The 523,439-nt window shown below is 44.0% G+C and overlaps 47 protein-coding genes, 2 long non-coding RNA genes, 1 other non-coding gene and 2 pseudogenes across 123 annotated transcripts; 27 read left to right on the top strand and 25 right to left on the bottom strand.

Moving 5' to 3' along the window:
• Positions 1 to 47,065: 47,065 nt before the first annotated feature.
• On the bottom strand, positions 47,066 to 61,362 carry LOC117207071 (mitochondrial cardiolipin hydrolase). 7 transcript variants are annotated; one of them, XM_033446918.1, is made up of 5 exons: positions 60,948 to 61,150; positions 60,309 to 60,575; positions 60,061 to 60,245; positions 59,694 to 59,957; positions 47,066 to 47,202 (listed from the first exon to the last, which is right to left on the bottom strand). In XM_033446918.1, exons 1-4 carry the CDS (start codon positions 60,953 to 60,955, stop codon positions 59,737 to 59,739), a joined length of 681 nt encoding a protein of 226 aa, XP_033302809.1. In that variant the 5' UTR covers positions 60,956 to 61,150; the 3' UTR covers positions 47,066 to 47,202; positions 59,694 to 59,736. The 7 variants fall into 7 exon arrangements, with proteins under 7 accessions (XP_033302809.1, XP_033302818.1, XP_033302827.1 ...); XM_033446927.1 differs by lacking the exon at positions 47,066 to 47,202 and adding an exon at positions 51,432 to 51,517 and having other exon boundaries at positions 60,948 to 61,151; XM_033446936.1 differs by lacking the exons at positions 47,066 to 47,202; positions 60,948 to 61,150 and adding an exon at positions 61,243 to 61,362 and having other exon boundaries at positions 59,737 to 59,957; positions 60,309 to 60,564.
• LOC117207045 (uncharacterized protein DDB_G0271670-like) lies at positions 49,780 to 51,517 on the top strand. Its single transcript, XM_033446866.1, has 5 exons — positions 49,780 to 49,972; positions 50,039 to 50,244; positions 50,350 to 50,938; positions 51,027 to 51,182; positions 51,262 to 51,517. The coding sequence occupies exons 1-5, from the start codon at positions 49,780 to 49,782 to the stop codon at positions 51,510 to 51,512; spliced, it is 1,395 nt and encodes a 464-aa protein (XP_033302757.1). The 3' UTR covers positions 51,513 to 51,517.
• On the top strand, positions 53,199 to 57,529 carry LOC117207055 (serine/threonine-protein kinase meng-po). The gene is made up of 2 exons (XM_033446874.1): positions 53,199 to 53,556; positions 55,070 to 57,529. The coding sequence occupies exon 2, from the start codon at positions 55,070 to 55,072 to the stop codon at positions 56,231 to 56,233; it is 1,164 nt and encodes a 387-aa protein (XP_033302765.1). The 5' UTR covers positions 53,199 to 53,556; the 3' UTR covers positions 56,234 to 57,529.
• LOC117207056 (ciliogenesis and planar polarity effector 2-like) lies at positions 61,223 to 62,689 on the bottom strand. Of its 3 annotated transcripts, none has more exons than XM_033446906.1 (5): positions 62,339 to 62,572; positions 62,139 to 62,242; positions 61,797 to 62,062; positions 61,590 to 61,726; positions 61,223 to 61,511 (listed from the first exon to the last, which is right to left on the bottom strand). In XM_033446906.1, the coding sequence occupies exons 2-5, from the start codon at positions 62,233 to 62,235 to the stop codon at positions 61,304 to 61,306; spliced, it is 708 nt and encodes a 235-aa protein (XP_033302797.1). In that variant the 5' UTR covers positions 62,236 to 62,242; positions 62,339 to 62,572; the 3' UTR covers positions 61,223 to 61,303. The 3 variants fall into 3 exon arrangements, with proteins under 3 accessions (XP_033302797.1, XP_033302790.1, XP_033302780.1); XM_033446899.1 differs by lacking the exon at positions 62,339 to 62,572 and adding an exon at positions 62,579 to 62,689 and having other exon boundaries at positions 61,304 to 61,511; XM_033446889.1 differs by having other exon boundaries at positions 61,304 to 61,511; positions 62,139 to 62,269.
• A 94-nt stretch (positions 62,690 to 62,783) lies between these two features.
• LOC117207031 (heterogeneous nuclear ribonucleoprotein U) lies at positions 62,784 to 68,633 on the top strand. 2 transcript variants are annotated; one of them, XM_033446855.1, is made up of 10 exons: positions 62,784 to 63,046; positions 63,566 to 64,602; positions 65,040 to 65,235; positions 65,312 to 66,048; positions 66,130 to 66,258; positions 66,362 to 66,530; positions 66,612 to 66,857; positions 66,956 to 67,208; positions 67,291 to 67,608; positions 67,872 to 68,633. In XM_033446855.1, exons 1-9 carry the CDS (start codon positions 62,917 to 62,919, stop codon positions 67,574 to 67,576), a joined length of 3,183 nt encoding a protein of 1,060 aa, XP_033302746.1. In that variant the 5' UTR covers positions 62,784 to 62,916; the 3' UTR covers positions 67,577 to 67,608; positions 67,872 to 68,633. The 2 variants fall into 2 exon arrangements, with proteins under 2 accessions (XP_033302746.1, XP_033302738.1); XM_033446847.1 differs by having other exon boundaries at positions 66,612 to 66,863.
• A 705-nt stretch (positions 68,634 to 69,338) lies between these two features.
• Positions 69,339 to 80,412, bottom strand: LOC117207012 (histone-lysine N-methyltransferase ash1). 4 transcript variants are annotated; one of them, XM_033446834.1, is made up of 15 exons: positions 80,201 to 80,412; positions 78,813 to 79,211; positions 78,487 to 78,695; positions 78,285 to 78,395; positions 74,925 to 78,206; positions 74,602 to 74,840; positions 74,196 to 74,528; positions 73,838 to 74,118; positions 73,258 to 73,754; positions 72,757 to 73,178; positions 72,354 to 72,680; positions 72,089 to 72,261; positions 71,838 to 72,004; positions 71,552 to 71,764; positions 69,339 to 71,431 (listed from the first exon to the last, which is right to left on the bottom strand). In XM_033446834.1, the coding sequence occupies exons 2-15, from the start codon at positions 78,982 to 78,984 to the stop codon at positions 71,288 to 71,290; spliced, it is 6,570 nt and encodes a 2,189-aa protein (XP_033302725.1). In that variant the 5' UTR covers positions 78,985 to 79,211; positions 80,201 to 80,412; the 3' UTR covers positions 69,339 to 71,287. The 4 variants fall into 4 exon arrangements, with proteins under 4 accessions (XP_033302725.1, XP_033302701.1, XP_033302719.1 ...); XM_033446810.1 differs by having other exon boundaries at positions 74,602 to 78,206; positions 80,201 to 80,411; XM_033446828.1 differs by having other exon boundaries at positions 74,602 to 78,206; positions 80,217 to 80,411.
• An 818-nt stretch (positions 80,413 to 81,230) lies between these two features.
• On the top strand, positions 81,231 to 90,031 carry LOC117208690 (protein enabled). Of its 2 annotated transcripts, none has more exons than XM_033449989.1 (8): positions 81,231 to 81,453; positions 83,336 to 83,657; positions 83,819 to 83,940; positions 84,042 to 84,103; positions 84,194 to 85,524; positions 85,624 to 85,812; positions 85,900 to 86,152; positions 86,240 to 90,031. In XM_033449989.1, exons 1-8 carry the CDS (start codon positions 81,449 to 81,451, stop codon positions 86,266 to 86,268), a joined length of 2,313 nt encoding a protein of 770 aa, XP_033305880.1. In that variant the 5' UTR covers positions 81,231 to 81,448; the 3' UTR covers positions 86,269 to 90,031. The 2 variants fall into 2 exon arrangements, with proteins under 2 accessions (XP_033305880.1, XP_033305873.1); XM_033449982.1 differs by lacking the exon at positions 81,231 to 81,453 and adding an exon at positions 83,005 to 83,225.
• A 549-nt stretch (positions 90,032 to 90,580) lies between these two features.
• LOC117208627 lies at positions 90,581 to 101,232 on the top strand. 13 transcript variants are annotated; one of them, XM_033449903.1, is made up of 19 exons: positions 90,583 to 91,420; positions 92,041 to 92,253; positions 92,516 to 93,812; positions 94,281 to 94,376; positions 94,460 to 94,639; positions 94,725 to 94,934; positions 95,004 to 95,254; positions 95,415 to 95,604; positions 95,737 to 95,929; positions 96,648 to 96,742; positions 96,862 to 96,885; positions 97,215 to 97,259; positions 97,460 to 97,526; positions 97,661 to 97,828; positions 98,207 to 98,351; positions 98,436 to 98,543; positions 98,828 to 98,980; positions 99,132 to 99,164; positions 99,933 to 101,232. In XM_033449903.1, the coding sequence occupies exons 3-18, from the start codon at positions 93,042 to 93,044 to the stop codon at positions 99,157 to 99,159; spliced, it is 2,724 nt and encodes a 907-aa protein (XP_033305794.1). In that variant the 5' UTR covers positions 90,583 to 91,420; positions 92,041 to 92,253; positions 92,516 to 93,041; the 3' UTR covers positions 99,160 to 99,164; positions 99,933 to 101,232. The 13 variants fall into 13 exon arrangements, with proteins under 13 accessions (XP_033305789.1, XP_033305780.1, XP_033305771.1 ...); XM_033449898.1 differs by lacking the exon at positions 99,132 to 99,164 and having other exon boundaries at positions 90,581 to 91,420; positions 98,225 to 98,351; XM_033449889.1 differs by lacking the exon at positions 99,132 to 99,164 and having other exon boundaries at positions 90,582 to 91,420; positions 96,865 to 96,885.
• Positions 101,233 to 103,373: 2,141 nt separating this feature from the next.
• LOC117205992 lies at positions 103,374 to 107,700 on the bottom strand. Its single transcript, XM_033444898.1, has one exon. The coding sequence runs from the start codon at positions 106,021 to 106,023 to the stop codon at positions 105,331 to 105,333; it is 693 nt and encodes a 230-aa protein (XP_033300789.1). The 5' UTR covers positions 106,024 to 107,700; the 3' UTR covers positions 103,374 to 105,330.
• Positions 107,701 to 108,615: 915 nt separating this feature from the next.
• On the bottom strand, positions 108,616 to 109,267 carry LOC117205097 (cyclin-dependent kinase inhibitor 1C). Its single transcript, XM_033443184.1, has 2 exons — positions 109,165 to 109,267; positions 108,616 to 109,072 (listed from the first exon to the last, which is right to left on the bottom strand). The coding sequence occupies exons 1-2, from the start codon at positions 109,174 to 109,176 to the stop codon at positions 108,821 to 108,823; spliced, it is 264 nt and encodes an 87-aa protein (XP_033299075.1). The 5' UTR covers positions 109,177 to 109,267; the 3' UTR covers positions 108,616 to 108,820.
• A 652-nt stretch (positions 109,268 to 109,919) lies between these two features.
• Positions 109,920 to 111,466, top strand: LOC117205167 (cuticle protein 38-like). The gene is made up of 2 exons (XM_033443315.1): positions 109,920 to 110,975; positions 111,085 to 111,466. Exons 1-2 carry the CDS (start codon positions 110,961 to 110,963, stop codon positions 111,376 to 111,378), a joined length of 309 nt encoding a protein of 102 aa, XP_033299206.1. The 5' UTR covers positions 109,920 to 110,960; the 3' UTR covers positions 111,379 to 111,466.
• A 2,057-nt stretch (positions 111,467 to 113,523) lies between these two features.
• Positions 113,524 to 114,743, top strand: LOC117206014. Its single transcript, XM_033444953.1, has 2 exons — positions 113,524 to 113,598; positions 114,159 to 114,743. The coding sequence occupies exons 1-2, from the start codon at positions 113,578 to 113,580 to the stop codon at positions 114,417 to 114,419; spliced, it is 282 nt and encodes a 93-aa protein (XP_033300844.1). The 5' UTR covers positions 113,524 to 113,577; the 3' UTR covers positions 114,420 to 114,743.
• An 873-nt stretch (positions 114,744 to 115,616) lies between these two features.
• Positions 115,617 to 118,007, top strand: LOC117206012 (annotated as a pseudogene).
• Positions 118,008 to 121,165: 3,158 nt separating this feature from the next.
• On the top strand, positions 121,166 to 121,875 carry LOC117204280 (cuticle protein 38-like). Its single transcript, XM_033441541.1, has one exon. The coding sequence runs from the start codon at positions 121,372 to 121,374 to the stop codon at positions 121,699 to 121,701; it is 330 nt and encodes a 109-aa protein (XP_033297432.1). The 5' UTR covers positions 121,166 to 121,371; the 3' UTR covers positions 121,702 to 121,875.
• A 1,271-nt stretch (positions 121,876 to 123,146) lies between these two features.
• Positions 123,147 to 123,864, top strand: LOC117204271 (early nodulin-20-like). Its single transcript, XM_033441529.1, has 3 exons — positions 123,147 to 123,207; positions 123,331 to 123,633; positions 123,726 to 123,864. The coding sequence occupies exons 1-3, from the start codon at positions 123,196 to 123,198 to the stop codon at positions 123,828 to 123,830; spliced, it is 420 nt and encodes a 139-aa protein (XP_033297420.1). The 5' UTR covers positions 123,147 to 123,195; the 3' UTR covers positions 123,831 to 123,864.
• Positions 123,739 to 131,697, top strand: LOC117204232. 3 transcript variants are annotated; one of them, XM_033441454.1, is made up of 8 exons: positions 125,048 to 125,801; positions 126,674 to 126,890; positions 127,020 to 127,190; positions 127,371 to 128,615; positions 129,028 to 129,714; positions 130,050 to 130,221; positions 130,396 to 130,753; positions 131,118 to 131,697. In XM_033441454.1, the coding sequence occupies exons 2-8, from the start codon at positions 126,675 to 126,677 to the stop codon at positions 131,476 to 131,478; spliced, it is 3,210 nt and encodes a 1,069-aa protein (XP_033297345.1). In that variant the 5' UTR covers positions 125,048 to 125,801; position 126,674; the 3' UTR covers positions 131,479 to 131,697. The 3 variants fall into 3 exon arrangements, with proteins under 3 accessions (XP_033297338.1, XP_033297345.1, XP_033297329.1); XM_033441447.1 differs by lacking the exons at positions 125,048 to 125,801; positions 129,028 to 129,714 and adding an exon at positions 123,739 to 123,872; XM_033441438.1 differs by lacking the exon at positions 129,028 to 129,714.
• A 338-nt stretch (positions 131,698 to 132,035) lies between these two features.
• On the top strand, positions 132,036 to 132,877 carry LOC117204262. Its single transcript, XM_033441502.1, has 2 exons — positions 132,036 to 132,326; positions 132,406 to 132,877. The coding sequence occupies exons 1-2, from the start codon at positions 132,138 to 132,140 to the stop codon at positions 132,796 to 132,798; spliced, it is 582 nt and encodes a 193-aa protein (XP_033297393.1). The 5' UTR covers positions 132,036 to 132,137; the 3' UTR covers positions 132,799 to 132,877.
• Positions 132,878 to 132,899: 22 nt separating this feature from the next.
• On the bottom strand, positions 132,900 to 134,451 carry LOC117204256. The gene is made up of 4 exons (XM_033441488.1): positions 133,666 to 134,451; positions 133,458 to 133,594; positions 133,255 to 133,384; positions 132,900 to 133,151 (listed from the first exon to the last, which is right to left on the bottom strand). The coding sequence occupies exons 1-4, from the start codon at positions 133,930 to 133,932 to the stop codon at positions 132,918 to 132,920; spliced, it is 768 nt and encodes a 255-aa protein (XP_033297379.1). The 5' UTR covers positions 133,933 to 134,451; the 3' UTR covers positions 132,900 to 132,917.
• Positions 134,135 to 135,327, top strand: LOC117206809 (uncharacterized abhydrolase domain-containing protein DDB_G0269086-like). Its single transcript, XM_033446468.1, has 3 exons — positions 134,135 to 134,189; positions 134,270 to 134,491; positions 134,924 to 135,327. Exons 1-3 carry the CDS (start codon positions 134,135 to 134,137, stop codon positions 135,325 to 135,327), a joined length of 681 nt encoding a protein of 226 aa, XP_033302359.1.
• Positions 135,328 to 135,788: 461 nt separating this feature from the next.
• Trnai-uau lies at positions 135,789 to 135,881 on the bottom strand. Its single transcript is given in 2 exon segments — positions 135,789 to 135,824; positions 135,844 to 135,881. It is a non-coding gene; the product is annotated as a tRNA-Ile (tRNA).
• Positions 135,882 to 136,107: 226 nt separating this feature from the next.
• On the top strand, positions 136,108 to 142,848 carry LOC117204217 (TATA element modulatory factor). 2 transcript variants are annotated; one of them, XM_033441421.1, is made up of 11 exons: positions 136,108 to 136,528; positions 137,042 to 139,011; positions 139,094 to 139,201; positions 139,306 to 139,575; positions 139,656 to 139,994; positions 140,110 to 140,322; positions 140,401 to 140,547; positions 140,642 to 141,034; positions 141,090 to 141,327; positions 141,411 to 141,534; positions 141,617 to 142,848. In XM_033441421.1, exons 2-11 carry the CDS (start codon positions 137,054 to 137,056, stop codon positions 141,901 to 141,903), a joined length of 4,077 nt encoding a protein of 1,358 aa, XP_033297312.1. In that variant the 5' UTR covers positions 136,108 to 136,528; positions 137,042 to 137,053; the 3' UTR covers positions 141,904 to 142,848. The 2 variants fall into 2 exon arrangements, with proteins under 2 accessions (XP_033297312.1, XP_033297317.1); XM_033441426.1 differs by having other exon boundaries at positions 136,109 to 136,528; positions 139,094 to 139,195.
• Positions 142,722 to 157,683, bottom strand: LOC117204161 (serine/threonine-protein kinase SMG1). 8 transcript variants are annotated; one of them, XM_033441353.1, is made up of 16 exons: positions 157,334 to 157,683; positions 156,126 to 156,395; positions 155,828 to 156,051; positions 155,483 to 155,735; positions 155,263 to 155,392; positions 153,812 to 155,132; positions 153,557 to 153,713; positions 152,954 to 153,482; positions 152,700 to 152,887; positions 148,641 to 152,612; positions 148,247 to 148,520; positions 147,879 to 148,141; positions 147,515 to 147,791; positions 145,556 to 147,443; positions 144,450 to 145,478; positions 142,722 to 144,362 (listed from the first exon to the last, which is right to left on the bottom strand). In XM_033441353.1, exons 2-16 carry the CDS (start codon positions 156,359 to 156,361, stop codon positions 144,178 to 144,180), a joined length of 10,926 nt encoding a protein of 3,641 aa, XP_033297244.1. In that variant the 5' UTR covers positions 156,362 to 156,395; positions 157,334 to 157,683; the 3' UTR covers positions 142,722 to 144,177. The 8 variants fall into 8 exon arrangements, with proteins under 8 accessions (XP_033297244.1, XP_033297236.1, XP_033297261.1 ...); XM_033441345.1 differs by having other exon boundaries at positions 156,126 to 156,390; XM_033441370.1 differs by having other exon boundaries at positions 157,450 to 157,683.
• Positions 156,873 to 159,064, top strand: LOC117204287. The gene is made up of 2 exons (XR_004487060.1): positions 156,873 to 156,958; positions 157,071 to 159,064. It is a non-coding gene; the product is annotated as an uncharacterized LOC117204287 (long non-coding RNA).
• A 44-nt stretch (positions 159,065 to 159,108) lies between these two features.
• LOC117204265 (ATP synthase subunit d, mitochondrial-like) lies at positions 159,109 to 160,378 on the bottom strand. Its single transcript, XM_033441517.1, has 3 exons — positions 160,171 to 160,378; positions 159,587 to 159,755; positions 159,109 to 159,510 (listed from the first exon to the last, which is right to left on the bottom strand). Exons 1-3 carry the CDS (start codon positions 160,284 to 160,286, stop codon positions 159,277 to 159,279), a joined length of 519 nt encoding a protein of 172 aa, XP_033297408.1. The 5' UTR covers positions 160,287 to 160,378; the 3' UTR covers positions 159,109 to 159,276.
• Positions 160,379 to 160,965: 587 nt separating this feature from the next.
• Positions 160,966 to 169,056, top strand: LOC117204201. Of its 3 annotated transcripts, none has more exons than XM_033441407.1 (9): positions 161,641 to 161,780; positions 162,093 to 162,158; positions 162,326 to 163,949; positions 164,074 to 164,308; positions 164,389 to 164,498; positions 164,594 to 164,840; positions 164,906 to 165,110; positions 165,201 to 165,402; positions 165,498 to 169,056. In XM_033441407.1, the coding sequence occupies exons 2-9, from the start codon at positions 162,151 to 162,153 to the stop codon at positions 167,277 to 167,279; spliced, it is 4,413 nt and encodes a 1,470-aa protein (XP_033297298.1). In that variant the 5' UTR covers positions 161,641 to 161,780; positions 162,093 to 162,150; the 3' UTR covers positions 167,280 to 169,056. The 3 variants fall into 3 exon arrangements, with proteins under 3 accessions (XP_033297282.1, XP_033297298.1, XP_033297289.1); XM_033441398.1 differs by having other exon boundaries at positions 162,296 to 163,949; XM_033441391.1 differs by lacking the exon at positions 162,093 to 162,158 and having other exon boundaries at positions 160,966 to 161,780.
• A 1,095-nt stretch (positions 169,057 to 170,151) lies between these two features.
• Positions 170,152 to 172,590, top strand: LOC117204253 (cytochrome b-c1 complex subunit 2, mitochondrial). The gene is made up of 7 exons (XM_033441476.1): positions 170,152 to 170,306; positions 170,704 to 170,840; positions 170,918 to 171,109; positions 171,189 to 171,405; positions 171,488 to 171,919; positions 171,987 to 172,208; positions 172,306 to 172,590. Exons 1-7 carry the CDS (start codon positions 170,262 to 170,264, stop codon positions 172,390 to 172,392), a joined length of 1,332 nt encoding a protein of 443 aa, XP_033297367.1. The 5' UTR covers positions 170,152 to 170,261; the 3' UTR covers positions 172,393 to 172,590.
• On the bottom strand, positions 172,418 to 175,131 carry LOC117204250 (nucleolar protein 11). The gene is made up of 4 exons (XM_033441466.1): positions 174,723 to 175,131; positions 174,109 to 174,640; positions 173,001 to 174,031; positions 172,418 to 172,898 (listed from the first exon to the last, which is right to left on the bottom strand). Exons 1-4 carry the CDS (start codon positions 174,852 to 174,854, stop codon positions 172,770 to 172,772), a joined length of 1,824 nt encoding a protein of 607 aa, XP_033297357.1. The 5' UTR covers positions 174,855 to 175,131; the 3' UTR covers positions 172,418 to 172,769.
• A 358-nt stretch (positions 175,132 to 175,489) lies between these two features.
• On the top strand, positions 175,490 to 179,060 carry LOC117205574 (protein APCDD1-like). Its single transcript, XM_033444128.1, has 5 exons — positions 175,490 to 175,876; positions 176,246 to 176,387; positions 176,810 to 177,041; positions 177,127 to 177,540; positions 177,717 to 179,060. Exons 1-5 carry the CDS (start codon positions 175,834 to 175,836, stop codon positions 178,683 to 178,685), a joined length of 1,800 nt encoding a protein of 599 aa, XP_033300019.1. The 5' UTR covers positions 175,490 to 175,833; the 3' UTR covers positions 178,686 to 179,060.
• Positions 179,039 to 180,113, bottom strand: LOC117205578 (60S ribosomal protein L34-like). Its single transcript, XM_033444143.1, has 4 exons — positions 180,020 to 180,113; positions 179,786 to 179,857; positions 179,246 to 179,443; positions 179,039 to 179,169 (listed from the first exon to the last, which is right to left on the bottom strand). Exons 2-4 carry the CDS (start codon positions 179,848 to 179,850, stop codon positions 179,076 to 179,078), a joined length of 357 nt encoding a protein of 118 aa, XP_033300034.1. The 5' UTR covers positions 179,851 to 179,857; positions 180,020 to 180,113; the 3' UTR covers positions 179,039 to 179,075.
• A 4,407-nt stretch (positions 180,114 to 184,520) lies between these two features.
• Positions 184,521 to 276,087, bottom strand: LOC117216717 (ephrin type-A receptor 5). 18 transcript variants are annotated; one of them, XM_033463665.1, is made up of 17 exons: positions 275,034 to 276,085; positions 244,744 to 245,760; positions 225,882 to 225,961; positions 198,853 to 199,138; positions 198,194 to 198,730; positions 197,963 to 198,123; positions 197,612 to 197,876; positions 197,280 to 197,468; positions 197,014 to 197,125; positions 196,813 to 196,883; positions 196,234 to 196,251; positions 195,572 to 195,637; positions 194,251 to 194,427; positions 193,642 to 194,111; positions 192,965 to 193,323; positions 188,244 to 188,318; positions 184,521 to 186,462 (listed from the first exon to the last, which is right to left on the bottom strand). In XM_033463665.1, the coding sequence occupies exons 2-17, from the start codon at positions 244,871 to 244,873 to the stop codon at positions 186,198 to 186,200; spliced, it is 3,261 nt and encodes a 1,086-aa protein (XP_033319556.1). In that variant the 5' UTR covers positions 244,874 to 245,760; positions 275,034 to 276,085; the 3' UTR covers positions 184,521 to 186,197. The 18 variants fall into 18 exon arrangements, with proteins under 18 accessions (XP_033319556.1, XP_033319565.1, XP_033319573.1 ...); XM_033463674.1 differs by having other exon boundaries at positions 196,813 to 196,880; XM_033463682.1 differs by having other exon boundaries at positions 192,965 to 193,302; positions 275,034 to 276,080.
• A 4,074-nt stretch (positions 276,088 to 280,161) lies between these two features.
• On the bottom strand, positions 280,162 to 284,382 carry LOC117208575 (zinc finger protein 346-like). Its single transcript, XM_033449809.1, has 8 exons — positions 284,251 to 284,382; positions 282,546 to 282,989; positions 282,283 to 282,356; positions 282,002 to 282,151; positions 281,808 to 281,902; positions 281,418 to 281,719; positions 281,113 to 281,181; positions 280,162 to 281,043 (listed from the first exon to the last, which is right to left on the bottom strand). The coding sequence occupies exons 1-8, from the start codon at positions 284,288 to 284,290 to the stop codon at positions 280,889 to 280,891; spliced, it is 1,329 nt and encodes a 442-aa protein (XP_033305700.1). The 5' UTR covers positions 284,291 to 284,382; the 3' UTR covers positions 280,162 to 280,888.
• A 203-nt stretch (positions 284,383 to 284,585) lies between these two features.
• Positions 284,586 to 286,438, top strand: LOC117208586 (UPF0415 protein C7orf25 homolog). Its single transcript, XM_033449819.1, has 4 exons — positions 284,586 to 284,842; positions 285,060 to 285,501; positions 285,594 to 286,147; positions 286,211 to 286,438. The coding sequence occupies exons 1-4, from the start codon at positions 284,693 to 284,695 to the stop codon at positions 286,295 to 286,297; spliced, it is 1,233 nt and encodes a 410-aa protein (XP_033305710.1). The 5' UTR covers positions 284,586 to 284,692; the 3' UTR covers positions 286,298 to 286,438.
• On the bottom strand, positions 286,251 to 287,577 carry LOC117208599 (tetratricopeptide repeat protein 12-like). 3 transcript variants are annotated; one of them, XM_033449860.1, is made up of 5 exons: positions 287,228 to 287,577; positions 286,972 to 287,169; positions 286,783 to 286,913; positions 286,521 to 286,701; positions 286,251 to 286,434 (listed from the first exon to the last, which is right to left on the bottom strand). In XM_033449860.1, the coding sequence occupies exons 1-5, from the start codon at positions 287,361 to 287,363 to the stop codon at positions 286,391 to 286,393; spliced, it is 690 nt and encodes a 229-aa protein (XP_033305751.1). In that variant the 5' UTR covers positions 287,364 to 287,577; the 3' UTR covers positions 286,251 to 286,390. The 3 variants fall into 3 exon arrangements, with proteins under 3 accessions (XP_033305751.1, XP_033305733.1, XP_033305743.1); XM_033449842.1 differs by having other exon boundaries at positions 286,521 to 286,913; positions 287,228 to 287,573; XM_033449852.1 differs by having other exon boundaries at positions 286,521 to 286,913; positions 286,975 to 287,169; positions 287,228 to 287,572.
• A 70-nt stretch (positions 287,578 to 287,647) lies between these two features.
• Positions 287,648 to 289,307, bottom strand: LOC117208594 (protein bric-a-brac 2-like). The gene has a single exon (XM_033449832.1). The coding sequence runs from the start codon at positions 288,878 to 288,880 to the stop codon at positions 287,735 to 287,737; it is 1,146 nt and encodes a 381-aa protein (XP_033305723.1). The 5' UTR covers positions 288,881 to 289,307; the 3' UTR covers positions 287,648 to 287,734.
• Positions 289,308 to 289,425: 118 nt separating this feature from the next.
• On the top strand, positions 289,426 to 293,977 carry LOC117208616. Its single transcript, XM_033449869.1, has 3 exons — positions 289,426 to 290,015; positions 292,742 to 292,963; positions 293,268 to 293,977. Exons 1-3 carry the CDS (start codon positions 289,940 to 289,942, stop codon positions 293,447 to 293,449), a joined length of 480 nt encoding a protein of 159 aa, XP_033305760.1. The 5' UTR covers positions 289,426 to 289,939; the 3' UTR covers positions 293,450 to 293,977.
• A 3,098-nt stretch (positions 293,978 to 297,075) lies between these two features.
• Positions 297,076 to 315,584, bottom strand: LOC117208555 (zinc finger CCCH domain-containing protein 13). Its single transcript, XM_033449777.1, has 8 exons — positions 315,295 to 315,584; positions 307,157 to 307,203; positions 304,821 to 304,963; positions 303,529 to 303,747; positions 300,255 to 300,949; positions 299,977 to 300,176; positions 299,703 to 299,868; positions 297,076 to 299,489 (listed from the first exon to the last, which is right to left on the bottom strand). The coding sequence occupies exons 2-8, from the start codon at positions 307,191 to 307,193 to the stop codon at positions 297,869 to 297,871; spliced, it is 3,081 nt and encodes a 1,026-aa protein (XP_033305668.1). The 5' UTR covers positions 307,194 to 307,203; positions 315,295 to 315,584; the 3' UTR covers positions 297,076 to 297,868.
• On the top strand, positions 303,653 to 315,339 carry LOC117208569. Its single transcript, XR_004487729.1, has 4 exons — positions 303,653 to 303,794; positions 303,871 to 304,320; positions 314,976 to 315,123; positions 315,208 to 315,339. It is a non-coding gene; the product is annotated as an uncharacterized LOC117208569 (long non-coding RNA).
• Positions 315,585 to 318,099: 2,515 nt separating the features above from the next.
• On the bottom strand, positions 318,100 to 321,417 carry LOC117208564 (U-scoloptoxin(01)-Cw1a-like). The gene is made up of 5 exons (XM_033449790.1): positions 320,891 to 321,417; positions 320,638 to 320,709; positions 318,801 to 318,923; positions 318,623 to 318,724; positions 318,100 to 318,547 (listed from the first exon to the last, which is right to left on the bottom strand). Exons 2-5 carry the CDS (start codon positions 320,707 to 320,709, stop codon positions 318,470 to 318,472), a joined length of 375 nt encoding a protein of 124 aa, XP_033305681.1. The 5' UTR covers positions 320,891 to 321,417; the 3' UTR covers positions 318,100 to 318,469.
• Positions 321,418 to 324,196: 2,779 nt separating this feature from the next.
• Positions 324,197 to 328,970, top strand: LOC117205380. 2 transcript variants are annotated; one of them, XM_033443727.1, is made up of 5 exons: positions 324,197 to 324,571; positions 326,973 to 327,173; positions 327,269 to 327,490; positions 327,776 to 327,922; positions 328,218 to 328,970. In XM_033443727.1, exons 2-5 carry the CDS (start codon positions 327,051 to 327,053, stop codon positions 328,734 to 328,736), a joined length of 1,011 nt encoding a protein of 336 aa, XP_033299618.1. In that variant the 5' UTR covers positions 324,197 to 324,571; positions 326,973 to 327,050; the 3' UTR covers positions 328,737 to 328,970. The 2 variants fall into 2 exon arrangements, with proteins under 2 accessions (XP_033299618.1, XP_033299626.1); XM_033443735.1 differs by lacking the exon at positions 324,197 to 324,571 and adding an exon at positions 325,676 to 325,756.
• A 1,409-nt stretch (positions 328,971 to 330,379) lies between these two features.
• LOC117206734 lies at positions 330,380 to 331,396 on the bottom strand. The gene is made up of 3 exons (XM_033446327.1): positions 330,991 to 331,396; positions 330,686 to 330,889; positions 330,380 to 330,620 (listed from the first exon to the last, which is right to left on the bottom strand). Exons 1-3 carry the CDS (start codon positions 331,162 to 331,164, stop codon positions 330,405 to 330,407), a joined length of 594 nt encoding a protein of 197 aa, XP_033302218.1. The 5' UTR covers positions 331,165 to 331,396; the 3' UTR covers positions 330,380 to 330,404.
• Positions 331,397 to 333,368: 1,972 nt separating this feature from the next.
• On the bottom strand, positions 333,369 to 335,672 carry LOC117205322. Its single transcript, XM_033443615.1, has 2 exons — positions 335,352 to 335,672; positions 333,369 to 333,728 (listed from the first exon to the last, which is right to left on the bottom strand). The coding sequence occupies exons 1-2, from the start codon at positions 335,662 to 335,664 to the stop codon at positions 333,379 to 333,381; spliced, it is 663 nt and encodes a 220-aa protein (XP_033299506.1). The 5' UTR covers positions 335,665 to 335,672; the 3' UTR covers positions 333,369 to 333,378.
• Positions 335,673 to 337,214: 1,542 nt separating this feature from the next.
• Positions 337,215 to 338,463, bottom strand: LOC117206798 (annotated as a pseudogene).
• Positions 338,464 to 340,976: 2,513 nt separating this feature from the next.
• LOC117206789 lies at positions 340,977 to 342,219 on the bottom strand. The gene is made up of 3 exons (XM_033446429.1): positions 342,033 to 342,219; positions 341,854 to 341,954; positions 340,977 to 341,210 (listed from the first exon to the last, which is right to left on the bottom strand). The coding sequence occupies exons 1-3, from the start codon at positions 342,217 to 342,219 to the stop codon at positions 340,977 to 340,979; spliced, it is 522 nt and encodes a 173-aa protein (XP_033302320.1).
• Positions 342,220 to 343,434: 1,215 nt separating this feature from the next.
• On the bottom strand, positions 343,435 to 344,632 carry LOC117207341. The gene is made up of 3 exons (XM_033447459.1): positions 344,115 to 344,632; positions 343,873 to 344,004; positions 343,435 to 343,650 (listed from the first exon to the last, which is right to left on the bottom strand). Exons 1-3 carry the CDS (start codon positions 344,350 to 344,352, stop codon positions 343,451 to 343,453), a joined length of 570 nt encoding a protein of 189 aa, XP_033303350.1. The 5' UTR covers positions 344,353 to 344,632; the 3' UTR covers positions 343,435 to 343,450.
• Positions 344,633 to 347,154: 2,522 nt separating this feature from the next.
• On the top strand, positions 347,155 to 354,682 carry LOC117206784. The gene is given in 4 exon segments (XM_033446416.1): positions 347,155 to 347,401; positions 347,403 to 348,570; positions 348,989 to 351,935; positions 352,005 to 354,682. Coding segments are annotated over 4 exon segments (6,072 nt in total). The 5' UTR covers positions 347,155 to 347,312; the 3' UTR covers positions 353,873 to 354,682.
• Positions 354,683 to 355,376: 694 nt separating this feature from the next.
• On the bottom strand, positions 355,377 to 356,296 carry LOC117206777. Its single transcript, XM_033446402.1, has 4 exons — positions 356,251 to 356,296; positions 356,136 to 356,179; positions 355,794 to 356,059; positions 355,377 to 355,730 (listed from the first exon to the last, which is right to left on the bottom strand). Exons 1-4 carry the CDS (start codon positions 356,294 to 356,296, stop codon positions 355,622 to 355,624), a joined length of 465 nt encoding a protein of 154 aa, XP_033302293.1. The 3' UTR covers positions 355,377 to 355,621.
• Positions 356,297 to 357,147: 851 nt separating this feature from the next.
• LOC117206417 (insulin-like growth factor-binding protein complex acid labile subunit) lies at positions 357,148 to 365,222 on the top strand. Its single transcript, XM_033445751.1, is given in 13 exon segments — positions 357,148 to 357,520; positions 357,523 to 357,647; positions 360,493 to 360,748; positions 360,862 to 361,149; positions 361,213 to 361,450; positions 361,566 to 361,812; positions 361,935 to 362,189; positions 362,266 to 362,582; positions 362,690 to 362,987; positions 363,086 to 363,566; positions 363,836 to 364,099; positions 364,292 to 364,520; positions 364,610 to 365,222. Coding segments are annotated over 13 exon segments (3,459 nt in total). The 5' UTR covers positions 357,148 to 357,399; the 3' UTR covers positions 364,950 to 365,222.
• Positions 365,223 to 368,080: 2,858 nt separating this feature from the next.
• LOC117208895 lies at positions 368,081 to 388,535 on the top strand. Of its 2 annotated transcripts, none has more exons than XM_033450404.1 (8): positions 368,081 to 368,541; positions 383,122 to 383,223; positions 383,350 to 383,459; positions 383,811 to 383,986; positions 386,457 to 386,687; positions 387,040 to 387,187; positions 387,311 to 387,455; positions 387,524 to 388,535. In XM_033450404.1, exons 1-8 carry the CDS (start codon positions 368,475 to 368,477, stop codon positions 387,766 to 387,768), a joined length of 1,224 nt encoding a protein of 407 aa, XP_033306295.1. In that variant the 5' UTR covers positions 368,081 to 368,474; the 3' UTR covers positions 387,769 to 388,535. The 2 variants fall into 2 exon arrangements, with proteins under 2 accessions (XP_033306295.1, XP_033306299.1); XM_033450408.1 differs by lacking the exon at positions 368,081 to 368,541 and adding an exon at positions 382,055 to 382,073.
• Positions 388,536 to 388,644: 109 nt separating this feature from the next.
• On the bottom strand, positions 388,645 to 391,804 carry LOC117208887 (methylcrotonoyl-CoA carboxylase beta chain, mitochondrial). The gene is made up of 9 exons (XM_033450392.1): positions 391,498 to 391,804; positions 390,606 to 390,859; positions 390,261 to 390,532; positions 390,025 to 390,172; positions 389,543 to 389,958; positions 389,339 to 389,473; positions 389,135 to 389,271; positions 388,979 to 389,064; positions 388,645 to 388,911 (listed from the first exon to the last, which is right to left on the bottom strand). Exons 1-9 carry the CDS (start codon positions 391,609 to 391,611, stop codon positions 388,794 to 388,796), a joined length of 1,680 nt encoding a protein of 559 aa, XP_033306283.1. The 5' UTR covers positions 391,612 to 391,804; the 3' UTR covers positions 388,645 to 388,793.
• A 295-nt stretch (positions 391,805 to 392,099) lies between these two features.
• On the top strand, positions 392,100 to 498,509 carry LOC117208832 (transcription factor 12). 16 transcript variants are annotated; one of them, XM_033450239.1, is made up of 18 exons: positions 392,100 to 392,398; positions 394,677 to 394,996; positions 410,370 to 410,419; positions 412,079 to 412,352; positions 412,441 to 412,469; positions 412,654 to 412,698; positions 485,017 to 485,101; positions 487,709 to 487,845; positions 489,690 to 489,956; positions 490,219 to 490,383; positions 491,178 to 491,237; positions 491,813 to 491,965; positions 492,613 to 492,730; positions 494,932 to 495,067; positions 495,429 to 495,518; positions 497,483 to 497,628; positions 497,706 to 497,827; positions 498,096 to 498,509. In XM_033450239.1, the coding sequence occupies exons 2-18, from the start codon at positions 394,915 to 394,917 to the stop codon at positions 498,138 to 498,140; spliced, it is 2,004 nt and encodes a 667-aa protein (XP_033306130.1). In that variant the 5' UTR covers positions 392,100 to 392,398; positions 394,677 to 394,914; the 3' UTR covers positions 498,141 to 498,509. The 16 variants fall into 16 exon arrangements, with proteins under 16 accessions (XP_033306130.1, XP_033306147.1, XP_033306174.1 ...); XM_033450256.1 differs by having other exon boundaries at positions 392,114 to 392,398; positions 490,222 to 490,383; XM_033450283.1 differs by having other exon boundaries at positions 392,114 to 392,398; positions 491,822 to 491,965.
• LOC117206767 lies at positions 392,360 to 394,198 on the top strand. The gene is made up of 6 exons (XM_033446391.1): positions 392,360 to 392,398; positions 392,857 to 392,891; positions 392,951 to 393,119; positions 393,195 to 393,264; positions 393,382 to 393,519; positions 393,826 to 394,198. The coding sequence occupies exons 1-6, from the start codon at positions 392,360 to 392,362 to the stop codon at positions 393,894 to 393,896; spliced, it is 522 nt and encodes a 173-aa protein (XP_033302282.1). The 3' UTR covers positions 393,897 to 394,198.
• Positions 498,510 to 499,520: 1,011 nt separating the features above from the next.
• On the bottom strand, positions 499,521 to 514,080 carry LOC117216707 (ATP-binding cassette sub-family G member 4-like). Its single transcript, XM_033463651.1, has 2 exons — positions 513,711 to 514,080; positions 499,521 to 505,105 (listed from the first exon to the last, which is right to left on the bottom strand). Exon 2 carries the CDS (start codon positions 504,337 to 504,339, stop codon positions 502,546 to 502,548), a length of 1,794 nt encoding a protein of 597 aa, XP_033319542.1. The 5' UTR covers positions 504,340 to 505,105; positions 513,711 to 514,080; the 3' UTR covers positions 499,521 to 502,545.
• Between the last annotated feature and the right edge of the window lie 9,359 nt (positions 514,081 to 523,439).

The raw sequence follows: 523,439 nt of genomic DNA, 5'->3' as shown, positions 1-523,439 counted from the left end.
CTCTCTTCCTCGTTCCATTCTTCAAATATCCATTCTCTCTCTTTCAATTTACCTCTCTCGGACGGCTCATTGACTTTTTGTTCGTCACGATACACCGAAAATACACGTATGACGCGTAACAGGGAGTGGGAGGAGGAGAAATAAAGTCGATATCTCTCGGTATTACGTAGTTGGGGCCAATGACCGGGAAACGGGGTCGCGATCTCTTAAGTCGTCCGCGAGATCCTTTTTTAAAGTATTCCACTGACCCGACCTTAAAACGAACTGGCTCCACGATTCCTCGTACTCGACCGAGCACGAAAGAACGGTTAGCGGCTAGTTACCCGAGAAAGCCAGCGATCGACGTCCAACGTTTCTTGGACACAGAGACTTTTATTAAAATTATTATAATCTCGCGCGAGCACCCCAATAGATTCTTCGTTTCGATCGAAATTGAATCTCGAGTTGATCGATATTCCGCTCTCGTGGTCCTCCTGCTGTCTTGCCTTACCTTTAATTAACTTCTTCGCCGGGGCAGACTCGTTCTTCTCTTTTTCGTTTCGTTGCGACGCGCCGCGACGTTCGCACGCCTTCGCGTTTCCGCGCTGTCTTTCCCCTGCGACGACATAAATCTCAATTATTCCTTTCAGCGTGTCGTTTATCTGCTCGTCGGTTTTTTATCCACGCCAAGTACGAGACGGCAACGCGGTACGTTTTCGCAGGTGCAAAGGCCAGCTTGCAGCAGCAGCGAGAATCGACGATGTGCTCCTGAAAGCTGCGAGCGGTCGCGAAACCTTCGCGATCGTTCGCCGTCTTCCATAATTTCTTCCGTTTCTCCCAGCATCCTGAATTATAAAATGTCGACCAGTCTTCTTACTCGCGCACCTGTGCTCCTGAAAAACCGCACTCGGATCGATCGGTTCTCCGACTACCGCGATACCTTTCGGCTGCCTGCCAATCCGACTTTCAGACGCAACCTCTCGATTACCGCCAGTGGAACGTCATCGGCTGAGATACGATTCTCCGATGCGGCAGCCTGCTCGTAATTACGGTAAGAAACTTTTCTTTCCAGCATCCGACGTTCTCACTTTCTCCTAACGTTCTCGTTTATCGAGATGTTCGAAAACGAAGAACCGCGAGGCATACGGATGAATATTATCTACCTATCGACACCTACGCGAAATTACCGTCTGTCCTTTGCAGCATTTTTATATCTTTCTCCTTCTTCTTCTCCTTTCGTATCTTTCTTTCTCTCATAAAAGAAGATTCTTCCAGTTGTTCGTACACAGCGAAACTGACGAAAGTGTCGCGCAACACGTACCGTACGGAATTTTGATCTATTCGTTGTACGTGTTACCTTGAACATCCTGCGATCTTAGCGCTTTGATCAGACGGTACTGTATCGGTAAAATGTGAAATCGATGCAAATGGTCTTAAACGTACAATTGGCATTTATTTTAAACGTTTAGTAAGCTGTACAATTTCGACAACCTTATCATCTCTAATATCGTACGCTTGCACTAAACACCTTGTAGTTTCTGTGCATATCTTGGATTCTATTTCAAAGTTTGCCAATACAGTCGCTATAAAGCCTAGCACAACGCGATATATTTATCGTATGCGTAAAAATTTTCTACGGTAAGTGTTGGAATATCCTGATGAACCACTACGGGTAATTTCCCGTTTCAACTTTATGTTAAACTATTAAAAGCCCTTCTCTGGATTGAATCCGAGTGGAAGGTAGAATCGAAAGAGAAAAGTTTTAATTTTATTAAATTTACATCTGAAAGATAATTGTCCAGCAATTTATTAAAGGAGAATATAAGAAAACGTAAAGCTTCTTCGAGCTATTCGGTTATGTAGTACACTCGTGTCCTCTCTACAAACAACTTTCTTTAATTAATCGAAATGCATTAGGTTTTTCGCGAAAGTAAAGATGCCAACAAAGGTAAATTCAACGCTCGCTCGCTAAGCTCTGTTCCGAAGGACTCTTCCTCTTCGAGTTGGACTTTTCTTGCCGAGAGCTTAGGCTCTTTTGCTATGTACATCGTATCGTGTCTGTATTGGTGTTACCAATCTGATGAACAGGAAAATTTGTACGGTGAAGGTAAGCGACGAAGAAAAATTGACAAAAAACAGTACAGGTATCTAAATGCAAAAAGAACATACCAAGCCAAATGCAGAATACAAAAGAGTCGCGCACGCATACGATGCAGACTAGATGCGTGAAAGTAGTATGTTCCGTTTCGAGACAGACGCGAAACGCTTGAACCCTTCGTCGACGAAAACTAATTTTATTTTCGTAGCCATGAATTTTCGACAACTACTTGAATATATGCAATTTAACGGACGCGATATTCTCGATATCCATTTTGTTCGACGATTCCAGCGATGCAAACGACTTTCGAATCGTCGTATTTGGTCTAATAACAATAAACCGACAAATTACAAGTCGTAAATTGTAAATTTCGCTCTCGAATAGAATAATCGGATAATGTACAATTTATACGATTTATACAATTTTCTCGTGAAACTTCGTTTGTTTTATTACTCGTTGACTTTATCGATAACGGTGACTTCTAGCTCGCGTCTTGTACCTAAAACTTGTCTAATAATATTAGTTTAGCTGTACAAAACAGTTCTATAAGCAAGGCCGGTGCGTAAAGTATCTTAAAATTCGCGACAAACTGGACAGAAATAGGTGGTTAAGAATTTCCAAAGTAATTTAGAATTTTCAAACAGACGAAAGCTTGACAGCGCTGGAATTCCACGGTGGCACGTTGCACGGTAAGTGGTTCCTTTGGAAGAAATTTCTGCTTGCTCGATAAACGCCGGTGTTCGTCGCGTAAGTCGACTTTCCACATTATTCTTTCGATCGTCGAAGAGGTAACGTCACAGCTCCCTAGTTCTTTTTCTTTTTTTTTTTTTCTGTCTCAAAGTATTAGACATCCTCGTTTCGCCATCCTGACGACAGATAGTTACATCGAAGTCGATCGCAGTAAAATTTCCATAGAAATTCCCTAGAACTCGTTCCTTTCTCCGATCCGCCAAACTTTTGGCGTGAAATTTGAAGTACGGCACAGCCCATGTCCGAGCTAGTGGAAAGAGAAAAATGCTCGATTAACGGAATTTCAGGATTGGGAATAATAAAGCGAACGTTGCTTCTTTCACGTTGAATTGCTTGTATCGAAATGAAAATCAAGAAAATTGTCAGTTTATTTTAATATTTAAGAACACCATATTTCTATATTGTTTTTTTCATCAGATTCTTTAGTTGTCACGATGCGCTCCAAGTATCGTTTAGAATCGATAGGATAAATCAAAGAGCTTTCTTTTTTTTATGATCTTTGTCACGTATTAAAATATTTCGTACGTTTATAATTCGCGAGATAACTCTGGCGAAGCTCGACAGCTTCGGCGTTCTGAAGATTTTCGCTTGCTTGTTTTGCCGTAGAATTCCCTAACTTTTTCAACACACCTAAATGACTGCGTAGAGACATGTAAACGAGTTAGCTTTTATTTCTAGTAATTCGATTTTAAAGTTACGATCCTTTTGAAAATTCCCTCTGCGCAAAACGTTTATCATCCATAGAACTGTAATGACGTTTGCATTTTCCTGTTGCAAGACTAGAAATGAAAAGCAACGCTGTCGGAAGGCTGCAGACACACGGATTATAGAGACGAGAAGACAATGGAGAGCACGCGACATGCCACAAGCAACAATGCTCACTTTGCCATTCGCAAAACTACTAGCAGTTAGTTTAGATTTATTCGGCTGGAATTATTTCAAATAAATGTTCGCAAACGGAAGATAAAAGATTCAAAAGGTAATATAATAGATATATTCAATGATTTCCTTTGCTTTCCGTCGATCGTTCCTTCTTCGAAGCAAATATGCTGGAAACTAGGAATAACTTGAATTAAAAATACATTTAAGGAAATTTCCAGATGTAATAATAGGTGGAATAATATAAATATTCTTACGTTCATTTAATATATTTTATTATTCTATCCTTTTTCTATTATTTCACTGCTTTATTATTATTTTATTGGTATTATCAATACCAGCAATATTGTTGGAAGTGGAGCTGAGCTTTTAAAATCGTTACATTTTCAATATTATTAATATTATTTTGAATTGTGTTATTCGATATTACGTATTATTAATCGTGTGTTATTTAATAATTTCATCTAATAATTAACTAGTAACTTCTTCTTTATATCAGCTTGTATTATAAGAATTGTATTACACGTTAGTTTATAATTAAAATTTGCAAGATTTCAGTAGTCTCATATTTCAAATTCTTTACTTCATTTGCCAAATCTTACATCCGTTAACCCATATCTGATATACCTTCTATCCCGAACTCCATATCACGACTCCGTTCCTTGCATCCGACTTTCTCTGTTCCGCGTCTCACGTCCCGCGTACCACATCCTCGTTTCGTGATTAAAAATAACGCAAAGAGTACTTTTCGCACGTACAATTGCGTACAAGAAATCGTTGCTTCTCGCAAACGAAATCCGCCAGCCCGCAAAATAAAATTCGTAGGCCAGAAATTTCACGCAAAACGAGTGACACGAGCGACGATAGAGATAGAGAGCGATAGCGTGCGACGAGGACAGGTATATGTATAAATTAGTTCCACTTTATCTACTTTTGTGATTGCATTATCTTAACGAAGCAGCCAGTCTTCTTCCTACGTTCCATTTAACTTCCGAAAGACGCGAATAAAGGTTCGCAAATTCCGCTCGGTAGATCAAAACGTTAATCGAAACGGATGATACTAATTAAACAATTCCTACTATCACCGAAGCATCAAAAATATTTATTTTCGAATAATACCGTTACGAAATGATTATAGATTTAGTTTGAAATTTGCTAAAACATATGAAATTAATGTTTCTCTTGTGTGTTACAGAATTAATTTCCCAGCAACATCGGAAAACTGCAACAAGACACAGAATCTTCACCGCGTGCAAAAATTGTAATTGTAATTTGTACCAAGTAACGATAATTAGCCGTAATCCATTATATTCCATCTTTTATAATTACGTCTAAGATTTACACATATGTTTTTATTGTAACAAGAGCTATAATTTATCAATATCCCAAATATTTCAAGAAACGTGACTATAAATGTATAGTAGTGTGAAAGAAATGCACGTACGATAGTTATATTCGAAAACTAAGTACGACGCATCGTTAAAGTTAGAATTAAGTATATATTAAGTTATATAGATTAATTGCGCAGACAAGTTATATAGGACAATTCATGTTGTACGTAACATAGATGGATATATGCGAATCACTATACAATTGAGAGTATTTGCAAAGATTATTGTAGAATTTCAAAATTGAATCAATAAATAGATCTTATAAAGAGAATTCGAATGTAATATCGTGTCTCTGGACTCTGTCCCTCTCCAATCTTAATTTCTTGCCATTTTCGCAAGTTACAATAACTGAAATAACAAAAATTCGGGAAACTTGCCACTTCCTGTGTCATCGTGTTCTTCCGATACAAAATCGCAAAATCGGACCAAATTTTCACGATTTCGGCTCCGAGAAATTCCAGGAAAACGACGTCACTTCCAGGAATCGCCTCGATAGTTCCTAGAAAGTGACCTCATTTCCAGGAATCGTCAGAATTGAGCCACCTTCTGCTCCATCTTGTTCTCCTGATACAAAATTTGGTCGAAATCTCGAAAATTCGAACGTCATCGCTTATCCTCGACTCTGTCCATCTCCTATCTTACTTCCTTCTCATTCTCGCAAGCTAAAATAAACGAGATTTAAAAGATTCGGAAGAATTTCAACAGCTTTCGTTCCTTTATGTTTTGTATGTTAATTTATGTTTAAAATGTATGTAACCTAACGTACCGTTGTGGGCAAGTTGTGGCAGAAATATATCTTTCCCGTTTAAAAATATATTTTGCTGCGTTTGTTTGGTACATTCGATGTTCTAGGATATGGGATATTGGAAATAGGTTTGAGGGAATTGGTAGTTTGAGTTGGAAAAAGCAAATAGGGTGTAGGATACGGGATATAGAGAAGAATACACGGAGTGTGGGATGGAATATGGTTTGGTAAATATTGGACAGAGGATGTGGGATATGGTTTGGTAGGCATTGGACATAGTATGTGGGAAAGGACATATGGAAATGCGCTGCAGGATGAGCGACATGGAAATATGAAATATGTGACGTAGAATGGATGTAGATTGTGTTGTGTGAATTAGGATTTAAGATATGGGTTAGAAATACCAGTTACGGGATACGAGACGAGGTGCATGAAAAAATAGAACGTGTGAGATGGAAGTGTGAAATGTGGAACGGGCTCGAATATTATTCGGATATAGACCATGTGAATCGTGATCTAATATGAAACTTAAAAGAACACGCAACACTCCTATCTGTTTCGAATAGTTTACAGTAATTATAATTCTTAGTACAAGACAGGACGACATTTGATTAGAAATATATAAAGTGAAACATAACGATTGACAACTTTTAAACGATATTATGAAACACGGTGCATAATACGATATAATGCTTTTCGATAACCACTCGATTGCTACTACAAAATTGTCCAACAACCCAAAACAACCGTGAGTCAAACGCTCGCATTCATCTTACACATTCTGAATGCACCAAAGCCAAAGTAGTTGGCAGCTGCTGTGTAAGAAGGTTGCCTCGTTACTCCACATATTCTCCGCGTGCTTGCTCGTTCCAACTTGCCTCTACCAGTGGAAGAGCAGCGAAGGGTGAGAATGGAAAGGGTGAAAAGGAGGGAGAGCAAGTCGTCGGTCTAACGACGTGGGCGTGTGCAGCGTGCACGAACAAAATAGCGTGGAACCATGGCCGATCGTGGTCGCATAATCAGCTCTATTGAGCAATCTAGCCACTATGGATCGCGGGCTGGTAGCACGGGCGCAGAGTAGCCGTGTGTAGCGAAGCCAGAAGCAGGGCCAGAGGCAGAGGCAGAGACCGATGGTGGTCGGCGGTCGGTGGTCTGGTCTCGCGGGTCGACAGCTCGGTAGGCCCTCCCTTTTCGTCGCTATTCACACGTTCGTGTCTCCGCCAGCAGTCGCTTCCTGTGTCGAGACGCGTATCCCCTGCGACACGGCCGCGCAAATAAACGGAGAACGCCAGCTTAATTGCACCCTTTCTCTCGCGGAATCTCCATAGCCTCTCGTTTCCCTACGCCCGTAACGTGGACTTGGCAAACTACTCTACACAGTTTTCGACTCTGGCAAGAGGCAGAGTTTTTTCAAACGCCCACGCGATACAAATCCGACTGGTAAACATCGGTTACAAGGTTGGGGAGTTCGCGTGGGTACGAGAGAACCGTCGATAGAACGGATTCTCATGGAGACTCGGATGCTGCATATCGCTCTCAAATAAACTAATACGAGCATCGTGTACACTTCCGGTCATAAATATTGGGATCATTTACCGTCTTCTAATGCAGAACGTAATAATCCGTTTGGATTGGCGAAGAAATAATCGGTCGATAGAAATCGTAAGTTCACCCAAGATAACGAATTTATACGATACTATCTTCTGATCGACATCTCATCGAGCGAACTTTGGCTGAATTAGTTCAGAAATTTAGCGACATTTGCAAAAGTCTGAATTTGACTTGGAATTCATATAGAGAATGCACAGCGATGGAAAAGTTAACCGATGCGATTGAAAATCTAATAATGAGAACAGCGGTTGGGAAAAATTATAGACGAGAAGAGAATTTCATTTTATTTATGAGATTCTTCTTGCAACATAGGATACATAGAGGCATGTAAAATACGATTTTTATTTCAAACGGGATAATACTCGTAAAGATTTTAATATCGTCTATAAGTGTCCAAATATTTATGATCGTAGATATGAAACTGAAAATAATATTACGTACCTAACAAGCGCTGTTGCTTTCGAGCCTAAATCACGTTATCTTTGCTCGAATCGAATTAATGGAAACGACAATTCAATTGAAGCGAAGAAAAATAACGTATTTACGTTACTAAAGCATCGAAAATTTCTGACAGTCAAGCGGCTTGATTTATAAGGATGAAAGTAGACATTCGAAAGAATATTAGATGTAAAGTTCCGTTCAAAGTTTCATATATGTAAAGTTTCGCGATATAGAGAGAGAGAGATATTGTACGAAAGTTATTTGATAGCACGCGGCATTGTAGGAAATGAAAGTCAGATCCGCAGCGAACGTGTTAAACAACGATTTACCCAAGATAACTACAATCGTGTCTATAAGAAGGCATTTCTCGCGAATTCGCGTCCACTGCGATCGACTAGCCTAAGACGCGACGCAATATCCTTAGGAGTACGCGGTCTACTACGTACAACGACGTACAACGACGTACAACGACGTACAAGAACGTGCGATGCACGATAGATATACGACGTAGGATGCGAGGACCGTTCCGAGGATTACACGGTGAAGCGGTCGCTTTTCCAAGAAGGCGTGCATTACGTTACGACAGCCTCTCGATTTCTCGCCGGTTACCCACCACTTTGCTGCGCCAGTGAATTTTCATTCGCGCCCTGACTACGCGAATATATCTTCGTGCCCGGCTACGAATACGAAACCGCTATCTCCTCGTTCACGAGCTACCGGACGAATCGACAAACGTCTAACTTCTCAAACAGACCGAGATAACATCTCAGCTGGAAAACGCACTTTCGAAACAAACCACGGAGGCTTCCCTCTCTGCCTGCCTCTTTCTCTCTGCCTGTCTGTAGAAACGTGGAAGATGCTTCGACGCGATTCGTTCGAAGGGCAGATGCCAAGATCTTTCGAAGGAAACGCGATCTCTCGAAAGAACGTGGCAAAAAGCGAAGATCGGATCGAATAATTTTTCCTCTTTTCATTTTCACCGTTCTTTCTCGATAGGAGTTTCTTCTTTCGGCTGTCGAGACTCCGCTCGAGCGACGAGGATGCGTGAATCGCGACGATTCGCCCGTGAAACTTGGCGAGAGCGAAGCCGAGAGGCTCGTTACAGCCTCCCGGCTGGCAAACTTTACAGCAACTAAGCGCCTCCGACATTTAATTTCATAATCAGCGGCAATTTCGTAAGCGGTAATAACACCTCTTGAAACGGGAATTTCCAAAACGCGCAACTCCCTCCGAGTTATCGGAATAAACAAAAACGACCAGAGGCGCGATACATGCTCTTCCGTTCGTTGTACGTCGAGTGCGAGTCTTTACGTTTAAATTTATTAATAAATATCTAACGCTACTGGTAACAGAAGTAATATTATAGAAGAAAATGCGAAAGATATTGAGATTAGAATGGCTGAACGGCTGTAGTATCTTACCGTTCTCTTCGCTTCCTCTTCGTGTTCGATTAGCCTGTTTCTTATACCAGCGACACGAATATCTGCGGATAAGTTTGTCGAAATTTTAGAAAAATTGAAAAGCTTGAAATACACGGGAAGCGGCAAAATTTAAAAATATCGAACGCTAAACGCAAACATTTAAAAACTATTTATATTTTAACGATACACTTAGAATATAATATCTATTCATATCGGATTATAAAGCCGATGAATCGAATCTTTGAGTTTCACCGTTTGTTACTCGCACTCGCGAAGATATAAATTCACCTAAATATTCGCAATCTATTCATATTCTTCTGTTCGAACAGCTGCTGATCTGGCATAAATCGTTGTAATTGATGCAGGTTATCGAGGAAACGATTAATCGGTCAAAATTATGTATTCATGCAAGATAACGATTCAAAATACGCGGACAGAAATTTATGAAAGTTGGTCGCGATAATTAGAGGAAAATAATGAATTAACAGTCGCGGTATATTGGTGGCCACAATTCTCTCGTTTAAATCTTATCGAGGAAATTTTGGACAATTTAGGTAGAAAATTTGGAGGAGTTGGAAATCTAAATGTGGATCGTGGGATCGCTTATAGAATTCGTGCAAATAGACAATTAGAAATAGAATGCAAAATCTAATCAATTTAGTCAGAAAGATCATCAGCGACGAATAGAGAAGAATATAAATTAAATAAAAATTTAATCGACGATATTTTCATTACAGTGTAAAACATTTCGATTTCTTGTGTTCCAAGAATTAATTTCCAAACGAAATAGTCATTTCAGAGGTCCGAACGAGTTCTTAATGATCTTTCGTATTTACTTTACTTTTTCTCTAAGCGTGTTGTAATACTTACGAACGGAAGAACATACATAAAAAAGCAAGCGAAAAAATTAACCCTCGACTAACATCGTTGATAGGTGACCATAAAAATCTGAATAATGGTACTTAATTTGAGAGTGTAGAATTTTATTCAGTCTTCTGTACTTCGCGTAGCAGACTATTATTAATGGTCTTTATCGCGTGAAAGTAGAGCACGAAATAAAATTAAATGCCTTAACCTTTGGATAATGAAACTAGGCTATTGGAAGATTTAAGAAACCATTTAACCAGTATATCGAAACTTCAAATATGTAAATAATCTGAAATAACAATCGACAAATAGTAGGAAACAAGACTGCCGATTTATTCGCAAAAGCAAGTTGCAGTGAAATATTCAAATGCGGGGAGTACTTACCCCGGCTGAAACATCTAAAGGTTGAAATTATGTATCCTAACTTAACGATATCAGTCGAGGGTTGGCCCTTTACACTCGGAATATCGTCTCTCTTAGCACGATATTTTTGATCTCGTGCGAAATTATTATACACTAATTTGCTAATCGAAAACATTTTCTTCCTTCTCAGAAATATTATTCTAATTTTAGAAAGAAAACCATTGTATTCTAAAAAAATAGTTTGTCAATATTTTAATTAAAGCCCACGCGGTATGATTACAAAAACATAAATTTCATTTCATTTCGCAATCACTGTTTCGAGTAATCGCTCGATTGTTTTCAAAGATATCGTACTTTAAAATAAGGATATCATCACACCTGTACAGCGTAAACGTACGTTAATCTCCTCGATAATACATAAATCCCTGCTCGCTATGCATTTATGGGAAATCTGATGTGCAAAACGCTAATTATAACAATCGCGAAATCCCTTTCTTTCGACCCTCTACTCGATAAAAAGAAGGATTAAGATGTTTTTCGAGGGCAGAAGGTTAACAAGGACGAAATTCGCAGCAAATTGCTTAATCGTCGGGGTGTTCCGTACAAAATCAATAAACATCAGCCAGTTCCGGCATTCTCGACGAGACTTTTCCGCGTTCGCCGCAACGTCATGCTCGGCTAAGGGACTCGTGTTACAGGTTTCACGAAACAGTCTCGCGAGGAGAGCCGCCGCGATACCTAGAGAAAGAGGGTAACTAGAATCGGTGGTGAGCGAGCAAGTGGAAAAAGGTGGAGGTCGGTGAAACGGGTGGCGCGCGCGGTGCACGCTCCAAAGATTTCGATCGCGAAGGAATGAAGTATTCGCGAGGCGTATTCCATCCATGAGGCAAAGCGAGCGCAAATATTGATTTTCAATTACGGGATTCGTGACTTCGCGCAATGTCCCTGCAGAAGGAGCGTGCAGCCGGCAGCCTTGGCATAAAAGAAACCACAATCTCAAGGTCCATCTCGTTGCAGCGTGCTTCTCGATCGATTTACAGCGCGATTTAACGTCTCGGCCGCGCGCTTCGATGCTTTCCAGCTTTTCCTTCGATCCGACGGATAGGTCAGAATCTTCTCGTTTCTCTGTACGAGAAAATTGGTCGGGATGGAATGGCCAGCGTGACTGCAGCGATACGTTCGATCGTTCCTTAGACAAACAGGTCGGAAAGAATGAGCAAGAATTTAAGAATGAGAAAGAATCTCGAGGTAAGAGGAATTCGATTGAAAAAACCTGTGGGAAAAGGCACTGAGAATCGGAGAGAAATGAAGTCGAGTAAAACGAACGGTCGATCGGCCGCGCGGTTTCCTTTGAGTCGCAAAGTCCCATCTCTGTGCTGCGGCCGCTGGATGCGTTTCTCTGTCCCGGTCCGACAAATTGTTCGGTAAAACTGGATCTTTCGTCCGAAAAATACGATCGGTCGGCGGTCTTTCGGTGGTCGTGGCTTTAAGAGCCACCGAGTGCTCGATTCCGCGCTTTGAGGTCGGAACGAATGAAACGCGAAATCGAAGATAGACGAGGAACCGAGCTACGAACGAAACACAACGTACACGACCACTCGTCGGTATTAAGGCACCTGATAGTCTACGATTTATGTGGAACGTGGTAGTTCGTTCGGATTATTAAATGGCGAATTTTCGTAATATCGCGTTTGTACCGCGTGGCACGATCTAACATCCAAGTATCCAAAGTAAATACAGTTACAAAAATACGGTTCCCAGAAGTAGTCGCGCATAATGGTATCTATTGTAACAATTAATTTACTTAATTCGATGAATTAGATTTAGCACCTGGCATTTCGGTTTTCCAGGATATTTCAGTGAAAAAATGCACGACAACGAATAAAGAAAAATTGGTGACGACGTTGAATCGCTTTTATCGAACTCCGACAACCACTATACAAACTTGATACTCTGGAAATGAGACACGGAACCTGATAAGAAAAGGTACTTTGTTCCTTGTAACCATCGTACACGGTGAAAGATTGTAAAGACTACTTATTTGCAACAATTTGAGAAGAAAGTAACGAATTGAAAGTTACAAGATTATTGGTAATTGATAGATAATTCGTAAAGTTCGGCTTGTCTTTCTCAAAGTGTCCTGCTGCTCGTCGATAAGGATGTGACTATTTAAAAAAAAATCTCATCGAGATCAAAGATATCGGAGGACGCGTATTTCAGAAATCAAAGTCGTTTTTCACGAGGAATTATCGCGAAAGATGGTAAAACGTAGTTGAAAATAAGAAGAAATAATCCGACGATGATACATTACGAGTAGGAAGAAATAAATTACATTCGTCATAAAAAGAAGCCGCTGAAACTTCTGCATAGATCCAATATACAGTATAAAAGTTTACTCGTTGATGATCGATCGATTGCTTTACGCGAATCAAAATTACGTCGAAAGTTTGTTGAATCAGCCTGTAACAACGAAATCATGCTCGCGAATATAACGAAATTCTCGAAAATAAGAAACCCGGAAACAGAATTTTTGCACAGACCTGGCATACGGTGGAAAGGTTTATTCTTCGATGATCGATCGATAGGTTCACGCGGATCCTGCGATCGAAATTCCACGAAATGTCGGTGTAACGTCCGAGTAGCGAGGAAACGAAGCGAAGAAAGGGGACCCTTGGTCTGGAGAAGAGAGGAACGGCAATACCGGTCTTAGCGTAACCGTGGACTACTCGCGACGAACAGCAAAAGAGGAAAGAAGGAAAGAAACAGAGAAGCTAAGAAAGCGAGCACGAAAGGCAAGGGGAACGAGTTGAAAAACATTAATTAATTCGTGCCACCTTAATTGCTAGCTGTGAAAGTTTTAAAGGGGCCGCAATTAACGCTCGATTCCGGTAAAATTCTCGTTCCAACGAACGGGACGCGCGCCAGAATCAAAAGCATCTTAGATAAAATAAACTCGGCTGGCTCTCGTCGTGTTTCTTTTCCGCGGCCTTCGTCGCGCGATTCCGCGTCGCATCGCGCCAATTTCCTTCCCGTTCTCTGGGAATTTTCGTTCGGTAACGTCCTTTCGATCGATTCCCGTTCGAATCGTCCTGCCACGGAGAGAAAGAGAATCCTCAATTTTTGCCAAAACGAGGAAAAAGTTGACCAGAGCTGCCACGGTTCCCCACGGTCCACGGAGCTATCGCTTCTATCCTCTTAACGTCTATCCAATCTCTTCCCTTAAAATTTCAACGGTAAACCGTGTTTGATAAGAACTCGCTCGCGCTTTTCCTCTTTTTTTTTCCCCCCTTTCGAATTCCTCGGAAGATCTAACGAATCTCGAGACGCGGCTAATTCCACCAACTACGTCCTCCGCCGCTTATCGAATCAACTGATTAAAAGACCCACGGCAAGGGTAGATTCGACGATTCGTGTTCCAGCACGTCAATACATTCGTTCATCCAGATGAATTTCTACGATCCGTATGAACGTCGTACATATTTATTGACACACCGATAACTTGTTGTGGTTGTAATTAGACTGCGGATGTTTATGCAATTTTTATGAACATAGTGACGAACGCACAAGTAAAATCCCAGTAGGGATTTGTCTGATTCGATCGAAGCAAACGTTGCGACCAGTGCTCTACTTTAAACAGTTTGGATATTTTTGCGTATTATGCATCTGATCATAATATAACGTATCAGTTTAACTGTTAAACTGTTAATGTATAAAATGTCGAAAACAGTTGATTTCTGTTGTCTACAGCGCTGTGAATCTTATGAATCTTAGATCATCTGTCAAACGTTATATATGAAATAACGATCTCTTAAATTTGTTATTAAATTCTAGCAAATATTCGATTCAGGAATTATTGATAACTTGGTAAGGAAGTATCGAAGCATTTGGGATCAATCAATACGTGCTTGTAGTTTGTGCCACCTTTATTTGCTCTCTCGGCAACTAGAATCGTTGCAGGAATTTTATTGGTTCATTTTTTATTATCTTTATTAATGTCATTAGGCCATCCTGTTTTTAGTATTCCAAACAATTTACTTATGATGTAAAACTTATCGTTAAATATCTCGAACGATCGAACAGAACCAAAGATATAATTGTCAGTTTCTATTATTTTATCAAATCACGATATCAACGGATATCGAAAGTTATGGAAAATTCTTTAGAACGAAGACAGTGGGACGAGCAGGTGGGCGGAGCGTGCCGCATCGTGATACGTACGGGACAAATGACGCAAGTACCGACCTCGAATTAGCAGAAAACAGACGCGCAAATCTAAGCACCTTGAATCATGCGGTGAATTACGACACGAAGGTTCGTGCAGGGTGCAAAAGGTGGAAGATCGTTTCGGCGTTTGTAAACGGGCCGAAAATATCGATTATCCGATAACTCGCTCGGCCGACTAGCGTCGATAAAATATCGGTGCAGACTTAATTACGGGTTGCTTTTTTCGAGCGGTTAATCGGCTCGTATCGAAGCGAGTCGACGCGAACGTCGCGCGTCGTCGCCACCCTTCTCCATTGGCTTTACCAGCGATCGAATTAAGAACAATGGCAGAAAATCGATATCCGTCCCCTCCAAACTTTGCCTATGTGCACACTGGGACCGCTCCTGCGTCGTGAGCAATGCGCGAATCGATCGAGTGTTTAGCATTTTCCTCAAAACTTGAAAGCACGAGCGAAAAGTTCAAAGTTCCATGAGAGCTGTTTTGCACCGGTGACACGTGTATCGCGATATACGTTTGCCACGATGATTGCCGTACTCTTTTTATCGCATATTTTCGTAGCCAGCGTTTGCACGATAAAAGAAACCTGAATACGCAATGAAACTGTACATATGTGAAATTACTCTTGAAATTGTATTTAAAATCGTTGTGGCACGTGAGTGAATCGGATGACGATTGTATTCCGACCGACGCGCTTCCTCGAACCAGCGAATAGTACAGAGTTTGATAAAAGCGTAGATCACCGACGGCCAGGTGTACCGCACTTACGCAAAAGTATCGTACGTGCGTGTACGTATCATCGAAAGACAAAATAAGATACTCGTACTTACTATCTTACTAATTCTGTGTGGGTCATTTGATTTTCACTTAGCGATACCTTCTTGTCTATGGAACACGCGTTTTTCAACGGAAGCTATTCCGGGGAAATGGATGAGGTTCTACCCATTTGATCTATACATAAAGGAGCTACTAAACAAAGAAAAATGAGTAAGAAATATCGAGTTTATCCGATCAATGAGAAAAGATAAAAGGGATCTTTCCATTCACGGTGTTCTACATCCATGGCGATACTTCAGCTACGGTATGAATGCCTAGCAATTCCTGCTATCTTTCTTCAATCGGATGGAAAAAGGATGGTCGACGACCGATCGACAAAGCACTATACCGAAAATCGGTATCGTGCCGATAATCGCGTATCGTATCTCGCAAGAATCGCTGTCTCGACGCTTTCACAGGCGATAATTATAACGCGATATTCCACGCAACGTATCGCCGTGTGTATATCGCGAATCGCGACGTGAAAAAGCTGTAACAAAAAAGGGAACAGCGAAAATTCGAAAAGAGACAGAGGAAGCAATTAACGGAGGCTCGCGGAGTGGAGTATTCGGCGTTTAGTTGGTTTCTTCGAGTGCCATTATCGGAGGAAGCGTATACACTGTACAAGTTAAGGAACAAACGGAGTTTAAAACCGAATGAAAGCGCTCAAAGCGGCCGTCGAAGATCGTTAGGCGATTTGTAAGAAAAGAGGGAAGAGCGAAAAGGAGGCAAACGCAATAACGGAAAAGGACGAGCGTGGAAAGGCGAGTCCCGTTTCTAGCCGCGCGAAAATGCTTAGCCTTGCGGGAAAATCGTTCGATCGGATACGGGACTTAACGAGATATCGTTAACGTCGGTGTTCGAGAAGGAAAGTACGTGCGCGCGTTTCCGCAGGCTGGCAACGGTTCGCAGACGAGGCCGTAAACGACGAGTCAGTTTACGGGGTCGATTCGGTCGGTCGCGCGACGGCTCGAGTGCGCGAGCTCGAAGGCTACAATGGATGGCCCTTTTGCGCCCTCGCGTTTCGCCTTCGCCTTCGCCTTCTTCCACTTCTCCTTCTACGTTACCCGTATGTTTACGGCCCTTTCCAACCAAAGATCCAAGCCAATGGGTTATGCATTTTTGAAGCCGTGCGCTGGCACGAATGCTCCTCCGCGATTAAAATTACTTTGTCTTTACGCGGAATCGGATTAAACTGATAGAGAGGTGAGAGAGAGAGAGAGGGAGAGGGAGGAAAAATTTTTGATTTTAAATCACGTTTGCTTCTTCGCAGGAGAAACTTGTAAAAAATTGTACACCATCGTTGCTTTCATAACTGATTACAAAAATTCAACGACCATTTGACAGATACCTTTATCGAAGTATCTGTCAATAGAGATTTGTCGCAAAACGGAACGCTGCAGGGAATTATTGAACTTATTTTATCGTACGGCGTTTTATTTATTTGCAATTGTTTCGGTGATCGACGTGCGAGATAGGTGAAGAAACGTAATAACGATATCTACTCTGATCATTGACGGTCATTTTCATTTACATATTTAGCTGCAAATAAGACATAAACGTACAGAGTAAAATCGAAATATAAAAGGATAAATAATACGTCAAACCGAATTATCGTTCGCCGAATCGCGTCAATTCTATTTTTAATATCTTGTATCGATCATGAGATTACCAAACGAATACAGCGCTTTGATTACGTAGCCTGTTATACAGATTAACAAATTACAAATGCAAAACCTTGAAATACCCGTACATTTTCCTTCCACAGAGTTTCCTCTGTTAATCCTTCAAAGAAAAACACGTGCGAAAGTTCATTTTCAAAATGGTGAAACAAACGACCGTGCGTGGTCGATCAACGTTCTCCACGGTGGGGAGCACCGATTTTCTTTTCGCGAGAAACATTCGTCCCGCGTCGAGCTCGGTATCCAGCCGTGACAGAATTTCATTAACGCGATTAAGGAGAAGGTTGACAGAGCGACGAAGGCAGAAGCAAAGACCTATAACGAGAGATTTAGAGGAACAGAGAAAGGAGGAAGACTCATTGGGGAAAGAAAGTTGGGGTAACCGCGAGTCAAACGTCTCGAATGCTTCTCACGTTCTTGTCGCGCGCAACTCTTGCCAACTGCGAAATACGACCGTTTCCAGCCTTCTTCCTTTCGTTTTTGTCCGTGTCTCGTCGTCGTTTTTCTCCGTTCGCCTCTTTTTTCTCTCCATCCTTTGTATCTCTTTCGCGAAAAGAGTTCGCGCAACGTTCCCTTTCCTTCTCGTACTTCAACCGCTCTCAATTTCTCTCTCTCTCTCTCTCTCTGTCTGTCTGTCTGTCTGGCTGTCTGTCTGTCTGTCTCTCTCTCTCTCTCTCTTTCTCGCAATTCCTCGGTCGAAATAAGCCCGAACGATGGCAGTCGAGCGCAAGACTGCCGGCCGGATACTAATTAAGAGCGCGTCTTTCAATTATTCTGCTATTGACAGTCGCGCAATCTACTCGTCGACCGGATGCATCGGGCCGAGCGCACAAAGAACACAACCCCGTGCTCGGTGTCATAGCTCTTTCGATTCGGCGGCTCTCGATTCCTCCCTCGATCCATTCTTTCTCTCCCACTTTGCTCTTCCCTCTTTCTCTTTACCCCATTTTCTCGACTCTGCACTTTCGACTCACGACATCCGACCAGCGAAGATATCTTCGTTCCCTTCGAACGTTCCGAGACTCTCACGCTTCTGTCGCCACGGGATTTGCAAAGTTACGTACCCTATGACGAGAGAGCAACTAGAATCCCCGTTTCTCCCTTCGCGTCGTCCGTCTCTCTATCGACAGACAGGGCGACGGACCTCGAGAGGACCGAGTTTAACGCTATACAAAGCGGTTGATGGCCGATTAAATTAGCGTAACGTAAATTAATGGAAAACGGTACACCCTCGTCGTCTCCGCTCCCCCGGGGGTCGTCTGGCCAGGAAGACGAGCTGGAAAATAGGCCGAGACTCGTGACACTGGTACATGGAAACGCGTGTCCGATGCGCTTCGACAGTTTTCATATTTTACGATTTAAAGAGCAATCGACGCTGCCGATTGAAAGTAATCGACAGGAAGAGTCGACGGGTCGAGGGTATTAAAAACAGGATTTGGATGCAATTTCGCGCGTAATCCATGGAAGCCTCCGAGTCGAGTGCGCGGCCGTATCGACAGAAAAGTCACGGACGAACAATCGTATAGCCGGAATTTTCCGATTGCTGCAGCCGCCCGCTCGATCGGTCTGCTGTAACGCGAATAGCGAAATCGCGCGGTATTCGCAGGTCGATCCTGCCCTCCCATGAAATTCGAGACGACGACGACTCGTACTCGCCGAGCGTGGCATATTTCCTGCAACCGCTAAACGATAGCCAGTTTCGAGTTAATTGGGCAGACCGGCGTGCGCGAAGACTCCCGGATCCAAGGACCAAGTTTATCGACTCGCTATAGCCATAGGACGAGGCGATAAGGCGAAGCGGAATCGAAAGCTCGCGACGACTCGACGTATCGTTCGAAAGTTAGACGTTGGCCGGAGTTGGGCGAATTCTCGCGAAGAATATCAAACGGCTCGATATCCACGTCGATAGGGGAAATTTGCATGGACCGACGTTACGAGCGTGCCATCGCATTGCGTCACGTTTGCCGCAGGATCGCATGGCCCTTTCTAACGAAAACGAAAAGCAAAAGCGACCAGAAACGGACCGACGTAACGCGCAAGACACGTTGCACGGCAATTTGCAGCGACTCAATGCCGAATGGTGTTTGTCGACACGACGAACGAAACGGCAACGATACCGCGAACGATACGTATCCTCGCTCGAAAGTCGTTACCGAGGATGGGTAGGAGAAACGAAAGAGGCGTAAAAGCGAGGAACGAGAGGCGAGGGAGGAGCGCAAGCGCGCGATCCGGGCATTGAAGCAGCGATGCATGTCCAAACGCAGTATATTCTCATAGACGTACTCCCCGGAGGTAGCTGGATCACGACCGTGCCGGGGATATTTATTTACATTCCGGCAATTAGTCGAGCATTAGTCGTTCCTGCAGAGATACGAATAACCCCGTCTACGGGGGGTGGCCAGGCTCGTAACAGCGGCTAGCCGTCGCGTCGGTAGAGCTTCCGATCCATTCAGTTGCCGGTCTAGCGACAACTTTCGACCTCGATTTTCATCTTACTCTTCCGCCGACTCTCGCCACAGCGCCGAATTCCCGAGGTCGGCTTATAAATCGTGAATCACGGGACGTCCCGCGAGGCTCTGCGTTATGGCGCGCGAGGAATTTCTCGCTCGTTCCATCGCGAGACAAGATTCGCATAGAGGAGGTCGCGACGCAAGACGCGATCTCGTATGCACCGTCGCGGAGAAAGGACGCGCCGCGATAGTCGGACTAGACAAATGGAAACTGTCGCGAAACTTCCGAGAAGCAAAGTCTCGCGGTAAAGGGCGGAAGACGCAGAGCGGAGGAAAGAAGCGGAACGAGCAGCAGCGGCAGCGGCAATAGCAAGCAGCAGCCGGTAGAGTGGGAGCAAGAAAGCGAACCGCGAAAGACAAAAGTGGACGGAGAACACTTAGTTAGCGGCAAAGTCTCGAGAGTACTTGGGAAGTAGCGCACCGTAAAGCGTGACGAAAAAAATGCTCGAAAATAGAAGAAGTTGGAAAGGAGAGGACGACTTTGTTCAACGGCGGAGCTAAACGCGCGAAGGAAAGACGCGTCCGCGATCCCTCGACTTTCAGCGTTCCAACGAAAGAAAAAGACGTTTACGTTTTCGTCGACAGCGCGTTTCCACGAGTTTCCAGGCAATTTTTAAGAAGTCGAGCACGGCCGATTGCTTTTCAAACGGTTTTTGCTTCCAACAAGAATATCTCGTTGTCGGATGGACGAACGAATTATTCGACGAACATCGTGACGTGCTCGCCGTGAAAGTTAATTGAATCGCGTCGATTACCGGCTAAACGTTACCGAGCCGTCGTTCGGTTATAAACGACCTGCGACATAAATCGTTGGAAATCGTATTCGCTGCGACTCTTTCGCCGTTTGTGCCACGGAAATTAACCCTAGAACTCGAGCCGTCGCCAACAAGCCAAACTCGAATCTACGATTTTTCTTACACGTTGATCCTCGGAAAGATTGTTTTTCGGAAATTATTATCCTGCAGTTTTCGCTGATAAAAAGAACGCTCCTTTGGAAAATAAGGGCGTGTATCGATACTTTTTATAGCCGTTGTATATCGAACTTGAACGTCTATGCCGCGATAAACAATTTCCTAGGAATTTTTTACGAGCAAGAAATAGTTTCACTCGAAACTTTTCCAACTTGTATATTCGAGCAACCCTTTCTCGGAAGTTAAGGAAGAAAAATAAGAAGAACCGGAAGAAGATAAAGCGGCATCGATCGATCCTCCTTTCGTCCCGACCAAACGTCCCAGCCGCGTCGCTCGATCAACGAACAGGCGTGACGCCGGATCGAAACGGGCGTGCGAAGATTCTCGCCAACTGCCGATGCAAACTGCGTGACGCGTAAATAAAGACGATCGTGTCACGCTGTTACGCTACGATCCGGAATGCGAAGAGACGCGAGGCTCGCGACCTGGACGAATAACCGGAACCTCTCCAGCGACGCGTTTCGTGTCGTTACCTAAAATTTATTCCTCCTGCTCCTCCTCCTCCTCTTTCTCCTCCTCCTCCTGCTCCTCGTTCTCCCACCTGTTCCCCGCGTTCGTGTAAAAGTCACTGGCAAGCCGGACGGTTTGAAACAGCAGGCACCAACCAGCGAGCCTCGCAACGCGCGACACGTCGCGATGATTTACGAGATTACGCGCGATCTGTTTTGCAGTCGCGCCGCTGAATCGTCCATAAAACATCGTACTAGGGAAAATAATGGATTGTTTTTATAAAAAACGAAATAGCCAACGGATATAGTCGACTCAGCCTCCTCTGGCCTAACCTGAGACGATTTTTGGGATACCAGAGGGAGCGTTGCGTCGTGGATCCTTGAGCGAGCAGCTCCGTTGCTCGCGACTTTCACCCGTTAACGCGTTGACTGCCATTTAATTTTTGCAAAATATTATATCGTGCTTAGTCGAAAATTATTTATTCCAAAAATTGATCTTGCTTCGATCGTTCTAGAAATTTTGGTAACGAGGATCATCGATGATGACAGTCAACGTGTTAACCGAGTCGCTCCTGAATCGGAAACTGTCATAGTTGTACAATCGAATATTAATAGATACAGATCTGTCCAAGTTGGATGAATCTTAATTCTTATAAACGCGAATGCGATATAATTTATTCTTAGCAAAAATGATCCGGCTAATGATATACGTAAAAAGAAAGAGGATATTTACATAAAGAAAGTACTGCTCGGTTAATAGGTTAATGGACTAACGCAATAAACTCGTTTGGTCTAACGTGGAATGATTTTAGCTCGAGAATAAACTCTGCTGGTAAAAGAGAAACACGGACAAGAAGCGTTTTTATTATGAGTCCTTTGATTCAACACCTTCTCGACGATTAACGAAAATAAAACGAAATAGATAAAAATACATACGGAAAATGGTAAATTCGAAAATAACATTAAACTCGTATTCGCCTCGTGAATTCGGTTTAACGGCAGCAGGCAATCCTCTGCTAATTTTCGGCCAAAGTAAATTTATTAAATTCTCAAGGGAAACGCGGAAGAATCTTTATCGATATGCGCGATTTCCCGTTTCAATTTTACGCCAAAGATTTTTCAGAAACCTTAGAAGAAGAAGGTGAAATCGAGACGCGAAAAGATCCAAGAATCGCAGCAGGGTTAAAGCTAAGTATTCCTAACGTCTTAATAATAGGAAAAGCGGGCTCGGTATATGTCAGGCGAAAAATAAGAATCCGCGGCGTCGGTTCAACGAAAATAGGTACCGGCGAACGCGGAGAAACAAAAGAAGCGAAAAAGTCTGAAAAGAAGGAAAGAGAGGAGAAAGAAAAGGTGCATCGCGTTACAAGAAAGGAGACATATTTCGTGTCGCCGTAAACTCCGGCCACGTCGACGTCCACGGACCAAGCCATCCATCACGTGGCGCGTCTACCGGCAGACGTATGGTAAAGGGACGTCGGTTCCGGGACTCGAAATCCTTCGAAGCAAGAACGAACGAAGCGAGGAATAGGATGCGAGGAAAAGATTATTCGCTTCTCGGACCGGAATTCTTGCAGTGACGCGACGAGGTAAGAAGGAAGACGAACGGGCAAGCGATTGCTTCGGATACCGATAACATTGGGTAGCGATACGCTACTGGAGTCGGTATATCCCGGCTGTATGCCCGATAGCTGCAATTACCTAAGCTTTAATCCCGTCGGATAATTCGGAAATACATTATCCCAGGAACAAATATTCGCGTCACTGGCGCTAAATCCGCGCGTAAAATCGAAACCTCCGATATATGTACATACCGATACTCTGCTCCTCTCTTTATCGCGTTCCGCTACCTAAAACTGTCATAAATATCGCAGGAAAAGCGCATAATGTGAAATGCTTTGGCACGACGCGCAATTTCTGTGATACGACTGCCGTGTCCGACTATCGTTTCCAGTAGAATGCCGCGATCTTGCAACTAGACCCGTAACCAGTATGCGAGTCAGGTGGGGAAAAAAAATACGTATGCGCGCGACCGTAAGCTCGGTCGTCGACGGTTGATAAAACGCGCGAACGAACGAACGAACGAACGGAGGGACCTAGGGACGGATTGGACGAATGGACGAATGGACGAACGAACGAACGGACGGACAGACGGACAGGGTTGTAAATGGGGTCGGCCAGCCTGAACGCGTATAAAATATGCCGAGCCGCGCTATCTCGCGGCCGATTGCCTGGAAAACTCACGCGAAAATATCGATCCCCACCCGGTCCGCTTGTAATCAGATTAAGCAAGACCAACGGCTCGACCTGGCCATACCTATAACCCTGCACGGCTCCCTCGACACCTGTGTGAGTGCACCTCTCTTCTCCTCTCTCCCTCTTTCTCTCTCTCTCTCTCTCTCTCTCTCTCTCTCTATCCTTCTCTTTGCAACCAAGCGGATGACAAGGACAGCCATGAAGAGAGAAGGAGAGAGAGAGAGAGAGAGAACTGGAGAAACGGAGAGAGAAGAGCACACGAACGTTCGCACCCCTTCGTCGTGCACCCTCCTCTATCCGTATCTCTCTATCTACGCGCGAAACGGGGCGCAGTCAGTATACTCGGTCCGTTATGGGAACGGCTACGGGTTCGAGTGTGTTTGCACGCCACCCTGTACCCGCTCGACAGCGTCTACGGGTTGCCAAAGTAGTCCTTTCGATCGAACTAGTACGAAACACCGTTAGGGATCGCCGTCAAAGAAATAAAGCAACGGTGATCGAATGGAAGGTGGTAAGCTCGGTCACGTTAATTAGAAAGGAATTGTATCGAGTGAAATAGCGTCATGGAAGAGGCAGATTCGTTTCCCGCACGCAATTTCATTTCTATTAAATTTCACGGCTCTCGATCTGCTAGCCGATCCTACTTTCAAACTATTATCTCTATTCGCGGATAAATGCGATAAGCCGGCGCTTTGTCGAATGTTTCGGTCATTTCCCGGGACACGTTTCCAGACGGGAATGAATTTATTTTAATCGAAGAGATGAGTCTGATTTCGTATCAGATTCGTGATAAAAGGAATCGCTATTCGCGCCGGTGAAACGACCTAGGATCTATATCCTATTAATAGTCAAACATTATCAATATATTATATGGGTATGAATAAACAAAAAAAAACGTTATATAAACGTAAGCCATTCAAAGCTTTGTTAAAAAGTTGTAATAAAAATACGAAATACCTATAGAGAGGACAGCAATATCCGACTATAGCCCCACGGATTATTAAACTCGATCTATTTACAATCCTACAAAAGTCACGGAACGGTTTGCACGTGTCACGCAAATTTATAATAATTTTTCTTTCTTCTTCGACGTTTCTTTGCCTCTACGCGCTATACCAGAATTATGATAGTTACTTATATCTCAATTTAGATGCCATCCTCTCTGTTGATCATGTCTCCGAATATACTGATGATAATTGACATGATGCAGTGTTGACATGTCATATATTATGTTATAATTATGCTATGCACAATTTCACGATACGAGAACTGGACGAATACTTATTACGCGTATAATTTCCTCTGGTTTCTGAACACATATTTGTTAATGTTCCCATCAAAAATATGGATAAATAATATCTCTTTATAAAATCCAATCTGTAGGTTTCTACGAATATGTACGAATTTTCGTTTGATAAAATATTTTATGTAAACGAAGTTGCACAAAATTTTTGTTGAAATTCATCGCTGTACGAATATTTCTTACGTTCGCTGTACATTAGGTCGATGAACATCGAATGTGTGAATCCTGTATCCAAAAACTACATTTGAGAGGCCAATATCGCCCACATATTAGATTTCGTCCGATCAATTATCAATCGCACGAAATGGAAACTACGTACACAGGCTCGCGAAGCTATTACAATATTTGTTCACAATTTTTACGAATATATCATATGTAATACATATTATACGAAAAATGTTGAAGTTTCATTAACACCGTTACGAGGCCCGACTATCATCGCTATATTGCTGAAGTTCAAAACCGCTTGGAAAATATATATAAAAGCGACAAAATATTTACTACGGCCATATACTTCGCAAAGATCGCAAGAATATTCAAGCAATTATCTATTATCTATGTTAATGCAATCTCAACGTTAAATGAAAGCATAATTTGCATCTATTATACACCTAAGTTGGCTATTCGTACCGTATATTAATTTTTTTACCAAATACACGTATTTACGTTTGCAGCAAATATCTCGTAATTTCTACATACATTTTCAGACTAATTGCAAATATCGATACAATCGTGTCTCGTTACACTACTAGTAGTGAAATTTCAAAATGTTTTATACGAACATGAAAGTTTTGCACGGTAAGTGTCGAAATACTTTTGCGAGCCACTGTAGACGAATGGGACGAATAAAGGATGCGACAATAGATCAATATACCGGTCGATGAATAATCCAGAAAATAAAAATCGATCTTCGAACGATATCGCGATATGTATGTAGTTCTCCTCGTTTTCGATTCTCAATTCCGACCGATAATTTAACAGCTTGTCACGAGCGGGATGCCGTGAATGTATACGTTTCTACATCGCGTATATCCCGGTACTAATCAGAATAATCGCTTATCTCCGTTATCGAACCTGGCTTCATTGGCTCATGAAGATTTCAGTGGCCGCTCCGTTTATCGAGCCGACTAGCCAGAGAGAGAGAGAGAGAGAGAGAGAGAGAGAGAGAGAGAGAGAAAGCGAACGCACATTCGTTTTATAATGAAGAGCGACTTGCATTATTAAATTTCTAATGCATACGCATGGAAATCGTACAGGATAAAAGGATCATCGCGTCGAAATGCGAAATGTCGGGACGATTCGTTCGCGAACCGCTATTGGTATCTAACATTTTTTGCCCGGGCATTAACGTCAGATAATATCGTCGCATGTAATCGCGTATCGCCGATCGGGCTTCGATACGCGATAGCGGTCTACGATCTCGCCGATCTTTTGGTCCGATGCGTTCCAATCAAAATTGAAATTTAGAGGATCGTTTAATTCACGGCTACTGTCACACATCGGCCGATCCGTTCAAGCGAGCAAACGAAAGAACGAACGAAACGGAACGATCGAACAGCCGAGCGACTCGCAGTCGATCACCGTCCGCGATAAGCGGTGATTGGTTCGACGGACGCGTTATTCGTCAGAGATACAAAGTCGCGAATATTCAGGCTTGAGATTGCGATCGAACTTCCATCGAATCTCCTGCTGAACGCCATCAAATGATACAAAGATAGAGTAAAGTAAGGTTATTTGTGTTAGTCGAGCTTCGATATTTCGAAATTCCAACTCGAACTTTCCACGGAATAATCAAATTTCGTGTATATCACGAGACGCTGTTAGTCCGTAGCGTAACGACCAACGTATCGATCGATGATAATAAAAGAAAACGTAAAATACTGGAGCGCTTAAAAATGCTTGTTACGTACTTTAGGTGCCAGAGAAAGAAAAGTATGAGAAACGAAAAAATGACTGGAATATTCTTACGATAGATACGGTACGTACGCGAGAAATTTCAACGGGTTACGGAAAGCTATCGCCGGATCGACGGTCGAAACGCAGCCTTTCGGCACGGGAACCTGGATCAACGACGGGATATTCCTGCCATTGCTCGCTGTTCGATCGTAACCCGAAGAATATGGTAGCTGAAAAAACACGTGTACGCGGAACAATACGATCGGTCTCGATGACACGCGCCAACGACGTTGCACGTTTTACACGTACCTGGAACACTGCGGTCGAAATCGATACGAGAGCTTGCGAAACGTTTCGCTCGTTATTATCCGCCTCGCCAGCTGAGATTAGCGAATGCGCTAGCTTTTAATGATCCGGATACATTGGCGCTCGTATTCCCGCTGAACCGGCGCAACATAGTAATTACGACTTATTTCTCGTTGCTAGCGCCATGTCTTTTTAATCCTGCTATCGCGAGCTTGACAGCGCGCGATTCTGCACCAGCGACATCACGTTCGATCACCGCCGCGCTGTTCGTTCGTTGCACTGAAAAAAAGATTCAGACAAAAGAAAGGGAAAGAAATTAGTAGAAAAGTGGGAGAAAATAAGACAGTGGTAGGAAGATAATACGAACCTAGGTAGCTTTCTTCAATCGAATTTATACGTTTCGGGGAATACAATTCGAAGCAAAAGCGGTGAGTGGCCGACCCGATAGGTGGGTCCAATATGGATTATCGAAAATTCATAAGGACACTTTGTATTCTGGAGTCCGCAGGATGCGAGAATACGCGTAGCAACTGTATCCGCCAGCGAGAAATGTACCGCTGATAATAGAGGCAATATCCCGGCAATCGTGGTACAAAAATGTAGAACAATTTTTTTGTAGTTTGAACGTTTGTCAAGCACGCTCGAACTTGACTAATTCCGCACTGAACAAGAACGAATAATTGACAGAAAGTTATTTTACGACTCGAAATATAAAAAAATACGACAGATGGAATATTTGAAATAACATTCGTTCGCAAGACGCTTCTGACGCTTGCTGACCAAATTAAATTCAAAAATTGATCAAACACGCGTATACCATAACAATTCGTAATTAAACGTGCTCGATATCAATATCTTTTTTTAAAACGTATCCTTCTACGTAGCATTTATGCTCGCACGTAGAATAATCTCCTGTGCCGATTATTTACTCGTACAAATTTTCAACTTCGATTCTGTTAAAAACGAAACGCTGAAAGCCTCTTCTCGACTTGTACCATGATTGCCAGGACAGAATATAAAACGTAGCTCCTTTGTAAAACGTAGTTTCTGTCGCGAGTTCCGACTATACGTAGCGTTTAAGAAGGAATATCCGCTTCTTGGAACAGCGAGTAGTCAGCGAGGCATCGGAATCTATCGCGTAGATTTTATTCGATTCGGTGGGGACGCGTCAAGCTTGCGCGGAGGAAAAACTAGAATCGCGATGCGGTCCCGAAGTGGAAAGGTAGCTGTTCAGATTTTGGTTTAATGGAAATTTAAGATGGTCCTGGGTGGTTTTTCTCTGGCGCGCTAGTTCCAATCTCGATTGGCTGCATAGTCGGCCGGTGCGCCAGATCAACAGATATATGGCCTATAGGAAAGTTGTATTCGCGGATGAACAAGCGAACGGACAAACGAACGGGCAAATGCACGCGCGTGTACGTATCGGGGGATTTTCAGCTGCAAAATTTATAGCACCTACCTACTCCAGAGGGTACGGGCCAGCCTGCACGATGGGGTGGAGGATATAGATTACGTACGGCTCAACTATGGAGCAGTATTTTCCTCTGGCTCACGCCCGAGCGAACGCACGCTGCGACGCAACGAGACTGCCAGCAAAGAAAGAGAAAAAGCCAAAGAAGAGACTTTGTATTCCCTGTAGCGACACTTATCTCCTTACGTACTCGCATTTTCCACCACTCCAACCCCCCTGCCACCTTCCTTTGCTCCTGCTCCCTTTTACTCTTTTCCCTTGCCTATCGGCTCGCCAATGGCGTAGCAACGTCTTCGCGATACCGATATCGTCTGTTCGACTTCGGCTCCTTCGTATAGCCATCTATCCCGCGCCACCTTTTAGCACGGCCAAGATGAAGATCGAAGAAATAAGAATCAGCCGTCTTCACGCACTCTACGAGGATAGTCGAAATTGTTTTGCGTTTTCGAAATTGCTTGTTTCGTGATTTCGAGTCGCACTGGTGATACGCATTGTAGTTCCGATGAAGATGGCAGACCGTATCTCTAACAAAGGTTAGCTTCGCTTAATAGTGAACTACAGTTAGTATCGACTACCCTGTTTTTCTACAATTAGACAGTTTCTTAATATCGAGAAAATATGAAGCAATCGAGCGCAACTTCTCGCAAACGCGAGGACCGATAATTAAAAATTGCGTATAATTTGTCCACATTTTGCATCCGATGTCCAACAGCGAACAACTAAGGTTGGTTTAAGTAGCCTCGAAGCATTAATCACTGTTCAAAGAAGAACATATTATCAACGACTTGTCAAGATTATCCACGTCGCTGCTCCATCCAACTTTGCAGCAGATCCTTCTCTCGGAACGTGTTTGCTTATGCTGGTCTTCCCTCCCCCCATTCGTCTCGTGGACTAGACGTCGGCTCGTCGCATCTCTTCTTCGGGTCCGGCACATTTCGCAGTCGACGATGAAGACGAGAACCATGACGCGAAGAATACCGAGGACGAGGGTGGAACGAAGGAAGAGGAAGCGAAACTACTGGCGGAGAAAGTTTTTCCGTAGTCGCGACGGAAATCCGTAGGAAAATATTTTTCCACGCGCCTCGTTGACAGTTGTCACGAGAAACTAGCGCGAGGATGCAAAAGTAAGAAGGAGGAAGAAAGGCAAAAAGAAGAGAAACAAAGTGACCTGACTTTTAGCCTGTTCTCGTGAAACTCGCAGCGTTTCTTCGTTTCATAGCTATTTCGCGATACGCGTCGCATTGAGGTTGCGATCGTTGCATACAAAGTGTTATCGGAAACGAATTTCTTCTTAAAAAGTCCGCTATAACCGCCTCCATCCACCTCTCTTTTTTCTTTCTCTTTTTCCCACTCTTCGAATTGGTTTCGTGGAATGGGTAGCTGGGACGTCCCAGAGACTACGACACGTGGAAGAACAGTGGCAAAAAACATAGATAAATTACTCGGTTTTACGTGGAAAAACCGTGGCAGATTGAAAGAATCTCGTCGCGTCCAACTACCCTCTGCAGTTAGCAGGCGTTTCCAGCTTTGATTTCTCCATTGCCTGTAACGTGATCGAGCTGCCTCTTCGCTTATATCGGTAAACATTTCCGCGACTGTTTGCAAGCGCACCGCTGATTATCCCCCCGAATTGTACTCGCGAAACCCGTTGTCCGAATAGTTATATTTCCAGGCCATAATCTACCGCCAAGACCGCAAGGGTAATAAAACGCAACCCGTTTGCCGACTATGGAAATTTACCAATGTCCGATTACGTGCCGAGTGCACGCGGGAATTCCCCTGCTATCTACTGGCAATGTTAATACGCGCGAGCTACTCGACGATGCGTCGAGGATTCCTCCACGCCGCGCCGTTTAGCCCTTTCGTTACGGATGTCTGCCGCAAACAAAGATCACACTACGCGGTAGAACTTTGTTCGTACAGTGGCTCGAGAAAACATCTCTGCGCTTATCATACAAAAGTTTCGTGCATAGACATGGTAGTATTACTTACGCGTATTACGAAAAACATTTTGAAGGGATTCTTTCAAAGGGCAGCAAGCGTTGCTTCCGATTATGTTATTCGTTTAACCGATTCGTCGTTACGCTGTTAGCGCAAATGGATCAAAGCGACCGAATGCTCGTGAGCGACAATGTACACGTTCAAATGACATTTCGATGCTTCGAGCTGCTGATTGCGAGCAGATACCACGAGATCGGTTTGCCTCGCACGATGTCGTATCGTCATTCGTACGAGAGTTAAATTACCATGACGAGCCGGACTCGTGATTTGAGAAGGAATTAACTGGTGACTTCTTCGCGTTTAGCGCGTGTCGTCGATCCAGATATAAAATCACGATGTGCTGAATCGCACGGGGAACAACAACGTCGTTAATCACCAGATCGGGAAATAAAATCATTCGGATGTTCGGAATCGATCAAGCACGCGTCGTATTTTACTATCATATGTAGATCGTCACGCGTGACGCGCGTAACTGTCCTGTTCGCGAAAAGTTTGATTTATTTTAACAAAACGAAATTCCAATGGAATTTGTACCGGTGCGCTGGGCCGACCGTTAACCGCAACATGGATACGAATCAATTGAAAATGAAAAACGTTGTATTTTTGCGTCTCGTTGCTTTCCGAATAGCTATCCAGGTATCCACATCGGGAGAAAATCTGTTTGAACGTGAATTGATTTCAGGAAATCGATCGTTGAATAAAGAATAGTAGAAAAGGGGTTAAAGATTGAAATTCGCAGCTTCGAGTTACGGAGTTGACCCTTTCTCTACGGACCAGTACGTTCGGATACCAGAAGGCACGTTCGTATGTATTACAATCGACGACGAGCGCCCTACGCACACGATGCTTTTTCAAAATACTTTCTATAAAATATAATAGCAGGCAGACTCTTTGCTGTATCGCTCGCGTGCATCCGAACGCTTTGTTCAATTTATAATAACTTTACGTGCAATGCATATTTTAGCAAAGTGTACAAATTAACGATGAATCTTCTGCCTAATTAGAGGCAACGGTTGCGCTACCTTTGATGCAATCTCCGAGCTATAAATTTATATTAACCATTAAAAATGTAGCAATAATGTATTTTACTATTCGGGTATCGCATAGCGGCACGTTCGAAACTCATCATCGATCGAGACGCCGTCCATCAGTGGCCGAATATCTCAAGGAATCGCGTTCTATCATCGACCCATCATCGATCGACGAGCTTTTATTGCTGTTCGACTTTGTCGCGAGACCGGCACGTAAGCGTCGCAACGACGCGAATCTTTTTCCCTGGCTGTCGTTTCTTTTCGCGACAACTCGTCGAACTTCTCTCGCTGTTGTTCCCACAAGACACGGCCGGTTTGGCAAAAAGAATGGACAGACTTTCTGTCTGTCATCTATTTCGCAAACGAGCCAGTTCGCGGGGGAATTTCTTGCGCGAAAACCACCGCGAACACCGTGTTCTCGCGAACGTCCAAAGAAACGACGTCATCGCACGTCACGTTCTAACGTACGTTATTTTCGTTGCGTTGGCGTCTCGTATGAAAAAAAATTGTGAAACCAAGACGAGACAGTTTCAGACCCTGCGAAATATTCAAAGACACCAGTTCCCACGTAAACGTGCTTCGAGTCCGACCGCAATTCGCCGCTCGAGATTCGCTGTAAGCCTCGAAAGGTAAACCTAAATCGCGACGCCTCCGGGCAAAACCGTAAGGATCGCGTGGAACAACGAATGGTGGGCCGAAAAGAATAGATGGTATTTTCTACGATGGCGTTCTAGATATTCTTTGTGTCCCTCTATCATCGATGCCCATCCCTCTTCCACCCTCCTTCATATATCTCTTCCGATTCGTTCAACATTCTGCAGACAAAAAGATTATATTCGCGTCGGCCTTCGGCGACGATCGGGTTCGTCTCGACCGCCACGACCCTTCGGTGACGTTTCTAACTTTCCCAGTTGTCTCTTTCTCGCGCGGAGAAAAGTTAAGCATTAAAGGCAAGTTCGATGAAAACTGGCGACTCGGAGGAAAAGAAAGACGAGGGGCAGAAAAACGTCGCTGTCGTTTCCACCTAGGAGGAAAATGCATCCGATTCGCTAAGGCGGACTAAATTGCTGGAACGCGAGCTAAGGGACCATAATTTCCTTCGCTGCAGCCGGTTTTTCGTCTTTCAGCTGGTTCTCCGGTTAGTCGGACGATCCTCCTCTCCATTCGGTCTCCGTGTGTCTCGACGATGCAGTCACTATGCGTGCGAAGAATAAATACGTTTTTTTAAGACGACTGTCCTGCTTACGGTCGGTGGTCGATGGCAAGCGTAGTTTGCCAAGCCCTCGAGAAATACCGGGTCGCAATTTCGCGTAACGAAAAACAAATAGCGACCATCCATCGAGCCCGCCGACACTGGAAGGCGCATAGGAGAAGAACACGCGAGGTAAAAAGGCAAGACGAACGAACGAAAAGATAAAAGATACGAAGAGATGAGAAAAGGGGAAAAGAGAGGAAATAAACGAGGGAGGATGGGACGGGGAGAGGATCGCGGCAGTACTCTATCCATGGCGATTCGAAAGGAATTTTTCTACGCGTGAGACGCGATGCACGAGCAACGTTTGAATTCCTCGTGGCACGATACCGATACGTTGGTACCGATTTGTAAATTTGTAGTTTGGTCGAAAGTTGAAATTCCGAACGCGAGGAAAATTGGCGAACGTTCGCCTGCCGGGAAGACGAACGAGAGGTTGTTTAATTTCGAAGAAAATGCATTACACGGGCAACGCGGGGCGAGAGAATAGAAAAGCGTGGGTTTAAATTTTGACGGGATCCGAAGCCGGTCTGTGCGGCTTCGACAGTTAATATTTGAACGGGATCTAACGCCATAGATGTCGGACGAAACCATGGCGTTCATAGAAGCGCGAGCGAAAAAAGTGGCGCGCGCGAGCATTACGATTTTAAAATTCGAGAGAAAAACCGATTGTTTCTCGAACGAGCGTGAGTCAACTACCCGGGAGTTGCTTCCAAGAGAAAGACGATTTTCAAATATTTACGGGAACGTTCCGTAAACCAAACGAAACGGTACCAAACCAAACCCCGGAATATCACGTTCTCTTCCAAAACGTTTTCCTTCCTAGAAACGCTATCGCTGCAGCAGCGATGCGAAACTTTGCCAGTCGTCGAATCTCGATGTATCGGCTTGTATCGAAGGCGCCGGTTCAGCCGATCGATGGCTACGTCGAATTTCAAAACGTTCCGAAATATATATAGTCATCGAGCATCGCGTTCGATGATCTCGGAGAGGAAGCGAGAAGATAAAGATAGTCACGACGTTTTTGGACATAGCTGTTCCATCGGGAAAACTAATCGATCTAACGAGTTCGTTGAAATTTCGAAAATCGTCCTCATCTAGAACGATATTTCATATAGAAACTACTTAAACGGGGGAAAAAGCGTACAATTTTTACCGATCTCAAGGAACCATCTTTCCTTTACCGTGTTTCTTCTTCGCGTAAAAACTGATATTTACAGCGAATTATTTTATACGTATATTACGTGCAATAAAGTGTCTACATAAGTTTTACGATAAATGGATTACAGGATCGATCGAGCGTGCGAGGCTGTGCAAGTACATCTACCAACTGATCGTCCTTGGAGATACGCGCCGAGAAGTACAGTTACCGATAAACCGTAGAGGAAAGGGGTTGGGAAACGAAGGGCGAGAAGAAGGAGAGAAGCGGTGGGTCGGCGTTGTCGGTCGCGCTTGTTCGCATTCTCGTGGCGAAAGAATTTCAATGGAGAAAGGATACGCAGCACGACGTGAAACGCGGCAAAATCGTTGAAAATCCTGCTCGGAGAAGCGTCGAGTGCCCTGGCAGATTGCCATTGTCGCCGGTACAATTCAATCGCAAAGTTAGCTAGCTCCCTGTAGAAATCACATAATGTGCGGTTACCCAACCACTCCTCCGTTCGTCCCTCTGCGCCGTCGTACGCCCATGGCTTTCACCCTATTCCGTTTCTCTCGCGCTCTCCTGCTTTCTCCTGCTCGCCCCTCCCTTCTTCCACCGTCGTTCTATCTGTCTCCGTCCCTCTTAATAACTCCCACCCTGCCTCTTTCGCAACAGTCGTCCCATGGGAGCCAACAAATCAAAAACACCCCCAAAGAGCCACCCCGTTGGAAGTTGGCGGAGCCGCGACACCGACTCACGAATCACCGTCGGCGGCAAACTCGAGAAAGGAGCTAAATTAAAATGCATCGTGAGACGAGTAGTAGGAAATTACGTCAGTGTCTGTGGAAAAGAGCGCGAAATCAAGGCCACGAGAAGTCTGGAAGCAACGCCGGCATTGTCCGCCCTCTCGTTTCCACTGTCTCTTCCAGGCGATAAATTGAAACAAACGACAAGGCAAGGCAGACAAAACGATCTCGACTTTGCCGATAAATATCTTAATTACGAGCCGGCTCTTCAGGGCATGTCGAAATCTCGGAAAGTTCGCAGCGAGAAGTAGGTGCGCAAACTGCCATCCGAATCGTAAAGCCTCGTTTCGCCGGGACTAGCTCGCGTTCGCGATCGCGTATTTCCATACGCGTCGATCGCGAGGACGATGACGAAACGAAGGAAAAGGACGAAGGCGTGCGGCATGGAAAACAATTCCGGATCGACGCTTTTATCCCGGCACTTTTCATCTACTACGTAATCGCGTGTCACGTAGGTAAGGGAAAACAAAAAGAGAAGAAAGGAGAGAGAGAGAGAGAGAGCGAGAGAGAAAAAAGGAAAGAGACGTAGCATCGTCCAATTAGAAGCGGCAAACGTTGGCAGGAAGAGAGGGTTGGGGCTGGGAGAGCGAGGAGCGAGCTTTGAGCCGTGTAGTTTGTAGGTCGTAGCGGTGAGTAGAGGTACGTACCGTTTGACTGAAGCAGGTGTTTAATTTAGCGGTACTTGGTAACACGCGTTGTAGGCCGTAAGCCTAAGGCAGATGGAGAGATGGTGGAGGGTCAGAGGTACGAGGTAGTGCTCGGAAAAGGTGAAGGGCGGACGAAGAGAGATACGGCGAAAACGGCATGCGGAAGGAGAAGGAGGTGGAGGGTAACGAAAGAGAGAGCCGGCAGAAGAGGAGAAAGAGCGAAGAGAAAGGAGGGGAAAGTGAGAGAGTGCTCTTGGCTTTAGCGTGCAGGGTCTGCCTACTCATGGTAATTAAATGCCAGGCAATTTACAGGGCATGCATTTGCCGAAGGCTGGGCCACGGTACCGTGCGAGTTGCTCCTTATGCTCGGTAAAGCCGCACGCTCGTTCGCTTATTCGCTCGTTCGCTCGTTCGCTCGTTCGTTCGGTAACCTGGTTGCGCGCGTCCTCGTGCTCAAACTCCACGGAAACGGCAACAGGAGAACCATGTGTTTCGCGAGCTTCGGTTACCCCGGTTGCTTCGACGAGCCTCGAGTGACCCGCCGGCTAGCCACCTTCCGCGTACACAACGCTTCACCCCAACCCCCGACTTATGTTCGCTGACTCTCTCCTCTCCTCTCCTCTCCTCTCCTCTCCTCTCCTCTCCTCTCCTCTCCTCTCTACACATCCGCACATCCACCCATATATCCGTCCATCTATTCATCCATCCATCCTGTTGGAAGCCGGCTTGCCACCCACAAACTATCCGCTTGTTTCCTTACCGCGATTAATCCGGGCCAATTTACGTCGGCAAGTAGACCGATCGCCCGTACGAAATCGCATCGCAACGACTATCCTTTAGAATTTTTCAGCCCAGCGAATTTTCTCCGATCAGAAATTTTCGCCCGTTTTCGCGTCCACCAGAAACGATATATAGGAGTGGAAGAGGTACGCGTACGACGGGCGTAGATCGAATAAATAACGGGATCGATAAAACGTTAATTTAACGGACACGAGGCGGGGCAAGGGAAGCGGACAAGAAAAGAGGCGGCGTTAAACCGTTTTAATCGGAAGGAGATGCTCATAGTTTTCAGTCGGGTCTGGCGTTCGTAACTTTCCCTATCTCGGTAAGCTTTTATCGCGAGCACGACGCGCCACGACGGAGTTTTTGCTACTCCCTCCTTGTCACTTGTTGATGTCGTGGAGTCGAGGGGTTCCGGTAGAGACCGGAACACGGTCGGCGGTTACCACCCTCACGGTCGAGCATCGAGCAGCGTGTTGCAACACCTCGTCGTCTCCTGCGGGATAAGGAGAAAATTTTAGTTCGACGGACGCTTCTTGCTGCGAGGTAGAGCCAACTTTCGATCTGTGCGAAGCGTTCTCGACAAAGTTTACTCTTTCGGACTTTTTATATCGAGTCTCCATCGGATAACTTCTGGAATCGCGTCTTGCGCGCGTCACCCCCTTAACCTCGGTACGCTTCTCGGGCAAATCCATATTTTAAAATTCGTTCGACGATTTCTTCTTTCCCTTATTCGAGGCCGGAAAAATCGAGGCACCGATTAAAAAGAAGCAATTTCCGTTGTGAACCAACCGGCTCGAGCATCTTCGACGAATGTATCGCCGGAGAGGTTCGGTCGTTAAAATAACTCGGCGGTTATCGATTCTTCGTAGGTTTCGAAGCCGAGAAGAAAGCTGGATCGACTCGACGCGACTCGATGATTATAGCTGCGACGAGCGAGAGCTGTTCCGCATATTTTCTCGCTTCTCTTTGGCTCTTCAGCGGAGTCTCCGACGAATGCTTCTTCCCAATATCAACCGGATATTTCCCCGTTATTCATTTTTCGAGAAAATGCACGATCCTTGTTAGCATGCAACGTTGTACGCACGCGGTTAGACAGAAATTCGGTTCCAGTCGAAACGAATCGAACGGTCCGGACGTGGTGGAACAGGGAGAAACGTTGTTCGAAAGAAAGAGAAAAGAGGAAAAGGAAGAGGAAGCGGAGAGAAGCCGCTGGTTCGAGTTGCGGGGCCACGTCGTTCGTTGTCATCGTTCGACGTCATTACCGGAGCTCGTCGAGGCGGATATTCCGTATCTCCGAAGTAACGCGTAACAACGTCACTGTTTACCGTCTTTCGGCTGTACGCGCTGTTATCCGAGTATCTCGTTTCGCCAAGATCTCCGGGTTATCGATTCCGTTCAGTTGGCCGCGTTCGCAGACTTGAATTTTAATCGACGACGCGACGGAGATTATAACGCGCGTTGCACGATCCTGCCAAGCCGACAAATTAGAAAATTCCGGAAGCTCGTGTAAACCACGAGGGGCGGGGAAAAGACCGCCGCTTTTTCTCCCTGCCTCGATTATTTTTTGCCTTCATTTTTCGCCCAACGTCGTTAGCCTCGAAATAAACTCGTAACCAACGTGCGCGAAACCTCCACCAAAATCGCAACCGCGTTTCGCGCGCTGAATATTTTATGCCGCTGCATTTCGCCTGATAGAAACGCCACATCTCCCGGACTATCTTCCGTCGGACACGTCGCGCGTCGCCACGAAAAACCTAACAGACCGCGGTGCATCGAATTTCGAACATTTTTCCAGCTAGCGAGCTATTTCGCGCGCCACCAAGGGAAGAGAGCAGAACTTTTACATAATGGTTAATACTCGGTCGCGTCCCACGCGGCTTTTATGGCCACGCAACGACTGTTTCACTGTCGGAAATACTCGTCGCCGCCTCGATGCCTCGTCTTGCCACGATTCCCGCCTCCACGAAATAAAAAGCCCCGCCAGCTACGCGTAACCAACGCGTTAACCGCGATATTGCTGCGGCGGTTTTCTTTTTATTTCGTTTCGCTTAAATCACGCGACATGCAACGAAAGGGGACGCCTCCTGATTTCCGCCGCGAACCGATTTAACGGTTCGTTTTCAGACGACAGCCCACGGTCGACCGACGTTCTCGCTTCGTCAGCCTCGTCCTTTTTTTAAATACACTCAACGTCGCTTCCGACCAGCGAAGACCGTGCGCCCAAGGGCCGTCCCTGTGCGTTCCCCGGCAGAAAAATTGCACCTCCATTTAAAAACTCTCCTGTCTACCCGAAAAGTTTCGGACAATACAGTTTCCTATCGCGCTCCTTCCGCTGCCATCGAACGAAAATATCGCACAGCACGAACACGAGAGGAAATTTCTATGCGACAACGTTTCCCAACGTGCACCACGCCTAAAAGTTAAATCATTTTTGTCAAATTATTCATACGTATATTTAATTGAACAAATCGATCTTAAGATTAGATCTGAAGATTATCGTAATACGTACCCACTGTAAAACACTTTGAACGAAGATTCTTCGTTTTTGCGCAATACGTGCGTTCCGTGGATATTTGGAATTTTAAATTTCCTACAAATACAGGAAAATCCGCGGTACGCTGATCGACGAGCTTCCGCTGAATATATATAGAGAAAAGAAAAAAAGAAAAGATAGAATTTTTTTTCGAGACAAGAGTGAAAAAACTGACGGTACGATAAAATGCTTAAGAGGAGATAGGCGACTTTAAGAGTTTCCGGTCACGTCCTACCAACGATTCAATTGACGCGCGACACGCTCAGACTACTCGAATCTTCGGTTTCTCATAGCCGAAGCTTTTAAGGAAAGCCGCGCGGAACCGATATACCCGCTGCTTTCGCCACAATTACTCTCGACATGTAGGTGTTATCGCGCCGGTGTAAAATCAGCCTCGAAATGCCTTCGAGTTTAATATATTTTACGAAATATGGTATAAAAAATTACAACGATTCGTTACCGTATATTGCGGTTTCGTGTGACTGTAAAAGGATGGAGAGGGTGAGCGTACAAGTTCGAGCTTTCGTTGCACCTTATCGATTCTGCAGGCGCTGCGACTAACCTGCACCATGCATAGGTGTACGACTTAACCGAGCTCGATACCGACTCGTCCGTGTTGGCCGGAGAATCGCGTGGCCCCGTCACTCGACCCTCGACTCTGCGACTTTAAAAGTCGCACGAAACGCGTACGTTGTCTCGCGAGTCTACGAGCAGCCGTTGCATACGAGAAACCATATGGTTCTCGGGGATATTTCGCTACGCGAAACCGTAAGATCCGAAGCAGAAAGACGATAATGGAAAGGGAGGAAAAGGCGTTACGGGAAGGGAGCGAGGAGAGGACGGCTCGATGCGACGTGATACGCGAAACGTCGTCGGGGTCGTCGTTCGTGAAGCAGGACTCGGCGAGAAGGAAGAAACGAAGGTTGTTACCGCGGCGGAAGAGACCTCGATCCATCACGTGGCAGAAAGGACGGAAATCGATCGATCTCGGGCGTCGGTAGAAACGCGACACGAAAGCCACGGTGGATCCGATTGTTGGAAGGTGAGAAGTGGCGCGGGTCTGGCGATCCACACGCGACAGGTCGAGGTCGAGATGCGGAGTTTTCAAAGTTCCATAAATGGCGCGTACATCGTAATTTCCATCGGGCAAGTGCGGATAGAGGCGAGCGAGCAGGGGGCGAGCACACGATCGATGGGATCGCGTCTTCGCGTGTCTAACCGCAACTTTGCCTTCTGCCTACAAGGACGACCGCGTTTCCTCGCAGTCGACTAGCCGGTTTGCACGGCCGAGCGATCCTTCCTTCGGTCGGTTCTCGCGAAACTCGACGGACACCTCGACGAGACCGTTTCGAATTGCAACGAATTCGCCGACGAAAGTATATCCGGCTACCAGGCAAAGGGCAATGGGAGGAGCACCGGTCGGAGAGAACCGCGATTCCGTCTCGAAGCTCTCTCGTTATTGCTCTCAACCTATCGCGTACATGCAGGATCCTTTCGCGAGCGGTTGGTAATTTCCCGCGCGGCGAGTCGGCAATGATTAAGCTTTCGCTCTACGGTAATTACGCGAAGCACGGAAACACGGCGAGATGTATACAACAACGCGCATTCACCCGCGGCCACAATTCCCTCGCTCTTGCCCTCGCTCTCCTTCTCGTTTCTGTGCGCTCGCACACGCGCTCCTCGCTCGCGTTTTCCATGCTCGTCGGCCCGAAGTTAATAATAATTGCGTACACAAAAAACTCTTGCAAACGCAACGACGAGAAACCGAGATGAACGGTACAACGAGGGAGAACCGCCAGGAGACCGAGGCGGAGTATAAATTCGAACCTCGGTAGAAAGAGAGGTGGACGCGTTACGAAGAAGACCAACGGTATAAATATTAAATTCGTTGAAAAACGAGGCTCATTTGCCCACCGAACGCGCGAAATTCCGCAAATTGTATGATTTTTCTTTCCCCTTCCGCCACCTCTCTCTCTCTCTCTCTCTCTTTTACTTTTTCCCAAATTTTCTCCGGGTACTACCGCGCGTTTTGTCCTAAATATCTCGTTACAAGGTCTAAATGAAAGTGGAAACAGCCACATAGACGTACGAAAGGGGAAGAGAGTGTATTAGAAAATTGGCGTTTAAAAAGAGAAGAAAGTACTAGCCGGGAGATGGAAGGAAAAGAGAATGGGCCAGTGGGAAGAACAGAGTGATAAGAAATGAACTTTCGCGGTAACATCCTTGTGTTGTCGGCTTAGCACGACTGTATACCGTTGCCGACCTAGGGCGAAAACATCGTGGCCATTTTCTTCTCACCTGTTCGCGTAGATTGCGGTCTTACGAAATTACGCGAAACAACTTCGCGACCAAAGACGCCGGTCTAACGGACGTCGGATGAACCGAGCGACGGGTAAAAGAACGAAACGGTTTCGTTTCCGCCGATAGGAAAGAGGATCGACTGGAAAGCGGATCGCTCAGAGTGCGGCACTCGCTTGGTCGGCAACCGTTTCGACTCTCCAACCTCTCGATCGCGATTATCGAAGCGTGTACGGTCGCGGCTTTTAAAGTTCGACCGGGTTTCCATCGCCAGCACAATACGGCGTTCGTATCCATTGGCGTGCCGTTGCCTATCCGTTATCCCAAATACGTACGTATCAATGTACACGGGTTTCTGTTCTCGGGTGTGCGACGATGAAACCGAGGCACGTATACTCTTCAGCCGGATAGCTTTCGTTGCCTGACAACCTGATCTATCGCTATTTACATAATAGACCTAACGAGAGAAAAACGAAGTCTGGCCCGGGAAAGTGAAGGGAACGCGGAAGAAAAGGTAAAAGCGTAGACGTCTAGCATGTCGTTGGATAACCCGACTATATGACACACCGGAGAAACTGCAAGTTATAAAACGTTAGTCTCGAGCTGCGATCTCCGGGGAATATCTTGCTCGAATAAAGTCTCAAAAAGGGAGGGATAAACGACGTCGGCTCTATTACCGAGGCAAACTCTTCGTAGGCGTCGTTCTCTTCGGTTGACGCACAGCGTCACCGCGTATCTTCAACGTACCTGGATCGAGACGCTGCCGAACCGTCGAATTAATCGACCACGTAACTCGATTAAATCATCGGCCTTCCCTCGTCGCCTACTAATTTCTACAGTTTAATTTTATCTTTCTTTCCCCGCGTGCTTGTTAACTCTACTCCTCCGCGCGAGTCTGTGCGAAAATCACGCTGCGACGTCACGATATCGTTACGAACGCGACAAAACGTTGCTTTCTCGAAAATTCGGAATAACGTAAAAAAGCGTATTTCGCTTCTAAAGCTTCCAGCGTGCGTTTATTCGGTTCGTTAAATTTCGACGATTAAGTCGTCAACCGTGCTTTTTCTATCCACGTCGCCACATAATCTAACTTCGCATAATGAAACGCGATGATTGCCGAAACGTTGATTATACCGCGTCTGGCTAGTTTCAAATGGTCGAATCGCTGTTTGATAAATATCGTTTAACAGGGCTAACCAACGGTCAGTTTGAGAAACCTGGAAAACTTGGTAAATCCGGAATTATCTGACGATTTTATGAAATCCACCGTTGCGTATGCAAACACATAATAAACGTACGTAAGCGATCCGGCATCGATGAAAAATATATACAAAAACGAAGCAAACACGGTGGAAAGTGAGAATTGCGCTATCATCGGGCAACGATCGATCGGAGAAACGGAAATTGGTTTACTACCCTTTGGAGGTAGTAGGATCGGCCACACAGGCAGGCTGCGTTCGCTCGTAACGCGAGACGACTGCCGTACGAAAGTTCATGGACAACGATGCAAATTGTAGCTAATATGGGATGCGTAGAGGGAAGTTGATGGGACGGCAAAACGAGACGCGAATCGTGTAAAGGACATCAGATAGCGGCGGATCGTGCTATCTGACGATCCGGCTTCCGCCATCGAATTGTACGCTTGGCAAATCAGGTGGTTCGCGGGTGCGCGACGCCACGTTACCCAGTAGGATAGCACCTAATGTAATCACGATAATGGCCATGCCGGGTCAACCAAGAGCTCTACGCCATCGCTCTCGGCATCCCAGACATTCCTGTATCATCGCGTGATCTGGACATGAAAGGGGAAGAGGAATGGGAATGGAGAGGCAGGAGAACGAAGAGGAGGTGGAGGACGCAAGAGGAAGAGAATGACGATAGAAGGGAAGGGAGACGATACTCCGGTGGAATGCCGGTTACGAACGGCCGCTAACGGCCTTCCGAACAATCGTCGTCCGCCGATGCATCATCGTTCATCGACAGGATTGCAGCTTCTCTTTCGATCGCTAAAAAATAATTTCCCCGTATCGGAACCACTAGCGATGGGATCAAGTTCAACGCGTACTTACAAATCCAGGTCAAACGCGATAACCAAGCTTCGCTTCGCGGCGTTTCGCTAACGTTTCCAGCCTGTTACCACTCGTAACGCGTGATGCTTCGTTTATCGTATCGTATCGGCTTGTCCGAAAAGTTTCTTTCGTTTTGCGAGGAAATAATAGACGCGCGACGTTTCTTGTTTCGCGTTATTTTGTCGAATTACGTACGATCCATTTTGTTTCGTCGAGATAAACGTTTCACAGACTCGGTTTCGCGTTTGTACGAAGCTGCACCGTTGTAAAAAACACGTTTGCGAAAGAAAAATACTTTTCTGACAACTTAATACTTGCCAAATATTCCATCGGAACTCGCAATTTCGCAAAATTTATCTTCCACTGCGTGTGCTTCCGTGTTGCAGCGAATCTAATTTATACCTGTGGAAGGCAGATGCGATCGATTATCAGCGTAGAATTGGATTACGCGTGAGGGATTTCGACGGCGATCGAGAAGAGTAATTTTAAGAGAACAGAGAATTTTCGTAAGATAAACGTCGAACCTACTCGACCGGATTAGGTTTGCTTGTTTTCTCGAAATACTCGCACGGCAGGCGAATGCTTCGACCTGCTTGCGACGTATTTGAGCCCATCGCTAACAAACGCGTCATTCCTTCGGATATCCAAACACGAAACACGGACGACCAAACGCATTACGTCATCCTGTGATCGCGTTGGAAAGACGAGACATTCTTTTCCCGAGGATTATCGCCTATAGACATCGCAGCGTATCGTGCGTAACGATGCTCGTTAACGAATGGCCAACGTATCGCGCGACCCAGCAGACTCTGTTATCGTCCGAAAGCTCGGATCATCGATTCATCGTTGTCCCGTTCCAACCGATCCAATCATCCTTTTTTTTCTTTTTTTTTTTTTTTTTTTTTTTTTGTTTGATGCTTCTGCGAACCAATTGTCGCGAAACTTTGGCGCCGCGACGATAAAACGGAAATTTGACTCCATGGTTTTTACGTCAGAACTCCGAGCATACCTTTTACTACGATGCCTTTTTACGATAGTAATCGTACGATGTTTCGCACAAGCGAGTAAAAAATTCGCCAGCTGTTGGGGCGCGTAAAGCCTGGCGAAATTTTACATCGACAAGTTCGAAAGCATCGACTCTTTCCGACGACACGATCGACAGGTTACGGTTGATCGAACGTCGATCGAGTCTTAACCATCCTAACTATCGTAATGGCCAAACTTTCCACGACCAAATACTACTGAGAAATACTACAAACTACGCAGAAACCCGTGATATATATAATTCGCGTGAACGACAGTCTCGTTCGCAAGTTTCGTCGTGGAACAGTAGCGACAAATACGGAAGAAAACGTAGCTAGTGGGAAATTCGAGCGGAAAATATGTTCGTGTTGAAATAATCTTGAAACGCCGATACATACTTAGGAAGCTACAACTGCGCGTACTTAGAGATCGAACCGGTGGTCGCTGCGACGAACACGACAAAGGCAACCAAGCCAGAGAAGGCAGCAGGTGTGAGCAAAAGGAGAAACGAGCCCGTTAAACGAATTAACGTGCTCCGTGGTCCTCGAACAACTTCCATCCGACTGTGCGACCGACTTCGAGGACGGAACCAACCTATTCGTTTCATCCAGCCAAACTTTTCCCTTTAACGTCGCGGTTTTTGCCCTCCTCTTTGATCTTCCCGTTGCACAGATTTCCACGATTCGTTCTATCTGCTTGGAATCGCGTAGGGAAACGCGGCGAAAGCGTGAGCCCGTGCCGCGCCGACTCTATCAGCGGCTGCATAATCCGCTCTTACGCGCGTCGCTTTTACGCATCGTTCGACGAATAGTTTTTTTATCCGCAGTCGGGAAGCTCGCGATCGTCTCTCGTCTCTTTTCTCTTCCTATTTCGAATTATCCGCGCTCGTCGTTCCACTTCCTCGGATAATTAACTCGCCGATGGTACAGGAATCTTTGCGAAGCAAAGTAGCGACGTACCACTACGAACAATGGAAACTGAAACTCGCGGTTTCGCTTGCGAGTCCTACCAGGTTCTATGAATCGGCGTGAAAAAGCAGCGTTCGATAGAACGGGGAGAGAAAGAGCAAAAAAACAAAAAAAAGAAAAAACAAGCGAAGGAAAACGAAGTAAAGCGAGATACAGCGACGCGGATACACGGCGGATACAGACGAGCAAAAGAGTCATTTGCGAGTCACAGCCTACGAATGCGACAGACAATTCCACTCTCGTAGCGATCAGAAAATCGAGAGGCGCGAGAGCAACGTATATAAATCGGTACATATGCATATTTCGCCTTTGATGGTTAGATTTATTTGCATATTCGGGCAACTATCGAACGCTCCCTTCTCTAAATCGATATATTCAAACACGCATCTGACACGCCGTTGAATAACCAGAGGAAAATAACGGAGATCCAGGCCCGCAGAGTAATACGACAAAACATTGCAAGCTCTCTCTTTCCCTCTCTCTCTCGTTATGCCTGGTACGAATCGGTCGCGATTACGTATGGCGAAACGAAGGTTATCGGTTGGTGTTTCGCTGCCTTAATTGCGTGCAGCGTCAGCGGATAATTGATGAAGTAACGCGATTACCCGTATGGTCGGATAATTCTGTGGATTGTTAGGAAACCGACCATCGTGCAGCGTTGATAATCGATCGCGCGTACAATCTGTTCGTTCTATCGCGCGTGGCAGCGACAGAATAACGAAGCTATTTGTTAAGCTATCGAAATTGTTCCCTTGTCCCTTCGTAACCACGTTTGCGGCACTCGCTCGCTCAGTTTCCCGACGAATCTCCCCTCCCCCCCCCTTCTCTACCTGCTCGGAGAAAGAACCGTGAAATTACAAAAGTAACAGGAAAATACCTTCTCTCGGCCCTTTCTTCTCTATTCTTCCTTTTCAACACTCTCGAGCCTTTTCGCTCGAGTTTTCCGCTGTTAGCAAACCTCGTGACAAAGAGAACGGATCCAAGGGACAAAGGGATTCTGTTCGAGACGAATTAACCTCCATCTTTTTTCAATAAACTGACAACTCTGTTAGCCCGGCGTGTGATAATCCACCTCTGAAAACGAATTAACGTGGGCAGCGTGCTTTAAATCGGATGAAAAACAATTTTTCCAGTCCTTTCCGCTGTTAATTTTTCACCGGAGTATAAAAATCGCTACGTACCGCGAAGGATTTAGCTCCGGTCGATTTTTCGATATACGATTCTCGAACGTAACTGATAGCGTCACCTTCCGACCAGGAGGCAAACGTCCAACTATTTTCGATCAAAATCGTCGACTCGACGGTCGGTTCGCGCGTGTAAAAAACGGCAGAGAAATAGGAAAGCACCAAAGAAATCGTTAATTTGTCGCGTGATTTCGGAAATTATTTGCCCTGGATTTGTAGCTCGCTAGAGTAAATCACAGAGGATGTGAGAAACTCGTGATTCTTCAAAGTCGGTATTATAGGACGTAGCCATGCTTCCTCGGATAAGGCAGATTTCGCTTTCACCCATCTAAGATTAGACGAAAATCATATCACGGCGAGAAAACAGGCAACTATTTCGTATATTTAACTATATTTAACCATTTAACGATACTTGAAAAAAACTTAAAAAAAAAAATTTGTTTTAAACTTAAACTCAAGAAGAAACGATAAATATACTAAGTTTTTCGACGAAGAATACCGAGGATAAAAGTGCACGGAGAGGACCGAGGGAAGTGCGAAGGAACACGGTCCAGGAAATCGGCATCGTCTATTCGGTGACATTAAAAAAACGATATTTGAAACTGTACGACGCTGCTTTAATCGATACTTGACTCTAAATCTCCTTTTCACAATTCGACAAACTCCTCTGCAGTCTCTGCGAAATTACGTCGTCCAAAAACGTTCGCTAATCGTCTTGATACCGTTGATATAACTTTCTCAAGACCGGTTCGGGAATCCGTTTTTCGGCGAGATTTTTCGTTCCAGGGAGTTCAGAAGGTATTTGAGTCTTTTCCACCAAGTTTTGTCCGGCCGATGAAAAAGGGCGATCAACCAGTTTCGACAAGGGTATTGCTTTTTCGTCCAGATTTTCGGAGCCTGGCAACGGCAAGGACGAGACCATTTCCGTATCCTCCGTGACGCTTCGAGGGGCGTAAAAAATTCCAGGCGTTCCAGACGCTTCGGGCATTGCCAGGCTGGGAGCCGCCAAAGTTCCAACCACTCCGATAAACAACGCAATAATCTGCAACGATTGGAAAATGCCGAGTTCCTTTTTCGCATTGATCACAAAACGCGCGACGAAAGCGCGCAAACGCGCGTCGACCATGGAAATCAACGTTCGCGTGTCGCGTCTATAAATTTGAATAACAAAGGCTCGTTCGGATCGGACAAGTTGATTACATTCAAACGACTGGAAGAAAGTGACACCCGGAAAGCAACGGGAACGAACGTAGAAACGTAAAAGGATACTTCAAGTCGAAAATAACAGGCTCGCGTAGATCGAGATATTTTCGAAGTTTCACGCTTAAATCCAAACTTGGCTCGACTAATCGGAACGAGAGCTAATAAATCGTACGATATGCGCACAAAATACGTAAAGGTATAATCTTCGAAATAACGATCTAGTATTTTCGAATTCTACTCGTCGGAGACTGGCACGCGTTACAAAGAAAAGTAGCGAGGTGAAAAAATAAACGACCGAGAAAAAGTAATCGCGAAACGAACCTTCAAATAAACGAACGTGACAACTAAGACCGAGTACAATATTGATCGAAAAGTTGAAAATGTTCGGTGCTCTGGATCGTGTCGATGTCTTACCTCGATCATGTTCGCTCGAACAACCGCGTTCAACTGTTTCCAGATCCGACACACACCGATCACGGCACTTTTATACGTATACGTAGGATATACGTGGCGACACTGGTCCCACAACATGAATCGACGTTTTATTACGACGAGTCAAGCGGCCACGACAGTCGCGCCCGGGGCAATGTCTTCGTCGAATTGTTTTTTTTGTCTCGATCGCATCTCTCTCTCTCTCTCTCTCTCTCTCTCGATATCCTGAGAAACTATTTACCTGTTTCCTTGCGCGCTTCGATATCCGTGAGACGCGTCGATCGCTCGACAAAACGCAGATCCGCGTTGGGAAGAGGTCGGCGTGTAAAATCGAAACGACGAGAAGAGGAAAAGCGAGCGCCGAAAATTGCGATTCTATATAGAGCTTTCGCCGCTTCTTCGATATCGATATATATCGGCTACATAAATAAGCTATCGAACTAATAAGTTCGAATGCGTGATATTTGCATCGATTCGCACGTACGGGACAAAACGTGGAAAATATTTTATGAATTTGCACGTAAATATTATTTCAACGAGTGGAAATAAATGATTGGCGAGCAACGGGCGGGCTTCGCGATTACGTCTATTTATCTAGAACCGTGGAAAAGTAAATTAAGAAACAGAAGTTCGCGGTATTCTTTGAAATTTTGTAACAACGTGGAACGAGTCTTCTGCATATTTCAGTCCTCTTCTTTTCTCCTTCTCGGTTCCTACGCGCAGACGAATAATAATCGAGTTCACTCCTACGCCGTGCTCATTTCGTAAAGCGTCTCTTTCCACCTTTTAAGGTACAACGACGTTCACGGCGGACAGAACCGATATCACGGCATATCGTAAAGTGTCATAGGCGTAACGTATGGTCATTGGAAAAGTGACGTCGTTTTATCCCTCTTCCAAGCGATTACCCGCTATTATAAGCGAGATTTAGTCCCCCGTTGGCGTAAACTCGGACAACTTACAGGGAAGAAGTGACGTCACCTCGTCCGTGTACCTTGACATTTCTCGCCATCGTATCCAACTTTCCTTTCAGCCGTTGTCCAACGACGACGATCGTGTCGGCATTTACGCGCTTCCGTCGACGAGGAAATTGGAAAATTTGATCGACGTCTCTCACGCTTTTCAGATATCGCTAAAAATAAACTTCTCTACCGTGTACGCGTCTTCTATCTATCCGACGCCCGCAACACAATTACAAGCGGCGCTGGCCAAAGTATTTAAACACTTACATAAAGCGAAAGAAAAAATATACCATGATTTAAAAACAGACGGTTCTCGCTAACGACGTAACTATTTCAATTCCTTGAAATTTCGCTAAATCAAGGATCAACGACGAAAGAAGTGTGAAACAATTTGTCGGTTGGCTTTCGTAAGCATAACATTAAAAAAAAAAAAAAGAGCAGCAGTAAATGAAATTGTGCGTTGATACGGTGTTGACCCTTAACGAGATAACTCGTTGTACGCTTCAAACGGCCAACTGATCCATCGATTTGAATCGTACGGTCGTATTAACGTCTCATAATAGTCGTTAATACGACAAACAAATCGGGGCGCAAGTAACGTCCTTTCGTGATAATCGGTGTGCTAGACGATCGACGCTCGAATCAGTAACGATCGAATTTTCGTTGGAACTAACAGCACGCGACTCGGTTTTCACGATTCTTAAATTAGTCGTTGTTCGACGTGGATTCGCGTTCGCGCACGCTGCCTCCGACGGCTTGCATCGGTTCGTTTTCATCTCGAAACAGAGAAAACCGAAAATACACGGTTTGACGTAGAACGGGCGTTACGAGTAAGCAAACGAGCAAAATCTATCTTGTATTTGTTTCCTTTCGTCTCTACACCGCGAAACGGATACCTCGGCGGTTGACTTCGTTTAAGAACAACTTCGATTCCACTAATCTCAGCTTGCGGTCCAATTCCACGCGAGTTCTTCGCAATTCGAGCGAAACGGCCCTTTCTCCCTCGTCGTCGTCCCTTCTAGATGAATCGCAGGAAGATTCTTGGAAGAGCTTCGCTTTCGTTTCCCGCGGTCGACGGTATTCTCGACGTGGATCAAATTCTGCAAACGGATCCGTGGAAACAGATCGACGATTTCGTGCAACAAAACTTTACGCAAGATATCTTGAACGAGTTTAACGAACGGCTGAGACTCGAACCGAAACTCACCCCCGTAGGTAAGCGAAAAATATCTCGTTCGTAGTTCCACGAAACGCGCGTTTTATTCCCCGCTTTAACAACAGATAATTCGACGCCGGGGAAAAGACGAGCGACGTCGTCCGGAAGATCGCCTCGTAACCGTGGAGCGAGTCGAACGAACGAAGAAAAATCGCCCAAGAAGAAATTGGATGATCAGCCGGTAGGCGGTGGTGGAAAACCAAACGAGCGTAAAAAAGAAATCGCGAAGAAGAGTGGCAAGGCGGAAATATCGACGAGCAAAGAGCAGAAGGTTAGCGAAAGCGAAGCTTTTTCTTTTCTTCGTGTCTCCGACTTGCGACAAAGGTATCAAAGGACGATATAGGCGATACTAAAGAATCGAAAAACTTATTCGCAGCAGTTGGAAGATGTCCCAAAAGTAACCGTGGAGAAATCAAGAGCAACGATACCCGATAAAAGAAGCAGAAAGTGTAAAAACGAGGAAAAGCAGAGAATCGTCGACGATTCGTCTGGGACGAAACGACAACGCGAAACGGAAAATACAGATTCGATGAACGATCAAATGGAAAATACGGCAAAGGACGCGACCACGAAATCCGCGAATTCGTCGAAGAGCGCGGATTTAAAGTCACCGTTTAGAACAAGTACGCCGAGACACGACGAAGCTTCCGAACAGGACAATCTCATCGGCAAGGACGCTACCGCTAATACGGAGCGCGATATTTCGGCGTCTAATTCTTCGGTGAGGAGTAACGCTTCGACGAACTACTGCAGCGCGAGAGATACTTGCGTGACAAAGGATGTAGACAACAACAATAACGCCGCTACTAAGAAGTACGAGAGTAAGGAGAAAAAGGTAAAATGCAAGCATAAAAAGACGGAGAAAGCAAAGAAAGAGAAGAAGCGTGGAAGTAACAAAACATCGGACCTATCGATGAAGACAGCGTCAAGATGCAAGAAACACGATAAAGATGCGGCAACGGCAGGTAAACCAGTGATCGTGTTTGTTTTCACATTCGATCGTGCAACTCTTTCGTTACGTCGTTTCTGAGTAATCGATCGTTTGCACGATAGAGACGAAGCGGATCGGAAAAGAGAAGCATTTACTGAAACAACGCCGAAGACGTTACGAAGGAAAGATACGACGGATCGAAAGAAAAGTAGATCGGACCATGGAAACGTATATTCATCACGTCACACGTATAATTAAGAAAATGGGTTATTTACCAGGTATCCTGTTGCTTTTCGAAATCTTTACGAACACAACGTATATATTATGTTTATCTACTTCACGCGTTTTTTCTTCCAGAAGACAGTTCGTGCTCCGAGGACGACGACAGTTATTCCGATTGCTCTGACGAATCGTCTTACTGTAGTTCCTATTGTTCCGATAGTTGCTGTTCCTATTGTTCCAATGGTTGCTATTCCGTTTGCGACTACTCGGAGTACTCTCTGTTTTCTTGTTCTTGTTCTTCTTCTTCTTCTTCCTCTTCCTCTTCTTCTTCCTCTCCTTCCTCTTCTTCTGCGCGTGGACTCTTGTCCCGGTCGAAAGCAAAGTGAATACACTACGGATTAATGATTTATCGAACTAAGTTTTTACAGATGAAATTAATGTTGATCGATCGTTAATTTTCTCATAAAGTCGTTTACCTTTAAATCCAATTTATCGAGTCAACGCGAAGTTATATGTATGTGAATGTTTGTACGAATCAGAGGTATATAAATAAAGAATTTGCTACATATTCCCGAAAACGCCCGAATTTTTTATTCGTTAACCAAACGATAGAACGGTTGCTTTCGTAGGAACGATCGACGATAAATCCAGCATACCTTGCTACGATATACTTTTCATAGTATCGATTGCATCGCGTCGTGAATCTTGTCTGAGAATTTAGAAGGCGAAGCAAATCATATTCGTAACAATGTAAATTTGCACATACAATGGACATAGCGTAGTTACGAGCTGCTCGATTATTACGAGCGTAAGAAAAAGAAATCTTCGTGGAAACGCACGCATCCTTCGACGAGGCGAGAATGACTCGACGATAGAGGTGTTACGGGTCTAATGAGTCGAAACGAAATAGTTACGCGATACGTCGTATTACCTATTTCTATCGTAACGGTTTTCTCTATTTATATCTTCGATATTGCCGTCGTTGCACTGGTATGTACGATCCATCCCTATGGACATCGTATACTTGACATACATGTTAAAAATACTTTCTGGTTTAAATTAAATTCCACCTCAGGAGTATGCGTATTATTTGGCCATCGGTAGTACTATTATATTCGGCCATCGTGCGTACGCGTGTCTCACGATCGCAAAATCACGCGAACACACGATGCTCGAACATCGTTTGCCGTTAAGCATACACATACCGTTATACCGATGCAACGGAGAACAACGAACCTGAGATCGCTACTTTTGCACGTGCTAAGACGAAAGAGCGGAACCACTCGAGATGTATCTGCCGGCGGAAAATCGTTAACATATAAATCTCTCGTCTCAAGAACGAAATTTATGATCTGAACGGCGTTTCCGTTGGTTCGATAGCGGAAAAACACTGATACTCGATACGAGAAAACATCGAATAGACAGCAACGTTTTCATACTATCGATCAACTTTTAGAAACCAAGGAAAACAGAATGCATTTTACTCGCGATGCAAATTCCGCGTTTAACCGTGCTCCGATCCATCGATTCTTTACGTCTTAAGCTTTGGCTTCGATCCGGATGATTTTTAGCGTTCGAGGAAAATGTTTACGTACGATGGAAACAAGTAATCCGTTCTTTTGCATCCTCGTTCGTAAGAAAATCGCTAGGAAGATACGAGTCGGTTGAAAGCGTAACGCGTAATTTAAATTTAAATTTAAATTTAACACATTGACGCGTCTGATGATTTAAAAAACGGTGCACGTTAGCCGAAACTGTGGCATACGATCGAAAGGAAAAGTCACGCGTAACGATAACGATGCGAAACTAATATTTTCCAGAAACTTATTACATCTTCTAGAGATAGAAAATACGATTTAGTCGGAAATAACTGACAAAAACAAAACGCGGGAAAATTAACATCTGACAAATAAATGTAATTGCATTCAAGATAATTTAATTATTTAGAAAGCAATTGGAGAAAATGACAGTTTTTTTTGCAAAATAGAAACACGCATCGTTTAATCGTCAATGTTTCATACCCTTACTCGATCTACGTCTGCGCGTGGCGGCCGGGTCTATAAAAGCGACGCAGGGCGTCGCGACGGCTCCAGACGCGACATACGCGCATAGCTGAAAATGTGACATCGAAGGACGTAGCGGTTTTCTTATCACCATCGTTGACAGTTTTTTCAATTTCTGTGAAAGATCGCCAAAACGTCGAAGGCTGTCGCGAGCATTTCCCAGACGCTTGCTTCTTGTGTATCGTTGGTATTTATCGTAATCGCGTATCGTGACGCACAGTGAAAATGTAACTGAAGGGGCACGCACAATCGTTTGTGACAAGTTCCAAGGTGAAAGCTTCTCAGTGAATTGGACGATTGCGTTAAAATTAATTCGTCGTTCCGCGGACACGCCTTTTTCATCGCCCAAAGGATTACTACCAACGTGGTAAGTTACTTAGAAGGCCGTGACGCGATGAAATTAAATCGAAAGTAAAGTAAATCGAATCGAACACGTCGTTATCGATTTTAATGGTCATCGATGTCGACAGGAACGGGACGCAATGCGATTAACGTTAAGGATAACGTTAAGGAGATAAAATGTATGGAGTATAATAGGGAGAGATGTGGCTCAACCGGCAGATACAAATATATCTTTTTCTCTCTCTCTCTCTCTCTCTCTTGCTCTCGTTCTTTCTCTCTCTCTCTCTCTCTCCTTCTCAGCCTTTTAATCGGTCTTTCTCTCAAAGTGTTCGTTAACCGTAAAGACACAAGCCAAAATATTACTTCACTAATCTCTCGCACGCGTTAAAATAGCCCCGGTAAACAGAAACGCTAAATATAACTCGTGTCCAAAAGTTTGTCAGAACAAACCGGTAAGAACCGGCGGTAGTTGTAAGAAAAAATAATCGCCTATGACTTCTACGAATCTACAAAGCGCGATTTGCGTAAAGATACGAGACACGTGTGCGCACGGGATGAAATCAGGAGAAGAATTATTTCGAGAAGAAACGACAGTAACGACGTTACGACCGGCGATAAAATCGAATCGCGTAACCAAAGAATTGTAAACGTCGATCGTTACTCTGCGAATGAATCAGCGTCTTAAAAAGTGACCCGCCATCGGTTACAAAGACGAGGCTGAATCGACTAATCAATTTTTCTACGCCGATAGGATTTCCCGAATCCAGACGTTTCTCTTTTCTTCTATCTCGTATTCCACCTTAAATAGAAATCGAGACGATACGAACTATAACGAAACGGTTTGACGCGCGTTGCTGCAGCGAAATCCTTGCTATTGATCTAGGCAGCTCAAAAGGTCCTGGGTTCACCCGGCCAACCTCCGGCGTTCTCCCCTCGCCTCTCCAGCCCATATTTCGTCCTTCGCCTACACGAGCCATCAGGACGATTTTTCCTCCTATTTTTCGGACGACTTTACAACGAAGAAACGCACATCGTTCTTGAACTTTAGGAAAACGATCCGACTGCTTGTCGCTCGTTTATTTTCGTACAAAGCGTGTAACAAAGCGTATAAGACGTACGAGACAAAAAGGTAATTAACAGAGGATCGTCCGGTTAATCGTTTAGATGTAGAAAAAATGTAAAATTCGTGCAACTCGATCGCCTTGGCTAGCGTTTGGACGAGCAAGGGCAAGGGCGATTCTGGAATCGCAGCAGCGAGAGTGCGATGCCCTCTGTGACGGAAAGCCGACTAAGTGCTAAACGCGTTTCACGCTCGATCGGCCGTATCAGCGACACCAGCGATAGTTTGTCGTTGTGCGCATCGATGACGCAAACGAAATGGAAAGACTTTTCATCGAACGTTCGAATTAGGAGGATTAGGGACGCGAGTGAAAGAACTTGTGGCAGGCCGATCGATTTTAACGCGTACGCGTGGCGACGATACGAGACGCAAGTTTTCTTAGAATTCTAATACGACCGGTCTATCGGCCTGATTTCAGATGAAACTTCACGAGAAAAAGGAGTCCGGAATACACAGAGTGCAGGAGATTCCTTTGGAGGAGTTGGATCTGTCGAAGGAGTATGAAGTGGAGAAGACGCTCGGCGAGGGTAGTTTCGCCAAAGTTTTACTAGCGACTCATCGAGCTACGCGAACCAGAGTCGTGCTGAAAGCCGTCCACCAAGAACTAACTACGGAGAAGGACTTTTTCCGCGAGTTTCACTACTCGTACCATTTGAGCCCGCATCCGAATATACTGTGCTCGTACGCGGTCGCGTTCAAAGCGGAGAAGTGTTTCGTTTTCGCGCAAGAATACGCTCCCTACGGTGACCTAGCGGGCAACGTGAGAGCCGGAGGGTTGAGCGAGGAAGCGTGCAAAAGGATCGCCAACCAGCTCTGCTCCGCTCTCGATTTCATTCACTCGAAGCAGCTCGCGCACCGAGACATCAAACTGGAAAATGTACTGGTGTTCGCGCTCGACATGTCCAAGATCAAACTGTGCGATTTCGGGTGCACGAGGCGCGAAGGAACTCTCGTTAACAAGATCCGATGCACCTGGCTACCATTCCAACCACCCGAAATCTACGAAATAGTGAAAAACGAGAGGTACGCCTGCAAGAGGAGCGCCGATTGCTGGCAATTCGGCATCGTGCTGTTCGTCTGTCTGACTGGAAATCCACCGTGGCAGACCGCCGATCTGATTCAGGATCCAGAATATTCGGCCTTTCAAAGGTGGCTGAAGAGAAGAACCACCAAAGTTCCGCCAACGTTCAGACGATTCACGCCCAGACTACTGCGATACTTCAGGCGGACGTTCGAGCACAAACCTGAGAAAAGGCCGCACGTAACCGAGATCAACAAGTATCTGAAGGATTCCTGGTGCGTGAACAAAATCAGTCACAGCGCCACATCTACGTTGGTAGACGCCAGCGAAGGAATACCGAGGAGAGGCGACAGTCTACTTTACCTGGACACCGTCCTAGACGACCAACGAAACGTCGACGAGAACAAGAACAAGCTGAGGAAGCTTCTCAACAGTTACGGCCTCGAGACGACGATCGATCAGAAAGTCGTGACCAAGAGGATCTGGGAATGGGTGATGCAGTGCGATTCGAACATCGCGGAGCCGGCTTTCGTCGGTAGCCTCGGGACAGAAACCATGTGAGGGATGGTCAAAGCTTCTAGCGAACCTTGCCTTAGAAGCGATCGTCAGGAACGAAAGTACAGTTTCGGTGGCTTCGATGCTGCCCGCGACGAAGACGCTTCGTCGTCCCTACAATGTGCCAAAGCAACGTTCGAAAGAGCGGCGACCAACTCGCCATCGATCTTCCATTAGGACGGTGCATCGTCGCTTCCGCACAGTGGCGTCGCGTCGAATTTCCTCCGACGACCGATATGGACGCGAAAACGTGTGATAATCCTTCCTATCATCTTTCTCCACTCGTTACACATTTCTTCCTTTGTTTCCTGCTCATCGTGCCCATTCAACTCATTCGCGTAACGCCGTTCTTCTCATTTTCCTTCTTCTTTTCTCTTCCTTTCCTCGCTAGACTCCTCGCTACATCAATCTTCTCTACGAGCGGACCAATTATCGACAAATGTATGTGCGTATATACACAGACATGTATATATTATCACGTACGGGCATCTTTTCGTACACTTCCTGTCCCGTGAACGAATCTTCGACGACGAGAATTGCCTAAAAACTGTATGAAATAGCCGAGTGCGATGAACGCGAAATTACGGGCGATTCTCTTCCTTTCCAGTAAAGAATACGAAACGTATGTGATAAAACAAATTCGTTAAGACTGCGGCGAATGCGAGCGTAACTGCGATCGGTGTTTTCGGTGTCGACTATAGAGACAATAATGACTGCGGATTTCCTAGTAATTTATTACATTATGATAATTATACTATAGTTTAACGAACGGTAACCGATAGGGGTCACTGTACGAGGCCTTGCGTGAAATCGAACAATTCGTTCCATCGTGTAAACGTACGAAGATGCGAGAAAGAAACAGGCGAAGAACGTTCGAAACGCTCGAGACGAAGATGGAGCGAATTTGGAAGAACTCGGAACAGAGATTAAGCGGTATTTAGTGTCGTTAAGCGATATAGCGTATGTATACACATAGCACGCATATATTCTTCTAGCAATTTATCGGTAGAAGGAGCGATTATATAGAAATGATCGATGGTACACAATTTGGTAGAGCTACATTACCACAAAACAGCAAGCTACACATACGTAAACACGGTTCTTCCCCCGCGTGACGCGAAATTTGTATGTAATTAGCAAACTTGTAGAAACGTTACGAACGATAAACAAAACAGGATAGATGGGAAGAAGTATGCAGCAACAACGCGTTAGACCTCCGTTAACGCGAAGCAATGTTTTCTATATAAACGATATCGAAATAAATACATTAAATATAAATAATTGCAATTATCTGTGAAATAATCTACGTAAGATAGTGTTCCCTCGAGTCGCTCTAGTCTCTTTCCCAACTACATTCAGGAAACAGCATTTCTCGCAATTTTATCAGACCTGTAGCGAAACAAAAAGAAAGAAGAAAAAGTTATTCAAAGAACGTAACAAACGAAGATTACTGAATGCAGTCTGTTTCCTTGGGCGGAGAAAAAAAGATTGTCGCATATTCCGCAAAGTTCTAACGAACGCAGCTGCTACCCGCACGCGAAACATTTTTCTTTCTCGTTGCCCTTCAATTCCCGCGTCTCAAGTAGAAAAGAGAGCAACTAAGAGGACCATCGAGGAATACTTGACTTTTGACCTTTTCCTTTTCCCGTATCCGTGACTGTCGCGGCCGAACGTGCCACTTGTCCGATTTGACACACCCTTGACCTACGTGATACCTATTTTTTCCATTTGTCAAGTATCGTACTTATTTTCTATATGTATAACGTGGTATATCGTAATCGTTTCGACGAGTAAACGCGCAAAAACAAAAAACGCGCGACGAGTAAACAAAAAACATTCTTTTGCGAGATACAATCCGAGAGGTTTCGAGAGAAAGATGTGCGTGTAACGTACGTGGATTTCTTCAAACTTATCCACGGTAGAAACTAAAGTGGAATCGGAAAATTTATTACGCGATTCGAGAGAGAAACGAACGATTCGCAGAATCGTTGGCTGTGATATTTCGGAAATTGTTCGCGCAAGCAGAACAAGCAACGTTCAAGTTAGAGAACCGTACATTTCCCTGAATAACGATCCGTTCTTAACTATTGACGTAGACGCAGTCCAGGAAAAAGCAGATTAGCAAACGTCAAACTGCGCCAACGTGCATTCGGCTTTTATCGTATCTGGATACAATGGATATTTTGGGCCTACGCGTTGCTATTTCCGCGCGTCGCACGTTTATTCTGAATCGTTTGCTTTCCCAAGTTACATGCTTCTCTTACAACGTGCGAATGTATTTATCTCGTGTAGGAACATGTTTACCTACGTACGTCCAAAATTAACACGAGATAGCAAAAACGCGATTAGAGAGCAGTATATTTGAATCTATGTTCGATTCAATTATATTTCTCATCGTCGTTCCATACAATTCGATCTAGGTCTATCATACATAAATACCACGCTAATCATTCTATTAGGACCATTATCAAATTTTCAATACTTCTCACCTTTCTACCTAGAGACGCGAGTAGCGTGATTTTTTTTCTTTCTGTTTTCTCGTCATGCGCTGCCTTTATATCCTCGCTACTTTTACATAAACATACTAAATTTTCGTTTTCAAATCAGCTGTTTTTAAAGATGAGCATATAGCTGATTTGATCAGGCTCCAAACATTTTCAATGGTATTCAAATCGGGAGAATTATCCGGCCGTGGATACACGCGGATATTCTTCGACACGGTATGGTAATAAATTAAATTAATTAATTGATATATAATCATCTACGGCTATCTATAACTTCTTACAGCTGAACAAGTGAAATTTCTACATGTGGTCTTAATTCGATGATCAGAGGCTGTAACAATTGGAAGACGAGTATAGAATAACAAAAATAAATGTGAAAGAAGGAAGAGAAAATGAAACGATATATCGTAGAGGCGTAACGAAAGCACGCCGAGACCGTGAATTTCAAAGCAGAGTGGAAGGGAAAGAAAGTTGAGGCAACGGACGGCACGTCGCCGAGTATCTCGTCATCGATCCTCCGGTCCAACAGCCCGACGTCTATTTTCATATAGGCTAACCTATTTATATATACGGACAATGTTCCACTTTTATCGGCCGATGAGAGCAGCAAGTTACCGCGCGTCATGTCGCGTCAAGGCGCGACATATCAGCGTTGACCGCTGCTCAGAGCACCGTACTAATTTGCATAGCGTTATTCACGTGTTGACCGGTACCATGCACGTTCTATCTCACGAGTATGTATCTTCGCATACGTTATGTAGGTATACCTCCAACTGCTAACGTGCCTCCAAGTTTTACGACCTCCTCTTCGATTTCTTTGACGTCAAAGGGGCACTCTCGAGACGATAACACGCGTCTTTCGTTAGGTATCAGCAAGAAGGGACTCGAAAAATATAATACGACGAGACGAAAATTGTTCGAGTATCAGGGAGAAAAATAGTAAAAATGAAACGGATACTTACTAGATTATAAAGTATCATCGGACGAGGGCTGAATCAAGTTTTCCTAATTTTCTTGACTCTTTGAAAATGTCTTCCACAACCTGTCGAATTCAACGACGAATGGCTTTACCAACGAATGCTGGTTAGTCACTACAATGTGGTCAAAGTTCCCAAAAAATGCAGACATGGTCCAGTTTGTGCTACCAGTGATTACTAAATCGTTGTCCACGATCATGAACTTATGATGCATCAGACCATCCTGACATATTAATCTAATCGCGATTCCTGAAACGCAAAATATTTCGACGTTTGAAAAAAAGAATTAAGTCAAATTCTGGTAGCCAATGATCAAATCCAACTACAAGTCTCGATGATATTTATCGCGTACCATTATTATAGAATAACGCCGTTTGTGCGGCATCGTTAGAGCCCATTTGCCGATCCATTATTATTCGAACAAGTACACCTCGTTTATGAGCGTTCACAATTGCATTTGACAACGAATGGCAAGTGAACATGTACATACAAACGTCCAAACTTTGTTTTGCATTATTCATATAGCTTTCTATATGTCTATAACATTATTTATCATTTGTTAAAAGCCATTTTTTAAAAGCATGATAGATCGCGCATTACCTCAAATATCGAACCGGACAATTGTTTTTAGGACAGGTCATCTCGGTAGTGAAGTGTGTTCGACAAAGAATAGATTCATTCGTAAAAAACATGACCTCTGAAATGTCATGTTTCGACTTAGGTATCTGTACTTCCAGTACTTTGCGCGTATTTATGTAATTACTCCACACGTTATGAACTCTTTTGTAGATATACCAAAGAACTTCCGACGCAAGAACTGCTCCCCCCACTAGCAGAATTTTTTTGTTTTTCATCTCTACAACAAAACTTTATATTTTACATTTACAAATAAAAATATAACGTAATATCACGGAAATTTTATCGGTCTATCTATACACGTTCTCGCGGTAGTGATTTGTTTTACGCGCGCTTGTAAACCACGCCATGTTTTACAGCGCATGAGTCAGTAATGAAAAACCAATCAAAATATCATCGTTCAATAACGTAACTGACAAACGGATAAATATTTATAAGATTTCTCCGAATTTACAAGTACCGTTGGAGACAAGTAATACTTAAGAAAATATAGAATCTACACATTAAAATACTATAACCTAAATAATAAAACTTTAGTGTAAATCGAATAATGTTACTAATCTCTCGATTGTGTTGTATAATCATGAATACGATGCAACACACCTGTACATGTACCTTTAAGATCTCTAAAGTGTCGTAATGTCTGTTTTGTGGAAAAAGAAACAATCGAATCGGTAAATCGGTAACTTTGCCGCCAGTAATTATAACAAACAAGCGTAACGCTCGTGAATTTAGCTTTCAGTACTGACAACGTTTACTCGTCCAGAATTCCTAGATACATTGTGTTGGGATGTTGAGAATATTTCTTGCCCTGATTGAAACAACCAATTGAAACAGAATCGCTATTGTATTTAAATAGAAAGAAAATCGATGCAAAAGAAAATGATTAAGCGTTTACCTTTATTAAATCTCGTATAAAAAATGTTTCGGAGTATTATAGAAATCCAATAAAAAATTTGCTAGCTTTGTCCCATTTGTTTAGATATAAATTCTTTATCCCTATTCCAAAGAATGTTACATATAGTATTCAACTGATAAGAACAATCAAACACTTCAGATCTCATAGAAGGTTTATTAATATCAATTCTAATAACTTTTACTTTCCATTTGTCTTCAAATTCTTTTATACGTGTGTCTTCTATCGTAGAACTCGACCATGGTTTAAATCTACAAAATATCGACATCCAATTAACTATTCTTACCAACAGATAACAAAGAAAAGAGAACTCAATTATGATAAATTACTTTGTCCCTATCACTATATTTGCTGGTTTTTCTTTTATAGCTGCCATAGTATTCATCAAATATGGAACGTCATTAAATCCTGTCGCATCGTCGAAAGAAAATACAGAACATATAGCATCTACTTTGTCTTTACAAGCCTAGAAATTTAAAACAATGTCATTCTTCGTTATCCCATTTTAATATATCCTATCTTTATACTGTACGTACGGGTAATATGTGATTATATTTTTTAATGCTTGTTTCCGAGGTATCCCAGAACTGTAATTTAAACAACACAACTTTGTCCCATATCTTAACCGGCCAAAATACATTCGTCTTTTTTATCCCATTAGTTTCAGTATAATTACTGGATTCTAATACTCCAGCAAGACGAGCTACAACAGCAGTTTTTCCTACTCCAGATCTCCCAACCATAAAAATTTTATATGTAACTTCTTCGATTGAAGATGGTAGGGGAGGTCTTTCAAGAATACCTAAGAGATTTTACAAAGGAAAATAACCAACGAATGTATACAATGAAGAATCATTCATTTGACTAACGCATTTTACCATAAAATCTCCTTTTCTTTGATGTGTTTACATAGAAATGATGCATTAGTGATTCTCCCTCGACAGAATGCAACCAATTCACATTTATTGCCGTCATTATATAGCTGTTAAAAATCAGAAGATATGGAAGCCTGATAAATTTTCGATAAACATAAGCAACTATAGCAAAGATGCTATATTCTCTATAAGATTAAGGTTACCGTGCGATGATTCTATCTTAAAAGTCGATCGCTGCTCGTAAATTATTGGAAAAAAAAAGAAAGAGATAAAAGAATGGAACGGTGAAGATCCACTTTCTTTCGTGCTGTAAATGCCTTTAACTTTAATTCTCAATGACTAGCGAGAATTTTTAAAAATATCACTTCTTTTCTATTCTTTTCACCTGGTTTCACCAACTCCAAAAAATGGTACATTTTACAAGTGTGACAACTATAACTCACAAATTTGTATGCAACCAGCGGACTCTACGAATCTCGTGTACATACGTAACTTCTCAACAAATCCGATAAAATCCCGCCTTCGGAGAACCAATAAGAATTACCATACTCTACCACCGCAATGAGAAGAAATAATTCCATTAGCAGTGAAGTTGGCGTTAGTTCAAATAAATGCCACATTGACCAATAAAATCCATTTACAACACGTAACGCGTTGTTTGCAGATGTATCGCCATATTGTATATTTAACGCGGGTCACTGGCGCGTGTATGGCCTTTTCATAAGATTTTCTGCTGAATAAAAGTGCGTGCATTGACAAGAACCGTGAAATATAACACGCGATGGATCCGGAAAAGTTAAAAGTGGTCGAATTAAGGACAGAACTCTCAAAGCGTGGACTCGATACGAAAGGCGTCAAGTCAGTGCTTGTTGAGAGACTTCGTAAGGCGATAGAAGAGGAAAATGCAAACCGTAAGTCACTATATTTTTATTCTCTAATCTTACAATGCTCCAAATTTCCTTAAGTATGATATTCTTCGTCCGATGACCAAGGTATTCGTGTATTTCAATGTTGACAAACATTCAAACGAGCCAATAATAAGTCGTCTAACATGTATTATTAACTTTTTCCGTTAAATTATCTTAGAATGGAAGACGATAACCTGTTTATCGTTATTAAAAATGATCAATAATCGTAAAGAATTTGTTATCGGCATTTCCAATGTTGAGTAGGCGCGAACTATGCGCGCCTTTCTTCTGTTTACGTGTGAATTGTGCTCGCGACGCCACTACATCTCGTAGGTTTTAGTTAGCAAAATTTTATGCCGTTACTTTTTCTATTCATATCTACAATTAGAGTGTAAATACGCAGTACCCGTTATTTAAATAAATATTTTAGTATAAATGTTGCATTTTTTTAAGAGTATTATATTTTTGAATATTCTCTATTCTTTTGCGAGTTAATGCAACGTAAATACTTTTAAATTGTAGAAGTAAATCAAGGAAAAGCAAATATCAGTGCAGAAGACACACAAGATGATGCTGTTCAAGAAAAAAGTGATGAATCGACAAAAATACCACAGACACCAAAAAAGTCTAGTAGATTGTCAAAAACAGCATCTGTGATGACGCCAAAGGAAGATTCTACAAAAAAATCCTCTAGGAGGACTACTAGAATTCCATACTCCAGTAGGCGGAGGACATCTCCAAAGAAAGCGGATCAGAATGACATGTCTCGTGAACCGTCTCCAACAGTATCCGAATCTGCTATGCAAGAGGAAACTATGCCGGATGAAAGTGCTACGCAAGAAGAAATGTCTATGCAGGAAGAATCTGTACAAATAGAGGCTTCTGTCCAAGAAGAAAAGCCTTTATCACCTAAAAAGGATGAACAAGAAGAAACAAAAGATTTATTTTCAAGTATAGAAAATAAAGATGCTAATTCTATGGAAGTTGTAAAAGAAGATGATATAAAGGATGCAAATGTTATAGAAAGCAGTGAGAAAGAAAAAAACACAAGTATATCGCAAGCATCTCCCGTGAAATCACAAAATGTTGAGTATAGCGATGTTGATGTTCCAACACCAATGGAATCATTAGATAATAAAAATGAAACAGATCTAAAACAAGGACCAACAGTGACCAAATCAAACCTAGAAGCAGTAGAAAACACACATATAAAAGAAAGTGAGAATATTGTTTCAAAAGTACAAGAAAATGAGAAATCAACTATAATTTATGATACATGCAATGATATAGATGATATAAAAAAAGAAGATAATGAAATAAAGGATGAAAATATAGAATCTGTAGATAATGATCATGTTGTAGAATCTGTTAGTGATACTAAAGCTACTGACATTCCTGACCCAGAACAACAAATAAATGAGTTACTTGAAGAAGATCAAGACATAGATATCAATGAAAATGATGAATTAAAAGAGGAGAAGTTACTAGAAGATAAAGACATCTTGTCTACTAGCGACAAAGAGATGGACAGTAGCATCGAGAAAAAGCAAGATGAAGAGGTATATTTTATACATTAATTTCTAATTATAATATGCATATTACTCATGCTTTTATTTTAAATTTACTTTGATTTTTTTCTAGCAGCATTTAAAATCTCTCTTTCACATTTTTGCAACATTTATTAGCTTTATCTGCTACAAACTTTATCCGGTATAATCCGGTATCTCATTACGAAATGTAGAGGATTGCAGTTAAGAGCTTCTTAAAATATTGGAGACGTATAAATTTACGTTTATACTTTAATGTTTGAAAATTTTATGTGTTTGAAAATTACATTTGGTATAGAAGAGTAGAAAATGTTCGTTGATAATCGTTTGAAATCGCCAATGTTTTCAAAAAGTTATTACCTCCTCTATATTTTATTACACATAAGGCTTACTGTACCTGCAAGAAATATTATTTTTAATCATTGACTTATTTTCGTTTATATGGAAAGGATATAGAAATGTCAGACGTTAGACACGAAGAAGATGCTGATGTAGATATCAAAGAACAAGATACAAACGACATTGTTCTGGATAGGAAGCGGAAAAGATCTCCTAGCCCTATAGAAGATCGACACGAGTCACCGGCTCCTGTTCTCATTGAGAATGAACCAGAAATCGATGATTCTGCTTTAATACTATCCTGGTGTATGTTGAAAACTAAATGAAAGTAACTGATTGAATCATATAAAACAAATGTTTAATTATTATCAACAATTTTCAGATGACTCAGATTTAAATTTGGTTATTGATAAGGATGGATATTTTACTGCTACACCTATGCACAACGACGGATTTTCACATATGTGGGCTGGAGCAAGAGCATCCTATGGTTTTCTTTGTGGGAAGGTTTACTATGAAACAAAAATAGTGGAACACTGTACTATTAATTCAGGAAACGAAGAGCATCCACATGTACTCAGAATTGGTTGGTCCACTCCTTATACTTCAATGCAACTTGGTGAAGAAAAATTTAGTTTTGGATATAGCAGCACTGGTAAAAAATTGGCAGATAATCAATACGAAGATTATGGGCTTAAATTTGGGAAAGACGACATAATCGGTTGTTATTTGGATGCAACATCCGAAAATGTTATTATGTCTTATACAGTCAATGGAAAAGATCAAGGCGTAGCATTTCGTATCTCAAAAGAAGAACTCAATGACAAACCATTGTTTCCGCATATTTTGAGTAAAAATTGTAGTTTCGCTTGCAACTTTGGCCAAGAAACACCATGGACAGAAGCAATTTTACAAGATTACGTTTCAATTGGAAATGTGGAATCTCAATATAAAACTCCTGGTCCGCGTAGGCCAGAAAAAAAAGACGAATGTGAAGTAATAATGATGTGCGGATTACCTGCTTGCGGGAAATCTACCTGGGCAACACAATACGCGGCTGAACATCCTCAAAAGATGTACAATATCTTAGGACTCAGTAGTCTAATTAATAAAATGAAGGTACGTATTGTAAACATTGCAGTATTATCATTGAATATGCGTGTATAATATTAGATAATTTGATAACTAATATCTTTTAAGGATCCCGGATTATCGTATAAAGAAGGGTATAACGAAGAATGGAGAATACTTATCGATAAATGTACCGACGCATTAGACAGACTGACGGAAATGGCTTCTAGTAGAAGACGTAATTATATATTAGATCAGGTATGTATTTAAGCTTCCGAAGATTTTGTCTCTTTTTTTTTTGTTATATCAAAATAGTAAAATACAATTTAACGTGACATATATTTTATGGAATGGAATACAGACAAATGTGTATCCTTCGGTACAACGACGTAAAATGAAGAATTTCTGTGGATATCAAAGAAAGGCAGTAGTTGTAGTTCCATCGGAAGACGAATTTAAGTCACGAACTGTCAAACATAAACCAATAGATAGTAAAGAGATTTCTGATTCTATGCTTTTGGAGATGAAAGGTTGATTTTGACATTGTGATTTTTACTTCACTTACGTTTATAATAAGATATATACTAGTATATACGCGTTGATTCTTTCAGCGAGTTTTAGAGCTCCCGTTGTTGGTGAATCTTTCGATGCCGTTGATTGGGTCGAACTTAATCGAGAAGATGGTGAAAAACTTATAGAAACCTATAATAAAGAGGGAAAAGATGCAGGATATGGCGAGCAACAAAGAAGTAAACGGGCACGCATAGATTCGAGGTCAGAAAACATTCATGAAAATCGAGCTGACATAAGAAGTAATCGTGATAACAGGGACAATCGAGATTATCGTGACAGACGAAGCAATTGTAAGATCTACAAAAAATATTAAAATTAATAAAAATTTTCAAAGAAATATAAAAATACCAAGTCTGTTTAAAAAAAAAATAAATGTTTTTAGATTCCGACAGGAATCGTAATCCTCTTTGGCGAGGTAATGTGGGATGGAGAGATAGATCACAAAGAGGAGGTGGCCACATACGACACGGCAGTGGTTACGGACCCCCAATGCCACGAAGAAGAAGGGGAGTACCTATCCCACTTGTACACCGAGGAATGAGTAGAAGAGGTGGTACTGTTGATAGAAGAGGAGGAAACGACAGAGGCCGAGCTTTAGGTTCTCGTCAAGGTGCCCGGTCAAGAGCTCCAATAGGGTAATTATATTTTCTATTCTTTCAGTATTTCCTATAAATTTTTTTATTGAATTTTCTCATAATTATCGATTTTCTCAATAAGGAATTATCAAGTTTCGCAACAATCCGTGTGGAGTCAACAAGGCAACTGGCCAAGTGGTCAATCTCAAGAAGGTTGGGGCCAACAAAATAATTGGGGATCGCAACCGTGGGGTAACTGGAAAAGCTATGGACAAGGATCCTACAATCAAAGCAATTATAATCAACAAGGTTATGGTAACGGAAATTGGAATAGTTGGAATCAGCAGTATTATAATCAGTATTGGGGCCAGCAGCAACAGAGCGGACAAACTACGACAAGTAGCGGGCAGACTGCAAACAAACAATAATCTACTAGGATATATGTCACAAGAGTGGAATAGTAAGATACACAAATATCCTTGTTTTATTTTGTTAAATAAACGTGCAACTCGTAAAAAAGCTAGTTAGAAATGAAGTGAAAGTAGAGGACAATCGTATTTCATAACTTTGATTTATATTCTGCTGCATCGAAAAAATGAGTGTGATTGATACAAGTTCTGTTGTATAATCTATTTTCATCATTTCTATCATTCATTCTGTTATCCTGTTATTGCTAGCACAAATGATATTTTCCATACGACAGCGTGTTATTTCTTTTTCCAGGCTGAATGAAAAGCACAACTGCTTTATCTAACGATTCCACAATGGGACTTATTCTCCAAATTGGCGAGAAATAAATGAAAACTTCAAATTCTAGTGTCATCGATACCATGGAACATCGGTACTGATTACACATAAATAGATGGACAAATTTTTCCACGACAATATATTCACAATTTTTGTTCGTATATTTTGCAATGTACGAATTCCAAAGTTATCTACCGCGTTTTTATAACTCGAGCAACAATTTAGATTTTATCGAGTGAAGGCACCGTTACACATGCACCACATGGAATTATTTTGCGTTGCAGAAGGCAATTATTAAACGAATTATAATATTACATAATTGCGATTGGAGATTGATCATTGGGAAAAAGGCACCTAATGAAGAAAACGTATTCGTACTAAATACGTAATTCTTAAATAATTTCAAATCAAAAAGGGGGTAACGTATAAATAACATCTTGTAACATCTTTTAAACGAAAAATCGATCAAGAGGAAGAATGTCATATATGGGTACATTATACAATTAGCATTAAGATTAAAATACTTGCAATGAATAATCGCTCTCAAAACAAATACGTGTAAATATGTACAGATTTTCAAACGTATTACACCGAACGTTTACTGGAAGTCTGTTTATATATTGATAGTTAAAATACCATGTAATAAAAAGAAAGATATTTGTTCTCGACAAAACACGAGAGTGATATTGTATATGATTTTGTCTTATCTTTCTATACTAATGACATTGTACAAAAAAGGAAAATATCGTGTCACGAATAAATTATTATTGAATTTGATTTATATGTACGCGCATTTTATTGAACTGATAATATCACCAGATTATGTTTTCGAGAATTGAATGTTATGTTTTGCAACGTTACTCTATAATCAAGGATATGCGATTGTTACCCGACGTACTTCCTCCTGTTCCTTCGTTTTGTCATTATCACCAATGTCTTTCATTTTATTCATTAATTCCCCTTATTTCTTTTTTTCTCTTCCCCCCATCCCCATTCTATCTTTTCTTCGTTTTGTTATATTTTCTCTTGTTGCAACAAACTGAAGAATAAAGCAATAGTACTCGTTTTAGTTTATGCTCGTTATTTCAATCGTACTGAAAAACCGCTTTCTCGTAGTTACAGGATGATTGTCTTTGTACCTCCTTTTTCTAAAATACTTTGTACAGTTTGCGAGATTTCGAATCAAGGTGCTCATCGAACATTCAACAATTATGATAAAGTTTTCAAGAATGAAAGTTGAAAGTACGAGGAAGCTCCGTCATCGCACACTACCATGCGGTTAAAAATCGATCAAGATCAAACGATAACATGTAATAACATTAAATCGTAAGTCAATGAACAAAATTTTTTTCTTATACGGTCGAATAAGAATAATTTCGAAAAATTTATTCTTAATCGAAGTATTTACTTGTTGACGAAAGTGTACAAACTTATTCGTAAAAATAAAAAATATCTTCTATTTATTTAGAATTTAAATTATTTACAACCCAGATTTAATCAGCGCAATTACCTGCTAGAAATATCCTGTAACAGTAAATCAGTCTTCACGCACGCTTAATATAATGGTCAACATAATCTATCATGTTGACTTTGTTAATCTACGAATATGGATTTAAATTAATTAAAGTGATTTATATATACGCGATATCGTTTGTCTAACGACATTTGTAACGTATTTCGTGTAATTGCGCAGATATTTCATCGTGCAAGGTTACCGGTAAACCGTAAGCTCTTCTAATTGTTTTGCTGCCTCTCATATAGATAAATCTTTATAATTCGTTAAAATAACTTAAATTTGAAAGTAATATCAACATTTTATGATTTATTGTCGAAAAAAAAGAGAAAAAAGAAAAAATAATACCCTTTTATTCGAGACATTCATTGTACTATAAATATCGTTTTTGCATAAGAGATAAAAGTTTTACATTCATTTTGTATAAAGGAAATTAACATTACAAAATTCAACACTCATAAAAATCATTCATAATATTTTTTAAAAGAATAAATTCAAATTTAAAATTCTACTCTCAATTCACTAATTTCTACTTATAATTAGTATAAAGATAGGCACCCCCCCCCGCTCTTGTCATGCTATAAAAGATCTATTACATGGTGATTTTTGTGGTGTGACTATACTATGTTGGTACACTTCCAACTTACATCGAAAAACAGAATGGGACATTGTAATATCATTTTCATTCAATAAAAATGTCTCGGATACTGTGCAAAAACGTAGAAACATATGATATATAAATGAGACTTATACATATGTATTAAATATCTTTAATAATATGAATTTACTAACTGTATAATGTAACAATAAATACGAAATCCTGCGTATATTCGTCGTCATAGCAACAACTAGCTATATTTCATCGCGATAATTAATAAATTAAATATTTATATATATATATATATATATTTATTTATATATATGTTAGTAAAGTTTTATCTATTAATTTAAAAACGTATATATTACACTTAATTCAAATAACACTGGGACTATGAAAAATATAATCATACATTTGTGCAATAAAGCCTCGCGCATGTATTCAATTTTTTCTTATTCCACAGTTTTTTTACGTGTGCTGTTGTCATTTTCCTCAATCCCGAGTAATGTATAATTTGTACACTTAAATATATCCACTATGAAAGAAATTTACAAATTACTTTTATACAATTTCGTAATCCTAATTATATTAGAATTATATTAGAAATAATAACTCTCGTTAGATTCAATATGAGAGATACGTTGTTCCACGTACGGGAGTTTTTGACTTGAGTTGATTAACACATTACACCCCTATGATATTGAACATTTTAGAAATTTTAAATTTGGAATATTCCAAAAGAAAGAAAGAGTATCGAACATTATTATTTCCTCAACGTTCTGTCCGATTTTATCAAATGTCTCATTTTAATCTCGATACGTACTACGTACTAACTTCCAGCGTAAGCGAAGAAGGTAGTCTAAAATACGAAAACGATGCCAAAAGACTATAGACAATTTTCTATAGTTCAAAACATGTAAAAACAACATATAAAACGATCTCAATCGATACAATGTTCTTCGATAGGAGTAGCCTTCGTGATTAAGATTAAATTATACGAATGGACGGGTCATAGTGTAAGAAGAAGGAAACGCGTTGTTTACCGCTTTTCTTATAAAACGGTTTAGATGACATCGATTACGTATAGCGAAATGAAAGGATCGATCGGTGTGAATCACTTTGATTACAGATTTGACTGTGATAGAAATTAGCAGTGGCATATATTACCTATGCGATACTTATATGTGCGCGCGCGCATCTGCCTATGTGTGGCTATCATACACACACAACACATATATGCGTATAGATAATGCCTTATTATCGATCATGTATAATCCAATGTCACGGATTTAGTCCACCTGGCCTTTTACGATTTCGTCTGTTTCTTTCTAATAAAAACGACAAATCCAAAGGATCCTTTTTATTCGGCATTTTTTGTAATAGACCGATTAAAATGTTGTTCAATCTTCTTCTTTGCTCTTCTCTCTAAAGATAATTAATGTAACACACGTTAGGATAATATTAATAGCAAAATATGAGAATTGAATTACCAAAAGTTATGGCGCCATTGAATGCAATATCGATTGATAATATTCCGATGATTACCTGGGCACATAACGTAGCAGGTGTAACAATGGGTAAAATCTCGTTCGATCTTCGTCTACCCTTACTCGTAGAAGATTTTTGTTGATCCTTCGCGTGTGTTTTTGTATTTTCACTCGATTCAGATTTGTGATTAGTATCGACATCTTGATTATTAACTTTCTTTTTCTCTTTATTCATTTTACCTCCAACTTGGATTCCTTCGAGACTGTGAGGCTGTACATAATTTACGAAAAACTGTAGTGTCCATTCTCACCACTTTCTTCATTAGTAGTAATTCGATACTTACCAAATATGTACGATAGTGCTTAATGCGTTGTGGGAACGTTTCAAATGCATACGGTTTTGTACAAACTTGGTGCCTAGCTCTTGCAACTTTTGTAAATAATCGTGCAGCACGATCGACGCGATACTCGCAAACATAAGTATGTTCTGGAGTAGAACCAACTGGCCGTCCTTTATTAAGAAAGAGGCAGGGATAAGTGAGATATTTTTAAGAGTATCTACCGTATGATTAAATAAAAAGATGAGAATCGCTACCTTTACAATACGTGTGAGGATCAAGAACCCAACAGCGCTCAGCAACCAAATCGCATGGAACGGCTTCGTAAAGTGGCGCGCATACAACTTCATTCTCATAGAACTTTCTAGTTGGTTCGTGATACGTTTCGTGTGGCCTCAAATAGTGATGGCCAAATACAAATCTTTCGCCTCTGTTGAATGAGAAACGATTGAATATCAATAACACAAAGTATACAATTTTCATGAAAACTTCTAATAAATTGATGCATACGAAGTTACTTACTCCGCGTTTTTCCAAAGTCTCTCGATTCTAAAGATGTCCATTTGCTCATAATCCGGTTTTTGAATGGTTTTGTACGTATGCTTTTCAGGAGTATCTCTCAACACGTAAACGGTGTCGCCCTGTCTAAGTTGTAAATCACCGCGCATCAAAGTAACATAGTGTTTCTTGCCCTCTTCTTCCTCATCACCCTCTAGTGGAATTTCTAAATCCACAGGACGTGGATGACACCTCTCGCACAAATAAGATTCTATGCTCGTATCAGCTTTAACGCAATCGCAATGTTGCCATACGAGACAGCGTTCGCATTGAATCATCAAGCCTTCGTCCCTATGATCATGAAGTAACATTTACAAGTAGTTCCAACAACAACCAATCTATGATAGAAATTGCAATTCACGCATACCTATGCAGGCCACAAATACACCTGATAACGTCTTCTTCGCCCGCAGTTGAACCACGGGGAGGTAGAAAGCTTTGAGATGGAGGACAACCTGTTGCTTCTGTTATCGCATCTACGAAATCAGGTTTGCTTCCTAAGTATAATTTTCTAAGTCTAGCTGCAGCAATACCCATCTCTGAGGTTCTCCCGAAAAACCTTACGTTGTTGTCAAAAAGTTTAATCATATCATGATCAAAATGTTCTGCAGTTTTATAGTGACCTGTACCAATACACTGATCGATTGTTGTCAAATCTATAGGATCTGATATTTTTTCATAATAGTCGGGCAACTTTCTCTTTGAAGGTAATGTGATAAATGGTGTACATAATAACTGTCCATTCTCATCTTTCGCAGTCGCCACGATACTATATAAATCTTTTAACACCTGAAGGTTAATTAATTATAAATGAACAAATATAACAAGTTAATAAATTATCAATAAAAAGATCGTAAATTTGCCTTACCTTAGCCAATTTTGCAGTTTTATGCACTTCTGGATCATCTTGAGCTTGAGCTAGTCGTCGAGTTCGCACAGTACGTGTATTTGTATTAGTCAGAGCAGTTAATTGCGAGAAAAATGCATCAGATTGGATCTTAGCATCACCTGAACTCTTTTCTTTTATTGCTGTCGCGTTACCGCATTTTACTTTACCATTTTGCATTTGTACTTGATTTACCAACAATTTAACTCGTCTGACTTTTTCTAAATTTCTCAACAGGAAACAATGATGTTGCTGAGCAAAGCACCGTTGCTGATGGGACATAGGTTTTAGCACAGGTGCATGAATCAGATTAGAATCGCCCACTTTTCGAGATTTACAGATGCCTTTCGAGTTAACAGACTGCACTGTATTAGATTTTCGTACATTTTTTCTCGGTCTTCCGACTGACCGCCTCTCTGTGGGCTCCAATTGCGACGGAATGGAAGTAATACTTTTCGAAACCCTTTGGCTCTTTCCTCCTATGAAAACAGGATAAAAATGCAATAAATAAATTTATTATATAGAAAAAGAAGGATTATAATAAGAAAGGTTGCGCCATTACCAATCACTCCTCTGCAAGCACTACTGCCGCATCTGCATTCCTGTCCCTCGGATGGATTAAAAAGTGCAAAATTATAATCATATGTCAACTCTTCCCCTGGTTTAATGTCTCTAGAAGCGAACAGCGCCATACGCGGAAGACCATGGACGCTCCATTTTTGCATCTCGCAATTCGGTTCGCAAGAATGATTTACGAACCTTCCATCACCCCCCATACGATGACCATCAATTACCAAGCCTCCATCGAGATGCAGGCAATAGTGATGCGTATCATTGGCATACCTGTTGCACAATAAGCGAAAGAAAATGAATTTGGATGCTATATTTACGCAAAACCCTTGTACATGGCCTTAATATACCTGGTCGCCATTCTTGATTTGAATTCTCTTTCAGACACCACTTCCCCAACATATTCGAGGATAAAGACACCAGACTTGATAGACTGCTGAGTCCTCACGCCCCAACCTTTATCCTCCGTCATGAATTTTTGTAAACCCGGTGCCCATTCGTGCTTCTGTATCTTTTGATTTTCACACTTTTCGCCACAGGGACAAAGCTGCGGAGAACATTCGCTAAAGACCATGCGATTGATACAGTCATCTCCGCAGCCGCTTTCCGGTTTGCACTCGCAAGCTTGCGCTTCGTAAAGCGTAGTAGGTTTGACGTCGTAGTACACATTAGTACGAATTTTCCTATAAAAAGTCAAAATAGTTGAATAATTTTATAAAACGATAGCATATTCGATAACGCACGCTGTATGCTTACTTGTAATTCCATGATGGAACCGATTCTCTACCAGGTAGCCTAGATTGCGTATGTAACCACCATAAATCATATGGTAATTGAAACGGCATTTTCCTTTGTCGTAAAAGCTTGCCACAATGATACGTCGCGGATAACAAAGCGGCAGATGCAGACTCGTTGGTTTCGCATACGACCTTATTCCTCCCACTATTATTCTCGATGCTACCACGCGTTTTCCCTTCAAAATCTTTGCCGTACTCCTGTAAAATGCCTCCCTGTAAGTAACGTTTCTTCCACCGGGATTGTTTCTTTCTCGTATGCGTCGAGCTCGAGTGCTTTCCCACTTCGTGATCGTCGTTAAGAATGTCGCTATTAGGCAGGATGTCGTTCTCCGTATCATAACCAGAACTACGTAATCTTTTCAGATTTCTAGGAGTCAAATTGCAGGGACTCGAAGAACCTCGTCGCTTCTTTTGATTACCGTTGAAAGAGCTTGTATGTTCCGTTTTGATGTTCGTTTGAGAGCTCGCGCGTTCGAGCTTCTTTACATTATCTTCGTTTAATTCAGCGACGCGTTGATTCGCGGTGAATCTTTCGAGGGACTCTTCTAAGGGAGCATTTTCGTCGTACGACCTCGTGTCTTGGATCTTTTCAAACTTAACAGGACATAACTTGTTCAATGCATTGTCGCTATCTGTCTCTACAAGATCCTTGCGAACTCTCAATTGGCCAGATCGAGGTTCAGAAAGTTCATCAGGACGAACTTGACCATTCGTCTCTGACTTTGGTGAATTCGTCTCTTCCTGATTTCCATTCGAATTAGCTTTCGATTGAACTCGACTTTGCACGACGCTGTTGTTACTGTTGTTACTGTGCTTAGTAGAAAGCTCTTCGGTAAATACATCTTGTATCTCAGTGTTGCTTAACACGCTTGTCTTGCTGTCCACTACTGAATCTTCGATTCCCTCTTTCGTTGAATTCTCGCCATCAGCACCGGCCTCCGAAGTGGCATCTTCGTTAGTTAAAACTGCGGTTTTTGACGGATCCGACTCATTTGCATTCAAGGATCTTTTCTTCTTTTTCTTCAACGTTGGAAAACCTGTACGATTTATAGCTTTACGACGTCTCATTTTCTTCTTGGCCAAAACTAATACAGCAGTGGAATTCATGGGATTTGGAACATTTGGATTGAGACTATTTTGTGACGGTTTAATTTCGTTCGCAGTCTCATTCTCGTCAAAGCTCTCCGTCGCATTAAAATCCACTGCATCGATCTTTATATTTTTTTCCAAGCGAACATGATCTGGCGAAATATCTCTTTTCTCGATCTTATCCGCCTGATTTTTATCGCTTTTTATTAATTTCTCTAAAACTACCTTTTCACTTTTATTGCCTTTCTCCGCGCGACTTTTCAAACTTCTAGAATCGCTCGAGGATTTCTCGGATTTCTCAGCTTTGCTATCAGCTTTCTCAGACTTGTCTATTTTTTCAGCTTTTTCCAAAGCGGCATGACTCTCAACAGGTAATTTTGTAACTGTCACACGAAGATCTTTGACGATCTTTTTTTTACGTCGCGGTTGTACTTCTATCTGACTCAAGGGTTTCTCTTCCAACAAATCGGAACACGCTGCACTCGATTTATCAGGACTTCCAGCTTCGGTATCCCTATGTCTTTTCTTAGGAGTAACAGGTACGGAATCTTCTTGAAAGGAGAACGCAGAGCTACCTCCGTATCTCGTTATCGTAGCTTCGATTGCCTCTTCGATGTGACTTTCGGTAGAATTCGCTTCGTTAACAGCCACGTCAGTGCCACTTGCGTTCGAACTTTGTGAACTGTGAGGACTGGACACGTGATAATGTCTCTTTTTTAATGGTAACCTTTGTTCATTTGGATTCGAGTTTGCATTTGCATTCATACTGTTCTTCGAATCCGTCCCTGACAGTATCTTTTCCTTCTTGAGGCGCCTCTTTAATTTCTGATCATCGTTCGTGGTAACATCACCCCCTTTCCTCTTTTTTGTTAATTTCTTTACGCGAAAAATTTGCGGTAATTCGGAATATCCAGAATTTGAGTTATTCCTACCTAAGCTGCACGATCTAGAAAATTCTTCGATCAATTTTTCTAACTCTTCTATGAGACACGGATGAATACGTATAGGATTCTTAGGCGGTAACAACAATCGTCTGCGATGCTTGTGATGATGATGTTTGTGACAATGATTGTGTATAGGCTGCGTCGCCTTGTCACATTTGTTTGTTACATTCTCAACTTTTTCGGACTTTAATACCTCGCCAACGGGCAAAGATATTAAAGTTTGGACACCAACGCCATTCGTTTCAAACCCAGCACCTGCTTTTTTAGTACTTTTATTTTCTTTCAATACACGTCGCGTAACCGGCGCTACGTTTTTCTTTAACGACGCCTGTCGCTTAGCCAAGGGGACTGTACTGCTTCTATTTTCCTTGAGGGTTCTTTTCTTCGAGTTGATTACCTTTCTGTCGCTCGAAACTCGCTCGCAAACCGATTGTTTCTGTCGTCGTAACGGACTTGTCTTGTTTCCTGGACCAGGCTTGTCTTTCCCCATTTTCTTATACGTTCCACCGTTGCATTGAACTCCTTCTTTCCCGTACTTATTCGTAACAGCTCTACTTAGGCACTTGACACGCGCTGGGGAACTGGTGTTGTTCCTTTTTCCACTTATCTTTGCTTGCGTACACTGTTTGGAAATGTTGTATGTCCGTTTCTTTTGACAAGCTGGTTTGTCCTTTAATTTCTTAACCGTATCGTTCTCTCCGTCTTTATCCGCCCGAGACGCAACTATTTTCTGTGGCGCCGACTTCGTTTTTCCTCTTTTAGAAGGCTCTTCCTTCGTGACTTTTGCCGGTTGCGGAGCAGGCTCTTTCTTTTCGACCCTCTCGTTTTTCGCAGTTTTCTCTGTTTTTTCTATCTTCTCTATTTTTTCTACGATTTCTGGTTTCAATCTTGGCCTACCTGGGCCACGGGGCTGCGTGGAAACTGTTTTCGCCGGCCTACCAGGTTTTCGTTTAGGTGGATATAAAACACGATCTACGTTTACCGCTGGCTTTGTGACAACAGGTTGCACCGGCGATTGTGTCGGTGCTGGAGGACTCACAGGACTAATTGCCAAATGTAACGGACTGTTATCTACAGACTGAATCCCTGAATCCGGAGAAACGTTTGAAACGCAAGGATACTCCGAATCGTTCAATTTTTTTCCTAACTTGCTCCGCCTTTTCCTCGGTTCTGATAACAGAGCCGTTTTTTCAACAAACTGTTGCAATAAAGTGGAACTATACACAGGTACAGGGTTCTGATCACCGTTTTCGCTCGTATCTGAATCTGCGCCGAGCGACATCCGCTCGATAGCTTTCGATACTAACCGACCGCTCTCTGAATCTTCAAATCCATCAAACGGGGCGTCCTCGTGCTCTTGATCCGGTAAAATAGCCGCTAAATCTTCTTGATTGATTTCCTGAAGCGGCGGATGCTGCTGTGGCTGTTGTTGCTGTTGAGACTGTTGAGTCTGTTGTTGTTGTTGCTGCGTATGTTGCGAGGTTAAATGACTCTCAGACGAGTCAGAATCGTCGCTACTGCACTCAGATGACTAAACAGAACAGAGATAAAGTATATCTGCACTAAAGGAAGACTCAACTTAAATTTTAAAAAATCGACATTAAATTACCTTTCCTCCACGATTTGACTTAACCTTCTTCGGTACGCTTCTCCTATTTTTTTCTTTTTCCAAATCCTCTTTTTTTGGACCTTTCATACTGATTTTTAATTTAAGCGCTCCCTGTAACGTAATTACAAATTTCATCATTCATTTCATCGCTGTACTTAAACTTGCAGTATTAAGAGAAATTATAAAATTCTACTGTGCATACCGGTTCGAAATTCGTTTTTTGAATGGAAAATGTTTGCTCGCTATGTTCCGACGTGCAATCCGAATTGGATCCGGTATCTTCCTCCTCGTCACCGCTACTCTCGTCGTCCGAATCCGAATTCGAATCCGAATAAGAACAACTGCCTTCGGTACCGCCAGAACTTTCGTCGTCGGAATCTGAGTCTTCTTCGGAATCAACCGAATCTGTTCCTGACGTTCACAAAAAATATAAAATTCTTAGAATTCTATTTAACTATGCAGTCAAATGGTGATGTAAATGCCTATCAAAAAATAGTTACATAATTTGCTAATGTAACATATTAATACCATTAGGTTCAGTAGTAGGGTCCCAGCTGCCGCCACCCTTTATGGCATCCATATCAACAGTCGAAGGGAGCTCCCTTTCTTGCTCCCCATCGTTTTCTTCCCAATTCCAATTCTGTAATTCTAATTCTGACGGATGGTGAATTACAGCATTCCATCCTGAATCACCAGACATTTTTTAGCTTATCTAACATCCAATAGACTCAAAAAGAATATCATTCCTTATAATTTTGTTCCTTCATTCAGTTCCTTCCTGATCGTGTAAAGCATGTCCCTAATATGCTTAATACAGAACTATTAGATATTTGAATGGAGCTTCCATGTTTATTTGCCAGTTTCTACCAACAACTCCCTCATCGTTCGCCAACTGCATAGGGTTATGCTTTGCTCGTACTGGTATCACTGTAAAAACAAATGCGACTTATTGTTTCAAACAAAATCAATTATTGGGTATAGTTGAAGTAGGAAGAACAGTAAATTGTTAGACAACTAATTAGCACGCTGAAAGAAAAGAGGGAAAGACATACGAAGTACCAGGATGGAGAAAATGAAACACAAAAAAAAGGCTATGGAGTATTGTCAATGATATTATGACACAGTGGAGGCAGAGATGATTCTTTTGAAATCTTCTTTCAGTTTCTTCTTGCACAAATCGACATCGCAATTGAAAAAGATTCAAACCATTCGTTAAAATCGCTATCTTCGCACTTTAGGGTCATTTAATTCCAATCCTGACCCGATGTTTCACGTCTTTCACAGCCGTGTCCCGTAGCGCGGGAGAATTCTTATCTATAACCTCGTAGAAGGAACGAGTATCGGTGAAGTAATCGAGGCGACCGAAAAAGTGCGTATACCTTTCTCCCGATAGGTCCAACTGTTATCCTAGGAATCGTAACCGATCAACGACACTGTCATCGAAGAAACGCTGCTTGTTGATACGCGCGTATTTCGCCCATAGGTGCGTCACATTCGCGCAGACACCATCGCGTTTGGAGCAACAACACTAACCGACAATCGCACAGAAAGGTAAATCGGAGAAGAAACGTGAAGATTTTCTCCAAAAAATATCAGTCTGTTTACATCGTTGACGAAGCACACACAGATCCCGAGAAGAACTCCGAATAGGAGAGAGGGAGAATGAGAGACAGGGAGACGGAGGACTCGTGGGAGAGACAGAGAAGAGCAGGGAGGAGAGAGAGCGCGAGAATGAGCAAGTGGGGACAGGGAAAGAGCGAGAGGGAGAGAGAGGAAAAGGGGGATAGAAACGTTCCGGATCGTAGAAATCGGAAAAATAAAAGGCAGGCACGTTATCATCGCAGCGACCGCCTAAAGCGGTAAAGAGTGGTGAAGCAAGGGGCAAGCTAGTACGCGTTTGATGACAGGCACAATACCCTGAGACTTCGTTACTTCGCATTCCACAAACAGCGCGACGAAGATCCACAAGGTTCTGGATCGACGATTAACGGACGATATTTTCCAAGTTGCTTCGAACAGACAGCTGTTTCTGTTTCTCGGTCGATGCGCCAGGTGCGTCGGCGACAGGGCCCGTGGAAACTCCCGTGTATTCAAGTAGAACTCAAATTGCCGCGCCATCTGATGTTCAATGCTGCCATTAGTCTCACCTAGCGGTTTATACGAAACTCTAACTTTGACCCATTTCGAATCATCTACAACAGATACGATATTATTACGTCTTTCAAGATGTACTCGCTTCCGTTCTAAAATGACAGGCTATTAGTCGCGCCTTTTTAGTAATACACTGAGTGAAAGCTGTATATACACATGTACGTTGTGTATGTATGTCCATAAGAGTTTGATATACATATGAGAGATTTATTATTTGTACATAATTATTAACAAATGCTTCTTTTTCATTTCGTACATCTTTAGTTACAATTTTCTCCTAATGAATATCGATCTAGAATGCTCTACTCGATTCAAACCATTCGATAATATACGATATACATTTGTTGTATCGTTACGATCATATCTAAATTCATCGATAAATATTAATACTCGATAAATCGATGATCACTGGCAAAATAATTTCAATCTTGTTTCGATCGATAATCTGACATCGATAATCGAGTTTGAAATTGCATAATATATGGTAATATCTCAACTACATATCGCTGGTCAACATCCGAACTGTCAAAGTAAATGGCTATATCTCACAACGATAAATAGCTACACCTCGTTGATCGAATCGAAACACGAACAAAATGAACCGATTCGACATATATTGCCAGAATTTAAATTTTTTCTGTGAACGACAAAATAACGAGGCGAACAAAATAAGCGAGACAAAGAAAATGAGAAGGAAGAAAAGAGATAGACAATGAACGAGAAAGTAAAAATGGTAGAGCGTACTAACGCTTGCAATTCGAGTATTCCCTCTAGGTAAACGTGTGCATCGAGACGAAGGGTGGTAGGAGTATGGGCCTGGAGTCGGCAATATGGCTGGCTAGATGTGCATAGGTAGGGTGTCGGGGTGGTGTTAGTGCCGTACGTTATTTATGTCGAACTACCGCAAATCCTGCCCGAATCTCGCGTGTTTTCATGGAATCGGTGATATACTGTGCAGAAGCAGGAATACGGCTTGCATGAAGGCATAGCATACGCTTCCCAGTGAAACAAACATGAAGTAAGTTCCACGTATACGACACAGCATCGAGTGAGAGAGAGGGTCGAGTCACACAAAATCGAGCCGAGTTCGGTATATGGGTTCAAACGCAACTTCTTTTTGTCTTTGGTGATTGTTTATCCCGTAGGCTACCAACGGATACCTCTAATAGCTCGGGCATCTCTTCTTACTATTCGTAACTGATGTGTCCATTGTCTATCGATGCAATGCAATGCCTCTTTGGCGTTCAAATTTTTCGAAAAATATCTATATGTAGTGGGAGTCATTTCGGCTAGGGCTTCGCGATTATTTTTTTATCGAATATCTCGAAACGTGTCAGTTCTTTCACCCTCACCGGCTGTATCGCTACCAATCGAGTATTCTTTTCACGCATCCGTTGATCCGCTTTTAGTCTTGCTTGCCGGATGATATTCTGACGTGCTTCCAAATCTTGCGTCTCGACGCCTTTGTGTATAGTAAACGCAAGCGAAACTTCTTTCTACTTTTGTTCATACCTGTCCTTTTTACGTCCAGGCAGAATACCATTCACGCTTCCTCGGGTTACCCTTATCTAAACCCAACTCATGTACGCGCGTGTCTACCACACACAAGACGGATTAGTGTTAGGCGAAAAATTTCGCTGCACACATTTGTTTATGTTAGACGAGAGGTCTGCTACACGCAAGCGCATATTTTACAGTTTTTTCTGCGGACTAAAATTTTCGATATCTTCTACGTTCTTCCTCTATCGTTAATAAATCTTTATAAAATAACCTTTATAAAAGAATTTTCTATATATTTTATACAGACTGCCGATAAAGTAAATATCAATGACATTGAGCCTGAGATATTGTAATCGCCGCTGACACTGATTCATTCACCTCGGCACACGTTTTTACTACTTTATAGGAAAAGATATGAATGAATTTATTCGATAACATATTTACGCCGATCAGTGAGTCACATTATGATTCACGTTCGACGCGTTTTGCACTTGGCTAAGCCCTAATACATATCTAAACGTATGTTTCTCAATATAACGCCAAATTTTGCATTTACGTTTCGATTTCGATCCAGAAATCGAAAGCATCTGCTGTTTTAAAGGAGTGACAGAGGAAGGAAGAAAGGGAGAAAGTGAGAACGAGAGACTTAAGGGCATGTAAAAAAGGGAATGGTTTTAAAAGGGTTATACCGTAACATGATCGGCGAGAGGCTAGTGACGCGAACCTCTGTTCTATCACTTGTACGCAAATAACACGAAAGAATAGCGTTGTCTCTTCTACGACAGAGATTTTTTAAAGCCAACTACGTATAAATCATTTCTTTTGAGTTTCGTTCCCTCAGGTTTTTCTGAACCAAACGTTGAATTGATTTGATCACACGCAACACTTTGCCAATTATTTTATGAAAAAATAAAGGGAGTCGCACAACAACGGACACGGGAAGACTCGAAAACTACGCGTATCGCGGATACTACTCCGGCTCTTATCTCGAATCCAGGCTAGTCTGATCGTACGCTGAGCAAAGAAGGAAGTGGCAGTATCTTTTAGTATTCCGTTTCGTTCTGTTCTCATTTCGTGAGCGGCTCGTGCTGTTTTAACGTGGTCCGCGCACGGTGAAAGTGACACCGAACGTAACGTTGTACGCGAAATCTCGTAATTCCTTGGTTAATAATCATATGAGTGAAAAAATTGGGAAAAATTCCTCGCGATTCCAACGAACGAGGAAACAATGAGGCGATACTCGTATTCTCGTCGACCGCAGCAAATCCTTCCGGAAGAATATCGATCGTGGTAGCATTTACTTGCTGTATTTCGATTATTTCATGCAAATAACCGCTACACGCTTTAGGCCACCAAGGTAGATATATAACGAAGAAAACGTGCCTCTCCTTATGTTTCAGCGAAGTGAGCATATCGTCCGCTCGTGCGTCGGTAATGGTATATGACGACGTTAATAAAAAATGGGTACCGAGTGGCAGTTCTTCAGGACTCTCCAAAGTTCAGTTATATCATCACCAAGTGAACAATACGTTTCGCGTGGTGGGAAGAAAGTTGCAGGATCACGAGATCGTCATCAACTGCGCGATCCTCAAGGGACTGAAGTACAATCAGGCGACAGTCACGTTTCACCAATGGCGAGATAACAAGCAAGTATACGGTCTGAATTTCTCCAGTAAGGACGACGCCGACGCATTTGCCAGAGCGATGCTGCAAGCGCTCGATGTGAGTTTAAACCGATAGAAACAGAAACACACATTGGAAAAGAAGCGCCAACTAACGTAAAGCTAAACTACACAGTCGTAGCGCTTCTACTTCTAGTTTATCTATCGATCAACATGGATCAGGACATACATTATTTAGTAATTGTTTGACATTTAACGTAGGTGTTGAGCAATGGAAGCAACATATCGAGAAGTCTTGCCCCCGCCTCAGCTACTCAACAGCAATCCGTCTTTCAGCAACAGCAACCGACTAATGCTCAATATGACGAAGATATGGGATACAGGTTCGTTCTCTCTATGCTTCTTTTTTTTCGCACCTATATATCGAAAAAGAAATTACTGCTGAGAAAATGAGAAAAGAGTTGATCGTGTATTTGTTGGCCAGAACTATGACCAGGGAAGATGTGGCGATCATTCAGGAACGCAGGATGTCTCAGCAAAGCCAAGGTACGATATAACGCGATAGGTGAATGACGGAATTATCGGATAGAAGCCGCGAGATCGGAGAAACATTTCCAATTCGTGTGTTTTTTACAGCAACAAATAGTCCAAACGCAATTTCCCCGAGTTGCCCCCTCGCATCGCAACAACAACAACCTACTTCGCAACAGCAGCAGCAGCAGCAACAACAACAACAACAAACGCCTCAACAATCTGTGCAACAACAACCGCAGCCACCAGCGCCGCCACAACCACCCCAACAGCAACAACAGCAGCAGCATCAAGCGCAACAACAGCAACAGCAGCCAATGCAACAACAATCACAATCCGGTCATCACAGAACATCGTCGGCACCGCCAGCTCCTCAACCTCAGCAGCAAACTGTTATGCAATCGATGCAAGTTACCGGCGGTATGGGAACTGCTGCAGGACAAATGTCGAGCGGAGGTGCGCCTCCGATACCACCGCCTCAGCCTCCTATGGCGGCGGCAGCTCCACCGTGTCCGCCGACAATGATAAACTTTAACGCACCGGTACCACCACCCCCGATGATGATGAACCAATACGCGCAATCCCCGTCATCTCAGTCGAATCTACCGAATCAATCTCAGGCGCAATCGATTTACGGTAGTACTCAAGGAAACCAGTACGGAGGTGCGCCAAATAGTAATCAGTACGCGACCGTCGCTGTCGTCGGGCAAAGTCCATGTCAGTATCCCTCTGGAAATCAAAATAACTTCTACAATAACAACGGGCAAATTAGCAATGCGTATCCTAGCGGACAACCGGGACAAGCAAACCAATACGGTGGCGGCGGAAGTAGTAGTGGTACGGGTGGTGCTGGTGGAAATCAGTATGGAAGTAGTAATTCGATTAGTCAGTACGCGAGCAGCGGAACCGCGACGACAGGCCAGTACGGGGTAGGTGTCGGAGTCAACGTTGGCCAGCCTAACCAGTCTCAGTACAGTGTCGTATCTCAGGCACAGGCACAGTATGGTAACAACCAACTACAGGCAGTTTCGGCCGCTACGAATCCTTATGGAACACCATCAAACTCGGTGAATCAGTACAGCAGCACCGGCACTGGTGCCGGTGGTAGCGGTGGTAACTGCGGAAGCAATGCAGGCAGTGGCAGTACCGGCCCCGGCAGTGGACATCATGTGCCACCGGTTAATCCTAATATTTACGCTCCCATTGGCAGTGCCGGTCCTCAACCTCCTCCTATGATGCCGCTGGCTGGACCTGCTCCTCCTCCACCTCCTCCACCACCTGCTCCAAAAGTCAACCTACCTGCTACCAATCTTAATCCCCTTTCTGCATCTGGTTCTACCGGATCTGTAAGTTCCGTCACTACCAGCGAACCATCGCCGGATTCCAATTCGTTGGCTGCTGCAATTCAAGCGACTCGTCTTAAAAAGAAGCAGCAGGTTCGTATCATTCGTCTTGAATTTATTTTAACTTTCGTCTCTCTTTCTCTCTACTGATTTTTATCTCTTTCTCACATCACTGTTTCCATGTTATTCTAGGCATCGCAGCAACCCGTGGAGAATAGTGGTTCTAGTACCAGCAGCAGCGGAAGTGCTGGAAACAGCGGGAATTATGGCACTCTAGGAAGGGGCGGAGGTGGTGGAATGGCTTCTATGATGGACGAAATGGCTAAAACTCTAGCTCGTAGGCGAGCTGCCGTTGAAAAGAAACAACCCGAACAACCGCAAGTAGGTTTTTTTTCTCGATTGTAATATTCTTTCTACGTTCAAATTTATTGCTATCAATCTTCAACTTGCAACACGTCTTTTCCGTAGGAACCTGAAAGTTCACCCGATAAGAAATCATGGGATAAGAACAGTTTGTCGAATAATAAATTCTCGAACGGTGCCGAATCACCGAAATCTGTCCGCAAGAGGTTTGGTTCTGCTTCTGAGGATACGCTCCTGAAAGTAAACGGCGTTAACGACGGGGCTGTGCTTACCGTTCAAGAAATGGAGGCATTTAAAGCGGAGATCATCAAGGAAGTGCGCAAAGAATTCCAAAAGATGAAACAAGAGATCGTAGATGGTAACGATAGTTCGATCAAATGTGTTAATGTGTTTGAAAATAGTTTATGCATTCTATTGTTTTTTCCCCCTCTTTTTATACTTTCAGCTGTCAGAGCAGAACTAAGTAGAAGATAAAGATGAGACGCGGACCAGTTTGAACTAAAGCGAAGAAGAAATGAAAAATTCTACCGCTGTGTAGATCAATCGAAACGATCATCGACAACCGTACACGACTTTTTTTTACTACGTATTCGCGAAAATGGAATGCAGTTATACCCCATGTATATCAGACATGTTTGTGTGTAAGTACGTTATATCTAATCTAGTGTTCTAAGTGAACCGTACCCTTTCGTTGCTTACTGGACGAATAGTAAGCAACCATGAACTTTGGATAAAATCGATTCTGATTCTACCAATTCGATGCACAGCACACATCACGGATCGCCTACATTTGCATCCGTATTAGTCTTCGGTGGTATCGTACAATTTCTCTTTCATTAATGACGATTGCTGTTCTCCTTGTTCCGACAAGTATTATTCGTAGTTAAATCGAGCAACCTATCGTGACGTAACATAAAAGCTGATCCCACGCACAATGGTAAACGCTTGCGTTTCTATGTAAATATCACGGAATTCGACTCAGCTAAAGATACGTAAGAATTTATAAAAGAGATTTCTCTAGTCTAAGATGCATTTAAATTGGGGCTGAAAGAACCTTACGCGCGTTAAATTGTTTCGCAATAGTCATGCAACTTTTTCTTTCTTTCTTCTTTTTTTTTTTTTTTTTTTTTTGAACATTTGCTCCCAATTTTCTTATCAAAATGCACGCAACTTAAATTGAATCTTACTTGGATTTTTTTCGTACATACCACCACTACTTCCATGTACAGATTTCATTAATAACGCACAGCTCGATACATTCCAAGTGAAAATGTTTCGGTACCGTAAAACAGGTAGAACAGAATGAAAGCGATCATCGATCGATTGCCACACAATCTTCACATAAACATAAAGTTCTCGGTTGATTCGAGATTTCTCCAAATACACCCACACGATCCGATCGTTAAACGATTACATCGATTTTATATTTACGCATCATTGATCGCTACAACAAATTCAAAATTCGACAAATGACCGACATAGTGATGACAGGGCGATCGTGTTTGCTATCGATATTGTATACTACTCTCCGTTCTTATATTTTTTTATCGTCTCTCGTACGATTCTCACGGAAAATGAGAAAATTAACGTTGCAGTTCATATATATTCTATGTATCTATAATATAGCCGTGTATACGCTGATTCGCACCAGCTTATTGGCATTTATTGCATACAACCAGAACAAAGTTCGGGGAGCGCGAGCGAGCGAGAAAGAGAGTGCAAATGAGAGGAAGAATGAAGCGCGAGAAAGAAGTGAGAAGAAAAAGAAGAAAAGATAATCGTGTATCCATTCCTCGCAATATCTATGTATGTATTTTCGAACGTGCTACATCATCGGTCATTCGATGTACGACGCGATATGACACGATATGAGGACATACTACGATATGTGCGTATCTAAATTCGAATGACGCGTGATAAACATTGACGATTCTCATCGCATTTAACATTTAACTGACATCTTTCTTTCCTTCTTTTTTTCTTTTTCTTTGTTTCATAAGACAGATTTGTGATAACCGATTTACTAAATTAACGCACTAATTAAGAGCGCAACGATAATGTTAAGTATTATCGAACTAAATTTTAAATCTCAATTTCTAGTCGTATAAGGAAAGTAAAGATTAAAGGTATTAATCACCGATACACTGTCACTATTCCGTGGGATAAGCTAATGTCTCGATATGACGTGTGTCTTTCGGAGATGTAACTGATAATTAATAATTGTCCATCGTTTCGCACGTTCTCGCACAAATATTCTCTGTGAATGTGATTCACTACTGATTTTATTCGATCAAACTTTCTCTTTTGTATTACGTATTTTTTCACGGAACTGTAATTCCAGACTGGTACGTCGATCTCAATACATATTCCATTTGCATTTACCGTGAAACATTCTTTCAAGATGTTTTAACGTTCGTGAAATTGAAAAAAGAAAATGAAACGATCAATTTTATAATAATACCGATACGGCGCTAAGCAACAGCCGACTGAACTGAATAAACTGATACTCTTATTGTAACGATAAGTACATAAGTACATATTCCGGCAACGTTCTTTGCCATTTGATGCATTTTACATTGAAATAACGTATTCCGCTCTGTCTATCGCATTCCACTAATGGAAATGTACAATTTTTCAAGGTTTTTACGCTTATCGGGCTTTATATTTTTTCAATGATTTACGTTTCTACTCTACTTTTTAAGCTTTCCACGGTAAACTTAATGATCTTGCAATCAACGTTGCGTTGTCTTGAGAAAAAAAAAAAAAGGAAAAAATAACGATTTGACGAAGCCTTCCGTTCGAAGATGCAAGACTAAATTTTAAACGATTAAACAACAGGTGGAGCAGGTATGAGGATGTGTGCGTGTATGAGTGACATTGTATGTGCGCGCGTACGTATCGAACGTGTGTGTGTCCATGAATGCGCACGCGAATGTCAAATGGCGATGTAGCGTGTAAAGGAGCGAGAACAAGAGAGAGAGAGGGGGGGGGAGAGGAAGAGAGAAGGGGAAATTTTGGGCGCGGCAACGGTGAACGTTCGATGGATTCGAGGGAATGAACTAAATTGCACGGGGTACGAGAAAAGCGACTAGTGTTAGATGCATTTATAATTATATTTAACATATGTATATTTATATATACATATATCATACATGGATAATTTTAATATGACAAGATTAAACGCGCGAGCATAAAGAGTGTTTGTTACGATTGAAATTATTTAAGAAGCGCAAAAGAGAGAGCATGCCGATAACGGATCGACGCGTTGGTTTTTGCGACACCGACGAATCGGGTCGAATCGAGACGGATCGAGACGGATCGAGACGGATCGAGACGAATCGGGACGAATCGAGCCGAGTCGGCGAGACTGTGCCGTGTCCAGGGCCATTATAAACGGTGTGTATTATAATTAATGTATCAGCAGCAAGAAAATACACGTATGATATAAAAGAATAACGAGTGAAACGCTATTTTATGTATTACGTGCGACGCAACGGCAACGAGAGTTCGAAAAAAGCAGAAAGAAATTTTATTTTACTCGCTAATCAACCTGCCTCCCTCGTCATCAAGTTCGATAACGCGCTCGCAGTTTCTGCCGATTATTCCTTCTGTCCGAAACAACGATTGTTAACGTGTCACCGCGTGCACGAGTGCGTACGCGTGCGTGCGTGCGTGCGTGCGTATCAGTGATACCTTAAGTTCGCGTGACTTATTAGCCGACCGTCGAGTCTCGTCGCCGTTTCCCGTCGTTGTTTATAATATATGTAAATCGACGATGCAAATGAAGAATAAATAATTGGAAAAAGCATATGGTAATTATGAACGTTGTAACGAATAAATAGCCTCGTGGCGAAACGAAATGGCAGCGTTTACATGTTCGATTACTTTGCTAGAAGAGGGCCGCACCCTTCGTGTGGCAAACAAAAATGGTGCGTCGTCTGGTCACGAGAAACGTCGATATCGTCCCTTAGCGAACTATCTAGGTTCTACAACTGGCAACGACAACGACGGAACGCATCCTAGACTCATCGAAAAGAAAAGCTCGACGAGGCCACGTAGCGTATTCTATTAGCGTTTAAAGCGACCGCGAGGAAAATTTATACGAAATACAATTAGCAGTACTAACGTACGAAGTTTGAAGAACCGATGCCGAACACGCACTGTTTCTTAAGACGTATCTTGAAAATATTTGTATGTAAATGAATGACGAAACAATAAAAAGTATACGCTCAATCTACGAGAATAGCTCCCCTTTAATCCGAGCTTTAATGCGAGAAGAAAAGTTTTTATTCCAGTCCGCTCGACCCAATGATTCCATCGAGTTATTTATAGATCTGTTTCATCGTCTCGCGAGTACGATTCCCGATCTCTACGACCCGTAGAATCCTTATCTATCGGTAAGCAACGACTCAAACCATGCTCTCGAGAAACTCGCGCACGATTTTGTACTGGATGAACTCCGCTCCATGCAGGTCACCGATAATCGCATACATCGATTCCACTCCTCGTCGGTGATTTTCGATCGTTCACTACTTACTATAGCAACGATGCGTCACTTGTCCAAGAATATGATGTAAAGGGAGAGGGGAGGGAGAGAGAGAGAGAGAGAGAGAGAGAGAGAGGTAAAGGGGCGTAGGAAGGTCTGTACCGATGGGAAAAGGATATGGAGTCGAGGGCTGACTAGAAGGGGCCTAGAGAAGGGGAAAGAACGAATGACGCATAAAACAGCAGGATATCATCTAGGAGGATACCTAGCGTGGCCGATCGCGGTCACGGCGTTTCCGATTACGATTACTCGTTTCATAGACTCACACATAGGTACGAGACTCGCGTATCATGTAGGAGCCATGGGTGCGACCTATGGGTGTTTCGCGGTTCGTTGCGGATCGATAACGCGCAAAGAGTATCGAGAGAGCGCGACGCGCGCCTGGATCGACCTAAGTTTGTAGTAGGAACGTAACCGTTCGCCGTAGTGTTTCCCGTCGCGACACCGTGCCGCCGACTCGCCGGAGGAGATCGCCTGTCGCCGACTGGCGCCCCGGTCACTTGGTCTACGCGCCGCGCCTTCTCTCTTTCTCGCCACTACCTCGCTAGTTCGATCGCGGGACCTGCGAACAGATACTACCGCAGGTACCCGTTTGGAACACGTTGGTCGCGCGACAACGGAAGTTGTCGAAAACGTACGAACGACCGTGAAACTCGCTTCGAACTAGTCGGGCGGGAAAAATCAGGTCAACCGTTGTTGGTATCGCGCGGTATAGGTGACTGGAGGAAACGAAAGAAACGAAAGTCGTAAAGGTAGATGCGGCAAAGTAAACGCGCTTGCGCCTTGCGGACCACGGACGACCACGCGTTGCGGCGATAGAGGAGCGGAAAGGGAGAGACACGCGTCACAGTGAGACTTTTGGAGACGACGAGACGTGGGCGCAGGCAACCGTGGCAAAATCACCGGCAAACAAATAAAAGATACACGTTCCAACGATCGAATATACACTGTACAGTCACGGTAATCACGGTACGAGTAATCGGAGGAGCGGTAATCCATGTACGATTATAGAGCACCGTGCAGAGCAAACTACCGCGTGTCGGAGTCTTAGGCGAAACAACAATTAGCTGGAGTACTACGGTGTGTAGTCTTGGTCGATCCGTCAGTGCATAGTAACGCGTGATCGTCGAAAGCGAAAAGAGATCGAAGCTGAAGCATCGCGAGAGGACGAATCGATTTCGTTACGAGACACCATCGAAACGTTCCGTAGCCGTAGACAACGTGCCGGTTGTCTTGACCACTCGGATCGATGGAAAGTCGTGGAACCGTGGCAAATTAGCACACCAGTTCGTAATCTGGTTCGCTCTTTTCGTTTTACGTTCGTCGTTCTCCATAGAAAATAAGTTTCGTGAGATTCAAAGTTAGAGGATCGGTATGCGTAATTTCACGTGTGTACTACGTCTGACGCGCTGAAATACGAATAGGTTTATATATCGCGTGTGTCACGCGAATATCGTACACGTTCTCTCGTGCATCGAACCAGGGGTTTTCTTGTAATTACATCGACCGCGAACAATGCACAGATAGATTCTTTAATTCTCGCGAGCTGGAAAATAATTGAATTTATTTATTTAATTTATCCGAAAAAGTCGATGCTTGCGACGACGCTTCTTAGATCAGCACGAATCACGTTGACTAGGAAAATATCGATCAAATATTCGTTTCGCGTTTGAAAATTATTTGCATTCGAACATTGACAGATCGAAACGAGTTCAAGCGAACGAGGTAGCGAGCAGAGATCACGCGTGTCACTAGATCCACGGGCCAGTGGTCGATCATTGATCGAGCAACGCGTTCACCGTGTCTGTCTCGGACGCTCGACGAGGTCTGCGACGAAGCTCCACTACAACGCGAATAGGAGATGACGCGATCCGCGAATCGCGAGAGATGACGCATTCGATGACGAAACACTGGTAAGGGAAAACTGTACCATTGCCCGTACACGTAACACGTAAATACAGAATTATAATCTTATCTCATTCTCGGTATCCACGATGTTTTGTCCGTGTATGTTATCAGTTTTGGAATCTCGTGTACATAATTGCTCGTATCGATTTGAGATTAGTCGCAATGTCTGATCGATAAACAATCGTACACGATGCTCTAACGAAACGAATATGTATAGAGTTACGGTCCGGCGTACGTCCATTGACCGATTGATCATTGTTGTTTCAGCGTGTGGAGGCGGCAATGAAATCGAACGTGCTTACGGCTTGGCAAAGTGGGAACAATTACGATTGCTATCACGATCACAGTGGTCACGCTCGTCGCAGTGATCACGCCGTTAATGGTGACAATAAGACCGTGCAGGTGTCGAGATGGAATTTTAAAGACTCGGAGCTAATCGGAGAGAAGAAGAATCGTCGATCTCTGACCACGACCGCGTCGGCTAGAGCACGAATCACTGAAAGCTGTTAAAGCACGAGTCTCGACGGATCGGCAGCAAGAAGATCGAGTTAAAAACGCGGGAAAAAGGGGAGCGTCGCGAGATCGTGGTAAAGCGCGTTGCGGGCGAAGGAGTCGACGATCGACATCGATGTGACCCAGGGAAAGGAAAACTGCTGAGAGGCGGTCGTTGGGCAAAATCAAGACGGAGACAGTGCCGTAGTCCTGGGGGCCCAGGGTATACGCAAGATCTATTAATAACTTGTAATACGGTAGTAGTGGGGCGCTGTTCGCTAGCGGGTGAAAATAGAAAAGAATGTTTTTGGAATCCAATTGGACTTGGTTGGCCGAACGATGGGGCAATATGGCCGACTTGGCCGAGCGGGTGGACGATCTGATATGCAGTTTCGACTCAGCTGGTGATACGACCATGGATACCTTATCGATGCTGATATTTGGCTGGATGTTGTTCGGATTAGTGGTACTGTGTGTCGGCAAATACGTTTACAATCGATTCGTTTTAAACGAGCTCGGTTCTGGGGCAATAGTTACCGCCAAGGACGGCCATATCGTTCACGGTGATAGCGTCGGTGTCAGTGGTGGTGCTGGTGCTGGTGGTGCTGGTGGTGGTGGTGGTACTGCCGGTGGTGGAGGTGGTGGCGGCGGTAGTGGAGGCAAGTTACTTTCGCTTGGCAAGCAAAAAATCGTTTCATCGGGTTCGGTATCCTTGGGGGCCGGGGCAGGTGGTGGCGGCAGCGCCGGTTCCGGATCGCACGCAGCTGCCCCTCATCCTTCCGGTGGCGGTACCAGTTCGACTTCCGGTATCGGCTCGTCGCCGTCCTCTTACGTCCCACCGACGCCTCCTGTACGCAAACGTCTCACCAGAAAGTCGTCCGGTGTTCTCATCAGCCCCGCAAGAAGTAGCAAAAGTTTGAATTTGCCGACTGCCACTGGGGCCGACCCGGATGCCGTACGCTGGGTCAACGAGATCATCGTTTGGCTCTACTCAGATCCAGCGATTTTGGACCAACTCCTGGCTGCTTGGGTCGCGTCTCTCAATGATTTTACCAGCAACTCCGTCGACGAGGTGAGCCGATATTCTCGTCCGCTCAATGCTCTCATCGGCATTACCGTTCTATCGTAACGATATGATTTTCTCCATATCGAAAAAAGATCTGCTTCGCTAGGATTGCTCACGGTCCTGTCTCATGAATATCTTTCACCGTGTCGAGAGACAGCGACCGGAGAAATAACGAATCGGAGAAGGTTTGAAGAAGGATGTTCCGCGTAGGTGTTCTTGAGCAACAAAAACACCGGCTTAACCCATCCGCGCTATGCTGTCGGACAATTTTACCGACGAGACCCTAGAAATCGTGCTTCAGGCTCGTCGAGTTACGCGCGCTTATCGTTGGCCCGCTCATTTTCTACGAACCAACTCCGCGATAACACCGAATAGAATCTATTTGAAATTGAACAATGAAAAACAAAGCCTCTTTGAATTGTTCGATTGTTACGGAAAAATGCGTTTTCACTCGTGTTTTCTCGTTACTCGTAGCACGGAGTCGGAGTCGAGTTCGTTCGAGTTTTACCCGAAACACATCCACCGAATCTCTCTAACATCTTTTGCGAGTGCGACTCCAAGGATGACGTGGTACGTATGAAATATTCTTTCGTCACGTATTTTCTGTGTCAAGGATCGTTTCAAGTATGGTCATCTCGTTTATTTCGTTTCAGACGATCACGTGCGATTGCGAAGCAACTCCAGCGTTACAGTTGAAAGCGTCTCGCCGGAAAGCTGATAAACTCGAAATCAGCCACTATCGCGTAAACGTAAATCGTTTCCGTGCGCGATTAAACGTCATCTGCATCACCGAGAAGCTTCTGCTAGACTTGAAATGCGACGGCTGGCCGGACGTTTGTATCATATTTTTACGTTATTTTTCCAACCAGTGGCTTCGTGATATCTCTCGTTATCCTTGTACCTTCGCCTTTACGTTAGGTGAAAGTCTCGCTGGCCCAAGTAGGCACGATAAAGAAAGATCTGGACGAGAGCCAATTGCAGGAAGTCGTAACGGAAATCGTAATAGGCGCGTTAAGGGGGACCAATGTTCATCTGAATTTGTTCCAATATCCGAGCTGTCCACGGTTATGGAGGGAACCGGCGACCACGCAACACAGCTTTTCGATGCCTATGCATTACGACAACGTGGTAAATTTATTTTTAAACGACTCGGACACTCGGTCCCTTTTCCACATAACGAATAATTAATTCGTCTAGACGACGTCGAGCGATTCGCTTCAAGCCTCCAGACAACGACTTCAAACTCAAAGTCCAACACCGACACAAAATCAATATATTGCCAGTGACAGAAGGCTGCTCGTCAAGGTGGTGAAAGCAACGGAATTAGGCGGCGAGCAGGGTGCTTTAGAACCGTATTGCGTCGTTGAATTGGACGAACCACCGCAGAAAAATCAAACGTCCGTCAAGAAGGATGCTCGAAACCCATTGTGGGACGAAGCGTTTCTATTGTAAGTCATTCGAAACGAAAGATCGCGGCGCGTCGGTTCGATGCGGAGTCGTCGTCATCGAAATCGACCGATTTCTCTTCGTTTCTTCGTTTCTGACGAAACAACAGCCAAAATATACCCTTTTACCTGCTTGAATCTCACGATCGCTCGTAATTTGCAGCGACGTCAATCGTAATACGTCGGAAGTACTGCTGGAGGTCTACGATCGTGTAAATAAATCCCAACGATTCTTAGGTTTGGGTATCGTCGGTATCGACGAGTTGCTCGCAAATCCGAGTCAGAGACAGATCATACCTCTTCAAAATCGACCGTACGAAGAGGAAGATATCACCGGCACTCTGACCGTAGAGGTAAGTAAAAGAGCGACGCGAACGCCCATACGCGGTGTAATTTAACGAAATTTCTTTATTTGCTATGCCATTTCATTGTTTTCTTTCCTTTTCTATCCTCTCTCTTTCGCTCTCTGTCCTCTCTTTTCTCAGTTTCTATTCATCGAGGGCGCGGAGGTGCCTCAAATTGGGAGCAAACCTTACAAGGTGAAGGAGACGATAAAGCCGGTGTCACCGACTCCTCGTACCTACACCCCGACAAATCTCATCAGCGACAATAGTCTAAATTACAACAATGGTAACAGCACACTTATCTTGTACGACTCTACCGTTCAATCCGAAGGGGGTAATTACCAATTACTTTATCTGAAAGGCATTGCGTTCGTGTTCACAAGTGTGAAAACATAGCGATGATTAGTGATGTCACTGCCCTTTAAAAATCGTACTCAAACAGTTGATCGCAACTCTCGCCACATATGATCTCGTCGAAACGATGTTACATTTCACTGTGTACTTTAACGCAACGTAGATCCTGTTTTTTTTTCTTTTCTTCTACAACTATAGAATAGATCGTATTTATTGGTTGTTCGCACTAGCAGCGACACGTACTCTCCCTCTCGTGCGCGTGCCTGCATCTCTAGCACCGGATTGTACTTTCCACTGCCATGTAATAATTCGCATGACCTATGTTTACTCGTATGTACACGTATAGAATTCTCTAGCTGTCTCCCTTCTTCTGTCAACTCCGTTACTTAACGTTCGCTTTAACGTTCCTCTAGCACGATACGAAACGATTGTACGCTCACTTCTCGGCCCGAGTTTCTTACGATCGACGATTCTTCGAAGTTATTTCGACTACCAGTGAAGCGAACCTGGCAAATCACGATGACAGTGTATGCAATATGCTTGCATAATCGCGGTCGCGTTGCCAGGCATGCGAAAACTTATCTGGTAAACGAAATGACGAATGCTTGGTGGAATGATGGACGTAGAAAGTCGTAAACCTCCTTCCGTTCTTCCTTCCGACCGATTAGATATTTTGAGCGACCAAATGTAATTTGCAGACTATCTGACCAATGGCAACGTGGTGGATTCGCCTTACAGAACTGGACAAAGCAACGGGAACAAAGGAACTCTGATCGTGCACAGCCAGCAAAGGGTACGCTCAATGAATCTGCACGTTGAATGCAATTACGAGACCTATGCAAATTTTACTCCATCTACTAACACCTATCGACTATGGTCTATTTTTTTTTTGTTGTGTCTTCTCTTTTGCAGCAGCCAGAGCGGCAGGTGGTTAAGGTAAGCCATTGCTTGACGTCGTGTCCTCTCACCCTCGTCGTCACCGGCGTGATCATGGTTGTAAATCCGCGCACGTATTTTATCAGCATTTTTTTAGATCCTCCTTATCTTACGTCCATTCTCCGGATTCCCGTTCCAGCATCGAAAGCCACGGTATTTATAATATTCCTTTCGTTCGAACGATCCCATTTCCCGTTTAATTTTTCACGGCCTGTCTCCAATTTACGTCCTTCTTGCATCTATGAACCAATTGGAAATCAGGCAGCCTTGTGTTTTACGAGAACGCTAATTATCGTCAGTTGAGTGGCGTGTGTTTACTAATTCCACAGGTCGCCCTGACGGAAAGTGGAAACTGGCAGGAAATCTCTCCGGAGGTAATTATTCTTGTTGTCACGAGATCGTTTCTGTCCTATTCTTAACGCAGCGCCGTTCTAATTTTCGCGTTCTCACGTTTTCGCTAATTACGTTACAGTCGATTCGAAAAGAAACCTTGTAAAAAGTCTATAACGATGCTTGTGAAACAACCGCGACCTTAACCGTCTGTTTATAAACCTTTTGTTTTCATTCGTTTCAGCATGGACCGAAAGATACGAGCGTGACCTCGGGACCAGAAAGCACGCCGAATTCTTCCAATTCCGAAGGTATCCCCTCCTTTCTTTTCTTTTTTTTATCGTTTCCGCTCGCTGCGTACTCTTCCATTCATAAGTATCAAGACGTTTCCAGCTTTCACCTGAAACGCTATAGTTGGTTTAAATTATGCCTCCTCGTGTCGTAGAAAGGGGTAGAACGAGAAGAAAAAGGCGAGATTTCTTTGGAACGATAAAGAAACGATTGAGTCGATCGAAGACGAGAAGCAGATCGGTCGGACCGGAAGGCGATGCAAACCACGAGGATCAACACTCCAGGTCTATATCTGCGGACAGAGCGCGTGATCCTGGCTCGGGTATGTTTGCTCACGAGTATACATTACGCCCGTGAAACGATTCCTGATTTAGAACAGACTTAGTGCCTCTTCCCTCTAGTAGACCGAGTCTTTAGTATAAAATTCTACTTGTTTGTTTTGCACACGAATCCCGTGCGTGGCACGCAACGTTGGTAAGTACGATCATCCCGATACCGATGATGCAACGAGCAACAGCAGTAGAGCGCGCATTTTACGGAGCTTCGTAAAGCGATCAGCCGACAAAAGTATGAGATACACGCACGCCAACGTTACAACGCTAACGCCACTGCTAATAAAAGACATTTCCCGTGCCAATAACGCTGACACGCGACTAACGTAACGTGAGTTGCAAACGATTGTTTCGCTTGAATTTTATAGTTCGTTTATCGATACCAGGGAGGGAAGAGCATTCGAGGAGATCGAGTCTGAGCGAAGCATCCGGTATAAGCGGAGCGTCGACCAGAACTTACGTTAACGAGGCTTCCACTTTAGTTCTCGAGACCCTCGAGAATGGTATTAAAAAGTAAGCAACACGACGTTCGTTTTACCGTTTATATTTTCGTATGCCGAACGAATCATATTCGACGTCCGTTTTTGTTATTTTCAGGCATTACCTAGTACCATTGTCGCTCGCACAAAAGAGCAAATGGCGAAAGAAAGGCACGAAGCTTCACATATTCAACGATCACACTTTCATAGCGAAACATATGGCTGGGTAAGCTAACGCGGAACACACCGTATTACGTATACGTCGTTGCGTAAAAGCTTTTAACCAGCTAGATCTTCCACTTTGTACTCCGAGAGCGATATTTCAAAGAATCTTCGTAGTAATAATATTATTTAACAGCGTTTATTTATCCTATCGTTTCGCTATGTGTCAGCGATATATTTGAAAATTACTTAACATCCGAGAGGCGTGTCATATTGTATCCAATTGCGAAAAAATCGCATTAGAAATGAAATTAGCGTGGAGTCAGACGTGGAGTCGTTTCATTTCAGTGGAACCGTATGCGAGGTGTGTAAGCGAACGCTTGCGCGAAGATTGGGCAAGCAGGGTTACGAATGTAGAGACTGTCAAATGAAGTGTCACAAGCATTGTCACGTTAAAGTGGATATCACGTGTCCCACATCTACCATTCAGAGCATCGAACTGTAAGTAGACGAACCTCGTTATCTAACGATTTCTTATTGAATCGTTTCAAAATCGATGGAAAATATGTTACTGTACGTATAGTTTAAGAAAAAAACTTTCGCGGAATCACGAGCTAATCCTATCTTTTTTTTAATCTAATTGTCGCGTAAGGTCTCTGCTACCGGTACTCAGTGAATAAGATGGGTAAGTTGCTCAAATTTGACAGAGAAAAACTTGTTGGTATTAAAACTCTGGTACTGTAACAAGTAGTTGCGCATGAACAACGAATTTTCTGCTCTTTCTGTAACAGTTGCAACGAACGTTGATTCCTTGCACTTCCATGTGATTTTATTACTTATTGGCAGCGTCTTGCGACCACCATGGACATGCATACGTCTCGTACCGCTTTTGCAAATACTAATCGTCCGTTTGAGATTTTCGTATAATAGAAGGCAATGCTTCGTTGATATTTTTAACCCTAGCGTGGGTCAAGATACGATACGTTCAAGTTTATGCAAAAGTTTTCCAATTTTCAAATCCGTATAAGGATTTATCGATCGTCTGCTCTTAATAAGCGATCAAATTGTCATTCAACGACAGATGTATTACGGAGATTTTTATATATTATTACAGCAATCGTCGCATCCCAGTAACTGTCGAGATTTAATTCGAATATTTATCGTTTTCGCTTCTTTCCATCTCGTCAGTTACGGCGGACGGACAGATCTTCCATTACCCGCATCTAATATTTACGCTAACGATCGATACCTACTAAGTTAATACATTGGAGATCGATGAATTTTGACAAGATATTTTTCACAATATTACGCGCATTCTGCGCAGTTTTCTTCACTTTAAAATTTCTCGCGGATAGCGTAAAAACTCCGCGAATGATCTAGATCGTCGATCTCGAATGTGTTACATCGATACAATAGTCACGTACATTTAGTAAAATTTGTCAATTTCTTTTAGAACGTGCATAAAGAACGTGCAACGGCCCGAGCGCAGATCGATCAGTCGGCTCTGCTGATGAAATCTTGGACGATCTACTTGCGGCCATGTTCGAGAACCGAGTCGTTTGTCCTGAGAAAAATTGTCGTTCAAATCGCTTCGTACGTAGTGGCACATTTGCGAAGCGAATCACGCTATTGCATCGTACACGATATTGTAGGCAACCTCGCGTGAGGAAAGGCTGCCAGCTACCTACGATAAGCGTTACGATTGGTTTCCAAGCACGAAGCGCTTTTGAACGCCGTAGCACCGTTCTCTGTTACCCGCTACTGTTACTATTACGCTTTTCAATATCTACAAAACGAAATACGAACGCGAACGTGAACGTAAACGTAAATACGAACGCGAAAACGAAGCGAACGAAACGAAACAGATCAAGCGAAGAGACCGAACACGATCGCGTGTAACTTTCTTCTAGAAGCAAAACGTTGTTCGGTTCGGATAGTGGTGAAGAGTGAGCGATACGTCTCGAACGGCTGAAAGAAATAACGTTCGCGACGAATCGTGAGATATTTATCCGTTACCATCTATACTATAGTTTCCTTACAAACTTTCGAATTTTCACGAAACTTTTTACACTTAAAGGAACGTCCGATTTTCTATCGATTCGTAATCTTAAGCCTTAAGCGATTATATTGTACCCATTTTGCCTTTTTCTTTCGTTCGTTTCTCTCGCTCGTTGTTTTAAGAACAAAGGGAGAACCTTTGGGGATATACGATGTATCTGATAGAATTTGAGAAAATGACATCGACGAGAAACGAAACACGTGAACGATAGTGCCTCTAGATACGAAAGTTCGTCGTTATCTTTGAAATATTGTATCTTTATCCCGTGAAAGTACTACTTTTGACAATATTTTCGATCGTTGTATCAGAAATCCGATCGATGAATCAAACTTAAACGCTTCGACGCGCACACTTGTGCCTATGTATCGTGCGTAAAGAAAGCATCGTAATCTTTGAATGATACGTATTACCGGCTGATAAATATTACTATAATCATAATTAATATAATTGATGATTACGATTATGACAATTATCATTGCTATTGCTATTATTATTCTTATTATTATTATTGTTGTTGTTGTTACCGATGTCGTTGTTACGATTGTTACTACCATACCTAAGAATAGAAAATAACGGTCTACGATGGTCTACACCACTACGCCGGGCATATTCAAACAACTGTTGTAACAATGATGATAATGATAATAATACTGTGTTACGTTGAAAGAAATAATATGGTTACATTATGATTCTACGCCACTGTGCCTTTATTAGCTCCGTCTTTCTTTCCTTTCCCCAGAATTCCGTCATTTCGAAACGCCTAACGATATTATCTTCTAAATATCATTATTACAAGAAAAGATCGCAGGGGAAGATATAAGCAGGTAGATGTTAATCGTTCCATCTATTTCAGTGTCTGAAAAGAAATGTCTCAAGGTAAAGTAGGTAAAAATGGAAGGAACCTGTTCGGTCACATTTTCAATGTCTTTTGTACATTTTGTAATTGCCAAATTCTTTAAAAAATGTTTAAAAGTCAAACAAAGGTACACGATACGGTAACAGAGCATCAGACAAAAATATGTTTCGATCGCGCTATCGGTACATTGCGTTTTCTTCCGACGTCGTCTCGTCGTTCGGGAAACATCGAGAAACCCGAAGAATCGGAAATATGTCATCTAGTCGTCGTGAAAAGTATCTTTACGCGTAGTCTCGTTGCCGTTCGACCGTGAACCACGATATTTCATTTGAAATCAATCGCGTACGTCGCGTGGCAGCGATCGACGAACGTCGAACGACGTTGCCGATTTTGCGGATCGGTGTGCGAGAAAGATGGCTCTCGGTAAGCGAAAAGTCGGAGTTCACGGATGAAAAGGGGGATTGACGCGAGATACTCTGCGGTCACCGGTCGTTTCGTCTAGATTCGGTGGGAGCGGAGGTGCGAGGCGCGACTCAAAGTGGAACAACGCCGACCTAATTCGAGGTCGAAGCCCCAATTTTCGTGGAGTTCGCTAGAGCGGCAGATCGACAACGGGACGACGGTAGTCATGACGACGTGACGTAATATCCAACGTCATCGACGAAGCGCAACGACCCGGCCGTACGTTTCTCGCCGCGCGACTAGATCGCAGGCTGAATGGGGTGGTGCGGAGCGCGGCGAATATTCGATTGTCCCGGTTCCGATTGATTCATTTTTCCGCACTCTTCGACCATCATCGGCTTTCACCGAAATCTGCCTATCTGGCGATTAAAAGATCCGGGAGAAACGGACGAACATCGTCGTTGCTGTGGATGCGCGTGTCTCTAATTTCACGTACGAAACAATGGCCCAACGTATGGCGTGTGTACGCAGGTTACAATTGCGTACATACGAACGCGCGCGCGAGGATGCCAAGTTCGAAGGATAGAGACAAGCTGCGACCAGGTTTATTCAATCGCAAGCTCGGAATTAGGACGCGTTGTCGACGGCCTTCTCAATGACGTCAGTGACGTCACCAGTTTGGAAGGAGAACTAGGACAAACGGACTGAGAAAAAGGAACGACGCGACGCACGAAATCAGCGATCGTCGCCCTAGCTACCACCATCTACCCCTGCCCGCTCCGCCTCCCGCCACTTTCTCGCAGGAAAGCAACGTGTATTTCAGTTTCGGCTATTTCAGTCATCTTTTTCGGGTCTTCTTGAAAATCACCTGCGTTTCGCCGACTCTAAGAAAAGATAGCGAGTCCCGAAATACGAATAGGAAAGTAAAACGAGAGACGAACGGAAGAGAGACTTTTGCAAGCGACTGGTTAAATCGGAGACGAGGAGAATAAAGGAAGAAAAATAGAGAGACGAGAACGAACAAAAATAAGCTCTATGGCGCCTAGGAAATGAATATCGCGCGTCCAGGTAACGACAAGGTATCCTGGAAGCGATCCTTGAATGAACTATGGTATTTCGTAGGGACGACACTAGCAGCGATCTGGGTCAAAGAAGGGTCGTGAATGGCGTCGCTTGCCTCGAGTGACGTCACGGGGGTGCAAACCCCTGCAAGTGGGTCACTCGTTGATTCTGTCATGGCCGTAGCTATAAACGGACCAGGGACGTCCTTCCATGTTTCCACGTCTTTCCGCGAATCGTGTTCCGGTACGGGCACGTTGCGTACAGATCGGCCGGAACGACGTTGTTTCTCCGACGACATGCTCCGGACACGGGAACGGAAACCTTCCGTCCTGTCGATTATTTCGGAGCAAACGCAATCGCGGCGTCGTTAACTGACCGACTGTTGCTCGATTTAACTTCGCGTGCTTCGTAAAAGTCTGCGTTTCGGATAATTCGAGTAAAGAGCGTAATTCGTAAGAGGATAAAATAGTGGGAGGATGTTAATGGTACAGGAAGGCTATAAATGTGAACGCCGGTTTGAATGAAAAACGTTTATTTGAAACGTAAACTACGTGTAGTATCGACATAGGTAATACTTAATATAAAATATTCAGTCCTGAGAATCTGCATTTCTCGCATATTCTATCGTTCTCGCTTTTTCTCTGTTCTTGTATTTTCGCGCGAGAATCATCGACATTTATTAGGCGTGTGTTAGCGTTCTATTATTTCTCCTCGCAAGATATCGTACATCTGTGTGCCAATTTTTTCGCGACATACCATGTAACTCACGCGGTAGATATTTACAAGGCACTGAAAGATCGCGTATACGTTCCGCGATTACGTTCGCCTTCACGTAAATGAGAACTTTCGACGATAGTTTAAGAAAAAGATTTCCCTTCGCCGTGGGTTTCGTTCGGATTCGTTTCGCCGCAACCGTTCGACTCACCGGCGTCCGTCTTTCGAGTATCGTTATTGTCCGTGTTATTCTCGTCTCGCGTGAGAATGAAACTGGAACGAAAACGAGGTCGAAAACAGAACGATCCGCTCCTTTTTCATCGCGACACTCGCCGAGCATCTGTTAGCACAGCAGGCCTTGCGAAAGAAGGAACAGAAACTTCGCAAACTCGTTTAACGTCTCGCCGTAGCACGCACACACTCGAATTTGCTAGTCTCGAGCGAACGATTGCGCTGAACGAAGCTCACGATACCATTTGCGAATCGTGATATGTTTTAAAAGTATCCTTAACGAACAAGTAATTCTAATCTATCTGAAATACTCACGACCGAACGTTACGTCGGACGGTTAGCGATAAAGATCGCGCGAGATCGTCAACGTTTCGTTTCGATTCTTTCGACGATCGTTTCCATCCGTTCGTTCCTTATAAAAAAAGCACCAGAGTTGCGCGATCTCGACGCGTTCATGCGTAATTGACTCGTATATCGCGATAACCGACCTCGGTTTCGCGACGATATAATACCTTTTCGCGAAACGACGTTTCGATAGAAGCGCATCGAGAATCTGCTTCGTTGCGAATTCGACAAAGAAGGTGCATGCGTAAGACGGATCGTCGACCGATCGCATCGCTATGTGACGTTCGAACGTTCGATCCGTCTTGTTTCATTCCTCTTTGCGCTTGCGATCGAAACGGATCGCCAATTAATCGTCAACTATGAAATTCGTTGGCGTGTAACGTAATTGGTATCGCTATTGTACATGTTTTTATCGAGTGTACTAATCGTTTGCTACAAAAGGTAGGTACATACATGCTTACACGGCTACGTTCTGTCTACGTGATCTATCTCGTTTACGAATAAGAGACCAACAACTTAAAACACAATGTACTTGTACGTCGACGCACCTCTACCTACGACGAACGCAACTTTTCCGCACTTTTCGCCTTCTTCTCTCCCAAGCGACCGACGACCGATCGAATATGATCGGCCTGGAACGAAAGAAAATCTCGACGGAGGAAGAAGCGCGCCGGATATGCTTTTCCGCGAAGTTTCCGGCAGAGCGAGAAGACGCGAAACGCTACGTTCGCCGAACCTTCGACGTCCGTTACAATTATTTCGCTCGTATCGCTCTAAGTTCGTATACATTTTGATCCACTCGTTTGGTCGAGGTTTGAAAAAACAGCGGCGAGGAAACGGCCGCGATTGACAAAAGTAGAAAGTACGGAAACGGAAGCGTGGGCTGCGAATTCCTGTAGATCGTGCGAGCAAACATCTCGTACGCAAAGAATGGTCCAAGAGCGGAGGCTCCGTTCGGCTGTTTGCGCTATTTAATATCGAGACGATCGCGCAACGAAACTCGAAGTTTGTAATGAGATAGATAGATAGATAGATAGATAGATAGATAGATAGATAGAGAGAGAGAGAGAGAGAGAGGGAGAGAGAGCGGAATTGAGCGAGTGTATCGTTTAAAACGGATGAAACTTGGATGAACCGAGTGAACCGGCTTCGACTCGAATCGCCATCGATCCTGATTGCTTCTTATCGGTAGAGACCGACGGTATCTTGACAGGAACAGGGCATCGTCAATTGCTGTGCCATGTTCCTTGGAACCCTCTGCGTTGGTAGGCCCGAAAGACCTCTGACGTACGTGTAGGACACCGGACTGCGTAGGATTCTTTTGGGGCTCTTCTTCGCGTGCTTGTTCTCCTTCCCTTCCCACTTGGAGGATATCTTGAGAGTTTGAAGCGCTCTTCGAAGAGTATCTGCCGTGCTGGATCTTTTCAACGAGTCGCTGTCGGTGCTGCTGTGGGCGTCCGATGGACTCGAAGAGTACGAAAGCGACTCCGAAGTTCTTCCAACGCCTCTAACGTCTCCAGGGCTCCAAGAACGCGAGGACTTGGCTCGAACTCGCTCCGAACTTCTCTGAATGCTGGAAAGTCTCTCCTGAGAACGAGTCGGTCGGCCGCGAAGTCGGTCCAAGTAGCAGTGGGTTCTCGGCGACCTGGTGGCGCGGCATAGTCGCTCGCTGCTTCCGCGACGCGACAGCCTCTCCGCGCTTCCGGTACTTCCACCGCTGCTGCAACCACTGTCCGTGCTGCACTCGTCGTCTCCAAATTCTTGTTTCGAAGAACCAGGGCCCACGGTCGGGCTGACTCTTCGTTTACCGTCGCCCTTTTGGTTCTCTCGGCGACGATCGTCTTCCGGATCGGTCAATCTAGTCGTGTCCTCCATTCTCAGTGAAGTACGAAAGCCACCGATCCGATCGAGATCGCGGACGAAAATCTGCACCGTTCGGTTAGCCAGCTCGCAAATTTCGTTTCGTTCGATTAGAACTCGTTCGTTCGGAATTAACTCGAGTTTCGTTCGATCGCGCTCAGTCGTTGACTCGCTGCCTTTCGCGTGAACGATGGCAAATGCGCGCCCTTTCTGTCACGGTTGATCAATTTCCGTGCGTCTAATCAATTCCACACTCGTTTCACTGTGCTTATACTTGCGTAAAACGATGCTTTCGAGGAGAAACTAGCGTGCTTCGTTGTCGATCGGTCGTTGATCTTTTATTTTCACCCGTTTCCCACTGTTCTGTGTTCTTATTAGTTACTGGATGCCTTTTCCGTCTTTCTCCAAGTTGTTCATCCTCGTGTGCCGGAAGAACAGTTTTATTCGGCGGTTAATCGCAAACACGCGTTTTATCAATTTGTCGTTGATTGCCGGGTTTGCCGTGTGTATTTCGCACGCTTTCGTGAGCGAACTGAGACTCGGAGACTCGCGTTCTTCTCTTATATAGCGTCGCGGCTTTGCCGAGGGTGCGCGCATGTCCTCTCCACCACGTGAGGGTTCGAGTCGTATCTGCGAGGACGCGATATCGGGATGAATGCGACCGACGCGGTTTTCGGACGTTGCTCGTTCGAAACGCGATTCACCAATCGGCGCCATTTTTCGTTATTTTCGGACCATTCACTTCGATTTCTCTCGCGCGAATCGCACGCGTACTTTCAATCGACTCGCGTCGATCGTACTTCGATCGAAACGCATTTTCGCAAACAGCGAATCCACGAATCACGAACAGGGAAGAAGCGCTTAAGCGCGTAGAAGTGCTTCTTTTTTTAGGCTGGACCGTATATTCCTAATGACGTAACGAGCGGAGAACGTCGAACCTTCTTTGTAGTAGACGATCGATACGTCGAATGCTCTTGGTGAAACGAATTCGTTAAAATTAGCAATGCCGCGATTTAATGGACGCTGGTTAAGAGAGTGGGACGAGCAATCGAGATAGTAGATAAGGGCAAAAGAGGGCAATAATGGGGACAGTACAAGTATTGTATCGCGTCTCGAAGCAGAGAGGTCGGTGAACTGCAGCGTGCGATCGATGCAAAGGGGTGGATGTACCATGCAGGCTGATCGCATTGCCGCCAGCGCTGGATGCACCCGGATGATCAATAATTTTGTAAATACGAACCAGGTATGACACGAACCAGGAATACAAGATAATACGTAGGAAATATTAATATATCGAAATACGGAAACAAACATATCGAATATAGAAATTAATATATAAGCGAAAACGTATCGCACCCCGACCGTTAGCTCCTAATGCAGCGTAACGAGGGACGTAACGAGGTTCGTCGTAACAGAATAGAACGATTCGGTTATATGTAGATTTCCCCTTCCTTTTCCTCGCAGACGCTTTCGTACGATGGTACACGGTGACGCGAAGAAAAATTTCATTCTCGATGTTATTACGGTAACACGTGTTGCGGTGCCAAGAATATTGCGAAGCGGAACACGTTGCTGTCTCGAAACGCAACGTGACGTAGTGTATATTCACCGAAGACAATTTGCTCGATTTCATCGGAAAATTCGTGTATGTTAAACCTTTAGCGGATTAACAGCATATTGGACGAAGCAGCAGCGAACCACGAACGGCACATCCAGTACACGACGTACGCGAGGACATTGCATTTACCTTTTACGTAACGATTCTGGTATTGTTGTTGCCGCATAATTGATTCGTCGTTTGTAGAAACAAAAGGCCGCCATGGCCTTGCTCGATTTCAACGAAACGCAACGATTCCTCCCTTGTCGTCGATGGCGAATTTCTGGCTCGAATTCTTCTTCTGGGTATAATAGCGAGACCAGTCGCAGACTCGTTTGACATTTTCAAACGACCGTGTGTACCGTGAACCCTTGTATTTTCATCCACTCTTTTCTATAGCGCGTTGTCTATTCCCTTCGTATCCGCTACGTTCTTGCCATCTTTCGTCGCACGTTCCACCGCTTCTATTATAAATCGAAATCGCTGTGCTTTCGACGCAAGCGACGGTTCGCTTGGCTCTCGTGGATACGCTCGACGAACCACGCGAGATACGACGTATTACGTTCGCTTCGAGGGAGCGGAGAACGCGATGGTTTATCCAAGGAAGCGACAGTGCAACGCTTGTCTCGTGAAATCGTCCAAACTCGGACAGCAGTTCGAACATCAGCTCGAATAAGCATCCGACGAAGAGCGCGCGCTAGGCTTTTCGCTCGGTTGACTCGTCCGATCTTACTCCAGATCGCGCCTAAGATTGCATACACGCGCCACTCCGTGTTCCGATGCACGAACACACATTTTTATATGACATAAGTGGGTGGAGAACGATTATTCAGAGTGTGGTCACGCCTACGTTCATTCTTATATAATTGAATTTACAGAGTAACGAGGAATCACGTAACGAGCTGTGCGCGATAGATTCATTAACGAAGAAACAAGTAATCGTCGAAATGTAAACTACGGGACGTCAAGAAACATGTACGCGTATCGAGGAAATAAGAAAGCCGTTTGCGTTTGAACAGTTTTATTGATACCGAATCTAAAAGTATAAGAACATTGTCGGAGAATCGAAGCACGAACGATACTTCATAGAAAGTACAGAGATGCGATTATTGATCTTTTCAGGATGAGAAAGAGATGAGTCGATTGGTCGATTACTCGATGGTTCGGTTCAGTCGCTTGATCGCTCGATCGATCCATGTCGTCTCGTCGATCGTGTTAGACGACGTAGCCTTTGTAGATGTAAGAGGAAGCAGGCGCGTAACTAGCAACCGGAATAGGCGGATAGTTGGAGTAGAGAAGGGGTGTTCCAATGTTCGAGAGAAGAGCTGGTGCAGCCAATGGAGCGGCGGCCAGGGGAGCGGCGACCAGAGATGCCGAGGGTGCCGGACCTGGTGCTGGAGCCGGGGCTGGTGCAGGAGCCGGCGACGGTGCAGCCAACGCGACCGCCAATAATCCAGCGAACAACAGCTACGCTCACAAGAATTCGATCAAGAGCAGATTCTTCCTTTGCTTACCCTGTTTCCGTCTGCACCATCTAGCACTCGATCTCCAGCACTCACCGTTTTGAACATGTTTGTGGTTGAAGCGTGTGGATACACTACGTAAAAGCTGAGACGATTATACCTCAATTCCCGAGGAAACGCTGCTTATATAGGGGAAACCGCGACAAAGATTCTCATCTCTCTACATCCCCCTTCCTTTTACCCATCTCTCTACATCTCGTTCCTTTTACCCGTCTCTGGTATTCCACGAAGGGCAACAGCCGGTCTTCCAAGCAGACCATGAACGGGACACTCGCTTCCTTCTTGTTGGTACGCGCAATTTTTTCCACCGACCGGCCAATCGACTTCTCCCTTTGTGCCTCTCCGCAAACGTTTTCCCGTGTATCGACCAACTACCGGCGAATCGCGGATTTCTTCAAGGTTGCACGGGATCAGGCGTGTCCCAACAATACGCGCCATTTCCTTCTTTTTCGAGTCTACGTTCGAGCAACTTTTTTCCATCGAGCACAAACAGGTTTTCCCCTTTTCTCCGGCATCGCGTTGTCCTTGCGACTTCGAAAAACGATTGACGATCCGAGGATAGCTTAATGGCTCGTTGGCTGCGAGGTACAAACAACGACCAGCGTCTTTCAACCTGCTCGAAATAATTATCAACATCCGCGGGATGATCGTTTGTCCTTCCCACGCTCCTACAGCGTTTTATCGTGCGAAAGAAAGAATGGCAAAGTAGAGGTAAGAAAGACGACGCATGGGACAGATTCGAAATTATGCGAATTCTAATACAGCTTTCCTCTGCTTGTCGATTCCAAATTGGAAGAGATATTAACGACGAAATTAACGAACGTAGTGGCAGCCTGTCGTACCTTCCGTGTCGTGATACGAGGTGTATCTCGACCGAAGGGGAAACAACGTTTGCTGGTCTCACTCGGACTCGACGAACTTGAACTTGGGAAAAAAGCGTTTGCTTTACCTTGGAGGTGTTCAGCCTTGTGGTAACCGAGAGAAAGATAGAGCGAGCGAAACACGGAGACAAAGGAGGGATGCGAGTGACCAGATCGAGCGAGTGAGAGGCGTAGGAAAAGGATCGATCAAAACGAAATGTAACGATCGGAGAAAAAACAGAAACGCGACTAATCGAACAATTTTTTTATCCAGACCAAATAGGATGTGCGGATTAGATCTATGATGAAGTCGGATATAAAAGTAGACTATTTAAATGAGGCTGAGAGAGAGAGAGAGAGAGACAAACAGAGACTAGATAAAAAATGATGAAAAACTAGATGAAAGTAGTTGCAGATAGATCGTGTGGGAAGCAGAACGACCCGCGTAATCACTGAGCCGACTTTGTAACCTTGTTGTGCGTTCCAACCGGACAAGCACGTAGTCGAGAGGGTTATACAATTGCTCGGTCTGGTTGCTTACGTAATTTCGTGATACTCGTAGAAGTGTTCGCCCTGTGCTTCTCTTTCGATCAAGGTCATCGAAATCGATCGATCCATTTGTTGCGAGTGATAGCTACCAAACGCGAGCAGTTTGAAAATACGATACAGGATGAGGAACGCGTCGCGTCGCGTCGCGTCGCGCCGCCCGCGCCCGCGCCCGCGCCGTAACGAGCGAGGGAGCGCGTGAAAACGGCCGATGTTTCACGCCCGGCATTCCAATGCGACCGCGACCAACAAAATTGATACGAAGGTGACTACACCAAGGAGGTCGGAACTTTCGCAAGCCCCGCATCCACCGTCCTTTTCGTAAGTCCACCACCCCATCAGCGCCGGACATTGGTATAAAACGAGGACGCTTCGACGATTCTGCACTCATCGCTCAACAGCCGAAACAAACACACAAGCTCAACAATGATCAAGACAGCGGTAAGTGGTTTAATCGCGATCGAGATGATCTAGACTTTGTTTAAATCCTAATATATGTATATGGAAAGAAAATCAAAAATTTTATTTTCAAATCTATCGCTTTCCGCAGTGCATCGTTCTCTTCGTAGCAGCCGTGGCGTCTGCTGGAATTCTCCACGCCCCTTTGGTCGCTTCTCCAGCGGCGATTGCTGCTGTTCCAGCACCGATCGTAACTGCTAGGAGCAGTCAAGTCGTAGCCAGGAACTACAATACATTCGCTGCCGCACCACTGGCATACACCGCCGCCGTACCTGCAGCCGTGCACGCGGCCATACCAGCAGCACCCGCACCGATTACCCTCGCTGCCGCCGCACCTGCTGCACCATTGCCATACGCTGCACTCGCCTACACCGCCCATCTATGATTTCACCCCTGATACTCCGATCGCCTGTCCAAATCTCTATTTTTAAGTTTTTCTTTTTCATGGAATAAATTGCAACTTAAAACGAAAACAAACGATCGTTCTTTCGTACTTGCATCTATCTCGAATATTCAACCTCTGCCGTAACATTTCCATCGTATGCTGTAACGCAATCCTTTCGCACACCGTTCGACAAAGCAATTGATCACGGTTTTCCTCCGACACCCTACGCTTTGTTACCGTATCTTTTTATAGCACTATCTACTAGAAAGAAATCGAATCTAATTAAAACTGCGACGCGTCAATGAACGACGAAACGATTCTTTCTTATGGATCATTACAGTAGCAATTGATAGGTAGGAATTAATGAACGAATCGATTGAGAGATGAATGGTAATAGAAATTATATAGGAAAATACAAGTTTGCTTGTTTACGATCTATTCGTAATCCCTACGGTCCGTGCAACTGCTGTCGAAACAATTGCATACGTCGTGCCATTGTTCCAAGTAGCCAGAGATGGTACAAAGGATGCTGCGTTGCATGAGTCGGATCATTATCGCTGTAATTACTGACCCTCTGTAAATTGCATTACGGTGTTATCAAAATAAATTCATTATACGGATGTAACCTAAAGAAAGACGCGTTTCTTTCATCTTTCCACCGTATGAGAAGTTTTTAAAAATATACAAACTTTGCTGCATCGAACGATCGATCATCGGTCCATTATCGAACATCTTTGAGAGGAAAGGTTCACGCGTTATTTTCCCAAATATTTTTCTTACGATCGTTTCCTAAAGCGAAAACGTATCGATGAAAAGTAGGACATCCGTGCAGGGTCAAGAGTGAAGTTCGATACGGTATTCCGTATCGATAAATCAAGGGAAAGTTACGAGGAGCAAGTTGATGAACAAATCCACGTTTCCAGTCGGAAATTCGAGTCACGTTCGACGAACGATCTTCGAAACTTGCGATGTCCCAATCGTCGTAGACGCAGTACGTACGGCCGCGTTTCGTATTTGGAACGAGCATGAGCCGCACCCAATGTATATCACTGGCTGAAACCGAACTGCAAACGACATCGATGTCTTCGTTATTGTTGCGTCAATTTTAACTTTGCGAATATCCCGAATAAGCGGCATTTAAAGGGCGGTTCTACTCTAGTCTCACTTCGTGTTGCTACGACGTAAACCAGAATGAACAAAGAATACGATGGAAATTTAAGAAACGACGGTACTTTCAAACTTGAGTATCAAGTTGTCGATTCTTTTCCTCCTTAAGATTCGTTTCGTAGAGTAAGCGATAAACAAAGAAGAAAATAACTTTTTAATAATTCTGATTCACGCGACAGCAACGCATTCGTCAAAGGGTATATCCAAGAATTATTGGCCAACTGGAACTTGCGATATCTCGTCGATCATTTCAGGAAATAGAATTTCCAGAAAAACGTGTTTAAAAGTTACACGTCGCATCGTACAAGCTATGCATTGTACAAATTCGAGAACATAGTTTCGGTAGACGAATCTCTACTCTCGGAAAATGCAAGATAATTCTTTTTCTTTTCACTTCTGAACCTAGATACCTCGTTAAGGAAAATAAAGGATTTCGTTAGCTTGCAAAATCTGTCTATGAGAGCTGAATAGCAAACGCGCATCTTGCAACGAAGCAACTCATCCTACAATGGTCGTTGTCGTTGGCAAGCGAAAATTTCCAACGTTTTTCATCGTTTCACCCTAACGTTCATTCCCTTCGAGGATTTACGATCCGCGACTGTGTTCGTGTACCATACCGTCCATCGTCGTATGGTATACGACTGTGGCAAAGGAAAAATGTTACGGACAAAGGGCGTTCGAAGGCAACGTATATCCGCGGTGAACGACACCGAGCAGCCGCGTGGAGCAGCGCGATCAGGAACCACGAGGATAATGCTTAAAAAAGTTAGAGGAAAAAAAAGAAGGCTAGATTCGGCCATAGAGACGGTTACTGTATAACAGCAGGCGTGGCCTAAAACGAGCAAAGTTAATCCGATATGCAGAAGCGTGTTCCTGTCGTATGGTACCGCGAACCGGTGTTGCGAACATGTTCGTAGTGGGAGTATATTACCGGACGAAACAGAGTATAAAAGAGCTCTAGCTAATCCATATGACAGTACAGTTGTCTGTTGTTATCCACTCGATACACTTTCGAGACCTCAACAAGTAAAAATGTTCGCCATGAAATTCTTGGTAAGTTGATCGAGAAGCAAGTTGTAATCGCTTCTTGCGGACGAGTCCAATCGAGAGAATAAATCGGGGGAACGAGCAAGTTTTGATAATAGATGTTCCCTGTTCCACGCTTCTTCTCGGTTAGCTTGGATTCTCCTCCAGTTCTTTTGTAGTTTTCGTACGAATAAGAATCGTAATAATCGATTTGTTTACTCTTTTTCGTAAAATAGCGTCTTGCGTTTATTATTACAAACGAATCGGTTATATTCTTTTCAAGTCAAAAAGGCGTGCTTTCTTCACCAAAGAGCAGGGGTATGGCTCGATTAATTACGAGATTAAAGATAAGACAAGATTTCTACTTTTAAAAGTAGAAATACGCGTGACGATAGATTCAAATTCTCGACATGTTTGCGCCTTTGATATCATGCTCGACCGTGGCTCGATCCATCGATCATCGAGTTTCGTAATTGATATATTTGTATAAACAAAGATAAGCGATAAAACGGTTCTACCGCGATAAGCGAGCTCGAGAGGAAAGTTCAAACGATAGACCGAAACTAATCCGTTAATTTTTGTCAAAGGTTCTGTTCGCCGGTTTGGTCGCTGCCTGTTCGGCCGGTTTGTTGCCAGCGGCGGTACCAGCAGCAGTGCCAGCAGCGATCGCGGCACCGGTTCCAGCAGCTTTGACGGTCGGAACCTACGCGACCAGCTACAACGCGCACGCGATTAATCACGCGGTCGCTGCACCGTACATCGCTAGCCCTGTGATCGCCCACGCCGCCGCTGCTCCGCTCGCGTATTCCAGCTTCCCTGCCGCGACCCTCATCGCCGGCAGACGCTGAAAATCGTACCGAAACCGCGTCACCGTTCGAGGACAGTGCAGCCAGAGAGAGACATCCGGTTACGTTCCAACGCAATGGCCATACCAACCGTGAAACAACTGATTAACCTTCGATACTACCATCCCCACTACAGCAACAGGATCCTGGACCTCGGTGAATGTCATTGATCTGCAATTACAAATGGATGCCGACGACGTTTCAGGATGTTTCCGTTTTCGGTTTTCACTCCTCTCCTTCTTTTATTACTCTCGATCGACAGACCTTTCGCTCGCCTTTTCATTTTGCAAAAAAAACACAATAAAAAGATTTTTCTCCCTTTGAAAACTTCGTCTTTGCCTGTTTTATCCCAGCACCACATATATATGTTTCTTCCTCTCTGTATTATTTCTTTCGTATTTCTATATTTTGGGCTCCTGCAGAGAAAGAGGGTATCGAGAGGGCAGAGGGAGAGAGATAGATGAATACGAAGTCGACGAGACAAACGATAGACGATAGACGACGAAAAATCCAAGGCAACCGCGAAACAAACGACAACTCGTTGATTACTCTCGCCGACTTTATGCTTTTTCGTGTTCCTACGTATCTCCGTGACGAACTCGTGGCTTCGCAGCGATTTCTCAATAATTTTGTAAAATATAGAACTTATAAAAGGGTAGAGGTAAGAGAAAAGCGGATAGAAACGATCGGTGGCGAACGAAGATTGGGTACGAAGATCGTAGAGGAAGAAGAATAGAGAAATGCGTGAAATCGCTCATCTCCAAGCTGGCCAATGCGGCAATCAGATAGGGGCTAAGGTATTTCTCACGAATTTAATTCGTTAAAGATCAAACGCTGAAGTGACAGTGAAAATTGCGTGTACACGATATTATCGAGAAATGCGAAAAGGTTCAAAGTCCGAATTTTTCAATTTTTTATCGTTTTTCGTGAATTTTTATTGCGCGTATTTATATTGATCTTTGATGAAATCTATTATTTTTTATAGTTTTCGTCAGACACAGTTTTAGTTAATTATCATAATTAGTTTTAGTTAATTATCATAACGTGTTTCAAATATCATTTCGAGCCGATACGATAAATCAAAGTGCTTCTTTATGGCTTTGACCAAGAATTGAACGAATCGAAATATTTTAAAATATCTTTTTATGGTCGTCATTCGTGACAGTCGAGTTTCTATATTCCCAAGCTCACCCGATACTTATGTTTTGATAGTTTTGGGAAGTGATCTCCGACGAGCATGGTATCGATCCAACGGGCACTTATCACGGTGATTCCGATCTCCAGCTAGAACGTATAAACGTTTATTACAACGAAGCGTCAGGTGGAAAGTATGTTCCTAGGGCGATCCTGGTCGATCTAGAGCCCGGTACCATGGACGCAGTGCGCTCTGGACCGTTCGGTCAGATATTTCGACCGGACAATTTTGTTTTTGGACAGAGCGGCGCCGGCAATAATTGGGCTAAAGGGCACTATACCGAAGGAGCGGAACTCGTCGATTCCGTTCTCGACGTTGTACGAAAAGAAGCTGAAAGCTGCGATTGTCTTCAAGGGTTTCAGTTAACGCATTCTCTTGGCGGTGGAACGGGCGCTGGAATGGGCACGTTGCTTATTTCGAAGATTCGCGAGGAATACCCGGACAGAATTATGATGACGTTTAGCGTGGTACCCTCTCCAAAGGTATTCTTCCTCCTTAATTGTTTCTGTTTGAAGCACGGTGGAATATTTAACACAATGATTGATCGAAAGTCGAGTGCGTAGAAAAATTTTATTCGCTCTCTAAATAAATATAAAAAAAAAAATAAAATTCTCTAAAAGGTATTTTAATTATTATTTCGAGTATCTATAAAGCAAAGTAGCAGTACCTAAAGCTTCCTACGCGATTCGATATTTAATATTCAATCAAACGTTTCGTTTTATGAGGCCGTTTTATAGAACGGCGTGTATCACGACATTTGAGTTGGCTTGTAAACAAAAATGTTGCTTATTTACAAACGGGTTTTTTGAATTTTCAACTTTGTGCAACTTTTTAAACGAAACACTTGACGACCTGTTGCAAAGAATCGGAAAAATAGATCTCGTGTGTTTGCAGGTATCGGACACCGTGGTGGAGCCTTATAACTGCACTCTATCCGTGCATCAGTTGGTTGAAAATACAGACGAATCTTACTGTATCGACAACGAAGCCCTCTATGATATTTGTTTCCGTACTTTAAAGTTAACAACACCAACCTACGGCGACTTGAATCACCTGGTGAGCGCGACGCTTAGCGGAGTAACCACGTGTTTAAGATTCCCTGGACAGCTAAACGCTGATTTGCGTAAACTCGCTGTAAATATGGTACCTTTTCCCCGACTGCATTTCTTTATTCCTGGCTTCGCGCCTCTAACGTCCAGGTATAGTATCGCCTAACTATTCGCTAGCTTTAATTGCTCGAGAGAAATGAAAGAGTTTGTCACGTCGCGTATACTGTCCGTTCTGAGACAGAGGTTCGCAGCAGTACAGAGCTCTCACGGTACCAGAACTCACGCAACAAATGTTCGATGCAAAAAATATGATGGCAGCGTGCGATCCTCGTCATGGTCGTTACTTGACAGTCGCAGCTGTTTTTCGAGGGAGAATGTCGATGAAAGAGGTGGACGAACAAATGCTCAATATCCAGAATAAGAACAGCAGTTACTTCGTCGAGTGGATTCCCAGTAACGTTAAGACCGCTGTCTGCGATATTCCTCCTCGCGGATTAAAAATGTCGGCGACTTTCATTGGAAACTCGACGGCCATTCAGGTATACTTGATGGGAACGATACAGCGCAGTTTGTAAGTTACAGTTTTGAGGAAAGAGGCCCGTTAATGTGGCCACGCCCAGGGCCATGTACGTTCTTTGCATGCAATTTACGTCTTGAATCGCACAAGTTATTTGCCGATTAATATTCTGCGTAACATCATTCATTAAAATTATACGCTATTAAAATTCTGTCTCTCCTTGGTTGTAAAAAAAAATACGACGTACACCTCCGTTCATAATTTTGCTACGTAGCATTAATCCAGATTGTCGGGAAAACGATTAATCGGTTCGTGCGAGATAACAACTCGGAATATGAGAACAAATTTTGTTAAAATTCCATCACGATCCTTTGATTTAAATCTTAGTCTCGAAACTGGCTTACGCTCTTCGTTTGCCCCGAAATATCTCAATTGCGATCGTCGATTGCTCTCCCCGCTGATATTACGACCGTGCTGTATCGTATCCACCTTCGATAAATCAACTCATCGAGTACGATTCTATCGAACGAAAGAGACAACAATTATCCATCGCGAATCTCCTGTTTTTAATTTTATCTTCTAAATGCGAATTTAGGAATTGTTCAAAAGAGTATCGGAACAGTTTACGGCGATGTTCAGGCGGAAAGCTTTCCTGCATTGGTACACAGGAGAGGGTATGGATGAAATGGAATTCACCGAAGCTGAGAGCAATATGAACGATTTGGTTTCCGAGTACCAGCAATATCAAGAAGCCACCGCCGAGGAAGAGGGCGAGTTTGACGAAGAAGAAGAGGGCGAGGGTGAACACCCGTGAGCTTGAATTATCTTTACAAAAGTATATATACGTATATAACGAGTTTCGTTTCTTATAAAAAAAAATACGCATGTATCACACGAACTGGTATTGCGATTAAAATAGATTTTCTCCTTACACGTTCTCAACTCTTCCATCACACTCTTTCCCTAACAACTCGTCTATCCTCTAACAATAAGACAGCGTATTGTATCTTTTAAAAAACACATCAACTACGTTCCTTTAATATACTGTGTAAAACCAACCACAATACGATTTTTTCTTGGCAAGTTGAAGATCACAAGTGAAAAACGCGATACGTTACATTTCTTGTCCTTTTATAGAAGAACAATTTTACAACTCAATATCGCAATCGATCGGTTTCGATCGTATTTAATTTTGGCATTAAATACTTTCTTGAATATTTAAGAAATATTTGCAGGGTCAAATGCCATTAGATTTTATCCAATCGTTGAAACTTTTATTTGAAAAAAAAACAGCATCTCGTATACGCTAGCCCAGTATCGTCGAACCTGTCAGATGATTCTTTCTTCGATTACTTTATATCAAAATATTTATTAATCATCGATTATTACGTGATAACGTGTAGCCTTTCCCGTGCGATCTTCGATTGTTCTCGACAAATTCGGTGATCAATCGGCTAACGATATGTAGTAACCATCGATAAACCTCGTTTCCCTTGATCCGTTTAGCGGAAAGTTTCCCATGCATTTATGCACGGCCGTATGTTCTCTGTCTCGTAATAAATGCCGCTGATGCATAAGTGGTGAAAGCATACGACGTCGAAGCCTCAACGATCGACCATGAATCATCGAGCGTCCCGCGAGAGAATGAAACGATAGCATTGTCAACGGTATTGTTACACTCGAGGTGGTTCGCGGTTCTTTCACGGGTTATGACGTTCTACATTCGATCGGTCGAGGTCCCTCCGAGATTACTACATTCGCGGTTGGCGAGGCACGAACAGACAACGTCGCGTTCAAGACCTCGCTTTGCAAGTTATTTATCGTGTCTATACATCTTTTCGGTTCTTTCGTCCGCAATTTCTTCCTCTCGACTCTCGTGTTACAACCCGTTCCAATTTTATCCCTTAAACCCGGTTCGAGTTGCTCAAATTACCTACAATCGCTCGGGAAAGTATTCACACGCACGTAGAAACCTTTTAAGAATATGTTATTCGCGGATTTTCCAAAATTTCGCCAACGTTAGTGAAATTTGAAAGAAACCTGAAAATAATACGCGAAAGTTACAAAATATCCACTTGGAAAATATTTTCAAAATGTTAATTTTATAAGAGAAAATGTCACGGAACTGTATAATTACCCAGAACGGTAGTTTCGTTAGTTTTCAAAACCTATTTCTGTCTCTTGCTCTTAGTAATCCAGTCCAGTCATAACGCGATCTCGTATAATACGCGTCGTCTTTTTTATGCACGTAACTGCTATGTTATACAGGTGATAATTTGCCAGCAAAATCGTATCAGTCATGAATCTAATATGTAACCGTAAGTATTTGTATCGAACATGCGATGACAAACACAGCGTTACGAGCGTGCAAATATAACCAAAGCAGATGAAAATAGACCGTTACTATCGATTCTTGGAAATTTGTTTGTCGAGGTGACCAGGATTTGACCTAACACGCTGTAACTTCAGAATCTATATAGAACGATAGACGATAGTCGTAACGAACACGTACTTATCGCAATTTCAGACGACGATAAACGTCAAAAGCGGTGCAATGGTGGATCACCGGCTTATTTCGATCAAACGATAACCAAGAAACAAAGTCGCCAAAGTACGATACTCGCGCGAAACGCGACATTATCCGCGATCGCTATAAACCTCGAGTGATTCGAAGCTCGAGGACGGCGGTCACTTTTATAGCGAAGCATCCCCCATCTGCAAGAACTGGTTAACTTTTAACGACGCCAGTCGAGAGTCTCGAAAATCCTGTCTGGTGCCGTAATCCGAAAGTCTTTGCACGATATCTGTCGGGAGGCCAAGGCCTTCCGGATTTGGGCGTTGCTAGGCTCACGGCTATCGGCGATCTCGTATCGGACCATTTCTTATACCGATTCGACCTCCGACGATCGACCCGTTCTCTACACCGACCAAAACCTAATGGACGAGCGTCGTCGGCGAAGGTCGAAACAAGTATCAAAGATGAAAAAAAGCGTAAGCTCGTGGAGGACGAACTTTGTCGGATGGCGTTCACCAGAGTAAAGAGACGTTTACGAAACGCGACCTTGCTACGAAATACGCGGTCGGCGGACAGTCGTTGACAAATGAGAAAGATTGATGAGAGCGAAGGAGAGGGAGGGAGAGAGAGAAAGAGAGAGAGAGAGAGAAAAAGAGAGGAAAAGGAAGGAAAGATTTAGATGAGGTGAACTGGTTCCGGGAAGAAGCAAACGCCAGGCGAATTACGAGAACACATGCATGGATTTTGTGGAATCGAGTTGATCGTCGTCGGTTTCGCAAACGGTGTCACATCCCCGCTTCTTTTGTCTCTAGCCTGGTGTAAGAGACCTTCTAAACGACTCCGACGCACGTAGGCCTGCGTCGCGACGCGTTTCGGTAGCTAGCGGAGTGGGCGTTAAAACACGGCTTACCAATTGTTACGTAATCGCATTGCTGTTCGAAGTAAACACGCCTGTATAACGTAATCGGCACCGGCGTTAACTTCGATCGGCACAAGTGGGTTACGTTAGCGTGGAAATAGAGACCGGATTACGGGATGGGATTCGCGTATATTAATTAGCGAACGGTCGGTTAACTAACTGAAATTATCTCGAAATACGAGGGGTGTTTGCTCGTTATAGATATGGACGATGGATCCTATAATCGGCCGATACAGTCACCGCTTTTCGTACAGGGTGAACTCGTTCGAATCTGTTCGATTCGAACTTGGACATAGGTGCATGCGATACGCTCATCGAGCAAACGATAAGGAAGAGAAGGAGTCGATCGGCATAGGGTAGACGATGGTATTCGTCGATAACGAAAACGCGAAAAAAGTACGGGGTCTTTCGAGTACGTTGCACGCGGATCCAGATCAGGATCCTCGGTCCTTGACAGTGTTCTCCCCACATGGAGTGCGAGCCGAAACGAAAGGACCCTGAATATGTCTATAGTAACGAAGGTAGTGGGAAGAGTGGTAGGATAATCTCGTTCAGGACTAGTCGAATCGGCTGGAGTGGGTATTGTGTGCAAGTGCATGATCGAAACACCCGTTCTTGGTGGGAGAGGTCAACTTGGAGGAATAAAAGGGCAGCAACTCGACTTGTCAAGCATCATTCTGCTCTCAGCGATCTCAGCTGTTATAGCACGAAGCTTCTCCGAGTCTCTTGATCGAGCAACGACGCAACTACCTTCGCAACCATGTACAAATTCGTCGCTCTTTTCGCTCTTTTCGCCTGTGCCTTGGCCGCTCCAGCACCGGAACCTGCACCAGGTTTCCTGGCTGCACCAGCGATTCATCCTGCGCCGCTCGTCGCCGCCGCACCACTCGCTGTCGCCCACACAGTGCCTGTCGCCACCAGCTACGCCAACACCTACAAAGTGTCCGTCAAGAGCCCGGTAGTTGCCGCATCTCCTTACTACGCTGCTCCCGTGGCCACCGCCGCCGTCGTCAAGACCGCCGCACCCATCGTCGCTGCTGCACCAGCCGCAACCGTCCTCGCTCACGCTCCGGTCGTCGCCGCATACTGAACCACGCTATACCACGATCAAACGACGGGTCCACATCTCCAGCCGCTCTAGTCGACCGTGCTCTCTCCGATCACGTCGATAACGAGATCGTTCCATCCGGCATCGGACATGACTCGAAGATCCACGCTGTCGGCTAATTATCGTCAATAAATTTTTGCTAATTTTCAATTTAAACGCTCGTGTCTCTTTCTTTCCTTCATCGCTGTTTCGTCGAATGACTCGTCTCCTAGTTCCTACTGGTAGCTCGTATTCTTCTATGTTTTATGCAGCTACTTTCGCGAAACTGTTCTTTTCGTCGCGTTTAACCACGATCCAATTTCCACGATCTATTCTACGAGTTCAACATTGGATTTAAAAATCGTTGCAATCGACAAATTTATTTTGCAATTTGATAAAGATTTCAGAAGAAGCGAAGAATTTGAGTGAATTCGAACGATGAAACGGAAAGTATAGGAGGAACGGAGCGTCGTCGATATGTGAAAAATTTCCTCGGTAGGAAATTCGCTTGGCCTCGAGTTTAAGGACGAGCAAAGTACCCAGATCGACCTGCGAACCGGTTACAATCGCAAACTCGATTTTTGTCGTCCAAACGGGCACGCCCTTATCCCTTCTTCGCCTAAGGCGATCGTTACAATGTTTTACGTGAAAATTTATATCTGTATTGTCCTTCGTCTCCAAGAATTTCAATAAAACGATTAAAAGGACACATCTTGTTACCTTGTTATCCTGTTTGTTAAAAACAACGCTGTTTAATTAACAAACCTGATATAGAAGCAACAAATTCAATGCATCGATTTGTATTATCAAACGGATAATAGTGGAAGAGAATTTTCATGGCATCTCGACGACCATGTATTACATCACAGGGGCTTTCGCCCGCTTGTGTCAACCAATCCGATATACAACTGGTGTGCTCGCTGTGATATAAACATGACGATATTCATTATCCCCGAGCTTGCGTTCCGACTATTATTCCTTGACAATGTTATTCTTCCTTCATCGCTCTTTGTGGAAGATTTCTTTGGTGCAAAATTAGACGATACGCGAGCACGTCACCGTTCGATTTTAACGTGCCGATCTATATACATAAATTAAGTATCGTAACAAAAAGTTTTACGTCATTTCGACGACTGTGTTTCGATTTCGATGGATTTCATTTTGATATATTTTTGAAATTCTGTTCGAAAATATGCGAGAAGATAGTCTTGCTTATTCGATGAACCACCGGGTATCGAGCTAGTAGGGGAAAAGAACGTTCCCTAAGATTTTTCATGCAGGTTCAAGGTGAAGCCACGTTACAGAATAAGTCCCGCCCCTAAAGTCGTAGCGGAATGCAAAGATGCGTAGGGACTTGCGTTCCCTACTCGCGGACAGGGACGGGTTTCCTTTTTACAGCACCTCCAAGATCTCTATAAGTACGAGAGGTTCGAGTCGATCCTCGACCAGAAATAAAGCAGCATCTCGAAGCGTGTGTACAGAAAGCTCGGACTCGTCATGTTTAAATTCGTGAGTAAAGCTTTCCGAGCTTCGTGATATTAATATTTTCTAAAAAAAAAAAAAAAAAAAAAAACCGACCGAATCATAACTGCGTTGGTCTATCGGAAAAGAATCATCTGCCGGTCTTTATAGATTATTCTAGCTGTCGCGGTCGCCGCGACTAACGCCGCTCCAACATCTCCATCGACGGCCAAACAGGAAACTTCCGCCGACTCCATCCCCCTACCAACCCCTACACCGGCTCCAGCACCGGCTCTAGCACCGGCTCTAGCTTCGTCACCTTCGGCATTGGCTACAGCGAGGTCTCCCGCATCCGCAAAGGCTCTCACCACGATAACCGAGATAAAAACACCAGCCTCGACAACGAAACTATCGCATCTGGTAGCACCTCTAGCGACCTCCGTAGCTGCGGCCCCCATTCTCTCGCCTCTACAGGTCTGTAAGACTCCGTGTTCGACCGAGCAGCTAACAAGCCGTTCGTTTCGAGTATCTATCACACGCTCAAGATAACTTTGATTTCTTTCCAGGTGTCCGCGTACGCTTACGCGTTGCCAGCGCTGGCGCCACTCGAACTAGCAGCAGCACCATCCACTTACTCGATCGAACAGCACGGATATCGCATTATCTACTGACTTCGTGAATCGTGAATCATCGTTCGTTCTGGGATTCAGGCGGTAACGCATCCCCTAACGTACCAACATGCAGAAAACGGCTTCCCTTCTCACCAGTCATCTCCTCTCCATGTATCGTGCATCGATAAATTCGCTCGAATCACGTAACGTTAATTCGTTTGAAATATACATCAGTTCATAAAATCGAAACTTTGTCCGAGTATCTGTACCCTTCCTTTTCGCTTCCTTAAACGTGAATCGAAATCGAAAGTGAAAATAGAAGCCGCTTTCACTGCGTCAACGAAACTCTTTCCATCGCGACACGAAGACGATGCACAAGGAATGACAATACGCTCTGACCGTCATGCGTAATCCATAATTCGTAATCTTTACTCGCTTATTACCGGTTGCTCTCGGTGTAAATAAGTTACGATAATTGGAAACGTTCCCTCGATTCGTTGGTTTTCCCAGAAACTTTCGCAGAGAACATAATTCAACGGCGATTTCACTGCAGCCGACGGCACGCGTAAAATCCAGAGGGTTACGACAGAGGGTGGAAAATCCGGATTGCGTAACCGAACACAGCTCGATGCTGCACAGTGCCGTATCCGTGCTCGACATTTTACCGTTGCTCGCAAACGAATCTGGCTTTGACTTTACCTATCGTTGAAAAGAGGAAAATTCTAACGAAACAATGGCGAGCAATCTTTTTCGACATTTGTCAAATCGATGACGGGACTTGGGTAAAGCAAGGAGCGCTTTCTCCCGGATCTCGAAAGAGCGATATGGAACAACCTGCTACGAAAATGGTCGTTGTGGAGGCGTACGAACGTAACTATGGGCTTGAAAAATTTTAGCATCACAGACATATTAAAAAGTCGAAGCATCAAAACGTGGAACGCTGTGCAGCTGGACCAATGGTTCGTTTACTTTCCCATCGTCGCGGAATAGGAGAGAAACCATCGACTTTCTTATAACCGCAACGTATTCCGTGCTTTTTCACCAAATCGTAATACGCGTTGGGTTTATAAACTAAAACTCGAATCAAATTCTGTCATTTGATAGTAGGACCATTCGACGTCGTAACGGTGTGAGCGCAATCATTTATCGTCTTCCTTCGACGATTAACTAAAATCACTAAAATCACTAAAATCACGGTTTAATTCGTTTTTCAAGCATCAAAAAACGTACAATTGTTTGCTATATCTGGATAATTAACCGAATAGAACGATGCTTAGCTGTAAGGTCGGTTTGTTTTTAAAGGAGAAGGCGCGGTGGTCAACGTTACGCAAGTCTATTAACGAAAATCCCAAGTTACTCAATGTGCTTGCGTAGATTTGTACGCAACTATGCTGCCTACCTCGCGTCATCCGTGTCTCGACCCCGATCGATCGATAAATTTGCATCTACGCATCCTATCGTTATTCTTTTCCTTCATTATCGATTCAATTCTCATCGACGCAGATTCCAGATATATCGACGTCATTCCCACAGGATCATGCCCGTATAATATCAAAAAAATTACAAGCAGGGAATATCACGGAATACGCGATTCCGATTTCTATTCATCGATATTTCCTTTAATAGAAGATCCATTTAGAACGTAATTATAACTAGGAAATTGAACAGTAAGAGAACAAACGTTCTATGACTACCGTCGTACCGTGTGGCGCGAATTTCGTTCGAGCGTTGGCTGCAAGAGTACGATATAATTCGAGGAACCTATCCGAAACGGATGTCCGGCTGCTATGAGTCACAAGCATACCCCACCGTAACTTCTTTTACTTGGGTCTCAGCATCTCCGAAAGGGACGTCTATATAAGATACGAATGGCATCGGTGAACGCGCAGAGTAACCTCGTTCATGGAGAAAGCGTTTGGTTAGAGAGCAAAACTCGACGCATCGCAGACATTCCCTGTCGGACTACCGGTTACAAAGATCTTCGATTAGTGACAATAAGTTTAAATCGCAACAAACACGATAACGTCTAAGGTAAGAAGTTTAAACCGGTTTCTTCTTTTCTTGTTTCTTCAAATTTTTATAGCCTCCACTTTCTCTATTTCTTTCATTTTCTCTTATACCCGAGTTCTATAAAATTCAATGCACTTTCATCCAACTTAATGATACTCTCGACTTCTCGATCAATTTTTTCGACATTCTATTCGATATTCGACGGACGACAAGCAAATTGTTTACATCGAGCAAGTATTACGTAACAACTTTCACCGCGGTCGAAATTTTCGAAAGAGCGCCCACTTGGAAGACACATGCTAATATAGATGTATAAGAGTATCGCGCAAAGACCAGTTTAGCGACTTTCTCCCAACATCCTCTCGCTTTCGTTGGTCGGTTTGTCGGTCGACCGTCACTATTGTTTGAGTCCTTCGTACGACTCACCGGCATCTCGCTCTTTCCGTGGCACTTTCTTCTATTTGAATCGCCGTCTAATTATCGCGATCAACAAGCCCGAATACTTTTTCCTAGAAACTCGAGGTAAGTGACTAGACGCGACTTTAACATCGATCGATATTAAATTAACCCTTTCGCGTTTTGCGTTACGAGCGACAAAATTGCTCTCAAGTTTTGGCGCATCGGATCTTTCTTACAGAATCAGCTCAAAAAGTGTGTAATCATCGAAGAACAATTTTTTTTGGCAGACTTAAAGAAATAAAGCTTACAGTGTTGATGATAGTTTTATTATTAATAAGTAATAATAAAAAGAAACGATTCTTCTCACAAACTGAAACAAATTAGGGATAGACAAAGTACACTTTCGACGCGAAGCGATTCTTCGATTCAAACACTCTCCGCAATTGCGCTTGAACGCGAATCGATAGTGATTTTCCATCGATTTCCTCCCTCAGAATGATGCTGCGGTTCGTTTGGTTACTCGGGATAGTGGTGCATGCTTTTGCAACGCAAGTACCAGTGAACAACCCTGAATGGTCATGGCAAACGGAAGACGCGATATCGACCAGTGAATCCAAGGATCAAGGCACAGGACAGACTCAAGATAAAAGAGCTATCTTAGATGCAAACGGAAATATAGAAATCATCGATCCACCTACCGAGCAGCGATCGGTAAATAGCAAAATTAACACCATCGTAACGAATCTTACTTGCAGCGAAATTTTGTTAATTTAAAATTTTGTTAATACAACCAGAGTTTCTTAATTGTTTCAAGTAACGAACCAATTATTTCTATCACAGGTGGAATCGGTGGTCGATGAAATTCTTGTCTCTAATCGACAGGGTCGCAATATCGAAGGTTTCGATCAACTGTACGCAGACCCAGAGGTGAAGAACGCCCTTCAATTGGGAAATGAGACGATCGCTCGGACGTACATCAGGGACAAGTTGTGTTCTCTCGGCTTAATGAACGTGAGTGCAAAGTAGAACGATCGATTCAATATCTTTTAGTTACTTTATCGCGTATATCTAAAGCAAAAAAGAAATACAAAAATCGCGAAAAGAAAGTCACTTGCGATCTATTTTCCTTCACGAGACGTTCTCTTCGATAAAAAGTACAGGATGGATAAGTAAAATTCTAATATCTCGCAGTGTGAAAACGTCGAGGGACGTCGCCCGTATTATTCCCCTCATCGCGGAATATATCCTCAAGATATAATCTACGCCCAACCCGTGACCATCAAACCCGTTGGAAGACCTCTACCAGCCATTCCAGTAAAACGACCATACAGTCCAGCAACGAGACCAGGACCACCGCCGTCGTCCAGTTTCGTTTCCTCCGGACCGCCACCGGAAGTGATCTACGGAGTCGGCGGGGCTCCACATCCCCCATCATTCGGACCTTCGCCCAGTCTAATTGGTTCTTATCCTGCGTTCAAAAAACCCGGCCTTTCGTCATTCTCCTCGAAACCGGTCTACGAAGCAGGATCACTGAACGAAGGTTTCGACTTCGAGAGCAACGGTCAGTTCATCGACAAGAAACAAATAGCGTTGAGACCATCTATCGGTTCTGACGCGGTTCAACAACACGTCCACCATCATTACCACCACTCTGATGGCGCCGCTGGCGCAACAATAGCTGGTGGACCGACATTTGGCGCGAATCCGATTAGCCAAGGTGCCGCATCTCTCAGTTACGGGTCCAGTTATGGAAATATAGGAACAACTTACGATATTCCTAACTCTGGAGTTCTTGGTGGTAGTTTCCAAGATCTGGACGACTATAAAAAGGCATTCAAAGTGAAAGAATCGAGCAACGATGCAAATGTATTCGGTTCTTCGTCGGCGAGCAGCTACGCGGACAAGTATCCCATCTATGAAAAACCAACGCGAGACTTCACCTACGGCAAAGCAGAAGGCTACAAGCCTGGCAAATACTTCACTGCGACCAATTACGTTTCTTCCAACGCCGTTCATTCCTCCTCTAACGATTATATCGCTGCTGGATCAACTAACAGCTTCAATTATGGAAATAGTAACGGCAATGACTTTAGAAATGACTTCTCCGCGGGATATTCTGGAGACTGCGTTTGTGTTCCGTACGACCAATGTCCGAGCGAGCACGCAGGACGTAAGGACGACTTGTTCCTACCCATTGATCCCCGTAATTTGAACAAGAATATCGAAGCTGAGGCAACAGCAACGGCAGAAAAGAACGCGAACGAAACATCTGCGATCGTGCAAATAGCGAAGAATGGTGAAGTCGATTCGAACGCTTTCCACCAAATTTCTGCCGAAGAGGAACAACCAAAGCAGGCGCAGGAGAACGTAAGGAACAAGAGGGAGGCACCTAGTGACGAAAGCATCGAAGGCAGAAAGAAGTCGAGCGGAGAAGGGGTAAGGGTGTTCTCGAATCTCGTTATTTTTTCTAGATCCTAAGTACACTGCAACTGCAACTCATAGGCCATAAAAACCACCTAAAATTTATAAACAATTTCAGTTTTTATCAAATTAATGAGTCTTAGTGTCTATAAGCGCGTTAACGATTCAGATACTAATCAGATCTTGTCGAGTGTTATCTTGAAAATTTGAAGGTGGATTTATAGTTATGAAAAACAGTGTCATAGAAATAGTCGCGTTATAATCGTACGTATTGTCGTCGTCGTTTCGTTTCGTTTCGAATAGAACAGATCCCGAGTTTTGATCGTCGCAATTTCGAACGAAATCAACTATCAAAAATATTAGAAATATGAAAATACGGAAACTCGGTCTCTATTCGCATACAGTCTGTTCGACTCTCTGGTTGCAGAGACTCGATGCTAGCGATCTGGACTCTTCGAAATTAAACCTCAAGCCGACCTGGGGGATCAGTTTCGGTCTGCCGCAAACCGGTGGCCCGTACCCGATTAATCCTTACGGTGGTAATGTCCTGGTAAATCCGTACGCAGGGTACGGTTCCGCCGATCAAGGCATAAATTTAGGCCTGGTTTCCGTGAATCCTCTGCTAGCTGTACAATTCACCAAAGACGAGTACGGCGAGAAAGTGGTAAAACCGTTTGTAAATTTTCACGTAACGCCTAATCGAAATATCGTGCAGAAACTCGGTCATCTGCTCACTCACAAGAAGCAAACGCTGTTCGAAAATTACGGGCCCAACTATGCGCCGCATTACTATCCTTCCAAGCCTATCGAGCTTCACGAGAAACCGTATTACGTAAAACCTCACTATCCTCCCCATCATTACGCGGGTCACCATGAACCTCACTATAGCCACGAATATTCCGATTACTATCGAGACGGCGATGACGATTACGATTATGATTACGACGACTATTATCGTAGTAACGCGCGTAGCAATGGTAAAACGGACGCTGTTGATGCGAATGGACGAACGGTTCCGAAAGAAAGAACCGCTGGGAAAGTTTCGTTTCCGAACAGAAGAAAGCGTGACGTAGAATCAACGCGCGATTTCCAATTACCAGAAGATATAACGGAGGTAAGTATCGGCGTGTACTGATCGCAGTCGAATGCTAATAACGATGGAGAAAGAACTGTGCGTACTGTGTACGTACAATTGCCACCTTAATAAGTACAATTGAATTGTGAGTAACCCATTACACGCGCAATGCACGTTGATTGTTAATCGTCGTTCTTTCTAACGTTCGGCATTTCACAATGAACGAAAACCTAAGTGAGTACCGTAGACTTAAGGAAAGATCGTCGAAAAATAGTAACTTTGATGGAGAAAAAGTTAGTATATCAATGGGTTGACTCTCAATTGGTGTGGCGGAGATCGGATATTTTCAAACGAAAATCATGATTTCTCGACAGAGACAATATCTAAACATCGGTTCCTCTCGAGCTTGCGGCCCTGGCTACGTTTGTTGTTCACAAAGACAACCGTCGAGGAAGCCACGACCAGGTCAATGTGGAGTCAGATATACTCAGGGAATAAATGGAAGAATCAAGACACCCTCTTACGTCGATGGTGACTCTGAATTCGGTGAGAAACTAACGTCCATTTCGTTGCTCTTTCGATCCTTCCACATTCGAGAATGGCATGAAAAAAGCATGCCAACTCCGTTTCTGTCGATTTGCCGATTTTTACGCTGTTTGACTCCACGTTTCTTCGTTTGTCGCGCGAAACCAATAATGCGAATTTAATCCGTTTCGATAGGTGAATATCCTTGGCAAGTGGCAATACTCAAAAAAGATCCAACGGAAAGCGTGTACGTATGTGGTGGTACTCTCGTTTCTCCTCGACACATTCTCACAGCAGCGCATTGCGTAAAAACCTATGCAGCACGAGATCTTCGCGTTCGACTAGGAGAATGGGACGTAAACCACGACGTTGAATTCTATCCTTACATAGAACGTGATGTTGCCAATGTCCACGTACATCCCGAATTCTATGCTGGTACTCTTTACAATGACATCGCGATACTGAGGATCGATCACGATGTAGATTTTCAGAAGAATCCACACATTAGTCCTGCTTGTTTGCCGGACAAACGCGACGATTTCACCAGAAGCAGGTAGGTGCCTTAGCTAGCGATAATTTATTAATTAGGTATAAAATAAGTAAAAATTCAACTTCATTCGGTTAGTAATTATCAAGATCGCGGATATTTGGGAGTTCATTTAATCAAACGCTAGCTGTAATTCCGAAATAAAAATTGAAAATCTGTTCTACGCTCGTGGTGCTTCGGAGTACAAGAAACGTATCTTATTTTATACTATAAAGAAAGATAGGTACAAAACCTTCGACAATTAGTACAATTAGTTGAATTTACAAATTCAGAAATATCTCTATTTACAACCGGCCACTGTATTATAATTTCTCCCTTTCTCAAATGCATCTCTACGATTTCTTTTCACTAAATTATCGCCATGAAACAGATGCTGGACAACCGGTTGGGGCAAAGACGCTTTTGGCGATTTCGGAAAATACCAAAATATCTTGAAAGAAGTCGACGTGCCTGTGGTGAGCAACCCGGTCTGCGAACAGCAAATGCGACGAACCAGATTAGGTCCAAGTTTTAACTTGCATTCTGGATTTATTTGCGCTGGTGGAGAAGAAGGAAAAGATGCTTGCAAAGGTGATGGTGGTGGACCAATGGTTTGCGAACGGAATGGTCGTTGGCAATTGGCAGGGATCGTGTCGTGGGGAATTGGCTGTGGACAACCTGGCGTTCCTGGAGTATATGCTCGGGTTTCCTATTATCTCGATTGGATTCAACAAATTATCAATCGTTATTAACGCATCACGATAGAAATCATTCGCTACCTCGACGCTATGATTATTTATATTGCTTAATTCGATTTTCGTTTTATTTCATTTTCATTTACGCTCTAGGTCCCAATAATAATACGACATCGTTGTTCATCGATTATAACACAGAGATTCGAGGATTTTACGATATATAATATTTATAATGTATTATAAGAATGTGTAGATCGTTAAGTAAATTAATTCTAATTATTCTTTTGTATTGATTAATAATCTTGCGTCAGATGTAATAATATTCATTCATTTCGTTGAACGTGATTCGAAGTACATTCGGATCGTTTAGTACTGCATTTTATTTGCAATTTCTTTGTTACGCAACTCTAATAAATACTATGTAATCATATTTAACGCTTTATCATACTACTCCATACTACTTCACATTCCTACGACTCATTCCATTAAACAAGCAAACATTTAAAATAAATTGTAATAATATGTCGTACTGCAGTGAAAAATTCAAGAAAAATTGCGAAAACGAATCTCTTTACATGTATTGATTTCATCAACTTCGGTAATAAAATTGAATATAATTTCTAAACTTACCGCTACGTGGCGTAACATTGACCGATGGAGCACAGAGACAGAAACCTAACCTCATCTCTGTGAAGGAGAAATTAGTCAAAACAATCATGGTGATAAAATATATTGGTCGGACACATACCTTTAAGGGCAAACCACTATGGGAAATATTAGGAAATTTGAAGAACCATGGCGTAGGTAGAATCGTAATACGAAGTGCTCAACAAAGATATCCTGAAGTATCTTACATGAGGATATTGAAAGTTGTTGGCTTACCAGATACTTCAAAACATATACATGTACATTTTTTTTATTATTATTATGTTTGTCAATGTAACGATATAGACAGATTATTGAAAGTAGACTCGCATCGTTTAGGACCCACGGAAAGTGATGGTATTGGTGGAAAAAGTTTTCAGAGGTCAAAAATCTCCTACGCTAGTACAGATGGATGGAGCAACCTATAAACCAGATTATGTGTTGATTCCCAAGGATCAAGAGGCAAAATATACAAACGAAACTAAAGTACAGCAGCTAAGACTCATGCCGCGAACAACCGACTTTCCACCTCTTTTGAAAAAGATATTAACGGAGAAACAAGGAAAAGATGCTCCTGATTTAAAATTAAAAATTGTATATAGTACTTTAGGCATTAAAAGTTATAGAGTTGCCGAAGAAAATGAAACTCCTACGGTTGAAATAAAAATGGGATTAGGAAACCCAGTAAGTCCTAGTTTATACAACAATATTAAGCAGGAGGATGCATCGTGAATATGATTGATACAATATGTGCATTGTATCTTGTAATTTAATAATAAAGATTAAGCACTTTTTAATTGGAATTCCTCCATATGATCCATATGATCTTTAAAACGTGCGTGTTTTTTCATTTAATATTCGCATTGGATTATATGTGTGCGCAATCGTCGACCGGTATTTTTCACAACGAATAAAATCTTCATCGATTGTTTCATGCTTTGTATCGTTTTGTTTGTTATCTGCAAGCAAATTAAATCAATTAATATCATTATCACTACAAATCTGTAACAAAACATACCTAAAAGTCTTTGAAACTGTACAGAATAAATCTCCCCCTTGCCAAAGAGACTTTTGACCGCAATATCCTACAAATAATATATAGAATAATCAATATAATTGTAATATAGTATTAGAATGAATAATGGAGAACAACACAGGAAGAACCACCTTCCTGTTTTAATTATCAACCTTCCAAAATTTCCTCATTTCCTGAACATTCGCACGTTTTCTCACAAGCCAACCGCGAACATATTTTTGTATGTGCAACGCCGCTTCATCCTCAGACCATAACCACGATTTTGGATAATAAGGTCTAGGACTACAGATAAAATTAATGAAAAATACATAAAATTATCAATTTTTCCACATAAATGTCAATTTCTTCCGCTTACTGTGAACGTAAATATTCTTTAAATAGCGGTATATCAAATACATTTAAAGGCGGTGTATATATTTTCGGACGTCGTGGATTCCGATTCCATAAAAATTCCGCGATATAATCGAGACCGTTAAAACGACATTTCTGGATCTGTGATAATTTATCGATTTCTTGTAGGCGTAGTCATAAGAACTGTTTAAATTTCAACATTAAATCAATACCCAAAGAACGTTCTGTTCAGATGCTTCGATAAGTGTTTCTTCCAATGCAGGTATTAACAAGCCAAAAATATTTTTATCGAGATAATTCGAAGGCAATAGATCACCCTCTTCTTGGATGATACTTTTTACTTCCTCCTCTACCTTGACATCTTTATCACAACAACTCGAATTACTTGATATCGCGCAAGTAACCAAACTTGATGCTTCCAATATTCTATTCACTTCACCAATGCAATTTCCTTTCGGCGACGTCGAACACATTTTCATTAAAGATACTATCCTGTTCGGCCATTGAATGTTGCAAACCAGAAAAGAAGCTATAGGATAATTGAATACACGAAAATCATTTGTTAAACATTAATGACGCGGTAGCAAACTGTCAGAAGATCGATTTCTCGATCGAAAGTCCGATTATGGAAATTTTGGCTATCTGCTATAGTCTTTAAAACCATTTTTTAAATTAATCTAAATGCCCACATGCGGGATACAGTGTCCCCTGGTGAAGGCTACATTGAAAAAAACAAGTATAATTCATATATGTTACCCTTTGTTTAAAACATTTTTGCTTATCTTACTGCTCCAAAATAATTGACGAAGCTTTCAGTCACCGAAGCCCCATGGCTTTCGAAGAAATATTTTCCTTCAAAGGATGCAGATTTGGAAGAAGACGTAGAATTTGAAGACGCTCGTGATGTAGGTCGTCTTTATAAGAGAGAGGTAGATGGAAAGGTCATAGATATAGTAACAGGCATCACAAAAGAGGATGTTTCGAAAGTTTCGATCGCAAAAGTCCAAAGAAAATCTGAAACGCAGTGGTCTGTTAAAGGTACATAATTGAAGACCACGCAGTACGAGTATGATAAGTCCATTCTTATTAATTTTCTAACTTTTATGTCACTTGGTAACTAAGAAAAAGCTATTTTAATACGGAATAATTGAGAAAGGAAATAACCTAATGGATTATTTTAAGAATACAAAGATCATACATTCACAACGCTTTAGAAGAAACGAATAATATTAATTTAATTCCTTGTACTAGGGTCCCAAAATTAAATGGAAATGCAATTCTTATATAGAATTGATCGACAATATATCGAATCTTAAAAATGATATTCTGTGAAAGACGAGAAATGTGACTTATCGTGTTTCTTACTTATGATCTTTAGTTGTAAGATGTATTAGATTAAAAACATTTCAGGAAAGTATTAATTAAATGCAAACACACACATTTGAATGATATGATCATTACGTAACATAGGAGAGGATAAGGTGATTGTAAAAGAACCTATTAAAGACATAGAAAGAGAAGATTCAGCAGCCAGACTTTCGGAACGCGGAAGGCTAGAGCGTGAACGACCAGAACGTGAAATAGCAGAACGCGAAAAACTAGAACATGAAAAATTAGAACGTGAAAAGCTAGAACTTGAAAAATTAGAACGTAAAAAACTAGAACTTGAAAAATTAGAACGTGAAAAATTAGAACTTGAAAAATTAGAACGTGAAAAAATTAAAACACCGAATGGAGAACCGTTGAGGCACGATCCTATCGATGAGAAAGAACTTACGATATTTCCAGATGAATGCGATCCACATTGCCCTCGGCGTATATCGCGAAGCAAGTATATTTTGTTATCCACTGTCCTTATCAATGTTAAATGTTAAAGCAATTAATAATTATTTCTATAGAAAGTATAAGACGTAAACTCGAAGAAAGGCAAAGCGCCGCAGATTATTATTTGTTGAATAAGGGTTCGGGTTACTTCGAAGACGTCTGTACTTGTTCCCTTTCCTGTGTCGTTCATGCTTTAAAAAACGATTCGTTTGTTAGAAGCATATTAGCATCCACCGCATTATTTATATTTGGCTTGAAACTTTGTTCAGAATTAGACGCGTGGTACTTGCCAACTCGATTTTCATAAAATAAAATCACACTAATAAATGTAAGTAAAACTTGTAAATAATCTACTCTCTTTAATTTTATTTTCTTTATAATACGATGTACTTACTCGTAAACTTACGCTTATGTATTTAATTTTGTCGAAAACATGTTCGTAACAATCGTAATAATCGACGATGCGCAATGAATTTATAAATGAAAGGATAATTTAAAAATAAAAAAAAACTGCTCCAGGTGAGGCTCGAACTCACAACCCCGGCATTGCTCACGATTCACTGTCTTATAAGTACCGTGCGCTAACCAATTGCGCCACTGGAGCGATTGAAAATATTTCTCTCCAGGAACAATTTTCAGTGCTCTTATTATTGGATTAAAAAAAACAATATTATATTGTAAAGCATCGCGTTTACTTAACCATGATCTGCTATTTATGATATTGTAAGAAAAAGCATTAATAATAGAACATGCTGGTCCTGTAAAAATAAGAATTTTCTATGGTTGAAACCATTGATAAACTATATATATGTTTATGCATACGTGTACATGTGTTAAGGTAATGCAGCTCGTAGCGAGCACTTCGTTGACGCGTCAAATAAGTTAATACATTATTAAAAATTCGAAAAAAGCATCGAATATTTTGGTCATTATAAAAAAATTAAAATCATATATCACAAAAGAAGTGGAATACAAATGTACTGTTGTCCATAAGTATATCGAATGAATTACGTGTATGTTTTCTGCTTTTTTCATCTGTACATAAATTTTGACAAAGTCAGTTGTAAACTATGTGCAAAAGAAACATTTACATAACATGTTACCATGCGCACATAGGTATTTTTGTTCCAATATAACAGTTAGTACGGGTATACAGTAACAACAGTTCAAGAACATTTTACAGTTAATTTTTTACATTTTGGCGATTCACGAATTTTATATATTGTAAAATACTTCTAAAGCGATATGCAAGTAAGTAAAACTACATGTAAACAGCATTTTTCACCCTTAATCATCGCATTGCTATTGTCATTAAGGATTCAATATATATTTTGTTTATGCAAATGACATTGATACATTGGCCCTAATAATTTTAATATAATCTTAAAAAAACAAATGCAAGACATTTTTAAAAACAGAGTCCTTTGCTTTTTTATTATAAATTTTCATTACGAAAATGCAAACAGTAACTTCCCATCATATTTTGGTTCAATTATTATCTTTGAATCGTCTTTTCTCTAATTTTTTCTTAATTCACTGTGCGGTGATTTTTAAGTCTATGTATGCATAATACATGAATAATGTTAAATGTAATTCATAAACATCATCGTACACACCCTAACCTCTAAATATTGCTCTGTTTTCTTTTTAATAAAATTAATTTTTCATGCACTTTTATATAGTACAATCGATGTTTAGCAAAAATATTTTGTTCTAACACGAATCATTTTTACTCGTATCCATTATGATTATATTTTTTTTTAGATATAATAAAGAATGAGCTGGTTTGATGCCACTGGATTTGCCAATTTGGCTAAGTCCGCACTAAAAGAAGCTCAAAAGACAATTGATAAAGCATTAGATATTAAAGATGAGGATCAGAAATCGTTGGAAAGCCACGCAGAAGATACTACGGATTTTTTTGCATCATGGGGGATAAAGAGTGATGTTCATCATAATGTACAACCACATCATGATAAACCTAAAGCACCTAAACAAGAAGCCACAAGCAGTATATGGGGCAGTTTTACTGGATCATTTTTTGAATCACCTAAATTTAATGAACCAGAACAAAATGCTAAAGCTATTATCCATTCTAAGTCTTTGCAAAGTACACCCACTGAAAGTATCAAAAAGCTTGTATCTTCGTCATCATTCTCAGAAGATTATAAAAGTAAACCATCGAGTCCCAAGAAAAAGTGTAAACAAGCAAAAAATTACAAAGAAAAGAATACTAATGATCAGATCGAAAATGTTCCTAGCCAAGATGTTTCGAATACATCTGATTTCAATGAATTAAAGCAACTTCCTCCAACTGAAACAATTGATACAAGTACAACTTTTGACAAAGATGACAGGATTAATGATTGTCCTAAAATAATTGAATATTCTTCAGAGGAAAAGAAAGATACTGATGTTAAGGAGGAAGATGAAAAGTTAGAATGTGAAAAAAAAGAAACTTGTGAGCATGATTTAGATTCACCTGTCTCTACATCAAATAAATTATCTTTTGTATCTCCAGAAAATGATAAAAAGAGTTCAGAGAGCATCGAAATTCTGGGTTCTCGATCTAATACTGATTGTACTACAACTCCCGAATTGGATGGTAGCCCATCTGCAAAGGGTACCAAAGTTAATTCAGAGTCGATAGAAGTATTACCAGACAGTATGGTTACATCTCCAAGTTCTGGAGTGGAAGTATTAGAAGATTGGAAAAGTGATACTAGCCCTTATTTATCTCCCATGGAGCAAAGACACTCTGATTCGTCGTCTATTTTAGATAGGGATGATACAGTGACCCCTTGCTGGGATGATATCAATGTCCCACAGATTATGAATAAAGAAAATGAAATAAATCCATCACCTTCTGATATTTCTCCGTATGAACCTCCGACGGAGAAAATCAAAACGTCACACGAAAATTTATGTATGAGCAGTATGGATAGCACACCATCGACAGATATATATCAAGGTCTTGGATCACATTTATACAAAAGTGTATCCAGTAACCATTCAATAAAAGCTTCACCAGAAAGCATAGAAGTAATACCTTACACTGATGATGAGAGAGATGAAACAAATTTGGCAGAGGATTCTTATACTTCTGCATCAGAAAGTACAATTGTAACAATGCTAGAAATGCATCAGCAGAAAGATCAAACGAATAATGAAATGGAAACTTCTAGTAGTATTTCAGTAAGTGAAAAAATGCAGGATTCGAGTTCAGATGATAAGTTAACATTGAAAAAAGCTAGCACAGATACAAGACTAAATTTGAATCTAGATTCTGTAACCGAAAAGCATAATTTACATTTGCCGATTGAAGCAATTACAACGCAACCGATTCGTAAGCCAGAATATTTTGATGGAGCAGGTCAAATATCCAAACCCGATCGAAAAAGTTTCGATCGGTTAATGAATTCAACTATAGAACCTGCAGAAACAGAATGTTATTCTACCAGCGAAATTATTCATCCGTTTAAATCAGAAATGGCAGAAATTTCAGATCAGCATTTGATTTCAACAGACTCAAGTTGTGAAGGAACCTTGATAGGGAGTTCAGAAGAAAATCCACAGTATAAATCAGAAGAAAGAATTTTACAAGCACCTTTAAACTCTAGTTCTTACGTAAAGACAATGTTAGAAGATGCGATGATCGAAAAAGCAGGTGAAATCGAAACAGAAGTACAAGGCACGGAAATGCCTCGAGAAAATTCACCTATTTCATCAGAAAGGTATTATGTCCGGAAAGAACTCGTAGTACTAATACTATACTTAATTACTTAAAGGATATAAATTTGATTCCATTTATTACAGTCGGTCCGATCTAATTAAAATTGGTTCAGATCAAACCAGTGGTCACACTAGTGGTGATGAATTAGAAACCACTACTTCTAGCGATATCGAAGTTATATCCAGGTACAGGTATGACTGTAAGATAGTAATTATGAGTAATTTAACTTCATGTATTTTATGGCTATAAGAAATTTTCTCCCGAGTATAATAGCAAAATTTTTTGTTAAAAAAAGTCCAAATGGTGATTCGAGTTCGACACAATCGCGACAGAAATTGCAATCAACAAGAGGTTGTGATCTTTTAATGAGAACATTAAAAACTAAAGGACATTCGAGGGAATTGAGCGAAATCAGCGTAGGATCTGATGAAACGAACGTTGAGATAGAAAAATTATTGAAACGTATACAAGAGATGACGGAAATATTAGAAGCTAGGGAATCGAAGCTCATCGATGTTAGTAGAATGAATATGGAATTACACGAACAAAATAATAATTTAAAGAAGTAAGTTTTCAAGAAGTACGTGATAATCAAACAACGTATAATGTCCGTTTAATGTCTGTGGCGCTTTATATTTTACATAGGCAACTTGATAACTTTGAAAAACACGCAGAACAGAGCCAAAGCATAAATCAAATCACTGACGAATATACACAACGATTATCTGCCTTAGAAAGAAAATTTCAGCAAGCAATACGAGAACGAGATTCACTAAGAAAGAATTTAGAACAGTTAAAAGTAGAAGCAGCTACGCGTCTATCGTCTCAAGAACTGTCTACTCTGAATGCCGAGAAAGATGAAATTATTAAGGAACTTCGAGATGAAGGTGAAAAATTAAGTAAACAGCAGCTTCAACACAGTAACATTATCAAGAAATTGCGAGTTAAAGAAAAAGAAAATGATGCCTTAATAAAAAGTCAAAAGTACGTAAGTAATATTCGTTATTCCCTTTGTTCTTTTACATTATAAAAATAAAAGAACAAGCGGAAACAAATGATAAATGTAATTAAAAGGTAACACAATATGAAACATTTACAGAGAGCAAATAGAAGAACAAACCTCAGAATTAGAACGTTTAAAAAGATCATTGCGTGCAAAAGAGGAAGTTGAATTATCTCAGATAGATGCTGTTTACTCGTTAACAGCACGAACAAAAACATTGGAAAAAGAAGTAACAACGTTACAAAAGCAATTAGAAAATGCGATACAAAATGCAGAAACATATAAAAAGAATTTAGATACTACAAAAACGTTAGTATATATAAAAGCATTTTTAATGTTTATGTACAATTTATAACTGCGTATAATTGACATATTGTTAATTTTTAGGGAGCTATCTGAAACGAAGAAAATTTTGACTGCGACAGAATCAGAGTTAAAGGAAGCAACGACTAATGCTGGAGAATCATGTCAATTACTTGTGCAAGTAGAAGAATTGAAAATCAAATTAAGGGAATCTGAGGAAATGCATGTCAAGTAAATATTCTACAAAAGATATAATTTCCTAGCTGCTATTAGAATCGAATAGTTCTTAATGCGTTTATTTTTTTGTCTCTTATATTCTATATAGAAAGGAAGAATTTTTGAAACACGAAAATAGCGAATTACTAAAGCGTTTAGAAGCTGCTGAAGCTAGAAGTGAGGAACTTTCAGAATCTGTATCAACGGCCACAAAACCTTTACTGAGACAACTGGAACAGCTCCAAGCAAATTTGTTACACAAAACTAATAGTTTTATGAAACAAGAGAAAACATTGTCAGACAAAAATATCGAGTTGCAAACAAAAATAGAAAATTTATTCGAAACAGATCGTTATCTTAAGGAAGAGAATGTTAATTTAAAATCTAAAATGTCTCAATTAGAAGCTAAGCTTGCTGCGAAAGAAAACGAAAGAATGCGGTTACAAGAATTGTATGATGAGTTGGTAATACAAAAGGATAAGCTTGCTGAACAAAATATGAGGTAAGAAAAATCAACATTCTTTGTAGAAAAATCGATAAGGGCATAATTTTTTCAGGCAACGACAAACGATAGAAAGCCTTGATCAATCTCATACTTCGGAAATAATGGAGTTAAAACGAGAAATTATTGCGTTAGAGAATAAATTATCTATAGAAAAAGCAGCTACAGACGCAGAAAGAAGGAAAAATCATGCAATGTCAGAACAACAACAAAATATTGAAGACAACGAACGACTTAGTCCTACCCCTAGCACAGAACAAGATTCTGCGAATACCATAGATAGTATTTGGCCGGTAGTGCATTTGCATACATCGTGATTATTGTTTCTCTCTTTTTACCGAAATCCGAATTAAAAAATTTTATCTTCGTATTACAGTTGTACAATTCTACTGCCGAAAACAAAGCTGAAAGCTATACAATGACGTTCGACACTATCAGAGCGGGTTCTAGTAGTACTTCTATATTTGAAAATTTACAAGCTCAATTGAAGCAAAAGGATGGTATGTGTTTAAATATTTATCAATAATAAAGTACATTTGATTTAACTACTTGATAGTATCAATTATTCGCTTGAATTTTTAGGCGAAATACAACAACTTCAGTGGGAGTTATCACGACGTAATATAGAAAGAGACGTGTTAAATTCAGAGTTATCCACATTAACCTTGAAGATCGAAGAATTAAATGTTAAGGTTATGGATGTTGCGGTTTTAAACGAAAGTTTACGAGAAATACAAACTAGATATGATGCGTTATTACAAATGTACGGTGAAAAAATGGAAGAGAATCAGGAACTACGTTTGGACCTACAAGATGTCAAAGAGATGTACAAAACACAAATTGATCAGCTTTTGAAGCGAGATGCCTGAAGCTTCTTATAAATAAAATTTGTTTATTGGTTGATTCAATATTATAGATATAGAACCATAACATAATTAACAATTTACGATGATATAGATTCGGCGATAAGTTTGCCAACGATACTATACATGATACAGCAACGAAGTTGCTGAAGCCGTTTAAAAAAGATAAAACGTAGCAAGAGACTGATGTGAAATTATTTCAAGAGATTTGAAATTCCACGGAGTAAAAAAATGAAATTTTGCAGACAATTCATTGCTCTAGAATTCCAATAATTAATAATCATGTTAGTTTACAAACTAACGCTATGTAAAATTCCAATATATGCAATGTAAAATTTTACGTGTATCGCCATGGTCACCGTGGTCGATTCTTTGATTAGTCGTTGGAATTAATCATTGTGCATGCATTCATGTACACTGTATACAGATAGACTAAGGAAAACAACGTGATATAAGATGTAATATAATTTTAAAGTTTTCGATATTGTAATATAGAATTGAATTACGATGTAATTTATTAAAAAAAAATTTATTGTGTTCCTTTATTGAAAGTTGTATTCTTTGTGGTTTCACTGATACAATGATGGTTTACAATCTCGACAGAAACAGGGAGAAGGGAGGTAAGAATAAAAATGTACAGTATATATTATGGGAGATTCTAGGGAACAAAAATAAAACAAAGTAAAAGGAACAGAAATGATTAGAAAAAATAGCTTTGAAAAAATCCCAAACATAATGACATATATAATCAAGAATGACAGAATAGAAAAGATCATAATGTACCTTAAATTAAGAGGTTTAAAGTAAATGAATAGTAGACGTGATTGTTTCTCAAAAGTGTAATTAAACCAAAGGGAATACATCTTTTTCATAATTTTTATACATACCGTAAACTTTATTGGTTATAAAGTGCGACCTTCTTTTCCTCCCCCTTTCCCTCGAAAAAAAAAAGATAGAAAGAAAAGAGAAAATAGTATGATCCAGCAACGCTTATGATCATCACATGTTTAATATGAAAAGGAACAAATTTTGTTTCAGATTTGCAATATCATTTTTTCTGACAATTCCCGATTCTTATAAGCTATTACAGATTAATGACTGATTACCATGATTGTTGTATAATATTTGTTGAAATAAACTTCTAGAATTAATATGACAGATTCTACCAAATATATATATATAAAAAAAAAAGATAATACTTACGATAAATTTCGCGATAAACTTGTATGATTTGGACAATTATCAATTGAAATTTCGGAAAAACATGTACTCCCACTTTAGGAAAAAAAATAAGAGTGCTGAGATCATGATGATTTACATTAATATCGAGTAGCGAATACGAACACGAAAAATACACTTTGTTTTTCATCCAGCATCTCCATAATCTCGGTTACTTTGCTCGCGATTCGACAGTGACATATCGTTCTTGGTCCCGCTTCAAATTTCCAAATATATCCTTACTCATTCGCGAACGCTATACACGTTCTTCCTTTCAAGATTAGGTTACAATTATAAAATTCGATCAATGTTTACTAAAATAAAGAAATAATAGATATCGATCTTCTTTCGAACAAATATCTGTGGCAGTGTCACTATCGACGCGTTTATCGTTATCGAGCTCCTCCGCGTCATTGTCAAAATTTTCTGCCCTTATTCCTTGTCATTTCAAAGATGCGGCAGATTCTATGCTTTTCCCAAATCTAACATCGACATTTAAGCATACAAGCAATATACGCACTAAGACTGCTGATTTTTCGATCGTACGTCAGTTTATATTTTCTTCCTCTCATCTTTTAACCTGCTTGTCGAAACAATCTTTGTTGCCCTGTCCATAACAACAAATAGTACATAAGTGCACGCTTTTCTTTTAATTCTGCTTCTTTTTGTTTCTCGGCTATTGCACATTAGTCTACTTTGACCAGAAGGAAAACGGACAAAGATTATGTAGACGCAAAAAAGGAAAGAAGAAACCTCGATATAGATCGCACAGTACGCATTGTTAACGAGAGATTTTTGAGATAATCATAGAATCGGTGCCAGAATCGAAATTCGTTCGTGAATCGCGCTGGAATTTCTCTGTATGCAAGTGCGCGCAGCCGAACTTAAACGGCATCCTTACAGACATGAACTTTCTCTTTCAGGTGACAACGAAGATATACTTCACACCTGGTCGGACAGAGAGCTAGCTCTGTGGAGCATAGAGCGAAGAACGGTACTAACTCGAGTACCGCGTGTAACGAGCATTAAACCATCGACGCGATTGCGTCAATCTTTTTCCGTTCAGACCCATGGTGTCCAACCCTCATACAAGAGGGCTAAATTGTCGGTGCTCTGAGCTTCGCGTATCACGTATTCCACTTGTTCAGCCGTTGTATACTTTCTTGTTGGATAAGGATCGCATCCTTCTAACTTCATCCGTACACGATGCCAAATGTTCAGTGCATACGCGTTTCGCTCTTGGACAGCTACGAAGAAAATATAAATGAGGGAGAAAAATAATAAGAAAATATTTATGCAATCTTAACGAAAATCCACAATAAAACTAAGCTCACCTTTTCCTGTAGTTGGGTCTCGGTTCGGTGGAATTCCTTTCTTAGGACTGTAACACACACCTTCCTGCCTCATTAATTTTCCTTTCTTCTTTATCGAACTAACTATTGAAGTTTCAGTTTCACTCTCTCTTTCACGGTCCCTTTCTTTTTCCTTATCTATCTCTTTTTGCTTCTCAGACACCTTTGCTGAATTTATTTTCTTTTCATTGGCGAATCCTAATAACTCGTTGTATAAATTTGGTGCCACAGTTGCCATATTTTCCAATTCTTCTTTAATCGTTCTTCCTCTATTTGCATCTAAATTGTCGGATTCCAGTTCCTTTACAATCGCCGATATGCTTTCAGTGAAAGACCGATACGAAGAAAGGAATTCTTGTAGACCATCGATGTTCTCTTGTTTCACCATAGTTCGTAATAATATTCGTACATCCGACATTAATCTATGATGCTCGGTTAACACACTTTGTAAGCTCGATACTTGCTCTCTCAAACGTTCTTGAGCTGAAAGCAAACCTTCTTGCTTTTCTTGCAATTTCTTTTGAACATCAAGTATCGCCTCAGAGATAAATCTCTCAGCCTGCTTTAGCCAGTTTATATCAACGTTGCTTTCCATGTGTAGTAGTTCGACAAGACTCTCTTCGATTGCGGTTACTGTTATGTTTAAATTCATTGTCAAGATACAGCTCTCTTCCCAATGTTTGATCAGTTTGACAAAATTCGTATCATGTGTCACACTTTCAGATGTCCTAGTTCTTAGAGCTTCATAATGCAATATAGAATTGCAGGTATTGATTACATTAGTCGCAAGATTATGCTGTCGAGTTAATTTTTCACAAGATGAGAGTACCGCGTTATCAAACGCGGACATGACTTCTCCGAGAGCAGGGTTCGCTCCAGCAGCCCACTTCAATCGTTGCACTGCGCTGGAAACAAGATTTTGTTGTTGATCTCGTGCCTCACATACTCGAGATTGCAGAGCAGAAAGTGCTGTCGCTGTTTTTCGAAGTTCTAACATAAATCCAGAACGATCTGAAAAGAAATAAGAAAATTAATATCTAAAAACAGAAATGCATAATTTTAACAAAAAAATTCAAACAAGGACTTACTCAAAGGATTCATTAAATTAACATTTGACCTCATTAGTAAGCTATCCTCGTGCAACCAGTGATGAGCTGTTAGTTGTAGCTGAAGTCTCTGCATGCTGGCCCTAGCTACTTCGACACATTGCTGAGCAAATCTAGCACTCTGTTTTCTTCGCCAAACACTTTCAAGAGTGCTACTGAGTGCACTAGCTTGAGCAAGAACAGAACCAGAAAAGAGACCTCTCTTTAAACATATATCGACAACCTTTCTACACAATTCTTCTATCGAAACTTTACTCTCAGCTCCGATATCCCTTTGCTCAATCTCGGTAGTAACGCTTAAACCCATTCGTTGTAATAAGAAACAGAGTGCGATAGCTAATGTTTGAGAAGTAACACCAAGCAATTGCCGTGACACGTAATCGGCTGTAAAGATTCTTATTGGTTTGTTTAGTCTTTCGTCATTGTAAACGTTTGCTAAACCGCCTTTAAATGCAGTTGCAATATCTCTACACATCATGAAGAACTCTTGTATGGTATGTAATCGTTTGACCAAAAATATATCCTCTAACACCTGACAAGCTGTCTTATTGAATATTGGTGCAGACATTTCTTTCGCTTCTCGAATCTGATCAATTTTTCTCCAGGATGAGGGAATATCGAGCGTACTCAAAGTAGCGATCAATGCGTTACCTTCCATCTGGAGCTTTTCGAACAAACCATTAAAGCCCATTAAAAGCATTTGACCAGGCGTCAACGTTTCATCTTGATTAGGTTCTTGAATTTCAGCAGGTCGAGATAGCATTGCCTCGAATCTTAATCTCATGTTATTCACGACGTTTTGTATCATTGCATGAGGACTATCCATTTCCATAACAGTAAACCTGAGATGCATTTCTAACTGGCCTAGGATGTCACCAAGTGGTATGCCGGATGATACAATTATCTCTGTTAGTTCTCCTATCATTCTAATCACAGTTGGCTCTTCCGTTATGATCGTTTTCATCGCTTCAGGCAAAATGATCGTGTGGAAATTATAATTAAGTTCTTGCAATCCTTTGTAGATGCAATCGGATCCTCTTAAACATTTTAATATAAGAGATATCTTGGGATCATTGTTGGTTTTATGGCATTCAGGTATCAAACTAACTAGCTCAGCAATTAACGATGACATTAAACGCATTTCGTCTAAAAACCAGTCTCCTTCTCTGGATGTAAGATCAACTAAACAGTCCCCTGCACATTTAGCAGCGCCTTCCATCATTAAGTATCTCTTATTCAAAGCGCAGAGTGCGGTTATATTGACGCATTCGAGTGCCCTTTCTGCACCTTTATCTCGTCTCAGAAAGTTTTGTATCTGTACTCTCGATTCTCCATATGCTTTCTCTATTCTAGTGACTGATTCCGGTAAACCCTCCGAAACCATTCTCTCATATGCTTTCTTTAATCTTTCATTTGCTTCATTTAGAATCGCTTGCATTTGATAAGAAAATGTTATTATTTGTTGAACTTGCTGATTGTTGGAGATTTTGATCGGATCAAAAGTGTTTTCAAATTGCACCATAACTTCACGACAAGTTTCGACGCCTCCAGTGTTTAAAAGCTTGTTAGCCCAACCGTGATAAAGTACTGTACGATGTTGCGACATATTACTCAGCGGATACAGGCTACAAATCGCTGAATATTGACTCAATAAATCCAAACAATTTCGTATTAGAATAGACTGTTGTGTAGCCAATTGTGTCAATTCATTTTCTGATTGTTCACATTGAAGTATCATTTGACTTTGACCAGCATTCTGTAAGAATTCTTTCACAAGATCAAAAACTACGTGATCCTCTTGACTCGTAGACGTACCCAATTCGGCCAACCATTGTCCTAATTGCGGACCTCGTACGATTGAAAGTGCCAACTAAAATAACAAGGTAACTCGATCAATTTCTTCGAAATAAAAGAAATAATGAATAAATAATTAAAGCTTACGTTGTGCATGTTAATCTGCTTTTCACAGTCCTCAATCTTTTCTTTCAACCCAGCTTTTGCTTTTTCATGGGCATCGCGTGCTCTTTTAAAAGAATTATAACGCTTTATCACAGAATATAATGGATGATTACGTCCCATTGCTTGTGCTTCTTTGACTAGTGCAAGCTGTTGGTGTCTGTCTTGTAATAAATCCTGACACTGACGCGTGATATCCGTTGCCTCTACCCAACCATTCAAGTGGTGGCACAGAGATGGAAAGATCTTCACCAACTCATCTCTAAGAATCAAAGACCATTAGTCAATATGATACAGACTAATTATTATGAAGAGTATAAAGGTAAAATCTAATTACTGATCTACAGACCTATTTGCTAACCATTCGGCACGCATTTCTGCTGCTCGAACGGCGAACATTGCTCGTGTTAGTTCCTGTTCCAATTGTTTTCTCCCAATTCCCGTACATCGTGCTCTAGCCTGGCAAGCTCCGTAACTTGCAATGCTGTTATCCGCACCAGCTCGCCAGTCGACTAACGGATCATATATAAACGCTTCAAGCAAGGTCAATAAGGTTTCTCGTCCTCGACGCATTACTCGGAGCGTATGTTCACAAGTTAAACGAAATATACCCTGAAAAGAAGATATCATATTTTAACTGTGTATATTATTTATAATAATAATAATAATAATAATAATAATACCATAACATGATTAGGACGTAAAAAGTTAATGTACCTCTACTCCAGTTACTCCTAGTGCTGTTCTGATGTTTGGAGTCATTCTAAACGGCACTTTTTCTGGTACGCGTAAAGTTTTGCCTTTCTCAAAGCAAACATTGTAATCAATGTGAACAACCTCGCCTGTATTGAGATCAACTAATACATTATCCAAATGTCTATCACCAAGACCAATGATATAGCCGATAATTGACATTACAGCCACCGAATAGGAGTAATTTTTGGTTGCTTGCCACCAACTTCCAACATTTATGCTATTACACCAAATCTCTCTATAAAAATAAACAAAGATCAGAAAATATCGTTAATAACTTCCTTATGCAGGAAAAAGTAACCAGGAAATGGAGAGGAGATATAAGTAATGAGAATAAGGAAAAAAAAACAGAACTAACTTTGCTAGCAAATCCTTAGGAGTTTCTGCCATTAGTTCAGCTAAAACTTGTTTCAAAACTTGAACAGGCCATTCTTTTCTGTTTTCCAGACCGATTCCTCGCTCTTTCAAAAGTGGAGTTAATTTATTGTAAAATAGTTCAGACGGTCTTAATATTGCAGAACTACCAGTTTTATTAAGCATAGTACTCTCTCTCTGTTGCCATCTCTTGTACAAGACGAACAAGGGTGTCACGCCATCGACCCACTGTATTAATCCAGATCGTGGACCCAATGGTATAACTGAATAATGGCGCGCCCTATATACTTTTTTCGAATCACCCTTTTTTGACATCATAGTGTTGCATATATTTAAGAACTGCATGATTCTTTCATCTAGATGAAGGTCCTCCAGACCTTTAAACAAATATGTGTATACGTGTCCATCAGAACCGTGGAACACGAGCTTTTTCGGTTTCGTTTTGGTTGGTAATATCTGAACATTATTGTCTACAGATTTTATAGTAACAATTTTGTTATCATTTGCAGCAACACCTGGCATAGCGATACATGTATTTCTCAAATTGGCTAATACCGGACTGATATCGTTCATGGAAAGGGAATACGCGGCTCGTCTATGTACACGTTGAGCTAATTTGCCTTCCAATTGTTTCAAGCATATACTCGCAATCTGCGGTTTCGCAGGATTCTTAGGATTGTTTAATTTATTGATTGCTTCTTCTATCGAAGGACCAAATTTCTCTTGAAATGTCTTTTCATGAGGTGTTTCAGCAGAAACGGAAGTCATAGCCGAAAGATTTTCTAATATGAAAACTATTGGCTTCAATATAATTCTGTGTTTTTCTGCAATTAATTTATCCTTTTCCTCAACACTCAACCAAGAATTATCCTGCACTTTTTGTACTTCCATTTCCAGTTGTTCAAATCGCTTAGAAATTTCAGTGTGATGCTGACACAGTGTTGCTAACCACAGCTCATCCCACAGTAATGTAATTCGACGCAGCTCCTTGACGAGTATTTTCACTTGCTCGATGGAATCTTGAATCCTATTCGATAGACAGTCTACCAATTGCGAGAAACAACAATCCATAAACTTTTCTTGCTCGTCTTGATAAGCTACAGTAGAGCTCTCAGCGTCCATTTCCTCTTCTTCTTCGATAAAATCTAAATCATTTTGAGATGAATCAATTTCTGTTTTCTCATAGAGTACTTTATTGCAATTTTTCTTTTGACCAGAAACCGCTCCAACTACAGCTGGGAAAGTGATCAAGTGTGGTGAATTCTCTGCAACTCTGCACAGCAATTCAGATACTCGTGTACGTACGTAAGACTCAGGATGACTAAGTCTGGAAAACAATTGCGGTATTATCTCTTTCCATGGAGCAGTAGGAGTTGAGGAAAGACCAGACTCCAGAACATTTTGTAATTCGAGAGCGTGTTTCACAACCAGTCGTAGCAATCTAAGTGTAGCTGTGATAGTAGCACAATCGTTGGCCTCTTTAATCGCGGCAAGTTGCAAGTATTTGAAATACGCGTTCGCAGAAAGCTCGTAATATGCATAAATCCTCTTCTGTGCTTGCCTCCAGATATCGACCAACGTTGTGAGACGATCAGCACTAATACGACTTAATATTGAAACGCTACGTAATTGATTTTCTATCATATCGGAAGTATTAACATCCTTGGAAGTGTCTGTAATGTCGCCTTCGTCTTCCGGGATTGTTTTATTTTGGGACAAAATTGAAAAGATTGCGTTCAAGTCAGATTCACTTGTATCGAATGGTAATAAGTCTCGTATGGTTGCTCTATCCGAATCAGTCAACTGCCCTGAATTTGAATTATCTACGATCTTTCTTCCCCATTTGTAACACCAACTCGCGAAACTGCACCACGCAAGTGGCAAATCTGGACATTGGTTTACACCTAGTTGCGTTAATCTACCGATTATCATATCTGAAACAGGTATTGAATTCGTGGTAGGACCGAATAGTTTGTTCATCAAGCCATCATTATGGGCAGCTTCAAATTCGAGCAACTGCTCCAATTGACCATTTTCAATGCTGCCTATTTCTTGTTGTATCCATTTACCAAGAGTCAAAAGTAGAATTGTACCATTCTCACGTAAATCAGCCGACTGTTCTCCATCGACGATAGTTCGAGATATTCCAAGTGCAGTTGCACTACATACCTTTAACGCTTTATTAACTCGTTCCATATCATACAGCAATTTTGAAAATTCACGGAAAGCACGTATATTATTCTTTGACCATTTTACGTGCATCACGTTCTTCAAAACATCATCCGTGGCTTGATCGAAGTCGGGATTAATGTAATTTCGTTCGCCTCCTTCAAACTGACAAAGCTCTCGTTCGGATCTTAAATAATTAAGTAGTTCTCGTTTTGCTAGCTCAAAATTACCTTCCTTTCTAGCAGTTCGAACAATATGCAATCTTAGATCATTTACATCATTATTATCTAATCGCGCTTCAGGACTATTATTCTTCCTTGTTCTACCGAAATATTCTGACCACCATAATGTTCGCGTCAGTATGCTCGAGTCCATGTGATCAAGTTTTTCGCTTTTATATAATTCGAATATATTTTCTTCCTTACCAGAAAGGATATTTTTTAATCCATCTGCTGAAAATCGTACTAATATAGATTCGTTTAAGTATTCCGAAGGTACATTTCTTAGACCTTCTTCCATAATTTTAGCTGCCACTCTCCGGCATCGTTCAATCTCTTCCTCAAAATAATCTTTATATTCATTTATATGAATTCTAAGTGCAATATTAGTCAATGTATTACCACATTCCACTAAGGTTTTCGCGCAATTCCAATTTACCGTTTTACCGGTTCCTCCATCCAGTAAGCTCCAATCAGTTAGGTCGTCTAAACATATGTTTTCACCATTTTCGAATTTTTTTAAACATTTTGCTTGTTGAGAAGCGCTACTCTCCGTAAATAATTGTTTTCTGAGAACGGCACTTTTTTCTCGAGCAAAAATTTCAGCCTCTTGCTGTTTCCAAGCCTCTAACCGGGTCCAATCACTGACTGCTTCGTAACAATGAGATAATCGTTGCATACAAAAACCAAGTACTTGATTATCTCCTTCGGATTTAAAAGACTTGCCTTTTCCATCGGAAACCTCCTCATTCGCACTAGTGCCATCAATACCACCAATGCTATTACCGTCAGCTACATCTTCTCCCTCTTCCTCTTGATCTACATCTTTTCCAAGTCGACTATTTGCAGCACGCATATGCTCCTCTATAATTAACTTATACGCTTCGGCAGCAGATTCGTAGCGATGTGCAGCTTCTTCCATGGCAGCTTTCAACCACGGAAATTTTCTGTCCTTTTCCTTAGTATAAACGTAAAGACCCTGTAATGCCTCTGCTTCTCCCAATATTACCATGGCTTGTGCCGTACAAAGCGTCGCTCTTTCAAATTCGATACCCTGTGTATTATCGCTATTACTTAAATCCTCTAATAATCTTTGACTATTTCTCAGAGCACTGCTAGCTAATCCAGGATGCAACGACACTACACATAATGCCAATCGAATACGATTTAACCATTCTTTACAAGTCGATTTGTTAGTATGAAAGAAGGTTCTAACTGGTTTCGACAATGGTAACAGAGCGATCGCGCAACCTTCTGCTGCGTTATGTATTACTCTCTCAAGATGTTCAAGAAATTCAATAAATAATCGTACTCGAGTATGTTCGCTTAGTAGATGATCCAAGCTATGTTTCTCTTTTTTCGTTGTTTCAGAGCTGTATGAAATCTCACGTGCTAATGTTTTCAAAGCATTTTCGATTGACGTAAATGTTTCTTGAGGCTTTCCTAGTGAAGTACGAAGCTTGTTCGCTACACAATGTTGTGCTGCCTCAAAACCGGCCCAGAAGTATAAGAATGATCTATTTGTAAGTGCTAAACGATACATCTTCTTGGTAGTGTCGTTATCAGATCTATAAACATAAATAAAATCGTACTATTTTCTCATTATCGTAACTAAAATAAGTAGCTTGAAATTAGTTACGTCTGTCTTTACTTACACAATTGGCCAACATAAAGTGAATATTTCCGACAATCCAGCTGCATCAAGATATTGTTCTTGCAATAAAAAAGCCATATAAGTCTTGAAATGTTGTGCTTGCATCTCTCCAGTGCTAGTTCCTCGCATATGTAATCTTTGAGCAAGGATTAAAGACTCGGTCGAATAATTTTTTATTCCTTGATATTTCTATAAGAAAAAAAAAAATTGAAGTAAATCATGCTTTTTTTTTTTAAATATATTTCCTACACTTACCTTCGTTTCCGACAATAAGCACTCTCTGTTAAATTTTGGTACCACTATATTTAAAGGTATTTGTGTCAATAATGAACCATACTTGTCTCGTACGATTTCGTCTCGTGAAGTTAGATGTAACATAACCAAGTCTACAATATAAGCATACATTTCTTCTTTCCAGGTTACACTTTTTGCGCTCATTAAAATTTCAAAGAGATCACAAACAGCAATAGAAATATCTCGATCGATGGTAGCTCCACATGCAACAAGACTTGCGAGAACATTCTCATATTCCTTTGTTTTACTCAAAATGCCAATGTAATTTTCCGCTTGTATACAAATTTCTTGCATCCATATTGATAAAAGCAATAACGTTTGCTCTGGTGTGCATTCATTATAAGTTTTAGCTATTAAGTTTAGAATTATGGAAAGATGACCACTAGTTGGTGATGTTGTTGGAACATCCAATGCTCCTGGAAACATATCCATCGGACGACAAGCAGTAGTTCCAGTTATTAAGCTTGAACTTGGCACAAAATGATTATATCTAGAATAAAACAGATAGTCCAATCAAAACTGCTAAATTAGTTATTTACTGTTCTTCTTTTCCTTATGACTCACCTAGAACAATGCGCATATAGCAAATACAAAATGCTATATTGCAAGAATGGACTAGTTGACGATAAACTGCTGTCATAAGGTTTCAGCTTAACTGCCAAGAGTTCTAAAATGCTTGGTTTTAATGCCCACATACCAATGATAGAATTACTCGCGTTAGCTAGAAAATATAATAAAACATATAATAAAATAAATCGATAAATGATATATAATAAGCTTATCTTTGTTGAATTTTACAATGCATTCATATATTTTTACCTATATCAGAAAGAGCTCTTAGCAAAAAGATAACTACAATTTCTGCATCGTTCTTCTTGTATTTAATATCAAGTAATGGATTATCTGTTACTAAATTTTCGATATCTGTCAGGATAAGTTTATAAGCAATTTCCAAATCCGACAATATGTAACGATACGATTCTTGTAATAATGGAATATTTTTTAGACTAAGAAGACTATGATATACTCCAAGACTGGCGTTTTGGATAGAAATTGAGTCACGAAATCTCAATTTGAGTAAAGCAGAGTCTTTTCCAAGCAATTTATGAACTAGTTCCAGTGGCAAATTCGCGGAGACTTCTTTTATTATTTTTGAAATAGTATTTAACATAGAAATTATTGTGTCATCCCAAAAGATACTGATCCTTTTTAACTGAAGATCAATAAACTTATAAAGTAGCTCATGATTTTTTGTTATACGACTCTGAAGATGACCTAATAATAAAAATGCGCATTCATTTGCAACAACTATTAATTCTTCTTTTTCCTCTGTTAGATTTAAATCTTTCCTCATTTTTATCTCCATCCATTGTATTATATTTAACAATGATTCTCTTTCTTTCAATGCAGCATCTTTCTCGATATTTTGCTTTAAATCTTTTAATTCATTTTTATTCAAATTCAAAGATTTAAACATATTGATGACATCCTCTTCGATTAGTTCTGATTTATTGGAATTTTTTGATGGTATGATGCCCACATTTTTGACGCATTTTAATAATTCTTCGGTAATTTCGGGTGTGACTGTAAAATTCGAAAGCCAGATTTCATCGTTGTCCAATTCAATCGCTTTAACGACTGTTTTCAGCATTTTTGATAAACAATCAGATAAAAACGACCACTGCACGCTTGGTGTGAGATTAGGATTCAAATGCTCAGATATACTTTTCGTAACTGTATTAAACACCGAGATCAAGGATGTAATGCGTCGAATAGATTCTCTGGAAGTGGGGGATGCTTCATCTCCAGGAGAACTCCTACCACATTCTGGTAAAGATAATTCCTCGTCATAGCTTTCCATGTCCTCTAAAAATTGTCCTAGTAGGGTCAAAGTAAACTGTAAATCCGCTATCCAGAAAGTTCGCAATCTTTGCAAACTACGACTGGCATAAGCTACAATTGTCTTTTGCTGTGTCAAGTCGATATGCCAGCCAACTAATATATCAACTGTATCACGGAAATGATTTGAAAACGTTTCAGGATAAGACTCCATTATCAATAATATCGCATCCACTGTTGCTACTAATAGATCCGATCGATCAACATTTTCTAGCGTCGATTGCAATTGCGACATCATTAGCTGAAAGGATATCTAATGTACTTTACTTAAAATAATTAGTTTTGTTTCTTTTTTCAGTCCAATCGAAAAAAAATTACAAACTTGCACAATATCTACTAAATTAAGAAATAAGAAAAGAAAATTTTAATACCACTGAAAATTCTTTTAGCCTTGGCGCCTCTGCATCCAATTTAAAAGCTTCAACAAATGATTTAATTAGAAGGCACTTTATATCATCTTTCCGTTCCAGTGAATATTTATTAAAGACCCAATCCATGTATCTATAGATTTTCACACCAAAAATTTTACTTATATTGGAAGAAATGTTACATTTGATGAACACACTGTACACTATTAGATCATTTGTTTACCGTTTATAATCTTGTTCTGTTGCATAGCCGATGCGTCCTAAACATTTTGCGACTTGCTGTTTTGCTTCTTGTCCAGGCCCAGTATGTAGTATATCTAATAGGCTTTCACAGATGACATCTAAATTTCGTCTTATGTATCTTTGATTTTCAAGCGCTATTATACCTTCTTGTGCTTGTTTGCACAACACCATAAAATGATCATAATCATCTTCCCGATACAATCTTCTTAAAAGTTTGGAAATTCTAGAATCTTCTGTAATATGGAAATATCAATTAATATATTCGATTGCAATATAAAACATCATATTTTCTCAGTATATTCTAGAGATAAAAAACAATTTGAACCATTTATTCTTTTGTCGTCATAATATTTTCCTTGTGCATTTTCTTGATTTTTCAGCGATTCTTGAAATTTTGGTCTAGTCGTAGGGTAGTAACTAGTTTCTGTATTGGAATCACGTTCGATAGGTGTCTTTTTAAAGGCCCTACCCCGTAAAGAGCCTCTGGCACGATCTCCAGAGCTACCTCCCCGAGCCATTCGAAATTCATTGCGTGGAGCACCACCAATTCTATAATAATATAAACAATTTATTAAATAAAAAAGAACAGGAAATTTTAATAAACAATTGGAAGAATAATTTACCTTGGCTTAAATCTAGAGAAACTATGATCAGACGAATAGTTGTTCGTATTTCTTGGACAAATGACCAAAGTGCCTCTTGGAGCATTAAAATCATTGGAGTTATATCCACTTAGAACACCAACATCTCCTTTCTCCAACACACTAGCTCGATTGTTACTAACAGATTCTTCCTGTATCTCCGAGCACTTAGATCCACGTAGCTTTGTGCTAATATTAGAGTTCCCACAGCTATTCATTACATTACTCTGCAGATGATCTGCATGACCTACACTTTGCATTAATAATGTACCAATCACAGGTAATAATAATTTTTTATATTAATAAATATTAAAAAGCATAAAATCATAAGTATTCTATAATTGATTACGGCACGCCAGAATTCAATAACTTTCACATATTCTTAAGGTTACATTATTCGCACCTACATCCTTGGTGTACAAAGTTCAATGGTCATAAAATAAATGAAAAGTAGTAATGAAAAAATAAGATAAATCCTGCAATACAATCAAAATCTATTACAAAGTTTCTCAAATAAAAACGACGTTCAAGTTATTTACGTATAAAAGATACGATAATTCATAGAGTGATTAACTGTCGTAATATCTATTTCAGTTTATGTAAGTACCGTTCCCTTGGAAAGTAATATCGTAATCGCATAGAACATGGAACACACTTTGATTTTTTTCGGAAAATATTTCGTGGAAAATAATCGAAAGAAGATATCGAAAGGTGAAACAGTATCGTAACCAATTCCCCACGCGTTCGATCTATAGGTACACACCGTATCGACAACAACCGATCAACAGAGAACTTTTAAAGCGATCTATAAATTGGTAAAAATCAAAATATATTACGGTTTTATTTGTATACCGATATAGGCATGAAAGATTCTTTGGAATTTCCGAAAAATCTTACATATGTATCTGTTTAAATTAACTTATTTAGGTGGATACACAAGAACCAACAACCAACCACGAAACTGAAACGGATTAACCACTATTTACGAGTGGTACCTTCCACACTGTTCATTGACATGCTTTCTGTAAACATCGAGTAGCATTTTTAACATTATTCTTTTTAATCCTACAATTTTTTCCGAGATTCCTGGAACATTATGTGCAGGAAAGAAGTAATATACAGATAAAATAAGAATAAATGATGAAATGAAAATATAGATAGAAAAACAATTGAATCAGTTTGTTGAATACCTTATATTATATGAGTTCTAAATAATAACGAACTGGCTAACGAAGCAAACAGACACTGGCACTCGATATAAAGAAAAATTATTTAAAGCAAATATAATTATTTTGTATCTGCATACATAAATTAAAAATTTTAGTATGGTTACGTATAATTACGTTACGCTTCTACGTCTCCTAATGGAATGAAGCTAAGTACAATGAAACGATGAAGCAACTAAATAAAACTTGAACCAATGTAAAATATTGTTGAAAAAATATCTCGATCGATTCTGATATCCAATTGGCTTGGATCAACCAATGGCATTAGAATTAATCCAAGAAAACCATCAATGATGCCATTGATAAGCAAATACACCATGTGAAATTGATAGGAAATGCATTTATAGATAGACGAAATAATGTATAATCACACTTCTTGATATGTAATCGTAGAAAAGCCGCACTTTATCTAGTGTCAAACAAAAATGTACCAACAATCGTAATTGATTTTCTCACTAAACCTAAGTTTCTTGAGAATAAGCCTTTAAAAATGTTTATCGTTTTCAGAACGTATATTTATTAAAACTTAAAGTTAGGTGTCTGTAACTGTAACACAAATAACGAACAAGGTTATTTAGGAGGATGTTGTACCTTTCTAGTATGTTTGCAACTAATGATCTGTATTATAGATTTTTCTGGTATTCTGGTCTACAAATTTGAAAAAATCGAAAAATTTTTTTTTCATATTTCCAAAGTTTAGACATTCAAGGATATGCCCTTAAAAGGATTTTTCAAAATTTCAATTATTTTATAAGTTACAACCATTTTTGTGACGCGACATCTGCTCCGGTCCGACCAGAACAAATGAACAGTAGACAGTAGACGTTGTCCGAGTAAACTTATCTCAAAACTTTAAACGCGTTTTTCTCGAAGCTACTTTCTTCGAGTTAGCGTGCACGATATCTCAAGCTCTAATGATTTATTTGAAATTTGGCGTGAATGTTCTTTATATATTCCTCTATCGCCTCAACCACGCTCAGATCAAAATTTTTAATTTTACTATTTTTAAAAAATTCGGAATTGCCAAAAAAAACATGCCAAAAAGGAAAATTTTTTCAAACGGCCGCCATTTTGTGAAAAAATATTGTTTTGACTTTTCCAAGGTTCATGCTATAGCCGCATCTATACTAATTAAGAATCGGTTCGGCTTTATTGCTTCAGATGACCAAAAGGGTTGAAATCATGGACGCCAGGACACCCTTTTGTTTTTGGACCCCCACTTTGCCAGTTCATAACTTTGTGAATTTTGAGTTTTTTTCAGTTAATTTTTTATGTAATCTTAAAGTATCAATAAACAAATGATAAAAAAGTGGATAGTAAAAATATTTTTTGTTTTGTTTGTACAGAGCTTCAAAAACCGCCCGAAATTCATGCCTCTAGACTAGAATACCCCCTTAAATTATACAAGTTAATATATATTACACACCATGTATACCAAAAAAATTCTAAAAGAAAAATAATAAAAAAAAATATATAATATTCGTAAGATATCTCTCGTTTTTTTAGATATGTTATGCATAACTTTTAAAAGCGGTAGTTCCGTAATAAATGACATAATTTGGAAAGAAAGAACAAAGTAGTGTAGCAAATTTAACAAATACAGCATTGAAAATAATATGTTAAATTATGATATTTTGTTTACATCGTTTTCATAACAATTCATTACTTAATAAATATTACTTAACAAATAATAAAGTTGATTTACTTATAGGTTGAGCATATTTTTAACTAAAAGTCGATTATAATGAACAAAATTATGCTTTCAACGTATTTAATATTTTATAACTTTAGTATCAGAACCTTACTAAATTTTTGTATGAATTGTTTAATAGTATACATTGTTAATAGCTCAATGGAGAAGCTATGATGAATATTACAACAGAACTATAATACATTTCAAGTTAAATTTAATGACCACTTCCTTTTGAATCTTCATTATTAGTGCTATGTTCTTGAGATGCCTCGTCATGAGGCCAAGTTGTAAATTTATCTGGTTGCATACATCCATCTGGTTTCAAATCAACATAATCATCCATAGTCATCTCTGAGAACGGTATCATATTGTTTAGCTCATCCAAACCTTTACGTAATTCTTCAATGTTAACATTTACTTCTTGAATGAAACTTTCTATTTTCTTAGCCTGTAACATGTTTAACACTATTTATAAAATTCAATTTAGGATATAAAATATAAAATAAACAGAAATATATTATTACGGTTTCACTCTTTGCAGCTTCAATTTCTGCTGTATAATTATCAGCTGGATATGGCACTGATAATGATTCATATTCTTTTTGAAATCTATCTACTAAACCCGGAGTCACAATAACTTTTTTATAATATGCCCAATCAATTTTTGGTAGAGCTTCTGGATTAGCCATCATACTATAAAATATATATTATATAAATATATTTTTTTATTGTCTTATATCTATTTGAATATGCTATATTTTATACAAATATAATAATTTATTTACATTGGTATAAAGTGATTATTTTAAATGGCACAACTCTTTCGTTTATTATGTTTGAATCAATTTTCTAACAAGTTATTACTGTAATATACTTATCGCTATTTTGAAATCAGTACTAACAAGGTTAGGTCAGTTTACCTAGACTTACTCATACAAAAATTTAATAGGAAAGAACTACAATTTCATTAATTTCTATATAACAGGAGAATAGTACATTTTTAAATCACTCGACCAATCTAAAGTAAGGATTTAATAGGAACATGTGGAAATATTATATAACAGGATAAATGATCGAATAATGGAATGATCTTATGAATTTTACTAACCGTTGTAAATATTTATCAGACTTCGATTTAAAAGCGGCCAAAGCAGCTTTTTCAGCTTCTGGAACTCGCTCAGCGAGAGCAGTCCAATTTATCGCTTTAATTGCTTGTCGTGACATTTCTCTGTGACAATTCCTCCGAACCAAACGTAACACAATTCCCGAATGCTGAACAAGTATGAATATGTGTATCTATGAGCTGGTATGGTTGTATAGACTATACTCTTAAATGTATACAGCGCTAATTCTTTTTTACCGATATCGATTAATCGAATTTTCATATATCGAAACGAGATATCGATTATAGAGTACTCGATATACATAAATATTCGATTTAAAGGTATTGTTTCAGTCGATATTTATTCGTTGTAAATTGAAGCATTTAAGCATTAGCAGCATTAGGTAAATGCGAGATATCGTGATAAATAATTACGAATAATTAGCCTTTTTAAACACGTACACGAAAATAGTGAACTATGCAAGAAAAGAAACGTATATGATAAGTACGTATATAACAAATAGAAGAAGCAGCATTCCAGAGAAATCGTTCGTTTACTGATCGAACCAGTTATAAGAATGAGTAAATTGAAAAATTATTTATAAAATATTCACGTGTACATATATGTATATTCTTTCTTATCATATTAATATGAATTATGGAATACAACCTTACGCCTTATTGTACGTGCATTCAAACATAATTTACATTGTTTATGTTATAGCTTATTATATATATATATTTAAATTGTTCAATTAATTGCAAACATTATAATCATAATTATGGAACAGAATAAATATGAAACTAATAAACAAGAAATTTGATTTAAATATTGTAAAATAAGAAAAAATCATCTAATTAATAAGGAAGACGAACAAATGTATATACTCATCATACACGATACACATACAATTACATATATATGATTATATAAACAAAACGTAAGTTACATATTTGTATTATCTGTGTGTATACTATATATAAATTTATATGCATCTAACACAGGAATGTACACAATCGTGCATGCATATTCACATACATGCATTCTCATGTAAGTACGCGTTCATACATCGAACGCGTGTAAGTTTGCAGTGATGAAGCGCAACGACAGGATCGATAAAAGAGGAAGATCGTGGTCACGGGGTACAAGGGGTATGGAGAAGGAAAGTAGACTAGCGAAAGAATAGAGAGAGTGAAATAGAAATTTAGCGAGTGTTAGTGGATGGGTGATTGCCGGGGTGGCGAGTGACTAGGGTGGGCGGAAAGGGTGGAGTGGGCGGCGATGGTCAGGCGGTGAGCATAAAGAGGATAGGATAATATCGGTGCGCGACCTCCGCGGTAGCTTCAAGTTCGCCGCTTTAATACCGGCAGATCTACGATGTAGTTATGCCGAAGAAAAGTACTAGACATGTGAGAGAGTCGGGGTTAACGAGAAGTTCTTATCATAAAAGCAATAATCTTGGAACCACATCAGAACCAAAAACGAAACACTTTCTAAGCGTCCGGATTGGTCTTACCAACGGCAAACGTTGGCTTTCTCTTAAAAAACGCTTAGGTCTGTCAACGGATGAAGATGTTGCAGTTTACTTGCTGGATCTTGCTGAATCTGTTTCCAGGTAGGATTCCAGATAGATGCTTGTGACAGATTAAATGTACCTCTTTCTTAGTTTTCAATCAAAATTTATTTAGACCGACGTTATAAAATATTTTGTTCTGTGCCATAAAAACCGTTTTAATCGATACTTAAACATACGTATCACTCGAAAGCGGGACTTCCCCTCTATCGTGTCCAAATTTTCCCTCGAATCGCCATCTTGTGGGGTTGCTGTCAGAGGGGTGAAAATAATCGATAATTTTTTATTCGTTAAAAATATAGTCGTCAATTTTATCGATTACACTGATTTTCATTGATTTTGATTTTCTTTGAGAACACGGATCGACCGATACAGAAGAAATGTCTATTTTATTTAACTCCAAATACGAAATATGTTCAGGTAAATTAATTTTCACTTAATATTTATAAAAATACTAGTAACCATTGAACGTTTTCTGTCTTAAATTGATTCCCACTTTCTAACTTTTGTGAGACACTATTGTGACTTAACACTTCCTTTATATCTATATTTTACAGTGCATTCAACTGCATATTTTTGTTTAATAGACACAACCTTAAGTGTAATGGAGAAGAGGAAAAGGAAATGGATCAGGATAAAAAGAGCAAAACAGAATCGATGCAGACTGAAGATTTTATAGAAGATACAAGAGAATTTGTACGTCGAAGTTTAAGGAAACAAAGCAGTGGCACAGTTGTAGAATCTGAATCTCTTCCTGTTGATACAGCACAAACAAAATTGTCCAATGATACTGATGTACATGTCCGGCGTAGCTCAAGATCTAAGCATCATAAGAATAAAGCTAAACATCATAAAGATAAACGGAAAAGAAAAAGGCGTTTTAAAACTGAAAGTATTGTTTCGCCACTAGAATCTATTAAACGATCTTCTAGTGATATAACATCAGGAGATGAGGAACAAATTTCCTTTAAAAAAGACAACTCCAGGTTAGCTAGCGAAGTAGAGTCAAAGTCAAATTTAAAAAACAATCTTCGTGTTAGTACGAAGACAGCTGAATCTGTTATGTCAAAGACTGAACACATAGATAGCATAGAATATATAGCAAATGTAAATATTAACAAAAATGTACTTTATCATGATATTGGAGATGTTGATGTGGAAAGAATTATGATGGTTGGTGACAAAAATGAGCAATCAAGGTCTAATTGTTTAGCAACATCATCAGTTGCTAAGAGTGTAGGTGAAAATGTAGTAGAACAAATCTCAAATGTAACAGATTCAACATCCACCATAGTTTCTCACGTTCAATCTAGTGAGACAAAAGATGACAAGAACAGCCCAAGCGGTATGGTATATGTCAATACAAATTCTAGTTGTTCAAATATCAACATAAATACAGATCAAGAAATAGAAGATCGAAAATTGAAAAAGAAACGAAAACGATTGAAATATGATGCTGACGAAGACGACGATGAAAATGTAAAAGAAGATTCATCTGAGGACATCGTAGATGATTTTGTACATAAACATAGGAGAAAAAGGCACAAACACACTAATGAACATAAAAATCGTAAACATCACGATGTGCGGAAAGCACCGCAAGACGGAATAATTGTGCAAGAAGATAAAAATGCTTGTTCTACAATAGATGGTACAACTCCAATTACAATTGAAAAGCTTCAAAATGAAACAAATGTTGAAAGCCTAATGTCTGAGCCACAGAGATTAGCCATTAAAATAAAGCTCTGCCAAGAATGTAATAATCGTCACTTACAAGATGCCTGCCCATTAATAACACCTCAATATGCTATTTCAGATTCTATATCATATGAAAGCTGGTTAAATAAACATAAAGAAAATACGGAAGTTTCAAAGGCTATAAAATCAGATGATCCTATGTCTGAAGGATATGGAAAGATAACAGAAGATAATAATGAATCAGATGATGAATCTTTATTAACTGAACAATGTAAAACTAAAATGAAAACTCAGAAAGAGGAAAAGCAATTAACTGTAGATTTAGATCGACCATTATATGCTAGAGACTCTCTACCTGAATGTTTTGAATTAAAAATTACCAATTCAGAACATGGGCTTGGTATATATGCAAAAAATTCTGTTCCAATGCATGTTAAACTGGGTCCTCTTGTTGGACAACCAGTTAGGGAAATGGACATTCCTGATGATTTTCCCATGAGACACATTTGGGAGGTAAAATCAATGCAATATTTTTTATTTTTGTATGTATAAACTATATTTATTTTAATCATTACACATATATCCTTAAAATGTTCCAATAATAAAACAATATTGTTCTTCTTTCATCTTTTTTTAGATAGATAATGATGGTAAAGCCTCGTATATAAGTACTACTAATCCATTAAAAAGTAATTGGATTCGTTATATTAGGCCTGCTGAAACAAAAGAGGAAAGAAGCGTAGCTGTAATAACAAAACAGGGAGAACTACACCTTGTTACTACACAGAATATTATGTCAGGAATGGAGCTGACGTATTGGACAGACTCTCAATCTTCTGCATGGACGCGGAAGAATAAAGTAGACAAAACGAGTATAGTATCATCTTTTCAAAATATAAATTAAGTATAAGCAAGGAATATCATTTGTTTAACTTTATTTTGATTTATCCAGATTGTGGAGGATGTAATTTAAATTTTGCCCATCCAATATACTATCGGTTACATTGCTGCATTTTTCATGACACGAATTATAGTTTAACCATAAGAAAATATCATTGTAAGGTAGATGACATTTGAATTACGCTTTATATCGACTGTTTCGCATTTTGTATTTTTGAACAAATGTATAGATATATGGATTTATTCCATATTTTTAGGTATGTGGAGCTGCTGTTTTGGGTAAGGATAATATTATGAAACACGCAGCGGAATTACACGCAGGTCGAGGTGCATATCAATGTCAATATTGCAAAAAATTCTTTTTACGTTTGAATTACCTTGAAATGCATCGTACTTATGGATGTGCTCAAAATCCTCAACGTTCAAGGCCATTATGCGATTTTTGTGGTCGTAAATTTTGTCAGCCGCAAAAATTAAAAGTGCACATCAAACGAATGCATAACGGTAAGCATTTGTACAGCATGTAAATCTATCAATAAAGATTATTTTCAATTTAAATGAATGTTTAGATATGTCTGAGGTGCTCCGGGAGTTTCAATGTAAATTATGTCTGAAACTTCTGGGATCTCGTGCTGCTCTTCAACGTCATATGAAAGAAGTTCATCATAAAGACGTAGTTGGTGCCGCGACTTGTGATCGATGTGGAAAAATGTTCCAAAATAAGAGTAATCTCAAAATACATATGTTAACACACAGTGGAGTAAAACCATTCAAGTAGGATCGCAATATTCCTGTAGATAATTCATTTCGTATTTCTTTAGTAAATACGATACTGAGTGCTTGTTTTTTTTTTTTTAATTGCAGGTGTAAAGAAAATGGTTGCAAAGCAGCTTTTACGACTAAACAATGTTTACAATTTCATTACAAAAAAGTACATGGTCTTACAGAAGAAATGATGCCAAAAATCGAACGATCTGTTGCCTATACCTTTGATGCATATAGCGGTGGACTCGTCGAAGATGTTGGTCGTGGAAAAACACCGCGACCTAGTAGAAAAACTTCTCAGGTTTGTTCTTCATTAAAATATATCTTGTCTTATACATTTTCGTAAGATCAAATCGTTTCGAATCACAATATTCGTTTTATAATTTATGATTTCAGCAAGAAAGCGATAATAAAATATCTGTGGATGATAGCAAAAATGACTTGAAAATTGAAACGCCAAGTATTTCTACACATTCGAGTATAATCGAGTTTGGTACAAGTCCCACATCCAAGTATAAAATAGAACATAATTCACGAATTACAACGTCTTCGCTTCCGATGGGTGCGTCAATGTCAAGCAGTTTGGAATCGACAGTAGAAGGTGTGCGCACAGAAACAGATCTATATAGTACTTCCAGATTACAAAGTAAAGGAAGTAAAAAATGGCTTGGTGAATTCAATCCTCCAATTTCCTCAGATGTAACAGTGGTATCTAATACTATACCTCATTTATCAACAAGTGTTGTTACCGGAAATTCTTACGAGTTTGAAGATACTCGGAAGGAAATTGATGAGAAAGTATCATCATCGACAAACAATACCAGAAGACAAGATAATATGACTCAAGATATTATAGAAAATGCTAAATTGGGACTTAGTGTTTATAGAAGAACCGAAAGTGCGAATGCTAGCTTGTTAGTTGAAGCTGCCCTTGATGCTGCTGAGCGGGATATAGGAGCAGTAACTAGTCCAATATTGGATGATAATGATCGCGACACAAATCTTTATTCAATATCCAGTCAGCTACAATCTCCATTACCTCAGAGATCACCAAACCATTTAGAGTCCTATATACAACAACAAGAAGAACTGATATCTCCTGCACCTACACCAGATAGCCGAAACACACCACCCACGCATTTACACGTCGATTATCAACTGCATCGGCCCGTTGATTACATCGGTACACCAAGAACACATAACATTGATCAGTATTTACATCACGAAGAAATACCACGTGTTTCTTCGCCGAACGGTTATATACATATTCAACAAGAGGACTTGGTATCACCTTCAGGAACACCAAACCCCCGATATCAAGACGTGCACCATCACCATCACCACCACCATCACCATCATCATCATCAGGTATCCGCGGACAATTTATCTAGTGATGAAGGTGATTCAGTTGTGCAAAATCTCAGTCTCTCCGTGAAAGAGAAATCAATGCAGTTGGATCTATCAACATCATATAAATATGATTCTCTCGACCAAGAGTTCGCTAGAGAAAGAACTAGCTTTGAGCCTCTTGTTCTAAACGGGGAGCTTCAGGGCTTGGATATGTCTGCTAGAGGATTTCATCATACTTTTGGTGTACAGATACAAAATGCACGGTATCATCATCATCATCTGTACGAAATTGCAGAAAGACAAAGTGTTGATCTTAGCAGGACTGGAAGCTATTCGATATCACCTACTCCTCTTCCTGTATCTTCTCAGGTGACATCTGGTTCTTCAGCGGCAGTAGTTCCTCCACCGCCACCACCTCCACCACCGCCACCGCCGCCCCCTCCTCCACCACCACCGCCTCCCCCAGCTCCTCCTCCTCCACCACCGCCTCCACCGCCACCACCACCTCCACCTCCTCCTCCACCCTACCCTCATAGCGATGTTCTCAGGGTTGTAAGTTTAGATCTTACACCAGGTGGACGTCACACTGTAGATCTCACTCTTTCAAGACCACATCACTTACACGGATCCGGTGCTCGGGTAATAACGAGTCCTCAACCCGCAGGTTCTGGCAATCCACATATTGTACCTGACTCGGTTGATGGGCGAATTCTACCTTCTCCTCCTCCACCACCTTCCTTGTCAGGGTACAATCCAAGTTATCCTGTAAGTCCTGCTGCGTATCATCCACCAAGACCAGGATACCATCATTATTCCGGTTACTATTAACTAATACAGAGAATTTCAGTACCTTTACCTAACATTTTAAAATACCCACCGAGTAACTTTTCCAATATAATTTTTGCTATAAAACTATTTCAATCGTAAATAATCAAAGAATATGCTATATCACTAAGGTATATATGTCAATATTCCGAGATAATATTAAATCTGTTTCGTTTCCGTTTTCTCTACACAGAATCATAAAAATTCAAGACCGTGAACTAGTCGAAGTGAAATTCTTTTATATATTAAATTATATATTAAATTATGAGGATCATTCAAAAAGTTTCCATTCGTGGCGTCGTTTTCACACCATACGCAACATAGACATGAGTAATATCTAAGTTTTAGTTACTGGAACATGACCAGACTATCAATGTTGTAACGTATTACAAAACCATAGGCAAGCTTCACAGACAGATCAAGATCAAACGTCTTAGAAAGTTGAACAACGGTGTGCTTCTCCATGATAAAGTTCATCCTCACCTAGGAAATGTTCGGTATAAATTGCGGAACAGGAAGTGGAAAATTCTAAAGCACCCATTTTGGTCTCTTCTACGTGTGAACTTCGTGTCTTTTATCCCTTGGAGGAAGTTTGAAAAAGCTTGAAATGATCGCAGATCAATTTTCCTCGGCCGCCAAAATGCAAGAAGCTGTCACAGATTAATTCCGGCGGCAAACATAGGATTACTTTGAACGAGTTATACGTTGGTTGGTAACTCAGACGCCACGTACGGGAACTTGTTAAATGCCCCTCATAGATAAGAAACGACGGAGACCAATTATTGAATGTCGAAACTTTATTTGACCTTTCTTGCACACATATAATAATGGACTCAAGTCAACGTTAGATACAGTAAAAACTTCTAGAACTTTACCATTCAAATTAAAGTACAACTCTGGAACAGAGATGCGCACAAATATAATAAAATCAGTTATGTTAGATTGTCTAGTTTTTGAGTGGTTTAAAGCACATGGTCGGATTAGTCAACCGGTCGAACGTGATTATCGTAAAAGTGTATAGTAAAAAATGACATGTATCTATTATTTTTGGAGTGAACTTTATTTTTTTAAACTATTTATGAACAAAATTGTAGAAATTCGTTCTGCGATTAGAAGTACAATGCATGATTAGAAGAAAAAGATTAGCTTCTCAGTTTCTCAGATCATACATATATTTATACTACATATGTTCTTTTATACATATAATCATGTAAAATTTGAACATAGTAATCATACTTTTCGTTAACTGGTGGTAGATTTTTTGGGGTAATTGCTACTTCACATAAAATGTTACTTAACTTTCAACATATATATTCTTCTACTTCTTGTTCATCGACAAGAAAGTATTTCTAACACTTGTAACATGTAACGGTAGCTGCCATAAATTTTTGCAACAGTATTTTTCGGACGATTAGTCAACGACGTCGACGTTGTCTCTCCTACCATCGTTCTTGTTTTTAAATTTAGATTAAGAATTCATAGTCAGGTTGTCGTATGCAAAGGTAAGAAAATAATCGGATAAAGGAGTGAACGAAGAGCTGCGATATTATTAATGCACGTGAAAATTTTTACCTCTCGGGAAACATTGTGAATTGTGATTTTGATCAGTTGTGATAAATCACAATCCGCGAAATAAATCAATCAAGTTGCCTAACGATAGTTATAAGTGTATTTATACATGGTGATAATGACACTTAAACGTTCATTTTTGTTCTAGTCATATTACATTCATGTTAAGGTAATATTAGTTATTATTATAATATCCTGGGCATTGCAAATGTCGATACCGTAAAAATTGCAACGATTATTTCATTTGCATAAAATACACTCTTTCATCTTTGAAATGTTGTTAAAATAAATATAAGCATTGATTAAGATTGGTAACGATACCAATCAAACTTATTTACAGAGTACATATATATATTAAGATGCATATACACACACACACATACAAGTAGTTTACAGCTTTTTCAAATCTTCTTTACGAATCGTTTGCCAGTACCAAAGAATAAGAAATCGTGCAACCTCTGTGCCAAATCAATAAGGACGTTTATCACTATATGTACAGTTTTAATATAAACGCACCGATTATTTTGTATTAAATAAAAATACTCGTAGTATTAATGATAGGTATAAATATACAATTGTATGTATGTATGTATGATGTATGCAAGCGTATGTGTATGTATGTGTGTGTGTAAGTGTTTGCGTATATATACATATATATATATATATATATATATATATATATATGCAAGTATGTACATAATTGGATAGATGTGTGTTCGTTGCACGTTTTTCTTTTTTATATAATACAACTATAAGTTTTTAATCTCAGAAGTAAATTTCGATCAATTATTTATGTTTTTATTAATACCATTGATATTTTTTTCTTTTATATTGTATATTGCGTTTTTGCAATTTAGGGCTTCCTGTTCGCTTTTAATTAGTATTAACACATTTTATATTATTCCTTCCCTTTCAAATAAGGAACAACAGAAGTAGCCAAGAAAATAACAATTTCTTCCCTTCTTCGTGTATTTATATACTACTAGCTACAAGTACACAAAACTTTAAACAACAATGTTCACGAGTACAAATATGACACGGAATACATTTGTATCGGATTTCTTAATATGGCAAGCAAAATTAATAGAATAAACCATAAAAATAATATCACAACGAAAGTTATATTTCCTTCTTGTATCTATTATCATAATAAGAATAACTATGTAGAAAAGAAGAAAAGTTATAGTATTATTTATTATCCTCATTTGATCATCGTATTTTCATTTAAAATAATTTAAATTGACGCGCATTCTGCGCTCGCTGAACATAGCGACACCGATTGATATCACAGGAGTTGTTCCCACTTGACGAAACTATATGTTAGCTGGTATATGCTGACTGCGATCTATAGTCTTGTAGTTCAGCAGTACCATTTCATATTATCCTCTTAAAGAGAGGTTTTCTGGAAACGAGGAGATGGTTAGCTCAGTTATGCGGTCTTCTTTGCTACGTAGTCCTGCGGTAATAATAATTCTCTTTTCTCTATCTTTTAATTGTTAATTGACGTCGTTTCTTATTCATTAAAATAAGATCAGTCATTTAGCTGTTATGTAAACGACTTGATACTGTTCTGAATGTCAATTTCTGTCGTACTGGTTACATAGGCCAAGCTATTAATTAACTATATTAAATAGTTAAAACTATAAAAAAAACTAAAATCTTCTTTTTGTAATTAAACTTCAATTTTTTTCCCTCTTATAACTTTTCAATGGTCATTTTTACAACAGCCTTCTTTAACTATAAGTACATTTTGAGAATGGTTTACTCTTCTAAAACTTCGAAATCTTCTATTAAAGAGATTTAGAAACATTAAGGTAACTGTTTATTAAGATTAAAAACAAATTTTATTATGTATTAGGTCAGACATTATGCAGTTGCAGCAACCGCACCAAGTTCTTCTGCAGCAACTCCTGAAATTAAAGTTTTAAACAATAAAGTTACTGTTGCTGCTTATGATAACAATTCTCCAATTGCACAGGTGTCCATTGTTTTCAGGTATTTGAAATCTAAAAAAATTGTTCACATATGTTGATTGTAATATTTCTTTCGTTATATGAGTATTTAATGTATAGAGCTGGATCAAGAAATGAAACTTATGATACACAAGGTACAGCACATCATTTGCGGATAGCTGCAGGATTAGGTACCTCTGTTTCAAGTGCTTTTGCCATAACAAGGAATATTCAACAACATGGTGGAAATTTAATAACCACTCTTGATCGTGAAAGTATAGCGTACACATTGCAGATCACTAGAGACAATCTGTAAAGTTTCTTTTATGTTGCTTTGTTATTAGCGTTAAAATAAACCTTTCACTATATACCACTTCCTTTTTATCAATAGGGCAGATACTCTTCAATATCTAGAATGTGCTGCTACTAAGCAGATCTTTAAACCATGGGAAGTACAGGATCAGTTGCCTCGATTAAAATATGAACTTGGTTCCTTATCTGATGCAGCTTTGGTAATTGAATTATTGCATAAAGCAGCTTATCGTAGTGGACTTGGATATTCTCTATTTTCTCCAGAACATCAAGTAGGCAAAATTAATTCGGAAGGTGTAAGTACAATTATCATAAAATAACTTTGACAAATAATGACATGTCCTTATTGCTCAAGTATATTCTATTTTTTATTTAAAGCTATTACATTTTGTCAATACTTGGTGTACTGCACCTAGATGCGCAGTTGTTGGCACTGGTGTTTCATTAGCAGAACTTAGTGCTTTGGGATCAAATTTAAGTGTTGAATCAGCAGATAATGCAAATGAACCAACCAAATATTATGCTGGAGAAGTTCGTAAAGAAACTACATCAAGTTTAACTAGTGTAGCAATAGCTGTAGAAGGTGTATCGTTAAAAAATGAGAAAGAAGCTTTAGCATGTGCAATACTGCAAAGAGCATCCGGTAACGGACCGAGAGTTAAGTGGGGATGTAGTCCAAGTTCGTTACAGAAACAACTTTCGAGTATTGCAGGATCAGAGCCATTTGGCTTATCAACCTTTAATGCTAGCTATACTGATTCAGGACTTTTCGGTGTTGTATTATGTTCAACATCCAATGTAGTAGGATCTGTAAGTGGTACAGAATTTTATAATTATAATAAATATTATTTTAATATTAATTTTCACGTTACTATAGTTGACAAAAGAAGCTGTCGAATGGTTGAAATCTTTAAAAATATCTGAAAGTGAGGTTGCTCGTGGTAAAAATATATTAAAAACTGAAGTTTTGGATGCAGCTGATAATGCACTTTGTTTATTGGAAAGTATGCAACAACAAGCTCTGCTTAAAGGGCAAGTCTCCTCACCAGTATCAATAGCTAATGCCATTGACAAAGTTTCCACGTCTGATGTTAAAACTGTGCGTATATCAATAATATAATTTTTATTTGCAGGTTATAATACGTTTTTTATATTCTTCAACTGTACTTGTTACATTAACAACAAATATTTTCCAGGTGGCTGACAAACTTGTCAAAGGAAAATTATCTATAGCTTCCCTTGGTAATTTGAAAACTGTACCATATCTTGATGAATTAAAATAAACTTAGTAGCTTTTCGTCCGAAGACACAAATGACACGAAATTGATACCAGTTCTTTCCAAAATTGTGAAGATTGAGATTAAGATATATGAAAGTTACCAATCCCAATCGGCACGAGATATTTAATATCCATGTGCATTTTATTTCAGTAACTGTGTAACTCTGTAGATATGAATAAAAATAAAAATTCTTTATTTCCAGTTTTACTTTTTATATGTTTTAACGGCGTATGTGTTATTAAATTTGTCGTTTATATATACATATTTATATATGAAAATATTTTACAATTTCATTTACATATCAATGGTGATGAAAGAAACTATCAATGTTAAAAATGTTTGCATATGTACGTGTAAATTATGAATGGAAACTTTGTATTTTAATAGAGTTTTATTTCTTCTATCGTATAAAACTTGTTACGATTTTTTTGTAATGATTTCGATGACTTGCCACTAATCGTTCTTTTTAAAATGGGCCTCATATTTTCCATATCCTTGAATACTTGCAACTGCAAAGAAATTTTGAAAATGAATTAACGAAGGTCAATAAAGAAGACAGAATACTTATTGAACAATTATTAAAGCAATTACACTATTTTGTGTGAACTTACATGGTCGTCTAAAATATAACTGAGTTTATTAAGTAGCACCGAAACTTCTGGATCTCGTGATAACACGTAATGTTGATAATGAGACTCTAACAAAAGACTAGACCATTCATATAATTGTTTGTCAGTTGGTTGTTGTATAACATCATGACAAAAATCTTGAGTGTCCAATTTTTGTATTAAATATTGCAATAATCGAAGTATTTCATCAAAATTTAAACCGCTCCTAAGATAAGACGACAAAGAAATGTCGGAATAAGTAAGACTAAAAATTTTATCAAGAAAATCATTTCTTGAATGTGGGTTTCTGACAGTTGAGAAATCATCGGTTGTGCCATTTTGTAAAGGTAAAAACGTTTCATCAGGATTTCTTAACGAAAATATTAAGAGGTCGATTAGTAACTTTTCTGGTAAATCTTTCAAATTATTCAAACACCATATAATTGCTTCAACATTTTTCGACTCGATTAACTCCGGAATCAATATTTCTTGTATCGCGGCATCGCTCAATCCTTCGTGTATATAAGACGATATTTGTTTAGAAAGCTTTTTTGAAAGCTTTTGCATTGGTTGTTTAATAATAGTTGATCCGTTCTTTTCCCATTGTGCTACTGTTGATTCTTGTATTACAACAATCTCATTATTATCTGTATTCTCATCATCGTTTCTGAAATTCAAAGATGATCCAAGCAAAGTTGCTATTTTTTGAGGAGCAAGATGATAAGGAGCAATCGCTAAATGTTTATTAGCAGCAAGCAACAACTTGTCCTCGATTTTCCACAGCTTTGCATCTTTTGTATACAATTTTAATTTTTGAGCAGCTTGTATCAGTTTAAATTGTACATTATAAATCATTAACACAGCCCCCTCTTCAGAAACATCAGCCCCATAAACTGCCACAGTTGCCTCATTTAGAGATGTCATAACTACTGGATGTTTGGTATTAATGTTATTGATAATACCAATTAATGTACTTAAAGCAGCTTCGTTGTTTGTTTCCATTAAAGGGTGACTATACAATCTACCATGCGACCCTGAAAGCAGAAAATAAATATAAAATACGCATAATTTTAAAAGGGATTAAAGATCTAAGAACAACATTTACACTTACACAATGTTAGAAGACAAGCTTTGTTTTTAGCTTGCAATACAGCATGACCAACTAACTCTTCCGATCTTCGCTTCAACTCCAATCTTTTGACACAATTTGTTTCTTCAGAATAGGTATCATTGTTAAGTTTAACTATAACACAGTTATAAGTTCCTTCAATTTCAGTTAACATACACAAACTTATTTTGTCACCAGCACGGATCAAATAACAATCTAAAATTTTTTCATTGACGTTTAATAATCCTTCTTTGGACCAAGATTTTCTGTTTTGTATAGCTGTTTCTAGTGAAGCACTAGCTCCGTCCTTGCGTACCAATACAGGTGGACAGTCTTCGCATGTAACAATGGTATGCAAAGGAGACTGAAACTTATAGCCTTTGATGCTATTTAAATCTGTTTCTTCGGCAGTCCAAAGACGTATTTTTTTTTCATTAAATACCGCAGCATACTGACATGTTGTTTCATCATAAATAACTTGCGTCGTTAGTCGATCTTTACTGGTCCAACTACTCAATTGTTTTAAATCCTGTAGCTGTAAAACGCATTATATCACTTATAGTTAACAGCAAACATTGATTGTAATATAAACAAATGTTATTAATATAATAATTTACCTTATACCGAATTACAATATTTCTCCCTAATGTTACGATTGCACACCCGCTATCCGAATCTCTTTCAACACCTAACAAATTTTGTTGATCGATAAGCGGACATAGCGTATAATACGAAAAAAGTTTTGCCATCTCGAACTTATTAAAACAATTTTTTTTTAATCACGTGCTCGAAGACTCAAAACGAAATGGCATACATTTCACTTGTAATTAACGTTTGGTTCTGAAGTTTCGACATCTTCATTAATGACACTGAATATATTTTTTCAATAATCTCAATTTTTAATTTTATATTAAAATATTTTCACTCGAATGATAAAATAATAGAATTCAATTGTTATTATAGAAATAAGTTGTGAAATCCAAATAGGTTAGTTTGTTCTGCCATCTCTAGCAAGCAAAATACAACGCCCCCGTATTCTGAAACACGTACTATGTTCAGTTCTTAATTTAAAAAATAATGATTCATATGAATTACTTATATCGTTTTTAATTCTTTCAACAAAGTATTTAAGTAGAAGATTCCTAAAACACTTTTGCAAGATGTATTGGAATTTTATTAAATCCTATCATTTTTAAATAAAGTTTAATCGGCGCGATTAATTATCAACTATCATTAATATTATTTTGAAAACTGGATAAGGAAAAGGATAAATATACTACAGAGAAATCTTTTTTTTTTTAAATACTATCATAGGCAGAGAAATATTTGATAATTAAGAATCTTATCAGTGCTACTCGAATTAAACTCGACCAATTTAAATTCAATTTTTCTTTCAAAACGTAAATGCAAATTAAATGCTTAACATTGTAGATAGTAGATACATCTACCACTTATGTCCACTACTCAGTTGGACGAAGAAGGTCGGGAAGGGATAAAGCTATATATATTGAGGGTGACTTGAACAATACTTGAGTTCGTCCAGATCATTCAGAAGGAGTTTTAAGATAACAAAGCAATTTTTTAGCAGATTAGTATAATTTTTAAAATAAGAGTATAATTTATTCATATTTTTGTCTAGGTTGGTGTAAAAAAATTTCCATCTCAGCAAAATTTATTTTCGCTGATAAATAAAATATCTTATCCTGTAAACTTTCGCTGTGATCAAGAATGCAACCGTTGATCACTGTTCCTTTTTTATGCCTGTTTATGGGTAAGTTAATTGAAGCATATTTCATAGATGGTGTTATTCCAACGATTAATTTTATCATTTATCATAACGAGATCAACTCTTATATTGAGATCTTTTTTAAAATTTATTTAACATTCTTCTACTTCTGATTGATACGCGTACCTTGGGCAGCTGCATAACATCACGAAGTTCATCGTATCTCACTGTCGATCCGATTGGAATACCAATCGAAAAGACAGAAAAAGACGGGTGTGGAAACGTAAATGCGGCAGAACATAAAATTTTATCGTCTCCTTCACATTTTCTTTCTCACGAGATTATAATTTTGTCAGGATCGTTGAAAGCTTTGAAATCATTTGATCTTTTGCTCTACGTTCTCTTTATTCTTAGGGTTCGATTATACAGTTTCTCTAGAATCCGAGACGGAGGATGATAATTGCGAAATGATGATGAAAAGAATTGATTCCGATGACAAAGCAGCTGTTACCGATAATACACCATCTAGACTGCATTCGACGTGGATATCCCACGAGTAAATATTTCTATAATACTTTTTGCCCTTTCGGAATCAATGGGATAATACATACCATTACGATAACTTTTAAAATGGTTACGCATATTATAATACCTCGTATATTTTAATTTATCATATACGTTTTGTGCATTTTTATATCTTTAAATTCCTCATAAACACATTAACACCCATAGTCTAATTGTAATTTCTTTAACATTATTGAGATCTGTCAGAACGTAGCATCTTATTGCAAATGGGACTGCATATCTCATTTAAAAAATTAAATTAAATTTAATTATTTGGAGTTTGAGCGTTTTATCGTTCATATTATTATATTCATTATTTCACAAAAAATTCATCCAGAAAGGGATAAACTTGGCTGCATCTTGAATTTATTACGAATGTTTTCGACATCAATATCGACATTATTGTTTCTTCAGGTGTGAAATACGAGCTGGTCCAAAATATATCATAAGGAAGTATAATTTTTTTAAGAACGACTCGTTTCTTCTATTACAATATCATTACGACGAAGAGTCATGCAGCATCGCAACGTATACTGTCGTAGCACGCGGTTCCGTTAAGATTTTATCCCCATCTATCGCAATTCCTGGTGCTACGGAAACTAGCATACAATTGGATTCGGTTTACTTGATACCACTTAATAGACAGGTAGGTAGATGAAGTGTTCTTTCGATGTTGCAGGATGCAAGATCAAGCGACACAGAGTTTTTATACTTTTAAATTAAATTATCAGGTTGCTCATAAATTTGGACGTATCATGAACGCAAGTTGCGGCGGCACCGAAACAAAGTGGCGTCCTTATCTAGCGCAACTCATTTACGAACGATCCATGAATTTTTCATCACCCACAGACTTAAATATGTACGATTTGAATTATAATTCTCTTCAAAGTCGTCTATTACGGCCGAAAAAACAGCATACGATGAATTGTTTGGAATCGTTCGAAATCGATTTCTCGGAATTAAATGTACTCCGAGTTGAAATAAAAAGACCCAATATCGTTACGAAGAGCGAAGCGATCGGTAAAAGTAAGATGCGTGAAAGGATCGAACTATTACTTGGTGGAGTTGCTCGAAATGCCCGTTCTCAGAAAACACAACAAAAGCCGAAACGTTTGCAATCTACATCCTTGCTACGCGCCGATACGGCAAGTATGCTTTATCGATAGACAAGGAATGGCATAAAGCAGTTCTCTTGTGTTCTTAGCTTCCATTCCTTTAATTGAATTTATAAAAATATGAATTTTACACAGATATCCGCAGTTTACTTATCGATAACGCAATTTATCTAATAACTTTAATCAGAATGTTTTTAATATCGCAGGCTACTGACTGTCCGATTTGTGGAAGTGTATATCGCGCAACGGAGTACAGTCCACCTTTATTTCATCAAGCACCACCACTTCCAGCAGTGATCGGCGGTCTTTGGTTAAGTGTTAGATGTGAAAGCATCGATGGAGGATTTTGGTCTAAGAGATTCTTTCGGATTTATTCCGATAATAGCAGGTGGTTCGCGCGTTGGAATTATTATGGTGATTCCGCATGTTCCAATTCGTTGTATTCGATTAACGCGGCAGGAACTTACGTTCAACGTGCTGTTCGACAAAGACGAGATGTTAAAAACTCAAACGTAAAGACACTCAATACGGAAGATTTGGAAAGAATTCAGAAAAATCTAAAGTTGAACGTTTATCGTCATTTATTTCAAGATACAGAAGAATCGAACATATTGGAATCGAAACGAAGGCAAAAGATGAAGATTCAGAAACAGGAATCCACCGTTGATGCTTTTCAGATCCAGAAAGATAACACCTTACCTTCTGGAACGACTGAATTAGAATTACGAATTCTCGAAAGTTTATTAATACCTCTTAGCAATATGGTATCGACCAGTTGCGAAGGAACTACGAAAGAACTTAAACGTATAAGAAACGAAGCGGGTATATGGTCAAAAAATTGCATGTTCCGAACGGGTTTCGAAGCTCCTGCAACTTTGAAATTTAAAGCAAGAATTGCTCTCGATTGGAGAGGGGATTACACTCTGCTTTTAGCATCATGGAAGGATGATCTTTGGGAAGCTCCTCTTCGTCAGTGTTCCGAACTACCTTCGCGAAACCATTTTCGAGAATCCAGGCCCTTGCCTCTTTTTCGAAGAGGAAATAGGTACAACCGATTCAGTCGATACACGAGGAACTGGTTTCTTTCTTCATTTGCTATGTGTCTTTCAACAAGTTCCTTGCTCATACACTCCACAGTTTTACTTCTTTTATATCGATTACATTTCGTTTACTGATGATAAAATTCAAATTATTTTCTTCCAAAGATCTTTAATCGTAAGAATAGAAAACAGAACAGGGTATATTTTGTAATTAAGAAAAAGATCGTGTATAAGTAATACGTAGACGAATGATGAAACGAGTAATGGCAATATATCGTATACCTTTATGCTTTAAATTTTGAAAGAATTTTGAAACATTTGATATTGATAGTCGATAGTCTCGATCGACGATAGACTCTTCAAACTATAATGTTTTACAACTACGTAAATACACATGTATCAATATATGGTAAGCAAAAGAAAAGAAAAAAGCGCTGATGCGAAGTAACTGTTATAGTTATAAGAAAATAATTCGCGCCACATTGTCCTTTTAAATATATTTTATTTAATTATTAAAAAGAAAAATTATTTTTCTGCTTTCTTCAATTTTGCAAACGCATGTGTTTTCATCACCTTTATGACAATCTTCTGTTCTTCAATGAGGAAAGCACGAACGATTCTACAAACAAAGGTCCAGAAGAATAACGAATAGTTCAGATAGTTATCTCACGTAAATAAAGGAAATCGAATTATACCTTTCTTTGACGCATTTGTGACAAAGAACACCACCATATACACGTTTGACAGTCTTTTTTCGTCTGCACATTCGTGACCTTTCCATAGGTCTGGCTGGTTGAATACCCCTCAATTTGTCTTTGCATTGACCGCATCTTGGTATCTTCTTGGGTTTCTTAAGATATTGATATACTAATTTTCCTCCAGGAGTACGCACACTGTAAATTTACAATACTGTCACTATTTCTCAGACGCAATTTGACAGTGAAACACTATCTACTCGTCGCGTAGTGAAATATTTTGTTTTTAATGAACCGATTAAAGTAGCGTATAATTAAAGGAAAATGTTATTTTATATTCGACGAAAACACTATTATGCGACTTTAAATAGGGCACATGTGAATTTCACGTGTAAAAGTAAACCAAAACATAACCTCAAATGATCAAATGTTTATATTCTTCCAAGTTCTATAGGAAATTTTTAACAACGTAAATATAATACAATAACGTGTCTAATGCAATAATACACTAGTTATATTTTAAAGAAACCAGATACTTACACGCGTCTCCTGTTACTCTTTGTATTGTATGACAATCGACGTCGGTAGGTTAGTCGCTGTACCATTTTGCTTCTGAAATATATATTCGTTTCTTAGCAGGAAGGTTCGTTCATATGATAATAAATTATATCGTTAAAGAGCATCGATTTCAGAGCAATTGCAAAAACAACTTCGTTTTCAAGGATTAATCTAGATATTACGGGTATTAAAGTAAAATATAAAATTCGAACGAACCTTTAGCAGATCCAAGCGGAAAAGGAAACGACAATATCGGGCAATTTTATTGTACGCAAGCGTAATCTCGAAACAGCACTGCCCTCTAGCGCTAAATAAGTAGAAATATTTCGCCATAAACGAAAAGCATACCAGAGAAATATTAGATCAAGGGATTCTTTTTTGATGTATTCAAATCTAGTATGCACGGTGCAAAGGGCGAAACACATTGAGAATGTTTTTACACAAAGCAGGTTTTAACAGACCTTCGTGTAAAATTAAAATCAGAACAAAATAATTAAACAGATATGCGAGTACCAAATTTAGGTGATAATATTTAACACGAAGGCATTAGGCTAGATAAATCTTAAGTTAGAGAGTAGAGTCATAAGGAGGGACAGAAATTTACACAGAAATTACTCTCTTTAAACGTTCCCGTTCGACTGCTAATGTTAAGCAATGTTGAACACTTGGTTGGCTTCTTTTTATTTATTTTATTATATATTACATATTACACATTTTTATTATATATCACGCATTTTGAAATAAATATCAAGTACCAGTTACAAGATTAAAATTATCATTGTAATTTAGAACGAAAAAGGTGGAACCAACTGCTACTGTTGTCTTTGTCGCGCGCGCACTATCGCGCTCCTTGTCTAACACAACTCTTCCGCTCCACCGCACAACTATTTGAGAATATTCCACGTCTACACTTCCGGCGTCTACGCTTTATTCTACTTCCAGGACTGCACCAATTTTTCTCAAAAAAAGAATAATTATCCAAAATTCGATGAAATAGAAGCAGACGTCTGTCTGTCCTTGTCCCACAGTAACGCGGTCCTTGCTTACGACTAGGATCGTCATCTATCGGATCCGGTTGGAACTGCGAGAAAGGAACAAGAGCATACAATGTGCGAGGAGGTATCTTACCTTCTGTTAGACAAGGAGCGCACCACCGCGCGATAAGTACAGACGTACGTCTCCAAATCTGTCAAACGATCCTTAATTATTCGACGACTTCAAAAGTACACGAATATTTCTCGGATAGATAGTAATTAGCGAACATTAGCCGGATTAGAGGGAGATGTCTGTCCATGTCGCGCAATATCGCACTCCTTGTCTACGGACAAACCACGTTCTGCCATCTGTGTGACGAAGCTGGAACACGAAGTTGGAGTGTGCCGGGATAGATGGCAATCCTAGTTTGTTCGCAGACAAGAACTTGTCTTTCACACGGCATAAGTCTGTCCTTGTCGCACAGTAGCGCGCTCCTTGTCCAACAAGAGGCGAGATACCTCTTCGCACGTTCTATGTTCCTGTTACTTCTTCGCGATTCGAACCGAGTTCGATAGATGGCAGCATATCGAGTAAGTGGTCGTAGACGAGGAACGCGATATTGCGCGACAAGGACAGCTACATGTTCCCTTCTTACACCAAAGTTCCATCGAACTGGACGATTAATCGCTCCTTTTTTACAGTAATTTCGTACAGCTTTAGAATCGATCGATGAAGAGTGGAACTCTATGCATTTTTGTACCTTTGAGCTTCTTACGGTTGCGTAAAAGATTCCATAGCCTTAATTTTTAATGATCGCCGAGTTAAGGAAAGGAAATCGGACAATGTAAACGAATGGAACTCGTTCGGTTCCAATGGGTCGGGTAAGAATGACTGGTGGTTGTTTTACATCGTATAAGGTATATTATTTATTATATCTTATTTACATTCAACATCGTCTTGACAACACCATAGGAAAAATGTTTTTAGACACGTTCCAAAATTTGTCGACATTAACTCTCTTATTGCATCTGTCGCGCTTTGTCGCTTCTTTCGTTTTATACAATGAATCGAGGACACACGATGGTGATTCGCTGAACCAATTTATCGTAAAAACTCAGTTCGATGAGTATACATAAATTATGATGCGTGTACATGATAGTAGATGAGCTATTTATAATATATACGGGACGGTACCTGTGTGCTTTGTCTTCTCGCGAATTTAATATATGTTTTCTTCTTTCTTTATTTTATCTTTTTTCTTTTTTTTTGTTTGCTTTTCGTTTCCGAAGCAGGTACTTTGACAAAGTTCGCTGTTAAACAGACTGTTAAAAAGGCAAAAGAAAAAAGAAAAAAAAGTTGGGAAACGAATCGAAAAGAGAATCGAACAATGCGCACGTAGATCGCTTAAAAAACGCTTAACTAATCGATAACATAACTGCTTAGAGACTCGACGATCGTATCCATGATGCTGTATCTCGCTTTTTTTTTCTTTTATCCTTTCGTCTCTTTTTATACGGCGGTCAGAGTTTTTCGAAAACAGCGAAGTAAGGAAAATAATGATCTGTTTTTCTTCTCTTATCTTTCTTTCGTCCCCTTTCGTACGATTCTAGTAAGGTAAATAGATAACCTACCACGGTTAGAACGTCCTTTCTTTTTTTTTTTTTTTAATTTAGTCTGATCTCTAAACAATAAATAAGGCTTTCTTTGTTTTTAATAAATAGTAGTACAGAAGCGTTAATCGAGTAAAAGTATTTAAGTAAAGGAGCGTCCGAGGAGGATGTGTTCAACGATTTCTCATTCGTTTGCTCGTCGCTGCGTTTCCTCGTTGGAAAGAGTAACGATTACTTAAAAGAAAAAGAAAAAAAAAAAAAAAAAAAAGAAAAAGTATCGATACAATCGTAACTAAAAATAAAGGAAAGAAGGCGAATATAAAGGAAAACGATAGGAGAGGAAACGCAATTGAAGCGTCGTTCGCGTGAATCGAAGTAAATTTTGATTCGGATTACGCAATTATTTTTCCTATCGCTTTTCCTTCTCTCGACGTTTTCGCACCTTGAATTCTCGTCTCTTAGAAAATAAGAAGCGCCCTGCGTATTAGAATCGGAGAGTGGAAAATACAGGGAATCAAAGTACGCAAATGACGTGGTTCTCGGAGAAGTAGAAGTAGAAGTAGAAGTAGAAGTAGAAATAGAAGGAGGAGGAGAAGAAGAAGAAGAAGAAGAAGAAGAAGAAGAGGAAATGCGATCGAAAAGACTCGAGAAACAGAGACAGGCTGTAGGCAGGTTCGAACGCGAAAGACTCAAGTGAAATGGAAAAGGTCTCTAATAAGATATCTTTTACGCTCTAACTAATTATCTTCTGCTCGTTTCGTGCCTACGATCGTGTAATATCGACAGAGATCTATGAAATCTAAATATTAATTCACTGAAACTATCGACATTCTCAAAACTTCAGGTCGCACTCGCAGGTTCGTCGCTAGACACAAATAGTTACAGCTGAAAGTTTTTAAAATCTTCTTTCTCTCTTTTTTTCTCCTCTGGCGGAGTCCCGGCCGAAATTTCCCTCTCGTTCGATCGGTTTTTCGTATTTCTAAAAATTCGTCCGAACGCCACGCTGCGACGTCGTATCGTCGCGCGCCGTTTCTCCTCCGTCTCGATTCGGTTGGGACTCCACCCGACTTTGTCCTCAAAGTCTCACGCTTTACCTTTTGCTTCTCGTTTAACTTTTAATACGAACATTTAGGAAGATAGCGCTATCGATAATTAATATTTTCTGAAATTTGTTAACATTCTCTATATAAAAATCTGCATTTGCGTGTATTCGCTTATTGCTTCTTAATCGTCGCCATTCTCAGTAGCTTCTCGTTCTCTTTCTCTCCTAAATGGAGGGTGCGCGTTCGCCACGCGACCTTCCGCCCTTCAACGCGAAACCACGCGGACCGAACCGGACCCTCCAGCATCACCCTTCGCATTTTTCCAGTTCCAAACGGAACGACCTCGCGTAACGATCTCCCAGCGGAGAGGCGCGACGCGCACCGATGGATCCAGCCAAAACCAACGAATCGAGTTATTCCGCGTTCTTTCGCGCGCCAGCAATTTCGTCCATCGTGGCGTCCATCGGCTCCCTTTTCCCAACTATATATCTCTAGCGTAATTCGTTAAATTAAGAATACAAATTTCCCGTGGCTCGGCCGACTTGGTCGCGCGAGCGTTCGCCGGTTTCAACGGGCGTCTGCCAGATCGTCGTCCGTCCGGCAAGGCAAGCAGTCTTTACGATCAGCGAACGTGCATCCAACAAGATACAGACCACCATCCATCGTCGCTATTATTTATCGGATGTTATCGCTACGCGCGCACGCTGCGGCACGGACGTTGCGTCTGCGATGCGAAACAATTCGAAACCGCTCGTACGAAGGTAAATCCGCGTGTCCGTTTTCGCGTCGGCGTCGTCGCGAAAACTTTTCCGCATGGATCTCGCGCCCAACATCTTTCGCTCGTCGTTGCTTCGAAAAATTTACCCGCCACGCTCCTTCTCGCGCTTTCATCGTCCTTTTTTAAATCTTTCTTTCAAACTGCTTGATATGTTCACGGTGTCGAGGGACGCGTCTCGCGGTTTCTTTCCTTTCGGCTACTCGTTGCACGCTTCCACGATCGTTCCCAACAAATCTGTCCCGCATTACGCACCGTATAATCTATTTCTCTTTTAATAATATATTTAATAATATAGGGACCATTTTTCCTCGCAATCGACGATTACGCGCGATAGCGTGCGCCATTTCTTTCCCCTTTCGCGCAAAACATTTTCCCTCGTTCACGCACTCTCTCTCTCTCTCTCTCTCACACACACACACACACTTTCACTCTCTCTCTCTCTGGCTCTCGCTGTTTTCGCGTTATTGGCACATGTTCCTGCTTCGTTACTCGTTCCCTCTTCCCTTTGATCGACAGGTACCTATACAAATCGCGTATAAACGATATACTTATGATATAGGTAACGCGAAGGCAAGAATCCTCCTTTCTTCGAGCTTCGTCGTCGCGTTATTTAACATCTAGAGCAATTTCCGGCAATTTCGCTTTCAGTCTAGCGCGATTACCCGTCGCTCGTTCGATCGTCGTTTCGCAAAAGCGGAGCGGAATGGCAACGCTTTTCGTATTCGTATATCTACATGCGTCGCGCGAGCCGCGCGTAACACGCGCCCTGCGTTTGTACATCGATCGAGCTTCATCGATAAGAGCTAGAAAATATTCGCTGCACGGGGGGGGACGTAAAACGCGGCGCCAGACTCGCAGCGAGGACGCGTTACCCTGCTCGATTTCTCTCCCTCCTGTAAATGGCTACCTTACAAACGTATCGTTAGACCTGTGGAATCTTCGTTTCGGTTTCGTACGACCGATCGTTGCTCGAAAACTTTCGCACGGAGGAACGAAACGAGGGGCATCGTTGATACTTTATTAGGCCGTCTATTGGTTCGCGCGATTGGTCCGTACCGTAGAGACATTCGACGGCACGCATCGTGCGAGTCGTTGCAGGACCTGTTCACCGTTCGATTCGCGCCGCGTACGTTAGGAACTCACTGTGAAACGAGACAGCGACTTTTCGTTGACAGCGAAGAGCGTTTGGACCGAGAAACCGAGAGAGTCTGTGGCAAGACGAATCTTGCGCGTACGCGTGAGCAACGATTCGGCGCGCTGGGCAGTCTCGACGGTGAGCAGGTTCGAAAAATTCGGCTTCCGGGTAGGATCGACGTGGTCGGCTCGTCGCGCGACGTTCTCTAAATTTCATACGGCAGTGATGGTGCAGTGGCAGTTCGGTTGTTTTCCACGCGACGCCACGATCCACGGAGTTGGACAGCGCGCGAGAAAAATTGTCTAACGAGAGAAAGACGAAAGTCGATGGCGGACTCGTTCGCGGAGTCGCGATACACGTTTGTCGCGCGTTGATCCCGTCGCGATAGTCTCGTAAAAAATGCGTCGTACGTGGTTCGTCCGTCGAAGAAGATTCGCGCTAGTTTCGTTAGGCTAGGTTCGACGAGTCGCCGTCGCAGCGGCGTCGAACTTCGTCGTCTTCCATCCGACGTGGGAGGCGGCAACTCGAACGGATCTCCGGTGCTTTTTCACCGTTGGAATGTCTGCGATACGCGGTTCCTCGCCGATTCTGCCAAACTGGCGGCGGAGCTCGGCTCTTTCGGCGTCTTTTCGCGCTTCTCCCGTCGCTCGTGGCCTCGCGTTCGCGAACCAACGTTCCTTCTCTTCGAAGGAAAACGTCTATCGCCCTGACTAGGATGACGATGCTCCGGACCGTCGTGCCTTCGTACGATTCCGTTCAGAGGGTGATCGACGCGAAAGCTTCTCGAACGAACGATGCGTTTCGTCGATGGAACGTGCAATCGAATCCTGCGTCGGTCGCAACGTCAACGCGATTAAACGAGAAAACCTTGCGAAGTGGCCGACATCTGTGCTCTGAGCGCTGTCACGCTGTTCATTATCTTCTTCTGGTGTCCGACCAACGTCACCCCGAGCGCCGTCAGCTCTTGCACGGTAACGCGCGCGGCCGCCTCCAAGGTAGTCACTCCGGATCTTTCGAAACTCTCCGCGTACCGTGACATCTTGATGGAAGCCAGCCACTCGCTGACCGAGGTCAGCTGCGTCAAGTCCACCGCGTCCGGCGCCAGTGGATTGGTGCCCCTGTCGAAAATTTCCTGTTACACTCGAATCCTTCGTTTTTCCGGGATATTAATAAAGGAATCCAGGGGAACACTATGAGCAACCAAAGACCTGAAATTCGTTCGAGCTTCTACAGGTCGTTGATCGGATTCTAAGGACAGAGCGGAAAGACGCAAGCGCTTTGATCTCCGATCGAGTCTCAGGGAAATTAGAAGACAAACCGATTTCCAATGGATCGGCGTTCTCGTTCTGAAACGATCGGTTTCGATCGGAGAAGATCAGATCGGTTTTAAGCGACCGAACCAGAGAAACGCTTTCGTCTTTTCACCTTCGAACTGTAAAGAGCAATTTCAAGTCCATTTCGGATTCTATTATCGAAATATTTCTAGTAAGGAAGGATGGTGGTGGTGGTGGTGGTGGTCAGCCGTTTCGATGATCGCCAATTACATGGGTCGTCGAAACAGCTACGCTCGTACTCAGCCCTAGATCTGTTCACACAAACGGGATCTATGTTATATCGAGTATATGTACACTAATATCCATCGGTTAGCAACAAGATACATGGACATTTCGATTCTCGTGCTCGCAGAAAGTCGTTCTCGCCGATGACGGAAAAATCGACTTTCTCGTAGAAGATCCACGTTCGCGATACGCGATTTATCGGACGTACGTAAGAGACATTCTGCGAGCAGAGTTGAGAAAAGAATTGGCAGTCGATAGGTGGTTGGTTAGGGCGAAAGAGCGTGATTCGGAATCGAGTTTCGGGGGTTCGCTACTCGTTTCTAGGAGAAGTTGTTCCATTGGTGTCATTTACCACGATAGATCTTTTACGGGCGGATTTACGGGTAGATACGGTATAAAACGGATGTTAAAAGGGCCGGTAAAATATCTTTATGTACACTTTGACCGAGGCTCGATAAGTTTTCACGACCGTGCCTGAGAGCTTCGCTCGATTCGCGCGTCCACCGGCCTACGATGCACGCGACCAGCCCGCCAACCGAGCTCTTGCTCGCACGCCAGAAAAAGTCGATCAAATATCGCGGTTACACAGGCGAGATCGTGAAAATTCGAACCTTCGTGGAACCGTTGCTAGCGATCGGTGATCGATGGTGACACGATGGTGAGAGTCGCTAATGACGGGTGTTATTACGTCGATGATATACACAAAGTTGAGAGATCAGCTGGACGTATTACGTAGACGTGAATGGATAATGGTGCGTATGAAGCAAGCAGTGCGATACGAACTAATAGGATACAAGCAGAGCAAATGCTGTCTACGTGGCAGCAATACTCATGGTGATTCGAACGAAGCGAACGGAGCAAAAAGGCAACGAATCGAATCCGTTGCACGCGCCTACACGCGTACGTGTAAGTCGCTTATCGTTGCAAGCCATGTCGACCAACTCCATAAATTTAAATCCATGGAAGAACGATAATTATCGGTACGTTCCTTTTTAAAATACACCGTGCAGTTTACAAGTATTTCTGCTATCTCATTCGGATAAGTAAATTTATCGACGTAAGATTTCTTCTTTGAAAACGTTCCATGCTAATTATGCGACTCGTTTGCGTAAACGCGAAATCGATAACTTCGTAAAAGGCCGAGTCGATGAATTTGTTTTCCGAGAGACTCGCACGGTAGGTGGTACTACGTCGTACGAATACTCGTCGATCGTGAAACATCTCGCCGAATAACTATTCTTTTTCTTGCCTTGTTGCTCCTCCTTCCCTTCGTACTTTCTTTACTTCTTTTTTTTTTTTTTTCTTTTTGGGTCGACTGAAAGCTGTTCTTGATTTTTTACCTTTTCCTCAAATGCACGTTGGAGGATGTCGACGAGGCGGGTGGGGGTGGGGGTGGAGCACCCCTTTCCCTGATTCTGACAATTGTTAGCATTTGTTAGTGCGATCGAGGTCACACACTTTGGCGTGTGTTTGCTTGTACGTGTGTTTGGTTTGCCTGTGTGTGTTTATGTGTATCGCGTACGTTTTCTCGTCTCATCTCCGCCCTGATTTCTCTCCAGTGTACCGCTGTATAGTGTGTTTGCGCAAGTGTGCGATCGTGTGCTCGCGCCAAGCTCGTTTATCGCGATTGTCAGCGTAAACTCTAAGGTAATTAGCGCGCATCGATTCGATTTCCGCGGGCGTAACGCGTCTAAGCTGATTGTCCATTTTGATTCTCGTCTCGAAAAAGAAAAATCGTTCGCGAATCCGCGAAACTTCGAAGCAGCGAAATCTTAACCACCCTCTTCGTTCGTCGTCCCGTTCTATCTTGCTTCCGTTCCATTTTTCCTGTAATGGTGTGTCGCGACGCGTTCCGCTATGATCGACCTTTCCTCCAGATTTTTCGCTATAACGTAGACGCGACGCGCGTATCGTCGCAAGAATCGATCGTCCCGGCGTGAAAACAACCTGGGATATCGCGTACAATTTCTCGGTACGGTTTTCCTTGACTTTTCTCGACTTTCAAGTAGAAAAATACTATTCTAATCTGGTCGAATGGTAGCTCGCGTGATTAAATGCTAATAAGTCTTTGCAGTTTCCTCTTTTTGTTGCGGTAAAAGTCGTGACGTTAATAAATACTATATCGATATATATATATATATATATATATATATATCCGCTTCTTTACGATATATGTATATGTTTACGTATACTCCTGTGAGATATATATATATATATACACATTACGTATATCAAGAATTAGAAAAACATCTGAAAGACTATGACAACGCGTTTCGCGGTTAAAATCCTCTCTGCCCGTCCCTAAGCTTTCCCAGCTTAAACCCATTCTACGTATATTGCTATTCGTTGCTTCGATTCGTCCTCTATAAATTCTCGTTATATCTCTACCAAAAAAACTGCGGGGTACATATATATGTATGTATATATGTATATACTCTGATAAAATTTCCCATTTAAATCACTCTAACTAGAACCATAAATATTCTTTATGCGATCTCTACGTGGCAGCTAAGATGGATAAAATTCATCGCGCCTGGCGGTCGCTCCAACATCACATCGATAAAAAACACTTTTCTCTTTATAAATAAGTATACGTATCGTAGATTGCTTTGCTGACGATAATGAGTCTCGTATAATTCGAAAACCGTGAAAATCTTTCCTCTACGACGACTAATTCGCTACCGTTTTTTTTTTTACCTACGTCTAAATACGCTCGCAACACAATTGACAACCTAAATGTTTCCTTTACGAGAGAGCGATTCCCTACGGTAGAGAGAAACGCGCGAAAATCATCCTATCCGCGATTATTCCGCTTAAGGAGAGAAGCGTCTCTGTGCATCGTTCAACGTTCAGCAAAAACTGCGCGAGCGTTTCTTCGGCGAACGTCGACGGACGAAAAAAGCCAATCCGTTGGACCCGGTTGTCGTTCGACAAGCTGGGACGCGTACAACTTCGATCGTTGTTTGCACGGAAAGAAACAAGCAGATCTTGCTCCGACTCTTCGGCAACTTTTTCATTGTACGAATTTCGCTTCAGCTTTCGACGAAACGACGATCGTGGAGCTCTGACCCCCCCAAACGGAGACGCTGCGAGGAAAAAAAAGAACCGTAGACGTAAAGACTTTGTCGTTGATCGTTGTTAACCCTCTGACAGATTGACAGAATGGACGAAGAATTCGCATTCTTGCGTTTCCGGTACGTTCTGTCAATTCTCTATAATAGAAAAGTATATCGATAAACGCCGAAATTTAACACTTTCGTGTTCAAAGCCTCAAAGGCGTTGATATAAATTTCTAATTGATACTAATTTTTCATCGGATATTACAGCGTACGAATATCGCAACGTCGCTTTGCTACACCGTTAAAGGGTTAGAGATTATCAACAACGTTCCAGTTCAAATGCATCTGGCAACGCTTTCGACGCGAACATCGTCGATCGAAGATGTATGGAAATTTAGCAACGAGGCTTCTGATTTCTAGACGTTCACTCGTGAAACCGAAGAAGAGGCAGCACGAAGCACTTGTCTCTCTCTTAAGGAGAAAAAAATATGATCGATTCTGGTCGATTAACCGAAGTGTGTGAATGGGACCCAATTGGGATAAGTAAGCGGTGGCTGTTGTGGCAATGCGTGTGTCGCTGCGTGTGTGTGATAGTGTAAGCTACGGCCGGCTCCTGGTGGCATTACTGGAACGGCAATCGTCGACTGGGCTTGATGGGCCTGATGGCCGACTACGTCTACGAACGGACCCGTTGTCGCGGCTGGAATCGCAGCGGTCGCTGCCGCGGCCTGTGCGGCAGCCGCGTGGCTTGTGACATAGTACGGATTGTGTGCAGGTGGCCTCACGCTGTTGTTGTAGTTGTTGAGTTGTAGTTGGTGGTAGATGGTAGTTGTCGCAGTTGCGTTGGGTTGCAGTTCGTAGTCGGGTACCAAAGACACCACAAAACCAAAACCACAAAGAATTAGCCCAGAAAAAAAGGAACGTCGTCGGCAAGAGAAACTGAAATTTTTTTGGATCGAAGGGCACAGGGATGGAAACGACAGAGATTGATCCATCGATGTCGAAACGAATATGCGTAGTCCTTTCCTTCGGGTAAAGCGTCCTATCTAGAATTTTTTTATTTTTCAAGATGCGTTGAAACGTTTCCAACCGTTCCAACCGTTTTCTACCTTTGAAGCAAAGTTACACGACATGGATATGAAAGCGATAAAACTTCAGGACATCTCGACCAAACGGGAGAGGAGAACAGGATTTCGTCGACCAGTCGATGGATCCAAAGTTCAAACGAGGAAAGGCGACGCAAAGACTTGTTCTATTTCGTTGGAAACTTTCCTCCGGATGTTTAACGACGAAATAGTGGAATTAACGATAATCGAATCGTCTCGAGGTACGACGAATCAATGAACGATCGAAATGCTTTTCTCCTTTCTTCGATCGAGAGAAAAATTTGACAATTTTTTCGCCATGTCCGCTGTTCTTAAAAACCACAAACACTTTCCTCGTATTCTTCATTAACGATCGTGTGCAACGATAAAGCGGTGCTGGCAAGACGTCCGACTCTCGAGTATCGTTTGATCTCGCCTTTGTTCGCCTTTTTTGTGTTTCGCGGTGGAAATAAGTGGAGGTAAGAGGACGAGGGTTTAAAGGCTCCAGGATTACAGAAACGATAAGCGCTAAAGCGATAAAAGCTCTCTGAAAGCCACCGCAGTACGATGCGCACTTTTCGCCGTTCTCTTGAAACGCGAACGAAAAATTATTCCGCGAAAATGATCGCGCGGAGACTTTCGTCCATAAATTAATTTTCCTCCCAACAAGTAATACGAAACAGAAACGGAAGGTAGGTAGTAGATCTTTTTGCACGTTCCAAAGGAAATTAAGCCGTTTTAATTAAGAGCAGAATTACGTGCGCAAAAGCCGCTTGTTATATGTTGTATATGGTCGCAAACTTTTTCGAACGACATTTTTCTCGCGCGTCGGACATTCAGCTTAACGAGATTACTAGCCGAGATTCATCGAAAATATGTGCTGTAAACAAGAAAAATCCAACAGAAATTTTTGTTTTCCGCGCGTTCTATTTTCTCGCGCTTCGTTGCTCGCGAAATCCTTTCTCGGTGTTTCTCTCTCTTTCAATTTGGCGTCGTTGAATTTCAAAGAGAACGAGATGCGAGGAAGCGGAGGCGCTGTACAAAATCAATTTTGACGACTTTGAGCTACGGGAAATGTACAAAAAAAAATATTAAAAAAAAAAGAAAAGAAACGTATACATATGTATATGTACATAAAAAAAAAAAAAAAAAATAGAACTATAAGAAAATAACAGAAACGAATAAGTAGCTTTGAATGAAAATGTCAGACTGCACGAACTAAAAGGTGCGAAAAAGATCAGTCCAGTACAATATGCCCGTTTCCAGTAATGCCAATCAGGTCGAGGTATTAACGGCGCCTTGAACATAGACGTGCACAAGAATCTCTCTCTCTCTCTCTCTCTCTCTCTCTCTCTCTCTGTCGAGTAGACACACACACATTCGTGATTATTCCTGGACGGCCAATATTCATCGTTTAGGCGGTAACATCCTATTACGGATGAGCAAGAACATCAAAGCCCAGTCTAACAGCGTACGTGAAGAGCGCAGAGCATGTGAGCTTCTTACAGTATTCAGCGATAGAACGGAAAAAACGTTTGGCTGTCGAGAGAAATTAATTTATGGACACGAAGTGTGATTCGCGTAGCATGCGGCATGATTCGTGTTAAGAGATGATGAAAGAACAATTCGGTGGTGCAGGCCCCTGATGCCAAACGCGTTCCCAAGAATATCTAGTATCGCGTTGGATTAATTATCTCACGGAGCCTACCGAATTGTTCGCACGATGAAAGCAACGACACGACAGGTATTTTGCACCGTTCGTACTACGTTAGTCGGAAACGCAAGTTTTCTCGGTACTTCTCCTGCGAATGGTAAATCCCGATAGATCGAACACGTGAATAATAGCGCGCCAGTGACATATAGGTACGCGAGTCGCGGAGAAATTCGTATTCTCTCGAATAGAATGAAAATTGTTACCTGTTCTGGGCGATCTTTCGCAGCGTGTCCGGGCTTCGTATCAATTTGTCCAAGGTTTGAGTGAGATTGGCAAAGGTAGGACGATGGGTTCGTTCCTTTTGCCAGCAATCGAGCATCAGCTGATAGATCGCTTCCGGACAATCCATCGGTGCTGGAAGCCTGTATCCTTTCTCGATCGACTTTATCACATCCTGATTAGACCAGTTCCAATACGGTCTTTCGCCGTAGGACATCACCTCCCAACAAACGATGCCCATGCTCCATACGTCGGAAGCGCTGGTGAACTTTCGGAACGCTATCGCTTCCGGAGCTGTCCATCGTACCGGGATCTTTCCACCCTTTTTGCCGGAGTAAACAGTCTTTCAAGATTCGATATTTGAAAGTCTCGGTTCCATCGACGAGACCGCGTCTCGTCAAAGAAAAGGAGTAACATCGATACGATACAACTTCGTTTATCCGAATTCCTCGGTCTAGCAAACGGTTCCGAAGTATTTCGCCGTTCTTTCGCGTTACCGCAAGCCTATGAAATTCACATCGACCAAAATTTTTCGTCTACCATTTCACCTCTAATTTCGTTAAACGTTACAACGTTAACGCGATTGTTACTATACAGAGCTTCGGATAAATGGAGTTGTACCATAACGCGAGCAACAGTCTTCTGCGAGCTGACTACTTACCCTGGTCGTGTACGCTCCTTCCGTGGCGCTTTCGATCTCCCGGCTAAGCCCGAAATCGGCGATCTTGCAGACGAGGGCAGCATTCACGAGCACGTTCCTCGCCGCGAGATCTCGATGTACGTAGTTCATTTCAGCAAGATACTGCATGCCGCTCGCGATACCGCGAAGCATGCCTACAAGCTGCAGCACCTGAAACTTGCCGTCGTTCGCACGCAGAAAAGTGTCCAGGCTACCGTTCTCCATGAACTCCGTGATGATCATCACCGGATTGCTCTTGGTTACGACACCTTGCAGGAATATCACGTTCGGATGCTCGAACTGACCCATGATGGAGGCTTCAGTGAGGAAGTCGTTGCGAGCTTTGTCCGCGGAGCCTGGTTTCAAAGTCTTGATCGCCACGTCGATCTCCGTTCGACCGTCTGGCGGTAGTTTTAATTTTCCTCGACAAACGTCGCCAAATTCTCCACCACCTGTTCGTTAACGAGAAACGAGAGAAATTCGTTAACAAAAAAAAATCTGGAAAGACTAACTTGCGAGATGCGAGATGCTAGCTAGGTGTTCGAAGAACGTATCAACGTTTCGAAAGACACGAAAAGGGTATTTATATACCTATGATAGCTTCTATCGTAATGTATCCTGCGTCGATTTCTCGGGCGAATTCTCTCACAGCTTGATTCGGATCTTCGTAAGTATGAGGATCGACGTAACTCCTTGCACCTCCGCCACCAGCACCTCCTGCACTCGCGGCAGCAACTCCCACTGCAGGTGTGAACAGCGGCGTGGTCACTGCAACGTCACCAAAACAGAGTTCATTATATTAACACGAGGGCCGGTGTGTTAAATTTTGACGGAATCTCGGAGCGCGAGAGTGACAACGTTCGCTCCGTGACTGTCAACCGTATTATCCCGTGAAAACACTCACACACCCTTCCTCTTTAAACAAAATTAGACATGTTGAAAATTATAAAACAAACGTGTGTATATATATATATATATAAAAAAAGGCTGAAACCGTGTGTTTATTAGTTTTCCAACTCTCCAGCCTTATCTTTAAATATTTATACTTGACACAATTTTCCATCGTATAATAAATACTTTCTATTATAATAATTCCGATATAAAGGAAAATATTTGCTTTCACTAATAAAGTAAGGGGCAACGAAATAATTCACTAATTATACCACTATGTATAAAAAGATCTAAAACGGAACGATGAAAACTGAAAAATCGCGCGCTAAATAACTTTCATGCTAGCGTAGAAATCCTCGCATGCCTAATACGCCAAATGATTTCAATTACGATGCATCAGATTGAATGACGTTAGTCGTAGTACGGAGCGCGGAGGATGCTCCGGTCGAATCGAATTACTTCGTCGCCTGTTAATTTACATCCGCGAATGCATCTGCGACGGCTCGCTAACTCTGCGAGGCAAATTAATTCGAGTTCCACCGAAACATGCCAGTATTTCGCACACGTCAACGCACAGAACGTTATTACAGACGATTGGAAAAGATCTCGGCGACTGGCTGAAAAAATGGAACGATGCAAGAGATACAAAAGAACACGATGCAAATTGGTAACACGTTTAAGAGAATAAAGGAATCTCATGCTTTCTTTTCGTGCTTCTCGTCTACTTAAAATTTAAGGGAACGACAAAGAGAAACGAAAAGGGAAAGATAAAGAGACAAAGAGAAGAGAAAGAGAGAGAGAGAGTGAGAGAGAGAGAGAGATAAAAGCAGAGGTAGAAAGGAAAGATTTTCGGACGACGGTACGAGCGAAAATAAGAAAAGGGCAATGTGTGGTGTTCCAGTTTGAGCGAGTGTAAAGTGTTTCGAAGACTCTGTGGATCACGAGAGTGGTTTGCGTCGACGCGTCCCCTCCGGATTCAACGATTTCGACGAAATTTTACTCGGACTGATTAAGGACTTACGCGAGGACTTGCTCTTGTTGTTGGTGTGGGTTGTCACAATCGGTGAACTGTCCATTTTGCAGTGCACTGTGAACAACACAACAACCAACACACTAATTGACAAACAGCAAACAAAAAGAAGCGAAGGATGTACGATGAGCAGAGTTTTAATGACGCGAGCGAACAGAGGCAACGACTCGAGAAAGAATTTGAAAAAAAAAAAAAAGAAAAAAGATAGGAAACGCGTTTAATTCGCTTGCTTGATCTTCGTGCGTTCTTGTCTTCGGCTTCTGCGATAGTCGCACGCGTATAAATTCTCGCGTGTAAATAAAAAACAAAAAAGGAAGGGGGGAAAAAACATATGAGACGACATACCGCAAATAAAACAAGTGCAGTGCCAACGATAACACAACTAACAACATACGCATGCAGAACGTAGATGCACACTGTATGACGCAAGCATGAAAAGCACGTACACGCACATCTTCGGAGGGTACTTGGTATGTACGCAAAGCTGATATCGCGCTCGTCTGTTCGACGGGGGAGCGAGCAAGAAGATCGTGCGTGCCCGTGCGTAAAAAATTTAGAACGCATCAAAGAGACGCATGTACAAGGGGGTGCAAAGATAACTACGCAAAACCGAGTTCCTAGAAAAAAAACTTGAGGTGTTGGAGAAGACTTACTGTAGGTCACAACTAGTCCTGTAGTAGCAGGCGATTGTGTACATTGTTTCATTGGATTTTTTCATGGATTTTTCATGGAGGCAGGTTCGATAGATTAGGGGAATCGCACATGAAAAGAAAGAATCGAAAGAATTTTGTTAGAATAATGGTACTTAGGTTGTGGGCCAGATCGGTATGAATTTTGCTCGTAAGCGATCGTCTCTCATTCTTTTTAACTCGCTGGCCTGAAGCCGTTCTCGGACTCGGATAACTTTTTTTTTTCGCGCTTTTTTCTGTTTTCTTTTCTTTTCTTTAAACGAACCACTTTTCAATAATCTTTCTTTCGTCAGAGAGAGATAGTGAAGAAGTACTTCTAAAGTATTGGATGTTTAGCGACAAGACATAAATCATTGGGGTATTGTATACATTGATGGGGCTGGGGTCGATACTTGCTGGATCTAACGGGGGGTGGTGATCCAAAAATATTAGTCACAAGACACGAGGGCGTAGTGAAACAACTATAAAAGTGACAGGGGTTATAGCGATAATGAATTTATAAAGAAAAGAGAATCGAAGCCTGTCGGCATCGGACAAACGTACCTTCGCCGTTTCTATACTCCAGGGTATCGCAGTCGCTGGGCTGTTTCTTGTTGCATTCGTCCGAGGCCCTGCTGTATCGAAATTATACCACATCAGATCAGAGTCAAATGAAACGCCGCAATGCACAGTAAATGCTTGGACGATGATTTTAATCTGTATCGTCTTTAATTTACTACTTAATGTTAGAAACAATTCGTTTACCTTCTCAAAATCAGAACGGTCATGATAATGATGATCACCAGAAGGACTACCACAGCAACGATAGCTCCTGCTATGATCCTTACTTGCATATTGTCGTCTTCTCCGACGTAGTCTGTGAAAGACGAATAAACATGTCCCGTTAAGAAACTATGCTTTAATTACGCACGCTGTGTCGTCGTAAGTTTAAAACCGCTGTAAAATATTGACTGAGAGAATGGGTGGTTCGTTGGAAGGCAACGCGTGATACAACTAATCCTAATAATCACCTAGTCCCATAGCATGAGGCGTCTTTTTATAAACTATGGGCGTATATTCGCCCCAGCCTCGCGTAGTCTTCGCTCGTACTTGTATCGCGTAGTCCGTCGATGGTTTTAGGCCCTTGAACGTGGCGGATAACTCGGAAGTTTGTATAACCGTAGCGTTGGTAGCATCGTCGTATCGCGGATAACACCTCACTGAAACGAGATCACGCGAGATTAACGATTGATTAATTTATACGTATTTATAGTTACACGTTAGGTTGGGGTTAGGTTGACGAACGTGTCGTTAAAGTTATATATTCGCACTTTAGGGATCAGGAGGAAACAAGCAACTTTACCTTCGTATCTTTCGACCAGATCGCTGTCTCCACCGACCTCGGTTACCGGAGCGTCCCAACTAATGCTCAGTTCCGAACTCTTCACGCTGGTAATCCTGACGTTGCTCACCAAACTAGGTACGCTAGCTTCTGTGGTGACGGTGATGTCCACGTACTCGGATTTTCCAGCCAACGCCGATACACCGTTCTCGGCAAATACTTGGAATCGATACGTGGTCACCGCGTTTAGACCCGTTATCGTGATCTTCGTATCGTTGAAAACTTCCTGTTTGACCGAAACCAGTCGAATTAACGCGCGTTTCATCGTTCGCAGGAAAACGAAACGACCACGAGCGGAGAGGAAATACTCACGGTGTTGGGAATGTATTTGACGCCCATACTACAGGCATCGCAGACCACCCTGTAAGTCGTATCTGTTCTGCCGCCCAGCATGTGCGGCGCATTCCACGACAGAATCACAGTAGACTGGTCAACGAAGTTCACCGTCAAATTTTGTGGCGCCGACGGTGGTTCTATAAACGTGTAAATCGATAAAATATCCCCGATCGGGCAGGATCAACGATACAAAGTTAAGAAACTCACGTGTACAAGGCATTTTCTTCGGATCTTTCTCGGCCCTGAAATAACCGGCGTTGCATCGACACTCGGTGAATCCGTAATCGGAGGATTTGCTGTGAGCCGGACAAGCTTCGCAACTGTGCGACCCAGCTTCGTGTTTGAATTTACCGATCGCGCACTCGGTGCACGCTTGCTTCTCGACGTCAGCCTGATAGCCAGGCTTGCAGTGGCATCCACCGTTAGGCAGGTACCATTTGCCATCTCCTTTGCAGAGGAAGGTTGGCTGTTCGATGACCACGGCGTTGTCCACGCAAGTGCCGATCGTTTGTTCGATCAACGCGACTTCGCGACCCGTTGGCGTTGCCGGGAAGTGTGCGAAGTTCACAGAGATCTCCGGACAGCTGATGTAGTAAACTTTAATGGCCAAGATGGAGATGCAGGCTCCCTGGTCGCGGAACGCGAAGTACACGCCCTTCTTCGTCACTGGAATGGACTTGACCTCCGTGTTTATCACCACCCCGGTGTTAGTGTTGAACCTTCCCTCGCCAGCGGCGATGCGTCCTGTGGATCAAACGGTCGGTTTCGTCTCGCGACTCGAACAACGGCTAAATTCCGACAGTTTTACACGGCTCGTACTATACGGAAAACTTTCTGAATCGCGAAAACACGTTTGGCAAGCTTACCGATCAACTTGTAACTATCCGTTTCCCACGGTGGCGGTTCCTTGGTAGCCACGTCGAACTCGTAGTAAAGTAGACTGAAAGTTTCTTTGCAACTGAGCGCGTTTCCGGGGAACAACGAGCAGTCACGAGTCGTGAATTGTATTTCTATGTACATGCGGTTCGCCGGTCCCCTCTCGATGAACGGCGTCCATAGCCAATTGTTCACGTTGTTGTACGCTACGTCGCAGACGACGTAACTCCGCCAATTGATGCCCTTGTCGAAGTTCGTGAACGACTCTTCCACCCACTGCAATCAAACGAGAGCACGGGACGATCTTAATTCCGCACGATCCGATTAACCATTAACGAGAAAAACACACACCGGGACATTTTATTCGCCAGGTGTTTGACCCACGCGTGCGTCCGGACGAACCTCGATAAGATAAACGCTGTTTAAATAACGCGAGACACCGCATGGATCCCCTTTCGGGATCCTCGTCCAAGAGACTCGGGTGTTTGCGTTCGGATTACGCGAGATTTCACCGAGTCAGCATCTAACGAAATCAGCTTTGCCGGGGACCCCCCTGGTCGGAGCTATCTCCGCGCGCGGGTCCCTCCGTTCTCTACGCGTCTCCAGTTTCTTTCCCTCCGCTCGTTTCAACCGCCTCGATGAGAATTTACAGAAACAACGAAGACGGATTACGGAAGTTGCAAAGAATTCGAGTCAGACGACAAAGAGCCAGCAGCCCCAGCGCGTCCAGCTTGGACAGATTTATTCTCGTGGTAGAAGGGAGAGTCGTCGGATAGAGACGCTCTGTCCGATCTCTATCGGCTCGATCGGTAGACAGCGATGAGCGAAAAAGAGAGAAAGGGAGAGGAGGTTCACGCTGGTCCATGTCCGATCCGAGGAACCACTTGTCCGTCGATGTTGAACGCGGTATCCTCCCTCGGCAAATGACGAGGCGGAGAGGCCAGGTCGTCGACTTGCGACAAACAGACCGCAAGGAATTACCGGCGCGCGTTACCATTAGTTTTATTGCCCCCCTCGGCTTGGGCTCGTCCCGAGAGAGACCGCAAAAAGTTCCGGCCAGGCAAGAAGGACCCGCCGTCGTCGCCATCGTCGCGGTCGTCGTCGTCGTCGTCGTCGTCGTCGTCGTCGTCGTCGTCGTCGTCGTTGTCGTTGTCGTCGTCGCCGTATTCGTAGTCGTCCTTCTCCTCGTCGACAGACGATTCTCTTCATCCTCGACTATTCTCTCCTTCTCTTTCGATACTCGGTCTCTCGCGCGGAGGAAAGGCTACGTAGGTAAGAACGGACAAAAAACGGTAGATCGAGAAGATCAGGCTTCTTACCCAGAAGATTTTCTTGCGGACGTGTTTCCGGCAGGGAGGCCGCAATAAATTCAGCCGTACGGTTACTCAGTAGCACAAAGAGATTATTACGGGGAAAGATGACGAGCAGGGACCAAGGGGGAAAAAAAACGATTTCGTTTCGGTAGATGGACGAGACGAAGGACCGATTCTTTCATCTCTGGTGAGCGTGCGGCGATCAGAAAAGTCATGGCGGCTCGTTGCGTGGTCGTTAACGAACGCGTTTAAAGGATCACGCGCCGATCGCAATTACCTAAGAAACGAAACGACTTTGACCGGCATTCGCTCGACCCAATGTTATATTCTCGGCGAAGGAATCATAAGAGGCAGAAGGCGTCAGGTAATATCGCACGGCGCGAAGACTATTAGAGGAACGAAGAAAAGTCGTAGAGATGTTATTTCGACGCCTACGCGGCGGCTTTATCGCCTGGGAAATTGCGTTAGCACGGTAAATTCTACACCCGCCCATTTCGTTCTCCCTCTATTTCTCCTTCTTCATCCCTCTTCGTCTCTCAGCAACCGCTTTCATTCCGTTCTTTCGTCGCAGCCGCTTCCAGAGGCTGCCGCGAACCGAAAAAAGACAGAGTGCACGCGCGTCGTTAACGCCCGCGGAATTTAATTGAGTCCCGCCGAGACGTCCTCTTTTTAACGCGCCGCGCCGCGCCGCTACGATTTTTCGGCGAGCCGGATTTCCCGACGGCGCGATTCTTCCCCGAAATTATTCATCGCCACGGGAATCAGAGAAAAAGAGAACGACCGGCAAAGGAGAAATCGAGATAGAAGCCGAATGGTATATCAACGTCCAAGCTACTTCTTTAATCCGTCTTTCCGTGCGGTACGATGGCGAGATTCCATGCGAAATTAATTACGCCACTTAACGCGTTTCGCGGCTCGGATACGTTAGCGTGCCACTCTTTATCGGATGAAACGGCGAATTTGTCGGATCGCGAGCAGCGCCTCTCAATTAGCCGAAATCGATCGACCGTCGCGACACGAATCCACTTTGTATCCAAGACGTTGTTTCCGAAATCGGTCGAGATAAAGAAAGATTCGTTGGAGAATGATCGCGATGCGAGTTGATCGAGAGGCAAATGCGAATTCGGTGGGAACACGGCAGCCAAATATATTTCACTCGTCGGTTTTAATTGCTGCGTGTGTATGAATGGCCAGGATATTTGCTCTACCCCGAACGCTCGGTCTACGTCCAGCGGAAAAATACTATCGCCACGCTCCACCTCGCCGCGTCGATCGATGATCGTTAATTCGCTCGGAAATTACGTCGACGCGGTCGTTCTCGACGACCGTCAACGCGCTCTACGTCCGATCGATCTCGTCGGTTTCCAATCGCTAATTCCTCCGATCAACAGACGATATACCTATCGACGGGAAAATCAGCTACTCTGTACGAAACGAGGAATTTTTCGCACGAATAGAGTCGGAGAGTCGATAACCTTTGATTTACATAGTTCGCGTGACGTAACGCCGAGGCTCGAGCATCGCTGCTGTAACAATAAATAAAATACAACGAGATCGATAGAAGAGAATTAAATTAGGAGAACGCCAGAAAGGACGTTGACCCGAGAAAGAATCTTACTCGACGAATAAAATAGGGGAAAAAGTTTCGTTCCGCGTTGTTATTCGTTCGTCGGAGGAATTCCGCGTTCTTGTTCACGGAAAACGATGGAACTGAGTCGTCGCCAATAAAGTGTAACGCACGTTACACGAACGAGGCATTAAGCTATCGATTTGTCGGGGAACACGAGCATCCCCGGCCACAGCAGGCACAGACCGGTCTCGTCGAGTCACTCGCCGTTTTCTATTTCCTCGTGGATCACCCTGCGCCAGTAAATAGATATGAACTGCCGGTTTCGAAATAAAGCCAATAAGCTCTGCGAGCGAGCGGCTCGTAGTACGAGTTGTCGGAAGAGGGAATCTTGCGGACAGACGAAAAGGGGCAGAGGAAGCCTTCTCCGTCTGTCCGTTCGTTCCTTCCTTATTCCGTGGCTACGTAGCTCTAGGAACGAAACGGTTCCTCTCTCCCTCGGTGAACCGTAATATTGCCACCATAATCGCAATTCCGATGGTGTAGCTCCGGTCGAGCGGGGCAAAAGGAGTTAGAGAGAAGACTTAGGGGGTTGCGTGGGGGATGGACGAACTTTCAGTCTAGCGGAGGGTTTGTGGATCTTAATATATATCGAGCTCTCGTTCCCGACCATCGTCCCTCGCCCTTGGGGCTGCCTGCAACCGGGCGCACGTACTACTCTCTTGCTCGTGCTACGTGCATCACATTCTACCGGCTGTTCCATAGGAACGCGCGTTACCGCGGGCCACGAGTAACACGGTCCACGGAATCGCGAAAGTTAAATTAACTGGAGGGCAAGTTGCGCCGGCGGAAATACGATCCAACAGCTTGCGCGTCTATCGTCAATGCGAAATCGTTTTTTGCGGAATCGTTTCTTGCGAAATCGACCATCGCGAATCACGTTCAGGCTGCTGAGACAAAGACTCTCTCGATAGAACGTGCTTCGAGTATTTGCACGCTCGAGCAAACTTTTCCCCGATATATCGTGTACTTTATACGAAACATTTTGAATTTTCATTAACACAGTAGCAAGACGAGGTTATTATTCGTCGAACCTCGGTACGTAACGAGATCAGGAAACGAACAAAAAGTAGGTTTGATCGGTTTGGTTCGCGAGAGGATTCGCTTAACGGGAAAGCGGCTGGGCGAAAAGTTTCTCGTTCCTCCTTTTGAAGAAGCGGTAGAGGTATTCGATACGAAGTAGATGAAAGAGGGTCGTGCCCGAGCAAGTGCACATATGTGTGGCCGAAAGAGCTGACCACCCTCCGTATGGTGCTAGGGTGGTTGCACGGCAATCCTGAACTTTATGTAGCCGTTTATTCGGCACCCTCGGTCTGATACAGCGGCGCCTCAGGATGGGGAAAGTGCGTGGAAACACCATTTAAGCAGCATTTCCATGGGTCTCGGGCGTTAACTGAGATTTCTCTTTCGATGGCTGCGTTACGCGGAAAAGGGAGAAAATATCGAGGCGAAAAGAGGGTAAAGAAACGATCGGATGAGAATTTATTCCTGGATTATTCGTCGGGGGATCACTGAATAGGACAAATCGTTCTCTCTCTCGGCATCGGAGCGTTGCGAAGCAATTTTCAGCCGTCAGATTTATGATCGGGAAATCGACTCCTGACGGCGAGGTTTCTGCGAAAATTCGATTACACCGCGCCGATGTCGGTATTTCGATTCGTCGCGTGGAAAAATCGCCGACAATCGCGTCAACTTCCGCGACGAAACTGTCGACGGTTACGACCGGACCTTCGAACGAGGCATCTACATCGGCCAAGGACGACCCTAGATCCAGGTTTATCGCGTTCCACGAAAAACGATTCTCGCCTCGCCTCGTATTTTCGCGCCACTCGACAAACGGGAAAGAATTTCTATTTGAAACTCGTCGCCGAGGGAATTCAGCGGTTGTCTCGCGGTAGGGTATCAGCGACGACGACGACGACGACGACGACGACGACGACGACGACGACGACGACGACGACGACCATCGCGTCCATCGATAGCCATCCATCCGTAATGAGCCTAACTGGCGTCGTAATATTTCGAGTTAACTCGGCGTGTCGTCGGTGTCGCGTGTCGGAAGGGCTGAACGCGCCAATGACCGTCGCCCCTGACGAGACGGCACGTCACGCTGTAACGAGGAGGGCTGCTCGGTCACGTGGGGGTCTGAAAACTCGACCGTACGGGGTGGCCCGTGCATTTCCAAGCTTCTTCGAAACAGCTTGGCCGACTCTGAACTCGTCTCTCGCTTCTTATCTCGCTTCTTGCCAAGGTGTACGCTACTATTCGTGCGTACTTGGACACCGATATAACGTACAGTGAAACTTTATTTATCCGACCACGTCGGAGGATCGTAAATTTTTCTCGCTAACCTATTCATTTTGATTCGGACAATGGCAACTCGTGTACAGATTGACGAATTCAACCAAAGCAAAAAAGTTTTATCGTATTTCATTCGGTCGTTTACCGTTTCATATCAAATACGAACTTCCATACAAAAGTACGAATTTGTATAAAAATTCGCGGTCCGGTGTACGTCGGAACCTTGACCTCCTGACTAGCTTCTACGATAATCTACGGCTTTGCAGTGAATTCTGCAGCCATCCGCGAGTCATCGTTCTTTGCGTAACAACGTTGGTCGCCGAAAACGTGCGCGACGCTGGGGAACGCGATTTACCACGACGTCGGGAAACCTCGGCCAGCCGACAAACAGCCAGCCACGCAGGCCGCGGCAATAAAAAGACCGACAACAAGAACGAGAGAGTCGCGAACATCCAACGCGCGAGTTGCGTGGAGTTGGAGAGTGTGAATGGAGTCTGGTCCAAAGATACACCGAGCGATATCCCGGTGCTATTTCGAGTCGGCTGACGAGTGTCGGCGCGTAAGGGGCGTAGCCGGGCAATGATCGTGAAGCAGACGAGCCGGCACGTCGGGTTATGGGCTCGCTGCAACGAGCCGGCGATCGAACGTGGGGTAAAATTGCGGATCCGCCGGCTTCGATCGTTCTGCATACTCGATGTAATTTTTCTCTTCCTGTTCGATCTCAACCCTCGCCGCTGCCTGATGCGGTTGGGGGATGCGCGCGAGTGGAACTGATCTTATGCTAATTCGTAAGAGGGAGGAAAGGGAACACAGAGAAGGACGAAAGATTCGCGTCTCGTTGCGTTCGTTTGTTCTCTCCGTCCTTCGAACTGCAACGAGAGAAAAGGAAGAAAAATAGCGGCTTCGTAAAATCGTCACGAATTAGCTCGGCGGAGGGTGAGGCCGAGGGGTTTGGCTTTAATATCGAAGGACCTGGTCGGCCGGAGCCCTCGACACACGCCCCTGGACCTGTCAGTTTGACGTATCGCAGTCGCAGGAATCCATTATATACTCAATTACTCGTCGTGACAGGGAACGTGCACACGAATGAGGCGCATCTGACGCCCTCCAGTGCAGTCGCGCGGCACCGATATCCGAACGAGACCTGCGCGTTCCGCGACCACGCAAAATTTAACGGGACATCGTTCTTCGGTTCGTCTACGCTTCGCTTTCCACCAAAGTCAGCTATAACGGACTTTCGCTGACTGTTTAGAAATAGTCGAGGAATTTCGGTAGCCCGTACAGATCGATCCCCGCGTACAAGCGTAACGTGGACTAACGTAGAGGCGGACGCGAGAGGTGAACTACGCGTCGATTAAAATTTACGGGTCCACAAAGGATCCCAATAAAGTGGACGAGACGTCAACGTGCAGTTTTCGCAGCCCACTACGCGTAAGCGGCGAGCAATTTTTTGCTCGAGTTGCACGGTAGGTTGCATGCCGGCGAGAGCCCCGATCGAAGTCTCGTTAGCTATTTGAACTGGTTTTAGCATCGTCGCCGACCGCGGTTCCGCCGATCGACACGATATTTGGATAATAATCGAGTCCTCGGAACACGTCGATACACGAGCCGTACAATGGTCGTCCAGATGGTACGCGGCAAAACGATCTTCACCTGCCGGCGAACGGCTTTCCTACGACCATTGTGTTCGAGAGCTCGTTTCCCCCTCTTCCTTTCGCGACCTTTCACGCCCGCAGTTATTTTATCGGAATTGCCTTTCGATTCGGGGAAATATCGACGCGCGTACTCCCTTCCGCCTCTTCTGACCGAATATAAGGGGGGCTGGAGGAAGCCGCTCGTCGCATCCGCGTATCTGCCGCAGCCGAGTCGACCAGATTATTAAATTAAAAATACGATTCCCCGGCTAATCGAGCGTTTCCTCGGCCGACTCTCTCTGCCCGGTCAAATATTTTCACGGTCGTTTAGCCCGCGAACGATACCGCGTCTTGCGACCACGTCTAGCGCCAGACGTATGCCGTAAAAAAAATGCTTAAAATTCTTTAACGATTTAGAAACTTGAAAGAAAAAGCAATTCAGGTGTAACGAAAAAAAACCGCACGCCGTTTACGGTAATAGAAAATGATCGAAATTACCATCTTTTTCCCGTTCTGAAACAGTGTGCAACGTCGAGACGGAGATGAACGGAGATGAGCGGGTGCGCGACGCGGCCATCCCTTTTCCTGGCCAGAGAAATTGAGTTTCCGAGTTCGCTTTTCCCCGGGGGTGGCGTTTCTCCTGGCTCGTTCGACGCTACGCTCTCAGGCTACGTGCCATCTTTATCGCAATAATGAAACTGTGTTTATGATAATCCAACAATGGAACAATGTGGGTAACGACCGAGGGGTACGCTCCAGTCACAATGGCCCGCGGCTATGCTCTCTCACCTAGGAAGAAAGGCAACGAGAGAGGCGAACAGAGAGGAGAGGAGAGAAGAGAAGCCGGGACACGGCGCGGCAGAAGAGGGTCTTCTCGCTTCTCTCAACCGGGTTTCGTCTCCCGAATCTTAATTAGGAATTTCACGAGGGCTCGAGCACCCCGTGTCGCGTTCGCGCTCCGAGGAAACGGAAGAGGACACCCGGCCAAAAAAATAATGCCGCCTCGGCACCCTGTTTGATCGTCGCCAAGATAAGCTTCGTAGAGATAACACGACTGGGAAAACGGAGGAGAGCCAGTTGGTTTTTTTGTTCTACGAATGTTCCACCGTGTGTCCAAAAACATACTGTCCATAAAGTATCTACATGTCCTTCGTACCCCGATTTGCAGTAACTCGAGTATAACGAGTAGCTGTTTTGCGTCCGATATTGCGTATAAGCAACGCTGTACTTTGACAAAAATATCGACTGTTTTCTTTATAAAAGCGTGAAAAAATGCGTTTCTATTACCGGTAATTGGTAGAAAGAAAAACTTGTTATCGCGTTAATCGTAGCGCGAATTTTTATGCATCCGTGGAAAATACAAAGGTAGGCGAAACGCAACGAGAATGCGGTACGTAACGAGGATTTGTTGCGGACGCAGGGAGAAGATATATCTCGATCTGGAGCGAGTCGAATTCGGGATTTCGGAGAGTACTCGGACGAAGACGCGCGACATCGAATCCACCCTGCAGAATCTCTGGGATGATATCTCCGTGGTCAAGGGGCCGTGAACAGAGGCGCGATACGAACGCAAAGAAAAACACAGCTCGCGGAATTGGAAATTCCCGTTAGTCACTTGCGCGAGTGAGAATTTTAATCCATCGTTGCGGGCAACTTTTATTTTTTTTTCCGGTGGAATAACTTGGCAACGGTGGTCAGCAGCGCCTTTTCTTCGCAGCAATGATAAATTTCCGAATTAATCTCCTCGAAGAGTTCCGTGAAACTTTCGTATCCACGAAAGGACGGAAATTGCAGCTCCCTCGGGAAACTACCGCCAGAAGAGTATAACGGTGCTCGAAGAATCCATAACATAAAGTAGAACCCCGAAGCCGTAGGAAGAACAGAGGTTCTCGGATTCGCCTAACACCATACGCGTTTAAAGATTGGCGGATCTTTGCTCCTGCGAATCTTGGCATCGTTGTTACGTGGAATTTCCTGGAGCTCTTCCGCGTTATCAAAATTTACTCGGTTCTCCAAAGACTCGAACGATACCGCCAGACTTCTGCGAATACGTTGCTTGATTTCGACAAGGTGCATCTTGCTTGAAAACTCTGTGGGAACACGCGTCCACAGCCTATGATCGATGGTAACTGGGGGTACCACCCTCTTTGGTCTCGTCTTTACCCGTCGGTCTGGCTCGAGTCCATTATCAGCTGGATCTCGCGGGACGAAATTCTCGTGGAAAGACGCGCGTGGCGCCGGCGAGATTTCAACTGGTAGCGCATTAAGCCGTGCACACAGTTTGTCGCGGCACGTTCACGAACGCGCGCAGGGGAAGAGGAAACGCGACGAGCCACTCGACGACTCGTGTCAATAAACAGAGTTTCTCCTCTAACGATGCGGCCTAGATGACAGATATACGGGGATCTGGGGGCGCGCGAAGGAGAAGGAGGAAGCGAGCGAACGACGGACAAAGAGAACGAAAAGCAGCGAGAACCGAGTAGAAAAGAAAGAGGAGGAGGCGGTGGTGAAGGGGAGGTTGAAGAGGAAAAGGGACGAAAGAATAGAGAAGGGGAAATAGGAGGAGGAAAGAAGTAAGAAATGGTAAGAAGAGAAGGAGAGGACGGACGTGCGCAGGCAACGGCCTGCAGAAGCCCCGAAGGCCGTTCACATGAATACCAGTCTTTCCATTAGTACTCGAATGGAGGAGCCCAGGCCGATGCATGATCGATACTCGCAGATCCAATCTCGCTCGAGTCTGGTCCAATCGCGATCAAGGACCACCGCGAGATACAATGTAACCGAGCTATACGTTCACCCTGGTGCTCTTCCTTCCGTGGCCGTATTTTTTCCACGAGAATCACGTCCTTGCGAACCGCGAACTCGCGGTAACTTTTAAGCGTCTTTATCCCGAGGCGAGACTTTTGCATCGGAGGCGAGCGATTCGAAAAGTCGAAAGCTACTAGTCCCAAACGATACTCGCATCCCATTGCGACGTCCGCGTTTGATCGAGGACTCTCGTTAAAAAGGCAACCTGGCAGACTCGTGTGCGAACTCGTAACAGCGAGCGTAGCAGCGTCGGAACAAGCGAAAAAGCATAGTAAACTCCACGATATAAGTCCAATTACTCGATAAGATATTTAGTGGACGGAACAAAGGCGTTCTACGTTGCACATTTCAGTCGTGTTGATAAAAGTGTGAATTTTTACAATCGTCGTCAGTGTAGTCGCTAGATTTACGTCACAACGAGCCGGAGACACCGTCTCGTAGGGTAGCATGAATGGCGAGGTTGGATAATTTTAGGCGCGAATTTAGGCAAAACAACCGTCGGAGCGTTGCCGTATATATCTGTGTACCAGAATGTACCTGTATTATACTCTCGCCCCTTCGCAATGCTCGTCGTCCGTAGTCGAGATCGACTACAAGCGGAGTCTCATCTCGCGATTTCCAGGGTTCGCGCGAGAAAATCGGCCGAGAGCGGGGGCTCGTGCGTACGAGAGAAAAACGTGTACCGTACGTAGGTGCGAAGAAGAGAGCGATTACAGGGCGGCGAAAGCAGGCCAGGGTTTCTCGAAATACCGAGTGGACAGTAGTTTCTACTTTGCCTCGGTGGATTCTCGTTGCCGGTTTCCGCTCTACCCACTTTCCATCCACCACCTCTTCTCGGCAGGCTCGGAATATTAATGTCCCTCATATTTTATAGAACCACTCGGAGGGCACACGCTCTCCGTGTGCGTGCCATCCTCCTCCCTCGCTCATAAAGGACTAAAAATATATGTACGCAGGGTGTGCGCGAGCTCGGTAGATCCTTATCCGCGGGGACAATGACAAAACGAGCAAAGGTCGAAATACCTAGAGAAGTTAATTCGACTGTCGGTTCGCAGCTCCTCTTCGCTCTCTCGCCTCTCTCTTTTCCTCTTTTTCTCCCCCATTCGGTACTGTAGCGAGCCTTATCAGCCGCAACTTTTTATTTTCCAGCCGATTTCTCTAACTCAGACTGCTTTCCTCTCCGGTGTCGTAGATAATTTTAACGAGCGCCACATTTTTCTTTGGGAAATGACCCCTCCGCGGATTAGGAGGACCCGTCCCACGGAGAGCGTGAAAAAGAACGAACGAAAGGACACGTCCGACTGCAAACGGTACTTTCGCTCTCTTTTACCAGCCACGGAACTTTTTCTTTTTTACGTTAGATTCGAAGCAACGCATCCTTTCTAGCGGGGGAGCAATGGCACGATGAGACGCGCCACTGGCGAATTGAAAGTAACAGGCAACGATACGAACCGCGGATATTTACGGGTTTTCAGGGAATCGAAATACGCGACAACGTACGAAACGCGCGTGCTATCGAATAACGTAGGAAACATTCAAAACGGAATACCGTTCAAGTTGTATCAATCACCTCGACGCTCCGTTCGGCTAACGTCTTTCATTAAATTTTCCTCGTTGCGGTTGAAGACGTTTTTATAGCACACGGTAGCGTAATCGACACTGTAGCTCGTAGTTCTCGGCGCAATAAAATCGCGCGATATTATATGCAACTGCATGGGTTGATCGCGCGACGACGCGGACCAGCGATAACGAGCAGATTCCCTTCCTAAGATCGAATTACGGCTACTTTATCAACGGCGCGGTCATTTTATCACGCGTATCGAAACTTCTGCTTCCTGGTCGTAGTAGAAACGTGCGAATCGACCTTTACGTTGGCAAGCAAGTAGCTATTTCCACGATATTTTATATCTTTGTGAGAATGTCAGATTTTCACGTCGATTCGTATCTCCAAAATGAAATTGTACAGAAATATCTCAAGCGTTAAAGCTTAAAGCGTGGGGGAAAATTTTGTTATTTTCGCTACCGGCGCAAAGACCAGGAATTAGCTTCCGATAAAAATCAAAGGGCTTCCTCGGAGACGAAAAATGACAAAAATCTTTGCACGTAAAACGAAATAGGCACAAGAGCCGACGAAATTACGCGATGGCGGTAAATCGAAGGGGTGGTGTCTTCTCTCTCCGAAATGACAGTTCCGTGGGTGCCGTTGATTGCGTTCCTGCCGTCCGTCCGACACGTATCCCACTACCCTCCGTGTTCCTTCTTCAGCTTTCGTCGAGTCAGAACACGCCGAGGTTTTCCAAATTGACTTTCGCCCCTGCTGTCAGTTCGCGTTCCTCCTTGTCGTAGGAGGCACGTAAACTTTGGTATGCGTGTCTCGTTCCGAGGGAAAACTGGTGGAGCACGGTGCTCATTTCGGAGCAACAATGCCACGAGATGAATCATCGATTCCAGCTAAAAGTACGCGCCGACGGTTAAGATGTGTTTGTGCGGGCAATACTCTCGCGATAGCTGCGAGGGATCTCGTTGTGGCGCAAGGTTCTTTTGAGGGGGTCGAACCGCGGTGCCAATCCAACCGGTACCGAGAGTGCAACCGGCCGAGACCCCTTCGACAAATTGGCAATCCTCCTCTCTCTCTCTCTCTCGCTCTCTCTCTGTTCCTCACGGGATACGCCAAAACTCGAGTGTCCTCGGCGTAGCCCATGGATCGTTTCCTTTGCGTTCGTAGCGTGCCGCTTCGAAATTTCCCAAGACTACTTTTATCGATCATCGAACGGTCGAGATGACTATCCAAACTCGGGCAGGTGGTTTCTTCCTTCGTCGTGTCTGCGAGGTTCTAGTCGGTGTGCTAGGGGCTGCGCATTTTCCCGACCGACGAAAATTTTATTACTCCCTGTTACGAGCGTAGCTAGAGCTGAAACGGCCGCGTTTCCATCCACCAAGTTCGTGGCCCGGGCCAATTCAATTGCAGGCGACTCTGCAGCGAGCAACGGAGTCGCTACTTTTTCTCGTTGCGCTCCAACTTTTTCGAAGGGTCTACCGTGCTCCCACGTGACCTCACGGTTGATTTAACCGCTCTCTTCTCTACCCGCTGTATCCATTTATCCCGCTCTCTACCCTTCCTTCTCCTTTTCTTTGCTACATCGAGGCAACCAGGAAGAGAGAGAGAGAGAGAGAGAGAGAGAGAGATTGCGCACCCGTGACGCTTTCTCTTCTTCTCTCCTTCCTTTCGATCCCCTTGTCTATATTCGTCTTTCTTTCGCTGCATCTTCCCCATGGGCAACGTGGTCACGTTCCAGTCGCTATGGAAACCGGGCCGAATCGAGATGGAAACTCACCACCCCTTCTCTCTATATCCCTCTTTCTCCCTTTCCCGGTGTTTCTCCGCCGCGCCTTCTCTTCGTCACGTATTCCGCTCTCTAACCTTCTTCTCTGTTCCGATCGCGCTCGCGCTTTCCATCTTTCTTTAATCCAACATCGGCGCACAGCCTGCTTTCGTCGTCCGCCACCGCCGGTGTCCCTTGCCTGCCCGATCTCTTCTCACCCTCTCACTCGCAGTCGCCCGGTCTCGTTAGTTTAACCCACGCGCACCGAATCGTAATGGCAAACGTACAGATACATTAGGAGAGGCTTTGCCATCCTGGATACCCGATGGTAGACAGACAGCTCCGTTCAAAGCCACTGCCGTTCCCCGTTCTTCCGTTTCCTAACTTCCCTTCGTTCGTCCTCCCCTTCGTCTCGTGTTTGCGCGCCTTTTCCTACGCGTTCTCGGTCGTCTTCGATCCAGTTCCGATCGTTTCGACGAGTTTAACCCCTTCGCACCAGAGTGCAACGAACGCGGAGGTCCGGAGAAGTAGCTCGAAGACCGGATTAAATGCGAGCGCGGTGTGCAATCAAACCTCGTAAATCGGATTTTTACGTTACAAACGAGTGGCAGACGCCAGAGTTAACCATTTCGCGGCATAAATCTCGCCAAGGGGCAGCAACTCCACTATTTGAATAACTCCGTCTTCGTGCCAGGAATATCGGGACGATTTAAACCGAGTCAAGGAACAGTCGTATATACAATATTATATTTTCGGTTGAAATTAAATCTCCATCCGATCTATTCCGTGATGTACATAAAATTCGTGGTTACCACGAAGGTCGAGTGGCTTAGCCGAGACATCAGAGAGGCCGCGGGATCCCCGACTGTTTAACTTTCGAAACGCATTCGACCTATCCTCTCGGCGAAAGAACTCACGTACGTAAGTACCTTAATGCAGCTTTGGGCATTGTTCGGTTCGTGGAAGATGAAGAAAAATAACAGGAAGAGAGCGCGCGAGAATCGAGTTAACGACCGCAATCGTAAAGCATCGAACCACTTTAAGCCGAAGCGTCGAAGAGTTAAGCTGCGAGCGAGAGTGGTGCACAATCTGATCAAAGCGCCGCGTCGGAATTATTCCGTCTGCGATCTTATTAATTCGTCGTGAATTCGAGATGCGTGGAAGGGGGCGGGGGAGGGAGAGAGAGAGAGAGAGAGAGAGAATGGTACGAAAATGGAAGGAACGAGAAAGTTCAGAAGGTTGAATTTATGCTGCTAGTGACTCGAGGTGGACCCATCCGGGGCGGGCGCGCGTGCGTTTGTATGCTTCGTACTCGTCAGGCTGCCCTCTTTCTCTTTGTGCCGCGGGAAAAGAGGAAAGGCGCGGATTTTAGTATTCACGTTGCTTGTCATTTTTATGATTTTAATTCCTGGAAATTACTTTTGAGGTCGCGCGCTCTGGTAAAAAGGTTCGCCAGTGATGTTTTACCGGAGAGTTTGATATTTCCACCGTCGAAAGGAATTTTGTTCCGAGAGAAACGCGTTGACAGGAAATGCATCGCGGCCTTTCTTGATATATCGTATATCGAAAATATCACGCGACGCACGGCTGAATTTCAAAGCGAGCTAGAGAAGAGAGGAGAAAGAGCGTCGTGGCGAGGAAAAAAATTTATTTGGACGGCGAGAGACCCGTGAAAGGAGAATTGAAGTACGACGAACGACGGAATACGAGGCTGCATGCCCTCGAGAATGTACCGAGGCCCGATGTTTGCGCAAGAGTCGTCCTGCACGCGGACGGTTCGGGTTTGATGCAGCTTTCATTAATCCTCGCGAAAGGGGCAAGCACGCCGCTGGAGATTGACACGCGCGCATAATGCTTTGCCTGCACGCGTCTGTCCCTCCGAGCGGGCTTCCAGAGAACCGTTGTTATTCAGCCACCGTAGAGACATTCGTTTCTCCAGCATCGTCGTCGTCGTCGTCGTCGTCGTCGTCGTCGTCTTCCGGATAGCTCGAGCTAGGTCAGGATTTATCCGCGATCATGGAAAACGCGGAAGAACGTACACGTCTAATCCGCAAAGACGCTTTCAACGAGTTATTTGAAAATATGAAAGAGACGTTAAAGGAATGTCAAGGACCCGATGTTACGTTCGTGTAACACGCTCGATTCGACTGTTTAAAGTGGGCAAATTTTCGCGAGTCGTGGGTCACTTTCTTTATAACGGCAACACGCCTTTCTTTACGTCTTACAGATCGTCGAGTTGAGAATGGCAAAGTACGAAATATCGTAGACAGCAGGTGAGACGGTGAAACACACGCCTGTAGCGTAAATCGAGATTGGATGGTTTCCTTCGGTTGCCGATCATTCGCGGAATAAAAGAGCTTCCTCGAGACGAAAACACCGACGAAGCGTAATCGAGGGGTTAGATGTCGGGTAAATCGGTAACAAATTTTTCATCGGCGTGTACCTTGTGCATGTACGCGAGCCGATGAATAAAAGACGACGGGAAAACCCATAAAGAACGCGGTTCGTTGGTCGCATTCGCAAGAACCGAGGCCGATCTCTCCGTGGCCGAAGACCGGCGCGAGGGAGGAAGAGATCCTAGCACGGTGTGTGGATCGTAATCCCTTGTCTCGTTGTATACGATATACGCTCGCAGTATATTTCACTGAATTCTGCCGGTAGAAGTCTTTTAGAAGCCCTTTGCGCTTTCATAGCCAACCTCGGCCAGACGATTGATGCAGAAAACTGCAATAAGCAACGAACCGTGCCTTTTCCCTCTTAATTAACGCGCGCGCGTTGTACTTTACGACGATCGTACGTTTGCACAAAAAACGAAACGGTTGTTACGAAAATAACAACCGTTCACATTGTAATAAACTTTAGGCTAATTAGACGAGGCCGCGTCGCAACTCGCTATTATCTACCGTAAATTCGTTACAACGCTCGCTAATAAACGCTCGTCGAATTTCGCGCGACGCTTCGAAAGGCCGACTAAAATTCGACGGATCCTCTTTTGCATCTAATTGCTCCCATCGAACGACGAGAAAAGTCTCGCGGCAGAGATCACACGATACTTAAAACTGTGTCAAACTGTGTCGCGCTCGAACAGAGGTCGACGACTCGTGGCCTGCGATCATCGTGACAATATCGAGGGACAATCGGCGGCATCCATCACGAAATCCTTTGGCCCCTCGTCAAAGGGAAATTCACGATGTAAACATCATGGGGGTTCGCGGTCCAACGAGAACGAAGAGAAGGGAAAGAGAAGAGAAGAGAGAAGAGAAATGAAGAAATGAGAAGAGAAGAGAAGAGAAGAGCACGTGTCGCGATGTAAATTCGTTGCGACGAGTGGTCGTGATTTAAAAATTAAATCTTAATCGAGTGGAATTCGGCCCACACGCTTAGTAACGAGGATGATCTTGGCCAAACGCTGGCGCACACTGTCCAACAGCGTAATAAACGAACGCTCGCGTAGATTGGTTTGGATAAGCTATAGATCGTGCTCTTTGCTCCCTCTTCTCGTCCCTCCTTTTGTTTTCTTCTTCTTCGTCTTCTCCTCCGTCTTCCTGACTCGACCGCCTGAAATATCTCAGCCAGTTAAAACGCTATCAGTTCTAATAAACGATCGTTCGTCTGTTTCGTCCTCTCTGGTGTATCGTTAAACCCGAACAGCATGCCGTAGGTGAGGACAACGCCGGTGCAGGCGGCAGCAACGCCAGAAGAACAAAAGGGACACGCTCTCGTAGAGAGGCCGGTCGTTTAAGAAAGATAGAGAAAGCATAAGTTTTTTTAACCTGCACGGTCACGCGATACGAAAGGGATCGACACCACTGATTCAGACGTCGAGATCGAAGCAGATACGACAGAGGCCGCGATGACGACGCCCCGATTCCTTGCCACTTTCGATAAAAGATAACCCGACAAACTCTTCCCAAACATCTTCGCCAACAGCGACGAGTCTCTCGCTGGTTTTCGTTTCACGACAGTCGGTTTAACCATTAAAAGGGCGCGAACAAATATTTTGCTCGACCGAGGTTTACCGCTTTTAAATCAGCACCGCAGTCGACGCGCAAAAATTCTGCCTTACGTCACCCCGCGTCGAAAGAGGAGCAGAGAGTACGAAGGAATAAAACGACGACCCATCGCGATGTCGTGAAATCTCGAAACGCTATCGACCGAAAAAGAAGCAGAAAGAGAGAGGAAAGAGAGAGAGGGATGCGGGATGATTAATCCCGTGGAAACGGTCTGACGCTCGTGTGACCGATGGCGTGTCTCCGAGTAACCCACCTCTATTCTCTCGTTTGGCTCGGGGGATTAATTCCAGGGGATTAGCATTAATTTCGTTCCATCCGAGGTTGGTCGAGCGTCTCCGTACGTCGAGGGGCTATCGACGAAAGCGAAAACGGAATTTCGGAAGATTCGACCGGTGGGTGGAAGCCCGAAGGAAGAACCAGATCGCGTACCGGTGCGATGGAAAAAATTGCCTCTTGCGATCGCGAGAGAAACCCTATCCTCGTTCTGCCTGCTGCGAGATCCGTTAGGCGATCGGACAAATCGTTTCGACCGCGTACGACTGGCCTCACGAACGGCTGGATTCGCGTGTCGTTGAACCGGGCTTATTTTTCGTTTCGAAGCTCTGGTAATTATCACGGGAACGTTCACGGTAGCGCTTCGAGGGCGGCTAGATTTACGACACTGCGAATTCCACGAATTTACGACGTTCCCTGCAAAAACGATAAAGTATCGAAGAGAACACCGGGGGTTGGAACAAACGAACGAACGAACGAACGAACGAACGAACGAACGAACGTGGATACTAGAACGGCAATTAAACGGTACGATTAACGAGCGCGAAAAGCGGCTTTTAACCAACGACAGGCGGTGCGAAAATTTCTGATAGAAAATAGCGAATAATCGTGGTTCGATGGAATCGTGGCGGGACGCGAGAGCGCGACTTCCTGTCAAAGAGCGAAACGCATGAAAAACATGGCCTCTCCGCGGACCTGTTCTTCCTTTTTCCTTCGCCTTCCACGTTCTTCTTACGCGCTACTTCCACACCTCTCTTTCCGTCCTGTGACGAGAGCGGTACACGGTCGGATAGTCACGAGGGACAGGATGAAATAAAGGACCGACGATGCAGATCACGCGACAACGATCCAGTCTTGACCGAAGACGATCCGAGGATCGTACATCTATCGAGTGTCTCGATAAAACGTCTCGGCTCATCGACTGCGAGGAAGCCGGAGACCCGGTGGAGAAGCACGAGCAACACGGAGGGAACGTTCTCGTCCTTGCCTGTCGTCAGGCGATTCCCTTCTACGTTGATGCTTTCTTATCCATTAAATCCGTATTCTTTTCCCTAGCGTGGCGTTGCATGCGCCGTCGTCCGAGGATGCGCCTTTAAAAAACCAATCACCGATGCATCCGCGATTAATGCTATCGCATCACGAACGTACAACATCGGCGACTGTGGGCCGCGTGTAAATCGATGGATGCGTAATAAACGCGTTAAAAAATAGCCAAAGGGGGGAGGGAAGATGGTTCGACGGACGTCCGATGCATGCCGCGAGGAAAAGACGAGACGATGTTGCGCACGGTGGATCGTTGCACGAGGGAGAGAAGTTGCGCGTACGCAGGATCGGTGCGCGAACAGGCGAGAGAAAAAAGAAGAGAAAAGGAACGAGAGAAGCGAGAGGCCTCCTCTCTTCTCTCTACCTGCTGCCGCGGAAGGCCTTAACGACGCAATCACCGGATAGCTTCGCCGTGATAAAAATCCCTCGGCGAAACGACGCCGGGCCACAAATCAGCAAACAGATGCGTAAGCGCGACTCCTGGGTCAGGCCCGGTTACCGAGCATCGATCCAGCAGCTTCGGTAACGACCGTGCTTCTCCACGATTTCGGACGGGTTTCGCGTCCCAGGACAGTCTCGTAATTGCGTATAACCTAACCACCGCCAACAGGAGAGTAGTCGTCGCTACGTCCACCGACGACTCGTCTTTCCGCGATTCTTTTACCGCTTCAGCGGCAGTTTCTCGCGTTTCTGGCTAATCGCGTTTCGAGGAATTATCGCGTTAATCCGACCTTTCGAAGTGGCGCGTTCGTATTTAAAAAAAAAAAAAGAGGGGGCTTAGGTCGGCGTTAGGTTGGCATCGAGGCGACAACTTTTCGGTAGTTTGACAAATATCGATTCGAGATCCATCAAAATTCAATCGTCAATCGTCGATCAACGTTTCAGTCAATCGTCCAAACATGCTCACCCGCTTAGCTTTTAGATACACCACGCATTTTCCACGGTTTGCTTATACATATTTACGTTCTGAGCAAACATTTCAAAGCGACTCTCGTCTTTTCTTCCAACTATCCGTTGCTGAGATAACGCTATCTTAGGTCTGTAAACGAAACATATGTTTTCTCCGGAAGACACGAGAATACACACACCGAGAAATGTATTTGGTATCGAGACCGGGTCTCTTAACACTGGGAAAAAGGATTCGAGCGCGATCAAATACGATAGAAAATGTCGTTTGGATCGATCAGACGAGAACGAGTTATATCACGCGCAACAATATGTAAATTTCCGTCTCGAGTTTCCTTTCATCTGGAATTTAGAACGAGATTTGTATTTAAGAGCACGAATCGCCACGTTTGGTCGTGTAATACGAAGAGGTTAAGAAGAAGGGTACGGAGAAAAGGATTGCGCGTTTATCGATCGAAGCGAGCGATTTTGTTTCGTTCAGCGGTGCCTCGATGAGAAATCTGTAATCGATACTTTTCGATTCGATGGCCGTACGTATACACGCCTTGGCCACGATGGTCCGCGAGCTTGGCGACATTTTACGAGCCGAAAACACGTGTACGTTCGGCAATTCGAGAACTCGACGGCCCGAGTTTTACAATTTCCTGGACACCAGCCTCGATCCCGGCTCGATTAATTCCGCCGAGGACCGATAACTCGTTCGCTTAATTTCACCCGTGCACGATGTTTCGTTTTCCGTCTCCAACGACTCTCGACCACGAGGGTCCTTCGTTGAGTACGATTATATTCGATTTTGCGTAATATTGCAGGTCGTAGGACGAAGAAAACAGAGAGAGAGAGAATAACTGGATACGCCGAGAGACACCGAGAGCTGCGCGAGAGTAACGCGAGAGCGGTAAAACTGCATGTTCGTTCGAGAAAGGAACGGTTGACTCACGCTACTTGGAAGAAACGGAAACTCGATTACGATACCAGGAACCCGATCGGTTTCGATTGGCAAAATCGAGCCATACCGTACCGCCGCCTTTCTACAGATAAACGGGATAACGATAAACGGGGTTGATTACGGGACGCCCCATATCTGAGACAAGTGGTTCTCGAATTTCAGTCTCGGAGAGTCGATAAATCATCTAGGAAAAAACGAGGCTCGTTTGCCGGACATGGTCGCGAGCGATGATAATTCCGAAGCTCCGCGGATCGTCGACTCGTCTCGATAACGACAGTCACCGAGAACCGATCGATCCTGAAGAGAGAGTTGGGATCCTGACGCGCCACCAACGACGAATTACGTAGTTGGTTTTTTAGCGGTTGACAGGTCGTACAGGGGTGACACTCGGTCGGTCTTTACGTAAGCAAAAAGGAAGGGAGAGAATAAATCATCCACTTATCTGGCTAATAAATATTTAGCTAATAGCCAGCTAGTTATTCTAGACACGCCCCCGAAGGTAACCCGATATTTATTATTCCCGTTCGGCGCCCCGAAATGTTCACAGCTGTACGATTATTGTGCTCCACCCGGTACACGTCCGGACCGAAAGACACACGCGCCTGTCTCCACCCTCCTATTTATGTAGTCTTTTTATGAGCTACGGGTAATTACTTAGGCGCCCGGGCTATCTCCATAAAATCGATCTACGAGCGATATCGGCTTTCCCGCCTTGACGACATATTCCTCCAAAAATTCTTTTCCCTTCCAAACGTTTCGAAATGCCTGACAGGGGACGCTCGATAATTAATACAGCACGGATATATTTATTAGATTCGGAGTTATTAGATTCGTCTAATATTCGACATCGCCAACGTCTTGAGATCTCGCAAGGAAACGGAATAATCGAACTTGTCGTATACGATCATCGCAGGAGAAGAATGCGTTTTCGTCGATCCTCGGATTTCAACGTAATTGGAAACGAAGGTAATTCGATGGATCGAGAGACGTTACGGCGTTAGAAATAGTCGATAAATCGACGAATTCGCTCGTCGCAAAAGGACTTTTGAAAAATTCAACGACGGAACAAGCAACGACGACGTCGATAAAAATTGACCCGAACCCTTTACCTCCCTCGTAAGTCGAAGATCCTTCGTTAGGAAATACTGGCCCGGAGAAAAAATTCCATTGTGGAAGAAGCGGATTAACGAGCGTTTTATTTCTAGGGCGTAAAAACGACGAAGGCTCGTTGAAGCGAGAGCGGAGAAAGGAGGCGAGGCGATGACTCATTCGTTTGAAAATTTGCGAGAAACCCTGCCGAACGAGTGTCGCTACCGGTATGCAAAACGCGAATATATACGCGGACAAGGCAACGTGGACGAGAAGGGCGCGCAAGTTGGCTCGCCAAGTGTTTTCTCGCGCGTCGCATCGCTTCGCATTCCGGGAAGGCGATCCTTGACGAGCGAGAGCCCCCGAAGACGCGGTTACCCGAGTCACATATCACCACGTGACGTCCTCAGAATTTCGCATCCGAGGAGCGCATTTAGATGCAGATACGCCTGCGGTTAAAAAGACCAACCCGGAGAGAACCGACGATGAGCCACGGACCCGAGAAGCAAAGAGAGGGTGGTGGCGAGGGTGAAAGACAGAGAGAGAGAGAGAGAGGAGAGCGAGGAGAAAGAGCGAGCAAGAGGAAAACGGAGTTCGCGAGCAGAGTGGAGGAGCGGTCGTTCCAACGCGAGTTGAACAGAGGTGAACGAGGAGGATGAAGATGAAGGAAACGCGAGATGAAACGGTCAGATAGAAACTCGAGTGCCACGTGCGAGCGGAGTAGACCTTTTCGCCAGAAACGATGCAGACACGATCACCACGTTTCATCGACTCGAAAATGAACTTGGCTGCCGGCTTCTCCTCTGCATGATCAACCAACGATACGGAGGATCCTCTTTCGGAAGCTACGTTTCTCATTTTACATATTTCTTTTTTTCCTTTTTTCTTTCTTTTTTTTTCACGCTCCACCAAACGGGCCAGTTATCGCGACAGAGTACCGTTAGTTGGTCGCTAGTTCACGTTCGTTTCAGTGAACCCCTTCGAAAGTTAAACGAAACCGAAAACTCGAACGAAAATGTACCTCGATCGGCCGTGCATTTGAATATCCTTCTCGTTGTTCCCGGCCCGGGAAATGATTTAAATATTCCGTCGAACGAGCTCTCGATCGCGTTCTCATCCTCCTCCTCCTCCTCCTCCTTTCCCTATCACGAGTCGCTCGAACCGTTCTATCGAAACTTTATCTCCGTGAAAATAAATCGCGTCGCGTACCTCTTTGTGACTGCTATCGAGGATTTTTCTCGATGTTTCCGTAGATTGGATGTCCTCGATTGGTACACGCCGTCGTGTGTATACCACCTCCGATAATTTACATTAACGAGGCACCGAGTATAAAGTACACGGAAACGTACGACTTGTGTTTCCCAAAATTGTCCCATCATTGTTTATTGGACTTTCTAAACGTTCCCGGCTCTTCTCCTACGCGCGAGGATTACATGACACCAGGAAACGAGTGGAACGGTCGCTAAACCGACGATAAATTTTTCCAGGAAGAAAGATCGGAGATCTAGCCAAGGTTGTTGTACCTCTTCGCCTCTTCTCGGTCTTCGAGTATCGATGGACTCGAGGAAGAAAAGAAACGCTTTGGATCGACTCGACGGAGGAAAAGATTCCAAAGATAGCTTGGCGTTGTCGGCTCCCTTAATAACGGGGTGATGCGTTCCCTTCGATGTCAAAGATGGAAATGAGGTAAACTCGAAGGGTCGAGGAGGTCGAGAAGAGTGCGCGACAGTCCATCCGTGTCTGTTGATCGAGTGACTGGGAACTCGAGCGTTCTCGATTAATTCGAGTCGAGGCTTTCCCCCCCTCTTTTCTCTTTTTCTTTCTGTTTTGTTTAAGGTCTCGGTGTGTTCTCGAATTCTCGAGAACGAGGGTGGCACGCGGCCTCTTTGCAAGGTCCTGCAGGCGAGATCAGTGGAACACGGAGAGAGAGAGAGGGAGAGAGAGAGAGAGAGACAGTATCTTCGAGATCCCTTTATAGGAGTTTCGAGGTTCACCAACAACGCCATCAAAGCGACGTCTCGCTTCGCCACGCACGCCAACCCTTCTCTCCCCATCAGGTTGTTCAAATACTCCGAGCTAATTCTGTTTGGCTTGTTTGTTCTGACGCTGTTCGCCCTTTCTCTCTACGGTCCTGTATATTAATAACCCCCATACTAGTCGTACTTATTATGCGGGGACTTTGGACTTTGATTCTCGAAAGCAAAGCGATTAGAACTGGCGTAAGGAAACCGGTAAACAAGTCGCTTCGTCCACTACGCGACCTCGACTTCCCTGGTTAATTAACCCTTTCTTGCGTATTGTTCGATCCACAGAGAACTTTCGAAGGGACTGTCGCGTACAACCTTCCGTTCCTTTCGTTCGCCTTTGCCCATATTTACTTTTACACGATGCTCTTAATAAAACCTTCGTCGATTGCGAAGCAGCTACGTTCGTGCACTTTCTCGCTCGATAAACGCGATCGTAGTTCCACTGTAAAATCAATAATCGATGTCCTATCATCGATTTTTCACCAATTTTCTAACTACTAATTTTTTAATCGACTGTTCCAGCGATCATAAGCCGGGGCAACATACATTTTTATAGCGCGACAAACCTTGTCCCGATTCGTATCCAGCTTCTACCGACGAGGTTTTTTCGTTTGACTTCGGATGACGCAGATTTCTACATTTTAAGTCGACAGATTGTCATCAAAATTAACATTCGTCATCGTCGCTCCGTGCTTCTTCCTTCTGTCATGTCCAAGTGTAATACAATCTACGTATACGTATGTGTTTTACAGGTTCGTATGTTTAAAATCCTCTGTACTTGCTTGGTTCATCAATTTTTCAAAATGCAAGCTGACGATAACGTGTAACGCGCGTTAAAGCAGCGAATAACTCGTAGATATCCTCGATTTGAAAATAGCAAGCTACGATATATATAAATTTTCCAATTCCCAGACAATGATGTCGAAAGTTAAGTATAGTAGGACGCAGGCTTCTTACCACTACCTGATACGTACATGACAAACGGCATCGATCTACGATACAATGCAATCGACCATTGCCGATTCGATAATACGTGTCGTTCTTTAAATAAATAAGCGAAGATGCATCATCGACGAATCTGAAGATAAACTACTCGGTATGTGCTAATCTCCGTTCCGAAGAACTCATTGGGCGGTCTTAGAGAGTTCGGTTTTAGGGAACGAACGCGATTTATCTCGCGTCTGGTTCGCGCGATTCTTTCGAAAAGCCATTGGTTAAGAGAGGATCAAGAAGCCGAGAAACCACTTTAGGAGGATTTCTCAGGACCTTTGTCCGATCGCCGGGATACCTGGAACCGAAACGTCGCGAGGAAAATAATTCTACGGAACGAAATACGCGCGGAGATTGGGGTTAGGTCGATCTAAGGATTGTCGCGAGAAAGATAATTCTGCTAATAACTAATAAGCTTGGGACGACATACGCGCGAAGATTGATTCGAGATTGCCGAGAGTAACCTCTTTCGTCGTCTTTTCTCGATCGATACCGACGAGCTAAGAATCCATGGAATTCGAAGGGTGAGCCGTTGTTCTTAGAATCGTCGCGCGTAATCGCCGAAGAACAAGAGAACGCGCGGTCGATAATCGCGTATAATAAAATGTTTACAGACGACTTGGTAAATATCGAAACGAATCGGCCAGGAAATCACCGGCGGGTGGCCGTTGATCGTTTGCGTCGATCTATTCCGATGACGTCAAATCCGAGTCGTTCGATCCGATCGCGACGAGCTAAAACCTCCGAGACTTTCACGGGTAGCCGTTCCGCTTGTTTATCAACGATACGCATTGTTCGATTGGCTACGCGTTACGTTGATGCAAAAATAAGAGACGAATACGTCGTGACAAGAATGGAACAACAGGACTGTCGCAAGGAACATGTTCGAACATCACTTTGTACCGAATACTGTCGCGGAGTAAATGCGACTAACTGGTAAAACTCGCGAATCGACAAGCTACTACGAGCATAGATCGTACGTACGTTTCTCTCGTATATCGCGGTGGAAGAAATTTCTGCACGTGGTCACCGATTCATGGCCGCGCCGAGTAATAGGCGCGCGCGTGCGAAGTAGGAACTATGGAAAAAACGGTCGAGCCATTTTCCAGAACAAGGTGTAAAGTACGCCGCAGATAGATCCTTGAGATCATAGGAAAGCCGTGAACACATATTTGGACGCTCCAGTGGCGTTCCTCGCGCGCTGCGACTAAATGTAGACAGAAGAGGTGCAAAGCGAACTCGAGTACTTGACGATGAGCATAAGGCCTGCTTTTTTTCCCTGACGTTACAAGGAAAAAATCGGGCTTCCGTGCACACGAGCGGGTGCGCGTTTCTCTGATCCCGTTCCCGAGAGGAAGCGGAGAACGTTTAGCAGCTAGTAAAATCAACAGCAAACTCAAAGAACCCTTTCAAACGGAACGTTTCGCTGTTCGATTAGCGTTGCGGCACTAACGATCGACGCGCTGAAAGCCACGGGAGAAAAAGTGGACGAGAACCACGACCGATATCTTTTCAGCCGTCCCGTTCCCGATTTCGACGTTTGTTAAATCGAACGCGAAATAACGAGGTTATGGCCGACCGATAATTTGGTTCGTGCCCTCGCCAATACGGAACCATCGATTAATTATCGCTAGTTCTCGCAGAGACGCTAGAGCAGACTTTAATCCGGCTACTATCGATCGGTGCGAGCGTGCAATCGAGAAAGAACGGAGGCAAGGAAAGTCGAACGGATATCGACCGAGCTACGAAGCTCGTAGCGTAACAAGCGGTCCGCGCGGTTTATCGTCACCGATAAACTTTGCGAGGTGACGCGACGCGGCGCGGATATTTAGCGGGCGACACCCACGTAGGGTCGTCTCGCCGGGTCAGGACGAAATTTTCAACGGCGCTCGTAACGAAAGTACGCGTTCTACGACGTTAAATAAACGCATCCTCTCCTTGTCTCTCTCGCGGCCGCGCTCCGCTCGTTCCTCTCCTCCCTCTATCTGGCGGCCGTCTCTCTAATTTGTCCGTTCAAACAAAAAGCAATTTGTTACCCAGCGGACTGACTCTTGGTCCGGCGGTGCGCGTCCCGCGCGAGAGACGAGCACACGGAAAGAGAGAGGGATTATCGAGGAGCGAAGGAAGATGGGACGCGAGAGGAAGAGAGAGGGACAACGTGGACGCGCGAGCAACGGAGAAAGAGCGAGAGAGAAAGCAGAGGAGGTGCTGGCTGTGTTCGGTGGTGAAGGAGGTGGAGGAGGAGGTAGTGGCTGATTTAAACCTGTCTGGCGGCCCGCTGCGCGCTTAACAACTGAAAAACAAACATGGCGCCGAGAGAGCGCACCGGCCAGCGGGAGCCCACGTATGCCGCGCGTACCGAGACTATAAAGTGCTTCTGGTACCCCCGGAACCCGCTGTTCTTCCTCCAGCGTGCCCATTTTGTCCCCACGGATGCTACGCGGACGCGGTCGCTGTTCCGTCCGGAACGAGAAAGCGTCGAGCAGATTTCGTACTTTTTCATCTTCTTTCCCTTGCTCGCACACGCTCTTTCGCCTTCGCAAGCCAACGGAGAAACCCCAGCGCCTCGACTTCCCGTCACGCTCGCGTAGACCACTTTCGTGCCGATCGATGATCTCGCGTAAACCGTAGCGGCGGACCACCTCCGCTGGTGGAATCCTCTTAACGGAGGTCCCTCAACGACACCGGCCGAACGAGATTGCGTCGCGTTAATGGCAAAACTTACCCCTGGGGTGTTAGCTTCCGCGCCGAACGGATACTTTGTCCACTCGAGCTTCTCCTCTTGTGTCGTGTCCAAGAGAACAACTGCAATCAGAGAGGAAGAACGCTGGTTAAATGGCGAAGCTACAGTCGGGCTGCAAAGAAAGAATACGAGGGGATAGAAAAGTACGCGTTGCGCTTTTTCGTTCGTGCGCAACACCGATCGACCTGGGTCTGCCGTTAAACGGATCCGTGAGGAAGACCGCGCGGTGGAAAGGACGCAACGCTTCAGACCACGAAGAAACAGCGACGATCGCGATTGGTCGATCGATCAAGGTACGCGATTCCTCGGCTCGACGAGACACTCGTCGGTGTATCGAAACGCGCGCGAGAGCCCCGGCAAAGATTTTACCGTGAAAAGTCAACGGTTTCGAGGGGAACGAGAGAAACGACTCGCTCTCAAAATGGCGGATCCTCGAGACCGTGCTAAAACACCTTGCTTCTCGGCAGCTCTCGTTCTCGTCCTATACGAGAAGGGTGAGAAAGCCCCGGCCGAAGGGAGGAGAGGATCGGGCGAGAGAGAAAAAGAGGGAGACGAAGGGTCGCGAGCGTATCGTTACACACGCGACACAGCCAGCAGGTTGTGCATCGTGTCCTGCGACACGTTTGTAGTGGTGGTCGTATCGACCGGCTCTCGGCTGCTGCTGCTACAACCCACCCTCTCGCGTTCCTCTCCCTCTTTCCCCTTTTCCTCTTTCGCTCCGCGTGACGCGCACCCGCGCGCCATCTCCCTCCCGGTCTATGTCTTTCACCCCGTTTTCGAATCTCGCCTTCCCCTCTATAGTTTTGCCTCCGTCCTTCTTCCACGGTGTTCACCACCGCCGCGACGCTATCGGTCCAACCCTCTTCGCTCCCTTCGTTCTCCCTGCCTCCTCCTCCTCCTCCTCCTCCTCCTCCTCCTCCTCCTCCTCTTTCTCTTCTCTTCTCTTCTCTTCTCTACCCCGCGACCCTCGCTCCACCACCTGCTGCTCTCTCGCTCTTTCGCCTTCTTTCTTTCACCACTTCAATGCCCTCTCCGCTTTTCTACGCGTCGGTCTTCCTTCGTTTCGCGCCACATCCTCGCTCGCTCTCGCGTTAGCCGCTCAGCTTCTTCTTCTCGTCTCTGTCCGTTTTTCTCGATTACGGCTGTCCGCGTCCTCGTCGCACGGTGTTCGGTGCCACGCAGCCATCAGCCGCACCGCCCCCGACGCGCGAACGGTGTCGTCGATCCCACCCCAGACTCCGGGTCCTTGAATTCCTAGACCAAAGTACCCAAGCCGACGCGGCGGGTGCAGCCCGCCCCTGCCGCCGGATGGAATCTCAAAGGTGAAAACTGCGCGCTGCAAAATCCGTCCGAGCCCTTCACCCTCCGCCACCCCGTTGTCCCCCCGTCGACTCTCTTTGCCATCGACACTACCCCCTATCTACCGCCACAGACTGCTGCTTCGACGAGCCACGCAGAATCCCAGGGGCTCTCACGCGTACCGCGATTATCCGACCTCATCGAGACACCGTCGAAACACGGCCAACCGGTGAAAATAATTGTCCCGCGCGCCACCACACCACCTACCTACCTCCGCGGCAGTTCCTTCCTTTTGGCAAATTCGTCGCCGCGGCTTCCAATAGCAGTTACCTCGAAACGAGCTAGCGTCGGCGAAAGATTCCACCAACCTATCGTTACACGAAGCTACGTCGACTATTCCGATCGATCGAATCAGTTTCCTGCCGCGTAATTCCCTTTCGCTGATAATCCTCGTCTTACCTATCCAATCTATTACCGCCTACGCGTTAACGTTCCAAAAGCTCGCTCCATCTTCTCGTGTTTCGCCCGCTCACGAGAACCAACGAACCACGGAGAATTCGTGCAGCGGGGAAGGTAGATGTTTCGTAATGGACACACGGCTACGGTATCCGTGGATTCTGGCGAGTACAACATCCTCGAGTCGAAGCCACTCGAGCCGATCTCCTAAGTCGTCTCTCATTGTGTGTAATAGGCTTTGCAGCGCGCCCGCCCTAATTCGAGCACTCTCCAGAAGTACTTCGGATACATCGAGCAACGTGGCTCTACCGAATTCGCAAAGTAAGGTGCAAGTTCCTCTCGCCACCTCCGATAAACTTTCAGGGTGGTGAAGCTCGCAGATTGACCCGCTCTCTCTGTTCCATGATGCCTCGTTCCCGCACCATTTACGCCGCTATACGAGAACCGAGTTTCTTCCGTCTCGCGTCCGTTCGCGCGCTGTTTTCTCTCGGAACGACGCTAGTGCGTCGCGAATCGTTCGATCGTCGTACAAAGCGTTAACGTTCACGCTGTCGCGAATCATTAACCGCTGAACTGTGAGACAAAAGTTTCGATTCCCGGCGCTAAAACTCACTGGTAATCTCGATGAAATCGGAAACGACGATTATCGCGAAACATCGCTGGTTTCGAAACGATACTATCGAGAAGAAGAAAAAGGGGAAGGTAGATGTATCGTTGGTCGCGAAGCAGTCACGGTACTATGCGCGTACGACACGTAAATTATGCCACCTGGTACGACACGTGTCACGTTACGCAAGTTGCTCGTATGGCCGGACAACGTGGAGGAATTCTTCGAGCGCGAGGTGGTCGGACTTGCACGAAGAAACCGAGGTAGGTCGTGCACGGTACAAGGAAGGAAAAGATACGTCGCGTCGCCATCACGGAAGAAACCGAAAGTGATCGTTGAACCCGAGAGACGAGATTTTTGCCGGAGGTTCTATCGACGGAGCGACGGAGTTTGGAACGCGGCGTCCAATATAGGCTCTCGATATAGCCTCGTAGAGATGGACGAGGCGTGTCAAGCGGTGACCTTCTCGCGCGGTTCACCGGCTGACACCGGCTCAAGGAACAAGAAGATTACCGGTCTGGGCGAGGAGAGGACAAGTCGCAGCAGGGTCAACTTCGAATTACTATTCCCGAGGGTGTTTACGGAGAAGAGGAAGCGAGCGAACGGATCGTCGGGCCGTCGTGAAAACGGCCGTGTATCCGTCGTCGGACGTTTCTTTTCTTCGTGTTCCTTTACCCTCCTTCTTCGATCCCTTTTCCTCCATAGCACGCACTCTCGCGAGTACGTCGCGAGCGCGCCTGTGTGAGTAACCGGTGTACGACGCGGTCCCGTGAGACGTACCGAATTTAAATTTCAAATTTGGAGCGTGTCGCTGGGTGTGACGGTATGCATAGCGTTGCCTGCCGGCCCTAACTCGCTTCACCGATCGCGCGTCTTTCTTCTCTCCGGAGTTCCATGTTCCTTTCTCCCACGGGCTCGCCGTATATCCGTCCATCTCCCGCGTTCTTTCCATTTATTCGTCCGTCTATCTTCCTCGCTCTCTGTTTCCTTTCTATCCGAGGAAGGAAAGAGCGGCCGCGCGATCCCCGATTTTTCATATTATTCGAATGGCAGATGGCGTGGTCGGGCATCGATACGCGGCGGGGAAAAAATTGAAGTCTCGGATAGCTGGCTTTTTCTGGGTTCGTCTAGCGACCAAAGTCAGACAGCGACGTTGCGGAATCTTCTACTCGAGAAGGATTCGGTGGGGTTGCGGTCGATTGCCGAGATAGGATATGGATAAAAATTGCCACGAAATTCCCCATAGGAGGATGGAGAGCGAGTTCGACGTGGAAAGATCGATGTCCGTTCTCGGTGTGGGGTTGTTATCGTAAAAACGGGCTCGATTTCCAATTATCGTTACGCAAGAAGAGGCTTTCTCCCGAGCTACGTCGATGCAGTCGCGGTCGTCTCGATTCCGTCGGAGCACAATGCGTTCCTCTAATCGGAGACGATCGCTCACGCACACGCATCCACCTCGACTCGGTGAAAGAAATGAGAATGCCCGGTTGAACGATAAATCAATAGCCGAGGTCGACGAAGGAGATGGATGAGTGACGTAACGAGCCTGTTCTTACCATATGCTTGTAAGAGGTCGGCTCTCGCACGTATATAACCGGAGGTACGATTGAATCGCGCGGGGGAACCTGTTGCCCGATCCGAGACGAGCGGCTACTCCAAGGCGATTAAGATTACGATTTCGCCTCCTGCGCGCACGCACACCTGCGCGTTGCCTCTTTCTCCGAACAACCTCCAAGATCAGCCAGACTCGATCCTCCACGATATGAGATCGTCTCTGTCCTGTGGCTGGCCATTCACTAGCACCGACACGCCGGAAAGTCGATCACCGGAGCTTGATCTTTTAAATGTCACGATTTACCCGGTCTGTTCCGACCGTCGCATAGGTCCAAGGAACCACGAGAGCAAAGTGCATCCCCCTCTCTCTCTCTCTCTCTCTCTGTCTGTGCTCTCCCTCTCTCTCTCTCTCTCTCTCTCTGTCTGTGTGTCTGTCTGTCTGAATTACCTGTCTGGTGACACTGGTCTCGACGATTCCCTGAATCGGGCAATAATCGTTTCGCGAGTAGACACTCGACGGAGGAAGGGAAGAATCCGTACGAGGCAGAGTTCGATCGGTCTCGCCGGAAATAGGTTATGGTCGATGTTATCTCGTGGCGAAATTTACGTTTCGCGTATAAGTCGAGCAAACCCGTCCCCGTTTCCGATCTTATCTCTGCCCCGTAAAGACGAACTCGTCGAAATACTCGCGTTGCGTGTTTCCCTGCCGTTCGAACTATCGAGGCTGCCTTTCCGCGATCGTAACCCACGTAAATCTCCGACGATTCAATCTCTTAGCCGGCGCGAGGCGCTTTCCAGAAGGATCGTGACAGCGATCGTACGAGAAGGGAAATATTACGTGGTTCGGCGGTTCGATCGATCATAGACGCGAATCCGCGAGTTTCGTGTCCGAAAGGTCAAAGAGAATCGCGATAGAAGAGCTGCCGGTAGTGGCGCGTCGAGATTGGCAAGGAGAAACGCGTGTGCGTTCGATTATCGGTGTTTGTACAAGTACGCCAGAGGCAGTCGTCGTTCGGCCGAGATGCACGAGTTTCGGTGGATCTCGGCAAAGGTAGAGAAGACTAGGGCGAGAGCGAGGGCGAGAGAGAGAGAGAGAGAGAGAGAGAGAGAGGCAGGAGGCAGAGAAGACGAGATTGCCGGTGAGAGGAGACCACCTACGATCCGTAGAGTACGCGGTCAGCGAATATACAACGGTATACGTTCCTCGACTTTATTTCGGCTCTAAAAATGCCGGGACGAGGATCGTCCTGACACGAGTGTCGCGCGACTCGTCTTTTTCCCGGCTCACCGAGCTCTCCTCGCCAAACATCGAAGCTCTTTTCTCTTTGCAACGAACGACACCTCTCTGCCTTTGGCTTAACGGCCTTCCAATTTGTCAGGATCTCTCTTCCCCTGCCCCCTCTCGCCACCCCACCGTTTGCCATTCTTTCTCTCTCCGTCTTTTCCCTTCTCTGCCGTCCGTCCTCTTCCTTTCTTTCTTTGCCACCCTCTTGTCCCTTGCTTCTCTTCCCTCTTCCTTTCGCCGGTTCCTCTTCTTTTTCCTCCCGAACGAGTCCCTCCTTTACCCCCGTCCCCTCCCTCCTCCTTTACCCCGACATATCCTATCGCACCTCGAACCGTTCACCAGGATGTCGTTGACCCATCGAACAGGCGTGCTTGGAGCGCGGCCGATCGGTTGGTCGGTCCCCGCTGCCAAATTCGTGCAACCACGCAGCACCGAGAATCGATAGAGAATCCGGTCTTAATCGTCGGCTCGTCTACGGTGCCACGCGGCTCGGCTCCTCGGTAGTAACGACAGCCTTCCAGATCCTTTTAATTACGCTCGCCGTCAAACGTCTCGGTATCGATCGCATCTCGAATACCAGTTGTCTCCGAGAAGCTTGCTTCGAATCGATCCGCATACGTCGACCTCGGACGGACGTGTGGATCGCGTCGTGCGTCAGGCGCCGCGTTCGGCACACGACCGTTCCCGCGTTCCGAGGAAACGCATTTCCCAATGGATTTCTCGGCAAGAGGAGAGATCCCACCGTGGGAGGAATCGCTGCGTGTCCGAGTGCAACGGAGAAAAGGAGGCGCGAACCAGGGACAAGGATAGACGGAGTCGTCTGGCAGAAGAGGAAAAAATACGAGGTGCTCGGAAACTTAAGCCCAGTCTTGGTTCTCTGCGGGATCCCGCGGGTACCGTGTGCACGATATCTTTGGGTCCAACTGGGCGGCATGGGGAGCCTAAGGGAACAGCCGGAACAGAGGGAGAAGGGTGAAAGAAGCTCTCCGAACGTGGCCCGGCCCACGCCACGACGGGCCGAACGGGCCAGCACGCAGCCATCGTTGGAATTACCATTTACATAGCGTTATTACGTTTGCGCATAATGTATGTACACGTGTTAAATCAATTATTCGAACAATATGGGTCCCAACCACGACTCTCGCAAGTCGACGATCAAACGTCTTTGGACACTGCGTGTCCGCGACAGGTTAGATTACCCGGTTCGCTTCGTTCTCCTCTCTCTCTCTCTCTCTCTCTCTCTCAATTTTCTCTCTTTCGATCGTCTGCCCTCTCTTACCAATTCGCCCATCTAGCCCTCTTCTCTTTTTCTTTTCTCCTTCTTCTCCTCCTCTCGCAGGTTCTCGCGAGGCTCTTTGCATATGGATCTTGAATTTCAATTGTGCTTTTCAAGTGCAGCCCCCTCCCTTTTGTTTCCCCCGTCCGCCCCTTCGACTACCTTCGCCCTGGCTTTTATTCCCGCCCCGCCTCTTTCCCTTTCAATCTTCTTCTTTCGTCCTGCGCTTGTTTCGCGACAAAGACACAGGAGCGACAGACAACGCGATGAGCGGCGCGGCGAGCGAGAAGCGCGTGTACGAAAACCGAATTGGATAAAAAGCAGTTGTACGACGAACAGCAGCAGCCGGCCAGCCGGCCAGCCAGCCAACCAGTCAGCCAGTCAGCCAGTCAGCCAGCCAGTCAGCCAGAGGGTCGATATAGAATGCGACGAAGGTGAAAAGAGCGGTACCGTGACGCGCCATCGATCATTCGTTGGATCGAAGCCAAGTCATCGAAATACTTATTTGTTTCCGTGTGCTCGGTGATGTACGTTCTCCCGGCGAGATAAATAAAATTCTCTCGTGACGTCTCTTTCTGCCTCGTAAATTTCACCCGACCGGCGTTTAACGCGACTATCCGGCGACGACGCTCGCCTGCGAGCGTCCTCGTTTTTAATTTATCCCGCCATCCTTTGCCTGGAAACGTCGCGTCGCGCAGTCTTGGTTCGCGAGCTGCGCGCAACCGCATTAGCATCTAAATCAACCCGTGCCAGACTTTGCCGAAGAATCGGCCCCGATGAAACAACGGTAATCAAATTTATCATCTCAAAGAACCGTTTAAGAGAGACTAGGACTCGCGTTCAACGAGAACCTAACTCGTCGACCGCAAAAAGACGCTTCCTGCGATCCTCTTGTCGAGCAATTTGCCAGCGAGCCTACCTGCCCCAACGAAAATAAGCTTGCGTTTTTCCTTTTCTCTGTTCTTCCACGTTTCCACGGATTCCGCTCTTCGCTCTTGCGCATTAGCATGCAAATTAGCCTCTGACCACAATAATCAAATTAATCGTCCTAAACGTCCGATCGACCGTTATCATCCTACGGGTCCACGAAACAAAAGCGACCGATTATTCTACCTCGTCCTTTCTCTCGTTTCCCCGTTTTTTTATTCGGCCCCTGTCTTCCTAACTCTCGTCCGCCAACTAGAAATTCCTCGTTATACCGTCGCATCGGTCGCTGGTCGGGCTGGTTTTTTTTTCTTTTTCCTCTTTTTTTTTCTTTTTTTCCCCCCAACGGATCCATCGATTCGTCGAAGCGATCGCGGCGGAAATCGCTGGAAAATTGATAGACCGGCGTCGCTCGGCACACCAGACCTTTATTGGAAATTTATGCGGATCAGTAATTCTACGCGGCCGCGATACTGTTAGGTATTCGAGGATCGTTACCGCTTCGGGTCTATCGTTGCACGGATTATACCGAGCGGGAACGAACGCACGAGTTAATTAATAAAATGAGCAGATGGGGAGAAAAAACTATTCCGATTCGCGGTAATCGAGTCGCGCAGACGTTGCACGCGGTTGCCAACGTTCGTGCGTCTATGTGGCCGTTTTCTCCACTCCATTTGTCGGCCACCTGTCCGATCGGCAATTTATGCCGCTCGGTAATTTCACATACCGAGAATATTAGACATCGACACGTTGCACCGCTACCAGCGTGCGCGCGGGCACGCGGCCCGCTCACAGCCGCAATCGCGCGGACGACCAACCAAGCGAGTAGAGCGACTCGCTCCGTACACGCTGTTGCAACGTGCTCGATCGCTCGCCTCGTCTCGCGTATATTCTCTCTCTCTTTCTCTCTCTCTCTCTCTCTCTCTCTCTCTCTGTGTGCACCACACCGCACCGATCCTCGCTTGTACGATCTTACACACTCGTGGACTTAGCGACTCGCACAGAAACTCGAGTATGCCTCGGCAGCGCGCGTTCGTTATACCAGCTTTCTCTCTTTCCAGTATACACGCTATACACCCTGCGCGACCGCGATTTATCTCGACCGGTTAATGCGTTCCGAGAATCTATTACTGGCCTCCCAATATCATAATTATTTTATTAGCGGGTCACTCATTATCCGCCTTTTTACAGCCGCCCTGAGATTACGATTATTCCTCCCCACCTTCTCGCCGGCTACTCGTTTCTCTTCTCTTTCGTTCGAATCCCTGCGAGTATCAAAAGCGTTCTTTATTTTCGCTTCGTTGCCACTCGAGCCACGTGTTTCTCTCGATTCGCTACATTTCGTGAACAACGCGACTTTTGTGCGGCCTGAAACGAACGCGGTGGCAAACGGCTCGTCGTTTTCGGGATTATTTTATCGTTCAAGTATCGACCAGAGTCTGGCTTCGACCGAGTCTGACTCACGACCGATGGATAAAACGTCCGACGAATGATTTCCTGCAGCGTTTCGCGTGGAACGTAATCGGTCGAAAACACCTGGAGCGACGTCTCCTACGGAACGATATTCCGAGAAGTCTCGATTCTTCCAGAGACTGTCCGTTAATCACCGCATAGTCGAGGCGATGAGAGGGACGGCAGAGTTCATTAGCGGCCGAAGAAAATATTTGCGGCTTCGCCCGATTCGCCCTGGTTTTTTTCCCGTCGACCTTCCTCCCGCCCTTCTGTCAGGAATCTTTTAATTCCGAAGCACGAGGCGGGGTACAGTCCCGCGCGTGTTGTTAAGCCCGAGATTTTACGACACGATCCGAAATAACGAGAAACCTGAGTCATCCGCGCGCATAACTTATTTCGTTTTACCATTCAGCCTCCATATGCGTTACCCCACCTCTGTCGCCGCATCGTGTGCGTCCGAAGAAAAGTCCGGATCGTAATCCCACGGAGGGAGAGACCCGTCGCCCTAGATATATCCTCTTCCTATCGCGCCTTAATTCGATAACCTTCTCTCGTTCGATTCTTCTTCCACGGCTCGTCTACCGATGACCGAATTAAAAATAATTACCGCGGACAGAACCTACCGACAAGATGAATCGAGGCTGCACAATCTGCCGCCGCTGTTACGATCTCACGGGGATTACGAAGATTTGCAGTTTACCATTCGCGAATGACGACGCGGCTACGACAAGGACCAGAGAGAGGAGAGAGAGATCAGAGACCATCCTCTGTTCACTCGGGTATTATCATAATTGAAAAATATAATCCGCGAGATGCTATCGTTCTTCGCGTGTATATATATATATGCATGAGTTCTCTCATCTATAAATATAGTAGCGTAATCCGCGGTCAGCGTGCCAACGATAAAAAAGCTATACGTACGCGAAACCACGTTAAAGGAGAGTCTCCACTCTCTTGGGTGGTTATTAATTTTTAGCAGGCGATGCGTGTGTGATCGATGGTACTCGTGGAATCCTATTCCGTTCCGAAAGCGGGAAAGGTTAAAAGTTTCGCAGAAATACGCGGCGCGAGCTTGTCGCGGAAATTCGCTTCGGTGCTCGGAGTCGAACGCTTCTGCCACGTTCAACGTGTACCCTTAAACGTAGCCGTTTGCTCCTAAACGCGGATCCATTATGCCGTCTTAGAAATACATCGAAGCGCACCTGCGCTCTACACGAACACGATATCAAACTCGTTTCAAAGCGCGAGACCTTCGTGTACCAGATCTGGGCATTCCATTTATTCAGCGAACCCGAACCTTGTACAGCCTTATTACGTTCTCGCCGATCTCTCTTAACGTCTTATTTCCTGGGAAACTTGCTAATTTTTCTGCGACTCCGTTTCTTTCTTCCGTCGCTATTATATCGGAGTTACGAGAATCGTTGGATCTCGCAAAGTGATTTCTCATCGAGAAACTTTACCCCGCCGCGTCCTTTACGCTGGTTCGTCGTTGATACGCGCGGTTTCTCGGTCCAAGTTTACGTACAGAGATTTATTTGAAACGTTACAAGTCCTTTCGCGCCAAGGCAGACAAATTCGCTACTGCCATTCTGTTACAAAGCGGTAATTCGTACAGATCGTTATGTTCGTGGGTACATAAAAGGTACGTAAATTACGAAAACTGTTTTCAACGGATTCACGATTTTCCAATTAATCGTCGGATTTACTTTGCTTTTCCGCAAGCGTCCTGATACGTACGAAGCTAAAAATACGCAATGAACGTGTTAATCGGACCGAGAGAGCGTTTCCTTTGCCTTCCAAGCAGCGGAAAATAAGGAAGTCGCAAGGAATTCCGTTTCCCCGCAGCGACCCGATGCAAACTCGAACGAAAAGCAAAAGTAACGGTAGTTGGTTAGTCGTAAAAGCCACCAGCAGAGCTAATAGACCTATCCCGACCACGAAACGAGAAGACAGAGACGCGGTGGCGAGAAACGAAAGAAAGGAACGTTTTATCTTGGAAAAGGGAAAATTTAGGGCCCTTCCTTTTACCACTTTTCCATCCCTCTCTTCGTCCGTATCTCTCTCCCCGACCATTTCCCTCTCGCTCCCTCTTTTGCCCATATTCCTTCGCTACAGCAGTCTGCCATATTATCACTGGCCTCGAACTACCTGTATTATTAATGGTAGCCTTTGGGTACAATGGGACGAAAAACAGCCCTGGGTTATCTTGCCTCGTAAAATTCTATTGGCTCTGACGTATACCGGGAAACGCAGTGTCTGTTCTCCACCAGTATTTTCTTATCTACTTGCCTCCTCCTTTTCGCCGGCACCTGTGTGTCCTTCGACTTTTCGCGGCCTTTGACCCTACACGATAAAGATACAAGGTATTTCCGTTCTTATTCGAAAACACGTGTCGTCCGTCTAGGATCCGCGAGTACTTTGCGACGCTTCGAATGCGCGACCGTCCCCGAATCCAAATACGATTAGAACGTATTTTTCCTTTTAAGAGAAACCATCGCGAGTTCGAGAGCTTTTCGCGCGAGCAAAGCCGACCTTTTCGATTCGTCGGAACTGTCCATTCGTTGCAACGATAACCGAAACGTTAGAGCCGAAGAAGCGAGACGTCATCGAGGAAAGCGTAATCGAGAAAGGATAATTCTGCGAACAGAGGACAGAATCGATACGATCTAGTCAGACGAGCGGTATCGGGATTCGATGGAGCGAAGTAGGTGCGGCGCGAGCGAAACCTCGCCGCCGTCTGGTTGAAATTTATTTTGGAATACGCGTGCACGCGAGACGACCAGACGACCACGGGCACGGTGTGTTCGTTTATTGCGAACGCAAGAGTCGTGGGAGAAGGAGTGAAGAGGATAAGCGCAGTCTGGTACACAGGTAGAGAAAGAAGTCCCCCCCCCCTCCCTCCCTCTTCCTCCGCCTTCTTTTCGCGGATGCGGCTGCTGGATGACGGAGGGAAGTCACAAATTTTTTCATTAATATGCAGCGAGACACCCTCCTAACTCTCTGCACGGGAAAAGGTAATGTAGTAGCAGGGGTAAAAAGGGAGAAAATGCGGTGTACCTGTGTGCGTGCCTCTACGGTGGATTCTCGCGCGTGTATGCGTCCGTGAGGCCGGGGCACGGCGTGGGTGTAGGAGAGAAATAATGGTCTGCTAGGAAATGTAACCAGCCGACGCTCACGCCCTCGTCGCGACGCCTCGAGAGACTTTACGGGGGAGAGAAATCGAAGAAAAGCGGCCGAGAGACAAAACTGGATAAAGGGGAGCAACGGAGACGGAAAACGGGGTGCGAACCAACAAAGAATACGTATAAAATGTTGCACCGATATCTGCTTGGATATACGCTGCATTCGGGGGACCATTTCTCTCCGTTTTTCCGTATTATTTCTCACCGAATCGAGATGTCCGTCTGCTGAAATATTCTCCTTCTCGGGTTTACATACACATACACGCACTCGTGCACACATGCATTCGATTCTACGCGAATTTCTCCTACCCAAAGTGGAAACTACTATCCAGGCGAATAATATCTAAATACACGGCGTTGCCTCTCCTTTCTTTCCGCAAAGAAACCAACTTGGCGCAAACGTACGTACGTACGTACGTGCCAGTACGTGCCAGTTAAGGCAACGTCGATTTTTCGTAAAAAGAGACCGCGGTCGCGTTTGATCCGTCGACGGAAGAAAGTTCACGACCAAGATCGTGCAAATCCCGGCTGTTGGCAGCGCTCGAAAGCGAGAAACACGTAATACGGGCTCCTCGATGCACGTCGTTGTCGTACTTGGAGCCCCGCTATTCCAGGCGTTTTACTCGCCGGCATACCTAACCTCTCTATATATCTCTATACCCGTCTCCTCCTTTCCTTATTCAACCTCGTTCTTTCCTCGTCCCTCCTTGCTCGAGATTTTTCTTGGCGATTAAAATTTATGCTCACTCGTGTTCCCGGTGCGTGCATATCGCGTTTCGTCTCGCGCGATGCTCGTTTTGCGCCGGGTTACGCACACGCCCAGCATCGCGCGTCTTTTTCGCCGCGTTACAGACCCGCCTAACAGTCTCTCGCGATCTGCCTTCCTACGAGTACCTGAAATCGCCGCAACCACACCACGCATCCTTCGCGGCAGGCCAGGTCGTCGTTCGACGAACGACGTTTCGCGGAAATTTTTCCATCGTTAACCGATCAACGTCGTCGAAAAGAAGAGTCGCGAAAAAAGAATGGAAAATACGACGCTGCGTTGCTCTTCTCGATCAGAGATGTTCTACCTAGCGTTTCGAAGCCGAAGGAAATGAAAGTTTCAAAGCCCGTACGATGCAACTTCACCTGCAGAGGTGGAGAACGGGAGAAATACGAATGTTTAACAGCGTATCTCGAAACGTAAGAAAATGCTGGATAAACGCTAGACGAAACAAGAAGTATAAATTCGATTAGAAATATTATTTCTATACTATTCGAAAAGCGTAAGATATCTCGATGATAAACGGCTCGTTATTTTCAACCTCGTTACGCGTGTTCGTCAAAGCGTCGAGCCTCGGGTCGAACTACGATGAACCAAGATCGAATGTGACGCGGACGTAGGAAAAGTAAGAAACTGGCCGAAGGAGCGGCACTTTCACCGGATCTCTATACCGAGCACAACGGAGAGATAGTCCGACGCGTGATCGATCCAACGATAAAGAGTTAAACCACACTGAGCAATACATGGGAATATCGGGATTTCGAATTCGTTTGGGGTTCGTTGAACGATGTTTGTTCCAACGTCTAGCTGGGCTTTTTTTTCCGGACGTTTTCCGCGGCTGAAGAACCCATTTGTCCCCTGTGGATCGAGTTGTCGCGGAAAGAGGATCGGCAGAGCTCGCAAAGGGACCACCGATGATGACTCGCTTTTATCGGCGGAGCGATTGCGGCAGCTGCGGCGAAAACTGATCGCTATTGCTGCCCCGAAACCGAATAAGATTGGCATTAAAAGCAAAGGACGCGGTGGTTATGTCCGAGCGGCGCGGACCCGAGCGAAGCGTTTCCAGCGGGAAATATTGATTTTTAATCTGGTCCGTTATACCGCACCTTTGTGACCCGGTGGCGATGCGACGATGAATATTGCGCTGCCACGGAGATAGATATCGAAAATTTAAATCGAGTCCGTGGATCACAGCGCGTGTGTATGCGCGCGCGTGCGTGTGTGTGTGTATGTGTGTGTGTCAGGCGGAAGAGAGAAATATCGCGGAAGGAAGTAGGAAACGCGGGACGCGTGGAAAAAGCAAGCGACGAGTCTGTCTGCAAAACGTTTCGATTCCCTCTGGATTAACGTAACTGTACAAGATTGCGGTACTATCGCTTCGAAAATTCCAGCGGACTCGATCGAGAATCGGCGTAAACCGAAGGCGCCGGTTTTCTCGCCGAGGATCGTTTCGATCGTCCAACACGGATCGCACGACTCTGTCGTCTCCTTCTTCCTTTTGTCTCGGCTTCCATCTCGGTCCTCGGCAGCGATACTTCTCTCAGAGGCTCGGTCAATGAGAGTAGCCTACATTCGTCCGTGTGATCGTTGCCTGGCGCGCGCACGCACGCACACACCCGGCAAAACCGTAAGTCCTCCTCGTCGCTCCTGTTGCCGGATCCGCGGGCATGGACGTGCGCACCATAGGCGCGTACAAAAGGACACGAAGCCAGGAACGGGCACACGTAGCTACGTACGGCGCGGCGTTCTCCCGTGAGAAGAGACACACACACGGAGGAAGACGGAGCACACGCAAACTCCGCTCCAACGCGAAAAAGAAGGATGGAGAGAAGGAGAGAAACGGTGCGCCAGCACACGCATCGCAGAGCCAGCGTGCTCTCCTCCGTCTTGCTTTCTCTTTGCGGCGTTCCTGCTGGCTGCCTCTTCGTCGGTCGACCGGCAGGGGGCAAGTTTCAGTCTGTCCTTGTCAGCTCGATAGGATGCTGCCACGGGCTTCGTACACGGCTGGAACCTGGACCGGAGTAGTAGGCTGTACAGGTATGCACGCGGTGGGCTGGTCGGGCATTCCTGCGGCGTTGCCGCGTCTCTTACTCACCGTAAGGCCCCGATCAAGTAAGAATAAGAGAGAAACGAGGATATAGCCGGCAGGGACGAAGCAGGAGAAGAGGAGGCCGACCGACCGGGCCGGGGGGAATCGAGAGAAAGAGGGATCCGAAAGAGGAAGGAGCAGCGGAGAGGCTCGGCGCAGCTCGAACGAGTCTTTCTGCCTTTTCGTGGAGGCAATCGGGTTCGTTCGAGAGAGGACTGCCTCCTTGTGGCTCGACCAGCTCCCGAGACTTCTCCTGCCGTTGCTCCTGCTTCTGCTCCAGCTCCAGCTCCAGCTCCAGCCTCAGCTTCGGCACCAGCTCCCGTTCGCGCCGTCACCGTGCTCGCCATCCACCGGCTGCTGCGGCGTCCGTTGGACCCCTGACCGCGACACGTCGCGACTCTTGCCACATTCGACCAATTTTTTCCCAAACTACCGCGCTTCTTCTTCTTCTTCTTTTTCTTCTTCTTCTTCTACTTCTGCTTCTTCCTGGTCGCGGCACGTGCGAGGAAAATCTACCGGAGCTTCCGACCACTCGCGATTCAACGCGTCGAAGGAAACGTCGAGTGTCGGTTACGAGTCTCGTGCTTTGAAAGCGATAACGCAGGTACATGCTACGCGCGGGCAAATTTGCGGACGATACGTTGCATTTTCGTCTTTATTTGGCTGTTGAATAACCAGAGTATACGAACGAAACGAGTAGGACGGAATCGTATTAGACGATCCGATCTGTCAGTTTGGTCGGGCGCCGTTACGGTCCACTGTTAAAGGGAAATCGAAAGGACAGATTGGAGGGTGGAAGGACAAAGTGACAGAGCTCTAAGCGTGTCCACGTAGCGAACGAACCGTGGAACACCGAGTGGCTTGCTCGTCGTTCCAGAAAGTAATCGAATTTCAGCCACCGTGTTATACCGTTCGAACCCTCCGAGGGTTCGCCCGATTTCATAGAAGGAACCAAAGACTCCGAGAGACTCTGCGTTCGGATCTCGCGCACCAAAACTGATTTCGCGTTTCCATCGGATTCCTCTCGAAAATCGGCTCCGTGTCTGGCGGAGAGAGTCTGCGGTGAGATCGGTTAGAAGGCTGCTGGCTCGACAAATTCGCTTAGCCGCAAAGTTTATCGTCGAAGAGACCCGGTGTTTACGAGTCGACCAGCGGATACTGTAATACGAGTAGTCGACCTTTCAGGGATCCGGTCGAAGAATGAAATTCAGAGATATAACGGGAGAAGCGGAGAGCAAAGCACGAAGTCGAGATATCCAATAGGCAAGGGTAACAAGGAGCTCGGATTTCGCGCAGGTCGAAGGAAACCAAGTTAGCCGTCTTCATTGCGCGGACACGGTCCACCGGGGATGCGTATTCTTGACAAGTTCCATTAAACGCCCAAAGTTCTCATCGCAGCGAGGAAACTCCCGGGCGATCGCGGTATCAAAACTTGCCGCGGAAGTACTCGGCCACGAAACCCACCGCGGACGTCCCGTAAAAATCGTACAACGATACGTCCAAGACGGGAATTTTTATTAATCCATCGAGATTTCGTTCCAGGACCACGAGGGAACAACTTGGCATTGCCCATTTTTTATAACGGAGTAGATTTACGATTCGAAATTCAGGTTCTCTTCGCTCGTGACGATATCAATGTAACGAAGGTCGCTGGAGTATCGAAGACATCGTCGTTCGTTTTAACGTTTACCAGCTTTGACTGGACTGTCGTCGACAGGTTCTTCCCGTCTCTTGCCGCTTTATATCGAAATATCGCTTTCTAGTCGTAAAGTCGCGAAACCGACATAGATTTTCAACGCGGATAAGGGTTAAAAAATTCGACGATATCGGTTGCTCGGGTTTTTCAAAACGGTAACGGACGTTCGTGACGAGAATCTATCGGTGGGAAGAGAGACGCGGTCTTCTTAGCGATCGGTGTCGAGAAGAAACACAGCGCGCATCGAAAAACGCCACCAAGACCCTTCATCTAGAAATCGGCTCACGTAGAGTAAACAGGCCCTGCTGAGTTTGCCGGCCAATTTCGAAGAGGAGTCTATATATGCCCACCGTTTGCCTCCTTCCTTCCTGTCTAGAGAGCGCGTCGAAATGATCCCCTTTTAATGCCGCAGCACTAACTACCGGCACCTCGAACGATCCCGCAATTCGGAAGATTGGCCCACATTACGAAATTATCGTTATTCCCGACGAAAGAGGGATGAAGGGGTGCAGAAACGGACCCATCGAAAACCCTGCGGCGCCAGCTTCTTTCCGCATAAATATGGAAAACGTTCCGGATAGCTCACCACGACCATCTCCGAGAAACCTTCCTAAAAAGCCCTCGTTCCTATCGCTCGAATAAATTTCTGCCGCGGTTATAGATCACGATACGTCCGTACTTGGCATACTCGAATCGTTTAAAAGCGATCCCAAGGGTCTTCGTGGTTTGAATCGTCGATCGTAAAGGATTAAAACAGGGACGCGCTGTTATCGTTATAAAACATCGTTACCATCGGATATTTTCCCGTTTGGTCGATCGAGCGGAAAATTTGGGACGCAGTCTTCGAGTTCGAGCTCCGCCGAGTTGAGTCGAACGAATATCCGACAGGATATAGATCGATCGAGTTCTTGGTAAATATCGCTGCGCCAGGCCACCTACGAGAATACCGATCAAGTCGCGTACGTTCGAGGGTTCTACATAGTCTTGGCTAACACGGGGCAAGTTCTCTCGCAGCAGGTTGATTCCCTGCATCTTCGATGGAACCGAGCGTGCATATCGGTGCATATCGATTTGCGCGAATCGCTAAACCCACGGAAAGACCAGACCAATCTGCACGATGCGTGGTAAAGCGTCGATTCTCGTATCGTACACACGGTAAAATCTCATTCCGTCGTTACGAAAGGGTAATCGCGTTTCTAAAATTTCTTTCCGATGATTCGAACAGATTCCGATCGACCAACAGCTGCCCAAGTAACGCCGTTTAGGCGCGTCGAAGCAACGTCGAGAAATAACGTTTCCGGATAAACGACATTCCATTAGTTGCCGTCGCTTCAACGTTAATTAACTTATTTACAAGCAAACGATCAACGGTGGTCGTATCGAGGAATCTATCGGTCGACCTCTAGTCGCCGTTTCGAAAAGAAGAAAAAAGTAGACAACGTATCTCGGAGTTCTCCGAGGAAGCTAGTAATTATGTCGTCCATAAAACGATTTCAAACACCAGTGCGTTGTAACGTCGGAGACTTTCTATCGCAATCGTTCCCGATAGGGAGAGGGGTAGGTCTGGCGGCAGGCGTACAACTTAATCGATGCATCTAGCTAAGTATACAGAAGGAAGTAGCAATCGCATTCGCGTATCGTGTCCCGAGGTGTCGTCCTAGACTATCATCTAGCTTTATGATCCTTAGATAGAGCAAAGTACAGTTTGTACAGGGTGATTCAATCGACGTATCGAAAAATATCGAACAACAAAATGACTATTAATCGTTTTTAAATCTCTGTTTTTAGCAATTTAACTCTACTACGATAATTTCGATAGCGGTTCGATCAGTTCGTGCCGTTCGTTTTCTCGTCGTTTAAACCTTGACGGTGACAGCTTTGATTCCATTCCCGTTCTTTTAGAAAACATCAATGGACAGGCGATGTTGGAATATTCGAGATTTTAAGCGTCTCGACGATCGATAAACTTTGCTCTTAGAATTCGTGCACACCCTGCAATTTTGCCAAAGAAAGCGAGAAATAACAAAAGTTTCGAGCAACTCTAGTTCCAGTACAAGAAGATGATGCAAAATTCTCTCGATCGCAAAAATAAATCGGAACTCGACTTTTCGCACGCGTTACCAACTTTCCTCGAGTGTACTCTGCGACGATACACGTCTTTGGATCAACCTGTATAGAAAGGAAGAGAAGAGAAGAGAAGAGGAGAAAAGAGGAGAAAAGAGAAAAGAAGAGAAGAGAAGGGAAGAACAGAGGGTTACCTTGTTCCGCGTGGGTCCCTCGCGGGCAGATCAGCAACAGCAGCAACGGCAGAAGGTGGGCAGCGGAAGCAGCAGCGGCGGCGCAGGTGGCTAGAAGGCCTGCTACGCCCGCCATATTGAAGGGGGCCATTCTTATCGTAGCCCCACCGTGGGGCCGCCGGTCCTCTCACGATCTGTGCGAGGCTGCAGCACCGGCAGCGTCGTCACTCTCTCCTCCTCATGCCTCCTCCACGCTTCGTCTGCTCTTTCCGCACGTCACGCGACGACGACGTGCAACCACCCTCGTAGCCTCCCGACTCCTCCAGCTTCAACGCTACAACCACCTCCTCCTTCTCCTCCACCTCCTCCTCCTCCTCCTGCCTCCTCTTCCTCTTGCTCCTGCTCCAGGTCGCGCAACCCTTCCAGATGTGCCGTGCAGCCCACCGGCGTTTCTTACCCTTCCGAAAAGTAGCTTCGCTTCTCGAATAAAGCGCGCACCACCCCTTCTTCCTCTTCACCCTCCTCTTCGTTATTGTCCGTCCACGAGTTACTGTCGCTCGCTGTACTCGCCAGTCGACTTTCTTCCTCCTTCTCTCTTGAAAAAAGAAACGATCGCCACCGAATACCTTCTATGCCATTAACAGCGATTAGGCCGCTCGTTGAAAGCTCGTTGTAGATCTGGGGTTTTTCGCGATTGATAGGCTCTCGGTTGCACGAAACACACGACGGACGTGGACTTGGCCGCATTTACCACTCGCGATCGTACCGGAAGTAGTCAGGTACCGCTCTTGCACGACTGCCGCGAATATCCCGTTCGATTTCCCCCCCGCCCCCCTTTCCTCTCACTTATAAAAGGCAGCTTCCCTTAACGACGAGCCGAGATTCGTCGCATTTCCTCTTTCCTTTGCCTCTCTGTATTTTTTTCTTTTTCTTTTCCTTCTTTTTTGTACTTTTCTCCTCCTGGTTTTCGTCTCTTCTTCCCGTCAACGCCTGAATTTTCTCATAGACGCGCGCTCCACGCTCCACGGGCTGGCTCGTCTGAAAGAAACAAAGATGAACCGCATTAATTAAAATCCGCGAAATATCCTTCCCCATTCGGTCGTCTCTACCCTTCTACCACCTTCTTTCTGATATCTCCACCGACCGAACACGGACCGCCGACTCTATTTCCATCTCCTTTCGTCGAGATACGAAGCGCGCGACTCTAATGACATCCCTAAATGGAAACAACGGCACGGTCGTTTTTTGGCTGTGCTCCGCGGTCGCGACGATCGAGTCCGTCTAACTAGTGGGATACCGTTTTATACGCTTTCCATCCCTCGTATCTGACTCTTTTTGTCTCTTTGTTTCTTACTTCGGTGGTTTTAAATGGCGCACCGGTTCGCTAAAACTTTACAAATTTACGGAACCTGTTTTCGAACGGACGTCGCGCTGTTACACCATCTTTTACTTAGACGCTAGAGAAGAGCGCAAAGCTGCAAGTAGCGTTCGACGATACTACAACGGGTAAGAACGTTCTGCGCCAAAGCACGTAGAAGTCAGGCGTTCGAAAACCAGCGATTTGCTTACCGCGGCACTTTGAAAATTTCTCCCACATGAGATATGGAAAATGTGACTTGGTGCTCACACCACGAAACAGGATTTCGTCTATACGAAACATAAAAGGAGGCGGACCGACGATAAATTTCTTTGGTGGCGAACGATCGTCGTAGGAAAGTTTCGTTCCGAAGGTTAAAAACGACAGGCGGCTTCGATCGAGTTAAACCCCGAGCCAAACGGGAAACTTTGGAGACGCTCTTGCGCGGCTTTACCGAGTGGTTTACTTTCATCCGGCTGCTGCAAGTAGTCTTCCACCCTCGCTCGACACCGAATAAAGTCGAATAAACTCGTACCCCCTCGTATACAGAGATTCATCGAGTGGAAACGAGCTTCTTTTGTGGCAAACGTGACCGATCGTTCGTCCCCCGTCCCACCGTACGATCGAACGTTTTCGACGACTCGTGAAAATCGACTACCGAATATTGGCCCGAGCCCCGATTCGTCCGTTAACGACCACGATCGACGGCCGTTTGGCACCTGTACCGTTAAGTCCGATGACTCTGCAGGGATCATTGTTTCTCCGATATTTCTCGGAGCGTGCCAAATGACGCGATACGCGGCATACGGACGACCGCGTGTTCCAAGTTCGCGAAGCTTTGGCCAAGACCTCTATCTTCTAGCATCGCCGACTATTATTTCGTTTCCTCGTAACGATCTCTTACTACGCTCGAGCGTGTCGATCGTTCTTCGAATCGAATAACTACCGGGATAAAAGCTGTTTCGTACGAGCAGGAAATTTTGCGCGACGGAACGAGGCGAAAAATTCGCACGGGAGAAAGAAAGCGGGAAAGTCTCGAGCGTTCCGACACTGTGAAATTTTGGAGGTTTTAAGACCTCCGTCTATCGTCGGTCGCGCTGTTGTTTCCTCGTGACGATCTCGTCCGCGTGATAACGACGCGTATCCATCGTCACCGAAACGGGACGACTACCGGGATAAAAGCTGTTCTACGCGAGATGGAAATGCGCGTGGCAGAGGGAAAATGCGCGTGGAAAAAGGGGCAAGTGGGAGAGGAGAAACGTCCGCGCGACAAAAGCGCGGTGCATACATGGTTGGTGAGTAACTTCAAGTTCAAGGTCAACCTTGAACACGCATCCAAGCTCGGTGAAATTCGCGTAACTCGTTGCACCCGTCATCTAGCCGAGTCTAAAGGGAGGAAATGCCGAAAGCAGGAAGAAAAGGGTAGGACGAGTGGCGAGCGAGCGAGCGAGTAAGAGCGCGCGCGCGCGTGTGTGTGTGTGTGTGTGTGTGTGTGTATGTGAACGCAACTTTGGGGTTCGTCGATGTAGCGGAAGGGGTGCTAGCTAGGATGGGACGAGGAGCAAGGGGTTTCAGGATCAATACCATGCGTTTATCCGTCTCTCTCGCCTCTCTCGGGCACACGTAGAACCGCGAGACAGAACGCGCGACCGACAGAGATCGAGCGTCTTCGTTCGACCAAGGTTTCGCTGCGAGTTGATCTCGTTCGCTCTGGTAGGCCGCAAGGTCTGGCCGGCACGGCGTCTCGCTGCTATTCTTCGACGGAAAGGGACGAACAAGGGAAAAAGAGAGGAGGAAAGAGAAGCGAATAGAAGGGATGCAAAAGACGGGAGGAAAGAAGAATAAAGAAGAATAAAGAAGAGCAAAGAAGAGAAGGGAATGGAGGAAAGAGGAGATAGAGAGGTTCGTATAGAAGAGTCGGGGGTTCGAAAACGAAGAGGTGGCGAGGGTTGGGCAGAGGGCTGGAGGAAGCACGAAATTCTAGAGTACTAAAATATAGTAGAGAGTGGGAAGGTGGGCCGAGGGAGAAGGGGAGGTAGAAGGCGCGCTTTAGGAGTTCTTCTAAAGCGGGCAAAGACCTTCTCCTCCTTCCCTCGCGTTCTCTTGCTCTAGCCAGACCGGCCAAGATGCATCCGCGAAATTGCAGACTTCGGTGAAACGCTGCTGGTAGCTGTGCACAGCGCCTCCTAGGTCTACGCGGTGGTGCTTGCCGCCTTCTTCCATTGCCATTGCTCACGAGTGGCCTCGTAAAAAATTTAAGATGTCCTCCTCCTCCTCCTCCTCCTCCGCCTCTCGTTCGTTCGCTCTCTCTTCTCTCGCCCTCTATATACTCTCTTCTCGTCGTCCTTGCCAGCCACGGCCGGGCTAGAAACCCGTAGTGCCTCTTTTCAACAGCCTCTCTCTTTCAACTTTTTGACAAGACCCAGTAGCAATTGCCGAAAACAGCTCGGCGTCTCGAGAGAGAGAGAGAGAGAGAGAGAGAGAGAGAGAGACGAGGAGAAGACCGCGCTCGAGAAGGAGCGCGAAGCCTGTGAGAAGGGCGGCAGTTTTCACGGGGGGTGAGTATCTAGCCTTCCTTTGATAAGCCACGATTTCCCATTTTTTCCCCTGTTTTTTTCTCTCCGTTGCTTTTCCTTCCTTCGGAGCAGATGTAAACGCGACGAGGAGGATCTCGTCTGCGGAGCGGGGTCTCGCCTACTCCGGAGGTGGTTGGCCACCTTCTTCAGCGTGCAAAGGCCTCCTTCTTTTTCTATTCTCTTGCAACGTACACTTTCTTTCCAAGTACCTGCTTACGATGGATCCCGCCAAATTGCAGATTTCGGCAGCCGAGAGAAGCCTGCCTCTCGAGAGGTTCGTGAAAATTTTAAGCCGTCTCTAATAGTACTCGAACAGGTGCAACCGTAGGCTACACGACGTTCGCCGCTGCTTCTAACGAGCACTTCTTCTCGACGTTCTCGGCCAGAGTATTATAAAACGTCCTTTGAACTTTTACCAGGGTGAAACGGACGAACGAGAGACGTGTAACCATCGATATTTGAGACTTTCGACCTGAAATCCCGACTCTTTCGTACCTTCTATGGCGCTTCATCATCGCTACGCGACGTCATTTCGTTTACCCGTTTACGTTTGCTCGTAAAATACAACGCGAATATTTCAACCTTTTCGATCACCGATCGTGAATCCTGTCAGACTCGTTTCAGCCCCCCCGGTATTTCTTTCTCTCAGCGATGACGCTTCGGAAAGAAAGTGAACGCGCGCGAGCTTCCTATTTCTCCTACTCTTTCCTCCTTGGAAACGGTTCGCGCGACCTTACGGGTTCCCCCGATGGGCTCTGCTTTTTCTCTGCCTCTCGATTTCTTCGAGTTTCCTCGAGTTTCTTCGCGGGCCTCTCCTCGCGTCATTGGCTTCCGCGACCGCTTCGGGACAAATTCTATTTCCGGTTGAATTTAAGACCCTCCGGAATATACGGATTTATTTCACGGCTGCACTCTGCAGAGACGACGAACGGTAAGCAAGGAAGGGGCGGGGGAAAGGGGTGGAGCAAAGAACAGGGGAGGATGGAAGCGTGGCACAGGGTGGAGATTTTACTTCGGATCCGAGGAGACTCGTAAACGTAACAAAGGAAAGACGTATAGCTCGGGGACGAGCGAGAAGAAAAATATATAGAGCGAAAGATGAGGGAGGAGAGAAAGTTCTCCGAAATTATTATACCTTGGGCGATCGCCACTCTGGACGACGCTTACTTTTATTTTTCCGAAACTCTCCGGGCGCCACGTCGCTGCCAACGCAACCCGGTATTTTTCTGCCCTAACTTTTTCTTTCGTCGCTGTTCGATGTCGCGAATGGCAAACCGCAAAAGACGTCTGCGAGACAAATTCTGTTTCCGATGAATTTAAGAAGATCTCGGCCAAATACGAGAAAGAGGGGCAGAAAAAAAAGAAGAGAATAAGAAGGTCGCTCGGATAAGGAGAGACAGAAAGAGAACGCGGTGGTTAGATTTATTTTCCAAGGATTTCGTCGAGACCTTGTTGTCGGATTTTACCGCGGTTGGTCGACGGTGGCACGAATTTCAAAAAAACAACCCTTTGAATATAGAACGTTCCCCGTTCTTCGTATTTCTCTTATTTCTGCCAAGTTCGCCTCGTTTCCTAAGAAGGAACGAGTAGGACGGCGAATCGAGAATAATAGAATTTTTTTGACGTCTCGGCGCTAGCTGTAATTCGTGCCGCTCCTCGGGGCTTCCCTTTTTCCCAGTGGTGGCCGTAATTAAAAACGATAATGTCGACGGTGGCTGTGATCGTGCGGCTTCGTCCAAATGCCCTCTATATTTTTGTTTCACTCGCGAAAATGCACCGGTTTGCCGGCCTTCGGCAACTCGCGCTAATGCGAACGAACGCGTCTCCTCTAACTTTCCCGTATATCGTTAAATTTGCTTCAAATTTCGTCGATACGAATATCATCGACTACGATAGTCGAGTCTGATATATAAAATTTTCTAACTAACGAAATAAACTAACGAAATCTCAAAACGTTTCGCGTAACGCACTTGCTTTCGCACTCGTAAAACGTGTCCTGGAAGCGTTCTTTCGTATACTTTCGTAGATCCTTACGAGCGTATGCGTCTCTGTCTTGGGATGCGTGTCGTTCGTGAAAACGACAGTTGATCGGAACACGCGTGCACCGCAACGACGAAAAATAGCTTTACGTGGCTGGTCAATCGCGACAGTTAAAACGTTCATAGGTTGCCAACTAATCAACGGAAACACGAAATTTCCCACGATACACGACCGTGCGCGTTTTAACTCGTGCAATAATTCCGTATTAGCCGTCCGCGTGCGCTATATACGTTTCTTCTCGCGAGTGGAAATAGAGGCTCGCTATCGATGCGGAGAACCCCGCGGTGATTTCGCAAGCGAGTACACGCGGTCGTTTCCACCAGGTGAAAGTAAGTCGCGCGAACTGCGCGAACTGCGCGAACCGAGCTGCAGCGACCGAGTCTCAAGTCCAAACGAAGGTTCGATTTGCCTTCGAGCTTAATTAAGAACGTACGAGCCATTAGAGCCGATGGAGCGTTATATCGAGCCGTACGATAATTATAACTTTGAGCTGAGCAAATCTCGCGAGGCGCAGTCAGCGTAATCGACTGGAGACTTCTTTTGTTTCGTTTTCCTTTAGTTAGCGTTGCCAGCTATCGACTCGTACGTCGTATTTGCAAATATATACCTTTTAAGAACTTGAACCAGTTGCGCAACACCTTTTTTTCCTCGATCAACCGACTACATGAAAATTAAACTTCCCGTTTCTCGTTCCTTCTCCCTCTGTCCAGCGATTATCGGAGATAGTGAAAATTGCCAGTGCACGCGGCACTTGCCACGAACGCGTTTAGCTGTGAAACAGTTGGGTTCACGCACAGGAAGTAGACGCTTAACGACTCGTACGAAAAGAATCCTCGACAATCGCCTGTTCCCTTCCGCGATTTCTTCGTCTTTCTCGCTCTGTCTGCTCTCGATTCTAGATTAGCTATCGAACGAAGGAAGGAAGAAAGAGAAGCGACGAATTTGTCAAACTATCGGAATTCGGCGTAACGGTAAAACGCGTAATGGAAGGAGAGGCGAAATTCCGAGCTAGTTGCGGAGTCGATGATAAAGCTAATGGCGTCCTCTACCCTTGTCAAGTCCATCAGTGATCAGTCACGCGATCCTAAGAAGTTTCGTGGACCTGCTCCCCGCCCCCCGCCCCTCCCTTTTTTCATCTCGGAAGGAAGCGAACAAACTTGTTCGGTACGACGAACATGCTGTTAGCAAATTTTCGCCGGTGTACCGCCGGCCCTCTCCTCCCAAAGAAACGAAACGAAACGAGACGAAACGAAACGAAAGGAAACGAAAGAAAAAGCAAAAGCAACGAAGAAGAGTACCTACTACACCGGTGCAGGTGATATGCTAATGGTAATCCACGTTTCTCTTATCTTGTCGCGGTGACAAACGCGTCGCAGAGTGATCGCGTGCGTCAAAATAGTTCGACCATTAGTGGTCTGGTTCGTGATTCGTTCGTGGCTAGGAGGATTTCGCCCCCTATTTCGAAAAGGAGGAAAACGAGGGAAAAGAGGGAAAACTAGGAAGAGAAAGCGACGTCGGTGCAACGTGGAATCGGGCGTTCGTAACAGCGGTCGTAATTTATACGTCTCTAATCTGGACGACGATAAGCTGTTCGTCGTTCGCGCTTCGGGGTCGCGTTAAATGCCGGGAACGCGTTTTCCATCGGAAAAGAGAGGAGGAAGAAGGTAGGAATAGCGTGGGTGATATACTCGTGTCTTTTGCGGCAATAACGCTCTCGGTGGAGAGAGTCTCGCGTGCCTCGTAACTTTCCTTGCCGAGGCCTAGCAGCTCCATATTTCACGGAGGGTTGCCCAAACTTCCCTCCTTCCGCGGAACAGCCACCGCGTTTCTTTCCTAGACACCACATAGGCACGCTCCGCGTCGAGAGAGGGCCATATGGCTTTCGTTTCCTCTCGCTCCAGTTATCTTTCTTCTTTTCCTTCTTTTTTCCTCGCGGCATTCAACCTCGCGGATCTTTTGTACTATATTTGGAACGATCGGATAACTTCCTCGAATACCGAGCTCCCTGGACCACCCCGAGCAGTTCGCACCGCCTCGTTATAACCGTTTATCGCCGGTCGGATGTTTTTTAACGGCTAAACGTTAATAATACCAGGGGGCTAACGATAACGACGCCAACGAGATCGAATTTTAATCCTCTTAGAACATCGAATGACGTACGCGAACAACGGCAGCGACGATAACTCGGCGAAACTCGTTCCTTTCCATTCTCCGATCTACACCGCCGCCGTCATCGTTCGTCCGTCGATTTTTTTCTCATCGAAATCTATACGCGTTGCTGATTTAGACGATACAGTAATCTTCGAGATACAGCAAGATCGTAGAAATCTGCCAAACGCGCAACATCCGTCGAGTTAATCTCGGTTCTTCGTTTCAATATTTTCTCGCTTTCTTGTTCTTCTTTTTACCCATCGCCGCTGTTTTATTTAACATTCCCAATACAATTCTCTTTTATCGATACTTTTTCGGGTAGTATCATAGCGTCGTGATCTTTTTTTATTGCTTCTCTTTATTCCATTTTTCCTGCCTCTCCGCCGCTGTTTTTATTGCTCGAATTTCGTTCTTGCGTTGTTTGTTTGATTTCTGGAATCCGAGTTTTTACCGTCCTTTCGCTATTCCTTTTATAGCTGGAATTCTTTTTTAGATCCGCACTGCTTTTTTACAGCTGCAATTCCTTTTTTCTGCTTCGCTGGTGTTTGTTTTATCTCCGCAGCTTTATTTCCTTTATCGTTCTCCAGCTTTCTCTTTCGACGCTGCCGTTCCTTTTTCCACCGTTCTCAAGCAGCTTTTTTTACTGCTACAATTCCTTTCTCGTTGGTTTTTTCCAGATTTGTTCGCACCGCTGCAACTGTCTCCTCCGTGCTTCCTATTCCGTTGCTTTATTACCGAAATTCCTGATGTTTCAGAAGCTGGCCATTCATTCAGGGATATTTATCGCGACACGACAGATTATCTGCCAGCAGTGTGTGTCTCCGTTCCAAGTAGGATGGACACAGTTGGCGGAAATAGAGAGAATCCGAAGAATACCACGGAAACGATTACACCGGCTCGGGAAAAAAGTTGGATAGTCGCTATCCGCGTTTCTGATATTCGAGTAGATGTAAGAAGCGCGTCCTTTTAATATGTTTCGGCCTCTGTCAAACAAGATGGAACACTTTGATTTAGAAAATCGATGCGAGAGGAAAGAGGAGAATTATTCTACGCGACGAAATACGTCGAAACACGCGTAAATCTGAAAGATCGATCGAATCGAGATTGGTGGCAACGAAAATTTGTAGGCAATTTTACGACGAAAAGCCTGCAACGCGTTTCCGGCGATTTGGTACGTTATCGAGCGCCGAGAAACAGAATTTCCTTCTACAGACTCATCCGCCGTTCCTCTTCCTATGTTATGGCAGCTACAAGACACCCTATATGTTTAACTACATAGGTATATAGCAAAGGCCGCTATAAACGTAAACCGAATCTCTCCATGAACTTCTCCTAAAGTTTACCGGCTGAGCTCATCATCCCGTCGATAAAGCGAGTCTATCCCACGCTTTTTAATTACCAGGAATGTTAATGTTTAAAGTTAAATTGCATCTAACAAAGGATCAAGTGGGAGAGCGGAGGTTGTCTACGCGCGTTTGCCTCCACGAAGCGAGGCGTACTTACTTTATCCAATAAGTACAGGCAAACGAAAGTTCTCGACTGGAAAGTTTCGAGCTTTTGTCGGTCTCGTCTCGTCCTCTGTCGTCGGAGTTGCTCGAAACGAAATTATTCTCCAACAGACGGTATTTCTGTTTTCCACCCCGGACCGTTATCAACCTCGTCTACCGTAACGGTCGCGCGATCCAAATTATTCCCGCCGCAGAAACCGTCGAATTTCTTGTCCTTCTCCTCTTCTTCGTTCTTTCGTTGTCGTCCGAGTCGGCGAGAAAGAATCTCGGTGGAAAAGGGAAGCGGCTACGGCTATTCGTTCTGGAATTCCAGTCATCGTTTCCGGATTATCTCATCCGTCTTTTTCTTTGCCCACGTCGGACTTTCGTGTGTCCGTGTGTACACGTTCAACATCCTACATGTCCCTGCATTTTTGCGCAGATCAGACGGAACAGAGCGGTAGCGTTCTGACATTAGGGTAGCGTCGTCCCGTGACATATGGAGCGATCCCTGCGCTCCATGTTTTCCCGGAATCCCTTTGGGATTCAGGATGTATTTCGTTGACCGCATAGATACATCGCTCTCCTTCTAAACGAGGATAGCCCGACCTCCGAGCCGCTGTCGTATAGAGGCGAGACGCCGGATATTTTCAACCCTCCGCCGTCCCTGTGTGCCTTCTTCTTCACGCTTTCCCAGGAGATCGACGATGGACAGCTATGTCGCCCGAGAGAATTACAAAGGGGCCGGAGGTTCCGTGTTGGAATCGAGATCGTCCGGATAATCTTCGCAATGATCTCCTTAAACGGAGCAATCGTCTATTCGAGCATCGCATTTTTACATCGAATACGGAATCGATCGAATACGGAATATTTCTCCGGATGAATTTTCTACGCGATAGCCCACCTCCTGCCCCTGCCATTGACAAAGGGACTCGCCAGTTCGACTCGCTGAATTTTAATACAGCCGGCGATGAAACAGCGATGCAAATGCCCGTTCGTATTCTCGTTTTTCAATAAAAATTCATTTCGAATAGCGGCGGCAGCAGGAACTTCTCAAAGCCCGCGGTCGATAAAGCAACTTTGTGCAAATATGCGCGGCAAAATTGAACCGGGGCACCCGGGGTGAAACAAAGGGCAGAGAGAACGATAATGACGCTTACGTTTTCGACGATCGGCCAACCAACTATCTCGATCTACCGCGATGGCCACCAGATAGATACGTACACCGCTCGAAGCGAGCACCCTTCGACGATCTCGTGGACGAGCGCCAGACGGGAGAGCGACAACGAGATCGTTCGGCAACGATCGGAGGATGTTTTCAGCAAACGACACCCAAGTGTCCACGAAGCGACAGAGGGAACACAGAGATTGGTGAATCGTAAAGGGGCTCCCACGGACTATCCGTGCGTCAGACTCATCCCAGAGGAAGCAAAGGCAGCATGGGGTTTCCGCCCGCAGCCCCATGCAACGGCCCGCTCGACCACCGATCCACAATGGGGGAATCGTCCCATTAACGAGCAACCGTTCATTAGTCGTACACTCTCCGGTAATGGTTACGTCGAGGTCAAGTTGGCCTACGTCGCTTTAGGTGGCACGCACCTGACACCATATACATACTCCGCCTCTTTCTTCTCTTCCTCCTTCGCCTGCTCCCCCGTAGCAATTTATCTCTCGACGATTGCCTCGCAAAAACCACCGTCCCCGGACTTGCCTATTTCCCCGCGTATTCCATAGTTTCTCGTGGAATCTACCGACGCGTTTCCGGCGTGGGGCACCAAGGCGAACGAGCGGAGGGGTCGAGTGCGGTCGAACGGAGACAAAGAAGAACCTGTGTACCATCCTCGGTGACAACGTTGCTGCACGCTCACGTTTCTTTTTAAATATACTCTTCACCAGATGAGGGCTACAAATCGTTCCGGTTGATCGTTTTTTCCCATTCGAATACGCATAGTTGAAAACAATCGTTCTTTATCGAGCGACTCGCGATGGATATGCCGCTACGGGCGCGAAGCCTAGAAAATCGCGAAAGAAAAATACGACGAGGTGGAATTCTTGAGAGACGTGCGCATCCTGATATACCGTAGACCGGCGGTGGTTGTTTCTAGGTCGACAATTGCGAGAATACAGGCAAGACTTTGTCGCCGAAGGACAAAGCCGTTGCACGCTCGTGAATAGATGATTAATCCTCCGGGAATGAGAAGGAGAGAATACACGTTCGCGAGAATGTGTCAGGCGTAAAGCGATCGTAGAAGGATCTCCTACAGCGATTGCTTTTGAAGGCCTTTTGGTTTTCAATTAAGCGTAGACCCGGGAAGACTTTCACCTCCAGCTAGATAAGATACCGTTGCCGGCAAGATCGCGCGTCGAACACGTTCCGATGGAGGCAAACTTTCACTCGTCATCGATTCGTCGTTTCTCAAACAACACGTCAGAGGATCCTGATCGCTCCGACTATCTATCGTTGGTCGCTCGACTCTCAACTTCCAAGCGACTCGGAACGCTCTCGACGTATCCAAAAGTCGTCCGAGGTTTTCGAAATCGATTCGAAGGTACGATGATCGCGGAAACGAACGAACAAACGAACGATCGTTTCGTTTCTCAGCGAGACTGTGCACCGCCTATACGGACTTGGCAGAATTTCCCGCTAACGATCGTTATTCCGGCGGAGTCTGTCGACGATGATAACGCGAGCTGCGTACCTTTTTTCCAAGTCGGATACAATGTATAAATTTGCCGATATACACAGCGTGTACTTTGTGGATATAATTTTCATCGTTGTATTCGGGGGCACGTAATCTCGTCAGGGTCGTTTCCGCGTATTCATCTCGAGATAATAACTATAGCATGGTGCGCGTTATGTCATTTTGTGGAAAAACACGTAGACAGCGGGAGAAGACGCGGTGTACGAAACATACGTGGTCGGAATTACGATGCTTCCATCAGCGTCTCGACGCCATCGCATCCCATCGCGGAGGCCGCCAACACGAGCTCGTTCCCCTTTTGCCGTATGGACCGTCCGTGCTCGAGACGCCACCTGCCAGCCTCGCGGCTGCTAGTTTATATTTAGTTTCCCGAGTTTGGAAAACTCTTAATGGATTCTTAATGACCTGGAGCCGGGGCCGCGATGCATGCTGAACGGAGACGAAGACGAAGACGAAGACGAAGACGAAGACGAGGAGCAGACGCACAGGAGAGAGGCCGGAGACGAAAGCAACAGCTGATACACACCTCCTCCTCCTGCTTCGCGTTCGCCGCACGACTGATGACGATGGCGATTACCGGCTCGTCAGGGAGGAAAGGCTACGGTTCCAGCGTTTCACGCTCGATTTCGAACGGTCGCACCGAGAACGCGTTGCGTTCGAACGATCGTGGGCTCTGCTCGCATGCAAGCCAGTAAATTTCTGGCTTAATCTGCCGGCAGAAAGAGTTTTTCCTCGCGAACACGCGGTTTCGCGTAGGATAAAAAGCAAGGCGGTAAAAAACGATTAACGAGATCCTTTCCTTTTCCGGGGCTCGCGGTATCTCCAAGCCAGAAAAACTCCGTATTAATTCTAATGGGGCGATATTTTATCGGGATAAAGCTGTCATTCGAGCGGAGGACATTCGTTATAATCTCGAGACCGGAAGAGAGATTACCGTCTACTTTGCGCGCGTCTTCCCGGCTCCAGGGATTTCAACCCTTCAATCACCATATCCACCGCTGGTTCCTCGGTCTCGATTCCGCTCAAGACCAAGACACCGACCGAATTCCCACGTAATCCTTTTCTCTGTCGCGCCAATGAAAAATGCCCGCGCCTCCGGAACTCGTCCAACTCGTCGCAAGAGTCCCGAAGACGTCCTAATAAATTTTTCACCACGAATTTCGAACCCAACGATCGCCGCTCGCCTTCTATTCGTCTGCCGTGCAATTTAATAGCATCTACACGAGCCTGGAAAGCATTTTTCCGGTAAAACGATTGGACCGTGACGGAGGGAAGGAGGAAGAGGATAAGCACCGAGCGGAGAAAGAGAGACGCGAGTATCTCGCTTCGAAGAGGCAGGTTTTCCCGAGTTTATCGAGGCGTCTGATTCCTTTTTTCTTTTCTCTCTCTCTCTCTCTCTCTCTCTCTCTCTCTCTCTCTCTGTCGATTGGCATCGATTTGCGTCCGATCGTATATACGCGACCATCGGTCCTACGGTGTCGGTGAGCGATAAAACGAGAGAAAAAAAAAGAAATTGGCGGCACGAGTGGAAGTAGACGTAGAGCGTAGAAGGGAAACGACGAGAAGAGAGAGGGAAGGAAAGGGTGTGCGGTTATAACCGCGCAACTCAGCCGCTTAAATAATGTCGAGCGACCAACGAGGCGTAATTCACGTCGGATGAGCTATCGGTTCCGATATTTCCTCGTCGAGGAGCCGAAAAAAGGACGAGGAGGAATCCGAAACCGAGAGAGAGAGAGAGAGAGAGAGAGAGGGGAGAATCCGAAGGATCGATCACGCAATTATCGGAAATGCAACGATCACTGCCGGTGCACCAATCAACCGGGATGCATCAGCGCGTATTACCGAGTTTCGTCGCGTCTGGGAACAGCTTTCGAATAATCAGGCCCAAGTTGCGCTTTCGTGCGCGATTAGAAGCTGCGGATAGAGCGTCCTGATACATAGAAACGGCGCGGTGAGTAAAACTCGGAAATAGCGCGAACGCGTAAGTAATAATTTACAGTCGAAAACGAGGCCACGACAGCCGAGTCCGGTTCGACTCTCTCACGCCGTAATATACGCGTAAAATAATCGATGGTTTCCTTCGAAATCCTTTCCAAATATCCCATTAATGGCCAGCAGCGATTCGTTAAGAATTCCACGTGCAAGTCGTCGGGATATTTAAATAGTTGCGTTAAGAAAGCGATCAAGGATGGATCGAAAGATTCTTGGCGGATGCAAAGATAAGATCTCATTCGCCGAAGTCTTCGGCGTTGCACCTAAGACGACTGATTAAGAACTCTGAAAGATTCAGCGAACGCGGCTTTCGAGAGATGAAAATAACGAGCGAAGGAAACGATGGAAAGTCGCGAGACAATCGCCAATAAGCGTTTCCATGCAAAGTAAATGATCTTGCAGCGAGTAAACGGTGGTTTTAACGAGCGGCTTAAAAATTCTACACAGATTCGATCACATAGAGGCGAGGGGGGGGGGGGGGCCTCAGTGGCGACGAAAAAGTTGCTCGACGTTTCAATCGACTAGGAGGCGATCGTCGTATAAATGCAGTCCCTAACGAGAAAAGAAAAGGAGAGGGAAGACGGGAGAGGCAGTTAGCATCTAGAGCTCGCGCCCCGAGTTCATCGGCTGAAACTTTGAAACACAAAGACGGAATTCATTTGCAAAGTTTTTCCATCTACTTGGGCTGGTCCGTGATTTCCACCTCTTTTACGTATTCGCCAGGATCTCGCTGGCTCGAACACGAGAAGAGAAAGAGAGAGGCGCCTGGAAATCCATAATTCGAGATCGACGGAAACAGCGGCAACCTTGCGACGCGGGAGCATCGCGGAGACCTCGAGGACGAAGGACGTAACTCGGAGAGAGAGTCCATCGTCTGCACGCTGCGTTTCTCCTGCGGAGTAGACCGTAGAACGAAGGACCGAGAGAGCATGTCACGCCAATTACGAGAGACGCCGATAGAGGAAGAAAGAGAGGCCGAGGGAAGAAGAGACCCGCGCGACAGAAGAAAGAGACCTCGAGAATTCAGGTACACCTAAGTCGGGGTTCGAGGGAGAAGGAGAGGCACCAAGAGAAGGTGGAAAAGAGAGAGAGAGAGAGAGAAGCAACGCCAAGAGGAAAGGAGATGGCAAGTGCCGTTCCAAGAGATGCTGGAACGCCAGAGACGCGAGAGCGAGAGCGTGCGAACGAGAGCAAGAAGGAGAAAAGGTCGAAGGAAGGAGGATAAAGAAGAAAGGTGGACTGGGGAGGGTCGGAGGATGGAGGAAACGAAAAAAGAAACGATCGAGCTGCTCCCGACTCAGCGGCTCTCATATTTAATGATATACTCCAGCGTGCCAGAGTCCCGCTAATGCACGGACACTCGAAATACGCCAGCCTCTTTTCTTTCCTTCTACGACCGATGCTTTTTCCTCGCGCTCTCCCTTCTCGCTTCGCGGCGGCACGGCCCGATAATGCGTCGCTGAAAGTCTCCAATATTCGCGCGCTGCAATTTCTCCTACTTGCCTCTCGTCCGCCTCGAAAAATAGGCCGCGTTTCGGCTCTTGCCGAAGGATACGCGCCACGCGCCAAACCTAGAGACTTCGACGCGCGAACAGAAACGATCGCGGAGAAAAATCGATGCCGGGAAGAAGGGTGAGAGGCATAGCCGATAAGGTCGTCGTTGATCGAACAGCGCGTTTCACTTACGAAGGAAGCTCGGTAAAGAGCATCGATTCGCCGAAACGCGAAAATAAACAAAGCGTACCGCCAAAACGATTTGGACGATCGTTCGTTCGTACAGTCCTCAAGGTATACCTATTCCGCGAGTAAAAAATCAACGGAATTAACGGTACAGCCTGGATACGTGGTAGTTGTTAAAGCAGAATCGAACGCAGCCTTCGAAGGAAATTAAATGCAAGCAGCCAACAGCCGTTTTTGCAGAATTTCGCGTCTACGGTCACGTTCGAGCGAACGCCGACCGTGCCTTACGACAAGTAGAAGGTGCGAGAGAAGACCTTTCGAGTCGCCCTTTTTGCACCAGGCCCTTCTTCTCCTCGTCCTTCCCTTTTTCGGCTCTACCTCGTAATGGGCTCCACGAATGAATGATCCTGACAATGAAAGGCACTCGAGGCGATAATTAATCGAGCTCTGGGAATAGTAGCCGAACCCGGCGAGATGTTCGAATTTTTAATTACTGGAAAAATAAACCAGCCTCTCCCTTCCCCCTCCCCCAACCTAACCACCCCGTCTCTCTCTCTCTCTCTCTCCCACGCTTGATCCTTTAAAACTGTTAGCTCGTTCGCCTGCCATCTAGTCGTCTCCCAATTAAGGAGCGCCGCTCGACGATGTACCCTTACACAGGATGCCGGAAACTATGACAAATCGGCCCTTTTAAAATTCCTACGAGACACCCGAAGTAGCGGACTTGTAAAGCACCAAACTCGTTTTCATTTCGTCGGCTCTGCGGTTACTCCGGCAGGATCTTGGGTGAAATAAGGATGAGCATATAAATTGAGACGCACCTTTTTGTTTTTACGGCAGAGCACGCTTCCAAGTCCGAGGCATTATAAGCGGCAGATGTTCGCAGATAAATTAAAAATGCGCGCAGCGGGCCGAATCGAGAATGCCCGTGGAACGCGTTTTAAAGGCTCGCGATATTTACCGGCCTGCTAAAATATTTAGATACGAGACGCGAGAATAAAAAAACGAACCTCCAAATTGGAAATATTTGAAGCGAGCAGCGGGATCCAACGACGAACTGGCCCGCGGCTACGGGGAACGAGGAGGAGGGAACGCCAAACCCGACGAGAATACGAGAGAGGCCACCGTGTGTACGCGATTCTCGTTCGCCGATTATTTCGACGCTGCCTTTTCTCAAGGAAGAGGCAACGCGGCGAAAAAGGAAAGTAATTGTAACGCGTTGCGCTACACGAGACTGCACTTTAGGGTTGGCCGGGGGGATGGAATTTCGAAAATAGACCGAGTCATCCGGGAGTGATCGCGTATACGTGGTCTGAATTGCCTCTGGTCACAAATACAGGGATGGGCGCGTGTTCGCGTTGATCCCAGGGGTGCTGTAAAAGTTACTTTTAACGTGTATCGAGAAACAGCTGGTACGGGCGGCCGCGATATCGCGAGTTATAAAAGCAAAAACCGGGACACGCCGAGAGGAGAGAAACGAGGAAAATTGGAAACGACGCGATATAAACAAGTAGGACGAGAAGGAGGCGATCGGTCGAGGCGCGAGTCGAAAGGCAACGCCGCTCTCGAACCTGGCATCCTACGGATTTTCGCGACTCGACGTAGACGACGCTTGCGCGGACAAATCCAAGACAGCAGAGAAATCCTGCGCCAAGTAAACGGGGAAAGGTCAAAGTTCCCGATGGAAGAAAGAACGGGAAGCAAGAATTACCGAGCTGGTTTCGCCGTATCGTTTCGCTTCTACGAAATCTCTTCTTTCTTTCATTAGGCTAAGAGTGAAAGTGAAGACGAAACTGGTCGGAAAGGCCGCGGATATCGTCGAAGTCGTAACTCGTAACTCGTCGTTGCATCGCGTTACGGCTTCAGCGCCGGTCGGGTGCAGTTTTTACGACTTCACCGAGACTTTTACGAGTCGTACCCTCCTCGATTTTTCTCCACGCGCACCACCCGCCGTTTGTTTTCGTTGTAAATGTTCCGCGAGCTTTGGCGTCGACGCGCGCTATCCGAAATCTCGATCCACTGACTGGCAAAAGGTGGGCGTTTTATTTATTTATTCGGCCCTTTACTGCCGCGTTTATTTCGATTCGAAAAAAAGAAAAAAGATCCGGCAAGCTGGCCCAGCGCGTACCCCTTTACGACACGTTCTAATAATAGATGCCAGAATTATTGCGCCGGCGTGACATAAAACGGACTTATGCCGCGCGACTCCAACGTCACTTCCTAATTGGTACCATAAATTCATTATGAATAGTTACAGATTATTTCCAACGAACTACCATCTTATTTTAAGAGGATTAATTGGAGAAATGCCGCGCCACCTAAATATCGAAGCCGACGTTATCCCTTCGTCTACCGAAGCAGTACCATACGATCGATCGTAAAGTTTCCGAACGCTTAAACGTAGAAACATTTTCCGAATATATTGCGTTACACTCTCGGTTACCCAGTTGACTTTTCCACCCAATTAGATAATAATTGCTATACGTATATTACATATACGTATCATTTTCTTTTATTCTCAGATTGATCATTCGTTTATCTACGGACACGTTCGGTCCCCATAAGCCGATCCCCGTCAAGCGGTAGTCTACGGTACGTGTTTCGCACGAAACGTCGTAAAGATTTGCTCGACCCTCTAGCGGAACGCTACTGTCGTAAATATATTGGCGAAACTCGAATTCAGACTGACAATGCGCAGACTTTTAAAATCTATCTTGGAATTTGCGATTGTATTTTCACATTCGCTTGACCAAATTTGATCAAATAGACCGCCGATAATCTCATCGTGGCGGCAACCAAACTTCAAAAAGCTTTTTACGGCAAGCGTTCTACAGCGGAACGCTGTGTATGTATCGCGGGTGAAAATAGCCACGAGAAAGTAAGGACAAACGTCTGGCGAAGCTTTTCCCGGGAATTCGCGGGATTTTCCGCGTAACGATACGAAGCGAGCGAGCAGCCGCTTACACAATCCTCGGCGCGCGTGGAATTTTGCGCGTGTTCACAGAGAGGAAAGGAGAAAGGGAAGGAGAGAGGAGCGAACAGACGGAAGCACGCTCGTTAAAACGAATGCCGTTTGTGCATTGGAAACTTGCTTTTAGGTTTATTTATTTAAACGACAACCCCCGCCCGATATCCCAATTTTCCCGCGACAATGGCAGAATCGAAGCGAAATGTTTGCAGAATTTCCGGGCCAATCCACTATATATGCGCGTGGACACGCGTAAAATAATATTTGCATGTTTGTTGGTTTATCCGGCAACATTAGGGCAATGGGGTGTCTCGGCAGGCGCCAGTTACATAAATATCGCGAATAACCATGGACCAGTTTCAGAAGCAGAAAAATATCACCCCGGTGGGAACCGGTTTCATTATTTATTCAACCGAGGGTATCTCCACATTTACGTATAATTCAATAATTTTTCGACAAACAACGGTCTCGTGAAACGCACGTTCTGTTTTCTATTCGATCGTTCCTCCGTGTTTCGCCTGTAGACTCCGCGTGTTATCTCCGCTCGAACCGAACCGAGTAGCTCGCTATATCGAATTATCGTCTATCCGAAAGCACGGATAACGCGACTCGACGCGCGCGTGCAAAAAAACAAGAAAGAAAAACACGTCGTTCGCGGTAATGCACGCGCGTCCTTTAACAGGACGAAATTTTTTACCATTCAAAGTGTCTCACGGTCGCGTGAGAGTTCTCTTATCGACGACTACTTAAACAGACGGTCGTCACGGTGTAGACTTTTTCTTGGTCGGCGTTAACGCTCGTTAAGGCGAGCGGGACGCGCGCGGATCGTTCCTAAAGGTTCGAAAGACGGTACTACTCGTGAAAGAAGAGTACGTTGTTCCACATAACGTGGCCTGAACCGCAGGGCCAGCCCCTCGTGCAGGGTAAAAAGACGCGAGGAGCCGATCAGTCGGCCGCGACGACGCTACACATTATCGCGTACAGGGCGTCGTACAATCGCGGTCGCCTCGGGACAGGAAGAGGGCCTGTAGACACGTAACTACGGGGACACCGGTTACAATGGTGCTGCTTTACATACGAAATTACAGCCTAACGCGTGACACGTATATTTCTCTATGCACGACATTGTCATTACCTCTATTAGGTTCCACTCGTTTTACCGGCTACGATACGCGTACAAATTATTACTTCGCACGTCCCGACAGCCATCCGAGTTCCCGCATCCTCGCACACATTGTAAGAAGCAAGAAGTAGGTAGGCGCGTCCTGGCTAAACATCTCCTCGCCGACTCCGCGATAGCCATTAACCCTCTGATCGGTTTTATCGCGCTTTATCGGCCCGCTGACGTCCAACGAGTCGCGTGTCTAATTGGAAATCGAGAAAAATTATGTCTATTCGGGGTACACCATATGTTCTTCGTTTTCCCGAAGAGGATAATTAGTAGGTTCGCGAGAGGGATAATCGACGCGCCAATATCTTACCGCTTAACCGTTTTATCGTCGGATAAAACCTCGTAGACGTCTCTGCTATCTCAACACTCTCATTTCGGCCATGCGCTTCTTCCTCCTCCATCGACCTTGCCTTCCCCTTTAAATCTCTACATTTTTTACGCTCGTTTAATCGCACCTCCGTCTTTGCTTCATGCTCCGTACACGGCCGCTCCATTTTCCAATAAAATCACGCGCGACGCCACACCCACCGCGAACGAAATTCCAATCCCTCTGGGCCTTTATTTTCGCGCGACGCGATCGTTAATTTTACTTTGTTATTCCACAGATGGATGGGACGAAACACGGCGATGGCGAGAAGAGCGCCTTTTAAATGGAATTTCTCGAGTCTCCTCGTGACACGATTCGTGTCCGAGTAACTCGAGCTTTCTAAAAAGAAGTTGTTTCAGGGGCAGCGGTTATTACCGGTCGGCTCGTGACGAGGAACCGCTTGCACGTACCACTCCGGTGATATCCGGTTGATCCGCTGGCATTGGCAGGCCTGGAAATATCCAGGGGCACTTAGCGCTATCTACAAAGGCTAATGTAGCCGCCTGATAGGAAGGTAGACGTGCCCTCTGTATATATCCTGTCAGTGAACGAGAAGAAGAACCAGAAGGGGGGAATACACGCATGCGGCACACATTCTCGTATGCACGATCCTGATTTCTCAATCTTCCCGGAGACCCGTTGCTCCCGGGCACCCGAGCTCCCGTTCCGACTCGCTCGTACTTTTATTTTACTTCGTCCATCCCCGTTGGAAGAAGAAATATTTTATCCCCTCGATGGAGGACGCGTCTCGATAAACACAAAGACACGTTGTCATACGTTTAAGCGGAGCGTACTTTGCATTTTCTCTTTCGAAAGCCGAATCGAAAACCGAACAAGGAATACGCGCCGTTAGACATACGCCATCGAGACGCACAGATACCGGCGGATACGTTTATTGAAAAATTCTAACAAACTTTGCTTCGTTCGGTATTTTATGATACGATAAAACGCGCAAGTTCGTGATCCATGTCAAATCCTAGGAGAAATAAAATTAGCCGAACGTCTTCGATTTATGTCGAACATCGTAAGTGTCCTAATCCCCGTGGTCGGCAGGACGTCTATACAACGACGGTTCGATCATCTACCTGTTACGTTTGATGGAATAATTTACAAGGCGTAAATTATAGACGAACATTCCTATTTTTATTGCGACCGTCACAAATCCTGGCGTCGATATCGTTCCTTGACGTTTACGTCGTGCCATGAATTTCGTAAAGAAAAAAGGAAAAGAAAAAAGAAGGTATAAATCACGGTCTAACGAACGCACGCTAGTTGATTTCGTTACAAAATCTTGGCTACCGGTAATTACGAACAAATAGGTTAATCGCGCATCCCGTTAGACGGCGAGCTTGCTGCATGCGTAAATAGTTTGGAACTGTACAACAAAGCAGGGAAACTTTCGTCTTGCTCGACCACGTTCGAAATGATTAACCTTTCGGAATCGCGAAGAAGAGGATGACATCGCAATCATCGGAGGCACATCGGATTTTATCGGCCAACTGGAGTGCCGTGGCGGGAGCGAAGGGCGGAGAGAGAAGTTTGAACAGCCGAGGAACCTGCCGTAATAGACCTTCTTAAATCGTCTTCCTTTGAACATTGACTTAACCCACTTCTATGCAGCGCTTCGAGAATGGAAAAAAGAAAAACGGAGACAAAGACCGGACGGAATATGGGATTGATCCCGATGAATGCGATTGAGCTCCACGAGATTCTTTCGCTCCTTATCTCACGTGACGTTGATAATGAATATAGATAAAAAGCTGACTGTCCTGTAATAGCGTTTCTCGGTATTATTAACACGCTATCTGCCGGCAGAGTACAACATTGAATCACCGCTTCTAAGAACAGCGAAATGAGCGATCGCCGATAACGATCGTTAAAACGACGCGTGAATTAGTTTACGCGCACCGACTCTTGCGCCTTTGTATCGAGCTAACCGAATGCAAGACAAAGAAACGTAGGTACACGGAAGGAGAGAGAGAGAGAGAGAGAGAGAGAGAACTTTCGAGCGCGTAAAATTCCTGCACAATAGGATCAGCCTCGTCCGTACAAATTAGCTTGTGGAAGCAGCACACGAAGGTTTCGACTCCGCCCGTATTTTCAGCCGGCTTTAGATCTATCGGTCAACCACGGGTGTGAATTGGAGAAAATCGCTCGGAGACCCCAGGTGTCCCGCAGCAACATTCGCTCGTACAATGTCCGAAAGAAAGCTGCTTGGAAAATGCCTAAACACACACAAGCGCGCCTATGTACGCTGTAGGTAGTTTGGCCGGAGAACGATCGTAGCAGGCATTTCCGCAAAATACGAACGCAACGGTTCGCAAAGCAGGGAAGATTCGTCGAGGTTGTTTGTACAATATCGTTCGTTTCTCACGCGACAGTGCGTATGAAACGGCCATCGTAATTCGTTAAATACCGTAAAATTTCTGTCGAGTCGGCCGGCTGAATCCTCGACTGTACAAGTTGGCGCTCCTTTAACGAGTATCGACGATATACATATATATACACATACACACACACACATATATATATATCGGCGATTCATTCCGCGTCGTCGTTACAGTCGTCAGCTGCGCGCTAAACCATGGCCGCAAATTGCTCGGCCGGTTCTTCGTGTATATTCGGTTTTCACGGTACGAATGATCGCGTGCGCCGAAGAAATTAATTTGGCTACTGTTTCGCGGGAACAATAGTTAGGAGGGCGACTCGTAAATCGAGCCACGGAATCGAACTGGTATCGGCTGCTCGTTAATCTCGTTTCCTTGGATCGACGCTCGAAAGAGGAAGAGGAGGGAATAAAAAGGAAAAAATGAAGAAAAAGGAACGCAAGCGGGAGTTGGGCGACGTGTCACGAACGTACATACGCGTTTCGTAGTTTCGTGGCAGCTGTTCACACGTCAAATATTTATTCGAAGATTGGGGAAGATCCGGCGAGCTTACGAGGCAGAATAAAAGAAAGAGGGAGCGAGCTACCTTTCGATTTTTCCGAAACTGTTCTTGGCGAATCCGGCGAGAAGCACGGGAGGAGAGGAACGGGCAGCGATCAAAGATCCCGTGAGCAAACACGACGAACGAGCCGAGCTCGGCTCTTCCAGCGATACCGCCGCGCCGGTTTCGATTAACGTGCCGTTCGATCCGTGAATTTTCAAATTTCCCTTATTCACGGTCTGACGAGTTACCGCGAAAAAAGACGGAAATTGGAAAGCCAACGGATCGGTCGTTGTTAGCCAAGTGCAAATAAAGTAGTCGGTGAAGGACGGATGCGCGGATACGCTCGTTTATCTTGCCGGCGAACCGATCGAAATCGAGTAAACGACTAAGGTAAACGACGTCCCTTGGTTGCTCGGCGGCGATCCGATTAAAATATTTCGCAAAAATTAAGTCGGCCGTCGGTCGACAGGAGGAAAAAACGAAAGAAAGGTATCGCATCGGAATCGGAGGAAAAGGTAAGGGAATTAATCGCAGGTGCCTCGGACGACGCGATAGAGATTAACCTCGACCCGAATCTTTCGATCCTCTCCGCGAGATAACCGTTCGCGAGCTCGGAAAAAGAGAAGAAGCAGAGAGGAGCACCAGTTCTAACGGTAACGGTTCATTCCGTCTGCCTTCGCAACCGCCGTTCTCTCCCGCGAAAGCCTACGTGAAAACGCGTTTCCTTATCGCGCACCTTCGCGGACACGCAGTCGTTCGACTCGTCCAAACGATCCAACGTATCTCGAGGATATCCACCGCAGGAGACAGCATTTACGTCCACTTTGACGAATCTTCGCGGTCCGCGGACGCCTCCGTGCGAGGTTAGAAAGGCCGTCAAGGTGGAGCACGCGGGTGAACGTATCGGACGAGTGCCGGGGCAAAAGCACGGAAAAATAATTAGGCTGATTCGGTTGTCGAAGCGAGCTGGAATGGAACCGGGGGAAAAAGTAATGCTCATGGATGAGGAAATCATTAATTCGAGCGTGTCGAAGCCAAGTCGAGAACTCGCTCGATACAGACCGCGTAAAAGGGTCTTTCTCTTTCTCCCTCTCTCTTTCGTCGTTCCTTTGATCGTGCACAAAAAAATGTCCCTTTGTCTCGAGCCACAATGCGAGCGAGCCTTTCTTTTCCACCGGACCAACCTAACCTGTACTTTACGGCTTTTTCGAATGAAATTGGCCGACCAGCTACGTTTTGTCGTCGACGAATCTTCCACGTATCTCGAGCTAGAGTGTCTCTCCCAGGTGACGAACAAAACGATGTCCCCCGCTTTTATCCAGCTCTAATGGTCCCCCGCTGCACTGCAGCTTCGTGACCTTAAAACGCCGTTCTGCACCGCCAACGTGTTAATTATTAATTATTACAAGTAACGACCATAGAGCCCCGGCCGAGCCAATTCTTCAACGCGAATTTGTCTTCGCCGCGGTACCGCGATTTGCAAAGAAACAAACTTACCACACGGCCTGTGTATTTGTAGACACGCGTGCCAGCAAGTATGCATGCGTTGCGTGCGAGTACTTGCAGCCGTGTTCCGACACACATGCATCCACGCATACCAGTTCGGGTACATTCTTGTCGAGTACAAGAAGAAGAAGCAGAAGAAGAAGAAGAAGATGAAGAAGAAGAAGAAGTAGCAGTAAAAGACGGCGACGATGAAGCAGAATGAGAAGGAGAAGAAGAAGAAGAATCAGACAGGGCGGAACACAATGGCCCAAAAACCGGAAAGAGGTACGCCCACTTCCCAAAAAAATGGTCCCTCGAATGAAAACGAAAAAACGCAGCCATATGTACATCGCTAACTGCACAGTGTGTGCAAGAAAGGTAGGAGGAAAGGGGCACGCCATTGGCCAGATTCCCATGAAACTCGAGCAGCGAATATAAGGCGAATCTCCATTCACGCTCGCCTGTCAACGAGAAAATAAACTTAAATTCATCGAGCGACTCGCCTCTGTACCGGAGCATAATCGAGCTCCACCGAAATCCTGGTAATTACTGCTATTGTTCTGGCAATTCGCCGACGTGTGCGCTAAGCCAGCCACCCGAAACAATGAACATCGCGAACATTATACTTTAAATTCCGAATTAGCAGCTGGATCTCGGATCGGGTGCAACTAGTTGCGAAAGAAAAAAAAGAAAAAAAAAAGGAAAAAGAAACTAGTGCAACGCATCGCGCGTAAATTCCTTCGAGCTGCGTGTTTTCCGGACGTAATCTGGGCAAATCGATTTGCAATTAACGCAAAGAGATTCGATTATAAACTGGCCGACGGTGTAATAAAGGGAAATGGTAACAGCGAGTGGTAAGAAACCGATCCTTCCACTCGGCTGTTCACTTTTTCATGGCACGCAAGACCGTCTTTTAAAGACCAGTCATGTTTCCCTTCTCCCAAGCCGCGTTCCAATAATAATGCCGCCTGCCATCGAAGATTCAAACGAAACGATTTAACCGGATTTATCGCAAGACCGTCCCTTTCGAAGGAAAAACGAACGTCGGTAATCCGGCATCTGAGCGACGTTCTCGATCGGTTCGGCCATCGCCTATTAAAAGGGAACACGTGGCCTATCGTTAAGCTAGATTGCACGACCACGTGACTGGACACAATGAATCGTCGTAGTTTACCGTGGCGCGGAAAAATTCATGAGCCGAGAAAATTCTCTCTCTCCCCTACTACTGAGGGTGCCTTCTGCGAGGTTAAACGTTAAACGTTAAGCCGGACGTGGTGACGAACGCCATCAGCCAACGATGAAAATCGCCGATTAAAATCTACTTATCGATAAAAATGGGGAAAGAAACGAATCACCGTGATAACGATAACATCGTGATAAATTCTTCGAAGCTTCGTGCAAGAATCTACGTGGTAATTTATGCAAAGCTGTGAACGCGATAAGTTTTTCCCTTTGGCAGAAACGTCGTGTAACTGGGGCAAAAGTAGCGTCATCTACTTATCGATCAAAACGACTTTGAACGTTTCAGCAATAACGATTAACGATAAATTCTTTCGATAAGCCCGTCATAAATTTGCAACGATTCTAGCTCGGTTGTCTCGGTGTCTCTAAGTTTAAACGGTCGATAAGTTTTATTCTTGCTAAAATGTCTGATAGATAAGTAGGTCGGAAGACCGTTCACCCTCCAGCGTCGCGATATTCGAGAAACGTTTCGCAACTACGTACGTACTAAAGCGTTGCTAATTATCATTATCGTTATGACACAGGTGTTGCCGGTTATGGTTGATCGCGATTCAACGCGACTCTCGCGCAGTCAATTTCTTTCGGGTAATTTCAATGATTTTCTTACGCAGCCCGCCCGAAAGAACGGCTGCTGAAGCGCGTATAAGAATTTACGCAGCGTCCCCGCCGGACACAGAAATAAAAATCCTATGTAAATGAAATTGCGCAAGACCGTGTCCTGCCGGTACTTTAGTTTTTATTGCGAAATTAATAACGCCGAGCGAGCCCGCGGTGTATTTATCTGGATATTGCGCGACTGAAATTTGATACGCGAGGCGAGGTACCATCTTCCAAGGAAGTACTTTTCTTATGCCATTCGTAAGAATTCCGAACGGTATTATACCGATTTCGAGATAGTATCGTGACTAATATGTTGGCCGCGGCAGACGAAAGTCCACGTCTCGTGGCTGGAGCTTAATCAAGCGGTTTATTAATTCAACGCACGCTATTATTAATTCCACCGTCTGCGCGAGGAATCAATTCGAACGGTCGAAAGTATGGAAATCAGCGGACTCATTAACGATTCCGGTAGCGAAGTTACACGTGTGGCGAGTAACTTGTAATTTGTTACGAAAAATATCGCTGTGTCAAGTTTAACGAAAGGAGCTCCGCTTGCGAAATCGATTCTGCCCGAAGCTTTAAATATAGATACGATATCGTACTCGCGATACATTATCGGCCATCCACTGCTACGAAACACATGGAAAATGTGACCTTGCGAATAACGCGATATATAGTAGTAGCCGTGGACGATGAGCGTGCACGGCCGATGCGGCAAACTATACACCCAGGTAACTCTAGATCCTAGATGAGCGGCGAGATTAGTGCAGGAGCAGGAAGACCTGTCACCCTTGTTGCAAACGTAAACCGAGATTCGAATCGGCCTGTCGCCAGTCGGCACCCACTTACCGACCCAAAATTTCACATCCTGGCTACGCATTTTGGCTTACGGATTGCGGCCACGCTACTCATACGTGTAACTACGTATAGATCATCGTATATCATATACCATTCGTTCGTCGTTTTGATTTCAGAATTTCCGTGGGCAGCAAATAGGTTTAACGACGCGGTTGTTTCTACCAAAGAATCGAACGTAACGGAGGAAAGAGTGGAGTTGGATCGCTATCGGAAACGTAACTCGATACTGGGACAAAAAACCGAGCGCGTATGAGCAAAGGTACATAGGCGCAAGTGGTTTTCAAAGGACGAGCCAGGTAGTTGCACTACTTTCACTATTTCCAGAGGTCTGTGGCGCGGCAGGCCGCTGGATCGAGCGACGACGCGTTTCCACAGAGCCGACGAGAATCGCTTTGTGATACTTTCACAATGCAATTACGCACTGGTGTGCGCAGTGGAACGCTACGGTGTCTAGATCGCGGTGTCGCGCGGCATATCCAACGACGGGGCTCGACGAGCGTACAGGCTCGCTCGTCCCGATAACCGCCGCTACGCACGCCTCTAATAATAATACCAGTAATCATAATTAATCGCTCCAATCCTCGATACCGGCGCGAGATTGCTTCTCTCGACATCGCTCAACCTTACATGTGTCGTACACGTACGAGCTACGCGAGCGAAACCGAGAGAAGATTCTTTACGTACCGGCCACCTCTCTCGTTCGCCACATTCGCCGGTTCTTGGCACACGATCGTTTTCGTCTAACGGTTCGACGATTATCGGGCAAGATCTGACGAGCGGATGGTGCCACAAGCGTGAAGACAAACATCGAGAATCCGTTCTCACGTGGTGGAAGCGCGAGGGAAAAGAAGGACGCCGCGCGCCGGTACCGAGGGCAAGAAACGTTATACCACGAATTAGCGGCTTTCAGACGGAACTCGAAATTGAGGCTAATTGCCACGAATGTCTCCGGCACGCGGTTATATACCAGAAAATGAAATTAAGCTGAAAACAAGCAACGGTTATCGATCATGGTGTTGAGTTACACACGCCTTAACAACCATCCACTGTACTCGCGCAACTGCAACGCAAGATTATGCAAATGAGCTGCGCTTCGACGTACAACTGTCCCGACTAAGCGCATCGATGAACGCTAATTGTTTGCCTGCAACTGTTAGATAGACTGTTCGTACGCTCGCCTAGATTAGACGCAACGCCAGTGTACACTGGGGATCTGAGGAAAACCAGCATTTCTACAATTTCATCGAGTCTCACGCTGTGATGGACTCGGTAAACCTACGGGTCCTCTTGTTTTTGCAAACCAAGAGCGTTACTTGTGCCAACAGGTAGACAACACAGTAGGGGTTGCTGAAATTTCCATGAAACTACCAATTGTAAAAGTTACCATTCAACCTAGCCACGCTAGTGTCAACTTTCTAAACCGAACCCTATTTTACGACTGAAACCTGGCCAAAATTCTGTTACGACGTAACCGCTACTCATGCGCGTATAGGGCAAACCACTTTACTACAATTTTTCAATTCTTACAGTGGCACGACGTGTAAAATAGAACGCGACAAAACCTGATTAGACGTATACAGAATCGAACCAGCTACCCTCGTAAAAGTTCCGTTTGCGATAGCTCGATCGAGAGATCTTTCGGTAACGTGAATTTATCTTTTTAGTAATCTAAAACATCTAAACTTACGCGACAAGATGGAATCGATACGGTAAAAGATGTACTACGAAGATCTATATCTTGACTTCTCGTCTATGTTAACGCGGTAATTTACGATTCTTGGATCTCTAGTGTGACCCATCGGTGGTTCTTTGTCCGTGACATTACGCAAAAGTCGGCACGATATCCCGTTGTTTAGTGGACGCAAAGCACCTTCTTCCCGTCTACCTTCTAGGAGGGCGCATGATCCGTCATGACCAATGTTTGCCCGCGCAAAATATTTGCACGAGGAGGCGAGCTCAAACATACCGGCTCACCGATGGCCTGTCATTTTCCGAGTAGTACATGTATGTTGGCCGCGCGTACGGGCGAACCGCGTTTGGCACGTTTAGGCGCGTGCGAAAGCGCGTGTGTACTCAGTCGACTGTGCACACACGCGTTACCTATGTACACATTAGCTAGCTTCGTATGTGCGTGCGTGTCACTCAGACTTTCAAATAGGCCCCGCGACCCCCAAAACCCTTTCAACATTTATTTGCATAATTATGGAATCGTTGATACACGCTGTGCACTTTCTGCCGAAAAAAACCTCCAGAAATCGAGATTTCAAGGGAAAAAAAATTTCTCTCCTCGTAACCGGACTTGAATCGCTATTGTAGATCGGTCTCGCTGTCTGCTATTTCTTGCGTCGGGGAAGGTAACGCGAATCAAATGGCAAACCTGTTCGAATGGAATCTACGCTGCTGACACAGCATTCTGAGGTTCAACGAATCAATGCCTTTCACTGCGATCGTTAATATCTGGTGTCGTAAGTGGCGGATAACAAACGGAAAACGAACATTTCTCTCGGCGCTGAGTAGCGTCGAACCGGGATTTATCGCGACACGAATTGCAGCTCGCCACTAGATTGTAAACTTATCTTCTATTCCGGGGATAAGCTGCTTTCGATTTCGAAATGTATAACGCTATTACGCGTTTATGTATCGACGTGTTTACAACGGTCGGCGAGGATTTTGTAAATTAATGCGAAGCCTTGTTTTTACTTACCGTAACACGAACGAGGAGTGTCGCTCGACGCTCGTTGTTTTCGAAATTCCAGTCCAAGGACGCCGCGGGTGTACGAGATTGTTTCTTCCTTCGTTGTAAATTGTCGTCTTCCTCGAATCGCGATCCCGTGGCTGGCGGTGACGTTAGCGCTTCGATTCGTAGAGAAAAAGGCGTTAAAACGATCGAAACGGGGCAAGAGGGTGGGGCGAAGAGGGGAAGCAATGCCGCGAAACGTTCGGCTGCTCAAAAACGTCGTGACTGGCGTCGACGCGATTCCGTCGTTAAATCGTTTGTCATGGTCGATAGAGGTATACGGACGAAAGCAAGCGCCATTTTATCCCGTGCACTCGCGGCAACGCGAAAGGTGGATGGACGGTGCACCGCGACGACGGCTACGATGGTAGAGGTATATACTCTCCCCTGACAATTCACCGAACCGCGTTCTACCTAAAATCGATCCGATTACCGGACTTTTTCTCGCCGTTAAACCGTGCCTGGTACTGTTATACACGACGCGAACGATATATATTCGCACATTCCTTTGGTTCACCACTTTTCTCCTTTTTTTTTTTTTCTTTCCTTACACAAGTCACAACGAAACTTTATCGCCGGTCGAAGCACTTACGACCTCGTGTGTCGTTCTCGCGAGACACGCGTTCCGCTCTCTTTCTCAACTTGCGACACAGTTTTTTCGTTTACACGTAAATCACTGAATTACGTGTTCCACGCTGATTCGGTAGCGTATAACAGTTTAGCTTTTTTTTCTCCCTTGAGTAGAGAACACGAGACCCGTCGCGGAACAGTATACGTCCGTCGTGTGCTGCGAGAGAACACGAACTAACGCGGCGAGCCGAAACGAGACGAGGTCGCTCGGCTGGTTTCACCGAACCGCTATTCGGCCGGTATACACCAGCGCCGCCACCGGGGCTGCACCCTTACCGTCCATTTTCCTCCATCGCTTCTTTCCCACTCCTACCTGAAATTTTCGTCACAGTTGCCCGCTAGATTCTGCGATCATCGACGTTCAGCGCGTTTCCTCGAACCGATTTCTGATTTTATTCCCGGTCTTCCTAGCTCGTTGAGAGAAAGATGCAAACGGACCCACGACTGAGTGGGGTCATTGATTTTTTGAGCCCGTCAAGTGTAAGCCAGGCGCATGCGCAATCGTGCCGGCGGTATGACAGCGGGCGTTCTCATACACATCCGCAAAGTTCCGCACTTGAATTCCTGGTGACTTTAGTTGACGACGACCGCCACGAAATATCGTTTAAAATTTACTTCGCACACCTTTGTCCCTTTGTTTCTTCCTTTCTTCGAGAACTTGAAAATCGGGCTTCTCTCTCATCGTACACAGAAGCCATACATCTTCTATCCTTGCCAACCTATACGATTTCAAAATCGTAAAAAATGATATAATTATCTTTATTCGTATAGACACTATATTCATGCGTACGAGCTTTCGATAAAATAAATCATCTATTCTTATAAACGAAACACGATGCTTGATTATTTACGAATTTTTACCTGATTATGTGCAAATTCCTAGATCAATTACGTCGAACGACGAATCCGCCAATCTTCCGAAAATCAACTACGAACGTATCTTTTTTTCGTCACGTGACCCAACGCGATGCAAACTGGGTAATTTCTTGCAATTTGAAACCACGTGATCGAGTAAAAATGAATTATGGGTAATTTATTGCAACTTTCATCGTCGCGATCGCGTTCGTCACCGATCGGTGCGTCGCTGACAATTTTCTTCGTTACCGAATTGAAATTAGTGAAACGACAGACTCTTGTACATACATGTTATACATACCGTTAGTGTGCGATATATTTTCATATAGAATTCCCCAAATCTATATCGAATTACTTTTATTGAGACATCGAAAACCGCGAAAGACTCGAACGGAGTGGTTCGTGATTTCGTTTTGAAATCTACTTACGAAGTATGTGAAACCGTTTTTTGAAAGATCGTTCCTTCGTGCAAAGCGTTTAATCGCGAGATATAGAGCGTGTAATAGTGTTTTCACGGTCGCTGATAATCGACGCGTTATTCAATACGACGAAATATTACGCGGGAGCGCAGCGTCATACCCGAGAAGAGAAACCATTGCCAGGGCAATCGTTATCTCATCGATTTTCCCAGAATTGGATGACGACTGCGAGAGTTTGTTGAACGTGAATCTGGACGTACGATTTTTAGTGGTAAGTGCGATCATTTTTTTCTCCTCCTCGTCATTTCCTGCGCCTATGCACACTAGCATATTCCTGATACATATGTATGTACGTAGCTGTTTCTATCGTACCAAGTGACTGGCAAAAGTATTTTTTTATGATTATGTGCCGTACAAAACACTTTGAAACTTCTTTAGCATCGTAACGAGTTCCGAGTATCGCGACGATATTGGTACAGTTTGACACAAAGATAAGTGGTTAATTATCAATCGTGCGAGAAAGCCTCGATGTTTAATGGAATCGTTCGAAGCACTGCTCGTATGGTGTATATTAATTTTCTACTAGATACGAAGATTATCTTTTCACGCGTTTTACCACTATTAAACGCGTTTAATGTTTATTATGTGGTCGATTGATCGCGTTAGCAGAATTGTTTTTTTTTTCTCTTTTTTATTCAGTTCTTGAACCAATCGTATACTTTTCAAAATTCTGAGAATATTCGAAGAATATTCGTAATATGAATCGCGCGGCCATGAACGATAGGAATTATTGGTGACTGATAGAAGGATAAGAGGGTTAAAAGCGTAGGGCAAAATCGAGTGGAAAATGATTGGGATTGTTCGCAAACGAACTTTCGTTGGCGGATTGCAAAGGCAAAACTGTCTATCGGCTCGTTGGAAGCTCAGTGACGAGGAGGTAATCGGTCGACCGATCAAGATTCCCTGTTCGCCTTTCTCTGTCGCGGCGGCAGAGAGCAGAGAGCATAGACGGGCGGCTATTTCCGCATGACATCACACCGCCCGCATTTAGGAGCACGATTTTCTATTTTCTTGTCGGTCTACATTGGTGGCCCGTGAAGACTTGCAAGGTCAGCCCCACCGAGATGCGCCCGGGAACACACTTTTTATTCCCTTTCCTTTCTTTTCGTCCCGTCTCGCGTTCCTCTGTCTTCGTCCCGTCACCGAGGTAACTCTTTCCACAGGCTGATTCGCAAAAACGTCTTATTAAAGCGGGTGTGCCGTCCTGCGAAATTTCCGCGATTAGGCGGCTCGCGTTGCGAAGCACACGCGTCGTTTTTCTCCTACTCGTCTGTAATACAGGCCGGCAATCTGGCCTTGTTCCACTGGCAGTGGGCAACGATCTCGCCTAATCGAGAAATAATTGTACGAATTTGTTCGAGGGCTGGCGAACGGGACAGAAAAGAAATCCTTGCATTCTCGGTTCGCCTGCTGCCTCTCCGAGCTGTTTTTTACCAATTCATTACTCTCAGATGGAACAATGGATTCAGCGAGACAAAGGAGCGGCTGCTCTTGCTTGGCACCGGTACCGTTTCTCGTGTTAACAAAGTTAGCCGTTCGTTTGCGGAATTAGAAATGAAGGTTCGCGTGTAAAGAAAATCCGTGACCGCTGCCTCCAGCCACGGACTTGTCGGAATCGTTCGTTGGAATCGCGTTTCGGTTCAACTATAAGGATTAACAGAGAATCATTTTCAACTCGTCGTAGGTTTTAGGACCGTGTGATCCACGTTGCGTCAAGTATTAGAAATTCTAATCGACGCGCGTGCAATATCGACTCTTCGTCGAAACGTCCGTGTCGTTTTTTAAGGTGAATGCCTCCGGGCCATAAATTTACTCGTCGTTCGTCGGTTCAAAGCATTTACATCTGTGTTCGTCGATGTTCATTATCCGAGACGATCTTTCGCTCGATATCTCCTGTTAATAACGTGGGTCCACGCGATTACGGAAGAGGATTTCTGCGTGAATAGTTGCATAATCAGCGGTCATGAGCCTTATTCCATATAGGCCTCGTGTACGAGCCTCGGCGTGTTAGATATATTTTCGTCATAGGGGAATTTATCGCGTAGGGTGAATCATATTCGAATCGAAGACAACCCGTTCGATATAGTCGTGAAATTCTTTCTTTTTTTATCTTTGGCCGAGCTTGTACGAGGTTGGATCGTTTGCTCTCGTTTATTGGACGATCCCGACGCGTCAGTGCCGGCAATTTCAGAGGAAGACCGACTCACACCGCTTTCAGGTTCTCAGAAATTCTCTCCAGTCATCGGCAGGAATTTATCGAATTTCTACGCGAACGCTCGGTGATTAATAAGTTTTTACGCGCATTACACCTGATCGCGTGACAAATCGATTTCCGTCCCTCGTTCTTATTGTGTACCAGTATTACCTTTATGATTGTCTTGCGAATTCACTTCCGTTCTTCGTCTCCGCTGGAAATTCTCCGCGTCTCCACTACCACTCGTACGCTACCAGGCTGCATAAAATCAACATCTCGGTTCTCCCATCGTAAACACGAGAGTCGAAAGAAATAGCAGCGGGTGTAGTAGGTACGTGTACGACAGACGAGAAGATGGAAAAGGGATTTCGGTGATGTCGTAGAGTGGGAGAACGCAGCGAGGAACAAAAAACGAAAGAGACACGGTAAACGTGGAACCAGCGGTCATAAAAATCCGATGCGCAGGTATAAACCAACGATCTACAAGTCCGTGCGTGGACGATCCTAATCTCTACACGTCGCTGGAATAACAGCAGCCGAAGCTGCCTGACGGAAAGACAAGAAGAAGGGTCGGGGGGGGGGGGGAAATAGTTAGATGATCGAATTATCGTGTGTTTGTTAAAAAAAAAAAAAGAAAAATCAGCGGAATGGTATTCTCCTTGTGGAAACAAAAGGCAGACGATCTCGGAGGAATTTTCAACACGCTGTCTAGAGATCCAGGCTGTCTAAAGTTTTCGCCTTCTTTCGATAGCTTCGAGCTGGGTAAGCGATAGTCTGTGAAATTTTTATGAAGAATTCCTCCCTTTTAGCGATACTACTAACGGCGACGACTAATTCGTGCTTCTTTCCAAAAGACGCAGCTTTTACGTGTCTTGTTGCCATTTTTGGGTATCATGAATGTAGCTCCAGGGTTTCTTGCACGTTGATTCATGCTTTACAACGACATTTTTATTTGGTCACTGCTGTCAAAAGATATATTTGTCGCGGGGAAGTGACAGTAAAAACAGGCTGAAAACGTTGATCCGTCATACGTGTCTTAGGAGGTAATTAATAGAGGAGGGTTCGGTATGGCTCGTTCGCTCGGTCATAAATTCTGTGGAAGGTCGGCAGTGAACGACGCATAAATTTCACTTGGACGCGACAAACGCGCGTCCGTACGAGCGCGCGCGATTTCGCGAATTGAACGGCGGGGAGCGTTCGAGCTAATGGTTTCGTAATTGAATAAATGTGGGCGATTAGTCGCGCAACCTCCGAGACGGTTAACGAGCTACCGTCTAAATAACCGTTCGGCTTACTGAAAATCGAATTTACAGTTAATCGGTATTTAATTTAAAACACCGATTAACAGACTAACAGACTTATCTTTCTCATCAGTGGCGCGACGATCGGATCTAGCTTCGCATTAATTCGTAATTTTCGTTAGTCTCGCGGTGACGTTGGAAGACTCAGAGGTTACTGACTTCCTCGAAAGTCTCGCCGCTAGACCCTATATCGAACAAGAGTTTTATTTCTTATTATTAGGCACAGATCGCTGCACGTTGCTTGCGATACAACCACAATACATCTGCGTAACCGAAAAATGAGAGAAAAGTTTCAGCGAAAACAATGGACAGACAAGGAAGTAGCGTGCACCGACCGTGCACGTGCACGATGCGCCCGTGGTCTTATTTCTTCTTGAATCTAGCTTTCTTCGACACCACTACGGCATTAGACGGAGACTTTGGGTTCGACTGATTTTTATGTTTTTTGCTCTCCACGTGCTGAGCAAACGTACTCTCGGAGTTCAACGACAGATTGCACGGTGCACAATAATACTGGCCTGCAAACGAAACAGTTTGCTGAGCGATTTGGCTGGTTATCGTTCAAACGTTCGAGAAGGTATCCCTACCTGATGGTGTTCGGTAAATGGAATAATCTATAGGTCCAGGAGTAGCCGGTGTCGCCTCGTTCTCGGCAGCTAAAAACATTCATACGATAAACATTGTCGTGATACGAACGAACGTATTGCCCCGCTCGTAAGTTTTAAGACGCAAGCGTGCGCGAACTTGAACAATCGCTAGGATATCGTCGAAATCTTCGAGAATTATTACTTCGGTTAACTACCGTTATTATGTATTATCGTGGCTCGTGCAAACTGAACGTGCTGTCCTAACGCTTACGAACGGGATACATGTGTAGAAATAAAATAGTTACCAGGCTCGGGAACGGGCAATCCGTTCAATCTGAGCATTCTCAAGTGCCTGGCACCGCGTTTGTGCGTTTCTAATTGGTCCTGTCGATTTGCCGAAACACCGCAGAGATCGCAACGCAACGGCGTTGGATAAGGTGGCGGTGTGTAGATGGAGGCCGTTGCTGGTGCAGGTACCGCATTGGTACCGTCAGGTACTACCGGCTGTGCCGGTGTAGATTGCACTTCCGTCTGAAAAGCCATTCCGAATCGGCCGCTGGGATCTATTTGACTGTACTGATTTTGATTTTGCGACTTCTTCGACGGCCTGTAGAATTCAACGCTCTGGTATGACGATCTCGGCTGACACAGCTATCTTTCTAAGAATAATTTGAGACAAGTATACATCTCTGTACCTCGCACGACGTCCGCCGTTCGCTGCTCTAATATGTTTTTTACCAGCGTAGTGTTGCGTCGCATCCGTTTGCGACGTGAACCACGTCTTACAAATCTGCAAATCAAACACGTTTCGCTCGTGTAACAGCGTTCAATCGCGATTTACCTGTTATTTTCCATTCCGCCAACGACGATGTACTTTTCATCTGCTTACATCACAATAGTTTTGCCAGTCGGTGGTCGTACTACTGACTTGGCCGTCTTCGGTCTTTTGTTTCTTTACACTCTGATTCAAAAACATAGACACCTTCTTCTGATGCGGTTTTCCATCGTAATGTAACTTTGCTTGTAACGCGGAGTTCATCTGAAACCGTACATTTTTAAGCAACCTATATTCGCTCCCGTATTTACTTAAATACGTGCTAGTCAAACAACGACACGATATTCAACAGAGTCGCGCGTGTATTTTTATCGGATAAAGTAATCGAGCCTTACAACTGCATTGCACAGATCGCATTTCAGCGGTTTCATTAGTGCTGCCAGTTCCCTCTGGGCGCTTGCAACTTTCTCTACGAAATAGAAACATAAATCAATCTTTAATTAGCTAAAACACCGTAAGAATCTGCAATCGGATTTCTCCAATGATAATTTGACGCGCATAACGATTTATGCGGTATTCTACAGGCCGGTTGAACTTTTTTCATGAAACAAATATATCCTATTTGTTTCACTTGTTATCACGTGTCGCAAACAATTACCTGCGTCTACCGCGGGATCGATGAACTCGTTCTTGCGTTTGTAATACTTGTTTTTGGTCTTGTTGCAAACTTGTATCGTCGGCGATACGACTGCCGCAGCTGCCGCTTTGTAGGTCGTGTCATACCACCGTGCATACAGGTCCGATGTATCGGAATCCGTCGGTACCCACCAGGGTGTAGTTGGCTGTCCAGGTGTTTGTGGTTGCATCGCCGGATGCATGATATACGCTGTTGGCACAGGCAGGCTTGGAAACGACGTGGTTGCTGCTTGAATCGTTGTTAGATTTCCCGCTGTTTCGTTAGTCGATAAACCGGTCGTCGTCGATTCTGTTGTCACAGGTTGTTGTTGCTCCGTCGTAATTGCCAAGTTGTTGCTTTTCGACGTTGTAACTGGAGGCGGAGGCGGCGGAGGCGGTGGAGGCGGCGGCAGAAAACATTCTAATCCTGTATCATGCACGAACGGAAAATATTTTATTCAATTACCACAGCAATTTTGGTAAATGGTACATAAAACGCGCATGCCAAAGAATTTTTCGTTAACCGTTCGATTTATCTCGCTAATAAAATGACCGGGCCGTTTAAGCGCCTCCGAGCCATGTATAAAAATCCGCGGATAAAATATACCGTAAAAATAAAATAATAAAACCCGAAGAGATGCGTATCAACGTAATTTGCTCCAAGATCGGATTTAATCGCGCGCAATGCTCTGACTAATTTTGCTAATTTCGAATAAGTCGGCGAACGTAACCCGTAATATCGGTCATTTTTATTTGTAACATGCAAGATACATTTCCCGAGCTGTTACAAACGGCAGTGAGCGTATTTCGCTTATCGACTACACGCTGCTATAATATCCACTCTACACCTCGCGTTCGAATAATCTGCTTTGGCATCCACGATTAACTTTTCCGCTATCGAGATAACGGGAGTAACGTATTGGTTAAATTTGATGAAAAAATTAGTATCGCGCGTAAGGAACGAAACCCATAACGCGGTAATAACGCTCGATACAATGTTCATAAAATACCAACGATCGTATCATGCTACATACGCTTAAATGGTAACAGAGTGTTTATATACATTGTTACGGATACTACATTCCACGTAACGTAATCCATTTACATCTGTATCGCTATTTAATTAATTACGATCTGTCGATAAATTTCAATTTCATTCATAAATTATGCGTTTTCCTACGAAAACGACAGAGATGTATCACCGCACTGTTGCATCGGTATATATACACGTATGTGTCCGTTATTTCATACTTTAAACCGTCAGCTGATTTCGACAGTGAAACGCCGAATGAAAGTTTGATAGTAAGCACACCTACAGTACTCTACAGCCAACGCATCTTTTTATTTCACGTGCCAGATATAGAGTGCAATACGTGCATGCTTTGAATAATTGTTTTGATAATTGACTGATATAGACATATCAAAAGTCACATCCGGTTGTTTGTAATAGAAGCTGTTGCATTAGGTGGCGTACGTTTGTGTTTGCAGCGACACTCTACCATTCATAAAAAATATCTTGTCATAAATACAACAACGACAACGTGACGAACGTTTTATGTATTTTCAATGATCGACGTGTCCGGGACATTTACGTGTTTGCATATTTTCGGTACACTAGATTCACTAGGGCATATGTTTCTACAACGTGAATCAATGAGAGAAATTCTTTCCTACAAATAGAAACTCACCCGGTATTTCTGGATTTTCGATGATCTTCGCGCTAGACATTTTGCAGCGTAAATACCGCGATATTTCTCTATTATTGTCAGAGAAAACTTGACGGCGCGCGATAATTACGGCGCGATAAGGAGCCTTGTTTTCGTTCGCTCTGCACTCGCGAATTAGTTTCCTGTCTGTAGTTTTACATTTCGCACGATTCGCTGGAACATGGTATCATTACGATTCATGTATTATGTTTGACTGTCAATTATTCGGTGAAATACAAAAGTTTGTGAGGTTAATAGACGAGTTTGACAAGCGACCCGACGACATTACGCGATATTGAACTGTGATGCAAGATGGCTGCTAACACTACGTTCGTCGATCGTGGACTATCCAAAATTATTAGAATTACCACAGAAAATAGAATTTTTCATGGCCAACTTGTCGAAAATCGCTTAATCCGGGAGGATGGAGGAAAAGGCTGAGCTTTTAACATGCATCGAGGAAAAAATAGAGAGTGGCAAAGCCACGATAGACAGGCTGAAACTTGTGGGAAAGATTGACGGGATTGAAAAACTTATACGAAAAATTCAACAAGAAATTAAGTTTTTAGAAAAGGTATGTCTCCTTGAAATTACGATAACAGTTCCACCGTATACATATATTTCCTTCACGAGGTTGAGTAGCGATCATACGTATCTATAATCGGGCAATCTGTAAAATATTTCATTGTATCTGTTTCTTCTAATCTCGTTGATTATAAATATGCAAGGTGGTTACATACTTTTTAAGTTAAAAGAATCAGGATTATAATTATATGCTATTCTCAATAAAGGTACAATCTACAGGGAACGTAAAGAAAGAACATCTACAGAGTACAAATTTGATTCATTTGAACGCAATTGTAGCACGACTCTTCTGTGCTAATGAACCTACCAATGTTATGAAACCCTTTAAGTATCAGAAGTCACGCTTAGAAGTAGATATTGTATGCAACGGTGGTGCGTCATGGATAAAAGTTATTGCTAGAAATGCTAGAGCTCTCACTATGATTTCAATGGGTAATGGAGAATACGGGCAAAAGTCTGTGCTTGACCAAGCAATGAGTTACTTGCGATGCGCAAAGTGCTATCCACATTTGTATAGGCCACCCGATATCGTATTCCACTTTGCTTATGGTATAGAAATTCCATTAGCTACACGTTTGGAACGCATGGGAATAATCGTTGAAGGGGATAAAATGCAGTGTGAAGATGTAAAAAATATAGATGTACACGGTATTAATGTTTTCTTAATACGGTACATGCATGAATATGTTTCACACCATTAACTAAAAAATGATATTCATGGTTTATTCTTCCGGAGGTAGATAGCGAGGACAGATTTTCCACATGGATGTATTCGTTAGAATCTACCGAGGAGCCTTTGGATGAATATAAAAAGAACATAGATTCAGATTTAGATACGTTAAATACATCTTTCCTTAAAACTGAAATAAATATTCTCAACTTGGATGTGTCAACTTTATTAGCGTACGTGACAAACATGACCAATGGATACGATCGTTTTATTTATCGGGAACCTTTACTCACGCAACAAGCAGAAATGGAGAGAGAACGTCCAGTGAAACCTATTTTAGAGGATTTGTTTAAAGGAAAGAAACTAATTGTCTGTCAAACTGCTTATGAAAATTTTATGAACATTATAGATGTTATCGGTGGACCCAGAGAGACTCTTAGGGCAAAAGAACTACTTAGTAAAGTTCAGATTGTTAAGGATATACCAACAGGCAGAATAATGGAGAAGCTTAATTTGGGTGGTAAAATTAAAGATAGATCTAGATTAGTTTTTGCAACAGGCGAAGATATGAAAAGCATTACAGTATCTGCGAATGAGGGATTTGTTAGAGCAGCACGTATGCAGGTATAAGTATTTGTATTATAAAATATAATAGTTTCAAACAATTCCAGTAATAACTTTTTTCAGGGAATTGAATGTACAGTCTTTCTGCATGAACCTAGATCTCTCTCAGAGATTAAAGAAGGTTATGCAACAAAAATAGATCCATCTTGATACCGGTCAAATGCATTTTAGGTTATTACAAAAGAAATATTCACGCTATACAAGAAATATTTCTATTGTTTACTATCAAATGCTATTACTAGATCAGGCTTGATAATTAACGCGCATGTCCATACTTTCTTCAAATTCTGTGAAAAAAAAAAAAAGAAAGGTTACAAGTAAAAAGGTTAATTTTAAATAGAAATGTTTCCAATGTAAAAAATATGAAGTATACCATTAATAAATTTGTTGAAGTGTGGATTTCTTTCTTTTGCTAACTGAATGTATTCTTTATATTTGATTTCGTCTCCAAGTTGTTTATAACACTTTGCGCTATTTAAGAGGGCTTTCAAGTTTGTATTATTAACTTTTAGCGCCCATTCGCAGTCGGCTAAAGCTCTTTCGAATAATCCAAGCTGAATATACGATAGAGCCCTATTATTCCATAACACGGTCGAATCTTTTCGTTGCTCGAGTGCTTTACTATAGTATGTTACCGCTTTTTCGTAGTTCTTCTCCTTAAATGCTCCATTACCGATTGTTTTCAACGTTTCCGCTCGTTCGTTTCTAATTTTCCGGTTCTCTGCTCTTTCTTTCGCATCTTTCTCCACGCTTTTCATAAACGCTTCTATATAAAGAAACCTTCGATTAGTCTGGGAATGTAAAACACAAGGATCATTACTTGCTACCTCTACACATTTGTTCCTGAGTTGAATTTTCATTGACCGAACATTTGTTAATCACTGTACGATTAATTCTTATTTTTAACTCGGTATCCTCGCATATATCTTTTTCCAACCGGTTTCCCAAAATTTCATCGGCCAATATTTCTCCGTGCTTCTGTTCTTCAGGATCGGCAGACGCCAACTTTTTCACAACTTTTTCTTGAAATTTAATAAATTGAAGATTACGTTCGTAATTGAAAAAGGAGATAATGCTTACCGACTTCGGTAACGCGACGCATAAAGTTCTGAAATTCTTCCTCAGTTACATGTTTATCTACCATTAAGTTGTCCATAATTTGTTCACCTTCTGCTATCTTTTCACCGAGCTTATTATGATCTATTATCTGATCCATACTTTAAATACTTTTCAATAAAAATAATTGGACAAGATCGAGCTAACCAAAACGCGAGGACAACTGGATACACAAGGTTTCCATAGAAACATGTAACGTAGTAGCATGAATTATGTGCTGAGTGGTTCAAGTGTTAAATAAGTATGAAACATTTATATTCAATTGATTTATTAGAAAATGAACAAGATCATGTAAGAAAGTGATAAGTAAGTGAAGTAGTGAACTATGGTTAATTTATATATATATATATATTGAAATTTTGCAGATTCTTTTTTAAACAAGTATTTATAATCACAAAAAGTTTTATTCAGTCTCTAAGTGTTATCTTCAAAGCAACATATATTAATAATTTAAAACATTTTTTTTATCTATTAACCGTTGGATCCCTTTCTTGGGGGAAATTCAGAAAGCGCCCCTGCGTTATAATATGTCTGTTCCACATTCGTAACAGGAAACATTTGGGACGATCCCATGAGTGTCTCCGAATTTTCATTGTCAATTTCTTCGACTTCAAGAGGGTCCATATCCGCGTCTTCTTCCATTTCAAATATATCTACTTCATCTTTTATATAAACCGCATACTTCATAGATTTGTTGCTTTCTGAACTAGTCCTTTGTTTCCTTTTGTCTAAAGGTTCATTTCTCTGAAACTCTTGACTACTCGTAGGTGGTTTTCCAGCTGTAATTTCAACTTCGTCCATAATACATAATTTTTTCAAAGGCAAAGATTTATCCTTCGATATAGCAGACAGAACATGAGGCCAACTAATGACAGGTTCAGAAGGCTCTTTTCTTTTTTGAGGTGGTGGGTTGGTAATTCCTCTACTAGTACTTGGCATGTCGTTAATGTCTACAATACTGATTCCAGAGCGCCCTGTATCTAAACGTTGACTTAATAAATTAATATTACCCTCTTCACTTTTTTTGGTAGTGTCCAGCGGGATTTTATTTCTGCTTTTATGAAGATGAGTAGACGAAGGCAACTTTGTCGATTGACTGGCCGTCTTATTTTGTGGTTTATTACTATTAGGATCATGATCAGGTACTGTTTTGGTAGGTAGACATTTCGTTTCTTCGATTTTTAAGCGAGATACCGTGGTCGTTTTCCTGGACGTATCATGAGACGCGTTGTTCGATTCTCCTACCAAAACGGAAGTTTGAATATGCCGTAGTCCGGTGACTTCCAAAATTTCGGCCAATTTCAACAGCCTTCTAACCTCACTTTGAACCACTTGTATTTCACCGCAGTACATGAAATTGACGATAGTCTTGAGATCATCCGCTTCGATATCGTGAAGAATAATCATAGGATGAGGATGATCGTTGGCGACGAGCAGGCGACGAAAGAACGAGCTCGAGTTGGCCAATACCATTTTGTGACATTTTAAAATCGTTCCGTCTTTACATACTAAAGAAAGATCTACAAACTGTTGCTTCTCGTAACATGTATCGAGGGAAACTGCCAAATGCGACGGAAAACTATGCCACTTTAAACTTAATACTGTCTCTTCCCTCATCTTGAATATTGTAATTGACAGCTTTCGATTTTACGTACGATTCACAGCACACGACTTTCGTTTATAACAACACACTCGCCATGACACGTGCCGCTGTCATCGCAACTATGTTTTAAGCGGTGCATTGCAATAGACAAAATATTCTTTAACGTGCCAAACGTGAATTAGAAACAGAGTTACAATATTGAACTGTAACGATCGATTTTCCTAATATATGAAATGTACCTTTTGTACGATATAGGTACGTTTAAAAATGCACGAATTCCATGCTTTTGAGGAAAATTGATTCCGTGTTTCAAAAATAACCTGCATGGGAATCGATTTTCGTTAGCCAGATGTCGTAGTTACATAGAAGGAGAGAAATATGTCATCGTCTTGGTTATCCGATTTAAAAGTATTCATTTTACACAAATTCGGAATAAGATTCGAAATAGCGATCAATTACTACTTCGTTTTAAAATACGATCGATAAATATGAAAATTCAGATTAGATTCAAATAGGAACGCCGTTATTTTTCGTAACACTTGTTTCATAATTCTTTTTTAGCTGGATTAGTTGGAAATAATAGATTTAAACAGCTTGTGCGTGAAATTTCGTTTTGATTGTCGCGCCAGTCGGAGGTACACGCGCGTACCATAGCGCCATCTCGATGTCTCGAAATCGAAACACATTCTGCGATTCTCGATGCCAATTGAGTTCGATAAGTGCAAATGGTCGTTTAATAACAGATGATTGAACGCGTTCCGCGGCGCGGCCTAGCATTTATCTGTCAAAACTGGTGACGGTCGGCCGATCGGCAATGAGCCGGCTTATGCGTGCTTGTTGATTGTTTTTGCGCTGAGGTTTTTAGGTTATCTAAACGAATACATTACCGAAAGACGTGCGTGTACGTTTTGTGCGTTCAACATTGGGTTTCCCGAGCGGCACAAACGCATCGATCGTGAGTGTACTTTGAATATTTTTGTCGATTATTATTATTATGTGATCGTGAATCAGGAAAGGCCGAGAAGAAATACAAAGAGCAAGCGTCAACACGAGAAGGAAAAAAAGAAAGCAAGATGCGAAACGTTCGAGGCAATGTTTTCTGCTATCTCATCGTGGCACTGCTTTTTCTAGCGCCATCCAGTTACGCAGGTAAGCATGGATTCTCTGAAACAATTTACATTTGGTGTTTGCCAGCAAATTAAGTGTCTCTGCACCGAGCGAGGCCGAAATTGCTTCGTTCAATCGAAGCATTGGGGTCACCCCTGTAAGGCCACAATAGTCTTCTTCCGCTTTTTCTCCGTCTCTCCCTTTACCCCTCTCCTGTACTCGGTCTCTTTCTTTCTGGCGCGAGCGCGCGCGCGTTCTTTCTTTCTTTCCATTTCTCTCTAATTCCCTTGCTCTCCGACTATTCGCGTGTCTCTTCTCCTCTTGGTGCTTATGGTCCAGAAATCGAGCCGCCGCGGGTGTTGTGTTTTTCAACGCCACATCGATATGTTTCACTGGTTGAAACACGTTTCTCTCGCTTGATTCGCTCGCATATATTCCGTGTTCAATTTTTCAAACATCAATTACTGCCGTGTACATGCTGTCCCAATGGAAGATAAATGATTAACGTAGCACGTAGCAGACGCTCGTTATCGCATAATCAATTTGTTTCGGTTGTACGGTAGTTGATGTACAACGGCCGGTATTTCCCGTCCGTAATTATATGTCCGACAATTTTTTCTTTCAACGAATTTCCATGAACCTACGGACGAAAATATACGTTGGCAATATTTATTATTGTCTAGCCAGAAGGTACGAAGCTTATCGCGTTCAATCACAGTTGCTGATATATTTTACACCTTTGTTCGCTTTTTTTGCTCAAGGCACACAGCGTTCACTTTATAACGAAGAAGATGAGTCAATGTTATAACAAGTCCATACGTAGCGTTTAACGTTATTCAACACTAATGCTAGTATCAGTATCAGCAACAGCGTCGTCTTCTTTCATTCTTCGCCATCAACGAATAGCGCAAGATAAATAAGACACGCACGAATCTGCTCAATTGAAAATGTAACTTTGTGTCTCGCATCCCCTTTCGTGGGAAATAATTAACGCGCAGTTGACGTGCAAACGCTTTATTTAGCGGTCGTAATTAGCTCTGCGAACGAATAATATTTCGCGACGATTCCGTTAGTCATCCTGTATTGTCCGCCCATGTAATTTATTTTACGGAAGATATGGTTATCAACCGCGTACGCAGAATGTTTCTATCATGGCCCAGTATGTGCTATATAAAGTGAAGTAACAGACTTATTAACAGTCTAACTATAGTCGATAGACTTACATATGTAACGTGCAGTGGCTGTAACAAGTATTTGCGTCTTACTGTATTTCTTATAGTATTTATATACTAATTAACCTAATTAGGTTCAAGTATATCAAAGTTTCGTATCATTAATCTTTATATCGGTACAAAGGTTGGAGAATGAGCGTACGTGCAAATAGTTTTCGGTTGCTATGTAATAATTTTTTGGTAGAGTCCCGCAGTTTCCTTTCGTAGCGCGCACACGTAACGTAAGGTTCAAACGAAAGATGTCGTTGTTCTAGAACTGTAAATTTTAAGTAAAAATTCCGCGATACTGTATATTAATAAATATAATTGCAGAAAACTGAATGCGATGTTTCAAGGCAAGCAGATATTCCTAACACTGCCTACAGCGAAATTCGCGAAATTCGTTTGCATTTTGACAAGCGTATTGCAGGAAGGCACCTTATCGAATTAATGCGATACTATCGACTTAAATCAGAAGAAAGTCCGTTAATTTGCTTGACTCAACCAACCTCCGTGTAGTTAACCTCTGTATTCTAGCTGATTAAACGAATTCGCCTCGATTAACTGATTCAGCCAATTTCGGCTCACGCAGTGTCGATACAGTCGCAATGATATACCACTCTCGCTGGAAGCGCTTTGTGTCTTTTGTTCAAACGAAGCGAAAAATGATCGTTACTGTCGGCTGACTCCGATAGCGATAGAAAAAGACGATAATGACGAACTCGTGACTATGAATTTGCCGGCAGTTATCGTTATCGTTCAATTCGAGCGAGACGATCATATCATTAAGAAAATTTTATTCTTCCGAGCTGTCTATTGTTTTGCGCGCATTTCATGCAAATCGATTAATAATGATTCGTTAAATGGATACACTGTAGAATAAAACGTGGTCTTTGTTCGTGCATTCTGTAGCTCATGAAAGTACACGTTTGAGTATTTATCGTAGGAAACTTTATGTACACATTATCTGTGTTATATAAAGACATTCTTAAATTTCATTCATCGCTGTAACGATATATGGCTATGATGATTCAATCGGTATTTAAAACCAATCTGAGTATGTATATAGAAATTAGAAGAGGATGCAAACGTTTATTTTGTAGGAGATCAATGTTCGTATAGATAAATAATTAGCGTTAAAACGATCCCATTAAGTGTTCGCGATCACGTTTAAATACTTTTCTTATCTTTGTGAAATACGTGTTTGCGCGAAATATCAAAACGTTTACATACAACGCACGTAGTATATTCGTAAAAGGTCTCTATTCTATTCGTAAAACGTTGCAATATCTTCGAGAACAATTTTATTTTGTACTCGTAGGATCAAAGTTGCCGAAGTACGTTAATCCTACAAATGTTTGCGGGGCTGGAATATTTTTTACCTGCCGTGGCTGATATCCACACCCTATTAACCTTTGCTTAGACAAATTAGCTAAGCTTTCTATGTCTCCTGCTTTCAATTTGTATTCGGCTGATTGGGCCTCATCTCGTACAATGTAACGCTACTCGTTGATCTCGATGCGCTGCCTGATTGAGAGTAATTTACCGACTACTCAGATGTTTCAGCCGAAAATGCGACAAGCCAATTTCAACGATGCGACATCAACAAAGCGACGGATCAGTGTGGCGAAAACGAAAGATGCTTTAAAAATTCGGAGAACGAAGAAGCACAGTGCAGATGCGTGAGAGGTTTCGAAGCGGACGGAGGCCAGTGTGTCCAGGTTACTACATTTCGCAACGTAATTATTGATCAGTCAACGATCGAAGTCCACTCAGGAGGTATATATATATATATAAAAACGTCGGCAGCGAAAGATCTAACCTAAAAATTTAGCTTGGTAGTGAAAAAGTTAGCTTGGTATCGGCGCAAACTAAACTATTCTGTGCAAATCTCGTAAACGGTCGAGCAAACAATTTCCCTATTTTTTTTCTAGATCGATAATACGATTGCGTTAACTCGTTATATCGTACATAGAGTAACCACGAGATAGAGGGTTATCGCGGAAGGAAATGTTTAATTAAGAAACGCTACGATTTTTCATGTCGATGGTGCTGAATGAAATTATTTTAAAATTTTGTTTAGGTAGTCCCATAGGTGCTGGCTTGTTTATACTGACTTTCCTCATACTAATGCTCATGTTACTGTATTTCGTCGAGAAGCGATATAAGTGGTTCCAACGAGTTCGACAGCGTCGTTCAAATCATTACGGCAATGTGCTAGTCACAAGAGACGACGACGACGATGACGATTCACCGATAGCGTAAGCTGGTACCTAATAGTAATTAATACGTGTGCCGTGTACAAAGTGCGAAACTTTTTAACAAAAGCACGAACTTTAACGCAGAGACGCTCAGTTACACAATTCATAATTTAAAGCGACAAGCTTTGAGTTACCGCTGCGTGGATCGCCTTACCGAATAACCGCAATAAAAATCTAGTACCGGTTCATGTCCAATTGCCTCGTCCTCCCGGGCGAGTTGCAAGGAAATTTCGATCGATTTCTCTATCGATCTCTATCGAGTTCTATAGGCAATGCATTTAACCGCTTATACCTCCGTGATCGTGACTTGAAGCATTCGACATTTCGAGAATCGAACATTGAACGTCGCACATGAACGTCTTCTCTTGGAGCTTGTTACGCTTAGGGAACAATATTGTGTAACTCTGTGTACCTATATATGGAGGGAAGGTTTAGATACCAGGTATGTGCGAAGCAAAATATCGTCGAACTGAATTAAGAGGCTAAATGTAAACGAGTGTTGGTGTAAGTAGACGTGTTTTATGCCGATAAACGTAAATCTTTCATCTTTGAACGTGTAAAACATATCCATCTCCGACTTTTTACATAACATCCATTCAGATGGTAATTACACGTATGTACGTTTCTAAAGGTGAAAAGACATTTCACCGACCATATTGGCAGGGTTATTGATAATCGCACGATATTTATGTCTCTATTATTTAACGATTGAATATGTACAGAACGTTTGCATAAGAATACTGCTACTTACACGATCACCGATTCTACGTTTATATATAATGGTTATAAAGGATACGGGATAACTGACTGCGGTTTCGATAGTTTGTAAGAACATATTGAAAGCATAATTTTTTACGATAACATTAAGAAGCTGGTCAGTAAACTTTAACACGTTATTGATATGTTGTATAAAATCGGTGACTATCGGTCCATCTTTCGCTGTATACAAAATTTAGGATGAATTACATATTTACATTCTCAACTGTATCTTCGATCATGCAACGAAATTTGTGCATGTGACGCGATTAAACGTCGATCCGATAATTTTATAGACTGTCTTCCTTTGCAAGATTGCGTATAAATTTATATTATTGTTTGCCAATGTTGAAACTTTTGTGGAAATTGACGATACATTCGGGATATTGAATCGTGTCGCGTGGATAAAGTTTTACCGTTCTCTCTGAATGTCTTGTTCTTTCGAGGATAACTCTCAAACGGATGTCACTTTACCAAAGAATAAACATTTCAAAATCTAAATTACGATATACATACGTGCCAGTTGCAAGCAAAGGCATCTTTTTGTTACACGTACATGTATCATTTTATAATAGTAATTAATTAATAATATATGTTGCGTATAGTGCAGCATCTACTGCGCAATTACCATATATTATGTAATATATAATTAATTAATTATCATTTCTGTCACGTATGATTAGTACGCTCCTTAAATATTCCTGCAACGTGTTATTGATTAACCGCGAGAGGAGTCGATGATTTTTATCTTTGTTACGAGTCGAAGGGAGTTAACTTTTAAACTGCAAGACGTTTAGACACTGCTACACTCATACCAAAAGAACGTTGCATTTCTTATCGCGCTCGGTATTGTTTTTGTAATATAAAGAAATTTGTAAATAACTTTCCGCCATTCCGCGGGTGCGTATTCTTGCCAGCCAATCAGTCTCTTTCCTATAGCGTATAATCTAATTGTAATTCTGAAGAAAATCGCATATATATACACGAATATTCCTAAGAAAAGGGACGAGTCTCTATCTCTTGCGAAAGATTATCGAAACGTACACATTTGCATTTATTTTGGATTTATACGCATATTTATATATATATTTATATATATATTATATATATATATATTTATATATAGATATATATATATATATATCAAGATATACATAAATATAAATATTATATATATATATATATATATATATATATATATATTTAACCTATTCTTATACTCTATCATTTATGTACAGAACTACGCGCTAGAAGGTAATCAGAGCAATTAGGCGGTGCTCGAGATATCGATTCTGATTGGTTAGACCGCTCGGCATCGTGAGACGAGATTTGATATTTTTATAGTCGGCGAGTACAAATTGAAACGGTGCGACAGGTATTAGCGAATTATTGTTTTTAGTTACGTATCGCCGGAAATTCTCTCGTAGTTTGCGATACGATCGTAGATGCGATGAACGTCACCGCTCATTTCACTTGTTAACGACACGTCTATTAGAATGCACTTCAGCGATGCAGTTTGACAATTCGACTGACTGTAATTATTGTTACCGTTTTTCATAATAGCCACGTTTACGCAAAACATCGACAATCTTGCATTACAATTTGTTGCGGTAGTTGGAAATTGAATCAAGCGAGATGGAAGAGAGAGAATGTTATTCTATAGATTTAATTCATCCTTTCGTATTTACAGGGATGACTTGGTTTGTGTGTACGTGGCTCTGTTGAGTTGTAAATTTTACTCTGTGATGTATTTTACGTTATCCTTGATGAAACATTTATTATCGATTGATTAACGTTCTCGTGGCACAATTTGTTAAGAGTAATACTAGCTCGATTGCAGGAACATACTGTATTTTCGAGTTCCTTGACGTTGTACGTACATATCGCATAACTGCTTTAAATGCAAAATATTAACAAGAAATTTGATAGTTTCCCCGACAATGAAACATTGTTTTCTCATAGGAAATTTTGTGGCCAAAAAATGTCTAAAACTGCGCATCTAAAAATTAAGAGAAATCTAACAAAAAGCACTGAATTTGTCTATTTCTAATAAATGCTTACGAAACGTGTCATCAGAATTAAGTCATCAATGACCACAATGAAGGATTTGTAAATATTCAACATCGATAAATATAAAATAGAAAATAAAGAAAATAACACTCAAACGCTCTACCATTGATTATTTTTCGCTCCTCTTAATCAACCTGTTTAGTTAATACGTACCGTTGTTCATTCTCGTATAATTTAATCTTTACATAAGTTATGCGACAATGAATAGAATTTTGATCTCTTTAAGATAGAAGATGATCTTATTTTTGTGGGTTTCCATTCGTAGCAACCTCCCCGTGGTGAGACCTGGGCAATCGATATTACTTACGATATAATACCTGTATTGTACGATATAATACCTGTATTGTACGTACGTAATATCGAGCTAATGGCTACGAGATCAACCTTCGTTCACTGCATATATCTTTTTAAAATTAGTTAAAAAATTTTTTTTAAATTAGTAAGAACTACAGTTAATATAAAATAGTAACATTTATATATGCGCACTGTCGGTCGATTTAATAATTAATTTTAATAGTCGCGTCGTTATATGCAGTGTTCGAGGTTAATCAATCTGAATATTTTTATAGCAAACGTCAACTAGAAGAAGCAAGAAAGAAGAAAGGAGCTTGACCGCGCAGAGAGGAGTGCAGACGTTGAAGAAAGAAGAAAATTCAGTTCGCAATAAAGTTCATGTTGGGATACGAATTAGATTCATACGTTTTGTCACTCTTTAATATATTAATATTTTAAATATAGACGTTGAAGAGGGAAGGAAATTCGGGCCGCAACGAAGTTCATGTTGGGATACGAATTAGATTTATACGTTTTGTCACTCTTTAATATCGTACGTCAAGACTGGTATAATTTACATTACATTAAAGATAGAATGCATACTCGAGAAAACTTACTTGCTACTATTGTCGAAAAGAAAATCGAGACGACGAATGTGCTTTCGTAGAAAACTGTTTACACGCGTATCATCGCACTGGGAGTAATAATTTAATTCGAAGGAATAGTGAATAATCGTGCGCATATTTACAAGATTAGCCGAAAGTAGAAACCGTTGTAATTTACATCTTCGATCAGAGATTTATACTGTGACAGTTAATAAAATAAAAATAGTTGAACAGCTAATAAGTTAAGCTAGTTAATAAGTGGCTAATATTTAAAATATAGTTTTTGAAAAACTACTACAGGGAAGAATGAATTTAACGTCGTCGATACTAATGCTAAAAGCTATTTTGGACAGTGATAGTTTTTCGATCATTCGGTCGAATAAAAGGTCATTAATTTCTGGATTCGTGATGATTTGCTTTAACTGTGCTCGATATTTGCTCGCCTCTCTGCGTAGTAGTTTGATTATTCGGATATTCGTTCTCTACTTTCAAGATCTAATACACGAAAACCATCCGCTTTCCTATCCCCTCCTATGAAAGACATCGAAAAGTTTGACCACACGACCAAGGGTCTAATAAATTCCTTTATTCTGAAAGGAAGTTAGCTTCTGCAAAAGATTGTTCCTTGAAACGTTCGATCGACGAAACGTGCCCGAATCGACCGATTTTCTAACGTTCCAAAGCTTTCTGTCAAGATTTCTTCGTCGTTAGTATTTGTTTCAGTAGCCGGTGTAATCGTGCCATGATCCTCTTTGCGGCCTATATTGCGCTCCACCGATCTGAATCGTTTCGGGCGTTCTGTAATATACGGTTCTCAGTCTGTCGTTGTTGCTAACTGCTGGCAAAAATTGAGAATTAGAAACGAATGGTTTCTGCTGCTGTTGATTCACGGGCCTGGAAACTTTGTAATTATTCTCGGATGATTGTAGAACCGCGTCTCTTCCTAGTTGTCGGTGAAGAGGTAGAACGAATCCACTGGGCAAGTTTGCCTCCTGATTCAGCGTAGGCGTTAATGCGTCGTTCAAAGTGACGTCGTACTCGCTTTCCGGGATATCCTGCAAACGATGCGTCACCTCGTTCAGCCTTTGTTTCACTCTGTAACTCTGAGGTCCTGTTGGTTGCTCCTCAGCTTCGTCGTTTTTAAAGGTAGACCCGTAAACGTTTGAGTTTTCGGTTACGGTTAATCGGCCCTTGTTACGGAACGAACCCGAGATCTGCACGTTTCCTTCGTTACTCTGCTGATTGGAATATTCCTCGGTGGGCCATTTGGCTAGTCCTCCAAAGTTCTGTTCATTTTCTATTTGTTCCTGCTTGGATGTCCGAACAAACGCATCGCTTATAGTCTTTTGTTGTTCTTCTTCCCTTTGTCTCTCAGTCGGCCTTCTAATCGCAGGTCTCGCTATAGATGTATCATATTCGTCGTTATATCCATGCTGACTCTCTGTTTGAACGTTCCTGTACGTATCGTGATTTTCGTTCTCCTCTTGTTGCGTTTTAGGCTCTTGATTAGATTCCTCGAGATTGTCCTGCGTTGCCTCATGCACGTAATAATTTTTTCCTCTCTCCTGAACGTTTGTCCTTTCAGTCGGTCTGTCCTCTTCCTTCTTAGACGTGGTAGCTTTCACACCGACCGGAGACAAACCTCTTGGATTAGGGTTCCCGCCTCTAGATGGTAAGAAGGGTCGTTTAACGATGCGAACCGTGGTTCTTGGTGGTGGAGCGGGTGGATCTTCCGGTTCGTCGTAATAATCTTGCGAGTATTCCTCCAACGACGCGGTATGATAATGGCCACGATCACGCTTTTCGTCCTGATCTCGTTCTTGGTAATCCGACTGCTGATTCGTTCGATACGATTCTCCATCCTCGATCGGCGTTCGCGTTGTTTGAGTCTGCGCAGATTTTGCTTGTTTTTCGGCAAAAGCTTGTCTATCGTTCGTGGGTTCTTTCGAAATTGATTCTGCTTTATGAACGAGCTGTTCGGGCAAACACGTGGTAGTCGTCGTAGTGGTAGTGGTCCTTTCCGTGCGATCGTAACCATTGCCTCTTCTGGCCGAGTCTGTAGTTTCTTGTAAATCCTTGGATCTTGAACCCGTCCTAGAACGATCTGGCTCGCGTTCTTTATCTTGAGGTCGATGCGGTCTTTCTGGCTTGTCCGTGTCTTGCATTCTTCCTCGATCACGATCCGGTGGTCTCTCCGCGTTACGATCCTTTCCACGATCGAGGGATCGATCCCTTCCACGTTCTACACCCCGATCCCTATCTCGATCGTAGTAGCGATCTCTCGAGCGATCCGAGTGTTTTCTCGATCGCAGGTCGTCTTCGTCGTCCCGATATCGAGTTCTGAAATTAGAAATTTTCTTAATTTTCTTTAACCCGAAGTAACTGTATCTTTTATATGAATGTACGTTCGATGATGTTGCTGTGTTAGGCACGTATGTTACTTCGCGCATTACGCATGTTACGGTATCGTTAGATAATGTGTTGCGATCGATTAGTTACGACAGACGAATATACAGATAATTGTATCAGTGTTGTGTACGTACGTTACCTTACCTATAGGGTCGGCCCCTATCCCTTTCTATGGTGTCATAGAAGTCTCGATCCCTGTCTCTATAAGCTGGTCTCCTTCTCAGTGGTCTTCGAACCGGCCTCACATCTTCTAACTCGTCTTCGTAATAGTCCTCGTCTGCGACGTCCACCGGTCTTCTTCGAGGTTCTTCTGCAAAGAGCGTGGATTGCGCGCGTTTAAAATCTTGTATCCTATTTAATCTAAATTAATCGACATATACGACGAATCGTTTAAGCATCGTCGGCACAAGAAATTTACCGGTCGATTGAACAGCTGTAGCTTTGTACGCGTATCTGTCCTGTTCGGAAAGCGGCACGGGTCTTCGAATTTTCGGAGGAGTTCTCGGTCTTGCGTAGACCGATGTTGCAGGTGCTGCAGGCTTTACCAAGCCATCCGAGTTTCCAGTCGCGCCTGAAGGCGGAGAACCAGCTTCTTTATCGTCGTAATCGTCTCTATACCTACGAAAGAATTTGCTTAATTCGTCGTCGAACTATCAAACGGTAAAACATTCGCATTTTTGTTCAAGAAGGAATTACCTTTTATCGGAGTACCGACGATCGTCGGTGTCTCTAAGCCTCGACTCGGTTCGTCGATCGTCCAATTCCGTGTCGTCGAGTTCTCTAGACGCGGACCTTGATCCTTGATCGGGATCTCTAGATCTGACTCTTGTATCTTCCTCGAGAGGATCTCTCGCCCTAGTAGGGTCTCTTCTGTTGTTTCTAGGCGGATACCGATCCCTGGCGCTCGCGTCACGATCTCTGTCGTCCCTGGGGATTCCTTCCCGAGACCTTGGAACGTCTCTGTCTCGGAAGTCACGATCCCGATCTCTGAAGTCACGATCTCTGTCTCTTCTGTACTTTCGGTCGTCGTAGTCGTAGTCGTCTCTGCTGTAGCCACGTGGACGACTATAATCGTCGTCGTAATATTCTTCGTCGTAGTAATCGTACGCTGGCCGTCTTCTGAAGGGTCTTCTTCTTCTTGGAAGATCTCTGTCCCTCGGTAACTGACGTCCTGCGGCGGCTGTTACCGGTGCCACGGTAGTTGTCGTCGACGTGGATGTTGTGGACGTTGTAGTGGCCTTGTAAAGGGCATCGTTCCTGTGCCAGTATTTCTTCGAATTGGCGCAGTCGACTTCGGAGACGAAGTGACAGATGAAGGTCTTTTGGTCGAACGCCGTGAAATTCGCGCACAGGAAGTCGTATCTCGTTCCGAAAAGGCAGTGGTGGTACACCTTGAAAAAGAAGAAACGCGAATTATCGGATTTACCATGAAAACAAACAGATCACGATGAAATTACAGATATGTCGAAATCAAAAATGAAGAAGCTTTGAAAGTTCGGAATTCGTGAAAGTAGGAGCGCTTTTTTTTCTTCTTCAAGGAGTATCTATCTCGTCGGGAACATTTTGATCACTTTTTTTTTTAGGAAACGATCTTCGACACTGGTAACATACTTTTCACCGAACACGGACGCTCGTCGTTGCTAGAAGGTATCGTAGCTTTCACACCGTGACTACGTGTGCTCGAGTAATTACCACAAGCGCGTCTGGTGGTGTTACACATATAGGCGGCTTGTCTCTGTAAAAGTATCTACGACCGTCTGGTCGGATTATCTAAAGGTATTATCTAGAATCATTCAGAGCACGTCCAGGTTGCTTCGTACAACAACTTCTTCGTTCGACTTTGTTTCTTCGACACGCTGTCTCGTTCATTTTTTCACCGTCTTGAACGACGGACGGGGATCCTCGTCTACTTCCTTCGTTGGCCAATCGTTATTCCCCAATTTTTTCTCGTTTATCCCAATTTTTGATCGAATCTTTTCGCGTGCGCGCTCGCTAGTCTCCAACAGCCTGTAGTTTCTCTATGCTTTGGTAATTTTATTGGAAAGTCAGAGTCCCCTGTTCTAAATTGCAGGAAGTAACTCGTTGCGTATCTGCATGACAAGAACGCGCTCGGTTTAAAATTACTCGAAACTCTGCTGTTGTTTCCAAGCATCTCGAACCGGGTTAGTCGAGCGATTTCGCGATGATGGATCGCCATTATTGCTCAACTTGCAGCTGCTAAATGTCAAACGTACGGCCAACTCGATCGCGAACGGTTATCGGAGAAGCACGATCGCCCGAAAAGTATCGTAAAACCATTTTAGCGATAATAAGTTGGATGAAGCGAAACACGCGTCTAATCGTGTAACGTTCTATCAGATCGATCCGCTTTGCTTCGGAAGAATTTTTCTTTTACTTGTTTCTGTATGATATCCTGTTTTGCCTCGGCATCGTTGCTTCACGGAGGGCTGAGCGAGGCGAATCTGCGAACATTTGCATGACAATAGGCCCATTCGTTCGGTAGCTGGGGCTAAACAATCGATAAGGAACGTCGGAAAGGGGTACTTTGCAATCGCTTTCACAATCGCAAGATCGCCGCGCGTGAATCTCGAAACGGTCAGGGACGGGAAGTGTATCGGACCGCGAAAGTCTCCTCTCTTCTTCGTGTTTTTTCCGCCACAACCTCGTCTTTCTCGCTTTTCCAACCAGCATTCTCCTACGCGTATTACGTCGAGGTGTAAAATTTGCGTTTTCTTTTCAAGTACTAAATCGTCCGCTAAATTCGTTTCGTTTATTTCTCGATTATTTAGAAACTCGCAGTTTCGGTTCCGTTGCTTTGAACGTAAATGGACGATCGATTTTAGAATGCTCGAAACGTTTGACGATTTTCGAATCGATCAGTTCTTTGTTCTATTCGATATCGGATCACGAATTTTCTTTTCTCTATTTGCCATAAGGTTGATCGTTTTGTTTTGTGTTCATAAAACATATTACGAAAAGGATAGACTTGCGTCGTGGCAGGAACTAGTTAGACCTGATGGATAAGAAGGATGGTTCTCGCCATCAAAATGTGATCTCTTTCGTTCGCGGTCGGTGCTCGTCCCGTCGATAGAAACGGGAAAACCGCAGTCACGGACCGTTGACGTTTGTTCATTGCGCGAGTGGACGATACACCTTGTCAGAAAATCTTTCCCGGGCATTCATCCAGATGACACTGACTTTCCTTTTCACTAGAGCGATCACGATACCCACTTTTACTCTTGCAATGGACGCGATCGGTCCCACGTTTCACGATCGTTTCGCGATTACGGACTGATTTCCGCAAGAACGCTACGCACGGTGTTTCTCGATACTTGCATACGTTTCATCGTACACATTGTGTTTTTTCTCATAGCGTCCCTCCTGATAAAGAATACTCTGGTATTCGTCAAGTAAATAAGCGAGAGTGGGCAAAGATTTAAAGCGACTCGGAAAGGTATTTGGACATCTGCCTGGAAAATGTTTGCGAACATGTTACGCGTCACACGTAACTTTTTAAAATTTTATTACTACGATGTATTACGTATTAGTAAGTGTACGTTACATGGTTGATGAAATTTCGACATTTCGAAATAGTTGAGAAGCAGCAGGCGTTCTTCCACACGCGGATTAACTTGTCCTCGATCTTACAGTTTTATGCGCGACTTCCCCGTTGTAGGAATCTTCGCGTTACTTTTAAGAAGGTCTCCGAGAAACGAGAAACGATAAACGACAAAGTTCGCTCAATTATGCAAAATGATCGTGAACGTAAAATAACGGAGAGAATAAGCGAACGGTCGAGCGCTCGTTCCCCTTTGGAATCTTCGAGGCATCTTCGAGTCGACGGTGTATATCCTTCAAGATGTTCACTTTATTTACAGAAAGAGAAAGTCCACCAATTTTCATCGCCAAGAATAGCTAAGCGATTGATACCGCGTCAAGCAGAATAATTACGAAGAGTCATAGTTCTCACCTGGCATTTGTGAGGCACGCTTGCGTAAAAGCCATCGTGAAGACCATCGCATTTAAAGTCGATGTCCTCCGGTATGCTGTTGTAAAACGGATAATCGCTGAGATTGTAGCCGTTCAGTTCACGAGGCAGATTTGGGTCCCAGATGTAATCGATCTGCGGGATTCCTGTGAGGACGTGTCCAGTCGTCGCGTTCGTTTCGCTGGCCACCGTTGTGATCGTCTGAAGAAAATCACGAACAGCATTCTCGATCAGTTACATTACCACTCGTAAGTATCTGGACACGTTGATCGATTTGTAATAACAAAACGTGCGTATCATTAAGATTTACTATTTTTTTCCTAGAGTCAACGTATATACGTATATCATAGTATATTAAAATCAAATACACAATTCGATCAAGTGTCAATTGATTTTAAATACTATTGTCAAAATCACGATATCGCTATTGATTTGGAAGAATCTTCTTTGTCGTGTCTACGTATAGCCTGACGGTCGAACGAGCTGAGAATAAGCAACTGGTTGAGTAACAAGATTGTCCTTTTTCACGTCAGGCGCCTACAGATACAAATTTTCTAAGGATTTCCGAGTCTTTTTATTTGTAATTTTCAAACATTGCCATTCTGTCGAAAGTTAAGCAAGCGTCCGCACGTTTGCGAGCGTAGTAGCGCGTATCTAGCCTGTGAGACGGTAGTTATCTAATGCATCGTAGTTCTACCGTGGCTCTTGGTAACGGTCAGTGATGTGCTCGCGATGCTACTTTCGATGATGTCACGATGCCGTTTCTATGTGAAGGTAAACTTGTCTTTGAACGCGCCCCAACGGTGCTTTAGATAGACGTTAATTAATTTAATATGAATGTGGCGTAATCGAGAGATCTAAACCGGTGGATTGTCGTAAATTACAACGATTTGGGAGAAACGCTCGTAAAGAGACGTATCGTGTAGACGATGCTACCGGTGTCGCGATCTTTCGCTCTATGCATCTTCGTTTCGTTGCATCAAGTACACTGGCATGTATAATTGGAAAATAGAAACAGACGCGTGGTTTGTCGTGACTCGAGCATCATCAACGCGATTTGCATCATCGACGATAAACGATCTGCCCGTTCTATTCCTGCAGCGGTAAATCGAGGCGCAACACGACAGGATCGCGCTACAACCACGCTTCGCATTATAAATTCAGTGCTCGGAGCTACGCGAGCAACGTCTAGATTCGATCAGATACGCCAAAAAAAGTTGAGCGCAATTATATCTGTATGTCTGCGATTAGAATGTTACTTCGTTAGGACGTACCTCCGTATCTTCGTTTTCATTCTCGCGGACGTGGCTGTCTTCGGTGGTGCTGCTTGTGGTCGTCGACGTGGAAGTTGTCGCGATCTTGAATTTCGGCCTGGTAGGCTTTCGTTCGGCTGAAACTGCGTTGGTCAACAGAATTCCTGAAATTGTGAAAAAAATATTCGATATTGGTCGTTAAGACGAAATATTATCCGAAACTTCGTAGTTGATCTTTCCCCTTCGGTTTTCCCGTATTGCGGTAAACGTTGTCGATCGAAACGTGACTATTAAAAGCAACGGGACAGGTTTGATCGCTGGAACGTGCTGGAATGGGACACCGGTTAGACACATGGTAAATAATCAAAGGCCGATACGCATTCACGGATTGCATAAGTCACGAAGAAGCGTCGGCGTTGCGAAACCTGCGCATGAGAAGAGCAGCGAGAGCTCGGTTTTAAGTGTTGCAATTTTCGCCGCGCAGGTGAATGCGTTCGGTTGGGCAATTGTTTTCAAGCAGATCAAGGCTGTCTATCGATCGTTTCTTTCGTGGGTGACTTTCGTTGATTTACGAGCAGATTGTACGATACGATACGTCTAATCATTTTATTTTAGTCGGACCGAGCGTTCAAGGATAAACCTTTGCCGTGTCTCTTATTTTTTTCTCGCTACCATAACGATATCCCGTTAATGAACTTGAATTATCGCAAAATCTTCGCGCACCAACTACGTCTAATTAAATCAAACCGGTTCAAGGTCGGCGGATTGGCGACAACCTTTCGAACCAGACAGGATAACTCGTCGTCCCGTGGAAAAAAACGCGATACTTTCGCCGATACTCTCTTTGCAAGGGGTGTCCGATAGCGAAGCGGATCGGACGGGTACGATCGACGTGGGTGTGAGGGTCTCCTTACGATCCTTTTCGGAGAGTGAACGTCCTCGATGTTGAAAAACACGTCGTCCGGCAGCGGTTGTGCACCTTCGTAACGGGATCGTGGTTTTCCAAGCTGGAATCGATAACAACGAGCAACCGGCGACGTTGCATAAAAATGAATTATGGGAACGTGCTCGCATTCCGTTTGTGAGAAACGCTGGCGCGGGCACACCCCTGCTGGAAATGTAACGGCGAAACATTTTCGTGACGAAACAGACTGCCGTAGCTGCGGTCTAAACAAATTGCTTCGTTCCGATTCTATCGTATCGCCAACTAACGATTGTCTTTTCGATTCCCGCTCGAATGGGAATGTCATGGCATTCTCGTTAAAAAAAGGGCGCGACGATACTAATTTCTTTCGCTCATTTTCCATCCAATCGCGTCATTTAATTCTCACGTTACGTTACGTTAACGAAGTTTCTTACGTTTGAAGATAAGATAGGAGAATCGAAGTAAGAAGTTAATCGCAACTTTTCCACGATCACGCGCGATACATCGATGGTGGAACCGAGATTATTCGAAAGATCGGCGACGTAAACTAGTCTGAGAATGGTAAACATTCGTGCAAAACTATGGCTGAAAATTTTTGCGATCCCGAGGAATCGAGACGCGAGCGTGGGGTACACCGTATCGTTCGGTAGCTTTCAAACAAGTTTTCGAAGGCCTCGGCTGGCTGTCGCTCGATACGAGAAACGAATAGTCGTCGAACAAGTGAAAATGTCAGAAACCGCGTTAAGTGTACACACGATCGTTTAACAATGTCTCGTTGGACGATTGCTTGTACGTCCAAAGGATTGTGTCGGCTAGCGACGAAAGCTGCTTGCTCGAAATTTTGTAATACGTTCGTCTCGTTTTTCCGATGCCTCGATCGATAGAGAATTTCGGAGCTCGTCGGTTCGCACTGCACGTCGCGATAGGACAAAGGAAGCGGACTTGTTGATATGCACAACAGGTTTCTCTTTTCCTTTGTGGATTCTTTCTGTGAAGTTCTTTCGCGCGTCACACGTACGCGGTTTATCTGTGTCGTGAATACGAATCGTAGCATCTTCTTTTTCAAAATAAGTTGACAGATTCGATCGTCCTACCGTATCAAACTCTATGAAGCGAACTCGATTCGTACCGAAGGATGAATATACGTACGTGGGACGCCGGTGTGAACGAACCTTGAATAACATGGATGCTAAACTCTCGGATGGAAGGTCGACCGCTGTCTTCGGCATTCCTCTCCGGATATGGAGAGTCCAAAAATACTAAGCTCCGTCACATCGCAACCATCGCTAACTGCGCTTTTGCTTCCATCGAAATACGATCGAGAATTTAAACCACCCCGGAGATATTGCGTATATCGTGTGCGTTATGTTTTAAATGGCACAGGGAGATCATTGTGTCTGCAGCGAGTCTTGGAAGCGTATGTTTTACTTACCATACAGAGCGAGCAGAAGCCACCTTTTCTCCCGCATGTTGGCGCTACTGTAACAGGCAGAAATATTTCTAATTAATTCGATGCAAGAATTTCGTAAGAGCGTTTCGGCATTGACGCAATATCGTAGCTACGATCGTATTAAAAATTGACACGGAGGTGGACGTGGATTGCCAAAGTTCGATATCGAGTTGTATAAAGCATAATCGGGACGTAGTTCTGGCGTCGACCGTAGACCGGTACAGGCACTTGAGCATATGGGAACGGTTAGGAACTTTCTCTGTGCTGTCACCACTGCTAACCATATAATGCAAGGATAATGTAGGTGTTATATAAATGCACGATCACGTAATACCGGGTGTGACTTTGTCGTCACTGCTGCGCATGCTACTTCTGTTAATTACTAGAACAAAGAGAACTTCACTCTTAGGGTACCCGGTATATCTCCTCCTCTACTTCACGGATGAAACTTTTTCGAAACACCTACTCGGCCTTCTACGAGCAAATAGCGAAGAGAATTCGCATAGATGGCAACGATTTTACAGAAATATATTTCGATAAATCTAGCGGACGATATTCGAAGATTCAGCTTTCGATGTATTCAGAGCAGATTCTCTCAATTTCGAAACGGAAACTGGTGAAAGTAGTTTGGAGATAAGATTGGCTTTCGTGATAGCTTTTGACTACGTAATTCGGTATTTTTTACCTTTCCCCGATTAAAGAGACGATTTACGATATAGATCTTCCGCCTTTGAAACGAATTATGTCGTATTTACATTCGCAAGGATTAACATCCGACAGCGCTTAATTCGTCTTTATCGATTTTTGCTTTTCCAACTATGGAAATTTCTGCTTAAGGCGAACGGATCGAAAACCGTAACGTAAGCCATTGAAAGTTACGTTTACGGATCTCTCTGTTCGGTATAGGATTCGATGATCGGAATTTTCTAGTCTTGCCTCGGTTTTGGATAAAAAATGTAGAGCATTCGGGTTAATCGCGGCATATTTTCGAATTAATTAAGCGCTCTATCGCGCTCCAGTTCGCAGACGGATCGTTATCGTTTGTGTAAAAGCGGCAGGAAAAAGCAGAAGGATGGCTGCGTTCCTCTCGGAGATAGAGAATCGCCGCGTTGTTCGGTTACACAAGTTTCGTTGTTGCTTTCTTTGCTCGTGTCACGACGAACCGTTGTGCGAGTTCTCAGGCCTGCTGGGAAATTTAGTCGCGTTGTTCGTCCCGTTCGGGAGAAGCCACGATTACGCGATCGTGTTTCTACGCTATTTCTAAAATGGCTAGAAAATCAAGCCGAAATGAATTCTCTCGCCATTCGACTCGCTTGCAGAATCGCGTAGACACTTCGAAACGCCCCCCGGCTATTTCAGGATAATGCAAATACGTTTCCTCCAACGGACAAACCGAGGATTCCTCTTTATCGAGTTGTGCGCGGAACGCGACACTCGTAACGTTACCTTACGGTAAATTACGTTATATTACAACACACGTAACGGTCATCTCGCGACCGCTAAAGGTCGCCGGAAGTTATGGCTAGCACGACCAGTTGTCCGACCCACTTCGTTTCTTAAATACCTTACGATACCCAGTGCTTTCGAATATCCTCCGAGGCGTTCTCCGGAAATGAAATTCTAAGCGAATCTCGCTCTTAGAGCTCGAACAATTCCGTCGTACACGAGGAATTCGTAAAAATTTTATTGGCAGGGATATATTTTCCATTCTATATGCAGGAGCAATTATTATCGTACGTATTTGGAACGTGGTTGCCTCCGTTGTTTCTTCCTTCGAGACATTCGCGATTTTTCAGATAAACCATCGACACAAGGCGTGGTTAGAAAACCCGATAGCCTTCAAAAGTCGTACAGGTTGGTGCAGCAAGCTTTCATTTCCTCGTGCTTGGAGCAACTGCTATCGACGTTGCGTTATCGTACATTGTTACGGAAAGGTTGTACGTTGGACAGTGGCAATAACGACGAAGCGACGAAGGAAAACAGTCATCGAACGACTGTGTTCCGCGTCCATTCGTACGAGTTTCCGCATTTTTTCAAACATTTATCCCGCGTCAGGTGCTTTAGCAACTCGAGCGTTTCTCTCGATCGTGCGCTCTCAATTGTAAAAACAATTACTTAAAAGCAGAACGTGAGAATTGACTTCTCTCTAGTTTCGTTTCGTTGTTCCTACCGTTATACATATATATCGCAATCGTATACGGAGTAAAGGTAGCTCACGTTCACCGGAAACTCGAATCACGGATCATTGTGCAGTGGAAAAAGCTGTTAGAAGCCAGCCGGCCGCTTATCGATACGCTGCGAATAGATTTAGCTCGTCGCGATCAAACGTTCCATGAAAAGGTTTTTGCGGTGAGGTCATACGCTTTCTCGTCGATTTTCCCGTAATCGGCACTTGGATTATCGTTGAGTAATCTTATCGATCTGAGCGCGCGCTCGATTCGAGATCGGTCGTCTAACGCGACCGATCGGGCGAGGTCAAGGCACAGAGCAATTAAGTTCGATCCTGAAAAAGGAAGGTAACGCGATATTTTCCCAGTCGTTGGATCAGGGATATGGGATACGACGCAGGCGAATTGAAACGGGGGAACAGGCGCGTTTCACACGACCGCTAGCTGCCACTTTTATCCGTGTTTCATGCTCATTGGACTACGGATTACTGCGTCGTGGGTAGAAAGTGTCCCGTCGAGACGAGTACCGGTATAATGTACATTCCATATAGACGTGCACGCGGTCTTCTCCAACGCCGTAACTCGTTAGACACTTGTTGCATTTGCGGTGCACGGCACATAATTACGTACAGTAGATAGAGAGGACTGTGGTCAGACCCGGCGCGATATCAGGCGCAGACTCCGTCTCGTTCTTCTCGTTCGTCGCTTTCAATTAAAATCACGGTTTACAGTTATTGGTAGACGCGATCGTAGGATAACGAGACAGACCACGAACGTCGGTTTCTTTCGCATCGTTAATAATCCTCCACGTCGTTTAGGAAATGGATTGCTATTTCGTATGTAGAAAGTATTGGATTGTGCAGGCGAACGAGTATGCCACTGACGTCGATACTTGCCCGAAGAATATGGAACGAGACTATATCGCGATCGCTTTTATTCGCCTGGTAGCTCGGACAGCTGTTGTCGTAACAGAGAGGAATTAGGATAACGCGGATCTACCTTGAAAAGCTAGGCCTTGAAAGCATGGAAATATATTTCAATGTATCTTACTCGCTCACAGAGACATGAAAATCGAGCATCGTTGCTGCGAAGGTGCGCTTTAATGCTGACTGGTTTTTCGTGTCAAGGTGCCAGAATTATCCGGATTGGTCGCGTGCGAGTAAAACTGACAAAAGCTGATACGCGACACGCCTGCTTCACGCCATAAGACAACGAACATTCGATCGAACGAGAGGAGGAAACAGCTGCCTCGACTACGAAAAATTGCGCTTGTTAGAGTTTCAAAGACCCTATCGTTCGTTTGCGATCGAACGTTCTCATACCGGGCCTTCGCTTAGAATGGTATAGTCCTCGATTTTTCGTACAATCGTATCGTACTTATTAGTTCTACTTATTACAATTCTTGGTAACGCTGTTCTCTCGTATAAATACCGGCCCGGAGTATCGTTCGGCAAATATAATCGATCTCGCGTTCGCTAAAAGCGGTCAACTTACGTAACGCGGCATCCATTCATCGGTGGTAATCGTTGATTAAGGAGCGCGTTTATCATCGTCGCGGTGATCACTAGATTCGTGAGTTTTCCGGTCGAGTTCGTTCAACCAGGAATCGAGGATGCGAGGTTTGATTTTTAATTGACAAAATCGAAACGTTTTGTGGAACGACGATCCGTGAGAGGCGGTGACTACGTTGCTCTTGCCGCGGAGAGAACCGGCTTTGGGATAAACGATTTCACTCTCCACCGTGAATAAAATTTATTCGACCGTAAACTGCTATTTGCCACGTTTTATCGACACATTGTGTAAGCCTGCCGCGACAAATAAACCGGCGTTACAGCCCCAGAACGCTAACGGTGCGAGGCTTCTGCTCGCGGAGTCGTACCGCTTTTTTCTTGCTTCGGCGTTAGTTGGACGGTAAAAGGCAAAAACGAGCCACGAGTTAGCGAAATTAACGATATTAATGATAAGGAAAGTGGTAATAAAAGAAGACGTACGCTTTCCATTTGTTTTCGCGGCCTGCAGCCATATTACGCTTATCGGCGGTCGTTCCACGATCCAGAATCCGATTTCGCCATCGTTTCGGAGAAAATTTTGTAACTGGGAATCGACGTGATTCCGAAACCGCAGGAAAGTGATTGCACGGAAAGAAACATTGCCGGAATCGGAAATTGGACTTGTCTTCTCATCCTCCTCTTTCTCCTACGAATTTCTTTCTCGCGAGAGAAAGAGACTCGCGTGTATAATTAGCGCAATTAACGTGTCGTGAAGCCGTTACGCCTCTTTTCTAGTCTTTTTCAGCCACAGCAACGATAGCGCGCTGAGAGAGCATAACGAGCCCGATACTGAATCGTACAACGGACGTTTTACGATTGCTTCCTACCGCTTCTTAAATTATACCCGCGTCTAGAAATTACACCGCCATCGAAATGGTGAATACTCGAACCATCGAATGGCACGAGATCACAGAAGAGCGTGCGATTGATTAGTCGAATTATTATGAAAAGCCAGGCATAGAAAGGACGAATGCTACCAAAGAAACTAGAACTAATGTTTGCAACGCAATTTACTTAATTCGCCGCTTTATCTTTCGAGTCTTTTTCCAGAAAGTCGCACGATCGTCTCTGCTTGAATGGAAGTTTCACGATCACCGGTTTGTGGTCTGTCTCTCGGTTTCACAGCCGCTGTTCGCATTACTACTTCAAAGTATCGTTCACGAAGACAGATCGTGTATATCGAATTGATCGGTGCAGATCGCGCGGGCATCATCGAAAGTAGATATCGCGCAATATTTACGCGTGCCTCGTAGAACAGTCTGACACACTTTGTTTCGTTTCGAAAGCGATGGTCAAATTTCGCTTTGTCCCAAGGCGACAAATATCAGCCAAAATCGTCTTTCCCTCGTCTCTGTTCCCGATACTCGATAGACGACTCAACTCTCCTTTCCCTACAGTCGTTAAGAGTTTCACGTTACAATTGCCGAGAACATTTTCGAAATCGAGAGGAAAGATCGACTCACCAAAGAAAAAAAAATAGTTGCAAAAATCATTCGCACGCTCGTGCAAGACCAGCAGCATCACGAGACCACCGCGGGATACTTTTTATAATACTATTTATTGTTAATAGCACATTATCGGGTACGGGCGACGACGGTTCTCGTTAGCCGTACACGTGATATTCATTTTCGAGAGAATTCTTTGCGAATGGAATTGTCGACCGGCCCGTTGCGATCGACGCATTTAAAAGATATCGCGCCTGATGAAACTTTCGTCACTGTCCAATCACGCGTGCATGCGTGAAAAATGTTTCGCACCACGTGTACATGTAAGTCGTCGTGTTCAACGTTTCACGTTCGCGATTCTGTTTGGAACCTGATCGGGACGCGGTGTACTTTGGGGAAAGAATTGGCTCGATTTTCGTGGCGAATCGACCCGGCCATTAAGCCTATTCCGGCTGTTCGATTACGACCAAGTAGCTCGTTTATTTTTCCGACAGCGTATAGCGGGAGAAAGCAGACCGCGGCTGGACGACGCGCGTTCTCGTGTCGTAACGCGGCGTTCGTTCGAGCTCGCGCGCTCTCGATATTGTTTATCGAAAAAGACTCGGTAAAATATCGGTCGACGTGTCAAGCGTAAGCTCGCGAAAGCGCTCGCTGATTACGCAACAGCCAGCCATAGTCGTCGGCGGTTTATGCGCGATCGAGCTGCGATTTCCAACCTATAATTATTGGAACGAGCCTATTTCTTAGTTTCAGAGGGAAGCAAGCGTTCATTCTCCACGCTACTTTCCTCGCTTTCCTCGCATCCGCTCGATCCTGTCAGATTCCCAGAGCTTTCACGTTTTGCTCCTTTACGAGCGGTTTCTCCGTATCTCGATATACGTTTATGCAAGTTGCTTCGTTTGACATCTCATCGACTGATCGACGATCAATAAGATCGCAGAGCGGCTTAGTTTCCGGCCGCGGAACGCTTCCAGACGTTTAAGTTTCCGCGGAGACTCGAAACAGTGATTTCGTGGTGTGGCGAGTAATTAGGCCGGCTAGGCGTGTCGCGAGTCTAACGGGCTCCTCGCGAAATAAATTCACTTTCAAGCGTGTGTAGAATCGGCCACGGAATCCGCCGATCGAAAGTGAACGTGGACGCGTTAGAATGCAATGAGGAGGAAGGAGAGAACGAAAGGGAGACACCGAAGGAAAGAGAAACAGAGAGAGAGAGAGAGAGAGAGAGAGCGGTTGGTCGAGGCACTGTCGAGGTTACGGAAAACCACGAGATTAATCGACAAAGTAGCCGATACGCCGTGAACGGCGGTTCGTTCATTTCCATAGACCGTTGAAAAAAATCGCAGCTAGAATTAGCCGGCGTGTAACTTGATTAACGATTAAAATTACGCCCGCTTGTTTATCGCCGTGATGTTGTAAGACGCGTAACTCGCGGAGAACGTTACGCTACACGCCATATTCTGGTGCAAAATGGAAGTGTACTAATGTTGTATTTCACGATATATATCGTTCGAACGAATCAGACAGAAAATGGAACTGATCGCGAGTCAGAGCGTTCGAATTTCCCAAGCAATCTCCATTATCCTCGACTTTTTTTCCTTCGATGGATTGAAATCGCGGAAATGTATAAACGAAAGAGCGTGGAAATATTCCATTTCCTAGAGGTCAACGAGAACCCTTTTTACAATATATAAAAAAAAAATACATACTTCAATCGTAGTTATGGCGATGCGTGCGTACATTCGCGTGAGTGCGTTCTTAACACGTGTACCGAGTCTGAATATATTTCCTCGAACGATAGCAGTATGTTGGTGCTCGTTGATGCACCGATCCTCGAGCAGAATAGAAATCCGCGGTTTCATTCGAAACTTATTCGAAACGCACGAAAATACCGAGTTATGAAAATTACAGACTGAAAAACGCTGGAAACAAAAATACGACCGACTCGAAGCAAACGTATCGGCGGTGTTTTTTTCTCCTTTCACCTTATTAAACAACCTCGAGGGAGATGGTGAGCGTAGGAGTCGCGTTCTTTTTTTTCACGAAAGAAAAAAAGGAATGGAAAGTCGGGCGGACGGTAAATTCGACGATAGAACCAGTTCGCTTTCGTTGTCATCCGAAGATGTAAAAACGTTTCGGCGAAAGAGGGAGAGGATGGGATGGTCAGCGAAAGTCCTGGCGCCTTTATTTTACTCCTGAAGCTCTCGCGCTCTGCCCGATCGTCCTTTCACGATTTCAAACGTACCGTATCGTTTGTCTCGATTTGATCGATCGACCATGCTTCTCTCGCTGTCTCTCGTAAGATGTCGTGAAATATCGAGTCGATGGATGCCGGGGATGGCGAAACCGACGAAAGACTATTTTCACGCCAACGCGCCGTACAGTTTTCTCTCCTTACGAAAATTTGACCAGGGTATTGCGTGGCCGATCTTTTCTTTCGACTATATCGGGCGAGAAGTTGGTTCAAGTAGTTTCTTTAGCCGCGAGGTACGGTTCGAGTCGTCTGGAACGCTCACGTGGACGGATTGTCGCAAGAAAATGCTGACATTCTGGCCGCGGGCAGAAGCCGACGACTCGTACCGTTTGTAAATAAAACACTGTGATTACCGCTGCTTAAGTAATCCGAATTTAATTTGCCTAGCTCGTCTGGATTCGGTGGAGAAAAGAAGCCAACGTTCGCGAGTACGAACAGCGAAGCGATTGCCACTACTTTCGCCACGTTAATCTCGTAAACTCTCCTATTCTAACAGCGAGAATAATCCGAGAAAAACCTCGATTTCCATCTAAAGGTATTTCCATTGTGGCTCTCTTTTCTTCGAACGACCAATCTGTTTGCCCGGAATAATCGATCGCTCTTATTCAAACTTTTGCAGATTTTCGATCGAGAAACTTGCCGTTTCTAGAAAGCGTGCCACGTTCTTAGAGATAGAAGTTGCTTTGGACAAAAGAAATGCACAGACCTGTCTCTCGGCTCCGTCGATTATTCCTTAATCCCTCATGAAAGCACCGTGCTCACATCGAGGCGCACTCCAAGTATACTTGTCACACCTGTACACCGCGCGACTACTTCTCTGCCAGCGAACGATCTCGAGAAAGCACTGTGTTCGGCAGGGCACGCTCGGCAACTCGAACCCGTTCTGAACGGGGGTGGATCGATGCTCAAATTTTCGGGGGGAATCACCCGGGGAAACACCGCGTTTGCTGGTTGAGGGCAAGACCGCGTCCGGTCCGGCCAGAAGACTGCGCGATGGAAGTGGAAAAGTGAGCAGCAGGAGCGTTGTGCTCCGGCCAGCGTCGTCTGGTCGAGCTTTCTACGACGGAGGATAAGGTCGAAGAGAGAGAGAAGGGGGCTGGACGTACATAGGCGCCTTGGCTGGCCTCGCATTGGCGTAGCTCTGTCAAAAAACGGTCCCCACCGAGCGAAAGGTTCGCGAGGAGCACCTGCGTCGCCACCTGATAGTCAGCGTCGACACAACTCGAACAGAACCAATGCTATTTACCGTCGAACCTTTCAAACTTGACTCTTGAGCGACGCGTTAGAAGGCCATCCATTTCTATGGACATTGCATCTTGCTTTTACCGCACGGTCTGTTTTTTACTCTTCGTCCTCTTCTTTGGAGCGCGTCCAAACAAAGGACCCCAAGGTATATCTCGAGCGGAGTTGCAAAGGTCTCGTGGCGCCTTCAGGGGATTCCGACTCGCGCATCCTTGTGATCTTTCGTGAGTAACCCGAGCCAGCTACGTAGCAAACTCCTCGTAATTGTAATTTTTCGAAAGATCGAAGGAACGAAGTGAAAGTGGAACGTCGTCTCCGCCGACGAAGGACACGGAGGAGGACAAATTCGTGGAACCGGCGAGTACATCGCGCCTCTAGAATTCTATTAATCGATAACGATCGCTTTCTCGGCCGACGACAACACGCCTAACTCTTTGGAAATAGGAAGTTTGGTTTCCCGCGAGGCTCGCACTGTGATTCTTTCGCAATCGAACGCCGTTAGACGCGAAAAAGCGATCGACTCTCCGAGCGAGCCGACTGGCTTTTCGATAAATCACCTTCAGGGTCAGGCATCGAGCGAATAGAGTTATAGCTACTCGAAGAAAGTATTCTAACCAGCTTCCACTCCTTCGACTAGTCCTTTCTAACTTTAAGGGAATACCAGTGCAATTGACGCGCGCGTACGTGCCGACCATTTTTGGATTCGTTCGAAGAAGAAATCCTGTTAATAAATGTTAACCTTCGATGAAAACTGCGATGACCGTTCAGCTGCGATTTATTCTTGATTCGGCTTCGTTGGCAGGATCGTAAAACAGGATCGTATCGCGATAATCGGAACTCACCCGTGCCCATGAGATGGATCGTTCCATCAAAGTTCACTGCTTTCTCTAAGGACGACAACTCCTTTCTTTCTCGAGATTCAAGGCCTCGATCTCCCTTGTCTTACGTTCTTTTCCTCGAGATAAGGTCGCGTCATTTCGTCGGCCATATTATAGTCGTTGGGTTCGTAAAACTCGACGAAGATTTACATTGTCGGCCACAAGTGTCAGGACACGTGTCGATATTTACAAATCCAATGCCATTCTTTGTTCATATTTTCTAGTTACGTCGCTATAAATCTATTGTACCGTCATATATAATATAAAGGTTATAAAAAGTACTTGCATATCATCGTAATTGCGGTGTTTGAACGTTTGATAGAGATACAAGGGTACGTATAAATACTTTTCGCAGCTACCGTATCGCGAGTTTGTGTCCCGATACTTGTTGCCTGCTAATAGAACAGTTCGTTCAATCCAGATCGATATCGTAGATATGACGAATGCCGATGATCTTGATCACTGTCCGAAGCATGACTTGCCACGACACGCCTGTTGATCTTTGAAAGGGGATCGTCAAGAATTTGAGGACGAGGCGTCGGGTACGCCCGTGATATTTGCGCTCGCGATTCGCTCGAGGAGGAACGTCTCGATGCGTGTTTTTTACGCGCCCAGAATTTTAACTCGCTCGCCGCTCGAAAGTTCCGCACGCAAATTCCTCGTAATCCTGCGCGACGCTTCGATCTTCTAGAGATGTCACGGCATCGTCCCGATGTCGAACGGTGTCGTAATTACGCGCAACGAGCTGGCTACGATACGATTCATGTATTTTTCATTTGATTCGTGTGGTCAACGGCGCATAATCGCAATAACGGTGTTCGACGATGACTTTGGCCTTGACACTCTAAAAACTTGTTCGACAGGTGGAAGTTAGGAGGATTTCGTAAGTGACCACGTCAAATCTCTATTCGTTTACGTAATGTCCGAGGCATCGATTGAAATTCCTCGCGGTAATTACACGTTGTTCGATCGGAAGAAAAACGAGCCGGCGCGGCGAGGCTTCCGCGCGATTTGGTCGAAGATACGATCGGCATTTCTTTCTAATCGATCTCGAAAGATACGCGAGGGAAGAAGGAGGGGAAGAAAACTCGCGACGCAGCGTGCATGTAAAACGTAAACGGAAAAGCGTAGCGCGGATGGCCAGCGTTTGACAGGAAAAAGGTAGGGAAAGAGCTGGTCGTTCGCGTCGATCACTCGCTCGCTTTCTATTGTTCGATCATGCCAAGAAATCGTTCGATGCGATTTCGAGTTTTGCGATGCACGATCGCGCGTTCTTTCCTCCTCTCCCCGGGATTCTTCTCTCTTAACATAGTTTTACGATAAAAAGACACGATGACCGGTACGATTAAAGCGCGACCAAGGCACGGTCACGTTCAACACGTAGCAAAAAGTTAATGCATCTGTTGTTCTTTATTGAAGAATCGAATCTGTTATAAGGCGGTTAGAACTATTCGGATGGTTTGTGGGAAGATACAGAGATTTTTCATTGTTCTATGGAAGTGATCAGCACCTGCGATGAAATTCTATCTAGCTAAAAGTTCGATCAGCCTGTAGCGATCGATCGTCGTCGTGCGATTTAGCGTCCGAGAATATTACAGCGTTCTGTTCACGCGTTTCTCTGCCGGCAAGCTAGGAACTCACAACTCGTTGGACGGAATCTCGCTTCTATTGAAATACTCTCTTGTCTCGAAGAAACTGTACACGGAAATATACTCTTTGTTAACACGCGTTTAAATGTTCACAGATTTTACAATCAGAGCGTTAGATCTTGTTCCCGTTCACATCTCTGTACAGGTCGTCGTTGATACCGTACAATCTCGGCGAGTCGTTGCAATCAACCTACGATAAAGAAAAAGTTTTAAGCAGACCTCGAACAGAAATGACGAAGATCGATGTACATGGAGAATGCGGTACCTTGAACCACCAATCGCAGACACGGGCCGATTGGCTGAAAACTGTGCCGTTTGGACAGAGGAAGCTGAACTGGCGCCCATTTGGCAAACACCAATGCCAGACCTAATAAAAAATTTCAAAATCGCGTTCATCCTTCTGTGTTTCGATCAGACGGCACGAGTTAACGGCGTAAACTTGCCTGACATCTAGCTTCAGGATCGGCATAGTAACCAGGTAACTTGCCCCCGCAGGTAAACGTAAGGCCGAAAGGTACCGAGTCGTAGATCGGATAATCCACGCCAGGTGTATAGCCGTCTACTTGCTGAAACGTCAGTAGAGATTGATAGGCGAGATGTTTGAAACTGTCGCATCTCGATTAACGTTAATCGTACAGGGACGCGCATACGGTGCAAGCCTGTTGCAACTCGTAACGCGATAACGAAGATTTCAGGGAGTATGCGTGCAACGTATACGTAGAATATGCAGGGTAATCGAATTACGGCTTACGTATTTCAATTCAAATAAGTTGCGCGAATTACATCTTGATTTCTCTTGGAACAAAGACAATTAGCCGAGAAGGCGCAACTATGAAAAGCGTTATTTACATTGCAATTCCCTTGGGACTGTGACGAAACGTCACCGACAGCTTTCATCATCTATCATTGCTCACAATGGAATGTGGACCGAACGAGGATGCACGCTATAAGTTGCGCTTCCTTTCGTAGCGCAATTGTTATGCACGATGCATCGAGCGCTTGTTAGGTCGTTAACAAAAATTTCTATCCAACCGTTGGATCGCGCAACGAAGATAAAATGCGAAAGGGGTTAAGGAAAAGGCATAGGGTTAATGATCCAAGCAGCCTTTAAACAACGTTCAAATCGCGGCGGATCGCAGGGGAATCTGGTTGCGCGATCTTTTTCGCAATTGGCTATCGGTCAAAACGAGAAGAAAAAAAGAGGCTGTTGCGACACAACGTCGGATCGAGCCAGTCCAGTGCGTGTACGTGCCGATGTTTGACCGGAAGTCGGGTTACATTGTTCCCCGCAAGCGGATGCGCATCTCCGTGCCTTTGTACTCGATCTCCCGTCCACTAACACGCGCGCAACCGCAAGACACTGCCTCCACCCTTTCGACGTGACGGGTGATTTCGACGCCTGGCAAGAAAACACGGCCGTAATCCATGGCGCGGTTACCGCCAGCGAAACTAGGGTAGGTCAGGGTTCTGCTCGACGATCGTCGAACCTTCCCTCGCGAAAAAAGACGTATCGTAAAATTTTAAAGACGATTTGACCGCAAAAGCTGAATGTCGAAGAATTCTGCGTTACATAATGGCACAATGGCTGGATGGTTTCTTCAAAGGATGAAGAAAGAATTTCTGGAATCGCGTACCGTGAATGTTAACGCGATAACGATCGGCGGATTAATTAATCATTTTCAGTTTTCTGGCCGGTGGCTCGACGGCATTGAAAATTCGGTCCCCTTGCGTTTCGATCCGCGTTCACGGCCATCGTTTCCGGTGAAAATGAATATACTTGCGGCTCGGTAGTCGCACGATCGGCCATCGATAAACGCGCGAATAAAAGTGCCGTCGATGAACACGCGTAGATCCGCGCTCGAATCACACGGTTTCGTAATTCCGGAATGCCGGATGGTTTTGCCAGGACCCATCTCTGGCGTTGCGCAATCTTATTCGAACGTAACAGACCTGGAAGACGTGGAAATTTTAACGCACGTTTCTGAACCACTTTGTCCAAGGAAGCGCGCGAGAAAACGCGCTCGCGCAACACGACTTAATTAATGAATTACTTCATGCCGCCACTTGGCGAAGATGACGCGAGAAGATACCGTCCTCCCTCTGTCATTGTTGCACGTGAGAAAGTACGGTGAATATAATAATTTCGCACTTTAATTCAGCGCTGCTTTCGTAAAGGTATTGCGTGCACGATACTCCCTGCTGAATATACATATATAATATGCAATTCGAACTACGAATCGAACGGTTTTAGAGGGAAACGCGGCGAATCGTGTCACTTACCGCCATCGCTTGGTACAGCAAAACAGCGCCGAATAGGAGCAGCGCGCACAAAACTTGGTACCGCGAAATCATCTAAAAAATCGGATGAAATCGTCGATTAATAAATTTGAAATAATCGGATGGAAGATCGATTAATTTCATCCAAGTTCTACTCGTTTCCTCGAATTCGAGTATTCTTCTTGATTGTATGTTTTAGAAGACCGGGCATCGAAGCTTTCCAAGTTGTTGGAAGCGGAGGGAAATAAAATCTTACCGTTTCGTAAAAGATCCAATCACCTTAATCCGCAGTGTCCTTCCACGTGGTGTTCATTTATCTTAGGATGAGTTTCGATTTCGGATCTTGGCACAATGCACTCACCGGTCCCGATCCGCTGGACCTCCGCCTGCAAGTTCGGTCTCCACGGTGTTACGGGCAAAGTTTCTTTCTCGAAGGATGCTACCACGAAGTGGTGGTATATATATGGCTTTAGAGATCGAGCAGAAACAAGGGGGGGTTCTTGAGAGCCCCTCTTTTCCGGGGCTCCCACACCGGACGAACGGAGAAAGAGAAGATCCCAAGGAGGTAGGGGAGGGATTCGTTTCTACGATGCCGCAGATTCTTCTCTTACGCAATCCGTCTCGTGTTCTTACACCCGTGAAAACAGTCGTAAAGATCATACTCGAGTCAGGGTTGCAACTTCTTTTTCGCGTTTCAGCCATATCTTTCGACGTCTTCGTCGAAAGGGGTTGAAAAGAGGAAATAGGTAAGAACGCGAGTCGATCAGCGATCTTTCGTTCATCAGCCATGAGAGCACGATCGATCCAGCGTTGTCGTTATTTTTGTACCTCGAACACAAAGTGGACGTTGCTCCACGTTTACGCAACGTCTGTGCTTCTACAACCGTGAAAACACGATCTTGTTACAAGGACCAAGGGAAGAACCTGCCGGTTCCTTCGAAATTTCGTTATGTTACTCCCAGACAGTTTTCTCGTGGAATGTTTTCCTCTACCATATCCGATACTTTTCACCGATTCGGTGCGATTGTATAATGTTAATTTCATTGTATGCGTTTTCGCATTTTCGCGGGGAAGATGCTCTAGATTATTTCACCGATCCCATCGATCTGATAGCTAGGTTTTTTGTTTTCGTGGGATTCTCTGCAGAATGGAAAATCCTCGTCACGTGTACCAGTGCCGAAATCACTCGGTCTTATCTCGCACCGTGTATCCAAGGTTTAATCACGCTGCCTTCCTCCTGTGTATTACACCCGAAGAAGTTTGTTTTTTAAGCTCTTAAGAAATTTGTCGATTCGAACGATGACAGAACACGATTGGATCGAGAATGACTTAGTGGGAAACATGCAGGTTAATATCTGTCACTGACCATCCCGCGACTTATCGAATTAAAGTATCCGGCCAAGTTACTTGTCATATCGATTTTCCGTTTTTTCTCAACATCCTCCGATAAGGCTAGATACAAGAATTCTTCCATTTCATTTTTTCTGCTACGAAGGAAGATTTCCCAATAAAATTGCAAGTACGCGTTCGTTACCATTTATCAAGTACAGGAGGTTGCAATCAAGTGAGAAAAAAAGAAAAAAAAAAAAGAGAAAAATATATATATCTCTCAAGGAAATAGGAAGCTCCAAAGTACTTCCTTTCTTCCGATCGAGATACCTCGAGGTACGACGTAGCTAAACAGGCGGAAAATAGAAATCTCGCACGATCAAATCGTTCATTTGCATGCCGTAGTCTGTTCCATCCTCTTCTCGGTAGCCCCTTAATTTTCGAGGCGCGTTCAGTGCCAATTAGCGGCGCATAATTGCTGACCGCGAACATTTCGAGATTGACATGCAAATTCCATGGTATTAGATAGCTGATTTTAGCCACGGTTCGCATACTTTACCTTCGAATCGAGTAACAAAATACTGCGTCGTTTTCAAATATATCCTGCAGCGATTTATCAAACGTTCGTGTAGTTTACAAAGTAAAACGGTTGCCACGGCTAATACTAAGACGCCACTTGTGTAACGATCGTGTATTTTAGACGTGAAAGAAGAATGGACAAGAAGAAGAAAGACAAGAGGAGGATAGTTGTCGTTTTGAATTAAATTATTCTTAATTATATATCACGCCGATTACAAAATCCGTGTAACGTTCGTGGGAAGGTCCGCTCGGCTGTTTTACGATTGAAAATAGCAGGCAATCGTATCTCGAGGGAAACGCCAAGCGTCGACGAAGAAGAAAACTTTTGTTTTCCTCTCTTGTTAAGAAACCTGTTATTAAGAATGTTATAGTCGCGTTAAAAAATCTCTTGGTGACTCCCCGATACAAGACTGGTTCTATCGATGCTTCAAACGCGTTATCGCGCAACGTATCTGTTAACGTTGCTGTTTCCAATGCTGTGCAGCGTAAAAGCACAGGTGTTGTCGCGGTAAGAATGGACGAGACCGTGTGTTTCTTTTTTTTTTTCAGAAACAGGCGATCAAAAGGGGACCATTTGTTTTAATGGACACTTTCGTCAGACGGTTACTCTATATTCCGAATTTTCACACGCTCGGCAATGTTCAGTCGCTATGAGCCTTCGTAATTTCGTAACGAGTTGACTTCCGAGCATCTTTCCTGTCGCCGTACAAAAGCGACATGAAAGTTTTTTCTCACGTTTCTACCACTGTGTCGACCGATTAAATATTTAATTACGATATTACGGGATTAATTACTAACCAAAGTATGGGGCGGAGTATCGTCAAGTTTGTCGTATTAGCAATCCGATCGTTCCGTTTTCCATCGCCTGTTTCGAGGTGGTGACAAACTAGTAATCGCGCGCAACGATCATCGGTCGATTCTCGACGCGTTTTTGAATCTATCGTTAGAAATCCTTATCGATTTAGTTACGCGTCCGCCGATTGTCTAATTATTTTAATTGATATCTCGATTTTTATCCGCATCTTGGTACCTGTGCATGTGCGCACAATCGAAGCTTCGCTATCTTTTTTTACGTAACACTCTGTTGGTAGCGTATGGATTTTATTGTATCCAGAGTTACGTAAGCAATATAACATCAATTATAACGAATGCTAGGAAGCGTCTTTCGACTCGCATTGCTAGCAACGCAAGCTACGCGTTCGCCAATTTCTTCGCTTTTATCATCGATATCTGTGCTTACGATATCTCTGACACGTAACATCGTTGCTGTATGTTTTACAATACATTCCGGTTGTGCTTGAACGAGACTGGCCGAGGCTGTCCCACATTCGGTAGCGCGACACCTGTTCGTCGACAAATTAATAGTCACTCGAATCTCATTGTAAAACGAAGGAGCGTAGTAACGGAGAAATGCGAACGTTCACAGCGACGAGAGCGAATCCTTCGATTCGATAAAACAAAGACCGTTGCGATTAGAAATAAAACTGCTATTTTCTTCTATCTTCGTTCGAACAAATAGTCCATTTCTGTCTTATTCGTGACTGTTGGCGCGCGAAGATAGAATCGCCGTTGTTATCTCGCTTACTTGAGATTTATCAAAAGTTTGGCGATAACAATAGACGCGTATATACGTACGTGTGCGTGGTGGCATCGAGCTCGTGCTGGCGACTCGTCGCGCGTTTTATCAGTCGACGCGAGTCGGAGCGAGCTGCGGTGTCCCAGATTTTCAGTCGCACGTATACGCGACGGTGCATAGCACGCAGCCGGTTGTCGATCGTTCGCCGATCCTAGATCGGTCCATCCTTAGAACGGTTTCGCGGTTGAACGGGCGCGGATCGATCGATCGGTAGCTGCATCTACGGTTACGTTTCCGGATACTCGGAATCGACAGAGTGGCCCGGCCACAGTCGCGTTCGTATCGAGATCGCGCTCGCCCTTCGAAACACTCATCTTCGGAGCAAGAGTTGATAATTTGGTGAACGTGTGTTTGTCAGTGATGTGGATCGTCGAACGAGTGGCAACTGCCAAGGTAAATAACAGCAAGTATCATTTATCACGCGTATACGTTTTATCCGTACGGCGATGCAAGCTGCATCGTCGAGGCGGTTCCTTCGTAATCTTCGGATGACACTGGTCGTTGCGTCTTATCTCTTTACGAAGGTTTAGTTCGCGTCTCGTGTTTCACGGAGACATCCTCTTCAGAGAAACGATCGCGTATCGAGGATCGTAAGATTTCGTTATCTTCTTTATATATAATGGGTATTTATCGACGATAAAGACGGTGATAGGATCTTTAGAGAAATAAAAATCGCGCCTGAATTTTTCTCCTATATTTCTTCTTTTCTAGTTGCGATAGTTACCGATCTACCTATCTTCTCCTTCCGCGTTTTTGCCGAAGAAAAAGAGCGGTATCGCAGAATGGCGAGACCGTGGGAAAACGTGGGAGGGAACGGCGATGAGTTACGATGTATCGTTTCGTTTCGTTCGGATCGATAACGAGAAATCTGCTCGCTCGCTATCGTCCGTAATATCGGTTAATTGGGAGATACGTGGCGCGTTGGAAGCGTAATTAAAATAAAGCAACATTGTCGCGATTAAAAAGAGTAAATATAGCCAAGCGTATGGTTTAAATTCCAACAGCGCGAGACGCGCGCCGTTGCAGTTTGTTCGTGACACGGGTATAATAGCTTCCGGTCAGACACTCATCCATCGACGTTTCCGGTATCGTCGTTATCCTCTCGTGAACTCGAAGCGAGAAGGGAACTCCTCTCCTTCCCTGTTTCCCGCGTCGGACAACGGCGTTCCCTCAAATTTCTTTTACGATCGTGTACGTTTCGACGTCGATGTTCGAGAATTTAGTTACTTGCTCGCGGAATTGATAAAGTCCGATATCTCGATGCGTAACGGAAATCTTGGAAAACCGTAATAACGATCAGTGACTATCTGCAGCTTCGTTTCGTTCTCGAACGATACCGTTACTATTAATACTTTACTTCTTGCTTCTCTTTGCATAGATATCTTCGAATCGCACGATAAATCTTTGCGTCTTTATCGAATATTCTCTAGGCTGTCGCGAGAACCAGTTTCTTCGCATTAGCGTCAGACTACGCACGCAGTTTAGAACACCCGGTACGTGAACAGGCGCGTTAACAGTTCTAGCGTTGTACGCGGGTGTAATTGGACGACAGGTGTAGAGGCGCGAGCAACATACAAGGTGCCCGAAAATAAATTTGTCCAGCTTTTGTCGCGCCATACCGGTGTTATGGTATTCTCGACTCGAGTCGGTTAAACTCGCTCGCGTATCGCTCTTTATTTGCTCGTACGAGTTTCCTTCTTCTATTCTATTTATGGAAAGTTCGTTATCGGGTTTCGCGAAAGAGAGAGGAATGTAGCCGGAGTAAAATTTCACGAACGGCTCTCCGACTCGACCTTGGTTCTTGAATTTCTGCGCTCTCGTCCCCGGGAGCGCGGAAACCAGCGCACGTTTTCGAAACGGTAACTGCACACACGGATTCGCGCCGACGCAACGCGGCGTAAGCTCGAACAACAGTATGCCCACACCTGACCAACGGACGGAATACGTTAACGAATCCCTTTTCACTTGACTATCGGTCACCTGACGCGTTTCCTGCCCGCTCGAAGCCAAGCCCCCCGTACACATTTAGGATTCTCGATAGCATCGTGTTTTATGTGCACCGGCGCATCCGTTTCGTTCGATTAAATCTGTGACCGGGGACAATGACTGGTTTTGTATAAAATAGAGCAGGTGAAACGGCTCTTTGTACCTCGAGTATCCTGAGCGACGTGGCACGATACGTTTTCCAAACTTGGACAGAGTTTGGCCTGACTTCTATATTTGCGAGCGAAACGATCGAGAACTGGCCGCACGGAAAGAGAGCGAAAGCAACGATCGAGCTGGAGCGCAAGGTGCAACACGTGCTGCGCGACAGCTGTTTTCCGGTTTAAGCCGAGACGTTAAGCACGTTTTTAATTTCGCGGTTGAACGCATTTCGGAATACAACGATGACGATAATAACGTCTACGAGGGGTCGGTCGGTTCTCCCTTCTGCTCGTTAGGTCGCTGGAAATTGCTCGAGTGTTTCACTTACCCGGCTCTCCGTACATCGTATACGTAAAAGTTACGCTTTGCACTTTGTTTGGCATAACGAGATGGTCTTGTTACGATTACGGGGAACGACGACCAGCGTTGATTCAGATGCTCAGCCACCATATTAATCGGCTTCGGAAATTGGAAAGTAGAAAAAAGCGTGTCGTTTATTTGCAGTGAAAACTAACCTTGCGAGTAAATTATTTGTTTATCGAGAATTTGCATCCAAACAGTAAAACTGAGACGCTTACCGAGAGATTAGGTTTCCGAGAGGCTCGATATTTCGTATTGTTCCCACTAATTGTATTACGTGTGATTAAAGGATCACGGTGACACGAACAAGGCCGATTTGGAGCAAGTGAAAATAGTGTTCTGAGGACAGACAGGATCGAGAACCGCCATGGAAGACGAGGACTTTGGTTTCACGAAGAGGTCTGACGGTGTCCTGAAGAATGTTAACAACGAGTTAAACGATTCTAAAGATGCGACGAAAAACGACGAGGGTAGCTATTTGCAGAAGAAGGTCGGATAAATACGTTTGCATGCTCTGTTACGCGTTTAAGTGATCGATAAAGGCCTGGAGCAGAGAATGACCAAAAATTTCGTTAAATTTGTCAGACGGGGGAAACGGTTAGCGGGCATAGATCAGTGATGACAGCGCCGTTATTCGGGGCGACCGAGACCGGAAACGCCGTCCCTCAGCGGCCAGCGACCGCCTCTTCATCCTCTCCGGCTTCCTCAGTCGTTTCCAACCCGCCGAACATACCGAACGTGGTCGAGTATCACCTGAAAGTGAAGCCCGGACAAACACAGAGAATCTGTCCACTCGATAACAGTACCGTGAGTACGCGACGTTTTAAACTTCCTTCTCGACCAAGCTCTTGTTCGATTTATTTCTTTTCTTTTTTCTTTTTTTTCTTTTTTTTTTTTTTTTTTTTTGAGTGTCACGAGGTGACAGAAAATGTCGCTTCGCAATTTACCTTGTAAATTGCGTATAACTTAATTAACCGTTGGTCCCGTTTCGCATATATCTTGCTTCAACAGGACGACCGTTTTTTTAAACGACAGAAAGGCGCCGAGATATTTCGTAACGCTTGTGTATTAACGTCGTATTTCTTAATACAGAAAGGTCAAGAGCTGAACGATATGAAGAAGGACAAAAGTCTCGCTTCTTCCACCGACAAAAAGAAGGACCTCGTATCAAAATTGTCTCGTCTATCCATCGATAACAATGTCTTCGAGGGTTCGACGGATCTTCCTCAGGTGTTCCAGGTATATTTTACGATGTTTTCCTTGCACCTCGCCTTATGCCTCTATTGAACTCTCCTCGGTTATTTGGACAAAGCATAAATTCACATACTCACCAGTGGATAACACCTCGCATCCGCTTAACTCGTTAGTCAATTAAATTATAACGTTGTTATCTTCTTAACGCGAGTTCACGGGTCTTAAAACTCTCGCTTATACCGTTCGTTACGTTACGTTAGAGGTCCAAGGTCTTGGTAAAGGTTTCGTTGTTACCTGAATAGGGCCGCACGTGGGAGACTAAAAGGGGGACCCTTTTCAGGTGAAATATCTGGGCTCTCACGATGCCAGGGGCCTCTGGGGCATCAAGCACACGAGGAGGCCCGTCGATAATATGGTTGCTGCCGCGAAAGCCTTACCGACCAACACCATGCTCCCTCTGACCAAACTGGTCGTCTCTCAAGAAGGCGTTGCCCTGCTGCCTATCGAGAAAAGGAAGCAAGACTCCAACTTTGCCAGGATATACGCCATCGAAACGATCTCGTACGGTGTTCAGGATCTCGTCTACACGCGTGTCTTCTCCATGATCGTTGTACGCGAAACGGAGAATTTCAGGAGAGTTTCGCCGTTCGAATGTCACGCTTTCGTTTGCGAATCGAAACATCACGCGAGGCAGCTCACCTGCGCTTTGGCCACCGCTTTCGACATTTATTCGAGAACCGTGAAGGCGCAGAATCAAATGGCTGAGATGGCAAGCAAGAACGCGAAGAAACGGTTCGCCATCGATCTTAGAAGTCCCGAGGAGATCGAAGCCGATTTAGCCGTGGATTCTGAGGCTTAAATTAGGTTCTTCTCCCCGATGAAATTTTTACTCTCTCTATTTTGCTGTTGCAAGACTGCTACGGCGAATCGACGAGAACTAGTGTCATGCAGGGGTGTAGGACATCTGCTCGGTGGACGACACAGGGTACACGTTGTCGAAAATATTTAATATACGTAGATCGCGTTATATCGATAGATACAGGGTGATTCACGGGGGCAAGAATCGATCGGAGACGTAGAGTAAAACTTGTTCGTACTTGTGGCGCCTCATTTTCGAGAGTAAAACGTAGAATATCGAAAGAAACGGCTTTTGGTCTATATTTTCGACCCGTTTTTACGCGAGCAAAGATCGTGCGTGCTTTTTGGTTGCTCCACAATTTCGAAATCTTCCTATACAAGTCCATTTAAGAAAAACGTTTATACGCTATACGAACAAAAGATCAGTGGCCTGATCTTCTTCTAAGAAGAGTCTTAAAGACGCAAACGTTTATATCGTCGTTTGTTTTTGGTTTAAAGAGAGCTTGTATCTGTAAGCGAATTATTTAAGTGCTAAGTATTATTTTTTTACTATTGTTATAAGAATTATATTCGTGTAGTCGTACTAGGAGGCCAGTGGCTATCAGGTATAGATCAGATCAGAGGTGTACATACGTTGATTTCGATTATCTTTCTTTCGACTGAAATGTACTTGAATCAGAGTTCCGATACGCGCTTTAGGTTTCTCCTGACAAATGTGAAAGTGTGTGTGGGCACGAAAGTTGACGTAATTATTGTGGTTAATTATTTTATCGGAATTTATGAACGGAGGAATAGGCACCGCCTATCCACGATATAATGGCTAGTTATCCAAAGATACAAAATAGAAAAAGAGCCGAAGATTTACCGATTCATTTCGGTGACTTTTGCCATCTCGTATCATATTATCCGAATTTAAAACAAAAAGAGATCGGATTTTTCTCTAGCCGCTTTGCACGTGTGCGTGTGTGTTTTTAGTTTCTTTTATTTTTTTCGTACTTTCGTTAATGTACAGTAACCGCGTCGAATACTAATTCTTCTATATTATGTAATTTATTTTCGACTTATTTTAAGCCACGAGAGACCAATATCGAAACATATCAATCGTTGTAAATAAATGTTTAACGGAAATGTCGTCGTTAACGTTCTTTAGCTTCGTAATGATTACGTAATAATTTCGACGTCTTATTTAGCCGTTAAGTTAATCTTTGCTTTTCGTTGATTATTACCGCACCGTCGTAGTTTGTGTTTCTTTCTAGGCTTGGGACATTTGTGTAACTCCTTTCCGCGCGTGATTGCTTAATTATAAATATGGAAATAGCAGTATTAGTTACATGTACGACAGCTATATGCAATAAATTTGTTGCAGACGCTTCAACTCCTTTATTTCAATATTTTTCTAATTTTATGCTTTCACAAATTTACAATATTACTCCAACACGTTCCTGTATAATAAAGTCACACACAATCTCTAGGTAATATTTTAATATCATATTTTTATCATAATTTAAATACATAATACACATATACTTAAATACTAAATAAAATTGTGTTTCATTCGTATTTCAGACAAGCAAACGTAGTTGGTTGATCTTGCGTTAACGACAGTTCACGAATTTCGTCTCTTCTACGATACACACAGCCCGTTCTTCGCGAACGTTGTCTCAAGAAATCACTGTTTTCGCGACGGCTTCTTCCGGTTCAAGATTCTCGACGTCCTGGTCTCCGGTCTGTTCGAAATCGCTTCCACGTCCGATTCTTTCGTGACGTGCTCCATGTCGCTTTCCTCTTCCTCCACTTCCTTGCCAATCGCCTCGTTCAAATTGTAAAACTTCTCGGACTCCTCGCAGGGTATCGAATTTTCCGTTTTCGTGCAAACGAACGTTGCCTAACGAGACGAATAATCGGTTTGTTAGGAAGCGAGAGAAAGAGACGAGTCGAATAATCACTCACCTGATTAAACACGGTCTCCGCGGGGCAGATGAAGCTCCATCTGATCGATCCCCTAGCCTGCGGCATGCAAACGTGGAAAACTTGGCAATCGTTATCCATATCGGCGTAATATCCATAAATTCTGTCTTGACAGGAGAAGTTGTCCACGATATTGTCACGAATCAGCGTCGCATTGTCCGGAAGTTCCAAGCCGCCGGTCTTGTTCTGAAATTTAACGCACGTTCGAAGAAAAGATTAAATTTATTATAATAAGTACGTTCATTCTTCAACAGCATGGTGTAACGTTTTCTTTTTACAGAACAAACCTTAAACTCTGGAACGGGTCTCCTAGATTTGGGTTGCTGCGGCAAACCCGAAACAATGGCGAAGATGACAGCAAGCGATACGATTAAACAGGTTGGTCGGATCATGATGAATGAAACGTTTCTCGCTTTCTTCTGGACTACTGGATGGAAGTCGTATCGGGCTTTGTCTTGCATGTATCGAGAATCCTGAGAAGACTGGTGATCCGATCCGTAGAAGGGTGTTATATAGTGACTTGCGTGTAAGGATCTTGAATATTGTATGAATGGCCGATTCTCGGTAGACAGAAATTAGTAAGTTTATCACGTTTGGTCTGCCAATGACCATCCAGACGTCCACATCATCCTCGAAGGCCCGATGCAAATTTCGCCGTTGATGTGCCGAGTGATACGATACCCGTGCAACCACGACGAACCATCGAACCTTGCGGCCACAGTAAAATTCAGAATGATATTCCTGCGGAGGAGCGAGCGAGATCGTTCTTCTTGCGAGTGGAGTGCGAGTCGGTCATTGATATGCCCTTTGAAGACGAGAGGGAGAAGCTTTTCCCGTCGAGGGAAGGATATTCTTGCGAAGAGAAACCGGGTGCGGAGAATTCTCTATGAATATCCCGAAGACGTACCCACTCGAAGGACGGATGCAAATGCGGTGGAATGTGAAAATAGCCCCCGCTAAGTGAGATCGAATTTCGTTAGCTGATTAAGAAAAAGTTGGACGTAGCCTGTCCGCGAAGAAATTCTATAAATGAACGGCGGAAGGATATTTCAGCGTCTCTTCTCACGAATTTCGATGATTTCGATGCGACACGGTGGTCTCGTTGGCCGCGGTCCAATCAGAGCTTCGAAAAGAGGTTCTAGACGTCAAAAACCGAGGGCAAGTGGAACCGGGCCTCGTCTTTCGTTAAAGGCCACACCGAGACCAACGATTCTTCGGTACGTGAATACTTAAGTTTCCACGGGGGTCCCACCGGTTACGAAACTCTGTCCGTTTCTGGTCATTGACCATGACAGACACGAGATATCCTGATTCATCCTGGTATATTCGTCTATGCATGTTTTTTCGTGTAAACAAGGACAATCTACGCAATATTTGTCACATCGCAGTACCTATCTGGTCTTATTACGTTATCGTTGAAAAGATTATAGACTTGTTCTTATACATTATCTAGAAATATAATTGTCGTAAAGAGCAATATCTTTATCGACTCTTTATCTACCTTGTTAAGCCGTAGATGAAATTATAGATTTTTTTTATAACTTATTTAGAAACACAAACGTTGTTCAAAGTAAAATCTAAAGCGATACCGATACGTAAAGATTTATCGATCTACCTTGTTAAATTATCGCTAAAAAGATTATTATTATTTTCTCTTTATCGATTGTGTACGAACGTAGCATAGCATTGTTACTTCTCCAACCTTTCGTGTAACGCAATTTGCTGACTAACAGAAGGTACATTGATACGAAGTACTTGAAAAAGGAAACGAACCGATCTATCGAGGTCTTTCGGTTTCAGCCAAGGGGAAAGATAAAAGAAATACTATGTAGCTGCGGGGAGAAGAAATCTCCCCGGTATTTATCGGTCGATCGAAATCACGGCAAGGTGAACAGCCCGAAAGTATCGGCGCTCGTTGAAAATTCCTGTCGCATGTTCCACGGCGCGATGTCGAGGAATACGTAAGCTGGTCGCTACAGGCTGGTCCACTCTATGGAGAAAGAAGGTCGTAAGTCGATTCGGTAAGCTTTCTCGGTCGTCCTTACATGCTTCTTATTCACCGTCGATAAATCGACGATCTACGATCTACGATTCGCTTCGGTATTATAATGTCGTCTTCGAATTTATGGGCTTCTCGTCCTAGAGTTCTTCGTTCAAGGTAGAAAAGTCGGTAGAATGCGAATTATTATGAAAATAATTTATTGACTGTACGATTCTTACAGATGTCGTTTAACGATAAGTTAACATAGTTTGGTTGATATGGGGCGTGAGAATACATACGACAGCAGGTACGCAAAGTGGACTTTGGTACGCGAATGGGTCCTCTATCGAATGCTTTGCGACTTGGGGAAAGGTACACGAACGAGGAGAGGCGATAATTTTTCTAAATAATACGCGCATTAGCGGGTCTTAACATTTTTGTTTCGATATAAATAGAAAAATAAATAGTTTGATATAAATATAAGATTAAATATAGATTACGCGACTACGTGTTAATCTCTTAATCAACGGTTTCTTTAGTAATTATTTAGAAACCTGAGCACGGAGAAAATAATCGTAGCGACAGATTTTTCTGCCATCTAGTTCTCGGTGCTACTATCTTTTTCTTTTCTTTTTTTTTCCTTTTTCATTTTCGTCACTGAGAAGATGGGGTTTGATTTTTCCAGCTCGAGCCTCTATGGATTTTGTGGAGCATAGGAGGAATAAGCGAGATTTTGAGCAGAAGGATCGTTGGAGGATCGTCCCCAGTAACTAGGATCGTGATCATCGTGATCGTAATGGTGTTGATGTTGAGCGTGTTCGTAATAGATGACCTTAGACGGATGAGATTTTTTCAGGTCCATCCAGAACTTGACAACGTTGAGGATCAAGGTGATGATAGCGATGAAGAAGAACTTGAGCTGGAAGTGCGTTGAGATCAATTGAAGTAGGAGACCGAGTTTAGCCTTGAACAGCATGATCAAGCCGAGGAGTCTCTGCAACTGCTTCTTTTTTTTCTTTCCATATTTCTTGCCACGTGCTTCCTCTGCAATCAAAGTTCCACGATGGATTTAAATACAAATCACCGAATCGATTATAACGATTATATCGTCAATATCGTCGATAATAGACTACGGACGTTTCCCTAAATTGACTTTTCTTTCTTGAATCTAAGCGAAGAAGTGGAAATGGAAATTACGTGTATTTCGTACATTTTCGCGTATTTAAATTTCATATAAATACGCGAACATTCGCGGTTAATCATTAGCTGTAATTAGGAGTTTTCTGAAAAAAGAAGATCTATATCAGCGAAATTTGTATTCGAGTAATTACGAGATCGACTTTTCTAGACCTTTCTCCTTCGCGTGGGTACACGATTGACGCGTGAATCGACACAGAAACTATGGAAACAGTTGACTCGTTCTTTACCGCGAACTCACTCTCTTTGTTCGACTCGATGGCCGCGATTCGAACCACCGCGAATCGTCGACGAGGTTAAAAGTATAACAAGGTGCTGGAAACATAGATTTACTTGCTAATTCGCTAACCTCTACTTTCATTCACTTCTCCCTTCTACGCTGAAGCTACGTGTCGACGTTCAACGAGTACGGAAGAAAGAACATTTTGGACAAGTTACGAATATGTAATTGGAGTAACGAATAATTTGGGATGAACGAGTCCAGTGACCTAGATGCTTTCGACTCTTGCGGACTGCGTAATTTTACTCTAATGGCTCAAAAAAGAAAAAAAAAAAAAAAGAAGAATACGTCACGGTCCTTCAAAGAGAATACGTCATTTTAAAGAAGCAGAACAACGATATCATAGTTTCTTTAATAGCAGGAAGATTGCCTTGATGTCTGTCAAATTGTTCAATTTCGTAGCTACGATTTGCTCGAAAAGACAAGGAAGATAACGAGCGGCGTACCGTTAGAGCAAATTTACCCAAGTCGCTTCATTGAACTATGTACAAACTGAGAGAAGAAATTGGTGACATATTGGATGTTGAATTTCAAGCGATCGTTGGTGACCTAAAGACACGTATTCGATACGTTTGCCAGAACAAAGCAAAGCTTGTCTTCTAACATCGTCGTGTTAACGAGCTTCTTCTAACGTTAAATATTATTCCGTGTAAATGTAATTGGTCTCGTTTGTTTAGTTTGTCGCAAAAGCTAGGAACTCGAAAGTCGGGGTACTCTGCCTGCCTGTCCTCCTTCTACTTTTCGCATAATCGTTTCAAAAGCAACCGCGGCTTTTTTCTAAGCTTCGTTCACGAAAGTGAGTCACCCGTGTTGTTCTCCGTTGCAACACCGTTCATCGTCCGAACTCGCACGTACCGAGTCAAAGGCTCGCCAACAAGATATACTCGAAACGAACGAAGGAAATCGGCGAACTTTGAAAATCTGCAGATATCCGAAAGGTAATGGAAAGAATCTTAAGGTGAGTTTCGATAAGACAAAGAGGTTCGAGCTAAGTAAGTCGGTAAATGTCAGGCGACTTTTTTTAACGGTGCTCTCGGCGCAGAGGAAAGTTCACGGTTGATTTTATCATGCGCTCCACGCGCCGATCGACGCTCGATGCGCTTCGTCCGTTTCTTCGTTGATCGATCGAATATATCGTTTACTCGCGATAAATTACTTCACCGCTAAAAACAATACGTCACGATTCTTACCTTGGTCACCGGCATCTGCGGTTTCCGCGACTTCCTCCGATCTTCCGGGATTTTGCACGTCGTCGATGACTTCGGCCACGAAATTGCCGGCCTGCTCGATAACCGCACTCATCGGCGTTTCGCTCTTCTTTCCGGTCACTTGCATCTCGATTTGATCGAGGTTCCTCCCTAGCCTCGTACTCAGACATCCCACGGAATTATCCTCCAACACGCAGGTCAGGAAACTTTCATCCTCCTCCTTGGTACCGATAAGTTCACCCTGAACGCAGAGAACGAGTCCCAGGAGCAAGAAGATGGACACTGTTATCCTCATGGCGAAGATGCGATAAGATAATTTTTTCCAAAGACACTACCACTACGCGATATCACGGCTCATTCGATGTCTGTCTTTCACCCTTCTCCGTTGTTTTCTTTAATTCGAACTCGACCTTCCGCTTTTTATATCCTTGGACCGCGTGTCACGGGCACGAAGTGGTTGTGCAAGGTGCGTGGTCGAACATATATGAGAGTCTAACCCCTTCCTTCTGGACTTCCGCCAATCAAGTTGGTCCTGTTTCAAGTGAAAACCCGACTGGCATCCCCCCACTGCCATGCTTTTCGTGGGCACACATCGTTGAAACCGAGCCGCGATCGCCTCTTCTTAAAGAATTCCGACCACTTCGTGGGGTCGAGACGCTGCCATGAATGGAAAAGAATTTTGGCGGATATTTGTATAAGAAGGAAAACGGATCTCCGACAAGACGCCAGGCTCGTCGAGTTACCGCTTTCGCTTATGAATGGGTTCCTTAATTAATTTGTCTCGCTGTTTTTATCGTTCTACTTCGCTCGACGATTTTCTTTCCTTCGATTTTGCAGAAGTTTGGTGTTCGTCGTATCGGATGAATCCTAAGAGTGCGAACGATACGAAAATTCGAAAATTGGGAAACAAAAAAAGAGAATTTAAAGACTGCGAAGTAAGGAAACTCGAAAATTCAGAAACTGCGAAATTCGAAGATTCGGTAATCGAAGACGTCGAAAATCGAACGATCGAAGAATCGGAAAATGGACATCTTAAACTTTAAAGTTGAAGAATGTCAAGTTAGTTAACGTGAGAAGCGAAAATTTGAGAATTAGAAGCCCGGGAATCGATTCTATGCAAATCGATACGCAACTAAGATCCGTTTTCTGCCTGACGGGACGGTGAAAATTAATTTTTAATGGCGCGTTAACCTTTTCCTTGTTGCAGAAAAGCGTAATGGATTTAAGATTGTACGCGTGTAACTTGGCACGCGTGTGAGTCACGTACGTGGACCGATGACAGAAATTCCACTGGAACAGCGTTGGGATGCTAATACAACCTAATTCTAGTCATTTTTATCGTTAAAGAATAAAGAGGCGTGAAAATGTAGTGAAATCGTTGCTTTCGAAACGCCAAGCAATCAAGAAGAATTAAAAACAATTAAGAATAACGAATATTTATCGGGAGTTTGTACCAAATTGCTCTACCCGACTCTTTTCTCCTTCCTACAGCGAATCTCGCTATTTATTCAGGCTAATTAGCATAACCGCTTCGGTCTTCGCTCTTAAAGCTACATAACCAGCGTAACAAAGAAACTGTCACAGCATGTTGCGAATGATTGTCCGGATGAATCACCGTCATCTTGATCCTCTTTTAACGCAAAAGACTTTACGCTTGACGCACAAGCGTTCCGCTCCAATTTGATCGTTTACGGCAAATCCTTCAACGATGGATAAAAATTCAACGAAATTCGAATACAGACGTTTCAAAATTCCATCGACTCGACTCGCTTTTTCATATTTCATCGATCGATTTTCCCTTTTATTCGTTATAATAATTTCACGTCGCATAAAGTTTCCCTTAAGCTAGTTTAACAAACAAGTTTTCGTTTCTTTTAAAAATTTATTACGTAAAAATTCGAAAGATAAACAAAATTCGTTGTTCACGTGCAGTACCAAAGGAACGAGTATCCCTTCGGTCGTTGACTTTCGTTCGCCTGTCAATTTCGTCGTATTATCGCTGGCAACGAACGAAACGTTCGGCCGATGACCAAATTCGTTCGACAAATATTTCACTCGGGTATCGATACCATTTTCACTTTCTGCGCGAAAGCTGCCATTTTTTTCCCCGCTTCTATATCCATCTTCTCGATGCTCGCGTGTGTCGTTATCGAGTAATTAAGGCGACAGTAAAGATCGTTCGCCGTCTTCACCAGCATTTGAACATCTATATTCGGCTGTCTGAGGCGTGGATCCACCGTATCTTTCTTCACGTCTTGAACCAAATTCTTTCCCCTTCTCTCGTTGGAAAAATCCTTCGAGCTTTGAGAAATTTCAATTCTCTCGTGAGAAAGTTCATCTGCGAAGTAATTGAGTAAATAGTAAAATGAGAAGTAAAAATAGTCGAATGTAAGAGAAGGATCTTTTACCATTTCTCTCTTTTCCCATTTCCAACGCGTTTGACATCCCTTGTGGCAGGGCATCCAACTTCTCACGAGAAGTAAGTAGCGTTACCGGTCGAATGGTCTGTGTAGTACGTTCGGATTCGTCTGTTTTCACTACGAGTTTGCACGCACTACAAGCCCTTGCTACAGCTTCTACCAGTTTCTTTGCAATTACCGGCCTTGCTTTCGATATTTCTTGCGCATCCTTTACTGAAATCTAACCATTAGGGTTTATTACTTTTCTCCGATATACATATATATTCGAATTATCTTGGTTTATGAATATAATTTCCAGACTTACGACTTTTAATTCTTCTATATGTCATCCTGGTGATGATAAAATCACCGTTTTTATCTGTGACGTATCCTGTTTCGCGATACACTCCATCCGCAGTTACGAATCCATATTCTCCGGTGATAATTCCATCAGCATCTTGTGAAATGGACATACATTCGTGGAATATTTATGTCCGAATCACGCTCTCGTTCCGAAAAAAGAAAAACAAAAAGATGTTTAACACGATTGAAAACGACTCGAAGAACGCAACGGGATTAATTCGCTTCAATTTTTACGTGTTTTACGAACCTTTCTTCTCGTACCTATGTTGAAAATCAACGATGTTGAACCGAAATTCGTACGGTCTGTTTTGCTCGGCCGTTTCGCTTGTCATTGCGAAATTCCAAAGGATAAGAATAAAGAAGAGAAAGTACATAATTCTGGTAACCGTTTTCTAAAACGTTTCGAGCACACTTCGATTTTTTCGCAACGTTAAGGTTAAAGTTGAGAGGAAAATTTGACCAAACAAGCTACGTTTGTTCTAAATATGAACCCGCAACTTTAAGACGTGCTTCGTTACAATTAATCCTACAGAGCTAAAGAAATTCATTGTTTCAAATGAAAACTAACATAACGAAGTCAGAACATGTCGCAGCGAGTATTTTTAGGCAACGAATTACTTTCAAACTGTACACACTAAACAGCTGTATATACACTAAGGCCAATTCATTTTTACTCTCAGTATCTCAAATATTTTACGAGAAAGAACGTCTTACGTGAAACAACATCTTGACGTGCTGCAGCAACTTGGCTTGGCGAGCACGTTAAACAAAGAAGAGCCCCTCGAGACTCGAACGATGATGTAACTAAGCGAGGAAAAGATTTTCTTCGATTTATCGAACAACTTATCGAAGGGGAAGAGGAAATCGTGGAATCCGCATATGCGGAAAGTCTACGGACGCGTAGAAGTGTCCTCGACGCTCGCTTTCGCGCGTTTCGTATGCCTGGATAATTATATGACGACACACGGCTGTAAATCTTCTATCGACGCATCGAAGCTACATCGATTTTCTACGAATGTACAAAGCCGTAAAAGTTGTTGCCAAAGTTTCTTTTTAGACCACGTTTCTGTCGCGTGCACCGTGCAATATTTATGTTCCCGTAATAACTGCGAATTTCGCGAATTTATCGACTACTTTCTGGATTGCACGCGTTACTCCTCTTTTCGAAAAAGTATCTACACGAGTGGATTTCTATCTCGCGTACGTTTGCTCCGATCTTTAATCGCCTGTGTTACGTATTTCTGTTTCTACCGGTTTACGATTACCTCGTTAGAGATCCAGCAGAGATCACGCCGGATCCGGGCGTTTAATCTAATTAAACGAAATTAACAAGCGGCGAACGAGACTATACACCATTAGATGCAATCGAGATCTGGCATAAAGATCGTTAATTTATATAGTTAAAGGCGAACGACATCGGTATCGGGTAAACGTAAAGCAAACGTAAAGGGAAAAATTCTCTCAAAGAGAATTCGACTTTTCTAACGATAAACACGCTCAACCAAATTAGACGCGCGATTGTAGGTTTTTTTAAAAAGGCGAATGCTTCCACGTGTCGCGGCGCTGATCTAAGCTCGTACGCATACAGAGATTAATCCGGGTTCCATTCTGATTTGCCACGTATGCGTCGTGCATCGTGCATTTTGTAGTTTAGAAAACGGTATAGGACTACGATTCGTATGGCGAACTGTCGATACGGGATCGATGGCGTTGGCATACTAACTATGCGAACGGAAGGTGGGTTTCTGGCACGTATACGCACCACGAATATCGAGGCCTTGGAGAATAAATTCGACATTGACAATACTTTCGTTACGTGCCCCTAGCATCGATCCATATCCGTCTCTAACGATCGAAGCTCGTCACGAAACGTTATACGCAAACAGTTTGCTCGTTTCTTAAAAAGTAGAGCGGTCTTCTGGTGCAATTTTTGCATTCAAGAATCGCCATCGCCGTTACAGTAAACGTGAAGAATTTTCTGAAACGGTAGTTACAGTAATTCGCCAAAGTACCTCGACGATTATATTTGAAACTTTTTATCAATACACCTTGCATTTCATACGGGACATTTACAAATTTCACTCATCACCATTATATCCGTAAAGTTTGAAAGAAATCCGGAGATGTACATAGAACCTACGAAATACGCGGACCAAGTATACCGTATTTCGGAGAAATCACAGAAATATCGAAACGCTTAATTATTCATTACGCTAATAATTCGTTACATATGTATTTACGACGAACGTTTACGTCGTATACCAATTTTTTACTAAATAGCTCGTAGTAAATGTCTTTCAACCTCTTTGTAGATTTTCCGATTGGTTTCAAATTTCAACGACATAATCGCGATAAGCCTGTCTCGTTGCAGCGTTGATAAAATTTTATCCGATAAAAACGAAAGAAAGCTGCGCTGTAATCCCGAAGACGTCTGGTCATCGGCACGGCGATGTTCATCCCCGTTGAAATCGATCGGTATCATTTAAATTTCGATTTCGACGTTGAATTTAACGGCAGAGAAAAGGGAAAACGCTGGTCGGAGCTGATCGCTTCAGAATCTGGACCAAAATGCCGTTACCAGCTCGAAGTAGGTCACGTGGAATATCTCGTTGTTGGTCATTGCGCCGGACGTTCTTTCGAGACCCAAAACTTAATTTTAATTTTATATACAATCCGGTGCCTTTTCGCCGTGTGGAAAATCGCGTATACTCTTGATTTGAACCGTATATTTGAAATATCGCGACATTTTGTCGCGATCATTACGTATCACAGATAACGCAATTTGGTTGGAACGGCGATTATCCTGAATGCGATTATTCGCTGAAGTAATCGAAGCTATTCCATTTTAAAGGTGCCGTTTCATTCGTCGTCCCCACCAGCCTTTGTCGTCGTCTTCCAGTTCGTGATAAGTGTGATAATAGTGATCGTGATATTCAGGTTTATGGATCAGTACCACCTCCGATTTCTGCGAATTCCTCAGCGCGTTGTACAACATTATCGCCAATGCGATTTTTCCTATGAAGATGCTTCGAAGCAGATTGATCTTGAGGGAGGCGAGGGTAGCTGGTAACGTTGCCAACTAAAATGCAAATGCGCGTTAGAAGTAGCGGGTTTCCAAATTCATTTATCGGCAATATGTAGACTGCGAATATTTATGCATTTATGGGCAATACAAAAGTGTAAAAATGTACAAAGTGGAAAAGGGGGGTACGATGAAACGAACGGATAAAACATCGATGTTACTCTTCGATAGGAGACGCGAACGAGCCGCAGTCGTACAACACGACACTAAACGCTTGCTCGCAACGCAGTTCGTGATCGATTATCAACCACTGTGCGCGCTATTTTCCGATTTATTCTTCTCTGCTTCCGTGTCTCTACCCGTTGTTCTTTACCTCGCGTTGAAGCGTAAATATCAAATGTTTGTTAAGTTAGTTCACCTGGAGCGAAAGGGGACACTGGCGTGGGGTAAAACGCAACGCCCACGTACCCCTACTGGGAAGAGTGAAAATGTCTCTTGATACATATTATTCTTTTTTGCGATTATTATAACGCGGAATAAAATTGTACTTATCGCGCCAGTTTCCGAGAAAATTCGTACGAAATGTCAGAGATACGTCCACGAGGCTTGTATGGTACGATAGTAGCGCATTATACCCCACCATTCCGTTGTTGCATAAAAATTTGCAGGCCAGTAATACGTATAGGGTGTTAATTTAAACCTGCCAGATCAGAGGAGCCATCATCATCGTCATTCCAATTCTTTTTAGGATACCTTTCTTAAGTTTGAATCTTCCTGTATCTCGTTGCTCTACATCGTTCCCTTCAAAAGAAATTGCAACGAATCGCGTGATTCGCGTGGGTGCGTATCGAACACTGATCTTAGAAACGTTTTACTTACTTCCGAACAGCGACGACAGGCTCAGAGTAACGTTCGCTTCGCCATTCGCGATATACAGTGCAATTCCCTGAGAAACGTCAACCCTCAAAGTGTCGTTCAACTCCTTCGCGACATCTTCGGCACGGGCCAAAGTTTGAAAGAGAATTACGATGCACAAGCACGAAAAAATTGCGTCCACTCTATTCATGGCTGCGTCGTGTCGCGTCGTCGCTTAGAAAGTTAATTCTTAAATAGAAATATAACCTATATAAGCTTGCTTTTAACTGCCTTTCTAATTGCCGCTTAATTATTCATTCTTCTTACGTTCGTTGCCTTTCCTTCTATCATTCTTCCGATATCGATCGTTAAGCGGAACGAGGAACCTTGTTGCGAATCACCGTTTACCGATTTCCGCGTAACAAATAACGTTACGCATTCGTCGCTGCTCCTTTTCTTACTTCCGGTCCCGGGTGCAAGCTGACTCGGCTGTCAGAACGATCTCGATATTTGTCTGATTTTACAATCGCGCGATCAAATTATCTTTCGGGCTGTCGAGCTTTTCGCACGCTTAAAAGATCGACGATCTGTTTTTACGTGTTTGTACTTTTATTCGTTTCATAACCGACGAGTAGAACGCGTGGTGCTCGTATTCGATCGGTGATGAGACTGCTAAGGAATCGTAGCAAGCGGAGAGCAGACAGTTTCCTTTTTGCCGTCTGCTTACCCCACTGAAACTAGGAAACTGGGTCTCTGCAGTTCGCTGCCGCGATTCGTGTCATAGAAGGTGTACTATGCACGCGGTTGGTCACGGACGCGTATGAGTTTAGCAGACCTTGAAACGCGGAAAATTCAACTTTGCTTCTAGATCGCTAAAAGTCGAGACTTTCGTTTCTCTTCTCATTCTTATCGAAAAATTGAGGATTTCGACGGATCCGTGGCTACGTGGCTATCCTCTTCAATGTCAGTGGCCGAACAGCTTAATTTCGAAGTACAAAGAGAAAGCTTGCTTGCTAAGAAAGAGTTTAATAAATACATTCTACGATGATACATACACTTTGAATAAATAGGAGAAGAGACGCAGTTTCTTTACAAAATAAATTAACGTTATTGCTAGTTTGAGGTAAACGTGAGGTTGTTCCTTAAACGTACGAGTTTACAATTTTGGTTTTGCAGGTTGGTCGATCAGGCGACGCGAGTTACCAGTCTTATCTCAGAATACTTAAACAAAACTTTGGTACACGAGAAGTGAGTTGCGGTTCGCTGTATCGTCGATGCCTGCTCGACAACCGCAACGCGCTTACTCTATTTTTCCAGCACTGGTCGAGGTCGGGACCAGTCGGTCGGCAGGTAACGAACGTAACAGGTCCGATAGCCTAGTTTCGATCGCGGCGATCGAACAGACAGTGTCCGAGAGAAAGATATCGTCGAAGAACTCGTCATCATCCTCTGTAGTAGTAATGTTCTCCCGCGTTTTCTGGTCCGCTTGCCGACATCCATCCATTGTACGCTTGATTGTGAGCTGTCGGCAGGCTGTTGTGAACGTGCACGTGGATCGGTTGAGCAGGCTGCGCATTGTGCTGCCCACCAGACGTAAACTTGGCTATTATCGTGCTGAGTTTTAGCATCAACAGTATGGCACCTGCAACCAAGTCCGTATTCAGATTCTGCTACAACGAAAGAATTACGATGTGCAAATTGTAAGTAGGAAAAACGTTGCTATTGAATTCTAGATGTTTGATGGATTTCGATAAATGGGTCGTCGATGTCTCCTGATTCAGTATGCGTGTAGCGTACACTATCATAGCCGAACCGTTATCCCTACGTACATACGTACAATGACTATAGAGTAATTTTCGCTTACCAATGAGCAATCCCTTCAGCGAGATCAGAGTTAAAACGGTTAGCATTGTCATCATCACTCCCATTTTGTACATCATCGGCATTAACATAAATTGGATTCGCTTCTGGCCAAACGTTCGAGCTTGTCCGCTTGCTTTTCATAAATATTTAATATCCGATTAGTCGTTCGTCGAATCGATTGCAATTTAACCATCGTTCGTTCTTCTAAACCATAATATCTCGAAACGTCAACTTTACGCTTACCTCGAATCTTCTTCGTTCCGCCGACGAACAGATCGTCGAGGAATTTTCTCAGCTCCTGTATATCGGGGTCCACGGTCGCGACCTTGGAAATCGGCAGCAGTTTGGTGACTTTGGCGCGTCCAGCTTCGCGCTGGTAACCCGCAGCGACACCAACACTCTGGACGTCCGACAGGATTGCACTTTTTGGAAAAGTAGTCGCGAGCAACGCGCACGCCAGCGTCCAACCAATCGGCCGCATTATCGAACCGGTTACGATCACGTGGTTCTCTTCATCGACACCGGGGCTTCGCTGCAGGCAAAGAATTTCCCTGCCTACGATCGTTACTCGATCTTTGGTCGCGAGATACGAGCAGGAACCACGAATTACAACGTGTTAATCGTGCTCGGACGAGCCGCCGTATGATTCGGACGAACGACCACGACGGCGTTCGCACCACAAAAGAGGATCGGCCTACGTGTGCGCGGTGGATCTGCGCACTACCTCGAATTTCCTCCTCGACTGTCGATTTCGTGGACGCGCCGCCGTTGAAACACTTTTGGAGAACGCTGTTAGAACGTGCCGCGAGCTTCGCCGGCGTATCCAGCGCGATCACAGCCTCGTCGCATTTACCAGGCTGCAATTTTTCATGCTTCTACCCACCGATCCCGTATCGCTCTTCTCCTTTCTCGCGATGATCGTTGGAAGATTCTGGAAAAGAGGACGCGTCAGGAAGAAGAGGATCGTCGTCACTTTCTCGCAAATACTTACATGTAAAAGACATGTAAGTATTTATAGACTTCCGTTTCGAAAAAGAAAATTGAATCGATCGATTGGGACAAAACGTAGGATCGCGGCATTCCAGGATCAAAGCTGGCAGTCCCTTCGCGAGTCGTTCGGAATCTTTCCTGCATCCAACGTACATCATGTCCCACTTTCACGGTCGCTGTCCCGCGATCATCCGTACATTGCTCGCCTCGCATGGAACTGCTCGACCGTGGAATCCCATAGCCGAGGATCGTCGCGTCAGCCACACCATACGCGTTCGTCCATCGTTGATTATTGTTCGAGTGTGGAGAAGAAGACTCTTTTCCTTAAAACCGTCGAAGGAATACGAAACGAAGGAGGCGGTAACTATAGAACGTCTTTGTCCATTACGTTTTCAATGGCTTTCACGGCCCTGCTAATTTAACGCAGTCGAGCAGCTGTTTCCGCAGCGAAGAAGGTAATAAACGTGGTCTGCAATTTCGAAGAAATTACAATCTATAATAACGTTCCCAACGAAGCAACCAACGAGTACAAATGGATCCGGACGGTTCCGTGGAAGCTTCGATGGGTCGATATCGATCCATACGCATCTTTTTTCCATCGTCTAGATAGAAGCTGTTCTTTACTCGTAAAATTAAATACGAGATCAAGTAACGTTTGCTTTGCGCACACATCTTGCAGGCATCCGAGTATCTCCGATACCTCAAGTCTAGGACAGTCCGAAAATACGGATCGCAGTATGGCGCAACGATGCATTTTAGTTTTCACGCGTTTGGACGACACATAGAAAGAACCGGAGAAAGCGGTGATCGGTTGATCGAGAGGAAGATCGTACTTGCTTAAAGCGAGAAGAAGTTTCTAACGAAAAAAGAGGGCGATTCTAAAGGTAGTTAACCAGGGAGAAATTTATTGGCAACCCGGTAGACGTATTACGCGCTACGCGTCGACGTAAAATCTCGCGAATAATCGGATGACATAACGTGGAGCTGGGAAGCGTGAAACATTCCGCGGAGAAAATGGTAAAAGTAAAGGAGCGAAAGCAGCGATTTGCATGATATGGATTTGCGGCGGCGAGGCGGACGCGGTTATTGCTAGTAAAATCAGAGTCGACGCGGTTGTGAATACACCTTAAGAACGAAGGTGGCATTGGACGGATAAAAGGAAGAAAAGCGGTACAGGTTTACTGCATCGGCATGGCGAGGTGAATCCGAATTCTTTATGGAAGGAAAGAGAGAAGCGTAAGCCGAAGAAGGAAACAGTGGAGGCCATGTTGGAAAATAATGCGCGTCGTAAAAATTCTTTACCCTGCCGTATCCTGTTGCCGGGTACTCCTCTTTCTCCCTGCCGTCCCTTCTAGACTCGATTCGCGCTCAAGGACTAAAAATCCAACCCCTTGCACCAGAACCAGAAAGGCCGTATTAAAGATGTACTTGAAACCCGGCTTCGACCGTATTCGAGCTGTATCCTCCGGTCTCTTCGCCGCGACTTCTTCTTCCCTCGCCGTCTTTTTGCTCCCCTCTCTCGCAACGTTTGCCCGCTCGAACGTTGTGCTCGATCGCGGCGAGCTTTTAAAAGCCAGCCTCGGTACGGGTATTTTAAGAATACGATAAGGATAAAAGAAACTGATAAATGACTTTTTTTTTACCGGCGTAGAACGTTCTTCGCTTCCAAGAAGCAAGTTTTTTCGAGGTCAGCTCGTCTGATAAGCCGACTGTCGCTTAATTTCCCTTTCCCATCGAAAGTACGGTCTTATCGTTCGGAAAAACAAGCACGAAATATCAGATTCCGATATTTCGCAGGAGAATCTGGATTCTCCGTGTCGATAGTCGCGGGTCGATCCGAATTCCGTTCCTGGCTGTTCCCCGCGGAGTCTAGCCGACTATCTTTTCTCCGTTTGACTCGCGTCGATCTACGATTCTGTTAGTCCAAGAGAAATGGCGGAAATGCTAGGAAACGAGGGACGAGTAGCGGAGAGTAGAATCGTAAGAGGCTTTGGCGTTATTTTCCAAGCACCACTGCCTCAAGGTTGAATGGCTCATTACCGTTCGGCCGCAAGAAGAAACAGAGCTGGACACATTAGCGGTCGGCGACCGGTATAAGCGACTCGTTGCTTCAGCCACGCTGGACGTTCAGCCATAAAAGAGAAGCGATATCATCCGTACGATAGAGTTTTTAACGACCATTCATGATAGGATTCTATCTATTCGCTAGAAAACGTTGCACAAAACGCGCGCAGTTCCTTCAAACCCTGAAAATGTTCCGCTCGCGAAGGAGCACGCCGGTAGAGTCGTTTAATGGAATGATTCTGCGAATCTGCTTCGCTGCCGATGGAATCGTAAGAAACGTAAAGGTAAATGCATCTACACCCGTTAGACCGCGAACTCGATTCGCTCGTAGAGGGGCAGCATAAAAATGGAAATTCCCGGCTGTTGCCTATTCACACAGTCTCGTGAATGCCCGCGTCTCGTTGGTTGAGCCTGTACGTACACTCTCACGAGCATCTTCCTCCGCTGCGTCCCGGACGACGCTATATGTATTACCATACCTCCGCCATGGTTGACCATAGACCGGCTCGCAAGTGGCCGAGACATTCGCCTCTCGACCGCGACCATGAGAGCACTCGACTCGCGACGCCTACAGCCAACAAGGACCTTCCATCTCTTCCCCCGATCTTTCCTCTGTCTGCTGCTTCTGCCGTTCGTTCTCCGCGTTGGCCAACCACGCAGTGTATCGCACGATGAACAGAACCAGGCTCAACCAGTTGCCAAACTTTCGCCGGGCGCAAAGAAAGACGACTTTGGTGGAATAAATTTGACGGAGATCGACGAGGCCAAGTCCGAAGAATCGAAGGAGGACATCGAAGGCATTTTCGAATCGCTGATCATAAAATGTGGTGGTGAGGGACATGATTTCGCAGTGTCCGGAGGAGAGTCGAGGAAGAAAAGGGAGAATCGGAAGACGAAGAAGGCGGTGGACGTGGTTGGAGCGAGTGACGAGGGTAGCAGCGAGGTGTTGAAACAGGAAGACGAGGAAGCTGGTGTGGTGAAAAAGCGTAGAAGGAACGACGTTGCTTTGGTCGGTAAATCCGAGGTTCGAGAGAGCGAGGGGATTCCGGTTGGACAGATCGCAGAAGCTACGGACGAGGGAATCAGGAGATTCGATTCGCAAGTGGATGCCGATGGTGTTGCGCCTGGCCCGTTCGACCCGCGCCACAGCAACGAAGAGTACAAAGGCTCCGTAAAAGCGATCGAGCCTAAAGAATCGGAGATATCGAATGCCGAGGGGAGTCGCGTCCAGGATGACGAAAAATCGAAACAACCGCTTCCCAATTACTTTCGAAAATCGGGAAAGCTCGAAGACGACGATAGCAAAAGCGAAGAGGAATACTCGTCGGACGAAAGTGCAGTCTCCGAAGAAGGCAAAGAGTTTTTCGCGAATAGAGAATACAGATCTTTCGTCGAGCCACGAGGTAAATCGAAACGTAAGAGTTCCACCGTTTACTTGAACGCGGAGGAGAAGAAGATATCCGATGGGGAACAGCAATCGATCGTCGATGGACAGATAAAGAAGTTAATATCGATTCGCGACGACGCGCTCGACGCTCGGAAGACCGACAAGATAGACGAGGCCAAAGTCTTAAATTCGAAACGGCAGGTCGAGACGGACGAGTGGCTCGCCTTTAACGAGGAGAAGCTTCGGAACGCGAACAAGGTAAAACATATTAAACTAACAGACGCTAAACGATCGGCGAAGGTGTATAGTTTTCTTAAACGGTGGAGAGCTCGGGTCATTTCTTTGCAAAGCCAGATCGAGGATAGCGCGTTCGTATTGTCGAAGAAGCGGTTGCTAGACGCGTTAGAGTCTTGAGTTCGAGTCTTACGCGAGCGATACGAACGAGCTCGGCTTAACCGAGATTCAGTCGCGAATAATCAGACGCGCCGAACTATTGGTAGCTAGCAGAGGGCGACGATCCTTGATCGTTAACTCGACAGGGTGCGTTCGACGGCACGGTGTCTTAAACCGTACGCGAATGTTCGTTTGGCCGCTCGCGATGGACGATCTTGCGGAATCGATCGGTCAATGTTTGCGCGTCCTTTCAATCGAGATAAACGCGTTTGACGTGTTTCAGGGTAACAAGCAAAAATCGGGCAGAGTCGAGGATCTTCATCGAGTCAGGCTTCTCACCCCGGACGTCGCGGTGTACAACATCCTGCAGGACGCTCTGGAATCGTATCCCAACGACGAAACGCTGGTCTCTTACATCGATCCGAAAAACGACACTCTGAAGGAATTGCTCACTTTCGATCAGTTGACTATTCTCCAGATGGCCGAGAAATTTTTACCTCAAGCCTTGCGCCGAGAATATTCCGACAAGATGTTTTCGTGCGTCCGAAGATTCGAATATTTTAGTTGCGTCAAGTACTTTGCGTGGCCTTTGGTCAAACAATACTTCCCAGCGTTGCCCGCTTTTCCAGATTACCAATGTTGGTATCCGATCGCCGATCTGTCTCCGCAGTATCCGATTTTCCCCTTCCCCAGCTTCTCGGAAGACATCGGCGAGCTGCCAGAAGTGGTGGACGCCGATGGTACCAGAACGAGGAAGCCTAGACCGGAGGCGCTCATCATCCAGGTTCTTCAAAATACGCTAAAGGAACAGCCACGTATATCCACTTCGCCGTCTTTTCTGGATCAATCGATGGATACGTATGTAACTCTGATACCCGAGGATCAATTATTAACCATCAACATGGCCGAGCAATTGATCCCGATCTCTTATCGGCCAGAATTTGTTCAGAAGACTGTCAGATGCATGAAGGAGTACAACTATCTCTCTTGTTTCAAATACTCAGCCTGGCCAACGGTCAAACGTTTCATTCCGACTCTTCCGGACATTTTCAGTCTCATGCCGGAGTTTCAGGGTGCAGAGCTGTCGTCGGACGTTGGTAGCTACGTTCCACAACTCAACGCCTATTCCAATCTCAACTTCTACGTACCTGTCGGAGCAACTACCGTTCCAAAGGATACCGAGGCACCGGCTTATTCGTCGCTGAAGAATCGAGGAACTTTGTTACGATCTTCCGACCAGTTGGAGACCAGGATCTTGGAGATCCTACAGAACGTCTATCTTACGAAATCCTACGAGCAGGCCAGAGAGATACCGTCGTTCATTTTAACGGGGAACGCCGTGAGATTCGTTACGTTTACCAAGAGGCAAATCGAAATTTTACACCTGACGGAATCTCTTCTCCCGCCGTCTGCTCGCGCAACTTTCATCACCGAGTTTCTTTCCTATCTTCAGAAGAGCAACGATTTCATCGACGCCGCCAGATACGTAATATGGCCAACGATCGCAAAGTACCAGCCGACTTTATCCGAATTCCCGCAATCCGAGGTTCCCGATCGCGTGAAGGAGCCAGTTGATCCGCAAGGATCCACGGAGATCGAGGAAAGCTCGATAAATCCCGGGGTTCTGATACAAGAACGGGTCGCGTCGAACGTGGAAAAGGAAAAGGTGGCGGGTATCTTCTTCAGAGACAAGGAATCGCGAAACAGAGTACCCAACGTACCGGTAATCAGCGTGTCAGGCACTAGATTTGTCCCAATATTCTCCGAGCTTCCAGAGTCTGTGATTTATAACATTCTCCGATCGGTTCAACTGCAATCCATCAAATCCGCTTCAGCAACTTCCAGTTTCACGACCAAAAACCAGGAATTCCTCGACTTGCTAACCGTGCAACAGGCGAATATCATTGGTATCGTGGATACTTTGCTTCCGGACAATGTTCGACCCAATTTCGTCAACGCGATGCTCTCGTGCTTACGCGCCGAAAACTTTCTCATATGCACCAGGGACGTGGTTTGGCCAACGCTGTTGATCTATTTTCCCTGGTTGCCGAATTTCCCGGATTTTGGAATCGTAAGCAGCGTACGACCCAGTGGTTCGCCCAGTCCCGTCTCTAATTCCACGTTAACGGAGATTAGCTCTAGTTCCGATACACCGGCTCTTTCAGAGACCGACGTGAAGACAGGACAGCACGGGGACACCAAAGTGACCATAACCGACACCAGATTCTTTCCAATTTACAACGAATTGCCAGAGACCATCATATCCAACATCCTGAAAGCTGTTCAATTTTCTATTCCTAATTTAGCCGGTTCGCCAGCTCCGGTAAGAACGCAAGAGTTTTCGCCGCATCTGTCCGAGCATCAGATTAATATTATAAATATCGCGGAGAATTTGTTGCCGATTGCCACGAGGCTCGAATATATCGAGAATATCAAGCCATGCATCAAGGAACGAAACTTCTTGGAATGTAGCAGAGACGTTACTTGGCCGACGATCGCCAAGTTTTATCCATGGCTACCCAGCTTCCCGAATTTCGGTACTCTTCAGAATCTGCCTGGCGAGTCGAGTTCCAGTTCCATCAACTTTCAAGTTCTCCTGTCGGAGAAACCTTCCAGTCCGGCGGTGCAGGCTTCTCAAGCTGGTTTGATCAAAGAAGCGGAACTTTTGGAGCAAGCTGAGGAGAAAATAGAGAACATCTTATCCGACATTTTGAGCAAGAGTCCGGAATTGGAGCGATCGTATTTAAACGTAACCGATTCTGTTGCTTCCAGTTTGAACAAGAGACAGATAAATATCATCAGATTGGTGGAAAGAGGAATACCAGACACGGCTAGACAATCTTACGTCGCGCGAATGCAAAATTGCATAACGGGTTACAGTTTTGTAGCTTGCACGAACAACATCATCTGGCCAATTCTCAAACAATACAGTTTCTCATTGCCCGACTTTTCCAGCATCAGCGATTTGTTCTCTCAGTTCCCCGGCATCGTACAGATTCCCGGTCTGCCAGACTTTGGTTCCATCGCCGGTAACATTCCAGGTATCTCTCAACTACCAGGGATTTTACATTTTCCCGGAATTTCCCAGCCGTCCACCGAGTTTCCCACGTTGTCGACGCAGGCTGGCGAACTCGCGGCACGATCAGACTCGCAAAATTCGCAAAGTAATTCGCGCGCGGAAGCCCAGGAGGGCAAATCGGAAGGAGACCCAACGATCACGCCGTCAGTAGGTGAATCTATCGTTGATCGATATTTATAGAAGCTATCGGAATTATCTCTAATTCTTTCTATCTTTACAGACAATGACGGAGCCGTCCCAGGATACGCAAACCAACCGCCAGGCATCCTCATAGACATCTCCAACGAGAAGGTCGACTTATCCGATACTGGTGGAGAAGCAGCGACTGTCAATTCAAAATCGTCGGAAGAAGTTAAAAGTAGAGAACGTAGGAGCACCATAGACGTCCTCGGCTCTTATTACGATAACGAAGAAGCGGACACAGCGGATAGCTTGGCGTCTTCGAAATCGTCGACCCTGGCGTTGCCAAACATCACGGAATCCGAGTACCTTCGGTTATTGATCAGAGTGAAGGAGAATCTGAGATTCACCAACGCGAGTCCCTCTAAATCGGAACAGTATCTCGTCGACAAGTTGAACTCCACGATGAGAAATTCTTTGACCGCCGACCAGTACGAGATCTTGAAGATCATCCAAGACTTGGAAGATCGACCATCGAGCAAAGGAGTTACGCAGCAGGTTATACAGTGTCTTCTGAGTCTCAGCTTCATACGATGCTTGGGTATCTTCGTTTGGCCGCTTGTCGTCAGTAATCTGCCTTCTCTTCCTGATCTTCCGTCTCTACCGAGTTTCGGTATCTTGGGGCGTTACTTGGACACGGACAGCCAGGTGCGCGATTTCTTCGGCATGTCGACGACCGACTTCGAGCAGAGGCTGCTGGAAAGGAAGGAATCGATCGAGAGCTTCTTACTCGACTGGTACAGGAAGCTGGCGGAGGACAAGTTTCAAACGGACATAGGATATCTGAAGATCAAGGGCTATGGGAATAACCAGCTGGGAATCAGCTTCTCCGGATTCAGGGAAGGTAGAGGAGCGAAACTCAAGGATAACAAGAATCTTCCTAGTATATTGACGATCATAAGCGACATAATGGAGGAAGTTTTGGACCAACGACCCGAGGGTGACAGAGCGAAGAAGGATAAGGAGAAAAGGGAGAGAAGCATAGAAGGTTCGAGAGAAACTGATATTCAGCTCTTGAAGAACAGCGAGGAGATGGTTGATATCAAGAGATCCATAGACGACGACGAGATCATCACGCTGTTTCTCGACAGGATCAGACCGAACGATTCGGAGACAGAGAACGACGATACCAAGTATACTTCGGATGACGCGTACGATGCTTTCGGAGTTCTCTTTGGGACGAAACTGCACGACAAACTTGCCGGCGAAATAGAATCTCTCGATGCCGAGTTTAGAATGGAAAAAACGGAGAACGATAGAGCAGGTCCGATAGAGCCGATAAGGGAAGTAGACATCGTGTCTTTGGAGTCTGGAAAAGATTCCGACGAGCTGAAAGTTCTACCGACGAAGAGCCAAGTGGCGTACGATTTCGAGAAAGAGTCGTCGCGGGACCAGGAACAGAGACAAAGACAGAAACGAGCTAAGAACTTTTTCAAATCTTTTTTGCAGAAATATTCGGACAGACGGTCCAAGGACGGCTCCAACGTGGAAAGTTTCGACAACGTCGGGGATAACAAAATCATCGAGGAAAATCAGAAAGACGCGAGATCCACTCTGGTCGTTCAACTGCCGCGTTTACACGAGGAAGTGGTGTCGAGAAAGGTGACCAATTCGATGATTCACATGGGCAAGGCTTTCAAGACGAAGATGACGCAGATGATGCCAGGATTCGGACTGGTGCTGTCTTTTTTGCTTCAAATGGCCCTGGCTCATGCGCGTGCAACCGCGTCGATGGCTGGAATGATCAGCAATATGGCTCTCGGAACGGCTATGTTCGGAATGATTCGAGATTCTTTCTTCGGATCGAGCGGTCATCCAAAAATTAAGTACGTCTACGACAACGATAAGAACGGACCAGGAATCTCTTGGCCTGCTCAATACGAATCCGGTTCTCGTTACTACGGATAGCCATCGTTATAGATAACTAATTACACTACGATCGTTGTTGGAATATCGTATCGGATAGTGGAGCGATGAAATTTCACGCGATATTCGTTAGATCTCTTACACGCGTAGCGATTTTGATAGATGTAGCGATAAGAGTAAGCGATGTTCGAGGATTCCGGATTTCTTGGTAACAGGAGTCGAATTATCTGGAGTCGGGGTGCATAGGCTAGCCTACGAGCCAGTTTTAAACAAGTAAGAGGGTTCTACGGTTACTGATTACGATTACGCTATGGTAGAATTGTAGTTGACGCACGGCGCTTGATCTACTAAGAGTTAAGGCGTATCGACTTGGTCGGTCGAGGGTTCGTCGTTCGTTTACCTTAAAGGCTGAATAACAATGAACGTTGTATTGGGCTAGCTTTAATTTTCTTCCTTAACGCGGTCGACGACGATCCGATCGTCGGCGCTCTTACTCGGTCTTCCTACGAAATAAATACATATTTACATAGACATTTTAACAGCACGGACTGCAGAGACTCGATCTTAGTTAGGAACAAATGTAGCTCAGAATCGACACGTTTCGACGAGTTTATTTTAAATAAAATTCGTATCAGCTCTTGTTCGTTCGTGGAGGGTTTAATGGTGAAGGGTAACACAATATCTTGATCGCGCTGTTCTCTTATCGATTCGCGTATAATCGAATTGCGCTCAATAACTAAGGACAACGCGTAGGTGGTATACGTATATTGTAAAGGCCTTGGCTGCTAAGCGACTGCCAGCGATTCTCGCTAGTTTCTCGCAATATCTACCTTTACGAAGAATAAAAAAACGCTTGAGAATCCACCCATCCTGTTTTCCTTCCTACAACCGCCTCTGACTTGGTTACCGCTTTTTATCGATCCTTCTGTTGCCGGTGCTAATTTTTCAAGATAAGGATCGCGGGATGCGCGCGAGTAACGTAATTGCTCCTGTCTCGAGCGTCTCGCTCCTTCCCTCTAAAGAAAAACTAAAACGAGCTACACCAACAGACGTATATCGAGATCAAGAAGATGGATATTTGATCGTACGGCTTATCGGAACCGCGAGGAACGACGTTGGCCGCAATTTCAAGCACTCGGAGGGCCACGATCCGAACAGTCGACGTTCGCACGAATACGATTTTACCTCGTTTCTTTATTTCCCGTACATCGGCTACTCTATTTTCTTCTCCTTCTTTTTCTACGCTTTAAAGATTAAAAATCCTACCGGACGTTGTATCTTAAATTAGTCGTACTATAGACGGAACGGGGGGAAGGATCGTGCATCGAACCCTTGCAAAGTCTCGACATACGCGAGAAGAATGTTTTTACGTTGCATATACGACGGTTCTTTCACAAAGATCGGTGCTTCAGATAGGTAATTGGGTGAATGTTGGACTGCCACGTATCTCATATTATTAAACGATTACTACCGCCGTTAAAGCACAGAAAAAGATACGATCAGCGTATTAAGCCGGTGTTCCGGCGATCCATCGTTATGCTATTTATTTCTAAACTTATATCACAGGAATACATATCGTTTTAGGCAAAAATATAAGTAAAATATATCGTCGGAAATATGTGTACGTAATTGCATACTTGTCACTGTATATGTAATAGCTAGGTTGAACGTTGATTTCCTAAGAGACGCGCGTTTATTACCATATAGAAATTTCGCAGGCATAAACTCGTCACGTTCTCGATAAACGTAAACGCAAAGTAATACTTATGCGACGTCTTAATCTCTTAGGCGTCACGCTAGCAGAAGGGGCAGCACAGAAGGTATCTCTTCTTCCTCCTCCGACAGGGTGTGATTTTCTTCCGTCGTTTCCACGGAGAAAGGTAGCTCGTTTAAATAGAACCTACGACAAATTTACAAACGTCGATCGCTTATACATCGAGACATTCAAACTGCGAGTATTTACCATTCGTTCGCACGATCGCAGTCAACGTGTTCTTCGTCGCTGCACACGCGTTCTCTCTGATCGAACAAGGTATTGTTTGGACAAATTACGGGGAAACCTTTGCCCAGGTCGTCACAGGCATGGAAAACTCGACAATCGTAGTCCAGGTCTGCGTACAAACCGACCGGTTTACCCTCGCAGGAAAATCGGAAAGTCAGATTATCGAAAACGTCGAAATCGCTCGTTTCTTCGGACAGGTCCTCGTAAGTCTCTAAGCGATGTCGATCCTAGGGAGAAGAAATATCTCTTTATTTTTTTTTTCAAATTTTAATTCGCCACGCGAAAGAGGAATTCACAACGTACGACGTAACCCAGAGTTGGTAAAGCGACGACGACGACCAACAGCCCTGCAAAACAGAGATCCCTTTCGCAAAGAAAAATTCGTTTTTCAAAGAGATTGGAAATGTATTTTACTTACGAGTCCATAGCAGAAGCTTCGAGATAAATATGGTGGAAGAACGCATGTTCTTACAAATTTCCGAAAGAATCTGAGGCGTTTGCGTAATTGGTTTTTGCGGTATTCGTTGCGAATCGCGATCTCTGCGCGTGCGATTCGACGATACTCGGCTGATGCGGTAGCTGTCTTTACTGGCGCTCCTGGTTCTTGAACCGTGCTATTCAGACAACTTATCGACCTTAATGAGCGAGTAATTTCTCGAAGAGCGTAACGCTGTTTCTCGTTATACTTTAAACGCTCGCTAACCGGGATATCCGGTTATTATTTGACGAACTTTTACAAACCGCCAACTAATCGAATCTACGCACGTTCAAAAAGTCAAAGACGTACGAGACATCCACCGGTGACAATAGATTCAACTAGATTACTCCATCTGCGAAAACGATTTACGGTAATGCGCTTGATTTAACGTACTTTGACGTTACGCGGTTCGAAAGTTTTTCATCGCTCTTACCCTCGTCGTTGAAATTGTCTATAACATCGATCGAAAATCTCTGTACGATTAATTTTACGTACCGATAGATGTCACTGGCTCGTAAAGAAGTCGTTGTTCCAAGCGACTTTCACCCGGCGTCGACCAATCGCGGCCATCGTTCTCCACTTTCTTCCATCTTAAACGCCGCTTTCCTCCGACAGCTCCTTCTCTAACGTATACGTATATACGTAAACGGAAGGTCACGGGAAAACGATTCAGAGTATTATTTTCTAAACTAAAAGTTGGTTAACGATTTTTCTAAAGCGTTCGATTACAATCGCGATAAGAAGAGAGAATATCGAACACACGTATCGAGAAACGGGCCTCGATACGTCCCTGAGAGGCGACGAACCAATGAAGCGCAACCTTAGCGTCCTTGTCTCGTGAAAACGTTCCGAGCTTAGAGTCAGAGAGCCGCGTGTCCACGAAAGGACAGCGCGTATCAACTGCCTACGAGGGAGGCCTCGCTTCTCGAGCCGCCTTTCTCTTTAGCTTCGAGCCACGGCTCAGTTTTCACGGCAGCCTCATCCAGCAACTACTCGCAGAATGTCTGGAAGACAGAAACGCGGTGAAACGTTTACGTGATTTTCTTCTTCTCCTTTGCGTACCGATTTCGCGCGCGTGAAACGGATCGAATGGTAAACTGCTGGTCGAGCGACGAATATGTGACTCGAAGACGACGACTGTCATCGTGCTTTCAGAACGTGCTGTCCGTACGCGAACCGCAACACAAGGTACTTTATCTTCGATGCGAACACGATTCCCCAAGATTATACACGTAATTAACATTTTGATCGAAACTCTCCTTACGAAATCAGAGAAAAACGCGGTGCTATTTGATTGCGCGGTTCCACGTGCGCTTGTACGTCATCCGCCAATTGCGGCGAGTTCAACGCGTGAATAGAGATACGGGTTACCGGTTATCGCGCCAGTGATCGCACTTTTTCCGTAATTGTACATTTCCTTTCGACGATAAAATTCCGATTTCTTCTCGCCCATCCGTGTCAACGAGTGGCACTCCCGATATCGGCTACCGTTCATGGCACTGACAGCTTCTATCGCAAACCTATCTGTCTATCGCTGGCTATCTCCGAAAGAGATGGAATTCTTTCTAACGCTAGTCGTCGGTGAGTCTCGCTTTGCAAGGACAGCTGGTTCAACGAAAATACCCTTGAAAGTAGTCGATGCGGAAAGGAAAAAACGAAAAGTTCCGTGTGACGTCGTTTTCCGCCGCCCTCTTGCCCGTCGCGAAAACGAGGAAAGAGACACCGACGATTCTAAAAATTATTCTAGAGGTTTCGAGTTTTCCCCTGCCACGCTGTCGTAACAACGTTAATTGGACGCAGAAAGTAGAGCGTGGTTTTTGTATTTTCTTCGCGCATGAATTACTCCTTCCGAGACGGAGGAACTGAAACGTTTCTTCTCACGAGCTTAGATCTCTTCTCGATTATTCGCGCGGCTACTTGTTTACGCCTCCTCGAATTAATACAATACGTACAAGCGTGGTTCGAGCCATTCTTTGACGTTTTACTTTCGACATCGTTCTTGGATTTCTCCGATTTCACATCGATAGAAGGGCGACGTGAAATATCAGGTGTCAAACGCGAAATTACGTCATTAGAACCGGTGCAGGAAATTTTTTTAGCGCCAGCTCGAAGTCAAAATGATTCGGTTCATTGGCTGTCGTTGCACCGGTAAGGTCGCTTCGCGAGAAGTGAAAGGACCAACAGTGTTTTCGATATGCCGCGCGTCTAACCTGTATCGCTTCGCTAAAATTCTGTACTTCCTATTATACAACGTATTTATCGGTACATTTGCTCGACGTCGAATTGCATAATTTTGTGGAAAAGATGCCTGGCGCCTGACAGAAAGCGCGTTTCCATATTACGCGTCGTATTTACGACCGGCTCGGTCGTGGAAGGCTCGTATTATGTTCCGATCGTTGCATAAACGTGCGGCGAAACTAGATCACCGCTTTTCTCTTTACCTCCTCGCTCGCTGAATTACTAGATTACTGGAACCGTAATAAAGCACGCTTGCTCGTTTCTCAGGTCAGTGGGCCTCGCGAGCGTTCATCCTTTTAAACGTTAGGCTGTAAAATTAGCTATAAAGTCAGTTGTAAGATTTTAGGCTGTTGGCTGATGGGATCTTTTATTACACCGCGGAATTCTCCCGTTTCTCGTTGACCCCCTTAAACGTCCGTGGTCGAGGCCATCGTTAACGCATCGATCGAAATAAAGAATACTCGTTTTACTAGCCCACGCTTTCCTCTCGCGAATCCTCTTTACGGCAAACTCCTGCGCGCGATCTAACGGTTAATCAAAGGCCTAATTTCTAGATCGAACGGTTACATTTTCCTAAGTACTTGTCCAAGTAGGTTCTAGCCTTTTTATCCCGAATTTCTGTCGTTCTGTCTCTCTGAGCGACCAGGCGCTCCAACGAACGCTACCTCTAACCGGATACCAGACGGAAACGAGGAAAGATTCATCGACGAAACAAATCTTATTCGTCTCGTTCGTCGAATAGCGGATTCGTTGTTATTTATCGTGGCCGTTATGAAATTTCATTTATCGAATTCATTGACGGGAAGGACGAACAACTTTTTTCCACGTCGATCTTTACCTATTCGAACGAAAGTACGATTTGCGTTCGACCGCGCATCGGGGAGCGGCATTTCACTTTCAGCCAGAGAATGCAGTGGCGATCACCCACTTCCCTTGCCAATAATAATCTATCACGCTCTTCTCAGATTTGCATAGCGACGTTCGATCGTACGACAAGACGAAATTGCAGCTTTCTACTGCAGCAGCTCGTAAAAATTTAATTAACGCGATTATCTGCTGCGAACAGATCTCGTTTATCTTTGATCGCGGCAACTTCGTGGACGAAATCGTCAGGCAGAAACTCTGTCTAAACCGATACGTGGGTAACAGTGGTTGCACGCGATTCCTCGTAAAGACGGTATACCAAGGAAGTAGTGGCAACGAGGTCATTCGTCTCTTTACGACTTCTTTGTTTCTACTGGCTCCTCCGGGTGATCGTCGATCCGCGAACAAATTAGTCGCGCCTCGCCGTGATTTGCGCTTATTTAGACACCCAAACGTCCATCTTTCTGCGATTTGTCTACGAAACGCTCGTACGACAGTCTCGTGACGTAAACGTGTTTTTTACGTTATTCGGATGACAATGTGTTCTAGCAGTTGGAAGCCTAGGCTCGCGAGCTCGGTGGAGTCGATATCGTAAGAGACGATGCGCGTAATCGGTTCGTCAAACGGGAATCGATCGGTTCTACGAAGACCATTGTCACGGCGACTTGCTCGTTCGATTAGGTGCGGTTCCAACCGCAAGAAAACAAGAGTCCACGAGGAAGTTTCTAGAAAGGATGCGTCACGGATTTTGAAAGAAGCGGGAAAATGGAAAGGCGAGACGGTCGATCGGAAGGTCGCGTTCCGAATCGAGGGAAAAGTTTAATTGGCTCGTGGTTTATGGTATCTGTAAGCGCGTTATCGAGGCGCGAATCTAACGCAGGATCGACCGACCATTGGGAAAACTTTCTCACGTTTCACGCCAAACAGCGCGATTACAACACGAGTGCCGTGACTAACAAAAGTTCTACGATTTGCAGCGCTTGCTCCCGTTACAGTTCTTATCGGCGGAATTGGCGTTCTTGTTGGCAACCAACAAGAATGAGAGATTAATCGGTAATGCTGCATTGTTTCGTTCCGCAGATGATACTTTTCCCGTTACTATGGGTTTTGATCGTGCCCCCTGCCATCATGGGCGGCTACGTTCCACCCGGACCACGGTTTAGATGTCCCAAAGAATCCAAGTACGTCTATCCTTGCGTGTGCGTTCGTGGCAGTGACAGAGGCCTTTATGTTCGTTGTGAGAACACCAATTTGGCAAGTTTGAGCTTGGCCTTCTCCAATTTAGGCAACGAGGGCATACCGATCGAGGAACTCGTTCTGTACAAATGCAACATAGGTAAGCTGGCTCGCTGTTTCTCGGAGAAACGCGTTTACACTTTGCGAATACGTGGAACAAGTACTACCTATCGAACTACCTTGCTAATCGCATTCGTTATGTCACGATTAAAGGACGTTTTTATGGGCCCGCTCTCTATCCTCTGGACGTTCGAGTGTTAAGGTTCGTCGACACTCCATTGAGACTGATAGAAGAACACAGTTTTCTCGGCGTGAACAGAACTCTGCAAGAACTATACGTGATAAACAGCACTCTAGAGAAATTCCCGCGTCAGGCGTTGCAAATTTTAGGCAATTTGAGCATCCTGAGTATCGTTGGCCATCGAATCTCCACTCTACCGATGGACAGCTTCGCTGACAGCATTGCGGCTGCTAAAATCGAAAAGTTGGAGATCAGCAACGGTACTGTACTATTTTGCGAACGAATTGTATCTCTGGTTTCCCACAGTTATTTTACTGTCGTAGGCACTCTGACTTCTTTGCCCGTGGAAGCGTTGGCTCCTCTGAAGAAACTGAAGAGATTGGATCTTCACGACAACGAGATTAAGGAGCTGAAGAGGAATCAATTCAAGGGTTTGAGGGACACGGAATATCTAGATCTATCCCACAATCGGATTAACAAGCTCGATGGATCTCATTTGGCCGACTTAACGAAGATGGGCTGGTGCAATTTGTCTCACAATGCCATTTCAGATTTAAAGAGGTAAACTGTCTGCCAATGCTTCCCGTACGCTAACGGCGCCTTGTTCCCTATGCGAAACAAATACGAATGAACGATGAAAACGCGTTAATCGATCGACGAATATCTTTGTCTATAGGGGAACGTTCGCGAGGAACTCGCTGCTGAAGGTGCTCAATCTGAGCCACAATAAAATCAGAAAACTCGACTCGAATACCTTCCGTGGTATGCGCTTTCTGATAAGATTGTACTTGAGCGATAATCAGATAAACGACGTTGGAAGAGGTACGTTTGGCCCTGTTACCAGGATAGGTACCATCGATCTGGCTAGGAATTTTATCAAAAAGATCGACTTCCAGATGTTTAATCAGCTACAGTTCGCAGAGGTACGAGTATCGTAGATATCCTGAGAAATAGTATCGATCGAGGCTTCGAGGACGATCCGAGCAATTTAAAGCCGCGTAAAGCAGACGCGGACGCAAAATATTCAATTTGTTTTTCGTTGCAGCTGTTGGACGTGTCCGAGAACTTCGTGACAGTGGTAGAAAAGCTGTCTTTCAAAGATCTTTACTTGGCGAAGATCAATTTATCACGCAACGAGATTTCAAAGATAGAACCAGGCGCCTTCGAAAACTGCGTCAACATCACGATCCTGGATCTAAGTCACAACAAGCTCGATAATATTTCCAGATACTCGTTCGACAGTGCAACTTACGCCACGGAACTGCGATTGAGCTACAATCGATTCACCGCGGTCAACCAGGTCTCTCTCGGAGGCGAATAATTCGACAATCGAAACCCTAAGAAATCCGGAGCGAAACGATCATTAATAATTGCAGGTGCCGCTGCACAACATGACCGGGCTGAAAGTTCTCAACGTGTCGCACAATTTGATCCATTCGGTGCCTCGTCAGACGTTTCCCAAGCTATACGAGCTGCACACGATCGATCTGTCCCATAACAACTTGTCCGAGATCCACAACGCCGTATTTCAGACTCTCTTCAGTCTTCGTTTCTTAAATCTATCGTACAATTCCCTGGAGAAGATAAAACCGTCCACGTTCGGTCCTCTGCCGACGCTGTTGGACTTGGACATGAGTTACAATCAATTGAACGATATCGCTCGTGGCAGTTTAACCAGATTGCCAAGCTGCAGGTAATCGATGATTTTACGAACAAATGAATAACCAAAACTCGTTCGAATTCGCTTAAACTATCTAAAAATAACCATGGCATCGAATAAAAAGTCGCGTTAACTTGCAGGAGCCTGTCCGTCAGGAATAATCGATTGACGAAGATCTTCCAGTTGCCTATTTCTCTCGGTAGCTTAGATTTTTCCGAAAATTGGCTGGAGGAAATTCCAACGATGGACGTATGGCCCACGATGAACGCTCTTCTCTCGCTGGACCTTTCGGGGAATCGATTGGGCGATAACCTGAAACATGGCAGCTTCGAAAACCTGCTTACCTTGAGGACTTTGAACCTGCAGTCGAACAACATGACGAGGCCACCGTGGGAGGCACTAAGCACTCTAACTAGCTTGCAGTATCTTTATATGCAGGTTCAACGATCTTTTATATGCTATCATAAGTTAAGTTAAATATCACGTTGCAACTTGACGAGCAAGGTGATTTAACTCAACGCCGACGATAATTTCAGCACAACCAGCTAACCGAATTGGGAAAGTCCGCGTTTGGACGTCTTCCAATAGTGTTCGAACTGAATCTAGCGAACAATCGGATATCGAACGTGAGCACTCGAGCTTTCGAGGGACTGTTGCAATTGTTGACGCTGAATTTGACGAGCAATAAACTTACCCACATCCCCAATGGAGCGTTTCAGAGTCTCGTCTCTTTGAGGTCTTTGGACCTTTCTCACAACAAGTTGGAACGACTGGATAACAAAACCCACGGGCTTCTGGACGATTGTTTGTCTCTGGAGAGAGTCAATCTCAGTCACAATAGGATATCTTTTATTACGAAGAAAACGTTTCCCAACGATCCTTGGATTCCTTATCGGCTGAAAGAAGTCGATCTTTCGTACAACACCATGCCTGTGTTGACGCACGAACTCACTGTAGGAACGAAAAAGTTGCAGTACTTGAATATCAGTCATAATAACATCAACGAGATTCGAAGATGTGAGTATACAGAAGAGTCCGCGAATTCATTTTCACGATAATCCAATAGTTTCCACAAAAAGAAAAAAGAAAAAAAATTAAGAAAGAATTGAAAAAAATTGAGATACGAAATGATTATTGTGTTTCGTGAAAAGATGATAGTTTCGAAGGTTCTCGGAGACGATTAAAATTCTTCATTTTTTGCTACATTAAATCGAGTCAAGCGGCGAACCGTATATTACTTTTTCGGTATTCATTCAATATCTTTTCGTCCTCCTCGATTATTCTAGACGTGATTGGGAACTTGACAGCGATGCGAACGCTGGACCTCTCCTACAACGAGATCAACGACCTCTCAGAACCGGATATCTTTGATCCTCCGAAGAATTTGACTAATCTGTACCTGAGTCACAACCGCCTGACTCACGTACCCTTGAACAAGATCCTTCCGTTGGCGAAATTGAAGATTCTCGACGTGAAATCCAACTCGATCGGAGTGTTCAACGATATGTTCATGAAGATCATAGAAAATAGCACGAAGCTTCAATATAACGGTAAGGAACGAGTAGCCAAACATCGATATCTCTTAACACAGAGAAAGAGAGAGAGAGCAAAATGTTAAATACGATTCTATCGATCATTATTTTTAATAACCGCTAACGTCGTTAGGAAATTACTTTTTTCGAGATATTATTATTATCGAGAATCAGGTATCGTTGTATATATTATTTCCAATTGCTATTCAGGAAATCCATTGCACTGCGACTGTTACGTGAGGCCGTTGAAACGATGGCTGAACGTTCATACCGAAATACCAAAGGAATGGTCGAACGTTAGCTGCGAAAGTCCGCGTTTCCTGGCCAACAAACTGCTGACCGAGGTGACGGAAGATCTGATGGCATGCGGTCAGAGGGAAGTGAAAGAGTATCCCGAGTTCGACATCACTCCGGACGTAAAGTATCGAGATATCGAGTAGTACGTATTCTAGAAAAGAACGATCGATCTTGGATTCGCATAGATCGAAGCGTTGGCATTTCCTTCACGCAGCTGCGATTATTTTGCAGCAACGAGGAGGACAAGAGCTGGAAGGCGACGTGGTACGTGACGTCGCGAGAAGACATCGGCGACTTTTACGTGGTGGTTCGCGAATCTGGAAGCAGCAAGTCCGCGATCGAGAAAGATCTCGTCTACAGCGAGAGGTCCTTTAAAATTCCAGAGTTACAGGATTCCGGGACAAAGTACGAGCTGTGCGTGCTGGCGAGAGACTCGGAGGGGAACGTGAAGCATTTTCGAAGCTCCCAGTGTCGGATATTGGCGCAGCACGGGCTCGACTCTTCAACGTCGAGGTTCGCAGTGAACGCGTTCCTGATTCTAATCGCCGTGTCCTTCGGTACTCTAGCGTGATGGCAGAAGAAAAGAGCGCGGCGACATCGTGCTAGATGTTTCGCGCGATTCTCTCGCTGCTCCCACGACTAACCGTGTAAATAACGATACGATCGTAAATCAATGTTCCGGCGTGGATCGTGGCTGTACATAGGTTGTGTTTTACCAGTACGCATCGCGAAGACGTTGACCGTCGTGTATTTATTTTTGTAAAATATAGTCGCTGATCGGTACTACGATTCTCGTTGTTCACTCTGGACGAAGAAATATGACACGAGACACAGGCGATTTGTCGGCAGGGACCGAACGAAACCGATCGGTCGGTATCGGAGACGATAGGATCGAGACGAAGGATAAAAAGAGTGGAAGGCAGGTAATTGAAGATCGTTAGGTGGTTGAGAGTTGTAGACGATTAGCGGACAATTTGTCTTAATAACCTTGGTCGTCTAATCCCACGAACCTAATTCCTCGCGGAGCGTTGTCCCGTCGTTAATAAAGGCGTTTCTCTCGCAGGCCCGGTTGAAAAAGTTCTCAAGGAAGTCAGCGGGCTCGCGAGCCGCGCGTAGTAAGATGATTTCATTATTCCGCGTGTTATAATTAGCATCCACGGTTATCCCGGAGGAAGAGGAACGGCTCGGGGCCTTTCTAATGAGGCCCAAGTCCCGTGGAAGTTGTCGCTTCCGCAAAACGATCCGCCAGGAAGATTAATGGCGTCAGCGTCGATCACGATCATCCACGCGACACGTTTCGCTCGGCTCTTCCTTCCTATCGTTCGCTCTATCGGCCATTATTCGGCCTTCGGTTCGGTGGTCTTCCTCGCGATGTCGCAGAATTCGCCAGATACGTAACAAGGAGGGACGTGACCATCCTGTTTCGTTGACGATTAACGGGACTTTGGATCGGTAAACGCGCAACGCGCACGATCGTTATCGCCTCTACGCAAAGAAAAAAGATAATTTACTTTTTCGAGCATCCGCTCTTAGACGAGAAAAAAGTGGATTCTTTTGGCAAAAAAAGAAGAAGAAGAAGAAAAAAAAAAGAAAAAATCCAAAGGAATTTCCTCTCAAATATTTGAGGTACAACGTAATGCTTAAATTTTGATTCCGAGCGAACGCTTCGAGGAAGAACCGTGTTCATCCTGCTCCGTACTCCAAGCGAACATCGTATCCTCGAATTTTCTCAAAGCGACGAAACGGTTTAAAAACCGACCGTGTAACATGGTAAAGAGTACTTTAATGGTATCCTAAGATTTAGCCCGATTTTTTTGAAAGAGCAGAACAATAAAAAGATGAAACGTGGACGCAAACGAGATAGCTTGCCCACGGTAATTTCTTCGGCGCGGAATAATAATCTGCAACAACTAGAAACGGATAAATTGGATTACGCGGGGAAAGATGGGATCCGAGTAGGACAAGACGGAACCGAATCTTTCTCTCCCTCCTTTCTCTCGTTATCTCTCCGTCTTGTCGCTGATCTTGTTATTTGCGCTGTTAGCGCAAGGTAGGAATGGATCCTTGATAACACGTTACCGGAAATGTCGTAGACTTTCGTGCGATCGCTTTAATTATCGAATGTTTTTCGAGGCAGTGTCCGAGGATGGAGCCCAATTAGCATCGAGCCGTGGCGATCGTTACGGAGCCAAACGATTTCTCGTAGCGAGCGTAATCGCAATCGGTTGCTCGTTACGAAATCCTTGGACACTTTCACCTGGAGGCCTGGAGTATGGCGTGGCTCGTCCAGGTACCGTACACGAGAGTGCACGATCGTGCACGAGCGGGCACGAACGACGCCAGTGTCTATCAGAGGCAGACATCCGTTTGTCTGGCCTCGGCTCGGCCATAAGGCCCCAAGGCTGTTTTGCCTGAATAAATTTATGCGCGTCTCATCCTCGCGGTCGAACGAGACGCGGCGAGCCTCGGTTTCGTTGACCCGACAGTCGCCGCTTCCTCCGCTAATGCGATAATTAATTATCGATCAACGACCACCCTTCTATAAATCATGGATATTTTTGCAAGCGGACCAGCTTCGTTCAACGTATCGATTTCCAATTACTTATTCCGGTTCGTGGTTCATATCCATGGCAGCGAGAGCCAGTTATAAATAGATGTAAAAAAAAAAAAAAAAGAAACGCTGTAAGATTTCCAAGGGAAGATTTAGCGCGATAAACAGGCGACCAGTTTCTTCGTACTGGCTGAACGCATTTACATAGTCCACTTTGGGCAGTGACTCACACCGGATCCATGTAAGGCCCAACGTCGCGTCTCTGCTCGTGGACCTGTACGCCTACGGCGAGACGGCGAGTTCGCGCTTGCAAAATAAAAAGCAGCGTTCCAACGCAACGGGAGGATCCTCGAAAAGGCTACGTGACTCGATTTCGTAGTACCAACGAAAATACAGAGTACCAGTCGCGGCTGAAACATCGAACGATTCCTCGGGCCCAAAATGTACGGCTCGTTGATTCTCCAGCAACTTCGCGCCAGCTACTCGTGGGAGGAAAGAGTAATCTCTTGCAGCGTATCGCTCTCATCGATCTTGCCGCGCGCGCCGATCGATCCGCCGAGCAATTAGCCTGACACTCTTGCAACCCTGACTCCGTTACAGCGAAACGTTACGTTCAAACCTATCGACGAGACCGCGTTACGTGGAAAATTCGCTCTACCAAAGCGAATTCTTCCTTTCTTTCGGCGCAAGTTACATCCACATCGTGGAAAACCGTGTCTATCGCTGCATTCGTCTCTGGTAAACGAGAGTTGTATATAATCCGTCTCGGGATACGGACCTGAGACGATCTTTAACCCGTCGAAAACCACGTTCGGATCGTTTCCACCGCGGGCCAATTTCACCGGTACGATAGGAGCGAGCTCGACACTGCTGCAGCGTTATTGGCTTTATCCGTGTTTCTTTCGGACGGATATCGCAGGATACCGGCGTGGACCGCCAGACAGAGGTTAAGCCAGCGGTTGCGAAAAATGCCGGTATCAGCGGCAAGGGTACCTGCTGCACAACGTACCATCGGACGGATCTCACGTGCGCGCCGTTAAAAAGATGTTGCCCCGTTCCGCGTCGACGTCCGGCTGCGCGCGGTCCGTGTACCGTGTGGGTCCGGTGTGTCGGTGTGTGCGGTTCGAACTCTGCCGCCACCGCCACTGCCCGGGCCCGTCAGTGTCTCTCGCGTTCTCGCACGGAGAACAACTCCGACTCGATCGCGTCGTCGCGTCTCGCCGCTTCTTCCTCCGTGTTTATCCGTATTCCATCGGAATCGCGCAATACCGCGTAATACCGCGTCGTATCGCACGAATATCGATATCGCTTTAAAAGTGAACGCCCAAGGACGTCGAGACAGCTGATTCTCGAGCAGATCCAACGATCCGACTAAATGAGAGATTCTCGTGGTTAGAGCGAAAACGTCGCGTCGTCCCTTTCTTCCCACCTTCCTTCTCCTTCTTCCCTGTTCTCTCTCCCTTTTCCCGCTCTTGTCCCTTTTACGCGCCTTTCCCTCAATTCCAAGAACATTCGTAGAATATCGGTAACGTCGGCCAGCTTGACATGGAGACCGGACCCCGAAGGCTGCTCCTCTGCTGGATATATATTCTTAGTGTGGCAGGAGCAAACGGTGAGCAAGTTGAAAGTGCAGCTGTTTACGGAAAGGATTATTTTCGCGAAAAAAATGGGACGTGGCCCGGATACGAAGGAAACGTCACGTGGACGGACGGTGGACGTCTGGCTCAAGGCCGACGGACGTTCACTCGCCAAACGCGCGACTCGATCGTCGCATCGGCCTCGATGCAACGCTCTCTCGCGTCTCGTAGATCTTCGTTTCCATCGAATTTCTATCCTTTTCTTTTTTCCTTCTTCTGTCTGTTCCGTCGGGCGGAGGAGAAGATCGCGCGAAACGTACGCAATAATCGTAGCGATTCTGGCCCACGGTGATCAGAGGCACAGAGAGAGTAATTGCACTGTCTCGTTTCGCAAGAAACGAGGGAAACGTTGCGCGAAGTGAGAACTGCTTTCAACCGCGTGCGATCGGGTTTACCTGACGCGTATTTTTACATCGCGGTAGAGTTACGAATGTTTTTCGCGTATCAGAATTCTCGTGTTCTCAGAATTCTCCAAATTAGCCCAGGACGGCTTGCATGGTTGTCTGGCAAGCGGAAAAGCATCGGAAAATTACGTAAGAACGTTGATGATACCGTGCGAAAGGCTGGAAACTTGCGTGATTTACGCGTGAACAGTAACATTGCCCGATGAATCACGCGATACCTTTCATACGTCTCGTTATTCGCCACTCGTTGCTTCTAACTGCCCGCGCGTTTACGGCTGTCCACGGCGAAAGTTAAAAGGTTTTTGTCCCTTCTGGCTTGGCAAAAAATTAATTTCCTCGCAAATTGGTCGAGCTGACGCGACGATAGAAATCGCAATATGGTCGCAGAGACCACTCTGTGTACCGGTTGATTTAGCGTCGTCATGTTTTTGCGTAATCAAACGGAAGACGCATCGCTCGCGATTGCTTCCTCGTGGTAATTCGTTTCTTCCAGTTAATTCCTCGGCGCGAGCTTAATGGGCCACGTCGTCTCGGGCTTGATCGATCGGATTCGATTTTCTTTCGCGTTTCTCTGTTCCGTCGGCTAAAATTCTTGTCCGAGAGCCAACCAAATTGATTAGCCGACCTTTGCTGCGCCGTGCAACGAGCAGAACTCGTCCGGAATGCTGGACGCGAGCAGAATCTTTCTATCGGGGAAAGAAAGGGAAGGAAAGAGGACGAAAGTGATTTTCTACGCTTCGTGTTACGTACGTTCCAACTGTACATGCCCTCTTTCCTTTTCTCTCCTATCTTTCTAGGCCGAATTTGAAAATCGTTCAAAATCCATCGTCCGTCCTTGTCTTTAAAAATTGACTCGAGCGTTTAACGATTCGTTGCGTCAGGAGGAAAGCTGGATTTCGCATTCCGTTCTCTCGTCCCGGCTCGGTTGCATTCCTGGCACGTGGGCAGGAGAACGTTGAAAAGAGAAGGTGAAATTCGACTTGACTGCGCGGTGACTCACGAAAGCATTTTTACCAATATCTATCTATTTATTTGTCACGAATGCAACGCGTGTGAAAGATATTCTTCGATTTAAGGGATCTTTATTTAATTTTTATTTAACGCGCGTCCATAAAAACGCGAATTTGCCTGATCCGCGAAGGAATGAAACGGACCGGCGTGTTATCGATGCGGATCCCCCCCGTGTCTCTACGCGTTTCACCTTCAAGAACGTTTTTCAACGGCTTTGTCTTTCGTTTCGTCGTTCAAGCATGTACACAGCAGTGCCTTTTTCCTATCTGGATCGGCAGCTGTAGAATTTACTCGCTAAATTTCACGCTACGAGCGGCCGCGAATAAAAGTACGAGCGGCGTGGTGGTTTAAAATAAAAAGCGAGAAAAAACGGGGATCGACGTAAGCGTGGAAACGGGCTGGTCGCGTCGCGTCGATTCGATATCCTCCCTTGTGGTCGATAGGAGGAAATGAAAAAGCGGAGATAGAACGTAACGCAAAAAGCGTGTTCAATCGCGGACTAAATCGAGTTGTCCGATTAAAATAAACTAGCCAGGCCGCGGTGGTTCGTGGCGAAGGTAAAATAATAATCGCGGCGGTTTCCAGGCGTATCTCGCAGCGCGGTTCGTTTCCTCGAACACGGGGAAAAGCTGCGAGAGGTCGCGGACGCGACTCCAGCCTCTGTCGAGAAAGCGAAACTCTGCCGCGAGTCGAACTTGTCGGAAACGGTATCTCGTATGTTTCGCGATCGACCGAAACGCGTTGCAAGCAACGAGGAATAAACGGGGTTACCAGAGACACCGGTTCCCTTCGGCGAACCAAGTCTACGAAGAAAATTCAAGATACGCGCTAAATTCACGATAGCGGCAAAGTCGGCGAGATTCCGGCAAAAAGTGATTCGCGGTAATACGTCCGCGGCAGTCGCTCGTAGTTGGAACGCGTTTAATTGCGAGGCAGCGTCTCGCGATCGAGCCTTGTATGCAAAATAACTATTCGTGGAAAAGTGAATCGAGTGGGTGGTGTGGCCAGTGCCGTAGCCGGTGTCGAACGAATCCTGCGCTCGTCGAACGAGTTTCGTTCGTGGACGTCTCGTTCGTCGGGAGAGAAATCGGCGATGTCGCGTGTCAGACGCGTAGCGTGCCGCGCGACAGGTTTGCTTTTTGACAGGTTGCCTTTCTTTCGAAAGGTAAAAGGGATCCGGCGAAAGAGCGGACGAAAGGGAGAAGACAGGGTATCGCGGCGGCCCTGGAGGAGGAGGAGGACGCGGAGAATGCGAGAGGGTCTGCGCTGGAATGGGAATCGGAGGTGGGAGTGAGAGTGGGAGTGAGGAATCGGGCGGGAGAGGCCATAGGAAAACCGGTTGCCAATCTGCGCGGACGTTGGACATCGGCGAACATACTAGCGGAGAAAAGGCTAAAAAGACCGGCACTCCGGTTTTCAGCAAACCGATTCGCCGATCGATTTTCATCGATTCTTGCCGCAGACCACCGTGAACGAAAACGTAAAATAAATGGTAAAAGCAATTACTCGTTAGGAGAGAGAAAATCCATCGGGAAGCCGGCGAACGCAAAGGCAACGCGCGCACGAAGAAAAACGCCACGACGAGACCGTCGTCGATCCAGTTTGAAACCGAAACGATCATCGAGGATCGCGGGTCGGAAACTCGATCCCTAATCTCGTTGGAAGATCTAGACGCCGAACGATTCGTCTCTTCGCCCATTCCGCCAGGGCAGCTATCGAAAGCTTAAAATCTAATCGGCATTCGATTAATCGCGTTCGTTTTTGCTATCGAACGGTAACGCGGTTTGAACGCGGGATAAAGCTTGATAAAGCGATAGGATGGCGGACCGATGCATCGAGATTACGTCGTCCAGCGTGGCTGATCTAGCGGATCTACTTTTTTCAAGGACGATGCATCGCGACGCGTGATCGACGGGAAACTTTTCCCACTTTTTCCACGCGGTAGAACTGGGTCTTAGGTGGCCGGTCGTTGAACGATCCTCGCGACGCGTTCAATTTTTACGGTTAAGGAAGAAAATAGCGGTGCACCACGAAAAATCTGTACAGTTATCGCGCCGAACACTCGCGATCTTTGACACGGGATTCTTTAGGTCGGTTTAGGTCGCACGAATGGCGATCCGTTGATGGAAGAAACGTGCCATCTTCCATTCTTCGACGCTTCTTTAACATTCCGTGCCACGCTGGCTACGACGTACCCTCGTAAACGTTATTCACCGTGGAAAGTTTTTCCACTAAAACTCAGCCGTTAGATGCTGAAAGGCTCTCGGAGGCTACCGTTTAAAACTCGACGCCACATATCCGCACGTTCCAGGCGATTCGTGCGAGGGACTCCATTCTCTCCGTGTATTTCGCGAGCTCGGCGCGGCCCGAGCAAAAACCAGGCTGAAAAAGATTATCGAGATCCGTCGAACGAAAAGGCAATTTCGATTCGGTTGTTTCACGCCTGGACTTAACTGTATCTGGATAATGGTACAGGCGTAATCGATAGGAGGTAAAAAGGCAGCAGCGATCCTTTTAGACGGAGGGATAACTTTTTGCAACGAGTTAAATTTACTCCCTGCGTGGAGTTAATTTACGATCCTCGTTTCGTCGTAATTCACGGTGTATCGACGAGATCTTCTGGTCGAACGACGACCGAACGACGGAAAGCTTTAACCCGGAGTGCCGATAGCGTAGATGACCTCTTCCCCTGGCGGATTTTCTGCGTCTCCGTAGTTCACGCGACTGTTCCTCCAGCCAAATATGGCGGATACCGGTCGAACCACTCGCTGTGCACGCGTGTCGTGTCACCGTGGCTGCGTGGGCACGCGTGCCTGTGCGTGTAGAGACGAAGGACGGACAGGAGCACCCACGGGCGAATTCCTGCCGTTCGACTATCGTCTCTCGATGCCGTATAAGCTGCTTCGCGAAGCACAGGCGAGCCGTAAAAATTGCTCGCCGGTACCTCGCCTCCGTTTTAGGCGGACGATATCTTCTTGCCGGTTCGAACAACGTCCGTACGCGACGATTGACACGTAAAGACCACCGCATTCGTCTCTTCTTTCGCCGATGTAGAACGAACGCGCACGGTTCTTTCTAGCCTCTTTCCTCGCACTTCATTTTCAAGACACGTCGTCGATCACATTGATCTTTGTGAATTTCGTTTACCAGCGAGTTTTCCACCGGTCCTGTTCCCTGTTGTACGAGTACGGTTTCCATAAAAAATACGTTCGAATGAAATTCGTCGTTTCGTTTTTCTACGCTCGCGTGTTACTGCATAGGTGAAACGCGTTAGACGAGTTCGGTAGTTCAGCTTCAAGGATTTTCCACCTACCGGATTTACGCATCTGGGACGTAATTTCAGGCTGGTCTCGCGTCGCGTATAAAGTAGCAATTTTCGAGAAAAGGAGTAGGTATGCATTCTTACCGCGTCTCGAGTTTAGACGACTCGACGATGTTTTCTTCGACGATGCTGGCCGCATCACCGGAATAATCGCCTTTCCGTCCACATGACCTATCGCGAGAACGCTCGACATAGCCGCTAACCGCTCGTTTTCGCCACCGATGATAATCGGTCGAATACGAGAGTATAACGTCGCGCGAGCTTCGTTGTTGCCCGTTCCCTTCATCGTTAATCATTCGCGCGCTCTTCCTCGATGATCCCGCAATTCCTCGATGTAGCCAGTCACTCGCAACTCGTTAACAAAGACGGCGTTTTCATCGAATAATCGTGGCCTCGAGTCATCGATCGCTTCGCCACTCGTGCCTAAGTCAATGAAAATTCTTCCAGAGACTCTTCTCGGCTTTCGCCTTAATCGTTCGACAGCGCGGAAAGAGAACATCTTGCCGCTTCGATAGAGAAACGCGACGCGACCTTTAGCTCCTGAGACGTTCCATGGGGACAAACGTTAATAAATCGATAAAATTCCTCTTGCAGATCGACTTAAACGCAAGCTTCACGAACAATTAATGCTAACGAATTGCCAATAATTGCTACGACGTCCGAAAGGGAGCGCCATAACGCTGAACGGAATGGGCAATCTTAACGAGATAAAGATAGAAATACCGACGAAAGTCCTGCGCGTAAGGAGAAAACAAAACACACAGAAGAGCATTTTCTCGATCAGATACGAGGGCCGAGGTTGTAAAGAGAGTCGACACAGATCATAAAGTAATTGCAGGCACAGGCCCGTTAACGAAACTATCCTCCATCGATTCTTTAATATCTACGCCATCGAATTAACGAAGGATCGCAAAAACGATCACGACGATGGTTAACAAGCCGCGACGTTCTTAACCGACACGAGCATAAACGCCCGCTCTAACGATTAGTACGCGCGATGAATTCGCAAGTAGGATCGTTCGCCCGTGTAAAAGTCGATCGCGAACCAATTGGTCGAGATGAGATTCTTCGGCTGTAATTTATCGTCGGCGATTGACCGGATTGGCGAGCGTGACGTTGGCCGTTCGGGCTACGTGGATTCGCGTATGAAGAAAACTTAATGGTACAAGCAGCGTATTCGTGAGAATTAAAAAATCGTGTTGCTCGCGAGAACCGTATCGAATATGCAACACGAGCGCGTTATCGGAAGGGAGTCGCGCGTACCTACAAGTTCCCGGACTAGCGTCATTCGTGCGTGTTCCTCGACGGAGACCGTATCGTAAGATTCCACTGTTCTGCCAATGATCGTTACCTGTGCTATCAAAGGTAATAAATCTGCGCTGGTTCGCGTACGTTCCGCTGAGAACGTTTACTTATATGTGGCGATAATTGCACGTTATGGACCCCGCTAACGACACGGTTCGAATTAAAAATAAATTAAACGCGAGTACACGCAAAACGTACGGCCATTTTTCTTGGCTATGGAGACCGCTGGGGAACTCGGTCGAGAATCCTGTTGAGCCGGGAAAGGAATTCGCGACAAAGACGCGATATAACGAGGTCGTAAAGCTAGTTAAAAATCAAAGCGATCGTTTTGCCGACGTCGAAAGAATGGAATTACACGAATTTTGGAACGTAACGCGTCCCCCGATGCCTACGCGTGCTTTCAGACGCTCCGACTATCAAAATACAGTTCCATCGCCATCGCGAGATCGTTCAGGTTCGCACGAACATTTCTCTCGCATCGCTGTATATCCTCGCTGGTTAATTCCGACCCTGCGAATCGTATACGTAATACGCGCTTGTTCGGAGTTCTTTCGTGTATATCCCTAACCTCGAAAATTCGGTTCAAAGGATTTTGTAAAATACGCGACTCGTCCGTTGCGCGTGTGCTTGCGTTCTACGTAAACGTTCCGCGTTTACCCTCGTCGTCCGTATTAATAAAGATATCTTTAGCCGAACTATGCAGCGAAATGGAGAACTTGGAACGATATTCGCGAACTCGAGAACTGTTCCCTCGCAGGGGACGTCCGAGAATCAACGTGGAAAGGACGAACTCGCGGAAACAATTAAATTCTCTGATCAGATAAGCGCGCGAGTATCCTCTGGAAAATGTATTCCGCGCTCGAGTCTGGAGCAGTACAAAGTCTGGATAATAAAGCGTGCCGGAAGTCGCCTGCGGATAGAGTCAGATTCGATATCTCGACGATGACAGTACAAGGAAGTCTGTTTCAACGACAAAGGATTGTTCTTCGTAGGATAAGCTCGCAGCGTTGGGATTACGCGAGCGAAACTCGTAGCCGTGGCATGGCGCGATACGATCTGGATTTCGATCGATGTCCAACCGTTTTCTCTTTCTACGAGCGAGCAGATGTGGGAAAAAACCGACCGTCACGGTTAGCGATGAAATTCCGTTACGCGTCGGTGGTAATCGAGGAATCGGCGACTTTGTTGGCGAAATACCGCGAATTCCACGGCTGAAAAGTCGACGCAGCTCGTTACGTTCCGCGTACAACAGATCGAAAGAATGCAGACCGAAAAAAATGCGCGTCGAACGGCCACGTAACGACGCGTGTGAACGTTTTATGCACCGGTGATCCGAAGCGTAAAATTGTTCAAATAATCGGCTTGGCTGTGGTGGACCGGTGGCGATTTAATCGTTGCCGAGATTACCGAAAATGTGCATAACGGTAGTCGCCGGCTTCGCGCATAATTTCTGCACGGATCGCCGCCATGATAAATTATTCATTCTGCATTTGGCGCGCGCGATGCACCTTGCTCCCTGTGTCTCTTGTATTTCGTGACTAGCCGCGACCCTACGGCCGACCGATCCTCCGGCGTCATTTGCATCGTGCCCGCTCCGCGATTATTTCTTCGAATCGTGGAAGGAAATCGACAGCCTCTTCTCCGTAGGAATCTTCCTGGAAAGCAACAGTCCGTGTCCTGGATGAAATTTTGGAGAGAAAAGAACGTGGGAAATTAATGTGCTTAACGAATGATTGTAATTTATAAAATTAGAACAGCAGAGTATTTGTACGTGCATACGATGAAAAAAGTAACTTTATAAAAATGTTCTGCGATAAATATTCGAATAATTTCGCGAACCACTGCCGTTGTTGGATCGCTACTTCTCTCTCTCTCTCTCTTATCGTTACTCACGATTCACAAAGAGTCAACCAGCTCTAAACAGCTTGGAATTAGTCAGCGTGTTACCGAGTAGTTGCTCGCGCCATAGCCAAGAGTCAGAGGACTGACGTCATTCCCATTTAGATACATAGCGTTTCTGCCCGTTCTGCGGATTTCCAGTACCGCGTTTCGATATTTCTAGGATTTTTACGATTCCTATAGCTCGCGTTCGTCGGTTCATAGACAGCTGATCTCGAGGTACGACCTCGATACGCCGGCCCTGGATCTATGGTTTGCGCGCGACAGGATCGAACAGTAGCGGCGACACAAAGGACAGAGCGCAGCTGACCCAAAGCAAGTTCCAACGTGGATCTCCGGATTTGTTCGTATCGCGGTAAAGAATAAGATTCTTTAGCTGCTGCCGGCGTTCGATCACATTATCGTCCACCTCGATGGTCGAAGTCCGGATCCTGCCTCTCAACGCGTCGTTTAACAACCGGCGGCTGATGCGAGGCAGAAAATAACGAAACGCGTGCTTAAGATTCGCTCGTGGCGTCCGAGACTTTGTGCCAATCTCCCGACGGAATCTGCCTAACGATTCAGCGAACGAAGAACCTCTTTACATCTTGCAGGCGATTAAGGGGAAATCACTTAGCTTTTGCTCTATCGAAATCGCTTGTTCATCATCGAAACCGGTCTGCTATTTTCAGTTACGTAATTCCAGCAACATCGAAAGGACGAGGATTTAGCATAGGAGATAGCAAGCAGATAACAGAGAGGCGTCGATCGTTGCCCTCGTTGTTTCAGGCATCCGACGATACGTCCAGACCGAGCGAGCGAACGCTCGTTCTTCGCCATTTTCGCTACGTCGAATAAAACGTAAGCACGAACGAGCATCGATTCGCGTTCGGACGTTCGATCTCTGATCTCGGAGAGTAATCGTCAGACGGCGAACGGATGCTCGCTTACACTTTTATTTCTAAATTTTACTAGGCGCTCGCTCTTTCGATCGTAAACGCACCACGAGGACGCTCTAGGCTCTAGACTCTAGAGTTTTCGCGGTGATTCTTTCATTTCCATCTAACCCTATCGACGGAATCGCAGGGCGCTAACGATCGTTGATCATCGGTGATTTACAGCTGGCAGCTGTTGTAATCGGGGCGGCGCGGCGTTGCGCGGCGCGTAGCAGCGCGGCGTGTATCGCGCCGTGGCCAAAGGAACCGGAATGAAATCACCGTTACCGAGTCCGCTCCTCTTTTATCACTCTCGCGGCCAACCTGCTTCGCATCGATTACGAACTTTCGATCCTGTTACGCAGTCGTGGAACGCTTCGTGCGTTCTGTTCACCGCGTCTAGCCAGCTCGAGGCAACAGGCAGATTTCTCGTGTGATCTTCGGTCTCTCGATTGTAATATTTCGCGAGCTCCGCACATATCGTTTTACCACGCACTTGCACGCGTTTTCTCCCAAAGTATCGGAATAAATTCTCATTCTCGTAGATTAGCGTGGCAAGAACGAAATCGATCAGTTTGCCTTCTCAGACACTCGTACGTCTATCCGTTTTCTTTCGTTTGAAAATTATTTAAAAACGAAGCGATAAAATTCCTTTTACGATACCCCGTACAGGAAAAATTGCAAAGTCGAGACAGCTGTTGCCTGCAGTCATCTACAACGGTTAATCCTTAAGCAGACATTGAAATTGCTCGCGTCTTTTTCTGAGAAAAGGTAATACGCGAGGCAACACGCGCAACTGTTGCATTGTTGAAGGGAAAATAACCGACGGTGGCGCGTGGAGATCGAGAAACGACAACGCGGAGTAATTGAATTACGTACAGTGGTGACGTTTGAATTAGCGAGGCGGCGAATTTATTTGCATAACTGAGAAAACGTAGGCGTCCGTTTAATTAACGTCGTTGGTAACGAGGAATGGACGCGCTCCTTGGAAATTGTGGCAATTAATATCGCACGTTCTTAATTGGCAACCGATGTAGCCTACGAGTACGTTTATCCGAACTCTATTTATCGAAACAAAATGTAAGCTTAACGCCCAATTAAAATCTCTCTCGGATCGGTCGGGTCATTCGTATTCGACTTTTTCGCGTTCGCGTAATCTGGCCTTGGATAGCTACAATTAGCATCGTATTATTACGTGTACGAAGTTGGACCGAGCACAAAGTCGAGAAGAAAGAATTTCGATTAGAAAATGTAAAATCAGAAATAACGTTACGCGACACGACTCGTAAAATCGATTGACTTTTCGATATCGATGGTGGTTGGTAAAGCATCGTGCGAGAGGACTCTCCGAGAAATCTATCTAGCGTAGAATCGAACGTACGAAACTCGCCTACCAGCAGCGTGTTCTAACTGTAACTTCGAAAGCGTATCGATTTACGAGCGATCCATTCCGCTTGCAACCGGAAGTCGTAGAAAGCTCTCGAAGGAATCTTGACGATATAAAAGTTGGCTGCAACCGAGGCGATAGCCTTTTCAGTGTCTCCAAAACTGATCTCTCGGTTACCGTAGATATGCATGCGGGTGCTGCATCCCTGTCGATTTTGTACCGCCCGAAGTACCGGCAACGTTATAACGATGGTTGTTATTGCAGCACGGTGCAGATCGTGAAGCTACGAATTGATTCCGTAGTCAATTTCGTGTCGGCGAAATGAAACGCGATTTCGTTTCGTTACAACGCGTATAATTGCAAGGTGTAATCCATTTCTCGTGCGAGTCGTTCTACACGCTGTGCAGCGAGATGAAGCTAAATCGAAGAAGCATCGAGTAACGGCATTAATTGATGCACTGACCGGCACAGTTGTAGTATCAATTATGTTATTATTACTATTATTATTGTTATTAATAACACGAATTACATATCCATAGGTATAAATATAGTAGTACGACTAGAAAAATGTTATACTACGAAATAGAACGTAGGACCTGGTAAAAGATCGTTAACAGGAAGATAATGGTATGTACGAATATTTTTTGTTGAACAAGATGTACGTAAACCGTGTAACAACCGGTAGTAAGTATGTGTAGAAGGGCACGCCTACGTAAGTACGTACGAGCTTCCTGCTCGACCGACCGATTCTTCGCTGCCGTCTACCTATCGACCAGTTTAATTGCTAGCTACAGATATTCCCGCCTTCGTGGTCTGCCCTTCTCGACTCACGGTTATTCGTTGTACAGTTAACGTCGCGTGGACGCACGGACAAACGGGCCACGAATGCTAATCGCGTCGCACCGGATTTCCACCCTTTCTTTCGCGTTACTGTCTGCCTTACGTGGAAAATGGGGTCGAACGCACTGCGTGCATTTGTCGTCGAGAGACGCGCGACCGTGCGAAAACGTTTTGGCCACACTCGGCATCCCACTTGTAGGTCAATTTAAACGAATTAGCAGCTGGTTCGTAGAGTTTCGGTAAAGGCCTCTCGTGGGAAGAGTTCGCTTTCGACTCTCATTGATCGTACCTTCGTTCTTATTTATTCAAACGACGGTAAATCAACTTGGCACCGTAATCCGTGCAACGCAGGGCGTGCTACACAGCGATGGTGCGTAATTATGCAGCTTGGTTCTCGTCTTAACACCAAGGTCAGTAATGGCCTGAAATTATTGTAATCCCGGGGATCGTACGTTGTCGTAATTTACGTCAATTCCTTCTTGTTTCCCGGCAACTTTGCGAAACAGTGGAAGAAAGGGCGCCCGAGAAGGTACAAGAGAAAGAGACAGAAAGCGGAAGAGTAGAACACCAGTGACTAGCAGGCGAATCCGGCAAAAAGCATCGACGATACATGGAACGTTTCGCCATCGACAGTGAAACCGATCTACCGATTCTCTTCGTCGAGCTCGCGTGTTGTCGCGAAGAAACACGAGAAACGAAGAAGAAAGCAGTAGGAGTTAATCTTTCTCGGGATCGAAGCAGTTATCCATGGTAGATATCGAGTCAAAATAAAGATAGCTTCAGAGTCTAGATGATCTATATGCTGATAATAACGGTTGAATCGCGATTAAAGAGGGCGTTTCAAAGGCTGATATTAGATCGTTGTACGCGAAGATTACTACGAACGATAGAGACATTTTGCGATTAAGCGGCAGAATTTTAAATACCACGTACGTGGAAACGAAAGCACAAATAAAAACACGACTGTGACAGAGAATGGATCGACGACGAACTGATTTCTAAGATCGATGTCGGATGTAAGAAATACGACTGGTGGAAAATCTGCAAATTCCGGTCGACACACTGGCGACACAGCGCGAATGCTCAAAAATATACGCAAGGCACGAAGAAAGACGTAAAAAGCGCAAAGCGATTAACGCGGAGAGCGGGCGAAGACGCGTACGAAGGTCGCAGGTCGGGAAAACCACGCGAGAGCATAGGTCGACTTGGAGTTCTTCGTAGTCTCGCAGAGATCTTAATCTTCGAAGGACGGAGAAAAGATCGGAAAGAAATCGAAAGAGAGAACCGAGTAAAACGAAGCTCGATAGCGGGGGAGAAGGGGAAACGTACGGAAGAACGGAATTCTGAGAGAGCGAGGCGATGCGTGCTTCTCGGATTTAATGGCGGCAAAGAGAACAGGAAGGGATCGGAAACTCGGCGAGAATAATAAAGAAGAAAGGTACAGGGGTCACGTAGCCCCTCTCTCGCAACGTGGAGAATCGTTCGCGGAACGAAGAACCGGCAGCGTTCGGGCGAAACGATTATCCGGTAATGAAAGCGGATCCCTATCGGTGGCATAAATTACCAAGACAATAGGCCGAGTGTCCGAACCGAGCAGGGACGCTGGAAAAAAGTGTCTGCTCGTTGTTGGACCGTCGACGAGGTTGAAAAACTCGAAACAGGAAGTCCTCCGTGCGTCTGACAGTAGGGTAAATAAACGACATTGCGGCAGAACACGAGAGAGAGAGAGAACGGCGAAGAAGAAGAAATGGGAAGTTCAGGATCTCTCGCGGTGACTACGACGTTAGGTGAACGCCGCTGATCAAAACACAAAGAGGAGACGCAGGCGAGGAAGGAACAATAAGAAGAAGGAGAAGAAGGAGAAGAAGAAGACGAAGAAAAGAAAGGAACAACGAGTCGGGCATCGAAAGAGGCTGCTGCAAAAACGTAGCGGACGTCGAAAATGAAAAAAGGACTAGAGAGAAAGAAAAGAAGAAGAAGAAGAAGAAGAAGAAGAAGAAGACGAAGAAGAAGATGAAGAAGAAGATGAAGAAGAAGAAGAAGGAGAGGAAGAAGAAGAAGAAGGTCACGGACCTCTGTCGAGAGATGGCTCGAGGATTGTACCTACTACAGGTGGTTGCACTGCCTGGGGAAACACTTTAAACTCGCTAATGGAAAAGACCGCCAATCCTCGGGCTATTTGAAAGTGACACAACGTGCAGTCATGTAATTTGCGCGTTAATCGCGACCTGATGGACTCGCGGAAACCGTGAACAACCAGTTACGGCAGACACGAGCTACGCGTGTGACTTTTCATCGTTCGTACTTGTCACGACGCGCGACGGCTCGAAAGCGAGACGGACATCGAGTTAACGATCGCGAGGAATTTTCTCTTGCAGAAGGAAATCAACGAAAGGTTACAAAATTCCCCGAGAATGTACTATGTGTTAGTATCTGACTCACGGAGGAGAACAAATCTATCAGAGGACAGGATCGTTTAATTGCTTCGATTCGTAGGCAAACGTTATCGGTTCATCTCGAAACGGCAACCCGGTTTCTCGTTCGCCGACAGAGTTAGGCTGTGCGTGAAACTTTCCCGACTTCGTTCTCTTGTCGTAGGAAAGGTACGCCGCGTTCTTCAACGGCGTGTTGCCCGCGCGACGATGATACCTCACCGTGAATTATCGCCCGACCTGCGTAGTTGGCCGCGAAGTGCGTGTGCTACGTCCCGCGGAGATATCGCGCTTGTTCGAAAGATCAACGCTGCGACCATATATCAAACGACAGCCACGATATCGTTTCGAGTATACGGTATTTCTGGATGAAATCGTTGGTCGTGGCTCTTCGTAATCGCGCGGAGATCTCAATTATCGGCCATTGGATTTTTCTTCGTCGAGCGCCAACCGATCGCCAGCGAATCTACTATTAGTCAAATACAATTATCGATGGCGATTTAACGATCACGAGGGGGCCACATCGATCGCGATCGAATCGTCCGAAAATTGAATTATCCGAGAAGGAAATGAAGTACGCGTCGCGCGGTTATTTCTTCTCCTATCTCGTCGTTTTTTCGCGGCCGGATACAACGTTCTTACATCGCGATAATGTAAACCGGTGGTTTAGGTGTATCACACGGACGTTACTCGCCAACGGTGAAAGTATCCATCGTCGAGTTCCGCGAATAAACAGGGTCCAACCTAAAGGGACGTACATCAGAGCGCGGATTTCTCGAGCGCGCAATGTCGAGCTGCTCGCTTTTCAAGGTCGGGACGTTTACGACTTTATGGGGCAATTACGGTGGTATACTGCGAGTTAGTTTGCGGCTACGTCGTACTTTTCGTCTTCGTTTTTCTCGCGTTCGCCGTCGGACGGGATTCCTCTTTGCAAGTTTCTCGCCCATTTTTTCCGAAACGCGTCTAATCTCCTCCTACCATTCTCCTCCGAAATTGGAACGATTTCTCATCCGAAATCCCTTCTGGGTTTTTCTGTTCCAGTTCAGAGCAAAGTGAGATGCTCGGAACAGTGGATGGAGGTTGACATCGTAAGGAGTAGTCCGCAAGCGAGGATATATCTGCAACAGATGAAGGACTTTCCAGGTAAAGATCGATTCCCTTCGTGTTTCTGGCTGTTGCCGGCTGTACGCCGACGTGGCCGTGAGATATAGAAGCGGGATGCAAAGGTAGACGCGTATTTTACACGTTGAAACGTATCTTCTTTTGCAGACGAAGCTTGCAAACCTCGGCTTAGCAACGGCGTCGCCACGTTCCGATTACCGCTCTTAGAGCAGGACATGTTGCGATGCGGTATCACTAGAGTCGTTAACAAAGTCACGGTAGGGAGTAATTACGAGTCCGATCGCTGATAAAACTATCGCATCCGAATAATTAAAATGATCGAATAATTTACCGAACACGGCGGTGCGCCGCCTGATTTATGGATCGTTCGATCGACTTTGTCGGATCTGATCGAAAGCTGTTTCCTTTGAACCTCGTGATTGACTGCACGTGTAAAATAAAAACAGGTTGGCTCCAAGCTAAATAAAATCAAAGGATCGCGACGTACGGTCGAACGAACGTATCGATTCGTGCTCAGAGTTGGCGATAAGTCGTTAGGACTCGTTTCATTGTTTCGATCGGCGATCCCATGGATTCGAGCAAAATTACACACGCATAATGATACACAGGGTCAGAAGGTGTACTTTCATCGGATAATAGTGGAGGAGCCGGCGGATTCCAGCAAGCACACGTTCACCGTAAAGTGTGTTATCACCGAAGTCGTTGTGAAACCTGGAATCTCGATCGCAACCAATCACACCGCGGTTCGACGCAGCGTTCTTCCAGCAGGTTTCCAGGAACCCGAGTGAGTTTATCTTTCACCTTGATATTCTGTTTCTGCGCTATTTATTCTCTAAACTTATTCGCACGATTTTCCACTTGTCGTCTCACGATAGAACTCCGTTTCCGATCGGTTGGAATCGCATGATCCAGCCTTCGCCGTTCGTAGGTTAAGCGAACGTGCGCGCGCGATAATTGCGTATTCGCGTCAAGGACAATCTATTCGCTCCGAGCGATCGCGAGAACAAGCAACGACTAAAATTATATTTGTAATTTCCATCCGTCTGTGACTCTTTGTTTTGCGAAGTTCCTTGGCTCTTCGATAGTTTAAACGGTTGCAACCTTCCGGGCTGCGCCTGCAGTCAAATAAGATCATGCCTAGTCAGATCAGAGGTTCGCTCTTGCTTCGTAGCAAGCGATTAATCGCAATTGTACAGACAGCTGGTAAAACTGTTTGATCAAAGGGGAACGGTAATTCTCGATTTAGGTACTGCTTGTTGGCTTACTGGTAATTATTCGCGTCATACTGATATATACAGCGAGAGTCAAAAGTGAGTATACATTACGTCTTGCACACAGACTTACCTACGTAATATTAACGTAATATTACGATATCGCGATAAGTAACGTAACGTTTTTCAACAAATTTCGCTTCTTCGAGACGTATACTCGCCTTTTGATTTTCACTGTACCGTTGGCAAGATGCTCCGAACCTTTTACCTTTTTGCTCGGTCTAAAATTATATTTTTCGAAACGATTCGCTCAACCGTTAGCAACCTGCGCCGAACGATCGAACGTTTCAGTAATATAGATTTGCAACGAGATACGCTTCTGGGGACTCGAATGGCTTTTTGTCAATACATGGAATATAACAGCGGTGGGGATGAGCAAGGAGGCCAAAGCGTACCGCGGATAATAAGTTCAAGTATTCGTCGCTTTCTAATTCAAACGAGCGCGAGCTAAACGAAGATGGACGTTTGTTGTGGTCGCCAAGTTGATTCATGATTCCACGTTCCATTTATTCTTCGAGTCTATACCGGCGCAGGTGCTGGAAAACCTGAAATGTAATTTTAGCCTTGCGTACATCGCGTCACAGAGTCTCCCTTCCTTTTCCTGCTCGTTCGATAAAACTGACTTCTCCACAGTCGTTCGTATTCTCCGTGTATTACTGGTAAAACGTTGGGCGCGCGACCATCCAAGGGGATCTTTTTGTTTGCCCGGAACATGTAAATGTCGCTTAAGAGACACTAACGACCGCTTCGAAGTAGGCTCCGCGTTCCGTTTCTAAACGTTAAACGGCCTGTTAAAACCTTGTTTGAATAAATCCACAGGATTTTCCACCATTCGTTCCAATAATAGTCGACGAGTTTTCAAACTCGATCCTCTCGAAAATGAGGCCTCCGATGCAATTTCGTTACCCTCGATCTTCTTACTTGGAATCGTAGAATCTCTTCTGACTTGGCCATTAACGTAATTTTAGTTGGCAACAGAGTAGACGGCTGTCAGAGGCCTCTTCCTATTTTCCGTCGATGAAAGTCGCTTCGCGAGGCGACATTCTTCCCTGGTATACTCTCCGTGGCAGCCATACGCGCGCTGAATTTTTGTCTCGTTCCTGTTTCGCGCCGCTAATTTATTGGTACTAATCGATCGTACCTCGCCGTGACCGTGGATTCTGCGAATCGTCGATGTCGCCGCTCAACCAGGAAGCCGTAAAATCTTTATTGTTGAATTATCACGCGGTATCTCGCGTGGCCGATGCTCGGGGTCGAGCTACGCACTACGGGCAAATTCTTTCTCGATCTTGATAACTGTTTCTGCTTCCACGAAGTCGATGGAATTGCATGCCTGCCCGATTGGATGCGTCCATCGCGATTAGGGATCACCGTCGACCGCATTGGCCGACTATCGAGGGATGATCGAACAACTGAAAATTCCTCGGATACTCGGCGATCGCGTTGTCCATATACATCCATTCGATCCACGGATGATAACAGATGCGAACAAGAAAAACAACCATCGACGATCGTGTCATCCAAACGGAAACTTCGTCTTTGTCCCTGTTTTTTTTTCTGGCTTCGTCATCGTCCTCTGTCTTTAGTACCGTTCCGTTCGCCTGTGCCGTTCGATCGTCGAAAGACGTACGACGCAGAGACTCGAAGGAAACGACCGATGAGACGGCAGAAGTGGAAACGCGATTCAGGTCGATGCTAAGATTCGATGACTGTCGAAAGTAACCCAGGTCGCAGCACAGTTCGTTCGCCGCACTTTTCCACGTTTTCTTGCCAATCGCAAACAGTTTAATTTTGCTTCGGCCGACTACCGAATCATATAGACGTTCGCTCGTAGTTTTTGCCCGGAAATTACATTCAAACGCATCTTCCTCGTGTTCGATAGTTCCATTTGCCAGATGGCCGCGTGTTATTCCCATTTCAACGGGAAACAAAGTTTCTTTCGTGGGTAGGAATTTTACGCGCATCTTTTGCTTCCTGTGACAGCGTGATCGACATCAGGGGAGAGATTTCCGAGTCGGCACCGGTACCGATATTGGGAGTCGGCGTCAGACAAGGTGGCAATCTCGTTACCGGGGAACTGAACGTTAGCCCAGGTACGCCTTTGCAGATGGAGATCTTCCTGGACAATGGCTCCGCTCCCGTTTATGGACTCTTGGTTACTTATATGTTGGTCACTGATACCAAGACACAGGAGGAGACTATTATCATCAATGGGTGAGCAAACAATTTCTACTTCCTTCCTATTTTAACCCTTTGATGGTGTAGCGAAAGAAACCGGTATTTTAATTTATCAAACTATTTATCAAGCTAACGGCGTCACAATCATTTTGTTTTGAACGATAAACGAGATTAAAACGATATTAAGAGACGAGTAGCATCAGCGACTACTCTATCTGCTCTAGCTAGGCCGATGATCGCAAACAAAACGGAAATAAAAGGGAAAAGAGCAGGAAAAGAACAGAACGAACGATCCGGAAAATAATCGAGACGTTTCGTATCTTCTTCTGGTCAAAGGGTTGAAATATACGAAAAAGAAAATATCATACGTAACTCTTTCTACCCTCAGCTGTTCCGTGGACCCATATCTGTTCGAAAATTTCAACACGGTGGATGGGGACTTTCTAACAGCGAAATTCCGAGCTTTCAAGTTTCCAGAGAGTACCTACGTCCAATTTCGTGGTACTGTTAACGTTTGTTTGGACAAATGCCAAGGGGTAAGACGCAATTCTTCCGCATCACACGCTCATCGTCATTTAGCGAAGCTTACTCGAATATCGCGTTCGCATCGTTATGCCAATATCTAATTTCATCTACACCTAATGTATCCGATATTTCAGATCGAGTGCAGCAATGGTCAAATTGGATTCGGCAGGAAGAGAAGAGCCATCGACGTCTCAAATACTGACAATAACAAGCTGTTTGAAGTGACTATGTCTGCTCTCATTAAAGTGGATTTCGAAGAAGACGCAGTGGTCGATAAAGGTAGATCGATCGCCATGTCTTATTCCAATTTTATTATAGTTTATTAATTAAAATTCTGTATTTAACAGCCTTATCCGAGTTATACATCAGAAGGGGAAAGAACAGGACAAAAGCCAGAGCTGTGATCGCGGAAGAAGTGAGAGAGCAACCAGCTCCGACCACGATTAGGACAGAAGAAAGAGCTTTCATAGCGCAAGAGGTTAAAGAACAGTTCAAATATAAGGTTACCGAGACGGAGATAAACGGCTCGTCGTGTAGAACTGCAGTTGCAACCTTCGTCCTCGTTCTGTTCTGTCTCTGCAAATTTTTGTAAAATTCGGAGGGAACGATCTGCAAACCGATGAACGATCGTTGACTGTAAATAGAAAGCGGCTTGAGAACCGACAGGATTCGAGTATATCGTGGATCGTGGGATAAAAGAATGGATCGAATGTTTAGCCGGATGTTAACAGATATATCCTTTTCCTTCCTACGCAAGGAAAGACACGCGTATTCATGCACGATCGAATGCATATTCGCTTTGTACGATATCGAATCGAGTTGACGAACAAGATCCCGCCCAGTTAACATCGTTCGAGATTTTTACCACTTTGGACAATATTAGGGACAATGTTAATGGAAAGAATTACGGCCGTGAAAATCTTAGAATTGTGATTGATCGTTCCAGAGATATACAAGGATTACTGTATAGGAAGAATAATCACGAAGCTTCGAGTTTGGGTTAATTAGCATCTGCTCAAGAAATTTCTCCGTTCAGCGACCGCCAAATTTTCGCTCACCTCTTCCGTTCTCGCAATCCGCGTTACTTCATTTCCCAGCTGTACCCTCGCGAATAACCGCATAACAATACAGCCGCTATACTGCCAGAAGAAAATTGGCCTTTGCGAGCGGAGAATGTCGAGGAGACCTAGTCGCGCGACGAGATGTAACAAGGTGATGTGACTTAAGCAACTTAGACAATTACGAGGTAATTAATTGCTGCTATAATCTCAATATAATTATAACGGAACGCGCAAAATGTAAAATAACTCTTAATAAAGCGAGAGAATACGCGCGTGGACGCGTGCTCGTTGTTTCGCATCTATGAAGAGATGTTCCCTACTTTATAGACGCGTTAAGGAACAAAGATAGAAGGCTAATAAAGACGCGCATAGAAATATACTTATATATATATATACATATATATATGTATATGTGGAATGTTTAATGATCATGTATACATGATAACTTTGTATAAAAAATATATATCTTTGGCCTAAAATTTTGTTAGGGAGGTTACAAACATCGGTTCATACTTTCATAATTACAGGTCACTGGTTGCATCGTTGAACACGAACCTTACATTCGGAAAATTCCAAATTTAGTTTCTGGTATGGGTGCGTTCAGCGCTGCCGATAGACTAAGGCCTAATACCACTCTAGTGTCGGTCGGATTGATCACACCGTCGTCCCAAAGCCTGAAAAACAATTTACTCTCAATTTGCTCTCATAAAGTGAAAGAACTAACAGTACGTGAAAATCTACCTGGCACTGGCATAGTACGGACTGCTCTCCTTTTCGAATTTCTCTATGATCGGTCTTTTCAGCTCCTCCTCCTCTTCCGGGGTCCACTGTCACAATCGACGAGATTATATCGATAATTGACAAGACAATAACAGAACGAATTTCAATGTTTTGTACCTCTTTCCCATCGCGAACACGTTGCTGCTTGGTAATTTGCGCTATTACATTCGCAGCCTGTACCCCTCCCATCACGGATATTTTTGCATTCGGCCAGGTATAGAGAAATCTTGGCGAATAAGATCTACCGCACATACCTGCGTATGTATCAAAATTAAACAAACTGAACATGACTCGAACAGTCGTTTATCAAATGCAAAGTACCGTAATTTCCTGCTCCGTACGAACCACCGATCACCACCGTAATTTTGGGCACTTGAGCGCAAGCCACGGCGTTCACCATTTTTGCTCCATTTTTAGCAATGCCCTCGGCCTCGGCATCCTTGCCCACCATAAACCCTGCAGTTTTACAATGACCAGATGTATTAGTCGTGGGAACGCGGCAATTTCATTCAACGAGATACGTACCTGTAATATTCTGCAAGAAAATAAGCGGTATCTTTCTCTGAGCGCAGAGCTGCACGAAATGTGTGGCTTTTAACGCGGCCTGCGAAAACAGTATGCCATTATTCGCAACTATTCCCACGGGGTAACCGTAAATTTTCGCGAAGCCGGTAACCAACGTTTCCCCGTACTGCGCCTTAAACTCGCGAAATCTCGATCCATCCACGATCCTCGCTATCACTTCTCTGACATCGTACGGTCGCTTCAAGTTTACGCCAACTATACCATAAATTTCATCGACGGAATACAGTGGTATGTCCATCTGTTTGTCCAAGTTTACGTGCATCGGTCTTTGTCTATTTAAGTCTTTCACAATCTGACGAGCCAAGTACAAGGCGTGAGTATCATCCATGGCATAATGGTCGGTAACTCCAGAGGTTCTGAAATTGAAACTCCAAAACCATAATCGAAAACAAACGATGTGTCTAGATGTACTTGTTAATTACCGACAATGAACTGTCGCACCGCCCAACTCCTCCGGTGTAACGTCTTCGCCGGTAGAAGCTTTCACCAAAGGCGGACCAGCCAAGAAGATAGTACCCTGATTGCCAACGATTATGTTTTCGTCGGCCATAGCTGGCAAGTATGCGCCTCCTGTATAAATTGATTAAATGTCATTGCGAATAATTGGCGTATAACAGTGCTGAGAGATTCAAGTAGAATACGCGGATCATAGTCAGACCTGCTGTGCAACTTCCCATTACTACTGCAATTTGCGCGATCCCCTTCGAACTTAGGATCGCCTGATTGTAGAAGCTTCTTCCGAAATGCATTTTATCCGGAAATACCTCGGCTTGTCTAGATAAATTTGCGCCACCACTGTCTACCAAATATATGCATGGCAAATGATTCTCTTCCGCAATTTCTTGAGCTCTCAAGTGCTTTTTCACCGTGATTGGATAGTACGTGCCCCCCTTCACAGTCGGATCATTTGCAACTATTACGCATTCAGTGCTAAATGGTGACGACATATTTTTAACGTAATTATCAAAGAATTTTTTCAAGTCCGGAAATTGGAAATACTTACCCTTCTACCCTGCCGATGCCAGTAATAATTCCACCAGCTGGCACTTCCTCGTTATCGTACAGTTCGTAACCAGCTAACTGAGAAAATTCGAGAAAAGGAGATGTCGGATCGAGAAGCGTGTCAATTCGTGCTCGTGGTAAAAGTTTTCCCTTTTTTACGTGTCTTTCTCTCGCCTTTCGTCCCCCGCCCTCTACTACCTTTTCGACTGTCTCTTTTAGTCTATCTACCATACACTTCATTTGTACATAATTGTCCTAGAAACATTTTTTTACCAACTCCACATTCGTTCTGACAATCGTTTTTAACCCCCAACCAGTATCATTGGCTCATAGATAATTACTATAGAGTTTATTCAATTATAATTTGTATTTTTTACTTTACGCAACGAAAATCACTGATAGTCATTACGATGACAGTCATAAAATGTAGAATAAAATTAATCAAATACTAAATATTAGAAATCATAATTGTACAAATACTGTTATTAATTATCCCGATTTAGCAAAATAATTCAAGCTGTGTGATCGCTAATGATTCAACGATAACCAATTGAGAGCCAATTATTTTCATTATTCGAAACATTGCATGCACTGTTTTTAATAAATTATGAAAAAAAGGCGCGCGCAATGTTCGTAAGGTTTGTATTACGCGCCATACATCATCGTGAGTCAGTTGTGCAGTCGTCCATCACGCTCCGAATGCATTTAAATAAACAATATCAATTTATCTCGCTCAAGTGATAAAATAATCCGTCCGTGCAATTAATATCGCGATAATTTTTACATCCCTTTCAAAGTGATAAGTTAATATCGATCAAAAGTGGAATCCTTAAAGAGATTAGTTTCAGGATGGTTCGTTTATGAATGAAATGCGCATGTACTCTCGTTCTAACCTGATACTCCGGTGACTTGGTGTCTTGTTCACTACCGATAATGATAGCTTCATCGTGAAACGTTCTTGTAGTACGGCGTAAATTTCTCATAAAAAGATTTCCTTTCCTTAACATCCTTATTAATATCGATCCTTCTGTTACTTTATTTTCGTGAATTATACGTAACTATAGCGCGTACTATGATCACTACACTTTACGCTTGCTTATATACACAGCAGCTACAACAATGTAATTCACTTATTTTTGAGGCCGAGCTACGCTGCCATCTCAGTGAAGTTATTCACAGTTCGGAGGCTGATGTTTTTATCGTGATATGCGGTGGGAATAACACATAATAGTAGCAGACTACTTATCAAAGCATTGTGAAGAGAGATAACTTTTTCCAATTCAGGATCACGTAGGGTCAATGATATAATACAAAATACGTCAAGATATCGTAGATTTTTCAATAGGACGAAACATAAAAATGTTTTTGTTGCTTTTATTAATTAACGATGTTAAATTTTATATCTTTTACGATCGATGATGTAAAATGGTATAACATAGACAAAACATAGATAAATTTTTAATTAATACATATTAAATTCAAATAATTGGTACGCATTGCATTTTATAGATGGTGCTCAGATCGCAGGTTTGTGCTAGATGTCGTTGGAAACGGAGGTGTATCGCTACGCAGTATCCGTTTTGCGTTGCATTGATGAAAGGTTTAGAAAAAGGGTGAAGTTTGAGAATACTTTATCAATCGTGGACGAATAACAAACGTGTCTCGACTGATAAGTAGCTAACGATAGTCAACGTAGAAGCAAAGAACGTGACAAGGTATTAGATCAAGTTCGAGAAAAATTTGAAAGCTTACAGAATGCCGGACATATCCAGTCTATCTCATTACCCTTTAAAGGTAAATATCATTAAAGTAACATTCGATTTGTCATTTCCTTGAATAATTCTACTTTGGAATCATTTGCTTTATTCCTATTCGTTGCACGTCATATTCCTTACTTTTTCTCGTTTCGCTTTGTTATCGCTTTCCGCTCGAGCGATTACGACGATTTCTCTTCGATATTCGGTGTTTCCGATTATGAGAACAGATGTCAGATAATCTCCTAAAATTGTAATTACCTTTTACGAAGGCTTTACCGTAGTTCCTTTCGACGATGCATGTTTTCTAAAGAGTAAAATAGAATTATGTAAGGGCACGGCAATGAAACAATTCCATAACTTGTTTGACAAGTTTCTCGTATTATCAAGGCGGTTTCTGCAATACCGCAATTGCATTATCAAGAATCCGTTGCCTAGAAAACTCTACTTATTTAGCATTTTAAGATCATTTTTTATGATCTTGTCGGATTTTTTCAGGTGATATTTGCAATTCATTTAGTCCTAGTAACATGGTAAGAATAAACTTTTTGTTTACTGTATACTAATCTGCAATTTAGAAAGTATTGTAAAGTACTGTAATGTATGGAATGTCATATTTGTACTACATAGTTAAACGATGGATTTCTAGGAGCATTCAGGGACATTGGTGCCCAAGGTCTGTAATGTTTTACAATTTTCTTTTCTTCGTTTGTTTATTGTGGGCTATTCACAATATCGAATCAGACGAACCTCTGCAATTTGTAAGCATTTAACCATTCATATATATTTTATGGTTCTGGTAAGATCAGTGTTTGTAATAGAATTATATATTTTAGGCACTTTTTATAAATGTACTGTCCATTTTTTTTGACATAGTAACATTAGCAGTCTATTTCCCATCAATGTGTAAGTTGGTGCCACTTACTATCAAATTTAAGACTAACACTTAAAGCTTGATAAATTATATCGTTGATTAACCTCCCTACGCAGAAGATATATCAATCTGATCGCACGAACTTGTAGATGTATCTGAGACGCTTAGTGCAACAATTATGATCATAAACATGATTGTTCGCATCATCACAAGCGTATATCTTCTACGAATAGGCCAAGCAAGAGGTGGATGTTTATCCACAATGTTTACTACAGGTCCTGCAATGGGTCAGTAATACATTGGAATACAGATGTTTTGTAGGCCTGCGTTGCTTCTACAAAGTTATGCTTTGAGTAGGTGCATGACATCTTTTGTTTCAAGTATGCATATTATATCGCACAGTTACACTACGTTGTTTGTAACGGTATTTGTGAATGTAATGCTTGATACGATACAAACTGTTTACAATGTACAGTGTTTTATTTGCAACCATATTGAACTATGCACTGTGTCGTACTGCCTTTTTTTGTATGCGTGGTTCACAATTTGAAGGGGATGGGGAACAAACTTTTATGAATGTTTTTCTATTTTAGGCTTTGGTCGACAGGATTACGAGGACATATCTCATCCGATTCCACAAAATTCCGATTTTGCTGGAGTTTAAAAATACGATATGACATTACTAAAGTTCGATACGTCGAAAATTACGCGATATCGTTGTCGTATCTCTCGTAACTCGTAAGAAGTACGCGCACGTATAATCACGTTACTGATATTAAATACTACTTTATTTATATATTTTAGAATCTCTAACAACGATGACATTCAGTGCAATCTAGAATTTTTATTTTATGTATATACCGTATGCAAATAACGCTCCGTCGATACGCGATGACACGAAAAGAATCGTATATTATTATATCATTATAATAAAACTTAACTTAATTATACGTTTCATACGCCCAACCTATAGATTTTATTCTGTACAATTATTTGTACTCTTAACATGTGAATAAAAATTTTCATTGCAACCGTATGCCCGAACTCCTTAGGTTTTCATGGACTGTAATCTTTAATCTTCAATCTCTTAAACTTATTATTTAAGGCTACATTGTTCGTAGATTAATGAAAAAAAAGAAAAAAGTAGAAAACGAATAATCATTGGATTAAACCTCTGATGGGCGGGCAGGAGATTATAAATCAAATTTTGATTAAAACAGGATAAATACGCTATTCAATATTGCTGTCTTTTGTTTACGATGTTTGCTTAATTCGAATTACTTTGTTGAAAATAATATAAGTTATTTTCAAATATTAATCATTTTCCACGAAAAAAGATATTCTCTTACACTCTTTTGCCCGTCCATCGGAGAATGACTAGACAATAAGGAAGATAAAGAAATAACGATTATGTTTGATTAACGATAAATATATTTTTGCGAAGGTGTCGAAAGAGGAAAGAATGATATTCAAAGCAACCGCGTAGCGACAGTGGCGCGAGTCAGTGGAAAAAGAGTGGCGCCACTGATGAACTATAAGAGCCGCATCGGTGAGGCGGCGTGGTTCAGTAGTGTGCGTGACCGTTCCGGGAGGAGGGTGACTCCACGCGCGGCCACACCGCGAAACCGTGCCCCACTCGCCTCAACCACGAACGTCCACTCGTTTTCTCGTCTCGTGAAAACATGGCGGCCAGCGACGACGAGCCGATGCATCTCTACGAGGTCTTTCAAAACTGCTTCAATAAGATCGCCAACAAGCATCCTGGTGAGTGTCGTCAGTCACTGAAACAATATTCATTAAACACAGAGAATCAGGAGAATTCTGTGCTGTGCGTGTACCGTGTGAAAATAGAGCGACGGAGTCTCTTGTGTCTAGTGTCTTCTGCGAGAGCACCGTGCATTAAATGCAGCAAGCGTCGCTTTTGGTGGTTCCCTTGTGTCAACGAATCATTTTACAAAGGGTTAGGAAGAACTCGAGTGTTGTGTTTCGGTCGATCGAGCTCTTGATCACGTCGACGATCCGTGCCGGACGATTCTCTCGACTGACTCGCTCCGTTCTGTGTTTTGGTTTGCTTGTCAGTGCTTTGGACAGTGCTGCCCCGTCGTAGTGAACTAACCCCCCGAGAGAGAGAGATTAGTTCTCTTCCTTGTGCTTCGTGTATCGCTATTATTGTTCTTTCGTTCGTTTAAACTCGAATACTATTTGCATATTGTCCGTGTGGCGTACTAGACGTCGAAAATATAGTCGACATAACCTAGACATCGGAGACTCGTCGCTCTCTCGCTCGCTGTCATGTGCAACAGTCGATCGAAACTGTTGTGATACATTTGTAAAGCGTCCGTGCGACTAATACCGAAAACAACAACGCTAGACATTAATGCATTATTATTTATTTCGCGTATCATCGACGTTCGTCGATGTGGCGATATTCGTTTTCAAAAGTTGGCCCCCGATTGGGCGAGACAGCCGAGACTCGATCATGTACCACGTGTCCTCTCGGCGACGCCGCTGGAATCGTTAGAGGTTAATCGCTCGAACATAATATAAGAAAGACCATAAATCGGAATCTTTCTACTGGCACAGAATCTCGAAAGACTTCTCGAGGGTAGGAATTACGGTCCTTTCTTTCTTTTTCATTTCTTTTTTTCTTTTCTCGCCTTTCCCTTTTCACGTAGTTGACCGAGAAATAAATAGTTCTTACAATTCGGAGCATTGTTACGCCATGGTCGTTGCGTGAACCGTATTTAAAAGAGGTTCCCATCCTTTCGCGACAGTTTTAACACACGTCAATTCCAGCACGTGCCTGTCCGATCGAACGCCGATGATATTATCGACGCTCGATGTTGATCACGCTCGTGGTCGAATATTCTTATCTGTTTTCGAAATTTATATCTAATATGGTGACATTGTCGAGCTTTGATTTATCAGCGATAAGGTTAATAAGGGTAGCAGGTTTGGTCGGTCGTGTCGGTCGTGTCGGCCACGAAATCATTCCGAAAATTGTTGTTCAAAGGGAATTGTAAAGTCGACTGTTTGCATGTCGCTCGGGATAGTTGGTAAACCGAGTCTCGGTTGTTTGTTTAGCTTGTGGATACTGTTTGGAAAACGCTGGAGGTGGTGCATGGTTGTCCTCGACCAAATGCTCTTCCTAGTCGGTAACGAAATGTTTCGTGTCGCACATAGTACCTACGTATACTACGTACACAGGATCGACTATCCAAATTAAACGTTTTTTCTTTCTCTTGTTAGACGAGCCGCGTTAGATTGATATATCGATGCACGCGGCGAGTTCGTGTATTTAATCGGAGATTAGATATACGATTCGCCGGCCGAACGGCGTGTCGAGTTTTACACGATGTTTGAAGAGCGGTCCGAATAATTTCGAAAATATCGCGTCGATTGTTTAGGATCGATCGTCGTCTTACTCATTTATATTCCCGATGTTTAAGCGCGCACGGTGTCGGGTTCGTTAAGCGTCAATTGTTCGGACGAGGCGGCCGCCAATTGCCAACAATCCGGTTAATTCTTCGCTCGTTTCGCCCCTGTTAATTTCAACGATTGCCACTTTGACTGGAAACATTGTATACGATTTGATATAAAGCCTCGTTCAGATTAGTCCAGTTACCTGAATTCGTACGATTTAAAGTCCAGCAACTTGAAACTTCTTTACCAGCATGAAATTACCGTTTACTTTATTCCAGACATTCTTTCAAGTTTTTATACTTCATCAGACTCGTTGGCAGTGAAACTACCAAATTGATCAGAACGATGCGCAGATTTTTTAGTTTTGCAGCTATTAAAATAGCGTATGCGTTTTCGGTAATAATAATGCTTGCTTTTATTAAGACGGGAACATGGTCACGTTTCTTATCTTATTTTGTTATTCTTGTCTCGTTACTTTAATCTTATACGATATATGCAGGTAGATATTAAATGTAGTTCTATAGTATTGGTCAATTGTAACTTAAGGAGCAGCTAGTATTTGATGCAGGCCACAAATTCTCATTCATTGTTTTAATATCCGAAGGGTCAGGGCTCGATCGTTCAAGTGCAAGGGTATCTAAAAATAAAGGGGAATCTCCAACGTACATTCCACAGATATTTCTTTCCATTTGGACGAAGCGTTTCTATCTTTGTTCGTTAATGGGACTGTACGTACATATGTATACGTCTCAAAGGTTCTCGCACGACAGGATGGGCAAACGGCAAAATTGCACGTAATGCCACGAAAACACGAGCGTAGATTTTAATGGTCGATTCGATCTAAAATTATCAGACAGTGACTCACGAGTAAATTTACCTGAAGCGGAGTTTGTTTCGGGAAACCGCGGCACGATAAAGCGTTCACCGTCCACGATACGTTTACTTAGGAGCAAATACTTTCTGCAAGCACTAATTATTCAATGTTGACCAACGAAACGCGGATGAGTGTACAGGGTGTTTCGGAAACGATCTTTTACGATCTTGAAAATTTTATCTCCCGATATTCCAGCCTGTTTCAATCGTTGATATTACTGATTCATAGTTGAAAGAGGCTTGGAACTCCGAAAGTAAAAGATATCTGGATCGATGTGCATCTATTAAGACTCTTTCGCTTGTTTTGGCGGAGCAGTGCGTGGTCTTGAAGCTTTGCCTCGACTCTCATTCACGTTCCCTAAACTTTCTCCGATTGCAATGTTTTTGTCCGGGATCGATATTTCGGTATGAAGAAACGCGGTGCGATATCTCGGTGGTGGCTGGAAAATCGAATCTTCCACGGGGCGATTCTGTTTCAGCTCGTAAACTGTAGCGACGAATCCGTGCGACTTGCAAGTATTACAAGGGAATACCTCCTCGCAGGGAAACGCGGCTGATTTGATCTGACCCAAGAGCGCCATTTCTGAAACTCTCTCGTTCCCCAGAGCGAGAGTTTGAACGAACAACCATAAACGAGCTCCAGACACAACACTCGTGACTTAGCTCTCCTTCTTCCTTTCTCTTTCCATCCCACAGACCCTTCGATTTCTCTCTTTTTCCCTTTTTACCTTATTTCTCTCTCAGGAGAATTATCGAGGGAGTGTCACCGTGATGCACCTGCCTCTTGCTCTCTCTTTCTCTCTTTCTCTCTTTTTTCTCACTCCCGCTATATCCCTGTCTTCCTGCCGCCTTCTCCTTCACTCTCGCATTGCTTATTGGTCGCACACGCGCCTCGCACACGACTTGGTACCGCAATGGATCGCCTATGAAAATTCTCGATGGTACTCCAAGTGGATAAACGGATGATTTCGTAACTGCGGAAATGAAAATGTATACGACTCCCAAATGTAAACTGCAATTTCCTCTAGCAGTTATGATTCTGTATAGTACGTGTTTTGCCGAAAACAATTACAGTATCAGAGGATGGCTGTGCATCGATCTATCGAGTCGAAATAAAAAAGACTATGGATCCGATAAATCGATGAAAAAAAAAGAAAAAAAATTGAAGCGATAAACGTTAACCATTAGAACCCTCTCGCATATTTCGACTAACGTTATTAGCGAAAATTTACTTAATTAGGGAAGCGATTTTAAAACTCGATACGTCATCGATCAATTTCGCTTCAAAACTATCTTTCCATTTATTTTTGAAGTCGAATATACGTTTCTATCAGCCTCTTGAGCACTTAAGAAATATTAATTAATATAGCGTATGCGGAATAATATTGATTGAATTGGACAATCGGAAGGTGTGTACAAGCGTGTCTCCAAAGCACGCGAATTCGATTTCTTGCATCGCGAAGCGCTGCTCTATTCTTCGAGACGTTCGAACGACTCGTTACTCGTTAACGAACCGTTCGTGAAGCCGTGTTCACGGAGAGGATGCGGGATTCTAGCGCTATTCTTCGGTAGCTGCAATTCCGGAAGCTGTCCAGTCTGAAAGTAAATCAGGGAAAAGTTTCCCGTGGTTCGGCTACGAAACTTTTCGATCCTCTTCTTAGGGAAGGCCAAGTCCAAAGTGCGTTTCATGTACGGGCGCGCACACACAAATCAAGGATGAGCATAATCTACATTTACAGCAGGGGCCCGATGAGCATCTGCTTCCACCCCTCTTCGCCCTCGACCCCTCATCCCTCGACGCCCTAGTCTGAATCCCTTTCTCCGCCAACGAGCATCCTCCCACCGTCGTGCACGCGTGTATTCTCCCGATCACGATCGTTTCTTCCTCGTCCGCGTCGAACTTTGTTCGCTCGTTCCCTCTCTCTTCCATTTACACGCCAGAAACGTATAATATACAGCCAACGCGTAGTATACAGCGTCGGCCATAAGTATATCAACACGCTTATAAACATTTAGCGTAAGTCGAATGCTTTTGACTACTTTTATTTTCTAGCTGTACTGTTATAAATAAGCTGCGGATTTTTATGCAATTTTCTATTCTTATCAAGAGAATCGAGAAAACCGGACGAAATTTATTTCGTTATATCTATACGCATGATACAGTCGCCTCGGAAAGAGTAAGCCAACGCCCTTTAAACGTAAGACGGCTAACTTGGTTCCCGAGGTGACTATATCTGTCTATAATGTAAAATATCGAACAAAGTAAAATTTGTTGGTGTCTTGCATCGAATGTAATTGGGTAGGTGCGCTGATACTTATGGCCGGCGGTGTATTATATACGCGCGTGCGACACCAGTGTCGATAGGTCACGCGGAGATCTCTTCGTACGTTATCTTCAACTTTATTATTTGCTTTATCGCTAGCGAAAAATTTGTAATCATTTAAGCTCGACCTTTCAATTCATCTCGATTTTTCCGACCTCTCCCTCTCTTTCACTCCCTCTCTCTCTCTCTCTTTCTCTCTCTCTCTCTCTTTGCATCTATTGCGTCTCGAAACAGAGGATTCTCTTTTTGCGTTCTTCGCGAAATCTGTGTAGATATTGTTGGTTGTTGTGGGTTTTATCTTCTCGCTGCGAGCAGGATAAAAATGCGCTTTGATAAAATGCTTAACGAGTCGTAACACTTTGTATATAGGATGATACTAATATATTGTGACGATATGAGTAATTTCAATATGCACTGGTATTTTTTCGTTCGAGGGTGAATGTGCGTCTTTCGATCGTGAGGTCATCGAGATAACAGTAATATAAAGACGCGTATTTATCAGCAATCGTGTTCGCGAATCTTAAAATGTTGCAGAAATTGTTGTGTTCGCGCTTCGAAGGATTATTTTTCGCTTAATAAGAAAACACGCGTATCACGCAGCCTTCTTTAAACTTAAGATGATTATTAAGGATAAGGAAACGCGACCAGATGCAAAACGAAGGAAAGAACGCGGCAGAGTCGAAGGTTAGTCAAAGCATGGAGATTTACTTTCGGGCTCCTGAACTAGATTAGCTGGCTCGATAGTGGAGAGTAGACGCGAAGGTGTTTGAGAAGTTGGCGAAACGGGCGAGTGCACGGTGCGACTCGAATTCCTGACTAATGCAAGTCCCTCGTTACCGAACGTACGCCGCCATTCGCCGCGCTCCCGTTATGGTCGATATGAATTTGCCACAGCGTGAAACGCCATCGTCCTGAAACTCTTCGCTTCCCTCCCATTCTCCTTCTCTTTCTCTCCGTATCTTCTCCTCGAGAGTAACGCGCCAACAATCTCGTGTCTCCGCTCTTTCTGTATTTCTCTCTCGGTGGCCGTCGGCTGGTCTTGGTAAATTCGCGATGTTCCACGGTGAAGAGCAAAAGTCCATTAGCCACTGCGAGAACTGGGTTACCGAGAGGAGCTTGGACAGATAAAAAAGATTCCCGACGATTCTCTATATTTGGCGCTTGTCGTTCCCTTTCGCCGATCAGCCGTTTCTGATCCGAGATCTCCGATTCGAACTTCAAAGTCTCCAAAATCATGCAACGTTTCCCTTGGTTTCTCTTACCACGGATACGCGTTTCTTACGCCGAATGTCTCCGCAAGAGTTGATATCGCGTTCTCTGGAAAGACGGTCTATCGTCCTAGAGTGTCTCTTAGCAGTTTGACTGAAAGCACCACCCTATGGAGTACCATATCCTGCTATCCTCTTGTCTCATTGGCGTAGGCTTCGCTGTTCTCAACTTCGTTCTCCTTTATCGTTATAATGATAAAAGTTTCTTCGGATAGATTTACCAGTTTGTGCGTCGAGAACGACAAGTGAAATTCCTATAATAGAAGTTCGTCGATTATCCTTATTACCGATAATTTTTCGTTTATACGGTAGGTGTCGAGCTCCAGATAAATAAAGTCCGTATAAACGGAATTCGCTCGTAATTTAAATTCTCTAAAATATTCCATTTGCTCGTTATAAAATTCCACGAAATATCGCTTTTGCAATAGGGCGAAAGTGAAAAATCTATCTGACCAGAAACCTTTACACGCTGTTTAACGACAAAGAGGGATAAATTGTGGCGGCAAATCTATTAAATTAAACATGTTCTAGTATAGTCTGTTATCACAGCATAGAAGTTGAGTCTCTTCTGGTTAACAATTCTGCAGTTGTATAACTGCATAGATCCTCGATCTGCGTATTCTTGTTTTCGTTGCAAGGGTACCAAAAGTAGCCTCGCTTTCTAAAAGAAGTATAAAAAAAAAAGAAGAAAGAAAGGAAGGAGACTGGCGGAGACGAAGAAATTGATCGCAGGCCGATTTAAGCCGGGTAGGAAGAGCGATGCCACCTGTAACAGATCGTGAGCGCGCGTAATCGGCGAAAAGCTGGCTGGTCGAACGCGTGTGCAGACATTCACGCTCGCGCACAAATGCACGCAAGTGCGCGCCGCTGGTGGGTCTGTACGGCGCCGACCTGCACCACGGTTCGGAATAGACATCTGGCCAGATTTCGTTAAGTTTGGCCCACGTGTACACACCTATACGTACGTGTATATATACGGCATATATAGACGCGTACACGCGACACCGGGGCTCGAACAAATGTGCATTCGGCTCCTGGCGCCAGAGCCGAAAAGGGGGCTCTGATTTTTTGGCAGGTGCCACTGTCCTCGACCAGCGTCACTTTCCGACGTTCAATGGCCTGCCCCCGACTCACGAAATTCCTCGGAATTTCGAGTCTCATCGACCGCGAGATACCACGGGTCAAACTCGACCATCGAACTTTGTCTGCCCTGTAATTTCCCTCTGATCATCCTCCACTCGATTCTCTCTGTCTCTCTCTCTCTCTCTCTCTTTCTCTCCCTCCCGCCCCTTACCCATTCCTCGGCTCCGTCGATTTAGCGGGAAGCAATTCTCAGAAGAAATAGCTCTTTCGTCTATCGTCGTTTATAAGACACCCTTGCCTTTCCACCCTGAGTAAAGGAAAGACCATCGAACGCGCGTGAGAACGCGTGATCTGGTAAAACGTGAAGGCGAAAATGGCGGCAGCTTCTCACCTGTTGAACGCAACCCCGAGGCGATGCAGAAGATTCGCTCCTGCCTCGAACGTTGATACTCTTGGTGGTCCTCTTGCGCCGTGCTGGTTCACGTGAACCCGTGAATGAAAACCCGGGTTAACCTAGTCGTGAGAACTGGAGTGAGAGGGAGAGAGACAGCACGAAATCGGAGCACGTGTACGCCACGTGCCATGGGCGGCACGAGCTCGCGCGCGCGCGCACACGCACGCACCTTCGCCACCTTTTTTCCACGCGATTTTACTTAACGCGGGCACTTCAGCCGTTTTCACCATTTTCGATCGTCCAGTAGCAAACCGTGAACCTGTTCTCGCGCGTACTCGCGATTTTCGGACGAATCGTGCCAATGTGCACGCATCCTATCTTTCACTTTGGGTTTACCTTCTGTACACAGTGCCCCATGAAAGTATTTGAACGATTATCATCGGACTGCGGATATTTATGAAAATTCGTATTTATATGAAAACGAGGAAAGTAGAAACTTAGACACAGGAGGTTCGTTTTATCCGTTAAATATTACAACAGGTCTTGTATTTTGGGTATTTTATATATTTTCGTTATCATGTACATCCTATACGTGTTTTCGATCTTTAAATACCCCATGAATGTATAAAAATTCGTAGCGTTCGCGCTTTTCTGGACAACTATACCTTAAATGAACATACTCATACTCGTCATACTGACGAATAGATTGCTGATATATGTGCAAAACTATGCGAGAATGTAGATGAATATAGAAATTTATAAAATATCTGTACTAATGATCTATAAAATATCTTTCATCTGTATGCGCAAAAATATGAATTTGCGTAAACATCCATAAATTGAAAAGTAGCAGCTAAAATTCTAAGCTACGTCGTTCGTGTTTATCGTTGCTTTTCTTACGGAGACATCGAGTTGGATCCTGTCCAAGGAACACGAACAAAAGGGATTCGCGAAACGATACCCTCGACGGATAATCCATTTCAGGAACATCTCAGATCATTTTCCTCTATCAGTCTCGTTCGATTATTTCTTGGTCTGCGCTTAGGTCAACATTTCGAGAGAATTGAAATTGAAGTAGTAATTGATCACGAGGAAGATCGAAATTTCAAGAAAACTTAAGAGTGATTTTTGGCTTTACGATGTTTATAAACCTGTAAAAGACACCTGTAAAAGATGGCGCTCTGAGAAGACAGATCCCCCTCTTTGTCCAACGAACGACTCGATTACTATATCGTTTTCCTCTGTCAATTTATTTCTCCCAATTATTCCCTGATTTTCGTTCGGCGCGAGAAAAAGAAACTTTAAGAAAAATGAACGACGTATTGCTTGCCGTGAGAAACTTCAGTTATGTGGGCTGCGTGAATCATATACGGCGCTCCATGTAAGAACAACGGCAAAGAAATATATTTATCTATACTCGAACAATCTTATCGCTATCCGCCCAAGGCTAAAACAGTTCCGGTCAGAAGGAACCAGATATTTGTGATTATTACTGCCAATGTATTAAAAAGATGTTTGAGAGTCACTGGAGCCCCCGTGGCCTGCGCCACTGTCCTCCGGTGGGCCCCTTCTAGGGTAACACGAAGGGGGGCACTGACAGCGACAGCTGCCGCTGCTGCTGCTATATTCCCCTCCTTCTTTCTTTCTCCGTCTCTCCTACTCGTTGTCCACGTCTTGCCGTTTCCACTCGGTCCCTTTTGCCGGAGCCATAGCCCTCTTGGTCCCGCGGGGCCCGTTGGCACCACGGCATCCCCACCATGATGCCCATGGTCGCGTGGCAGCCAGCCTTCTCCTCTACAAAATACACCTTCGCCGTTCCGTTTACATCCAAACGCCGCAACGGACGGTCCCCTTTTTTCTTCCTTTTTCTTTCTCCCCCTCTCTTTTTCTTTTTCCCTTCGTTCTTTCTTCTTGCAGCGCTTCCTTTCCTCAGACTGCGAATATCACGCTCGAGCCAGCCTCGCTTCTTCTTGCGAATCGTACGCTCGATTCGTCTCTTCGCGTTGATACGTACCGGTCGTTGCGCTTGCTACTCTTTTTATCCCAAATTTTTGCTGCTCCTGCTATCTTCCGCTACGGAAAGTAACGGTTTCAAAATACTCGCTTCGATAGCTTGCATCGGTCTCTCCGATTCGGATTTCACCTGCTCTGATTCGTATACAAGGGATGATTTAATTAGTTTCGTTGCAATTGGAACGTCGAATAAGAATCGATGCAGGCTCGATTATACTTGTATCAATCATATGTACGTGCACGTACATTTATATATATGTGTACATACACGACTTTTACACACCTGACGATAAGTATTCTTTCGTTGCTACGCGTGCATTGCTCTCCGTATAGTAACAAGCAACTGCCGAGAAAAAGTGGCTCGTCTGCATCGATCCTGAGTGAAGTATTTCCGCGAAGTCCATCGGTACTCGAAGAATTTGTCTGGATCGGCCACCGCGTTTCGCGACTTTGATTTCTATAATTTTCGCTCACATTCGTGGGGTCCTTGTACCTATCCGTGTACCTAGCCGTACACCCATAATAGACTGCGGTTTCAGAGCCGATGAATAAGTTGCGATATTATACGTAGAAGTATAACGCACACGCTCTTCCGATTATTTTCACCACGCTGATTCCACTGTGGCCTTGCGAGCGAGCTTTCGAAATTCTGGCCTTGTAAACAGCTTGGAAACTTGGAGATATAAAAACCTGCGTGAAAAATTCCTTCGAATATTAATTTCATCCGAGTCCAAGCTGAACGTTTCAAGACAATAGCGTAAGACCCGCGTGTTAAGTAGCGTTAGATCGTCGTTGCAATAGAACAGAGAGAAACGATCGTAGATCGATCGAACGATTCGATCGGAGTCAGGGCGCTGGTTCGGTTGAGCACCAGTGTCTACCTGAGTTCTTTTTCATATTTTTTTTCCTCTTTCTCTGCTGGTCTTCTATTCTTCCTCCCTCTGGTGTACGTATCCCCTCTACCATTGGGGTCGAGGGCCCCAAGGGTGGCAAACCTTTCCCCCTTCCTCTTCTTTCTCTATTCTCTGCTGGCCGCGAACTTCTTTTTTCTTCTTTTTTCTCTTCCCTTCCTCCCTTCTTCTTTCTCTCTCCTCCCTTTCTTTGTCCGTGCGTCTCTCTCTCTCTCTCTCTCTCTCTCGCTCACTCGCTCGCTTTCTCTCGCTTACCTGCGGGAACTTGGAACACCCTTTTGGGTCGCGTGGCACCGTGCACCGGCATGGTACACACGCGAATTCTCCCATAGAAATCGCTCGTTGGGGTGCGTGGGTCTGCGTAGTGGCGGTATACGTATCGGGTGTCCTGCAAATATAACAAAGAAAAGAAGAATTCTTGAGCCGAATCTGAAAATTTATACAGAAGTTACGACTATTGCAAGACGCTTACCGCAAATGTACATATATCTAGTAAAAAAATTAGCATACAGCATGAATAGATATCTGAAACATATAATAAGTGCAGAGTAATCTCTGCAGGTTATGGGTATTCTATGTACTTTTTATTTTCAGATTTGTTTCGGAATTTGTCTGATACAATCGTGAAATGTTTCGTTACGGTGGAGATGAAATTTCAAAATGTTTCCTATAATACGCGTGATGTATTCGTAAAAGGTTTCTGTAAGTATTGGAATACTTTTGTCAGACGCTGTATCTTGTATTTTGGGAATGTCAGTCGTATCCTGATTTCTTGAAACGTCGTCACGAAACGTCGAGGACGACTATTAAAATTTACACGCGGGCGTAAAAAAATGCAGCGACTATTCGAGGGAGATAATCGAATTAAGCCTTTCCAAGGCGCGCAGGTGTTTCATTATTTCTTTCGTCGTTTTTACAAGCTTCGCCGTCACATTTTTCTCCGCGTTCATTTACGTTTGGTTTAATCGTGCTCTCAACAGGTGGCGATACAACACGTTAGAAATTCGATCGACCAGATTTCGGGCAGCTTTCTTTCTCCGCTCGATCGTACGAGGCAAATTGCTCGAGGTCCTACTTCGCGAAGCTGTGGTTCGTCGCCGAGACAGCGACGAAGTTTTGCCGGTGTTTCGCGTTTCTCGAAAGAGTTGCTGGTTGTTACCAGATGATACTTTATTTTTCTTCGTGTTCCTGTTGCTAGCTACATGTTAATAAAAGTTGCAGCTTGTGGCTAGCGGCGAAGATCAGAATCGGAATTAAGAATCGTCGCGACGGAAATAATTGTTTCTTCGGTGTGTAAAGTTGGCTGACTGTTTCACAACGCACGTTGCTATTTGTTGCATGATCGATATTTCTAGTTTACATTTGCGCGTAGACAACTTGTTGCTAGGAACACATGCCGTTTCGAAACCGAGACGAAAGCAAAATGTTCCTTTTATTACGTTGTTTCAACAACGCGAACAAAGTGTTCCTACAAGTTGATATTTGTTGGGCGTCGTTTGAAACGTACAGCAACAACAAAAAGTTGCGCGTTGCTGCCTCAGCGATGACGCGGTTCAAGCGAGTATCGGTTGCTTGTGGGAACGAAAAGGATCCTTTGGTCGGAGTTTGGTCAGAGCGCAGCAAGGTACCCACGCCGATCAGGCGACTGATCGTTTTTCGAAAAAAGGGAAAAAATCAAGGGTCGGGTCAAGCTGTCGTTGGTATCCGGGGTCAAAGTACAGTCACTTAATTCTGGTCTACGTTGAACACGTTCGATCGAGCGTGTAATCGTGTCTTTTAACGCATCCCTCGATCGTCCCTAGATTATGGAAATTTTGCGTTATATGGAAGCAACGTGCCTCGTTAATTAAACCCTTCTTCGTTAACCCGTCTCGCGAGGCCGAAGCCGCATTTTTACCACCTGTTCTTTAATTTCACTTCGTTCTATCGGCTAGATGAGAACCGGATGCTGACGTCTAGAGACGTTTACCGAGGTGGATTAGTACGAACGATAAGTCAGTCGTATCGCGTGGCTCGCTCGGACTTGGACGTTCAACACGGAAAGCTTTCTCGCTGCTTTTCTCCGGAATCGGGAAATGCAGATACGCCGGTCTACCGTTTCGCGGTGCCTTGTCTTTCACGACCATTTTTTTTATGTCCGCGCTTGCTTTTCAACGTTTAGTCGTTGCGCGCGTTTTTTTTTTTTACGGGATCGTCAAAACTCTGAAACGCTGGCTGGCATTTTCGCGGCACGTAATATTCGCCGATATTTTTTCCTTTCTCTTTCATGCGACTCTGTGGCGAATTCGCGAAACAGCGTCGAAGCGATACACAGTCGTGGATTATTCGGTAAATCATTGAAAATGATACATTTGCGTAAACAAGTCACATTACACGAAACATCGTTCACACTTATTCCCACTAGTTGTCCATTTATCTTTTTTCCCGACTGGTACGTTCGAGGTAGAGGGGAAAAATATAATAAAATTCGTAGGCGAGCATCGTTATTTGTTCCTAGACTCTATTCCTCCACTGATTTTTGCGTCGCAATCTGTAAGTAAAATAGAATGGAGCGGTTGCAGAGGGATGTACGCGAGGTAACAACACTGTGATCGAGGGAAAATAATTTTAGGTAATTCTAATTCGATGGTGTCGCGCTGATATACGACGCCGAGCAGGCTGACCACCAAATCGCGGTCGTGTCTCGCGCGCTGAAAATCGTTGGTCGCCGCGCGCAACGCGGCGTGGCGCGTGGTTTTCGAGGTTGTGTCGCGCATTTCGCGAGCTGTAATGCCGAATTGATGTCGGCCGAAATCCGTGTAGATGGTATCGTGGCGACCAGTGGCCGGCTGTGGCGCCGGTAATTCGCCGCCGACATTCGCGTTCCCTCTTTCTGCGATCCTCGTATTCCCTTTCTCGTATATAGAGTTAAAAGTAGGAAAACGTTAATCGTTTGCTAGATAAGATACGTGGGAACGTGACACAACGTTTAAGTGAATTTATATTATTATAATACACATGCGTTATCCTATATAAATGGTAGTATAAAATTAGAATATGCGGGCACTCGAGTGGATTTGTAGCGACAGCACATGAACGTTAATAAAATATACGTATGCGTTAACCCCAAACTAGCGAGAACAGTTCGATCCGATTCGGGGAATTGTCGAGGAAAGTATACGCGAATTTGTCCTGCGATGACGTAATCGAACGACACACGTGGAACAGATGATCACCGCGCAAAACACTTATCAGGAGCCGCGGCCGTATCTCTGTATATTACACATAACACTATCTTGCAGTAATATCTCTTTATCGTAATATTAATTCAATACGTCGCAAGATAATTTTTAGGAAAATTGCTGGATCGTTGTAATTTTTCCGACGTCGCTGTGGCCTGTCAGGATGGTTCGCTACGATGGTATCTTATTTACTACTGTTCTGCCGGTAGTCTTTATCTTACCACCGGCGATCTTTGATTCTAATAGCAGCGATACTGGCATAGAATACTGTAAATCGTGGAGGAACAGGGGCACGGACGTTGTTTCCGTGGCGAGCGAAACACACTTGCTCGGCAAGTCGGACAAGGGCAGCAACTCCGGAATCTCGTCGAGCGGAATCCGTAGTAATTCTTCATCGAGCAATATTCGATAGAGGTGACGCCGGCAGGAGCCAGCGTGGAAGACGAACTAGTCGTGACACGAAGGCCCGGTGCTCAACACTACGTCATAACGGTCGAGCTGGCTTGCACCGGCTCTGAGGATGACACGATGGACCATGGTTTAGCTTGTACTTTGATGCATGATATTGCAGACTCGGTACTGCACGCTTCGGCAAACATGTCACGAGCAAGCCGAAACTGTTAGGATTCATAGTTACCTCGGCCGATCGTGGCATAGTCGGACACTCGCCCTATCGTCTACGCACGGCTATATCCGTCCTCTGTAATATGATATACTCCTTCTGTACCATTCCCTTTTCTCGGCTAGTTATCAACCAGCTGCACTTTCCGCTTTTACCGTTTTAGTAAGAGAATTTCTCTCTCTCTCTCTCTCTCTCTCTCTCTCTCTCTCTCTCTCTGAATCGCTAGGTAAATTACTTGGAATAATTAATACGTCCCCGGATCGTCGGCAAATCTCACGTTCGAGGATGGTCGATCTCGAGGGTCGAACTTGAAGGGATGGAGATCGAATTGCGCAATAATAGGGCGTAACGTTAAAATATCGTTGAATTAAAATTAATCGGAATTCTTGCGCGGTGGTTTTCGAGACCGGTAAATCCAGCCGATGCTCATAAATTCTGTGCAAGATACGCGCACGTAGATTCACGTTCTCGTCTGTCCGTAGGCGCGTGTGTGTATGGGGTGGGCATTAATAACGGATGAAGCCTCGACTGCGGAAACCTCGTAATGTTTATCTCGTTGTTTATTCTGCATGCGTCGCAGCCGCAACGCGGAAAACGCGTACATCCCGCTTGGATTCTTAACGCGATCGCGGTTTTGATTTATAAAGACGGGGCGCGAATTTATGCCCGGCATTAATTTTGCATCGACTCCGCTTGCCACGCGTTCCACTACGGCATCAGAGCTTAGTCTTCGTCTTATTTCGTTCCCCTTTTTGTCGGTACTGCGTCTGGAAGTAACGTACGTTTCTAATATTATTATCGATATTGCGAGTTACCTAAACTCCGAGGCTCGAAAAATTGCCACGCGAAATTTATAGCAAGATGGAGTTGTTCGCGTCACCCAAGCCTCGACGTCTTACGATACAGTCCGAAACTTTGCGTAGAATAATGAAACTCGTCGTACATTACGTATACTTGTTTGCATCGCGACGAATGGATTTTAACCTGGCTTCTTGTCTGTTGCAGAAAAATTAGGCTTCCAGTCGCCGTATGGCCCCACGATGGACAATGGGATGGTAAGTCTCGTTCCCTTTCTTATCTTTACTCGTCGATTATTCTCGAAACGCGAAGCGGGGAAACTGGATGATGTTCAGAGGGTGAATGTAAGGTCTTTTTTCCCCTCCAGAGTTGACCATCTCGAATCTTAAGATAAAGCAGGATTACGTAAGAAACAGGAGCGCAATAATTATTGCAGTCGTAGAGGCAAATTTATCCGAGAAAAAGTTACTCCTTTTCTTCTTCTCTCTCGCGGCGCGCCCTCGAATACCCCTCTACGTAATCCCAAAACTTTATCCCGAGTAATATTTTTTGGGAAGCGGTTCTCATCGTGTTTGAAATTTTCCGCTAAAAACACTGTACGCCACTCTCTTGCCAGTAGCTTATCCGTAAAGCCGGGATTTAATTTCTTTAAATCCTGGTAACAAAGGGAACAGCATCCGTTAAGCGTTCTTAAAAAGTTCTCCTTGAATCATCTCCTCGCACGTTCGTAGTTTCAGCTATTAAAAATATATAAACTTTTTCAAGAACGTCACGCAAGATTTTTCGCAAATTAGGAGAAACGAGTTTTTCTTTTTCTCTTCAACATTAATTCACGGAACGATGAAAGTTCATTTTGTCTAGAAAGTAAGAATTACCCAATTTCGCGAGGGTTGAGCGCCGTCAACCTCCGGCTTTAATATCACTTACCCTCTCTCCCTCGTTCTCGACGATGTATTTATACGCTTATGTACGTGTACATGCACACACGAACACGCACATATATTAATATATACATTCTACCGAACAAAGGAACCGAGGAAGGTCGCAGGGGGTTAAGCGAGCTCGGATGAAAAGTTATCCCAGAGTGTGGATAAAGTTCCTCGTACTTCCTTCTTCCATGGCTTACTGCCCATCTATTTCTTTTGCCTTCGCGTAGCCTTCGCGGCGATCGGTAATTAGTTACGCCTCTGGAAGAACGATCGGAGCGAAGCGTTTTTTGCGCGAGTTACGCGAAGCACGAGTTTCATTTGGGAAAGGAATGTTGGAAAATGATGTTCGCCGCAGTTCCAACAGAAGTCGACGTTACAAAACGCGTAAGTAGTAAACGGTCGACCTCGCGCCCGCAGTCTTTTCCAGTCTTATCCAGCCTCGACAGATTATTCCGACATTTTCAATTGTCTCACCTCGACGACCATTCCTTTATCGGCAATTACTATCGATGTTTCGCGGCGATCCGTGTCGGAAAATTCGCAGGTCTCGTCGTTGAGCAAATGTCGGAATCTCGTTTTCGAAACAATTTCTTCTTCGGCTTATTACGTAAAAAAACAGCGTATGCATGCGAATGGTTGACGAGGTTTGTCCGAGGAAACGGAGATAGCAGAGATTTTTTTACGGCACCAGGGAATAGTATCTAATCGGCAGTCGTTAAACCATGCCTGATAAGAAGTATTGATTTTGATAGGTTTAGTGAAGTCGCCTTCCATTGGCTTCTTTCGACTGCCTTCTTCCTCGTGTCTCTTCCACTAATCCTGATCGATGAAAATCGATCCAATCGTTCCGAGAATTTTTACATATTCGTCCCTTTCTATACCACTGGCCGTATAAAACACAGTGTCGAAAATCACTCGAACGGCACAGTAAACAACGTTAAACAGCGGTAACGATACGGGAATAAGGAAAAAATGTTGATATTCCAGACGTATGGTGGAGGAACGTTTGGTCCAACGGCAGGAGGGCCAGGCGGGGGGCCAGGGGGAGGTGGAGGTGGTGGCGGAGGCGGGGGTGGCGGGGGTGGTGGTGGAAATAGCGGAGGCGGTGGAGGTGTCGAGGGCGCCACTTACCCCCCGGACTCCCCGTACTTTCCGTTTGGGAGCCGAGGCGTACCGCCCTCCGTGGGGACGCCTACCCCCGCTGCTAACCCTGCAGCACCTACCGGCAGCAACGGAGCACGGCTACCAAATTCGACAGCCGGTCAGTTTCATCCTTTTCCGATCTCTCTGTATCCGATCGCAATGTAAAAGAATGTACAAAAATGAAGCGTATCGTTCGATTGTTTCAGGTGCCGCAGCCGTAAAAAGGAAGAAAGACGTAAGTATCTTTCGTCTGGTTGAAAGTAAAGGAATCCTACTTTCCTTTGAACCGTGAAATTTCGAGCTAGGGCGTTGCATGTATTATATACTAATTTCGTTCGTCACATTTCGATGCAACCGTGAAATTATCTTTTTTCGAATGTTCGGAATGGGAACTGATCTCGTGTTCGTCTACTTAACAGGCCCTCGATGGAGCGGATGGCGAAGTCGTGACAACGCAGCACTGGGTGAGTGACTCGAAAAAGATTCGATAAACGCATGCCAGTCCATAGTAAATGTGTTTCCTGTCCCGACATCGGGATTCGATAATGGCCTCGAACGTATCGGAACCATATGAGTTCAGCGGCGCGATTGATAAAAGTCTGTGTCGGAAAAACGATAGAATTAGGTTAGCTCGTAAATTACGCTTTGCCTCCCCCCCTTTTTTTTTTCTTTCTTTTAGTACGTGGTTCGTCGAGCGAGACTCTTGGAAGACGCTCGGATGATCTCGGGGAATGCTCATGATCGTAATCTTTACGAGCAGAGTTATAGGGTATAATGATTTTACCAAGAGTCCAGCTCGGGTTAAAACTTGGAGATCTCCGGCCTGTTTCTCACGAACCTAATCCCCGATGGTCACACGCCCCTCGTTTTTTATCCATCGAATGGCCTCTTCGCCGCGATTTTTATTTCTCACCGATCGTTATCTCGCTCTTTCGCTGCTAAACCGCGAATCGTTTGGAAGGCCGAGCAAGGGAAAATTAAAAGTTTTCGTTTCGCGAATACCTTTGATATTTGTATTTTATATTTGCTCTTTCGTAGGAGTTTATTTCCGTGTATGAAACAGATAGCAACAATAACAGCGATAATAAAATTTGGTCGCTCCGGATATCTGACTGTCACAGATTTCAAATTACAATCTGGTCAAAGTCGGAATTTCGATTTGATAATAAATCGATCGTAAAGCGGCGGGGACAGCTATAATGACTCAGCAATGTGTTTCAACGCTTAATCTAAGTGATGTAATTGTACTTGGCGCTAGTAAAATTTCAGAATGTTTCGTACAAATCGCGTGATATTGTACGTTCGTAAGAAGATCGTAGAAGCGTCGGAATACTTTCGCCGGTTACCGCGTAGTGGTTCTGCGAAGGTAACCTCGAAAACGCGACACGCGTACGCGAGCGAGAAACCGGGCTTTCGGTAAATGGAATATAATATCGATTGATAGGAGGGCGTTGAATATTTGTCGTCCGCGTTCGTGACTCTCCTTTGGAGCGCGAAGAAAAAGAGGCTAAGACAAATTGCTCCTCGATGATCAAATACGCTGTCGCGCCTCTTTAAATCCCTCCTTCTTTTGCATCCTCTTAAATGATTTATCCCGAGATAAATCTGAGGATATTCGAGGTTTATAATTTCTCTTATCTGTAGGTTTTCTCTTTCACGGCTCGTGTCCAACAATCGTTCGGAGTCTATTCGATTCCAGGCACATCGTAGCCGCGTCAATAAACTACCACTTCCGTGATTACCCGGCAAACAGGGGTAAATATATCGACGGGGGGTTGGGAAAGGGTCGTGGATGGTGTTTTCTCGCTCTCCCTCGACGTCGATTACTTTCAATCGCCAAAAGATCGACTTTCCATCGTGTGCTAAAAAATTTGTGTCGCGAACGACACGTTTGGTTTGATCGCAACTCGATAAAAATCGTCTTTTCTCCTTTTACGTAACGAACTTTCTTGGTAATAGCGTTTCGATCGATAATTTATCGAACAGGCTGGATATCTGAAGTTTCTTGAAGGTTCGCGAAGGTTCAGGGTTGCTGGGAATTAAAAATATCTGCTCACGCGATTCTACGTTTTCCTGGAAATTAGTGCGATAACGCGCCCGTTTCGGCGGCGATCAATAAGATTAATCATTACGATTACGATCATCGTTCCGATCGATCGCGAGCTGTCGTTAATATCGAGGCTAAGAGGCGTAGGGAATTTTTAATTAAGCCGCGTCGAAACGTCTGCGAACGATTTCACGTGTCCGTGATCTTTAGCGGACAACGGTAAATGAAAAAAGCGAATACATGATCGTTGATACGGTGATTATCTAATGGGAAACGAGGTATCGACTCGTGAAACAATGCTTGGCGAAAAATCGCGAAACGATAATGGATAATGGGGTCAAAATAATAATAAATAAGCGTGGAGAGTCACGAGCGAATAAATCCTCGACTGTCCCACGGTGCAGATCGTCGTTAATCCAGGCGATATGGTGTGTTACGCGAACCCTCGACCGTAGCGTAAGCCTGCTAATAATTTATTCAGCGTGCAGGACTACGCGATTACGTTTCTATTAGGATATGAGCGTTCTAGTGTCCTCGAGGGTGCCGTAACCCGTGTTCCCGCTGGCTCCACTGGGAGTTTCACTTATCGTCCAGTTTTACCACCGTCTCTTCGCAACACCATGGCCCCTCTTTTTTCTTTCGGGGTTTCCGAACCATCGTGTACCATGGCGCAGTGTCTCGAAAGGAAACAGCGCAAACCCTGTTCGTTTTTTGGGAAATACGAATATGTACCACCCTAGAAGCTGAAACGAAGCAGTTACGTTTAGCTCGGAGACGACGAGATCGAATCGAGTGAAACGTAAAAGAGGAAATCGTTTCGTCGAACGAAACCGCGATTCTCCTCATCTGCTCTTCACGACGATTGACCTATCGTAAACGGAGCAGTCGGGGGAAAGCAGAACAGAGTGTGACCGGTCGTTCCACGTTTCTCGCGACACGCTCGTAAAAAAGTATTTCTCGGTTCGTTATCTGGTCGGGTTTTCGTTGGAAGTTCAGCGTGGTTGCATCGTTCCGTCGTCCATTTCGGTTAAGATCTTTCGAGTCGTATCTTTCCGAGCGACTGAGGAAGGCGTGTTTGTGCATAGGGGGGTCATGGGTATCGGGCAGACCATATGGTGTCGCGTGCTACGGTCGCCAGACCGTGGAGCCCTTCCAGTTCGCCTCCATGACTCGCGCTATGGCTGCCCGAATGGCTTCTCGCTAATTCGTGGCCTCGAGGAATTTCGTGACCGCATCGAGGAACCAAAGATCCAAGCTCCCGTGTAAGTGGCACGTACTCGCGCGAACCATCGGTCGCATGGACCACCTTAAACTTTCCATGGATCGTGCTTCGATCCGATCTTGCTGCCCGCTCGTCCGGCTTATATTCGCCTTCCAATCGTCGTTTCTTGGCTTCTGTCTTCCCTCGCAGCAACAACAGATGCGACTCGTTCGGCAGCGGTCGCTCTCTTGCTCGTGGCATTCGCGATTTGTCGCGTTCTTCAGCGTGGTTTATCAAACACCGTAGGAAGACGAAGAAGACGTAGAATCGATCTTGGGCTGCTAACAGATTCGCTGATCAACACTTCTGGATAATAGACAGCGTTCGTCGCGAATGGTCGTAATTATCTAACAACAAGAGTATGATCGCTCGTTCGTGGATAGCGACAGCGAATAGTTAAGGAAATTGGTTCTCTGCGGAAATCTTAATCGTACAATTCGATAGTTGCTCGGGCCCGGTGGACTTTGATTGACGGATAAATTGGTAACGCAGTCGAGGCGAGTTTGCGATGTCAGCAACGCAGGTGTTTTCTCCAAGAAATTAAACTGCAGCCACTTTTTAGGCCTCGCTTTTAATTGCGCCGTAATATCTTCTGAGCCGCGGAAGGTTTATAGCAGCGACCATTAAGGCAGCTATTTTTGTATCGCGAGCGTTTCGTAAGATCGAAAACTCCAATTCGTAACGGACACGTCTTTTCGAAGAATCGAGTGACTTCTACCTACGTGTACGTGCTGTATTTTGTTAGTTCTTCAACTGCTACAGGTAACTATGCTCTGCCACTTTTCGTTTACTTTACGATACGTTATTCCAGATTCTAATATAACAGTTAGTTGTTGTTGATAAATTTGAACGCAATAGTTTCCTATTAATCTTAATACGTTCAATCTAGTTAATGCGATTTAAGTATCGCACATTGCAAATTTAGTCGGATTTAGTCGTGTTGCGTCTTGCATAAAGATCGAGGGTTTTAGGGCAGTTTCGTAGTTACGAAACGCAGTTATACCTAAGTCTGTACGTGAAACATGGTTCTCCAAGCGTCCGAACACGATAATTGGGAGCGCGGTGTTATATAAAATATTATTCCAAGTTTGCAGAACCGTCTATAAGTTTGTTCACTGGCGAGTACTCGCTTCTATTGTAGATAACTCAGTTACATTATTAGATACTTGTTCCATGACGTGGTCAATCGCGCGTATAGGATAAATGAACCGGCGTGCGATTTTTCCCGGGCCTCGTCAAACAAAGTAACAGCTTTACGAGCAATTTTCGATATTCATTTGTCTCCCCCGGACGTTTATCGGTCGCATATCTCGAGAGTCAGCCGAGTGTTGCGCCGCGAATGCAAACGAGAAATACTCGATCTTTCCCGTTTGTCTCCGCCTGTCTCTGCTGGAAAGAGAATTTGTGCATTTGCTAGCAATCCTCCGAGCTACGAAAACGAGTCCCTCCCGAAATGGGAACGACACACGGTTTCTCTCGATTCCGATAACGGCCGTTGACCAGTTCGCAGAAAGAATGCTGTATCGTTTATTTGATCGCGCGGCTCATGCTCGCTAATGATCGGTTCGCTACTGCAAACCGACAGTTTCGGTAACCAGCGAATGGATTCGCAGGCGCCCACGTAGTCGCACGTTAGCCACGTTTCTCGCCCTTTGTCATATCCCGACGGAACTCATTAACAACACAACCATCGTCAAACCCTTCTTCAGGATTCCAAATTACATCCTCGCATCCTCGAGGGTCGTCCGATCGTTACGAAATGATCGCGATTCCTTTCGGACTCTGGTCTCTGTCACGTTTATTCCGCCGGTTTTTCGTATTTTCTCTTCGTAGATTCGAAAATATACGATATTTTTCATTCTTCCCTTATTATATCAAAGTCTAACGGGGTAATTATTCTCGCAACGAGTCTGACGAAGAATTTTGGGACAGAGCTTAAGGCGGCTTAATGGTAACGCGAGGAACACGAGAATCGTCAAACACGCGATTAGACGCGGACACGTTTCGACCGTTAGTGGAATCTGACCGTGGAGATCGGTCGTTGAACGATTCGCCAGTTGGACAGGGAGCACGGGGCTGTCTCGTCAACGAATCAATTACGAGGAATCGCGTGCGAGGCAAGGGAAGAATGGGAGAGAAAGGGAAAGAGAAAGAAAGGAAAAAGGGAGGAAGGTCAGCGCGAGAGGGAGAAAGAGACGGTTTGCTAGAGACGTTGAACGTTGTTTGACGGGCACCTGTTGCTGGTAGCACACGAGCCAATGCCTCTTTGGCTTGCACTCTCCTTCTCTTCCTCGTTCCCTTGCCTCCCCTTTGTGCTACTTTGGTCTCTTCCTTGGTTGGTTGCCGCATGCTATTTTACCACGTCGCACCTTTTGTTCGAACGCGGATCGTTTCGTTTGCTTTCCACCGTTTCGCGATCCTATTCGCGACTGTCGATCCACGAGAAGCTATTTCGTTCCATGCCTGAAAATTATTTTAATCCAGTTTCATCGTGCTAAATTTCCTACCAAACTTCATGCGAATCGGCCAAAGTCGCGAATCACCGTTGCTTTTTAAAACGTTACAATCGTCGTTCTGTAAGAAATCTACAGGGATCGGAGGAAGGTGTCTCGACTGTTTCGTGTCGGCGATGAATCTCGCGAAAGCAACCGAATTGGAATAGGAATCACGCTTACCACTCGCGGCTAATCTCTCGAGACCAGTTCTATTTAGACACGATCGTGGTAGTCGTCGCTTGACGGAAATATGTTGGGAATTTTCTATAATTTACGAGCGCTGCCTTCTCGAACACTCTATTATTGGACACGCACCGAATGACGCAACGACATTCGCGCCACTTCGAGAAATCCGGGATTTTTGCGGGTACACGAAACTCGTAAACCGAGATGTCGAACTTACTACGATTACGCTCGCAAATGCACTACTCGTTCTCGCGTCTTATCTCGCTCGCAAAGTGCTACCCTATGGAGGAACCGCGGCGCGTTTCACTCTTTCCACGCCCTTTTAGCCCCCATTGTGTCCAGCTTCCATTTTCGTGCTTTACTAACCCAGACGAGCAGTAAATCCACGTATCTAGCTAAAAGTTTTCGTTTCTTTCGCCTTCTCGCGCTCTTGTCTACAAATTGGACTGGTTCTCGGTTTTTTCAAGCGACGCGTTCTTACGCGAACCACAGCAGCGCTGCGATTTATCGCCATTATATCCTCGGATAGAGAATCGAGCGTGGCTATTTATCCGAAGAGACGTATTTCTAGAAATTATGTAACGCGATGAATATTTTATTAGCAAAGATACAGATACGTTTGTCACGATTCTATGACGCGATGTACATTTTGTTTAAAAAGTTGAAACCTACCGAACAAAGATGAAAGAACGTTCTTCTGGAAAAAGACGAACAGGAACAAGGGTCATTTTCATAACGAGTCCTTCAATCGGCAAAGAATATAGCGACCGGATAGAGAAAAGACAAACGGGAGAGACAGGGTTGAATCTGTTCGGCGAAGAGACAGGAGCAAGCGTGGAATTATCGTGCGGCTCTTATCGTATTTATCCCCCTTCCTTTTCTTCACCTTCCTCGTCGATCTTTTTACCTTTTGCTCGTCTCCTTTCGATCCTCCTCACACACTCTCTCTCTCTGTCTCTCTCTCTCTCTCTCTCTCTCTCTGTCTCTCTCTCACTTTCTCTTCCCCTCCCTCCGTTTCGGTTGGCGTGCAAACTCGCCGCAGTGTACAGAGTACACAGCACCGCGCAGCACGGGTTTATGGAGTGAGTTGTCGACTTACAACGGGTAAACCACCCGTCGCCGACGAGGGGAACGGGACGATGAAGCGGTCGTGTTGGCGGGTGGTGGGCTGAGACGCGGAGAGGGGTTGTATCGGCGTGGATAAAGCGAGGAAAGAGGAGAGATATGATCTATACACATATTTTCTGGCTTCGAACGATACGGGAACCGCACCGCGTACGCACGCTCCACCATTGTTCGACCCGCCACTTGAATTTGTTACATCGAGCGTCGTTAAGCCGCGTAATTGAAACGGAGAATGATTTTTAGTGGAGACTGCGCCGTCATTGTCGCCGCGAAATCACCGAATCGACTAGCTTCGCTGCCCTTTCGGTTAATCCCTTTAAGAAGCGGAGGAATTCTCTACTCGCAGGATCGCGTCACTTATCTTTACGATTTTTCTCCTTTTCGTAATTTCGTTATACGATTCTATATTGGCTTGCCGCGTATCGATCCTTACAACGCTATCGATACTCGCGGTATGAGGTCGTAGATAGGGAATTTTTGTTGGACCAAGTTAATTTCAATAGGAAACGAGGTTTTGTCACGGCGAGTCAGATTAGCGAACGATGCGCAGTCGGCTGAGTATGGAAGACACGGAACGTATACATATATCTGGCGGGCGATCGGCCGAAAATGCACGCGTGAGCGATAGTTTACGGTCATTGTGGGATTATCGCGATAAATTATTGGGTGTATCGCAACTGCGCCTATCGGTATGTCGATAGTATTAATTGGGTCGTCGAGATTATTACCGGGAATGTATCAATAATAATTACCAGTGTACCAGAACGGCCGGTGGATTTTCGTCGAAATTGTAAACCCAAAACTTTAGCTTGTTTTCGGTTCGATTGTATTTTAACCAATTGGGGATGGCGATTCGACGTACGCTCCAGGAACGACGAAACAATACGCTCGTTTATTTCATTAGGTTATTTCATCAGGTATGCTCGCGTCGACTCTTCTTTCTAACTTTTCGAATTTTTACCTCTCGATCTTGCCCTCGTTTTCGGCAGACAAAAGGGAATAACGTTGTAAGATGTTTGACACAAAGTCGAATAATATGGAATTTAAGGTTAGATAAATGTAATTGCGACGAAAATGACCGAAAGAACGTAGCGTGATCATGTCGATCCGAACAAAAGAAAGACGCTGTAATTACACGGACGAGATAACGCTGCGTGTCCCTCGAAGGGTTGAAAACTGGCCCATACGGTGGGTCGAATGGCCCATGGGTGGTTGAATCTTCCACAGCGTGCGCAGGATATTTAACGATCCGTTTCTCTGTCTCACCGCCGACGAACGAGATTAATCTATTACCTTCGACCGGCACGAAATTTCGAGTGGCGAGCTGTCTGTTCATCCCCTGGTCAGGGTCACGTGGCTTGCCGGGGGTTTTTCTACTCGAGTGGTGCTTCACGTGCCAACCTAACCCCGCGATAGTTTTCATGGGGGATTAACGACCACGGTGAGAACCGCGCGCCAATTAACATATCAATCGCGCGATAAATGGATTTATTTTGCTCGCTCCTAGGACTCACGTACCAGACCCGGATACAATGATTCTTCTGGTTTCGATTTAGGTTTCTGTGGTACCAGCTTTTCAGCACTTCCGCTCGAAATTTTACGCTAAAATAAACAGCATGTGTGCCGTGAGCGTACGGTGGCTGCACTCGCCGGTTTTGTTGCATAGACGATTGCGTAAGGCAATGGGGATTCGTCGCGATCCTCTCCCTTCGAATTCGAGCGGATCCAGAGGGTGGTGAGCTTCTAAATTTTTTCCTGTTCCAACACGTGGACGGTCTCCTTACGAAGCGTAGGCCTGTTTCGTCTTTGACGTTATCTAATCTCACGACGGTGCATGCGATAATTTCCAAGTCGTAGCAAGTTCGTTTGAAACTTGTTAACGGAAAAGAGTTAACTCGTCGTACGGTAATTACTTAGGGAGGTAACGCGTTCTCGATTTCGAGGATTTTATCTCTCTTCTATACACGTTATCGGCGAACGATCTTAGTTTTCGAGATATTCGCCAAAAGTTGTCGATAGGTACAACAAAAGATAAGAATTAGCTTTGGGTTAGATGTTGCTTTATCCGATCGCCGCCGTAACACGAAAACTAAGAGAGTCAGCCGGTTACGCGTTACATTTTACAAATCGTCGTAACGAAGAACGCGGCGACTTTCTAAATAGTTATCGTCGAGTTAACTTAACCGAGAGACATATAGAATTCATAGATCGTAATAGGATTAAAACCATAGTTCCCTTGCAAAGATCTGGCAATTGTTTTGAAAGAGCTTTGTTTTTTTCTAAAACGCCTTAAAGGACGAATCAGGCTATCCGGTTTCTACAAAAGACGTTCGTTATAAACAGGCGGATGAAAGATTTGCGATACACGCTTTCGTCGAACGAACAGTATCCGGCGAGAATACTCTTTAGGTGTTTTGGAAATTGTGCCAGATTCTGGTAGACCCGGGGTCCTATCCCGGGTCGCTGTATGTATCTATAATTCCTTGAAATTACATGTGTACATATGGTCGCGCGTGTGTGTTTGTTCTACGTAAGCGGCAGTGTTTGCACAATGCGTACAACCCGGCAGAGGGTGCGGGATGATACGAGCTAAATCGAGCACCACCCAAGTGTGCTTCATTTGTGGCCTACCGGCCTGTGAAATTCGGGGGTGCTTCTTTGCTGTACACCCCCTCCCTGCAGCCGCGTCACCGTTTACCCCTCGGCTCACGATGATTTGTCGACTACCGGGGTTATAACGTCGGTGAAAGGTTTTCTAGATGTTGGTAATGCAACTGATACAACGAGATTCTAAATTCAAGCGTCGATAACCGTGGTAGCCGTTTAATCGGTGGACTTCGAGGGCTGCAAATATTTGACGCGTTTCTTAACGTTTCAAGTTGTATTTGCGCGTTATTGTTCTGTCAAATTGTAAGAAGAATCTTATTTTTCGTCTCGATCTGGCAAAGTCTGCGATATACGTTACAATTCCATGTTCGAGGCGGCATGAGGTGTGTTTATTTGGATCGCTGTTGTTTCACGAGTTTGAAATAAGCGATGTAGCAAGGATCGACCATGCTACGTTCTGTCGTATCGGATCCGAAAGAAATTAGGATCAAAATTAATTCGTACTGCGGATAGAGGAGCAATAGCGAGCGGAAGCACGTTTCGTTGGATTCATTCGATGGAAACACCGTTGCTCGCAGCAGCGTCGTTAAATTAATTCCCCGAGCATTTCTTTACAGGCTTCTGAAAATGGTAATCGCTTTCGGACCCTATCATCCACCATTGGAAGGAGGAAGGGAATCTTTTTATTTTTATGGTTCTCGTTCATTCCCATGGATGGTTAATGCGAGCGTCGATTTATGGTAATTGCGGTCGAAACTCGGAGTTCGCTAGACTCGAAAATCGTTCTCGTTTTTTACGTCGTATTCGAGATTGACCCTCTTCGAGTCGTGTCTTGTATATTTCACGTGGGCGAGCCCGTGTGCGTCCCGCCCCCCGGTATCTTTGAAAACTATCGAGCCCCGTACACCGGAGCTGATTAGAATTTTATTATCGCGAAGGAGGATAGGAAGGGAAGGAGAGGGGAAAAAAAAGAGAAGAAGCAGGGAAGAGGTTTCCGAAGGGTGGCATATGGCGCGACTCTTCCAGCTTTTGAAGTTTCGGGGATGAAAGAGGCCGCCGGTTCTCGAGTTTACTTGACTCTTGTCCCGCCCTCCGAAGGATTCTCTCTTCCCCTTGCTCGTTTCTTCCTCTTCCTCTTCCTCTTCTTCCTGCGAGTCCTTACTCACGAAACGAGCTACGATCCCTCGTTCCCCCGGTTCCGAGTGGCTCGACTTGTCTTCCGAACTCTCGAAACGACTACCACTGGGGGAGGGGGTGGGCGGGAGGGCGAGGTTGGCCAAACATCCGCGTGAATTCTGCAGTTAGCCTAACTCGCCGCGAAAGGACCCCCTTGGACACTCTGGAAAAGTTTCACGGAGAACCTTTTGCTAGCTGTCGCGATGATAATTTGCCCGAGCGGAAAGTTGCTTCGGAACTTTGCGAAATTTCACCTCGTTTCTTTCGATTCGCCAGAGATTGAACGCCCGATACATTATGGCGTTCTTTTACATTTTGCTTGTCTTACGTTTCCAAGATTCTCTCGTGTTTTCCATCTTCCCTTAGGGGAAACTCGAGCGACCATTTCGCGAAGCGGCTCCCTCCGGTAGAACTAATAGAAATTTTGGCTCGACGTATTCGGATAATGTACCCTAAGTACAGCCATATAAGATAACAGTAAGTGGGGTGAACTAGGATGGATAACGCCATCCTTGCTCCACACAGCTCAGTCACCTACAGGGTTCGCGTGTATCCAACTTTCCTGGTAATTTATTACGATCGACCTACGTTCCCCGTACGACCTTGCGTATCCTCGTTTCTTCTCTCCACATTGAACGCTCTTTCGTTCTCTCTCTCTCTCTCTCTCTCTCTCTCTCTCTCTGCAGCTCTATTCGATATTTTCCTCTCGATGGTCGGTTCGCAGTTTCGTTCAACATTCACGATTTTATATATTCCCACTTTTTTCTTTTACCGGATCAACGTCGAGATAATTCGGATACATGGACGTAACTCTGTCTCTTAATACCATGAGAATTGATTTCTCGAGTTGAATTTAATCCTTTCGGATAAACGACGGTCGAGTCGGCGTTGATCCGCGTTATTTCGTGCGCGTCCAAGTTTAGTCCGCGATCGAGCTCTCGACACCGCTGACGAAGGAAAATCGGGCAGACCGATCAATTTCGGGGAACAATATTTTGCAGTAGTTTGATATTTCTCATGAGTATCGACTATAGTTTGGGACGTACACTATAGCCAGGATGGGTAGGTAGACTAAGCGGCGGAGGTTGGTACTAAATCTCACCCTAAAGCATCCCTACCGAGCCACCCCTAACTACGCTACTAGTGCTCCTGCCACCCCTCGTTCAGTGTCTCGCATTGGCGTAGCTTTCGTCGCAAGGAACGAACCCGGCTATTTCACCATCGGTTGTTCGTCTATGACGTTTAACGCGTTCGCTTTTCAACCCTTCGGTACTTTTGTTTCGCACGAAACCTTCACCACAGTTGCGTTCGTACGTTTCGATTTCATATCGAATATTAATCGAACGCACTCGGAGGATCGTCAAAGGGGACGTTTAGCGTATCAATTCGCCACGAAAGGACGGAAGAACGTGGCGAGAAGTTAATCGAGCAGAGAGCGTGAATTTTTTTCCGATGAAAATTCTCCGTGAAGCGGAACGATCGATAAGACGAGCCGCGGTAGCCTCGCGTCGCTCGCGAGAGCCGTGTGCCGCGTAAAGAGAATTAAAAGAAAATAGAATGGCGCGTAGTGAGCAAACGAGAGAGAGAGAGAGAGAGAGAGAGAGAGACACGTCCCTCTCGATATGGTCGTTGGCTTTCGTTTCCTTTTTAGGACACCGGGCTTCATCCACGTATAAGCGTACATATTCCTCGTATGTTATGCGTTTCTCTCTGTTGCGGTTGCGGCGCAAACCAGCAGATCTAGGGATCGACGTGGTTGGATACGTCGTGCGCTGCCTCGCGATCGAGATTCGTTAGGTCGATCTATATTTGGACGAATCGATCGGCGGGAGGGGAAAATACACCGCTAGAACAACCTCGATTAAGGCTAATCGGGATTAATCTCGCGGATCTCACAATGAGAGACCTCCTGTTCTTCTGCGTCTTCGCCTGGCCATTCCGCCAAGAGCGAGCAAATTAAAAAGAATTAATTAGAGAGATTAGATATAGAGTTTCGCTAACGACGAGTCAGCCTCGCAGCAAGTCACGCAGTGATTCTTTTCGCATGTCGCGCGTGTTCCATTCCGATGCATAAATCTATCGAAAATTGACCATTCGTTAGTGGCTTAATTAACCGAGTAAACAACGGTGGAACGCGGAACGTGCGCGTAATCGAGATTTATTTCCTCATTCGGAGCACCTTTTAACGTAGCCATCTCCCACTCCGATCCATTGCCAATTGTTCTTCCGTATCATCCCTACTTCTTCTCTAGAGAGATTCGAGCTCTCCTCGCCCATGTACGAATATTCGATTGCCTCTAAAAGAAAGAAACAAAAAAAAAAAAAAAAAAAAAATAAAAAAAAAAGAAAAAGAAGAAGAAGAAAAGGCCACGTTACGTAATACGAAGATTTCAGAATTTCGTTTGTGATCCAACGTGATGCGTCGTATTTCCATCTTTCCAGAGGTAGAATCGATTCGATAATTTTCCCAATAGAATCGATGGAGGAGCGACGTCCAGAATACACAAAGCCAATACTCGGTTACAACCTCCGTGAGTCGCAAGAAAGGTCAGATTAAGCCCTTTTCCTTCCTACGCTGTCGAGCAATTCCGTTTTCCATTGAGCTTACGCCAGTGGCGTCGCCCCCAACCCGTCTCTATATACCCCGTCGCCCTGCAGTTAATGTGTTCCAGGGTGGAACCCAGCCCCCCTTGGCTCCCCTCCTCCCAGACCGCCCCCAATTTCAGCCCTCTTTCCACATCTACCCTTACCGTTTCCCTCTCTCCAACCTCCGAAACCCACCCAACTCAGGATCTCGGGTTTGCCTCAACGAGAGAATATTTCTCTTTCTCGCTCGCGCCCTCTCTCTCTCTCTCTCTCTCTCCCCTCTCTCTTTCTCTCCCGATCCCTCTCCATGCTTGGCATCTTTCTCTCCTTTCGTTTCTACGCTCGTATTCCGGCCGTTCTCTTTGTCTTTCGCTCGTTCGCCTTCCTCTTCCCTGTACGTTCTCTCTTTGTTTTAGAAATTAGAAGCGGATTACCGAATCCCCTTTTCAGCTGCGCTGTTATTAACTATTACCTTTTAGCCATTCACCCTCGCGCACACCGAACGAGTTGTACCGGGAAATTAAATCACTTTTATGGAACTTTGTATTCGCGACGATTCTTTCTCCCCGCGATATAACGGGCTAAATTTTCGGGAGCATAGGTGCGCGTTCTCCCTCGAATAAACGACGTATGTTTCAGCTGTTACCGTTCCAGATTTTACAGTCCTGTCATTTTTTACCATTTTTCCTCCTCTATGTAATCACATGGTTTCCATGGTTATGGTTATTTCCATCTAGCTCCATTTTTATAGTACTCTCCTTTCGTCGGTTCGTCAATCGTTCGTTCGTTCGTTCGTTCGTTCGTTCGTTCGTTGGCAGTCGCGATTTCGGACAATTTTCGCGTTATCTAAGGATCGACCTTAATTAGATGAGCGAGAGTCCGGGAGGCTCGTCGCGAGACGCTCGGAATGGCACAAAGTACGGAGTTCCGTCTACTCGCCGGAGAGGCTTTTTGTCGGATCCTCGTGAACACGCTCGACAAGGAGCATCAGCCGACAACGACCGCGGTCTTATGATTTTTTTTCCTGCCTCTGAACGGGGGACCATGCGACGACGAAGGAGAAGAGGCGTCCGGGTCGACGACTCTCCACCTCTCTTTCTCGTCTCTGTCTTCTTCCTCTTGTCGTGTTCCCCGTCGTTTCTTCCTCCTTGTACTTGGATGTCTTCACACATCGGCCGAGGCGCGGAGAGCCGCCGATGATCGCGAGGAGTTGCAGTTTACACAGTTGGCCAGGCGAGGTTACCTAATTATTTGTTGCCCGTTGCCAATGACGAAACGTTCCTTGCTGCCGTTCCAGGTTACCACCGTGTCTTTTCTTCGCCTTCTCGTTACCCTTTTCCCTCCGAAAATATAATATAGTGCTTATTTCTCACGGCTAGAACTCGTACGTACAGCAGAACAGAAGAAACACAAACAAGCTCGCTATCGCGTTTTCTCTGTGACGTTGCAAAGATATGCGACACCGTTACTGTATCTACTACTATGCCTACTACCACGTAGCATCCATTTTCTTAACGAATTTCTTCGTCAAAGTACGAAACTGCGTACGAATTCGCGCGGGGATTAGCAGAATAGAGAAAAACGGTTGTCAGGTACTCTGTGCTTTTTTTTCAACGTACGTATTTATATCTGCAGATTTAATTCTTAAAACCGGCAACGTAGATGAAAATAATATTCAGCAACACACCGTATACCAGTGATCTCGAGGTGGGGACTAGTGGTGCGACAAGTACTTTTCGAGATTTACGGCGGTCGTACTAATGCCAGCAAGTGCACCGCGTGAGTCCAGGGAATCCCTGTGGCCCTGGACCGTGCAACGTAAAATTCTAACGTGCTCGGGGGACCGACAAAATCCATCCTGACTTTAGTATCTCTCTTCCAACCAACTTCACGCACCGTCTTGCTCACCGACTCGATCCACGAATCCGAATTACGCAACTACGTATACGAGCGCGCCACGTCTTCGTTACTCGTCTTTGAACTTGACGAACTTTTCGAACACGTTGTTTGAAAAACGTCCGTGAATCTGGATAGAAGATGTACCTGCGCGTGAGTAAGGACAAAACGAGGATGACAGGCCAAGAACATAACGAGCTATATTTTTCACTGGAAGGGAAAACAATAAATTTTATGGTTCAAAGGTGCGTAAAAGGGAAATTTGTACGTGCTCGGACGATCCACAAACTCTTACGTTCCACGCTTTATTCGTATCGGTAGAAAACGACGAGGCTATCCTACCCGGGACAGACACTTTCCGAAGCATTCCAGCTGTACGTTACTGGTGCTCCATTGTGTCGACAGTTTTGCTTCGTTTGGGTTTAGTTTGGTACCTGTCGATTCTAACGATTTCATTGGCCGTAGTTTCGAAGGTTATTTACACTTGACGACAAGCGTTTGTACGATGCACGGTCGTTCGGTTTGACTTCGCCTTGTCTTATTGTTCGGCCTATTCTTCTACCATTTATTACTTTGCTCTTGAATTTTTGCACGAACTTTTTTTCTCGCTTAAAGAAACAGGTCCGAAGGAACCTTGCGAATGTTTTTCAGGTGATAGCATTACCTATCGTTGTTTCCTACGACCGTGGAGAATCGATCGATTCGATCCAAGCATTCGCTTCGAAGATCGAATCTTCGATCAAATGCCATCAATAGAGAAGGTCTTTGCAACGATTGATGTCAATTCGTTTGGTTGTCGCTGAAACAAACTCGACGACAAGTAGAATACAATGGCTCGCGAAAGTATTTGAACGTTTGTAGAAACTTTCTATACGTATGCTATGCGAAATATTTTGAAATTTCATTGCCGCTGATGGCAGACTCGATTGTAACAATCAACGATATTTAACGAGATCTTTAAACGTTAATTATACGTTCCGGGCAATCTTACTCACGCTATACATGTACTAATTTTTTACTAAGCGTGTTTGTAGTAAATGTCTTTTAACGTCTTTACACATTTTCGGGTTGATCTCAAAAGGCAGTGTAATTCGTGACAGTCGTGTCTCGTCACAGGGTTAACGAAATTAGGAAACGTTTTGTACGACACGCGTTATGTCTACGCGAATGTTTTCTTTGGTAAAAGTGTTCAACTTCCTTCATGGACCTTCCGCGGACTGTACATTTCGTATGGACGAATCGATCGTTTGGAAAAAACGAAAGAAACTGAACGTCGTTTGGTTTTGGCAACTAATTAGCGGGCAGTGAGTGTCTTTCGATGACCGCGATATCTCGAGGAAACTTTTTCCATCGTAGAGGTTACGCTGGCCATATCCGGATTTCAGTCAGGAAAACTGGAACTCTCGTTCGTTTGCCAAGTGGGTTAGATTGGGTCGGGTGAGGTTAGGTAATTATATACCTTCGGCCAGTCGCGTGGGTACGACACTAAAATTACTCACGAATTTCCAACTAACGAGCTCTACCTTTGGCGCCACCAGCTATCTCGTTTGTCTTCCCAGACAGATTTTCCGAAACCGCGGCATCGCCGCGAGTCTTCCGTCCTCCTGAATAAAGATATTTTCGCCTAACAGATCGTTTAGCGACACTTCAACACGCAGAAACATCGTCCGTCCGCTCGCAGAATTAATGTTTTGCGCGCATCTCTCTAACTGGTCTCTCTAACTGCTAATGATATTGCTTTTCGAAGCCATCTCGCCTTCGCATCCGTATATTTTCGCCATCCTTCGTTAAATCGTTCGCATTTCATTAAAAACGACGATACGCCGCGATAAAAATGGTCGTCTTACTTTTCCGTATGGCTATTTACCTACCGGTTAGTTTATTGTCTTTTTAAAAAAGTTGGAAATACGTTCGTGCGTTGTCGCAACAGTTATAAGAAAACAGCTTGTACTTTTCCATACGCCTGTACGTACAAAAAAGAGTCGGTGTTCCGCCTTATACGTGGCAAATATCGAACGACAAAGATATTTAACGAGAAAAAATTGAAAGGACTTTGGCGACCTTCGAACGGAATCGAAAGGGAAATGCCTGTCCTTCGAGGGTACGAACTTCTCGCGGTCGATTCGTCGGTTCTCGGATCCGATACGCGGCAACCTCGTTTCGTTTCGCATCCACGTACCGAACGAATCGTCCCGCGTCCACCTTTGTTTCTCCATCGGATCTCGTGTAACACGGAGCTTTTGTCTCCTGAAACAGCGGCACTTTCGCGTACACGGGGAGAAGATATCCGCGCTCGCGCACCGCCCTCAGCCACCTCTCTCCCTTGCTCTTTCTCTTGCTCTCTTTCCGACTCAACAAGTGGACCGATGTTTTCGGCGTGGTACATAGCCGGCAGAGAGCCAGAGAGCTATCCACCCACACTCTCAGCTCGGCTTGTCGTTGCTACACGAGTGCCGGCTTGTGCGGGCAAAAACGCCGGCCCTTCGCGCTAGGGGTTGCTTCCTGTGAACCGAGCATCAACGACGAGGCGAGGGGAGGATAAACCAAAACGCTGCAGGCCCGACCACTGCACACTGTGGAAAGAAGAAGAGAGGCTACGGTGTGCTCCCTCTGGGACCGGAGAGAGGCCCTGTATCTCTAGTAACAGCTTCGAAATCTTTCGGATATACCTCTGTTTAAGTTTTATTTCTTTAATCGCACGCATAACGATATACACACACATATATATATATATATATATATATATATATATATTTGCATAAAAAACCACGCTTCGATTGCGATAGATACTACTCTGGCCATTAGTTTCGAACGCAATGTTCACGCCAAGAGTAGGATTACAGGTGCTATTATAACTATGCTATCGGCTCGAGAAATTATGTAACAAAATCTCGATAACCGTAAGATGCGTGCAATCGACCCGGACACATTTGAAAACGTTAACGACACGATCGGCCAGTCTACGGCGTAACATCGGTTTTACATCGGGAATTAATAAAACGTGATTTTTATCGCGTTTGTAGGAAGATTCGACGGCTTCGAAGATCTGAAAAAAAGAAAAAACGGGAGAATAGAAACGATAAATAATGCAAACGATATCGATAGATAATAACGACGATAACGTTGTAATTTTCGAACGGAGAACGAAAAGATCTCTACGTAGTGGATTTAAATACGTAGCCGTATCGGTTCAACAGATGATATTTACAATTCGTATTTCATACCGGGAAGACAGGTAAGCGGTGTTCGGTGTTGATCGAGGAAAGGCTTAGGGACGAAGAAAGCGATATTGTAAAAAGTTTGCTTGAAAAATTTGTTCGTAAACTGACTGGAAAGAAATTCAAATACCCATCGCTATCCGCGCGTCGAGGGATGAGTGGTGGGGATGGTGGCGGCGGAGATAGTGGGGACGCAGACTCGTAGGGAAGGGGAGTGGTGGGGAAGCTGCCTCCCTTCGCGAAGCGTCAGTCTCGTCGCGTACCGTGAACCGAACGGATCTTTCATCGATGCTTCTCTTCTCTGTTCGTTCATTCCCCTCCGACTCCTTGCAATCGTTCTCTCCTCTCGTTTCAAGTTTCGTGTTAGTCGAACGGTGAAGTACAAAGTTTGTGACCGTTTTGGTGCTATCGCATCGAGTGTTCGCATGGACAGTAACCAGTGGAAAGTAACGCGAACTGTACGATACGTAGATCGGAGGATTTGCGAGGATTGCTACGTACGTATCGTAGATTCGTGGAATTATCGTACCGACGAACGCTCGAGTCTCGGCGACTGCAACAGAAACAGGTGTTCAAAGGCTGATCGGAAAGCGACGCCACGCGAACGATGGTGCGGAGGCGGGCGGGTGAATCGTAGTACGGCTACGCGATGCGTCCTCGTGGTACGTGGCGTCGGTGAATCGAGTCGTCACATTTTTTCCCCATCTATATACCGATGGTTCTATGAATATTAAGAGAAAAAGAGAGAATCCACGATGCGTGTTACGTTCGATAGAGATTCGTTCGATAGTAATGCTTCGTTTGTTGCTTTTCTTCTTCGTTGTCATATATACTGATATATGCTTGGAGAGAATCGGTATTTACGTGTTGCTCCGTTTCTCGAGTGGAGTCGTACACAATATCCGGCTTCGGTAGCGTGACCGAGCAGCGAGTATAAATACTGGCGGCGAACGAGTTCGGTTCGTCGGACGATGAGAGCGATAAACAATCTGTATTGGAACGCGATCGTTGGCCAGATTTGATAATATCGACCACGGTGACTCGTCCACGTTGCCAGAAATCCGTCGTAGTCGCAGAATGCAGTCGAACACGATACTGCGCGATGTCACCAGCACCGAGAAGCTGATGGGAAACAACAACAATTTGAACAACAACGGTTCCCCTGGCGCAGATATAATGTTCCAGATGGAAGATGATAGTTTAACGCAGCTTGGAAGCGTGTTTCAGTCGGCGTATCAGTCGATCGTCGGAGGTAGTGCTCAGGTAAGGGAGAAATTGATAAACGTTTTTTGCTCATTCTCTCTTGTTTATTTATATGCTAAGACAGGATACGATATCGTTTCGCCGATTTTGTTCGCTACGTGCGCTTACTTTCCTCGTCTCGTAACGCGATTATTTGGTACAGTCGCGATTTGCAGTCGGGCCGGAGGAAAGTTTGATTCGTTGTAGCCGAGAAAGAGTTTCTGTTACTCGGTGGGGTTGCTGGCTCGTCCCCGTTGAAACGGGTAGACCGGATGCACCAGTTGGAAACGAGTTCCTTTCAATCTGGAAGTTTTTCACGGTGCACGGAGTTTCCCTGTAAATCCGATTGTGCGTCGATTGAAAATAGGGGCACGTTTACGATTTTCTCTGTGTATCCGACGGAGCGTGTGGAGCACGCCATCGGTCCGCTGACGTCAGGATTACGTCACGAACATGGCCGTCGTCACGTGGGCGGGCACGTCGGTCGTTCGCTCTTTTTGCGCCGGCACCCTTCTTTTCTCTTCTCGCGCTTCGCTGTTCCACGTTTTTCAATTTTATTTCTACTCAAATTTCGAAAGTTCGCGCGATTACGAAGAATCATCTACAGGAACCTGTACACGAACCGTGTGAAACGAAAGGTGGAGAAGACGGTCGAGATTGTACGAGATAAGCGTCGTCGATCGAGCGTTTCGGCGCTTAAATTTAAAAAATTCCCGAAAAGCGAAGCGAGTCGCACGGATCTGTTTGCGTATAATCGTGTTGCTTCTCATTTCTCTGCGTCGACGTAGCTCGAGACGTCGCGCTTTGTTCGTCGTTGGAAACGCTTCCCTTTTAAACGGTTAGCTAGAAAGTGGGATTTTCTAACGCACGTACGCAGAAATTGGTCCACGAATTAGTACGATTATCTCCGGAAAGACAGTCCGCGTAATAAGGCGTCGCGGAATATCAGAAACTCGGCAAGGGACTCGTCTATTTCGACTCGTATGGCGGCAGTGAGTCATCATCATCCCTGCATTGTTTCGTTAAATGGAATTTCTATCTAATTTAAATGCGGCTTAGCCAGAAATAATGCGATTATGCGTTAGCTTATTCTGTTTGTTAATCTCCTTTGCACACCATTGTCACCCTGACGGCGAACGAGGCAGAGGCAAAGCGGGAGAACGAACGAGGGAAAGAGACGAGAGGAGAGAACCTCGATGTTCCGCTGTACCCTCCGCGCTTCCCTCCACTTTGCCATTTTGTACGGCACTGTACATTATTTCAGTACAGTCCACACACAGCCACTAGATCCTCTCTGGCTTATGGAGTGGTCGCAGCGGTTCTCCTTTTCCAGTTGGAACTTTAATTTCTTCTTAATCGCGCCTCCGGAAGTTGCATCGTTCGATAAATCTCGCCGTTGCTCGTGGAACGTGTTTTACTCGCCGCTAAACGCAACTGCGCCCACGTTCTTCCTTCTCTCTTTTTCCTCTCTGCGTTTCGTCGCTTCCATTTCGTAGATTCTCCAGATCTAGATGTGGCAAAGATCGATCCAAGTTTTCCTCTGGTAGAGCATTTGTTGCGCAACTCTCGAGCAATTTTCGTTTCACGACCCGTTTTCGTTTCTCTTTCGGCGGCTTATTAGCGGTACAAAAGCGACGCGATTACAAAAGACTCGCGTCACCACGAGAGACAACAGGTTGCCTCGGTTAGTCTCTCCTACCTGAATGACGTTAGATCGACATCTGCCGGTCCATTATTCCTCCAACTTTTGCAATAGCTTCTCCAAATTGCCAATTACAGGAGAGAGACGTTGATTGCTGCTCGAACGTATCGAAATTCGTCACCGCATTAAACTCACGCGATTAAAAATTGAAGAAGAAATTATCTCCTTCTTAGAATGGCTCACGGAACGAATAGCAATCTTTCGTCGATATATTATCAACGTTTTCACGTTTTACTAACACCGTTACTCTTATATTTACCGTATCCTCTACCTTTCGATTTGCGCGATTGGTCGATTCGGTTAAAAAGGTTCAAGAATCCGAAGATAGGGTGTTTGCCGAGTAACCGAACAATTCTATAATATATATATATATATATATATGTATATAACTACGAACGCCGATTTTGTTATCGCATACTGGCTTTCAAAGTTAATTACATCGGACAGTTCTTGTGGATACGTTATGCAAACGTTTTGAAATCTTATTAACACCCTGATGAGATAGGAGTGTCGTAAACAAAAAGAAATAGTAAATAGCACTAACGGTTAATACGACTACGCGATATTCGATGAACGAAAGAAACAGATCGGAGCATTCCAGTTAAGATTCGTCGTCGTAAGGGACATTATCTCGATGAAAATGTTATTTCAGTATCAAACTAAGGGCAGCGTTTCATCGTACGATAAAATGTCTTTTACGATATTATAATTTTAAAATGTTCTTTACGATACGTTCGTAATCGATTTCTAGAAGCGTTGAGAGACTTTTGCGAGCCACTGTATTTGTCCAACGGGAATCCTCGATCCAATTACGTAACTCTAACGAAGGTAGGGCGATAAAAACGTCGCAAATTTGTTAGAACAGCCCTTATCGGCCGTCGATACACAAGAGGGCGGAGGTTGGTCTTTATTTCACCTCTTTTTTTCTCTCTCTCTCCCTTTCTCGGGTATTTCTCCCCGTGATCTCGATTTCGAGCGTCTGGTGAAACCAGTTTTTGATCGGGTCGACGTAAGGCTAGCCATTTCCGGTCCGTGCTCCTCCCTTCGTTCGTAGCTCATATCCGGTACGACACTTGCAACGTTTGAAACGTTCAGCTCTTCACGGCCGGCCCTCGAGGAGCTTTTTTCCGCGCTTTTGTCGGGCGTAAAATCTTGGCCGAGTCATCGTCGGAGGAGGCGACCACTTAAAAATACGACAACAAAAAACGGTACGTTCGTTATGAAAGCGTTATCTCTCTTTGGACCAGACTTAATTAGCCGCGTGCTCGCGCGCGTTCATTTTTCCGCTAAAAGCGGAGTTGCAATTAAGCGTTTAAATTAGCCGCTCGCTGGCCGCGTAAGTGGCCAACGGAATATCGTTTCGTAACCCGTAACGCTGCGCTGTCGATTCTCTGTCAGCTTCGATCGCGTTCTCTTTTCGAGATCTCCGATATATCACGCGTTATCGGCTCTCATTACGGTGCTAATGAAATTTCCAAATCTTTTCTACGATATATCCGTAAATCGTTGGTTACGTCGACGATCTGCTTGCTTCTATCCTCGACCGAACCTCGTACACGACGTTTACACACGTACGCGCGTCTGTTGCGTTCCTCCGCGTTAAATACGCATCGTGCGCGCAAAAAGGGCGGCAAGGGACGAAAGAGCGAGAAATAGCGAGGAGCTTGCCCGTGACGTGGACAGAGGAGGAAAGAAGGGAACGAGAGAAACGAGAAAGCGAAAGTGTGCTGTTGGTCGATTGCGGTGGTCCGACGGTGTGCACTCAACGGTTCGATTAAAACTCGAAATTCGAGGTGAGCGTCGCGAGCGCTGCTCGATCGTGAAAGCTGTCTGGGGATCGGGCCGATTTTACGAGCTATCCACGCGCGGTCGTTGTCAGAAAAGCGGCATCGTTCGACTTCCAGAAGGTCGGCCGTAATTGCTGCTGAAAACCGGGGATTGAATGAAACCGATAGGACCCGTTACGTTGCCTCGTTTCACCTGTCCGTCCACTCGGTTAACGACGGAGTCGCTTCGGGACCAGAATTTTATGTAAATCGGGGCACGAGCCTGCGACGTATGGTGGTAACGTTCGGCTTAAGGGCCGTGCCAACGATGGAACATCGACCGTTTCCCAGATAATCCATTCGATGTTTAGAATCACAAATTTCATTCCCGATAATTCAACTCGTCGATTTCGAGACTCGACTCTCGTAAAAGGTGCGTCGTGTGCTCGCCGATGTACTCGTATCGTCGAAGGAGCGAGTAAAGCTATGGTTACGGTGTATCTTTACCGATAATGGGACAGACGGAGTTGAATATTTCGACCGAGAATCGACGATACCGGCGCCTTTTTCATCGCTGCACGGAGGCTTCGCTCGATGACTAATCGTTGCATTTAACGAGTAATAAATTGGTACGGAGTACGTAATATTTTTGTATAACGATTATATCTCCAGCCAGTCCTAGTAATTATATATATATAAAAAGAGAAAAGGCATTCGTAAAGGCTCTGTTCTCTACATTTTCGATCGATTTTTTTACATAGAATCGTCCGCTACGTCGATCGTACCGTGGAACAGAGCCTGTATAAATCGTAAACACGAGTTTCTGCAATTGTTAGATTCGGCGAAACGACAGTTTATCAGAATACGCATCTACCGTAATCATAATACGAATCGCGAATCGTGCATGATGGAACGTCGATGGATATCGAGGTAGATCTTGAGAGTGAGAGTCACTGGCGTCGCGAGGGCTAGGTTAAAAGCGGCAATGAATAGAATTGATATAAATGGGACGGCGACCTGGCTGCTCCGGTCTCGAAGCTGATTGTTTTTTCTTTCCCCTATCGTCGAATTGGCCGGCAAGTGCCACTTTATTACTGCAACCAGTACGTTTTCGAGCTTTTGTCGAACGACGGCTCCTTCGAACGTTAGCAGCAAACTCTCTCCTCCTTTCGCTCTATCTTTTTAATGGAACAGAAAATTGCACCTCATAAACATATCGATAAACTCTCGTCTTACGATTATCAACGTTACTGCGCGGACCCAGCTGCTATTTTTGGTGGACCGGAGTAAATTTCAATTTCGGAATTTCCCGTGAAACGATATCGAATTGTCCCAAACTGCAGACGAAAAGCCAGAAGCTAAAGGGTCGACGAATTTCCTGCGGCGCATGGTTCCGGTTGATCGTCGCTGCCCGTCTCGTAATCTATGGTTGGGATTAGCATTAGTACTTAGGCACGTATATGTAACCCATATGATCACGCTTGTAGCTACATCTCAGCACACGTACACGCGACTGACCGCACGCGCACACGCGCGTGTCCCAGTCTACTACGACAATTTGCGTCCGACAAGTACACACGCGTAAATAGATACTCTGGCAAGGAATATACTCGCACGCTCACATACGCGTAATTAGACGCATACACGCGAGCCTGACACATGTGAATTCGCTCGCATACCAGCTACTCGCGTGACAACAGTGTATCCCTGCGCCTGCAGCTCTACTAATAGCAGTATCCTAGGATTCAACGCGCGGCGACTGATATATCCATTCCTCGTAACCATTATCCCTTGCCTCTGTTTGCACGGCTACGTAACGCAGAGACACGCGTATTCCGCATGCACGCGTGCACGTGCTGCTCTCTGTCATGCCCGCGATCACGCACCTCGTTCGTCGTTCCCTTTCTTTCCCGGTTTTTCGAGTTTTTCGAGTCGGAAAGTCGAACAAAAGCGCGGTTTGTTTCTCGATTTAACCAACCGCCTAGCTCTGCTACGATCCTCGAACTTTCGTATTTCGATCTTAGAGTTCTAATCTTAGAGTCGTCGTTCATCGGGGCGTGCTTAACGCAAAATTGGAACCACAAATCATTCGCATCGAGCACAATTTTTGCATACGTTGTTCAAACTTGAGATAACTTTTAACCAATTAAGAAATATAATTGGCTCGAAAATGGGCGAGACGACGCAACAGGATTGGCGCTCACGCGCGTGATATATAGAAGCGCGTAAGCAGAAACGTGCAATTTACGAATCCATAAGTCAGTGATATTCGCGGGTACAGTCGACGTTACTCGTCGTTTGGCGGTTTATCTAAAACACCTTACTGTCGTATGAGAATTACGAATGTCTGGCAATGTACGTTCTATACTACGTTCTGTACTTCGGTTCCAACTTTAAGCACGCGCGTACGTATTTATATTTGTTGCTTGTTGATTGATTTATCTACATATATATATGTGTGTGTGTGTGTGTGTAACAAAAGCACAAGTTTAACGAACCGTGCGCCATCGCCGCGTACTTGGCTCATAGAAATTCTTAATATAGTTCGCTTTAATGTCGAAATCTTTGAGGAATAGTCGATAATAGCTGGAATAACTAGATCCCCGGGCAGGCGCGATTTAATTAAGTGGAAATTAATAAAGCAAGGCGAAAATGCCGTGGAAAATCGCGTCGCTCGTTTCGTTCTAATTGCCCTGTATACTCGTGCTCACCTGTGTTTGATCTCGTATACGTATCGCCTGACAAGATGTACACGTATATCCGTCTATATGGATTCGCACGTGTTGGTGCGAGCTACATAGTCGCTCGTAGGACGAGACTCGACAGGAATGTGTGCTACGTATATAAACGTCTACACCCGCGCACCCCTCTATGTATACACGTGTGCCCGCAGCTACTGTATAGACACCATATATACGTCCGATTATTAGTGTGTCACACACGCTTGATTTGGTAGCGGGCTTATAACGGCCGCCATAGCGCCGAGAGGCGCCAGCTGGATATGTTTCGGAACGCACCCCTTCCGCCCTTCTGCGATCCCTTGCTATCCGCTATCTCGTTCCTGTGTACGATTCACGATGCACTATGATGACATTGATGATGACACACCTAACGACGCAGCAAGCTACGAATTTTCAGAAATATAAAATATACGACTGTAGATCCCAGACGTTTTAACCCTGCCACGTTCCCGAAGATAACGATCGAACAATTGGTCGACTCGATCTTCGCGTCTGGAAATTTGTATATCGCGATGTAAATCTGATTACGCGAGGGCTACCTTGAAAATGTTTCAGCCTATTGAGGCTATCGTTACTGTATTAGGTTACTAACATGGACACACGATAAAAGGCATAACGATCGATGCCAGAAACCACGAACTTTCCTAGTAGTCGTGGCAAATTCTGAGTTTTTTTTTAACGGTATTCTAGGTTAAAGCGTAAATACGTACACGATAGAAGGTTACTTAATATATTCGCCCGATACCGGGCGATAGATAATGACTGACGGAAGAGCGGAACTTTGGACTCTTTGTCCTCCGATTTAATCTGCTTAGCGCTTGTACGATAATTACGCGTCGTTAGGCGCGACTTTTCTCCTCGATCGAGGTGCTAACAAACAATGGTTATTAGTATCGATATTAGTCGCGTTAGTCGAGGCGTCTACTCGCGATTTACTAATGCGACACGAGTGGGCGTCGCCCATACGCGATGGAATAGTCCAATAGTCCGATATATTCCTATGGTCGATGGTGTCTAGAAACGTTGGTGTACGTCGTCGCTGCGTACAAGGGAGGAGAACGCGCGAGTTCCTCTATAATTGCGTACTTTCAGATCTGTTTCCAACTAACGGTTTCGTTCTCTTTCCGTTTCAGGTGAGTTAACAGTTCCTGTTGGTTGCCGATTAGGCGGCATTAGAGAGATCGTAGTATCGCGCGTTTCCTCTTCTTCAATTTCTCCCTTTCGATTCGTAAGTTTACACGAATTTTTAAGAAGGATTCGTTACTTCGAAAGAGCTCGATGCTGCTGGTTTTTAAAAGCTCCCCGATCTTCCGTCCGGACAGAGAGTAACGCGTAACGCAACCGTGACTCGGGACTTTAACGAGGAGGAACCGAGAGGGAAGCAGAATGAAAAAAATGAGGGACGTTGGGTCCGCTTCGAGACGAAAGAGGACGAAGGAAGCATGGCGACTTTCGGGCCATATGGCGTTTACGGATACCCAAGCACCGTAAAACTTTCATGGACATAACCTGACCTCCCTCCCTTTCTTCCCCTCGCGTTTCCTCCCTCGCCCCGAACGGGAGCCTTAATCAACAACCGTCAGGCCCTTAAACGACGAATGGTTTCGGCCCGAAGTCACGAAACGAAGGGCTTCGGCCGAGCTAGCTGCGGCTCGCCGACGATTTCTCTCGAATTCACGATTCTATCTTCTTTTTTAACGCTTTCCCCTCCTTCGATGTTAGTTAAAACAAACGGCAGGGAGTGAAAATCGTCGGGCCGGAAATTGGAGCACAGGTTATTAAGCCCTTCAGACGTTTGTATCCGAAATTCCATACGGTATAATGCATGCGAGACTGACACGGAATACCAATATACGCACGCGAACACACAGACACGTTCTTGCCACCGAAACGGTCCTCACCTTCGACTCCAGGGATCGATCTGCATAGTGGAAGCTCGCATAATCGCGCAAAACGTGTAGAGACGCGTGTAGAGTACCCGTGCACATGTACGCGAAGCGGATTCGCCTCTGTGTGTATCTCGCTGTGTATGTGCACGTGCGTGCGCGTGTATATATATGGACAGTGTGCGCCTGCAGCTCCATAACGCCGCCAACGTGCAACACAGGTTAGGCGTCTTGGGGGTTGAATCGAGCTTAGATTAGGTTGGCTCGAGCCAGTTCCGATTTCCGTCGAGATCTCACGCTAGATCGTGCCTACCTCGGTGCCTGCCTCCGAGATTTCCGCGTCGCGTTGTTTCGATCCCTCGCGCGTTGCTTCGTGCTCTCTCCTTCCCTCTCTCTCTTACTTTTCCTCTCCTCCACGCGTCCTTTTCTCCACGTTGCACCGTGCAATTTGCTCCTCCGCGAAATGCTCGAGTACCCCGCGCTTTTGTAATTCAATTACACGCAACGCTCCCAGAGATTACATTATTTTATGCCTCGCGCCTTATCTAGATCGAGTTCGATGCCTTCACCGCGATTCGGAGCGCGTTTTCCACACCGTGCTGCGGCGAACTTCTCGATAGAAACGATTTTTCCGTAACTCTACGCACCGTGTGCTATTCACGATTCGAACGATGTTACGACGAAGAACCGTGTCGTCCTCGCTTCCCAGCGGCTTATCGTTTTCTATCAAACTTTAATTCGACACCGTGAAATCGTTGGCTGAATAATTGAGAACCCAGTGGCCGTACATAGCGCGTCGTATCAGGTTCGGATTAGGGTTGCCTCGAGCCAGTTCCGATTTCCGTGGAGATCTCACGGTAGATGGTGCCTACCTCGGTGCCAGCCTCCAGATTATATCCTGCTGATCCTCCAACGAGTTTACGTCCCTACGTGGTTCTTGCTATTGTTATTCCTCGCCAACGCCGCCTTCTCCCTTGCCTAGACCCCCACCCCCCTCTCCCTTCCTTTCCCGTCGGCATATTTAAACCCGAAACTTTTCTCGATTTCTCTCCCCGCGAAACTCGCCCGCCCTTCTGCCGATAGTCACGAACCAAGTTTCGCTTTCGAAGATAGCCACCGCGCTGCCTCAGTTTCGCTCTTTATTCGCCACAGCGTATCTTCGATCTTCGCGTGGCTTCCCACCTTTCCGCATGCTCGCACTTTTATCGTCGGAGCTTCGTGAGTTACGACGCGACCGAATTCCGAAATATCCTCCAGTTTCCGAGTGTTTGGGAGAACGCGGCTCCGCATCCTCGCTTGGAAGGACGATTCCTGACTTCGTATTCTCTGGTACACTTGGCCGTGGCTTCGTTACGATTTAATTGGAATTCGTTTCGCGTTTCGTTCTCGTCGCGTCGAACAGCAGTGTTTAGAGCGGCGTATTGTGGCGCGCTTGACGTAATCGATATCAGGGATTAGTACGAAAAACAGTTCCAGATAAATGATAAGTTTACCGCAGCGACCAATGACGTTTGTCGAAAGCATTCACGCTACTGCTCGTAAGTAGCTGGATACTTGGCTCAATTTGTAGTAGCAGTTTTATCAAAGTCTACCAATTAACGACGAATTCGAAATTATCGTCGAATTATAATCAGCATCGCTATAAATTTGAATTGTTTATTAAGAGATATCGTAGCAATATAATTTACTATTTGCTACGTATGCCGCTATACGTACATCTACTGTTATTTAAGTAATTATATAAAATATATCTCGTGAAAAATAGACAGGTGACCAGATTACTCCTAAATGCGTGTTGTTACGTTGTCGCGAATAGCGGTAGATAGTGGCAATTATAATGATATAACGTGGAAAAGAAATTCCCTTTGGAACACAACTTTGCGTTTAATATTACGTTAAAGAGACACGTGTACGTTGGTCGCGAAAGGCAAATGATCGATTCAAATTAACTTATGGACGATAGCTCTCGAGCCGAGTAACATCTTGAATTTCCGAGCAGCCGATAATCGTCGCCGATAGAGCAATTTCACTTAGCTATTCTCCTTGTATTTGCGAGAACATTTTTGGGCGTCGTTTCCTCGGAAGCGTTCTCGCTCTCTCAAACTTCTCGAATTCTATCCGACGAAACACGGTGATTTCTACGACGAAATTATCGACTGTTGCTATAAATACTCGTGCGAACGCTTGCTATAGCTATTTGCACGAACCTTCCAGTATGGAGATCCCTATTCGATGTGTTTTTCCGTATCCGAATGACTCGCAGTAAGGAAGCAGCTTCGTTATTTAACTTGTGCAGGTACGACACGACAGGTACAGATCTCGCGCTCAGAGTGCCAAACCTGATTACTACGAATATTACTTGACTAGGAATTTATGGCGCGTTTGAAAAAGTGGTTTGATTTTAGTCGATTTGGAGTTCATTTTTAGCGATAAGCAACCAATCGATGTACTATAATGTAACACAACACCATCATACAGGGTGTTGAGAGAAGGTCCGACGCTTGAATGGTTTTAGAATAGATAGAAGACTCGTCGATAGAAGGAGAGAATGTCTAATTAACGTAGGTCCTGAAAGCAGTTCTCTCGATGCAGTGTAACAACGCGAATGCGTAATAATATAATAGCGCAAGAATAGAAAAATATGAATAACGTAAATAGCGCAAAGCAGTATAATATAATAGTAAATTAAATTAGAGTTCCCTCGATATCGCAGCAGTCCTTCGTCTCGATATCTTTTCGATGACGCACGAGTGGAATTGGCGAGCGAGAGAATCTGAGCAAGTTTTAATTTCCTTTTTTACTTTGTCTGGTAGCTCGATCGTTCGCCATGGAGTCGTGGCGTGGATAGATTTCGTGCGAGCGACGTCGAATCTGTTCTCACACGGTGTTATTTAAGCGACAAGATTCGGATTTTAATTCGAGCCTCGTGACCGGTCCTGAAATTCGATCCAAAATTAGGAGGACGGTCCCAGCGAGTTCCGGGCCGACAGAAACACGAGAGTACATTCCCGATGGACCTCGGTGAATTATGATTTCGGCGGTCAGAATTATGGTTTTGCTGCGCCAATGGGTGGGTCATTTCCTGAGTTTCGGTCTTCTTGCTCGTCTCCCCTCTCTCTATCGCTCTCTTTCTCCGTCTTCTTTCTCCCCTCTTTTCGTGCTGTTTCTTCGTCTCCTCCTGTTCTACTTCCTCCTTTCTTAACCACACTTAGCGGTAGCTACCTTGTCCCTCTTCTTCTTCTTCTTCTTCTTCTTCTTCTTCCATTCCCAACGAGAAATGGTCCGTTCGTTTCACAGGGAAGGAAAATTATCGATGTAAAAAAGAGAAGCTCCGAAAAAAATGAGACCCTCGTTCGCGACCAAACAAAAAACTGTTCGCTCCGGGATCTCGATGATGTACACGGTCTAGGCCGAAATGCCTTTCCATCGTGTGGTGAAACGAATACTTTTTCGAGCGAATGAAAGAAAAAGCGAGACAGTGAGAGTCGAAACCGGTCGATATGTAGATCTTGAGAAGACGATTGCGTCAAAAAGCTGAGCGGCAACGGATCGATGAAACCCGTTTCTTTTCCTTTCTTTTTTTTCCTTTTCTCACGTTGTTAGGCGAAATATAAATTTGTTTGCCATGATACTTTGTAACGCGCGTATCCCGATGAATTTGCCTTTTTCACTCCGGAGATTAACGTAATAAGTCGAAGACATGGAAAACATTGCGAACACTCCAGACTCGATGCGTCGATCTCTTTACACAGGTGTGCCTAATCTGGACTTCTTTTTAACTATCGACGATTAAATTGTGCAATCGTGTTGATAGCCGTCTTGGTTCGAGAGGCTCTCTCTCTTGTTGTTTTTCATTCGCCATTGCTCGATCGTTCCTCCAATTAAATGGATGAGACGAACAGTACAGATCCGAAATTAGACATTTTTAAATTGTCTTTAAATCAAGCGAAGACAACAGCAAGGAGCCCGATAAATCGTATTTCCCATTTTTTACAAGAATGGAATTTTAATGCCCGGTATATCGTCGATCGAGTATTGTCAAGTTACCAACTGTTGTCTTTTTATTTGCTTTTAGGACTGAACGAGTGCTTCTAACTTTAAGAATGTTATTGTCTGTCACGGTATTCAAATATCGCTTCTCTTTAATAGTCGTACCTTTGGCTCGTACGAAACTTGGCGAGTAATATCTTTCAGCGAAACAGTGCCTTCTCTATTTTTGCCTATTTCATATTAAAATACTCGTTCTTAGACGCAAAGAGACGTTGAAATGAAACAGATCGATCCAAGTATTACTTGGAACTTTATCAACGTATGACAGTTGTGTCTTCTGATCAATCGAGTCTCGAACTATTTTACACAACACGTACAATATGTACACAAAAGTTTTCTATGATAAGCGTTCAAATAGTTTGGCGAGTCGCTGTATCTCGAGATATATCCTTCGAACTTGTACCGTTCTCTCAACTCACCGATTCGATTCTACTGCAATCCGAACGGTGAACGGAGAAAAAATAAGGAAAGATTGGATCTATTTTTGGAGCGAAGGGGAACTTGAGAGTAATTACAGCGGAGTAGATTTACTGACTGGGGGCTCGCTAAAATTTTCTGTCGGCCCGGCTATAATTTTCGCTCTTCTCCCCGTGTTATCGTTCTCATCTTTGCTTGGTTGGAACTGGTGGAAAATCTGTTCGTCGATCCTTTCTCGGTTGTCCTGGGCCAGTTCTCGAAGCTGATGATTTAGGTTTTTAGAGGTCCCTAATCCTCGAGACCCTTGTCTCCTTGCACAACTTCGTTATTGCTGTTCCGTGTGTAAAACAATGAGATTAGCGCTGCTCGAAAACCGGTCGCACACTTTTAAAACCCATAATCCTGGTTGAGAAGATCTGCTAGAAGATCGTGCTACCGCATGCACCCGATCCTCTCATCTTTGTTTCTTCGCAGCCCTTGCAACCGTGTTATCCACGTTTCTCCCGCGTACCGGACGACGTCTTCATCCCTATCTGTTCTCAGAATTCTTGCGTATTTCGTGCCAAGGGCACTGAACTTGGACGATCGAATGTTCCACTATCTTGGGAATTTTACGGTATTAATCGGTGAAGATGGCTTGACTCGGTTGATGATTCTTAATCTCTTAGATATAACTTGGATATATATTTCTTTATTTACGAATCTTTAATCCGGATGAATCGCCAGATATCAATGTTGCGTATTTTGGTAAAGAAAGAGAGCAGAGAAAAGAGAAAGAGGATTAGGAATGTCCGAACGAATACGACAGGGTGCGAAGGAGATCTATAGCCTACGATTAAAATAACATTTATTAATAACAGAATTTATTAAAATAATACTTTAGATGTAACAACGAAGATGAAAGATGGCACGACAAAGCAAATGACAAAGCTTCGTTTTCGAAATAGCAGGTAGAGCGTTTGAAGTAAAAAGAAGGTCAGACTAACAAAGATCTCCACATATGTTCCGGAGATCACGGGCAATTTTCGTGTATTTCGCGTCTATCATACTGTATGGTTCCTTGGACGCAAGGAGAATTCGTGCAGACGGTGGATGCGTCTCGGTCTTCGTATGACAACGATACAGGGCAAATAGTGCGCATGCGCGTGTGCATTCACACGTACTCGCAGTAACGGCGCTGACGCATGCGCGTACGTGGTCTCGCAGCAGCTGTCCGCCAGGTGCGTGGATTGCTCGACCAATCAGGGGTCTCCCTTTGACCGGGGGGGTGCTCAACCTTCGGTGCCCTCGATTACCTGCGCCCTTTCCCGTAGGTTCTTGTAACCTGCGACCAGTTGTCTCGATCTATATTTCTCCTATGTATTCCCTCCCTCGCGAAATATTTGCCTTTCTCGCTTGGCAACCGTAGTTTTCCACGCTTTGCTCTCTCCTTAAAAAAATTCACCCATTCGCTTCTTTGCTTCCTTCTTTCGCACCGTGGAATTGTACGGCGAAAGATCCTCTCGAGAATCGAAAGCGTTCTCTGTCGAAAATCGCAGCTACGGTTCAACTCTCTTTCTATACGAGCGAAAAATAATAGGTATCGATGAAAATTGACGAATTCGTGTCGTGCGTACTCGAATTATGCGTACGCTACTCTCTTGTCCCGCCGATAAATTGAGATAAATGGAATTCTAGCGTAGCGATAGGCGCTTCCTAGAATCGAAAGAATACCGCGTCGAGAATCGCGAGTAGTGAAAAATTCTTTCGAAAGAATCGCGAGGCGCATTAAATTTGACATCAAGGAGAAGAAGAAACGCTGGCGATTTCTCGTAAGCACGATCGTGCGAATAGCTTCCCTTCTGGTCGGTAATAACGAAGTCGGAGGCACGATTGCACGCTCTCTACCGCAATAGCGGCGATGCTCTTTGAATTCGCTCTCCCCTAAATAACGGCAATAGCCGCGAATTGCTACGTTACTCGACACGCAATATCCCTCGCTAGTTTATCTCGCGTTCGCGATGTACTATCTCGGCCGGTTAGCAGAGCCGTATTCGCGCAGCTGAACGAAAACTATGAATTTCTTTCACGTGGGTCTACGTTGCGAAATAAAGTCAACGCCAAACGTAGGCAAGAATCAAGCAAAGCGAGATACACCGAGGTAACCTAACGACCAAAGAATCGGAACGAACGAGCGATCCATTAAAGGCGATCGGCTTCAGCTGGCTGATCCAGCTAACTTTGTCCATAGCGAATTGTCCCGGGTTGACCGACAATGGACGCCGCTCCGTCTTATTGTTCGAAAGGGGAGAAGAAAGATAGACGCATCCCGAGAGAGGGAGAACGATATCAGGTTCGTGTGTGAGTTACACGAGAAAAATTGTTACAACTCTCATTCGGCGTAATCGCTTATTGTGCGAGTCTCGCGAGCGAGAGTCGGCCGCTACTATTATTCGACGATTCGTGTACCGTGTAGAACATAAAAGGGTACAAATGTCTGGCCGTCCGTGCCCGGGTGAAATCGGCGTCTCCGTAGAGAGTGGTTTTAATTCGTTGCGAAAAAATTGGAAAAAGCTGCTCGAAACAATTAGACTATCAAAGGATTCCTATAGAAGTTCTTGTTGCAGCAACACAGTGAACGAAAGCATCTTGCTTCTTATACGTATGTCAACGCGTTACTCGTGTACGATGCCGTGACACAGTAGAATGTTGGTAGTATGGAAAGTGATTCACGTCCCGACTATTTCTACACGTAGCGAAATGAACTAGTGTTCTAAGAAAATAACGTTTCGAAATCCCGTAACTTTGTGCTTTGGACAAAGACAAAGAGGGGTCAAGGGTCAATTTTGTTACGTGCTTTTCGATTATTAAAAAGGATACACAGACACAGAGAGGAGGTACAACCATTCAACCGACGTGACCAAGAAGATGACTTCGTAATTGTCTGGAGCGGTGGTGTATTCGCTAAATATGGATTATTCGATTGTATATCGAGTTTCGGAGAGAAATTGTAACGGCGCATTCGCGCGAAGACGAGAGGGAGCACGAAAATGACAAAGGAAAGCACGTTATGGCTGGCAACTATGGCGGGTTGGCCGTTTAGGGAAAACGTCGGCTCCTTTGAAACGCCCGCGCAAGATTGCCGTTGATTTGCCGAGAAAACGTTGGGGTAATGCTGTGCGCGCACGTGCACGTGCAACGCGTACCGAGCTTAGGCCCGGGACGATTGATGGCGACAGTGGAAAACAGAAGGGTAACCCGGAGAAAGAGGTCCGTGGAAGGCGGTCAGGAAATGACATTTTCTTCGCTGGTGGTTTCGCCGGTGGAGAAAATGCAAATTGTGGGAACCGGTGATTGCGAAACTAGAGAATTGTCCGTGCTCTTACCCCTTCTCTCTTCCTACACCATTGTTCCACGTCGCTGTGCGAAACCGTTTACCGTATCTACCACCGAACGAATTAGGTATTTTTTTAAGTCCTTTTTACAAATTAGGCGTCTGTTTCGTAATAAATTTGCCGTATATCTATTTGTTGAATTCGATGGCAGAAAAGAACGTAGAACCGAGTGCGTAGCCCCGAAAGCAGCGATCGTCTGTTCGGCTAGGCACTCGCACTATTAATAACAGAATCGTGCGGTAGATGCAATCGTCGAATACGCGTTTATCGACGCACTGTGAAATCGGCTGGTTTACTATCAAACGATCAAACGTTTCGCGCATCATCGGGCATGCTAGTGAGATTAATGAGAAGCTTTGATGCGTGCCAGTAATCATTAATTACACGCATTACGCGACGCTTACTGACTGCAGCTTCTCTTCTCCCTACATTCCAAGTGATGTTCAATCGTGTTAACTGTTTGCCTCGATGTACCAGGAAATGGATTTGCCTTCAGCGATCACGTGGTTTCCGTATATCATCCACGTAATTCCCTCTCGCGATTATATTTGTATCGCGATGATTCCGCCGTGCCGCTAACCGATGAAGTAATCCGATCGTTTTATCTCACATTTTCTGCGTCAATTTCTCGTACGCGTCAGTTTTCCCAAGATGGATGGGAGACGGTTCTTGGAAATCGAATCGAAAGCACATACCTCGAAATATCACGTTTTTAATTGCAATACGTGTATATAAAAAAAGCTCATAGCTCCGTTCTTCCGATCGTCAGAATTCGTTCACGTTCCTCGGTTTCACTGAAAAGTTTCCCAAACAGTTTTCTCGAAACGAGCAACGCACACGCTCGAACCACTCAGTTGCCTACGTTACGAGACCAGGTATCCTATTCGGTTTAACTTTTTTCCTCGAACGGCAAAACGTCTTAGCTGCGAATCGTAAAATGATCGACCGGAAGCATATATAACACGCCAGGATCGCCAACACTGGAGCGAGAAAGCGTCGCGCATATTTTGTTCGTCCTCTGCCAAACGATGTCACTGTCCGTTCGACCACAAAAATTTATGACTTTTATCATAGCTTTCACGGATCTCTTACCCTTCCTCGTATTTCTCACTTCGTCGGCAATTTCGAACAAAGAAGAGGAGATAGCGGGTTGCTTAATTCGGGGCAAAACTGTGGAATACCGTAGACGGTATCGCTTGTTCCCGAGGATTTTATGAAAACGAGTGACAAATTATTCAGCGACTCCGCGCTTGATTGTCTCTTAATTAGCCTCTGATAACTCGTCGGGAGAATAACCGGACCTGGGGCAGGATGAAATCAGCCGATGAATTATTTATTGTCTCCCGTTAGATGGGTCAAGGGTACTCTGGAGAGTCTCCGTGCCAAAAACCATTAGCTCGAGAAGCCTGTAATCGGTATCTCTCTCTTTTTCGTTCCTCTCTACCTCCCGCTCGTTTCCATACTCGTACTTTTTCCCCACCCCTTCCGCGGCTTTCACTTTTCCATGCTAATTTCGCGACACCGCCTTTCCCGTGCGTGTGCCAATCCTCTCGATCGACTATACGTTCTAAGAAACTTCCTCTCGTTTCCTCGACCATCCACCAAATTCGTGACAATTGCTCGGATCGATTCGTAATTTTTCAAATATACGCTCTTATTTATCTCGTCATAGAAATTCATCATTTTACTCGCAAGGAAGATTTAGTAATCACCCAAGGATAGGAAGCTCTTTCGTTCGATACCTCTGTTGTCGTTAGAAAATAAAGCATTGGACACGCGTGACAACGATGATCGAGTCTGTGCTCGAACTTGGAAATTTTGATCGTTGTTGGTCGCTTGGCCGATACGAAATCGATGAAATTCTTTGGTCGATCGTACGTGAAATCCCATTAGGAGATTCGTCGGTTGTCATATATATATACGGTATATACCGGGTGTCCCTGGAGATCGGGGAAAGAGCGGATAAAAGTGGCGCGAGACTGCCTCAAGGGGGTTGCCACTGACTACTTGACTGACAACCAATTATACGTCCCGGTTGGCAAGGCGGACGCCGTTTATATCAGACGAACTGGCTAGATCCGGGATCTTTTTCGGTTAATCTCGGACGAGGGGATTGGAAACGTCTTAAGAAGGATTAGGTAGCGAGTGGAAGGACAATCGCCGCCCCCGTTGCCGTGGCAGAGAATCGAAGTCGAGCATTAGCCGATACCGTGAAAAATGCCCTTATCCCTTCTTCTTTTTCTCCTCATAGTACGGAGAACGTAGCTTTTTCTCTGGAACGTAACGGCGTAATTGATTCGGAAAAGCCGTGTTGTACAACGCGCGGTTCGCCCCGACCAGGACGTAATTTATTACGCACGCGAGTCGATTACATTGTTAATCTATATTAGTTGGTGCGCGGCAGGAGCACGGAAAAATGTGTTATCTCGTACGTATACACAGTACACAGTAACCTCGTCGTGACACGCGAATGTGAAAAAGAAACGAATTGGTAATTAGTAACAGCGTGCAGCCATCAGCGCGTCGTCACTTCCGAGAAACACGGGCCGTCGTTTTTTCTCGAAGATGCTCCCACCTCGTGGTTTCAGTCGCTCGTATATTCGTTGGTAGGCGGTGATGCGGTACCGGAGAAGGACCGCAGGCACGAGGACGAGGGAGGAAAATTAGATAACCTCGGGGTGCGGGAAGATAAAGATGGTCGACCGTTTATTTTAATCAGGAGCAAGCCGATAGTCGAGGATCACCGAAGAGCGCCATGTTGTCTGCTCTCTTATCGCCATCTCATTGGTCGTCGTGATTGACGTCTAACTACGCCGACTAGGAAGAGCAGCGAACCTCACCGACGATGACGATCGAAAGAAGCTCGTTCCAGACTGGTCACGACCGCGATCCGCGATTTTTCTAAAGATAGGCGCATGCCTATCGCGGTTCGTCGATTTTTCTGTTATTCCTTTTCCCACCCATTTTCCAGCTTCCATTGTTCCATCGAGCATTTTCAAAGCAACCCGATCCTTCGATTAAATTTAATCGTCGAAAATATTGACTGCGATAAATTAAAATCTCTTTTGATCTGGACGACCGGAATCGCCGACGATAACGCCGCGTGCGCGCACGACAGCTCGTGCTAGGTTGAAAATGAAATTCGTTAAACGGCCCGGCTCTCTTTTCCTCCTTTTTCCCTCTTTTTTTTTTTTTTTTTTTTTGTTATGTGTTCACGCGAAAGCTATTTTTTTCCCCGTGCGTTTTCGAATCGCGGTTTTTGAGATATGACCCGCAGCGCCGGGAGAAGGGACGAGGGAGAAAGAGAGTTCAAAAATTCATTTGTCGCGACAGAATGAAATTTTCGATTTATCCTGCCGCGGATGTGTAGCCCGCGATTTTCGAGACTGCGCTCATGTGCGTGTATATGCATATATGTCGCGTTGGACCGGGTGAAATTATTACATAATTGTTATTCACACCGGGCGTGGAAAATTAAAGCGGAATATCGCGAGAATAAAGCAGACGCGAGCCAACCGAAGTGGCCAATAACGAGGCGGTCACTCGTAGCCTGCTATAGCTCGTAATTTTCGTATCCGCGCAAACATCATTTTTACCCTCTGATACGTGAGTGGTTCTCAACCTGCCTTTTCCCTCCAGCCACCGGCGAAAAACCCGCTCCCGTGAGAATACCAGCAAGAAAAGCAAATAACAATCAGCGTGTACAATTACGTGTCCCAAGGCTGCGGTAATTGCGACAGAGGGAACGTTCTATGGCAATGGGCAACGGCCGCGGGGGTACGAGACAGAAAGATTTCCTTTCGACAGAGATTCGTCGTCTCCTGATGGATTTTACAATTCTTGCGAACGTTCCTCGTTGCATTCTAAAAAAGAAAATGACACGTTCGCGATCGATTATCAACGTACCGTGGATAATCGTATGTGATTAGGCTGGACCTGGAAGAAATAATCGCGATGTTTCGTTTAATGTAAATTCCGTATGGTTCGTGTATTATTGGCGTTTGCTTGGAACGGATCGTCGATCACTTGCGTATTTTCGCTGTAAATCCCTGGCGAGCCGATAATAGGTTGCAATTCGATTTTTTTCTTCTGTTGTGCGCATACCATTAAAGGCGCTTTCCTCGCGGGTCGGATCTAATTGTAATTATTATTATCGTCGAAGAACAAAGTGCAGGTTTCCCTGCCGTGATCATCGTCATTATCTCCTTATCATCTTTGCCATCGCATTACCACTCTCGTTTACATCGGATTCATGCCCGTCCATTATTCTCCGGCCAGATAAGCATCTTTCTTATCGACTCCTGACGAACACGTCGCCTCGAGACACGTAGGCGTACACCGGTCAGGAATTGAAATATTTCTTTTTCCCTTGCACCTTGAAACAAGATCCGAAAGAAGCGGTCTCATCCTTCGACTTAACCGATGCAGCTCCTCCTTTAAAAACGAGGCAGCAAACTATGTCTCCGAGTAAACGTTGTTTCACCGAGTAAGCCTCGATATTTAATGCGGCTTTCGACGTTAATTGTATTTAACAAAGGCACAACAATTTTACGCTTTTTAAGCAACGATTCAAGCTGATTGGACGCGAAAGAGTTATTAAAGCCTAATGCGAATCAGCGAAACAGGGAAGACCGATCTACGATCGCGAAACAGAGTACGTATATCGCGGTTGCACAAAAGTGGAAAACTCCATCGCTCGATTTCAGCTGTCTTCCTCTCTCGGCTCTCTCTCCGAGTCTCTTGTTCTCTTTCTCTGGTCTTGCTGGCGCTGATCGCAACGCGTACACGCGACCATCCTCCTCTTGGATCGTTCAGTCGGAACGATTTACATATTTCGGCGTGCGTTTGACCGATAATAATGTTTCATCCGGTTTTCGATGAATGGCTCCATTACCGAGACCGAGGCATCGTGGAGCTGACTTTTCGTTATTACGAGCTTTGAAAAATCAACCACCCACGCGCCTCACGCAGCTACGCACGCGTATCGTTGCCACACAATGCGAATCGGCTTCGCGTACACATACGCACGTACACATTCAGACACATGGAATCCCTTTGTGTGATTTAACGCGCACGAGCGCGGACCAGGGGGCACGAATGTAACTTTTCATAGGAGCGGAGCCTGCACGAGCCATTGATCATTGTTCTGTTGGCTGCGTAGGGTGCCGATCCGCCGGATTTCGCCAGTTTTTCCACCGGCTTAAAACTCGTTAAAATGTTTATCGATGCGTTGCTTCGCAGCGGTCCCTTCTTCCCTTTTGATTTTCCTACCGGTTATCGACACCGATCCTATCCGAATCATACGAATTGTTGCGAAAAATGAGTATTCTTATTCTCACTTCGGACACCGATCGAAAAACCTTCGAGTTTCGCCGCAACGTTTTGTATCCAATTTCTTCGATCGTTTACTCGTCGTCACAATGTCAATTCCGCGACATTAATTTCGCTTTGTCGCACACGTCTACATAGAAGGTTACTATATTCGTGTCCAGGGTACGTACGTAGACATTAACACGGTAAAATCGACATTTATTATTATCGCTGCGATGGGATTTCAAGATTTTCCCTTCGAATTGCAAATAAAAGTTAAACGGTCGGTGCCGATAATCAGAGGGAAATTAATACGCAAACTCGAACCGAAACGCGGAGATCTATTTGATTAGGAACGAAACGAAACGAAACGAAACGATTTTTTCGAACAAGGTTAGATATTAGTCGAGGACAGTCGGATGCGTTTTTAATACAAGCGTTTCACAACGCTGTGCATTACTGAAATTAGGGGGTTAATTTGCGAAGCATTGGAGCTTGCTTTCCGATATCGGAGTTTTGAAAGAGGATCGTTGGGTCTGCGTGTTTGTTTCGTTTAATAAGAGGAGGAAGGAAGAGAGAAGCTAGTTGCCGCGAGATATTCTTAGGGAGAAGAAGAGATAGGAGGGAGTTTGCACGGTTTGGTTAAATATTTAAGTAACAGAGCATTTCACTTGGCAGAGTACATGGCAGGGCGCGAAGACGCCGAGCAAAGACATTTCGAAGCATCCCTTATCTTTATCCGTGAAATATCCCGCCGTGGTAAAGGCAGAGGGGTAGAGTCCAATCGCGGTTTTATTGGCTCTCTTAGAAACTGGCTTAAGTACATTTCTGTGTCCCGCGGAAATTCACCGAGCAAGGAAATGCCTTTCGAAAATTCCAACCCCTGCTTTCCAGCCGACTGTCGTCGTCGTTCTCTTTTCTCTCTGCTCTCTCGCGCAGCTCTCGCAGCGGAACCGCGATCGTGCTCATCGAGTAGGAAATTGGTTGATCATTATCTCTATTTATACGTAACACAGCCTTTATTGTTATGTAAAATCGTTTTGCCATTGTCCAACGCGCGTATACGACGAATTCAAAGAGCTCTTTTAACTTGGATATTTTTATGCTCGTAAGTATCGAATTTTAATCGTTTGCACTCGTAATATTTAGAATCTGAAACAACGAGTGGTTGCAAAAATGATACGAAACGATATATCTCATTTTCACCCCGTATCACGGCGTTCAGCTCGTAGACTTTTTAAACTGCGACAAAGTTTGGCGCGTTGGTACTACCGGTTGCAAAAATGTTGAATTACGTCGGAGGCGAGCCTTAAATTAATTCGTTTATTCAACCAGTTGCAATCTGAATACGTATCGGAAATTATTTTTCGCCTAGATGGTGTCGGTAAAGCGTTAATGGACGGACCCACTTTTCCCGCGGGTCGAATTAATCGAATCGATGGTGCTCCGGGAATCGCGAAACAGTTGTCGTTTCGAGGGTCATCGACGTTTCAAAAATGATATTCCACTCGATGATACCGGGGGATAATCGAAAAATTAGTAAAGTGCCCTCGACGGCTGGGCTGACGGTCGTCGAAAAACGCACCCTCGATTCGCGAGAGGGAGGGAGAGCTCGAGTGCCCTCTCGACCCCCGTTCGATACTGCGAAACGTTTCCGTGACTGTGCTCTCTCCGCGTGTGCTTCTCTGTCGCGTTTCCATTTCGCACTTTTCGCGGCAACTTTGCACCTTCTCTCGCGTAAAGCTTCTCGAATCGATCCTCTCTCTCCTCCACCCCTCCTCTCCTCTCACTCTCTCTCTCTCTCTCTCTTCTCGCCTTTCCTCTTTTACACGACGATATCGAACCGCGATATCATCTACTCTTCTTTCGTTCTACAACCTGATTTTCCCTGTTGCGTTCTCGATTGACCTACACGTTGGTTGCACAGGGAAAAAAGGAGGCGCGAACGAAAGCGTCGTTTCCGCGTAATTAATTATCCACTCTATATGCTAATTAACCGGGTATAGCGGCGCGTCTCGGTGGCATTGTGCTCTGGGAAAAATCGAAGAAAAGAAAAGCTCTCCTGTTTACGAGCTTCTCCTACTTCTCTTTTCTCGCGGCGGTTTCATTAATTTCTGCAAAAATGCTCGCGGGTCCCGGGTCTATGGACTCCTTCGATGCAAATCCCCGGGTAGAGCTCGCTCGCTCGGATCCATAACGCGTCAAGGGATGATCTACGCGCGCTTCCGCGCGCTAGCTGCGCGAAAAAGAAATTATTTACAGGTGTGCGGCGTGTTTATGCAAATATCGAACAGCCAAGGGGCGACCCGCTGTACGCTATCTCGCGGTCAGATATATATTTCGACGTCGATGCCACTGCACGCTACGCGGCTCGTCGCGTTCGCGGTTGCAACGTTGACGCCGCCATCGTCGCGACTCTCCACACTCGCAAAATCCCGCTCTTCACGCTGTTTCATCGCGTTATCTTCGATACGCCCCGGATCATACGCGGAGCCAATTAACAGCGGTCGAGCAGTCGACGACGAAGATACAGAGGCTGTTCGCGGAAAACGTTATCGCAGGTAGGATCGAGTCGATCGAGCTTTTCGAATCGGCCGATTAGCGGCAACGACTTACTGCGCCGTAATTATTCGTTATCGTTTAATTAATCGCGCTAACGAGCGTTTATTTACCTACGAGTCGCTAGAACGAGCAATGCGTCGATCTCGTCAGAGCGTAAGATCGGACTCTTGATACGATAGATCGAAATCAATCGAATTTTACGCCGTTGGCGATCTTCGTCGCGACGATCATAGAGTTGTCCGACGTTTTGCAGCCGATTGCGATCGGCGAGACGCGCAATTTTCAGTTATATACGAGCGTCGAGCACGCGCCGACTAACGCGAATGAAGCTTCGTGACGTGTTTCTTCGCGAAGCAACATACCGTGTACACTGTACACGAGGAATATGTTGGAAGGACGAAAGGGGCAGGATAAGGAAGACGAAGGAGAAGAAAAGGAGGAAGAGAGGCAGGTTGCCGCGGCCATACAACGATCGCGGAAGAAGCGAGGAAAAAGGGGGACAGAAAAGCCGTTACCTCAAATTACACGGCTCGTTTTATTATTTATCGCCGGCAATTTCTGCTTCCACGAGGAGTCGCATCTTCTGGCCCGGCGATCGAAGCATGATTTGTGCAGCCGCCTCGCGAATTCGTCGTAGATCAATTGGCCGACATAGATCACCGGCGTCTCCCCTCGCAATTTCCGTTCTTCTCTCCGCGCGAGCAGAAAAAATGGAGAAAGCTGTTGCGAGTCCGTCTCTGTATTCCACTCTTCTTTCCCAGAAGAAAAAAGGAGATTACACGTCGTATCTCCGACTTATTTTCTCACATAGAACCGACCGATATTTGCCGGTAAAACCACGATTACCGAGACACCGCCTACGCCGGAGAGAGGTCTTCCAGCGTTCTCTCCTCCTGAAAGGAGAAAGGGGATGCTGTTAGTTTTTCCCGAGCGAGCGGCGTTTTTAATTCGAGGCATTGTTTCGAGACTCGACGGTGCGCGCAATTTTTCCATTCCGATTCCCTTGGCCGTCCCGAACGCCAACAGCTTTCCTTCCCCACCGTCTTGTACGTTTCTTGACATTTTCAGATATTCAATTACCGCGACACAAGATATTGCGGCCGAACGGGGCCGGGCTCGCGCCGCAAAAACGTAATAAATCGCGCGCTCTGCCTTTCTTTCCTCTCGTTTCTTGTTGCTCACGGGTGGATATACGCGTGGCACGGGACTCGCGTACGTGTATCGATACCCGCACACTTGCGTGCGTGTGCACACACGCGGCGGCTCCGGCTATGTCCATACGCCCGACTATATGCATATCGATGCGCGTTCGCTCTCGGAATGACTGCGTGCGGTTGATCGGCAAGAATCGCCGCGGTCGAATGCGAAATACGAGTATCGTCCAGTCGGGCTGAAATCGATGGATCAATTCCGAAGGGGCCACGGGGTCGTCTAGACGCTTCCGGCCCGGCCGTAGCCCAAGCTTTCTATCAACCCTCGTCTCCATCTCCTACGCGAGCGCTATATACGATACGCGATACAAATACGAACGCTCCCGCGGTCGTTCTCACTCGTCTCGAGTGGGTATAGGCTGGAAAACGACGGAAATTTTTGCGTAACGCGCTGCAACGCTGTCGGGCAACATCGTGGTTCTTAATCTTTGACGAACGACCAGCAAGAGTATATGATGCTTCTATGGGACATGGAAGTATACTGATCGTCGAGCCTCGTTGTCGAACCCTTCGATCGTGTTCTCTTCAAGTATGTCGTTGCGAATCGAATATTCGAAGCTTTAACAAGCTGCGCAGCGACAAATATCGCGGCAAATTAGCCAACCGCGGCCGCGTTTCGCGCGACCGTCAAAGTTTTGGCTGCGAAATCTCGGTAATTGCCGACGTGTATCTACGACGCGTATCTACGACGGGTATCAGAGCCGCGGTATTCTGGTCGAAGCTCGGTCGCGGCCTCGCGAGAGGGTCAGAAGACGCGGAGCAAGGTACCGACCCGTAAGATATTTATCTGGCGCTCGCACGCGCCTCGTAAATTCGCGCGCCGCTGAACTTTTATACTTTGCCTTTAATACACTTTGCGCGCACCGGATACGCGGAGGGAGCGGCAAGAGAAAAGAGAGAAGGTTCGCTGGGTCTATCCGCACGCTGTCAAAAAGAGTCGAGCACGAAATAATACTTACGACGTCTGGAACGATTCTCGGAGATCCGCGGCTCGTGCACCGGCTTCGTACGCGTCGCAGCTTTTCTATCGGCGATCGATCCACCCGCGGGGATAAAACTGTAAGCCAGCACCGTTCGAACGTGCGCAACTTTCCCCGAAGATGAAAACCAGTCACCGAGAGGAATGGAATTTCCTGGAAATCAGATTTACCGTTTCGCCCTGTCCATCTTTCTCGTCTTCTTTCCTTCTATTCTCTTCCTCCTTTTCTAATTTGTCATATCTTTTTTTCGTAGCATATAAAAAGCGTGCTTCGCTGTATTCTTCCCTTCTATCGTCGTCATACATATATATGCGTGTAAAAGGTACACGTAGGTTTACATCGAGGTACGTAGAGATACGTATGTAGTATATATACGGGAAAAAGTTGATTCAGTCGGACGAAAAAGAACGATTACGGAATGTATCAGTGATTTTTCCGCTGGTCAATTGTTTTCATCGCAAAAATGCCATCGGTTAAAGCGGAGACCGGATAACCGGGAGTCTACCTACCCGTAGCTTTATCCGAGGTGGTTTGATTTGCACATTCTCTGCGTACGTTACAGAGCCACCGGGTTCGTAAAAAAAAAGCACGGGATAAAATTGCATTTTTGTGCCACGCAGTTGCACTCCAGCTCGTTCTTTTGCACGCGTTTCGAAAACTCTCGGGGATAGGCGAGACTGTTTGCTTAATTGTACCGGGGGATTCGTAAAACGCGCTCCTCTTTTTGGTCAAGCCTCTCGCCACGCGTTAGAGTTGTACAGGTTATCGACGAACGCGCGTTTGACCGGTGAGAAAAGTCACAATGGGAGGGGTGATAGCGAAATAGCCATTAATTACGAGCACCGGAGCTGCTCTTCCAATTAGCTCGAAAAACCCGCTTTCGTTCTACTCGTTTTTCCTCTCTCCGTCCCTTTCTCTTCCTCCAGCGAACTTGTAATTTATGACTCGACTAACAAGCGTTGAGAAGAAGAATCGCACGCGAACCGATAGCTTGTAGGACGACGTTTTAACCGCATCGACTTTTCCTTCTCTCGACCGTTTTAATTAATCGAAGCTGCCGCGTGCACGAATCCAACCGAATTCCTAGGGTAATCGTCTAGAGGATGAAAAAAACCGATCGACGAAAGGATTACGCCCGACGACGAGGACGCGGCCAGCTTATTTTTAACACGGTATATAATCTTCGCAACGGGGGTGCGTTGCTTCGTGATCGGCTTTGTGCACCCCTTCTCCAATATTTTTTTCCTTTCCCTTTCCGCCTCTGCTCCGCCTATCCTCGTACCAATCGAAATCCGCTTCCACGCGTATAATTCTATCGGTCGATCAAATAATCGAAACGCTTTAAACCCTCTCTCGCTTTTCTTTCTATCCACCCTTTGTATCTTGGAGTGGCGGCGGCTCCGTGGCGCGACGTATCAATCATCGTGCCGGGTTTTCACGAAGCCTCGCAACGAACCGGAGAACCAAGCCGATAACTCTAGCCACCCGTTCTTTACAAATAACATCGCGTCGCGAGTTACGGTTGAATCATAGAAAATTCATCCCCCGAGGTCTTACACCCTTCGCCGCACGGACGTGTAACTCGTCCCGGAACATATTTTCCACGTTAACCGCCGCGTACTCCATACCGATACGAATTATTCGCGTGATCGTACCCCTTCGGTAACAGCGTTACGCGGAATCGACGTAGCAAGCAATTAAAAGGGTGTAATTTCTGAAACTCTGGCGTCATGGCGAAGGTTGCTGAATTATTTTTTTATATAGAACAATTACGCAGCCTTATAATCCTGGAACTCGGAACGCAATTTTTAACCCTCGAACGACGCACGATTCTGCTTACGTGTAGCGAAACCGTCATCGTTAGGCCCCCAAGAAACGCAATCGTGGGAAATAGACGAGAAATTACAGGATAAATTATGGCATTGTTATTCTGCCTGAGAATTAAACGTTAACGTCGAAGTTTCATCCCGCGGTGTCCAAATAAGGAGTTCGATTTCTATCTAGCGCGCTCTCGATTTTCCATTTTCCACGCGTACCGCTCCACAACGTTCGATCGTTCTAAAGCATTTGGCAAGGCGTGTCATCGACGACCGTTGGTTAACGCGTGAAACGCGTGTCGGATTTTCCTTCGAAAGTATAATTTACAAGTACGCGCCAAAGGTAACGCTGTGCGAGGCAGTCGCGCAGTGGATGCGCCGAATTCGGTGAGTTCTCCGGGCCTCGTAACTCTTCGTGTTCCTTCTTTCTCTCAACGGAAAACGTTGCTACGTGTTGCTACATCGGCCAAGGGCCAAGAAGGGAGGAATCGGTGCGTGTTACACGGACTCCCCAGCTTGTTTGCCGCTGCTTGATTCGCTTGTGTTTGTGGAGGGAGCCGATGAGGGGCGGGGTACGATGGTTAGAGGGGCAGGAGAGAGGGTGAGTCAAGGTGCTGGGTAGTTGAGGCATTATAGTGCCGCTACAAATCATAGGGCAGACCCCTGCCACTCGGGGTACGTCTGCGTGCGTTCGTGTGAACGTGCGTGTGCGCTTGGAAACGTCGGTGTAACGGTGGAAGGGTCGCCTGACAGTGGGACGTTACACGCTCCGTGTACTGTATATTCCGTTGGTGCAAGTAGGGGTGGCGCACCCCCGAAAACTGCCACCCCACGAAGGCCCTCCGGGATTGGTGTACACGTCGTTACTACGTGTCCCCTTTCGCCCCCTTTCTCTCTGCTCGCCACGCTGTTCCTCCCTTCGCCACACTTTTTTCCCGTTCGTCTTACCGAGCGTGCATCCGAGCTTCTCGAATTTTCTGACGTCATCGATCTCGCCACGCGAAATAAAAGCAAAAGCGATCGCCGCGATTTATTTGCTTCTTCGTTTATTTATTAGTAGTACGTTTTTTAACGAACCTTTCCGACCACGAATTTCCTTCGTTACGTTAGATTTACAAAAATCGTCCTGCTCGAATAGCAGGTGCGTTCTTTCAACGTTTCTCGAATGCCTTCGTCGCCAACAGAATTCGTGGTACCTTCTTCGAGCTGTAGCTCGTGTTGTAAGAAAATTACGTCGGTTACCAAACGATGCAACAGATATAGACGTACGATACGTATAAAATCCAACGATCTATATCGGCCACGTTCGCGATATTATCAACCAATAGTTTCATCCAAGGCACGTCGTGACGGTCGAGACACGCTATGAACTCGAGCGAAAGATGAATTATCGAGCTTCTAAGAGGCTAATATAACAACGTTACGCTTGTTTTATTTATTTTATTTGGAGTTGCGCGAGTCTTCCTATACGTTTTGCCTCGGCCGAGAGGAGATTATCGATCGCGGGGAAAATAATCACGCGCGCGAAAATCGCGACTCCGTCGAGATCGAACGATACGATAGTCGGCAAATTTATGAAACGGCTGACCATTATCTCTCCGCGTAACAAATTCATATACGTCCGCGATAGTATTTAATTCCTCGACGGGGAGTTAATTAAGTCGAGGTCGGTCGCGTTAATGGATTCGCCGATGCGCTTAATCGCAGAATAATTTAGCGACACGAAGCGGAAGGAAATTTGTCCGGAGCTTCCGCGAGTCGCGTGGAAATCAGAGACAGGTACCGTCGGTCGAAAACTCGATTTTCCTCTCATTTTGCCCGCTATGATTTCTCTCGGCTGACTATAAACGCGATATGCTGGCCGAGAATTCGAAGGTCTTGGACAGTTTGATCAGTTTATTGGTATACCGGCCGTACGGGGCCGTAAACCTGGCGAAGATCAACAAGAAGACGAATTTATGGCGAAGACCGCGCAGGGAAAAAGGTAACCCCTCGTCTTTCGTTCTTGTAGCGACTAGGAAAATTGCTGGAAAGTTGAAACCGTTCGAATTTTTGAGGCTCGTGCTTGATTTTTTGCTGAAACTTATTACTATAAATACTATATACGTATACGTTATCCAACCAACCAAGTACCAACGAGGCAGCTAAAAATAGTAAGCGAATATTTTACGTCGAAACCTGAACGATCCGTCGAAAAAGAAATTACTCGTTAAATATTCGCTGATAAGATACCTTGCTCCTAACTTTTCAAATAAAACGAAATAAAACCTTGGCGCTGCCCCTAAATCCTCGTTCGCTAATTCACTCCCCTAAATTTAACACCAACGTTCGGGGTTTCAATTACTCTCATCGTTATTCGTTACTTAGAATTAGAAAAAATCGTACAGAGGGAGATGCGAGGGATAAAATTGCGTTCGGAGAGTGAAAATTGAAAGCCACTGACTAGGTCGGTAGACTTCTGGATTTAGAGGGATCCCCATGGTGGTTGAGCTGCCTACTTTACCAACCGATCGGGACGAGTTATTAAATTTTTAATGCGTCTAAGTTGGTACAGTGGGGAGTCTCGACAAGCCTCGTCCTCTCGTTCTCGCCCCCTACCACCTATTCTCTCTATCTCCTCCCCCTGTGAGCCACTCGAGCCGACGATTCAACCCCTCTCCGTTGTACGAGTATCGGAGTAACGGAGGGTCGTCCACCGAGGAACTGAACACGAGGGTGAGCGAGAAAGGGGACCAACGAAGACCGTTGTGTGTTGTCTGTCGCAATAAATTTATGAATTGTTCCCAATTACACGGAAGCTCGTGGCCAATCGCGTTAACTCCCTCTTCGGCTAACGGAAATTCACCCTCGCCTTTTTCTGGCCACTTACCGACGCCGCGTAAACACGTCCGTAGGATTTACGAAGAGATCAAAGGAATTTATACGACGATTTCTCCATCTTCTCTGGGCATCTCGATCGAATGAAACGAATCGGACAAAGGGCTTACAACGTCTTAAGGAAATTTCTTTCTATCGGAGCATTTGAAACTTTCTATGAATCTTCTGTAGCTACGCAGGATACGTTACACGAGTACAGTTGTGTCTGAAAATAAGCAACGCGCTCGGGATCGATCGGTTGCGTATTAGTTGCGAGTCGGGTAGTACCGTTCCGTTTGACTTGCTTCTCGAACGTCATAGCGACGAATCAAAAAGTGATCGACCGGGCAACATATAACGCGTCAGGAACGCCAAATATTAATGCGAGAAAGCATTAGGCATATGTTCTATTCGTCTTCTGCCAAACGATGTCGCTGTTCGTTCGACCGCAAAAATTTATGGTCCTTCGCTTTTACTCACCTCTCTGTCAACGAGTTCGAACAAAGGAGAGAAACGGGACGGTGAGTTGCCTATTTCGAGAAAAGAGCTGTATATGCGTATCTAATTATCGATGTCACGCAAGAAGAAGGTTCGATTTTCCTAACGATAAAGAAATACGATTGGACGAAAAACGCGGCGAAGGAACGTCGGAGGGTTAACGATCGGTGGAAAAGCTACGGTAAATTGTTTTCTTCTCTATCGGTCGGAGATGTCGGTCTTTTCGTCGAATTTTCGTCCAACGTTATTCCAGATTACAAACTCGTGACTCACGTAACTCGATAGACGGGAGATAGTTGGCTGATGACCGTGCGTTCTCATTAAACACTTGACGCGGTGTCAAGTGACATGGCTGTCAAGGATTGTTTGCATGTCGTGTGTCAGGCTGAACACCTTCGTGCAAAAATTCCGATTATTTTAACGAATCGATCGATGGCCGGTGTGCAGACTCCGCGGAGATGGTTTCACCGTTCCGGAAATTCCAGTAGATTGAAATACAGTAGAACATCCCGTATCCAAACTGAATACTCTGATCTAATTCTAGTTCTACTAGCCGAACAGAATAGCTACTAGTAACAGATGCCTTCTCTCGCACTAAACTAACTTTACGCGTTGTTACACGTACGACGCGTGTCTCATATTTGCAATCGGAGAATGTACAAATATACGATGTATAAGTGACGCTACCGTAGAGACGCGAGTGGAAGCATTATTTTTGACGGTCTTCTCGCCGGATAGGCGCAACGCTACTATCGTTCTTCCCACGCAGGAATCTCAGTACTTAGGCGTACGCGAACTGGCTACGCGAAAAATCACGTGTCGGAGGTGTGCTACGGCTGGCGAAGAATGACGTCAGCCGTCAGCAAGAGTGTCGTATGTCGTATAACTGCACACAAAATTTCATGGAAAGCCAGCGCCACACGATTCCCGACAATCGCGTTCCTCCGCGATTAAAGTTGTTCCAATTTCCGCTGGAAAACTCGTCGCGCCTCTGCAACGAGGTCGACGGTTATTCGGTGCTTCTCTCCCAACCGGTGAAAAGCGACGTCGGAGAAAAAGCTCGTCGGAGTGGGCGGGCCAGAACCGCTTCAGTCGATGAACGAGAGAGAACTCTGGAACGCGATTGATAGGAGGGTGGAGGGGGGGGGGGGGTCAGGCGTTTGGAAAAGCGGCGAAGTGGCCGTGGTTTTAATTGCAGTTTAACGAGCCTTTGATGAAAACGCGCATCGCGTAATGGTTAATCTTCATTTGGCCGGGCCCCTGGAAATTTATTGTTCTCGACGATGATGGTACAAACCACTGTTAAATAACAATTACAACGCGACGAGGGAAAGCAGCCACCGAAATGCCCGTGTAACGTCAACCGGCGGTAATTTAACTGCCGCCTCCATAAACAATCGTAGCCAGAGCCATAATTATTATTGTACAGGTCGGACCAGAGAGAGGCACATTGTATGCGCGCCACGCTGCGACAGTTAAATCGCCATCGTTAAATGTCCAGCTTTACGAGTGTCGTTGAATCGACGTTCTCTTCGTTATCGCCATAGTGGACTCCTCCCCTTCTCGCGCCCCTCCCTCTTCCACTCCCCCTCCCTTTTTTCTATTTTTTTTTCTTCCTCCGTTATCGAACTTGTGCGTCACCCGATGCGTGGGCACTTCCGGCCGCTGTGTCCGAGAATCGCGGAAGCGTTCCGCGAACGTGGCTTTACAGATCGACCATATGTACCGTGTATCGTTGCGCCGATCGAAAGTCAGAGGGGGTAACTTCCGCTCGACGAGGGTGGCTTTTTCTCTTTTCGTAGCAATTAACGCGTCCTGGTTCGGCAGGAAGTCGTCAGATCGATGCGTTAGATATTAACGCGTCGCGTAGAGGGGGAATCCACTGGCGGTGGAAAGGGAACGTACCTGCTCAGACGTATCGTCGATCGTCGAAACGAACGTTTGGGATATCGATGTTACGCTAGAACCTTGTTTATCCGCTATTTCGTTTATGCGAACAAGTTAATGCTCACTGTCAGCTTCAGATACTACATCGTATATGTAATCGTATCCGAGTTTCTATTATTCGAACTACGATCCAACGTAACTTGAGTTATACCTACGTATTTATGTAGGAACGGGTAGTAGTTTCACTACGAATTTTAAGTCGAACGGATCTTTGCAATCGAATTCTTACCATATCATTACGACACGAAATTTATCGTATAATTTCTTCCGATTTTCCAGCAAATTGTCCCCACATTTCCCACATTCTCGCCTCATGAAACTACGAGAAAGTCGTAATGCCTGCCAATAAAAACGTAATCTAGAATCGTTTTCCTCTTTCTTTTTTCTTGAAAAAGTGAGCACAAGCGAATGCATGACTCGCGAGTCGACTTAGCTCATCGAATGGCAGTAATCTCGCGTCCTTGGAGGCATCGAGCCGACGACGATGATTTCCCTGTCCCTCGATTCCCCGATGTCGACTTTTCCGTTATCCGGAAAATGCCCGTTACTTCCGGTTACCTTGAACGTCGCCACGTGCAATTAGCTCGTTCTACGTGTAATCGTTTCCCTGTATGTCGTTTCTAATTAAAATTCCTTCGTTTTGTTTCAGGTAAGTGATGGAGTCGCAGTCGCGGAGCATTTGGCTCTCTCAGTTGCTTTGTTCGACCGGAGAACAGAGGAAAGTCAGTTGGATTGATTCGATGGTAAAAGGGGGAAGGGTGTTGATAAGTAAAAGGGGAAGGAAAGGACTGGAATACGAAGGTGGCGAAGAAAGAAAGGTACATTCCGTGGATATGACGAGGATCAAAGGAAACCTATAGAGCCGACGCAAGCGGAAAGCACGTGGGCAGTCAGTCGCTAACAATCGTAAACAGGCGTGCTTAATTCATTCAACTTTCTAGCACCGCGCCTACCTAGCTGCCTGTCGCCCCGATATTTTCCACGTTCCCCGCGGAAATGTTTGTCATTCGCGTTTATGCTGTTTCTTTATTCAGCTGCCGCGTAATATGCAGCCATTTTATGTGTTTACCTAGCCGGATCGTTAATCTTTGACCGTTCCTCGTGAAACGATCTGTAAATCTCGTCCTAGAAATCGTACGACGAAATCGTCTACGCATCGGGAGACTCGTAAGTCCGACTTTTATAGTCGCGCGTCGATACGATATTTATATCGTTCATCCGTGACACAGGAAACGAGTTCATCCTTCTTTCCATCCGAATTCATTCGAGTCTGCTAATCGGATCGTTTTTTGAACAGAAACTCGCGAGCTTCGTTACATTCGCGTGTACGTTCACTGCTTCGGAACATTCGCGTGTTCTTTTCATCGTGTCGCAGCCTCCCGGACGTGAATAGGACCTTGACCTTTGAAGCCGCGATTCGTCGATCGACGTGTCCCTATCGTTCGGTCGCTCAGAATTCAGGAAGCTTTCGCAATCGCTGAATCGTGAATGGATTAACGGTACAGAAACACTGTTAGAGAGGAACGCCTTCTAATTGTACGAACCGGCTTATCTGCCGAGGGAATCTCCTTTTCCGGTGTGTCACGCGATATCGGTAAATTTCAGGGCCGTAGTTGGTCCCAACCAAATTCAGCGGGATCGTTGAATCGACCGCGTGCTATTTTTTCGCCCGATCGTCGACGCCGTGGGTCGCGTGGACCGTCCGAACCGAAAAGTCAGCTGCAAAGGATCGGAACTGACAATTAAAGCTGGACGCGTGGTGCGGTTCTTATGGCGCACCTTGCTCAAACACCTTTTGAACGTTGCACTGCTCGTCGATACAACGGCGTCGGTACTTCCGTATCTTAAAATGCAATCTTGAACTTTGCACGGAATAACGAAACTCGTTGTACGTACATTGGAAGGTGTCGTTGGCGTTTGATACAATAAGCGGGAGATCTGGGAAGGACAGTTTAATGGATCGTTCTCCTTTAATCGGTCGTTGTTTTAATTCGTCGATTAAAAATAATTATCGTCCCTGTTTGTTTCGAGGGTCGACACGCGACTAGAATAGCGTGACGCGCGGTTGTAACTTGTTAACGAGCAAGTTTTACGCAACGAACGCATTGTTTGGTATAAGGTATATCGGTCGGTTTGCACGATTCGGCCAGAGTTATTCAGAGGCGGATCGCGTCTTTCATTCGTGGCCGATAGATTTCTAATTTCGTCGAATAAGGTCAGAAAAGGTGTGCACGTCAGCGTGGTCGTTTTGGTAGCGCGTTCTTCCGACCAGTTTTATTGGCACGTATAACCACGTTCCCAAAGGCGACAGGCAGTCTGAGCCAATTTACTCTTCCCTGATTAATTCTTTCGCCGGCCGAACAAAAGGAGAACGTCCCGTTAGCCGATCCGCCGTTGTCTCTTCGTACTAGAACTTCGAGTTGCCAAGACTCTTTCAGACGACTTTCGGCTAAAACTCGTTGGTCTTATCGTCGCTGCTTTCAACTCTTACCGCGTAAACCTACGATAGCTGAGAAAAGTATTTTACGATAAGCAATCCGGATATTGGATAGACGAAACACTAAGAAGTTTCGTTCCGCGAGCTAAGTATACGAGTATCGTGACTACAAAAATTAGAAATACTGTAAAAATGAAACGCAGAAGCTGATTAAAGAAAACGCCTTACTAGAAAGTAAGGATACGTTTGCGGAGCCACTGTGACAAAATATTATTTTATCCAGATACTCTGTATTTCTCGGATTGCTCTCGGTTATTTCCCCTTCCACGAGCTGCTGTCGCTGCCTGAAGAACGGCGTTACGTTGTCGACGGCGGCAGGCAGTCTGGCCAGTTTACTCTTCGGTGGCTAGTCCACCTCTCTTCTTAGTACAGCCGTCCTCCTCGCATCCGCTCTTTCTTTCTCTATCGTCTATTTGCCGAGCCGCGTAGCACGATCACCTCTCGGGGCCCCGTCCTTGTCGCGCACCTCTCAGGTACGCGAATCGTACCTGCACGCGCGTGCACTACACGTCGTTCGTGTACCTCCCTCGTTTCTCTTCCACTCCTCCGGAGTCCTTTAAAACCGGTACAGTACCGGTAGAAAAGCATCGGTCCCGAACACTCCCTTCTTCGTCCTCTGCTTCCTGCGAGCTTTCTCGTGTCGTTTCTCGAGACCTTCGTCTTTATTCTCTACCCTCCCCTCGACCGCCTCTCGTTCGCCTCTCTCGGCGTCTCGGACGCTGCAGCGTTTTATCGTTTCCTCGTTTCGTCCCGAGGACGATATTTCACCCGAGCGAATCGAATCTGTCCGAAGATCGTCCGTGTCTCTTTCTCGGATCGCGAGCCGACACCGGAGAAGTTAATCCGCGCACGTACGATTTATTTTTTCGCAGCCGACTGGACAGAAACGCGCAATTTCGTTTCTGGCGAAATCATCTATCGGCTGTATAATATACTTTTTTTGGGGAAACTAGCGTTAAGAAAGAAGAAGCGAGAGAAAGTGCTTCTATAGATACGAAAGCGTAATTGTCTTTATTAGCTTTGCTCGCGTCTCACACGAGCATTGCGGTTAACGAGTTTAGTTTCTTCTTACGACTCTTTTCTAGATGTTCGTGGAAAAAAGAATTCCGTAGCTGGTAGGGTTCGAACGAGTTACGTACAGTGGCGTGGCTCGCGGCACGGTGTAACACGAGCGTGTCGCGATTCGAAAGGGTACGTTGTCGCGAGCAAACATCGACGGATATCTAGGTGAAGGTGTACGATTAGGCATCTCGCGGACCGTGGCACGGGTAGGTACTAGTTTTCGTTGAGCAACCGCCAGTCGATTCTGGAGCGCGTTGGCTGCTCGATTACGCATGCCGATTCCCCTCCTCGCTCGCGTCCTGTCGTTTTCCATGCGAAATCCCGCGGACGATTTTCTAGCTGTCGCTAGCGTTACGTAAACGCTTGGCTTTTTTCTCGATTTATAGATACCGGTATCGTGGGTTGCGATTCGCGGTACGAGCGATGTTGAAAAGATTCTACGATTCGAAATAAGAAGTTAACGATAAGAAAGTTGCGTTGGAAGCTTCGTCTTTTCTTTTTTTTTTTTTTTTTTTGCTCTTGTTTATTATGGTCGAAATTATGGTCATAAATGATCGTAACTCGCGGCGGTATCTTATACGAGCAAGCAAGTACATACCATTGACGTATTAATGATTCGATTCAAAGATATTAATATAAGTAACGTTTGAGAGAGGAAAAGAAAAGAAATAGGAAATGTCCCAACGACGAGACCTTTGAGCGAAAGTACCTATACGTATATATAGAACTATTTGCTAGCGTTATTCTACCAATATCCAGGAACTAGTCAATCCTCTAAGTAACAACAAATATAAAGAAATACGACGTCATACCGATCTAGTCAGTCAAATTCGTGAAAAGAATAAAAATTTGCGAATCTCGTTTACACAGCTGTTTCTATCAAGGTTGCTTTCATTGATTGGCTATTTAAAGATAGGAAAACACGTCGATTCGATGATAAAATATTCCACGAGGTTTTAGAAAAAAAAAGATAAAGCGACGATTTCGACGTTTTTACGCGAGGTTGATCGACGTCGATATTTTTGGCTATCCAACGGCCTCCTTCGTTTCACCGATATTTGACAGGTTGCTTGGACTTGCACTGGCCTGTGCATTCGCTTTCCTACCTGTTGCACGTCGGCCTGGCCAGTTTTTCCTCGGGTTTACCTCCCCCGGATGCCGTGACCCGCTCGACGCCGCGGGGGTGGTAACGCGGGCTCGCATTTTTTTCCCAAGACTACTGAATTTCTATATAATTTCCAGTCTCCATCGAAATTCTAAGTCAAGTCGAATATTCGAATAATCAAACCAATTATCGTTACGCGAGCCCGACTCTCTTTCCTTCGAGCGATTTTCTGTTCTCGAAACCGACGAAGAGCTAACTCGTCACTCGGATAACAATTTCTTTACCACGAGAGATCTTAAAATTTTTAACATTTTCGTTGCCAATAAATTCAGTCGTATTCGCATTCGCGAAAATTAAATTTTAATTACAGAGATTGGTCTGGATATGGAAAAACCTAACGGTCGCAACGGTCCAGTTAAATCGTGCAAGTGCAGTGGTAGAGTAAGAATCTTGTAGCTTTGTTTCATTTTCGTAGAAGAATGCGTGAATAAGACGGTAGTTTCTGTCTCGAGAAGAATCGATTCCCCGACGCACGGAAGTCGGGACAAAAGAGCCGATTCACCGGTGGCGGCCTCCTTCCTAATCCTCACAAAGCGCCTCACGTCGCCACGAAGTCGAAGTTTACTTTTCGTGCTCAAACATAACTCCGGGCCTTTCGGAAGTGGGGGGTTAAACACACATAATCCACCGTTTTCCGCCGTAACTCGTAACTCCCGCTCGTATTTTCTCTCGTTCCTCTCTTTCTCGGTCCCCTCTGCCCCCGGACTTCGTCCCATCCAGGGTCCCTCGCGGTCCCTCCGCTCCGTGAACGAACTATTTCTGTAGCTCTGTGCGCGCCACGCGGCAACGAGAGATGCAACGATGCACGCGAGCACTTTCGAACTGGCGAACGCGAGTATGCGCGACCGTGTTTCAACGGGAACGCCTCGACTTTACTCGTTCGAGGAATTTTAATTCCTCGATGGTTCGATATACGGTTCGTTGATCGACTCGTCGTTTCTTCTTAATATCCGTAGTTTACAATTTTTCTCGTTTAGCGTTAGGAACTAAATCCAGCCAAGTTTCCCTATCGAGCCTCGGTCTCGCCGATCCAGCGAATCCCAATTCGTCAAAGATCGGACCAGGTTCGTTCGTTCGATCGGATCGTCCTTTAGTCTCCGTATTGGTAATTTGGCCGTTCTTCTGTCGTACAACGTTAGAAAAATTCCAGTTAGGTTTTTCTAGACTTTGTCGGACTGGGAATGCCCGAGGTACTTGACCTCTGGTAAAAACGGGAAGAAACAGGCGATTAAGATATCGCGATTAATGCCCGCGCGGAACGGGAGGGAGCAGATAGCTTGCAGCAAACAACGCCCGCCTCGATGAATCAATATACACTTCTGTTTTTGACGATGCCCAGTGCGGTCCGGAATAAATCTCGCTGTTGGAGCGAGTCCCTTTTCTTCTTCGGAACACTGGAACGTCTCTGTTGATCCGCCGTCGCGTCGGCGAAGAAAAGAACCGGCAATGAGCGGAACGCTTTCGTCTCGTGCGCGACAAGGCTAAGCTCGCGACCACCCACTCTCTCTTTCCGTGATCGTTCTAGGAAATCCTGACGCTTTATAGGAACGAATAACAGCATCCTGAGTATCGCAAAACGATAACGACGAAGATTTACAAAACAATTCATAGATAGAACGATTACGCGAGGATTCGATAGAAAATTCTTCGGTGATCGGCGACCAGACACGGCGGAGATCGTCCTTCCGCTTAGTTTCTTTTCATCTACGCCATTAGTTTCGGATTATGACATAGAAAATCGTTCTATCCGCTACCGCTTCTTCTTGGCAGAACGATCAACGAACTTGTGACTTTTTTAACGCATTTGTAGAACTTGGTTTGTCTCGTTACCATGTAGATAGGTACCGATAGCTTGCAACTTGCGATTCGCGAGAACGCACGATCGCTTGGATCTCTCGATGTTTGGAAAATTTGAATCCGTCCGATCCCAAGTTTCATCCGGTGACTATTATTTCTCTCTATGCAGCGGCGTAAGAAAGAAAGAACATGACCGTAAAATTTTTATCGACGTTCGGCCAAGTTGGAGAAACTGTATGTGGCGCGGCGAGCGTAGCGGTGCAACGGACGCGTGTAAACGGGACGACGAGAGTAGAGTCTAGGGCCGAGAGGAGAGCGAGAGAGGGCACACGAGTGCGTCTACATGCACGGAACAAGCACGTTCTCGTGGAGGGGTAACGCTGGACCCAGGCTCCGTGTGGCGCGTAGCTTATGAGCCGAGTAACAAAACCAGTCGTCTCTGTACTGGCTGACCAGCTGCCCGTCGCTTCTTGCCTTCTAATCCTCTGGCGATTGTTTTCGCTTCGATCCTCGGCGACGATCCGTCGTCTCGGCCGCGAAATCGCTCTCAGATACCGTTGCGCGGCTGAATCCCTAATTTAAAGTGATTCGTTCGATCGACGTCGGAACTCGAATCATTCTTCGTGAAATATCGTCGAGATTCGTAAAAATTTCAACTTTTCTCGAAAGTGATGTATCTTGGCAGAGAGCAGGTCGAGAAGAAAGAGATTCTATAATGGAACGATTTTATCGGAAACATGGTTTTCATAGTTCGTGAGACGCTTGGCGATCTTTTACATTTTGTGAAATTGTGTTCTCGAAGAATAGGGGCAAATATATCGAACCAAAGTGAGAAGTACATCCACCTTCTGTAAAATTCAAGGCTAGACCTACAAATACGAGGCGAGTAAAAGGAAAGAAAATTGTGTAGCGCGATAGGATCGACGAGGGAACAGCGAGATTAGTCGTCATTGGGAAGCTCGAGGAACAGGGTTGCGATACGCGGTGTGTTAACGCGCTCGTGAAAGTCTCGTGCGGCGAAGTGCGCAGAAACGCGAGTGTAAACGCATTGTTCAAAAATAGTCGGCGTGGTGGAGGGCCGCGGAGGCTGCGATTCGACGAAAGTCTCGAGCGATTCGAAGAATCCAAATTAAAGGGAACTCGGGAGAGGCACTCGCGGTTTCGCAAACTTTCCTCGCTGATTAATGATCGTCGTTGGGCGCGCGGCGAGCTTAACCGAGTAACGCGAGAAGAAGCGAACGGAGAAACGCGTCGCCTGCGATTCGAGCGATCGCAGTTCCTCCGTGCAGCGATAAATTGAATTAAACGTCGAGACCCTCTCGAGAGAAAGACAAGCGCGGAGAGGATGTCTCGTCCTACGCGAGATTGTTTATCCTCGCGTTGCGCACGCCGGATACGAATTTATCTCACGATTTTGCACGATTTTCTCTAATACCATTGGCCGCGTGAATAGCTTGTCCCGAGAAGCTTTCGCAACGCGTTCGAATCGAAAGAATCGATCGATACGACATCGATCGCAGCAAGGGTTTTAGCGAATCCACCGACTCTGACGAGCCAAACAACGATGTTAAATACGAATTCGTGCGAAAGAGACGAGCGATCGGTCGACTGTCGATCCTGTTGGCTGGATCGCGATCAACGATAAGGAAGGACCAGAGGATGCATCGATCCGCGAGGAACAAAACGCAGATGACTCCTCTGTAAATGTATTGTTCGTTTCCCGATTCTCTGCGAAAAATTCAACATGGATCGTAGCTTCGAAAGCAACGCAGACTTCAAGATGAACCAGCAGAATTTTAAACTGAGCGATTTTGGGATCAAAATGGAGCCGTGTTACGCGATCGAGCAGTGCAGCACCGCCTCGAGGTACGCTCAAATCGCCACTGTCCAGTCGCAGCGGATGCAAATGAGAACTGGAAGACTCGGTTCAGGAAACAACGGTTCGAGTCCTCTTCGAGTCGGCTGCAATCTTTCTCAGTTACCTTCGAACTGCTCCGCGTTAACGTGCAACAGTCAGCCACGAAGGAGTCCGAATCGATCGCAGAACGTATCCGGGGATCGATTTCAAGCCGCCAGCCCGAACAACTTGTCCGGGAATGTGTTACAGCCGGCCGTCTCCTCGGTCCCATCTCCCGGCTATTGGAACCAGTATGGCGGACAGGAGAGCGGGGTAAACGTCTTAGTAGAGCCGTTTTGCGGAGAATAGCTGGCGCGATGATGTTGCGCGATTTGTCAGGAAACTGTTCGCCTTCGGTCATGCGTGTAATCGACCGTTCAAGCTTTCAAATATCTCTCATCTACGAACACTGTGCCTTCGGATCGTCTTCGCGTCCCTCGCCAACTCAACTCCTCTACGAATTTTCCATTCGAGTTCTGCTTCGAGTCAGATTCTAAACTCGCGGTGTACCCAACTGTGCAGGATTAGAAAGAAGACGAGTTTCACCGAAGAGATGTAAAAGGCGCCACTTAGCCTGCTCATCGGACGACACGGTCGACTCCTTAGAGTTAAGGTTAACCCGATCAAATTCGTACTATTTTCGTCCGCCTTTTATCCGCCTCTACGTGCGATGGATGTGACAATTTTACGATAACCGGTATCGAAGGAAAGTCTCGCGTGGCACAAGACCGGCTGATTAGTCGCAGACTGCATAGGACCGGTTTGGTACTCGTACGTGACTTCCAGCCGACTCGAATCTTTTATTGCACATACCACGTTCTCAGCGTGCACTTGCCGTCGTTTATTCGCGGGGAGATTCAGTGTCGAGCCCGTTGGAAGGGAAAGGATGTCGTTTTTAAGGGTCTCGATGACGTCATACCTGATGATATTCTAGCCTGGAATATTCTAGATCCAGGTTACACCATGGTCGTGTCGCGGTGACTTTTAAACCTAGGATCGTTTAACGTTACCTTTTGACGCTATTAAATCGCGGATATTCGCGCGAGTTGGTAATTTTGAGAACGTAATTAAAAGGATAACATGTAAGTAAAAGTGTGTGTGTTCACCTACCCGTTATGGTAAAAAGCGCTACGCTTTGGATACTCTATATATCTTTCTCACATTAGGTGTATTGCGTGCAATTTCGCATTTTCAAATTTCCCACAAACGCGCAAAAATCACGACGATAGTGGTGTCTGAAAACGCTAACGAAATTTCCAAAGTTTCTGTGGCGAGCGCTTGGTATACTTTGGCGAGCCACGGGTACATTTCGAAAGAATTTCAAAGCGGATTTCGTGGCAGGAAGCGGCTCGCAGTCGAAGCTTTAGCCTCGACCTAACCTGATGTGCCGCCACTCGTATCTAATGTTTGTCTCTCCACGTGGAGTCGTATTCACGACGCGTTTCGCTCGTCCAGCTAATTAGTATGTGCCGTGGTGGCACGTATTAGGTGGCGGTCACACTTGCATACGAAAGACGCGCACACACAAGCCACCTCGTTCACCAGTACTCTGTCGACAACGAAAAAATCGCTCGCTGGAATTTGAAGAATCTTCGCACACCGTCCCACTCGTTCTCAGTTTTCTTCGTTCCCACCTTCTCGAGACGTTTGTGATACCCCGCGTTTTGCATTCTAGAGAACCCCTTTCACCGAGCTTGGTCGAGAAAGTTTACTCGAGTAGAAACATTTAGACAATCGGGAAATACGTTTCTCATAAGATTAATTAAATTAGAAGGCATCGTTCGTAGCCCGTTGAAGAATATTTGTCTTGGCCGGCGTAGACACAGTTCCGGTCATTCTACTTCGATCGAAAAAGCCACAAACTTCTCCTATAGGAGTACGAATTCTTTTTATTTAACTCGTCGTTCTATAGCTGACAAAAATAAGCAAAGTTGCGCGAAACGGGGATGGAACGCACGTATCGATCAGAGAAGGCTAGCTAACCCGTCGATTACCGTTTCTCCGACATAACAGACTTTTTACTTCGAAATCTTTTATTCTCGTACCTATTCCTCTGCCTATTAAAATCAGATTACATTTTACTATCGCGAAGAAACCGACCACGACGAAACTAACAAAAATTAATTCGTCTTTATGAACTTTTGACGAACTTTTGATGATAAATTTCACGGTTATAGCAGTTTCTATTTAAAAGACGGTTAATCCGTCTTGCGTGTATTCGTCGTTAGCGATAAATAAATACGAGTAGTACTCCGGGGGAATGGCGATTGAACGTGCGTCGGTAGAAGATAATTATATCGATTGGTTGGCGAGATCGTTAAAGTGGCTTTGATCCTCGTGTGTACCACTGTCGTGTACATCGGTCGTCTAGCTCTGGCTGTGAATAAGATTTATATCTCTTAACATAGCTTCTTTCCTTGCCCCGCCCCTCCATCTTGATTTTTCTGGTAAATCGGCGATGGTAACGCGGATCGAAAAATACGACGGATTTATTACCCTGGTAATTCCTCGAACGTTAAAATCGCTCCAGCCGCGAATTAGTTCCCGGAAAAGTGACGCTTCTGAAACGCGTCGACGATATAATTTTCGAATCGTTGAAAGGTTCGAGAACGTAAAAATAATCGCAGATAAAACAGTTAAAATTATACTTTAATTAATTATTAAACCGATGGGATGATGCTTTTAACTCTGCTACAGTCCTCGTTTCTTTATCAGCAGAATTTTATTCTCTTTAACTGGCAACAAGATTTTTAACGTCTCAAGAGAAAGTTTATCGACGACGATTCTTTCGTTCGTACTTGTAAATTTGTTAACGATAGAGGAGTTCGATCGCTTCTAAAGAGAATCGAGAAACGCATCAGGATTAAAATCTGAAATACGCGTCTCGATCCAACTTACGAAAATCTCGGCTTACGTCGGTATAATTTTCAACTCGGCAATTATTATGGAGCGCGATCGTGGTAATATGACGCGATTACGAAGAAAAAAGCGGAATGAAATATTCCGGATCGGGCGTGGTGCACGTCCCACACTGTAGAGTCTCGGCCTGTCTCTCGCCTTTCTATCCTCTGCTCGCAACGTTCTAGCCACGTACTCTAATCGGTATCGGCATCTCTCGATTGTCTCAACTCGAGTCGTTAAAATATCAAGCACGTTTTTTTTTTCCTATCGCCTGGAAATGAGCTATGAATTTTTCACGGCATACCGAACACGTTTCCCCGTCGCTGGACAGAAAAACTTGCTCGTTAAGCGTCTATATCGAACGAATCGTCTCTCGGATCGGGAATACATCTGCGCGAAATATCCTTTTTCTTTTTTGTGAAACTTTGTTGTCACGGTCGCAATTACGAAACGTTTTCCACGAAAATGTAGTCGAAGAAAAACGTAGGCTATTCGCGTTCCATTCCACAAAACGACGGAAAATGATCTCTTTGCGACCTGTCGATCGACGTCCGCTTTGCAAGTGTTTGTTCCGAGGTTGGAAAAGGGCTGGCGAAGATCGAACACGTCGCAAGTACAACGAACAATCCGCGCTATGAGTAAGAGCAACTTTTAATTGCGCGTAACGATAAGTGAAATATTATGGAGGACGGATTGAAACAATAACGATAACAATACCGAGGAAATAAACGTAATTTTTTATTCTTTGCGGTCGGTGGAGTCGAACGGAGAATAAATTTTCGTGGAACCGGTGGCCCGGAGAAAAGTTAAATAGGGGTGGAAAAGTGGGCGGGTGGAAGCCTGGAGCCTGAAGGGAATCGCTTTATTTTCAAGGAAAAAGTTCTCCCTTTGAGACTGGCGAAAAAGGACGGGGTCCGGTCTTCTGCCGAGAGCGAGAACGCGATAAGCGATCGTTCGGTATTCCGCGCGCGCGGTGACGAGAGAGGAAAGTTCCTCGGCGCGGAGCGTATATCGACGCGAGCGGAACTGCATGCCTCTTGTAATTCTGCGCGGCCGTCGTCTTTTATGCAGACTTAAATCACATTCTCGAGGAATGAGTCGACCCTTCTCCTCGGAAGAGGAGAAACGCTCGCGTTTGGTCGATTCTACCGGGTGATTCGATTCCGAGTTCTGCCGCTGCCGTGTACCTAGGCAGCTGGTCGACAACGACGCGACGCGACCAGGCGACTCGCTCGATCCCCTATCGATTTGATCCTTTTGCGGGAGGCTGACTTTACATGGATTTCAATCGCATTCTGATTCGGTGAGTCAATCTCTGGAACCAAGAAAGAAACTCTCTCGTATCGACGAGTACGTTTGCCACTCTGCGTTGCTAGTCGTTTTTATCGCCGGGAAGAAAACCGCGGCCCGTTTAAGTTCGGAGAGATATTTACTGGGAAATTGATTCGAGCGGAACACGAATTGCGTTGCGTGGTGAATCGTATTTTCGTGCCAAGCGAGCACTAATTTAGCATCCGAACGAAACTTCGTTCGCCGCGGGCCAGGCTTACCATGAGTTAAGCTCGTCGTAACCTAGATTCGCCGTAGACGAGGATCCACCGTGTAGATCGCTCCTGTCTACGTCTACCTCGTGGATATTAGGCGTTCCGTATCGCGTTCGAGCTAATAGTTTAGATTCCGCCGTAGCCCAATTTCTCCATAAACCAACCTCGTCAACCGATCAGATATAGGCCAATCTAGATTTCCTATAATTTTGACGCGGGCCACGCGTGCGGGATGCCTTATAACGTAGTAGCACTGCGACAATCGGATTCTGCGTAGTCCACGTAACCCGTAACTTATACCTACGACCGTTTACCCACTGTGTAATATAGCTTTAGTATAATCTAGGTTCTAGGTAATCTAGCTCTACCTTTACAACGTAGGACACTGTGTAGCGCGACGTTTCCGATAACGTTGCTAGATGCGTATTTATCGTAAGTTGGATTTAGAGTAACGCTGGAACCACGCAATCCGCATTTCCAGCAACGTAAAGAAGTCGCGTACACGCATCACGCGCTCAACATTTTACTTGACAGCGTCTCGCGGCCTAGGTCGTTACGTTTTACCTCGTTACGCATTTCCTGGCCTGAAACAGCGTTAAAAACAGCGATGGTTAAGTATACCAACCGGTAGCATAATGTTATCGCAATGATCGGTACTTTTGAAGAAAAAGACAGAGACGAAAAAGCTACTCGTACGTGTATATTTAATACGGAAAACAAACGAAAAGCAGAAGTTGGAGGTATAAGAGTGATTAACGACTTTCTTCTCTTATTCTTTTTTTCCTCGAAAGTATTAGCGAGATACCGTGAATGTAAGCGAGAAGACGCGTGTTAATCGAGGCCTGGACGCTTCACTCGTTAAAAACCGATCACGTAGGCCATATCAGCCAACTAATTGTTGATTATGCAGCCGTTTGTCTTGGCTCTCGCTATATACGCGATAACGATACGCCTAATAAATAATGTAGACGTCGTGGATCTCTAGTCTCTTTTCACGTGCTGCGCTGCTAGCCGAGGCACCCATTCGGAATTACATATGCACACCTGCGCTGTGTGTTCGGAACGTTGTAAACCGACGTATACCTTACGCCCGTGGCGGTTGTATTGGTACCGTTGCCACCGGATCCTCCATCCCGTGTAAACGGCCTTAAGCCTCTTACGTCAGGTTTCCACGAGTGGGTACGCCTGATAATTACCAATTAGTGGGTGCCAATTAAAACGGGAAGCTTTCGATCGTACCGCTCTCGCGATCCTCCAACACCCTTCTTCTCCTTTATCGTCAAGATTTACTCGTCGCCATGAATTTTACCACTCTCCCTTCTTTATTCCCCTCTTTTCCCTCCCCTTCTCTTTCTCCTTCTCTTTCTCTTTCTCTTTCTCTTTCTCTTTCTCTTTCTTTGAACTCCTGTTTACCACGCGTATCGTCGTCGACGCAAGTGGCTCCTTTGTTTGGGCTACCAACTCGAGGTTTACTGTGAAACCGTTTAGTCATCCATTGCCTACAGATACAGAAAAATCTTACGCGGTACGATGTAATTTCACGAGAAATGGCAATTCTGCCTTTCCAGGGTGAAAATAAAAGAGTCTCGACGTTTTTACCGCAATGTACGAATCCATGATTCTATGTGTTTCTGTTTAAGATATTAAACGGAATAATAGCATGAGAAATATAAACATCCAGGATGTTGGCGAGTGAAAATGAAAAACTGCGAGGAGGAAAATATTAGAATTAATTGTTAAACATTCTACGGATAGATAGTCGATATTCGTCAGAGTTAAAGTTAAGTTTATGACAGCGTCAGCACAACAACCGATCAGATGTCGGATGGAATAACGTCTACTAATGAAATCTCAAATATTAGATGGCATTGTATCTCGTGTTTTGCAAAACCGAGGCTCCCTCCGTTTCCGCCTCTTCTTGCCGCAATTTCTTTCTACGATACGATAAAAGCGATTCTGCGAAATCGGAGCCGCAGAACGCAACCAGTCCAGATACCGAATCGCCTTCGTTAAGGAGTGTAAAGTTCGATACTCCGTCTCGAATCCCATTCTCTCGTCTTCCCATCGTGCCTGCAATTAAAATTATGCGAAACATCGAAGCACGAAGAAGAAATAGAGGTATACTGGGCGAAGGAGAGGAAAAAAGGGAAGGAAAAGAAGGCTGTCTCAATTTCTATTCGTCGCGGATGTTCGAAATGGCACAACCGGAAGTCGTCCTGTGTCAGAACATGCCTATTCCATCTACGGGTATTTCCTTTATGGCTGGCCGTTCCCTCCGCCATGGGAACCCATCGGGACCTCGTTCTACACGAATCGAAGAAACGTAAATTCAGAAAAAGAAAATACGGGAATTACCACGACGTTCTATCGTTCCCACATTCTTTTAGCCAACGTCGCAACGTCATGTGAAATTTTCTATCCTCTTTACCACGGTCGACGGAAATATAGCAAAAGAGAACGTCTTGATTGATTTTCGTTTTGGATTTCGTTGTCCGTTATCCGTTTCGTTTTCGCAGGATTTCGTCGTTTTAAAGAGGAAGAGACCCGCCTTTCTTCGTCGGCGGTAATATACTCTGCGCGTGACACGAGCAATTCGCGTAGAAGCAAACAATTTCATAAAGGGGTGCGTGCACGGCCAAGCTCGTTAGAAATTATCCAACATCCATCTGTGACACGGCGGTCATTAGATTTAAAGACCGTTGCATCCAGCTTTTTTACAAATCGCCTGGCATTAATCTCTTTAGGTTGCGAGCAGCTAATGCGGAGGAAAGACGGATGAACGTTTTCGTCGATAAGACTCGTCGTTGTTTCTTCGCGTGTGCGGGTTTACGTGTGGGACAAAAAAAAAAAAGCTGAGAAAAAGGGAATCTGCGGTACCAGGTGTCCAGGAGTCCTCCATTAAAATTTAATCAAATCGATAAACAGATACGTTATCGCGCGCGTTATCTATTGACTGCAATTAACCAAGTAGAAGACGCAAACTTGTTGCTTCTATGCCGCCGGTAGACAATTTACAGAGGGACAACATCCCCGAAGATACGAAAAATTAGAAGAAACGATAAACGCCGTCTACACAGCTCATACATCGATCGTAGGAATCGTTTTATCGGTTCGATCGCATGCAGGTAGAACCGAACTAATAAAAATATGTTAGAACGCTGCTGGTAGAAAAATTCTCACGGGACGTTGGGGCGACACCTGCTTTCGTATATTTGCCTCTCGATAGGAAATAGTCTCATTGTCAGCGCGGCAATTAACAAGGGAGTAATCGACGATCCATTATACTAGAGGCGACTCTTCGCTACGCACAGTCCTCTCCTTCCGCTTTTAAATTCATTTCCGCCCACGTGTAGTCGATCGAAGACGCCCAACGCTTCAAGACGATGTTGATGGATTATCGTTTTAAATGTGTTTCTTATCGTATAGAGTGAAATTTCTTGGAATTCCTTTTGGCCTGACCTTAAGATTGCATATACGGTATATATGACGAAAGTATTCGAATATTTATCGCATCGAGATTAATCGATTGTTTAAATACTTTCGTGATTTTTTACGAAATATAGCTATATTTGTCCCAAATGTGTAGCTCGTGGCTCCTATGTACATTTTCAGATATCTCGTGCCTCGTTACAGCGCTAATAAAATTTCAGAATGTTTCTTTATAACACACACGATATATCCATAAAATGTTTCTACAAGTGTTGGAATATTTCCGTAAGCTACCGTAGTTAGGTTTCGCGAAACGTTCCGCGAGAAGGACTATTACGTTCGGGGAATTTTCAAAAATTTCTCCGACAAAATTTCCCCGTAATTTTCAACGACGTGTCAGCCGATGACGTAACAGACGCGATATCTCGTGCGAAGCTAGAGAATAATTTCTAAGACGACGAAATAGCCGCTACGAGAACGTGAGACGAACATCACGTGCTCAATTTTCCGAAGACGTCACGTAACACGCGTAGCTTGCCCCGTACCAGCGACCCTTCTGTCCTATTTCAAACCTTCGGAAGCTAATTTCCCTGACAGAGACGTTTCCGTTCGTTTTCCCTCCTTTTCCATCCTGGCCGCAAGCCGGAGAACAAGAGAACTAAATCAATGTAGGACATTTATATTGGCTGGAAATCGCTGACTCTCGCCACTATGGACACCCACCGGGACATATTAAGATTTCTGATCCGGCTTGCCGGCCGTCGGACATTTTTATTATTGCGTGTCCACCGAACCACCCCCGCGAACCTGAGAAATAAAACGTGAATTATTGGCCACGCGGTGTCTTCTCTCTCGCCGCGGTCGATCCGACTTCGACTTTTCGCCTCTATCGTCGCTTCGTCGATTTTTCGATCGAACCATAACGCGACAAAGTAAAGTTGGCGTTATTCGAGCCAAGCTAAGTGATTTACCTGGTAATTCGCTAAATTCGGTTATGCGTCATTTTTGAGCGATCTATATTTGAAAATGGAGTATTTGACTGATTTTTAACGACGCTATAAACGATAAAACACGTCCTGTAGATTGACAGCTTCGCGTAGACTCGTAGTCTTTCCTACTTAGACTCTGGGGATGTGACGTTTAAAATACTCATCAAAAGATCTTTTCCATGTACATGTCTCGATACGATCGAAAATGGAGGAAGAAATGGAATTGCGAGAGAGAGAGAGAGAGAGAGAGAGAGAGAGAGAGAGAGAAGACAGAGAAGACAGAGAACCAGTGTGCAACGCCTATGCACGAAAGCCACCGGTGTCAAAGCAATTCATTTAAATTAATAGGTCCAGAGGCCGCGCGTTTATCGCGCGATTAGTAGCAGCTTTTTTTTCGTGTCCCCACCCAGGGTGGGTGTTCGTATTTGTACTCTCGTTATCGACTGCTGTCACGATAAACCCGATGCTTTTATCGCCTACAATTATATGCCCCGTTCCTCCCTCGCGAGATACGGATGCGTTCTGAACGCTCGCTCTCGAAGATCTTTTGTTCTTAGAACTCCATAGATTCCGCGTCGCATTTTTCGCTTTTCAGACTATCACGTCGTCGGGCCTAAGGAAAAAAATAGTTACCTCGTCATCTCTGCAATTTGCTGCCTTGACTCTTCAATATCGTTCCGAAGCAAACGAACCTAGACGTTTATTGGTTGATATGGTGCAATTATGCAAATTCGCCTTCGAACGAAGTGAGAACTCTTGATAACCCGTGTTATCAAAAGGACGGATCTAAACGCATCTTAGCTTCTTGGTAGCAAAGCGTGTTCCGCTATTGGTTCCTATCGGCCCCACTACCCTCTCGGTCAATCGGCGCGCTGACGCGTAGTCAGCTCGCTCGCAGTCTCGCGTAGGCCTTCGCGTGGTCGGTGTCGAGTTGTCTCTTTGTTTCTTTCTTTCCCGCCTCTTCTCGTCGCTTCCGAACCTTTCCACCAAGTTATATTAACGAGTCGTAAACGGAGAACGCGTATCCACGTTTCTTATAAATATAATTATTTATATACTTTCCGAGAATATGCGGAAACGGCGATAAGATTTATTTCACAGCGTGTCGTCAACAGCGTGTTAAACACACGCCAGGCGTTCAAACGATAGTGGTGATTAAACCCGAAGATATTGAAACGAGAGTGTACCAATTGTAAATCGTTTTTTCCTTGGCGAGGAGCGCGTGCGTCTGAGTTTCTCCGAGTCCCTTTGAGGAAATTTCGCGAGAAATTTCGCAAGTTGCAAGAAGGCGGAAGTTGCGAGGATTCTTTCGCGGCTCTCAGGAACCGCCGTTAAATTCGGCCTGAACGGCCATAGTCCTCGCGTTAGACCGAAACTTGTCTGTCCCTCTCGTTTTGTCGTGCTTTCGGTGGCACCAGGTGGAGTAGTAGGTGGTGGCGAAGCGGAGGGGCGCGAAGGAGAGAGAAGAAGCAGGGACAAAAGTTTTCGGCGGAACGACGGCGGGAGAGGAGAGAAGCTTTCGCCGGGAGAATAAGGGAAGCGGCGTGGAATATTTTAACATATATCACGCTGAAATTGGGACGAGGGTATGCTGCCGCGAATCTCTCCTTCTGCGCCACTTTCCACCCCCGTGCGAGCCCTCGCTGGCAAATCGCCGGTTCCCCGCTACGCCGCCGTTATGTTGTCCCATCGCGCGATTTGACTTGCTTTCGAGAGGCTCCCACCATCCCTGACGATATGTTTGTCTACCCTGCTGACTACGGCAGCTACAGAATGGTAAGGGATGGAACGCGAATGATTTTCGGGCCTGGCGTATCTTACTAGCAGCAAAATATATTTGCACGCCATTGTATCTGTTATAGCATTCACGTACCAATTAATTAGGTTCAGGTACAGTGACTACCTATAAGCCTTTTACGTACTAATTAATGATTTAATCAACTATATCAAATTTCGTATTCTCTAGTAGTACGTACTATCGCATGACTATAGAAATTTCATACTACGAAAGTACAGTGTCGAGGCTGATAAAAATACGCTTCATCGAAAAACAAGGGCATGTGCAAATACTTCTTCCAGCCTGTACGCCCATCCTTACTCTTTTTCTTTTCTTTATTAATCCTTAAAATATATCATCGAACGGAGTCACGTGTACGCTACCACATTTGAATTCGATGTATTTCTTTGCGTTCCAAAAATCGACGAAACAAAGGAAATTCCAGTAAATTAAATTACTCGATATTAGATGAAAAGTGGAAAAGTTATCGTCGATAATAAGTATAAGTACCGTTGTAGTCCTCTCTATTTAATGTTTAAAATTATCCCTAGCTTGGGAACGCCGAAGAATTCTTTTCCAAGAGCGATGGTTAAAGTTTCGACAATAATCTACTTATTACGAGTTTCTACTAATTATTCGTAAGAATATGTCAAGCTATAATCGGCGAGTCAAGAGTAACGCGAGTCAGAGGATGAATTATATTTTAACTCTATGCTTTTTATAAAAAAAAAAAAAAATTGATAACCTCTTTCATTGTTTTCGTTGCAGTATGGCTCGGATGAATTCGGTCAGGACTCTCCACGATACACCTCCCCTAAGGCTGCGACCCTCTACGCAGATCCTTATTATATCGGTAAGTTATCCAGTCTTTTCATTCCTATCTTAATAAATATCGTAACTTTCACGATAGCAAAGAGTAACGCGATATAACGGTAGCGGAGTCGCAAGAGTTGCAAAAATACAGACACGACGTTAACTTGAAATTCAAGCGGGAAAAAGTATTACGAACAAAAAGGAAAAGTCGTTCTATCCTCGTTACCGTGTACTCTTAAACTGGTATCGATCGTGAGTCGAAAATCTAGGCCGCTCGTTACCGGACACAACTAAAAGTAACATCGAGCCCGTTCCGTTGGATCGATCGATCGATCGTTGTCTAACGATCTGGATCCAGCCTATCGGTTCTCTCTCGTTCGTGTACACGTACACGTTGATCCAGCGTGCACGCATCTATATCAGTTGGAAATCGCGTAACGATTCAAACGAACGATAAAAGGGACTTTACGATCGCAGTAATATTCAACTGTTTAGCGCTGGCTCGTAAAATTCGCCGCTCTGCCTGTCGCGCGTAAAAACAATAACAATTTCTCTTTATTTGTTCGAACAGCGGCGTGTCCAACTCGTTCCGCGCTGAAATTCGCGGCTACGCGGGACGAGAGGAAAAAGTCGCCCGTGGAAAAGCCGCGACGGCGCGTTTCGCCAGTCGACTTTATGCGATGCCGCGCGCTGGTCAGATGTCGCGCAACGCGATTAATTCTGCCACGTTTTTTCGGTTCTCGACCGAATCGTATTTCTCTCTTCTCGTATTTCTCCTCTAGAAAATTTCGTAACTTTGAGGAAGATAAGAAAGAATCGTCGACGAAATGCGCGATTTCTCGGCCCAATCTTACGCTAATGATCTTTCTTCCTTTCTGTTTTTTTCTTTCGTTTTTAAAGTTGTTTCCTCGGTTGGAAAAAAATGTGACTAATCGCGTTCTTCTTCTTCCCTGTCCTACAGTTTTCTAAAAACATAAAAAATCTTTTTTCGCGACTAACTTAAAAGCTTCAGGCATAAGTAAAAAGTTCAAGGTCCGTAACAGAGTTAATGCGCGGAATCACCGTCTCTCTCTCTCTCTCTCTCTTCCATTTTCTCTTTCAATCGCTGTCAACGTTATCATTCGCGATCTTGACTGCGCTCTATTTAACCGCGGATCCTGATATTTTCGAAACGAAGTCAGAAAATTTACAAACACGTCGCCCAGCTCGAGATTAACGAAGGCGAGCATCCGCGCGTAATTCACCGATCGATACGAGAGCTTTGTTCTGGGTTCTATAAATTCCACAAAGTCTTGCGAAATTCGAAGAATCGTTTCGCCGTTAGCCGCGGTATTTTTCGAGGCAGTTCTCTCCGAGAGAGAAAGCTGAGAAGGTCGTCGAGCGCATCCAAAGTTTCCCGGATGGATTACCGAGGCGGTAAATCAATAAGATCGGTAAAGTTTCCGAGTAAAGTTGTTATTAAAGATCAGAGGGTAAGGAGGCTCGTTGGCCGGCTTCTCGAATACGTTCTCGGCTCGTGACACCCGGTAAGCGAACGGAATACCTTATAAATGGGGAGGAGAAGGCCGAACGAAAAAGTTTTATCAGACATCGAATGCCAGTAGTTGGTAGGAACGGACGAGTAGTTTGGCTTAGTTTCAGTTCCCTCGTCGTGGAAACTCTGGCCACGGAATTATATCAAGCAAAAGTATCAAGAAATACGTTCCCGAAGCTTATTGCTGTTGTTTTCAACTGAAATAATGGCTCGTGTCGTCGTGCCGCCTATTGCCCTTTCTAACGGGTGTTCAAACACGACCAACGAGTTCCATCATCTGATAAAAAATCTCGTTCAGTTTTTCTCTTTATCGAACAACATTTTCTTCCAGTCGGGAAATCTAATTTCATAGAACCTTCGATTTAAGAGAATTTCAAGTTTAGGTGATTTTCATCGTGACAGTTTTCCAGTGGTTTTTGGGCTATGTAATTACCCAAAAAAACAGATATAAAGATTTCTCTTGAGAACGGCATAGGGACGCTCGGGGTACTTACCTGCTGCTCTCGTACAAGCGTAACTCGTACCGGTGTGGTAATCGATGCAAATTATTACCAGGAAACCGATTAGTCGATGATATTGACTTTTGAGTAAGAAAAAATTACCGTACATGGGTTTACGGTTGCTTCGTGCATCGACTGCACAGTCACAGTGCTGTCGTGTTTTAAACTCTTTCCGCAAATAAGGAGCAATGTTCGCGATTCGGTTTCCGAGCGAGCGAAACAGCAAGCGAATCGCTCGCATCCGCCCGTTTTCGACCTCGCTCATGGTAATGCAACAAATAGTAGCACGTGGCGTTCAGTGTCCAGGGCATGTCGCGCATGTGCTCGAATAATGTTCCTCGTCTAATCAGATTAAAAGACACGTATAGAGCTGGAATGAAACCCCGTGGAAAAAATGCGGCTCTATATATAGTTCGTTATGCGCGATAGAAATATTATCGTAAAGGTGGACACGCGTGTCGGACGAAACTTTCGTAACGTGTAATGCGCTTTTTCTCATACTAGTGCTATTTCTTTCTATACCGAAGAATTATTTAAATCCCGTAAACGAATAAATCGACAAAATACTCTAGCCCGTAGTTTATCGTAAACGAGTGTTTTCTTTGTGTTCTAGATGGGAACGCTGCAGGAACGGGTCCCGGAGATCCATGGACGGGAGGTGGCGGCGGTGTCCAACCTCCGTATAGCGGCTACGCACCCCCTCACCTGGCCCAACCAGCCTATCCCATGCACCTACCCCACGACCCCATGGTAAGCGACTCCTTTCTTCTCTCCGTGATTTTCTTTCTCTCGCTCGTACGCGCGTCGTTCTCGTTCGTCGATCAATCACGCGTGACTGCGCTCGTTTCTTCGGACTTGACATCCCGATAACTTCACGATAGACAGGAGAGCAACTTTCCCCCAAAATTCTGTCGTTGGTCGACCAGCCGACGACCGATTCGTCGTTAGAAGATTAAAATCTTCGAGCCTAATCCTCGTCCTTTCGAAGATCGATGCCTCCCGAAAAACTAAGCTGTTCCTTCGTTTACTCGAGAGAAAGAATCCTCGCGGTTGCTTCGTGCTTGTTAATAACGCCGCCACGTCACGAATTTCTCGGCTCTGCAACTTTCCGGAATGTTCGCCGATATATTTTCATCGCGGAGGTCGCGGAACGAGGGAAAACTTGCCGGTGAAAAATTGCAATCTCCCGGTTAGGCGTTCCGCTGCAGCGCCATAAATTCAGCCGGTTCGCAGCCATTTTTCCAATTCCTCTCCTTCGAAGACGTTCGACTCGTTCGACATCGTCGGAGTGAAGACTAGCCTATCGACGCTGACCTTAATCCTTTACATGCAACGTGATCTAGATCTTAGAAGAGCGACGCGGACGCCGAACTTTTGTTTCCTTCTCTTCTGCTTTTCGTTCGATCTCGGAGTAGTCATCGATCACCGCGTCGCCTGAGATACTCTGCCGATTCGTTGCGCAGATCCAAAGTAGTTGAGAAACACTGTTGACAGTGCTCCGTGTACTCGGAGCAACGTCAAATGACTCACTGGCTTCTATATATAGAACGACTCTCCCGCTACTCGGTGTTTCTAGTCAAGTGCAGCCTTCGTTTGATTTACGCCGTTCATGGTTACCACGAAATCCTCCTGTTCGCGGCACCCCGGATTCTCCTCCCACGTTCCTCTGCCTCCTTCGAACCCGTTCAACGCATCGACTCTCCACGAGTCTCTAATTGGTCCCGGACTCGAATCGAATTCGAATGGAGATGAGAGCTTCTAAGATTATCGCGTGCCATCTTTAGCTACTTTTGATCGCTAAAACGACTGCGAGATAGTTCGGTAGAATTCGTCGACAGGCACGAAAGAAGCATGCCGAACCGGGTCGTGGAAAAGAGAGAATGCGTAGTTTATGCATTTTCGTTACGTTTTACAAAGACGCGGTCGACGCGTCCACGCGAGTCGAGACATCTCCGGCCGAAAGGTTAAACATTTACGATCCCGGTTTAACGATCCCTGTTTCCAAGAATCTGTCCCCCGCAGAAACGAAGGAATCCTTTGGTCGAAAGCCGGGTTCACCGCGTTTCCCAGTTCTCGATGGCCTGCTGGTCGACGTCGAGGAGCACACGAGAAACACGAGAGAGCGGTACTCGCCGTTGGTTATCGCCTCGTTCTTTCCTTCGTACAGCGAACAATTAACGGCGATTCTCGGTCGTGAAATCGAGGGAGGGTCGCGTGCAAACTCCCTCTAATTTGTTGATAAATACGCTTCGTTGTTGAGCCGGAGACGATGACTTAAAATTAGACGTTTTACGAGCGAGTTTCAGTAGGTGCGAGCGAGGGCTACGCGCCACTAAGCGTATCCGATATCAAAGCCGTTCTGGTCCGGTCCATTATGTACCAGACTTGGATTCAAAAGGTCGAACGAGTCGTAAGTCAGCTAACAACCATTCCACGTCTCGTACCGTTCTCGCGGAGATGTCTTTGTCCGTGTCGTCTGCGACGATTGTTTGGAACGGTTTGTTACGATGGTCCGTCGGTCCGTCTGGCAAATGTTCCACGTTTCAACGAATATTTCCCGTAACCTATATAATTGAATTTGATAATAATTGCAGGCATACTCGGCCATGTCACCGAACGGAGAACCGGCAGCGCCAATTCTGGGCTCGGCGGTGACCAGTGCGGCCTCGCTGCCACCAATGTCGACATTCCGGGGTAGCGGCGCAGTTGCGGCAAATAGTGGAACCGGTGCACCATCCCCGGCATCGTTGCAATATAGTCATAGTCCTGGTGCACCGACTACCGCACCCTCCGCCCCCAATTCTGCACCCACGACGAACCGACAACCTGCTACGGGGGACAACCTCGGCATTTCTATCTCGGTACTATGCAGAGCTGAAAAGAAAACTAACAGTACTTCGTCCGCGCCACTCTTCAGGCGACGCAATTAGTAAATGTGGCCGTTTCTAAATCATAGAAAGAGAAAAAGAGAGAGAGAGAGAGAGAGAGAGAGAGAATAAAAGAAGTAGGCTACAAACGAAAATGCATGCGAGATCGAAGCGGGCTCTCTCGCCTTTGCAACTTTGCGCAGTACCTGTTGTAATAGAAAAATCTGTTTAACCTGTCTTTTCTATTGTTTTCAAGCAGATTAACCCCACGAACCAATCAGTATCGAGTTATAGCAGCAACCCATCCACACCAGTCAGTTCGCCACCACCCTTGACTGGTTCGGCGCCAGGTTGGGTACCAGGTGCTGCACCAGTTTCTCCACATTTCACGGCGGATCCCAACCGTGGAACCATTCACATGGTATGCATCAAAGCTTCGCTGTTAACAGTTTCCTTTTTTTCTTTTTTTTTCTTTTTTTTTTTTTTTTTCTTTCAATTTGTTTCTTTCGAATATACTTATCTACCATTATTTCACCCGACACTTGCAACGAGACGAGTTTGATTGTTTGTTGGAGAAACACACGCTCGGTCCCGAGTTTATTGGTGAACTAGATTTCAACGTGGATCTCGTTGGAAAGTGACGGGTGCATCTCTGAACGCAGACACGCTTCATCACCGTTTCGACGCGCTTTAGAAACAGGTCAAGGACGTTCGTAACAGATACCTCTCGTGCTCGTTCACTTCTCTTACGATATTTTATCGTCTGCACTATGGTGACTCGTTGAGAGTACACCCGTTGTTACACGCACTGACTTTATTTCTGCTCGGGGGAGGATCGGAATGCTTCAATCGAGAGCATTTAGAACAGAGACAACGAGCGAATCAAGAAAGTCACTTTTATTTTTCTTTTTTGTTTTTTCTTTCGTTGTTAGATTCTGCCCTCCGTTGCGCACTTTTGAACATTCGCACAAAGTAGCATGCACTCGACGCACCGACAATTCATCTCGCGTGTTTTGTCCACGTTGCAGACCACTTTATTATCCTCCCCCTGTTCAGTTATATTCAAGTCGATCATCTGGCATATTTCATTTTTACATATTACTTTTTTTCTTTTTGACCTTCGTTTATCCCTTTTGTTTGTTGTGAACGCTGTGTTGACTTGGTTGTTCTCTTTTTTTTTTTGGTTTTGTTGTTGCGTTGGTGTTGTGTGTGAAGCCGGCGCCTGAACAGCAGAGGCTAGACGATGCCATCGGCTTTCTTCGCGACCATGCCGAGGTGAGGACTGCCGATTTTTAGTTTTTTTTTTTTTCTCCCCCTTCTTGTTTGTTCTTGTTTCTGATCCTCTCTCACCAATTCATTCGTAACACACCACTTTTGTGCATGAACTTCGACACACGGTACGGAATTTACGACGCGCGAACGACACACCGCGAATATCGACGTTTGATCGAACGAATGTGACGTTCCCGGCGAGACATCGCGTACTTCTTTCTTACTTGCATATTAATCACGAGTCACGTTAATTCTCACATTGTTTGAACAATTTCTTATTGATAAAAAGAGAGGAAATTTGCACTGTGAGAATTAATGGCATGTCGAATTTCCGTCACTCTCATCAGTTTCCATCACATCGACTTTTAAACAGAACCCTGTCTCATTTCATACACACGCTTTCCATCATCTTGTATGAAGTATGTTTAATCCACTGTACCAGCGTCACAGATACCTCGATGATACGCTGCATTTAACGATCGAGCGATTAGCGTTGTATCATTGACACTGGCATCTTTGGTGATTTGAAAGAAATGTCAAACAGCCGTGTGTAATCGAGTCGAATTTCGGATATTCTGTTGGTACAGGGTACGCGGATGGAGGAACGACTGGACGATGCCATAAACGTGTTGAGGAATCACGCGGAGAGCCAATTAGGTCTTCATTTGGGTCCCGTTGCTCCACACGGTTCCATCTATTCCCACACATCACCACCTCAACTAGACCATTTGGTAAGATTTTCTATTCTTCCAAGCAATTGAGGAAATTTTTGGAATACCGTTACACCCGTGGGACAAGTGGCCAGTCGAGCAAATTTGAATCGATGATCGAAATGGATCTTAAAGAATTTCTATTCCTTTTCCGATATATTCGCGAAATGAACGAAAAGTTCGTGTTAATTGAAAAAAATAAATCGATACTTTATAAGAATTCCGTTATTTAAGTAGAAAATACACTTGGCATCTACTTGACTAGATTATCGACAGATATTTGTGCAAACCTATATCCTTAACGCAATTATACAAAAGCTGGAACCTAAGCAGAATTTTGTCTCGCTTGGTAAATATTACAACTATACCATTTCGGCTGTTTTATATATTTCTGCGCGTTATTATATGTATTTTGTGCATTTTGCTACTTTTAGATTTCTCGCCACTGCATAAAAATTCGTAGAATATATACAGAATGTTAAAAATACATTTATAGGATGCAATTCTAGAAGAACGAAGAAGGGTGTTATCTTTCAAATTGTGCAGGATTTAGATTCAACATCCCGTTTCTCCGTAGATATAGAGGTTGTCTCTTAAAAAGTTCCTCGATTCGTATTTATTTAAAAAAACACGTCGAAAAGAAGTCAATAACGATCTCTTGTCCACAGACGAGTCCTCATCCTGCGGTAACAGTAACGCAACCTCAGGGCTCCTACTCTGGTCTGACACCCACACCCGACACAGACGGTTCCATCAAAATTGAAAGGTTACCTGTGACGAATGCCAGTAAGTTTCAACCTATCCTGCCCTCCAATTTTTCGCTTTCCAAGGGCTTCGTGAAATAGAGATAAACGAGAAAGATCGGTTTTACGAGGTAGGAAAAGCGTTGGTTTAAAGATGGCGAAAGACAAGTGTCAACGAGCCTTGACAATAGCTAATCGGAATGGCTGCGTTGTTCTATTCTCGTCGTCGCATCATCGGATAAATGCTTTTTTCCCACGAGTTACAGTGCAATGACGAAAGAGAGAGAGAGAGAAAGAAAGAGAGAGAGAGAGAGAGGAGAGGAGAGGAGATGAGGAGAAGAGGAGGAGTACCCAGGTGTTCTACGTTAGAGTTAGAGCCCGATAAGGAAACATTAGATAAATCGCGCGAATGCATCGTGGTCGTGCCTTTATTCTTCTCGGAGACCTCTGTCTCCGGCATTGTGTCTTCGTTGCTCTTTGTTTCTGTTTCTGTCATGCGTTCCTCTTACCGGTGAACGTTCGTAATCCTTCTCTCGGTGCTCGCCTAATGCAATGCACAAGTTCTCCAAGGGTCCTTTACGAAGAAACGCTCTTTTCTCCATCGACGACCATTTTTGGCGATTGGAATTCGGAGCGCACGATCAGGATTCTCTTTCTGGTTACATGGAACTTGGTACAATCGTCTTTCCAATTGCTTCTTTTTCCTTTCCTTTTTTCATTCCTTCTCACTTTTTCTTTTTTTTTTTTTTTTTTTTTTGTCACTCTTTCGACGATGAGAGGGAAAAAACGTTGGTGATGCTTTCACCGGCTCTCATCGATAGAGAGCACAGTAGTGTCTCGGCCGTGTTTCCAGGGAATAACGCAGTCGCGGACCTTTGCACACAATCACGAAACCGATTTATCTAGCGCGATTCTCGGCGACTTTCATAGAAACGCAGCGCACGAGTTAAATACGAATCGCGAAACGCAGCGAATTGTCAGGCGAGTGCAGCGTTTAAGGAGATGGTTGAATCAGTGTATCGAGCGTGCACGTAAAGCGCTTCCTGCTCGTAATTGGACACTTTTCACGGTTTCGTGACTAAGCGGTCTGTCCAAAGCTCGAGTATAATATCGGCAACCTGGTATCGCCGTACACAGCGAAGGTCATCGTACTTCCGGGTGAGTTCTGGCTGCATTTTTTCCACCGTTCTTGCGGCTCGACAATACGTGGATCGATCTCTCGACAATCGAAACTGTTTCATTCATCGTTAACGTTGAGTCGATGAATGAGAAGGATTTGATAGGACAAGTAAATGCGAGTTTTCTCTATTTCACGAATGCTGGTTGATGCAGGGGAAAGGGTAGGAATATCAGGTATATTTATATTTTACTTTTGATCTAGTTTCGAACACAAAAAAAGAAAAAAAAAAGAAAAGAGAAAGAAAGCGAACTTAACGAAAATTGTATCGCATATACTATTACTGTAACTTTAATAAAAGAACAGCAAGAGGTCAATAGCTGCCGTGGAGGGCATTGTAATTGAACAGCACGCGAGAACACGATGAATTCATTTTTTTCTCAGCGCTCGATAAGATTGTTGGGAAAGGAACAACTTCTTAGATTCGAAAATTTTATAAGCTTCCTAATAATACCATGCAATTTCGTAAACAATCGAGCGAAGAATCATTGTGAAATGTTTAGTAGGGTGTAAAAATACACGCGGAGACCATAGGGATAAACACGGTAAATCCTACTTCTGATGAAAAAGAGGAAACAACCAGTTAGATCCAAAGACGTAAACATTAAAAAAAAAAATATGTGATATATCTGCTAAAACGTATTTATATTTGGTCTCGAAAGCAAATAAAGAGAAAGTTTTAGAATTATGAGATTGGTTAACAGCGTGTGGAATTGAAAAATTATCGTCACGTAATTTGCCGTACTTGTTGTTCCTATGGTCTTCGTATTTAACCCTGCAACGAAATAAAATTCTATCTACTTGCTCCTACTTGCTAACGCGGTATCGTTTATTTTCTTATCGCGTTCCGTGCCTGTGGTCTTCGGCTATAATCTCTAATAATTGCTTTCTAAACATCTTTAAAGTGATCGAAATTATGCAGCGATGAAAATGCTAGTACGTTCGAATTAGCGTCTTAGCGTGAAATAGACGAAAACCTTAGTATCTCATATACCAGCCCTCTCCTCTATTATAATACTATGACTGTGTTTTTGGAAATGTAAATTGACGGTATTAATAATGAGCAGAATACGTCTCTTTAGAAAAGAGAAAGGACCCGCCGGATAGTAGCGGCGGCGAGACAAAACCTTCGAGCAGCGAGCTTGCAGCAGCGGGTGTGATCTCTACGTCTCAAGGAAAAGGGACGAAGAGATCGCGTAGATAGTAAGTATATCTTGGATGTGTACACTTATCTGAGATTGAGGCGCAACGATATCGATCATAGAACGACAGTAGTGAAATATCGAGCCGAGTAGAGGCAATCAGTCGTGAATCAGATGTTGATCCAAACGCAGCTTTACCATGCCGAATATATTTTAGTAGAAAAAGACCTGTGCATTCTACGAAGATAAATTGCGCATCTTATAACAAAGTATAGAAGCGTAATAGACAGCAAGTTCGAGATGGTAACGCTGTGACGGACTGATTATATATCAATCGACGATACGCCGATTACGAGAGGCCGATCTCTCGTTATTCTCGTGCAATGTAGACTTGTAACTAATCGATTATATTCAAACAACCGTTGTTCGAGTGCTGACGAAGACTGCGACGATCCCAGCACCAAAGCGGTGCGCGAAAAGGAACGTCGCCAGGCCAACAACGTGCGTGAAAGGTTAGTGAACACGCGCAGTAAGCCCTCCCGTTGTTATTTCCTACGAGTTCTTCCGTTCATCCAGAATCCTCTTTTTGCATCCTGTACCCTCCTCTCGTATGCATGCCCCAAATCGAATAAAAGAAAAAAGAAAAAGAAGTAAAAGAACGCGCAGTTGTAATTATCAAGATCTCGATGGCATGCTTACGCCCTTTCCAACACAAGGCCCGTATTCTAGCGTGACAATTAAAATGTTTCTGGTTAAGGACAGAAATGATACGAGATCAGGCGAGAGATTCACAGTTCTCGTGCTCGCCTCTCAATCAGTTTCATTTTAATTCAGCTGCGATTCGGTCCCCCCAGGCATGCTATCTATCTATCACACTTTTTTTTTTTTTTTTTTCTTTTTAGATCAAAGCACATTTCTACGCTCTGCATTATATTACTTGAACGTTGTTGCATCGAGTTCTACGCTCTTTATATCGTATCATCCATCGGGAATCCTTCTATTGCATTGTTATAAAACGATTTCTCGTACGAGTTGGACAAAAGTAACGAACAAAGATCCTCTTGTGTATAATGCAGATTCGTTTCTTTCAGAATCCACATCGTTCGAAGATCACCCTTTTTCCTTTCAACGTCTATCCTAGCGATCACACACTGTACCATCCTTTCCTTAGAAATCATCTGATTCTAAATGTTCTAGGTAACAGCACGAACTCAGCTCTGCGCGTTAAATCCGCATCTTTCTCTCCGCGCGATTCTTTACCACTGGTTTGTTCTCTGTGCAAAGAATACGGGCCTTCGAGAATGGAAACCTGATTTCTGTCCATAACCACAAGTCGATCAGATAGCTCTGCGCGTGTTCAGCCAACAAAATCGTTTCGTATCGCAGTCGTATAGATTCGTCCGAGAAATCAAGAATTGAGATTTCTTCGTAGAAATTATTTTTCTCCCTTTTCGATCGCTCTGTCAGTATCAGTTTTTCCTGGCTAATTGAAAATCGTCGATTTCACTGCTGTCGAAATCATGCGCTCGATCTAGGACACAATGTCTCGCTCACGTCAGGTGATTAATTGAGTATTGTTATTGCGCAACTGTTGTTCGAGCGCCGAAGACGAGGATGATGATCCCGACGTAAAGGCGCAAAGGGAGAAAGAGAGGCGGCAGGCTAATAATGCTAGGGAAAGGTAAGAGAATCGACGAAATTGTGCAGTGAATTCCTCGTGAAATATCGCGTCAAGCGATCCGAGGACAGTTTGGCCCGTATTCTATGTATATGTGAAGCAAAAAAGCGATCGTAATACCGTGTTCGGTTCGTAAACCAAAGTTCCGTGTGAATCTTCCGAATAGTCAGGCTCTCGTGCTATTATGTAGAAAAATCTGTGTCCTTTTAGAAATGACTCTCTTGCGTCTTCTTTTCCCAGTAGTTTAAAGATTCGGCTACAACAACGATAAATTTTATTGTAGAGAGAGAGAGAGAGAGAGAGAGAGAGAGAGAGAGAGAGAGAGAGAGAGAGAAACTTTAACCGAATGATTAACCCTTAAAGGCAATCGCGAGTGAAATTTCATTCCATGCGTATTTTCTTTTAATTATTTCGCGATAAAATGCTATCGCGGTGTATCGCATAATCGCTGTAAATGGTAACGTTTTAACTTTTCATCGAATATTGGGTGTAATAATAACCACGATAATAATAATACGATTGGTTTTATTGGTTTTCTCAAATAGTACAAAAGATGTTCTGACATGACATTCCCTGTAACGATAGTTTTTGAGAACAAGCTATTTATTAATGATATCAATTTCAATGTCGAACGTAAAGCGCAAATACATAAAGAATAAAAATACTTCAGCGCGTTTGCCAAGGGTTGACGAATTGTAGTTTATCCAATGTTACTAGACAGACACGACAGAAATCGTTCTCGAAAGAAAAAGTATCAATGTCAAAGTTTAGCGTTATAATCGACATTTGTTTCTTTAGGATACGTATCAGAGATATAAACGAGGCTCTGAAGGAACTTGGTAGAATGTGCATGACACATCTAAAGACGGACAAACCTCAGACGAAACTTGGTATCCTCAACATGGCTGTTGAAGTGATCATGACGCTGGAACAGCAAGTTAGAGGTAGGTTCAGGTAGTTCGAGATTACTAGAAGAAAAGAGAGAAAACAAGATTCAAGCGAATTTATTTCGATTCTGCAGAACGAAACCTGAATCCAAAGGCAGCGTGCTTGAAGAGGAGGGAAGAAGAGAAGGCAGAGGATGGGCCTCACCCTCATCCTCTTCCCCACGCGCATTCTCAGCGACTGTTCTCCGCGATGCCTGTAAATATTTGTTCATTAAGCATTAAGGTGGTACACTACTCCGACAGGTTCACAATGTCGAATTTAACAAATTTTCGTAAACTATATACTTGGATATTTGCGCGCTATATATATACGTAGAATGACTTTTCCATGTTGTCGTTATTTAGAATAAAGATTACTAAATTTCGCCCATTTTTAAATACTTCAGAGTATGTACCCACTTATAAGATAAGAATAATAAACGAAGAAATAACATATACTAATTCCAAAATTTACTCTGTTTCAGGGCCCACCACCGCCACTTCAAAACCATACGACGCAGCCACAGTAGCACATCCTGTGTTAAGGGGTAGATACACTGGCTCACGAAATTTGAACACTTAACATAGAAAATATTTATGTTTATATTGTGTGCGATATATAGAATATTTTGAAATTTCACTAGCACTGTAACGAGGCCCGACTGTTATGATCACGTCGATCAAATTCGACGTCAATTTGAAAATGTGTATACAAGCTACAAGATATTCATAGCAGATATGTATTTAATAAAAAATTATCGTACTGCTTGGATAGTATGTGAGAAGGACAATGTATGGTCCCACCGAAGATATTGGGGTTTATTAAAATAATGAATAATTCATTGTTTACTTACTTTTCTGATCTTTGCGAAATACATACTTGTACTAAATATCTTGTACTTTCTCTCTCTCTCTTTCTCTCTCACTCTCATTCTCTCTCTCTCTCTCTCTCTCTCTCTCTCTCTCTCTATCTATCTATCTATCTATCTATCTATCTATCTATCTATCTATCTATTTATCTATCTATCTATCTATTTATCTATCTATCTATCTATCTATCTATCTATTTATCTATCTATCTATCTATCTATCTATCTATCTATTTATCTATCCATCTATCTTTATTTCTATCTATCTATATATTCAGATTCGTTTCAAACTTTATCGATGTAACCATGATAGTCGGATCTTGTTACAGTGCTAATAAAATCTCAAAATGTTTCGTATAATACACATAGTACATTCATAAAAGGTATGTACGAATGTTGAAATACTTTCGTGAGCCTGTGTGCGGTTTCACCTCTCTATACCCCCTCCCACTCCCCGAAGGCGGCTTCAAATTATTTTTATAAATAGCGAGAAAACAAAGGAATATGGTTCCTCTCTTTCGAGATGTAAGAAAAAAACTTGTAGCGTGGTCGAGATTTTATTGAAACGATCGATCCCTGCTACTGGTACACCCCGGCTCTTGTTGAAGTTGCCCACTTTTTTGTGTATTGTAAACTATCGTATAAAGCACAAGTGCAAGGTTTCAGTAAAAACGCAGTATGTATAGGTAAACGATAGGGAAAATAAGGAAGGGAGCGAAAGAAAGAAAGAAATGCACGGATCATTTACCCATCGAATGTGGAAAAAAGTTCAAACATATCTCTCGCATAATTGTATATATACAGCAGTAACGTACGCCTAATCAATTACTTTATTATGATTATTATTTTTATTATTATTACTATTATTATTTTTATTATTATTATCGCCATCAATATGGCGATGGTTATTATTATTATTATTATTATTATTATTATTATTGACACGATGATTTTATTATTATTATTATTATTATTATTATCGATTAATGATCGCCGAGGAAATCCTTCGTGAGAGTTAAAGGGGACATTTTTGTTTTTGAACAAAAATATAGCTCAACTCACAATGTGTACCCAGTTGCCATGTATTTTAATTTATTTAGACTCTTAAATAAATTTTATTGAATAAAAAAGGAAACGAATATGAAGAAAAGAACAACAGCAAGAAATAAAGCAACCAACAATGACACTTATTGTCGCGAGTGCCTGTGCTTTGCTCCGTCTCTTTTTGTTCTTCGCTCTTTTTTCTTTTTCTTTCTTTTTTTCAGTTCTCTTAAAGACAAAAGTTGTCTCCGCCGTCTCTCTGGCTACCATGTCCTGCCGTACACGATCAATCAACCTCTCCTAGAACATATCACGCGTATCACACAGCTATATTTTTCTTCAAAGGCATATCTAATGTTTCGCACGGTCCTAGAGCAAAATTTGTTACGCGCGTCGCGTTCTCTTTGCTTTAGTATCCATCTCCCGTATCTGTTCTCTTGAATCTGGCAGACGATAGTACTTTCTCATCTTTCTTGTTACTTTCTTCATTCTTCTTTTAACGAAGTACCATCACGCGAATGAAAGCGACAAAGGAGGAGCTACTGCCGTGATTAAATAAAAATAAAGTAGGATCAGGACCGTCGAAACAAAGCGTGATGAATGTCGATTCGTAAAGTCGCACGAAGATGCACAAGTTCTTGATCGGAGAATCGTGCCCAGCCAGATCGAGATAACTCGCACAACCTCGCTTTAACTTCTAATTGAAATTTCAAATGGCGCCACGCCGCGAATATTATCTCCAGAAGAAAGAAAGGGGAAGCAAACAGGAGTCAAAAAAGAAATGTGGAAAAGTTAAAATCAGAGATGCGTAGGAGAATCAAAATGTACATTATACTACGATAGGAGATCAACGGCGATTCATGGGAGATAAACTAGGCACGAGAACACGCATAAACAGATGCGATCACGCACTTATATTCGCGATGGTAATCATGTAAAATAATAACGACAATAAATAGCTCGTAAGCCCGTCTAAGCTAGGCACACCTGTCGATGATAGTCTTAGATAGTCGAAATGAAAAGGTAAAAGGCGAAGAGAGTGCGCAATACGGTTCCAATAGAAATCGAGGATCGTCGAAAGGTCTCTCATCGCGCAGAAAACTGCGCCAAACGTAATTCGTCTGGTTTTCGATCGTCGTGGTATCGATTGCGTTTCACACTCTCCCCGAAATTGCTCTTTAGTTCACTTCTTCGTGTATATTTGTTTTTATTTCTCTGGCCTTTCTTTCCCTTCTTCGATCAAACGAAGTCCACAAGCTCGTTCTGTTACGATCGACTGATCGATCGAGACAATTGCATCGATCGTTTGAAGTTCGGTATCGTGTAATCACGACTTTGAAAGTTCCTCGTGTACGAACTTTGAAATTGGTGAAACGACTTGGATCGATGCAATCGTTCTCCATCGATCGTGTATTGATCGTTGTATTAAGCAAACCAGGGAAAAGAAAAGGAAGGTGAAAAGAGTAGAAAAGAAAGCGTTTCTTTCCTGAAGTACGACGTACGAAGAGCTGGGTAGGGTTATTAATTAGTAATAATTGCGCGATCGAACGTCGATGACTCCTCTTATTTGCCACAGACACGATTGTCGACAAGTGAAATCACACGTGTATATTAGATATTACGGACATTATTGTATAATATGTAATTAAAGGAGAAACGTACGCAGGTCTGGCGTGGCTAGTTCGCGTGACACACCACCGGGCCTTAGGAGGATAAACTACTTTTCCGACATGCATGCGATTGTTAACAAAAATCAAGCGCGTCTCTATTAACATCGATGAAGCACGAGTTGAATATTATGCATATATTGAAAGAAAGAGAGAGAGAGGGAGAGAGGGAGAATGTGGAAGAAAGGAAAGAAAGAAAGAGAGCGAAAAAGAGAGTATGCGTGTGTGTGAATTAGAAAAAGAAAGAGTGTGTATCGAGAGTATTTCGTTTGAGAAAGAAAAAAAATGTATAATTATCACTAGTAATTATTATTATCACTAATAATATAATAAATGTGCCATTTTTTCCATAATCAAGGTGTTGCCTGATTGCGGCTTCTTCGTTATTTTTTTTTTATTTTCATTTTTTCTTTTTTTTTTCTTTTTTTTTAACCTTTATCTTTTTCTTTCATCGCTTGACATATTTTTTTTCTTTCTCATTCGAGCTTTCGTTTGTACATTATACACACTCCCAGTATTAGACGACACACAAACCATTATATACTTGCTAGTTTCTTTTTTGTCATTTTATTCGTTTTATATTTCGTTTCTACTTGAATAATCAATCACTCGCCTGTTTTTGCATAGATACGAGAACATATATATGTATAATGTAGATACATTTAACTGTTAAGACATACTTCTAATCGGACTAGTACAGTATACGATACTATACTCGTCCAAACATACGATTAACCATCCAGCTATAAAGCTGTACAAATGTCGACAACCTGCAGAGGTTTGTAATACAGATCTTCAACGTTTTCAGAAAGTCTGAGTTCTAATGACCTTTCTTTCTTTTTCTTTTTTTTTTTTCTCATCATTGAACTTCCGATGAACGTGCACAATTCACTTACCGCTTAAATGTTATGTGTTTATCCGTCATTGTCTCGTTGGTAAAGAGACTTAATGATTTCTACTGAGCAGAATTCTATTAACTTTCGACCTTTGTGTGTACGTCATGAAATAACTAAACGATCTTAGAATGAAAGGGATATGCAAGAAAAAACCAATCACTCGTACTCTTTTAATATAAAATAAACGTCGTTGTGTAAATAGATATTACATGCATCGTCCAAGTAATATTTTAATCGAGAAAAGAAACTCGAAAAGATATTGTTCGAATACATTCGTTCCTATTCACACGATCACTCGACACCATTGTCTCGAATCGCATGTCACAAAATACACTTGCGATATTCTCATAAAATTTCCAATGCCGAATCGTTAATACACACACACACGGTAGTCGACGTTCAGATATATTCTCAAGTGGAATCGAAGTTTCAATTAATCATGGATAGAAATTAGACATCTTTTCATGCTCTGGCGAGTTTCCTCTTGAGAGAAAGATAGACGACGATTCTGCAGAGGAAGCAGCCGCAGAACAACAGGAAGATATCGAGCCAATACTTGCCGTCCGTCATTGACAGGTCTGTCATCAACGTGCTAGGCATGCTATAGTGGCAGTAGATTTTCGGACAGGATAGCTTCTCACGATTGAAACCGTAGATCGCGTGAACGAACGCGTGCACCCCATATTTGATGTAGCTTAGGTAGCTACTATAGAACAAAATACGTGGCATATGGCTGAAATGAACCAGGAAGCCCGACAGGCTTAACATAGCACAAAGTGTAATGGCACCTACGAACGTTCCATTTATAGGATTCGTTAGAATGCCTATCAAAACACCAACGCTATCCGACACTAGCGTAATCATAATGGTCACCATTAAATACATAAGAAACCTGTTGACGTCCGAAGGTTGTCCACTCAGGAAATAAGAAGTACCACTGTAGACGAAGGCGTACAATATCTGTACAGGCAAGTTGCATATAAACGAGGCCACGAAATACGTTCTTAGCTGGTACCAGTTATTGAATCTTTCCTTTTTCAACGTCATCATCTCCGAGGGAAACTTGAACACCGCTGGCATCATGCTCGTGTAGCTCAGATATATACAACTGACCATGAAAAATCCAACGTTGCTAAGAGTCTTGCTTCCGTCATGGCCAGCATCCATGTACAAGAGACCTAGCAACACGCCTACTGCGAAATGAGCGAATATCTTTAGGTAGGTGACCGTCCAGTCTCTGAACAATTGGATCATAAACCGTCGTATCAACACGAAGAACTTGTCGAATTCCGACGGTGGTTGGATCAGTACGCTGGTTTTTGTTACGCTCGTACTATCGTTAACTTCTGTACTTTGGATCTGCGAGATGTTCGATCGCCACGACTTCTCTCTATTGCTGGCTAGATGTGCCAACTGATCGTTGAAATCTCCGTATTCCTTGCTTATTATTTCGATCATATAGTCAGCTGGGTTGTGATACACGGGACAGTGAAGTCCAATACTGGAAAAATACGCGACCGTGTTCTTCGTAGCTCCTTCGTACATACATTTACCATCGGCTAGAAGATAGACGGTGTCGAACATCTCGTAGGTGGCCGCGCTAGGTTGATGAATCGTGCAGATGATAGTTCTACCGGCCTTGGCCAGGTTATGCAGCAATCTGATGCACTGGTGAGAAGACAAAGAGTCAAGGCCGGTTGTCGGTTCGTCGAGGAACATCACTGGTGGATTGTCCAGCAACTCTAACGCGATGCTGAGCCTCTTCTTTTGTCCGCCGCTCAATCGATTGCATCTAGTTTCCTTCGTTCTGCTCAGATCCAAATTATCCAACATCTCGTCGATCAGCATTTCCTTAGCCTTTAGGCTCAGACTGTTACCGATTTTTAAATTACTTGCCATCCACATGGTCTCCCACACGGTGAACAATGGCTGCAAATGATCGTCCTGTTGAATGTAACACGACTGCTTCTTGTATTCTTTCCAACTTTGTTTTCCCTGATTCCCGATGTAGTTGATCTCTCCTGTCCACTTGCCTCTCTGAAATCCCGTCAGGATGTTCAACAAAGTTGATTTTCCAGCACCAGACAGTCCCATTATGGCCGACAGTTCTCCGGACTTGAAGGTTCCACTAACCCCTTTCAGAATCTTCTTCAACGAACCGAAATAGCTATCCCTCACTTCGTAGGTGAGATTAGTAAACTGGATATCGATCGAGTCAGCTTTTGGTAAACTTAACAATATCACTCGCTGACACATGTTGACCTAATGATTTGTCGGATCGACTGAGAAACGATCGTGTTTTGCCGCGGAACTTCTATGCCTCTTCTCTCCCGTTCTTCGGTCAAAGGAAGAGGTCACACATATCACGCGTTATCTACCCGCTTTTCGTCGGTCGATCTTCGAATAATTTTATAACGATCTTGTAAAACGAGGTTATCCGTTTGTTTCCAAGGAACGCATCGATTCTTGCCACTCTCAGCGGTGAATTTTCACAACTATACTTTCCAGTTTCTTCGATTCGTTCGTAGGAAAGAGATAATTTTAACGAAAGTGTAATTCAGTTCAACCAGCTGTTCGACCTCAACGGTATTTCGTATTTCATATGTCACGCTTCTCGAAAATATTCGTCGATCTTCGCAAACTTTTAGGTGCGAGCGTCAAATATTTGTACTCTTCAGTTTTTTCAAATACAAACAAACTTCAGAAATGAAAATTTCGATGAGATCATGGACTTTAATTCACTATAAAGTAATATTTTATAATCTTGGATAATTGTGACATTACAATTTTAAATCTCCCTAAGTTCATTGACTCCGCCAGTAATAATGGAAGAACGAAGTGGATTCTGTGGTAATATATTATAACACACGACAAGAGTACAATTATCAGTGGAATTTTCGTAGAGTTTAGCTTATCATTCAACTGCTATCTGGTGGATAATTCGCTTCGCTATCTCGCAATCCCTTTTTGTTGATCTTCTGTTCGTTTCACGTCGATATATTTTGCATATTTTTTCTTGTATCTGTAACGAACATTAAGTCTATTAGAATTATAATTACCAGGTTCACGCAAGTCACTGCAATAAACGCATAAAGAATTTTTTCACGTTAGATTTTCTGTTCGCTCAAATGATCATTAATATATGCATTAGAAAAAGTCTACAACTAAAAGACTATTATACGGTATAATATGTTGTGCAATTTATCGTGTATTATGTATTTATGTAATTTTATATCACCCTATCTTACGAATTAAGTAGTTAATATTGAAGTATCGCCATGCTGATAGATCCAGTTATTCTTTTGCCATTTGCTTTCCTCTTCTGCTCTATATTTGCATACTGTTATGTTGATACATCTATCAGTTCTTTTGTCGTTTTTCTCTCGTTCGTGGGATACCATCGACGCGTTTCTTGTATCTCGTCATTCTTGTTTCCCCTGAATAATCATTTATAATGTACGGATGATAATGTTTTCGAGTTTAACAAAACATCGGTTCGAAAGTTGCGCGTTTTTAAAGTTGCGCGGTACTCTCGACGTACTGTATGCTTTACTCGAACGCGATAATCATTTAGACGGTAAATTTTATTATTCGTTTAAGCAGATATCGTACTCAAAGCGGAATATCCGTTTTATTATAAATCGATTTGATATAAATCGAGTTGTCTAATAATTTTTTTCATAAAGGTTACCTATCGGTTATAATAGTCCAATCGTACGTGTACTTTACTATCTCTTAGACTATTCACGCTTAAACAGCGTCTAGCTACGCTCAGGGTAGAGTGGAGACGTTGGTCGGGTCGGGTATCCGAAATTTTCAAATTCTCGCACACCTTTAGCTGGCAGCATCGACGCGACAAAGACGAACGATCTATCTAGCACGCGTAAGACAAATTTGTCATTTTTGTCGCGTAATAACTTTTGAATACTTACTTATAAAGTAAGTACTTTCGGTAAGTATAAGCGCAAATATTTGGTAAAAAGTGAACCCATCTTCAACGACCTAGATGTTGACACATGTTGCAAAGAACACTCACCCGAGTAACCTTCCGTAGTAGGTTTTAACCGCTGCTCGTTATTTCGTAAAAAATAAGTCGAAAAATGATGATTCTGGTGAAATGGTGATTCTATATATGTGAATCGGCGGAGATTCGTAAAGAAAAGTTCTTTTTATTGCAACGTATTTTGCTCGTCAGGAGGAACAAGAATCTCGAAGGAACCACGGATCGCTGATTGCCTCTTCGTCTGAGAAACAACGTTAAAATTTGAATAATTCCTAGCAAGGAGACCGATATAAGGAACAGGTCTACGTCCTTGGTTGAATCTCTCAACCATGGCGCGTGGATTTTTGCAAGTCCGAATCCTGGCATTTTGTCAATCGAGAATGCTACGATTCGAGAAACTGCTTTCATCCAGAAATAATACAAGCTCCGAAATGCGTGGGACATGTTGCAACTTACGTAAACATCCAACGGTAAAAATTTCGTCGAGTAGCATAATTATTTTGTAAGGGTGTAAGCCTTCTTCTCGAATTAATCTATTCTCACTCGACGACCTCTTTTACAACGTAAGCACAGCGATAAACACGAGCAAAAGCGATAATTAAAACTGTTCTTCTTTACTTCAATCGATGATCGACTCGTATTCAGACGTCGCAATTCTTCGTTTGATAATAATTGTTAACATAACCGTTGCAAATCGCGTTGTCACGGAATGATCTTTCGTTATTGCTATATTCTGATATATTTTACAAGCTAATCTGCAATTTCCTGTTGCTATGTAAATAATATGCTCATTAAAATAGCTTCCTCGATCAATGCGAATATAAGTCTCTTTATGCATTCCGTGCGTAATTCTGCTTATACGTAAATACATAGACATACGTGTGACTATGGACACGGACGCAACCGACTTAATAGCCATGTCCGCCTCTCAGTTTTTATTTCGAAGAAATACCACGCGTGTTGCTCGCTCGTTCCACTTGCCCGTAAAAATCTAGTCCCACTAAACGCGTACCAATGCCACACGAAGGCGAAGGAAGGCCGATTTTCGGTCAAATACATTGTCTTAAAAATTGCTCGCTCGTTCGCTCGCTCCCTTTCTCGCTCACGCGTGTGTCCTTGATAACATAGGTCAAAGTCTATGTCAAGGTCATTGGGACCGGATTCCCCTTTTCTCAATATTTACCGATATTTGTTTCGTAAACGGATGCCAATTGTCTCCAGAGAATCGTAAGAACATAGTGTCAACACTTGTGAAATGCAATTTCCTCCTTTACTACTACTTGTTATTACTACTACTAGGTATCGTTTCTATTCTAATGTTGACAATTTGGTCTATCTTTATACGAAGGCGCGAAACATCGCATCATTTATCGTTTCCAGATATTAACCGTCAACGTCTTAAAACAAATCATAGACATACAATACAACGCCATTTAGTTCAATCTGCATAGTTCATATAACACGAATTCGTTGATTTTTCCACTTTCTGTATTCTGTATATTTCTGTATATTCTGTTATACAGTCATATTCAGATAAATGCAGCAGTGATCAGGAGTTTATTCGATTGGACGGTAATTAGAGTTTTCTGGAATAAATGGATTTTCTACTATACACGACTTTGTATGTAAGCCAAACAATGTTCGATAAAAATCAACCACAATTTCATCTTACATCTACAATTACATCTACATCTTAATATCGCTAGATCCATAAAATATAAATCACGTGCGATTGAATTAATATCATTGGTGAAATTTCATAAGTTACAAGCTACATACCATTAGTATTAGTAAATTCTCTTGCATAATACTAATTAAATAATTCGCCTCGTAATTAGTCAAATTTAATTATCAACCGTTTTTAAGCTATCTATGTTTGGAAACAGACTACATTTGACTTGTTATTAGTGTAATAAACGGTGTAATTATATAATGTAATATCGTGAACTAGTATTGGCAATTCGTTAATCATTATTTTCTATCAGAATATAATTTTCAACGATTAACAGGTAAGAGGTTCGTTCGATGTTAATATCTTTAATAGTAATTATTATAATTCAATAGCGTTCTTATATTACTTTATTTCCGGAAGTTGTTTCATTGTGCACTTCACTAGTTCCTGTATAATTCCATCTCGCTGCTTCAAATGAACTTACCATGGCATTATTAGAATCATTTTCTCGTCCTTGATGTCTTTTCTTCTTGGACATAAAAATCACGATAATTTCTCCACCTTTTCATTAACTAATATTCAAGTTTAATGGTGTTACATGACGTGGAACAAGTTCGATTATTCCGTGCAAAGTTTAAGATCGAATTCTAAAATGTCGAAGCTTAGGTGATTCGCAACAAGCCTACTTTATTGTAATGAAATTTTACAGATTACATTTTACATTTTACGTCTGATTATCCTGTTTGGCGTAGAACGATAGAATAAAAAGGAAGACTATAATTTTTAACTCGTGAATTCGCTAATATTATTAGCATTAGCATTAGTAACTAATGTATCGTGCAGACGTGTCCAGAACTCGCAATTGGAGATGTGACGCATGCTACTCGTGTACAGTGGGTCTTTAAAATAGATCATTTGTGGCGTTCACGTACTACATTCATGCATGAAAGATTTGTTGGATTTTACGTAATATCATTCAACCTCTCAGTTGCATAAACGTTCGATGATAATAAAGACCTTGTTACCTTACAGAGAAGGTGTTCCATTAAGATTTCGCAAGACCGTATAATGCATAAAATCAGTCATTAGAAGCACCACGGAATTTATTAAATTACACGATCCGATATTCATCAAATGAATGTAGAACAACGCTATTATCTAATACTAATAGGGAAAAAGAATATGAGGAAAATCAATGAGAATAAACATTATCGTAACTAAACATGACACAATTGTGACGAGCGTAAAATTAGTATTGACGTATCTTTAGCTTTCGCATAAATTCGATTGATCTGACAATGTAACTTATCAGTTACATAACACTTTAATGACAAATAATTTTGTTTGGACGAGTTTTCATTTCGAAAAATTACATTCATTATTCGTTATGCGTGTTAATCAATAATCAATCATCGTTAAAAAATAAAAAAAAAAAATGCAAATCTCACGATGGCAGTTAATTAAACAACGTTCCATTTGATTTGCCTGTGAAATCGGATAAATCGAGGTAAGATGAACTTTACACGACTGTGATAATTCGGTACAAGGAGTAAAAGAAAAAAGTTAATGAACTTAGGAAAAAAATTGATTAAACACGATGGACAAAGGATAGGAAGAAATCATCTAATTTAGCTTATCTTGAAACGCACCGAATTTGTAGATTTTTTCAGACTTTAGATTTAGTTTCTCGTTGAGACATCGCCGGTTTGTTCGTGTCTTTTTCATTTTGCAAAGAAGTATCATAAAATATCGTTACGCTATGATAATCCCGAGGCAAGTAAAATGACAGTTTGCCTTGAATTAAATAAATTCAGTTGAAATCGGAAATCTTAGTTTTTTTTTTATTTAAATGACTTTTATCGAACTGGCTAACCATGATCGAAGGCAGTATCTTAGCGGTTAAAAGATCAATTCATCGCAAATCAACATGAACTGTTATGGCTTCGGTCAGCAACATTTTAAACGCGATAGTTCATGTTTATTAATTGTTGTCTAAACGCAGTAAACATACTACTGACTCTTTAATAGAATATTAATAGAAAAAAATATTTGAATATAATATAATAGAACATTATACTTTCTCGCAACTTTGTTGTAAGTCAAAATGTAAAATGTCTGCATATGTATATTTGTTTGAAAGTAACAAGAAACTCGTTTTACGTTTTTTTACAATTACCGTCTTCTACATAGATGGGTAGTTGTCTATCCTAAGTCTCGTTTTACTCCGATGTATCAGCATTCTTTGTACAAACATACGCAAGTCTGACAAGTCTGTTGTTCGTTATACGTAACGACAATTGAATTTAGTATCGTTCTATTACATAAAGCTTTGTTCGCTTTTATTCTATCTTCAAGGCAATGTGACCAGAAGCTACTATATCGCATAAAACAGATTCTAAATGCAGACGAACCTTTCAGTGATTAAGATAGAAGTAAAATAATAAAATTTTAGCTCTTCCTGTTTCTTTGTAACAGTTAACGCTAATTGTAACTCAATTGTAAATATTGCAACAATTCGGTTGTGCAACTTTTATGGAAGCTGGCGTTTCTAAAATAGATTTCACGATTTGTGGTTACAGCTAGCGACCACAATCCCTCACCAAACTATTTTCATTAGCTGTTCGTTATATCTTTCGCGAATAAATTAAAATACACGCGATCTTTTTCCAAATTAAATTTGGACACAAGAAGAAGAACTTTGAACTTGAAAAATATTAAACATTGAATCTTTATTTTGATTAAAGAAGTATATATATATATATATATATATAAAAAATTAAAAAGAATTCGTCATACAGATGTATAAGAATTATCATATATATATATATATATATATATAGGATTGATAATTCTTATACATCTGTATGACGAATTCTTTTTCATTTTTGACTGTGATCGTGACTTCTGATGACGTATTACATCATGAGTCATCTATTGCTCGTGTGGAATACACGGGCAAATTCTGCACGAGTTTCCTTTATCTTTGTCATTAGTGATGATCTATCGCTTCGTTGCGTTGTGAAACAACCATATCGCTATTTCAAATATCGACTCTAGCACATTCGACATCAGAGTAAATTGAATTAGGATAGTTTCGACTGCACTTAAGACTGCAAGAACTACTTCGAGGAATTCATCGCCAAGGAAAATGAAGAAACTAGAACTTTTGAAAAAATGATCGTACAATTACTTAATAAACGAGAAATACAGCCTCGCCGACAAAGTGAAAGATCCGAGAACGAGCAAGAGGTCCGTAAAAGCGTTACCATAAATTTTTGTGGTCGAACGAATTGTGACATCGTTTAGCAATGGTCTAATAGAATATGCATCAATGATTTTGAGTTCTAGTATAAGCGATCCTAACGTGTTATACGATACTCCGCTGATCGCTTTTTGATTCGCCGCTATCTCGAGCCTCTCGCTTGCCTATCTGTGTTTCTTCTTGTTCCGTTTGAGAACATCGTCGAAATTGTAATCACCGAAGGAAACAACGTGTAAATATTGACGTTATTTAACGATATACTATTTTCATCTTTCTTAAATTTCAGTATACTTTCATTTTAAACAAGAACTGTCTCGAAAAAATAACTTCTTTACTCAAGCACGACAGATACATATGTACATATCAGGCCTGTAAGTATGAAACCGGAATTTGCCTATAGATGGCCCTAGCTGATAATGTAGTTATCACTAAAATGCGTCATTGATGCCAAAAGTCTTTGTTGACATCTCGCAAACATTTTCCACTCAGAACAATACAAGTTTCATACAACAGCATAGTTTGTAATAGCGTTGAACATGACAAATTTTGTGCCTGGAAACTACGATTTGCGGACAGCATTGATTTTCTGTTACCATTTGAAGAAAACTGCTGCAGAATCGCATCGAATGCTTGTCGAAGCTTACGGTGAGCATGCTCTTGATAAATCGCAGTGCTTTGAGTGGTTTAAAAAATTCAAAAGTGGCAATTTTGACTTATGTTCATATGTAGAGTCACCTACTTCGCAGCTTAGAATCAAATCTCAATCAATAATTCAACATCCTGATTTTCTACGTCGTCGTTAATATTTTCTAATACCTGTGCATAAATTATTATCGTAATCGCTATGCAAATCGGCCACAAATCGTACAGTTATTAAAGCGTAATTTATTTAATATCGATTATTACTTGCATTTGTATTATAGACTATAGGAGGTCAACTAACAAGTAACTATAGAAATTATCTTATTATTTGCCTATTGCTAATGAAATATAAATTTTATACCGAAGATAAATTACCGATCAATCTTTGTTACAAATAAGCTGTATCTACTTCACGCGTTTTAATATCAATTTCCTTTAATAATAATAAATTAATATACTTTTTGCACCGTTTTTACGTTCCTCGCTTTCGTTTCCCTTTATCTTAGGATTTAACGACGTGGACAGGAGTATTTTTTAATTAAGTTCTCTGTATAAAAAGAATTATTTCACGTGGGAAGATGTGTAAATTAAATTACAGCCTTTACAGGTTTATCACTTGCAAAGTATGCGGACATTTTCTGCTACATTGTAATTTCTACAAATTCTTTACAATTTGTAAACCTGTAAATTACAATCAGTAGACTAGGTATGTCGTGTAAATAGGTAGTTTAAGAAAACATGAATAATGCATTGAAACTTGAACGGAAGAACGTTCCGTTTTGTAAATATAGAAATACATATTTTACTTCCGATATACTACCGTGTATATTTTTAGAGCATCTTTACTTCTCTACTTTTTGCATATCTATAAATACTTGTTAAAAATGCAAACATATTTCTAATTTACTTATGATACTCTTTAGATATAAATTATTGTATCCAGATTTCTTTGTTGTATCAAAACTAAGTTTTTAGTATAATATTTAAAAAAAAAAAAAATAGGAGAAGAGATATGCGTATCAGGTTTTAAAAGTTAATTTAATCGGGTTAAGATACACGCGTATTATTAAATTTGGCTATGGTGATGATAAAGAGTATCACGTGTATTTTATACAGAAACGTGTATCTATTTGGATCTGAATATCGAATATTTGATGTAGTGATGTCATAAGAAGTATGCATACCTTTAGTTTTGTGCCGATATACATTCCTTCAATAGATACACACACATACGTGGGATATCGACTTTGTTGAAAATCACGAAACTTTTCAAGATTAATTCTTTTATAACAGTTCGTGCGATAAACACGTAATTGATATATATTATATTATATTACCAGAGTGTATATAGTTAATGTAATAAATTAGCCTTTTTAACGCTATTATTCGCACTGAGCTCAGGATCGATCCTATTAATTCCAATTGACCTCTATTCGACGCTATTCTTTACATACTCGTACAGTACCAGTACTATAAAATATTTTATCGCGTAGAATTACCGAATTGTACGACAGAAGCGAAATCTATTTCACGCAACTGATCCTAGACTTTGGTTTTAACACAAACATTTCAAATTTAACCACTAAATCAATGGAAATTTGTTGTTTCGCGTAACTAGCTGCGAATTTTCGTACCATCGCAAACTCTTGAGTCTTCGTCAAATATGAATAAGCTTTATCTGACATCCTGTTTGACATCTCTTTCGTATCTACTTTCGTATCTACATATGATACATATACTACGGTGCATTGTTTGACAACTATGATCAGAAAACCGGTTAGTTCGATTGATACAGATCTGGGTGAAGGTATTGATAATTTTTTCCGATTAATACCATTCAGATATGTTTAACAGCTTCCAGTCGATAATCACTTCTAATTACTTCTAATTACACTCATTGATCTTTCTACCTTAGCCACTCTTACGAATCTTAACTTCTGTGCCTAAGAAAATCAACTCTTTCACATCGAGTCACTGGCTCGAGTTGCAGGAAACTTTACCAAACTTTTTCAAACATAGTCGAACATCATGATCGATCGATCACTCACCGAAAGCAAACTCGAATATTATCGTCGTCGGATATCTGCCAGATATCGCGAGCTCGCCGCAGGAATTTCACTCAAACGTCTCCGAAACGATCTTCGAGAGTAAATTCTTCTTGAAACGATTTTCGATCCGGATAATCGCGTGTCGATCGAATGGTCAAGTCGGAAAACTTATTCGTGCACCAGCTCGAGGAGTTCACTCGCGGCACCAGCTCGAGGACATCGCGCGAGCGAGAATGCGAATCGCCGGCGTACGCTCGCAGGAATCGCGTTAATACGCCCCGCTCGCTATTCGCCCTTCTAACATGTTTCTCTGGTTGCTTCCACGATCCATCGGTCCGCGGAACCAGTTCCGACGTGCATACAGTTTCTCCGGTTTGTCGCCACTCTTCTTCCTTCCGTTTCTCTATTTTCTTCGGTACTCTCCAGTGGTATACATAGCAATGTATTTCTTTCCCATTGAAAACTCATTCTCTGGCATTCTCTGTGTCTCTTGGCAATTTTGATAGGGTTAAGATATTCAAACACTTATAGATATGTGTATTTGATGAACGTATTACATGCAATTATCGCCAAATATTGTGAATTTTGAAATTTCATTAGCACCGTTGCGAAGACTCGATTATCGCGGTCATATTAAATCCTATTAAATGCATATCTTGCAGAGATCACAAAAACGTTTAAACAGCTAGAAGATAACGAATATTTAACGAAATTATAACGAGAAGCTTTCTGGCAAAAGGAAGGCGAAATTGTAAATTGATTAAATTTCGAAGTATTTCGACTATTTTCTGGCTATTTAAAGTTATCTCTGTCTATGTCTGTTCTTTCCTTCAGAAATTCCTCAAATCGAAGAAGCAGATATATCGTAATTGTTATTGATGGACATAACTTGTCGTTCTATCTTCATTTCGGGAGTTTCCTTAACTTTTTCCCTTGCGATATCCTTTCAAATACAGGTTTTGCAAAGCTTTTACGGGCCAAACATGTAAACACGAGTCAAGGTCGTGATATATTTTGCGAGCCAAAAATAAGGAATTCCAACGAGGCTCGCGATATATTTTACGAGCCAGACTGTTGTAAATGTAAAATGAGCGACGTTGGAACCGATTGCGCCATTTCGCGAATTGAACCGTAAGATTAATGATCAATACATTAAAAGTCTTCTTTTCTTTCGAACAAGAGTGAAATTGAGTGGAAAGATCAAGAGCCAGATCGGGGTCAAAGAATTTTGATTTTTCTACATTTACAAGATAAGTAAAACGTCCATAGTAATTTGATTGTTCGAGTTGAGAAAGTTGTGCAATTGACGATCGAAACGTACGTCCGTTCTGAAAGAAGCGATTTTCGAAATTACGTGTATATTTTTTAACACTTACGAGATGATTCTTAACACTGGTAAATCATGGAAAAAAACCGATTCCATAATTTTCATAGAAATCTTATATATATTTGTTATTCCGAAATTTATCGAGACCATTTCGTATTTCGTGGTATTCGTTATACATACGTTTAAGGCCAGCGCAATATCTTAGAAGAGTTTCGTATGACACGGACAATATATTTATAAAAGGTTTCCATAGTAAACATGGAAATATATTTACGAGTAGCTGTAGGAAGTGAACGATAGATGTATTCAACAACGAGATGCGTGTACCTTGAAAATGCTTGATCTCCAGTGGTTATACAAAGTAGGAAACATCTCACCGATTTCGATGCCATAATCATATGTACGCCGTATGTATTCCATAACCATTCGTTTAAAGATCTTTTCCTCTAGAAACATTTTTGCGCTGTGTTCTTTTTTGTTACGTTTCTTATCAATCGAGGATCAGAATAAAACGCAACGCGGCGGTGGACGGTGAGACGCGTTGGTGGATCAAAGGAACGACGAGACAAATTGATTTCGTCGAATGTATTTACAAGTAGTTTTAAATGTAGAATACAGAGTTAATCGTAAGCGTTGTCCGCTCGATGCTATTCGTTACAAGGATTCTCGATACTGATACTAATTGTTACGCTGATTCGCTAGACTGATTCGCTATACTTATTTCTTCGACTGATAATCTCGACGACTGTCTCGAGAGCATGGTCGTCTATTTATACTGGTCGGGGGAGGGGGGAGGGGGGTACCGGAAGGTTTGAACTTCACTCCGATCGACGATTGTAGCGATATTGCTTTTGTCCAGAGTTTGTTTATTACGTTTCGTGCGTCGTAACTGCGTTAATCCTCTATGGCAAAACAGCAATATTCGATAGATCGATCGATTCGTGGAAAATTATTTCATATCTAATGGCAGTCAAATACGAATCTAATCCAACCTATAAGTCGTTCGTTTCTTCTTTGTTATTTGTACAATAAAAAAAATTCGTTGTCTGATCCGGATCGAGAGTTATGCGTATAGAAAAAACTTACGAAGATTTTGTTATGACGTTATTGACATTAATACGAGCCATATTTAGAGCCAAGTAATTTACTAAACTCGTAGATGCTGTTGCAGTGAGAAATCAATCGTTTACTTATCTTTTCCGTCAGGCAGGAAATCTATCATTAAGTTTACCAGTTTGTACGAATGCCATTATATCAGCTATAATACTAATAGATTTCGAAAGATGGAGGAAAACATAACGCATGTACAAATTACAACTTCGTGTGAAAGCTGATCGGATGGATCAACGCTTTATCCTTAATTGCTATAATGTTCGCTGCAACACGAACTTTGTTATAGTATCGTTACAACTATATAACTTTACGATACATAAATCTAATATACACGTGACAGTATCGATACATAATTTCAGAATACGAGACGCGTTCAAGTGCATTTTTATTATAATTTCGACGCTTCTGTGCATCCACACTCCTAAGATAACCGTTGAATCATTGTGCTTGCAAAATCAACATATTACTCTATTTCGATTAAGTCAGTGAATAGACATTGACCAAACTTTACGTACTACTGGTATCATCCACTTTCCTATGAAAAATTAATTTTATGAAAAGAATGTAAAACTTGATAAAAAGATATTTTTTGTAGATAGGAAGTGAACAAGGATTTATTCGTCGCATGAAAATTATTTCTCCTGCAAGATGCATATATCACGAATAATTTATTGTCGTAAAGATACAGTAATCTTTTAGAACCGGTTCTATGTTTTAATTTATCCAAGGTCTCTGGATTCGAAAACAAATTAAATTCCACAATTTTCATTTTATCGAGCAAGATCTTTCCTAAGATTAAAACGTAATATTAGCAAACAAATGTGCATTTTATTTAAGTTTGATCTTTTTCCATCATGGTCATAGATGTTCAAAAATTATGCGTACCGTATAGTGACGATCATGTATATAAATATCCACAAATGTCAATGGATATTCTTTTTTTAAAATAAAATGCTGCGAAATTTAAGAATCGTATATATTAAGAAATAAATATTTTACTTAAATGAAAGTAAATGTTATAGGTGATATCGTAAGTAGAAACGTTTGTTTCCATATTAATATCGCATTAATATGAAATGTATATTCCTTTAACGAATTATTTACGATAACGTGCAATACAAAAATTACCGTGACCGATTTCATTTGGACATTGCGTGAAATTTTCTGCTGCTAGATCGCGTTCTAATATCGTTAATTCTTCTTGTATAAATCTTAAATTCAGAATTAACAAAATCTTTGATGCTATTATACCGCTGTGGAACGAAGTATTTATAAATCTCTGTAATAAGCATTCAAGGAATACATAGCGTTTTAATTCAATATATATCTGAAAACTCGTATTTGTTCGTGTGCTCGCCAACAGTTGAAATTAATTAAAGATCTCTCCAACAACTTATTACGAGAGATAATATTTTTCCTTTGCGAAATAGCCATAACTTAGAATCGATCGCGTTTATCTTCATTAAGTAAAAGGATAATCAACAAATCAAATTACGTAGAGACCCTAAATATACAAGATATTCCAATTGACATATGACAAGGATCAATACTTAAGTCACTTTCACGATAATGTTGAAATGTACTTCTATAATCTTTTTTGTTAGTAAAACCAGTTCCGTGAATGTTTCTTTCTTCACTTCACGACCCTGAACTCGACCAGGACTGGAACGAACTTGCCCAGAGCTAACGTTAAGGATCGCATAAGTATAAATACTTCAAATATGTATGAGGTCATGGGTGAATACATCGGGTGAATACATAATTTTTTATCTTCTGCCGTATTTTTCCTCGTGTGTGCACATCTGTTCATAAGTATCGCATTACCATATATCCTGTTATCATATAATATCGTGTAAAATGTGATAATTGCATACATAACTAGAACATAACTATGAATCAACTAATAAAATATCGCATTCATGCCAGATATAATTACTAGATTATCTCGTATTTTCATCGAAGAAGAAAATGGAAGAAAAACTCTCGAATAAAAATATAACTAATTTCTTTCGATTTCTATTCTTATTTTTTCATTTCTCTCAGCAGGGACCACCTTCAAAATGTTTAATTAATCGATATTTTCATAATCTACGAGTTCTTAAGTTTTGCATTTTATCGTAACGTTGGAACGTCTACATATTCCCGTGACTTGCTACAGATAGATGTACATATTACGTAATACTATGTCACTCGTCTTATAGGCACATATCAAGATTACAATTAAGGCAATTATGTTTCACGTGTTACGTAACCTAACACAAACGATTCTTTTTATTACTTTAACTTTAAAAGTCTGCTACAATTAGTCGTTACTAGGCTTTCTAATATCAACTTTCTGCGATAAGTAAATAATTAAACGATGTTCGAATCTCAACAATTGGAAAACTTTTACAAGACTAGAATTTTTTTCGTTCTTTTCCGCTACGTTGTAAAAATCTCTTCAGATGGAAATATAATCTTCCTCTAGCTCGAATCAGTTTGCCCGCGTTTGGACGCGTTATTTTACCTCTGTAACTCGAATTCAAAGAAACTGGGCCTCCACAGACCAAGTTTACCTATATGTCTATAAATCGTCGTGCACAATTTGTCGTGTTTTTTGTCGCGCTTTTGCTCTTCCGGTGTAAATCGATTGTTTTTCGTCGATCATGTCAAAAGCGTATATGCATAATTGCGAATATAAGACAAATACAAGTCAAATATAATTCGAATGTAAATCGAAAAACCTGACGCGTGTAAAAAGCACCTGTATGCCGAATGTTCGCTCGTTAAATCCATTTTACTCGAAAACCTTGACAAGTCGGCACTTTCGTAAGTCGAAGATTTATACTTCTTCCACGAGATTCGAGTCACCGAGGCTTCACCTTATTTTACATATTATTTTATTAAATGTGAAAGCATAAATATCTAGATATATTTAACAACCGGTTTCACATAAATTTAATCTTCGATTGAATCGGTTATAAATAGTTTTTCATATGAATTTAAAGATCGTCGAACTTCTATATCTTAGTCTTGCTTCTATTTTCAAGGTGTTTTAATGCGTTCGAGACTTCTCATTCTTTCGTATTTCGCTCAAACTTGATATAGCTTTTAAGACGAAGGAATTACGATTAGATTTAAAATAGAGGAAAAATTGCAGTGGTTCTCAAATTATTTACGTGAAATTTGCGAAGCGTAGAATACCGTACAACGTTTGAACTGCAAAAAGATTAGTTGGTAGATGCTATCCTCAATTGTTCGCAATATATGAATTTAAATTATCTAGCAGTTAAGTAATTCTGTTTACGTATAAATTGGTTACGTGATGGATACATGATAAGACCCATGTCTTAAATTGTAAGTTTCAGAAAAAGCAATTTCAGCGTATTTGTAATTATCATCGTTGATTATTCTAAAATGTGTATCTCGACATGTATAAAAGTGCATAAATTAGTTACACAATACATAATTAGAAATGTATCGAGGTTAACTGCGTCACATAGAACATTCGCTCGATCAACATTTTATTTCTAAATAAAATAAGAGCAAAAATTCCATGTGTGAGCAATTAAAGAATAAATTAATTCGTACGCATGTAAATTAATCTCGTAAAATGGTAAATTTTAGAACAAATCGTAGATTTTGATTAAGTCGAAAAATCGAACCAATTTTTCACGATTTTGGCTGCCGGGAATTCCTGGAAATTTGCTCTGTGTTTGCGATTTTGTATCAGTAGGACATGACGGAACAGGAGGTGGTGCGATTCTAGCGATTATTGGAATTTTTCGGAGCCGAAATCGTGATAATTTGGTCGGATTTCGCGATTTTGTATCAGGAGGACACGTCGAGACAGGAGGTGGCAATTTTTCTGAATTTTTCACCTTTTACTTATTCTAATTTACGATATGATAACGATAAGGATGGGGTATTGGTGGGGTATAGAATTAATGAGAAACGATAATTCATTCGAATTCCTTTTAAATAACCTATATACCGATCGAATTTGAGAAATTACGCGATAATCTTTGCAATTAAAGTTAGTTTTACAGCTATACGCACACTCAATCTGCTGTATTACGCAGAGTAACATAAACGTATTAATAAATGTAATCCTGTTCCAACTTACATAATTCATACGTGTCAGTCATACTTATGTAGAATGTATTTGTCGCAGAAACATTTCCATAAAATGCAATGCTGTTAATAATAGTCGCGTTTCTTGCAATATTTATGGTAATCAGTATACCGCTAGTTAAAATATAACACCCGGAATACGAACGATTAGAGATAGTCTTGTTCCAGATCCTCCTTCTACAGCACTGCCGTCCGTTTGTGTCACACCGTATCGTCGTCAGTACAGACGGCATTAGACAGAGACATTGATGTTGCGCAAAGCGAACGTACGGCATTAGGAAGAGACAGCAATATTTTGGGAAAAGGATGGAATATGTAAATGGCGTTAGAAAGTGGTGGCGATTTTGCGCGAATGGGACGGACGTCCGACTATCGTAATTGCTTTTCTTTCTCTATGTCGGCGCGAATGTCAAGGATATCAAGGATCGTTGGAAGATGCTGCTAAGGATAAATGAGAAAGGTTCGGATTAGAAAACTGATGTATTCTACATTACGTTATTGAGCATAAATATTTCTTATTCTTGCTATTATAATCGATATACGTTTGCCGATTTATTATATTATATGTAAGGAGCTTCAGTCTGGTTCGCTACGCAAACTAATTTTAATATCGCACGATAATAAACACAGTAAACGAACTGCTGATAGCAAGATATTTTAATGTGAGTTATCTGTAGCTGGCTGGATGGTTTTCCAATCGGTTGTTCCATTTGTCATCGATTCTGTGCTTAGAGCCTATGGTCGGTACAGCGTTGGGAAGGCAGGTCTTTAAAAGGTTCAGAAATCAGGGATAGAGATGACAGGACTGTTCCCATATTCGGAACGTCGCGTAAAACACGACATGCATATGAGTACTCAACGCACACCGTGATTAATGGATGGAATAATTAGATAGATTTAATTTGATTTGACTTTTAATATTTGTGTTTCTTGGTATTAATCGCCTGTATTACGAATATATATTATTATCTTGCGAAGATATGTCGAGAATCGCGACTTATCATTCGTAAGTAAGTATATTTTTGACTCAAGTCGTGTTGGAAACGAAGGTGCCTGTTGCGATCCTCTTTTCTGGCTTCTGGTAACTAACAATTTAAAGGGGTTGATGTATACAGAATATCGAATCGTGTCCTTGTCAAGCGACGATATATTCGATTTACGTTTCTTAATTTTTTGTTCGAAACCTCCCTTCGAGGGTGGATATTTTCTTCATTTTTGCTTATTTATTATAAGTCTAACTATATCATTATCATTCGTCGTTTATTACAAAGCTATGCGAACGCTGCTATGTATTACTTCAAACTATCAAGCTAAACTATCCGGATATAAATTTTAATTCAAACTAAAAAGTATTATTTTTTTTACACGTTCCATTCAAATCACTATTTCCTTTCTTCTCATTTCTTAAATTCCAATTTGCCTAATTATTATTATTTGCGTATAATTATATGTCTTAAGAGCTATAGGCACGGGTTAAATGATTTGCTGCAATGCTAAATAAGGAATAGACCAACTATTTACTAAAAATAAAGCTAAAACTGTATATTTTCTTTCTGCTTCTGGAATTCTGATTAATCGCGTGCTAATTTATTTAATTGTATATTCATTTGAAAAACTATGGATGCGTCCCAAAAAAGGATTACCGCGAAGCTAGGTAAGGAATACTCTTGCTGCAGTCGCGGAATTAGCTTTGAGATATAGCTTCGTCCCGCTGGACGTAAAAGACAGTCTTAAGAAGAAGAATTTATCGATCTTAGCATTTTCTTTCTTCACCTCGAAGACTGGGAGCGTAGGCTGCCTACGAAGTGTGGAGGTGGCCGGAGACGGAATTAAAGATGGCGGTACTTTTTCCATTGTTTCTACCTCCGCTTTCTCTTACACACCCTTAGACCCGTTGGTGGGGCGAAAAATGGCTGGAAATATTTTCCAGGGTAATCGAAATGGGGGTGAGTATCCTTGTCCACTCCCCTAGGGCAGTTCATGGGATCGAACGATGGCAATGGACGATAAAAATGTCTGCCGTTGTTATGTCTGAAAAACGAAAAATAGGATTATTAAACGATAATCATTAATGGAACGATTTCACGTTAATTTATTTTTTGAAATATTACCTTATCTGCTATCGGTATTTTTTGCATTTTTGTCCTACTAAAACATTGTTATTAACCATTTATCGATTACCATTATATGCTATCTTTATAAGTCTAATTAGCTATGACAAAAACAGGGGTGAAAATCGCAAGCGATACAGAGTCAAAGCTTTCGCTGCATCGCTGTAAGATAAAGCATTCGCCATGGAGTTAAAAGATTAACAAGGGTCGAAAAACCAAGCATCTTCGTTCCAACCAATGTAAAATCCTAGCAAAGGACAATCCATTAACGATGAAACGAAACAGGACGAAATTTTCCTTCCTCGTGGAAGCTCGCCGAGTTAATGCGATCGATGGTCGTATGGATATTCGAAAACCATCGGTGTATCCCTTTCACTCTCTAGCCCATCGGACAAGCTTTCTTCTTTCTCTTATTCTTTCTCTTACTGCAGCGAGTATCGATCGACTGGGATCGTATTTTCCTCGAAGGTTTCTCCAGACCTAGAAAACGTTCGCTGTTGTTTTTATTGCTTGAACGCGGAAAGCGGAAAGAGGCGACCGGTAGAATGGGAAGGAAAAAGAGGGCGGTGGGAAGCGAAGGGGTAGAAAGCTCGAAAGGAAAAGCAAATGAGACTCGATGTTACAGAGCTCGAGAGGATGGAGCCAGTAATGCGAATGGTATGCAAGAAATCGCGAGTCGCTCCTGCTTTTCTCTCTTTTCTCTCTTTTCCGTTTTTCCACCCCTTCTCGTATCGAGACTCCCCTGCGCGCAAGAACTTGCCGGGAAACCGCCGCTTATAAAAGAACACGATCGAGAATCGGAGAAATCTATCGAACTCATCTTCCGTTATCTCTTTTCTTTCGTAACACGTATATGTGAATACATATCGAGGTACACCTACGCTTCAGTTCGCGATTAAGCGAATAGAACCCAAAACAGATCCATGGTTCTCATTTTGGAAACTCATTTTACTCGTTAAATAATTTTGAATATTCGAAAAATGAATGGAAGTAACAAGTAACTAAATAAATGAAGAATCAGAGATGATTATTAGAAAGGATAAGTACATCATTGTGTATGAGCAG

The sequence above is a fragment of the Bombus bifarius genome, unplaced genomic scaffold (genome assembly GCF_011952205.1).
Source record: "Bombus bifarius isolate JDL3187 unplaced genomic scaffold, Bbif_JDL3187 scf7180000007966, whole genome shotgun sequence".
In the NCBI taxonomy this organism is placed as follows: Eukaryota; Metazoa; Arthropoda; class Insecta; order Hymenoptera; family Apidae; genus Bombus; species Bombus bifarius.
This window is presented reverse-complemented; position numbering and strand designations above follow the sequence as displayed.

What these genes read in the sequence shown, in the direction of transcription:
- LOC117207012 (XM_033446810.1), bottom strand. Translation starts at nt 78,984, where the DNA reads ATGTCTGGTGATTCAGGATGGAATGCTGTAATTCACCATCCGTCAGAA. An exon ending in AAATCAAGAATGGCGACCAG is followed by an intron (nt 74,119 to 74,195) that starts GTATATTAAGGC and finishes ATTGTGCAACAG; the next exon opens with GTATGCCAATGATACGCATC. An exon ending in TGCTTGCAGAGGAGTGATTG is followed by an intron (nt 73,755 to 73,837) that starts GTAATGGCGCAA and finishes CTGTTTTCATAG; the next exon opens with GAGGAAAGAGCCAAAGGGTT.
- LOC117207031 (XM_033446847.1), top strand. Translation starts at nt 62,917, where the DNA reads ATGGATCCGGAAAAGTTAAAAGTGGTCGAATTAAGGACAGAACTCTCA. An exon ending in AGAAGAGGAAAATGCAAACC is followed by an intron (nt 63,047 to 63,565) that starts GTAAGTCACTAT and finishes TTTAAATTGTAG; the next exon opens with AAGTAAATCAAGGAAAAGCA. An exon ending in TATGCTTTTGGAGATGAAAG is followed by an intron (nt 66,531 to 66,611) that starts GTTGATTTTGAC and finishes TGATTCTTTCAG; the next exon opens with CGAGTTTTAGAGCTCCCGTT.
- LOC117207056 (XM_033446899.1), bottom strand. Translation starts at nt 62,235, where the DNA reads ATGACGGCAATAAATGTGAATTGGTTGCATTCTGTCGAGGGAGAATCA. An exon ending in AAAGAAAAGGAGATTTTATG is followed by an intron (nt 62,063 to 62,138) that starts GTAAAATGCGTT and finishes AAAATCTCTTAG; the next exon opens with GTATTCTTGAAAGACCTCCC. An exon ending in AATATAGTGATAGGGACAAA is followed by an intron (nt 61,512 to 61,589) that starts GTAATTTATCAT and finishes GATATTTTGTAG; the next exon opens with ATTTAAACCATGGTCGAGTT.
- LOC117208627 (XM_033449880.1), top strand. Translation starts at nt 93,042, where the DNA reads ATGTTTTTGGAATCCAATTGGACTTGGTTGGCCGAACGATGGGGCAAT. An exon ending in CTATGCATTACGACAACGTG is followed by an intron (nt 94,935 to 95,003) that starts GTAAATTTATTT and finishes TAATTCGTCTAG; the next exon opens with ACGACGTCGAGCGATTCGCT. An exon ending in GGCAGGAAATCTCTCCGGAG is followed by an intron (nt 97,260 to 97,459) that starts GTAATTATTCTT and finishes CATTCGTTTCAG; the next exon opens with CATGGACCGAAAGATACGAG.
- LOC117207071 (XM_033446927.1), bottom strand. An exon ending in TGTCCGGTTCGATATTTGAG is followed by an intron (nt 60,246 to 60,308) that starts GTAATGCGCGAT and finishes ATAATGTTATAG; the next exon opens with ACATATAGAAAGCTATATGA. An exon ending in GGCGTTATTCTATAATAATG is followed by an intron (nt 59,958 to 60,060) that starts GTACGCGATAAA and finishes TTTGCGTTTCAG; the next exon opens with GAATCGCGATTAGATTAATA.
- LOC117204250 (XM_033441466.1), bottom strand. Translation starts at nt 174,854, where the DNA reads ATGGCAAAACTTTTTTCGTATTATACGCTATGTCCGCTTATCGATCAA. An exon ending in ATATTGTAATTCGGTATAAG is followed by an intron (nt 174,641 to 174,722) that starts GTAAATTATTAT and finishes TGCGTTTTACAG; the next exon opens with CTACAGGATTTAAAACAATT. An exon ending in GTTATATTTTAGACGACCAT is followed by an intron (nt 172,899 to 173,000) that starts GTAAGTTCACAC and finishes ATTTCTTTGCAG; the next exon opens with TTGCAAGTATTCAAGGATAT.
- LOC117208586 (XM_033449819.1), top strand. Translation starts at nt 284,693, where the DNA reads ATGGAGGAAAAGGCTGAGCTTTTAACATGCATCGAGGAAAAAATAGAG. An exon ending in AAAAAATATAGATGTACACG is followed by an intron (nt 285,502 to 285,593) that starts GTATTAATGTTT and finishes TTCCGGAGGTAG; the next exon opens with ATAGCGAGGACAGATTTTCC. An exon ending in TTAGAGCAGCACGTATGCAG is followed by an intron (nt 286,148 to 286,210) that starts GTATAAGTATTT and finishes AACTTTTTTCAG; the next exon opens with GGAATTGAATGTACAGTCTT.
- LOC117208616 (XM_033449869.1), top strand. Translation starts at nt 289,940, where the DNA reads ATGCGAAACGTTCGAGGCAATGTTTTCTGCTATCTCATCGTGGCACTG. An exon ending in AGCGCCATCCAGTTACGCAG is followed by an intron (nt 290,016 to 292,741) that starts GTAAGCATGGAT and finishes CCGACTACTCAG; the next exon opens with ATGTTTCAGCCGAAAATGCG. An exon ending in GATCGAAGTCCACTCAGGAG is followed by an intron (nt 292,964 to 293,267) that starts GTATATATATAT and finishes AATTTTGTTTAG; the next exon opens with GTAGTCCCATAGGTGCTGGC.
- LOC117204262 (XM_033441502.1), top strand. Translation starts at nt 132,138, where the DNA reads ATGGTGATAAAATATATTGGTCGGACACATACCTTTAAGGGCAAACCA. An exon ending in ATACTTCAAAACATATACAT is followed by an intron (nt 132,327 to 132,405) that starts GTACATTTTTTT and finishes CGCATCGTTTAG; the next exon opens with GACCCACGGAAAGTGATGGT.
- LOC117206809 (XM_033446468.1), top strand. Translation starts at nt 134,135, where the DNA reads ATGCCCACATGCGGGATACAGTGTCCCCTGGTGAAGGCTACATTGAAA. An exon ending in GGCTACATTGAAAAAAACAA is followed by an intron (nt 134,190 to 134,269) that starts GTATAATTCATA and finishes CGAAGCTTTCAG; the next exon opens with TCACCGAAGCCCCATGGCTT. An exon ending in AACGCAGTGGTCTGTTAAAG is followed by an intron (nt 134,492 to 134,923) that starts GTACATAATTGA and finishes TACGTAACATAG; the next exon opens with GAGAGGATAAGGTGATTGTA.
- LOC117208887 (XM_033450392.1), bottom strand. Translation starts at nt 391,611, where the DNA reads ATGTTAAGGAAAGGAAATCTTTTTATGAGAAATTTACGCCGTACTACA. An exon ending in AATGGGAAGTTGCACAGCAG is followed by an intron (nt 390,173 to 390,260) that starts GTCTGACTATGA and finishes CAATTTATACAG; the next exon opens with GAGGCGCATACTTGCCAGCT. An exon ending in GTACGGAGCAGGAAATTACG is followed by an intron (nt 389,272 to 389,338) that starts GTACTTTGCATT and finishes ATACATACGCAG; the next exon opens with GTATGTGCGGTAGATCTTAT.
- LOC117208575 (XM_033449809.1), bottom strand. Translation starts at nt 284,290, where the DNA reads ATGTCTAGCGCGAAGATCATCGAAAATCCAGAAATACCGG. An exon ending in AACGGCGGACGTCGTGCGAG is followed by an intron (nt 281,720 to 281,807) that starts GTACAGAGATGT and finishes TGAATTCTACAG; the next exon opens with GCCGTCGAAGAAGTCGCAAA. An exon ending in CATTTACCGAACACCATCAG is followed by an intron (nt 281,044 to 281,112) that starts GTAGGGATACCT and finishes TTTCGTTTGCAG; the next exon opens with GCCAGTATTATTGTGCACCG.
- LOC117208895 (XM_033450404.1), top strand. Translation starts at nt 368,475, where the DNA reads ATGGAGACCGGACCCCGAAGGCTGCTCCTCTGCTGGATATATATTCTT. An exon ending in GAGACTATTATCATCAATGG is followed by an intron (nt 386,688 to 387,039) that starts GTGAGCAAACAA and finishes TTCTACCCTCAG; the next exon opens with CTGTTCCGTGGACCCATATC. An exon ending in AGACGCAGTGGTCGATAAAG is followed by an intron (nt 387,456 to 387,523) that starts GTAGATCGATCG and finishes TGTATTTAACAG; the next exon opens with CCTTATCCGAGTTATACATC.
- LOC117206734 (XM_033446327.1), bottom strand. Translation starts at nt 331,164, where the DNA reads ATGCAAGACAAAGCCCGATACGACTTCCATCCAGTAGTCCAGAAGAAA. An exon ending in GACCCGTTCCAGAGTTTAAG is followed by an intron (nt 330,890 to 330,990) that starts GTTTGTTCTGTA and finishes GTTAAATTTCAG; the next exon opens with AACAAGACCGGCGGCTTGGA. An exon ending in CGGAGACCGTGTTTAATCAG is followed by an intron (nt 330,621 to 330,685) that starts GTGAGTGATTAT and finishes TCGTCTCGTTAG; the next exon opens with GCAACGTTCGTTTGCACGAA.
- LOC117208599 (XM_033449842.1), bottom strand. Translation starts at nt 287,363, where the DNA reads ATGGATCAGATAATAGATCATAATAAGCTCGGTGAAAAGATAGCAGAA. An exon ending in GGAACAAATGTGTAGAGGTA is followed by an intron (nt 286,914 to 286,971) that starts GCAAGTAATGAT and finishes TTCTTTATATAG; the next exon opens with AAGCGTTTATGAAAAGCGTG. An exon ending in CTTCAACAAATTTATTAATG is followed by an intron (nt 286,435 to 286,520) that starts GTATACTTCATA and finishes TTTTTTTCACAG; the next exon opens with AATTTGAAGAAAGTATGGAC.
- LOC117208555 (XM_033449777.1), bottom strand. Translation starts at nt 307,193, where the DNA reads ATGCGGGAGAAAAGGTGGCTTCTGCTCGCTCTGTATG. An exon ending in ATGAAAACGAAGATACGGAG is followed by an intron (nt 303,748 to 304,820) that starts GTACGTCCTAAC and finishes GATTTTCTTCAG; the next exon opens with ACGATCACAACGGTGGCCAG. An exon ending in TACAGCTGTTCAATCGACCG is followed by an intron (nt 299,869 to 299,976) that starts GTAAATTTCTTG and finishes CGCTCTTTGCAG; the next exon opens with AAGAACCTCGAAGAAGACCG.
- LOC117216707 (XM_033463651.1), bottom strand. Translation starts at nt 504,339, where the DNA reads ATGTGTCAGCGAGTGATATTGTTAAGTTTACCAAAAGCTGACTCGATC.
- LOC117204161 (XM_033441318.1), bottom strand. Translation starts at nt 157,175, where the DNA reads ATGTTTACAGAAAGCATGTCAATGAACAGTGTGGAAG. An exon ending in GTCAATGAACAGTGTGGAAG is followed by an intron (nt 156,391 to 157,138) that starts GTACCACTCGTA and finishes TGCAAAGTGTAG; the next exon opens with GTCATGCAGATCATCTGCAG. An exon ending in TTCTCTAGATTTAAGCCAAG is followed by an intron (nt 156,052 to 156,125) that starts GTAAATTATTCT and finishes ATATTATTATAG; the next exon opens with AATTGGTGGTGCTCCACGCA.
- LOC117208690 (XM_033449982.1), top strand. Translation starts at nt 83,164, where the DNA reads ATGAGGCGATACTCGTATTCTCGTCGACCGCAGCAAATCCTTCCGGAA. An exon ending in GACGAAGATATGGGATACAG is followed by an intron (nt 83,941 to 84,041) that starts GTTCGTTCTCTC and finishes TTTGTTGGCCAG; the next exon opens with AACTATGACCAGGGAAGATG. An exon ending in GAAACAAGAGATCGTAGATG is followed by an intron (nt 86,153 to 86,239) that starts GTAACGATAGTT and finishes TTATACTTTCAG; the next exon opens with CTGTCAGAGCAGAACTAAGT.
- LOC117204280 (XM_033441541.1), top strand. Translation starts at nt 121,372, where the DNA reads ATGTACAAATTCGTCGCTCTTTTCGCTCTTTTCGCCTGTGCCTTGGCC.
- LOC117207055 (XM_033446874.1), top strand. Translation starts at nt 55,070, where the DNA reads ATGAAACTTCACGAGAAAAAGGAGTCCGGAATACACAGAGTGCAGGAG.
- LOC117206789 (XM_033446429.1), bottom strand. Translation starts at nt 342,219, where the DNA reads ATGAATAGAGTGGACGCAATTTTTTCGTGCTTGTGCATCGTAATTCTC. An exon ending in CCTGTCGTCGCTGTTCGGAA is followed by an intron (nt 341,955 to 342,032) that starts GTAAGTAAAACG and finishes TTTCTTTTGAAG; the next exon opens with GGAACGATGTAGAGCAACGA. An exon ending in TGGCTCCTCTGATCTGGCAG is followed by an intron (nt 341,211 to 341,853) that starts GTTTAAATTAAC and finishes TTTGCATTTTAG; the next exon opens with TTGGCAACGTTACCAGCTAC.
- LOC117216717 (XM_033463665.1), bottom strand. Translation starts at nt 244,873, where the DNA reads ATGGCCCCCTTCAATATGGCGGGCGTAGCAGGCCTTCTAGCCACCTGC. An exon ending in CGGAAGCTAACACCCCAGGG is followed by an intron (nt 199,139 to 225,881) that starts GTAAGTTTTGCC and finishes GTTTGATTGCAG; the next exon opens with TGGGTGGAAGAGTCGTTCAC. An exon ending in GAAGAAAATGCCTTGTACAC is followed by an intron (nt 198,124 to 198,193) that starts GTGAGTTTCTTA and finishes ACACGTTTATAG; the next exon opens with AACCACCGTCGGCGCCACAA.
- LOC117204253 (XM_033441476.1), top strand. Translation starts at nt 170,262, where the DNA reads ATGGTTAGCTCAGTTATGCGGTCTTCTTTGCTACGTAGTCCTGCG. An exon ending in CAGGTGTCCATTGTTTTCAG is followed by an intron (nt 170,841 to 170,917) that starts GTATTTGAAATC and finishes TTTAATGTATAG; the next exon opens with AGCTGGATCAAGAAATGAAA. An exon ending in GCAAAATTAATTCGGAAGGT is followed by an intron (nt 171,406 to 171,487) that starts GTAAGTACAATT and finishes TTTTATTTAAAG; the next exon opens with CTATTACATTTTGTCAATAC.
- LOC117208832 (XM_033450239.1), top strand. Translation starts at nt 394,915, where the DNA reads ATGGCGGCCAGCGACGACGAGCCGATGCATCTCTACGAGGTCTTTCAA. An exon ending in CCGTAAAAAGGAAGAAAGAC is followed by an intron (nt 412,470 to 412,653) that starts GTAAGTATCTTT and finishes TCTACTTAACAG; the next exon opens with GCCCTCGATGGAGCGGATGG. An exon ending in ACCTCGGCATTTCTATCTCG is followed by an intron (nt 489,957 to 490,218) that starts GTACTATGCAGA and finishes ATTGTTTTCAAG; the next exon opens with CAGATTAACCCCACGAACCA.
- LOC117206767 (XM_033446391.1), top strand. Translation starts at nt 392,360, where the DNA reads ATGCCGGACATATCCAGTCTATCTCATTACCCTTTAAAG. An exon ending in CAGACGAACCTCTGCAATTT is followed by an intron (nt 393,120 to 393,194) that starts GTAAGCATTTAA and finishes TATATATTTTAG; the next exon opens with GCACTTTTTATAAATGTACT. An exon ending in TACTACAGGTCCTGCAATGG is followed by an intron (nt 393,520 to 393,825) that starts GTCAGTAATACA and finishes TTTCTATTTTAG; the next exon opens with GCTTTGGTCGACAGGATTAC.
- LOC117205574 (XM_033444128.1), top strand. Translation starts at nt 175,834, where the DNA reads ATGCAACCGTTGATCACTGTTCCTTTTTTATGCCTGTTTATGG. An exon ending in TGATACCACTTAATAGACAG is followed by an intron (nt 177,042 to 177,126) that starts GTAGGTAGATGA and finishes TTAAATTATCAG; the next exon opens with GTTGCTCATAAATTTGGACG. An exon ending in CCTTGCTACGCGCCGATACG is followed by an intron (nt 177,541 to 177,716) that starts GCAAGTATGCTT and finishes TTAATATCGCAG; the next exon opens with GCTACTGACTGTCCGATTTG.
- LOC117204256 (XM_033441488.1), bottom strand. Translation starts at nt 133,932, where the DNA reads ATGAAAATGTGTTCGACGTCGCCGAAAGGAAATTGCATTGGTGAAGTG. An exon ending in CTGAACAGAACGTTCTTTGG is followed by an intron (nt 133,595 to 133,665) that starts GTATTGATTTAA and finishes AAATTATCACAG; the next exon opens with ATCCAGAAATGTCGTTTTAA. An exon ending in AAATGAGGAAATTTTGGAAG is followed by an intron (nt 133,152 to 133,254) that starts GTTGATAATTAA and finishes TATTATTTGTAG; the next exon opens with GATATTGCGGTCAAAAGTCT.
- LOC117205992 (XM_033444898.1), bottom strand. Translation starts at nt 106,023, where the DNA reads ATGGAGGACACGACTAGATTGACCGATCCGGAAGACGATCGTCGCCGA.
- LOC117206014 (XM_033444953.1), top strand. Translation starts at nt 113,578, where the DNA reads ATGTTCGCCATGAAATTCTTG. An exon ending in TGTTCGCCATGAAATTCTTG is followed by an intron (nt 113,599 to 114,158) that starts GTAAGTTGATCG and finishes TTTTTGTCAAAG; the next exon opens with GTTCTGTTCGCCGGTTTGGT.
- LOC117205578 (XM_033444143.1), bottom strand. Translation starts at nt 179,850, where the DNA reads ATGGTACAGCGACTAACCTACCGACGTCGATTGTCATACAATACAAAG. An exon ending in AAGAGTAACAGGAGACGCGT is followed by an intron (nt 179,444 to 179,785) that starts GTAAGTATCTGG and finishes GTAAATTTACAG; the next exon opens with TGTGCGTACTCCTGGAGGAA. An exon ending in CACAAATGCGTCAAAGAAAG is followed by an intron (nt 179,170 to 179,245) that starts GTATAATTCGAT and finishes CTTTGTTTGTAG; the next exon opens with AATCGTTCGTGCTTTCCTCA.
- LOC117204232 (XM_033441454.1), top strand. Translation starts at nt 126,675, where the DNA reads ATGATGCTGCGGTTCGTTTGGTTACTCGGGATAGTGGTGCATGCTTTT. An exon ending in GTTCTCTCGGCTTAATGAAC is followed by an intron (nt 127,191 to 127,370) that starts GTGAGTGCAAAG and finishes AATATCTCGCAG; the next exon opens with TGTGAAAACGTCGAGGGACG. An exon ending in TACCAGAAGATATAACGGAG is followed by an intron (nt 129,715 to 130,049) that starts GTAAGTATCGGC and finishes ATTTCTCGACAG; the next exon opens with AGACAATATCTAAACATCGG.
- LOC117207341 (XM_033447459.1), bottom strand. Translation starts at nt 344,352, where the DNA reads ATGCGGCCGATTGGTTGGACGCTGGCGTGCGCGTTGCTCGCGACTACT. An exon ending in CGGAACGAAGAAGATTCGAG is followed by an intron (nt 344,005 to 344,114) that starts GTAAGCGTAAAG and finishes ATTTATGAAAAG; the next exon opens with CAAGCGGACAAGCTCGAACG. An exon ending in GCTGAAGGGATTGCTCATTG is followed by an intron (nt 343,651 to 343,872) that starts GTAAGCGAAAAT and finishes ACTTGGTTGCAG; the next exon opens with GTGCCATACTGTTGATGCTA.
- LOC117205380 (XM_033443727.1), top strand. Translation starts at nt 327,051, where the DNA reads ATGGAAGACGAGGACTTTGGTTTCACGAAGAGGTCTGACGGTGTCCTG. An exon ending in GTCCACTCGATAACAGTACC is followed by an intron (nt 327,491 to 327,775) that starts GTGAGTACGCGA and finishes TTCTTAATACAG; the next exon opens with AAAGGTCAAGAGCTGAACGA. An exon ending in ATCTTCCTCAGGTGTTCCAG is followed by an intron (nt 327,923 to 328,217) that starts GTATATTTTACG and finishes GACCCTTTTCAG; the next exon opens with GTGAAATATCTGGGCTCTCA.
- LOC117204217 (XM_033441421.1), top strand. Translation starts at nt 137,054, where the DNA reads ATGAGCTGGTTTGATGCCACTGGATTTGCCAATTTGGCTAAGTCCGCA. An exon ending in TCACCTATTTCATCAGAAAG is followed by an intron (nt 139,012 to 139,093) that starts GTATTATGTCCG and finishes CATTTATTACAG; the next exon opens with TCGGTCCGATCTAATTAAAA. An exon ending in TCTGAGGAAATGCATGTCAA is followed by an intron (nt 140,548 to 140,641) that starts GTAAATATTCTA and finishes TATTCTATATAG; the next exon opens with AAAGGAAGAATTTTTGAAAC.
- LOC117204201 (XM_033441391.1), top strand. Translation starts at nt 161,551, where the DNA reads ATGCCGAAGAAAAGTACTAGACATGTGAGAGAGTCGGGGTTAACGAGA. An exon ending in CATCAAACGAATGCATAACG is followed by an intron (nt 164,841 to 164,905) that starts GTAAGCATTTGT and finishes ATGAATGTTTAG; the next exon opens with ATATGTCTGAGGTGCTCCGG. An exon ending in CTAGTAGAAAAACTTCTCAG is followed by an intron (nt 165,403 to 165,497) that starts GTTTGTTCTTCA and finishes TTATGATTTCAG; the next exon opens with CAAGAAAGCGATAATAAAAT.
- LOC117206777 (XM_033446402.1), bottom strand. Translation starts at nt 356,296, where the DNA reads ATGCGTTCTTCCACCATATTTATCTCGAAGCTTCTGCTATGGACTC. An exon ending in TACCAACTCTGGGTTACGTC is followed by an intron (nt 356,060 to 356,135) that starts GTACGTTGTGAA and finishes TCTTCTCCCTAG; the next exon opens with GATCGACATCGCTTAGAGAC. An exon ending in TGCGATCGTGCGAACGAATG is followed by an intron (nt 355,731 to 355,793) that starts GTAAATACTCGC and finishes AATTTGTCGTAG; the next exon opens with GTTCTATTTAAACGAGCTAC.
- LOC117204271 (XM_033441529.1), top strand. An exon ending in CCATTCTCTCGCCTCTACAG is followed by an intron (nt 123,634 to 123,725) that starts GTCTGTAAGACT and finishes ATTTCTTTCCAG; the next exon opens with GTGTCCGCGTACGCTTACGC.
- LOC117208564 (XM_033449790.1), bottom strand. Translation starts at nt 320,709, where the DNA reads ATGATTTCGCGGTACCAAGTTTTGTGCGCGCTGCTCCTATTCGGCGCT. An exon ending in TGCTGTACCAAGCGATGGCG is followed by an intron (nt 318,924 to 320,637) that starts GTAAGTGACACG and finishes CTGACGTTTCAG; the next exon opens with CAAGTAGACGGCTATACACC. An exon ending in ATCCTGAAGCTAGATGTCAG is followed by an intron (nt 318,725 to 318,800) that starts GCAAGTTTACGC and finishes ATTTTTTATTAG; the next exon opens with GTCTGGCATTGGTGTTTGCC.
- LOC117205322 (XM_033443615.1), bottom strand. Translation starts at nt 335,664, where the DNA reads ATGAGGATAACAGTGTCCATCTTCTTGCTCCTGGGACTCGTTCTCTGC. An exon ending in CGCAGATGCCGGTGACCAAG is followed by an intron (nt 333,729 to 335,351) that starts GTAAGAATCGTG and finishes CTTTGATTGCAG; the next exon opens with AGGAAGCACGTGGCAAGAAA.
- LOC117207045 (XM_033446866.1), top strand. Translation starts at nt 49,780, where the DNA reads ATGAATCGCAGGAAGATTCTTGGAAGAGCTTCGCTTTCGTTTCCCGCG. An exon ending in ACCGAAACTCACCCCCGTAG is followed by an intron (nt 49,973 to 50,038) that starts GTAAGCGAAAAA and finishes CTTTAACAACAG; the next exon opens with ATAATTCGACGCCGGGGAAA. An exon ending in TAAAGATGCGGCAACGGCAG is followed by an intron (nt 50,939 to 51,026) that starts GTAAACCAGTGA and finishes TTTGCACGATAG; the next exon opens with AGACGAAGCGGATCGGAAAA.
- LOC117208594 (XM_033449832.1), bottom strand. Translation starts at nt 288,880, where the DNA reads ATGAGGGAAGAGACAGTATTAAGTTTAAAGTGGCATAGTTTTCCGTCG.
- LOC117204265 (XM_033441517.1), bottom strand. Translation starts at nt 160,286, where the DNA reads ATGTCACGACAAGCAATTAAAGCGATAAATTGGACTGCTCTCGCTGAG. An exon ending in TCTGATAAATATTTACAACG is followed by an intron (nt 159,756 to 160,170) that starts GTTAGTAAAATT and finishes TATATTTTATAG; the next exon opens with TATGATGGCTAATCCAGAAG. An exon ending in AAGCTGCAAAGAGTGAAACC is followed by an intron (nt 159,511 to 159,586) that starts GTAATAATATAT and finishes AACATGTTACAG; the next exon opens with GCTAAGAAAATAGAAAGTTT.